A 512,667-nucleotide genomic window follows, 5' to 3' on the forward strand; every position below is an offset into this window, starting at 1 on the left:
CCACTCCAGGCCGATGTTCCACCTGAAAGTCCATCCCCTGTAGGGAAATAGACCACCTCAACAACTTGGGATTCTCCCCCTTCATTTGCATCAGCCAACGAAGGGGTCGGTGGTCGGTCTGAACCAGGAAGTGCGAGCCAAACAGGTATGGCCGCAACTTCTTCAGAGCCCATACCACTGCAAAGGCTTCACGCTCTATTGCACTCCACTTCTGTTCCCTGGGAAGTAGTCTCCTGGATAGGAAGACCACGGGTTGATCCAGACCCTCTTCGTTGAGTTGCGATAACACTGCCCCAATGCCATGTTCTGATGCATCTGTCTGGACAATGAACTTCTTGGAAAAGTCTGGGGCCCTTAAGACCGGGGCCTCGCACATAGCTTTCTTCAATTTCTCAAAGGCTTGCTGACAAGCCTCCGTCCAGACTACCCGTCGAGGTTGTTTCTTGGACGTGGAGAGGTGTGGCTCACTGGTTAGAGGCGGCAGATCCGCAAGCAGAGAATCGGCCAGGGACCAGGGTTCAATTCCCGACGCGGCAGGGTCGTGGACCAGGGTCAAAACGGACTCGATAATTCTCGCCTCGGTACCTACTCTAACCAGGAACACACTCGGCAACTCTGGGCATTAGCTTGCCTCATCTCCACAACGGCCCCCCACATTCGCCGGGGATGCCTGGTTTCACCTTGGAGATACCCAGGAGGGACCATCTCACAGGGATAGCCAGGATGGGTTCCCCAGCGGTCTACAGCGCCACGACGCCTCAGGGCAGCAGTGCGCTTTACAAGACACATACATTTACATTTGGACGTGAGCTCCGTGAGAGGGGCTACGATGGTACCGTACCCCTTCACGAAGCGGCGATAGTATCCCGTGAGGCCCAAAAATGCTCGGACCTCAGTCTGTGTCTTGGGGGGTTCCCAGGCCATGATGGCCTCGATCTTCGCCTGGAGGGGCTGCACCGTTCCCCTACCCACCAAGTGTCCAAGGTACACTACCGACCCCTGCCCGATCTGGCACTTGCTGGCCTTGATCGTCAATCCAGCTTGTCTCAGGGCCTGGAGAACAGCTTGCAGGTGACGCAAGTGATCCTCCCAGCTGTTACTGAAGACGGCTATGTCATCCAGATAAGCAGCAGAGAAACTCTCCATTCCGGTGAGGATCTGGTTTACCAGGCGCTGAAACGTGGCAGGTGCGTTCTTGAGCCCAAAGGGCATCACACAGAACTGGTAGTGGCCATTGGGCGTGGAGAAGGCTGACCTTTCCCTTGCTCCATTAGTCAAAGAGATCTGCCAGTACCCTGAAGTAAGGTCAAAGGTACTTAGATATTGGGCAGCTCCCAGCCGGTCAATCAATTCATCCGCCCTAGGGATCGGATGAGCATCAGTCTTTATCACTGAATTCAGTCCCCGGTAGTCCACACAGAACCTCAGTTCTGGTTGGGCACCCGGTGGTGCAGCTTTCGGTACTAACACCACCGGACTAGACCAGGGGCTGCTAGAAGGTTCAACCACTCCTAGCTCCAGCATCTTAGTGACTTCACTATGAATGCTGGCCTTCACCTTGTCTGACATCCGGTAGATCTTGGACTTCACAGGTGGGCTGTCTCCTGTGTCCACGTCATGGACGCACAGGTGAGTCCTACCCGGGACAAGGGAGAACAACGAAGAGTACTGCCCCAGGACCTGGCGACAGTCCTCCTGCTGTTCAGGAGTTAGAGATGGGGAGAGAATCACTCCCTCCACCGACCCATCCTTTTCCTGAGACGCAAACAGATCAGGGAGAGGCTCGCTTTCCACGTCCTCTCCTCCGTCAGTCACCATCATCAAGATGACTTCGGGCCTCTCGTGGTGGGGTTTGAGGCGGTTGGCATGCAGCACCCGCAGGGGCTGACGAGGGGTCTTCAGGTCCACCAAGTAGGTAGCCTTACCCTTCTTCTCCAATACCTCAAAGGGTCCTGACCAGCGATCCTGGAGGGCACTAAGCTCTCCTGGTTCGATCACCCACACCTTCTGGCCAGGCTCCAACTCCACCGGGTGAGCGTTGTGGTCATACCACGCCTTCATCACTGCTTGGCTGGCTTCCAAGTTGTCAGAAGCTTGCTTCCACAACTTAGCCATTTGGCTCCGGAAGGCCAGCATGTAGCTCACCACATCCTGGGGAAGCTTTCTGGGAGTTCTTTCCCATCCGTCTCTCACCAGGTTGAGAGGTCCACGTACAGGGTGCCCATACAGAAGCTCGAAGGGGCTGAAGCCCACTCCCTTCTGTGGCACTTCCCTGTATGAAAAGAGTAAACAGGGTAGGAGGACGTCCCATTTCCTCCGCAGGCTTTCAGGCAGACTTCTGATCATGCCTTTCAAGGTTTTGTTAAACCTTTCCACCAGACCATTGGTCTGGGGGTGGTAAGGAGTTGTGAACCGGTAGGTCACTCCACACTCCTTCCACATTGCCCGCATATATGCTGACATGAAGTTGGTCCCCCTGTCGGACACAACTTCCTTGGGAAAACCCACTCGGGTAAAGATTCCCATCAGGGCCCTAGCCACAACAGGTGCTGTTATGGTCCTCAGAGGTATTGCCTCTGGGTACCGTGTGGCATGATCCACCAGAACCAGGATAAACCTGTGACCAGCTGTAGTTGGTGGATCTAATGGACCCACAATGTCGATGCCCACCCTTTCAAAGGGGGTGCTAACGACAGGAAGTGGTTCCAGGGGAGCTTTCAGCTTCACCCCTGTTTTCCCACTGGCTTGGCAAGACACACATGTCCGGCAGTAGGTATCGGACGACACTTTCATCTGAGGCCAATAAAAGTGTGGGACAAGACGGGCGAAGGTCTTGTCTTGCCCCAGGTGTCCTGCCAAGGGGATCTCGTGAGCCAACTCTAAAAGGAAGGCTCGATAACGTTGAGGGACTACCAAGGCTCGTGACGATCCATGTAGGGGTGCCTTGGGTTCACTGTAGAGGAGGCCATCCTCCCAGTAAACACTGTAGTTCCCTTCAACGTTCCCTGCTGCCTGGGCTTCGGCCTGTCGCCTCAGCCCGTCAAGGGTAGGGCACTCCCTCTGGCCCTGGCAGAATTCCTCCCTGGACGGGCCTCCCTCCACGTGCCACTCGGCCGGGATGGGTAAGTCCTCCAGGTTGGTAACGTCCCCCTCCGCAGACTCCTGGTCCACCACCTCCGGTGGCCTATCCGTCCTACGGGGTGGAGACGCCGAGGCAGGCTCCTCCTGTCCTCGGTTCTTCCCTTGACTGGCAGCTGGCTGGGCCTTTGTTCCAGGCTCCAGCCGGAATGAACTCCCTCTTCGGGTAGTCTCGGACCTTGTGCTAACACAGGCCCAGTCAGGTGTACCCAGCATCTCGGTGTGAGTCCGGTATTCCACCTCCTTCCAAGCGTTGTGCTCCATGTCATTGCCCAGCAGACAATCGACTGGCACGGCAGGGCTTACGGCAACTCGAAGTGAACCTGCAACCCCCCCCCATTCAAAGGGAACCTCGGCCACTGGATAGTGACCTGTTCTGCCGTCAGCCATCGCGGCTGGGTGGAGTACATCGGGAATTACCTGCTCTGGAGACACCAGTTGGCTACGCACCATAGTCATACTGGCTCCTGTGTCAAACAGAGCCTCCCCTCTTTGGCCGTTGATGGTGATCCACTGCCCATACTTTGCGGTATTTGCGGGCACCTGGATCTTAGGAACCATCTCCCGTTCTCCCAGGGACACTAAAGTGACACCCGCCCACTCCCTTCCCTTAGTTAAGGGCATCTCCTCCCCGAGCACTACACTAGCTACTCCGGGGGGCTTTCCTCCAGTGGGAGGGGGTGATCGTTTCTGACACTTCGGATCTCCTTTATAGTGTCCAACGCCACCGCACTCATAGCAATGGACAACCCTTGGCTGCTGACTCTGGCCAGGATTAGGGTTTCTGGGTGGGTTGGCCTTAGAGGTGAATCCTGTTCCCTTCCCTTGGAAGTTATTTTGGGGGCCTTTGGAGAACTCCTTTTTCTTTTCCCCTCCTTCTTTCTTCTGGGGGGCGCCCTGTCCGGCCTTTTGAGTATCCCCTCCAGTCCCCCTTGTGGACACCCGGGTACTAGCCCAAATGTCCGCCTCCTCAGCAAGCTTCCGGGGGCTGGTCAGCTTGCTATCCACCAGGTGTTGCCGCAGTTCAGGGAAACATTTCTCGAGTAGGTGTTCCTTCAATACCAGGTCAAACAGCTCCTCGTAGTTCCTTACTTCACTGCCCTGAATCCAACCTTCCAGTGCCTTCTTTGCATAGTCCAGGAAGTCCACCCAATTCTGTGTGCCCAGTTTGTGACTACCCCTGAACTTCTGTCTGTACTTTTCCGGAGTTAGTCCAAACTTCCTGATGAGCGCCAGTTTCATGGTGGGGTAGTGGGTTTGCTCATCCTCTTCGAGGGCCAATAAAGCATCCCTACCAGCTGGAGGCATGTATTTGTACAATCCCCCTCCCCAATACTTCACTGGAACCCCATGGGCCCTCAATGAGACCTCATAGGCTGCTAGCCACTTGGCGATGTCGTCACCCGCCCCATAGCTCGCTACAATGTCCTTTGGCAGGTAAGGTTTGGATTCCCTAGTGGACTCTTGGTTTTGGCTGCCACCATTAGGAACAGGTTGTGCCCCGATTCTCAAAATCTGAAGATCTATTTCTTTCAGTCGCAATTCATGGGCCATCCTCTGCTCCTCTTTCTCCTTTTCCAGCCTTGCTAAGTCCCATGTGAGCTGTCTCTTCTCTCTCCGATCTGCTAACTCCACTTCGGATAAGCCCCCACTAGAGACAGTGCTGCCCTTCCTAGAAAGTGTCCTGGGCCCTGCTGACAGGTTCCCCACCTCAGGTTGGTACATCTCAGCCCCCTCGGGGTCAGGCTCTCCATCCCTGTCTTCCTCCTCAGCCTTGCTTTCCCTGCGTGCCTCCCCCCAAGCCCTTAAGCTGGTTTGAAGTGCACCCTTCTTTGCTCCTGGGGGACAGTACACCCCCTCCCGCTGGCAAAACTCCCTGAGTTGGGCCACAGTGTACGTTTCTAGATTTTCTAGTACAAACTCCATCTTGCCCACTCAGGTTAGAGGACAGGTTTTGTGCAGTAACAATGTAGGGTGGTACCTTATATAATACCTCCTCCCACCACCAGAGTAAATTTGGAAAAAAACAAAAACCCACAATTAGGAAGGCCGCTGTGAGAAAACTCCCGGTGTAGGCCTATGGACTACCCACAGTTATTGTTGAGTATATGTAGGCACAGCTCTATCCCACCACTGAACACCAATTTATGTTGGAAACAGCCCACTCCCACTCCGCAGGGTGGTGGTGGACCTTCCCGACACAATGGGGTAGCTTGGCTCGAGTGGTCAGGAAACAGGCGCAGTGCTAAGCATACAATATACCCATACAATAACCATGCGTGCATCCGTTCCAAAAACGACTCTACACCGTAAAAATTATGAAAATATTCTTTCTTTATCTTTTTCTCTTAGTTGCTGATTGGAAAAATAAATAACAATCACAATATACAAATTCTTAAATAGAGCAGGTCAAATAAATATTTGCTGTTTGATGAAATAAATAGGGGTGATCATAAATAACAGGACATAAATACAAGTGCAATATATACAGACAATTAAGTACTTTGAGGCAATAAATACTGTACCAATAAATATTGTACACCAACAAGTCCTGTGGACCTATAAATATAGTGCAGCAATAAATAGATAAAAAACTCAATAAATACAGTATCCCCAATAAATAATTAAAAGTATACAGCAACACTCATGAATCAGATGACACTTCAATTCTTAAGGGCTGATTTGGCCCAGGCACCGCTTGTAGGGTGTGGAAGGCTTGAGGGGGGGGCTACTCCCTGGCTGGGACAAGGCTGAGGCCTAAACTGAGGTAGATCAAAGGGGGGAATACCAATGCCCTGGCTTTCCTTCTCCACTCAACCTCTCTAGGTTAGTCCCAGTTCACCCCAGGCACAGTCAGGTGGGTTTCAGCACCTCCCTAGCCCCTTAGAGCAGTCTCTCAGGTCTCCACAGGGCCTTAGGCGCCCTCTACTCCACTTACTTCCCTTTTCTGATGTTCCGACGCCGCTGGAGTCGTGTCGACGCCGTGAGGCGGTTCCGGTTCGGTCTCGGCGGCCTCGGCACAATGTCAGTTCTTTGACGACGCCGGCAGGCGGTTCCGGTCCGATGTCGGTGGCCTCGGTTCGATCTCTACCTCCGATTCGACGGCGTCGGGCAGTCTCTTCACGATGTCGACTTCGGGCGGCTCCGGTCCGATGGCGCTCTCGGCTCCGATGACGTCGGCCGGCCTGGCCTCGATGTCGACTTCCGGCGACTCCGGGGTGCGATCCTCACCCCCGACCTCCGGTGCTCCTCCTCACAGGTTCCGGGCGACTCCGGAGTGCGATCCTCACTCCCGACCTCCGGTGCTCCTCTACCTCGGTCTCCGACGACTCCGGAGGGCGGACTTCACTCCTCCGATGACGCCGCTCGCTCGACCTCGGTACACTTCCTCCTCGACCTCTGGTATTCCTCACGACCCCCGTCGGCGCCCTTCTCACGACCTCAGGCGGCTCCGGGTACGACGTCTGCTACTTCAGTCAGCGCCGCTTCTCCACCTCGGGCTCCAGGTCTTCAGGCTACTCGACGCCAGACTCCAGGGAAACCAGTTCTCAGGTCAGAATCTTGCTGCTTTCTTGGTTCTAAGGCCTGTTCCTGCTGTCCAGGTCCTTAGGATGGTTTTCTTCTGACTTCTTCCCACACAGGGCTATAGGCTGGGATCCATCAGTAGGGACAAGTATCAAGGGTGGGTTTATGGACCCCACTCCAGGCACAAGTTTCCACCCCTGCTGCTTCACTCCTTCCTCCTTCACTGTTGTGCTCCTCTCTCTTCACCAGTCAGGTGCCAACTGCCAGCTCCAACTGCCAACTGCCTCTCTTATCCTCCCAACATTCTAAACGGTTTCCAACTGTCACACAGTTCTGGAATCTCCTGGAAGGTTCTGGAAGGTGCTGGTAGGTTCCAGTGGATGCTGGTGATGTCACAGGTGGCCACCATTTTGTGCTTCAGGCCCTCAGACAGAAGTTTCAGGGGTAGCTAAAATGGCTCCCTGAATCTGTAACAACACGAAAAAGTCTGGTGGTTCCCAAAAAAAAGGAAAAAGTCAAACAGGGTTTGAGGCAAAAGTGGGACAAAATAAATAATGATGAGGAGGGACCACCCAAAGGGCTGACAGGTCTAACAATCTTGTTGTGAATTACTGCAAGAGTTTGTCTACCTTCTTTCTACCTCCTAAATTTGGCTCCATCTTCAGCAAGTGAAGAACTCTGCCACAACCCAGAGCCTGGTGACTCAGTAGTGGTCTGAAAAGTGTGAGAAAACATTTAAACCATGTGGAAAAGCTCCCATCAAGTGATCTTGGAGAAGAATACTGCTGTGAGGTGTGTAGGTCTGCCACATTGAATCAACACATGTAACACGAAGAGAGTGAAGACTGCAGGTGAAGAAGTGGGGACACAAACCAGTAAACCATAGAGTCAAGTTTGAGTTTCTTAAGTGGATCCAGAGGGGGGAAGAACAAAGAGAACAAAGAGTTCAAGTACAAGAAGAAGAACAACAACAACAAAAAGAAAGACAAGAAAATCAAACTTCAAAAACATGAACTCTGAATTCTCTAAGGTGCTCCAGTTGCAAGATGAAAATGAGGCAAGTGGATTAAGTCTGTCTGAAGATGGTAGCTTAATGCATGCTAATTGGTGTGAAGGTGCGAGAGAAGGAAAATGAGCATCACAAAGAGTTGATGGTTAGGTGGACACACCTAAGCAGACTTCCAAAGAAGGAAGCCTTTGTAAAAATAGGAAAGCTATTGTTAATCAAGGCACCTCTAAGGAGTAGAATTATAAAACTCTTGGCAAACCAGCAATAATAGCTTTAAAAAAAATACAAAATGCACCACAGTTTGCAAAGATTGTTCATCGCAGGGGCATACCAATATAAAATCGGGATCATATAAACCATGGGGAAATGAGAGCTGACTCCTTATCAGACCCAGCGTAAATCTAGTCAGTAGGGTCCTGTCTTGCAAATTTATAACCCACTCTAAATATGGTTCCAGCTCTATTGTAGTTTGAACCAACACATACTCCCTTGTGCCCAATTTCTTTAGCTTCAAATGTTCTACTTCTCCCTTTTTGAGCTCCCTGAATCTAGTCTTAACCCAGGTTTTGTCGCGACTTGAAATGTTGGCAGGGTGGGGGGATAAATCAGGTGTGCCTAACCTGACGCAAGTGTCCTTAATGTATGAAAAACATGGGATACAGTGGCCATTGTCACATGACAAAAAATCTAATATGATCTTCTTGTTCAAACAGGCTTCAAGGTTTTTCCGAATTGAACACCATAGGATCAGTGATCTCAACAACTACATGGCATATGCCACGCCCTCAGTGCACAGAGTATGTAGAAGAGCCCAGTGAAAGGCCAAGGATTAATCTGCAAACTCTGTTCTCCTCTCTGCAGGAACCTGTTTTCCTTATAGCCACACAGACCAGCCCCATAAGTCAGGACTGGTAGACACTTCAGTTTATAAATCTCCACCATAGGTGCAATGGGCTTATTGCCTAACTTGGAGGTGATGCTAAAAAGAAATCCAATTGAATTACAAAACGTGAGTCTCCTCTGTTTCAAGCACGGGCCCCAAGTCCCCTGGGAGTGAAATGTTACCCCCAGGAACACAAATGTGTGTGCTCTAGAAATAGGTACCCCATGCAACACAAGAGTTTGCAGTGTCTTATTTTTGCAGCCACAAGCCATAACAAAGGACTTAGCAGAATTTGTGGCCAAGCCTAGGTTGTCCATAAAATTTACAAAAAGCTCTAAAAGTATTGGAGACCATTGGGGGTCCTGGTCATTAAGACAGCATCACCTGCGTATAGGTGGTCAGGTTTAATCCGCCCTCCGACAACTGGCATGTCCTTTCCCTTGGTAGCTACATTAAAATCCAAGTCATTAATATATAATAAGAATAAAATTGGTGTTAAAACACAGCTTTATGAGACACCTCAGCCTTGGCCAAATTTCCCACTACAGTCACCATTGGGCCCATACCTAATAGTAGCATTTAACTCTGCATGGAGGGCTCTTAAAAAGGACACCTGGCTGTGATCCAACCCCTTAACTTAGAGTACCTCCCAAAGTTTTGACATGACCACACTATCAAAAGCATAGGGCAGGTCCATAAAAGCAAGATAATCATGGCCTCTTTTCGCCAAGGTGTATTTGCAAATTAGGAGGTGCAGGTTGAGGCACTGCTCTTGTGCACCCTGGCCAGTTCTGGAACAGTATTGAAAGTTGGTGGTAATGCAGTTGTCAGTAGACCAGGTAATGATTCTGTAAAGGACCACTCTGCCAATAACTTTAACGGTAGAATCAATAAGAGAAATCGGCCTAGAGCAACTAGCAGAGACCCTGTGACCTTTTTTAAATATAGGCATGATAATGGCTGAGAGCCAAGACTCCGTAATACCGTTTTTGCAGGCTACATTTGCAAAGCAGGTAATAGTAGCCACCCAAAGGTCCACCTCCAACTTAAAGTCCATAGGGACCCAATAAAGGGGCGGGGCTTTAGACTTGGGGATCTCACAGATTACCACTGGAACTTCATCCAACGCTAAACTCAATATCCAACAGGTAGACAAAATGGAGGTGGACCCCTCGCCATCAAGCTCAGCTGAGAGATACACTTGGCTAAAATGCTCGACCCAGGAATCCGTGGAGATATCAGAGCAAACCTGGTTGCGATCAATATTCAAGATTTTGCTGTGATTAGCAATGTTCCTTAATAAGCCAGAATTTCTGGCACTGCAGAAACTGACCAAGGAAGTCCAAGGCTCATCCCTTTGTTCGAGCTTCCTCTTGGTAATGGCCAACTTATATTGCCTCCTGTTTTCAGTGATAGCCACCCTATCCCTAGGGATTGCACTGAAGGCGCAATAGAGGCTCCTCTGGGCCTCCCTACAATGTCTGTCGGACCAAGAAAGTTAGTGGTCCTTATTACAAACAAGTGGCTTCAAGAGGTAGGATCTAATATGATGCCCTAGAAGGACAAACATATCTACACTTTAGTTTGAGTTGCAGGTAGGTCTTAGACATTCAAAAAGCAGGGTCAGATGATCACTGCAGAGCCTGCGCTGAATATCATTCAGATTTACAGACCTCTAGACGAGCCTTAGCCGCTCTGTAATTTTATTACAGAATATAATGAGAGGAAAATGAAAACTAGTAGAAATGCTGCAGAAGCAAGTAAGATTCCATCACAGGAAGAAGATGAATAGAGATTTGGAAATTCAAAGATACGTCCTAAATATAGATTTAACCAAGACTAGAAAGAAGTTGCATGTATGATGCGTGAGAAACGATGAACAGAAAACTTTGGCAATGATTGGAGCAAGTGACTGCAGTTATATTTACATAGATGGTAGAGATTTTATGTTGGGTAATAGCCCTATATTTAGAGACATTTATCATGTGTGTGGTAAAACAGGTTAGTTTAACATTTCAAGTAACTGGATAGGTTCCTGCTATTTAGTGTTCGTCTTTCCAAGACTGTATCATGTAGGTAAGATGAATGATATGAGCAAAATAAGTCTTAAAATAGTGAAACATAGATTTTCACATCTGCTTATGGTTATATTTGGTGTGTTGATTCCTCCTATTTGTATGGCTTTGAATGATGTGAAGATTAGAATGTTGTCTTCTTTAGTGGATCGTCAAGCTATGAATACTGCAGATACATTAGCTTAATGAGCAGATGATAGCCATTCCTGCAATCACTATGCAAAACTGTGTGGCTTTGGATATTTTGTTTGCACAAGAAGGTGGTGTGTACATTTAATAAAGGGCCAGCACTGCTGCACATTTGTGTCTTCTAATTATTGAAAACATTAATAACACAATTAGTGTCACACATGAAGCTAAAAGGTTGGGAGAGACTGGTGCTCTTGATTCTTCTTGTTTGCAAGATTGTTCTAACCTGCTGATTTGCTCCTATTTAGGGTGAGCAGACAAGATATATTATGGTTAATTTATATAGTGTATTATTTTATTAAGAAAAGCTGTACATTTGCTTTCTCATTCACGGAGAAGTCAGGTTGTGATTGGTTAGTCAGCTGAGTGTCATTGTTTGATTGCTGTTGAAGCTGCGCTGTGATTGGTTGACCTTTGGCATAGCCGTGCTGGCATTGTTTGTTGTTCTCTAGCCTGTTTTGTGTGTTGTTTTAAATTCTTTGTGTGAGAATAATGGTACTGTGTTAAATAAGCCTTAAGCTCATAGCGTACCTGCTCCAGAGGGATATAAAATACCTGCAGATTGTTCACCTGCATAAGAAATAATGACGAATATGGCAAAATGTTGAAGAAATTATGAAAAATATTATTTTTATACGTGTTCCTGAATTTGCAACTGGCACGAATACACCTCTTTTGACAAAGACTTACAGTTTCCTTTAGAGGGTACCGTTAACATTTGAAAACTAGATTTCTTGAGACAGATTATGAATGAGGAAGCTGTTACCTAGACATACAGTTTGAAGCATTTAACAAATAGGATTGGATGGCTATAGAGAAGGAGAGAAAGAAATTGAAGAAGCAGGTGAAGCTTTCATATAGCCAATGGCTGAAAAACAAGTGAATCATCAAGAGAAATGCTGGAGGGAGGATATTATAAAGGGAGTAAGAGTTTTCCCTGCAATAGTCAAAGAGATGACAAACAAAAAGAAAATAGATGTTGGTGCCAGAGCTAAACAAAACCAAGAGCAAGACTCAGATGAGGAGGATAACTTTTTTAAATAAAGTTTTGAACTCCTGGCCTTCTCCATATACTGATGGGATCCAGTGACAGGGGCAAATTTCGGTGGTGCAGCAGGATATGGTACCAAGACATTAAAAAATACCCTTTAAATCGCTGGTCTGATTTTGTTTGTTGACGGTTGTTGTTTAAGAGACCATCATGGAGTATTGAAGGATGCCTACTCTATATGTTCCATTTCTGAAATTCGTGAAGCACATACATGCCCAATATAACTTCAGTAAAAGTGCCAAAGTTGGTTGCACTGACAAGAGTTTGTTGCCTTGCAGAAGATTTGAATGTGACTATTTATAGAGGCATCCAATATGTTTTTGGATGGGTCCATGATTTGGACAGTTATGCTCAAAAAGGTTGTAGTGGGCAGGGTTATTGCCCATAAGGCTGAAAAACATATGGCCACCCTTGAAAATACATTTTCAGACACAGGTGGCCAGATATTGTGCACTTGAAAAAAATGAAAGGGTGAGAGCAAATTAACAAATTACTATTAAAGAGACAGAACAAAATGGGGGGGGAGACGTGTGGCCGGAAGCTTCATCATGGCGTATGTGTAGGTGCTGAGCTCCGTCCCGGTCAGGCAGAAATCCTGCATTTCTCCGTACAACGGAGCGGAGTTCACCCGCCTATGGGGATATATTAAATACCCTAAAGTTCCACAGCAGGTCTAAAGAGAGGAAAACAGTGATGCTGAGCCATCTCGATTTTATGCAAGTTTGAGCTATTGGTATTGCAAATAACAATGCCTTTTATTTTGTTTTTTGTTTTTAAAACATAAATAAAAGGCATTGTCATTGACAATGCCAATAACTTAAACTCTCGTTAATGCGAGACCTATTGCATTGCAAATGCTTGTTAATAGTCCGAGTGGGTGAGCATTTTCAGTGCTTGGCAGGGCTTTAAGTCGGATGAAAAAACTTGTGGGAGGGGGTCCCCCAAAGGGGCGTGGCCGATGTAATTAAGGGTGTGGCTTAAAAACAACTAGGCTAAAAATCTGTGCTTAGCCTAGTGTGCCCCCCGACCGGTATTTTGATGCTTCAGTCCTTGCATCCAGATACATGATACAGCAAGTAACATTAAACCTACTACGAGCCAGGACTATTGGCTTTGTCAATGGTTGTTAGTTGCATAAGATAAATAAGCAACAACCATGGCTTCCTTGCGTAGAATATTGAAAATGCTTCTGTTCTGAAATGAGGAGACTGCGAAAGTACTATACAAGTCTCTTTGAAATAACATCAAAGGCAGTGAAGGGTGGGACCGCTGCAGAGTTAAGATTTATTTTTTCACCCTGTGGGTGATGGCAAAAATGGAGAGCCCAATAGAGAACCGTCTCAGCACCTGCTATGTAGAACTGCCGGTGCTCAGCACCAGCAAGACCCGGCCCACTTAAAGCCCTAGTGCTTGGATAACACAGGGATCCAAGTGCTCAGTTTAGAGAGAGTTATTGTTAGAAAGTGGGACACCGGCAAACTCCTCTGCTCTGCCCCTGAAAACCTTCACCTTTGCTTCCTGGGAACCCTCACTGGTGTACCCCCCCCCCCCCCAGGCAGACACCCCTTCAAGCAAATGGGAGAGCTATTGCATTCCTTTTTGGATCACAAAAGTAAACAAGCATTGGCATAGCCAAAAGGTCTCGCCTTTGGGACCTTATAAGTGTTTAGTTATCCAGCACAATATCCTTGGTGCAACAACATCAAGTGTTGCATGGCTAAACACTTATAAGGTCCCAAAGGCAAGACCTATTGGCTATGCCAATGCTTGTTTTACTTTGCCACGAAGAAACTGGCGACAAGGAGAAAAGTGGCAGTAAAAAGTCTGCATTTTAAAATATCTTATGGGGTTAAGGCATCTGCTGCAGAAAGAAAAAGTAGCATAAAGGGTTAGTTTATCTCCTGTAAAAGAACATCATCTAACATGCAGATGACAGATTTCTGTTTTGTGTATCTAGGTAAGTGGGTGACTTCCTTTGACACAGATCATTTTGTTACTTACAGTTCAAAGATTGTAAGCCTAAGGGGCATGTGAGTCTCACACCTTATAACCCTCACTGCCTTATGCAAAACATCCTGTACATTAATGTACGCCCATCATTTATTGTCACTATATAATGCGTACGTGTGATGTAAAGCGCTGTGACACTGTATAGGGATAAGTAGCGCTCTAAAAGAAATAAAACAAAATAGCGATATTTAAATTGCTATCTGTGCAAATACTAGGAAAGATCAACACATCTGACATACCAACAGTGCATGCATCTCTACAGGGACTGAACAAAGCCAATACCATGCCTCTCTTAATCACTAGCGAAGTAATAAGCAGTGTGCCTTTGTTTCCCCTTCACTGCTTTTGCATCTAGGTGTGAGGCTCCAGATAGCTCTCAAGAGGAAGCCTGATGGCCCTTTAACTTTGCCCTTTGATGTCATTCAGCCTTTGTTTTGGCCCCAGCTCGAATTTAAAATAACAAAGGCCACACGCCGCTGCCCGCAGGTTGCTGCTGGAAAGGCCACACCTGAACCAGTTCCGCATATTCCAGAGGAGCCCAACTTCTTGAAAGTGTGAAAATAGTGGGCGGACGTCATATACCCACTGCACCCCCGACTTGAGCCCTGGGCTAAACATTCTCTCTTTTTTCTTGCTACTCTGCAAAATAGCAGACGGAAGCTTGTTGCAGTGGTGAATTTGCAGGCAACAATTTCACAAGCTCAGCAAAAACTCAGGAAGCACCTCAGGCGAAAATACGTCGACACATGCAGGCGGAAGGGATTACTATAGGTCACCCTGCTGCCCCAAAGCCTGCTTTGCTTGCTGTAGAAGCCACATACTCAAAACGTCTGACTTCAAGAAAATTTTGGTAACAGAAAACTAAATAAATATGTGCAGGGATGCTGGTGGCGATGGAGAAGGGCCTACAGGGCAGCCTGACGGCTATCGATGCCAAACTGGACGCGCTCACCTACCGAATGGACCCCATGTCAGAGCGGGTGGACAAGAACTCGGAGCGCCTGGACATGGCGAAGAAGAGAGTATCACACGTAGAGGACGCGCAAACGGAGTGGGACGCGGATAGGAAGCAAATCAGCAGGCTGCTCCAAGTCATCCAGGACAAGGCAGAAGATTTGGAGGCCCGCTCGAGGAGATCGAACATCCGCATCACGGGGGTTGCGGAGACGACGCAAACCGGGAGGATGGAACTATTCGTGGAGAAGCTCCTGCGAACCCTGTTAGGGGAGGATGTGTTCTCCCCCATGTTTGTGGTTGAAAGGGCGCACTGCTCGCTAGGCCCTCGCCCAAAACCGGGGGCACCGGCGAGGCCCATAATTGCGAAGTTGTTGAATTACAGGGACCGAGATGCGGCCCTGCGGGTGGCCAGGGAAAAGGGCAAGCTCCAATTCGAAGGTATGGACATATCCATTTTTCCCGACTTCACAGCCAGGGTGCAGGAAGAGCGAAGGCAATTTGCTCCATATAAAAAACAACTCCGAGAACTAGGTCTGGACTATGCGATGCTATACCCAGCGAGACTGCGGATCAACAGGCAGGGTCGTTCCCACTTCTTTACAGATCCAAAGGAGCTGCAGCGATCTTTGAAGGACTGGTCAAGGGAACAGCGGAGCAGCCCGCGGGGATGTATGACGTTACAACGCATACTTTTACAACGCATGCACTTACAACGCATTTTTTACAACGCAACATCCACTACAACGCATTCCATTACAACGCATGACACTACAACGCATTTTTAAAAACTACCTTTACAACGCATTCCATTACATCGCATACTACCTTTACAACGCATACCATTACAACGCATAATATTACATTGCATTTAAGGTAAGTGTTGGATAGTATAGGGGTAAAAATTACTATTCTCACTCCAGGGGGTGCAACAGTAGGGTAAGTGTTGGATAGTATAGGGGTAAAAATTACTATTCTAACTCCAGGGGGTGCAACAGTAGGGTAAGTGTTGGATAGTATAGGGGTAAAAATTACTATTCTAACTCCAGGGGGTGCAACAGTAGGGTAAGTGTTGGGTAGTATAGGGGTAAAAATTACTATTCTAACTCCAGGGGGTGCAACAGTAGGGTAAGTGTTGTATAGTATAGGGGTAAAAATTACTATTCTAACTCCAGGGGGTGCAACAGTAGGGTAAGTGTTGGATAGTATAGGGGTAAAAATTACTATTCTAACTCCAGGGGGTGCAACAGTAGGGTAAGCGTTGGATAGTATAGGGGTAAAAATTACTATTCTAACTCCAGGGGGTGCAACAGTAGGGTAAGTGTTGGATAGTATAGGGGTAAAAATTACTATTCTAACTCCAGGGGGTGCAACAGTAGGGTAAGTGTTGGATAGTATAGGGGTAAAAATTACTATTCTAACTCCAGGGGGTGCAACAGTAGGGTAAGTGTTGGATAGTATAGGGGTAAAAATTACTATTCTAACTCCAGGGGGTGCAACAGTAGGGTAAGTGTTGGATAGTGTAGGGGTTTTACCCCTATACTATCCAATACTTACCTTCAATGCAATGTAATATTATGCGTTGTAATGGTATGCGTTGTAAAGGTAGTATGCGATGTAATGGAATGCGTTGTAAAGGTAATTTTTAAAAATGCGTTGTAGTGTCATGCGATGTAATGGAATGCGTTGTAGTGGATGTTGCGTTGTAAAAAATGCGTTGTAAGTGTAGTGCGTTGTAAAAATTGCGTTGTAAAGGTTGTTCCCCAGCCCGCGGAGCCAAAAGGACACTACGGAGGAGGCGTCGCGCCTGGAGGAGCAGGACTAGCCAAAGGCCCTCGGTCGGACTTGGTGTACGAAGGGGCGGGTTGATCTTGCTTACTGGGCAGGGGGTGTTTGATGCCCAGGCACTGGATGGGGCATTGGAGCTGCCCAACTCGCTGGGACTGGTGCAGCCGCACAAAGGGACTACGCTGCTGCTCTTTGGTGAGACTTTTCTTTTCTGATATAATGGACTAGTGGGCGCTCTGGGAGCCCAGAGACCTAGTAATAACTGCTGGGGAATACATTGAGCCCCCCCCCACCCAGGGGTGCTTTGTGATGTTTGCTTATCAGAAATGGTCCTGAGTTTGCTCGGGTGGGGGGTTGGCGGGTCCCAGGGGCCCATTGGGGGCAGCGGACTTGGTACATAGGGCGTCTGGCCCGTTCCCGCGGGGGAGTGGTTAGGGTTCCCTCCCCCTTTTTGACCCAGTGGCAGCGGAGGTGGGGCGGCCCACGTAGGGTGGTACATGAGGGCAGGGCGGGGAGGGTACATTACTACCCGGAGGTGCAACCTAGTTGGGAGTGTTGGGTGCCTGGTAGTCTCTGCCCCCACGCTGCTGCTCTACGAGGTCCCTGTTGGGACTGATTTGGGAAATGTCAATGTGTGATGCGGGTGGTTTTGAGGGGTGGGGGGAGGGATTGGGGTCCTGTCTGGCCAGGTTGGGGGAGGTCGGCTGTGGGTGGGGGCGGGATGCAGTTGGGTGGGGGTTTTGGAATGTGGGGGGGTTGGGAGCATGACGCACTGCGAAGCCTGTGTTTTGGTCAGTATTTGACGTCTTGGATGTGGTTACCCGGTATCGCCCAGACAGTGGCGTCCTGTGTAAAACTTCTCCTGGGGGTGCAAATGGAGTGAGGATGCTATGATGGCTGACCCTAGAGTGGAGAATGGTGAAAGCAATACTAGCACTCTAAGAGCACTGACGTGGAACGTTCGGGGACTAAACGACTTCCGTAAGCTCCGGAAAGTGCTGAACTATTTCCACAGGCACCACATTGACCTAGCTCTAATACAGGAAACACACCTTCCCCCAGGGAGTAAAATGCTTTCGGCACGAGGCTTGGCAGGCACTAGCGTGACGGCCGGCTTTACAACGCACTCCCGTGGAGTGGTCACGTGGGTAAACCCGAACTCCAAATTGAAACTGACGGAGCTTGAGGCTGATCCGCACGGGCGCTACTTAATTGCTAGGTGCACAGGGAAGGGTCATGACCTGGTGGTCGTTAACGTGTACGGTCCGAATTTCGACGACCCAGGGTTCTACGCCACGCTGGCTGCACTGTGTAGACAGTACGAACACGCGAGAATGGTGTGGGGGGGTGACTTCAACTTAATATTCAACCCGTCAGTGGACCGCTCGTCGGGGTCGGTGAGGCGCCCGGCGGCTGCTGCCTTGCGCATGCAGGCGGAGATGACTAGACTTGATCTGGTCGACGCCTGGAGGCACGGACACACGGGGAAGGGTGGATACACGCACTATTCGGCACACCATGATGTGCACACTAGAATCGACTATTGGCTGCTGTCGCGTTCCCTACTCGCGGCGGTTAAGGAGTGCATAGCCCTCCCGCGTACGCTTTCGGACCACTCCCCTCTCCTGCTGATACTGGACTCCCCGGTCAGGCGCATCCCGCCGTTCACCTGGCGACTCCCACCCTACTCGTTGCTAGAAGATGCCTTCCGGGGGGAGCTGGCGGACGACATAGAATCTTTCTTCGATAAGAATCTGGGCTCGGTACAGAGTTTCCACACGATATGGGACTCATTCAAAGCTTACATACGCGGCATGGCTATGGCCAAACACTCTGGTGTCCTTAAGTGCATCCGACAGCGTATGCGGACCATAGAAACGCAGTTAACGCAGCTCGAAGAGCAACGACTGCGGTCCCCGGCTGCCGGGGTTGAAGCGAGGATTTGCGAGTTGGTCGCGGACTACAATAGCGAAGCAGACAGAGAGGTGCAGCACATGGGCAAGTATGCAACTGCCCGTATGTATGGGGAAGGTGAGCGCCCGGGCTCGTTGCTGGCGAAGATATTGCGTAATAGCAGACAGCCTCTGGTAGTAGAGGAGCTGATCACCCCCGCGGGCGCAGTGATCACTGACCAAGAGGAGATCGTGGCGGAATTCAGAGAGTACTATGCCGACCTCTACTCCTCTAAGTCAGCGCAGATGGAGGAGGAAATAGATGACTACCTCAGCTACATTAAAATGCCCTTCTTGTCTAATTCGCAGAGGGAGTTCCTGATGTTGCCCATACAACAGGATGAGATTCTGGAGGCACTGGGGGGCATGAGGTCGGGCAGTGCACCGGGCGCCGACGGGTTGACAGTGGCCTTCTATAAGGCCTTCAAGGACGTGCTCCTCCCGCACCTGATCACGCTCTTTGATGAGATATGCCAGGAGGGGTGTATGCCGGATACCATGAGAGAGGCTCTATTGGTTACTGTTCTGAAACCTGGGAGACCCCCTAACATGTGCGGGTCCTACCGGCCGCTCTCATTGCTTAACGTGGACGCCAAGCTGGATGCTAAGGTCTTAGCCACGCGCCTGGCGCTACTGGTGCCGGAACTGGTGGCCCCGGAGCAGGCGGGCTTTATCCCATCAAGAAACCTCACATATAATATCCGTACGGTGTTGGGTGCCATGCAACATGTACGCCCGGAATGTAAGGCCTTGGCGCTCTTTCTGGACATGGAAAAGGCATTTGACTCTGTAGAGTGGCCATTCATGGTGCGGGTACTGCGCAAGTACGGGCTGGGTGAACCCTTTCTACAGATGCTGGGTGCTTTGTACTACCGCCCCACCGCTAGGCTGCGGATCGGAGATCGAGTCACGGACGCCTTTGACATAGGCAGGGGCACCAGACAGGGTTGCCCCCTTTCCCCTCTCCTGTATGCCCTGGTGGCGGAGCCGTTGGCCTGCGCCATTAGGGAATACCATAGGTATGAGGGCATCAGCTTTCCCACTTATAAGATTGGCATTTCGACCTATCCCGATGACACCCTGCTGTATGTGAGGGACCCGGAGGTGAATCTCCCCTCTATTCTCAGGGAGGTCGTCAGGTTCAGGGCGCTGTCTGGCCTTAAGGTGAACTGGAGCAAGTCGGTGGCATTCCCGTTATCGCCGGCGACGCTGCCGTTCCAACTGGAATACCCCCTGCAGTGGACAACGGATTCGGTACGGTACTTGGGGATTCAGCTGCACAGGGATCCGGAGGTGCTCCTCCGGGAAAACTACGGATTGGCGTACACCAAGTTAGTCGAGGATGTGGAGACGTGGAATCGGCTCCCCCTGACATTGTTGGGCAGAATAGCTATCATGAAAATGGTGGTCCTACCGAGGTTCCTCTTCCTGTTTAATAATATCCCGGTCGTGCTGTCTAGGGCCTTTTTCAAGCAGCTAAACCAAACGCTTGTTACCCTGGCCTGGGGTGGCAAGCAGCCCAGGGTCCGATGGGAGGTGTTGACGCTGCCGTACGAATTGGGGGGGCTGGGGGCCCCGGACCTGGAAAGGTACTACAGAATTGCGCAGGCGGTGCACCTGCATACGTGGATCCATGCTGACCCGGGGGTTCCCCATGTTATCCTAGAGAAATTGTTCGCGGACCCGCTTCCTTTACCGGCTGTCGCCTTTCAGCCGGTAGATCGTCGGGTGGGAAGCTTAGACTCCCTTAAGGCCTCGAATCATGCTTGGCGGGAGTTGGCGAAGGCTCGGGCTGCGAGATCTTGTACTCCCCGTTACATCCGGTGGAGTGGGCGGTGTGGCTCCCCCCGCTGAGAGAAAAGGGTGTGACTCGGGCGCTGAGTACACTGGGCATTTCGCGGATGGCGGATCTGTTCGTAGACGGAGTGGCCAAGACGTGGGACCAGATTGGATCGGTGTCGCCGGCCCCCACGCCTCTACAGCGTTTTCAGTTCCATAGGGTGCGCGGTGCGCTCCCGGCCCTCTTGGGGCCGGATATGGCGGAGCCTCCGGAGGTCCTGGAACTCACTTATGTAATAAGACCGCGGCGTCAGCCAAGCTGGTCACTACACTCAAAAGACTGGGGGACCAGAGTGTGGCGCACCGGTGCGACGCGGCGAGAACGGCATGGCAGACGGATCTTAATATGGAGATCACAGACGAGGTGTGGAAATACTGCTGCGCCAGCACCAAGAAGATATCCTTGAACGGCCGACACAGATTGGTGCATTTTAAATTCTTGCAGCGTGTATATTATACCCCGTAACGATTGCATAGGTACGGACTGCGCCAATCTGCGGAGTGTGAGCGCTGCCACTACCCTGTGGCGGATTTCATGCACATGGCCTGGTACTGTCCGGGGATCACCAGGTACTGGGCGGAGGTCTTCCGAGAGCTCAGTAAGATACTGGAGGTGGAGATTCTCCCTAGTCCAGCTCTGGCGCTGCTGGGGTATTCCAGACCCCTCCCGCCGGCATTGCGCCGCCTGGCGGATATTGCACTGTTGATAGCCAGGAGGGTTGTGGCGATGTGCTGGATGAGAGGACCCCTACCTACTAAAAAGCGATGGGTCAGTGACATGCTGTATTGCAGCACGCAGGCGGAGATATATAGTGAACTGCTACCACCTAAAAGCCGTCCCAAGGATTTCTGGGGGCTGTACAGAACGACGCTGACACCTGGGGACCCTGAGTTGGATAGTCAGGGGGGGGCACAGAATGTGGAACCCTGTGGGCACGCCACAGCGGTGGGGGACCCTGGACATGATCAGAATACCGCGGAGGTGCGCCTTTGAGGCCCCCCTTTACACAGGGTGGTAGAGGGGGCTGCATGCGGAGTGTGCGGATGGATAAGTCTCTAGTTGGACTGGGTTGGTTTCATGAACGGCCCACGCTGGGGTGTGTGTGCTGCCAGGATAAATGTGGATAGACGGAGGGAGGATACTTGGACTGGGCACGCCGAGATGGCGCGGTGATGGATGCGGGAGAATACGGCAGAGGCATGGGAGAAGACAGTGCGTGTGTGGTGGGTGGGGTGGGCGGGGGGGGTAGTGATAAGGTTGGAACATACCGGGGTTATGGCAGATTGGCGAAATGAGGCTGGCGCGTGGGAGCTCCTGCTCAACACGCGCTCGCTCCTCTAGGGTATGGGGGTAGATACGGCTCTGGCCGGCGTAGGGACCTTGCTGGGGGCTACTTTCAGCGCAGATAGGTGCAACGCCGCCGGTCCCCTGGGATGTCGGCTAAATGGCTGTGTAAGAGCGCCCTCAACTGCTTGCGCGAGGAGCTGCGCCCTTGTGCTGGGAGATCGATACTGCCTGTATTGTTCCTTTGTGTCAATAAAGGTTTTGGCAAAAAAAAAAAATATATATGTGCAGGGAAACTGTATGATTAACCAAAACCTTCACGGATGCACTAAAAAGGTACAAGTATCAAAAAAAATTAAAAATAGGGGCACGTTACATCCCATTAATTACACAGGAAGGTGTGTCTGCATCATACTTCTGTTCCTAAATTCCACATACCTTGTTCTGTTTAAACTTTCTTTGGTGATTTAGAATAGTCCAATCCAATCGCTCCCAGACTCTCGTCTTTTAGGACCCTTTGCTAGAGAGGACATTAGGTATTTTATATGGGACACGGATTCTGCTGGGCTTAAACTGCTTGCATGTGTGTGGATTGGGGTAATAGGAAAGCAGTAGATACATTTGGAACTTCACATGTGGGTGTTTGTGGCAAAGCTTGTGGTTGGTAAGGGAGTGCTAATTCGTGGGAAATGCTTATGCTGTAATACAGGGAGGGATGTGTGCAGGGTTGGATTGGGATAAAAAAAAAACGGCCCGAGCACACTTAAAACAAACATTGGCCGCGCGGCTCACTGAGAACATCAAAGCAGCCGAAAGCGGCCGAAAGGGGAGAAAGGAGGGGTGAGTGCAAGCCGTGGTGACAAGAAGGGCTGGCTGAGAAGGGAGGTGGGGAATGCCAGCAGCAGAGGAGCCTGATGAAAGTTGACGTAAAGGGAGGGAGAGAAGGGAGGAGGAAGTGCGAGCAGCAGCTGTGCACGCCATCGTGCACTCAAGCTTCAGACCTGCAGAATCATGTGGGTAGCACTTTGAAAACCCGTATACTAAATGCTCTCCGAGCAGCGCATGCGCGCTGGCTCAGCGAGACCTAAAAAGGCGCCTGCGTCATTTCACGTGGTAATGCATGCATGTGACTACAAAATAATGTGGCCAGTCTTGTTCATTATAACTTTTCAATGTGCTGCACAGCAGCCACACTGCTCTACATCATAGCTTAAAAACAAAGGCCAAGCCAAAACCTCTGGCTAAGCACTTATAAGGACCCAAAGGCAAGACCTATTGGCTATGCCAATGCTTGTTAACCCTTGACACCTGGACCCGAACTGGAGTATTCTTTTCTGACTTTCCTATTTCGGTGTCTCTCACTCATAGAAACCGAGAGCGCTGCAGTTCTGGCAAACTCATTGGACTGCAGTTTAATGTCATAGCTGTTGTTAACCCACTGCAGCCAAGGTATGGAAGACAGCTGCTGACATTGTCTCTGACAATAAGAAAGGCGCGTCGGTCACCCAGTTAAACCACTAAGGGACTCTGGAGGCAGCAGGCCTTCCAAGTATTACTGACGTCCCTCAAATATACGTCGGGAATCGGCATGGAGCTGCCTTTCCTCTGAGGCACTTCTCCTCTGCAACTTGCCAGAGAGTGCTGTGCCACAGCATCATGTGAGATAACATCATATAAAACAGCCCAGTCACACAGTTTGCACAAGCACATCCATGTTGGGAGACTGGCTGGTCTTGCCTAGAAAGCCAATGTTGACTTTTGTCAGTACCTCAGTGAATGAAATGGGGGCCCAGTACAGTGATTTTTAATGTCTTGATAAGATTAATAAATGAAACCCTTTCAACATCTCTGGGGTTTTAACTATTACATGCCTGCTAGAAGCAACGTACATGCTTTAATAGGGTCTATAGACATGATAACCAGCATCTGCTGTGAGACGCCTTCACTACTATGATTAGAGTCTGAGCATTTTCCATTTACTCCATTGAAACTCACTTTAAAGGTGTCACCAAGCAGCTTAACTCCAGGTTTTCCTACACTGCATGATTGCTTCACTTAATGGGAAAAACGCATCTGACTACATTTGGATAATTAACCTCCAAGATAGAAGCCCTTACCTAGTTCACCTGCTCTGTGATGTTACTAAGTTAGGGAGAAGCAAAGGACAGATTGCCTTTAAGCATAAAGTAGTTTCAGGTAAGGAATTATTGAATTATCTCCTCAAATGGAGAGACGACATTTGCTGTGTGTTGTACAGCGAGAAGGACAGAAGCTCTGTGTAAAGAGTGTTACATATGGGTAGAAGGTAGGTAGGGGGTTTCTGCATTAGAAGAGGCAAGCCATGCATCTTTGAAAACTGTAGACAGACATATCTGTATGGAGTCGACCACAGTACAAAGCACAATGTGTTTTTAGCCTGATAAGCTTGTCAAGTGTTGGTAAAGAAATCACGTTGAATGGGCCGAGGTCTCAGCAAAAAGAAACAGATGGTGTGTCGGAGGATCTGTGCAAAGGCACTGTCACAGGGGACTCTGTAAAGTGGCAGAGGTAAGGCAGGTGTCCTTGCAGGTCTTTCGCAAATGACTTGTGCTGTTTTTATGACATCATATGTTTTTAGGGCTACACTGTTAAAAGCATAAAGTAGGCGAGTGAGTGCTGCACCGGTTTCAAGGCCCTCTCCGGGCAATTACGTTGAACCAAAGGGAAATGAACCTTATGACGTGGTCACAGCTGCTTTATTCAACACATATTCAAACAATCTAGAATTGCTTTCTGTACCCAGAATCAAGGAAAGCTAGAAGTGGGGGCAGGTCTTTCAGATAGTGTGTACTAAAGCTTTGGAACTCCTTGCCAAGCAGTATCAGAAGAGAGGACAACTTTGTTCATTTTAGGAAAAAACTTAAAACCTATTGTTTCCTTAATCTCTAAAACTCTTTTAGCTTTTAAAATCACTCACTCCAATCAGGCCTATAGTGCTGGGAAGCCTGTTCTGAGTAGCTATGTGCTTTATAAATCCTGAAGAATAGAATCGAATTATAGAGTGTCACTCAAAGTGTCACACAATGTATTGAAATGTCATACAAACTGCAGAACTGGAAATGTCACACATAAGAAAAACTGAAAAAAACCCTGAAAACGGCCTTTGGCCTCCAGTGCCGTTTATGTTCGGCGGCTTGGATGGCACTTTGGAAGTCTCGTAGGCGGAAGGTGCATTGTCAGAGTTATGCAAACCATGGGTCTGCATTTCTCTCCCTGTCCTGAGAGGCGCTTCAGCCCAGAGACAGCACCTCTGTACTCTCCTTTGGCACCCATGAGAGTCTCTTGTTCACACCCAGACATCCCCGGACTGTGCCCTCTCACTTCTCCTTTGGACCCACGGGCACGAGCAGGGGCGGCTCATCTGTGTGCTTGGCAGGTTTCGCTTCCTGAGGAGGCGCCTGGGTAGTTTCAGTCCACATGTGTGGGGTCGAGGCCGCTCTAGTCCATGCGCCATCGGCAGAGATGGACGAAGGCAAAAACAACCCATGGGGCAGGTGGTCCTTCGAGGTAACGGTGTCCACTCCTTGGGGTTATATTCCAGGCCTTGCATCCATAACCAGCCCTGACAAGTACCACGCATCAGGCGTTAGACAAATGCATTGCAGATTGGCGGTCTGCATCGCCGCACTGAAATACAAAATCACCTATTACAGCGCCTCTGAGCTGTCAAGCCAGAGCGCTGCTATTATGCACCAATAGTGAAAGCTGCAGTGTGCCCTGCTCCCAGCAGGCATGGGGGCTGGCTCATCTGCTTGCTAGCTGCTGGTACTAGTCTTTTTTCCCCACAAACTTTATTAGTTTTCATAATACATGCAGTATATAATATTATTGCAGTTCTGCACATCTTGTCGGACCTCAAATTCCAGTGTTTACATATATCTTGCGTACATTGCATGCAGGTCAATACAATACATGTAACCAGGACAGAATGCAGTACCCATTGCCGTGCAGAGCTCGCATATGTAATGCTATTAACCCTAAAGTGTGGTAAACTACAAACTCCCTCCCCCACCCCCCGGGTGACTACCTACTGTCAAAATGGGGACGTGGGCAAGCTCAGTTTATATGGACAATAACCTCCTGATGGATTCAATCAGGGTCGGCAACCTTACTGCGCTATATTATGAAGAATATTCAGGGCATTATCCCTTTTGTCAAGCCTACCTTAGGCACCTATTGCGTATTGCCCGGGCATTAAGCCATCAATCAACGTCTTTCTGGTTATCACATAACGTACAGCTGATTTAAGGGCAATGTAAGTGATGTTCAGGTGTTTGAGAAGTCTAGGGTCTTGAAGGATTCTAGCAGGGCGTCCCACTCCACTGAGACAGATGTTTTACATAAACCCCTGTATTCTTCTCTACGGAGTGCACCCCTTTCTGCCTTTGCCTATTGTAAAACATCATTTCGCCAAGTCGATATGCCCAGGGGGGGATGCCGACTTCCATCTTTTGGTTATCAGGCACTGGAATGCAGACTCTAAGAATTTGAGCTGTACCTTGTAATTTTTAGGATGAGGGTACAACCCTAACAAGCAACTTTCTGCTGTGTTCCAGTGAGTCCCTCTCATCACCTCATCCAGCGTTGTCGCAATGTGTGCCCAAAAGGATGAGAGTGTGGGGCAAGCCCATAAGAAGTGGATCAAGTCTGCATCCTGTTCATGGCATCTACGGCACATTGCCAATACCTTCGAAAACATGCTATGTAATCTGTGTGGTGTAAGGTAGGCCCTGTGTAATACCATGTACTGAATGAATTTAAATCTGGAAATGTGTGAGACTTTCTTAGGAAACGCTAAAAGAGCACTCCATTCCTTATCCTGTAACACCCTACGTAGGTAGTGCCCCAATCTTTCCCTTAGCTGTGCCAAGGGTACTGCTAGATACGTTCGCAGGCCTCGATACAGCCACTGTTTTTAAGTGCCTGCCATTTCCCATTAAGTATACTGAATGCACAAATTTGTGTGTGACGGGTTCTGTGCTGTCTGGAGCCCAGTGTAATCTGACGTAGCGTGTAATATTTGCATGCATAAGGAACAGGGAGTCTGAAAGACACTGCTCATGTACAAAGTCTATGTGGTTTAACAGCATCCAGTTCCCTAATAGCGACTCCATCGTCGTCACTCCTGCCTGCTCCCATGGGTGCACTTGGAGTCTTGTCAGCGTACCCGTTAGGGGTGTAGGGAACAGTTTGCACAGTATACTTCAGTGACAGTTTCTAGTATGTGAGGGTAACTTTCAGAAGTAATAGAGCTGTAGCTGGGGTCCGTTCCTGGGGGCACAACTGTTTATGCAATGTTGTGAGAAAGTGGCTCTGTATATACTGTTCCCAAATAGGTACAGGGTGTACAGAGTCCACAGTCCCCAGAGGCTTGGCAGAGGCTAAAGTTAGATATAATCTTACTCTCTAAAGTGGTAGCTTGGTCGAGCAGTAAGGCAGTATCAGAGGACAGTGTAAAGCATTTGTTGTACACACTCAGTCAGCAAATGGTCTCACACACTCAATAACTGAACTCTAGGCCAATGGTTTATATATAACAAATAAATGCTTGTTTTATTTTAGAACCAACCATTGGAATTAAAATATACTTTCTCAGCATGAGATGCTTTAAATAAATACTTTTGCAATATGCAATTGACTTTTGTAAACAGTTACAAGTGGTTGCAATAGGCAACACTATTTTAAACACAATAATGCATTGAGTTCAATGGAAGTTTCATGTTATTTGCCACAGATTACTTTTAGGATTACTTTTGGAATTCCAGGACTGGATCCTAGATTCAGTCCTGGGTCAGTACTTGGAATCAAGTGATACAAGTCGACTTAATTACTGTGATGATTTTTAGACAATATTTTGCTATTTTAAAAGTTGACACTTAGAAAATATTTCATAGAAAACAGTCAATAATTCCCTATGGCTGAAAATTCAAGTTACAGGCATAGTATGTTCTCGTTACTTTTGTAATCCAGTACTGGGTACCTAGACTCAGTACTGGGACCTTTATCCAAAACAGGTAAGTAATTACGCTTTCAGATATTACACGATTTATAAAGAATATTTAAAGATTGCAGAAATTGACACAGAAAAACAGTCAATGATTTCCTATGGGAGAAAATTGGGTTACTGGTAAGTACAGTTGTAAGTATTTTTCAGAGTCAGTGCTGGGCACCAAGATCCAGCACTGGGAGCTCACCTAAGAGCAGGTGAGTATTTTCGTTTTCGTTACTCGGCTGATTTTTGGTGAATATTTTAAGATCTGAAAAGTCCACACTTGGAAGAAATTTCAGGAAAAAGCCAGTCAGTGTTACCCTATGAAGAAAATAGAGTTATCGGTTTAAAGGTAAGTACTCGACCGGCAGAGTTGAGGTTCTGGGCATAGACTCAGGGGTCCCCCAGGGTCAGGTAGGTACAGTTGGTTCACCCTCAGCGACTCTAGGGCGGCCAGGTGCAGAGAGAGTTAGGCCCAATGTTATCCTATGAGGGATAGGGGGGCCTTGGTTGTTGGCTGCTGACTAGCAAGCCACGCGGCTGTGGGAGCTGGGCTCCTGGTCACTTACTCAGGGCAAGTGGGGAAGTAGGTAGGTGTAGAAGTTGCACTGCCAAGGCCACTCGGGCGGCTGGGTGCAGGGTGCTTTTGAGCCTTCGGGCGCTCAATTGGTTTCAATGGGAAATCTCCGGTTTAGAAAAAGACTGCAAGCTCGGGGATGAGGATTCTTCAGGTGCCACCACCCCTTCGAGAGGTAAGTTGGGTAGTTGAAGGATAGCTAGGTACCCCGGGATTGGGCACAGGGGGCCGCGGGGCGCCGTGTGCAGGGGTGCCTTTTGATGTCGGGAAATCTTACCCTCTGTTGATCGCGGAATGGGGGGCACCTTGTTCTGAGGCTGCAGGTTTCTTCAGGAGTGTCGAGGGAGGTCCTTGGGTGCCGGACTCGGGGTCACAGTCGCCGTGGGGTCGTCCTCGTGGTCTTTGTTCACTCTGGCACTGGCCAGGCTTGGCTGGTGCAGAGTGTGCTGGGTTCGCGGTTCCGGGCTGCTGCCAGGGATTAGAAGTAGGTTTTGAGTAGAGCCTCTACTCATGGGAGTCCCAGGGGCTTAGAGCCAAAAGGTATCCAGGTCCTCCGGGGTTTGTGAGGTTGCTGGAAACAAGAGATGCCGGGTTGGAGCAGGAGCAGGTTCGAGGGTCGACAGGCCGGTAGGGCTGGGGCCAAAGCAGTTGGTGTCTTCCTCTTCTTAGCAGCTGCAGGGCAGGTCTTCTTTCTTCTTGCTCTTCTTTGTATTTTTGGAATCTGGGGAAGGAAGGTTCAGGGTGCCCCTAAATACTAGATTTAGGGGCGTTACAGGTAGGTGAAGGGCAGGGGCCAATGGGTCCCTGTCCTGGGGTGGGTACACCCCATATCCTGCCTCTCTCCTGTGGGAGGGGGGCAGGAGCCTAGTCCTGATTGGGCAGGGCTTCCCATCTTCAAGATGGCGAGAGCCCGGAGATGTGCATCACCTCGCCTCCCCCACCTGAGGGGTGGGGTTGGCAGGCTGGCACATCCCCTGTCCTTATTTGGGGTTTCCGGCCAAGCTTCCCGCCAGAGTGGGGGGTTGCAGTGGCCTGGGGAAGCTCACAGAGGCGGCATGCCTTTTAAGCTTCCCCCTGCCCATCCCATCCTGGGGGAGGAGATTTAGCAACTCGCCCAGGAAGTGCATTGTTGCAGACCCAGGAGAGCAGGGGCTCTCCTACCCAGGGGTCCAGCAACATGTCTGCTGTGTGGCAGTCTAGGCAGCCTCAGAACAGACGTGGATTGTAGGTTTAGGTTTCAGGGGGCCTCTCTAAGATGCCCTATGTGGTGCTTGGTACATTAAATCCCACACTGGCATCAGTGTGGATTTAATGTGCTGAGCAGTTTGATACCAAACTTTTCAGTCTTCAGTGCTGCCATTATGGTGCTGTGGAGTTCGTGTTTGACAAGCTCCCAGCACCATATACTCTTAGATGGCAGCACTGCACTTACAGGACCCAGGAATGGACCTGGGTACTGTAGGGGCACAGGGCTCCTTCCTCTGTGCCCACACCACTGGCATAGGGCCCCCAGCTAGAGGGGTGGCTGATGTATGCCAGGGCAGTGTAGTTTGTGGGCATGGCACACAGGGATGTTTGCCATGTCGACTCTCCGTTTTGTCCTGTATCCAGACACTCAGCCTGCAAGAGCAGTGTGTGTGTGTGTTAGGGTACAGGGCCTCGAAGGGTGGCACAATGAGTGCTGCAGCCCTTAGAGGCCTTCCCTGGTCACAAGGCCATGGGTACCTAGGGTACCATTTACCAGGGGCTGACATGTGGCCAGGGTTTGCCAATTTGGGTTTTGTCTGTTAGGCAGTTTTTATGGAAGGAACACAGGCCCTGGGCACCGGATTGGCAGGAGCCCAGGGCACAACAAGGAAAAGTGCATCAGCTATTAGGCAATAAAGGGGGGGGGGGGTTACTGCAACAGAAACCCACTTTCTTACACAAGCCCCCCCTCAGCCCAAAGGCCAGGAGACTTCTGCCAATGCTGGGAGAGTCTACCTAGTCTTTCAGGCGAGGAAGAGTTGGGGAAGTGGTTTGAAAGTTGCAGGGCCTACTCTGCCTTATATCCTTCTGTCCAGGCCAGTCCCTTTGGGGAGCTGGCCTGTCTTATCAATTTCAGAACCTAACTCCCAAGGCTCCTCTCCTTGTCTTTTAGTGTCCTTGTCCCATCTTTTTATTTTGGGTTTAGAGGTGCAATTCTAACTAAGCCAGGGCTAGGCCCAGCTTACTTACAGAGGTTACCCACAGCTTGAGCAACCCCACCATGACCAATATGGTCAGGCAGCATGACTTGCTGTTTGGCAGGGGGTGAGGCCACCATGCCAAGGATAGGGCTGCCATGAAGGCTAACACCCAGCAGAGGCTGCTGACAGCTGTCAGTGCCCAGAACCACACCTTTAGCTCCTGACTGATAAGTAAGGGAGCTATCTTATAGGTCTCCTTGGGTCCTGGCTGTTGGTCTATTTGAGGATGGGGTGTCACTACTCTTTGTAGGGAACACCCCTTCTCCACCCTTTGTTCTGCCATCTGAGGAGCCACTAACTCAGGCTGCACAGTTGCCTGACTAGTCAGGTCTTGTTGTTGGTTAGGGGGGCTGTACCAGTGCCATTGTTGCAATTTTCCCTCACTGGGATAGAATCTCCCTGGCTCTCTGGAACTGTGGCTAATAGTTGCCCACCTTTCCTACCCTGTTTCTTCTCACTCTTTTGGGACTCAGCTGCACTGACTGCAGGTTGAGCCCCCACAGGTTCTTTGGGCGAGGCCTGGCATTGGGCCAGCACCTCTCTTTGGCTCAGTTCCACATCTAAGTGATCATTTCCAAAGAGACAATCAAGGGGGAGGTTTTTACTGACTGTCACTTTTCTCCATCTAAGGGACCCAGCTGTGGCTAGGGGCACTATAGCCACAGGCATAACAGTGACTCCCCCTGGGACAGTCCTTACCCTTGTTTCCCCTGGGACATACTGGTGTGGGAATACCAACCTGTCATGTACCACAGAGTGACTGGCACAGGTGTCTCTCAGGGCAGTGGCTGGGATTCCATTCACCAGTAGGTGGTGGAAGTGTCTACTCCCCTCTGGGATCTCCAGCTTGCTTCTTGGGCCCATTCCCCAGTTGAAAGCTAGTAGGACTTCCTCATCTGCAGACCCTCCCTCCCAAGCTACACTGGCAACCCCAAGGGCTACACTAGTCACCCCTGGAGCTGTACTAGGGATCTTGTTTTTAGGACAGCTAGAGTCCTGGGTGTGGTGTCCAGACTTCTGACAGTTGAAACACCATATTCCGTTGGGATCCTAACTCTTACCTTGGTACCCTGGTTTAGTTTGTGAGGTGTCTTTGGGCCCACCCTCATGGTCAGGTTTTTGGGGGGCTACCTGGGACTCCTTACTTTTATCCACAAGGGGTTCACTCTCTTTCTTCTGGGGAGGCTTTGGGACCCCTTTGTTTTGGTCACTCCCAGTGGACGTGCTAGTCACCCTAGTCTTGACCCAGTGGTCTGCCTTTTTTCCCAATTCTTGGGGAGAAATTAGACCTAGGTCTACCAAATGCTGATGCAACTTTTCATTTGTGCAGTTACTTAATATATGTTCCTTCATGAATAAATTGTACAATCCAGTAAAATCCTGCACACCATGTCCAGCTAACCAACCATCTAGTGTCTTTACTGAGAAGTCTACAAAGTCAATCCAGGACTGGGTCTGGGTTTTGTGAGCCCCCCTGAATCTAATTCTATACTCCTCAGTAGTGAATCCAAATCCCTCAATCAGAGCCTTCCTCATGAGGTCATAGGATCCTGCCTCTGGCCCAGAGAGGGTCAGAAGCCTGTCTCTGCAGTTACCAGACAACAGTTCCCACAGGAGTGCCCCCCAGAGAGGTTTCTTTACTCTTCTTATTTCACAAGCCCTCTCAAAGGCCGTGAACCATTTGGTGATGTCATCACCTTCCTCAAATTTGGGGACAATCCCTTTGGGGATTTTAGGTTCAGAAGTTTCCTCCCTATCCTTGTTTTTATTATTGCTGCCACTATTGATGGGTGGTAAACCCATCTCTCTCCTTTCGTTTTCTAGAGCCAGGAACCTGGACTCTAGCTCTACTCTTTTGGCCAGCCTTGCTAAAAGGCTGTCCTCTTCACTGGTGGTTCCCCCAGTGATCTCTCTGGTACCAGAGTCACATGTGTGATCTCTAGGTCCCCAGATGCTAATTCTTGGATTGAAGGGTATGGGTGCCCTCTCCTCCCTAGGGAATAGTATGGGGGGTTATTATCCACCTCCTCTTCTTCCCTTTCCTCATCTGACTGGCCATCACCATGTTCAGATGGGTGGTCCTTAGCATACTCAGCCAAGAGCTCCTGGAGCCCTAGTTTGGTTGGATGCAGGCCCATTGATATAGTTTTGAGTTTGGATAGGGACCTCAATTCCTTGAAAGACAAGTGTAAGTAAGGTGTGAGGTCGAGCTCCTCCACCAGGTCCATGTTATTATTTTCACTAATAGCTGGGTTTGTTTGAGTCATTCTAACCTGACAGTTCTAATCCTCTACCCTGACTATAGTGACTTTTATTTTTCTAAAATTCTAATGGGACTTAAGCAAGGCCCTAGCAAGACTTTTAGTAATTTTGGAAAAGACCAATCAGAATTCTAAAGGCAATTTTAAGAGTTCTGTCGTGTGATCAGATGGTAACCAAGTAGTCCAACAAATGCAAGTTTGTATCCCACCGCTGCCACCAATGTGAGAAAGTGGCTCTGTATATACTGTTCCCAAATAGGTACAGGGTGTACAGAGTCCACAGTCCCCAGAGGCTTGGCAGAGGCTAAAGTTAGATGTAACCTTACTCTCTAAAGTGGTAGCTTGGTCGAGCTTGGTAGCTTGGTTTTTGCTTTGTTCGCCATAAGTTGGCAGGGTATGCTCAGACGTGAGTCCCTTGCTCACTTTGCCACTGGATTCAAGCAAGCCTGGCTGAAGACGGCTGAAATGCCAGAAACCGGTTCTAGGAAGCTTGTTTCCGGTCCAGGGAAGACATGGCTTGGCAGTTTGGGCTGGACTGTTCCCATGAGGCACAGGGTCAGACTGATTTGCATATGGCCATGTCTGAACTGGGGTGGCAGAGTGGGCTAAAGAACGGTGATGGATTAAACCCAGATCAGTTGACTGGGGGTGAGTGCTTGCATTGTTCAACACTCCGTCCATCATTTCCTTTGGTTTCTGCTTTGTTCGCCATAAGTTGGCAGGGTATGCTCAGACGTGAGTCCCTTGCTCACTTTGCCACTGGATTCAAGCAAGCCTGGCTGAAGAGGGCTGAAATGCCAGAAACCGGTCCTAGGAAGCTTGTTTCCGGTCCAGGGAAGACATGGCTTGGCAGTTCGGGCTGGACTGTTCCCATGAGGCACAGGGTCAGACTGATTTGCATATGGCCATGTCTGAACTGGGGTGGCAGAGTGGGCTAAAGAACGGTGATGGATTAAACCCAGATCAGTTGACTGGGGGTGAGTGCTTGCATTGTTCAACACTCCGTCCATCATTTCGTTTGGTTTTTGCTTTGTTCGCCATAAGTTGGCAGGGTATGCTCAGACGTGAGTCCCTTGCTCACTTTGCCACTGGATTCAAGTAAGCCTGGCTGAATACGGCTGAAATGCAAGAAACCGGTCCTAGGAAGCTTGTTTCCGGTCCAGGTAAGACATGGCTTGGCAGTTCGGGCTGGACTGTTCCCATGAGGCACAGGGTCAGACTGATTTGCAAATGGCCATGTCTGAACTGGGTTGGCAGAGTGGGCTAAAGAACGGTGATGGATTAAACCCAGATCAGTTGACTGGGGGCGAGTGCTTGCATTGTTCAACACTCCGTCCATCATTTCCTTTGGTTTTTGCTTTGGTCGCCATAAGTTGGCAGGGTATGCTCAGACGTGAGTCCCTTGCTCACTTTGCCACTGGATTCAAGCAAGCCTGGCTGAAGACGGCTGAAATGCCAGAAACCGGTCCTAGGAAGCTTGTTTCCGGTCCAGGGAAGACATGGCTTGGCAGTTCGGGCTGGACTGTTCCCATGAGGCGCAGGGTCAGACTGATTTGCATATGGCCATGTCTGAACTGGGGTGGCAGAGAGGGCTAAAGAACGATGATGGATTAAACCCAGATCAGTTGACTGGGGGTGAGTGCTTGCATTGTTCAACACTCCGTCCATCATTTCATTTGGTTTTTGCTTTGTTCGCCTTAAGTTGGCAGGGTATGCTCAGACGTGAGTCCCTTGCTCACTTTGCCACTGGATTCAAGCAAGCCTGGCTGAAGACGGCTGAAATGCCAGAAACCGGTCCTAGGAAGCTTGTTTCCGGTCCAGGGAAGACATGGCTTGGCAGTTCGGGCTGGACTGTTCCCATGAGGCACAGGGTCAGACTGATTTGCATATGGCCATGTCTGAACTGGGGTGGCAGAGTGGGCTAAAGAACGGTGATGGATTAAACCCAGATCAGTTGACTGGGGGTGAGTGCTTGCATTGTTCAACACTCCGTCCATAATTTCCTTTGGTTTTTGCTTTGTTCGCCATAAGTTGGCAGGGTATGCTCAGACGTGAGTCCCTTGCTCACTTTGCCACTGCATTCAAGCAAGCCTGGCTGAAGACGGCTGAAATGCCAGAAACCGGTCCTAGGAAGCTTGTTTCCGGTCCAGGAAAGACATGGCTTGGCAGTTCGGGCTGGACTGTTCCCATGAGGCACAGGGTCAGACTGATTTGCATATGGCCATGTTTGAACTGGGGTGGCAGAGTGGGCTAAAGAACGGTGATGGATTAAACCCAGATCAGTTGACTGGGGGTGAGTGCTTGCATTGTTCAACACTCCGTCCATCATTTCCTTTGGTTTTTGCTTTGTTCGCCATAAGTTGGCAGGGTATGCTCAGACGTGAGTCCCTTGCTCACTTTGCCACTGGATTCAAGCAAGCCTGGCTGAAGACGGCTGAAATGCCAGAAACCGGTTCTAGGAAGCTTGTTTCCGGTCCAGGGAAGACATGGCTTGGCAGTTTGGGCTGGACTGTTCCCATGAGGCACAGGGTCAGACTGATTTGCATATGGCCATGTCTGAACTGGGGTGGCAGAGTGGGCTAAAGAACGGTGATGGATTAAACCCAGATCAGTTGACTGGGGGTGAGTGCTTGCATTGTTCAACACTCCGTCCATCATTTCCTTTGGTTTCTGCTTTGTTCGCCATAAGTTGGCAGGGTATGCTCAGACGTGAGTCCCTTGCTCACTTTGCCACTGGATTCAAGCAAGCCTGGCTGAAGAGGGCTGAAATGCCAGAAACCGGTCCTAGGAAGCTTGTTTCCGGTCCAGGGAAGACATGGCTTGGCAGTTCGGGCTGGACTGTTCCCATGAGGCACAGGGTCAGACTGATTTGCATATGGCCATGTCTGAACTGGGGTGGCAGAGTGGGCTAAAGAACGGTGATGGATTAAACCCAGATCAGTTGACTGGGGGTGAGTGCTTGCATTGTTCAACACTCCGTCCATCATTTCGTTTGGTTTTTGCTTTGTTCGCCATAAGTTGGCAGGGTATGCTCAGACGTGAGTCCCTTGCTCACTTTGCCACTGGATTCAAGTAAGCCTGGCTGAATACGGCTGAAATGCAAGAAACCGGTCCTAGGAAGCTTGTTTCCGGTCCAGGTAAGACATGGCTTGGCAGTTCGGGCTGGACTGTTCCCATGAGGCACAGGGTCAGACTGATTTGCAAATGGCCATGTCTGAACTGGGTTGGCAGAGTGGGCTAAAGAACGGTGATGGATTAAACCCAGATCAGTTGACTGGGGGCGAGTGCTTGCATTGTTCAACACTCCGTCCATCATTTCCTTTGGTTTTTGCTTTGGTCGCCATAAGTTGGCAGGGTATGCTCAGACGTGAGTCCCTTGCTCACTTTGCCACTGGATTCAAGCAAGCCTGGCTGAAGACGGCTGAAATGCCAGAAACCGGTCCTAGGAAGCTTGTTTCCGGTCCAGGGAAGACATGGCTTGGCAGTTCGGGCTGGACTGTTCCCATGAGGCGCAGGGTCAGACTGATTTGCATATGGCCATGTCTGAACTGGGGTGGCAGAGAGGGCTAAAGAACGATGATGGATTAAACCCAGATCAGTTGACTGGGGGTGAGTGCTTGCATTGTTCAACACTCCGTCCATCATTTCATTTGGTTTTTGCTTTGTTCGCCTTAAGTTGGCAGGGTATGCTCAGACGTGAGTCCCTTGCTCACTTTGCCACTGGATTCAAGCAAGCCTGGCTGAAGACGGCTGAAATGCCAGAAACCGGTCCTAGGAAGCTTGTTTCCGGTCCAGGGAAGACATGGCTTGGCAGTTCGGGCTGGACTGTTCCCATGAGGCACAGGGTCAGACTGATTTGCATATGGCCATGTCTGAACTGGGGTGGCAGAGTGGGCTAAAGAACGGTGATGGATTAAACCCAGATCAGTTGACTGGGGGTGAGTGCTTGCATTGTTCAACACTCCGTCCATAATTTCCTTTGGTTTTTGCTTTGTTCGCCATAAGTTGGCAGGGTATGCTCAGACGTGAGTCCCTTGCTCACTTTGCCACTGCATTCAAGCAAGCCTGGCTGAAGACGGCTGAAATGCCAGAAACCGGTCCTAGGAAGCTTGTTTCCGGTCCAGGAAAGACATGGCTTGGCAGTTCGGGCTGGACTGTTCCCATGAGGCACAGGGTCAGACTGATTTGCATATGGCCATGTTTGAACTGGGGTGGCAGAGTGGGCTAAAGAACGGTGATGGATTAAACCCAGATCAGTTGACTGGGGGTGAGTGCTTGCATTGTTCAACACTCCGTCCATCATTTCCTTTGGTTTTTGCTTTGTTCGCCATAAGTTGGCAGGGTATGCTCAGACGTGAGTCCCTTGCTCACTTTGCCACTGGATTCACGCAAGCCTGGCTGAAGACGGCTGAAATTCAAGAAACCGGTCCTAGGAAGCTTGTTTCCGGTCCAGGGAAGACATGGCTTGGCAGTTCGGGCTGGACTGTTCCCATGAGGCACAGGGTCAGACTGATTTGCATATGGCCATGTCTGAACTGGGGTGGCAGAGTGGGCTAAAGAACGGTGAAGGATTAAACCCAGATCAGTTGACTGGGGGTGAGTGCTTGCATTGTTCAACACTCCGTCCATCATTTCCTTTGGTTTTTGCTTTGTTCGCCATAAGTTGGCAGGGTATGCTCAGACGTGAGTCCCTTGCTCACTTTGCCACTGGATTCAAGCAAGCCTGGCTGAAGATGGCTGAAATGCCAGAAACCGGTCCTAGGAAGCTTGTTTCCGGTCCAGGGAAGACATGGCTTGGCAGTTCGGGCTGGACTGTTCCCATGAGGCACAGGGTCAGACTGATTTGCATATGGCCATGTCTGAACTGGGGTGGCAGAGTGGGCTAAAGAACGGTGATGGATTAAACCCAGATCAGTTGACTGGGGGTGAGTGCTTGCATTGTTCAACACTCCGTCCATCATTTCCTTTGGTTTTTGCTTTGTTCGCCATAAGTTGGCAGGGTATGCTCAGACGTGAGTCCCTTGCTCACTTTGCCACTGGATTCAAGCAAGCCTGGCTGAAGACGGCTGAAATTCAAGAAACCGGTCCTAGGAAGCTTGTTTCCGGTCCAGGGAAGACATGGCTTGGCAGTTCGGGCTGGACTGTTCCCATGAGGCACAGGGTCAGACTGATTTGCATATGGCCATGTCTGAACTGGGGTGGCAGAGTGGGCTAAAGAACGGTGAAGGATTAAACCCAGATCAGTTGACTGGGGGTGAGTGCTTGCATTGTTCAACACTCCGTCCATCATTTCCTTTGGTTTCTGCTTTGTTCGCCATAAGTTGGCAGGGTATGCTCAGACGTGAGTCCCTTGCTCACTTTGCCACTGGATTCAAGCAAGCCTGGCTGAAGACGGCTGAAATGCCAGAAACCGGTCCTAGGAAGCTTGTTTCCGGTCCAGGGAAGACATGGCTTGGCAGTTTGGGCTGGACTGTTCCCATGAGGCACAGGGTCAGACTGATTTGCATATGGCCATGTCTGAACTGGGGTGGCAGAGTGGGCTAAAGAACGGTGATGGATTAAACCCAGATCAGTTGACTGGGGGTGAGTGCTTGCATTGTTCAACACTCCGTCCATCATTTCGTTTGGTTTTTGCTTTGTTCGCCATAAGTTGGCAGGGTATGCTCAGACGTGAGTCCCTTGCTCACTTTGCCACTGGATTCAAGTAAGCCTGGCTGAATACGGCTGAAATGCAAGAAACCGGTCCTAAGAAGCTTGTTTCCGGTCCAGGTAAGACATGGCTTGGCAGTTCGGGCTGGACTGTTCCCATGAGGCACAGTGTCAGACTGATTTGCAAATGGCCATGTCTGAACTGGGTTGGCAGAGTGGGCTAAAGAACGGTGATGGATTAAACCCAGATCAGTTGACTGGGGGTGAGTGCTTGCATTGTTCAACACTCCGTCCATCATTTCCTTTGGTTTTTGCTTTGGTCGCCATAAGTTGGCAGGGTATGCTCAGACGTGAGTCCCTTGCTCACTTTGCCCCTGGATTCAAGCAAGCCTGGCTGAAGACGGCTGAAATGCCAGAAACCGGTCCTAGGAAGCTTGTTTCCGGTCCAGGGAAGACATGGCTCGGCAGTTCGGACTGGACTGTTCCCATGAGGCACAGGGTCAGACTGATTTGCATATGGCCATGTCTGAACTGGGGTGGCAGAGTGGGCTAAAGAACGGTGATGGATTAAACCCAGATCAGTTGACTGGGGGTGAGTGCTTGCATTGTTCAACACTCCGTCCATCATTTCCTTTGGTTTTTGCTTTGTTCGCCTTAAGTTGGCAGGGTATGCTCAGACGTGAGTCCCTTGCTCACTTTGCCACTGGATTCAAGCAAGCCTGGCTGAAGACGGCTGAAATGCCAGAAACCGGTCCTAGGAAGCTTTTTTCCGGTCCAGGGAAGAAATGGCTTGGCAGTTCGGGCTGGACTGTTCCCATGAGGCACAGGGTCAGACTGATTTGCATATGGCCATGTCTGAACTGGGGTGGCATAGTGGGCTAAAGAACGGTGATGGATTAAACCCAGATCAGTTGACTGGGGGTGAGTGCTTGCATTGTTCAACACTCCGTCCATAATTTCCTTTGGTTTTTGCTTTGTTCGCCATAAGTTGGCAGGGTATGCTCAGACGTGAGTCCCTTGCTCACTTTGCCACTGGATTCAAGCAAGTCTGGCTGAAGACGGCTGAAATGCCAGAAACCGGTCCTAGGAAGCTTGTTTCCGGTCCAGGAAAGACATGGCTTGGCAGTTCGGGCTGGACTGTTCCCATGAGGCACAGGGTCACACTGATTTGCATATGGCCATGTCTGAACTGGGGTGGCAGAGTGGGCTGAAGAACGGTGATGGATTAAACCCAGATCAGTTGACTGGGGGTGAGTGCTTGCATTGTTCAACACTCCGTCCATCATTTCATTTGGTTTTTGCTTTGTTCGCCATAAGTTGGCAGGGTATGCTCAGACGTGAGTCCCTTGCTAACTTTGCCACTGGATTCAAGCAAGCCTAGCTGAAGACGGCTGAAATTCAAGAAACCGGTCCTAGGAAGATTGTTTCCGGTCCAGGGAAGACATGGCTTGGCAGTTCGGGCTGGACTGTTCCCATGAGGCACAGGGTCAGACTGATTTGCATATGGCCATGTCTGAACTGGGGTGGCAGAGTGGGCTAAAGAACGGTGAAGGATTAAACCCAGATCAGTTGACTGGGGGTGAGTGCTTGCATTGTTCAACACACCGTCCATCATTTCCTTTGGTTTTTGCTTTGTTCGCCATAAGTTGGCAGGGTATGCTCAGACGTGAGTCCCTTGCTCACTTTGCCACTGGATTCAAGCAAGCCTGGCTGAAGACGGCTGAAATGCCAGAAACCGGTCCTAGGAAGCTTGTTTCCGGTCCAGGGAAGACATGGCTTGGCAGTTCGGGCTGGACTGTTCCCATGAGGCACAGGGTCAGACTGATTTGCATATGGCCATGTCTGAACTGGGGTGGCAGAGTGGGCTAAAGAACGGTGATGGATTAAACCCAGATCAGTTGACTGGGGGTGAGTGCTTGCATTGTTCAACACTCCGTCCATCATTTCCTTTGGTTTTTGCTTTGGTCAAGCAGTAAGGCAGTATCAGAGGACAGTGTAAAGCATTTGTTGTACACACTCAGTCAGCAAATGGTCTCACACACTCAATAACTGAACTCTAGGCCAATGGTTTATATATAACAAATATATGCTTGTTTTATTTTAGAACCAACCATTGGAATTAAAATATACTTTCTCAGAATGAGATGCTTTAAATAAATACTTTTGCAATATGCAATTGACTTTTGTAAACAATTACAAGTGGTTGCAATAGGCAACACTATTTTAAACACAATAATGCATTGAGTTCAATGGAAGTTTCATGTTATTTGCCACAGATTACTTTTAGGATTACTTTTGGAATTCCAGGACTGGATCCTAGATTCAGTCCTGGGTCAGTACTTGGAATCAAGTGATACAAGTCGACTTAATTACTGTGATGATTTTTAGACAATATTTTGCTATTTTAAAAGTTGACACTTAGAAAATATTTCATAGAAAACAGTCAATGATTCCCTATGGCAGAAAATTCAAGTTACAGTATGTTCTTGTTACTATTGTAATCCAGTACTGGGTACCTAGACTCAGTACTGGGACCTTTATCCAAAACAGGTAAGTAATTACGTTTTCAGAGATTACACGATTTATAAAGAATATTTAAAGATTGCAGAAATTGACACAGAAAAACAGTCAATGATTTCCTATGGGAGAAAATTGGGTTACTGGTAAGTACAGTTGTAAGTATTTTTCAGAGTCAGTGCTGGGCACCAAGATCCAGCACTGGGAGCTCACCTAAGAGCAGGTGAGTATTTTCGTTTTCGTTACTCGGCTGATTTTTGGTGAATATTTTAAGATCTGAAAATTCCACACAGAAGAAATTTCAGGAAAAAGCCAGTCAATGTTACCCCATGAAGAAAATAGAGTTATCGGTATAAAAGTTAAGTACTCGACTGGCAGAGTTGAGGTTCTGGGCATAGACTCAGGGGTCCCCCAGGGTCAGGTAGGTACAGTTGGTTCACCCTCAGCGACTCTAGGGCGGCCGGGTGCAGAGAGAGTTAGGCCCAATGTTATCCTATGAGGGATAGGGGGACCTTGGTTGGTGGCTGCTGACCAGCAAGCCACGCGGCTGTGGGAGCTGGGCTCCTGGTCACTTACTCAGGGCAAGTGGGGAATTAGGTAGGTGTAGAAGTTGCACTGCCAGGGCCACTCGGGCGGCTGGGTGCCGGGTGCTTTTGAGCCTTCGGGCGCTCAATTGGTTTCAATGGGAAATCTCCGGTTTAGAAAAGACTGCAAGTTCGGGGACGAGGATTCTTCAGGTGCCACCACCACTTCGAGAGGTAAGTTGGGTAGTTGAAGGATAGCTAGGTACCCCGGGATTGGGCACAGGGGTCCGCGGGTGCCGCGTGCAGAGGTGCCTTTTGGTGTCGGGAAATCTTACCCTCTGTTGATCGCGGTAGGGGGGGGCACCTTGTTCTGAGGCTGCAGGCTTCTTCAGGAGTGTCGAGGGAGGTCCTTGGGTGCCGGACTCGGGGTCACAGTCACCGTGGGGTCGTCCTCGTGGTCTTTGTTCACTCTGGCACTGGCCAGGCTTGGCTGGTGCAGAGTGAGCTGGGTTCGCGGTTCTGGGCTGCTGCCAGGGATTAGAAGTAGGTTTTGAGTAGAGCCTCTACTCATGGGAGTCCCAGGAGCTTAAAACCAAAAGGTATCCAGGTCCTCCGGGGTTTGTGAGGTTGCTGGCCACAAGAGATGCCGGGTTGGAGCAGGAGCAGGTTCGAGGTTCACAGGCCGGTAGGGCTGGGGCCAAAGCAGTTGGTGTCTTCCTCTTCTTAGCAGCTACAGGGCAGGTCTTCTTTCTTTTTGCTCTTCTTTGTATTTTTGGAATCTGGAATCTGGGGAAGGAAGGTTCAGGGTGCCCCTAAATACTAGATTTAGGGGCATTACGTGTAGGTGAAGGGCAGGGGCCAATGGGTCCCTGTCCTTGGGTGGGTACACCCCCTATCCTGCCTCTCTCCTGTGGGAGGGGGGCAGGAGCCTAGTCCTGATTGGGCAGGGCTTCCCATCTTCAAGATGGCGAGAGCACGGAGATGTGCTTCACCTCGTCTCCCCCACCTGAGGGGTGGGGTTGGCAGGCTGGCACATCCCCTGTCCTTATTTGGGGTTTCCGGCCAAGCTTCCCACCAGAGTGGGGGGTTGCAGTGGCCTGGGGAAGCTCACAGAGGCGGCATGCCTTTGAAGCTTCCCCCTGCCCATCCTGGGGGAGGAGATTTAGCACCTCGCCCAGGATGTGCATTGTTGCAGACCCAGGAGAGCAGGGGCTCTCCTACCCAGGGGTCCAGCAACATGTCTGCTGTGTGGCGGCCTAGGCAGCCTCAGAACAGACGTGGATTGTAGATTTAGGTTTCAGGGGGCCTCTCTAAGATGCCCTCTGTGGTGCTTGGTACATTAAATCCCACACTGGCATCAGTGTGGATTTAATGTGCTGAGCAGTTTGATACCAAACTTCTCAGTCTTCAGTGCTGCCATTATGGTGCTGTGGAGTTCGTGTTTGACAAGCTCCCAGCATCATATACTCTTAGATGGCAGCACTGCACTTACAGGACCCAGGAATGAACCTGGGTACTGTAGGGGCACAGGGCTCCTGCCTCTGTGCCCACACCACTGACATAGGGCCCCCAGCTAGAGGGGTGGCTGATGTATGCCAGGGCAGTGTAGTTTGTGGGCATGGCACACAGGGATGTTTGCCATGTCGACTCTCTGTTTTGTCCTGTATCCAGACACTCAGCCTGCAAGAGCAGTGTGTGTGTGTGTTAGGGTACAGGGCCTCTAAGGGTGGCACAATGAGTGCTGCAGCCCTTAGAGGCCTTCCCTGGTCACAAGGCGGTGGAGAGGTGTGGCTCACTGGTTAGAGGCAGCAGACCCGTAAGCAGAGGACGGCCCGGGACCAGGGTTCGATTCCCGACGCGGCAGGGTCGTGGACCAGGGTCAGCGGGCTTGATAATTCTCGCCTCGGTGCCTACTCCAGTCAGGGACCACACTCGGCAACTCTGGGCATTAGCTTGCCTCATCTTCACAACGGCCCCCCCAGACCGCCGGGGATGCTTGGTCGCACCTTAGAGATACCCATTAGGGACCATCTCTCAGGGTGAGCCAGGACGGGTTCCCCAGCGGTCGAAGCGCGGAGATACTCCTCCGGGAGTCGATTCTAGCGCTATATAAACCCACAATTAAATTAAATTAAGGCCATGGGTACCTAGGGTACCATTTACCAGGGGCTGACATGTGGCCAGGGTTTGCCAATTTGGGTTTTGGCTGTTAGGCAGTTTTTATGGAAGGAACACAGGCCCTGGGCACCGGATTGGCAGGAGCCCAGGGTACAACAAGGAAAAGTGCATCAGCTATTAGGCAATAAAGGGGGGGGGGGTTACTGCAACAGAAACCCACTTTCTTACACAAGCCCCCCCCCCCCAGCCCAAAGGCCAGGAGACTTCTGCCAATGCTGGGAGAGTCTACCTAGTCTTTCAGGCGAGGAAGAGTTGGGGAAGTGGTTTGAAAGTTGCAGGGCCTACTCTGCCTTATATCCTTCTGTCCAGGCCAGTCCCTTTGGGGAGCTGGCCTGTCTTATCAATTTCAGAACCTAACTCCCAAGGCTCCTCTCCTTGTCTTTTAGTGTCCTTGTCCCATCTTTTTATTTTGGGTTTAGAGGTGCAATTCTAACTAAGCCAGGGCTAGGCCCAGCTTACTTACAGAGGTTACCCACAGCTTGAGCAACCCCACCATGACCAATATGGTCAGGCAGCATGACTTGCTGTTTGGCAGGGGGTTAGGCCACCATGCCAAGGATAGGGCTGCCATGAAGGCTAACACCCAGCAGAGGCTGCTGACAGCTGTCAGTGCCCAGAACCACACCTTTAGCTCCTGACTGGTAAGTGAGGGAGCTATCTTATAGGTCTCCTTGGGTCCTGGCTGTTGGTCTATTTGAGGATGGGGTGTCACTACTCGTTGTAGGGAACACCCCTTCTCCACCCTTTGTTCTGCCATCTGAGGAGCCACTAACTCAGGCTGGACAGTTGCCTGACTAGTCAGGTCTTGTTGTTGGTTAGGGGGGCTGTACCAGTGCCATTGTTGGAATTTTCCCTCACTGGGATAGAATCTCCCTGGCTCTCTGGAACTGTGGCTAACAGTTGCCCACATTTCCTACCCTGTTTCTTCTCACTCTTTTGGGACTCAGCTGCACTGACTGCAGGTTGAGCCCCCACAGGTTCTTTGGGCGAGGCCTGGCATTGGGCCCGCACCTCTCTTTGGCTCAGTTCCACATCTAAGTGATCATTTCCAAAGAGACAATCAAGGGGGAGGTTTTTACTGACTGTCACTTTTCTCCATCTAAGGGACCCAGCTGTGGCTAGGGGCACTATAGCCACAGGCCTAACAGTGACACCCCCTGGGACAGTCCTTACCCTTGTTTCCCCTGGGACATACTGGTGTGGGAATACCAACCTGTCATGTACCACAGTGTGACTGGCACAGGTGTCTCTCAGGGCAGTGGCTGGGATTCCATTCACCAGTAGGTGGTGGAAGTGTCTACTCCACTCTGGGATCTCCAGCTTGCTTCTTGGGCCCATTCCCCAGTTGAAAGCTAGGAGGACTTCCTCATCTGCAGACCCTCCCTCCCAAGCTACACTGGCAACCCCAAGGGCTACACTAGTCACCCCTGGAGCTGTACTAGGGATCTTGTTTTTAGGACAGTTAGAGTCCTGGGTGTGGTGTCCAGACTTCTGACAGTTGAAACACCATATTCCGTTGGGATCCTAACTCTTACCTTGGTACCCTGGTTTAGTTTGTGAGGTGTCTTTGGGCCCACCCTCCTGGTCAGGTTTTTGGGGGGCTTCCTGGGACTCCTTACTTTTATCCACAAGGGGTTCACTCTCTTTCTTCTGGGGAGGCTTTGGGACCCCTTTGTTTTGGTCACTCCCAGTGGACGTCCTAGTCACCCTAGTCTTGACCCAGTGGTCTGCCTTTTTTCCCAATTCTTGGGGAGAAATTAAACCTAGGTCTACCAAATGCTGATGCAACTTTTCATTTGTGCAGTTACTTAATATATGTTCCTTCATGAATAAATTATACAATCCAGTAAAATCCTGCACACCATGTCCAGCTAACCAACCATCCAGTGTCTTTACTGAGAAGTCTACAAAGTCAATCCAGGACTGGGTCTGGGTTTTGTGAGCCCCCCTGAATCTAATTCTATACTCCTCAGTAGTGAATCCAAATCCCTCAATCAGAGCCTTCCTCATGAGGTCATAGGATCCTGCCTCTGGCCCAGAGAGGGTCAGAAGCCTGTCTCTGCAGTTACCAGACAACAGTTCCCACAGGAGTGCCCCCCAGAGAGGTTTCTTTACTCTTCTTATTTCACAAGCCCTCTCAAAGGCCGTGAACCATTTGGTGATGTCATCACCTTCCTCAAATTTGGGGACAATCCCTTTGGGGATTTTAGGTTCAGAAGTTTCCTCCCTATCCTTGTTTTTATTATTGCTGCCACTATTGATGGGTGGTAAACCCATCTCTCTCCTTTCGTTTTCTAGAGCCAGGAACCTGGACTCTAGCTCTACTCTTTTGGCCAGCCTTGCTAAAAGGCTGTCCTCTTCACTGGTGGTTCCCCCAGTGATCTCTCTGGTACCAGAGTCACCTGTGTGATCTCTAGGTCCCCAGATGCTAATTTTTGGATTGAAGGGTGTGGGTGCCCTCTCCTCCCTAGGGAATAGTATGGGGGGTTATTATCCCCCTCCTCTTCTTCCCTTTCCTCATCTGACTGGCCATCACCATGTTCAGATGGGTGGACCTTAGCATACTCAGCCAAGAGCTCCTGGAGCCCTAGTTTAGTTGGATGCAGGCCCATTGATATAGTTTTGAGTTTGGATAGGGACCTCAATTCCTTGAAAGACAAGTGTAAGTAAGGTGTGAGGTCGAGCTCCTCCACCAGGTCCATGTTATTATTTTCACTAATAGCTGGGTTTGTTTGAGTCATTCTAACCTGACAGTTCTTTTTTTTTTTTTTTTTTTTTTTTGAAACCGTTTATTGCAATCTCAAGAATATACAAGTATGGGCCTACAACCTTCCGGCCGGCCGCTAGAATGACAGGAGCATATGACATACGTACAAAAACACTTGGCGTTGCAGAGAAGCAAAATCAGGAGGTATCAGCGTCGTGGGCCACATCACTCTGACCCCACAATACGGTTTCATTTTATACAAACAACACAAAAACCACACCCGCAAGGCAACCCGCAATCGAAAATAACAGCACGTGCTCCCCGAATGGGGGACCCCAGCCATCCACAGGAGTCTAAAGAGGGGAAGGGGAACAGATCGAGGACTGGGGGAACTCCGTGCTCGGGGCTATGGAAAGGAGTCAACTAAGGGGACGGGGCCGGTGAGGCCGCAGGCAGCAGTGGTGGCGCGCAGATACCCCCGCGGTAGGCGTTCCAGGGGCCCCATACTTTCACCCATGCCCCAGGCTTACCCCTCGCCACATACACCACCTTTTCTCGGAACATGCACCAATCCATGTGTTCTTTCCAGGCCGACACCGCCGGGGGCCTCTGGGATCCCCACAGTTGAGCAATGTCACGCTTAGCTATCATATATCCCAGAGTCACACATCGCGTCTGCGGAACCGAGTAGTCAGTTGGTTCCCACACATTCAGCAGGCATCTCCTCGCTTCAGGCAGCAGCGCGACATGCGTAACCACTCGCAGGACCTCATGCACACCACGCCAGAATCGCTCCACCTTCGGGCATTCCCACAAAATATGCAAAAAAGTCGCCAAAGCATCACACCCACGCTTACACAACCCATCCTCAGCATAGCCCATACGCAGAAGCCTTGGCCCTGTCATGTAAACCCGATGGAGTATCTTAAGCTGGACGAAGCGAAGACGAGCCGGTATGGCCACCTCCTTCGGAGAGGCCACCGCGGAAATCCAGTCTTCGTCGTCCAACTCCAGCCCGTCGGCAACCCAAGCCTCGCGGAGGCCAGTCAGCAAGCCCGAGCGGTCATTAATCAATTTTTTGTAAATAAGGGAGATCGTGCTGTCCGGAATGTGGCCATCCAGCACTCTATCCTCCAGGGGGGAAGACTCCGGGATGGAGGCGACGTCTGGGAAGACTGAGCCCAGCGCGTGACGGACCTGCAAGTACCGAAAGTATTCACTGCCCTGCAGCTGAAACTCCGTCTGCAGCGTCTCGAATGTTTTAAATCCCCCCCTCGTCCAGAGGTCCCCCACTTTACTGATGCCGATCGTGTCCCACTTCTCGAAGCCCTTCGAGGTCCACAGGGAGCCCAATCTCTCAGACGCGTACAACGGTGATGCCCGGGTCAAACGGTCCTTCCACCCCATAGCTGCGTTAGCCGCGTGCCATACTCGTACCATGACACGCGTAGGTCCCGTCAGGCGGGGTCCGGGCGCGCCAGAGTAGAGCGCTCGATTATAGTCGCCACCAGGCAGGAGCATCTTGTCCATTTCAAATGCCGGGTTTAAGGCGGGCCCGTAAAGGCCATGATTAATTGCAGCTAGCTGGGAGGCCCAGTAATACCGTTTAATATCCGGGAGGGCAATCCCCCCGTCGTACCATGGGAGCGTCAACTTCGCCAGGGCAATACGCGGCCTCCCGTCCCAGAACAGGCGGCGCTGTAGACTCTCCACCTCACGGAAGTAGCGCGCCGGGACTAAATCCATAGTATTCTGGAGAGCGTACAGGAAGCGTGGCAACGACATCATCTTAAACAATGCCGCCCGGCCGAGCGGCGAAAGCGGCAGGCGCCGCCAGCGCGCGACGTCCTCCTTCAAGCGCTGGAGGGGGGGAAGCAAATTCTGCTCGTAGCGGGCCTCCGGGTCCAGAGTAATGTAAACCCCCAGGTACCGAAACCCCTGTGAGGCAATCTGGATCGGACAGCCCCGCGGGAGGACGGGAGCCTCCCCGGAAAGCACATACACACATGATTTAGCCCAGTTGATGACAAGGCCTGAGTTGCGGCCGAATGAGCGCAAAACATCAACCAGGACAATTAGTGATTTACGCGGGGAGGCTAGGTACAAAAGGATATCGTCAGCGTATAGGGACACGCGGTCCTCATACTCGGGGGTCCAACGGAGACCACGGATGGAAGGGTGCCACCGCAGTCACTCCGCCAGGGGTTCCAAGGCCAGCGCGAACAGGAGCGGCGACAAGGGACAGCCCTGTCGCGTGCCCCGTCCCAGCTCGAATGGGACCGATACTCTTCCATTCACCACCACCTGCGCCAATGGGCCCGAATACAACAATTTGACCCAGCTGATGAAACCCGGGTCAAATCCAAACTTCGCCAGCATAGCCCAGATGTATGGCCACTCGAGCGTGTCAAACGCCATGGTGGCGTCTAAGGACGCCAATATGGCCGGCTCCCGCACAAACGGGACACGCGCGAGCACCCCGTGCCAGCGCCGCAGATTAAGGGCCGTGTTGCGATGGGGAATAAAGCCGGACTGGTCTTGGTGGACCAAATCGCCCAAAGCGCCGACCAGCCGGTTGGCTAGCACCCTGGCGAGGATTTTGGGCTCCGCATTCAAGAGCGAGATAGGCCGGTAGGATGTAACCCGGTCTCGAGGTCTCCCTTCCTTGTGGATCACCACAATTGTAGCCAGACGTTGGTCCGGCGGGAGGGAGCCCAGCGAGTGGGCCGCCAGGAACATCGCACGGAGGTGGGGTGCCAGTACATCCGGTCGCAGCTTATACAACTCGATAGGGATGCCGTTCGGGCCCATGGCCTTGCCGGATGCGACCGAGCGTATGGCGAGGGCAATTTCGTCGGAGGTAGGAGCGGCATCTAACGACACCCTGTCTTCCACCGAAAGGGAAGGCAGCGCGATGTCCCTAAGCAGGGCATGGGAATCCTCCTCCGAGCAGGGAGAAACCGGGGAATACACCTCGCGGAAATAATCCGCAAAACAAGAGACAATGTCTTCTGGCTCGGTGACACGCACACCATCCATCCTCTCAATCAGCGGGACCACACGACTCGCTCTCTCCTTTTTATACAACCATGCAAGCAGTTTACCAGCCTTATCACCCACAGCATACAGTCGCCCCTGTTGCTCTCTATAGAGGCCCCTGGCCGCCTCCGTGACGAGGGCCCTGTAGGCCGTCTGCTTAAGTTGTAGGACATGTAGTGCAGCGTCCGTCACCCCACCCTCTAGATCACCCTCCAATTCAGCGATTTCGGCCTCCACCCGGGTCACCTCCTCCTGCTCACGCCTCCGGGCATGGGAAATAAAGGAGAGGGCCTCCCCTCTAAGAACTGTTTTGAAGGCTTCCCACAGGGAGATAGCCGAAGGGACAGACCCCACATTCTCATCGAAATACCGCTGCAAGGATTTAATCAAATCAGCGCGAATAGTGGGGTCGCGCAGGTACCAGGCATTGATTGGAGCTACCCTGCCCTCCCCCCTCGGGAAGACATCAACGTGCAACAGGAGCGGGGAGTGATCTGAAATACCCCGCGCCAAATGGCGCACCTCTCCTACCCTCCCAACATAGGCCGCAGGGACAAGGACATAATCAAGCCGTGAGAGGCTACCATGGGCACCCGAGTGGAAAGTGTACTGCAGCTGCGTGGGATGTTTTAAGCGCCAGCAGTCCACCAATCCCAGTGTATCTAAGAAGCCGGACAGCCACGCCTGCGCCCGGGGGAGGTCCCTAGGGGGGTGACGATCCACGGTCCCAGAAACCACCGCATTGAAGTCCCCCCCAACCACCAGAAGCCCCCCCGGAAGGTCAAGGAGGAGGCGCCCTAAGTCTGCAAAAGTCGTAGACTGTAACCCCGGTGGGACGTACACTGATACAAAGACAACTACTTTACCCTCCATTCTCCCCACTAAGACAGTGTAGCGTCCCCTCTCATCATGGCGCACCTCGTCTATTTCCAACGGGAGCGAGTTCTTCACCATGATGCCCACCCCCGTGAGCCCGACGTGAAGCCCGAGTGGGCCACCAAGCGATAGCCACGCCGATTCATGGCACAAAAGGAATTACCAATAAGGTGTGTCTCCTGCAGAAAGACCACATCTGGCGAAAGTCGTTTCAAATACTGCAGGACCACACCTCGCTTAATCCTATCCCCCAGTCCGTTAACGTTCCAGGACAATAAAGTCAGGTCCCTACCCCCCATCACATACAGAAGCCATCATTCGTCCCCCCGAGAGCACCTTAAAAACACCAATACAATAAAGGGTTTGCCTTGCGGTAAAAACGAACAACACCCCACCCCAACCCACCCATCCCAACAGAACTCCCCCCTCCCTGCACCCCTGCATGAGCCCAAACAGCCCCCCCAAAGTGCAGTGTGCCTGTCGCCCCATGAATGATTAAACTAACTAGTCCCCCAGAGGAGGAGGGAGAGCCCCCAAGAGACCCCGTACCACCTCCACAGGAGGGAGACTTAACGAACAGTCAAAAATGACGACAATGTTGTCCAGAGCGAGGCCTACTATTAATCCCTCAGTCCTGATCCGGCGAGCCCTCCCCTCCAACCGCGCCCCCCCCACCCCCCCGGCCCCGATCCCCGGGCAAGGAGTCCAACCAGTCCCCGGCCGCCTCGGGACGATCAAAAAAGTGCGTACGGCCATCCACCTCCACCCGCAACTTAGCTGGAAAAAGCATCGCATACTTGAGGTTCAAGTCCCGTAGACGACGTTTGACTCCGAGAAAGCTCAGTCTCTGCTTCTGGACCGCTGGGGGGAAATCAGGATAGAAGTTTACGTCCATATTGTCAAGTCTGACCGGTCCTTGTTGCCTAGAAGTCTGAAGGATAGCGTCTCTGTCCCGAAAGTTGAAAATCAGGGCAATGAGAGGCCTCGGAGGGGCTCCGGCCTTAGGTCTTCCTCCGGGAACCCTATGGGCACGTTCCACCGCAAAGAATTTACTCAGCCCCCGGGGCTGGAGATGGGTGAGAATCAGGTCCTCCACAAACAGGTCCGCCGCCACCTCCTCACGTCCCTCCGGCACCCCGACAATGCGAACATTGTTCCTCCGGGCCCGACCCTCGGAATCCTCCAGTCGACGATCCATCAGGGCGCTCGCCTGGCCAAGCCGGCGCACCTCCTTTTGGAGGGCCGCCACGTCCGCTGTAAGGCCCGAGGTGGTGTGGGCCAAAGAATCGACCCGGTCATTGGTCTTGGATAAATCAGCCCTCACCAGGCCAACATCCACGTGGACCGAGTCAATCTTTTGCGCCAGTGTGTCAAAGCGCTGGTCCACCGAGGCCTTCATCTCGGCGATAGCGCCCATGACATCTCGCAGGGTCAGATCCGCGGGCAGCGCAGGAGCATCAGTCGGGTCCTCAGGGGACCTACGCGGCACCTCGGGAGATCCCTTCTGGAGGGTGTAGCGGTCCATGCTGTTGGACTGATGGGCTGCGCCACGGCGGGTCGATTTCACCTTTGCCCGGTCGCCATCTTGCTTTGTGGACATGGTTTCAGTCCCCAAATCGTGCCAATCACCTCGGAAAAGGCCGACAAACCAGTTCACGGGCTCCGGGGGGGGGCAACCACAGGTCCGCAGGACGGATCACAGCCGGCGGGCCAGCAGGGCACCCCAACGAGGCCACACCACCGCACACCGCCCCGCAACCCAACCTCGCCTACACAGCAAGGAGGGTGCAAAAGCAAAAGTGAAAGTGCGGGGTACGCGAGTCGCCCAGCCCTGCCCGCCGCTGTTGATCACTTTGTCTCCGGATCGCCCCGCAACTCCAATCCGGGGGGCCGGCGTGGAGAAGGCCGCAAACCTCAATCGGTGCTCCCGCCGGTGTCCGAGGTCCAATTTGGAAGCGGAAAACGGGTGACACCTCAGCTCGGGCTCACCAACACAGTCCCCTCATCTAGGACAGGATATTGTCAGGATTTATGTAGGAGGTCACGGAGGTCCTCGGGAGCCTCGCACCTACGCGGCCATCTTGGTTGCGCGCTAGGCTCCTCCCTAACCTGACAGTTCTAATCCTCTACCCTGACTATAGTGACTTTTATTTTTCTAAAATTCTAATGGGACTTAAGCAAGGCCCTAGCAAGACTTTTAGTAATTTTGGAAAAGACCAATCAGAATTCTAAAGGCAATTTTAAGAGTTCTGTCGTGTGATCAGATGGTAACCAAGTAGTCCAACAAATGCAAGTTTGTATCCCACCGCTGCCACCAATGTGAGAAAGTGGCTCTGTATATACTGCTCCCAAATAGGTACAGGGTGTACAGAGTCCACAGTCCCCAGAGGCTTGGCAGAGGCTAAAATTAGATATAACCTTACTCTCTAAAGTGGTAGCTTGGTCGAGCTTGGTAGCTTGGTTTTTGCTTTGTTCGCCATAAGTTGGCAGGGTATGCTCAGACGTGAGTCCCTTGCTCACTTTGCCACTGGATTCAAGCAAGCCTGGCTGAAGACGGCTGAAATGCCAGAAACCGGTCCTAGGAAGCTTGTTTCCGGTCCAGGGAAGACATGGCTTGGCAGTTCGGGCTGGACTGTTCCCATGAGGCACAGGGTCAGACTGATTTGCATATGGCCATGTCTGAACTGGGGTGGCAGAGTGGGCTAAAGAACGGTGATGGATTAAACCCAGATCAGTTGACTGGGGGTGAGTGCTTGCATTGTTCAACACTCCGTCCATCATTTCCTTTGGTTTTTGCTTTGTTCGCCATAAGTTGGCAGGGTATGCTCAGACGTGAGTTCCTTGCTCACTTTGCCACTGGATTCAAGCAAGCCTGGCTGAAGACGGCTGAAATGCCAGAAACCGGTCCTAGGAAGCTTGTTTCCGGTCCAGGGAAGACATGGCTTGGCAGTTCGGGCTGGACTGTTCCCATGAGGCACAGGGTCAGACTGATTTGCATATGGCCATGTCTGAACTGGGGTGGCAGAGTGGGCTAAAGAACGGTGATGGATTAAACCCAGATCAGTTGACTGGGGGTGAGTGCTTGCATTGTTCAACACTCCGTCCATCATTTCCTTTGGTTTTTGCTTTGTTCGCCATAAGTTGGCAGGGTATGCTCAGACGTGAGTCCCTTGCTCACTGTGCCACTGGATTCAAGCAAGCCTGGCTGAAGACGGCTGAAATGCCAGAAACCGGTCCTAGGAAGCTTGTTTCCGGTCCAGGGAAGACATGGCTTGGCAGTTCGGGCTGGACTGTTCCCATGAGGCACAGGGTCAGACTGATTTGCATATGGCCATGTCTGAACTGGGGTGGCAGAGTGGGCTAAAGAACGGTGATGGATTAAACCCAGATCAGTTGACTGGGGGTGAGTGCTTGCATTGTTCAACACTCCGTCCATCATTTCCTTTGGTTTTTGCTTTGTTCGCCATAAGTTGGCAGGGTATGCTCAGACGTGAGTCCCTTGCTCACTGTGCCACTGGATTCAAGTAAGCCTGGCTGAAGACGGCTGAAATGCAAGAAACCGGTCCTAGGAAGCTTGTTTCCGGTCGAGGTAAGACATGGCTTGGCAGTTCGGGCTGGACTGTTCCCATGAGGCACAGGGTCAGACTGATTTGCAAATGGCCATGTCTGAACTGGGGTGGCAGAGTGGGCTAAAGAACGGTGATGGATTAAACCCAGATCAGTTGACTGGGGGTGAGTGCTTGCATTGTTCAACACTCCGTCCATCATTTCCTTTGGTTTTTGCTTTGGTCGCCATAAGTTGGCAGGGTATGCTCAGACGTGAGTCCCTTGCTCACTTTGCCACTGGATTCAAGCAAGCCTGGCTGAAGACGGCTGAAATGCCAGAAACCGGTCCTAGGAAGCTTGTTTCCGGTCCAGGGAAGACATGGCTTGGCAGTTCGGGCTGGGCTGTTCCCATGAGGCACAGGGTCAGACTGATTTGCATATGGCCATGTCTGAACTGGCGTGGCAGAGTGGGCTAAAGAACGGTGATGGATTAAACCCAGATCAGTTGACTGGGGGTGAGTGCTTGCATTGTTCAACACTCCGTCCATCATTTCCTTTGGTTTTTGCTTTGTTTGCCATAAGTTGGCAGGGTATGCTCAGACGTGAGTCCCTTGCTCACTTTGCCACTGGATTCAAGCAAGCCTGGCTGAAGACGGCTGAAATGCCAGAAACCGGTCCTAGGAAGCTTGTTTCCGGCCCAGGGAAGACATGGCTTGGCAGTTCGGGCTGGACTGTTCCCATGAGGCACAGGGTCAGACTGATTTGCATATGGCCATGTCTGAACTGGGGTGGCAGAGTGGGCTAAAGAACGGTGATGGATTAAACCCAGATCAGTTGACTGGGGGTGAGTGCTTGCATTGTTCAACACTCCGTCCATCATTTCCTTTGGTTTTTGCTTTGTTCGCCATAAGTTGGCAGGGTATGCTCAGACGTGAGTCCCTTGCTCACTTTGCCACTGGATTCAAGCAAGCCTGGCTGAAGACGGCTGAAATGCCAGAAACCGGTCCTAGGAAGCTTGTTTCCGGTCCAGGGAAGACATGGCTTGGCAGTTCGGGCTGGACTGTTCCCATGAGGCACAGGGTCAGACTGATTTGCATATGGCCATGTCTGAACTGGGGTGGCAGAGTGGGCTAAAGAACGGTGATGGTTTAAACCCAGATCAGTTGACTGGGGGTGAGTGCTTGCATTGTTCAACACTCCGTCCATCATTTCCTTTGGTTTTTGCTTTGTTCGCCATAAGTTGGCAGGGTATGCTCAGACGTGAGTCCCTTGCTCACTTTGCCACTGGATTCAAGCAAGCCTGGCTGAAGACGGCTGAAATGCAGAAACCGGTCCTAGGAAGCTTGTTTCCGGTCCAGGGAAGACATGGCTTGGCAGTTCGGGCTGGACTGTTCCCATGAGGCACAGGGTCAGACTGATTTGCATATGGCCATGTCTGAACTGGGGTGGCAGAGTGGGCTAAAGAACGGTGATGGATTAAACCCAGATCAGTTGACTGGGGGTGAGTGCTTGCATTGTTCAACACTCCGTCCATCATTTCCTTTGGTTTTTGCTTTGGTCGAGCAGTAAGGCAGTATCAGAGGACAGTGTAAAGCATTTGTTGTACACACTCAGTCAGCAAATTGTCTCACACACTCAATAACTGAACTCTAGGCCAATGGTTTATATATAACAAATATATGCTTGTTTTATTTTAGAACCAACCATTGGAATTAAAATATACTTTCTCAGAATGAGATGCTTTAAATAAATACTTTTGCAATATGCAATTGACTTTTGTAAACAGTTACAAGTGGTTGCAATAGGCAACACTATTTTAAACACAATAATGCATTGAGTTCAATGGAAGTTTCATGTTATTTGCCACAGATTACTTTTAGGATTACTTTTGGAATTCCAGGACTGGATCCTAGATTCAGTCCTGGGTCAGTACTTGGAATCAAGTGATACAAGTCGACTTAATTACTGTGATGATTTTTAGACAATATTTTGCTATTTTAAAAGTTGACACTTAGAAAATATTTCATAGAAAACAGTCAATGATTCCCTATGGCAGAAAATTCAAGTTACAGTATGTTCTCGTTCCTATTGTAATCCAGTACTGGGTACCTAGACTCAGTACTGGGACCTTTATCCAAAACAGTTAAGTAATTACGTTTTCAGATATTACACGATTTATAAAGAATATTTAAAGATTGCAGAAATTGACACAGAAAAACAGTCAATGATTTCCTATGGGAGAAAATTGGGTTACTGGTAAGTACAGTTGTAAGTAGTTTTCAGAGTCAGTGCTGGGCACCAAGATCCAGCACTGGGAGCTCACCTAAGAGCAGGTGAGTATTTTCGTTTTCGTTACTCGGCTGATTTTTGGTGAATATTTTAAGATCTGAAAAGTCCACACAGAAGAAATTTCAGGAAAAAGCCAGTCAATGTTACCCTATGAAGAAAATAGAGTTATCGGTTTAAAGGTAAGTACTCGACTGGCAGAGTTGAGGTTCTGGGCATAGACTCAGGGGTCCCCCAGGGTCAGGTAGGTACAGTTGGTTCGCCCTCAGCGACTCTAGGGCGGCCGGGTGCAGAGAGAGTTAGGCCCAATGTTATCCTATGAGGGATAGGGGGACCTTGGTTGGTGGCTGCTGACTAGCAAGCCACACAGCTGTGGGAGCTGGGCTCCTGGTCACTTACTCAGGGCAAGTGGGGAAGTAGGTAGGTGTAGAAGTTGCACTGCCAGGGCCACTCGGGCGGCTGGGTGCCGGGTGCTTTTGAGCCTTCGGGCTCTCAATTGGTTTCAATGGGAAATCTCCGGTTTAGAAAAAGACTGCAAGTTCGGGGACGAGGATTCTTCAGGTGCCACCACCACTTCGAGAGGTAAGTTGGGTAGTTGAAGGATAGCTAGGTACCCCGGGATTGGGCACAGGGGTCCGCGGGTGCCGCGTGCAGAGGTGCATTTTGGTGTCGGGAAATCTTACCCTCTGTTGATCGCGGTAGGGGGGGTACCTTGTTCTGAGGCTGCAGGCTTCTTCAGGAGTGTCGAGGGAGGTCCTTGGGTGCCGGACTCGGGGTCACAGTCACCGTGGGGTTGTCCTCGTGGTCTTTGTTCACTCTGGCACTGGCCAGGCTTGGCTGGTGCAGAGTGAGCTGGGTTCGCGGTTCTGGGCTGCTGCCAGGGATTAGAAGTAGGTTTTGAGTAGAGCCTCTACTCATGGGAGTCCCAGGGGCTTAAAACCAAGAGGTAGCCAGGTCCTCCGGGGTTTGTGAGGTTGCTGGCCACAAGAGATGCCGGGTTGGAGCAGGAGCAGGTTCGAGGGTCGACAGGCCGGTAGGGCTGGGGCCAAAGCAGTTGGTGTCTTCCTCTTCTTAGCAGCTACAGGGCAGGTCTTCTTACTTTTTGCTCTTCTTTGTATTTTTGGAATCTGGAATCTGGGGAAGGAAGGTTCAGGGTGCCCCTAAATACTAGATTTAGGGGCGTTACATGTAGGTGAAGGGCAGGGGCCAATGGGTCCCTGTCCTTGGGTGGGTACACCCCATATCCTGCCTCTCTCCTGTGGGAGGGGGGCAGGAGCCTAGTCCTGATTGGGCAGGGCTTCCCATCTTCAAGATGGCGAGAGCACGGAGATGTGCTTCACCTCGTCTCCCCCACCTGAGGGGTGGGGTTGGCAGGCTGGCACATCCCCTGTCCTTATTTGGGGTTTCCGGCCAAGCTTCCCATCAGAGTGGGGGGTTGCAGTGGCCTGGGGAAGCTCACAGAGGCGGCATGCCTTTGAAGCTTCCCCCTGCCCATCCTGGGGGAGGAGATTTAGCACCTCGCCCAGGATGTGCATTGTTGCAGACCCAGGAGAGCAGGGGCTCTCCGACCCAGGGGTCCAGCAACATGTCTGCTGTGTGGCAGCCTAGGCAGCCTCAGAACAGACGTGGATTGTAGATTTAGGTTTCAGGGGGCCTCTCTAAGATGCCCTCTGTGGTGCTTGGTACATTAAATCCCACACTGGCATCAGTGTGGATTTAATGTGCTCAGCAGTTTGATACCAAACTTCTCAGTCTTCAGTGCTGCCATTATGGTGCTGTGGAGTTCGTGTTTGACAAGCTCCCAGCATCATATACTCTTAGATGGCAGCACTGCACTTACAGGGCCCAGGAATGAACCTGGGTACTGTAGGGGCACAGGGCTCCTGCCTCTGTGCCCACACCACTGACATAGGGCACCCAGCTAGAGGGGTGGCTGATGTATGCCAGGGCAGTGTAGGTTGTGGGCATGGCACACAGGGATGTGTGCCATGTCGACTCTCGTTTTGTCCTGTATCCAGACACTCAGCCTGCAAGAGCAGTGTGTGTGTGTTAGGGTACAGGGCCTCTAAGGGTGGCACAATGAGTGCTGCAGCCCTTAGAGGCCTTACCTGGTCACAAGGCCCTGGGTACCTAGGGCACCATTTACCAAGGGCTGGCATGTGGCCAGGGTTTGCCAATTTGGGTTTTGGCTGTTAGGCAGTTTTAATGGAAGGAACACAGGCCCTGGGCACCTGATTGGCAGGAGCCCAGGGCAAAAAAGGGGGGGTTACTGCAACAGAAACCCACTTTCTTACAAATGTGTCCGGACGAGCATGCAGGCGTATAGGCTATCTCATATAGGTTGTGTCCAGCAAGCTAGTATGCCAGCCATTGAAATTGGCCTGCAAGGCAATATGATTTAAAAATCTGGCGTTCCCAAGCCCCCACTGTTAGATGGTAACTGTAATTTTTCTAGTTCAACCGTCTTCGGCTGGTCCCCCAGAGCAATTCCATGGGGAGTGAGTTCGGAACTTTGAAGCAGTGCATCAAGATCACTTTAGGCAGGTTGGTTGAGTAGTATAACACTCGCAGGAGTATGACCATTTTCGATATCGCAAGGTGCCCCGCCACAGAGAGGGGAAGAGGCATCCAGAAGGATACTTGAAGAGATCGCCTTTTGAAAATTTCTTTCAAACAAATCTTGGGTGGTACTATATATTTCAATCCCTAAGTATTTGAAAGTATTGGGCACAACCTGAATAACCTGATCTCCTTAGGTAAATATCTGAGTCTGGGGGTCGCTCTTAATAAAGAAAGTGTGAGACTTGTCCTCATTTACAGCGAGTCCGGAAAGGTGCTCAGAAAGCGAAAAAGGTATAAGTTATTGGGTGCAGACTGTCGCAGAGGTTTTTAATGTATGATACTATGTCATCCGAGTAGATTGACAGTGCGTGGGTTGTGGGACCCACGGGGATTACTCACTCCAGAGCCTCCTGATGCAGCCGCTGCTTTAGGGGTTCCAACGCCAGTAAAAATAATTTTAGGGATAGGGGGCACCCCTGCCTCGTTCCCCTATGTACTGAGTATGGGTTTGAGATGTGAGCTCCTGTACATACCCTTGCAATGGGTGAGGAATATAGCAGTTTAACCCATCGGAGATAGTGTGGGGGTGTGCCAAATTTACGAAGTGATGTACTCCCAACTTAGAGTACCAAAAGCTCGGCGTAAGTCGAGCAAAATACACCCCCCTGCTTGAAGCTCTTCAGGAGTCTCATCCATCACATGGTAGAGCCAGCGTATATTTATTGATGTGCTGCGGCCGGGTATGAATCTGCACTGGTCTGAGTGTATGACCTTCGGCAGAAGTGGAAGCTGACGACAGGCAAGCATCTTACTCAGTATTGTCATCATCATCATCAAATACTTTATTTTCGATCACAAGGATCTTATAAAGTGCGAAGTGTCATACAATATAAAAACATTACAAGCAATAAAAAATGATTTACAAGGTACAATATGCAACAGTGGTTAAAACAATACACGGTTAAAAAGCTATGTAATACAATTAAAACGTTTGATCCATAATGCATGCCACAATCTGGCCAAACCACAGATAACCACCCTGCGTGTGTCGGTAGCTAAAATTCTCATAAGCTCGAGGTAATGCCCAGGTCCAATCAGTTTACACAATGGCAAAATCCACTTGCCCTGCAGGCTTCTATAGTGAGGGCAGAAAAATAGCAAGGAGACTTGATTCTGAGCAAGCCTTACATGCGGGACACTGATCATTTGCGGTGGCCTTGCTACACCTCTTTTTACAGAACAGTTTGGTGGTTAGGGTTTTATAACGGAATTGTAAAAATAATTGCTGTGCCAGCAGTGGTACAATTTTGTCAATAGTTTCCTCATAAAATGGAGCAAATCTGAAACTGATAAAATCTTGGGTCAGTGTGCCCACCGGTTTGGTCATCTCCTTCACCATAATAGTATCCCAGTATATCTGTTTGACCCTGCATTTTGGGATAAGGCCCAATCTTTCTGGGGTGGACCAATATTCCTCCATCCCAAGTCTCTTCAAAAGATTCTTCGGGGAGCTAAACCACAGTATAAAGTTAACCTGGGATCGCTTCAGGAGATCAATCGTCTCTGCTCTGTATGGGGTGAGCTAATTTACCGACCACAGACGGTGCCAGATCATTAGTTGCTTGTTGCCCATCTTGTGCGATAGCAGTTTTTGGCCCAAGTCCAGAAACATAGGAGCCAGGGGGTACTAGTGGGAAAATTTAACATTGAGCGCAGAAACGGATTTTCTGCAGAAGTGAGGGAATTTGTGTTTCCAATGCCCCACAATTCGGCCCCATAGAGGGCTCCCCCCAATATTTTGGTATTATGGATTTCTAACGCAGGGACCACTTTCCTGTACATTGTTTTTGTGTATTTTACTTAAATGAGCAGTTTGTTGAATTAGTGATAATTGGGCTGTTTCGATTTGAGGCGCCCAATAAAGCTTTGATGTTAAATGGATACCAAAATAGTCAAAAGCAAAAACTTGCTCTAGGGGGCTATCTCCTACATACATTTGTCTTTTTGATGGCTTGGGATTCCCCTTCGAGAAAATCATATATTTCGTTTTTGCCTCGTTTAGTACCAAGCCATGCTCCTTGCATAACTCAATAAAATTAATCAACAATTGTTGCAGACCATGGGGGTGGGGGGTAGAAATTAATAGGGTGTCATCCGTGAAGAGTAGGGTTGGTACTCTTCTCTCCCCCACCTTTGGTGCGTCGCATCCATCCCTGTCTAAATATTAATCAATCACCCCATTAATAAAAAGGGAGAATAACTTTGGTGCTAGGACGCACCCTTGTCTCACTCCACATTCAAAAGGGTATTGCTCAGTGAGTTGATTGTTATCCCCCCACCTAACTTGTGCAGTATTTGAAGAGTGCAACCAAATTAAAATGTCAAATAGGTTATGAGGTATGCCCATCTCTGCCAACACTCTCCACAACTTGGTTCTCAGTACCAGATTGAATGCAGTATATAGGTCCACAAAGGCAACATATTTTTTGCCCCCCCTAATGTTGACCACCCTCTAGTAGATACACAAGAAGTGGAAAACCTGGTCTAATGTGGTAAAGTTAGCACGGAAGCCTGCTTGGAAATCGCTCAGAATGTGATTTTCTGAGATCCAGTCCTGGACTCGTCACAACACCTGCTTGCAGAACATTTTCTGCAGTGAGTCGATTAGGCTTATAGGCCTATAGCTGACCGGGTTGGCTCTATCGCCCTTCTTAAAAATAGGGATTATCTCTGCTATATTCTACGACGGGGGAATATTCATGCCTGCTGTAATGGCATTTGTAATCATATAGATGTAGGGAGCCCAGACAATTAAATTCTCTTTATACAAATCGTTTGGGATTCGGTCGGGCCGGGGGCTCTGGCTGCCATACTAGAGCAGATTGCCACACAGGTTTCTTCCATGGAGAACACCAGGTCCTCCACAGCATCATTCTGCCCCCCCCCATTCTCTTAGTGGAGCCTCCACCTCAATAGGACCTAGTGCATAAAGCCCCCGAAAATGGGTCACCCACTCCTCTGGCTGGACTGTATAATCCAATTTCGGCTTCCTGCCATTTAGCCAGTAGGCTGCTTGTTCCCAAAAGGATTTTGATTCATTGGCTTATGATGCCTTTTGAAGGGAGGAACAAAGTGAGTCTTCCCCTCTCTTCCTAGATAACTCTAGAACGTTCCTATAGTTTTTTATACGTACCACTAGATCAGGGTGAATGTTGAATTTTGCTGCCCATACAAGGTCGGCATTAGCTTTCCTACAGCCCTGGTTATACCAAGCTCCCTGTGGTTCTTGTTTAATGTGGATCCGTCTGTGCTCCGGTTTCTGTTCCCTGCATAGTTTAGCCAATAGATCCCCAATATCGTTGAATGTGGTTTCATGCCTGGTAGTCAGCTTCTCAATTATCGTATCTTTTAGGAGTTTTGACAACTCTTCCACATTCTGGGGTACTAAGCATTTTGCCAATTCCAGGGCCTCGGGATGTTCCTCCACCCAGTCCCATCTAATTGTTCTCATATTATTCGTGATGGACAGTTCTCCCAGATACATCTTTCCCTGACTACCTATTTCAGTAGTGTTGACACCCAGATTCGTAAAGGACAGGGTCAGGACATTATGGTCGCTATCTAGGCAATTGACCACTGCCATGTCATGAACTAGTGGCCAAAGACTAAGTGCAACCAGGCAGTAATCAATCCTGCTGGCATGGCCAGGTCTATTAAAGGTTAGCTCCCCCTTTTGGCTTTTGGTCTGATTTTGTTCTCCAATTTGTGGCTCTCAAGTTGTGTTGCAATGAGAGGGCCAACACCTGACTGCCTCTCTTTGTCCACCTAACTGAAGTGAGATCTAGCTGTGGGACCTGCCAGACACTATCACATTCCTCGGTCAGGTCTCTGGGGATCATAGCTAGAGGTTCAAAGGTACAATTTAGATCCCCTGCTACCAGGGCTGGGGCGCTATTAATAGATTCAGATAGTACATGGTCTAACATTTTAATAGTATTGGTATCTTCAGAGCCCCGGTTGACTCTATTATAGACATTATAGGTCCTGATTTTCAGATCACAACATGTTTTCAGGTCTATAGCTAATATATCTGGGGAATCAATATGGACCAAATTTATTTTTAGGCCAAGAGCATTTCTGACCAAAACTGCCAGGCCGCCCGATGGCGTCCCTTTCTCTTTCCTGGTAGCATTTAGCCCGTAGGTAGAGAACCCACTCCTATAGGGGGTATGCAAACTCCACGTTTCTTGAAAGACTATTACATCATGTGAGTCCACAAAGGAGCCTCAATCTGGATCAGCTAAAAGTTTAGAAATCCCTGCCACGTTCCAGATCAAAATTCTTAGTTGAATTGGGTGAGGATTTGTAAGGATATGGTTGGTGTTGCTCTCAAGGGATACTTCCCCTATCTCAATATTAGGGAGACTGCTAACCCCCTCTCCTCCTAGGTCCATATTCAAATGCACACTCCTTCCCTCAGTGGTAACAGGTATACACCTCCTCATTGGGGTTTTGCGTGTCATTAGATGGTGGCGATGTTTTTGATTGTGGCATAAGGCCAAAGGTACTACTTCTGGGCCTCTTCCCTTTTTGTGAGTCCTTTAACATCGAAGGGATTTGTATGGCCAAATGTTTTGCTAGAGGGGGCACGGTAAAGGGTTCCTGCAGGGTTCCAGAATTTATGTCAAAGCTAGTGGGAATTTCTGGTTGGGCAGGAGGCAAGGGAATTTCTGAGCTAACTATCTCATGACATTCAGTGAGACGGTACTCAATCCTATCCATTGACTTGTGAAAGACAGCACCATTGCCCCTCTTTTTAGAGTGGACGCACCCTGGACTTTATCTTGGCGCTTCCTTTTTCCCATGGCCTTTTGGACCCTTGAGAGGAACCCCTTGGTACAATGGAGGTGGGAAACAGAATGTACAATAATTTCGGGCATATCCCCACTCCACTCAGTGTCAGCAATGATTCTCAATATCCCCCGTAATACTCGTGTCCTCCCTCCACAAGTTCCCCTATAGTTCCACAAGAGGCAGTTTCCAGTCAGTTCAGAAAGGCAAAAGGATGGAAGCAGTACTTGCGTGAGGAACAATCAGTCAACAAAGGCTTCAACGCAATTGTAACAGTACTTTAGTATCAGTGATTTCTACGGGGTGGTAGACAGGAAATCAAGGAGTCCACGCCATCCACTGTCACAAAAGCTCTGCCTTTCCTGGCTCTGACGGGTGCAGACGGGCCTTCCCTTGGCCAGGACTTTGCCCCGGCACGTCCAGTCGCGTCCCGCACTGCGGGAGCCCTGAGCACCCTTTATGTGCCTCCTGGCATGCTGGAGCAGTGGTGGCGCATCTGCGCAAGGCCTGATGGGGGATGGAGTCCCTGGTTTCAGCAATGACGGGCAGTATTTTATTTTTGGTATTTCATTACGACCGTGGCCTATAAGCTGTGATATCTGTGGAGTCCCTGCCAGGTTTTGGCAGTGAAGTAACTAGGGCCTGTACCATAGTAGGGGGTAAAACACCTGTACGTAGCGCTACTTGATACAGTTGTTTCAGTTGAGGGACTAATTGGGCTGAAAAAGCAGCATAAACCTCTACTGGGAGGCCATCTAGGCCAGGCATTTTACTGAGTGGTAGTTCTTTATTGGTCACTCTCAGTACTAGTCACGGTGCGGCCAGGGCTTTCCTGTCCTCTGCCATGATCTGCGAGAGTTTTAAACTGTCAATAAAGTCCTCTATTATCCGAGGTCCTACTATTGGAGGGGACCTCATTTAAGGACTTGTAATAGCTATGGAATGCTGCATTCATCCTCTTTTAGGTGGTGACATGGGCCATAGTTGGGGTATTCATTTATAGAACAGGGACTGGTGATGTGGTAATCCATTTGGGCAAGTAATGTGCCTGACTTGTCTGTTTCTGTGTGAAGTATCTGTGTGTAAGATTGATATTTTATTACACTCAGGTGCTCTAGTAGCTCCGCATATTCAATACGTTCATTTAGCCTCCATGTGGTAACTGGCATAGGGATCCAACCCCAATATAAGGTAAGCTCCAGGGGAGTTGTGGTCGGATAGCGTCTTCTCAAGGAAAGTGGTGTGCATTATCTAGGGCAGGAGTGCGTTGGTGCATAGTATGCGGTCGAGCCGTTTATGTAGCGCGTGCGGTGGGAAGTAGCACGAGTATTCTCGCAAGCCTTCATTTTTGCTACACCACGCATCTGATAGCGTCCATCCCTGAACCCAGATACGGAGAGACTTGGCCTGTCGAATAGAAGCAGTGCCCTGTAGATGGGGGTGTGAACGATCTAACTCGGTGTACAGTACTGCATTAAAATCCCCCCTAATATCCAAGGATATATGGCCCAGTTAGCAAGCGCTAGGTTAAGTTGTGCATGTAACTTTTCCTGTTCAGTATTCGGGGCGTAAATGCTGCCCAAGACCACAGGCACACCATCTAGTTTACCCCTGAGTAAGACATAACTGCTGTTACAGTCTATTCGTTTCTCCATGACTTCAAATGGAACTCCTGACCTGATCCATACCTCTGCGCCCAGTGGACATGCAGAGTAGGATGTATTCAAAACCTGCCCTCTCCATTTTTTCTGTAGTTTGAGGGCTTCAGCGTTAGTTATGTGTGTTTCTTGCCGGAATACTAAATGTGCTTTAAACCTACGCAATTGTGCATAGACTCTGTGGTGTTTATGTATGGGACCCATTCCCTGGATATTCCAAGTTGTTATGTTATATAGACCTGTAGTATCCATGGGAGTGTGGAGTAATTTGTATCCCTGCCCCGCCCAGAGGAGAGTAGGAGAGAATGTATGTCCCTTAATGCAGAGGAAGGCCTGCCAGTTGAATGTCTGACAGAATATCGACGGACAGAAAATTGATCTACAAAAATATCGACACAAAAATATCGAAGTCAAAAATATCTAAGTCCAATCTACATAATGGTAAGTACAAAAATATCGAAAAAAAACACATAGGGGCCGATTCCGATCCTGTATTTTTTTTTCTGTACGACTTGTATCTGTATTTTTTTCCGTACGAATCGTACAAGTCACGTCCGACCCGTGAAGTACGATTCGTACGGGAAAAAGTACATACGGATCGGCCCGATCCCTACGAATCGTAGCGGGAAAAGTTGTACGAGACGGACCAGGACACTTTTCCGTACGAATCGTAAAAAGACAGTCCGAGCATACAAGTACGATCCGGACCGGCTTTCCGATTTCCGATTTGTACGGAATACGTCCCGTACATGGGGAATGACTTGTACAAATGCAATGTCGGTGTACGCACCGTACATACGCAATGTCGGTGTACGCACCATACCTAGCAATGGCGGTGTACGCACCGTACATAGCATTGGCGGTGTACGCACCGTACATAGCAATGGCGGTGTACGCACCGTACATAGCAATGGCGGTGTACGCACCGTACATAAGCAATGGCGGTGTACACACCGTACATAGTAATGGCGGTGTACGCACCGTACATAAGCAATGGCGGTGTACGCACCGTACATAGCAATGGCGGTGTACGCACCGTACATAGCAATAGCGGTGTACGCACCGTACATAAGCAATGGCGGTGTACGCACCGTATATAGCAATGGACGTGTACGCACCGTACATATGCAATGGCGGTGTACGCACCGTACATAGCAATGGCCGTGTACGCACCGTACATACACAATGCATGGGGGTGTGTGCCTATACGACTCGTACCCCTGTACCGTACTGAACCACGGACACTGTAAAACAGCACAAGGAGGGTCTATTCGACTCGCATAACACCACAAAACACGTCTACAGTGCACTAAAAATGGAAATGACTGACCTGGACACATCCAAACAGGCAAACAGAGGGGCAAACTCACAACCACCCCTTATAACACACCCACCAAAAATTCAAACTGAAGCCCACCCACAAATGGACCAATAAAAAGGGCCCACACACACAAACCATGAGCCTTTGCAGCAGACTCACTGCAGCTAGTGAGCACACATCAACAACTGCCCCCATCCACCTTAACATATACACCGTCACACAACCTCCTTCACACATACCCCCTCTACACATTCACACCCACACCATCACATTCAGACCCACACACCCACAACCATCCACACCCTCACCCCACACCATGCCCACAGACAAGAATCCAAAGTTCACAAGGGAGGAGCTGGAGATCCTTGTCAATGAAGTCATCAGAGTGGAGCCACAGCTGTTTGGAACATTGGTCAGACAGACCAGCATAGCTGAAAAATCACGCCTGTGACAGAGGATCGTCGATAGGGTGAATGCTGTTGCACCCATCAGAAGGACCAAGAATGAATGCCAAGTCAGGTGGTACGATCTGCGGAGGGCGGTCAAGCGCAAAATGAATGATGACTACGCCCAGAGCAACATCACTGGAGGTGGTGCGCCCCGCATACCAGTACATTACCATCCCTGGGAGGAGAAGGTGATGGCCCTGCTTCCGCCGGTGGGAGTACATGGACTGCAAGGACTTTCAGAGCCTGGTGAGTACACAAACAACTTATGTAACATGGGGGTAATGGCATCCACAGCCCAACTACACAAAATGCACGCAACTACCCCCAAGCCCTCACCGGCCAGAACCACAGTCAAAAATAACGCTAATGCCACTAACATGTGTATGCTCCATTGAGAAAGCAAGGCCATGCTATGTCCCATGCTACATGAAGCATCAAACCAAGAATGGATGTCCCGTATGCTGGGAGGGTGGGTGGCACAAAACACATTGTTGAACTCCAAATCAGACACAATTGCCCTCATCTCATATGGCCCAGGTACATACCCATGCACCATGCACAATGCACAGGGATTGGGAAAGTACTGACAAGATAGCTCACACTCGGCCCGGGTGTAGGCAGCACAAGGCCCTCCTGTGACCAGTGCAAACACAAACACCAAGACAACAAGGTCAGATATCTAGGACAGGAACTCACACTCACTGTCATGGCAGCATGCTCCATGGGAGGACAGCTACATCACCTGGGAGCCCCAGTGCCAAATCACACCACACCCACCAGCAGGCCCTGTCACACACACCCCTTACACAAGCAGACGCCCCCAGGACAGGCAATGGATTTACACACTGTCACAATGGACATGTAACACAACAACACCAATACATAGCCAAAGAAGCATCCAAGCCAAAAATCTACATGTCAAAGACTCAGGAGAACATATCAATCTGTCCCCCGTAACATACCCATCCACAAGTGAACATTGAGGAGAATGCTAAGCACATACAACTACCTGGAGGAACAGTGCCAACTTGAATGTGTATGATACATGCATGTTGCATGAAACAGCATTAACATTGTCTGTCTCTCACACACAGGGCAACGTGATGAATCTACCCCCAACAATGGGGGTGAAGATTCACAGTCCCTGGCCCGGGAGGAACCTGATCCCACCGGCAGCGACGCCTCTCAACATTCCGCGGATGACCCAGACTGACCTGGACCCTCTGGTGTCCAAGCCCCTGCAGAACCTGGTTCAGGACCATCTGTGCCAACCACCACCCCCATTCCTGCCACATCCCAGGAGACACCGAGGAGCCCTGCCCGCAGTGAACAACTGAGCCAGTCTGACCAGGAGGGACAAGGAGTGCCGGGCACCCAGGAGGAGGCAGACAACACTGCCACTGCCATCCCTCAGGGGTCCCGTAGACCCGATGTGCCCACAACGGCAGGCCAGGCTCATGTGGGCAGGAGTGGTGGGAGTGGAGGCAGGCGGAGGCGAGAACCTGACCAGCCAGCTGAAGGGACCGGTATGTCACACATACACAACATCATGGAGGCATACCGGCGTGACACCAGGGAGTTCAGCCAGGTAGTGCTGACCCTCACAGAGATCAAGAACCAGCAGGCCGAGCAACACGCCAGTCAACAAGAACACCAAGGACGGATGGAGGCAAGACTGGCTGAGCTCCTGGCGGTGCAAAGGGACATAAGCCATTCACTCCATCGGATCGCCGACAACATGGGCAACCCTCCCTGTGCCACCAGGCGAAAACCACCACCAGCCACAGGGAGGGAGGAGGAGGAAGAGGAGGAGGATTTGTCCGACAGAGCGTCCCAAGCATCGTCAAGGCCTGCATCTGAGGGTCCCCGGAGGAAGGTGGGTCGTCCACGGAAAAGACCGTGAGAGGCAGCGGACCATCCACATCTCCCAGGTCACCTGGCCTGGCACCTGGCCTTCATGTGCGACAGCATCACCTCATTGACTGACATCATCTGCCACATGGACCTGCTGGTCACAGTCTGATTAATGATGCCAAACACTGTGGTCTGGAATCTGATGACTTCAAATGGCAAGGATCCCATCTCCCCCTGTGAACTTTGGATTCTATGGTCCCTGCATTGCACCTTTTTCAGTGCACAAATCACGCCCCAGACCTGTAATTAAATAATGAATACATGAAATTTTATGTTGCAGTCATTTAGCATGAGTCCACAACATACGTGTGGGGATATGTCAAAGTATGCCTGAGTGTGGAACTAACTCCAGCCATCCATATACTTGGATCTGAGTCCGGTCGAGGACACACATGTGTCTCAATGTATCACCAAATACAGACATGGAGCTCAATACTCACCAGTGATCGCCTCAAGCTGCTGAGGGGGGGCTTGCAATACTGCTCAGACAGACCAATTTGGAAGAGTATCATGAAGGTGTAGAGGTCATGGGTCATATTGATGTGCCCGGGGAGGGAGTCCCAGGTCTGTTTGGCAAGGTGGGAGAACTATCTCCTGCATGCAGTGTTTATGTGGATGTGATGAATGGTGGCCAGGGCAAGGTGGGCTGCACGGAGTTGGGCCAATGTGGTATTGGTTGACAAACATCCAAGGTTTGTTTTGGGTCTGGGGTTGTGGAGTGTGGGAGTGTGGTTGAGGAGTCTGAAGGTGATCCTGCAGCAGACAGTGAGTCATTCTAGCTATCTCAGGTGGACGGTGATGTGACTGGGGCTGGGGATGTTGAAGATGAGGTGTGCGGATGCACCCTGGATGTGGACAACTTCTCCTGCAGTTTTGCTGTTGTTCTACGTAGAGGCCGGTGCTGTAGTTGAGCCGGCTGGTGTCGTGGACCGGGGGACGGTCTGTCTTGCCTTGTAGTGGATCTATCTGTGGATCATTTGCAGCATGCGGAGGGTGTTGCAGCATGAGGTACAGATGGTGGTGAGTTGCATGGTAATTGTCAGCGATGGGTCCATGATGAACACCAGCTTGCGTGCGTGGCCACTGGGTGCTGGTGCGGTGCCCAGACCAGTGGGACACAAGGAGTTGACACAGCCATAAGGGGACAATCCTCAGATGATGACCTCAGTCCTGTCCAAGTCCAGCCTCAGGTGGCTGATGTTCAGCCATTCGTCAACGGATCTCATGCCTTCTTGAAGTTTGGATCTGGCAATGGCTGGCTCTTTGGTGAGTTTGAGGAGCAGCTGGGTGTCAATGGCATACGAGATGATGAGGTCGTGTGCGCATGTGATGGTGGAGAGGGGGGTCATGGTGACATTGAAGATCATCACGCTGAGAGAAGAGCCCTGGGGCATGTGCCACATGACCCAAGTGTACTACATGCTGCAGGGTGGAGGCAGACTCCCTGGGCCTTGCTGGTGAGCTACTTTCTGATTGAATCCTGGGCCCTCCTCTGGATACCAGTGTTGGAGATGTGTGAGCTGACAGTGTGGTAGCACATGGTGTACAATGCCGTTGAGAGGTCAAGGGGGGTGGGCTCACCATTGTTGAGCAGGGCAAAGTTGTCGTTGGTGGTGGCAATGATGACGGTTGCAGTGGTGTGATTACTGTGGAATAAATTCTGGTGCCGGTTGCCTGGAGCTGGTTGAGTGGAGGAAATATGTCAGTTGCTTGTTCAGTGTCTTCCGGATGACATTTGCTGGGTAGGGAAGCAGGGTGATATACCAGGAGTTCCTGCGGTACTGCCGTCCGTTGTTTAAGAAGGGCCTGGGTCTCTGCATGCCTCCAGCACCCATGGAATGTGGCCAACTCAAAGGAGACATTCAGGACATGCTGGACATGGGCTTCAAGGATGGGGAATGATGTGGTTGAGATGTTGTGTGGGAAGGGGCCTGATGGAGAGCCAGAGTGGATGGTGCTCATGAGCCAGGTGGTGTACTTGCTGCTGACGGGAGACCAGAACCTGAGGGGGGGTTGTCCTGCGGATAATAGTGCTGTCTGCCTCTGTGTGCCAAGGCTGTTGGGTATGGCCATGAGCTAGCAGTGGTACAAAGTTGCAAGGGATGTGATCTGCCTTGCAAGGGTGGGGTGTCTTGGACGGAGATCTGCTGTCAGTTCACTCACAATGCTGATGAGCTCCTTGATGTCGTGTGTTTTGGTGTCTCAGCACTATCTGAAGGATCTCCACTTGTCCTTGCTGATGATATAGTGATGGCTGTGTGTGGTCTTTTCCAGGCCTGTAAGGTAAATGATGGCTCTTTGTGTTGCAAAGTGTGCACAAGAGACCGGCTACGTCTGTAGGAGTCCAGTGGGTCTGCCTTGTCCCAGGTGCCTTAACTATTGTTGTGCTTCACAGGAAAGTCCGTCAATGTGGAAAGATTGTTGGATCAGTTGCTGATCCAGTGCGTGAGGTTTCAGGGTGTTGCGTTGGTGTTGTTTTGAGTGTCCCACACAGCTTGTCTGTGGTGACTTGCATCAAGCATCTTTGGGGGATCGTTAGCAGGGTGTGGGGCAGTGTGTTGCTTGTCGGAGACGTCGATTAAAATGTTGATCGACTAATGATGGATGGTGGTGTGGTTCTCCTCCAGCCAGAAGTTACTGGCCCCCAGCCACATGTAGCCTGTGGAGGTGAGGGCGTGCGTGCAGATGTAAGTGTTGATGGCTTAGCGCAATTGTGGATGTAGGCCTGGATATCTGTAGATGAGTGTTACTCTGAGGGCTTGCCAGGGACTTGCTGCCAACCCGGATTTGTGACTCTGAGGGTGTACTTGTGAATCAATTGCAATTCATCCTCCGGGATTGTTGGTGCCGTCCCTGCGGGTGATCTTGTATCCGTCTGAGACGGCAATGAAGAAGTCGTGTGCTGAGGATGCTTATGTCCAGGTTACTGTCATGAAGGTGATGTGTGGCCCTGTTGTGTTGAGGAGGTAACAGAGTCCAATGGCGTGCTGGTGGACGGAGCGGGTGTGGAGTAGGAGGCACATGACCTGGTTGTTCTGACAGGGTCTGGTAGGCTGGGCAGCGCTGTGTAGGCAGTTGGAGTTGCACACTCAGCATGCGAAGGTGTTGTGTGTGCGCTTAGGGGTTGCCTGATAGCAGGCGGATGATTGTGTGGAGGACATTGCTTGGAGGTTGGCTGCAGCATGAGCCTGTTGTGTGGCGTGGGTCATGCAAAGATCAGAGGCTCGGGCACTGTGCACGTTGCAGGCACACATGGTCCTGCCTTTGGCACGGCGTTGGCGCAACAGTGGCACAGACAAGCTGCTGGCTGCATTAAGAATAGGTGGAGGGGGTAAGGGAGGAGCATTTTGGAGGCGTGTGGGTTGCAGAATCATGGCACTCGACAGGGCGGTGCCGCAGGTGAGGCATCAGCAGGCGGAAGGGGTGAGAAACTAGGCAAAAAGTAGCACACAAAGACAAGGAGGTCAGAAAGGCACAGTGCAACAGGTGTATGTAAAGGAAGGCGTGTCAGGTAACTCATGGGTCACTACGAGAAAATGTATGACCAATCACCAAAAATGACGGTCACAGGGTCAGGCAACAAAATGCGGAGCTGCGCACAGGAGACACACCATCAGCATATGTTCACGTCCCGTTGTGTTGAGCAACCTGCACAAATACATACACAACCAGGGACTTCATGCACAATAGATATTATTAGCCATGAAGAACTGCATGCATGTTGCCGAAGTAGACATACACATATGCTCAATATTTGACAAGTATGCCATAGATGACGCATGCAAAATGGCAAGAGAGCTGCAGTGACAGAGATGAGGCACTTTGGATTGTGCTGAACACCTTTATTCCACATACACACACAAAGGGAAATGCATCCTTGTGAACAGACTCACAGGTCAGTTGACAGAACATGTGGGACATACGCTGGACCCCCCTTCACGACACGGATGATGTCAATCCCAATGAACTGGCACACAAGTCAAGGGGATGAGCCAAACAAATCCTGCTGCACACGGAGAGGCTGCAATTCCCCATAGAGCCTGTTGTTGTGATGTCCCACACTATGCCCACCCGTAGCATCCGCAATGTTTCAGAGGCAAGGTTTACACACATTGATGCCTTCATCAGACGCCACACTCCACTACAGAAGACAGTCAAGAAGGGTGACTATCATGTCATGGGAGTGATGCTACATGTTATATGCTCCATGGTGAGAAGACATGTATGCATGGTACCACAACATGCACAGAAGCAGGCCCACACATTCCCAACCCGTACCACCACCAAAAAGCCTTGCTGCTATCCTTACCCAAACTGACATTTCCACATGTCCGTGCATGGAAAGCTGATTCAGCACACGTTGCAATCCTCATGAGGAATAGCAGGAGGACAAAGATGACACGAGCAGACAACAGGCGCAAAAACTTGGGAATGACAGACACACAATAAGTCACCTAAAAGAATTCTCGCCGCACACAGGGACATTTACAAAACATGAACAATGTTGGACACATGTAAATTTCAAAGAAAGTCTCTCCGCAAAACTGTGTGGCATGACATCATCACTCGAGTGACACATCAGAACACAAATCAAAGTCACTTTGCATTCAGTCAGCTGGACACACACATTGCAACACATGCCACTCAATGCTACAAGCTTTCACACTCATACCCAGTGACTCACCATTATGAGAAGAAGTTGCGTATGAGCTGACTCCGGATATCATCTTCCTCCTCCTCTTCATCACTAGCCTTGTGAGCAAGCCCTTGATCCTCCACTGGTGGATGTTCCTGCTCATCCGGATCCAGGATGAGTGGCACTGCCTTCCTCAACTGCCATGTTGTGCAGCATGCAGCACACGTGGAAGATTCGGCAGACCTTCTCCGGGGCATAAGGGAGGGACCCGCCTGTCTTGTCCAGGCACCGGAATCGGCTCTTCAGGAGGCCAAACGTCCTCCCAATCACTCGCCTGGTCTGCCCATGTGCATTGTTGTACCTGTGATCTGCAGCTGTTCTTGGGTTGCGGAGAGGTGTCATTAGCCATGGCATGTTGGGATATGCAGAGTCCCCTACATGGAAACATCATATAAAAAAGTGGGTCAGGAGAAGCCGTAAGAGCCAAAGATACCGCAACACACAGGACAAACAGAGTATACCCACCAACAAGACATGCTCGTTCATTGTGCAGCCGCAGCATCATTTGTGGCACCCTGCTACGCCTCATGATGTAGGCATCGTGTGCTGATCCTGGAAAACGTGCACAGACATGGGAAATCAGCATGTTAGCAAGACACACCACAAGGGCATTTATCGAGTGGTAATGTTTTCTATTGCGATAGGCTTGTTCCTGTGTCTGTGGTGGGACCAAAGCCACATGTGTACCATCAATAGACCCAATGACATGGGGCATCCCTCCCAGGGCATAGAAATCACCCTTGACATCTGTCAACTCCTCAGGAGTAGGAAATGTGATGAATTCATCAAGGTGCTCCAACATGGCTGCTAAAACATCACGCAGGACACAGCTGAACATTATCTGTGACATGCCACCAACATCAGCTATGGTGAATTGAAACGTACCTGTGGCAAAAAAATGTAGGGCTGCCATCACCTTCATCTTTGGGGTCAGCGCAGTAGGATACCTGAGTCGCGGTTGGAGGTGTGGTGCCAGCCTGTCGGTCAAGACCTCAATCAACTGTTGAGTGAATCTGTAATGTCGGATGCAGGCACGTTCCCTCATGGCACCCAAGTCTGGCATTGGTCTTGGGACAGGCGGTGCCCTGCAAGACATTGTTTGTAAGAATGAAGATTGAGAGTCTGCCAATATCAATTTCAATGAACATAGCACATGCTACCCTTCTAATACACATCAGGTAACTATGGAGTCGGGTGTGTGCAATACATACAGGACACATATGCCAGCCTGCTGGCACTCCTACAAAAAGCCAGATACACCTGTTGATTGTCAAGTCTACATGACATGCCCTGAAATGAGTTGGTGGCCAGTCTGAGTGAAGAGCCACAGATATCACCGGAGTGACACACAACCACATAGCTGCATAGGAAGGATGTCATTTCATCCACACAGCTGACTGCAAGGCACACGCACAGGTCACAAGGAATGTCAAATGTACATATCAAACACATTGCGATGAAGGGGTACATGTGACATGAAAAAGACACAGCCATTGAGACAACGCAGACATGTATGACTGGGAAAATATGATGTCCGATGCACACAGACCCTACAGCGGTGGGAATCCACATGTGGCATGGTGTGCGTAGATGTGTCCCATGCCCATCTCCACACAGACCCATGTTGGATGCACCAACAGCAGATGCAGTTGACGGAACACTGACATCAAGCGTTTTTGCCTTCTGTACCCCTTCACTGTTGCCTGTTTTCGTTTTCATTTTGCTCTGTGCCCCTTGCCCCGTTTTTGCCTTCTGTACCCCTTCACTGTTGCCTGTTTTCGTTTTTGTTTTGCTCTGTGCCCCTTGCCCCGTTTTTGCCTTCTGTACCCCTTCACTGTTGCCTGTTTTCGTTTTCGTTTTGCTCTGTGCCCCTTGCCCCGTTTTTTCCTTCTGTACCCCTTCATTGTTGCCTGACTTGCGCTTGTACCACCGCTGTTTTCCGTCTGTGCCATTCCCCCCGCCTTCCTCCTGTGCCATTTCCCGCCGCTGCGTCCCTGCGGCCCTGCTCCCCGCTGTCCCATTCGCCACCCCGCTCCCGCCTCCCAGCTGCTCCTCCCTCCCACAGCCCCTCATATGGAGGCCGCATAGCGGCCGCGCGCAGCGGCCGCGCCAGAGGCGTGCCTAAGGCAAGCCCGTCTGCGCCCGTCCACGCCTGGACCGCGCCCAGCGCCAGAACCCTTGCCCCCCCGCCAGAGCCAGGGTACCCGGCTTAGCTACGACTCCGCCGCCCACAACGCACTCAACACCGGACGAACACCCGCCTGCTACCGAGCCACCCCGAAGCGAACCCACGGACCCTTCACCTGTCAAGCATGCAGATTCACCTGCCTCTGAAACTGTAGACAGCCCACCAAACCCAACATCAACAACAACCACCTCAAGTGCATCCTCATCAACACACGCTCCGTCCAGAAGCACGCCATCGAACTCTGGGACCTCCTCAACACTACAGCACCAGACATCGCCTTCCTCACGGAAACCTGGATGAACGCCTCCTCGGCCCCCGACATCGCCATAGTCATCCCGGACGGCTACAAGATCACCCGGAAAGACTGCGTCAACCGAACCGGAGGAGGGATCGCCATCGTCCACAGGAACACCATCAACATCACGGCCAACACCGAAGACACACTCTCTGACGCCGAACACATGCACTTCCAGATTCACACCAACCCCAAGACCACCCTTAGAGGAACGCTCATCTACAGACCTCCAGGCACGCGCACACAATTCAGCGAAACCATCGCCGACTTCATCAGCCCGCACGCCTTAGCCTCACCAGAATACATCCTCCTAGGGGATCTGAACTTCCGCCTGGAGAAAAACAGCGACAACAACACCACCACCCTGCTCAACAACCTCGCCAACCTCGGACTCAAGCAACTGGTGAACACCCCCACCCATCTGGCGGGCCACACGCTAGACCCCATCTTCTCCGCCAGCAACCACGTCTCCTTCAGCCACTCTACCGGACTACACTGGACCGACCACAGATGCATCCACTTCACCTTCAAAAAGAATACATCCCACCACCGCACGCAACAGATACCCCGCAGATGCTGGAGCAAAATCACCACAGACCAGCTCCTCTCATCGCTGAGCCAGAACCCGCCAGCCGACACCGCTGACACCAACAACGCAGCCCACAACCTCACACAGTGGATCACCCACTGCGCCGACGACTTCGCCCCCCTGAAGAACACCCCAGGCAAGACCGGCAACAGGAAAACCTCATGGTTCACAGACGCCCTCAAAGAATCAAAGAAATCCTGCCAAACCCTCGAAAAAACCTGGCGCCACGAACGGACAACAGAAAACATGGCAGCCCTCAAGAACACCACCCGCGAACACCACCAGCTGATCCGCTCCACCAAAAGGTCATCATTCAAAGATTGGCTAGACAACAACACCCACAACAGCAAAAGAACTCTTCTGCATCGTCAAAGAGCTCTCCAACCCCAGTGCCAGCAACAACGACATCACACCGTCACAAGACCTCTGAAACTCCCTCGCCACGTACTTCCACCGCAAGATCGCAGACTTACACGACAGCTTCGGGACCTAGACTACGCCTCCAGTCATCGAACCAACGACCCCGACCACCACCCTCAGCGCCTGGACACCCATCAGCATTGAAGACACCACCAACGCCATGAACTCCATCGACTCCGGCTCCCCCTCTGACCCATGCTTCCATCACATCTTCAACAAAGCCGACACCATCATCGCACCCCATCTCCGGAACATCATAAACAACTCCTTCACGTCCGCCACCTTCCCTGAGAGTTGGAAGCACGCAGAAATCAACGCCCTTCTGAAGAAACCCACAGCGGACCCCAAAGACCTCAAGAACGTCTGCCCCATCTCTCTTCTTCCCTTCCCGGCTAAAGTCATAGAGAAGACTGTCAACAAACAGCTGACCGCTTTCCTCGAGGCAAACAACTTGCTCGACCCATCCCAGTCCGGATTCCGAGCCAACCACAGCACCGAGACCGCCCTTATCGCAGCCACCGATGACATCAGGACCCTGATGGACAACGGGGAAACTACCGCTCTCATCCTCCTAGACCTCTCGGCAGCCTTCGATACCGTATGCCATCGCACCCTAACAAACCACCTCTTCAACACTGGGATCCAAGGAAAGGCCCTGGACTGGATCTCCTCGTTCCTCTCCGACAGAACCCAGAGAGTCCGCCTCCCTCCCTTCCGCTCAGTGGCCACCGAGATCATCTGCGGCGTACCCCAATGCTCCTCGCTCAGTCCAACCCTCTTCAATATCTACATGAGCCCCCTCGCCGCCATCGCACGCAAACACAACATCAACATCATCTCCTACGCCGACGACACCCAGCTGATACTCTCCCTCACCAAAGACCCAGCCACCGCCAAAACCAACCTCCAGGAAGGAATGAAGGACGTCGCAGAATGGATGAAACTCAGCCGCCTGAAGCTGAATTCAGACAAGACGGAGGTCCTCATCCTCGGACAATCCCCATCCGCCTGGGACGACTCCCGGTGGTCCACCATCGGACCACGCACGCAACCTGGGATTCATCCTGGATTCCTCGCTCACGATGACCAAGCAAGTCAACGCCGTCTCGTCCTCTTGCTTCAACACCCTGCGCATGCTCCCAAAAATCTTCAGGTGGAACCCCACCGAAACCAGGAAGACCGTCACCCAGGCCCTCGTCACCAGCCAACTGGACTACGGAAACGCCCTTTACGCAGGAACCACTGCCAAATTTCAAAAACGACTACAACCCATACAGAACGCCTCCGCACGACTCATCCTCGACATCCCTCGCCACAGCCACATATCCGCCCACCTGAGAAACCTGCACTGGCTCCCCGTCAGCAAGAGGATCACATTCAGGCTCCTCACCCATGCACACAAAGCACTCCACGACATGAGCCCCGAATACCTCAACAGCCGCCTCTCGTTCCACACCCCCACACGCCAGCTCCGCTCCGCCAGCCTCGCTCTCACCACCGTCCCTCGGATCCGCAGAACCACCACTGGAGGAAGATCGTTCTCCTACCTGGCAGCCAAAACTTGGAACTCCCTCCCCGCACACCTACGACTGACCCAGGACCATCTCACCTTCAGGAAACACCCCAATACCTGGCTAGTTGAGCAGTAGCGGCTCCCCCCTCCCTTCAGCGCCTTGAGACCCGCACGGGTGAGTAGCGCGCTCTATAAATGCCCTGATTGATTGATTGATTGATTGATGGGAACACATGACACACACCTGACATAGTCACAAAGGGGCACGCAGATCGTGACATGTCAGTTGATTGAGTGTCCCTGTCCCTAGCATCAGGAGACAGGTGCGGGTGGTGATGACTGTGCCATCCCACTGCTGCTGTGCATGACACAGTTGGACTACAGACACACATGTGGCAAGTGTCAAGGTGGTGTGTGCCATATAGTGCCCCATCACACATGACATGTGTCCACAGGTCATCACACATCAATTGTGCAACTAGATGAGATGACCTGTGCAATATCACTGGCTGCCACACCTAGTCCTGCACATAACAGTATGCAATGACAAGTACTTGATGGACATCCTTGTTCGACTCGTAGCCCTCCATTCCTGGCATGCGTGCGCCTGTATTACCATTGTGAGCGTGTGAAATGCGTACACGTATGGGTACGCACTGTACTACTAGTGCGTACCCGTACGTGTGAACTAGTGCGTACCCGTAGGTGTCTAACGCACTGTACTACTAGTGCGTACCCATACGTGTGAACTAGTGCGTACCCGTACGTGTCAAACGCACTGTACTACTAGTGCGTACCCATACGTGTGAACTAGTGCGTACCCGTACGTGTCAAACGCACTGTAACACTAGTGCGTACCCGTACGTGTGAACTAGTACGTACCCATAGGTGTCTAACGCACTGTACTACTAGTGCGTACCCGTACGTGTGTACTAGTGCGTACCCGTAGGTGTCTAACGCACTGTAACACTAGTGTATACCTGTTCGTGTGAACTAGTGCATACCCGTAGGTGTCTTAACGCACTGTACTACTAGTGCGTACCCGTACGTGTCAAACGCACTGTACTACTAGTGCGTACCCGTACGTGTGAACTATTGCGTACCCGTACGTGTCAAACGCACTGTACTACTAGTGCACACCCGTACGTGTGAACTAGTGCGTACCCGTAGGTGTCTAACGCACTGTACTACTAGTGCGTACCCGTACGTGTGAACTAGTGCGTACCCGTAGGTGTCTAACGCACTGTACTACTAGTGCGTACCCGTATGTGTCAAACGCACTGTACTACTAGTGCGTACCTGTACGTGTGAACTAGTGCGTACCCGTAGGTGTCTAACGCACTGTAACACTAGTGCGTACCTGTACTTGTCAAACACACTGTACTACTAGTACGTACCCATACGTGTGAACTAGTGCGTACCCGTAGGTGTCTAACGCACTGTAACACTAGTGCGTACCCGTACGTGTGAACTAGTGCGTACCCGTAGGTGTCTAACGCACCGTACACCCGCTATGTTCGCGTGTGTACGCTTCGTTTCACCATTGTACTTGTGCCGTAGGGGTACGTGTGAAACGCACCGCACACCTGCCATCATCGCGTGTGTACGCTTCATTTCACCATTGTACTTGTGCCGTAGGGGTACGTGTGAAACGCACTGTACACCCGCTATCATCGCGTGTGTACGCTTCGTTTCACCATTGTACTTGTGCCGTAGGGGTACGTGTGAAACGCACCGTACCTGTGTGTGGATTTCAAAATTACATAGGGGACCCATAAGGGACAAGTATTAGGCCCTAAATGCATGCTGGTTGTCATGGAGACAGAGTTTTCAGTTGAAAAGTGTCGATCATGTGTCCTGGAACAGTCAGTTGGCCACAAAATACAATGTTGCAAAGTGGTTGTTGACTTGACATGATGCTCAAGATTTGAACGATGCGACTGCTGTTATTGGTGTATGTTTAAAGTCATTGGTGTATGTTTAAAGGGATTGGAGTAAACGTAGGATGCGAATGAGTCTGACCAATCATTATGTACTCCTCTAAATGAATGCCCCTCAGCAAGACAGATATAAGGCAGCCAGAACCCATGAGAGGGCACTTGCCTGCACAACTTTCCAGTCGACCACACTGCTGCTGTCTCTGCTTCCTCTGGACCATGTCACGTACTGTGGAGAGGGCCCAGCCATTCACCCAGGAGGAGAATGAAGCCTTGCTGGACATCCTCCTCCCACAGTACACCAAGCTGTATGGGAGACCAGGGGAGCAGGTGAGTGCTGAGTCCACTAACTTTGCCTATGCACCTGTTGTGTGACTGTCAATATTGTGTCCAGGTGGGACAGACATGCAATGTTGTTTAGAGTGGGTCCCAGGGGGGGACATGCTGATGTCTCTCATGCAGAGCATGATGTAGTTCCTGTGTGCACTCCTCACTTGCATTATGCTTACTGTGACTTTCACTGCATAGTGCATGACACTTTCAGCCTGGCAAATCCTTGGTGGTTTTTTTCCTATTGTCCTGAGGTGATTCAGTGGTCCCCCCCGGTGTGACAGGTGACTGTACCCACAGATGTGTGTGAGTTGAGTGGCCCTGTGGTGAAAGTGTCCAAATGATGTGTACGACCTCATGGACAGTGATGTGTGTGAATGTTCCTTGTCATGTGGGTGAGTGTCTATGTGAAGTGTTGCACCACAGCTGCATGGAGGAGGCAACAGATCAACCCATCTGATGTGACAAGTAAGCCATGCTGTGTGTCTGAATTGCAGAGCTAGCATGACACCTGTGACACCCCACTGGCAAGTGGCACATGTGCAGAGTGAGGGTTGTATCCGCTGTTGTCAATGACAGGCGAGTGATCTGTGCTTGGGTGTGTCTGTCTAGTATGCTGATGGTGCGTCAGTGGAGTGGGACATGTGACTGCTTGGCACGTGCTGGCCTTCAGCCTGCTGTTGCATGTGCTGCACAGTGTGTGGCATGATCAGTGAGTGTGTCGCACCCGTCATGCCAACCTGTTGACTTTCAATGCCGTGTAGTGCATTGGGGCTTGCACACAGACCAATTTCTTATTGTGTATGATGTAATTCCTGTCTGCATCCTATGCCCTGTTAAACATTTCAATGATGTTTAAATGTGTGTCTCTGGGACATGGAGCAGGTGTATTGATGTTGTGTCACTTTGTCATCCTGAGAGGTAACTGCCTACGAGAAGGATGTGATCTGGAAAGACATCGTCAGGGCCGTGAGATCTGAGGGGGAGCGTAGTCGGCAGCTGCCACAGGTCCGCAAGAGGTGGCATGACATCCGGTGCTGGACCCGGCGGATCGCTCGGGTCCAGCTGGGGCTCGACAGTCCTCGCCCCCACGGCAGCCGCCGACTCCTGACCCCCCACATGAAACGTGTCCTGGCGGTGGTATTCCCTGAGCTCGATAGGCAGTTACAGGAGAGACTGCAGCAAGGAGGGGGTAGGTACATGGCTGTTTGTCGTGTTATGTGTCGCCAGCTTTTGGAAGTGCTCTGTAGCCTGGATACACTCCCAGAGTTAATATGTGCAGTGCATTTTCTGTTCCCCAATGTCACCTGGTGCTCTTTTTCATCCCTTCCCCTCCTTGACATGTGTCCCCTGGTCTGTGTGTAATCACATTTGCACATAGTCATCTAGGGTGCCAGTAAATCTAAGTGCACATTGCTTTCTGCTTCATGTGGGAGGGTGGTCTGTGACTTGTGTTGGTACCTTGCCTGTGCCATGACCTGTTCACTATGTTGGGGGTCCATATTTGTTGGCACTGATGATGATTCTCAACATAGGAGTGTGAGCTTTCAACTGAACACCCTTGCAGCATGCATGACCAATGTTGTGGCCTCAGACATGATGTGCATGAGTGGGAGATATGCATATTGCCATGACGGTTGAACATGGTACAGTCAGCTCATTCCAGGACCACGGAGCAGTGTGCCCACTACAGTCCCCTGAGACACCCTGGCCTCCTAATCATGTGTGTCATCCAACACTGTGCACATTCTCATGTTCAGCATAGGTCTGCCTCTGTGGCATTGTTCCCTGACCTAGTTAGTATTTTGCAAATGTGTGCTATATGTGTCCACTGGACAGGGATACACCAGTTTGCTTGTGCATACTCACACTGGGCAGTGCCTGTGTGGCTATTCACAACAATCTGTTGATGGTTGTTTGTCACAAATATGTGTTGCCAGCCCCACGAGGTGATGTTGTGTAAATGAAGCTATTTTTCCAGCACAGTTATTGTAACCCTGAATAAGAGGTGTCACTTCTTGATCTGTATCAATCACATTGACTCAGGCATGGGGTGGGGTGTGCGGGAGAGGCATACATGTGCAACCCTGATTTTTCATTGCATGGTCTGACTTGTGTGTGAGACTTGGCTGTACAAAGAATCACCGTGCAGTGCCCCTGTGATGCTGGCCAGTGCTTAATTTACCTGCTTTGCAGCCTGTGTCAGTTTTTTAAAAACATGACTCCTGCTCATAAATTTTTAGCCCCTGTGTGTGGTTCAGATGCAACGCTGTTTGGACTTTGTGTGCTGACATCTGTGTGTACATTCTGGCTTGCCATGAGGGTGTCCCCACAGTACAGCTAGGCTTTTTTTCTACCCAATTGCAGGCCCATTAGCTTATGCATTGTCCTGGGTGTGGACATGTGTGTCACTCAAGATTACAGGCAGTAGTTCATATGTGTGGCCAACTGTGTAATCAGGTGACGGATGGCCATGTGACAACTGACATAATTCAAGTTGTTACTTTTAAAACAATTGTACCTTGGCACTCACAGCACTTGTCAACAGTTCTTCATGTTTTAAAAGTGGAAATTTGATAATTTGTGTTAAGAACACTGATGTGCCTGCATGAAAAAAGTCGCCCAAGGAAGTGCACACCAAACGACATTTCCACTTTCATGGAACACACTGGCACATTTTCTAAGAACCCACTGTTAGAATTAAATGGTGTTGCAGATTCTCCATATACATGTTCCCACAGTGCTCTTGATTTTGTGAGACTCCTTTGTTGTTGGTGATACAAACTGACGAGTCTCAAGACATCAAGACCTCTGTGGGCCCATGTATATGTACTTTCTGCAACACCATTAATTTCTAACAGTGGCTTCTTAGAAAAGGTGCCAGCTTCTTTAATGACAGTGTAAATGTACTTTTGTGTGCACTGCCTTGTGCGACATATTTCATGCAGGCACATGAGTGTTCTTTTCACGAAATGGCGAATTGGCACATTCAAAACATGTAGATTGTGTAAAGTATTGTGAGTCCCAAGGTAGCAACATTTTTTCGTTTTGTGTTCCAAAGTACTCGCAGGTCTCTGAGTGTGGTGACACCTTGAGTATTGAGGTGTGTCAGTTTACATTGGGTGCACCACTACTGTTTCTTACAGGTTAAACAAGAGGTGGCATGACTTCATTGTATTGTTTTGCTCACCGGTTCACAGACACTAGCTTCTCAGTGTATTTCTCACTCAAGTTGTGGCCTTTTGGGTTCTTTTTTTCCTGGTGTCCAAGTGGCATAGTGGGTGTACCAACTGGGCAGTACAGGGCTTACATATGTGCGGAGTTATCTAGCTGTTACTCATGATGCATTGCCTGATATGCACTGTGACCAATTGTTCTTGTGCTCATGTGTCAGATGTATACAGGTGACTGATGCATTTCGGTTTCTTCTCCTTGCCCACAGCATCATCATCCGCAACCGAGGGAGACACCTGCATGGACCTGGAGGAGGGACCCAGCAACAGTGCAACCAGTGCTGTGGAGTCAGAAGCAGCCAGTGGCACGGAGGGTGAGGGGAGTCAGTCGGAGGAGCTGTCTGGAGGCAAGAGCAGCTAGGCCGCCGACGGGTCCGAGGCTGACCTCCCTGAGGAGACGGAGGCTGCAACACCAACTGGCAGCATCACCACATCTGTCCCCACCTCCTCCATTACCATCTCCGCCCTCCCAGTTGCTCCCATCCCTTCTGTCCGTGCAGAGTCAAACCATGTCTCCTTCAGCCCAGGCACCGCACCCCCTGCCCCTGTCACCCCTGCTGCCCTCAGTGAAGAGTCGGTGGACATACTGCGGCAGTAGCAGGTTGGGCAGGCATCGGTGCTGACTGTCCTCCATGGACACACTAAACTGCTCACACAGATGGTGTCGTTCATGGAGGGCATGTCAGCAACGATGTCTGACCAACGCAGGTTTCTGCGGTCCATGGACTCTTCCCTGACGGCAGCAGTTTCTCTCCTGCAGCGCTCCGTCCCCCCCCCACCCCGGACCCATCCACACTGCCCTCTCCCATGCCTGCCCATCCACACCCAGACAGTCACGGGCACGCACCCCACCAGACACATCCAGCACACCCCCAAGTAAGGCACAGCGCACACCGCCTGGCACGCACACTCAGGGGGATGTAGGCACACCCACAGGGGCTGGGGACAGACGACATACACGCAGCCACAGTCGCAGTCCGCAGTCCTCACAACCCTGTTCCTCCAAAACCACTCCCCTTAGCTCCCCTGCCAAACTCTCACCTAAGGAGACCTATATGGATGAGCTGGGCCTCGCCCCCACTGAGCCACTACCCCACAAGTGGGCGAGGAAGTCCCCGGGCACGGGAGTTGAGTCCCCCACCATGTCCACCCCCTCCCCCAAGAGCGCTGCACCCCATCCCTCGCCCACCACACCCTCCGTTGGCCCTAGGGTATCTTCAGGTGCAGGGGTTAGGATGGAGGCCATAGCAGCAGTGTGCAGCGCCATGCTCACCTCCACCTTTGGCGCTGCCCCACCCCCTGTGGTGGAGACGTCCACCCCTGCACCCACCACACCTACCCCTCCCCCTCATGTCCCTGCGGTGCCTGGTCCTGCCACAGATGATGCCCCCCCCGGTCGACGAACCTTGAGGTTCCTTAGTGCAGGCAAGGTAGGGGTGGACGCGGTCCCCTACGTCCACCCTTGGACTTGAGAAATGGACTGGCCATTGGCCTTTGTACATAGTATCTTTTAAATGTATTTATTGTTGGTGCTGAATAAAGCTTTTTCTTTTACTTTCAACACTATTGCATTTCAGGTACTTGATGTTGGTGATGAGGCTCCAGGAGTTGGTGTTCTGGTAATGTGTTAGGGTTCTGAGAAATGTTTTTGTATGATGGTCATGAGGTGGACCATGGTATCTGTGTGCCATCACAATGTCTCTGCAAAGAATCATTGGTAGTGTGCGTTCATTTAGTTTGGAGACATTGTCCCAAGGAGTGTTCCTTCCTCTGTGGCACCTGACATCTTCCCTGCAAACAGTTGCACAATTGTTGTGCTGACCTGTGTCCACATTTCCCTTGTTGGTGACGGATCCCTTCAACAATGGCCATGCCTGCTCACCGATGTCTCCTGCTGAATCGTCTGTCCCATCCTTGCTAGTCACTGTACTTGTGTTTTGGGTATGTAGGAATGCATTCAGGGACAAATTGGCCCTTTTCAGCACTATGCATGTGTGTAATCACGGCCTACCACACAAATGGTACTTGTTATGCAGGGTATTTAGGCACCTGACTCACAATTGTGGGCATTGTATCTGGTGGAATTGAACCCTATTCCTTCCAGGAGAGACAACATCTTGGTGGCTGGACCAGCACCTGTACATTCCTAACACTCCTGGGATGTGTGTGACAGTGTGTGTTCAATTTGGCTATCTTAATTTTGTATGCAGTTACATGACAATACAGTCTGTTGACATGAAATCAGGGTGTGTATTGTGCTGCATCCGCCATGGGTGGGTATGCATGTCTTATATGTCCTCACACCCACATGTGGTGAGTCATGCAGTGTGTGACAGACATCCATCGTCCTGGGAGTGGTACCCTGCTGTCAGTGATGTGTTGTAATAGCACTTAAATCATAGTCCAAAGTTAGGGATGCGTCCATACCACCATGTAGGTGTGGTAATCTGATGATGATGTACACCCCCCATATCTCTGTCCACTGCTGGGAGTCATATGCACCCACTCCTCATATTTCTGGACACTGCTGGTAGGCATATGCACCCATCCCTCATATTTCTGGACACTGCTGGTAGTCATATGCACCCACGCCTCATATTTCTGGACACTGCTGGTAGTCATATGCACCCACCCCTCATATCTCTGTCCACTGCTGGGAGTCATATGCACCCACCCTTCATATCTCTGTCCACTGCTAGGAGTCATATGCACCCAACCCTCATATCTCTGTCCACTGCGAGGAGTCATATGCACCCACCCCTCATATTGCAGGCCACTGCTAGGAGTCATTGGCACCCACCCCTCATATTGCAGGCCACTGCTAGGAGTCATATGCACCCACCCCTCATATGTCTGGACACTGCTAGGAGTCATATGCACCCACCCCTCATATTGCAGGCCACTGCTGGGAGTCATATGTACCCACCCCTCATATCTCTATCCACTGCTAGGAGGTATATGCACCCACCCCTCATATGTCTGTACACTGCTAGGAGTCATATGCACCCACCCCTCATATGTCTGGACACTGCTAGGAGTCATATGCACCCACCCCTCATATTGCAGGCCACTGCTGGAAGTCATATGCACACACCCCTCATATTGCAGGCCACTGCTGGTAGTCATATGCACCCACCCCTCATAGTTCCGGACACTGCTGGTAGTCATATGCACCCACCCCTCATATCTCTGTCCACTGCTGGGAGTCATATGCACCCACCCCTCATATCTCTGTCCACTGCTAGGAGTCATATGCACCCACCCCTCATATTGCGGGCCACTGCTGGGAGTCATACGCACCCACCCCTCATATTGCAGGCCACTGCTGGGAGTCCTCTGCACCCACCCACGCACGCCCTTGGAGCAGTACACTGCTGGCCTGGACCTACACACACACCAATATGAAGGTAACATGCTGGGCCAGTCCTCTAAGCCCACATTCCTGGCGTGTGTACGCCTCGCATCCCAAATGTACTGGTGCCGTAATGGGGTACATGTGACACGCACCGTACCCACGCATTCATTGCGTGTGTACGGTCTGTATCACTGTTCTAATGGTGTCGTAGGGGTACTTGTGGTACGCACCGTACCCACGCATTCATTGCATGTGTACGGTCCGTATCACTGTTCTAATGGTGCCGTAGGGGTACGTGTGACATGCACCGTACCCACGCATTCATTGCGTGTGTACGGTCCGTATCACTGTTCTAATGGTGCCGTAGGGATACGTGTGGTACGCACCATACCCACGCATTCATTGCGTGAGTACGGTCCGTATCACTGTTCTAATGGTGCCGTAGGGGTACGTGTGACATGCATCGTACCCACGCATTCATTGCGTGTGTACGGTCCGTATCACTGTTCTAATGGTGCCGTAGGGGTACGTGTGGTACGCACCATACCCACGCATTCATTGCGTGAGTACGGTCCGTATCACTGTTCTAATGGTGCCGTAGGGGTACGTGTGGTATGCACCATACCCACGCATTCATTGCATGTGTACGGTCCGTATCACAGTTCTACTGTGCCGTAGGGGTACGTGTGTTACGCACCGTACCCACGCATTCATTGCGTGTGTACGGTCCGTATCACTGTTCTAATGGTGCCGTAGGGGTACGTGTGACACGCACCTTACCCACGCATTCATTGCATGTGTACGGTCTGTATCACAGTTCTACTGTGCCTTAGGGGTACGTGTGGTACGCACCGTACCCACGCATTCATTGCGAGTGCACGGTCCGTATCACTGTTCTAATGGTGACTTAGGGGTACGTGTGACACGCACCGTAACCCACGCATTCATTGCATGTGTACGTTCCGTATCACTGTTCTACTGTGCCGTAGGGGTACGTGTGGTGCGCACCGTACCCACGCATTCATTGCGTGTGTACGGTCCGTATCACTGTTCTAATGGTGCCGTAGGGGTACGTGTGAAACGCACCGTACCCACGTATTCATTGCGAGTGTACGGTCCATATGACAGTTCTACTGTGCCCTAGGGGTACGTGTGGTATGCCCCGTACCCACGCATTCATTGCGTGTGTACGGTCCGTATCACTGTTCTAATGGTGCCGTAGGGGTACGTGTGACACGCACCGTACCCACGCATTCATTGCGTGTGTACGGTCCGTATCACAGTTCTACTGTGCCGTAGGGGTACGTGTGGTACGCACCGTACCCACGCATTCATTGCATGTGTACGGTCCGTATCACTGTTCTAATGGTGCCATAGGGGTACGTGTGCAACACATCGTACACGTCCACTTCCGTTGTTGCGGTACGCAGGGGTTGCTGGCCACGCCCCCCCAAGTGACCAGACCCTGGTGGTAATGTATGGCCTCCATATTATAGGTTTGGCTTTGAGTATGGGGTTTGTTTCCTGCCCCTCACCCCACCCTCTGCGGCGTGTGCGTCGGGTGCGGTGCAACAGGTCTTAGCCAAGAGGACCGGGATGACACGTACGACGGGGTTCATGGCGTGTACGTCGCGTACTGGGGCTCCGTTGCGTAGCGGTTCGCGTCGGACTCTGCTTTTCCGGCTGTGTTTGACTCCCGTAAAAAAAGAGCCGTACGGAGTGACCTAGGGACTAATCGTACTTGCTGGGCCGGAAACAGCTGCCTGAATACGTCCGGACGTCGCATACAAGCTGTTCCGGATCAGAATCGTAGGTTTTTTTGACCCGTACGGGCTTTTTTACGAAACGTACGGAAATAGGCTTTCTGTACGAATCGTACTTCCTAGGTTGTACGGAGAGTTTACCGGGTACGAGTCGTACGGGGTATACACTCCATACAACGATTCGTACAGCCTTTTTCCAGGATCGGAATCGGCCCCATAGTTGTCAAAAATATCGATGTTAAAAATATAGTTTTTAAAATGTTTTTATATTAATGTAAAATTAAGTAAATAATACATATAATTAAAAGAAATATAATTAAAAATATTAAAACATATTTAAAAATAATAACTAGAGGGAGGAGCCTAGCGCGCAACCAAGATGGCCGCGTAGGTGCGAGGCTCCCGAGGACCTCCGCGACCTCCTGCATAAATCCTGATTATATCCTGTCCTAGATGAGGGGACTGTGTTCGTGAGACCGAGCTGAGGTGCCACCCGTTTTCCGTTTCCAAATCGGACCTCGGACACCGGCGGGAGCATCGATTGAGGTTTGCGGCCTTCTCCACGCCGGCCCCCCGGATTGGAGTTGTGGGGCGATCCGGAGACAAAGTGAACAACAGCGGCGGGCGAGGCTGGGCGATTCGCGTACCCCGCACTTTCACTATCGCTTTCGCGCCCTCCTTGCTGCCAAGCGAGGTAGGGTCGCGAGGCGGCGTGCGGTGGTGTGACTTCATCGGGGTGCCCTGCCGGCCCGCCAGCTTGATCCGCCCTTCGGAGCTGTGGTCACCCTCCCCCGGAGCCCGTGAACCGGTCTGTCAGCCCTTTTCAAGGAGATTGGCACGATTTGGGGACTGGAGCCATGTCCACGAAACAAGATGGCGACCGGGCAAAGGTGAAATCGACCCGCCGTGGCGCAGCCCCTCAGTCTAACAACATGGACCGCTACACCCTCCAGAAGGGATCTCCAGAGGCGCCGCGTAGGTCCCCTGTTGGCCCGACTGATGCCCCTGCTTTGCCCGCGGAACTGACCCTCCGGGACGTCATGGGCGCCATCGCCGAGATGAAGGCCTCAGTGGACTAGCGCTTTGACACTCTGGCGCAAAAGATTGACTCGGTCCTCGTGGATGTGGGCCTGGTGAGGGCCGATCTGTCCAAGACGAATGACCGGGTCGACTCTTTGGCCCACACCACCTCGGGCTTCACAACGGACGTGGCGGCCCTCCAAAAGGAGGTGCGCCGACTTGGCCAGGCGAGCGCCCTGATGGATCGTCGACTGGAAGATTCCGAGGGTCGGGCCCGGAGGAATAATGTTCGCATTGTCGGGGTGCCGGAGGGACGTGAGGAGGAGGCGGCGGATCTGTTTGTGGAGGACCTGATCCTCACCCATCTCCAGCCCCGGGGGCTGAGTAAACTCTTTGCAGTGGAACGTGCCCACAGGGTCCCCGGAGGGAGACCTAAGATCGGAGCCCCTCCGAGGCCTCTCATTGCCCGGATCTTCAACTTTCGGGACAGAGACGCTATCCTGCAGACTTCTAGGCAGCAAGGACCGGTCAGACTCGACAATATGGACGTAAACTTCTATCCTGATTTTACTCCGGCGGTCCAGAAGCAGAGACTGAGTTTTCTCGGAGTCAAACGTCGCCTACGGGACCTGAACCTCAAGTATGCGATGCTTTTTCCAGCGAAGTTGAGGGTAGAGGTGGATGGCCGCACGCACTTTTTTGATCGTCCCGAGGCGGCCGGGGACTGGTTGGACACTTTGCCCGGGGACCGGGGCCGGGGGGGTGGGGGGGGCGCGGTTGGTGGGGAGGGCTTGCCGGATCAGGACTGAGGGACTAATAGTAGGCCTTGCTCTGGACAACATTATTGTCATCATTGACTGATTGTGTAAGTTCCCCTCCTGTGGAGGTCGTGCGGGGTCTCTTGGGGGCTTTCCCTCCTCCTCTGGGGGACTAGTTAGTGTTTTCATCTATGGGGCGACAGGCACACTGCACTTTGGGGGGGCTGTTCGGGCTCATGCAGGGGTGCAGGGAGGGGGGAGTTCTGTTGGGACGGGTGGGTTGGGGTGGGGTGTTGTTCGTTTTTACCGCAAGGCAAACCCTTTACTGTATTGGTGTTTTTGATGTGCTCTCGGGGGGACGAGTGATGGCTTCTGTATGTGATGGGGGGTAGGGACTTGACTCTGTTGTCTTGGAACGTTAATGGACTGGGGGATAGGATTAAGCGAGGTGTGGTCCTGCAGTATCTGAAACGCATCTCGCCAGATGTGGTCTTTCTGCAGGAGACACACCTTATTGGTAATTCCTTCTTTGCCATGAATCGGCGTGGCTATCGTTTGGTGGCCCACTCGGGCTTCACGTCTGGCTCGCGGGGGGTGGGCATCATGGTTAAGAACTCGCTCCCGCTGGAAATAGATGAGGTGCGCCATGATGAGAGGGGACGCTACACTGCCTTGGTGGGGAGAATGGAGGGCAAAGTGATTGTCTTTGTTTCAGTGTATGTCCCACCGGGGCTACAGTCTACTACTTTTGCGGACCTGGGGCGCCTCCTCCTTGACCTTCCGGGGGGGCTTCTGGTGGTTGGGGGGGATTTCAATGCGGTGGTTTCTGGAACTATGGATCGTCACCCCCCTAGGGACCTCCCCCGGGCGCAGGCGTGGCTGTCCGGCCTTTTAGATACATTGGGATTGGTGGACTGCTGGCGCTTAAAACATCCCACGCAGCTGCAATACACCTTCCATTCGGGTGCCCATGGTAGCCTCTCGCGGCTTGATCATATCCTTGTCCCTGCGGCCTATGCTGGGAGGGTGGGAGAGGTGCGCCATCTGGCGCGGGGTATTTCAGATCACTCCCCGCTCCTGTTGCACTTTGGTGTCCTCCCGAGGGGGGAGGGCAGGGTAGCTCCAATCAATGCCTGGTATCTGCGCGACCCCACTATTCGCGCTGACCTGATTAAATCCTTGCAGCGGTATTTCGAGGAGAATGTGGGGTCTGTCCCTTCGGCTATCTCCCTTTGGGAGGCCTTCAAGACAGTTATTAGGGGGGAGGCCCTCTCCTTCATATCCCATGCCCGGAGGCGCGAGCAGGAGGAGGTGACCCGAGTGGAGGCCGAAATTACAGAACTAGAGGGTGATTTGGGGAGTGGGGTGACGGATGCTGCACTGCATGTTCTACACCTTAAGCAAGCGGCCTATAGGGCCCTCGTCACGGAGGCAGCCAGGGGCCTCAGTAGAGAGCAACAGGGGCGACTGTATGATGTGGGTGATAAGGCTGGTAAATTGATTGCGTGGTTGGATAAAAAGGAGAGAGCGAGTCGTGTGGTTCCGCTGATTGAGAGGATGGATGGTGTACGTGTCACCGAGCCAGAAGACATTGTCTCTTGCTTCGCGGATTATTTCCGCGAGGTGTATTCCCCGGTCTCTCCCTGCTCGGAGGCGGATTCTCAGGCCCTGCTTCGAGATATCGCGCTGCCCTCCCTTTCGGTGGAGGACAGGGAGTCGTTGGATGCTGCTCCTACCTCGGACGAAATTGCCCTCGCTATACGCTCGGTTGCATCTGGCAAGGCCATGGGCCCGAACGGCATCCCTATCGAGTTGTATAAGCTGCGACCGGACGTACTGGCACCCCACCTCCGCGCGATGTTCCTTGCGGCCCACTCGCGGGGCTCCCTCCCGCCGGACCAACGTCTGGCTACAATCGTGGTGATCCACAAGGAGGGGAAACCCCGAGACCGGGTTACCTCCTATCGGCCAATCTCGCTCTTGAATGCGGAGCCCAAAATCCTTGCCAAGGTGCTTGCCAACCGGCTGGTCGGCGTGGTGGGCGATTTGGTCCACCAAGACCAGTCTGGCTTTATCCCCCATCGCAACACGGCCCTCAATCTGCGGCGCTTGCACGGGGTGCTCGCGCGTGTTCCGTTTGTGCGGGAGCCGGCCATCTTGGCGTCCTTAGACGCCACCATGGCGTTTGACACGCTCGAATGGCCATACATTTGGGCGATGCTGGCGAAATTTGGTTTTAGACCGGGATTCATCAGCTGGGTCAAATTGTTGTACTCGGGCCCGTTAGCGCAGGTGGTAGTGAATGGGCGAGTCTCGGCCCCGTTCGCGCTGGGACGGGGCACGCGACAGGGTTGCCCCTTGTCGCCGCTCCTGTTTGCATTGGCCTTGGAACCCCTGGCGGAGTGGCTGCGGTGGCACCCTTCCATCCGTGGTCTCCGTTGGACCCCCGAGTATGAGGACCGCGTGTCTCTCTACGCTGACGATATCCTTTTGTACCTAGCCTCCCCGCGCAAATCACTGATTGTCCTGGTTGATGTCCTGCGCTCCTTTGGCCGTAACTCAGGCCTTGTCATCAACTGGGCTAAATCATGTGTCTATGTGCTTTCCGGGGAGGCTCCCGTCCTCCCGCGGGGATGTCCGATCCAGATTGCCTCGCAGGGGTTTCGGTACCTGGGTGCCTATATCACGCTGGACCCGGCGGCCCGCTATGAGCGAAACTTGCTTCCCCCCCTCCAACGCTTGAAGGAGGACGTCGCGCGCTGGCGGCACCTGCCGCTTTCGCCGCTCGGCCGGGCGGCATTGTTTAAGATGATGTCGTTGTCGCGCTTCCTGTACGCTCTCCAGAACACTATGGACCTAGTCCCGGCGCGCTACTTCCGTGAGGTGGAGAGTTTACAGCGCCGCCTGTTCTGGGACGGGAGGCCGCGTATAGCCCTGGCGAAGTTGACGCTCCCGTGGTATGACGGGGGGATTGCCCTCCCGGACATTAAGCGGTATTACTGGGCCTCCCAGCTAGCTGCAATTAATCACGGCCTCTATGGGCCCGCCTTGAACCCGGCATTTGAAATGGACAAGATGCTCCTGCCCGGTGGCGACTACAATCGCGCACTCTACTCTGGCGCGCCGGATCCCCGCTTGACGGGGCCCACGCGTGTCATGGTGCGGGTGTGGCACGCGGCCAATGCAGCTATGGGGTGGAAGGACCGTTTGACCCGGGCGTCGCCGTTGTATGCGCCTCAGCGGTTGGGCTCCCTGTGGACCTCGAAGGGCTTCGAGAAGTGGGACACGATTGGCATCAGTAAAGTGGGGGTCCTCTGGACGAGAGGGGGATTTAAAACATTCGAGACGCTGCAGACGGAGTTTCAGCTGCAGGGCAGTGAATACTTTCGGTACTTGCAGGTCCGTCATGCGCTGGGCTCCGTCTTCCCAGACGTCGCCTCCATCCCGGAGTCTTCCCCCCTGGAGGATAGAGTGCTGGATGGCCACGTTCCGGATAGTACGATCTCCCTCATTTACAAAAAATTGATTCATGACCGCTCGGGCCTGCTGACCGGCCTCCGTGAGGCTTGGGTTGCCGACGGGCTGGAGTTGGATGACGAGGACTGGATTTCCGCGGTGGCCTCTCCGAAGGAGGTGGCCATACCGGCTCGCCTTCGCTTCGTCCAGCTTAAGATACTCCACCGGGTTTACATGACGGGGCCGAGGCTTCTGCGTATGGGTTATGCTGAGGATGGGTTGTGTAAGCGTGGGTGTGGTGCTTTGGCGACTTTTTTGCATATTTTGTGGGAATGCCCGAAGGTGGAGCGATTCTGGCGTGGTGTGCATGAGGTCCTGCGTCTGGTTACGCATGTCGCACTGTTGCCTGAAGCGAGGAGATGCTTGCTGAATGTGTGGGAACCAACTGATTACTCGGTTCCGCAGACGCGATGGGTGACTCTGGGATATATGATAGCTAAGCGTGACATCGCTCAACTGTGGGGATCCCAGCGGCCCCCGGCGGTGTCGGCCTGGAAAGAACATATGGATTGGTGCATGTTCCGAGAAAAGGTGGTGTATGTGGCGAGGGGCAAGCCTGGGGCGTGGGTGAAAATATGGGGCCCCTGGAACGCCTACCGCGGGGGTATTTGCGAGCCACCACTGCTCCCTGCTGCCTCACCGGCTCCGTCCCCCTAGTTGACCCCCTCCCCCAGCCCCGGGCACAGAGTTCCCCCAGTCCTGGACTTGTTTCCCTTCCCCCTCTTCAGATTCCTGTGGATGGTCGGGGTCCCTTATTCGAGGAGCACGTGTGTTACCTTCGATTGCGGGTTGCCTTGCGGGTGTGTTTTTCTATGTTGTTGCGTGGTTATAAAATGAAACCGTATTGTGGGCTTCGAGTCATGTGGCTTACGTCGTTGATGTCTCCTGATTTGCTTCTTTGTAACGCCAAGTGCCCTTTTGTAAGTTTGTCAGGTGCTCCTGTCACTATAGCGGCCGGCCGGAAGGTTGTAGGCCCATACTTGTATATACTTGAGATTGAAATAAACGGTTTCAACAAAAAAAAAAAAAAAAAAAAAATAATAATAACTAATACATGTATTGAAAAAATTAAACATATACATATAAATTAATATATATACTTATTCCAGAGAGTGCAACAGTAGGGAAAGCGTTGGATAGCATAGGGGTAAAAATTACTATCCCCACTCCAGCGAGTGCAACAGTAGGGAAAGCATTGGATAGCGTAGGGATAAAAATTACTATTCCCACTCCAGTGAGTGAAACAGTAGGGAAAGCGCTGGATAGCGTAGGGGTAAAAATTACTATTCCCACTCCAGTGAGTGCAATAGTAGGAAAAGCGTTGGATAGTGTAGGGGTAAAAATTACTATTCCCACTCCAGAGAGTGCAACAGTAGGGAAAGCGTTGGAGAGCGTAGGGGTAAAAATTACTATTCCCACTCCAGAGAGTGCAACAGTAGGGAAAGCGTTGGATAGCGTAGGGGTACAAATAACTATTCCCACTCCAGAGAGTGCAACAGTAGGGAGAGCGTTGGATAGCATAGGTGTTAAAAATAACATACTTATAAATCAAATAAATATTGTAATTAAATAATGGTTTATTAATAAATTAACAATAAATAAAACAAAAACTACAAATATATCAAAATTAATAATTACTTCATTAATATTAAATACTTCCCACCCTATTCCCCAATAAACACACAACACACTCCACATAAAATTCCACACAATTAATTACATTTTCAATTAATCAATTAATAAAAAATAATTTGCAATTGATAATTAATTAACGATACATTAATTATCAATACCAATAAATAATATTTATTACAAATTAATAATCAATTAATAATTAATTAAAACACAATTAATTATCAATACCAATAAATAATATTTAATAAAAATTAATAACCAAATAATAATTAATTAACAAAAAAATAATTACCAATACCTATTTTTTTATTATTTACTTAATTACAAATAAATTACTTCCCACCCTATTCCCCTATAAACACACAACTCACTCCAATAATAAATTAATATAAATAATATAATTATCAATTAATAATAAGTAATTAGCAATTATTAATTAATTAACAATAAATTAATTATTAATACCAATAATTAAAAATTAATAATTACTTAATTAAAATTAAATTACTTCCCACCCTATTCCCCTATAAACCCACAACCCGCTACAGAACTAAAACACAAAATGTAATTAAAAATAATTAATAATTCCTAAACATTATTATTTAATTTATGAAATGAAATGAAATGAAAAGACCATTTGTTAAGCGCGATAGGTACCCTCAGGCGTCCTAGCGCTGCAGACAACACGTGCAGGGATACAGTTAGGAACTATACAGGTTTGTTGAAGAGCAGAGTTTTTAAAAGCTTACGGAATGGGAGCAGATTGGGCTCTGACCGCAAGTGGGGGGGGGGGGGGGGTTCCAGAGTTTGGCCGAGTTATAAGCAAAGAAGCGGCCGCCACATCTAGTTCTTTTTATCCTGGGTACTATGGCGAGGAAGGAAGATGCTGATCTAAGATGTCTGTTCGGGTGGTAGGGGGTAATCAGCGATTGGTTAACGGCAGGGCCTGTCTTCCAGACGGCCCTGTGGGCAATGCACAGGGCCTTAAATTCAATTCTCTCCCGAACTGGGAGCCAATGGAGGTTCTTTAATCCAGGATTGATTGGGAGTCGACGGGGGATCGAAGGAGTGTTCGGGCTGCGCAATTTTGGATGACCTGGAGCTTGTGCAACGTGGACTGAGGGTCCCCTAGATAGAGGGCATTCCCAAAAATCCAGGCGCGATAGAATGAGACCCTGGACCATAATCTGTCTCGCCTGGAATGGAAGTAGGGGAAGAATTTTTCGAAGTAGCCTCAGTAGACTGCAAGTTTAGCTGCTTGATGGTTAAAGTTGAGGGCGTTATAGAGCCAGAAGCCCAAGGTTTTGATTGTGTCCTTTGGCGCTGGGGCAGGACCGAGGCAGATGGGCCACAGTGAGTTCATAATGAGCTTGGGGGTATTGCCTAAGAGCATGAGCTCAGTTTTGTCTCCATTCAACTTTAAACAGGAGAGAGTCATCCATTTGACCACGTCCTCCAGGCATCCACTCAGGTTGTTATGGGTGGTGTTTGGCTGGTTAAGGGCCACCACTAGCTGAGTGTCATCGGCATAAGTGATGATTTTTATGCCGAAAGGACAGACAATCTCAGCTAGGGGGCTCATATATATGTTAAATAGCGTGGGGCTCATACTATAATTAAATTACTTCCCACCCTATTCCCCTATAAACCCACAACCCGCTACGGTACAAAAACACATAATTTACTTTTTAAAACATTACTAATTTAAAAAAAATGTATACATATATTTAAAAAAACAGTACAATACTTTACAAAAACAATAGAACACATACATATAAAATACATACTAAAATACATAACACTAATATAAATATCAATATTATTAACATCGATAATTTTACTATCGATATTACTAACATCGATATTTGCAACATCGATATTTCTAACCTTAAGTTCGATATTCTGGTTGTCGATATTCTTGATGTCGATATTCTGTCCCTACGATATTTGAAATTCGATATAAATGTACTTCGATGTTTAAAAATAAATATTTTGACTGTTCACCCGGCCGTTAACCTAACAAACCTACAAAACTTTTGAATTCCCAATATAGGGTCCGACATTGGAACATTGTCCGACTAAACAAACAAAATCAACCATATTAGCTCTAAGAAGCAATGTGCATTTGCAAATGGGGGTGTGCCAAGTATAGCGATTAGCGGCACAGTCAGTGGCTTCTTGCTGTCACTTTGGTGTCATGGAGTAACTCCCTGAGCCTTGGGAAGAGCTGTAATGGTGTGAGTATAGAGATTGTGGCTAGCAGTGACATCAAACATGAGATAGTGGACACCAGTCTGTGTGATCGAGCACTCCATTTGTACTTCAGTTTTATACTAAGCTATGGCCTACTACATTTGTAAGCATTTGCATAGTTGGTGTACGTAGCCATTGGTGAAACGAAATAAAGGGGAAATCTCATTATACATTACCACCCTGTATACAGCATATCAGTTCAGGGACTTGTTCAGTAGCCCAGCAAGGATTCACCAACTGCGGTGTTATGGTGGGAAATAGTGATAAACTGTTCGCAAAGTGCACTGTGGTGTCCTCTGAGGACTTGTCTGCAAACAGCAGCTCCTCTTCCGGGAGTGCCGCTGCTATCTGGATCACCGCTCGACGACCCTCCAGTACCTGCTCCTGTGACAGGGTCTTCTCTGCTCTTTTCCCGGGTGCCTTTGCTAGTTGCCTTTTCCCATGCATTGTCCACTGAGACTGGGAGGGGGACCTCCATGTGTCCCTTCGAGGGTCCAGGAAGGCGTCTTCAATCCATGTCCACACGGCTTCTGGCCTTTCAAAGAAATGGCTTTTTTGGTCATAGAGTACTTTTAGCCGGGCTGGGTACAACAGAGCATATTTGAGGTTCAATGTTCTTAGTGATGTTGTCACCTCTTGGTAGGGGGCCCTCTGGTGCTGTTCCATTAGCGTGTAGTCTGGTAATAAGGAGATAGGTGTATTGTCATATGTAATAGGTGCTTTCTCTCTGGCACATCGAAGAAAAGTATCTCGGTCTTTGTAATTGAGTATGCGGGCAATCATGAAGTGCGCTATTACACCCGGGACTGGCCTTCTCGTTGGGACCCTGTGAGCCCTCTTGACGCAGAATAGGTCAGTGAGCCCTTCCAGAGCCAACACCTTGCGCAGCCACTTTTCCACTAATTGAGTGGCCTTGGGGCCCTCACTGTTTTTGGGTAGACCAATGATCCGCACATTATTACAGCTTGAGCGCCTCTCCGCATCCTCCACTTGGTCCTGCAGCACGGTCCCCCGCTGCTGGAGTTGTGCGATTTTGTCAGTGTGATTTTTCTGCCGTGGGGTCACTTTAGCGAACTCTGTCGTATTGTTTTTAACTTTACCTGCAAGTTTCCTGTGGTCAGCATTGAAGAGTCATTGCACGATCGCCTTCTGTGAGTCTTAAAATTCATTCAGTATTGTGTCGAGCTTGTCAGGTGGCGGGTCTGTTGCTGTGGGGGGCACATAGTCAGCTGTGTGCATCACGGGGAAGCCATCCGGCCTATCAGGCTGTGAACCTCCAAGATCAACTGGGTCCATCGCCTTTCCTCTTGTGCACCCCATGCCAGAGTCACCTCTCACCTGAGCGATGGACTCCAATTTTTACTGATGCGCTGATATTTACCCATTGGTAATAGTGCCCGTCACATGGGTGATTCAGGGGAAGGGTCCCTCACGACCCCCTCCTCCATACTGCTCTGTCCTCTGTGCCTCAGGGCCTCAAATCACAGCTCGTACTTGAGGGGATTGCCATCCAGCTGTCAGGATCCCTAATGCGAGTCTCAAAGTGATGCGCAAGGGGTTAAACTCAAGTGGTGCTACAGGGTTGAACAGGCATCAATGGTCGAGTTGGTGGCATGTCCGCAATTCCAAAATGGCCGCTAAGGCGCTGGGGTCTGCAGTCTAGTTGTTTGCAAATCCGGAGAGGCTGATGTGACACGCGCACGCCTGAAGTATTGCGCACTTCACTAAAGACTTTTCCTCAGAGAAGACTGTTTTGCGAGTGTTCCCAGTTTGAAGTGTAATACCCTTGAGTACGAAGTTTTCAGAGAGCCACCCCTTCGTGACCTGCCTCTTAGTCATAGAACCGATACTTACTTGAAGAAAAAAGAAGACGCTTGGAGTTCGCGGTGAAAGACTTACCGGAGTAGAGATAGGAGTCGGCTCGTCTCTTCAGTTCCGAGTGAAGATTCAGCTACACCTGACAGAGAACAAGTAGAAAGCTAAGTGAATTACAGGAAAGGTTTTCAGGCATACAAATAATGTCAAGTAATGCCAAAAGACGCAATATCGCTGAAAGTAATTAAAACTTACCGTTGACTGCATTTATAAGTATACTGGGTCCTGTAAAAGAAAAAAGAGAACATTAACGATTTTTTTGTGAAGAGAGTTAGAGTGGTGCAGACTCACAGACAATTAAAAAACTGTAAACTAGGAGGGGAAAGAGATGTGAGGAGAAAGACTTACCAGAGTTATTCCAGCACAGCTTAAACCTGAGGAGAGAAAGAGAACAGAGAAAAAAGGGTTAAAAACTCAGGAAGAAATAATCTAGAAGACAAGAGTTATAGAATTTAAAGAACAGAAAAAGAAAAGACGACGTGATAAAAGAGAAAGCCCCCAGTAACCAACTGCTGGTAGGTTATATATAAAAAAGGTTATTAGATAAACGCTCAAGGAATAAATAGGTTATAATCAAAAAGTAACTGTTTTACAGATAATTAAAAGACATCCATAACAAGGAAAGAAGAAAAACAGAGTTGGTCAGGAAGAGAGGCACAGAGTTCAGGATTGTGGGTAGGTAGCATATCCCAAGGGAAATGTTGAAAAGAGATAGGATAGAGTAGAGGAATGGAAAAATAAAATTGTTGTGCGTTTAGTTTTCCTTAGGAGTCTTCGGTAGGCAGTGCGAAAGCTGAAGGAGATATCCAGATAGAAAACCAGAAGGTCCAGAACCAGTCTCTTCTTAAAGTTTATTATTTTATCCATTTTCCCCCTTCCCCCTCACTTATCAGTTAGCGCCAAAGTATTACTTGGGGCTGAGTGGTTGGAAGTGGGAGTTGGGAAGCTAGCGACTTCTGTTCCTGTGCAAGACAACAGAAACCAGCAAGAAGCTGAAGGTGAGCCCTGACAGAGTGAAGTGCCCACGTCCTAAATCTTGCACCCGAACAGAAAAGAAATGGTTGAGGGAATTAATTTACAGACCTTAGGGTCGGTACTAGAGGCGATACAAAAGGAACTGGTAGGAGTTAAAGAAGAGAATCAAAGCCTAAGACAGGAGGTCATGAATTCTAGGAAAGAGACGGCAGAATTAGCACAGAGAATAAGACAACCGTATTCTGCTGGAAGGGAGGGTCCCACCACATCTATGGGAGACACAAAACAATTAACAACACAAGTAATATATTCCTTATCTCCAGTGATACCGTTGGCAGCGCCCGAGAGATTTAGTGGGGACCCACAAAAGGCGCAGGTGTTTATTACTCAATGCTCACTTCATTTCATGTGTCGCCCTTCTATCTTTCCTGATGCGCAATCTAAGGTAGCCTTCATTTTGTCATATTTAAGTGGAGATGCTGCGGCATGGTCGATGCCGATAGTTTCACGAGATGATCCATTATTGCAGAATTTTGACAAGTTCAAGAAAGAATTTCTGAGAATTTTTGACCGAAGACGGATCTCTCAAGCTGTAGATAACGAACTATTGGAGCTGAAGCAGGGAAATAGAGACTTGGTGGCTTACCTAGCCCAGTTCAACAAGCTTGTAATGGAAACTGATTGGCCGTAGAACAAGAGGACAGCAATATTCTATCGAGGCCTGCGAGATGAACTAAAAGATGGTTTGGCTCAAATACCGAACCGTCCAACTGAAATTTCCTCCCTAATAGATCTGGTTCTAGAATTGGATTTCCGGCAGGGAGAGCGAAGAGGAGAGAGAAGACGAGAATTCAGAAGTACGGTCCCACGTTTCGACAGAGCTAAGACTGAAACAGTTCAGTTCAGTTTAACTTTATTCGGATTCAGTAAAGATCCATAAAAGTACAACATCATTATAAACATATAGCATACATTCTTCACTCGAGAAAAATAAGACATATAAAGAATAAAAATAAATATCATAGAGCAAATACATAACTAGAAGGAAAAAAAAAAAAATTTTAAAAGGGGGAAATGGGTTTAACCAGTAGTACGTACAATGACCATCAATCTGGCTGTGCAAAGACGCAAAATGTAAACTTTAAGACGCTGTGCAAATAGGCAAATTGTAAACATCCGACGATAAGATAAGAATTTTGTCATTGTAGGCCCTGTATACAATAATCTTATTGAATAATAAATAGGCGATAATGTATCTAACATGAGTTGTAAAGAAAACCTCACCATTACTGTGCAAAATAGCAAGCATGTAAACATGGTTATAGTACAGATGGACAATTACAATAACCTGTTTAGAACAGAATAAACATATCTTGGTTAGCCGTAATCAGCACCTTTTAATAATTAATAACATTTATCATCAGGTAAGCATAGAAGCTCGAGATTTTATGGCTGCTGATAAAAAGGAGCTAACACGAAAAATCATATCCTCACTGCCCAATTGTAGTATTTCTTCGTATGCAGAGATATAATTAGTCGTCCCATGAGCTTTAAAGTGGGGGATGAGGTAATGCTTAGTGTACCTTACATAGAATCTGCAGTAGAACAAAAAATGTAGTAAGGTTTGTTTGCAGCCATTGCCACATGGGCAGACTGTATCCTCCAGATTTTTATAAAAGCCGATAGGGAAACATAGGAGATATTTTACACTGTTGTCCCTAAGGCGAAAAAGCAGACGCCTATTCCATCTCCCAATCTTTTTCCTTAGATATTCCTGTGGTTTTGAATAATTGGTATCGACTGTTCTCGGGATGGACATATATCTAATGATAGAAGGTTTACTAAGCTCTGCCTTTGCTCTGTCGGTTCGATATAGAGCGTATAGTGCATCCCTTGCTGATTTTAAGATTATGTTTTCGGCGGCAAGGGGGGAGGAAAAGCTATGTTCTAGATGTATACTAGACAAGCTTTTGTGAACGGCATTAAGCCAGGGTATGTGTTTGCCCCTATCGCAACTCAAGCAATCCGTTATAATTCGTTGCGTTAAAATGGCTGCAGGATTGCGCCATATCTTCAGCCAAAATAAGGCGGGGCGAGATTTGATAAAATCTTCTACATAATGTAGGTTCAATTCTTTGTGACACAAAAAGGTAGGTGATGAGATTTGTGCCCCAAGTAACCTTCTACAGAATCTATTTTCTTCTAATTGTATCCCGCTGCAGTCCGCGAACCCCCATACTTCAGAGCCATAAGTCGCAGTAGGCAGGCATTGGGTTCTGTAGATCTGCAGTAGTGGGGTCACTACATCGGCCTTTTTTGGTTGTCCCAGACTCATTATAGAGTTAATTGCCAAACCTAATTTATTTCTACCTCTGGCTACATGCGATTTCCATGAGCCTGTGTCAGAAAAGACTAGACCAAGGTAGGGAAAAGTGCTCGTGCTTTTAAGAAGATCTGTTCCGATCCTTATATTCTTTGTACAGTATTTTTTGGGTCCGCAAGACATTATAAACGATTTATTAAAATTGGTGCATAATCCCAAATCTCCCATAAAAGATACAAAACCAGAGATTAAAATACGTAAAACTTTGGGTGTGCGGCCCATGAGGACCGCATCGTCTGCGTATAAAAGTGCAGGGTACAATTTGCCGTTAATTTTAGGTACATCACTAGATAGTTCGATCAGAGAGTTGTTCAATTCATTAATATAAAGAATAAAAAGCAGAGGGGCCAAGACACACCCTTGTCTGACCCCTCTGCCGATTAAAATATCCCTAGAAACCTCGCCATCGTTGTTAATCCTCACCCGTGCTTTCAAGTCTCTGTGCAGATATGCCAGAAAGTGTACGAGTGCATTGTCCAATCCATAGTTTAAAAGGATCTCCCATAAGCGTGAACGGTTGACAAAATCGAACGCTGAAGTTAGGTCCATAAAACCCAAATATGAGGGTACTTTTTTTGCTACTGTGTATTTCCCCAGTATGAGATTTAGATTTAGACACTGTTCAACCGTGCCAACGTGGCTCCTAAAGCCCAGCTGGCAACAGTTTAAGATTTGTTCTTCTTCAGCCCAGTTCCGGATTTTATTAAAAACGACTCGCCCCAAGATCTTCAGGGTGTTGTCGATCAAAGATATAGGGCGATAGCAGCAAGGGTTGGATCTGTCCCCTTTCTTAAAAATGGGTACTATTATGCTTGTGGTCCATGTTTCTGGGATGGGAGAGTTTATCAGGTTATTAAAAACATTACATAAAAGAGGGGACCAGAGATCAGGTTGAGATTTAATGAGGTCGATAGACAAGCCATCTGGGCCGGGTGCTTTATTCCCTGCGCTTTCGTGTATGGCATCTTCAACTTCAGACAGTAGTATAGTTAAGTGTGAAGGTAAGGGGAGATAATCAGAGCTTATTTGATTAGCCAAATAAATTTTTGAGAAGTGCTCTTCCCATACGTTGCTAGATATGTTGCAGCCTATGGGGGTGATGTTTGAACCTGAGGATCTGAATGCTTTCACCTCTCTCCAGAACCCCGTTACGTCTTTGAGAGCTGCAGCGCGGGTGAGGGATTCCCACCGTTCCTTTAACACCATCTCTGCGCGGATTTTAATTGCGTACTTATAGCGCGCTCTCAGGAGCCTAACTAATGCCACGTCCCTGGGTTCGGTTTTTAGGGCATCACGTAAGGACCTATTTGCACTAGAGCAGGTGTCGTCGAACCATCTAGGGCTCATGCCCTGAGTCGTCACTGGCTTCGAGATTTCTGATTTTATACCAGCACACAACGTAGTAAAAGCCTTAATGATGTCTGCACCGGGGCAAGTACTAGACAAACATGTCTCTATAGATGGGCGGTGGGATTTTATAATACGGGCCAGTAAGGCATTATTGTCTATCCCTCTCCACATGACTTTCAACTTGTCAGTGGATAGTGTCAGGTCTTTGGCCCCTATTTCTTTGCGTTTTCTGGATTTGTTAAAAAATCTAATGGTGGTAAAAATTGGGGACCGCTCACTAAAGAAGAAAAGGAAAAAAGGCGAGTCAGCAACTTATGTATGAATTGCGGGTCTAGTGGGCATTTCGTGCGAAATTGTCCAAAAAAGCCAAAGGGTTCATTTAAACCGAAGGAAAACTCGCAGCACCACCTGTAGAAGGAGTTGTGCAGGTGGATGCGAATCTGAAATCAACTCCCCAGGAACATCGGTTGGCGAATACATTACAGTCGTCTTCACCCCATTTTTTTTTTTTTTTTTTAAACCGTTTATTGCACGATAAAAAAGTTACAGGCATGGGCCTACAACCATCCGGCCGGCCGCTAGAGTAGCAAAAGGCATATAACATACATACAGTGAGAGTCTCTTGGCGGAGCAGAGTGGCAAATCAGGTGATATCAATAGCGTAGGCCGCATAACTCCTAGCCCACAATACGGTTTCCTTTTGTCAAACAGAACAACACACAAAAAACCCCACACCCGCAAGGCAACCCGCGATCCAAGTGACAGTACATGCTCCGTAAATGGGGGATCCTAACCAGCAGCAAAACTCTGAAGAGGGGAATGGGAGTATAGCAGGGACTGGGGAGCCACGTGCCCACGGCTGAGGGAGGGGGTCGGCTAAGGAGATGGGGCTGGCGAGGCTGCCGGTAGGAGTGGCGGCTCACAAATACCCCCACGGTAGGCGTTCCAGGGGCCCCAGATTTTCACCCACGCCCCAGGCTTACCCCTCGCCACATACACTACTTTTTCACGAAACATACACCAATCCATATGTTCTTTCCAGGCCAACACCGCCGGGGGCCTCTGGGATCCCCACAATTGGGCAATGTCACGCTTCGCTATCATGTATCCCAGAGTCACCCACCGCGTCTGCGGGACCGAATAATCATTTGGTTCCCACACATTCAGCAAGCATCTCCTCGCTTCAGGCAGCAGTGCAACACGCGTAACCACACGCAAAACCTCATGCACACCACGCCAGAATCGCTCCACTTTCGGGCACTCCCACAGTATATGCATGAAAGTTGCCAAAGCACCACAGCCGCGCTTACACAATCCGTCACCAGCAAAGCCCATACGTAGAAGCCTCGGCCCCGTGACGTAAACCCGGTGAAGGATCTTAAGCTGGACGAAACGAAGGCGAGCCGGGATGGCCACCTCCTTCGGAGAGGCCACCGCGGAGATCCAATCCTCGTCGTCCAGCTCCAGCCCATCGGCAACCCAGGCCTCGCGGAGGCCAGTCAGCAGGCACGATCTGTCATTGATCAGTTTTTTATATATAAGGGAGATCGTGCTGTCTGGCACATGGCCATCCAGCACCCTGTCCTCCAGGGGGGAAGACTCCGGAATGGACGCAACATCCGGGAAGACGGAGGCCAGCGCGTGGCGGACTTGTAAGTATCGAAAGTACTCACTGCCTTGCAGCTGAAACTCCGTCTGCAGCATCTCAAAAGTCTTGAAACCCCCCCTCGTCCAGAGATCTCCCACCGTACTGATTCCGATCGTGTCCCACTTCTCGAAGCCCTTCGATGTCCACAGGGAGCCCAACCTCTCAGACGCATATAGCGGTGACGCCCGGGTCAAACGGTCCTTCCACCCCATAGCTGCATTAGCCGCGTGCCATACACGCACCATGACACGCGTCGGTCCCGTCAGACGGGAGTCGGGCGTGCCAGAATAGAGCGCTCGATTATAATCGCCACCGGGCAGGAGCATCCTGTCCATTTCAAATGCCGGGTTCAAGGCGGGCCCGTAAAGGCCATGATTGATTGCAGCTAGCTGGGAGGCCCAGTAATACCGTTTAATGTCCGGGAGGGCGACCCCCCCATCGTACCACGGGAGCGTCAATTTGGCCAGAGCAATACGCGGCCTCCCATCCCAGAACAGGCGCCGCTGCAGGCCCTCCACCTCGCGGAAGTAGCGCGCTGGTACCAAGTCCATAGTGTTCTGGAGGGCGTACAGAAAGCGCGGCAAGGACATCATCTTAAACAAGGCCGCTCGGCCAAGTGGCGAGAGCGGAAGACGCCGCCAACGCGCGACTTCCTCTCGCAAGCGCTGGAGGGGGGGCAGCAAGTTCCGCTCATAGCGGGCCTCCGGGTCTAGAGTGATATATATACCCAGGTACCTGAACCCCTGGGAGGCAATCTGGATCGGGCAGTCACGCGGTAGGGCCGGAGCCTCCCCGGAAAGCACATACACGCAGGATTTCGCCCAGTTGATGACAAGGCCTGAGTTACGCCCGAAGGAGCGCAAAACATCAACCAGGACTATCAGCGATTTGCACGGGGAGGCGAGATACAAAAGGATATCGTCGGCGTAGAGGGACACGCGGTCCTCATACTCAGGGGTCCAGCGGAGACCACGGATAGAAGGGTGCCACCGTAGCCACTCCGCCAAGGGCTCCAAGGCCAGTGCAAACAGGAGCGGCGACAAGGGGCAACCCTGGCGCGTGCCCCGCCCCAGCTCGAATGGGGACGAGACTCGCCCATTCACCACCACCTGCGCCAGTGGGCCCGAATACAGCAATTTGACCCAGCTAATGAACCCCGGGCCAAATCCGAATTTCGCCAGCATCGCCCAGATGTATGGCCATTCAAGCGTGTCAAACGCCATGGTGGCGTCTAAGGATGCCAAGATGGCCGGCTCCCGCACAAACGGGACACGCGCGAGCACCCCGTGCAAGCGTCGCAGATTAAGAGCCGTGTTGCGATGGGGTATAAATCCAGATTGGTCTTGGTGGACCAAGTCACCCACCACACCGACCAACCGGTTGGCCAATACCTTGGCGAGGATTTTGGGTTCCGCGTTCAAGAGCGAAATTGGCCTGTAGGATGTGACCCGCTCACGGGGTCTCCCCTCCTTGTGTATCACCACAATCGTGGCCAGACGCTGGTCCGGCGGGAGGGAACCCTGCGAGTGGGCCGCCAGGAACATCGCGCGCAGGTGGGGCGCTAGTACATCCGGGCGTAGCTTGTAAAGCTCGATGGGGAGACCATTAGGGCCCATGGCCTTGCCGGACGCGACCGAGCGAATAGCCAGGGCAATTTCGTCCGAGGTGGGAGGAGCGTCCAGCGAATCCCTGTCCTCCACCGAAAGGGAGGGCAGCGCTATGTCCCGAAGCAGGGAATGGGAATCTTCCTCCGAACAGGGGGAAACCGGGGAGTACACCTCGCGGAAGTAATCCGCGAAGCAGGAGACGATGGCTTCCGGCTCGGTGACATGCGTACCATCCATCCTCTCAATCAAAGGAACCACACGACTCGCTCTCTCCCTCTTATCCAACCACGCAATCAATTTACCCGCCTTATCGCCCACATCATACAATCGTCCCTGTTGCTCTCTACTGAGGCCCCTGGCCGCCTCCGTGACGAGGGCCCTATAGGCCGCCTGCTTGAGGTGCAAAACATGCAACTTGGCATCCGTTACCCCGCTCCCCAGGTCACCCTCCAGTTCCACAATCTCGGCCTCCACCCGGGTCACCTCCTCCCGCTCACGCCTCCGGGCATGGGAGATAAAGGAGAGGGCCTCCCCTCTGAGGACTACCTTAAAGGCCTCCCACAGGGAGATGGCCGAAGGGACAGACCCCACATTCTCGTCAAAATAGCGCTGTAAGGATTTAATCAAGTCGGCACGAATAGTGGGGTCTCGTAAGTACCATGCATTGATTGGGGCCACCCTGCCCTCCCCCCTCGGGAAGACATCAAAATGTAACAGTAATGGGGAGTGATCCGAAATACCCCGCGCCAGATGGCACACCTCTCCTACCCTCCCAGCGTGGGCTGCCGGGACCAGGATGTAGTCAAGTCGCGAGAGGCTACCATGGGCGCCCGAGTGGAAAGTGTATTGCAGCTGCGTAGGGTGCTTTAGTCGCCAGCAATCCACCAGGCCCAGTGTGTCTAAAAGGCCGGACAGCCACGCCTGTGCCCGGGGGAGGTCCCTAGGGGGGTGACGATCCATAGACCCAGAAACTACCGCATTGAAGTCCCCCCCGATCACCAGCAGGCCACCCGGGAGGTCCAGGAGGAGGCGCCCCAGGTCCGCAAATGTAGTAGCTTGTAACCCAGGCGGGACGTACACTGACATGAAAACAATCACTTTACCCTCCATTCTACCCACCAGGACAGTGTAACGTCCCCTCTCGTCATGGCGCACCTCATCAATCTCCAGCGGAAGCGAGTTCTTGATCATGATACCCACCCCCCGCGACCCCGAAGTGAAGTCCGAGTGGGCCACCAAACGATAGCCCCGCCGATTCATGGCATGGAAGGAGTTACCTATAAGGTGTGTCTCCTGCAAGAAGACAACATCTGGCGATATACGTTTCAGGAACTGCAGGACCACACCACGCTTAATCCGATCCCCCAGGCCGTTAACATTCCAGGACAACACAGCTAAGTCCCTACCCCCCATCATACGTAGAAGCAATCAGTCGTCCCCCACAGAGCATTTCGAGAACAGCAATACAGTAAAGGGTTTGCCTTGCGGTGCAAACAAACAACACACCCCCCCGCCCCCCCATCCCAGCAGAACTCCCCCCTCCCTGCACCCCTGCATGAGCCCAGTCAGCCCCCCCAAAGTGCAGTGTGCCTGTCGCCCCATAGAGAAAGACTAATTAGTACCCCAGAGGAGGAGGAAAGCCCCCAACAGACCCCGTACGACCTCCATAGGAGGGGAACATACACGATCGAGGAATGATAAAGAAGTATTGTCCCGAGCAGGGCCTATTATTCACCCCTTAATTCTGATCCGGCAGGCCCTCTCCACCGCCCGCACCCCCCCCACCCCCCCCGGCCCCGATCATCAGGCAGAGTGTCCAACCAGTCCCCAGCCGCCTCGGGGCGATCAAAGAAGTGCGTGCGACCTTCCACCTCCACCCTTAGCTTAGCTGGAAAGAGCATTGAGTACTTTAGGTTCAGGTCCCGCAGGCGACGTTTAACACCGAGAAAACTGAGTCTCTGCTTTTGTACCGCCGGAGTAAAGTCTGGGTAGAAACGCACATCCATGTTGTCAAGCTTGACCGGCCCCTGTTGCCTGGAGGTCTGCAGGATAGCGTCCCTGTCCCGAAAATTAAAAATCCGGGCAATGAGAGGCCGCGGCGGGGCACCGGCCTTCGGCCTGCCCCCAGGGACTCGGTGAGCACGCTCAACCGCAAAAAGCTTACTCAGGCCCCGGGGCTGCAGATGGGTAAGGATTAGATCTTCCACAAAAAGGTCGGCGGCCTCCGCCTCTCGTCCCTCCGGCACCCCCACAATACGAACATTATTCCTCCTGGCCCGACCCTCTGAATCCTCCAGTCGCCGGTCCATCAGGGCGCTCGCCTGGCCAAGCCGGCGCACCTCCTTTTGGAGGGCCGCCACATCTGTCTCGAGGCCCGTTGTGGTGTGGGTCAGGGAATCGACCCGGTCATTAGTCTTAGAGAGGTCGGCCCTCACCAGGCTCACATCCACAAGGACCGAGTCTATTTTTTGCGCTAGGGTGTCGAAGCGCTGGTCCACCGAGGCCTTCATCTCCGCGATGGCGCCCATGACGTCCCGGAGGGTCAGGTCCACCGGCTGGGCAGGTGTCTCCGTCAGGCCCGCCGGGGACGTGCGCGATGTCTCCGGAGATCCCTTCTGGAGAGTGTAGCGGTCCATACTGTTGGATTGGTGCGCCGGGCCACGGCGGGTCGTCTTCACCTTCGCCCAGTCGCCATCTTGTTTGGTGGACATGCTTGCTTTCCCACCGTCGTGCCAATCTCCTCGAAAGGGCCGATAGACCCGTTTGCGGGGTCCGGGGGGGGGGAGGGCGGCCACCGCACCGCAGGACGATCCACAGCAGGCGGGTCAGCCGGGCACCTGGACAAGACCACACCACCGCACCCCGCTTCGCGACCCTACCTCGCCGGAGGCGAGGAGGGAGCAAAAGTGAAAGTGAAAGCACGGGGTACGCGAGTCGCCCAGCCGTGCCCGCCGCTGTTGTTCACTTTGTCCCCGGATCGCCTCACTACTCCAATCCGGGGGGCCGGCACGGGGAAGGCCGCAACCTTCGATCGGCGCTCCCGACGGTGTTCGGGGTCCGATTCGAACACGGAAAACGGGTGGCGCCTCAGCTCGGGTTCACCGACACAGTCCCCTCAAAGAGGACAGGATATAGCCAGGATTCATTCAGGAGGTCGCAGAGGTCCTCGGGAGCCTCGCACCTACGCGGCCATCTTGGTTGCGCGCTAGGCTCCTCCCTCCGTCTTCACCCCATTTGATTCTATCTGTGACAATCCGATTCCGTCAAGAAACAATGAAAGGAGTAGCGGTGATGGTGGACTCAGGAGCCACAGGTAATTTCTGCGATCTGAAATTCGCTGCAAAAATTGGGCTGCAAGCAATCGCCAAGGCAAGAGGAGAACCAGTTAGAGCGATTGATGGTACCAACCTATCCTCAGGGCCTATCACGAGTCACACTGAATTGGTAGAGCTGATTCGAAAAGATGGGCATAAAGAAGCTATACACTTTAATTTAATTGATGCCCCTCAATTTCAACTTATATTGGGGCTTCCATGGCTCACGGAGCATAATCCCTCAATTAATTGGAATGACAGAACAATCGAAATGAACTCAGAATATTGTAGAGAGAACTGTTTTGGAGCTCTCAAGGAAACAAGTAAACTGAACCCAGCTCACGCCTTATGTTCGGCCGAAGTCTCCGTGTGCGTAATCAATACGCAATCAATACCACCAGAGTATCAAGATTTCGAGGACGTTTTCAACGAACAGGAAGCTGAACAACTGCCACCTCATCGTGTTTACGACTGCAAGATAGACCTAGAGCCAGGGGCGAATTTACCTTGCAGTCGGGTGTATGCCTTAACAGAACAAGAGAATCATCATCTGAGGGAATATATCGACAAGTACCTGGCCAATGGATTTATACGTCCTTCCCAATCTCCAGTGTCCTTGCCACTATTTTTTGTGCCTAAGAAGGAGCAGGGCGAGTTGAGAACATGTATTGATTATAGAGCCATAAATCGAATAACAAAGAAGAACAGGTATCCTCTTCCCCTTATCTCCGTTTTATTGGACCAGATCAAAGGAGCACAGATATTCACGAAGTTGGATTTAAGAGGAGCTTACCACCTTATTCGAGTTAGAGAAGGAGACGAGTGGAAGACGGCTTTCAGGACACGCTTTGGGCTATTTGAATACCAGGTTATGCCCTATGGGTTGTGTAATGCGCCTGCAGCGTGTCAACACTTTATAAATGATGTACTCAGTGAATTCATTGATCAATGCGCAATTGCGTATATTGATGACATACTGATCTACTCAGAGGATACGCAGGAGCATCAGACACAAGTTCGAGGAGTTTTACAAAAACTGCGAGAGAATAAATTATTTGTCAAGTTGGAGAAATGTGCTTTTGGAGTTTCGCAGGTAGAATTCTTGGGCTTTGTGATCTCGCCAACAGGAATTCATATGGACAGACGGAAAATTCAGGCTGTACTAGAATGGAAGTCACCCACCAGTGTCAAAGAAGTCCAAGCGTTTATTGGGTTTGAAAATTTCTATCGGAGGTTTATTGGAGAATTTTCTCGACGAATACTACCCTTGACGCGATTACTGAAGAAGGGGACACGATTCGAATGGTCAGAAGAAGCAGAGCTAGCCTTTAAGGATTTGAAGATTGAGTTCACCACTGCACCCATTCTCCTTCATACCGATCAGATGGAGCCCTTTTATGTTGAGACAGATGCCTCTGACTTTGCGGTTGGAGGAGTTCTTTCTCAAAGGAATAAGAAAACTGGCCAATTACACCCGGTGGCTTATCGATCTAGGAAGTTGACGCCAGCTGAAATTAACTATACAATTACGGAAAAAGATTTGCTGGCTATAAAAGACGCTTTCAAGGAGTGGAGACATTATTTAATGGGCGCCCACCATGTGGTAACAGTATACACGGACCATCGTAACTTAAAATTCCTGAAGTCAACCAGAACTTTGACACCTCGCCAACTACGTTGGTCATTGTATTTTGCTGATTATGATTTCGTGATAACCTATCGACCGGGTACACAGAATGGAAAGGCGGATGCCTTGTCGAGGATGGGAACTGGAGAAGAAAGGAACCCACTAAGATGCCAAGATCATCGGCGCCACAGATATACTGAACTTCAAGGAAAAAGTAATCCAAGTTTTGACCCCAGAAGAAATGCAGAAGTGGGCGCAACTAGAGCCTGGAAGAGAAGTTCGAGATGAATTACCATTTAAAGAAGGTGCATTGTAGAGGGCGCTAGGTGGCGCGCGGGTGTATGGAAGCCTCCGTGTAGGGCTCCCGTTGTCCGGCGGTTATAATCCGCTAAATTATCCTTATTTGGGACACCTGGGTCCCAAAACTGAGCGAGGAGCATTGGTAAAGGTACCGGATGGTACTGGCGGCGGCTAACAGACGACGGATGCCCGGCCCCGGAGAACGAAGTCTCGCTAGTGGCGGTGCGCGAGTGGCTTGGACGTGCGGAGCTGCATTGCCGGATCCAGCTGGTACGAGAGGCCGGGGTTGCGCAAACGGCTGCAGGCCGTGGGCACTAGGACCGGAAACGATACCTCGGAGGGACTCGGCACCTTGGTGGTAGCGGCGGAGCGGGACAGGAATTGGAGAAGCTGGAGGCGCTCGTTGACGGAGAGTTTCCCCCCCCCCCCCCCTCCGCCTTGGTAGAGGGCTTTTTTCGCCGTTTCCCAGGGGTGCTCGGTGGCGGCCTTCTGTGGGGGAGTCGAGTGACATCTGGACTGCGTGGGGGTGAGTGGTGTCGCCCTCCCCGCCCCCCCTCGCCCTCCTGCCTCGGGCATTGCGGATGACACGGGATAGAGGCCCCCAGGCACCGTGGACGGCCGGTTTGGAGCACGGCCGAGCAAGGGCGCAGACACTGGGCCGCGTTGCTGGGCTTGGAGGAGCTGGACGCCACTGAATGCGGCTCCGAACCCCGGCGTTGATTTGGAGTGCGGTGTCGCATGGTGCCGCAAAGATTCTGGCGAAGGTGCTAGCCACTAGGCTCTCTCTGCTTATGACGAAAATTGCCCTTCCAGATCAGTCGGGTTTTGTCCCGGGTCGCTCGACAGCTAGCAATTTGCGTACGCTTTTTTCCTTGATCAATACGATAGCGCCGGAACTGCCAGTAGCGGCAGTATTTCTGGATGCCACCAAGGCATTTGACTTGGTCGAGTGGAACTACCTGTTTGCCATCCTGTACAGGATGGGTTTCCCCAAAATATTTGTTGCATGGATCAAATTGCTCTATACTGACCCGAAAGCGAGAGTGCTGATTAATGGTGAGGTGTCCGACTCGTTCCCGCTGACTAGGGGTACTAGACAGGGGTGCCCGCTCTCCCCATTACTATTTGCTATTGCGATCGAACCTCTGGCGTGCCGTATCCGACAATTACACAAGCAGAGTGCCTTTAAATGCTACCAACGGCAGATTGATGTGTCTCTCTATGCTGATGATTTAACGTTGTATGTGGTAGATCCGCAGGTTAACCTTAATCCGCTGCTCCGAGAATTCTTAGTGTTTGGGCGCCTGTCGGGCATCCAAATAAATTGGAAGAAGTCGCAATTTTTTCCCCTGACGCCTGCAGTGGGCCGCTTTCCACTGGACTACCCGCTGGACTGGTGTGAGGCGGATCTCAGATATTTGGGGGTCCAGATCTCGAAGGTAAGGGAGGAGACGTTGCGGCTGAATTACGGTACCGCCATAACTAAGCTGGCGGAGGATGTTACTCGCTGGGTGTCTCTGCTGCTTACCATGGCGGGCAGGGCTTCGCTGATCAAGATGGTGGTATTGCCTCGCTTTTTATATTTTTTCCAGAACATCCCGTACTATCCGGGTACGTATTTCTTTAGAACATTGCGCTCCGAATTATTGCGGCTGTTTTGGGCTGGTAAGCAGCCTCGACCGGCATGGTCGATTATAACTCGGCCGTACGCTTCTGGAGGTTTTGATGTACCAGATTTTCTGGAGTATTATTTGAGCGCGCAGGCCCACTTTGCTTATCATTGGTTTGCACCTGCGCCATTCCTGCCGCAGCTGGCGGTGGAGGACTGGATATCCCGACCCCTACCATTGACGGGTGTTCTGCAGGGCCCCATAAGCGCACTTGACACGCCTTTCACTACGGTGCCGTGCACGGTAGATGCGTGGCAGCGTATACTACGTCGTCTGGCGCTTAGCTTTCTGTATGCCCCGACGTTGCCCCTAGTTTATCACCCGGACTTGTCGCTGTTGCAGGAAGGAGGGTTCCAGGGGCTGTGCGCTAGAATAAAAATTCGGCATTGGGGCGACCTCTTCGCTAGTGGTCGGTTCAAGACGCAAGAGCAGTTGTTTGGGGGATATCGGCCTACACCGCTGGATGTCTTTTATTATGTCCGGCTGCGGCAGGGGCTGCGGAAGATATTACCGCGCTTCCCGGAGGAACCCGTCACGGTGAGGCCTCTGCAAACCCTGCTTACGTCAACGGATGGTAGACATTTAGTCTCTCAACTATACAGCAGTATACGGGCATGCAGTGGAAGTTTGGACTGTAGGGCACTCCAGCAGTGGAGACTCGAACTAGGCAGGGACATCACGGAAGAGCAATGGACGTATTGTTGTGAGCTCACATCCCAGATTTCCTCCAGTAGCCGACTGCGTATTATCCATTACAAGTTCTTACAGAGAATGTATTACACGCCAGTCAAAAAGCTTAGATTTCGACTTTCGGATAATGACAAGTGTGAGAGGTGTCAGGCGGAAGGTGCAGATTTCTTGCACTTGGCGTGGTTGTGTCCGAGAGTGGCAGATTACTGGGTGCAGGTGCATACAGCATTGACGGCTATGTTGGGGGATACGGTGGAGTTAGATCCGCTTGTGATGCTGTTGGGCTACACGGTATCGATACCTAAGCTGACTCGCAAATTGGGGAACATTGCACTATTATTGGCGAAGCGGAGAGTTGCATGCCGGTGGGGCAGAGGGCGCGCACCGAAATTTAAGGAATGGATAGGGGATCTTTTGTACTGCCAGGAGCAGAGTGCTATCCACGCTGAGACGCAACCATTAACTAGCAGAGCTAGGGACATTTGGGACCCGTTTAAGGAGTACTTGGCAGCTTATACCGCCTCCGCGGTTGAGGAGACCCAGTTACAGGTGGTTGCTGACTCAGGGGCCGCACAGGTCACCTATGGGGGGTCTGCTTGTTTGCCCCTCAGGAACGCGATGCTAATGGACTGCCACAGGGGTTGCTGCTCCTGGACACTAGCACCTCCGAATTGCAGGTAGCACACATAGCAGATGCGCCTAATGGACAGGGTGCTCAGTTTGTTGCCCAGGGTTCAGGATGGTTTTTTTTTTTTTTACAGTTGTACTGTTATGATTGATCAACAGGTATTTGCCGCCGGACCTCCGGGTTGCCGGCCACATGGCTGTGTATAGGATGGAGAACTGTGTGGTGAAACGTCATCTGAAGCCGGCCCGTGAGGTTGTAGGCGTGAGATGTATGACTGTGTCAGGTGATAATAAAGGTTTTGGAACTTAAAAAAAAAAAAAAAAAAAAAAAGAAGGTGCATTGTATTTGCCGACTACAGCGTTGCAGAAGCAAGCCTTGTCACGGAAGGAATGTCACGACCATTTGTTGGCTGGGCACAAAGGAGAGTTCAAGACCGCAGATCTGATCAAAAGAAAATATTTGTGGCCACAGATGAGTAAAGATATAGAACAATATGTAAAAACTTGTGAGATATGCGCTCAGGGAAAATCAGAACGGCACGCTCCTCAGGGACTGTTGCAACCCCTGCCCATTCCTCCTCATCCTTGGCACACAATCACTCTAGACTTAATTACAGACTTACCATCCTGTCATGGGACAAATACAATCCTAGTAATAGTAGATGCATACACGAAAATGACACATTTCTTGGCCTTAAAGGGAATCCCTACAGCGAAACAGCTAGCAAGTCATTTTAGTGCACAGATCGTAAGGTTGCACGGAATACCCAAGGTCATAATATCAGACCGGGGAACCCCATTTGTCTGGAAGGCATTTATGAAAGGGTTAGGAGTAGAAACTCGTTTTTCCACCAGTTTCCATCCGGAGACGGATGGACAAACGGAAAGAGTGAACCAAGAATTGGAGCACTATTTGCGATTGTTCTCGTTGAAACAGGATGGGGAATGGCCGGACTACTTGTGGACAGCTAAATTCGCTCATAATAACGCGAAGAATGTGTCCACTGGGTACTCTCCGTTCTATTTAAACTATGGTAGACATCCAAATTCCGCAGTACAAGATGTGGAGCTCTCAGTCCCAGCAGTCAAGGATTTGGTGACTAATTTAAATTCTGTACATGAATTAGCATCAAAGAATCTAGAACAGGCTAAGGAAAAGTATAAGAAGTATGCAGATAAGAAAAGAAAGAAACCTCCCCCTTTAGAAATTGGAGATGAAGTCTGGTTGAATACAAAAAATGTAAGACTAAAAGGGAACCGAAAATTCCAGCCACGATTTATCGGTCCTTACCCTATTGTGGAGCAGATTAATCCAGTGACCTATAAATTGACCTTGCCCTCCTAATTCAAAATTCACCCACTGTTTCACGTTTCTCTCTTGAAGAAGGCAGTTCCCAATTTGAGAAAAGAATCGATTCCAAACCCTATTCAGCTAGATACAGGAGTGGAGTTTGAGGTAAAAGAAATTCTGGATTCAAAATTAGTTAGAGGAAGAGTGTATTTTCTGGTTGATTGGAAAGGTTATGGTCCAGAGGAGCGGTCCTGGGAATTAGATTCAGATGTTCATGCTCCTAGGCTAATATACTTTTTTATCAGCGCAATCCAACCAAACCTAGAGTGGGAGGACCATCTTTGGTGGGGGGTACTGTCAGGCTCCCTAATGCGAGTCTCAAAGTGATGCGCAAGGGGTTAAACTCAAGTGGTGCTACAGGGTTGAACAGGCATCAATGGTCGAGTTGGTGGCATGTCCACAATTCCAAGATGGCCGCTAAGGTGCTGGGGTCTGCGGTCTAGTTGTTTGCAAATCCGGAGAGGCTGATGTGACGCGCGCACGCCTGAAGTATTGCGCACTTCACTAAAGACTTTTCCTCAGAGAAGACTGTTTTGCGAGTGTTCCCAGTTTGAAGTGTATTACCCTTGAGTACGAAGTTTTCAGAGAGCCACCCCTTCGTGACCTGTCTCTTAGTCATAGAACCGATACTTACTTGAAGAAAAAAGAAGACGCTTGGAGTTCGCGGTGAAAGACTTACCGGAGTAGAGATAGGAGTCGGCTCGTCTCTTCAGTTCCGAGTGAAGATTCAGCTACACCTGACAGAGAACAAGTAGAAAGCTAAGTGAATTACAGGAAAGGTTTTCAGGCATATAAATAATGTCAAGTAATGCCAAAAGACGCAATATCGCTGAAAGTAATTAAAACTTACCGTTGACTGCATTTATAAGTATACTGGGTCCTGTAAAAGAAAAAAGAGTACATTAACGATTTTTTTGTGAAGAGAGTTAGAGTGGTGCAGACTCACAGACAATTAAAAAACTGTAAACTAGGAGGGGAAAGAGATGTGAGGAGAAAGACTTACCAGAGTTATTCCAGCACGGCTTAAACCTGAGGAGAGAAAGAGAACAGAGAAAAAAGGGTTAAAAACTCAGGAAGAAATAATCTAGAAGACAAGAGTTATAGAATTTAAAGAACAGAAAAAGAAAAGACGACGTGATAAAAGAGAAAGCCCCCAGTAACCAACTGCTGGTAGGTTATATATAAAAGAGGTTATTAGATAAACGCTCAAGGAATAAATAGGTTATAATCAAAAAGTAACTGTTTTACAGATAATTAAAAGACATCCATAACAAGGAAAGAAGAAAAACAGAGTTGGTCAGGAAGAGAGGCACGGAGTTCAGGATTGTGGGTAGGTAGCATATCCCAAGGGAAATGTTGAAAAGAGATAGGATAGAGTAGAGGAAGGGAAAAAATAAAATTGTTGTGTGTTTAGTTTTCCTTAGGAGTCTTCGGTAGGCAGTGCGAAAGCTGAAGAAGATATCCAGATAGAAAACCAGAAGGTCCAGAACCAGTCTCTTCTTAAAGATTAATATTTTATCCATTTTCCCCCTTCCCCCTCACTAATCAGTTAGCGCCAAAGTATTACTTGGGGCTGAGTGGTTGGAAGTGGGAGTTGGGAAGCTAGCGACTTCTGTTCCTGTGCAAGACAACAGAAACCAGCAAGAAGCTGAAGGTGAGCCCTGACACCAGCGTTGTCAATGTTGGATATTTTGGCCAGTATGCTCAGGTACCCCAGGGTCCCGGCCAGTAGTAGAGATCACAGTGGTAGAGGGGCCTCTTCAAGCCCATGAACACCACAGTCCAGAGCCGACTCCTCACAGGGCCAGATGCAGGCTATGTGGCCCCAGCGAAGTCTCCCTGCTGCCACTCCCGGCAACCGGGGAGCAGGTCCCACATGCTTCAATGTTATGAGGCCTCAGCACGCCACTGCCGCAAAGGTCCTGGCCCTCAGGAGGGGACCCCTCACCCCGGTCTGCAGCCGCCGCCTCGGGCAGCTTCCCACAGGCCTCATTCCACGCTCTGACTCTTGCCCAGGTAAGGCCTGCTGGTAGGCTTACGTCTTGATCCAGTTATGTATCAATGGGGCAACCCGAACAGACCACTGGACTCGGGTAAATAGTGGTACAATAAGATAATGTCACAGTGGAACACATTCAAGAGATGTACAACAAGGCAAAGTATTAATCTAAAGTATTTAATCAAAGTCAAGCACCACCATAAAGTCTTTCCGCGAATGGATGTGATTTTATTTCATCACCACATTGAAATGAATCAAGGTATGTGTTTTTTTTTCATCACCACATGGAAATGAATCAAGGTATAAAATACAAGACAATTCATACTTAGATATTTCGAAAAACACGTGCACAAAGGGTAAAGTGATTGGTGCATGGGGGGGGTTGTGAGAAAGGACAGTAGAGCGCATATATACATCAACAAGTCAAAAAAACAAACTATCCAGACAGATTCATGCCAGATACTTTGAATGTCAAATCATAACATAATTCATCTTTTTATATAGATCTCCTTTTATTTCTTCTAATTGAATCTCATCGTATTTTCTTTTCTTTCCCTTTTCGCTCACTGTATATCTCTTTCTTTTCTTGCAACATTTGAACCATATCATTATTGCTAAAACTAATAGTGTTATTCCTAATATTGGCAGCATTATTTGACCTATAACACTATTACCTATGTTAGAAAACCAGCCCCCTATGATAGTAATACTATTTGTTAACTTCTTCCATACACTGTCAACTTCCAGTGGTTTCAAATCTTCCTCCAATTTCGTAATATTTTTAATATATCCTCCAATTTCGACACTTTTATCAGGAATGTAAGTGCAAAAGTGTTGCGCTTTCAGCATTTTACAGACTCCGCCCTCTTTTGCCAATAATATATCAAGAGAAAGTTGATTGTGCAAAACCATAGATCTAATTGCAACCATTTCTGTATTAATCATTAAGAACCCTCCAGCAGTATCAGTCGATAGATGGTAAACCACTGTAGGTAACTGACAAATTCTACGTGAGTTTTAGAATTACTCCCACTGAAGGTATCAATGCACTGAATATATCACCTACTATTTCTGAAAAACTAGCTCTCTTCATACGTGTTAGTTCCTTTGCATCTTCATTGCTTCCAGTGATTCTTTTCACATGGTACACTTTTGGGAACACTATTCCAAAATAGCAACTCCCGTACCAATGATCAGGCAGCCTGAAATAGGCTTTGTTGCCACACATGTAATAAACTCCAGGAAATACTGGATCTGTTCCACCTTTTAGTCCCCATCCCCCAATTACTAAAAAATTATGTTCACATTCACTGGAACCAATAAAAGAATTTTTATAGTCAGTCTTTAATCTATGGAGGCAGATCTTCCCTTTCTTTTCAAAGTCCAGGGACATAGCAGCATGAGTCTTGCCAGCTGTGTAAATATCTTCCTTCTCAGCCCACTAAGGTATCTGAGGTTTCGGTTCAGAAGCCCTTCTTTGGAAGTCCTGTCTCCTTTGCTCAACTAAATTCAAAAATATCTTTTCTTCTTCGCGTAATTTACATGTTAAATTGTGCTTGTGTGCTTCAGCTATATCTATTGTGTTCATAGTTAGAAAATATTCTCCCATAAACTGTGCATCCTTAGTACTAAGAACCTGGTTCATGTTCTTTCGCATAGGAACCTCAGAAAAAATCACATCTATATTAGAATAATAATATTGTAACTTTCCTGTTCTATAAAACAAACTTGCTAAAATACTACAAGAAATACCATAGGTTAAGGGAATATGGTGATATGTTACACCTTCTGCTACTGATGCAGGTAATTTCATACACACATAACAATCACTAACTTCCATGGTGTCTACATATTGCGCTAATCAATTTGTGAATACATTTAAAGCAGTGTCATGATTTGTTACAGTGTAGTGTACATCTAACTCATCTAGTGCTCCTAAATCTACTCTGTCTCTTTTGGTCTTAGACTCGTTTGGTGCTTCTAATGCTACTCTATCTCCTTTAATGTTAGCTACTTTTTCATGCGTGCTTGTTTTATTATTTTCTTTTGTAACCATCAAATAAGGAATGGCTACTGTTAGTACTAACCAAATTATAAGTACTAAAAATATACTACATAGGCATATTCTCATCATTTCAGTACATCATTTAGTTTCAATTTTCCAGCAGCCCTATCATCAGCCATTGTGGGCTAAGAAGATTTCTCTTCTATATTTCGAATTTATTTGAAATATAAATTCTTGGGGAATTTTTCAGGTTGGTCTCACTTCTTCGGCAATCTGTTCTGCATTTATTTCTTCATCACTTTCTTCATTTAAATCTAGATTCTCAAATTCTTCAAGAATTACAGAGGTCCATTCAGGACCCTTGAACTTATTGTTCAATACTTTTAATCTTTGACTTCATTGTTTGGGCTTATCAGCAGATGTCCCAGACTGACTAGAAATGTTGTTTACCTGGTCAGGTTCTTCATTAATTGTCTTGAAATGATACTTTAACCTTCTCACACCACCTGGCCAGTTATCACCTCTTCTGACCCCTTTTGCTTGCACTGCACTGTCACTGTCTTTGTGTTCTTTTATTTTCGTTAAGTTGTGGCACAATCTTATCATTTTCGTTTTCAGAAACCCTCTCTGTCTGACCCTGTCCAGGGCTTATTATTATAACGTTATTTTCTGCCTGGATGCAGGTTTTATTTCGATTTCCTCTTCTTCTTCTTCCTGAACTTGTTCTTCTTTTCCTATCTGGTCCTGCTCAGGTCTTACTGCACTTTGGTTTTCTGCAGCCTGAACGTGTTCTTTTAGACCTATCTGTCCCTTCTCAGACTCATGAATGGCTTCATCCACCTCTGTCTGAGTAGATTGTTCTCTCCTTATCTGATCCTGCTCAGATTCTCCAACAATTGTATTTTCACCTTCCCGAGCTTGTTCTTCTATACATATCTGGTACTCACTATTCTCCTGTTCTTCTAACCTGGTTTGGCTTCAGGTATGTCAACCACTGGTATCCAGTAATCCTGACTTGTGCTTGGTTGTTCTCGATCAGCTACTTCAGGACCTGATATTCTAGAACCTTCAGCTGCACAACCTTCTGCAGCCTCAACTGCTTGAGTCAGCTGAGGTCCTTCCTCGTCAGGTACTGGAACTCTCTTAGTATGGCTTGCATGAATCCAATTAAGCAAGCCTGAACATTTCACTGATGTTGTTGTAACTAATATAACTTGATTTGTTTTTTCCCACCTGGGTGCTAGGCACGACTCTCGAGTGTTATTCTTCACCACCACCCAGTCACCTGGATTCAGATCATATGCTTGATTCGGCTGCCTGGCAACTGCGTCTTCTCCAACCTGGTGAGAGATAGAACGCACAAGGTCAGCCAGTTCTTTGCAATAGTCCAATACCAAGTCATCAGATATATTCAACAGTTTGTGTCCTGGTATACATGCTTGCCTCATTGCTCTTCCCATGAGTATTTCGTGGGGACTCAACCCTGTATTCCTGTCAGGAATGCTTCTGAGCCCCATCAGAACAAGAGGTAAAGCATCAGGCCACTCCAGTAGGGTGGATGCACATACCTTTGCCAGTCTCGTTTTTATAGTGCCATTCATTTGTTCTACTACTCCAGAAGCCTCTGGGCGGTATGCACAGTCCATTTTTTGTTCAATTTTAAATGCTTCACAGATTAGTCGAATTATTTCATTATTAAAATGAGACCCTCTATCTGATTCCAAAGTTACTGGAAAACCGAACCGTGGAATCAGTTCTCTCAACAATAGTTTGGCAACTGTTATACTGTCATTTCTTCTAGTAGGGTATGCCTCCACCCACTGTGAGAATAAACAAACTATGACAAGTATGTACTTCAAACCTCTGCAAGGTGGTAGCTGAATGAAATCTAACTGTAGCCTTATAAATCAATCAATCAATCAATCAATCAATCAATCAATCATTTGTAGAGTGCACTAGTCACCTGTGAGGGTCTCTAGGCACTGAGTGGGGAGGTGCAGCTACTGCTCGAACTGCCAGGTCTTGAGAAGTCTCCTGAAGGTCAGCAGGTCCTGGGTTTGTCGCAGTTGTGTGGGGAGGGTGTTCCATGTCTTAGCAGCAAGCTAGGAGAAGGATCTGCCGCCGGTAGAGGTCCTGTGAATGCGTGGGACGGTGGCAAGGGCGAGGTCGGCGGAGCAAAGCTGGCAGTTCGGGGTGTAGAAGGTGAGACGTTTGTTGAGGTATGCTGGTCCGACATTGTGTAGTGCTTTGTGGGCATGGGTGAGGAGCTTGAAGGTGATCCTCTTGTTGACTGTGATCCAGTGCAGGTCTTTCAGCTGGGCAGTGATGTGGGTGTGGTGGGGTATGTCAAGGATGAGGTGTGCGGAGGCGTTCTGTATGCGTTGGAGGCTCTTCTGGAGTTTGGCCGTGGTTCCTGCATAGAGGGCATTGCCGTAGTCCAGCCTGCTGCTGACGAGGGCCTATGTGACCGTTCTGGTTCCAGTGGGGATCCATCTGTAGAGCTTGCGGAGCATTAGGAGGGTTTTGAAGCAGGAGGAGGAGATCAGTTGTCTGTTGACGATCTTTTCAATGACTTTCGCTGGGAACGGAAGAAGGGAGATGGGCCGGAATTTCTTGAGGTCTTTTGGGTTTGCTGTGGGTTTCTTGAGTAGGGCATTGATCTCAGCGTGTTTCCAGCTTTCCAGGAAGGTGGCGGTCTCGAAGGAGCTGTTGATGAGTTTCCGGAGATGGGGTGCGATGATGCGGTTTGCTTTGTTGAAGATGTGGTGAGGGCAGGGGTCGGATGGTGAGCCAGAGTGGATGGTGTTCATGGTCTTGATGGTGTCGTCGTCGTTGACGTGGGTCCAGGAGAGCAGGCGGCTGGTGAGGCTGGGGGGCAGTGAGTCTGCAGTGTCGGTGGCTGTAACGAGGGTCTGGGTGTTGAAGCTGTCATGGATGTCTATGATCTTGGACCTTCTGCTTTTCCAATTTTTTCCATGCTGACCACTGTTTTTCGACCTGGATTCATTTGTTGACAAATTAAGCATCTCTGGCATTGACTCTCTGCTACACTCCTGAACCTTGGGTTCAAACCAATCCTGCCTAAAGAGTCTGATCATAGCATCCCTACCTATGTGGGTGTCTCCGTGATACATCCTAGCAAATTGGTAAAGCATACAGTCTGGCATTACTGGCCTGCCATCTAGGTAAACCCACACATCCTCTTGTGACCTCTTTTCGCATTCTACTTTCACCCATTCTTCTTTTTCTTTCAATTCTACCTCCTCTTGTAGCTGTCTTACTTCTTCCCATGTTTCCAATCCTGAGAGTAGCATAAATTGGCAGCTAATTCCACTCGTTTCAATTTTCTTGTTGACCGACAATTTATTTCTGGCACAGTATTGGGTAACCTGGTCAGCATACCTATCACCACCTGTCACATAGTCATCTCCTGACTGATGTGCGGCACACTTGACCACTGCCACTTCTTCTGGAAATTGTGTTGCTTCAAGCAGTTCTTTTACGAATTTTCCATTTTTAATTGAGGATCCTGAAGAGGTCAAGAAATCCCTCTGCATCCACAGTTGGCCAAAATCATGCACAACCCCGTAACAATACTGGCTATCAGTAAAAATGGTTACTTTCTAATTTTTTCCAATTTTAACATGCTTTAATCAAAGCTATCAATTCGGCTACTTGTGCAGAATTGACTCCTGGTAAATAGGATGCTTCGGCTATTCCAGCCAATGTACACACAGCGTAAGCAGCACTTAGTCCTCCCTCCTCATGGCGCATATACGAGCCGTCTACAAATAGCTCATGTTCAGCATTCTTTAAAGGTTCTTCCTGTATGTCTGGACGGGGCTTGGTGCAAAGTTCAGTCACATCCAAACAGTCATGCTCGACTTCATCTCTCACCTCTGCTCCATATACGTCAGGTAATAAGGTGGCAGGATTCAGTACGGTACACTTGACTATTGTCACGTTTTCAGCACCTAATATGATTCTTTCATACTAGTCATCCTATTAGGGGTAAGATACTGAGTTCGAGTTCTTGTCAAAAGAATCTCAACTGAATGCGGAACATGTACCTTTACCGGATGTCCCATCACAATTGACTCGCTTTATTCCAGACTCATGCAGGTTGCAGCTACTCTTTTTAAACAACCAGGTAAAGCTGTGGCTACAGGGTCCAAAGTAGCAGAAAAATATGCCATTGGACGTCGCATCAAACCATGTCTCTGGGTTGAAACTGAGAGTGCACAACTATTTCTTTCAAAACAAACAGTGCAAATTCTTTCGAGTAATCTGGCATGCCTAAAGCAGGAGCTTCACACAGATACTTCCGTAATTTTACAAATGCTTCATATTTTCATTATCCCATTCTATTGGATCTTTTGCTCGTTTCTTGGTCATTTGTATTAGGAGTTTGGCTAGCAAAGAAAACCCTACAATCCACTGCCTACAGTATCCCACAACTCCAAGGAACATTCCAATTTCTCTCTGGGTTTGCAGCAATTTCATTTGTCTTATTATTTCTATTCTTTCGGGGGTCACTTTCCTCACTCCACGTTCTATTTGGTGTCCAAGATATTTGACTCCGGGTCTGCAAAACTGCAATTTTTCAGGGGACACTTTCTGTCCACCATCAGCCAAATGATTTAACAAGACAATTGAATCAGTAACACAGTCATCTCTTGACTTAGAAATGACTAACAAGTCATCAATATACTGTGTCAGTACTGACTTTCTGGGCATCACTAAGGTCTCTAAACACTTTTTCAATATTTGATTTAAAATCGAAGGACTTTCAGTATACCCTTGAGGAACGCGATTCCAGACTAAAAATACGATCCTCGAACCTAAAAGAAAAGAGATACTGGCTGTCTGGGTTCAATGGGATGGAGAATAAGGCATGGCATAAATCGATTACAGTAAACCATCCTGCCTTCCATGGTATCTGGTACAAAATTAATGCTGTATTTTGCACTACAGGTCAACAAGGTGCAACAATCTAGTTAATCTTTCTTAAATCTTGAACTATTCTATATTTCCTGCTGGGTTTCTTAATGGCAATTATAAGTGAATTGCATGGACTGCTCATTATTTCTTTTAGAATGCCTTGTTCAATAATTTGATCAATTTCTGCTGCAACACGAGCTTTAACTTCAGGACTCATTTTATATTGTCGAGTGTTTGGATAAACTGCACCTTCCTTCACTGTTACTTTTACTGGGTCTACATTTGCCATTAGCCCTTCTTCTTTTCCTGTAAAATCCCACACATCTGGATTTACTGTCATTATGACCTCATCTGGTGAATCGTCTTTTGTCATCAAAGAATACATCTCGTCTACCTCTGTGCCTTGATTAGCTAACATGATTTTGTAGACTCCGTCTTCATCTGGGGTTTGAATTGCACCTCTGTCCGGTGTGCAAAATATTTTGCAGTTGATTTTGCACAGTAGATCTCTTCCTAATACATTTACGGGACTGGAGTCACACACCACTAATTTGTGCATATCCCTGAAATTGCCAATGCGTACATCCATTGGTTCTGTAATAGGAGTTCTAATCTGTTTGTTTGAAACGCCCACTACTTGGATTGCCTCTCCCGAGAGGGGTAGGTTTGGAATGTCTGCTGTTCTCACAGTAGAACGGGTAGCACCAGTGTCCAACAAAAAGGTAATATCTTTTCCTTCTACTTTACCATCAATATATGGACCTGATTGATCTACCGGTAAGGATGCGCCAAGTACGCACTCCTTTTCCTCCCCCCTCAGGCACTGTCATTGGTCGCTGTCATCAAAATAAGTATCCTGTAAAAGAAATTGTGATGTTACAGACTTTTTCTTACCACTTCCTCCTTGAAATCCGGTGTACGCACTGTACTTGGCCTGATTCACAAAATTTGGCATAGGAGCAGGTGGCAACTAACGCTGTAGATTTACAACCTGCTGTGGTTGACTCATTATCACCTCATTCTGCATCTGTGGATTTAATTTTGATTTGGGCCATTATTTTTCTGAATATTTTTACACTCGTTTTTCCAATGCCCCAATTTTCCGCACCCATGACAAGGAAATTTTTTCTTTGCCTCCTCCCTACTCATTCTTCCCTTTTGTTTTCCCCCATTACTTTCACTTTGGTCTTGCCCCTTTCCTTGATGTCCTGTCTGATTATTTAGTTGGAGTTCCTGCTGTTCTGCTAGTTTTACTTGGGCGCACATCACCTTTTCTTCTAACTTCTTTCGTCTATTGTCAATTTTGTCTCCGCAGTACTTTGCGTATTTAAGAATATCGTCTATCGGACTTGCTTGCCAACACAACATGTGTTGACGAATCATGTCTCCAATTTCTGGGTTCAATCCTGTCACAAATCGATACACAAAATGTCCCATATCTTTATCTCCGATATTCTCAAATCCGCTATGTTACTTAAACACTTGCAGCAGTCATTCATCATAAGTATGTATCGACTCATTTCTATCCTGGGTCGTTCTGTCTATCTTTATCCAATCTGTTTCTTTCGGAGGAATTTTCCCTTTCAAGAAAGTGATCACCTGGTGATATTTCTTCTATATTTCTTCTGAAGGGGCCCCTGCTTTCGCATCTCTGCGGGTATTCATCACTAGGCCAATCAACAGTAATTTTACTTTCTGTCCATAAATCAGCAGGTACTACTATGTCAAATAAGCCATCCAAATCTTTTAACAATACTTTAGAAACTTTCACAAATCTTTCAACTTGCCGATACCATTCAACAGGCTTTTCTCTTAACGTCGGGAAATCATTAGTAAATGACAAAATATCCTGTCTGGTCCATGGAACATGTACATATCCCCCTCCTGGTACCTCTCTCATGGGACATAATCTTTCTACCTTCCCTGTCTCTTTCAACAGAAATTCAGAAGTTGTTTGATTAGCATATGCTTCTTCCTTTTTTCTCATCCATCTAGCTTTCCATTTGTCTAGATCACCCCATTTTTGTAAAATGGTCATTAATACTTTAACCTGTAATTTTCTTCCAGACACATTCATATTTTCCAAGTCCTTATCACTGAATTCTGCTGTGTATGGTTTCTGTAATACCTTGGATTTTCCTATTTCGATTCCCATTTCAGAGGGTAGATGTGTCAATTTCTCATGGAATACCTTTGTATTTCTAGTGATGCTTCTACAAATGAACAGTAACTCTTCTTCACTGTAACTATTTACCCTGTCTAGTCCCACATTTCCAGCTATCATTTCTTCCAATTCCACTTTCAATTTGTATATATCTAAAATTTTCAGTGGCTGTTTTGGCTTGTCTATTCCCTGTGCCCACCTTTCTATTTCTTCTGGTGATACTATTGTGGCACTCTTGACTCCTGTAGAAATCTTTATTCGTACTTCCTTTGTACTACTAGCTGTGACTCTTCTCGGGGTTTCATTTATCTGTCCTCTTATTGGTAAATCCATTAATGGCATCACCGACTCACATTCTCTGTCTTGATCATCAATTATTATATTTTCGTTTCTGGGTTCAGTTATAAGTGTAAACATAACTGGAAGCTTGGAGCAGATCGCCTTATCCCCACACAATGGAACAACCGAACCTATAGTCACTGGTATTGTTAATGCTTCGGGATGGGTACTCAATTGGGTTCTTTTCTGCATTAATTCTTCTCTATTCTTATTTATTGCCTCTCTTTCTTTTTCCTGAAGTAACCTTCCAGTCGTTGGGTCATGTATAACTTGTGGAACCAATGGCATTCTCAAAACCGTGGCACTAGGAGTAGTTCTACTGGATCCATCTTGGTATGGCGGAGGGTTTTTCATTAGAATATCCTCCATAAAATCATCTTCTAAATCTCCACTACCTGTCCTCGTTAAATGTTTGGTTTTCTCTGTGCACTTGCCTCCTGACTGTTCCTCAGCCATTAGTACAGGATATAATCTTTCTGTCACTATTGCTTGTCTCCATTGTTTTATTTGATTATCTCGTGATTCGTGCGGTAGTCTAGGATAAAACCCTCTAAAGCTCTGCTACTTCCTTTTTTTTTTGCAGAGTTTTATATAGCGTGAACTTGACCCGAATCGGGTATCAGAGCGCTTTACATAGCACCAGTTATGTTACATGAGGACACACACTGGATCTATCGCGCTCAAATGCTTCAGTTTCCCATTCTTCTAAAGCTTCATATTGTGTTATTCTTGGTCTGAGAATAACATGTGGGCTAAGAAGATTTCTCTTCTATATTTCGAATTTATTTGAAATATAAATTCTTGGGGAATTTTTCAGGTTGGTCTCACTTCTTCGGCAATCTGTTCTGCATTTATTTCTTCATCACTTTCTTCATTTAAATCTAGATTCTCAAATTCTTCAAGAATTACAGAGGTCCATTCATGACCCTTGAACTTATTGTTCAATACTTTTAATCTTTGACTTCATTGTTTGGGCTTATCAGCAGATGTCCCAGACTGACTAGAAATGTTGTTTACCTGGTCAGGTTCTTCATTAATTGTCTTGAAATGATACTTTAACCTTCTCACACCACCTGGCCAGTTATCACCTCTTCTGACCCCTTTTGCTTGCACTGCACTGTCACTGTCTTTGTGTTCTTTTATTTTCGTTAAGTTGTGGCACAATCTTATCATTTTCGTTTTCAGAAACCCTCTCTGTCTGACCCTGTCCAGGGCTTATTATTATAACGTTATTTTCTGCCTGGATGCAGGTTTTATTTTGATTTCCTCTTCTTCTTCTTCCTGAACTTGTTCTTCTTTTCCTATCTGGTCCTGCTCAGGTCTTACTGCACTTTGGTTTTCTGCAGCCTGAACGTGTTCTTTTAGACCTATCTGTCCCTTCTCAGACTCATGAATGGCTTCATCCACCTCTGTCTGAGTAGATTGTTCTCTCCTTATCTGATCCTGCTCAGATTCTCCAACAATTGTATTTTCACCTTCCCGAGCTTGTTCTTCTATACATATCTGGTACTCACTATTCTCCTGTTCTTCTAACCTGGTTTGGCTTCAGGTATGTCAACCACTGGTATCCAGTAATCCTGACTTGTGCTTGGTTGTTCTCGATCAGCTACTTCAGGACCTGATATTCTAGAACCTTCAGCTGCACAACCTTCTGCAGCCTCAACTGCTTGAGTCAGCTGAGGTCCTTCCTCGTCAGGTACTGGAACTCTCTTAGTATGGCTTGCATAAATCCAATTAAGCAAGCCTGAACATTTCACTGATGTTGTTGTAACTAATATAACTTGATTTGTTTTTTCCCACCTGGGTGCTAGGCACGACTCTTGAGTGTTATTCTTCACTACCACCCAGTCACCTGGATTCAGATCATATGCTTGATTCGGCTGCCTGGCAACTGCGTCTTCTCCAACCTGGTGAGAGATAGAACGCACAAGGTCAGCCAGTTCTTTGCAATAGTCCAATACCAAGTCATCAGATATATTCAACAGTTTGTGTCCTGGTATACATGCTTGCCTCATTGCTCTTCCCATGAGTATTTCGTGGGGACTCAACCCTGTATTCCTGTCAGGAATGCTTCTGAGCCCCATCAGAACAAGAGGTAAAGCATCAGGCCACTCCAGTAGGGTGGATGCACATACCTTTGCCAGTCTCGTTTTTATAGTGCCATTCATTTGTTCTATTACTCCAGAAGCCTCTGGGCGGTATGCACAGTCCATTTTTTGTTCAATTTTAAATGCTTCACAGATTAGTCGAATTATTTCATTATTAAAATGAGACCCTCTATCTGATTCCAAAGTTACTGGAAAACCGAACCGTGGAATCAGTTCTCTCAACAATAGTTTGGCAACTGTTATACTGTCATTTCTTCTAGTAGGGTATGCCTCCACCCACTGTGAGAATAAACAAACTATGACAAGTATGTACTTCAAACCTCTGCAAGGTGGTAGCTGAATGAAATCTAACTGTAGCCTTATAAATCAATCAATCAATCAATCAATCAATCATTTGTAGAGTGCACTAGTCACCCGTGAGGGTCTCAAGGCACTGAGTGGGGAGGTGCAGCTACTGCTCGAACTGCCAGGTCTTGAGAAGTCTCCTGAAGGTCAGCAGGTCCTGGGTTTGTCGCAGTTGTGTGGGGAGGGTGTTCCATGTCTTAGCAGCAAGCTAGGAGAAGGATCTGCCGCCGGTAGAGGTCCTGTGAATGCGTGGGACGGTGGCAAGGGCGAGGTCGGCGGAGCAAAGCTGGCAGTTCGGGGTGTAGAAGGTGAGACGTTTGTTGAGGTATGCTGGTCCGACATTGTGTAGTGCTTTGTGGGCATGGGTGAGGAGCTTGAAGGTGATCCTCTTGTTGACTGGGAGCCAGTGCAGGTCTTTCAGCTGGGCAGTGATGTGGGTGTGGTGGGGTATGTCAAGGATGAGGTGTGCGGAGGCGTTCTGTATGCGTTGGAGGCTCTTCTGGAGTTTGGCCGTGGTTCCTGCATAGAGGGCATTGCCGTAGTCCAGCCTGCTGCTGACGAGGGCCTATGTGACCGTTCTGGTTCCAGTGGGGATCCATCTGTAGAGCTTGCGGAGCATTAGGAGGGTGTTGAAGCAGGAGGAGGAGATCAGTTGTCTGTTGACGATCTTTTCAATGACTTTCGCTGGGAACGGAAGAAGGGAGATGGGCCGGAATTTCTTGAGGTCTTTTGGGTTTGCTGTGGGTTTCTTGAGTAGGGCATTGATCTCAGCGTGTTTCCAGCTTTCCAGGAAGGTGGCGGTCTCGAAGGAGCTGTTGATGAGTTTCCGGAGATGGGGTGCGATGATGCGGTTTGCTTTGTTGAAGATGTGGTGAGGGCAGGGGTCGGATGGTGAGCCAGAGTGGATGGTGTTCATGGTCTTGATGGTGTCGTCGTCGTTGACGTGGGTCCAGGAGAGCAGGCGGCTGGTGAGGCTGGGGGGCAGTGAGTCTGCAGTGTCGGTGGCTGTAACGAGGGTCTGGGTGTTGAAGCTGTCATGGATGTCTATGATCTTGGACCTTCTGCTTTTCCAATTTTTTCCATGCTGACCACTGTTTTTCGACCTGGATTCATTTGTTGACAAATTAAGCATCTCTGGCATTGACTCTCTGCTACACTCCTGAACCTTGGGTTCAAACCAATCCTGCCTAAAGAGTCTGATCATAGCATCCCTACCTATGTGGGTGTCTCCGTGATACATCCTAGCAAATTGGAAAAGCATACAGTCTGGCATTACTGGCCTGCCATCTAGGTAAACCCACACATCCTCTTGTGACCTCTTTTCGCATTCTACTTTCACCCATTCTTCTTTTTCTTTCAATTCTACCTCCTCTTGTAGCTGTCTTACTTCTTCCCATGTTTCCAATCCTGAGAGTAGCATAAATTGGCAGCTAATTCCACTCGTTTCAATTTTCTTGTTGACCGACAATTTATTTCTGGCACAGTATTGGGTAACCTGGTCAGCATACCTATCACCACCTGTCACATAGTCATCTCCTGACTGATGTGCGGCACACTTGACCACTGCCACTTCTTCTGGCAATTGTGTTGCTTCAAGCAGTTCTTTTACGAATTTTCCATTTTTAATTGAGGATCCTGAAGAGGTCAAGAAATCCCTCTGCATCCACAGTTGGCCAAAATCATGCACAACCCCGTAACAATACTGGCTATCAGTAAAAATGGTTACTTTCTAATTTTTTCCAATTTTAACATGCTTTAATCAAAGCTATCAATTCGGCTACTTGTGCAGAATTGACTCCTGGTAAATAGGATGCTTCGGCTATTCCAGCCAATGTACACACAGCGTAAGCAGCACTTAGTCCTCCCTCCTCATGGCGCATATACGAGCCGTCTACAAATAGCTCATGTTCAGCATTCTTTAAAGGTTCTTCCTGTATGTCTGGACGGGGTTTGGTGCAAAGTTCAGTCACATCCAAACAGTCATGCTCGACTTCATCTCTCACCTCTGCTCCATATACGTCAGGTAATAAGGTGGCAGGATTCAGTACGGTACACCTGACTATTGTCACGTTTTCAGCACCTAATATGATTCTTTCATACTAGTCATCCTATTAGGGGTAAGATACTGAGTTCGAGTTCTTGTCAAAAGAATCTCAACTGAATGCGGAACATGTACCTTTACCGGATGTCCCATCACAATTGTCTCGCTTTATTCCAGACTCATGCAGGTTGCAGCTACTCTTTTTAAACAACCAGGTAAAGCTGTGGCTACAGGGTCCAAAGTAGCAGAAAAATATGCCATTGGACGTCGCATCAAACCATGTCTCTGGGTTGAAACTGAGAGTGCACAACTATTTCTTTCAAAACAAACAGTGCAAATTCTTTCGAGTAATCTGGCATGCCTAAAGCAGGAGCTTCACACAGATACTTCCGTAATTTTACAAATGCTTCATACTTTCATCATCCCATTCTATTGGATCTTTTGCTCGTTTCTTGGTCATTTGTATTAGGAGTTTGGCTAGCAAAGAAAACCCTACAATCCACTGCCTACAGTATCCCACAACTCCAAGGAACATTCTAATTTCTCTCTGGGTTTGCGACAATTTCAATTTCATTTGTCTTATTATTTCTATTCTTTCGGGGGTCACTTTCCTCACTCCACGTTCTATTTGGTGTCCAAGATATTTGACTCCGGGTCTGCAAAACTGCAATTTTTCAGGGGACACTTTCTGTCCACCATCAGCCAAATGATTTAACAAGACAATTGAATCAGTAACACAGTCATCTCTTGACTTAGACATGACTAACAAGTCATCAATATACTGTGTCAGTACTGACTTTCTGGGCATCACTAAGGTCTCTAAACACTTTTTCAATATTTGATTTAAAATCGAAGGACTTTCAGTATACCCTTGAGGAACGCGATTCCAGACTAAAAATACGATCCTCGAACCTAAAAGAAAAGAGATACTGGCTGTAGGAAGGTGGATATCTGACTATGGTTACCCCCAACTTTTTGCCTAGTGTCTAGCTGGTTTTTCGACTTAGTTGGCCTGAGATCCTGCCATTCAGGGTCTCAGTCTGTCTGCTCTCTCTGTAAAATGGACTCCATGTACCCTAGGTACATACACAATTGGTAAGGATCACCTTATTGGACCCTGTACAGTGTACCCTAGGTACCCAGGGCATAGGTGTACCCTAGGCCTCCCAGGGGCTGCAGCATGTATTATGCCACCCCTGGTCTGGCCTTCCAATCAGACACAACTGGCTGATCACTCAGCTGGGGCAAGGTCGTGTAATCACCCCTTGCTTAGATATAGTATGCCTATATCTGCCCTTATATATAGACACATGTGTACCTATCAGTCACTCCTATGGCAGGCCTTAACAATCCTGGAGGCAGAGTGCTTGGTAACATGTGAGATGGTGCTCTAGCATGAGCTGAGCCTGTCTGCAGCTTTCGGAACCATGTCCTTATAGCTGTTCTATGATATAGCCTACCATATACTCTTAAAGTGCCTTATAATCTTAAACGGTTATGGTAACTATGGTTTGGCTTTATCAAAACATGTCGTGTAAGGTGTCTAACACTTTGGAATAATACCCCCATACCATTTCTGGTGATGAGGATATTATTCCCCCCTTCTAGAGGGAGAGACATGTTAAAATCATACTTTGCTGTTTATCTCTAACCAAAGCCTCAGCATCACAAAATGGATGCTGCTGCCACAGACACAAGTCTGACCTCCTGCTGCTGGGAGTGATCCCAGCCAGGGAGGCCTGGACAATAGGTTTCCTGCTTGGGGAGGTGCTAGCACCTCCCCAGACAGCCTTTAGTGTATTGGGGCAGGGTGGGCTGAAAGGAATGAGACATGCCTGGGGCACACAAGGTGTTCCTTGCATAGTCCAGTTCAAACCGGCGCTTGGGCACTCCAGCCCCAGCTCTGGCGCGAAACTGGACAAAGGGAAGTGGGTGTAACCACCCCCTCCCAGGTCCCACCCATAAGGCGTGACCTAGCAGGTATCCCAGCCCCCCAGATTAGTATAAGAGTGGGAGTTGGGCCTCAAGACTTTAGATTATCCTGAACCTGCAAAACTGAACAGAAACTCTGGACCTTCGACATTCGACGAAAGAAGAAGACTGAAGAATCTCCCTTGTAGCCAAGGAGTGGCTACCCTGTGCAAACAGGCACCATCAAGAGACTCCCCTTTGCTTTGTGAAACGTTCGACGAGGAACCGACTGCAGAGCCCGACCAGAGCCTTGATTTCCAGACTTCTCCGACCCTCATCCACATCTGCAGCAGAGCTGAGATCCGTGGAGGCGACGAGCGACGTGGGACCGGCTACCTGGGAAAAGTGGCTAGTAACTTACAGCGCAGCTTCTGAGGTACCCTCGAAGTTGTGCACCGGGGATTGAGAAGCCCCAACCCCAAGCACCATCTGCACCGAAGACCAGCCCCCCACACTCCACGAGTCCTGCGTGGGGCCCTTCAGCATTTTCCTGCTTGCCGCGTCTGTCCGGTTGCTTGCCCGCTGGCTAGTGGCCTCTGTGACGACGCTCCCTGAAATCTTCTGCGCTGGTTTGGCTCCTCCAGACTGGCTCCCGCTTCTCTGCAAAGAAGAAGCACCCCAGACCTTCCTGGTCTGCACCAGAAGCAAGTCCCTTGTTCTTCGTGGGTTCCGCTTGCCAAGGCTTGGTGAGTCCTAGTCCAACTTCGACGCCGCCGACAGCAAGAGCCTTCGTGGGACAGCTCGCCTCCTGGTCCTGGTTGTCCTCGACGCTTCCTGGTCCTCCTGGCTGCAGCGACAAGCTTCACCTTCACCTGCAACTCTTCACGACATCGCCTGGTTCCTTCCTGGTTCCACGTGGTCACTGGCTAGTGACCTTGACTCTGTCCCCTCTGCTTGCAGGTTTCTTCTCTTCTTGATCCCAGCCTTGGGATCCACCGGACACTCTCTCCTGACTGCCTGTCAGCATCTTTCTTCAGGCATCCATAGGAGTCGACGACGAAAACGACGCATCTTCACCCCTATGCACCCGCAGCCTGTGGGCTAGGTAACTTGGGTACTCCGGTGCTCATCAGGATAGTGACTATCCTAGTGTCTAGTTTTCAAGTCTCAACTTCCTAGCTACTCCGGAAGTGTCCTAAATCTATCTATTTCTAAACTGTAACATTGCTATTGACTTTTACGCATTACGCGTGAGTGTTTCCACTCTGCACACGAATCCCGTGGGCCTCCCACTTCCTAACTAACGCTAGTGTAGTGTAGCCCCAGCGATTCCCTAGGCCTAGGCCTATTCTATTTCCGTGACAGTGGTTCTTATACCACTTATTTAGTATATGGTTTGCGTGGCCCCTAGGGCCTAACTGTATTACTTACCTGTGTGACTTACTGTATGCATTAATAAGACTGTGTTGTACTTACCTCTAAACTCATAAAGAGTGCTGAGGGTTTGCTTAGAATAAATACACTTTATTTTATATATATATCTGTTGTGGTGTCCTTTCATTTGGTATTCAAGGGATTATATATGGTATCACAGCTGGCTTCACATGCCATTCAGAGTGTAGCCTAAGACTGCTCTTGTCCATGCTACCACTAGGATAGCTGGTCTATAAGGTTGACTTTACAACCAATCACCATAAGGGTATTTGGACTGATATAAGGTGTACACTATAACTAGTGACATCATACATCAGGCCAACTTCTCACACTGGCTGTCTGGGTTCAATGGGATGGAGAATAAGGCATGGCATAAATCGATTACAGTAAACCATCCTGCCTTCCATGGTATCTGGTACAAAATTAATGCTGTATTTTGCACTACAGGTCAACAAGGTGCAACAATCTAGTTAATCTTTCTTAAATCTTGAACTATTCTATATTTCCTGCTGGGTTTCTTAATGGCAATTATAAGTGAATTGCATGGACTGCTCATTATTTCTTTTAGAATGCCTTGTTCAATAATTTGATCAATTTCTGCTGCAACACGAGCTTTAACTTCAGGACTCATTTTATATTGTCGAGTGTTTGGATAAACTGCACCTTCCTTCACTGTTACTTTTACTGGGTCTACATTTGCCATTAGCCCTTCTTCTTTTCCTGTAAAATCCCACACATCTGGATTTAATGTCATTATGACCTCATCTGGTGAATCGTCTTTTGTCATCAAAGAATACATCTCGTCTACCTCTGTGCCTTGATTAGCTAACATGATTTTGTAGACTCCGTCTTCATCTGGGGTTTGAATTGCACCTCTGTCCGGTGTGCAAAATATTTTGCAGTTGATTTTGCACAGTAGATCTCTTCCTAATACATTTACGGGACTGGAGTCACACACCACTAATTTGTGCATTTCCCTGAAATTGCCAATGCGTACATCCATTGGTTCTGTAATAGGAGTTCTAATCTGTTTGTTTGAAACGCCCACTACTTGGATTGCCTCTCCCGAGAGGGGTAGGTTTGGAATGTCTGCTGTTCTCACAGTAGAACGGGTAGCACCAGTGTCCAACAAAAAGGTAATATCTTTTCCTTCTACTTTACCATCAATATATGGACCTGATTGATCTACCGGTAAGGATGCGCCAAGTACGCACTCCTTTTCCTCCCCCCTCAGGCACTGTCATTGGTCGCTGTCATCAAAATAAGTATCCTGTAAAAGAAATTGTGATGTTACAGACTTTTTCTTACCACTTCCTCCTTGAAATCCGGTGTACGCACTGTACTTAGCCTGATTCACAAAATTTGGCATAGGAGCAGGTGGCAACTAACGCTGTAGATTTACAACCTGCTGTGGTTGACTCATTATCACCTCATTCTGCATCTGTGGATTTAATTTTGATTTGGGCCATTATTTTTCTGAATATTTTTACACTCGTTTTTCCAATGCCCCAATTTTCCGCACCCATGACAAGGAAACTTTTTCTTTGCCTCCTCCCTACTCATTCTTCCCTTTTGTTTTCCCCCATTACTTTCACTTTGGCCTTGCCCCTTTCCTTGATGTCCTGTCTGATTATTTAGTTGGAGTTCCTGCTGTTCTGCTAGTTTTACTTGGGCGCACATCACCTTTTCTTCTAACTTCTTTCGTCTATTGTCAATTTTGTCTCCGCAGTACTTTGCGTATTTAAGAATATCGTCTATCGGCCTTGCTTGCCAACACAACATGTGTTGACGAATCATGTTTCCAATTTCTGGGTTCAATCCTGTCACAAATCGATACACAAAATGTCCCATATCTTTATCTCCGATATTCTCAAATCCGCTATGTTACTTAAACACTTGCAGCAGTCATTCATAATAAGTATGTATCGACTCATTTCTATCCTGGGTCGTTCTGTCTATCTTTATCCAATCTGTTTCTTTCGGAGGAATTTTCCCTTTCAAGAAAGTGATCACCTGGTGATATTTCTTCTATATTTCTTCTGAAGGGGCCCCTGCTTTCGCATCTCTGCGGGTATTCATCACTAGGCCAATCAACAGTAATTTTACTTTCTGTCCATAAATCAGCAGGTACTACTATGTCAAATAAGCCATCCAAATCTTTTAACAATACTTTAGAAACTTTCACAAATCTTTCAACTTGCCGATACCATTCAACAGGCTTTTCTCTTAACGTCGGGAAATCATTAGTAAATGACAAAATATCCTGTCTGGTCCATGGAACATGTACATATCCCCCTCCTGGTACCTCTCTCATGGGACATAATCTTTCTACCTTCCATATCTCTTTCAACAGAAATTCAGAAGTTGTTTGATTAGCATATGCTTCTTCCTTTTTTCTCATCCATCTAGCTTTCCATTTGTCTAGATCACCCCATTTTTGTAAAATGGTCATTAATACTTTAACCTGTAATTTTCTTCCAGACACATTCATATTTTCCAATTCCTTATCACTGAATTCTGCTGTGTATGGTTTCTGTAATACCTTGGATTTTCCTATTTCGATTCCCATTTCAGAGGGTAGATGTGTCAATTTCTCATGGAATACCTTTGTATTTCTAGTGATGCTTCTACAAATGAACAGTAACTCTTCTTCACTGTAACTATTTACCCTGTCTAGTCCCACATTTCCAGCTATCATTTCTTCCAATTCCACTTTCAATTTGTATATATCTAAAATTTTCAGTGGCTGTTTTGGCTTGTCTATTCCCTGTGCCCACCTTTCTATTTCTTCTGGTGATACTATTGTGGCACTCTTGACTCCTGTAGAAATCTATATTCGTACTTCCTTTGTACTACTAGCTGTGACTCTTCTCGGGGTTTCATTTATCTGTCCTCTTATTGGTAAATCCATTAATGGCATCACCGACTCACATTCTCTGTCTTGATCATCAATTATTATATTTTCGTTTCTGGGTTCAGTTATAAGTGTAAACATAACTGGAAGCTTGGAGCAGATCGCCTTATCCCCACACAATGGAACAACCGAACCTATAGTCACTGGTATTGTTAATGCTTCGGGATGGGTACTCAATTGGGTTCTTTTCTGCATTAATTCTTCTCTATTCTTATTTATTGGCTCTCTTTCTTTTTCCTGAAGTAACCTTCCAGTCGTTGGGTCATGTATAACTTGTGGAACCAATGGCATTCTCAAAACCGTGGCACTAGGAGTAGTTCTACTGGATCCATCTTGGTATGGCGGAGGGTTTTTCATTAGAATATCCTCCATAAAATCATCTTCTAAATCTCCACTACCTGTCCTCGTTAAATGTTTGGTTTTCTCTGTGCACTTGCCTCCTGACTGTTCCTCAGCCATTAGTACAGGATATAATCTTTCTGTCACTATTGCTTGTCGCCATTGTTTTATTTGATTATCTCGTGATTCGTGCGGTAGTCTAGGATAAAACCCTCTAAAGCTCTGCTACTTCCTTTTTTTTTTGCAGAGTTTTATATAGCGTGAACTTGACCCGAATCGGGTATCAGAGCGCTTTACATAGCACCAGTTATGTTACATGAGGACACACACTGGATCTATCGCGCTCAAATGCTTCAGTTTCCCATTCTTCTAAAGCTTCATATTGTGTTATTCTTGGTCTGAGAATAACATGTGGGCTAAGAAGATTTCTCTTCTATATTTCGAATTTATTTGAAATATAAATTCTTGGGGAATTTTTCAGGTTGGTCTCACTTCTTCGGCAATCTGTTCTGCATTTATTTCTTCATCACTTTCTTCATTTAAATCTAGATTCTCAAATTCTTCAAGAATTACAGAGGTCCATTCAGGACCCTTGAACTTATTGTTCAATACTTTTAATCTTTGACTTCATTGTTTGGGCTTATCAGCAGATGTCCCAGACTGACTAGAAATGTTGTTTACCTGGTCAGGTTCTTCATTAATTGTCTTGAAATGATACTTTAACCTTCTCACACCACCTGGCCAGTTATCACCTCTTCTGACCCCTTTTGCTTGCACTGCACTGTCACTGTCTTTGTATTCTTTTATTTTCGTTAAGTTGTGGCACAATCTTATCATTTTCGTTTTCAGAAACCCTCTCTGTCTGACCCTGTCCAGGGCTTATTATTATAACGTTATTTTCTGCCTGGATGCAGGTTTTATTTTGATTTCCTCTTCTTCTTCTTCCTGAACTTGTTCTTCTTTTCCTATCTGGTCCTGCTCAGGTCTTACTGCACTTTGGTTTTCTGCAGCCTGAACGTGTTCTTTTAGACCTATCTGTCCCTTCTCAGACTCATGAATGGCTTCATCCACCTCTGTCTGAGTAGATTGTTCTCTCCTTATCTGATCCTGCTCAGATTCTCCAGCAATTGTATTTTCACCTTCCCGAGCTTGTTCTTCTATACATATCTGGTCCTCACTATTCTCCTGTTCTTCTAACCTGGTTTGGCTTCAGGTATGTCAACCACTGGTATCCAGTAATCCTGACTTGTGCTTGGTTGTTCTCGATCAGCTACTTCAGGACCTGATATTCTAGAACCTTCAGCTGCACAACCTTCTGCAGCCTCAACTGCTTGAGTCAGCTGAGGTCCTTCCTCGTCAGGTACTGGAACTCTCTTAGTATGGTTTGCATGAATCCAATTAAGCAAGCCTGAACATTTCACTGATGTTGCTGTAACTAATATAACTTGATTTGGTTTTTCCCACCTGGGTGCTAGGCACGACTCTCGAGTGTTATTCTTCACCACCACCCAGTCACCTGGATTCAGATCATATGCTTGATTCGGCTGCCTGGCAACTGCGTCTTCTCCAACCTGGTGAGAGATAGAACGCACAAGGTCAGCCAGTTCTTTGCAATAGTCCAATACCAAGTCATCAGATATATTCAACAGTTTGTGTCCTGGTATACATGCTTGCCTCATTGCTCTTCCCATGAGTATTTCGTGGGGACTCAACCCTGTATTCCTGTCAGGAATGCTTCTGAGCCCCATCAGAACAAGAGGTAAAGCATCAGGCCACTCCAGTAGGGTGGATGCACATACCTTTGCCAGTCTCGTTTTTATAGTGCCATTCATTTGTTCTACTACTCCAGAAGCCTCTGGGCGGTATGCACAGTCCATTTTTTGTTCAATTTTAAATGCTTCACAGATTAGTCGAATTATTTCATTATTAAAATGAGACCCTCTATCTGATTCCAAAGTTACTGGAAAACCGAACCGTGGAATCAGTTCTCTCAACAATAGTTTGGCAACTGTTATACTGTCATTTCTTCTAGTAGGGTATGCCTCCACCCACTGTGAGAATAAACAAACTATGACAAGTATGTACTTCAAACCTCTGCAAGGTGGTAGCTGAATGAAATCTAACTGTAGCCTTATAAATCAATCAATCAATCAATCAATCAATCAATCAATCAATCAATCATTTGTAGAGTGCACTAGACACCCGTGAGGGTCTCAAGGCACTGAGTGGGGAGGTGCAGCTACTGCTCGAACTGCCAGGTCTTGAGAAGTCTCCTGAAGGTCAGCAGGTCCTGGGTTTGTCGCAGTTGTGTGGGGAGGGTGTTCCATGTCTTAGCAGCAAGCTAGGAGAAGGATCTGCCGCCGGTAGAGGTCCTGTGAATGCGTGGGACGGTGGCAAGGGCGAGGTCGGCGGAGCAAAGCTGGCAGTTCGGGGTGTAGAAGGTGAGACGTTTGTTGAGGTATGCTGGTCCGGCATTGTGTAGTGCTTTGTGGGCATGGGTGAGGAGCTTGAAGGTGATCCTCTTGTTGACTGGGAGCCAGTGCAGGTCTTTCAGCTGGGCAGTGATGTGGGTGTGGTGGGGTATGTCAAGGATGAGGTGTGCGGAGGCGTTCTGTATGCGTTGGAGGCTCTTCTGGAGTTTGGCCGTGGTTCCTGCATAGAGGGCATTGCCGTAGTCCAGCCTGCTGCTGACGAGGGCCTATGTGACCGTTCTGGTTCCAGTGGGGACCCATCTGTAGAGCTTGCGGAGCATTAGGAGGGTGTTGAAGCAGGAGGAGGAGATCAGTTGTCTGTTGACGATCTTTTCAATTACTTTCGCTGGGAACGGAAGAAGGGAGATGGGCCGGAATTTCTTGAGGTCTTTTGGGTTTGCTGTGGGTTTCTTGAGTAGGGCATTGATCTCAGCGTGTTTCCAGCTTTCCAGGAAGGTGGCGGTCTCGAAGGAGCTGTTGATGAGTTTCCGGAGATGGGGTGCGATGATGCGGTTTGCTTTGTTGAAGATGTGGTGAGGGCAGGGGTCGGATGGTGAGCCAGAGTGGATGGTGTTCATGGTCTTGATGGTGTCGTCGTCGTTGACGTGGGTCCAGGAGAGCAGGCGGCGGGTGAGGCTGGGGGGCAGTGAGTCTGCAGTGTCGGTGGCTGTAACGAGGGTCTGGGTGTTGAAGCTGTCATGGATGTCTATGATCTTGGACCTTCTGCTTTTCCAATTTTTTCCATGCTGACCACTGTTTTTCGACCTGGATTCATTTGTTGACAAATTAAGCATCTCTGGCATTGACTCTCTGCTACACTCCTGAACCTTGGGTTCAAACCAATCCTGCCTAAAGAGTCTGATCATAGCATCCCTACCTATGTGGGTGTCTCCGTGATACATCCTAGCAAATTGGAAAAGCATACAGTCTGGCATTACTGGCCTGCCATCTAGGTAAACCCACACATCCTCTTGTGACCTCTTTTCGCATTCTACTTTCACCCATTCTTCTTTTTCTTTCAATTCTACCTCCTCTTGTAGCTGTCTTACTTCTTCCCATGTTTCCAATCCTGAGAGTAGCATAAGTTGGCAGCTAATTCCACTCGTTTCAATTTTCTTGTTGACCGACAATTTATTTCTGGCACAGTATTGGGTAACCTGGTCAGCATACCTATGACCACCTGTCACATAGTCATCTCCTGACTGATGTGCGGCACACTTGACCACTGCCACTTCTTTTGGCAATTGTGTTGCTTCAAGCAGTTCTTTTACGAATTTTCCATTTTTAATTGAGGATCCTGAAGAGGTCAAGAAATCCCTCTGCATCCACAGTTGGTCAAAATCAGGCACAACCCCGTAACAATACTGGCTATCAGTAAAAATGGTTACTTTCTAATTTTTTCCAATTTTAACATGCTTTAATCAAAGCTATCAATTCGGCTACTTGTGCAGAATTGACTCCTGGTAAATAGGATGCTTCGGCTATTCCAGCCAATGTACACACAGCGTAAGCAGCACTTAGTCCTCCCTCCTCATGGCGCATATACGAGCCGTCTACAAATAGCTCATGTTCAGCATTCTTTAAAGGTTCTTCCTGTATGTCTGGACGGGGTTTGGTGCAAAGTTCAGTCACATCCAAACAGTCATGCTCGACTTCATCTCTCACCTCTGCTCCATATACGTCAGGTAATAAGGTGGCAGGATTCAGTACGGTACACTTGACTATTGTCACGTTTTCAGCACCTAATATGATTCTTTCATACTAGTCATCCTATTAGGGGTAAGATACTGAGTTCGAGTTCTTGTCAAAAGAATCTCAACTGAATGCGGAACATGTACCTTTACCGGATGTCCCATCACAATTGACTCGCTTTATTCCAGACTCATGCAGGTTGCAGCTACTCTTTTTAAACAACCAGGTAAAGCTGTGGCTACAGGGTCCAAAGTAGCAGAAAAATATGCCATTGGACGTCGCATCAAACCATGTCTCTGGGTTGAAACTGAGAGTGCACAACTATTTCTTTCAAAACAAACAGTGCAAATTCTTTCGAGTAATCTGGCATGCCTAAAGCAGGAGCTTCACACAGATACTTCCGTAATTTTACAAATGCTTCATATTTTCATTATCCCATTCTATTGGATCTTTTGCTCGTTTCTTGGTCATTTGTATTAGGAGTTTGGCTAGCAAAGAAAACCCTACAATCCACTGCCTACAGTATCCCACAACTCCAAGGAACATTCTAATTTCTCTCTGGGTTTGCGGCAATTTCATTTGTCTTATTATTTCTATTCTTTCGGGGGTCACTTTCCTCACTCCACGTTCTATTTGGTGTCCAAGATATTTGACTCCGGGTCTGCAAAACTGCAATTTTTCAGGGGACACTTTCTGTCCACCATCAGCCAAATGATTTAACAAGACAATTGAATCAGTAACACAGTCATCTCTTGACTTAGAAATGACTAACAAGTCATCAATATACTGTGTCAGTACTGACTTTCTGGGCATCACTAAGGTCTCTAAACACTTTTTCAATATTTGATTTAAAATCGAAGGACTTTCAGTATACCCTTGAGGAACGCGATTCCAGACTAAAAATACGATCCTCGAACCTAAAAGAAAAGAGATACTGGCTGTCTGGGTTCAATGGGATGGAGAATAAGGCATGGCATAAATCGATTACAGTAAACCATCCTGCCTTCCATGGTATCTGGTACAAAATTAATGCTGTATTTTGCACTACAGGTCAACAAGGTGCAACAATCTAGTTAATCTTTCTTAAATCTTGAACTATTCTATATTTCCTGCTGGGTTTCTTAATGGCAATTATAAGTAGGGCTCCCGGTTTTATGGTATTTATTCTTTTGCCATTTCCGTCTGTATTTATCCATATTTATTTTTTGGGCACTTTTTCTGTATTTATCCACATTTATTTTTGCCACAAGTAAAAGACGACGGTACAGCTAGTATTTTTCCACATTTTTTTAAATTAACAATGCATACATGCGCTCACTTAAACTAGTGATTTGTTGTGGCTTTAGCAGTGCTATAAATGGTCCGGTACTGAGTAATTTCAAAAGGAGAGTACCTGTGCTTCTCAGTTCTGCTATAAAAACACTTTAGGATAGAGTACAAGCACTTATCAAGAGTAAACATGTGCCAGCGCTTCTGTATTTCCATCTAAAGCCAGCTAGAAATCTGCCTTCAAGTGAATTAGTTCATTTCACATTTTTAAGCATTTTTCCCTTACCTAGCAAAAATTACCTCCTACAACAACTGTTTCTTCTTTTCCTGCATTGAAACTAGCCCTCCCTAGGAAATGGGAAGAAGTGGTACAACCTCATGTTACCAACCTACTTAAACCTGCGCTTGCCTTTACTATTTCTTGTTGCTAAGCCTACAAACCCTTCACTGGATCCATAAAATCTTTCAGGGATGAGAAGTTGGCCAACTGTATGTCCAGGCCACAATCACACAACACATCCTGGGATTCTCTGCTAATTACAAGGTGACTGATGGAAAATAAGAGACTAGAAACACCGTTTTTAAAGATAAATGTTGAGTCCTTATAAAAAGGTACAAAAAAAGATGTTCAGCCAAAATAGGAAGTTTACTGAGACCAGGAAATTAACACGCTTCCACCCACCCTTCTTCTCTTTTCCGACTTGTCAGATCTGCTTTGACTAATGCCAGGCGCGCAACACCCATTGGACTCCCCCCCCCCCCTCGTGTGTGGCAGCCCGGGATGAGACACCTTCCCGGGCAAAAAAGCAGCCGCACCCGAGCACTTCACAGGTCTTTAAAAGACCATTTGCATGTTAACGAGGCCTCGCTGTTGTTTCACCCCTTCTAAGAACCCCTGCAGCTCCACTCTGCCTATTGCTTAAAGTTCAGCCCCCCCCGAAATTTTTGCTCAGCCCCCCCCCCCCCCGAAATTTGTCTCTAGTTGCGCCTATGACTAATGCTAACAATTTTACCAAAGGTAGGCCATTGCAAGATTTTTGTGACCGCCTGACCCATTCCTTTTATGCTCCTGTTCGAAGAGCTGGGCTTGACCTCTTTAACAGATTCAACCTATGGCTTCCTCAATAGCAGTACGATTATTTGGAGGAAACGGTGGGCCTTTAGTATTGCCTCAAAAACACCTAAATCAGCAGGGCAGACATTTGTGATTGTGCGGTTGCTATTGCGTAGTTCCCACGATGATTGTGCCTGCTTTAGGAGCAGTCCCGTGGACAAGACTCTCTGACAGTCTGCTTTAAGCGCAGGCCTGCGTGTTGTTTCCTGTGTCTGTTTTTAAAGCGGGCCTGTGTGCGTGGTTCCCTGTCTGTGCCCGGGGTCTGCCCCCTCGGAGGGCCCTCCTTTGTCCTTGATCTCTGTGTGCAGGAGTGACGGCGGCGGTGGTATTATTTTTTTAGCGACCCTGGAATGATGAAAGACTGAGTTGACCCCGCTGGGGTGCAAAAGTTTATCCTGCAGGCTACATCCAGTGTTGTGCCCCATAATAGCACCTTTCTTCTGTCTCCTCCTCCTAACTTTAGACGCCTGGTGCTGAGCGTGAATCAGATGCACAGCTATGTCGGTCCGAAGCTCTCACGCTGCCACGTGAAATGTATGGGGTGAAAGAACAATAAAGCCTCGTTAACAAGTAAATGGTCTTTCAAAAGACCTGTGAAGTACTCGGGTGCGGCTGTGTGCGCGCCTGGGAAGGAATTTCCAGCAGTAGGAAGGGGGCGTGGCTGGATTCGAGCACGGCAGTGTGGCAACATTTTTCAGTATTTTGCCGTTTCTAAATATAAATACAGACAAAGGAAATATAGATTTCCGTCTGTATTTATATGTAGAAATCCGTAAAAACGGAAAACCGGGAGCCCTAATTATAAGTGAATTGCATGGACTGCTCATTATTTCTTTTAGAATGCCTTGTTCAATAATTTGATCAATTTCTGCTGCAACACGAGCTTTAACTTCAGGACTCATTTTATATTGTCGAGTGTTTGGATAAACTGCACCTTCCTTCACTGTTACTTTTACTGGGTCTACATTTGCCATTAGCCCTTCTTCTTTTCCTGTAAAATCCCACACATCTGGATTTACTGTCATTATGACCTCATCTAGTGAATCGTCTTTTGTCATCAAAGAATACATCTCGTCTACCTCTGTGCCTTGATTAGCTAACATGATTTTGTAGACTCCGTCTTCATCTGGGGTTTGAATTGCACCTCTGTCCGGTGTGCAAAATATTTTGCAGTTGATTTTGCACAGTAGATCTCTTCCTAATACATTTATGGGACTGGAGTCACACACCACTAATTTGTGCATTTCCCTGAAATTGCCAATGCGTACATCCATTGGTTCTGTAATAGGAGTTCTAATCTGTTTGTTTGAAACGCCCACTACTTGGATTGCCTCTCCCGAGAGGGGTAGGTTTGGAATGTCTGCTGTTCTCACAGTAGAACGGGTAGCACCAGTGTCCAACAAAAAGGTAATATCTTTTCCTTCTACTTTACCATCAATATATGGACCTGATTGATCTACCGGTAAGGATGCGCCAAGTACGCACTCCTTTTCCTCCCCCCTCAGGCACTGTCATTGGTCGCTGTCATCAAAATAAGTATCCTGTAAAAGAAATTGTGATGTTACAGACTTTTTCTTACCACTTCCTCCTTGAAATCCGGTGTACGCACTGTACTTGGCCTGATTCACAAAATTTGGCATAGGAGCAGGTGGCAACTAACGCTGTAGATTTACAACCTGCTGTGGTTGACTCATTATCACCTCATTCTGCATCTGTGGATTTAATTTTGATTTGGGCCATTATTTTTCTGAATATTTTTACACTCGTTTTTCCAATGCCCCAATTTTCCGCACCCATGACAAGGAAACTTTTTCTTTGCCTCCTCCCTACTCATTCTTCCCTTTTGTTTTCCCCCATTACTTTCACTTTGGCCTTGCCCCTTTCCTTGATGTCCTGTCTGATTATTTAGTTGGAGTTCCTGCTGTTCTGCTAGTTTTACTTGGGCGCACATCACCTTTTCTTCTAACTTCTTTCGTCTATTGTCAATTTTGTCTCCGCAGTACTTTGCGTATTTAAGAATATCGTCTATCGGCCTTGCTTGCCAACACAACATGTGTTGACGAATCATGTCTCCAATTTCTGGGTTCAATCCTGTCACAAATCGATACACAAAATGTCCCATATCTTTATCTCCGATATTCTCAAATCTGCTATGTTGCTTAAACACTTGCAGCAGTCATTCATAATAAGTATGTATCGACTCATTTCTATCCTGGGTCGTTCTGTCTATCTTTATCCAATCTGTTTCTTTCGGAGGAATTTTCCCTTTCAAGAAAGTGATCACCTGGTGATATTTCTTCTATATTTCTTCTGAAGGGGCCCCTGCTTTCGCATCTCTGCGGGTATTCATCACTAGGCCAATCAACAGTAATTTTACTTTCTGTCCATAAATCAGCAGGTACTACTATGTCAAATAAGCCATCCAAATCTTTTAACAATACTTTAGAAACTTTCACAAATCTTTCAACTTGCCGATACCATTCAACAGGCTTTTCTCTTAACGTCGGGAAATCATTAGTAAATGACAAAATATCCTGTCTGGTCCATGGAACATGTACATATCCCCCTCCTGGTACCTCTCTCATGGGACATAATCTTTCTACCTTCCCTGTCTCTTTCAACAGAAATTCAGAAGTTGTTTGATTAGCATATGCTTCTTCCTTTTTTCTCATCCATCTAGCTTTCCATTTGTCTAGATCACCCCATTTTAGTAAAATGGTCATTAATACTTTAACCTGTAATTTTCTTCCAGACACATTCATATTTTCCAAGTCCTTATCACTGAATTCTGCTGTGTATGGTTTCTGTAATACCTTGGATTTTCCTATTTCGATTCCCATTTCAGAGGGTAGATGTGTCAATTTCTCATGGAATACCTTTGTATTTCTAGTGATGCTTCTACAAATGAACAGTAACTCTTCTTCACTGTAACTATTTACCCCGTCTAGTCCCACATTTCCAGCTATCATTTCTTCCAATTCCACTTTCAATTTGTATATATCTAAAATTTTCAGTGGCTGTTTTGGCTTGTCTATTCCCTGTGCCCACCTTTCTATTTCCTCTGGTGATACTATTGGGGCACTCTTGACTCCTGTAGAAATCTATATTCGTACTTCCTTTGTACTACTAGCTGTGACTCTTCTCGGGGTTTCATTTATCTGTCCTCTTATTGGTAAATCCATTAATGGCATCACCGACTCACATTCTCTGTCTTGATCATCAATTATTATATTTTCGTTTCTGGGTTCAGTTATAAGTGTAAACATAACTGGAAGCTTGGAGCAGATCGCCTTATCCCCACACAATGGAACAACCGAACCTATAGTCACTGGTATTGTTAATGCTTCAGGATGGGTACTCAATTGGGTTCTTTTCTGCATTAATTCTTCTCTATTCTTATTTATTGCCTCTCTTTCTTTTTCCTGAAGTAACCTTCCAGTCGTTGGGTCATGTATAACTTGTGGAACCAATGGCATTCTCAAAACCGTGGCACTAGGAGTAGTTCTACTGGATCCATCTTGGTATGGCGGAGGGTTTTTCATTAGAATATCCTCCATAAAATCATCTTCTAAATCTCCACTACCTGTCCTCGTTAAATGTTTGATTTTCTCTGTGCACTTGCCTCCTGACTGTTCCTCAGCCATTAGTACAGGATATAATCTTTCTGTCACTATTGCTTGTCTCCATTGTTTTATTTGATTATCTCGTGATTCGTGCGGTAGTCTAGGATAAAACCCTCTAAAGCTCTGCTACTTCTTTTTTTTTTTGCAGAGTTTTATATAGCGCGAACTTGACCCGAATCGGGTATCAGAGCGCTTTACATAGCACCAGTTATGTTACATGAGGACACACACTGGATCTATCGCGCTCAAATGCTTCAGTTTCCCATTCTTCTAAAGCTTCATATTGTGTTATTCTTGGTCTGGGCTCTAATTCATACATTCTTAATCTCAGGTTATGTAGAATTCTTCCATTAAACGTACCATGTTGTTCTATTCTATATTTCCTTTCATGTTTCTTTAAATGCTCTGCTTGTACAAATGTTGATGTTTGAGCCTGTTTTTGTGATCTGTTGCTGGGACACATGGGGTTCCATGTTCCAAGCAACAGAAGCTTTGAAGATTTCTACCTGTGCAGTTATTCGTACTGTGCTGTCCTGAAATAAAGCTATATTTCTTTTATATAAATTCTGCCTGGACTACATTACTACAATTTTGGCGATGACCAGAACTGGGCCTGATACGATTTCTTCAGCACAGGAGCGACCAGTTTCACGAACCTACAATTTTTCGTGCAATTTTTGTTTTTCCCTTTTCCTCATTTTTATTGCAATCTACTAATTGGGATTCTCCGTTCTTCAAGTATTGTGGATTATATGCTGCTCACAATTTGGAGTTATTTCTGAATTTATTCCCTTTGCTGCTCACTGATCGGACCCAACTGTCACTTTTACTGTTCATCTTTATCAAATACAAGTGATCTTCGTCTGCCGATTCAGCCAGTGCTCACTGAAACAACTAGACAACCCCATCTCTACACGCCCAAGGTAAACTGTTATTTATACTTGTGTACCTGTTTACGAATTATCTGGCATTTTTCGGCATCATCGATCGTGCCGTGATATTTTTCAAGACGGAGCACGAGTCTTCATCAAGGTTCCTTCATTCTACGACGGAGTGCGACCTTTGCTAACTTTTCTGATGCTGCCATAGGCTGCGTATGACGTATTCATGCATGCGTGGTGGCCATCTTTGTTTTTCTTCTTATTTCGTTTCCCTGGCAACCACGACATGGAGAATTCAGGTTCTGCTTTGTTTCACCCCTGCGAACCTCGGAAGGAGAACCTATTTATCACTAAAGTTTCAGACATATGCTTTATTACATGTTGTCAAGTAAGTGGAAACTACTTTACACCAAATCTCAAGTTTATATATTTTTTTGACACCCTACTAATATTCAAACTTTGTGCATTATACGTATTATCTTGTTCTTGGTGAAATCACTTGACATTATGCAGTTTGATCCGCCTTCCAAATTCCTCCAAAGTAAAGGAAAACCTCCCATACCATGGAAAAGGTGGAGAGAAGAGTTTTTAACTTATCTTAAAGCTATCGGAAAAAAAATATTCTCCTGCACTCATTGGGTTCGGAGGGTCAAGTTGTTTTCAGAACACTTCCTCAGACTGATGGCAGTGGAGATAGGAATGTGTTTGAGGATGCTATGGCTCGCATTGAAGCTAGATTTAAGCCTTCATCCAGTGTCGCATTAAACAGGTTTAAGTTCTATACTAGGGTCCAAGAAGACTCAGACTCTTTTGATGATTTTCTCACTGCTTTGCGTTATCTTTCTGTAAATTGCAACTTTGGTCCCATTACCGACGAGATGATTAGAGACCAGATAATCGTCCATACCAAAAGCAAAAAAATCCAAGAACAACTATGGATTATGGGTGACCCCAATTTGAGAGATGTTATCACCACTGCCAAAGCCATGGAACAGTCCGGTAAATGGATGAAGTCTTTAGATAAAGAAACTAAAGGAAAAGTCGAGGACGTTTGTATTGTTAAATCTGATGCTCCATGTGGTGCCACAGCTAGTCAACACAATTTTAAGAAATTTGACAGAAATTTCCACTGTTTTAGATGTGGAAGTATAAGCCATGGGGCATCATATCCTAGATGTCCCGCTTTGGGCAAAGAATGCAAAAAATGTGGTAGGCGTGGGCATTTTGCCAGTGTTTACAACAGTAATTATACTGGAAATACTAACAGAGGGAAGGTTTCCTTTTTGAATGAGGAAGAATGTGAAGACAGTGTGTGTGAAAGAGGTATTGTAGTTTCCATTACTGATGATGGAAATCAAGAAGACTCTTGTTTTTCTTTGAAACCTCCAAAGTGCTCTGTGCATGTTCTGGGTCTGACTTTAGATCTCATGGCAGACTCTGAGTATCCTTGGACCATAATTACTAAGGATTATTTTATTGATGTATTCAAGGGTGTTGTGAGTCTTCATGATTTAAGAAAACCTGACATTATTGCTAAGGCCTTTAATGGCACGGTCATCGATATGGAAAGTTATATAGGAGTTGATATGTCTTTTAAGGGACGTGTTGCGTATGTGAAGTTATATGTTGCTATGAAAGGTGTGAATGTTCTAGGCTGGAAGGACCAGTGGAGTTTGGAAACAATTCTCAATCCCAGGAACTGTGATCCCGTGATGGTCATAACAGATGGCCTACAAGAGGTTGATGTCATCAATGGTATTATTGAATCTTTTCCAAAAGTGTTCTCTAAAAATTAGGAAAGCTAAATAACTTCAGCAATAGGATAAGATTAAAAGAAGGTGCTACACCAGTTAAGCAAAAACTGAGGAATGTACCAATTAATGTGAGAGAAGAACTCGAACTCTTATTGCAAAACCTAATTAATGATGACATCATTGAGGAGATAGAATCCTCCAAGTAGGTTTCGCCCATTGTTTTAGCTCGGAAGGCCGACAAAAGTTTGAGGATCTGTGTGGACTTGTGGGCATTGAATGCTAACTTGATAATAGATTTCCATCCCCTACCTAAAATAAACGAGGTTGTATGTATGTTAGAGGGGGCGAAAGTGTTCTCCACTTTTGACTTGCGATCTGCGTATCACTAGATTGCTTTAACTGATGACTCTACAGAACTTGCCGCATTTCTTACGCCGGAGGGGCTTTTCCAATATAAAAGGATGCCTTTTGGCTTAGCCTCTGCGGTGTCAGTTTTTCAGAGGGCTATGTATCACATTTTCAAGGACCTGGATACCTTCGTGAAATGTTTCCAGGACAACATACTTGTATTTTCCCCTAGTCATGAAATTCATAAAGAACATTTTATGGAGGTGTGCAAATGCTTAGAGTCGCATGGTTTGACTCTTAAAGATAACAAATGTAAGATGTTCCGCAGTTCAGTTGAATATTTAGGTCATACTCTCTCTGGGGATGATGTTGTGCCCAAAAAGTCCCTTGTTGAGGCCATAGTGAAAACTCCTGCACCGAACAACAAAGAAAAACCGGATTAGGCGAATATTATAGTAAATTCATTAAGAGATTTGCTACCAAAATGGAGCCCCTTAGGGAACTTACTAGGCAAAAGACTGAGTTTCCCTGGGGAGAAAGACAACAAAATGCCGTCCAGCTGATCAAGGATGAGATTCTACAAGCACCCACTTTAAAACCCTTTTGTGTAAACAAACTGTACATAGTTACTGTCGATGCCGGTTAGTAAGGAGTTGGAGGCGTCCTATCTCAGAAAAGTGGTAAAGATGAGTGGTGTGTTTCCCGCACCCTCAGTGACACGGAGAGGAAATACTCTGTCATTGAGAGAGAGCTCCTGGGGTGTGTGTGGGGAGTTTAACATTTTTGGAATTTTCGGAGGGGGAAACAGGTTTCTACTGAGAACGGACCACAAACCCTTGGTGTCTATTTTGTCGCCGGGTGGTGGTCGTAATGCCACTGCACAAATTAGCAGACTCATGTCGAGATTGCAAGAGTACAATTTTGCTGTAGAATATGTTCCTGGTAGGAGTAATGTAACTGCTGACTGTCTTTACCGTTTGCCCTACCCCACTGATGAGAAGCCTGCTATGAATGATGAAGTTAAATTTGTTACGTCTTTACAAGATTATGTTGCAAAAGAATTTTCTGCGATAACTGAAGATTCATGGAGGGACAGTACTGTGGAAGATAAAAACTGGAATCTTTTGAAACAGTACATTTTAGGTGGTTGGCCAAAAGTCAGTGATGTTCCTGCGGAGTTGAGATCATTTCAGCAACTGTCTAATGAACTAGAAGTGCAAAGTCATTTTATCTTTAAAGGTGGTAAATGTGTTCCCCCTGAACACATGCAAGATGAAATTCTTAGGCTTGCTCATGAAGGTCATCTTGGAATGTCTTCAATAAAAAGGTTGGTGAGGTCAAGTTTCTGTTGGCCCAGCATGGACAAAATTGTTGATAGAGTCGTGAGGGAATGTCCTAGGTGCATTACTAGTGACAAAATGTTGAGACCTCATCCCACTCCTTTGAAGCCTGTTTCCTGGCCTAAAAAACCCTGGCAGAAGTTAGCTTTTGACATTTCTGGTCCATTTTATTGTTTGCCACAAGATGCCCGTTTCGCTCTTGTATTAATTGATTATCACTCAAAATGGCCAGAGGTCAGATTTGTCTCTCATGCTACCTCACAAACTATCATAGATTTTCTTAGAGAAGTATTTGCATGTGAGGGGAGTCCTGAAGTCCTGATCACAGATAACAGCGTGCAGTTGAGATCTCACGAGATGGAGGATTTTCTTCGTTTGTGTGCTGTTAGACATATTACCACTCCTCTTTATGAACCACAGGGTAATGGCCAAGTGGAAAGATTTAATCGTGTGCTTAAGGAGTGTGTGGAGTGGGCCAGGAATTCTGGTAGCGGGTGGAAAGCAGCTTTAAGAGAAAGACTGTGGATGTACAGGATTACACCCTACTCAGTTACTGAGCTCAGTCCATTCCGCCTTTTGAGAGGTAGAGAACCTGTCTCTAAATTGTGTCCATGGTGGATTAAAAAGAAATTAAGTGGTGTTGTTTCTAGTGACTGTCACAGTACCTCTCTAAGAGTTAAGCAACACCAATATAAAATGAAGCTATAGCATGATTCCAAATGAAATGTTAGTGTCCCTGCATTTGTTGTGGGTGACTTAGTGAGGATACTTAAGCCAGGATTTGTGGCTAAAGTTACTTCCAAGTATGGTCCAACTCACAGAGTTGTGACAGTTAATCTCAATAGTATTGTGACTAATGATGGAATGTTTGAAGTGTTGTCAAATGTCATAATGGTTCGAGTTGTGTTCCTCTAGGAAAAGGAAGTGAAACGTACACTTTAAGGACCAAATTCCCAATTTGTACTGATAATCTCAGGGTAAGTAATGATGCTAGTCCTATCTTGGAAGATTCATCTGATAATCTAACTGGTAATAATTCTGTACCATCTAGAGTTAAAGTAAGTGGGAGGGTTACCAGTCCTCCAGTAAACTTTAGAGATTACGTTTAATTGTTCCCTTATTATCACTCCTCCTTGTTTTCTTTTACTGGGGTGAGATGTGTTCTATTCTATATTTTCTTTCATGTTTAAATGCTCTGTTTGTACTAATGTTGATGTTTGAACCTGCTTTTGTAATCTGTTGCTGTGACACATGGGGTTCCATGTTTCACAAGGTAACACAAATGACTTATTTTCTTACAATTTTACATACAAAATTCATTAAATGACAACATAGAAACATTTGCTACTCTGTTTGCTTTTGCTAAAATCAGAAAATCGATTTACATTTGCTGCGAGTAAAACTCTTCCACTTACTCTTCACACACTACGAGTAAAACGTTTCAGCTTACTCTTCACTCAAGCACCGATGAACCTGCTACTCCTTCGGTATTACTCTTTCTAGGTGATATCAGTCCAAAGTTTCACCAACGAACTCTTTGCTATCAATCACTCTCACTTTTATACAAATTAATCCCTAATCAGCACTGTCAGCCTTGCATAGCTTTTCAGCTCTACCTTTAGCAAACCTCACTGCAGTGCTGTTTCCATTTACCACCCGCTATTCAATATTCCTGGGAATTTCCAGACAACATAGAACAAGATACAAACAGGTTTGTTAATACATAATTATTAATTCAAATCCCAATATTTACACCTAACTGGCTAAAATTAACCATTGCTCTGCTACCAGAAAAACTGATCCGGCGGGTTACCAGCTAGAGATACTCACAATCCACATACTCACCTGGGCCCTTGAACATTCATACATAAGCTAGTAAGTACCGCTGGGGTCAATTTATTTTGATAATACCTGCAAGATGAATTTATCTTATCAATTCTTACCAACCCTTTCTGTCCGTATATATTTTCCTCTGGTCAATGGACCTAGTTGTTAGCTTTGTAGGTAAAACGTCATTAGAAGATAACACTTCAAATGACCACAGACTTGGGTGAGTTTCAAATGTTTATCTAGTTAATTTCATGTGAACCAAAGAATATAAAGTACAACTCGAACACCGTTTTATCCATGAAGGGAAATTAGATTAAATCAGAAAACTTAGACTAACTTATAGTGATGACAGTACCTGAAAAGGGAGAAAACAAACAGAGCAGTACAGTGACATACTACACAGAAGTATAGTTACCTAGGATGGTGTGGAAATCAACACCTTGGCCTAGGAACTGGAATGAGTCCCCTGGGACAGGTCAGGAGACAAAGGTTCAGGACAGGATTCAGGACAGGATAGGTGACCTCTTCTAGATCCGACGCCTGCGTGGCATCCCTCTTTCATACTCTCTTCCTCCTCGATTCTTCCACAATCTTCTTCTAGCTCTTTACCTATTTCCCTCCTCGATTCTTCCGCGATGTTCTTCTAATTTAGTTCTGGCTCTGAGTTCTGAAGTTCGGTTCTGCTTTAGGGTCTGCTCAATTCTCGGACAGCATCTCAGTCTCTCAGCATCTCTGCATCTCGAGCTCTCTCTAACTAACTAGACTACCTCAATTATACTTTCCAAATGGTAGACACCACCCCTAAATGTTTCAAATGTATGAAACACCTAATTCTGATTGGACAAGCAAGGGGGGATGATCATCACACCATGCTAAGTTTTAATATTTTTCTAAAGCTTGTTGTTTGATGTTCCTGCCCATAAATTTATTTTCCCAAACTTTATTCCCCACCTATATTCACATCTTAATCAATACAATGTATGCACGTTTGTATATAGTCCTTTCCTCTCACAGGACATCATGCTGGTTTCCAGGGTATGTTTCTGTTTTCTTTTGGATGGCATTCAAGGATTTGCATCGTGGCTCCTGGCTTGTTATTACTGCGCATGCGAGACAGTCACCTGATGTACAAGCTTCAGTCCCACTCGGAGGCCCAACAAACTAATAGAGAGGTCAAAGAAAAAGAATATTAAAATCAAAAATAAATGATTTCACTGTAAACCACCTATCTCTACTCTAATCCCATTTACTTATAAAACTCTTTCGCATTAGCATTTTAGTAAACTTGCATAGTTTAGTTTCAGCAAAGCATGCGCATTATCATGTGGGTGTCAAGCGGCCATATTGGAAGCAGCTGCGCAGCTGCAAATATTTCCAAGCGATAGAACGTCATACTACGTAGATGCAGTAGACACATGCGCAATACATAATCCCGCGTTTAGCAGCCATCTTTAGTGTCACTCGGGTAACTTGTTTGTAAAACACATAGGCAAGCTGCCCCTAGATTTAAATGTATGAACTGTAATGCAGGTTGGTATTTACAAACACAATTATTACGGTGTTACGAGTTATTTGAGAGGATTGCATCCAAGCAAGTCTCTTTAATAAGAGTCCTTGCTCCATGAGTCTCAGGGGAATTCTTGCATCTCTGGTTGCCCTTGCCCTGTAAATGTTTGCTGTAGCCCATTGCAGCCTCGGGTTGGAGTGGTTCTGTACTTCACTAAACTCCATCAGCAAAGTTCTCGCCCGCTATCCAGCACCCCAGGCCGCACCTCTGAATCAGCGGTTCATCAAGCCGCCAGCAGAGGCCATGCTTCTGTGTTGTCCTGAGTCTGTGCGTTGGTGGAGTTTATTGCTCCATCTGGATATTCGTGGGAGCCCTTTAAGACCGTGGCGTCCCTGTACGGGTGTAGGTGCCTACCACGGAGTGGAGAAATGTCAGGATGGTTCGGCTTGCCCCTGAAGCTCTCTCGCTATGTGTCCGCCATCCTCTGTGGTTAGTCACGCCCCCAGCTGCTAGTACTAGTCTGTGCTACAATGTAGACACAGAATACCCAACACCACGCGGCATAGCATAGCGGCATAGCAACTGAGGTTAGGAGGGGTCGCTGTCAGTGCCTAATGGCTACTATAGGTCCAGTCTGAGTCTCAGTGAGTTTGTCAGACTCACTTTAATAGGTGGGTGACAGGTTTTGGCTGCTGCAGTGTGTGTGTGTGTGTGTGTGTGTGTGGGCAATGGCAGTGCAGCTGAGCATGCCACTCGCACTGCAGCAGTATAGATCCCATGACCCACATGACCCCACCAGTGCCGGAATCTGACTCACCATCGTGAAACTGCTGGCAATAGCAGAGCTCGCAGTTTGCTCCCACTGCAGCGGTATTGATCCCGCGGACCAGACCCAATCCCGGTGGCGGCTGGGCTGCTGAGTGTGATGGGGCCCGCCCGGTTGCCAAAGCGCCGGCTCGATAGGCTCACAAAGACTGAGTGACAGTATTATCTCATAGCTGCACTTGCTATGCTATAAAATTTGCTTTTTAGTCTTGATCGTGGTCATGAATGCTCAGATCAATGAGATCAACTTCTGAGCAGCTGCAGTGCCTGCCTGCCCTCTGTTACTCATAACGACAGTTATGCAGTCTGCCTCCTGCTAGTGCCCGTCTATTTCTGGTGCTTTGCAGCAGTTTTAGGATCTTCTTAGAGTTTCTCGTTCCTCAAATGGGTGTAATTTCTGATATTTATATCATTACCTCATCTTCATTTCTTGATTTTGCTCTCAAGCAAGTGCCACTCATAAGTAGTATACACTGATACCTTTCGTCACCATGCATTTTTGACAGGTGCCCCGCCCCCCGGAAGTGACGTAGGAGCCAGAAGTCCCACCCCGGAAGTCCCTCCCCGGAAGTCCCTCCCCGGAAGTTCGGGAACCGGAAGTTCGGGCCCCGGAAGTTCGGACCCCGGAAGTTGGCCCCGGAAGTGCAGCTCCTGAAGTGGGGCAGGTGTAGTGTGTGCGCCCCCTACCCGTGAAATGGCAGCGGTGTAGGTGTGTCATAGGCGTAGAATGGGGATCAGGGGGGGTGGCTAGTGCTAGCTGAAAGCCACCCATCAGGGCCTACAAGGGGTGTTTAGGGTTATGGGTTGGTTGAGCAGAGACTTACTTGTGTGCGCCATGTTTGTTGGGCAATCAGGGGCATGTCCGGGCATGTTCAGCGAGTGGTTGCGGCTGTAGGCTGGTGTTGCTTGAGCAGTGGCGATGTTCATCTGTGGAATGGGAGCCCTAGAGTGGTGCTGGGTCTTTTTTGGGGGTAGACCAAGCCCCCAAGGAGGCGTGCCTAATGCATACGGGTTCCTAATTGGCAGACCAGGGTGTGGGAGCGTAGCCACGGACAGCCAGGGGATGGATTTCCAATGCCCCCGCAAGAGGCGGGAAGCTAGACTGCTAGTTTGCTGATGCAGTAATTTTGCCGCCTAATTTTAAAAAGTCTGCTGTAAAATGCCGGTAGTTATGAAAAAAGAATAAATAAATAAATACATTTAACCCCTTCCCCGCTCATGACGGAACCGTTCCGTCATGAGCCACGGTTGCCGTGTGCTCATGACGGAACGGTTCCGTCATGACAATCCTGTTGGCGGCCGCTCCGCCTGCGCGGCGCTGTTTCCCCGCCTGTGCGGGGCGACAACGCAAATGGGCGGAGTCATGACGGAACCGTTCCGTCATGAGCACAGCTCAACTGTGGCTCATGACGGAGCGGCTCCGTCATGAGCACAGGCCCACCGCGCTGCCCCCCTGCCCCCCCCAGCGCTGCAGCGGAATGTCCGCGGCAGCGTAGGGGTTAAAAAAAAAATCAGCCAAGGGCGGGAATGCCAATGTCCCCACAGGAGGAGGGAAGCTAGACTGCTAGTTTACCGGTACAGTAATTTTGCCGCCTAATTTTAAAAAGTGTTGGATGTAAAATGACAGTGGTTATGAAAATAAAATAAAAAATAAAATGCCTAGTCAAGCCAGGGACCTAGTATGCACACTGTCATGACCCTAAGCTGTAGGGTTGCTGGCTGAACATTTTGCACAGCCTAATCTTAAAGTCTCTGATGTAAAGTGATACTAGTTCTGAAAATAAATAATTAAATAAGACTTGTGTTATGCCATTATGGTCTCTTTCTGAGTGGGAGTAAAGTGTCGGGCCGGTAAACATGGCAATCTTGTAAAGCACTCCTTCAGGGGTATGGTAACATGCCCCATGCAGGTGTCTGTAACGGTGAAATATGCTGTAGCAGCCCAGTGTGTGTTGGATGGTGCAAGTTTCACATAAGAGGCGGCAAACTAAACAGCCATAGTTATGTAACCGGGTAGAAAAAAGTACTGTTGCAACCCAGAAAGAGCGGGACGTACCAGAGTTTCATAAGAGCGGCAAAACTAAAATGTAAGTTTGCTGATGTAACTTTTTCACTGTCTAATTTTAAACCGCCTTAAAAGACTGCAAAGACACGAAGAGGCTTCTACATAGGGCTCAGCTGGGAGGGACTGATAAGCAAGGCCGTCTTGTAAAAGAGTGGCGCGAAATCTGCACAGGGTGTTTTTAGGCGGGGCAGTGCATGAGAGAGGCAGTGAAAGTATGAAATTTTTAAAGGCGCACTTTTACACCTTGGGAGGGTGCAGAGAAAAAAATTAAATGTAGCACGCAAGCTTTTACTCCATGAGATTCCCGCCTGCTTAGAGGGAATCCTTGGGGTCTATTTATCAGGGTGTAACAGATGTTAAAGCACAACATTTTTAAGGGCGCGCTTTTTTACACATAGGGTGGGTGCATGGAAAAAATTGAAGCATAACACGTAAACTCTTTTTCCGTGAGTTTCCCGCCGGTCTAGAGGACGACCCCCATGGCCTATTATCAGATTGTAACATATAAAACGTGTAAAAACTGGACCCTAACTTAAACACGCACTGACACTCTGAAAAGTGTTTTTGAGCACCTACCTGCATCTCGGCGAGTGAACAGGCTCGGGGCAGAAGACTGCTGGGTTAACATGGCACACCCTGGTAACAACCATGACAATAAAACAAACTCTATGCTTAATGTAAGTAGCTATGAATGTTGTTTTTTTTAATTTATAAAGTATTACTGGTATTAGTTAAAAACTCTAGGCCCGGAATAACTGTAAAAGGCATGCAGATAGATTTTATTGTAGTACTGTGTCATAGAGGCTTAGCAGTTTTTAAGAGGGTAAAAAATGACAAAATAAAACAATGCCGGTTATACACATACCTTAAATGCTGACTCTCCATGGCATGTTGTGAGTGGGGGTCTCCCATAAATTCGACGTTCGTGAAGATCGTACATGATGCTGGAGCCTGTAAAAGAGGGGCTCTTAAGACCACCAGGTATTAGCAGGGACACTGGAGGCTGACACATGGTTTTATCATTTTTTAAAAAGAATATAGCCCTCTGGGGACTCGAGGTGAGGGGATCGGTGGGGGCTGCCCGGATGCACCCATAGCAAAGACTTCAAGGCTATGGAAGGCACTGAGGGTGATTTTTTAAAATATTTGCGGGGCTGTGGAGAGTGGTGGAGGCTGTCCCATAAGTCTCCAGCATCGGCGACCTATTTTTTAAAGGGGCTGCAATGTCGCGGCTCACCCAGCGGCTGTATTAAGGGCGCCGCCCCCCCCCCTCGCCCAATGCCTTCTTGCTGGAGGGTCGCGGAGCTACCCCCCTAGGGGCCCGCCTGCGTTGTTGTTTTTAAAAATTTTAAAAAATTAAAATAAACGCTGACCTGATGGGAGCGGCGGAGGCTACCTGTTATGGTGACAAATTGTCCTTATTCCTTTAAGGACAATTTGTCTATGTCGCGCGCCTGTTCTCGGGCGCTGTTGTGATTTGCATACGCCATTCATTCTGGAGTTCTCGTGCTGCTGCGAGTTTGACAGTTGCAGCGGGAACACCGGGATGAGCGGTTGTGGGTTTTTCATTCTCCATGCTTAAAACCTAATAAGATTCTTAAACTAGACTTACGCATACGGATCATCTTTTCACATCAGAACCCACTTTCAACATATGGCGACGAGCGACGAGAGAAGAGAGAAAGAATAAACCCACCGACCGGCTCCTACGCTTTAATTTACCACCTGCCACCTTACAAACCACCTACTCGGAAACGCATAGAAAGCAAATTACCATATTTTAATCGAAGAAAAGAAGAAATCCGTCACAAGTGTTCCCCGTCTGCTGCCAGCAACTTAAACGGAAGAAACGTGTTACCGGAGAACAGCGTAAAGTAATTTTCAAGCCACTCATCTCGGCTGTTGTCAACGTGATCAGAGTGAAATGGAAGGATTTAAATAACCGCAAGTACCGAGTGTGCTGCTGTTTTCTTGGTGAGTGCCTTTCCTTTGCTTGCTGCCAGTTTGGTTGACTGCCTGCCTGCTCCGTGGAGTTGCCGGTGTCTCTGTGTTGATCTGTTCTTCGCTGAAGCATCTCTCCTTCTGGTGACGTCGTGGAACCTTCGAGGTACTGGTGGAGAGGCAGAGCGTAGTACGTCACACGCCTTCCAGTGCTTCCCTTGTTGCCTAGTTACCAGCGTGTGGCCGAAGAGGAACTTTCAGCACGTCTTCGCTCACCACGCAAAGCGGCCATATTATGAAGTTTTTACGCATTACCACCGAGTAATAAAAGAAACTGTCAATCTAGCAGCATATCAACGTTGGAGAGTCTAAGAGAAAAAGAGCCTGCCTGTGCACACATCCGCTAACTTTGTAATCTACGGCCGTCCCTGTAAGTGAAAACGCGATGCAGTCACGATTTTGTTGTCAAGGTATGCACAAAATGAAATTCGCTTATGAGAAAATGATTACATTTGATCGTCAGAGAGGCTGAGTGCTGCGCTCTGACCTACGATACAGTTTGCAAATCGTCTTTGAACTGGAATGCTGTTTATGGATGTCTCCTAGCAACCTCTTTCTTCATCTACAACTTAAGACATTATTATTATTATTCAGCAGACAGGGTGAATTATCCAGCAAGACTACGGTGACCACTTTAATTATTTTAACGTATTGTTTTTTTCTGGGGGGGGACAGTTTTTCTTCTTTCCTTTGCGTTCGGTTGGACTATAATTGAAAAAGCTTAATTGTACATGTGAATCTGATCACTTTATTTCTTACCATAATCTTATTTGAGTATTCTCCATGGGACTGATATTCTTAGCAGTTATGTTTAAAAAAAAAAAAAAAGAAAACAAGTATTTCCTAAATATCTTCACATTCAAATTTGAAATAAGTAATTATATGTTTTGCATGCTCAGTATTTAGTTTGTTCCTCCTGCCGTGTGATTGTCACACCTTTACATACAGTTTGGGATTGGTGCAGTTCTACAGTGTTACATTATACTGTCTGGCATTATATGCCAAATGCCATACCTGCGTAAATATTGCAATTTTTGTTTTACATTTTTCATTTACAGTAAGTTCAGTGTGCCATGGCCACACTTCATAGGTACTTTACATCTTGCTTTGTTCAGTGTGCCATGTCCACACTTCATAGGTACTTTACATTTGTTTTGTTCAGTGTGCCATGTCCACACCTCATAGGTACTTTACATTTGCTTTGTCAGTGTGCCATGTCCACACTTCATAGGTACTTTACATTTGTTTTGTTCAGTGTGCCATGTCCACACCTCATAGGTACTTTACATTTTGCTTTGTTCAGTGTGCCATGTCCACACCTCATAGGTACTTTACATTTGCTTTGTCAGTGTGCCATGTCCACACTTCATAGGTACTTTACAGTTGCTTTGTTCAGTGTGCCATGTCCACACTTCATAGGTACTTTTCATTTGTTTTGTTCAGTGTGCCATGTCCACACTTTATAGGTACTTTACATTTGTTTGGTTCAGTGTGCCATGTCCATACTCCATAGGTACTTCACATGTACATTTTGTTTTGTTCAGTGTGTCATGTCCACACTTCATAGGTACTTTTCATTTGTTTTGTTCAGTGTGCCATGTCCACACTTTATAGGTACTTTACATTTGTTTGGTTCAGTGTGCCATGTCCACACTCCATAGGTACTTCACATGTACATTTTGTTTTGTTCAGTGTGCCAAGCCCACACTTCATAGGTAATTTACATGAACATTTTGCTTTGTTCAGTGTGCCATGCTCACACTTCAGAGGTATTTTACACCACATCTGCGCATTTTACACGTTGTTTCATGTGGTACAACCACATCTGTGCATTTTACACATTGTATCATGTGGTACTACCACATCTGCGCATTTTACACATTTTTTTATTTTCATGTGGTACAAGTTGTTTGACCGTTCCACCCTTTCGTGGATTCGTCACTTACAATGACCGTTCCATTCTCTTGTGAATTCGTCATTTACTCCTCAGTGTTTTGCTGTTTTGCTATTTTTCTTACTATTGCCGTACATTACTTCATTGAGCTTTTTCTGTCTACACCTGTTCTCCGCTCTTTCACTGCTCCCTGTACTTCTTTAATCATATCACTACTTCAACTGATTGCCTCAACCCTGTACTTTAATCTTGTTAGCATGGCCAGCTCTCATTATGTTTGTACTTGGGTAGTTGTTTTATTTGATTGTGTGAGGGAGTGGGTGCTTATCTTTTGTGAGAAAGATGCATGAGTGGTTTGTATGAGATGCATGAGTTGTTTGTATAAGATGCATGAGTTGTTTGTATAAGATGCATGAGTTGTTTGTATTTTCTTTCCTGCTGTCTTTCCTGCTTTTCTCCTTTTATCCTGCTGTCTTTCCTGTTTTTCTCCTTTTGTTTTCAAAAACAATAATTATCATTTCATGTAGCTTCTTTTCCAATGCTCTTTCTGTTCTCTGCATTGTTTGTGTTTTATTGTAGCATTTTTATGATATTCTACTTTGTCATTGATTGCTAATAATGCTTCTTTCTTTTTGTCAAAAGAAGGGGGGTGATGTTATGGTGACAAATTGTCCTTATTCCTTTAAGGACAATTTGTCTATGTCGCGCGCCTGTTCTCGGGCGCTGTTGTGATTTGCATACGCCATTCATTATGGAGTTCTCGTGCTGCTGCGAGTTTGACAGTTGCAGCGGGAACACCGGGATGAGCGGTTGTGGGTTTTTCATTCTCCATGCTTAAAACCTAATAAAGGTCTTAAACTAGACTTACGCATAGGGATCATCTTTTCACATCAGAACCCACTTTCAACAGGAGCTACCCACCTAGGGGCCCGCCTGCGTTGTTGTTTTAAAAAAAAAAAAAAATTAAAATAAATGCTGACCTGATGGGAGCGGCGGAGGCTACCCCTAACGCCTCCGCCGCGTAGCACCCGGGGTTTGGGCTGGGGCAATTCATGGCTCCCCCGTGATGAATGGAGTCGCCGCGCTGTTGAGCGATGGGGAACGGCGGGCCCTGCGTGGTCGGCTACGGCGGCCGACGGCTTCTCTGCTGAATTGGAGGGGATCAGCGGAGGCTGCCCGTATTGCCTCCGCCGCATGGCACACGGGTGTTGGCGGGGGGATCGGCGGAGGCTGCCCGTAATGCCTCTGCCGCATGGCACACGGGTGTTGGCGGGGGGATCGGCGGAGGCTGCCCGTAATGCCTCCGCCGTATAGCACACGGGTTTTGGTGGGGGGATCGGCGGAGGCTGTCCGTAATGCCTCCGCCGCATAGCACATGGTTGTGGGTGGCGGCAACCCCCAACTCCCCTCAGAGGGGCTGGTGGCGGCGTGCTCCTGCTGCACGCTCTGGGGACCTGAGGCGCTTGTGAGCCGGCGAGGCTCAGACCGGTTTCAAAGCCGCTCTGAGCCCGGCCCAGTAACCCAATAGCTACGATGGGGGCGGAAGCACTTAAACAGTGCGTCCGCCCCCATCAAGGTCGCGCTGTGCACCAGGCATGGTGTCACAGCGTATTAAGCCCCCTTTTATAAGCACACCCCCCAGGCCACTTAAAAATACGGCGATACATGCCTCGTGAGGAGAGGCTGTAGTTCTGTATGGGAGCCAGTGTCTGTGACCCTTGGGATCGTGGGGAGTCACAGAGCTGGCTCAAGCATCCTGTGATACTGGGCAAACCAAAATGTTAGCCTATAATACCCCTGGTGCTCATGTAAAGTGCTCTGAAGCCCCCTTTGTCAGCCTCCCACATAAATAAATCAAGATATATTTTAATTAATATCGGGCTTTTATATATATATATATATATATTCACTGAAAAAACCATAGGTTTCACACACGTTATAGTTAGCTGGACATTTCACTCGTGAAAAACCATTGAAATTCCCCCGTTATAGTTAGTGCAGGCAACTATAACTCACACGACCGCAATCCTCTGCTGATGACGTCAGATATTACATCACTGTATTTAGACACTTATTTACCCATGTCTTCTTCCATTAATTTTTAGCTATACATATATTACAAATATTTTTTTTTCAGAAAGACATATGTCATCAGTGATGTAATATCTGACGTCATCAGCAGAGGATTGCAGCTCGTGACTTCACGAGTAGTCAGGTTTACTGAAACCTTGACTCACGACCCGGCGTGATTGTGCATTGGGACTTGAGCGTTTGGGGAGCAGAGGAAACCTAACAGCTGATGTTTCTTTTGGGACTTTCAATCAGACATCCCGCATTTTCATATTGACATCAAGCCCACAGGAAAAGCTCTCCCCTGGCAATACTTATCTGACCCAGCTTCCTTCTGGGAACTGTAGTTTGCGGTGAAGCTGTTATCATGTGACCTGTGGTCAAGCGGACTACCGCCTATGGGAGAGGCATGTACTGTTTAAATGCGAGGTGGAGCATTACCCTAAAACATGGCGGCATCTGGAGAAGGCTCTTTAGCCGAAATGCATTATGCCCGTTTTATTTGCTGGATTAAAGGTTTTTCAACGTTCCCCTGTGAGGTCTCTGCTTCTTCGTTTGGAGGAGGGTCTGTGCTCTATATATATATATATATATATATATATATATTTATTCACTTAAAAAACCATAGGTTTCACACACGTTATGGTTAGGAATTAGCATTTAAAAAACCTTGCAAATTCACAGAAAAAACCATAGGTTTCACACGCGTTATAGTTAGGAATTAGCATTTAAAAAACCTTGCAAATTCACTGAAAAAAACATAGGTTTCACACACGTTATAGTTAGCTGGACATTTCACTCGTACAAAACCATTGAAATTCCCCCGTTATAGTTAGTTCAGCTAACTATAACTCGCGCGCCCGCAATCCACTGCTGGTGACGTCACATATTACATCATTAATGACATGGCCAGTGACATCACTCATGACATCACTGATGACATCTCAAATGACATCACTGATGACATCACTGATGACATCATCCATTGAGTATGTGTTTCTGAACAATTTTAATATGTTTAATATATATAGGGAAAGGCCTGTTGAAGAATAAGTGAGTGTACAAGTGTGTAAATGGATGATTTTCTGTGGTGCGTAACTGACTCTATAAGTGAGTCATTAAATGTATCTTACTGCAGACTAGTGACTAAACTGTGTAAATGTTTGTATGTGTCTGTATGTTGGTGTATAAGTGGCTGCATGGTTTTGTGAATACCTATATAAGTGTCTATATGAGTTATTGATTGCTTGTCTCAGTATCTGTATGGGTTCCTGAGTGTTTGTGTGGGTAGGGTGTGTGTGACTCAATGCATAGATGTGTGAGTGGGTGATTCTATGGGTGCATGGTTTTAAGAGTGCATCTGTGATGGACTGTATGGTTAAGTGAGTGTATATATGGGTGTGTTAGGGATTGAATGTATATCTCAGTGGTACATTTGTGACTAACTACATAGGTGAAAGGCAGTGTATATGCGTGTAAGAGTATATAAGTGGGTAGATGTGAGAGTGTGTGATTGTGAGAGTGACTGTATGGATGAGTGTGTGCTTGTATCAATGATTCTATAAGAGCGTAAGAATGTGATACTATTTTTATGAGTAAGTGAACTTGAGTGTGTATAACCGCATAGGTGAGTAAATGGGAGTGTGATTATTTGCATGACTGACTAGGTGTGAGAGTACCTCTATGGATGATTGGTAGTGTGTGAGTGTCTATATAGGTGTATAAATGCATATGATAGTTTTGTATGGAGTGACTGTAAGTATGAGTGACTGTACAGGTGAATGAGTGGAGGTGTATGTAGACCTAAGAGTTAATAAGTGGGTATGTAGTTATTGGTATTGCAGTATGTATGGTTTTGAGAATGGAACTCTGAAATTTTGAGTCGGTGTATCAAAGGTTATATTAGGGTGTGAGAAGATGTGGTAATTTATCACATGGATGACGTCATTAGTGATGTCATCAGTGATGTCATTTGAGATGTCATCAGTGATGTCATGAGTGATGTCACTGACCATGTCATGAGTGATGTAATATGTGACATTATCAGCAGTGGATTGCGGGCGCGCGAGTTATAGTTAGCTGAACTAACTATAACGGGGGAATTTTAATGGTTTTGTACGAGTGAAATGTCCAGCTAACTATAACATGTGTGAAACCTATGGTTTTTTCAGTGAATTTGCAAGGTTTTTTAAATGCTAATTCCTAACTATAACGTGTGTGAAACCTATGGTTTTTTCAGTGAATTTGCAAGGTTTTTTAAATGCTAATTCAAAACTATAACGTGTGTGAAACCTATGGTTTTTTAAGTGAATTTGCAAGGTTTTTTAAATGCTAATTTATGAATGTATTATTATATTTTTTAAATATTTATTTTACAATAAGCTACCTATATATATAGTTATAGATTGACTTTATCCTGTAATATGGAATGGCTCAGCTGGTTTTTTTTTTTTTTAATTTGGATAAAGTTGAACAGCATAGTCAATATCTTCTATAAACTTATAAACACTTTTTTTAAGGGTTTTTGACCGTGCACGCACGGTGCGCGCACGGTGCACGCATGCGTACGTGCTCCGTGTGCGCATGCGTACGTGCTCCACGTGCGCATGCGTACGTCGTGCGTGTTCCGTACGCGCATGCGCACGTTCTCCGTACGCGCATGCGTGCGTGCTCCGTGCGCGCACGGCAAGTCATGTGATTTAGAAACAACACTTTTCATTGGTTTATAGTAGTTTCAGGTCATGTGATTAAGAAACAACACTTTTCATTGGTTTATAGTAGTTTCAGTTCCAGAAACTTCCAACACCACACCCACTCCCCTCATTATTACTTCTGATTCCCTGGGAGAAGGAGCTGAGCAGCTTTTCCAGTACTCCAGTACTTGAGAATGGCAGAGCAGCAGTCATATTCTGGGAGTGAGCAGGAGACCCTTGTGCCACAGAGGCAGAGGAAACAGAAAAACTCTTTTATATGTCAATTTTTCACTTTTCCAGAGGGGCAGAAGAAGGTGGATGCTCCAAAAGTCACCTGCACTATTTGTGGTGGTGTCTTATCAAGAGGAGATCCTAAAAAGAAATACTCTTTTAGCATCTTCACTATGATCAGGCACGTTAGAGAAGTACATCCTGTGGCTTATGCTCGAGCTGCTAGAGAAAACTCTCCAGCAGCTCAGCCGAGCACATCCGCAGCAGCTCAGCCGAGCACATCATCGGCAGCTCAGCCGAGCACTTCATCTGCGGCGGCAGCTTCACCTGCTTCTGTTCCTCTGGATATACACCCTCTGTTCAAGAGGGTGCATATACGGTGCAATGCGTGCAATGCTCTTCTCTCTTATGGGGACACCAGCATTCCCCTAATAGAGAGCAAGATACAGCAGCACACATGCGGCACCCTATAATTTTTTTCATTTTTTGTTCCTCTGTTCCTCAATTAACACAACGGCTCTTTTTAGAGCCACCTAACATCTAAATAATTAAATTTGATTTTTAATTCTATTTTTTTTAATGATTTTTTTTCCGCCCTGCGCGCACGGTGCGCGCACCTCGCGACGGTGCACGCACCCCGCGATTTAAAAAAAATATATATGTTTTTTTCACCCTTCATGGTCCTTCAGGGACCCCCTGACAAAAGCTAGGGGGTCAGGAACTCTGTACCCTGCCCCCTTTTCACGTTCTACACCTTTCTTTTTCACTGTCACACACAAAATGGCGGACAACACTTCCTGATTTCGACCGATTCGAATGTTGACTGACATGTAACCACCAATCACAATTACGCTCGCGCACGTTAAGGTGCGCGCACGGTGCGCGCACGGTGCGCGCATATAGATATTTATGTACTTTTAACTGCAATTTTCTCAGGAACTACTGAACAGATTGACACCATATATGCAAAAGGCACATCCCTGACCTGAGGACTACCTCTTTGCCAAATTTCAAGTAATTCTGTTCAGCCGTTCGGGCTGTACCTTCGACTAAAGGTCCTATGGGAAAATGCATGGGGAAAACGCGTTTTGGGACCCCCCTTTTTTCTCAGCCCCCGCTTGACGAATCACCCCGAGACTTCCAGGGTAGGAGCTGAGCGGAGCGCCCCACTAGTTTTGAAGATTTCGCGAGGATCCGTCATCCGGCGCCAAAGTTATTCAAAATAGAATTTTCAGATTTCCTATGGAAACACGGTCCTAACTATAACTATCTACTGGCGACCGCCAGTAGATAATATATATATATATATATATATATATATATATATATATATATATATATATATATATATATATATATATATATATATATATATATATATATATATATATATATTATATATTTATTTATTTATTTATTATTTATTTATTATTATATATGTATTTATATATATATATATATTTTTGTTTTGCTATTTATTTATTTTTTTATGCACAGCATCTCCAGGAGCTAACACTGTCTGATGCGGAAGCTGCTGATTTTGAACAAGGTACGTGTATAAGAGCCAGCGTTTTAGAAATACTAGTAACATTTTTTGGGCCATTTCTTAATGGGTTTTCTATGCATGGGTTGTTTACAGACTATGACATGGAGATGCAACTAGCCGTAGACGCGATACAACAACAACTGGACTGCGGGGAACCTACATGCTTATAATACCCCTACTACAGGTAAAAAAAAATATATATATATATTTTTAAAAAGTGGCGTGTGGTGTGGTGTGTGTGTGTGTGTGTGTGTGTGTGTGTGTGTATTTATTTATTTATTTATGTATTTATTTTTCATGACAGTTCCTGACGATGCGTACAAGGGTACTACCGAAGAGAGTGTTAAAGGGAGAGCAGTGAAAAGGACAGCACAGACTCTTAAAAAGGGACCGCCTCCGGACAAATGCGCCCGACAAACAGTACCCCCACTTAAAAGCCGAGCCGCCACCAAGAAAAGGACTCTACAAACACCGCCTGTGCTTAAAAGCGGATCGCCTACTGAGAATCGGGTTCTACAGAAGCAACAATCAGGTGAACTTTTACCAAAAGGGGGACTAAGTTTTTAAAAAGCCGGTTGCACCCATATCCCAGTGTAAAGTAGATTGACCCGGTATTCATCACAACTGTTTGTAAGAAAGCTCAGTGTGGGTCATTGTCACTAGTTTATACTTTTCTAGTTTTTAATATATATTTTTGTTTACATGTGTACAACCTGTACAAGAGCATGTGGGAAAAGAAGAGTCGCTCATAGTGGGCCGATTGTCAATACATCTAAAGGACATCACGAAGGCGGGGCAAAATGAACCAGAGGCAGCAGCTGGTGAGAGAGGGGATGCGCTGCTGGACTGTATTGGCGAAGGTGTAAAAGACAATGGGTTTGTACATTTACCAGCGCAGATGCAGCAACAGATTTTTTGTAAACCTGTTGAAGAGACGGTTGGAGGTTGTAAAGCATCAAAGTAAAGCCTTCATATGTGAAAAAGTTAAAGACGGATCTACCAGCTGCCCCAAAATTCCAAACCGCTACGTAGATTCATCTTTAAAAAAAAAACTGCAGCAGAGAGGCCTCAGCCACCCTTTATTTCCCAGATGCCTAAAGTTCTAGCGGCGGGACAGGTCCCAATAGACACCCCCTCCCGAGACCTTTTCACACAGCTTAGTACGGATAATAAACAGAGAGTTAGAGGAGTGAGCGCTAAACGCTGCAAGAAGCCTGCAACAAACAAAGACTTAGGTCATCTATCCTTAGATTTCCAAGGGGATGGGAGTCCCCTACCAAATAATGAACTGGGGTTCGGTGGGGAGGTTGTTGAAAGTAATGAGTCAGCGCAGGCATTGTATGCAAGTTGTATAAAGCTTCTTCAGGAGATGTCAGGGTTAACAGCAAGTTCTGAAATAACACCAACAGAAGCGCACAACAGTCTTTCTAATGTAAACTATGCGGAATACAGAGTCCGCCCACTAGCCCCCTCTCAGCTCACGCCTCTGCGGCCCTGGATTATTATGATCACCATTTAAATTTTGCTCAGCAAGTGCCACCCTCTACACCCGAGGGGTCCTATGAACCTACTAGTCCCGCCTCAAGTGTAATAATACTGTCTTCCCCCTCTTCAGACCATAATTATAGTTCAGCTTTGAACGGGGTTGAAAAGCTGCATTGTGAATTAGCATCTAGCCCCGAGGCATCCGCCCCGGGTTGTTCGCATTGGGAGCCTGTTTCTTTAGACCCTCTCGACAATAATATTGAAAATCCGAGAGGAGCGCTGACACAGGTTGTCAGGACTAATGCCCAGAGGTGCTTGCAGGGGGACCCCTCTTTAACACCTAGCAGAGCCGATAACAGCCATAGAACTGTTAATACTGATCAGGGGGTAATCCTAATGAGTACCCACAGTAATATAAACCCTACATTAACAGACCCACCCTCCAACAGCGGCAATTCTGAAATAGTTCCTAAAACTGTTTTACTGGCCGATATCAAAGAAATACAACTGGCTATCAAGCAAGTAAAAGCTAGGGTGAACTCTATAATCTTAAAACATGGGAAGGGAAAAAACAATGAACGACCGTTAAATAGCGTGTTGGCTGAAATAAATCAGGAGGTAAAAAGGTGTAAAAGCTATGTGGTATCAGCCTGTGAATTAAAGCTACCGGCCTAATGCTCATACCATTATGACTAGGCCCACAGGCCCCCCTAAAAATTGCTAATTCTGGGCTTATGAATAAAGCTACATATATATCAAAATATAGAAAAACAATTCGTAAGATACTTAATAAGGTTCGACGCATCTTGTGGGCCGTTAAGAACACAAAGGCATTAGAAAAGGTCAGCACTGGTTTAACGTCCAAGGAGGCACAGATAATAAGGTGTAAAAGCAACCCTATTGAGCCTGAAACAACCCCAGTCTGTAGACCACGTACAGCTGAAGTTGCGATAGGAGAGCCGTCTCATGTAACGGAGGGTAATAACGGTACAACATTCACGGCTACAAGTTTTCCCGTTCAATCAGGACGTGGTAGGATACCTCAAGACACACGGGGTGATAACAACCGGAAATGGCTTAATAGAGCGCGGCTTAACCGTCGCTTAATAACTACCTTAAAGCAAGCCCGCATGCATGCCACAAGACGGTATAAAAAATTGTTTGCGCAGGCCCAAAGACAGACCTCTCAGGAGCCCACCCCTTCGAGTTCTCCCCGTAGCCCCAGCCCCCGAGCTGAAGACTTAGAGACAGTGTTTTTAGAGAGTGTCAGAAGGTACACTCACCCTGTAGAGAAATTTAACGCCGTAGAACATTACGAGGAGTTTAGATTTGTCAACCTTGACCGCATAAACTCCGCAGATCAAGGCGTTCTAGCTATTCATCAGGCTATACAGGCACTCATAGAACGCTTGTTACAAGATGTGGGACCTAATGATATTTTTCAGCTGCGGTTCCAAGGACAGGGTCTCGATAGTCCTTTATTCACAAGAAGAGCACCCCGCGATGTATTTGATGCTGTAGATTTTTTAGAAAGCCTCTCTAGTCTATTGCAGAGTAAGAACGAGATAATGGCTCACGGGATCTTTAGAATAGCAGCTCTAGTTGTTCGAGGTCGTGCGGGGGGTGGTTCTAGACCTTTAAAGACTATTCTGTACAGTAAAATCATAGGAAAAAACCACAATGGCTGCTTGATTTTAACACCCCGACATCTAATACATGCCTGGCAGCTAGCATAGCAGGACTATTGGCGGCCCGTAACACCGCCGATGCTGTTATCTTGTCTAGAGCTAATGCAGCCCATACAGTGCTTAAAATACCTACAAATCACCCTGTTGGTTGTGGAGACCTGGGGCTTTTTGAGAACTATTTTAACGTCACGCTGAAAATTCTGTACCACATCAGCTCCTGGCGGTACTTCACTACGGGGCAGCCTCTAAAAAACATTTTTACGGTATCCTGAATTTAAAAGGATTTTTAGGAGCTAGGTATGTGTGCCCATACTGTGATCACATTTACAGCAATCAGGTAAAGCATGACTGTGCAATGTATTGTAAAATGTGTCAGACGGTTGGATACGAAGTCGTTGCAGAGCCTAAGGTGCACTGCAGCATATGTAATCTATTCTGCCGCTCACAAAAATGCCTGCGCATACATAGCAGGGTTGTACGGTGCAGCATTAAAACAGACTGTGCGCGCTGCGGGCATTATGTCGCAGCGGGTCACAGATGTCGGGGCATGAAGTGCCCCCGTTGTAAGGCGTCTTTTCAAGAGGGTGGAGCACACATGTGCTACATGTGTAAGGGCCAACAGCCACCTAAAACCAAAGATTATATCATTTTTGATATAGAGTGCACCCAAGAAACATCGGTACACGAGCCCAATTATATCTACGCTCATCATCTAACTTCGAATGAGAACTGGGAGTTTGAAGGTCGCTCATGTGTGAGTGATTTCCTAGCCACCTTCATGCAGCCCCAATATAAGGGGTATACCATGATGGCTCATTACTCAAAGGGGTATGACTCATTTTTTATTTTACAAAAGATGATTAGCGAAAAGATGCCTGTAAAACTTATCACCCAGGGCTCAAAGGTAATGCTGGTAACGGCTGTAACCTTACAAATACGCTTTATAGATACCTTAAATTTTCTACCCATGAAGCTAAGTAAGCTGCCAAAATCTTTTGGGTTTCCAGGGTGTAAAGGTTATTTTCACCATTTTTTTAACACTTGGGCTAATCAGAATTATGAGGGGCCCATGCCGCCGCTGCCCAGCTATGGAGCTGATTATATGATGCCTGATGAGAAAAATAACTTTTTACAATGGTATGCTGAAAACCGTGACAAAACTTTTAATTTTCAAGCAGAGTTAAAAGCCTACTGTCAGGCGGATGTTATGATATTGCGCCAAGCTTGTAATCTTTTCAGAGATGCAGTTGTAGAAATGACTAAACAAGTGGAAGTAACTAACCCAAACACGCCGCGGGAGACCGAATCTAAGGAGTACATTGATCCTTTTCAAAGTATTACGTTGGCTTCCATGTGTATGTCTATCTATAAGCACATGTTTTTACAGCCGGACAGCATAGCTTTAATACCCCCAGACCTCTATAGCGGTAAACAAAAGCGCTACTCCACGCCCTCGATACAATGGCTCATGTACATCTCTAACAAAGAAAACATCTACATTCAACATGCCTTACAGGGTGGTGAATATCGTGTAGGGCCTTATTACCTGGATGGGTACGCCGTGATCAATGGCAGGCCAACAGCCTTTGAATACAACAGTTGTTTTTACCACGGATGCCCCCGATGCTACAAACCCCATGAGTTTAATAAACTGCTGGGCACCAAGTTTGAGCATCTTTATAGGCGTACACTGATGAAAGCTCAATATGTTGAAAATGAGGGTTTCATTATGAGAACCCTCTGGGAACATGAGTGGGCTGACATGCTAGCATCAGAAGCCGTGCTAGGTCCTTTTCTTAAAAGTCAGCAGCTACCTGAACCAATGGAACCTCCCCACGCCTTATTCGGGGGCCGTACAAATGCGATACAGCTGTACCGAACTGTGGGTCCGGGTGAGAAAATACACTACTATGATTTCACAAGCCTGTATCCCTTTGTCAATAAAGTGAAGTTGTACCCCGAAGGGCACCCAACTATTATATACAGGGACTTTAAATCTTTAGACACATACTTTGGATTAGTTAAGTGTGAAATTTATCCGCCCCGGGGTCTTTACTTTCCAGTGTTACCCTACAGAGTCGATAGTAAGCTCATGTTTCCCCTTTGTCGAACCTGCGCTGAAAGTAAGGAGGCCGCCTTATGCCTACACAGTGAAGCACAATGGATGTTGCGGGGTACCTGGTGCAGTATAGAGGTTCAAGAGGCTCTAAAAAAGGATACCGGCTGGGAAAAATATTGGAGATTTGGCACTTTGAAAGGACAACAACCCACCTTTTTTCCGAGTATATTAATTTATTTCTCAGAGACAAACAGGAGGCATCGGGGCTTCCAGAATGGTGCACTGATGAGGACTCCAAACAACACTACATCGATGAGTACTATGCTCATGAGGGCATAAACCTGAGGCCAGATTTTATAGAAGTCAACCCCGCAAAGCGCCAGCTGGCAAAGTTATGCCTTAACTCCTTATGGGGAAAATTTGCGCAACCCACAAACTAGTCAAACACAACCATCGTCACAGATCCTGACGACTTTTTTAATTACCTTTTTGCACCCTGTTATGACGTCTCCGGCTGTGAGTTTATTAATGACGATACTGCTATGCTGAGTTGGAAACAGGTTAAAGAGTACCCCACAATGTGTAACAATATAAACATCTTTATAGCCTGTTTTACAACTGCACATGCTCGTCTGGAGCTTTACAAGTTGTTAGATAAACTGCAGGAGAGGTGGCTGTATCACGACACAGACTCTGTTATATTTGTAAGCAAAGTAGGGGACGAAGACCCTCCTCTAGGAGATTATCTGGGGGATTTAACTAGCGAACTAGAACCTGATGAGTACATAGTCGAGTTTGCTTCAACTGGTCCAAAAACGTACAGCTACAAAATGTCTAACAATGAAGTCTGTATGAAAGTCAAAGGTATAACATTAAATGTTAAGAATACCTTAAAAATTAATTTTGACAGTTTGAAGAATCTAGTGACCGAGTATGCCGCAAAGACCGATCATTCCTATGACGGAACAATCGTTGTAAATCAGCCTTCTATAGTGAGGACCAAAAAAAGATGGGAAATCACGACACAGCCGTTGCATAAAACATTGAGAGTAGTGTTCGATAAACGGGTCTCAATGGCAGACTACAAAACTATCCCTTACGGTTATTAAAGATGCATTACTACGGAGAAACTCTAACAATATGGATACCAGATTGCAGCACCCGTTTTCATGCGTTATAGCGGGGCCCTCCAATTGTGGGAAAAGCTATTTTATAAAAAAAACTATTAGAAAATGCACCAAGTGTTTTATCCCAAATTCCTAACAATATTATATGGCTTTATTCCTGCTGGCAAGATTTTTATAATGACCTCACTTACCAGTTCCCTCATATTAGATTTATAGAAGGGATACCTAGTAGTCTTAATGACGATGACTTATTACCCAAGGAACGTGTGAATATGATAAATTGTAGATGATCTTATGCGGGAAGGAGGGGACCATCCTGAGATAGAGCGAGCTTTTACTCAATATTCGCACCATCGTAATCTGAGTATATGTTACATCATACAGAACTTGTTTTATAAGGGTAAGAGCAGCCGATCTATCGCTCTCAACGCCTCCTACCTAGTTTTATTTAAAAACCCCAGGGATAAACAATAGATAGCCATTATAGCTAAACAAATGTATCCTGGGAACACACAGTTTTTTATGGAAACCTTTAACGATGCGACCACTAAGCCCCACGGTTACTTGCTGGTAGACTTAAAGCCTCGTACTCTGGAAGACTATAGACTGCGGGGTGACATTTTCCCGCCAGAGCTACCGGTTGCCTACACTCCTAAACCGAGACCCAAAGGTTATAAAAAGATTCGCTAAAACGCCCGAAACCCATTTACCCGCTAAGCTTCACGCCATACGGTATTAAACATGCCTGCTCGTTTACGCCGTAATATGGCTCTCCTAAAAATGTTGGTTGCTGCCAGTCCCCCGCAGAGAAAAGCCATACTGTGTGCTGCCTCAGACGACTTAGTTGGTGCCATTTCAGAAATTGTTCTAAATACCCTAAAAAGTAATGTTCCTATTTCAACGAACCAGTACAGGGTGTTGAAGAAGAAGCGTCAACTCATCAAGAAGCGTAGTAATAAAAGGGTCTCCCTTACTTCTAAGAAAAAACTGGTAAAACAGTCGGGCCTATTTATAGGTTCACTGTTGGGTATAGCTATACCTCTAATTACAAGCCTCCTGTCGCGGAACTGATGGATTACGCCCGCCCAGAAAATGTATCTAGTACCACAGCATCAGCTTGAACAGCTGACACCTACTACCAATGATACATGGGACATAAGGAGATCTGAAACGCTCCGTCTGGATGCTGAAATTAAAGATATTTTGACCCGCACAGACTTAAAGCCTGAAGCTAAAGCGGGGCTTTACTCCCAAGCTCTTCAAAATTTCTTGCAATATTACAAGCAAATGCAGGGTGAGAAAAACAAACTGACTTTATATACTGCCGCTGGGGAGCAACCTCCGGTAACCGCTGCAACACCACAAGGAGCCACAGCGCAAGCTCAGCAACCCACACACCCTGACGCTTTTGTTGAGAGCTTGTTACATAATATAAGTCAGAGGTATAAAGGGGCAGCGCAGATGCTGCTAAGTAACATGACCGATTCTAAAGACCTGACAGCGTGGAATGACCGCGGCGAGTTCATCTACAAAGGGCAGCCAATTGCAGGGTCGCACATGTACGATCTGATCAAAAGTTTCAAGCATCCTAAGACACTCTCACGACAGACGGCCCCTAGGAGTTGGGAGCAGTTTCTAAGCGCTGCTGCGGAACTCTACATTCCATCATCGCTTGTAGGTAGCACCGGACACCGCCAGCAGCTTGAACTTCTGAAGCACCCCAGGAACTAGGATGGCGGATCCCCACCACTAGCATCTGCCTTTCACACCCCTTCAAATTCACCCACTTCACCATTCTTTCCGCAGCTAGCCACCTCGAGTAACCCTAAAGATGTGCCTCTGGAAGCTACAAAGTCTCTATTTAAAATGAAGGGTTGGCTCCCATATTAAAAAGTGTAATGTTACTACATAATTGTATATTTTGATTATAAGAAAAAAAGGTTGTACAGATCTGTGTTTACCGTACAGTCTTCACTATGTGGTTCTTTATTAGCTCAATGGTAGCTTTTACGCGTGTGATTCTTTGAATATTTCAAAATACATGTAATAAACATTTATAACTTTTCAACACTCCTGGCTTTTAGTTTTTTCTTATCGCAGGATAAAAAACATGGAGTCGGCGCTGTTGTTTAAATATAGGCTTTTATTTTTTATTTTGAACATGAGCATTACAAAGCTTTACACTTTTGACAAAAATCATACTTGTAACTGCTGTGGGAATAGGCTTCAAGCCTTCTTTCATAAAGCGAGTGACAAGCCTATCATTATTTACACGATCATTTGAATATAATTTTTTTAAAAATCTAAAATTGAGACCCTGCGACATTTTACAGATAAAATATATACAGTGTTCCCCACACGTCATAGATAGAGAATCTTGTATCTGCAGTTTGTTATATTCAACTCTAGAAGCCACTTTTTTTAAATACTTGAATATGGGTCTTGTATAGATGCTGTGCTCCGGAAACTCTGTGAGGCTCTCAAACACAGTGACCCTGTCAATGTCAAAAAACATAGCAGCCCAGTGTGTTCCCGGCCCGTGATGAGGATCGGTGTTAAAGACCAAAGACCTCGGTCTTTCATAACTTATTTCAGTCGGCAGGCCGTCACTTGGATAAACACCTAGAAAGTATTTTTTAGCGTCTTTATGGCGGCTTAAGAAGTCTTGTATGTGAATAGTGTCCATTTTATATATTTTTTATTTATTGATTTTTACAGATAATCAAACAAAATCTGTCGGGCGTGATCAACTTGTATCAAATACAGCAAATACCACCATGTTCACATTCGTCGTTAGGGCTGCGCTAAAACGGATTTCAGCTTTTAGATTTCCATTTTTAACCAGGCTGTAATGGTCCCCATCTTCCATGTCGGGGGTCAGATCAAAGGCAAACAGCGTGTAGCCGGCACCATATCCTTCGCGTGATACGACGACCCCCGAATCACGCAGGTGTTTCCCGGTTATCGACACTAAACCGAGATATTCTCTAATAAAATTTCCAGATCCAAAATTGGGTGTGTATGGCTTTGCAGGTATGACAGCTCCTTTGTGAACTAGGGCAGCGTAGTTGATACCGTAGTGCTTGAAATTAAAAGGGTTGGAGGCGTGTACCCCGCTAAAAGCGGTATTGTTAACAAACCCTATAATAACAAGTTTTGGTAGCTGGCCCAGGAACAGATTTTGCTGCTGTGTTAATCGGGTGCCTACCAGGATGCTGTAGACTTTCATAGAGACTCTTTCAATGGCATATTTAGCATTTGACAGTTGTAGAGCTTCAGCATGAGCCAATCTGACCGACGGTGACACATTCACTCTCTTTACATACAGGGTAGCAGACTGTATGAGCAGTTGATACTGCTCGGCATCCCCTGTAATGAGGCAGAAAGCGTCTTTGTTACGGTTGAGTTTGATCTTGTGGTCGATGACATTAACGATTATTTTATCCTGGAAGAAGATGTCTGAATGTATTCACCCCAGGAGGTCAAACTCTCTACTCCCGGCAGTAAAGCCTGCTCTTTTTACAAAACCTGTATGAGGTCCGTCTAGAGCAGTGTTTTCAAACTCCGCATAAGTGTCTTTGTAGAAAAGCCCCGCTGAAAGCTGTGTGTCCAAAACATCGCTGCTGTAGTTCAGGATACTCTCCATGTGAGCCCTGTAGGCGTACATGTTGTCATTCTGCGTGATGAGTCTGTCGCCCAGGGTAATGTCAACCTGATTAAACAGGGTTGCGATGGGCTAAGCAATGGTCGCCACTTTAGCGGTTGCAGAAATAGCGGATCCATCCGCTTTTACAATTTTACACACCAAATGTAGCAGAGTATTGTTGAGATCTAAATACATATCCGTGGACCCCGATACGTAAAACTCTATCGGGGCCAGTGGTGTCAGGGCGGCTAATGGCGATACCTCCATGAAAAAACAGTTTTCAATACTAGTCTGGGCTTAGAGAAATCAAATCTAACTCCGACTTAGCGCATTCACCCGAGGCGCAGTGTACAAAAGCCATGTTTTAGGGTGACAAGTCTTTTAGAAAATGTTAACGGTGGATGCTGTTCTCTTCTTCGTAGCTCTCTTCCGTCTTGGGGATCTTCTTTTGTGAGCTCTTTTTGAAGAACGCTTCCTTTTTTTATAGGGAACCGGGGGCCCCCGGCGCTGAGAAGACCGCCGCTTCCTTTTAATACTAAGGTGCAGCTTGTACAACAGTCCTGACCCTTCTTGAGGTTGTCTGTTCATACGCTCAACGACTGCCGACTTCACCGAACCCACCACATCTTGGGCAATATTCTGGGCAGCTGTCTTTACATGTGGTTTTGCAATTTCATAGCCTTTTCTTAAAAAAGGCATTGCCCTTCTGAACAAACTACGGAAAAAACCTCCAAGACCTGCCCCATACATAACAGGTGCTCCTTGAAAGTAGGGGGGGCCCCCATATCCCGCCTGATGCTTGTAATACTCTCTATACATAGATGGGTTGCCATAGGCTTTCATGGCTACCATGATGAGCTCTTAATAGTCACCTCCGCGGCGTGGCCTGAAATGAAGCTTGACAGTAACTTTCCCGTATTTAAAGGACACTGGTTCAGACTGGTCATCAAAGACCATGATTGTTATAGTGTCAAAATGACTTTTAGAAACTGCTACATAGTCAGGCTTAATATACTGAATATTAGCTATTGTTTTGCTTTCGCCCTTCACTTGAACCCATCTCAACAGTGTAGCATAACTATCTCCAATTCTCTGCGGTTCTATTATATCCGTATAAATATAGAGGGTGTAGAACCCCCCAGCAATATCGAAACATGTCAGATCTGGCTCTTATTTGTTTTTTATATGCTGTACAGTTCCTAAAACCCTCAACTTCCCACTAGTGACAAACTGTGCATCCTGGCTGGGTGCTTTAATAAAAACCTTCCTTCTAACGCTATCTAGCCCCAGCGGAACGTGGGAAAGCCCATCAAGGCCGGACATTGTCTTGTTAATGGCATCCACCACAGCATTGACAGTAGGGTAGTACCCGTGGGGAAAGCCTGTGATGTATAAAGGCTCGGTCTGGGACTTCTTTATACTGAATTTAGCTTCAGCCCTCTTAAACGTATTTCCATGTGCGGGGGTATTGGATCTCGGTTAGGGGGACTTCCCAATCCCCTTTCAAATCCACACGTTTAGCCAATTTCACCGTGCAATTTGATATTTTATTATCAGGGAACATACCCAGCGATGCATTAGAAGGTAATGTAATATAAAAGGATGCCGTCTCCATATTGCTTTCTTCTTTTTAGAGCTAACGTCCTTACACGTCCTGCAGTGAGTTGGCCGGCACCCAACTGTTAAATTTGTCTGGCCATCCCCGCCATTTAACAAAGGCTTGTTTTTTTGCCCCCCGCCCCTTCCACTCTAGAATCTTTTCAACCCTGTAAATCCTATCTACATCCACTGGGGTCTTTTGTAACTCTTCACTGTAAAAAACACCTGTCACAGGTTCACTAGAGTAGTCCTTCAGCCTGTAAATGTACACATCTTCTTTAAGCTCAACACTATTAACTATGAATATCTCGTCGCTGAAGGTCTGCTGATAACCTTTCGTAAAGGCCCCTTTCAATTTTGAAACCCTGACATGATCCCCCTTTTTAAAAACTGGGTTCTTTACTCGGGCTTCGAAGTAACGGCCGTATACCGACCGCCACACGGATAGAGAATTGTCGGCCGTTACCTCTACAGGAGCCATTCTGATAGTTTTATGATAGCTGGCATTATAAACAGCTAAAAAATCCTGTAGAACAGGTAGGTATCGATAGGTGTTGTATGCCGTGAAGTATCTCCACATCTTAGATTTTAAGGTTCTGTTAAAGCGCTCTATAACAGCTGCTTTTACCTCCGTATGCGTTACAAAATGTTGTACCCCATACTGCTTTAATAATTTCTGGAAAGTTTTGTTTAAAAATTCTTTTCCGGCGTCTGTCTGCAGTTTTTGAGGGGTTCGGCCACTCCTGAAGATTACTTTGAAGGCCCTGGTGACGCTTGCTCCACTTTTATCATTTAGAGCTTCTGCAAAGGCGTATTTAGACAGTACATCTATAACTGTTAAGATGTAGCGGGATCCGTTATTATGCTTTGCCAGATCTTGAAGGCTTATTATGTCAGCCTGCCATTGATAATCTAATTGCGCATTAACAATAGTGGGCCTCCTCTTAAAACGTCTCCTCGCTGGCTTGTGAAGTGAATACGCCTCTTCACCCGATAGCCATGCCTTCACCCGGGTTCTGCTTAACGGTTCATTTTCAGCTTTAGCCCTTCTAAGCAGCGCTTCGCCGCTACCGAAGCTCGCTACATCCTTTGTATCGTAATAAAGCTTCTTTAACAAAGCCCCCGACATGTTAACACTTCTGAACCATAAAATGAAAGACGCTTGTTTTGTGTATAAACACTTTATTATAAGTAAATAGAATAACAAAATATCACAATTCCATAGTTTACACTGTAAGTGATACTAGCATTAAAAGGTCCTATACAAACTACTCAAGATGCATACATATAGAATTGGGCGTTTGTCTCGAATGTCTGCGTAAAGTCACATATCTTGATATTTTTAAAGATACATAGTCAATAGCACTGTATAGGCTGGCCCTATCACCCCTCCAATAACTCTGTACGGCTAGGATACTAGCGGCTGTCAATAGTTCATACAATTCACGATTGCACATCAGGAAACCATTGTTTCTAAAATAATCCTCTGTTAAAAGTTCAAAGGCTAAATTTAAGCTGTACTTCCGGGGTAGTATTAAGCCACGTCTATAGTATATGTACGTGTTCCAGAATGCATCCTTCACAGTCATCCACATACTAGCACCGCATCCGCATAAGCATCTAGGACCACCATGTCGTTGAGCCTCTAGCAGCTAGACCATTTTTGAAAAGCACAACGCTGTTGGCTGTAATTCAACTATTCTTTCTTTAACCAAAGCGTATAATACTTTAGCGATACACAGGTATCCGGGCGCAGACTCAGAAACATCGGGGATCTCCATCTCATGCTCCATGTCCTAAAATAAGTAGTAAACAGTCAAACAGTAATTTATAACAACAGTGTTTCTGGGTATCCCATACATTCATACATTAATGCCTCAGCTCATTGTAACAACAGCAAGCTAATATACGTTGATAACTTATTTTACTTTTAAAACATTTTTCGAGGGTCCATACATCCGACCTGTTTTTTACTTTTATAATAAACATCAGCAACATGCTTTTCTATAAATCGTTCTGCCCTCTTTCTAATAGCGGCCTGGCATTGTACCCTCATGTTAGAAAGTTTTGCACGAATGTGATACGCGTTTTGGATTTCTCTGAGTGCCTGCGACAAGACCCTCACCATAGCGGGTCTCACATTTCCTTCACCATATAGCTGGTACACCGACATTAACAGCTTATATAACTTACGAGGGTCTATCAGATGACATATATAGCGAGCGGTTTCAGCGGTGTAGGAGGGGAATAGACAGTCATGAGCCGTCTGTTGCGGATCCTTAATTTTATGCCCATAACATCGAGAATAAAAGTCTCGCTTCAGACAGGCTTACACAACACTAGCTGCAAAACCTTTAACATGCTCTCTATCAGCGCATGTTACACATGGGGTCTCCTTTTCAAGAGCTACAGATTCCAATGCCTGTTTATAGGCCTTACAGAGTTCGTTGTTCTGACTGGTGGAACTTTCAATCTGTTTTGAACAGCACAAGCAGTTCACAGTCGCGGCTGGTGACATTTGAAAGTGGTGAGGCGTAAAGTATTTGGTATACTGCACCGTTGCGAGCGAGCGTAGCGAGCGAGCCCGAACCATCTAAAGTGGGGTTCGGGGGAGTTCTCCCCCCGCGAACATTTTTAAAAAAGAGAAGAAAAATGGTGCATTTTCAAGCAAGTTTGAGAAAGCAGGAAGGTTAATAAAGCAATTGTGAAAGTGCAGTTATAACATTAATAAAGAGATGTCATATAACATAGGTAGCTGCTTATTCAGTATAACCACAGAGCTTCATAACAGACTTCGAGATAAAAGGCATTTCTGAGTACCTCACTCACAGATGTTTTTTATTTAACAAACAACTAAACTGGTCGCAAAGTAGCAGCATTCAACATTGTTTACTTTTTGTAAATGAAATCAGCCCGTCTCTCTTTAAGAGCAGCAAACTTGTCAATAACTTTAATGTTAAAGTCCGGGATTTTCTGAACTAGCTTGCTCTCTATAGAGAGCATTGCCAAAGCATTGAGTCTTTCCTCAAGCATGGTGTTCCTGAGGAATATCTTAATCCTCTTTAAGGCTGAAAAACATCGTTCAGACTCGGATGTTGTCATAGGAGTGGTTATGACAATTTTTAGTAAAGTCACTGTCTCTGTAAGTGACTTTTCCATATGAAGTTTATGTATTAAAGCCAGCAAAGTAAAGGCACTTGTGGCCTTCCGGTACACAGGCATTGCATACAGTACAGTCAACTCAGTTCTCAGCTGCTCTTTTTGAGCATTGGATAAGCTTCTACAGCCTCATTCAGAGCACGCTCCGGGAAGGATTCATCATATTTTGCAAACTCTGCAGTTTGCAATAATGTGGCACTCACCAAATGTTTAGTGAATGAAAAACGTTCTTGTGCCTGCACAATTACAATGTCACATATCTCCTTTGCAATTCGGACCAGAGTGGTGCTGTTTTTCCTGCGGTTTGAAAAAGTAGAATGCTCTGGCAGTTTGCTGTCTAAATTGTCAACCCCATCCCTCACTTTGCTTATGCTTTGTACAAACATAGCGGTACATACTTGCACTTTGACAGTATCTATCTCTCGTGCTTGTATCTGATGGTATAACAGGTCGACAGAAACCATTATATCATGAAATAAAAACAGTAAGAACTGAAACTCTCTGTCTTGTAGTGTTCTAGCAAAGCCATGGGCTTCAGTCTGACTTTTGTAATCAAACTCATTATTGGCTTCTATGGAGGCAAAACATTTCTCAAGGTCCTCCCTATGTTCATAGATTAGGTTGACTGTACGGATGTTAAAGTTCCAACGAGTTGAGGATCCCCTTGGAAAGCTTTTGTCCACAATCTCATGAAGTGCTTCCGTTCTTTTGGGGGAACGTGAGAAAAATGCTGCCATGCCTCCTACATCCTGAAAGAAAATTCGTGTCTCTGTGATCTTTGATACTGCCTGTTGCATTATAAGATTAAGTTGGTGGGCTTAACAGTGCACATAATGAGCATTAGGGTACACATCTCAAATTCTTTTCTGTACTCCACTAAAGCTTCCACTCATTACGGACGCACCATCATAGCTTTGTGCGATAAGTTTTTGTTTTTGAGGCAGCTCTGGAAAAATTAAGTTCAGTTGACACAGTATAGCTGCAGTAATGGTTTCTGCACTAGAGTCTCTTAAATGTATGAAACCATAGAACCTCTCCACAACTTCTCTCTCATTGTCAATGTACCGAAACACTAATAGGGACTGTGTTTTAGTGGCCACATCAGTGGTGTCATCAGCCTGAATAGCCACAAAGTCGGTGTTGTGCAACTCTTGCACAATATGGCTTCTCATAATTTCGAGCATACACTCAAGGAGTTCATTTTGTATTGTTTTAGAGGTGCCCTTAAACACTGTAGCACTTGCTAAATGTGTTTCCAATTCCTTGTCTATGCTTGCCATTAAATCCACTAGGCCTCTGAAGATCCCAGGTTTTGAGGAACTTTCTGATTCATCATGGCCTCGCAATGCCAGCTCGAAAGCACCACAGAAACGAATGCAATCAATTATTTTGGATAGAATCTGTCTGTTCCTATCAACGGCTTCATTGTGTTTCTGTATTGTTTTGCGGTATGCATCGTTTATCTGCTGGTCAATCGGTGCGTCTTCCCCCAACATTCCCAGTCTTGTCAGGTTTTCCATATGCTTTCTTGTGTATGCATGCTTCTTTATTTTTTCCGACAAATGCTTCAAGTCTGTTATTCCTTGATTTGTCCAAGAAAACTCACCACCAAACAGCAAGCAGGGGAAGCAGAACAGAGAATTTCTTAAAGGGCACCCTGTAAGCCAATCAGCTTTTGTGTATCAGGCATTTGAGAATGTACGTGTGGACATTTTTCCTCTGTCCTGGGAAGTTTGCTGTAGCTTTATCTCAGGCTGGTGAGGTCTTAATTGCTTTAACTGTAGTTTATCTTCAAGTGGCCGTGCCTGGAATGACCTTGTAATCAGCTCTTGTACTGAATTCATGATGCCGATGCTGGCCTTACCAATATATATTAAAGAAACCTGTCAATAATCAAAGTACAACGTATAAGGTGCGGTGCAATAATATCAAATTTCAGTATAAATACATATATCTTGTGCAGTATCGCAATAAATCTCCAACAGCTCCCCTTTGCACAACATGACTACTAAAAATACAGCCTTACTGCCTGCTTCCTCTCTGTGCCATAGTGGTTGCTGAAGGCACTGAAACAGACACTGCTTGAGGGCCTTGAACAAGGCAAGGGATAGATGGTCCTGTTAACAACCGTTATTGCGCAAAGCACAGGGCTAAGGCTATTAGTACATTCCATCCACTGAGGGTACAATGTTCAGAATGTGCACCCACCCCCCCACCATGTGGAGTGACCACATACATAGCCCTAACTCCAATGTAAAAATATATAGCATCAGTTTCCTTACCTTTAACACTGGTGTTTGTTGGGTTGTAGCCGGGATGAAAGAGCAGCAAAGAAGGTTGGGGCCTCTTGTTCTTCGCCGAAAAATTGACCAAACATTTGGTAAGGGTTGTCAGGCTTTAGCAGGTGCTGAAAATAAAAATAGAACAATTTATTTTTGAAACATTAGGGAAATGAAACAAAGACTGGGGGGAAAAAACATAACGCTCCAACTTTTGCAGTTTGCATGCAGCTCTTAGCTGACAGTTAATAGCTCACTGTTGTATGTTTGGATTTTAACTTACAAACTGCAAGTAACAAAAGGATCTCTCTGACAAAACAAGCAGTGACTGACTGACCTATTTACATCATGTGCATTTTGTGATTTGCATCAGGTACATGTTCTTTGCAGCAGGCACTTTAACCTTCTGCACTACCTTTCCATCAGACGTGCTATAATGTGATGCTGACGAATTGCACACGTTACACGCTGTTCTGCTTGGGTTTTTGGATCAGATAGAACCCACTCATCAGGGCCTCACTAACCCAGCCAGAACGTTACCCCCTCCCTAGAACCTATTTACAATCCTACATAATCACATATATCTATCACCTAAGGACAGGGGATTCCTACTATGTATACCAAGATCTCACAATCGGCGGCCTCGCGGTCCCATACGAACCCAGACCTCTCTGCCCAGACGACAGTATCAGCACAAGTGGCGGCCTCGCGGTCCCATACGAACCCAGACCTCTCTGCCCAGACGACAGTATCAGCACAATCGGCGGCCTCGCGATCCCCTACGAATCCAGACCTCTCTGCCCATACGACAGTATCACAAGTGGCGGCCTCGCGGTCCCATACGAACCCAGACCTCTCTGCCCATACGACAGTATCACAAGTGGCGGCCTCGCGGTCCCATACGAACCCAGACCTCTCTGCCCAGACGACAGTATCAGCACAATCGGCGGCCTCGCGATCCCCTACGAATCCAGACCTCTCTGCCCATACGACAGTATCACAAGTGGCGGCCTCGCGGTCCCATACGAACCCAGACCTCTCTGCCCATACGACAGTATCACAAGTGGCGGCCTCGCGGTCCCATACGAACCCAGACCTCTCTGCCCATACGACAGTATCACAAGTGGCGGCCTCGCGGTCCCATACGAACCCAGACCTCTCTGCCCAGACGACAGTATCAGCACAATCGGCGGCCTCGCGATCCCCTACGAATCCAGACCTCTCTGCCCATACGACAGTATCACAAGTGGCGGCCTCGCGGTCCCATACGAACCCAGACCTCTCTGCCCATACGACAGTATCACAAGTGGCGGCCTCGCGGTCCCATACGAACCCAGACCTCTCTGCCCAGACGACAGTATCAGCACAATCGGCGGCCTCGCGATCCCCTACGAATCCAGACCTCTCTACCCAGATGGCAGTCTCATACGACAGTTCATCCTATGGTTACCATAACATACAAAAAGGGCTCACTATTCATCAGATCACACAAGGATTGCCAGTTTGAGTACAGCCTGTTCTCAGGTTCGAGGGGCTCCTCTTTCCCTTATTCAGTTACCACTTACCTGATCAGGGTTAACATCTGTTCATGTAGCCGCAGCTGACTAGAAGAATAGGCTACCCTCTTATACAAGAACACGCAGCACATGTTGGTTCACTACAAACTGGATACTTTATTACTCATTACATACATAATCACATAACATTACGATATAACACATAACCTGCAAAGAAAAGTGGAAGATTAAGTTGTACACTCTAATAAGAAAGGGTCGACATCACCTTAGTAGTATGTAGCCTGCACTCAGTGGTCATCTAGGTTCCCTTCTCGTTTGTATCTCGGCTCGCCTGGAATCACCCTTCTTCGAGTCACTGGGATCTCTTCCTTATCGGCTACTCTCTCCTCTCTGGCTATTCTGCTAGGAAAGCATCTGTCTCTCGGTTCTTCTCCGCCTTCAAGATGGCGTCTGTCTTCCCTGGAATAAGTAGTAGCTTTACTGCTAACGGCCAGATGCCGCCTACGGACTGAACATGTAACTGCCTCAGACTTTCACTAATATAGAGGTGCATTTCCTCATGGAAAATTCCGGCCCGTAACCTGCCGCCCACCAAATTCTTGTACCTCCCCGTACCAAGGACACGTTCCCAGCCGGCCGGCCTGATGTAGTGTCTTCGGCATGAAGAAAAATACAATCCTTCGATAAGGGCCGGCCTGAACCGGTTCTCTCCAAGCGAATAACACCTCATAACTAAAACATAGCTTTTGGCCTAGAAGCATCCCAAGCTGCCGAAGCAGAAAGAAAGATGGAGTCTCTCCCGTTTGAGGCCTACCAGGCCTGAATTCAGCACAGCTCCATGAAATACCCTCACTATAGGACAGGTTATGCCTAATACTAACGAATCTATCCCCTAGGCTATATATGCAAGCCCTGATCTATGGGGAAGAGCACAGAATCATATCAAAGTGCCTAGTAAATAGGCTCCATTCACTACTCTAACCCTTAGGCTTGAATGATAAGAGACTGAAGTCACATCCAATCACTTGTTAACACAAGAAGGCCAGGAAAATCGAGCAGAACATTTCACCCTTGACTTCAGTCTATTATACATTCATTAAACGGAACTAACATCTGTGGAAGAATAATATGAAACAAAACTAACTGATCTATGTCGAGTACCAGGTGTGCAGAATTGAAGTAGTGAAGGAACACACTGAATAAAGCAACAGATGGAAATCAAAATGGCGATAGTAATCAGAATACCTCCTAATATTTGACGTAAGAAATGCAAATCAGGTAACCAATTAAAGAGCCAGTCAAACCAGCCCTGATCAATGTGTTTTCTTACTTCTTCTGTCAAGTCATGTAGCTTGTTAATGTGAGCTTGAATGGATTGTGTATGATCAGACAAGTTAAAACAACAAAGACCCTCAAAATCAGAACAATCGTGTCCATGTTTAAGCAAAAGATAATCAATGGCCGCTCGATTTTGCAAGATAGCCCTTCGTTCACCCTGGGCGTCTAATAGCATGTCCGACAGGACTGTGGAAGTTTTATTAATGGATTTCACCATCCAGCAGGCCATTTTCTCAATAGATTTGGCATTATAAACTGCCAAAGCAGGAACACCAATAATTGAAACAGCCAGGCTAAGATATTCGGACTTAGAATATAAATGCAAAGATGAGTCACAATCCTCCTGTAATCTCACTGTATCTCGAATCACACGAGAGTTGGCATTCGGATGCGACGAAAACATTAACAAACTTAATCTAGTAATGGCACAAGGGCCTCCAGAAATATTTGCGGGGACATATGGCCAGGAAGTGTTACCACATGAGAAAAGCCATCCGGCAGGTAGTAACATCGTGCGATAATGACTGGGGGCAACTACCATACTCTTGCAAGTCATGTTATTTTGAACAGAAGTACATATTTTCGGCGTCCTTTGAAGGCACAAAGTTCGTTCATGAGCGGTGAATGAGGTGGCCCCTTTCAATTTTAAACGCATACATTCCGAAATTGCACTAGGATTACACGTGAGGAAAAAACACAAATCCCCTTGTGTGATATTATAGGTAACTATTTGGGACTGGATGGGGGGTATCGGGTCTGACAGTTCAGTACACAAGGGGCAATATTGATGGGTAGCGAAATCGCCCAGAAGAACATTGGGGCGAGCGGTGGATATATTGAAAATATGAGTTAAAGTTTCCAACGAGGCAGGAACAGCAACCAAGCAAGTTGACAAAATATCATTCACTGATCTCATCGGTGTCAGGCAGAAATGAGGGGCGCTAGTCACCCGTGTCGCAAGCGAAATCCAAAAGTTCGATGACGAATCCCACGCAGCGAAGGAACGCGACACTCGGGTTCTCCATTCATCCCGGGTTGATGGGATCCCTCCTCTCTCGCCGCACCAGCCCAAAAACAGTCCGATGCCGACACATCCCGCAGCAACAGTCCAAAGAATGATCTGAAAGAGAATCAAATACAGGCATTATTCATTCTCGTAAGTAACATTTGTCAGCCGGGACTGCTTCCCAGCCATCTTTCCCTGGTCTCATAACTAAAATGGTATTATCGTGACCGGTTGCAATGACCTCTGCCTGTTCAGGGGGATTCTTAGGCGACTGCACCCAAACTCTGGCCCCAGGATTGTCTGTAGAGCCAAAACCTTTCTGACCTCGTACAGTTAGCAACATTGGGGCAGTGCCTTTTACCATCTCACCACTGAAGACAGGCATAATTAGCATTTGAGCCACTCGGTCAGTTTTATGTATCAGTAAGTCAACCTCACTGCCGTTCAGCAGGAGCACCTTAATCTCTCCCTGATAATCGCTATCAATGATTCCTCCAAGCACCTGAATGCCTTTTACAGCCAGCCCCGATCTAGGGGCGATTAATCCGAAATTTCCAGGTGGTATCTGAACGCCAACACCTGTCTCGATGATGACTCGATCTTTACTTTTTATAATGGAGTCATCCATAGCATGCAAGTCTAAACCTGCCGACCCTGGGGTCGCTCTGCATGGAGCCAAAGCTCCGGGAGTAATCTCCCAGTACATCACAGTCTCTCTGATCTCATTGGGTTCAGCAACAACATTCGGAGGAAACAGACGCATAAGTGGGGATTCAGCATTTAGAAAAGGACGGTTATTCAAAATCAATAGCGCTTGAGGTAAAAAATCTCGCCAATTCTTATACTTGTCATCCGTTAATTTGCGGAGTTGGTCTTTTAGCAGGCCATTCAACCTCTCCACAAGACCCGAGGCCTGTGGATAATAGGGTATATGAAACACCCATTCAATATTGTTTTCCACACAGAATTCCTGTACCAATCTTCCACGAAAATGAGATGCATTGTCAGATTGAATTTGGAATGGCACACCATAATACATCATAATCAATTCCAATGTTTTAATAGTATTCAGTTGGGTAGCTTGCTTACAGGGAAGGGCCACCAACAGGCCACTGTATGTATCAACAATGGTGCAAACATATTGACAATTCCTACTCATAGGGAATGGACCAATGTAATCAATCTGCCAAATTTGAGTGGGCACTTTCCCGCGATGTAAATGACCTTTAACAATTTGGGGCACTTTGCGCTGCCTGATATGCTGACAAATGGGACAATGTAAAATAACATTTTTAATTAAATCTAGGGGAATATAAATTCCTCGATCAGCAGCCCACCTGCTAGTGGCTTTCTCTCCAAAGTGTCCTGCTTTCTGGTGTGCCCATTTCGCCAATCCCGCAATATCAGAATCTTGCGTGTCCACCACTGCCTCAGCAATTTTAGATTTCTCATCTGCAATATTATGAAAGAATTTGTCAAGAGAGTCTATCGGGGTATGAGCATCCACATGGAAGATTGTAACAGTACTCTGTGGGAGCATTTCCCAAATCTCCTGCCATAATTCTTTTCCCCACAATTCCTTGGAATGGATTTTCCAACTATGGGAATGCCAAGTCGGTAACCAAACTGCCAATCCATTGGCAGTAGACCAAGAATCGGTAAAAATATGACATATGCCAGGTAACTCTTGTTTCAGAACTTGATAAACAGCATAGAGTTCAGCAAATTGACTGCTCTTACCCTCACCAGTTGTACTCAGCAATTTTTGTGTGATCGGATTATAGGACACTGCCTTCCAATGCCGTTTCGTCCCTATGAACCTTGCTGAACCATCCGTAAACCAGACATGGTTTCTGTCCTCTGCGGACAAATCATCGAAAGGTTTACCCCACTTAACAGGAGATTCCTGTACTAAAGGTACGAAACATTCACTCTCAGTTTCAGTTGATGGCGCCCGTGCCACCTGCTCATGCAAAGATGCAACTCCTTTTTGTCCCACACGTGCCCTATCTTGTATATACCATTTCCATTTAATCACACTCGCCTCTTGAGCGTGTCCAATTCGGTGAGTTTTCGGCGAACTCATAACCCACTGCATGATAGGAATTTCAGGTCGCAAAACTATATCATGTCCCAAAGTCAACTGCTCGGTATCCACCAGAGCCCAATAACATGCAAGTAGCTGTTTCTCAAAAGGTGTATAACGCTCACCAGCATCAGGTAACTTTTTGGTCCAGAAACCTAACGGTACTCTACTCTTGCCTTGTTTCTGCCACAAACTCCAATTCGCATAAAGGCCTTGTACAGACACATTCAAATCCACATCACCATCACATACAGGCCATAAATCCAGAGCATGCTGAATTGCTTCTTTTGCCAGACTGAACGCATCTTGCTGTGGTTTATCCCATTCAAATGCATTCTTTTTACGAGTGACACGGTACAAAGGGGCCAATATTTGACTCAAATGAGGAATATGCTGGCGCCAAAATCCAAACAAACCAATGAAGCTTTGGGCTTCTTTCCTATTTCTCGGAACTGCGAAATCAAGAATTTTCTGTTTAACCTGAGGGATCACTTCTCGGTGCCCTTCATGCCAATTAATACCCAAAAATTTTACAGCTTGGGACGGACCTTGTAATTTATCCGGGTTGATTTCCCAACCTTTCTCGCGCAAACACTCAATGACTCTATCCAATTGGGTCTGAACTTCCTCTCGTGATTCGCCTTGGATCAAAATATCATCAATATAGTGACATATCTGAATTTGTGGATGAACCGGTACCTCAGCCAGATGCTCTGCCACCAACCGGTGACATATCGTGGGACTATGCACATAGCCCTGAGGAAGACTTCTAAACGTCATCTGACGCCCGTTCCACGTAAAACTGAATTGTTCCTGACACTCAGGGGCAATCGGAATCGAAAAGAAAGCATTAGCAATATCAATGGACGCATACCATGTACCTGGATGTTTTTGGATTCTTTCAATTAGGGTAATAACATCCGGTACTGCAACAGTCAAAGAGGGTGTGTGTCTATTCAATTCTCGATAATCAACAGTCATGCGCCAAGAATTATCACTCTTACGTACAGGCCAAACAGGATTATTCCAAGCAGAAGTAACTGGGGTGATAACACCTGCATCCACCAACTCCTGAATAGTGGTACTAATCTCTTCATGACCACCCGGAATACGATACTGCTTCTGACGAACCACTTTTGTCGCCTGGGGAACTTTTATGGGGGGCATTCTTAAACGACCAACCCGTACAGGCCTGGACGATATATAATGTTTAGTTCCAAATTGGTAACATCCATCATCTAAGTGCAAAGTCATTCCTTTCAAAATATCAATTCCAATTATGAATTCTAAGAGTGGCACCACTAATACAGAGTATTCTTTTCTAGGAATTCTACCTATTCTCATTTCAAGTAAGGTTTGAACTGCGGGAGTTTCCTTTCCGCCTAATCCGGTAATTGTAAAAGGCTGACCTTTAAACTTCTTTGATTTTCCATGAATAAGAGTGGCCTCCGCTCCTGTATCTACCAATGCTCGGGCCCTTTGGACATTACGATGTCTCCAATAAATATCAATATCTACATAGGGTCTATTATCTCTGTGAGCCCATCTGTGTACTGGAGCTTGACCTATTTCCTAGTCATCTTTACTGCGTTCTGTGTACCAGGATAAATCAGGATAAAGACTCTCACGTTTCCTAGGTATCGATACCTCCTGTTCATATCCATCTCCATTACGAAATGGATTACTGTTCCCTGCATTGTACTGCGGGTTTCGATCGGCCAATGTGTGTCGATCCTCTCTCCTTCTCAACTCAGGGGATTGATCCCTATCATCTCTGCGTCTGCTGTTAACATAATCATCTCTCCCCCTCTCTCTTTCCCCCTCTCTCTCCCTGTCTCTCTCACGACGGGGGGACAAGTCACGCACATAACGTCGATCATCACGACGATCAGAGCGCCCACGGCGGTCGTCATCACCGCTACCGTCAGAAAAACCACGATCACACTCAGTCGTCCGAACACGCCGGGCACCCTCCTTCCGATCCAAGCCACGTTTGCGAAACATTTCCCAAAAACGAGAAGTAGTCTCACCATCAATGTCCTCTTTCCGCACACCATCGGCCAGAAGACCAAGAAACATATCACGTCTAGTAAGTTTATTGTCACCAGGAGTACGAGTGTCAGGCCGGGATTGCCGTTCAGGTCTAAACCACTCACCCAACTCACCGAGTTGGCGTACCGATTCCAGCACCACAGATAACATGTTACCAGTCTGATTAATCAATAAAGTCATCATAACCTGCTTATAAGCAACAGGAGAAGAACGAATAATATGATTCCGCACAGAAGATGTCAAGAAACCATCAAGCAACCTGTCAGCAGTATTCAGAAAAATTGCCGTTTTCATCACCTCCTCTTTGAGACGTTGCGTAGCATCGCGCAAAGTATACCACGGTTTGTCATTCACAGGCCAATCAGATTCAGTAGGATATTTTTGATTACAACCCTCAGTCGCCAATTGAAGCAAAGAAATTTGACCACCAACATTAAAGTTACGACAATGATCCTGTACAGTAGAATCCGAACTCAAGGAACAAAACTTCAAACAATCGCCAGCATCCAACATAATGCCAGCAGCGCCCAGTTCATAAAGGCGCACCATCCATGTGAGTAAGGACTCACCAGCTCGCTGCCGAAATCTTTGTAAAATATCACTAATTTCTTGTTGAGTAAAATCCTCCAAAGAGTCTAAAGCAATACCATTCGGGGCACCGGGAGCCTGCTGCAACTTCCGCCGAAAAACCGGATGCACCGAGACCGCGGGACGAGCAGCACAAGGAGCTCGACCAGTACACGTAGAGGAACAATCAGTGTAAGAAGCATCGACCCCACTCGAAGGACGAACGCAATCATGGAGTGCACCATCAGAGGCGCAAGAAGCAGATTTACAATCACGGCCGGAGCGAGAGGACTCGCGCTTGGCAGACTCCCCACCCGAGGAAGGAGAATCACTGGAGTTCCAGATATTACCATCCCATTCATCAGGATTCCAATCCAGTCCGGCTTTCGCCACGACCAGACGCACCTTTCGCTTCGAAACCCGACCACGCCGATTTTTGTATTTATAACGAGCAATTCGCACAGCCGCCCTCTCGGCAATAGTTTGGTACGTATCAAGTTTGTCGGCAAGCAACTTATTTTGACACCGCAACAAAGTATGAGCATTCTGAATCTCAACAAAATTCGCTTCCACATCCTTATGCACATTCTGTAACTTCAACAACCTCTCATGCAGGATCCTGTACGCAGACAGAACAATCCAACCTCTGCGCCCCAAAACGGGAAGTTCATCACCCTTAGATATTGGCGCCTTCTGTAAACAAGCAATCACATCAGCCGGCTCCGCCAGTTCCAAAAAAGAATTCCAATTCTCACTCAAACCAGTAGAATCAGCCCACTCACGGGCTAAGGCCTCAAAAGGCGTTGAATCCCAGCCGGGAATATCAACGGGCAACTTAAAAGTAGATTTCGACTTTCTAGAAAACATGTTTGAAAATAAAGAAAAAGAGAAAAAGAAAAAGAAGAAAGAGAAAAGAAAACTACACTCACAGTTATGTAAAAATAATATACAAACGAAACCACGCACGCACCAGAAGCAAACACGATACAACCACAACGCACACAGGTTTCGTAAACGGTTCGTGACGCCAAATGTTCTGCTTGGGTTTTCGGATCAGATAGAACCCACTCATCAGGGCCTCACTAACCCAGCCAGAACGTTACCCCCTCCCTAGAACCTATTTACAATCCTACATAATCACATATATCTATCACCTAAGGACAGGGGATTCCTACTATGTATACCAAGATCTCACAATCGGCGGCCTCGCGGTCCCATACGAACCCAGACCTCTCTGCCCAGACGACAGTATCAGCACAAGTGGTGGCCTCGCGGTCCCATACGAACCCAGACCTCTCTGCCCAGACGACAGTATCAGCACAATTGGCAGCCTCGCGATCCCCTACGAATCCAGACCTCTCTGCCCATACGACAGTATCACAAGTGGCGGCCTCGCGGTCCCATACGAACCCAGACCTCTCTGCCCATACGACAGTATCACAAGTGGCGGTCTCGCGGTCCCATACGAACCCAGACCTCTCTGCCCAGACGACAGTATCAGCACAATCGGCGGCCTCGCGATCCCCTACGAATCCAGACCTCTCTGCCCATACGACAGTATCACAAGTGGCGGCCTCGCGGTCCCATACGAACCCAGACCTCTCTGCCCATACGACAGTATCACAAGTGGCGGCCTCGCGGTCCCATATGAACCCAGACCTCTCTGCCCATACGACAGTATCACAAGTGGCGGCCTCGCGGTCCCATACGAACCCAGACCTCTCTGCCCAGACGACAGTATCAGCACAATCGGCGGCCTCGCGCTACCCTACGAATCCAGACCTCTCTGCCCATACGACAGTATCACAAGTGGCGGCCTCGCGGTCCCATACGAACCCAGACCTCTCTGCCCATACGACAGTATCACAAGTGGCGGCCTCGCGGTCACATACGAACCCAGACCTCTCTGCCCAGACGACAGTATCAGCACAATCGGCGGCCTCGCGATCCCCTACGAATCCAGACCTCTCTACCCAGATGGCAGTCTCATACGACAGTTCATCCTATGGTTACCATAACATACAAAAAGGGCTCACTATTCATCAGATCACACAAGGATTGCCAGTTTGAGTACAGCCTGTTCTCAGGTTCGAGGGGCTCCTCTTTCCCTTATTCAGTTACCACTTACCTGATCAGGGTTAACATCTGTTCATGTAGCCGCAGCTGACTAGAAGAATAGGCTACCCTCTTATACAAGAACACGCAGCACATGTTGGTTCACTACAAACTGGATACTTTATTACTCATTACATACATAATCACATAACATTACGATATAACACATAACCTGCAAAGAAAAGTGAAAGATTAAGTTGTACACTCTAATAAGAAAGGGTCGACATCACCTTAGTAGTATGTAGCCTGCACTCAGTGGTCATCTAGGTTCCCTTCTCGTTTGTATCTCGGCTCGCCTGGAATCACCCTTCTTCGAGTCACTGGGACCTCTTCCTTATCGGCTACTCTCTCCTCTCTGGCTATTCTGCTAGGAAAGCATCTGTCTCTCGGTTCTTCTCCGCCTTCAGGATGGCGTCTGTCTTCCCTGGAATAAGTAGTAGCTTTACTGCTAACGGCCAGATGCCGCCTACGGACTGAACATGTAACTGCCTCAGACTTTCACTAATATAGAGGTGCATTTCCTCATGGAAAATTCCGGCCCGTAACCTGCCGCCCACCAAATTCTTGTACCTCCCCGTACCAAGGACACGTTCCCAGCCGGCCGGCCTGATGTAGTGTCTTCGGCATGAAGAAAAATACAATCCTTCGATAAGGGCCGGCCTGAACCGGTTCTCTCCAAGCGAATAACACCTCATAACTAAAACATAGCTCTTGGCCTAGAAGCATCCCAAGCTGCCGAAGCAGAAAGAAAGATGGAGTCTCTCCCGTTTGAGGCCTACCAGGCCTGAATTCAGCACAGCTCCATGAAATACCCTCACTATAGGACAGGTTATGCCTAATACTAACGAATCTATCCCCTAGGCTATATATGCAAGCCCTGATCTATGGGGAAGAGCACAGAATCATATCAAAGTGCCTAGTAAATAGGCTCCATTCACTACTCTAACCCTTAGGCTTGAATGATAACAGACTGAAGTCACATACAATCACTTGTTAACACAAGAAGGCCAGGAAAATCGAGCAGAACACACGCGTTACACAGAAGCACGTACACACGTAGATACCAAAACAAGCAGACACTGGCAGTAACAAAAACATTCTGCTTGGTTTAAGGCTTCAGCTTTTGCTCATATGTGAGAAAACTCACTCATCGACAGACAGGACTACAAGATCATCTGAGGTTACATACTTAATTGGGGTTAGATTTAGGAATCACAAGAGCAAAGGGGGCAAAGAATAAGGTAAAAAAAGATCTGCTCTTCTGTCCAGCATCAAAGGCTGGCCCTAGTAGACCAGGCCGAAGTGTATAGTTCATAGGTCTTTTTCATTCGTAAAATGTTGTTGAACCACATAATTATTATATATATTTTACAGTTGATAAACTTCAAATAATCCAACATATCTTTCCCTTCCATCTCCAAAGAGAACCTATTGTCCCTTTTATTTTGACACCTTTTGACCGTGCAACGCATAATCGGCCCTATAGATGCTTCAGCACTCCAATAAAACACATATGTTCGCAACAGTTTTGGTGTGTGGCTATGCTGGCACTTTAAGAGTCACTAAGAACTTGAGCTAGCTCAGCAGGTGAAATGACTAGGTGCAGTGCACACTCACAGTGAAGCGATTATGAGACACATAGATTTTGCAATGACCTGGGTATGAATGTGCAACTATTGTTATTCAGAGCGGGATGAAAATAGTTTAAAAAAACTCTAATATAGCAAGAGCACAACTGTTGGATGATTGTTGGAACTGCAAATACAAGACTTCAAAAGGAACTATATTTGTGCACATAAAGAGGGCAGTTGTTTATCAACTGCGTAGGGCATCTCAGCTTTAGCTATTAAAAATATACTTTAACTGTCACACTAAAACGTACATTACATCACTGACCAGTTGATCAACTGCGCTTGTAAATTATTTTATATGACTTGATGCAGGTAAATGGATACCTTATGTTTAAGATGCATCTTCCCCACAAAAGCCTCTTTGATTCCTCTTCATCACAATACAAGTCTGCTGATCAAGAAAGATAGTAGTGCACTAATGGAGTCCTTCCTTAGATACTTCCATCTCACACCAGCAATGCTCTATTCTCTTTAGTCCCCAAGCCAACTGTGTCTGATCAATCATATTTAATTCTTGTTAGTTTGAGTAATTTTCGTTAATTCATTTTCGTCTTTGCATCTTTCAATAGTTGTTTGACTATGAGCTCCATTGGGCATTATACACTTTAGCACCGCGTGGCTCGTTTTCAATGCCATAACCCATAAGCCCCAAATAGAGGCATTCCATATTAACAATTGATCAGTTACAAAATCTGCATTCCTTGGGCATGAAACAGCTTTTTTTTGTCAGACGGGCTCTAATCACAACGCTTCAAACTGAATTCGCAGTAGGGCGTCGGGGGTGTCGCTAAGGAGATCTGATGGCTTCACTGAGTTAGCAATCAATCTCACGTCCTAAAGTGGGGGCTGGCAAATTAATTATGTTAAATCATGAACCGCTCCCTCCCTCGCCCTCTCCCGTATTCCACTGTCCATGAACTCACGAAAGGCCGCTGGCAGTGGCCATCCAGTACTGCCCCAAAGGCCACAACCTCTAAAAATAACCGCGAGCCAGAGAGAGCCAGAGAGACGACACCCTGGGCCCAAGGGTGGGGGGTGCGGAGGGCGCCTGCACCCCTACACCAACTGCAATAGGTGCAAACTCTATCAAAGCAAGATCCAAAACTGTACGAAAGTTTACCCAAGTCTGAAAATAGGACTAGCAGTCTTTAACACTTCATTATGCATACCGTTCCAAAATTGTCCCAGACTAATACAAAGCCTGTAAAGCACACGACACAACATTTTAACTGAATAGATCCTTAAATGTACTCGTTTGCTAAATAACACCAGCCATCAAAAAGGGAAAGAGGTGCAATTGGGAAAGAAAGAAGCAGATTTCTGTAGCCTCCTCAATGCCAACTTCAATCATGCAGCAGCCACACACCAACATCAACCTCGGAATCAGTAGAAGCATGATCGAAGTTCAGATCCCAGCATCAGTCCCTTCACAAGCATGGCAAGGCAATGATCAGTAACTCACGTTTACACTTTAGCAGACAAACAATGGTTTAGCATTAAGTGTGATACTCCCGGCACTTTGCAGTAACAGCGAAATTAGGCAAGGCTATCAGTTGATGCACAGACTCAGAGCTGGCCTCCCTTTGCTGTACCCACATGACATAGCCCCCATTATTCGTCTATTCAGAGAGGGGAGGAGGGAAGGCTTCCTTCCCAGTAAAACTACGGCCTTCAGTAGAGACTGCAAACAAGATTATATTGTGATAAAATTATAAAAGAACATTAGGAACTTACTGTGTTCATAGCCGGCAGCACCTGTTTATGCCTCGCCTACCAGGCCGCGTGCACACGTATATGCTTTGCGAAAATAGTAAAATACACATTGTCAGCTTACACTAGTGCGCTATGCGCCCACCCATTAAGCACTCTATCAGTGTTTTCCAGCTGTCACCGTGCAGGCATGCATACTTCTCCCCCCCCCCTGTTCTGCGATCACTCGCGAGTCGCGCGCGAGTTCCTTCCCTGACCTCCTCTGTCTTGCGGGCTGCTCCGGCCCCCTTGATTTCCTGCTCGTGAGCCTCGTGTGCTTCTAGAAATTCTCTCCCTGCCCTCCATGTTGCTTCTCCTCATCCGAGCCCCTCCAAGCCCTGCTTGCATGTTGCTTCCACCCCCTCCTATACCCTCCATGTTGCTTCCCCTACCTCTCCCCGCCTTCTGGGTTGCTTCTGCCCCTTTGACCCCCCTCCATGCCCTGTGTTGCTTTCTTCTGTGTTGCAATCAACCCCCACCCGCCACTTTAAAGTAAAAGAACCCTGTTGCCATTGCGGCTACGTTTTTATTTACAAATCCACAATGGATTAGAAATATAAAAGATTTAATGGGCCTCTGCGTGACAAGACTGTGGCAGATATGCACACTCCAAGCCACCCACCAACCCCCTAACGTTACAGGATTTCTATCGCCCGTCTAAGTACTATAAAGTCCTGTTATCTGATACTTGCCAGAAAAAGACAGGGAAGGGAGCAACAGAGCATGGCAGGTGCTACTGCCAAACCCTCATGGGAATTTCCCGTGCAGAATTATCATGGCACAGTAACATCGGGTGTGGTTCCACATAAACGGGAAAAAACAGTTTGTGAAACCTGCCCACTAGAAATCAAGCATAGTGGGATTCCATAAGGTAATGCCTCTCCGCATGAGTCGTAAGGATGGTCGGTGTGTTATTATCACCAAATAAAATGCGTATTGGAGCGCGAAATAGCTTATCGTCGAGGAGTCACCTATTCCTAAGTGGGACCATTTACTCTGTAGGTTGCCTAACATACACTTCGAATTACATTTCTGGCAGCATCACAGGTGCATTTAACATCAGTGTAAAAATCGCCCCTGAATCTTTTTTCCATACACTTAACTCCTTTAATCAACCCTAATATATTATCCCTGGTGTGAGAAGTTGGCCTGGTATATGCTGTTCACTAGTTCTAGTGACCACCTTGTACCATGCCAAGCAACCCTTATGGTGTGGTTGTAAGTCAACCTTTTTGGACTAGCTGCCCTAGTGGTAGCGTAGGCTAAGCAGTCTTTGAGGCTAAACTCGTGAAGCGTGTTAAGCAAGCTGTTTTACCAATAGTAACCCCCTTTTATACCAATGAAAGGACACCACACAGATATATATTCAAAATATATATGTATTTATTTCTCAAAGTAACCCCTAGTCTCTTTATGAGCACAGGAGCACAAATCGTCAAACAAGATTATCACAGAATACACAGAAGTTGCACTTTATATGGATAGGCCCTGGTGGCCACTCGAACCATATACTAAAATAGTGGTATAAGTACAGAAAAGGGAAAAGGCCTAGGGCCTCTAGAATCGCTGGGCCTACAAGGAGCTAACGTCAGTTAGTGACCAGGAGGTCCACGGGTGGCGTGTGCAGAGCAAATAGTCACACGCGTGCTCCCATAGGTTTCAATGGGTGCGTAAAAAGTACAAAGTTACTGCAAAAGGAATCCTCCGGATGACCTAGGAACTTAAGATTTGGAACACAGGCACTAGAGATGTAATACTACACTTGGGCACAGGAGTGCCAGCTTTACCTCACCCACAGGAAGCGGGTGCATAGGCCTCGAAGTGCGTCGGGTTTCTTCTATCGGTTCCGTGGGGCCTGTAGACAAAAGTGCTGCAGGCGGTCGGTCGGGAAGAGATGCAGTGGATCCAAGAGTGGATCGGAGATGTTGAAGACCTGTAAGCAGAGGGGACAGTGTTCACAGTCACTAGCCAGTGACCAGCGTGGCACCAGGTGGGTACCAGGCGATGCCGGGTGCAAACAGGAAGGAAGGTGTAGCTTGACTCTGCAGCCACGTGGTCCCTGAAGGTCGACGACGTCCAGGAGTCGAGTCACGAGCTGTCCCACGCAGGCTCTCGCTGTCGGCGGTGTCGGCGACTTGATCGAAGCAAACAAGCCTTGGCAAAAGCAATTGTTGTAGGCAAGGAGATAAGCTGATGGTTCTGACCAGCAAGGTCAGAGGAACTGCTCCTTTGGAGGGGAGCAAGGGCCAGTCTGGAGCAACCAGACCAGCGGTGTTTGTCGTAGATTTCGTCGCCAAGATGGCCACTAGCCAGCGGGCCAGCAACCGGTTAGGCGCGTCGAGTGGCAAAATGCAGAAGGGCCCCACGCAGATCGTGGAGATGCTGGAGGGCTCACCTTTGGTGCAGATGCTGCTCGAGGGTTGGGCTTCTCAGGACCCAAAGCACAACTTGGAGGGAGCCTCGGTTGTTGCACTGGTCAGCTTGTCGTAGTCGTTTCAAGATGGCTGGCTCCACGTGTCTCGGTGCCTCCACGGGTCTCCTCTTTGCAGGGACTGTGGATCGGGCGGTGAGAGGTCTGGAGGTCCAGGTCTTGTCAGTCTCTGGGCTCGGGCTCCGGCGGGAGGCGGCGGCAAAGCAGACGTTGATTCGCTGGATGGTGCTTGCGTTAGCAAGGTGGTCACTCCCTGACCACAGGGGAGATTGGCTTCAGTCCTCTGTGCAGCAGAGCGTCGAAGTTCCCGTCTTCTTCTTAGTTTTAAGTTGATTCCAGGATGTCTGAAGTCTTAGGACACAGCTCCTACCTTTAAGCGGATTCTAGGGGCCGGACTACCTGCTAGGTCCCTCCCTATGGGTGGGACCAGGAAGGGGGGTGGTTACACCCCCAATCCTTTGTCCAGCTCGCCCCAGGCCCGGGACTGGTGTGCCCCAGGACCGGTTTGAACTGGCATATGCACCGAGGCTCCTTGTGAGCCACAGGCATGTCTGGTTTCTTTCAAGCCCTACCTGACCAATACACAAAATCCTGTCTGGGGTGGTGCACGCACCTCCCCTGGCAGGAAACCCTTTGTCCACACCTCCCAAGCTGGAAGGACTCCCAGCAGCAGGAGGGCAGACTTGTGTCTGTGGTGGCAGCATCCATTTTGTGGAGCTGAGGCTATGTCTGATTTTACCCGGGTTTCAGGTACTGTACATGTCGTGTCCCTCTAGAAGGGTGGAATGCTAACCCCGTCGCCAGAATTGGCGAGGGGTTAGTATTCCAATTCGTATGACACCTTACTCGACATGTTTTGATAAAGCCAAACCAAAGATAGCATTTAACCGCGAGGTTCATAATGCACTTAAGAGTATATGGTATGACGATATCTGGAAACAGTAGAAGGAAGTTGTTCCGACCACTGCAGACAGGCTCAGCTCATGCCAGAGCACCATCTCACATGGAACCAAGCACTCTGCCTTCAGGATTGTTAAGGCCTGCCATAGGAGTGACTTATAGGTTACCAGGCGTCATATTTAAGGTTAGGTATAGGTATACTACACCTAAGTAAGAGGTGATTACACCAACTTACCCCAGCTGAGTGATCAGCCAGTTGTGTCAAATTGTTAGGCCAAGCCTGGGGTGGCACAATACATGCTTCAGCCCTTGGCAGGCCTTGGGTACACCAATGCCCTGGGTACCTAGTGTACACTGGTACAGGGGCTGACAGGGTGATCCAACCAATTGGGTATGTACCTAGGGTACATGGAGTCCATTTTAAAGAGAGAACAGCCAGGCTGAGATCCTGAGTAGCAGGATCTCAGGCCAACTAAGTCGAAAAACCAGCTAGACACTAGGCAAAAATTTGGGGGTAACCATAGTCAGATATCCACCTTCCTACACAACCCCCCCCCAAACGAAGGGAGATAAGGCTGACCTTGACCAGGTAAGCCTATATTGCCCAAGTGGCCATATAAGGAGGAACCAGCACTGGCATGGTTACCCCCTGTCTCATGGTCCACTAAGCAATCCCTCACCCTAAGGGTATCAGAGGGTCTCCACCATAGGGAATCTCTACCTTTGGTGTGTCTTGGCAAAGTAAAAGGCTAGTGTTGAGATGGAGTACTGAAGTGAGTGTCCTCAAAGTTAGGCCTCAGCTTCCTCCAATCCCCCTCCACCATGGATGCCTTTCTTTCCTTAACTGAGTTGCACTGTGCTCTCAGGGTCAGCCTCTGGCTACCTAAAGCTGGAGGCTGGGTCCCTTTTGTGGGCTTACTGGAGGGACAGGTCAGGTTTGGGGCCCTAAGGTCCCAGGTTTGCCTGTGCCCAACAGAATCCCTCTGGGGGAGGTCCCTAACTACCTGTAAAGGAGATCCCTCAGGAATGTTTTTACCCATCACCTGACTAGGGCTACTAGCCAGGCAATCCTCATTCTTTTGATGGGGGGGTTCTTGTGGACAGGGGCCCTCTGGGGGTCCACTGGCCTCCCTGACCTCTGCAGCCCTGGGCTGACTGAGGCAGGGTAGAGAGAGGCAGGCTACCTGCACCAGACTGGGTCCCACCTTGGAAGGGGCCACTGACATCAGAGGCTCTGCCAGGCCAGGCCTGGCTACCTCTGGGGTAGTTCCTTCACAAGGGGTGAGGTCAGATCCCTGAGGAGGCTGACCTTTTCCTAATGTCTGGGGAGAGGGAGACTTTTCTTCCTCCCCACTACTCTCAGTTTGTGTGGAGTGATCCATTGTTTCAGGCTTCACTACACCTATGTCAGTCTGAGTATAGGCTGAGACCATTACAGCCTTGCCAACCTTTTCAGGGGGGCACTCAGTTTGTGTTTGAGCTGTGACTGTCACAGCTCTGCCAGTCTCTACAGGGAAGTCTGTCTGTGCCTGGGCTGTGGCTACCACTGCCCTTCCAACCTTTTCAGGGAGGAAATCTATTTGGACAGGGGTTGTGAATGGCACAACCCCCCTACCCTTTTGTGACAGGCCTACCATTTTAAAATGGGTGTCTTGTTCAACTCCAGCCCAAGCTGAGAGTTCTAAGTCATTCCCCAGTAAGCAGTCTACAGGCAAGGTTGGGGACACTGCCACCCTTTTAGGGCCAGTGACACCTCCCCAGCTGAGACATACCTCTGCCATGGGATGACTGTTCTGTTTGCCATCAATGTTGGTCACCTGGTAGGAGAAACCAGGCAAAAGCTGCTCAGAGGGAACTAGCCAATGGGCCACCATTGTGATGCTAGCTCCAGTGTCTCTGTAGGCCTCAGCTTTTGTACCATTGATGTAGGGCTCCTGTCTGTACCTACCCAAAGTGTTGGGACAGGCAGTGAAGTTGGCAAACCCCATGCCACCATCACAGACAAGAGTATCTGCTGCAGGGGAATTGGCTAAGCCAGGGTCCCCCTGTGTTCCCCAAGTAAACCCACCCAGATTTCTGGGGGCACTCCCACCACCTGGGGGATTACTGCTGACAGCAATAGGTGGTGTGACAGGAGTAATTGGAGGAACAGTTTTGTTTTTAGCCCTTGGGCAACCGCTGTCAGTTTTCCAATGCCCAGGAGTTTTACACTCATGGCAGTAGGGCTTTTTAGCTGTGGTAGAGGAGGGAGCTTGGGACCCACCACCCTGTGTGGAGTTTTGGGGCCCTGAGGAAGGTTTCTCTTTTGCTTTATCCCCACCCTTCTCTTGAGGCTTGGTGGTATCTTTCTTTTGGTCACCACCCTGGTTTTTAGGCCTGATCCTGGTCCTGACCCATTTATCTGCCCTCTTTCCCAATTCTTGGGGAGAGGTCAAATCTGAGTCTACCAGGTGTTGATGGAGAAGCTGGTTTTGACAATTACTTAAAATCTGCTCTCTCATCATCAAATTGTACAATCCTGTATAATCAGACACCTTACTTCCCAGCAACCAACCCTCCAAAGCCTTAGTGGCACATTCCACATATTCAGACCAGTCCTGAGTCTGTGTCTTCTGGGTGTCTCTGAACATTAACCTGTACTGTTCAGTGGTTAAGCCTAACCCATCAACTAGGACACTCTTCAGGACTCTGTAATTTCTGACATCCTCTTCTCTAACAGTGAGGAGTCTATCTCTGCCTCTCCCCTCAAAGGAGAGCCATAAGATTGCTGCCCACTGGTCTTCAGGAACCTGCTGCACTTTGCAGGCTCTCTCAAGAGCAGTCATCCATTTGTGGATGTCATCCCCACTTTTGTAGGGGGGCACAATCTTGGACAGGTTCCTATTGTCAAAGACCCTATCTTTGTCCCTAGGGACATTGCTGCCACCAGTGGGTATAGACCCACTCTCTCTATGCTGCCTAGCCTTGCTCAGTTTCTCTTCCATCAGGGCTACTTCTAGCTCCTGCTTCCTGATCCTCAGCTGGGCTTCTTGCATCTTGGCCTCATGTTCCCTCCTCTGAGGGGTGGTCATCCTTCTCCTGGAGTGACCTTGAGAGCCTCTAGAGCCATGGGAAGCATTGGAGTCACCTGAGCGATTCCTTTGCCTTCCAAGCCCTGTGTTAAGTCCACTGGGGAGATCCAGTGGGGTGAACCCACTGTCAGTCCCCAATAGCCTTGGTTTAGCTGGGCCAAGTATAACACTTGGCACTGGGCTAGTTCTCCCTTCATCCTCACCACTGTCTGTATCCCCCTCACTTTCCTCCTCTGTAGTATGGTTTTCATCTAAGGGATGGCTATTGGAAAGGGGTACCTCAGTGGCATCTTCAGAAGGGGGGCCTCCTGTTCCTGTCCCTAAGGGGGCTAACTGGGAAGCTCTCTTGAGCTCTCTTTGATTCTCATCATCTTGCAAGAGTGCTCTGAGCACAGCAGAGGTAGGGTTCTTGGGCTGTTTAAGGCCTCTAAGAGTTGCCAACTGCCTGAGCTCATTCTGATTAAGGGTAGCAAAGATGGATGGTGCCCTCGGGGGGTCACTCTCAACAGAGATGGGTACAGTGGACCCCTCTGCCCCAGCCATTGCTCTTAAGTGTGGGTGGATGTGTCGCAATCTACCTACACTTGGGTTTACCTACTAAACCTATCTAGTAGTTGTAGTCAGGGTGTGCTATTCCCTTTGCTCTACAACAACTAAGTTCAGTAGAACTTAAGTATATCTAATCTTGTTTTATATGTACCTACAGGTACCTATGTGATCTTTCAATTGGTAACCAAGAGATTACAATGGTAAAACACAGCAAGCTCAAATCCAACCGCTGCTCACCAATGTGAGAAGTTGGCCTGGTAGATGCTGTTCACTAGTTCTAGTGACCACCTTGTACCATGCCAAGCAACCCTTATGGTGTGGTTGTAAGTCAACCTTTTTGGACTAGCTGCCCTAGTGGTAGCGTAGGCTAAGCAGTCTTTGAGGCTAAACTCGTGAAGCGTGTTAAGCAAGCTGTTTTACCAATAGTAACCCCCTTTTATACCAATGAAAGGACACCACACAGATATATATTCAAAATATATATGTATTTATTTCTCAAAGTAACCCCTAGTCTCTTTATGAGCACAGGAGCACAAATCGTCAAACAAGATTATCACAGAATACACAGAAGTTGCACTTTATATGGATAGGCCCTGGTGGCCACTCGAACCATATACTAAAATAGTGGTATAAGTACCACGAACAGAAAAGGGAAAAGGCCTAGGGCCTCTAGAATCGCTGGGCCTACAAGGAGCTAACGTCAGTTAGTGACCAGGAGGTCCACGGGTGGCGTGTGCAGAGCAAATAGTCACACGCGTGCTCCCATAGGTTTCAATGGGTGCGTAAAAAGTACAAAGTTACTGCAAAAGGAATCCTCCGGATGACCTAGGAACTTAAGATTTGGAACACAGGCACTAGAGATGTAATACTACACTTGGGCACAGGAGTGCCAGCTTTACCTCACCCACAGGAAGCGGGTGCATAGGCCTCGAAGTGCGTCGGGTTTCTTCTATCGGTTCCGTGGGGCCTGTAGACAAAAGTGCTGCAGGCGGTCGGTCGGGAAGAGATGCAGTGGATCCAAGAGTGGATCGGAGATTTTGAAGACCTGTAAGCAGAGGGGACAGTGTTCACAGTCACTAGCCAGTGACCAGCGTGGCACCAGGTGGGTACCAGGCGATGCCGGGTGCAAACAGGAAGGAAGGTGTAGCTTGACTCTGCAGCCACGTGGTCCCTGAAGGTCGACGACGTCCAGGAGTCGAGTCACGAGCTGTCCCACGCAGGCTCTCGCTGTCGGCGGTGTCGGCGACTTGATCGAAGCAAACAAGCCTTGGCAAAAGCAATTGTTGTAGGCAAGGAGATAAGCTGATGGTTCTGACCAGCAAGGTCAGAGGAACTGCTCCTTTGGAGGGGAGCAAGGGCCAGTCTGGAGCAACCAGACCAGCGGTGTTTGTCGTAGATTTCGTCGCCAAGATGGCCACTAGCCAGCGGGCCAGCAACCGGTTAGGCGCGTCGAGTGGCAAAATGCAGAAGGGCCCCACGCAGATCGTGGAGATGCTGGAGGGCTCACCTTTGGTGCAGATGCTGCTCGAGGGTTGGGCTTCTCAGGACCCAAAGCACAACTTGGAGGGAGCCTCGGTTGTTGCACTGGTCAGCTTGTCGTAGTCGTTTCAAGATGGCTGGCTCCACGTGTCTCGGTGCCTCCACGGGTCTCCTCTTTGCAGGGACTGTGGATCGGGCGGTGAGAGGTCTGGAGGTCCAGGTCTTGTCAGTCTCTGGGCTCGGGCTCCGGCGGGAGGCGGCGGCAAAGCAGACGTTGATTCGCTGGATGGTGCTTGCGTTAGCAAGGTGGTCACTCCCTGACCACAGGGGAGATTGGCTTCAGTCCTCTGTGCAGCAGAGCGTCGAAGTTCCCGTCTTCTTCTTAGTTTTAAGTTGATTCCAGGATGTCTGAAGTCTTAGGACACAGCTCCTACCTTTAAGCGGATTCTAGGGGCCGGACTACCTGCTAGGTCCCTCCCTATGGGTGGGACCAGGAAGGGGGGTGGTTACACCCCCAATCCTTTGTCCAGCTCGCCCCAGGCCCGGGACTGGTGTGCCCCAGGACCGGTTTGAACTGGCATATGCACCGAGGCTCCTTGTGAGCCACAGGCATGTCTGGTTTCTTTCAAGCCCTACCTGACCAATACACAAAATCCTGTCTGGGGTGGTGCACGCACCTCCCCTGGCAGGAAACCCTTTGTCCACACCTCCCAAGCTGGAAGGACTCCCAGCAGCAGGAGGGCAGACTTGTGTCTGTGGTGGCAGCATCCATTTTGTGGAGCTGAGGCTATGTCTGATTTTACCCGGGTTTCAGGTACTGTACATGTCGTGTCCCTCTAGAAGGGTGGAATGCTAACCCCGTCGCCAGAATTGGCGAGGGGTTAGTATTCCAATTCGTATGACACCTTACTCGACATGTTTTGATAAAGGCAAACCAAAGATAGCATTTAACCGCGAGGTTCATAATGCACTTAAGAGTATATGGTATGACGATATCTGGAAACAGTAGAAGGAAGTTGTTCCGACCACTGCAGACAGGCTCAGCTCATGCCAGAGCACCATCTCACATGGAACCAAGCACTCTGCCTTCAGGATTGTTAAGGCCTGCCATAGGAGTGACTTATAGGTTACCAGGTGTCCCATTTAAGGTTAGGTATAGGTATACTACACCTAAGTAAGAGGTGATTACACCAACTTACCCCAGCTGAGTGATCAGCCAGTTGTGTCAAATTGTTAGGCCAAGCCTGGGGTGGCACAATACATGCTTCAGCCCTTGGCAGGCCTTGGGTACACCAATGCCCTGGGTACCTAGTGTACACTGGTACAGGGGCTGACAGGGTGATCCAACCAATTGGGTATGTACCTAGGGTACATGGAGTCCATTTTAAAGAGAGAACAGCCAGGCTGAGATCCTGAGTAGCAGGATCTCAGGCCAACTAAGTCGAAAAACCAGCTAGACACTAGGCAAAAATTTGGGGGTAACCATAGTCAGATATCCACCTTCCTACACCTGGGTCTGTGAAATTTCCCCCACTAGCGTTAAAGCGTCTGTCCATAAGCGAAAACCATTTACATTTATTTTCACTGTGGCCTAGTGTAGGAAGGTGGATATCTGACTATGGTTACCCCCAAATTTTTGCCTAGTGTCTAGCTGGTTTTTCGACTTAGTTGGCCTGAGATCCTGCCATTCAGGCTCTCAGGCTATCTGCTCTCTCTTTAAAATGGACTCCATGTACCCTAGGTACATACCCAATTGGTTGGATCACCCTGTCAGCCCCTGTACCAGTGTACACTAGGTACCCAGGGCATTGGTGTACCCCAGGCCTGCCAAGGGCTGCAGCATGTATTATGCCACCCCAGGCTTGGCCTAACAATCTGACACAACTGGCTGATCACTCAGCTGGGGTAAGTTGGTGTAATCACCTCTTACTTAGGTGTAGTATACCTATACCTAAACTTAAATGGGACACCTGGTAACCTATAAGTCACTCCTATGGCAGGCCTTAACAATCCTGAAGGCAGAGTGCTTGGTTCCATGTGAGATGGTGCTCTGGCATGAGCTGAGCCTGTCTGCAGTGGTCGGAACAACTTCCTTCTACTGTTTCCAGATATCGTCATACCATATACTCTTAAGTGCATTATGAACCTCGCGGTTAAATGCTATCTTTGGTTTGGCTTTATCAAAACATGTCGAGTAAGGTGTCATACGAATTGGAATACTAACCCCTCGCCAATTCTGGCGACGGGGTTAGCATTCCACCCTTCTAGAGGGACACGACATGTACAGTACCTGAAACCCGGGTAAAATCAGACATAGCCTCAGCTCCACAAAATGGATGCTGCCACCACAGACACAAGTCTGCCCTCCTGCTGCTGGGAGTCCTTCCAGCTTGGGAGGTGTGGACAAAGGGTTTCCTGCCAGGGGAGGTGCGTGCACCACCCCAGACAGGATTTTGTGTATTGGTCAGGTAGGGCTTGAAAGAAACCAGACATGCCTGTGGCTCACAAGGAGCCTCGGTGCATATGCCAGTTCAAACCGGTCCTGGGGCACACCAGTCCCGGGCCTGGGGCGAGCTGGACAAAGGATTGGGGGTGTAACCACCCCCCTTCCTGGTCCCACCCATAGGGAGGGACCTAGCAGGTAGTCCGGCCCCTAGAATCCGAATAAAGGTAGGAGCTGTGTCCTAAGACTTCAGACATCCTGGAATCAACTTGAAACTAAGAAGAAGACGGGAACTTCGACATTCTGCTGCACAGAAGACTGAAGAAAATCTCCCCTGTGGTCAGGGAGTGACCACCTTGCTAACGCAAGCACCATCCAGCGAATCACCGTCTGCTTTGCCGCCGCCTCCCGCCGGAGCCCGAGCCCAGAGACTGACAAGACCTGGACCTCCAGACCTCTCACCGCCCGATCCACAGTCCCTGCAAAGAAGAGACCCGTGGAGGCACCGAGACCCGTGGAGCCAGCCATCTTGGAACGACTACGACAAGCTGACAAGTGCAACAACCGAGGCTCCCTCCAAGTTGTGCTTTGGGTCCTGAGAAGCCCAACCCTCGAGCAGCATCTGCACCAAAGGTGAGCCCTCCAGCATCTCCACGATCTGCGTGGGGCCCTTCTGCATTTTGCCACTCGACGCGCCTAACCGGTTGCTGGCCCGCTGGCTAGGGGCCATCTTGGCGACGAAATCTACGACAAACACCGCTGGTCTGGTTGCTCCAGACTGGCCCTTGCTCCCCTCCAAAGGAGCAATCCCTCTGACCTTGCTGGTCAGAACCAACAGCTGATTTCCGAATCCTCCTGCAATTGCTTTTGCCAAGGCTTGTTTGCTTCGATCAAGTCGCCGACACCGCCGACAGCGAGAGCCTGCGTGGGACAGCTCGTGAGCCGACTCCTGGACGTCGTCGACCTTCAGGGACCACGTGGCTGCGGAGACAAGCTACCCCTCATCACCTGTTTGCACCCGACATCGCCTGGTACCCACCTGGTGCCACGCTGGTCACTGGCTAGTGACTGTGAACACTGTCCCCTCTGCTTACAGGTCTTCAACATCTCCGATCCACTCTTGGATCCACTGCATCTCTTCCCGACCGACCGCCTGCAGCCTCTTTGTCCCAGGCTCAACGGAACAGATAGAAGAAACCCGACGCACTTTGAGGCCTATGCACCCGCTTCCTGTGGGTGAGGTAAAGCTGGCACACCTGTGCCCAAGTGTAGTATTACATCTCTAGTGCCTGTGTTCCAAATCTTAAGTTCCTAGGTCATCCGGAAGATTCCTTTTGCAGTAACTTTGTACTTTTTACGCACCCATTGAAACCTATGGGAGCCCGCGTGTGACTATTTGCTCTGCACACGCCACCCGTGGACCTCCTGGTCACTAACTGACGTTAGCTCCTTGTAGGCCCAGCGATTCTAGAGGCCCTAGGCCTTTTCCCTTTTCTGTTCGTGGTACTTATACCACTATTTTAGTATATGGTTCGAGTGGCCACCAGGGCCTATCCATATAAAGTGCAACTTCTGTGTATTCTGTGATAATCTTGTTTGACGATTTGTGCTCCTGTGCTCATAAAGAGACTAGGGGTTACTTTGAGAAATAAATACATATATATTTTGAATATATATCTGTGTGGTGTCCTTTCATTGGTATAAAAGGGGGTTACTATTGGTAAAACAGCTTGCTTAACACGCTTCACGAGTTTAGCCTCAAAGACTGCTTAGCCTACGCTACCACTAGGGCAGCTAGTCCAAAAAGGTTGACTTACAACCACACCATAAGGGTTGCTTGGCATGGTACAAGGTGGTCACTAGAACTAGTGAACAGCATATACCAGGCCAACTTCTCACATTGGTGAGCAGCGGTTGGATTTGAGCTTGCTGTGTTTTACCATTGTAATCTCTTGGTTACCAATTGAAAGATCACATAGGTACCTGTAGGTACATATAAAACAAGATTAGATATACATAAGTTCTACTGAACTTAGTTGTTGTAGAGCAAAGGGAGTAGCACACCCTGACTACAACTACTAGATAGGTTTAGTAGGTAAACCCAAGTGTAGGTAGATTGCAACACATCCACCCACACTTAAGAGCAATGGCCGGGGCAGAGGGGTCCACTGTACCCATCTCTGTTGAGAGTGACCCCCAGAGGGCACCATCCAGCTTTGCTACCCTTAATCAGAATGAGCTCAGGCATTTGGCAACTCTTAGAGGCCTTAAACAGCCCAAGAACCCAAACTCTGCTGAGCTCAGAGAGCTCTTACAGAATGATGAGAATCAGAGAGCACTCAAGAAAGCTTCCCAGTTAGCCCCCTTAGGGTCAGGAACAGGAGGCCCCCCTTCTGAAGATACTACAGAGGTACCCAGTTCCAATAGCCATCCCTTAGATGAGAACCATACTACAGGGGAGGAAAGTGGTGAGGATACAGAAAGTAGTGATGATGAAGGGAGAACTAGCCCAGTGCCAAGTATTATACTTGGCCCAGCTAAACTAAGGCTATTGGGGACTGACAATGGGTTCCCCCCATTGGATCTCCCCAGTGGACTTAACACAGGGCTTGGGAGGCAAAGGAATCGCTCAGGTGACTCCAATGCTTCTCATGGCTCTAGAGGCTCTCAAGGTCACTCCAGGAAAAGGATGACCACCCCTCAGAGGAGGGAACATGAGGCCAGAATGCAGGAAGCCCAGCTGAGGATCAGGAAGCAGGAGCTAGAAGTAGCCCTGATGGAAGAAAAACTGAGCAAGGCTAGGCAGCATAGAGAGAGTGGGTCTATACCCACTGGTGGCAGCAATGTCCCTAGGGACAAAGATAGGGTCTTTGACAATAGGAACCTGTCCAAGATTGTGCCCCCCTACAAAAGTGGGGATGACATCCACAAATGGATGACTGCTCTTGAGAGAGCCTGCAAAGTGCAGCAGGTTCCTGAAGACCAGTGGGCAGCAATCTTATGGCTCTCCTTTGAGGGGAGAGGCAGAGATAGACTCCTCACTGTTAGAGAAGAGGATGTCAGAAATTACAGAGTCCTGAAGAGTGTCCTAGTTGATGGGTTAGGCTTAACCACTGAACAGTACAGGTTAATGTTCAGAGACACCCAGAAGACACAGACTCAGGACTGGTCTGAATATGTGGAATGTGCCACTAAGGCTTTGGAGGGTTGGTTGCTGGGAAGTAAGGTGTCTGATTATACAGGATTGTACAATTTGATGATGAGAGAGCAGATTTTAAGTAATTGTCAAAACCAGCTTCTCCATCAACACCTGGTAGACTCAGATTTGACCTCTCCCCAAGAATTGGGAAAGAGGGCAGATAAATGGGTCAGGACCAGGATCAGGCCTAAAAACCAGGGTGGTGACCAAAAGAAAGATACCACCAAGCCTCAAGAGAAGGGTGGGGATAAAGAAAAAGAGAAACCTTCCTCAGGGCCCCAAAACTCCACACAGGGTGGTGGGTCCCAAGCTCCCTCCTCTACCACAGCTAAAAAGCCCTACTGCCATGAGTGTAAAACTCCTGGGCATTGGAAAACTGACAGCGGTTGCCCAAGGGCTAAAAACAAAACTGTTCCTCCAATTACTCCTGTCACACCACCTATTACTGTCAGCAGTAATCCCCCAGGTGGTGGGAGTGCCCCCAGAAATCTGGGTGGGTTTACTTGGGGAACACAGGGGGACCCTGGCTTAGCCAATTCCCCTACAGCAACCACTCTTGTCTGTGATGGTGGCATGGGGTTTGCCAACTTCACTGCCTGTCCCAACACTTTGGGTAGGTACAGACAGGAGCCCTACATCAATGGTACAAAAGCTGAGGCCTACAGAGACACTGGGGCTAGCATCACAATGGTGGCCCATTGGCTAGTTCCCTCTGAGCAGCTTTTGCCCGGTTTCTCCTACCAGGTGACTAACATTGATGGCAAACAGAACAGTCATCCCATGGCAGAGGTATGTCTCAGCTGGGGAGGGGTCACTGGCCCTAAAAGGGTAGCAGTGTCCCCAACCTTGCCTGTAGACTGCTTACTGGGGAATGACTTAGAACTCTCAGCTTGGGCTGGAGTTGAACAAGACACCCATTCTAAAATGGTAGGCCTTTCACAAAAGGGTAGGGGGGTTGTGCCATTCACAACCCCTGTCCAAATAGATTTCCTCCCTAAAAAGGTTGGAAGGGCAGTGGTAGCCACAGCCCAGGCACAGACAGACTTCCCTGTAGGGACTGGCAGAGCTGTGACAGTCACAGCTCAAACACAAACTGAGTGCCCCCCTGAAAAGGTTGGCAAGGCTGTAATGGTCTCAGCCTATACTCAGACTGACATAGGTGTAGTGAAGCCTGAAACAATGGATCACTCCACACAAACTGAGAGTAGTGGGGAGGAAGAAAAGTCTCCCTCTCCCCAGACATTAGGAAAAGGTCAGCCTCCTCAGGGATCTGACCTCACCCCTTGTGAAGGAACTGCCCCAGAGGTAGCCAGGCCTGGCCTGGCAGAGCCTCTGATGTCAGTGGCCCCTTCCAAGGTGGGATCCAGTCTGGTGCAGGTAGCCTGCCTCTCTCTACCCTGCCTCAGTCAGCCCAGGGCTGCAGAGGTCAGGGAGGCCAGTGGACCCCCAGAGGGCCCCTGTCCACAAGAACCCCCCCATCAAAAGAATGAGGATTGCCTGGCTAGTAGCCCTAGTCAGGTGATGGGTAAAAACATTCCTGAGGGATCTCCTTTACAGGTAGTTAGGGACCTCCCCCAGGGGGATTCTGTTGGGCACAGGCAAACATGGGACCTTAGGGCCCCAAACCTGACCCGTCCCTCCAGTAAGCCCACAAAAGGGACCCAGCCTCCAGCTTTAGGTAGCCAGAGGCTGACCCTGAGAGCACAGTGCAACTCAGTTAAAGAAAGAAAGGCATCCATGGTGGAGGATGATTGGAGGAAGCTGAGGCCTCACTTTGAGGACACTCACTTCAGTACTCCATCTCAACACCAGCCTTTTACTTTGCCAAGACACACCACAGGTAGAGATTCCCTATGGTGGAGACCCTCTGATACCCTTAGGGTGAGGGATTGCTTAGTGGACCATGAGACAGGGGGTAACCATGCCAGTGCTGGTTCCTCCTTATATGGCCACTTGGGCAATATAGGCTTACCTGGTCAAGGTCAGCCTTATCTCCCTTCGTTTGGGGGGGGGTTGTGTAGGAAGGTGGATATCTGACTATGGTTACCCCCAAATTTTTGCCTAGTGTCTAGCTGGTTTTTCGACTTAGTTGGCCTGAGATCCTGCCATTCAGGCTCTCAGGCTATCTGCTCTCTCTTTAAAATGGACTCCATGTACCCTAGGTACATACCCAATTGGTTGGATCACCCTGTCAGCCCCTGTACCAGTGTACACTAGGTACCCAGGGCATTGGTGTACCCCAGGCCTGCCAAGGGCTGCAGCATGTATTATGCCACCCCAGGCTTGGCCTAACAATCTGACACAACTGGCTGATCACTCAGCTGGGGTAAGTTGGTGTAATCACCTCTTACTTAGGTGTAGTATACCTATACCTAAACTTAAATGGGACACCTGGTAACCTATAAGTCACTCCTATGGCAGGCCTTAACAATCCTGAAGGCAGAGTGCTTGGTTCCATGTGAGATGGTGCTCTGGCATGAGCTGAGCCTGTCTGCAGTGGTCGGAACAACTTCCTTCTACTGTTTCCAGATATCGTCATACCATATACTCTTAAGTGCATTATGAACCTCGCGGTTAAATGCTATCTTTGGTTTGGCTTTATCAAAACATGTCGAGTAAGGTGTCATACGAATTGGAATACTAACCCCTCGCCAATTCTGGCGACGGGGTTAGCATTCCACCCTTCTAGAGGGACACGACATGTACAGTACCTGAAACCCGGGTAAAATCAGACATAGCCTCAGCTCCACAAAATGGATGCTGCCACCACAGACACAAGTCTGCCCTCCTGCTGCTGGGAGTCCTTCCAGCTTGGGAGGTGTGGACAAAGGGTTTCCTGCCAGGGGAGGTGCGTGCACCACCCCAGACAGGATTTTGTGTATTGGTCAGGTAGGGCTTGAAAGAAACCAGACATGCCTGTGGCTCACAAGGAGCCTCGGTGCATATGCCAGTTCAAACCGGTCCTGGGGCACACCAGTCCCGGGCCTGGGGCGAGCTGGACAAAGGATTGGGGGTGTAACCACCCCCCTTCCTGGTCCCACCCATAGGGAGGGACCTAGCAGGTAGTCCGGCCCCTAGAATCCGAATAAAGGTAGGAGCTGTGTCCTAAGACTTCAGACATCCTGGAATCAACTTGAAACTAAGAAGAAGACGGGAACTTCGACATTCTGCTGCACAGAAGACTGAAGAAAATCTCCCCTGTGGTCAGGGAGTGACCACCTTGCTAACGCAAGCACCATCCAGCGAATCACCGTCTGCTTTGCCGCCGCCTCCCGCCGGAGCCCGAGCCCAGAGACTGACAAGACCTGGACCTCCAGACCTCTCACCGCCCGATCCACAGTCCCTGCAAAGAAGAGACCCGTGGAGGCACCGAGACCCGTGGAGCCAGCCATCTTGGAACGACTACGACAAGCTGACAAGTGCAACAACCGAGGCTCCCTCCAAGTTGTGCTTTGGGTCCTGAGAAGCCCAACCCTCGAGCAGCATCTGCACCAAAGGTGAGCCCTCCAGCATCTCCACGATCTGCGTGGGGCCCTTCTGCATTTTGCCACTCGACGCGCCTAACCGGTTGCTGGCCCGCTGGCTAGGGGCCATCTTGGCGACGAAATCTACGACAAACACCGCTGGTCTGGTTGCTCCAGACTGGCCCTTGCTCCCCTCCAAAGGAGCAATCCCTCTGACCTTGCTGGTCAGAACCAACAGCTGATTTCCGAATCCTCCTGCAATTGCTTTTGCCAAGGCTTGTTTGCTTCGATCAAGTCGCCGACACCGCCGACAGCGAGAGCCTGCGTGGGACAGCTCGTGAGCCGACTCCTGGACGTCGTCGACCTTCAGGGACCACGTGGCTGCGGAGACAAGCTACCCCTCATCACCTGTTTGCACCCGACATCGCCTGGTACCCACCTGGTGCCACGCTGGTCACTGGCTAGTGACTGTGAACACTGTCCCCTCTGCTTACAGGTCTTCAACATCTCCGATCCACTCTTGGATCCACTGCATCTCTTCCCGACCGACCGCCTGCAGCCTCTTTGTCCCAGGCTCAACGGAACAGATAGAAGAAACCCGACGCACTTTGAGGCCTATGCACCCGCTTCCTGTGGGTGAGGTAAAGCTGGCACACCTGTGCCCAAGTGTAGTATTACATCTCTAGTGCCTGTGTTCCAAATCTTAAGTTCCTAGGTCATCCGGAAGATTCCTTTTGCAGTAACTTTGTACTTTTTACGCACCCATTGAAACCTATGGGAGCCCGCGTGTGACTATTTGCTCTGCACACGCCACCCGTGGACCTCCTGGTCACTAACTGACGTTAGCTCCTTGTAGGCCCAGCGATTCTAGAGGCCCTAGGCCTTTTCCCTTTTCTGTTCGTGGTACTTATACCACTATTTTAGTATATGGTTCGAGTGGCCACCAGGGCCTATCCATATAAAGTGCAACTTCTGTGTATTCTGTGATAATCTTGTTTGACGATTTGTGCTCCTGTGCTCATAAAGAGACTAGGGGTTACTTTGAGAAATAAATACATATATATTTTGAATATATATCTGTGTGGTGTCCTTTCATTGGTATAAAAGGGGGTTACTATTGGTAAAACAGCTTGCTTAACACGCTTCACGAGTTTAGCCTCAAAGACTGCTTAGCCTACGCTACCACTAGGGCAGCTAGTCCAAAAAGGTTGACTTACAACCACACCATAAGGGTTGCTTGGCATGGTACAAGGTGGTCACTAGAACTAGTGAACAGCATATACCAGGCCAACTTCTCACACCTAGTTCAGAGGCACTTTAATTGTGTACAGTGCCCTAAGAAGATTGTGTTCCCTTCTAGACGTCAGGCACACCCCCTCCAGCTAATCTCCGGTCTCATTCGCTGCCTTTCGCTTTAGGATTACTCTTCAATCCTATTAGAGGCCTGATGCTCCCGCCCTAGTGCTTAGTCACACACTCCGGGGGCCGCTACGCGCCAAGCTTGCAGTCACAAAGCATTACTGCAACTTTCTCCCCGAAAGAGCAATCTGTGCCCAACCCCCTTCTCCTCCGGGGTGTCTGCTGAGAATGTCAGACAGAAAATATGTAATATGCAAAGCGATGGCCCCAGAATCAGATGGGGTTTCTTCTTACTTTAAACCAGATCACTGACTGATCACCTCAGTCACGACTCACCACAACAGTCAGATGGACGATGGATCAAGGAGCAACGTCGATGATCAGGAATAATCGTAGTAGTAGCACACCACCAGTGGCACCACGAGCAGGAGCAGCAGCCAGCCAGTAGCACACACTAGTACACCGCCACGAGGTGTGTGTGGCGCGGTGACGACGGACTGCCAGTGCGCACCTGCTGACGATGATGGACAATCACTGTTCGCATAAGCCACAGTGATTGGCCATACCTTGCGCGGCACCCAATGCCTGGTTTGCAGGCTGCGCGGTCTCTCAGCCAATCCAGAGACGCTGCAACATTAGCAGCGCCTGAATTGGCTACAGCACCGTGGGCACAGATAGGGCTCGCCCATAGGAGAGACCGAGGGTTGCTGCATGAAGCAACCCTCGGCCTCTCGGGTCCCCCTCCCTCGCTCTCCTAGCCAGTAGTGGCTGACTGGCTGACAGTGCGCATGTTTGGGCTGGTCATAAAAATGACCAACCCAAACTCGAGTATGCGCCTACGCGCCGCTGGCCTGTCAGTGTATCACTTCAGTGTGTCACTCAAATGGAGTGCTCGCCCCCGGCCCCACCCCCTTCATCGGCCGGACCCACGCTATTGCGAAGTGAAACTGACAGCGCTGTGTCACTCACTAGCATACGTGAGCAGCACGATAAGATTATCTGAATTGCTTAATAGTGGGGCAATTGCTTAGTGGGGCAACGCCCCAGCGCCCCAATGGACGCACCGCGCCTGGCAGTTCATAATGAAGGTCTTAGCAGCCCTGGGAGTCTCCTCAACCTCATCGCATTTTTCTGCTGCTTTCTGCAGTTCAAAAAAGAAAGAAAAAAGGCTAACATCACATATGCTTAAACTGTCTACATTAAGATAATACTAACCTCCACATCTGCAGGGGCCTCCACTGCTGCTCTGGAATCTTGCGAAGTGTTAAAGTCCATTGGGTCATGAGCTTCCTACAGTTCAAAAAGAAAGAAAAGGCTATTAGTTAACCAGGTCCAGCATCACATATGCTTAAAGTGTCCACTTTTTAAGATACTAACCTCTACATTTTCACGCTGCTCCGCTGCTGCTCTGAAATCCTGAGAGATGTCAAGATCCATCGCCTCACGACCACCACTGTTCACAGCAGCTTGTTGGTCGCCGATAACCTCCCAACCTGCTTCCTCCTCCAGAGATCTCATATCTTCATACACCTGGTAGTGGGGTGGGGTTATAGTTTCTGCTGAATCTTCCATGTCTGTGAAACTATTTTCAACCCCTGCTTCTTTACATGAAGTTTCGCTGTCGCTTCTTGACACCTTAATAGGTGATATCAGCTGCGGCCTATCCTCAAGGCTGAGAAAGGCCATCCTCTGACACAGGTCCTCATGATAATCTGTGACTTCTGAGCTCTCCTCTTTAGGGCCCTCTTGCAGCGTCGGCTCATCTATTACCAGGGGACTCAAGCGGTGAAAATACTTGTCAATAGTGTTCACCCTGTGATCGGTGGTATCCTTCCCCGTAAGATAGTTGTATCGCTTCATGATACAGAGGTTCTCTCCTGGTGTAGGGTTTAACACTAGCTGTTAAGGGTCTCCCTTATATACTGTGTAAGCCCCGAAAAGGGGTATATCCTTCTACGTCAGTCTCCATGACTATGCATTTATTTTCATAACCACTGTCATTTTACATCCAACACTTTTTAAAATTTGGCGGCAAAATTACTGTACCGGTAAACTAGCAGTCTAGCTTCCCGCCTCCTGTGGGGACATTGGCATTCCCGCCCTTGGCTGATTTTTTTTTAAAATTTATTTATTCTTTTTTCATAACTACCAGTATTTTACATCAGACTTTTTAAAATTATGCGGCAAAATTAGGAACCCGTATGCATTAGGCACGCCTCCTTGAGGGCTTGGTCTACCCCCAAAAAAGACCCAGCACCACTCTAGGGCTCCCATTCTACAGATGAACATCGCCACTGCTCAAGCAACACCAGCCTACAGCCCCAACCACTCGCTGAACATGCCCCTGATTGCCCAACAAACATGGCGCACACAAGTAAGTCTCTGCTCAACCAACCCATAACCGTAAACACCCCTTGTAGGCCCTGATGGGTGACTTTCAGCTAGCCCTAGCCACCCCCCTGACCCCCATTCTACGCCCATGACACACCTTCACCGCTGCCATTTCACGGGTAGGGGGCGCACACACTACACCTGCCCCACTTCAGGGGCTGCACTTCCGGGGCCAACTTCCGGGGTCCGAACTTCCGGGGCCCGAACTTCCGGGGAGGGACTTCCGGGGCGGGACTTCTGGGGAGGGGCTTCCGGGGCGGGACTTCCGGGGTGGGACTTCCGGCTCCTACGTCACTTCCGGGGGGCGGGGCACCTGTCAAAAAATGCATGGTGACGAAAGGTATCAGTGTATACTACTCTCATAATCATTGAAATGTCACTCATAATTACACTGAAATTATGAAAATGTCACAGATAGGAATCTTAAACCTTAGCAGCTATGCACTTAATGCATATTATAGCAATGCATTTTAATTAATATATAAATATGCAATTACTAGACTTAAGCATAGTGAAAATCAATTAATCATTTGTGTCAAATAGTCTGCTATTATAAGCTGTCAAAGATTACTGCATAGAAATGTTCATTCTTAGATATGGCCTACGTACACTATTTCAAAGTACCTACATGTAAAATGTTCTTGAAATGTGATTCAGAGAAATCATTTTATTTATTTTATATATTTATTTATTAAGTATTATATAGTGTGAACTTGACCCTAGTAGGGTGTCAGAGCGCTTTACAAATGGTAGAAAACAGACGACCACAAAACATTTAGGTGATGTAAGACCCTATTAGTGAGAAGCATCTACACAGCAAGTTTCATCTATGTAGGTTAAAGTATAGAGAAATTGCACCAGCTTTTCAATATCTTTGGTGCATTACAATTCAAAGTTTGCAAACATTCATGACAAGAATTTTCAATTCTATTAAGGACACGGAGGCGAGGATTATGCTTCTCATTTTCTTTACTGAAAATTCTCAGCAGCCAATCAAATGAAAGTAAAAACAAATAACACTACAATACCCATGAACACTCACTGGGTTTCACATGACTACCATAGAGTAACCCCTATATAAGGAGCACAAGAGAATACCACATCCTCTTTCTTTGTGTGAGAAAATAAACAGTTAAGTCCATGAAACATAGTCCGACATCTGCGAACCATCTTGAAAGGCAAAAACCAATTCTTCAGAACAAAACCAGCAGGCCAACGGACTGCAAACAGTAGACTTGAAGCATACTCCAACTAAACTCTTCAATCATGCAGAGACCATGAAGACTTCTCCAATGGCGAAAATCTGCGAACCTTATTTGAGATCTGAACCTGAAAGGCAAAGACAGAGTTGTAATACCTTACTCCCTCCAAGAGTGTCATATATCATAAAGGGAAGGGTAAAACAGAAGATATACACAGTATAAGATATGTATGCAAGACAAACCATAAATCACAATACAGAATCATGGGTGGGATAATCCTTGCCTCCGTGTCCTTAGTAGAATTGAAAATTCTTGTCACGTATGTTTGCAAATTTTGAATTCTATGTCAGGACCGGAGGCTCTGATTATGCTTGTTCAAAGCTGCGCCACCACCACAGATGCAATATTCACAATAGGTTTATAATAAAAAGACTTAAACGTAGAGTCAGAAGACCAGTCAGCTGCATTCATAATATCCAGTAAACTGACTCCCACAGAAAAAGCTTTAGAGGCCATGGCGCCACGAGCTGAATGTGCACCAAATTTTGGAACATCAATTCCTGCTTCGCCCATGAGCCAGCGCACCCATCTTGCTAAGGTAGCTGGGGTTACTGGGTGAAAAGGTTTCTGTAGATCAATCAATAATTGACCTCCCATATCCTGCCGAAATTCTGCAGTACTTACCTCATAATTCTGGATACATTGTACCACAGATAGTTTAGGATTATCAGGAAAAACAGGATAAGTAATAGAAGTGGTGTTACATTTAGTGCGTCTGGTGACAACAAAAGTAACACCCTCTGGAGAAAACCGACGACCCGCTAGATCTAGCGCGCGGATATCTGAAACCCGTTTGCAAGACACTAAACAAAGTAGCATAGCTATTTTTGCAGAAAGTTGCTTTCGGGACAGAAACTTATTGGAAGGCCATGCGTCCAAGAATCGTAAGACAGTGGAAACATCTCATAGCTCAGAATATTTAGAACAAGGTGGTTTTACCAACCGGATACCTCTGAGCAATTTGCATATTAAAGGATGTTCCCCAGCCGGTTTGCCATCAATCACTACATGACCTGCCGAGATGGCCGACCGAAAATTATTGACAGTGCAATAGGCAAGACCTGAGGACGCGATGGACGCAAGAAAATTCACCATCAAAGAGACATCCGCTGTAGCGGGATCCATCGCCCGTTGAGAGCACCAATCACACCATCGTTTCCAGGCTGCAGAATAACGCTTGTGTGTGTTGGGAGACCAAGCCTCACTGATAAATATGGTAGCATCTCGCGAAAGGCCTGGGATTTTCCAGCAATCCCTGAAATTCGCCATGCAACCAGCATGAGTTGGCCTGCGGCTATCAGAGGGTGCGGTGATTTGAGAGGATCCAGCAACAGATTCCACCGCTGGGGTAGAAGGATCGGTACTGCACACAGCATTTCCAGAAGTACTGTGAACCATGCCTGAGCCCTCCAAAAAGAAGTGATCAGAATCAATTCCGACTGATAACTTTTGGTCCGTGCCAGAACCCTGGGAATCATTACAAACGGAGGAAAAGCATAACACAGTGTTGGCGGCCACACTTGAAGAAAGGCATCCGTGGCCAGAGCCTCCGGATCCGGACGCCAGCTGAAAAACACTGGAATCTGTTTGTTGAGTCGGGAGGCAAACAGATCGATCTGACAAGGACCCCATATCTGGTTCAGCGACCGGAACACTCGAGGGTGGAGTCTCCAATCGCTGAAATCCCGGAGATGCCGGGAATGCCAATTGGCAATCTGATTGTTGCACCCTGGAAGATATTCCACCACCACAAACAGATTGTTTTGAAGGCAAAAGTGCCAGAAATCCTTGGCAATTTCCGCTTTAATCCGGGACCTTGTCCCGCCCAATTTGTTTACATAACGAACCGCTGAAACGTTGTCCATGCGGAGAGGAATGCAACAATTCGTCTGGCGGGGCGAGAGGCAGCGAATCGCAAAGGAGCCTGCTAGAAGTTTCAGGCAATTGATGTAGAGATTCAATTCCCCCTGAGACAAGCGACCGTCCGTAGACAGTTGACCGCAACGGGCTCCCCAACCCCACCGACTGGCATCGGATTCTATCACCACTTCTGGGGTGGACCCGAAAGAGTACTCGACCGTTCCACGACTCCATGTGCTCCAGCCACCACAACATCTCCCACCTCGCCTCTTCTGTGAGAGGAATCTGATCCGAATACTTGAGGCTTTTCTGGAGATGACGGGTCTTGAGTCGTTGAAGCACTCGGTAATGAAGGGGACCCGGGAAGATCGCTTGGATGGAGGAAGCTAACAAGCCGACGATTTGGGCTACAGATCTCAAGGACACAATCTGCTTGTGCAAAATCAATCTCAACTCTCTCTTGATAGATCTGATTTTCTGATTGGGTAAGAGGAGTTGACAAGTGAGGGAGTTGATCAGAAACCCCAGGAACTCGACCGATTGAGACGGAATCAATGCAGACTTCTGTGGATTGACCAGAAAACCCAGAGTCAGCAAAAGATCGATGATCCAAGCCAGATGCTGCATTACCAGGTGAGGACAATGACCCATGATGAGAATGTCGTCCAAGTAAATAATGAGACGAACACCCCGGGCTCGAAGAGATTCTACCACAGGCCTCAGAATTTTCGTGAAGCACCAAGGTGCTGACGAGAGGCCGAAGGGAAGGACTTTGTACTCATACCAGATTCCCTGCCATTGGAACTGAAGAAAACGACGATGAGGTTTGTAAATGGGCACAGACAGAAACGCATCTTTCAGATGTTGGCGGACCATCCAGTCCCCTTCTTGAAGAAGATCGCGAAGAAGATGGATCCCCTCCATCTTGAAGTGTCGATACACAACCCATCCATTGAACTCCTTGAGATTTAAAACTAGCCTGGATCCACCCCCCTTCTTTTGTACAAGGAAGATGTTGCTGATGAAACCCTGGGGGTGATGAGACGTTCGCACTATGGCCCCTTTTTGAAGCAGAGATTCGATCTCGCTGGAAATGAAGCTCTGATCTTGAAGGGAAAAAAGCATTGGTCATGGAGGGAGAGTTTGAGAGGGAGAATGGAAAAACTATATTTTGTAACCCTGCACTGTGTCCAGGATCCATGCATCCTGCGAGATTTTTTACCAATTGTGGAGAAAACATTTTATCCTGCCCCCCAATTGAACTTCCGAAAAGGAAATCAGGCTCACCTGAAGATGTGGCATCTTGCTGGCCTCCCTGGTTACCTCCATAACGGCCCTTCCTGAACCTGTTTTTAGCTCCACGTATTGGATAGAAGGAAGCGGAGGAGTTGGAGTTGGAATCCTGATATCTACCACGTTGGGAGTTATATCCTCGCTGGGCGCCTTGGCGAAAACCACAGATGAACGACCGCCCATGATATCATCCGGCCCGGCCACAAACCGGATGAAAAGCCCGCTTGAGGGAACCTTGCGCCTTGTCGAGACCACTGAAGGTAGCAACAGATTTTGTCAGTTCCTTTATAAAAGGCTGACCGAAAAGTAGACCCTGAGCCAAAGGACCAGATTCAGAGGTAGAGAGTTCTGTCCATTTCGGATCGAGTTTCAAAAGAATAGAGCGATGGCGCTCGCAAGACATAGCGCAGTTTGCATTGCCCAATTGACAAATGGCCCGTTGAGCCCATCCGATTAGATCATCAGGATCTACTACGTACCCTGAGGCCTTTGCTCTTAAGCCCAGGTCCAATATTTTCGTAAGAGGACCTGTCAAATCAAGTAACTTATCCTGGCAAGACCTCCATGCTCGATCAATTCCTTTCTTAGGATCTTTAGAGTATTTCTTGAGGTAAGTGAGCATGGAGGGATCCACCTCCGGTGTGTCAGCCACCTTGTCAGCCAAGTCCGGTCTAGGACATTCCTAGCGCAAACGCACTCTCACATCTTTATCAAATGCCTCGCGAATATGGGACTGTACATAGTCAGCAACCTCAGGAGAGGGAAGCCATAACGAAGAGTTAGTGTGGACAATCTCTGTAGGATCAAAGGTGAGTAATGTAGGATGGGATGGCGAATCTACATAACGCTCCTTACGCTGTTTTTTAGCGGGTGGAGGAGAAACCTCTGGTTCTGAAGCAGTATCAGAAGAGGTATCACCATCATCTCCCTGAGGTGAACCAGAAAGCACTTCTTTGGAGGAGGAACCATATGTATGGTCAGAAAACAAGGCTTTCGCTAACTTGGCAAAGTCAGAAGAGTAAGGATTCTTGGAACCCTTTCCGCCAGAGGTAGAACGGGTAGTAGAGCCCGGAAGCCATCCCTGCTGTAGGCCGTAATTACATAAATGGCGTTTCAAAGGTTCAATAGCCCTGACCATGGCTTTATTAAAGGAGTGTTGAACCCCCACATCAAGAGCCTCAACAAGCTCATGCTAAAGTGACCCAGATGGGCCCTCATCAAAATACTCCTCATCATAGTAATACTCAGACATGGTGACACTGGAAAGTGGCAAATATACCCACTGGAGGAGAATGTGGAGCTAAAATACACTGTCCGAATGGAAAAAGCCACATTAAAAACGTGAATAGAGCGACAGTGAGTCAATAGGGGGGAGTGGAAAAACCCCAGACAAGCCAGTACACAACAAGTACAGAAAGCACAATGTGTGTAAAAGATGTAAAACGTGGAAGGAGGGCTTGCCCAGAAACAACCACTCTAGGCAACGCCTATGAAATTATTATACAGCCCAAATGCACCACAATGCAATAAATGTCTGTCGTTGGGGACTGACACAGGCAAGTGGGTCACGAGCAATTTAAGCGCTGGTCCCGCGCTCACTCAAACCCGATGTAAACACTGAAATGGGTAAAATGGCCGCCGCGCATGTGCGGTGCGAGCCGCCTGTGAAGCCAGAAAGAGGACTGAGCGTCGCAACGACACGTGTCCTCACCCCGAATCTCCCGCTCCACAACAAAGTCGCGGGTACAGAGTGCCCGGTCCGGGGAGGCAACAAGTGCTCCCAAGCCACATACGTGCAATAAAAAGATTGAAAAAACTCGAGCACTGCAAGAAGAAAGGCGCGACACTCGTGCACACAAACATAGCAATCCCAGCCTGCAAGAACAGTACAATGCGCACCAGCAAGGCGCAATACACGCGCACAGGCAGACAGCAAAGGGAGCGTCGGAACAGGCACGAATCAAGCACAAGCCCGTAACAGTAAATGAAGCGTAGCAGCAAGTAAATCAATAATCTGTAATTACAATACAATACGCATTAAGCAATTGGAATAGACATGAATCAAAAGCACTTAACTGGCTGCGGAGCAGCAAAGAAAGAGGATGTGGTATTCTGTTGTGCTCCTTATATAGGGGTTACTCTATGGTTGTCATGTGATACCCAGTGAGTGTTCATGGGTATTGTAGTGTTATTTGTTTTTACTTTCATTTGATTGGCTGCTGAGAATTTTCATTAAAGAAAATGAGAAGCATAATCGGAGCCTCCGGTCCTGACATAGAATGAGAGCAATAAAAGATACATTAATCATAAACGTTTGAACAATAGTGATTTAGAATCATGTATGCATGCATATTTAATTTGTCATTTTAGCATACATTAGGGTTGCATAATAGCAGAGAATGCTATTTATGAATTTTCATTTCGACATTGTTTAAGGCAAGCCATCAGAAAAGTCAATCATTACACATGTTAAACACGCTTGTAAGAATTGTCTTTTTCTACAGCTCTAAGCACTCTTTACCGAGGCTTGTACTAATGTTTTACTCAAAATTATTGTCGTTCACTTAACGTGTGCAAGGTGCACATTTTTTTGTTGTAATTAGACAGCTTTTAGGCTGTAACATTAATAAAGTAATGGGACCTAGAATTACAACGTTAAAGAACACAGGGGTGTATTAAGAATTTTAAACAAAAGTTTGTTCAATTATATCTTTTTGGCAATCTAGCATCAGAAAACACAAATTAGCAATAGTTTATAGCTTTATACTGTAATAAAAACAGTGTTTTTGTGAAGGTTAGTTGGGCTTGTTTTGGGCTACTCGCGGGTGGCGATTGGTTGGTTTTGGGCTACCTATGGGCGGAGCTTGGGCGGGACAGGCTTCTGGTTTCTGTCCGCCTCCTCCCTAACAGTGAACCGCCTGACTCAGGTACGGGGCGGGATTTCCTTCAAGAAAGTTTTCCGACAACGAAAAAAAGTCGCAAGGGCGGTTGTGCGTGCATGTGAGGCCTGCGTGTGTGAGTGAACCCTGCGGTTGCCAACTTGTTTTCTCCATTCTCTCCCTGCAGAAGATGTCGGGCGTGCAGCTGAGCATGAGTCCGCTTCTGGAGCCTCTGGGCTTCATCAAGGTGCTGGAGTGGGTGAGTACAGATGCGGCTGAACTGTCACAGAGGGGAGGGGTGAGCTTTCACGGCTGAGGGGCGCCCGGGCCTACGGCCATAGATTATGACTTATGAGGCGCTTTTTCAAGGCAACAGCTGGGTGCGTCAGGTCCCTGGGCGGCTCTGTGCTGGGGTGCGGCCAGGATCTAGGAACCAAGGCTCTCAAGGGAGTCTCGAATTCCTTACCCAGGGCCTACACCGTGCACCCAGCCCGGGGAGGGCGGGCCCGACAGCTGTCATCGAGGGTGCTAGGTTGTGACTTTAGTACTTGTTCTTTCTCATGACTTCCTATATACAGAATGACCTAGGGGTAATGGTTGATAGTTTAAGACAAAAATCATACATACACCTTGGGCCTTGGAAAGAGAAATCTTGTATCCGGGACGGGCCTTCACTGAGTCTCCACGTCCTGTTTGTCTGCATTTTCAGGCTGGGTTGGAGTGTGGATTAATTCTTCCGCGGTGGTGTTTAAAAAACCAAACAAAAAAAAAAACCGTTTTGCTTTAAAGAGAAGCTTATGCTGAGATATTTTTCTCTCAAAGGAATGTTATTGCTGTAAATCAGGAGCCGTCTAGATTGCTCACAGTATTCTATGTACAAACTAACAGGAGCTCAGTGCGGTTTCTCTGGTAAAATTAGTCCGCACTGTGGTTTTCCTTCTTAAGGTAATGCATACCATTTTCCCCACTTCCCGTATAGTGAATTGGTCATAAGAGCCCCCAAAATATCAGGTGGCCGTTTAAGTTGACTCCACATATAGTAACGATGTACTATAAACTGGTGGTTACCACACGTTTTGCGGTTTACAGTTAAGATTTGTGGTAAAACTGCTTCCGCGGTGCAGTAGTTACACGGCGCAACAGAGCCTGCCATATTACTACTGTTTGAAGGCTTGTGTAAATTGCTTGTCAATAAAGGAAGACAATTTAAGCACTGTTGATCACGTAAGTCTTTGTTCTCTCCCCCAACCCATGAAAATATGAATTTAGGTATTGTTTAGGAGGTCACTTTATCATTGCATCTGGCCCAGTGCTTTAAATGAGGAGAGGATGTGGTCCGACGGCTACGCTGCCGACTTTGGTGCTGAAAACCAGAGTTCGAGACTCGCGGTCGCGTCCACATCCTGTGATTCTGGGCAAATCACTTAATCTCCCCGTGCCTGAATGTGTAATGTAAATACGGTGCTATGTAAAGCGCTCCAATACCCTCGGGTCTTGTTCGCGCTATATAAATATGCACACAAAAAAAAATGAAAATACAGTAGTGCTGGTTCCGTTTGCTCCTGAGAAGTGCAGGTACTCCCATTAAATGTGTTGCAGCAGGGCTGGAGAGTAAATGTACTCTCCTTTTCAATAAAGAAGTGCAGTTACTCGCTACAGGACACAACCTGCCATTTAAAGCATCGATCTGCCCACTACCACCGCATTTACCATGCACACCTAAATAGTTCAGTTCAGTTCAAAAATAATGTTTATTTAGACCAATTGGTCTTTAAACCACAGCATTTACAATACCATTTAAAAATGTCCACATTGCTAAATTATGTTCTTAAACATTAAGAGTCATAAAATCCTTAAAAAATCATTCTTAACAATTTTAAAACAGTTTTATAACAGATAATTTCATTTACAATTGGAAGGCACTAGCTACTCTTACGCCTCTAATGGGGCGGGGAGCTTATATATACCTTGCATATATTTCCCAATGGCTATTGCTATATCTAAATTTTCCATATCAGCAAGAAGCTCCCATGCTTGTAAGCGCGTCCTTACACCATATTTTAAGAATATCGGACGGAGGAATAATTTACGTAAATTTAAAAATCTTCGACAATCTAATAAAATGTGTAAAATGTTGCATTTCAATCCTATCTTGCACGTGCACTTGCCATCGGGTTGCATTAAAACTGATTTTATTGCGCAATTTATTATGGCTGGGTTAATGCCAATTCTTATCCTAAGTACTTCCATTCTTAACCAACGGTTCGGTAGTAAATCGAGATAGGGAAAGCTGATATCTTTCTCCCAGCTAGAATGCATGAATTTTACAGAATCTTTCCTAATCAAATACTCGCGATCTGTTACTCTAGAAAATTCTTTACCCTGCATTTTAAGTACACTCTTTATTACGTTTATTTGTAGGATCAGGGGGTCAATTTTCACATTCAAGTGATCACACATGGTCAAGAGTTTCCTTCTTGTGGCCTTAGCCCACTTTAACTCACTGGCCTGGATTTCTTTCATACACCATTGGGACACCTTTGTGACCTCCCCAAGACTCAAACGATTCCAAAATCTAAGAAAACTTAATTGCACCTGAATGTTCCATGCAGTTAGGCCTAAATCCATTCTGATTGCCTGAATCATTGCCGAGCTGGGAAGTGACAATAATGATTTCAGACATTTCCCTTCTTCTTTATCCCAGGAGCTTTTACCATCAATACAAATTACTTCTGAGCCATATTGGAATTGCGGAGGAATCATGGCTTTATAGGCCGTCAAAAGTGGCTTATGGGACATATCGCCATAACTATGATTGAATCTTTTCAGCCCACATACTGCTTGATGAGCTTTTATTTTCTGTGCCTCCAGATGTATGCCCCACTTCAAGGAATTCGTAAACCATATTCCAAGGTATTTATATTCATTTACAATCTCTAGTTTAGTTTGGCCCAAATACCATTTACACTTCGTATTCCTCTTCCCAAAGCACAAAAGTTTTGTTTTGTCCATGTTTACAGTAAGTCGTTTTGACGTACAGTATTCGCTGAATATATTCAGTTTTCTTTGAAGTCCTATCTCAGTTTGATCCAGTATTACTAGATCATCGGCATACAACAAACAGGACAAATGCTTTCCATTTACTTTTGGGCTTGCACCTCTGGCAGAGCCCAAGGTAAGAGGCAAGTCTGCTAAGAATATTGCAAAAAGAAGCGGCGCCAAGACACAACCTTGCCTTAATCCTTTGTTTATTGCTATCTCGGGAGTCAGGCCATCAGAAGTGTCTTTAATGACCTGAGCCCAGTTTTGGCTATGTAGCTCCTGGATTACCAACAATAGATCCGCAGGGACCTCATAATTTCTCATGGTTTCCCACAAGCACTCCCTATCCACCAGATCAAAAGCTGCGCGAAAGTCCACGAAGCAACAATACAACTTGCCCTGCAGCTCCATGGACTTCCGTGCTACAGCCCACAGGGCAAAGCAGTGATCGGTAGTAGAATGTCCTTCCTTAAAGCCTCCCTGCTCTATTGGGACTATTGATCGCTGCTCCACCCACTCCTTCAATCTACCAAGGATTATTTTTGAAAAAACCTTTTCTCCAATATCCAATAAATTAATTAATCTGTAGTTCTTTGGGTCCTTCCTTTCCCCCTTTTTATGTAGGGGTCTAATGATGGCCCCTCTCCAGGATTTCGGGATACACCCTGAATCCAGAATGGCAATGAACATATGGGATAGAAAGCCTGCCCACCAATCTAAATGAGTTTTAATTAAGATGGCAGGAAGATTATCAGGGCCTGCTGCGCGAGATAAATTCAGCTTTTTTATTGTTTCTTTTACTTTCTCCTCATTAAAAGCTGGTTTTAAACCTTCTACACAGGCAGTCCAACTTGGTTTTTCCTTGACTTTTCCCAAAATCCTACTGGCTTTATATAGATTTCCTAAATAATTTACCCAGGCCCCCTCTTCCACAACACAGCTCATATTACCCGGAGACCTTCCCGCGGCAACCTGTATCAACCTCCAGAATCCTTTTATATTTCTATTTTCTATTGTCTCAAGTAGATTTGCCCAACATTTTTCTTTAAAAATCTTTTTCTGCTTCCTTACTAGGGATTTATATTCTTTCTTCAAGTTGAGCAGGGTCTCTAAGTTCCCATGATCAAAACATTTCCTCTGACCTCGCTCTATTTTCACCTAAATAGCATGTTTGCCCGTTTTCAAGGATGTTTTTTGTGATTTCAGTGCAAATCATCCTCATCATTTAAACTTTATTTCGGCAATGTGCCATAAAAGTCAACAGAAATTAATATAACATACATATATACAGTTCATCATATAAGTGGGAGAAAATTACATTGAGTTGGTGATAAAATTTGTTTTGTAAATAACCCATAAGTACAGTACCGCGTTTAAAAACATAAATACCAATATATAAATTAATTAAAAACCAGAAACAATTGAATACATGGACTGGAGAGACAATAAGACATAAGTGAAGCACAAAAGGTGGGGAAAAAGGTAAAAGCAGTGCATAAATCCAAATGTGTTTACAATTTGTGACTAGATTTTTTCCGAATAAAATACACACTGTATAGAAATCTACTTATTCCAAAAACCACTAACTGAGAGGTGTTTGACTTAAGTATACGCTCTGCCTCTTTGTAAGATCTAACTTCTATGTAATTACAAACAGGTTTGATCCAACAACCCCTTGGTTTTTTGTATTTCGGGCAGAAAAAGAGTAAATGGGCAGCATCTTCTTTGGCCCCTAGAGAGCAGAGGGTACACAATTCAGGGCCTTTTACCTTCCCCCAGCATGATGTATATGCGTTAATCTGTAGAACACCATACCTAAACTGTAAGTATAATGATTTTGCTAATGGTGGACAGATCTCATCCATAAAATGCTCTAAACTAGGAGTATCTTTAAAAAGCAGAAATTCCATGGTCAGTTTGCCAAACGATGAGCTATACAGTAGTTCACCGTTGACGTACGACCAGAAGGTATCCTTTACAAGCTTCCTAGAGGACAATGACATATTCTGTGGAGCATCCCATAGGTGTGCAAGCCCTAATCTTTCATACCACTTTGAAACATACTTTACCCATGGTGTATTCAAATAACCATCAATCCGCGAGAGTTCAACAAAACCATTTTTATAGACACTCAGTTCCGGGGTTACCCATAGTCTGACCCAATACAACAACGGTCTTAAAATTACTTGGTAGTCTATTTCTTTGAGGTTAATATCTAAAAATACAGGAACCAAAGGGGTTCTAGTTGGTATCTTTAGTAGGCTACGCACAAAGTAATTTTCCAGTTTTCCAAAAGTATTGTTACAATAGTAGCCCCACACCTCAGCACCATAAAGTGCTGCCGATTGTGCCTTAGCTTTGTATACTTCTAGAGCCGGTGATATAGCCTTGGAGTAGCTAGCTCCATGAACTCTTAGGATAGGCATTGAATTTTGTTTGAGGGATATGGAACTTTTATCTATCTGTCCTTTCCATGACAGGTTGCTGTCCAATAAGATCCCCAAATAGGTAAAACTCCCAACCTGTTCTAGTTTTTTGTTTTCAAGGAACAGTTTACTCCTAAGGGATTTTTTGGAGTTTATGGACATGTACTTAGTTTTACTAGGGTTTATTTCTAACCCCTTCCCCTCACAATATTTTTGAAATGTATCAACCAAGTTTTGTAAGCCTCTCGGTGTTTGGGAGATAAGGATAGTGTCGTCGGCAAATAATAATGCTGTGACCGCTTCACCACCTAATTTTGGGGAATCATGCACGCAATTACTCAGATAACTTGGTATATCATTAACATATAGGGAAAAGAGTGTAGGGGCTAGCACGCATCCTTGGCGCACACCACGGTCTACTGGAATAGCCCTGGAGATTTCACCATTCTTTCCCCATCTGATTTTGGCAAAATTCCCCGTGTGAAGCCTAATCAGTTCTTTAAGTAGTTCCCCTGGGACCGCCATGTTCTTAAGTGTAGACCACAGCAATTTACGCGGAACAAGGTCAAAGGCGGCCCTAAGATCCACAAACGCCACATATAGACTACCCTTCCTTAGGTTTATGTACTTCCAACAGATGCACATAAACCTAAATACTTGATCATTAGTACTAATTTTAGATCTAAAACCAGCTTGATATTTGGTCAGTATTTTAGTCTCTTCAGTCCAATCTAAAAGCCTGTTTAAAATATGTCTGGCAAATTTTTTTTGTAAAATGTAAATTAAACTAATTGGGCGGTAATTACTAGGGTCATAACGGTCTCCTTTTTTAAAAATTGTTATTATTTCAGCCCCTTTCCAGGAATCAGGAATTGGTGTACCAGCAGCAATCGAATTACACAGGAAGTTTATATATGGTCCCCACACTTCTACATCATGTTTTAGTAAATCGCCGGGAATTTTGTCAGGACCAGGAGCTTTGCTCATTTTCACTGCCTGTAAGGCCTGGATGGATTCTTCTAAACTGAAGAGTAAGGGGGCATTACTCGATCCTAAGTCTATCTCATGATCCTTAAGGGACAAACTGTTCTTTTTATTGGCATAAAGCTTGGTAAAATGATCACACCATGTATTTTCATCTAGGAAAATATCCTTTGATGATCTACCCTTCTTATTCCCCTTGGCGATTAAATTCCAGAACTTACTTTGGTCACGCTGCTTTGTTGCATTTAAGAGATCCTCCCAAATAGTTTCATCCCACAATTTTTTTGCTTGGTCCATGGTTTTGTTATAAATTAGTCTTCCGTTTTTTTATATCTAGACGATTACCAGATTTTACTGCCTGAATCAGCCTTGATTTAGCTTGGCGGCAGTCTTGATTATACCATGGATTCATCTTGAGGGGGTGCAAATCTTTGAGGCTGTATTTTAGAGGCAGTGCTCTGCCCCTCTCCGTGATATACACATACCTGCCCCTCTCCGTGATATACACATACGTGCCTGGGAACAGCACATTAGTGAAAGACGGACTAGTTGTTTAAGGCCGCCAGCACATCTTTCACTTCAGGTGGCAGCGCGGTCTGCATTTGAAAGGGGTCAGAGATAGCCCCACATACGGTTTCTTGGAGGCAATAGTTTTTTTTTTTTTGGTGGGGCAGCAAAAGGACTTCCTTAGTCATCTTTGGGGTGGGCTTCCTGAAGGTGCAAAAAGAGCACACACACCTGTCGTGCCTCCGGTGCACATAGTGTAATACTTCCCCAGATGTTTAAATTGGATATATATGCCATTAAACAGTCCAGCTGTATGCTTATTTTCAGATGTGGGACTTAAGCTTGCTGTGCTTTAGACGTGCATCTGTTTCTCACTGATGAGAGCTATTTTGGGACCCTTACCACGTGGGAGTGGTATACCTTGATTTGGATATTGAGCACGCTGCTGTAAGAACTCGTTCTGCGTAAACACAAGATGATGGACGGAGTACTGAAACTTTTCAGCTACTCGCCCCCAGTCCAGAGATCAGGGTTTAATTCATTGTTCTTTTGTTCACTATGCCACCCCAGTTTGGATACAGCCATATGCAAATCGTTTTTGACCCAGCTCCTCATGGGAACAGTCAAGCCTGAACTGCCAAGTCGGGTCCTCCCTGGACAGGAAACAAGATTCCTTGGACTGGTTTTGGGGTATCGCCATTCTAGCTTGAATCTAGTGGCAATAATAGTAAATATAGTAAACACAACAAGATAATGGATGGAGTGCTGAAACTTTTCAATCACTCACCCCCAATCAAGAGATCTGGCTTTAATCAGTCCATGGTGGTGAAATGTGATTGACTGCCAAAACTTAAACCAGGAAGTGTTGGCAGGCATTGTAAGAATATCCTGACCCTCCTCACCTTCTCCTGGTCAGGAGAGTCAGGATATTCCTTCCCTGTCTCCTTTGCTTTTTTTTTTCTCAACGTCCCCCCCCCCCCCCCCCCCCCCCCCAGGCCTGAAAAAGCATTAAAAAATAATTTCACCTGGAGTTAGTGTCACCGAAAAAGCGCGGACTCCCATACTTTTTGTAATTGGCCCCTGGGATGGTAAAAAAAAGGAGGGGGTGCACGGGCTCCCCTCCTGGGGCTTATAAATGTCCCAGGGACAACCACCTTCCTGAGGCTTGTGTACTTAAATAAGCGTGGGAGGCCCGTATGGCCTCCCTCCGCTGCCCTGTGGACCACCACCTCCCTGGGGCTTATTGATTTAAAAATGGGGGGGCCTCTTGGGCCCCAATCATCAGGGACTACGACCTCCCCATGGCTTTGTTTAAACAATGCGGGGGCGAGCGGTTCACCTCTCCGGGGATTTCATATGAATTAATGCGGGGGCTGACATGACCCCCCTGCAGCCCTGCGGACTGCCACCTCCCCTGGGGCAAAATAAAAGAAAGCAGCGGTCGGTGCGTCCTCCCCTCCTGGATTCAGTAATGGTGCTCAGGACACCATCACCCCCCCCCCCCCTACCCCCCCCAGGGCCGGCTCCAGCAATGTTCCAGGGTGCCACCCTCAGGACATTGCAGTTTTGCAATCAATGGCTTGGCCGGAGCTTTACCTCTCCAGCCGAGCCATGGCAAATAGTGTTCCACTTTCAGCAAGCGAGAGCATTAAAAATGCTCATGCTCGTGGAAAGCGGAGCAGAATTGCTTTTGGTCAGAGGGAGCTGCATGTTCAGCAGCTCCTTCTGTCCAAAAGCAATGTCGGCTCCCACAGGACGTGGGAGCTAGCAGGGATCGCAGGGGCCTACAGGCTCCACCTGCGGTCCCCAACAGTGTTTGGGTTCCCTAGATGGGACCAGGGCACCCAGACTAGTCTGGGCCCCGGGGTTGGTGGTCCCCAGGGCCAAAATCAGCCCAAGAGGGGGCACTGCGTAGCCCCCTTCCCTTTTGTAAAAAAAAAAAAAAAAAGGCTGATGGATGGGGTCACCGGGGCCAAAATTGGCCGAGGGGGGGGGGGAGAGTGAGACCCCCACTCCCTTCCTTTTATTTAAAGAAAAGGAAAGACCCCCCTGGGGGTTGGGGTCCCGAGACCAAAATCAGCCAGGGGGAGGGGGGCATGCGGCACCCTCTTTGCATTTAAAAAATGCCAGGCCTCTGGGGATGGGGTTCCTGGTGCCAGAATCCGCCCCGAGAAGGAGGGCTACAGTGCACCCTTCCCTTAAAAAAAGTTTTAAAAACCGCCCGGCAACTCATCAGAGGCCCACCCCTTTCTCCACCACTCTGGAAACACGCTACTGGCGTGTTGCTGGTTTTGGGATGAAGTCCCCTTGGCTCCAGAGGGTCATGGGGGGGGGGGGGAGGGGGGGGCAACAAGCCCTCCTGTTACCTCTAGTAAATCCCACAGAATGGGATTGCTGAGAGGTCTTTGGAGGCCACACCCCCTCTGCGAATGAGCCTCCTGGTGCACTAATCGTTGGGGGATGAAGTCCTCTTAGATGCTGAGTGTTCTTGGGGACTCAGAAGCCTTCCTGTTACCTCCAGTAAGTCCTACACAGCAGGATACCTGAGATCTGGTCGGAGGCCCGCCCTCTTTCTCTACCACTCTGCAAATGCAACTACTACCTAAAAAAAACCCATAGAAATTCACAGAAAAAAACAAAGGTTACAAGAATGTTATAGTTATAAATTATCATTTTAAAAAAACGTAGAAATGTACTGGAAAAAACAAAGGTTACAGGGGCGTTCTAGTTAGGCTTGTACAAAACCAGTGAAATTCAGCAGTTATAGTTAGCTGAGCTAACTATAACTCATTCCCCTGCAATACACTGCTGATGACCTTGCATATTACATCACTCATGACATGGTCAGTGACATCACTGATGACATCCACAGAATCACTACCACACCCCCAAACCACCATAGAGCCTTTCATACACCCACTCAACCATTCACAGACACATACCAGTACTTACACACCCACTTACTGATTCATAGATCTACTCGCACACCCACTTACTAATACAGCCACTGACATATTCACTGATACACCTATACAGCCACTCACACAGTGAGCCAGTCACCCATAGAGCTACTCGCTCACCTACTCACTCACCCAGACAGTCAATCACACTGTCACCCATACAGTTACACACACCCACCCACGTACTCCTACAGATGCTAACATATTCTCATTCACCTAGTCACTGCCACAAGCGCACACTCGCCCATACAGCTACTCACATTGACTCACTCACCCAAACAGTAACTCATGCATCTCATCACTTACCTATACTGCCTTTCACATACCCGGATACTCACCCATATACCACTGATACATCCACTCACTCACCCAGCCATACACAGTCACTCACCCATACAGCCCCTCACATGCTCTTACTAACCCACACAGCCACTCACTCACTGACTCATCCATACAGGCAGTTACTCACCCCTTACCCACCCACACAGACACTCCGACATCCATACAGGTATTCAGACAACCAGTCTCTTACTCATACAGCCACTCATGTATCCACTCGCATACCTATACAGCCACTTACATACCAACTGACAAACTGATACAGACATTCAAACAACTAGTCTTTTACCCATACATTCACAGAGACACCTAATCACTCACTTATAGTCAGTCATGCACCCACTGAATGCTCCATACAGGCCCTCATACACCCACTGATTCACCAATACACCTTGATAAATATGGCAACGCATGGTGAAATGGTTTTCAAGCATGTTCTATATTGGTATAGATTTATTGATGATCTGTTCGTAATTTGGAAAGGAAAAGATGAAAGTGCATGGAATTTTATCGAACCGATCAATGTGAACAATTTGAACTTGGCGTTCACAGACCAAATGAGTAAAAAATCTATAATTTTTCTGGATGTAGAAGTTTATATTGAGAACCATAAACTATAAACTAAAATGCATAGGAAATCAACAGCAGGCAGTTCTGTGTTGCACGCCTCAAGCCATCATCCTAAACACCTTAACCATAGCATTCCCTACGGGGAAATGCTGCAGATATGCAATATTTGTAGTACAGACTCTGAATGCTAAAAGGCCCAAAATGAAAGCAGGGTTAGATTCAGAGAAAGAGGGTACTCGGAGGAAGTGCTTAGCAGTGCCATCAAAAAGGTCAATAAATTGGATAGAACTAGTGCTTTGGCCAATAAACACCGAGTGCCTCTGTGGAACCTAATGACAATAAATCAGACCAATCTACACATTTGATCATTACCTACAGCCAGCATCATAGCTCCCTACGAAAGATAAATAACAAAAACTGGGCCCTAGTACAAAATGATCCGATTAATGGAGGCCAATTGACCAAGTCCCCTAATATCACTTCCAGGAGAGCTCCTTCAATGAGCAATTCACTAGTGAGCAGTAGTCCAGAGGTGGCGACTGGAAAAACCTGGCTAAGTGTTAGGAAGGGGTTCCACTAATGTACCACATGTAGGGCTTGCAAATATGGAAGTAATACATTTTCGTATGCAACGCCCTTCAAATCCAAACCTGTGCCAATCGCTAAAGTTCTTAACTGCAAAACAGAATTTGCGGTCTATGTGCTGGAGTGTTCGTGTGGCCTGCAATATGTGGGTAGTACCAAGTTGCATGTCCACAAACGAATACTCCAGCACATAAGGGCCATCATAAACAATGATATAACCTATCCAGTTGCACAACACTTTAATGAGTTCCATAGCAGAAAATTGGAGGATTTGAAATATTTTGTTGTGGATTCAGCCCTCCCTCTTAGAAGGGGAGGGAACCGGGAGGCCCTACTCAGAAAATTGGAGACAAGATACATATTGGTGTTAGACAGTAAAGCACCTTCAGGTCTTATCTCTAGTGAGGACTTTCACACCTGTCTGTAATCATCCTTGAATCGCATCGGTCTCTTTGAATACTCGTTGTGTATATTAACTGATTTATCGCTGCTGCTGACATGTATTTTAGCTTTCATGAAACTTTTTCATTATTGCACATGTGCACTGACTAAATCACGGCTGTGATTGAGTATGGAAATATTATTTGCCGTCATTTGATTTGCACTAGCACTTTAAATTGGTGAGAGCACTCCCATAGCGTGTCATGTGATCAAGGCTTTGGAAGGCCGAAACGCGTAATGGCGGAGGTGCAGGGTGTTCTTCAATAACGAAAATATTGCAGTAATCCTTGGGTCTGCATTAGTCTATCAAAGAGTGCGGAAGGTAGCGGAGTAAGGATATATCTCTATTTAACACTCAAACTTTTTAAAAATACGCAGTCACTGGATGATGTCATCAGTGATGTCATTTGAGATGTCATCAGTGATGTCACTGACATGTCATGGGAGCAGTCAGTCAAGACAACTTTTTCGCCAACACAATGATGGCATAAAAAGTGTTCTACAAAAAAACAACAATTTTCATTGATATTCTAATTTAAAATGACATATGATCGCGCAGATTTATTATTAAAATGTTTTTTTAGATCATGAATATACAAAGTTAATACATAGTTCAATTAATTAAATTACTGTTTAAAAATCAAGTTGGGAATATGATCTTATTATCTGCTTTGAAGAAAAGAAGAATGAAGCCAAAGCACAACATATAGAGATGTCATGTGAGGTCATAAGCAGTGCATTGCGGGTGTGCGAGTTATAGTTAGCTCAGCTAACTATACTGCCGAATTTCACTAGTTTTATATGAGTGAAACCTGACGTTAACTATAACGTCCCTGTAACCTTTGTTTTTTTCAGTGAAAATATATATATTTAATTCTTTTTGGACTTACCTTGATGTAAGGCATATGTTTGGTAAAAGCATGTGAGTGGTAAAGGCATGCGTGGTATTTCCTTGCATTGTAATGACATACATCTGTAGCACAGGGCCAGTCCACTTTAGCCGTTAGCCCAGCTGCCTGAGTGAAAGCATTTTGCTTGTGCACATCCACCAAAAAGGTAGTTCACTTCAGTGCCAGGGGTTGCTGGACTATTGCGTGATATTTCAAATTGAAATATATATATTTCTCTTTCCTTTTTAGATCGAGCCTAGGCAGCATGCATACGCTGTCTTTGATTTATATGTGGGTGTGTGACAGTGTGTCCTTCCCTAATAAACAGTATTTGGTCCTTGAAGCTAATCCTACAGCCCAAATAAGTCCGCCCGACATTGTTTCGGTCTTGGGACTGCCCAACCTCCTGTCGGCGGTCCCAACCGACCAATTAGTATGCGACCGAACAATGTTTGATCGCACTTCTATTCTTTACAATGGGAGCATGCATTCCGACCGGAATGCATGCTCTCATTGTAAATTGAAGAGGTTCAGTTTATCCCTGCATCCTTGCCACGTGGTGCAGGAATCAACAGTCTGGCACCATAGGTGCCCCCTCGGCCACCAGACTGAGGCTGTACACCCCTGGGGGCCCCCAAAGTCGACTTCTGATAGCCTTTCTGTGTCAGAAAGGCCAGTACAGAAAGCCTGTCGGAATCCAACATTGTAATCTCTCAGGATTACTGTAGTAATTCTGACTGTCGGATGGGTTCTCCGAGCCCGTCGGATGGCAGTCAGAATGACCGGTCGGATTCCTTTCTGACCGACACCATCGCAATTGGTCGGTCGGAAAGGAATCCAACCAGCCGATTACGATGCGGTAGGAATGGCTCCGACCGACGGTCGTGTGTGTACACCCAATCTCAGGCACCAGTAAGACGGACGCAGAGGCCTCCATAGCAAGTCATGCACAGCACTGCTTCCGAGCTGCCAACATGGCTGAAGGTGCATTTTCATTCTTTGTGTGTGTGTGTGTCTGTGTGTGTGTGTGTGTGTGTGTGTGTACACACCCAGTCGTGGGCCCCAATTATCCGGGCGCAGAGGCCTCCAACTCCGAGATCTGGGCACTTACGTGATGGTTGTCACTTGCAGGGTGAGTGAGGTTCTGTTTTCTTTTTAACCTGGCTCATTCTTTTGTTGCCCTTTTTCATTCTTTATTCCTTCTGCAGTCCAGGGAGACTGGCAGAGGGGTCAGTATTTTGGCTGCACTGTACATCTGCCCATGTCTTTCTCAGAGGAAAGGTGTCGGTGTGCATTGGAAAACCGAGAACGGCACCCAGCCTGAAAGTGCTTTCACAGTCCGATCATTTCCGTGGCACGAGTTACTTTGCATCAAGCTTGCGAGCCAGACCATGTGGCTTGCAAGTCTCCACCATGTCAATTTCACACTCCGCTTCCAAGCCCGGCAGATGGGATCATAAAGTACTTGGGAACGCTCATCCAATCAGATTGAACTTCCAGTTTGATTATTTTTAGCTGCTTGGAGATTTTGGAAACGGTGCTCCAATCGATCAGGCTCCTATAATATTGTGCAGGCAAGCGAGTGTCCACGTTTTATGACTCTGGGGACTTGGGAGAAGTAGAAGGGTGGAGGTAAAAATCATTAACCCGTTTAAGTGACAGTCTCGCTGCTCCTTTCTTGCTGAAAAACGTGACTTCCACAAACAGCTCTTACCCTCTCTTTCATCTCCATTCCTTTATTTGTTCCCCTTTGAAAATGATCCAGAAAAGAAAGAAACACTTTTTTGCTGCAAATGTCATCTTTTCCAGACATTTTTCTACTCCAAAGTGCATCCCCGGGACAGAGAGGAATAAAGGTGAAAAGAAAAAAAAAAGCAAGACTGAGCGGTCGCAAAGTGGCTAGATTGGTTTTATCCACACCCACACATATTAGCACCACTTTAAAGAGTTTGCCAGTGAAGTGCTAATTTCGTTTTCTAGTCGTTATTTGAACAACATTGTCTTCCCCGGGTGGGGGAAGTACACCATTCCTACAGGTACTGCAATACCTGGTTGATGCGTGCAATGTAAAATACTTAATGTGATCCTGTTCAGCGGTTTTCTTATTTTTATTTATAAAAAATGTTCAGGTCTGTGGTCTTTTTAAACCATACTGCTTACGTTTTGTAAGGATATAAGCAGTGGACAATGAAACTAGTCCCTTCCAGGCCCTGTAGTCATGTCCATAACTTTTCAGGCAAAAACACTAATTGATTTCTGAATAAAAAATGCAAAAACGTTAAGGTAACATATTGTTCCTGCTTACGTTTCACATGCTTTACTTAATCCTGCATTACCTATGATTGTTTGCTTTTTCCGGGGTTTTATTTTTATATTTTCTGGCAGCATATTACTATTTTCTCCCCTCCCTCAAAACCTATTCCTATTTTCTGGTTCACCAGTGCCGCAAGGTCATGTGAATGGCAATAGCGCTATGCAAATATGATGACGTCGCTGTAAATAAAAGGACAAAAGTGAAAAACATTGTCATTTTAAAAGCCAAGAACTCTAACTTTGACAAATGCGAGACCGATTGGATTGCAAATACTTGTTTATTTTTTGTTTTACTTTTTCACCACAGTCATCCCTGGCACTCTCGTCCTGTTTCTTTTGGCAGATTCTCTGCGGGTTGCTCCCCTCGGCAGCAGTCTGTCTGTTTGCTAGTCTCTCTGTGTCTGATCGTGTAGTCACCTCCAAAATCCAAAAATGGTCAATCTTGTTTGAAAAGAGGTTCTAAAGCACAGTAAATCTTTCAAAAGAATCCCATAACAATCGTGGGCAGAAAACTGTAAAAAGAAGTGCTCTCTTTTTGTACATTTTTGTTAATACTGCAGACAAGCCTGGCTTAGTACGCTCTTTTGTTGTAGCTTCTCCTTGAGAGACTTCTCTACAACAACCCGTTCCAAGTTAAGACCTCCTTCTGAGTGTGACAGTGTTAGCTGGCGCGAAATTCAAAACTGGGTCAATGTATCGTGAAAAGAGGCCCAAAAACGCTAAACAAGATGTAGGATTTACAGTGCTTTTGTGCCTCTTTTTAGGTCTCGCTGAACCGGCGCATGCGCTGCTCTGCGAGAAATTTAGTGAGTGGCTTTTGAAAGTGCTACCAGAGGCTTTTGCTGGCCTTAAGCTTGCGTTCACGCACGCAGCCACCTGTTTCTGCCTTGTTTTATTTACTTTTTGCGCGCACACAACTCCCGGTCGCGGCAGAACTTCTTGCTCGCGATCACTTTTTTTTTCTCTTTTCTTGTACTTGTTGGTGTAGTAAGTCGGCTCATAAAATTTAGATTTGAAATGGCTTGTAACCCGACCTACCTCACAAGTATTGGGATGGGTCTCAAACTGCGACTCGTCCAATGGGTGGGCATCAAGGGAGTAGTGACCTATTTATCTTTTGCTAATGGCCTACCACCCAGATGTCAAATCTGTAATGTTCAGTAATTGAATTTGAGTTGCAGAACATTTATATTTGTCATAGTGATTCAGTATTTGGAGGTAAACCCTAAACCATGTTCCTGCCAAATATCAAATCGGTGTTGGGTCGCTATCTTATTTTAGGAGTCGGTAAAATGTAGTAATTCCTAAAATGGGATAAGAATTTTTATTTTTTTTAAATCTAACATTTCATCAGTGCGTTTATGACAGTAAAGATGCTTTGTACATCTTGCCCCTATTCTCGTTTGTTTGAGTCTACTATGTTCTTTTAAGCTCCAAAATGAGATGTGCATCTTGATAAACACTATAAGCCCAATAAAGAAGTTAAAGATCAATTTAATTGCTCCTCACTTGCGCGAACGGCTATTCGAGTCACTGGAGAGGGAGGAAAGAGGCGCTCACTGCGACAGGCTGAGGCCACATGTATGACGACTCCAGTCTGCGGACTCAGACTTCACCCAAGCTGGCGGCTCCCTTTTGTGACGGTGTATTTTTACTGATCGTAATGTATATCCCTCCATCATATTTCCAGGTGTTATTTTTTGTTATCACTTGTCGACAGGCTGTCAGACGTTTGTCCACAAAACGCTGTACCCGTTGCGGGCAGCTCAGCGGATGGAAAATGACTGTCCGCGCGGTCCAAGGTTAAGCGCCAGCTACGACGGGCACGGGACGCCTGACCCTTAATAACCGGCACGGGCGAACCACGGGTTATTATTCAAGCCCGAGCTGTTCTTTGCATTACCGTGAATTATTTCAAAGGACTACAAGTCCGCCTTTCTCATGCATGTTTTTTTTCCATGGCTGAATTAAGGCGGAGAGCGGGTCTTTAGACACACGGGTCAGCCTCACCTTGGCACACTTTACCTAATTCATGAACTGTGGGAAGACAATAAGGGCGCTTCGACAGCCCTCGCCTGTGGCCCCAGCTCATGTATTTTTCAGCAGTCTGTCTTTTCGCTTTAAGGAGTTGGTATAGTGATCGAGTATCTGCGGATCACGAGGGCGTGGCCTGTTTGGCTCTGGCTTCTGAGGCAAGCAGAAGGGACATGTCTGCGCAGTAGGAAATCGAATCGCTGCACCTTGCTAATTGTGAATACTGTAAAAACAAACATTGGCAAAGCGAATAGGTCTCGCCCCTGTGAGAGATATTGTATTTGCCGATGCCATAGAGCCGTGTTGTACAGCTGCACGGGTGCTGTGCAGCATGGCTAAAAGTAAAAATTTTTTGTTAAAGATAAAAAAAGAGACCTGGCGCGACCAGCGCTGGCTGCGTCATACCGCTTCTTGAAACTGTTCTCGTTGCTTTTTTAGTGTAAACTGCAAAACTATAATTACAGGTAAGTAACTGGTTTCTTATAATTGCACCGAACACAGCAAGAGATGCCAGCAGGCCATATATATACTTTCCATATGGAGACCGAAGCCTGTTGCAAACATAGTGGTTTGTGATAAGAAGACAATCGGGCTTTTTCTACAGTGGTGACTCAGTGCAATGAATGATCTAACTGTTTTTAATATGATGCGAAAAAGGCATAACCAGTCAATTGCCCTCTGATGGTTGACCTGGGTAATCTCCATTGACTCTTCCATTAAGAAGCCTACTGTCGGGGCTTTAAGCAATATGAAATAACTGGGGGGAGGTCTCTCAAAGGGGCGTGACCAATGTAAGTAAGGGCGTGGCTTAAAAAGACAGAAGCTAAAAATCTGTGCTTAGCATGGTGTGCCGCCCGACTGGTATTTTGCTGTTTGTCATTGCATCCAGATATATGATACAGCAAGTAACATCATGCCTCCAATAAGTCAGGCCTATTGGCTTTGTCAATGGTTGTTAGTTGCATAAGATAAATAAGCAGCAACTATGGCTTGTATACATTATTAAAAAAGCTTCCACTTAAAGCCCTGGTGACACCACAACAATGTTGCTGCTCCTAAGTTTCAAAAAGAGAAGGGAAAACCAGAGAGGAAATGACTCTCTTTAAAGGATTTCCCTTCCCCTACAATGCTTACCTGTGCATGCTGTCACTGCAGTCCTGGAAAAAAATGGACCGGCAAGGCCAGGGCACAAAATAGACCCCGATAGGGACCCGTTTCGAGGCCCCCTTTAAAAATCCGCCAGTGCTCAGCACTGGTGAGACCCAGCCCACTTAAAGCCCTGCCTATAGTACCTCTCCTTGATTACGTTAAGAGCTCAAGTTCTCTGTTCGCCACACTGGGGGCCTCAAAGATGAGTTCTGAAAAATGCCATGCTCAAAGCCCGCAGTCAAGTTCCAAGCGTTGGTACACTGTACATTAAAAAGCACTCTCATTTAATGTATCAATTTATCAATGTAGTAATTGAAAGTGTCAAGGCCCTCTGTAGATACAAAAAATGTAAGCAGGAGTATTTTTGAAGGTGAATAGAAAGCAGTTTTTAGATACATTATTCCAGGTGCTTGACATGAACATTCCCTAACATAGATCGGGTATTTGATACATGTATAAAGTGTTTTATATGCAAAGATGGTCAGTTGTCATGATTTTGGCCTATGAAAATGCCCAACGAACCGGAAGTGTCCGTGAAGGGCGTTCACATACATTGTATGCATTTTCTGATATCCTGCACCCGGCTACTAAGCCAGAAAGCTTTACACTGTGGTGTCCCTTGTCTAAAACAGGCCCACTGTCTGGAAATTCTGTAGTCCACTATACTTGCATTAGTTAACAGCCTGTTGTCTAGGAAAGGCAGGTATGTCTTTCTAAGTCTGTAGTAACATTAACAATAACCCTTTAAATACTGCACTATGGTATGTCTAATATAGGACTCCACATCACACTTCTACTGCCTCTGGATTTTATGAAGAATCGGTAATACCCCATTTAATGATGCTTCATTTACTGATGCTGGAGGATGGAGGCAGAGGAAGCCATAGCAGGCTGAACTGGGACCTGCAGATCACCATGTGCTTATCTGCAGCAACCTTTAAACTTCACAGCCATGGTACCGGCATGAAAACAGCCCTTTGTTAAATGTTTTAAAAGCACCCGACAGAACCCCTTTTACCACCCTAAGATTATTGAAAGATTGGCCTGTTTTGCAGGTTAATTGCAGTTGTTTGCCGAAGATGCACAACTCACTGGCTGCTTTTCCTGCCTGGGCTGTTAACTCGGGGTTAAATAAGGACACATAATTCCAAGGTGTCTTACCACAGCTTTATTATCACATAATTGTAATTTTTAAGGATAAATAGGCTGAAAATTATTTGATACTCACGATGTTACCCCCCTTCAGGAGGGCCGGCCTCATGTCTCCTTATTTTTATGCCAATGCTCCAAAGCTCAGAGCTTTGGCTTCCCGAAGTAAGTGTTTCCATCTCCAACACGGAAGCGGTCCTTCCTTCATATATTAACCCATAAGATAACACACAAGATGCTATTTCGAGGCTCCTGTCTTCGATAGCTGTGCTTGCGTCATGCGCTACTAGAATGCAGAAGGCACATTACAGGACAAGCATTGGCATAGCCAATAGGTCTTGCTTTTGGGACCTTATAAGTATTTAGTTATGCAGCACAATATCCTTGTTGCAACAACATCAACTGTTGCATGGCTAAACACTTGTAAGGTCCCAAAGGCGAGACCTATTGGCTATGCCAATGCTTGTTTAAAGTTGGTTGTCCTTGTTTTGGATTTTGGACTTACCAACACTGTTTGATACAGGAGTAACACATGGATGTGCCTTCTGGAGAGAAAATCTTCCCAGAGAGTAGTTGCATCAAGAGACAGGGCAAGAAACCCAGGGGTAGCTGATGTGGATAAGAGTGCAACACAATTCCCTTGGTAGGGTGGGAGGGGGGTACACGAGGGAGATGGCTGTAAAAGACTCGCTCTGGAAGAGTGCTTAAAGCAGAAATAAAAAGCATTGCCTAAATGAATGAGCAGTGGAAGGACACAAGTAATGTGTCCATCCTCCAGGAGAGAGACAAACACACGAAGAGGAAGGAAGCCTATGGCAGCTAACTGTGAGAAAGTGCCATCTTTCTTGCATGGTATGCCCCCACTTTTTGCTGAATTGCTGAATGTACTTTGACTGAGTGTGCCCTGGACTCCTGCCAATCAGGTGCCCAGGGTCTATGTTCCTGCCCTAAAACACAAAACACAAATTGGCAAACCCTGCCACATGTCAGCCCCTGGTAAATAGTACCCTAGGTACCCAGGGCCTTGTGACCAGGGAAGGCCTCTAAGGGCTGCAGCACTCATTGTGCCAACCTTAGAGGCCCTGTACCCTTACACACACACACACACACTGCCCTTGCAGGCTGGGTGTCTGGGTGCAAGACAAAACAAAGAGTCGACATGGCACACATCCCTGTGTGCCATGCCATACATCAGCCACCCCTCTAGCTGGGTGCCCTATGCCAATGGTGTGGGCGCAGGAGCCCTGTGCCCCTACAGTACCCAGATACATTCCTGGGCACTGTAAGTGCAGTGCTGCCATTTAAGAGCACATGGTGCTGGGAGCTCGTCAAACACTAACTCCACAGCACCATAATGGCAACACTGAAGACTGAGGAGTTTGGTATCAAACTTCTCAGCACATTAAACTCACACTGATGCCAGTGTGGGATTTAATATACCAAGCACCCCAGAGGGCATCTTAGATATGCCCCCTGAAACCTAACCTACAATCCACGTCTGTTCTTAGGCTGCCACACAGCAGACATGTTGTAGGACCCCTGGGTAGGAGAGCCCCTGCTCTCCTGGGTCTGTAACAATGCACATCCTGGGCGAGGTGCTAGATCTCCTCACCCAGGATGAGCAGGGGGAAGCTTCAAAGGCATGCCGCCTCTGTGAGCTTCCCCAGGCCACTTGCTGCCCCCACTCTGGTGGGAAGCTTGGCCGGAAACCCCAAATAAGGACAGGGGATGTGCCAGCCTGCCAACCCCACCCCTCAGGTGGGGAAGGTGAGGTGAAGCACATCTCCGGGCTCTCGCCATCTTGAAGATGGGAAGCCCTGCCCAATCGGGACTAGGCTACTGCCCCCCCTCCCACAGGAGAGAGGAAGGATAGGGGGTGTACCCACCCCAGGACAGGGACCCATTGGTCCCTGCCCTTCACCTACCTGTAATGCCCCTAAATCTAGTATTTAGGGGCACCCTGAACCTTCCTTCCCCAGATTCCGAAATCCGAAGAAGAGCTAGAAGAAAGAAGACCTGCCCTGCAGCTGCTAAGAAGAGGAAGACACCAACTGCTTTGGCCCCAGCCCTACCGGCCTGTCGACCCTCGAACCTGCCCCTGCTCCAACCCGGCATCTTTTGGCCAGCACCCTCACAAACCCCGGAGGACCTGGCTAACTTTTGACTCTAAACCCCTGGGACTCCCATGAGTAGACGCTCTACTCCAAATCTACTTCTAATTCCTGGCAGCAGCCCGGAACCGCGAACCCTTCACACTCTGCACCCGCTAAGCCTGTCCTGTGCCGGAGTGAACAAAGACCACGAGGACGACCCCACGGCGACTGTGACCGTCACCCAAGGACCTCCCTCGACACTCCTGAAGAAGCCTGCAGCCTCAGAACCAGGTGCCCCCCAACCGCGATCAACAGAGGGTAAGATTTCCCGACACCAAAAGGCACCCCGGTGCCCTGCGGCCCCCTGTGCCCAATCCCGGGGTACCTACCTATCCTCCAACTACCCAACTTACCTCTCGAAGTGGTGGTGGCACCTGAAGAATCTTCGTCCCCGAGCTTGCAGTCTTTTTCTAAACCGGAGATTTCCCTTTGAAATCAATTGAGCACCCGAAGGCTCAAAAGCACCCTGCACCCAGCCGTCCGAGTGGCCCTGGCAGTGCAACCTCTATACCTACCTACTTCCCCACTTGCCCTGAGTAAGTGACCAGGAGCTCAGCTCCCACAGCCGCGTGGCCTGCTAGTCAGCAGCCACCAGCCAAGGCCCCCCTACCTCTCATAGGATAACATTGAGCCTAACTCTCTCTGCACCCGGCCGCCCTTGTGCCGCTGAGGGTGAACCAACTGTACCTACCTGTCACTGGGAGACCCCTGAGTCTATGCCCAGAACCTTAACTCTGCCAGTCGAGTACTTACCTTTAAACCGATAACTCCATTTTCTCCATAGGGTAACATTGACTGTTTTTTCCAGAAATTTCTTCTAAGTGTGGACTTTTCAAAACTTGAAATATTCACCAAAAATCAGCCGAGTAACTAAAACGAAAATACTCACCTGCTATTCACAGAATCTGAAAAATGCTTACAACTGTACTTACCAGTAACCAAATTTTCTCCCCTAGGAAATCATTGACTTTTTTTCTGTGAAATTTCTTCTAAGTGTCAATTTCTGCAATCTTTAAATATTCTTTAAAAAACGTATAATTTCTGAAAACGTAATCACTTACCTGTTTTGGATAAAGGTCCCAGTACTGAGTCTAGGCACCCAGTACTGGATTACAAAAGTAACGAGAACATACCATACCTGCAACTTGAATTTTCTGCCATAGGGAATCATTGACTGTTTTCTATGAAATATTTTCTAAGTGTCAACTTTTAAAATAGCAAAATATCATCTAAAAATCATCACAGTAATTAAGTCGACTTTTATCACTTGATTCCAAGTACTGATCCAGGACTGAATCTAGGATCCAGTCATGGAAATCCTAAAGTAATCCTAAAAGTAATCTGTTGCAAATAACTTGAAACTTCCATTTAGCTCAATGCATTGTTGTGTTTAAAATTGTGTTGCCTATTGCAACCACTTGTAATTTTCTACAAAAGTCAATTGCATATTGCAAAAGTATTTATATAAAGCATCTCATTCTGAGAAAGTATATTTTAATACCTATTGTTGGTTCTAAAATAAAACAAGCATATATTTTTTATATTTAAACCGTTGGCCTAGAGTTCAGTTATTGAGTGTGTGAGACCATTTGCTGACTGTGTGTGTGCAATAAATGCTTTACACTGTCCTCTGATACTGCCTTACTGCTCGACCAAAATACCACTTTAGAGAGTAAAGTTATATCTAACCTTAGCCTCTGCCAAACCTCTGGGGACTGTGGACTCTGTACACCCTGTACCTATTTGGGAACAGTATATACAGAGCCACTTTCTCACACTGACCAATCAGAAGCAAGGAAATAAGTGACCATGAAGCCAATAAATAGTAAGCCACCAAGCCCACTGTTAAAAAAACAGTATGTCGCATCCCTCTTTCTTACATTCCAGCCCTTCCTACCCCACCCACAATAAATGAAGGCTTCTGAACACTGGCTCCGTATTGCTCAATCGCAAGAGACCTTTGCTTGGGGGCAGCACAGCAGACTTCATGTCAGCAAAGTAGTTTTGTACTACATCTGCATCGTATCTTGCTGTGTATTCTCTTTTTTTTCAATGTATTTTTTAAATTACCCCCGCCCAAAGTAGGGTGATTTGTGAGTCTGCTGTTCTTTTAGAAGGATGAATTATGTTGTTCTTATCATTTTTTTTTCTCAATAGAACACACTGCCGTTTTATCTTCATTTGTCTAATTTCAGAGTTTTTTTTTTTTATTATACTTGTTGAAGCGTAAAAATGCTACATGTCTGTACAGAAACCCTCTTGTTCACTTGCCTCCTAAATCTGATGGCGTCAGATGACCACTGTAACAGGGGCTGTCTTCCTTCTACTACTTGTTTACCCATACAAACCTCCTCATGCATTCATTTTCCACTCCTGAAACTTTCTACCAATGCTCATCCACCCATCTATTTGTGCTTTTCAACTCAGGTGCTCATCTGTTGATTCTTCCCTTTAAGCATCATCCAGCCATACCCCTCCACCCACACTTGTGCCGTCCACTGATAACCACTTTTTTTCACCCACCCTCATGCTTACGTCCACCCACCATCACCCAGGCATTCATTCATCCATCCACTCCTGCATTTTCCCAACAATGCAATCACGCCCATCCTTCTACCCACTCACCCACAGTTGTATGCACCAACAGCCTCCTAACATTCTACTCATCCATGTGTACACTCGCCATCCCATGAATACATACATTCATGCATCCATCCAACATTTAACTGTCCGCTTATGCCTGTATGTATTTATCTGTATGTGTCTTTGAGGGTTGTCTGTTTTTGTTTGTGTGCTATCTGTGCATCCAACATGCCACACGGCATCAAACAGCCATTAACACACACCAAATGTCAGGCCGAAAGGCTTTGCCAAAGCTTGCTTTTTTATTATTTTGTCCTATTGAGGAAACTGACGGCATCTGCGTATATTGCTCAGAAAAATAGGCTTACTGTTTCAAGATGAGAATAGATTTTTCTTTGTGCTTGTTTTTGCGCCTTCACGTTGTGTTTGGCTTTCGCTTGGTTTCGCTGTCCCAAAAAACGTAAACAAAACAATTTTCAGCAGGATTTATTTTCTTATTCATGGTGGGTGTTATTTTCACAGTTTGTATTTGTTTAGTCATACCAGGGCATGTGCGCTGCTGTCCCTGAAGCGTGTCTTTTCTTCAGTCTTGACAGCAGCCTTTACAGAGTCACGCTGGCAAAGACAATCTTGTGATAAGAAGCTGTGACTAGCTATACTAGTAATAATAGACGCATTATAATGAACTTGACGGGCTTCTTTCTTGCGTGCGTTAGCCCATCAGCTGGAAACATGCTGTAATGACGTTGGAGGGGGAGTTTTCGAGAGACCCAGTTACCAGATTTTTTTTTTTTATGCACTCTGCTGCATTACATTTATGCCCGAAATTGCGGAGTTATACGACAGTTCTACTGGGCAGATGCTGAAATGACCACTGACAGCAGCAATGTTACCACCAGTTATTTCTCACCTGAATCGTTGGCAGCTATGGGAACGTCCCCGCAGTCATTTACAAAATATTTATGGATACCTTTTAAACAGGAGATTTAAGTTGAAAGTGGCAGCAAAAAAAAGTGCACATGCACTAACACTTCGTGTGGCAAGGCTTAGTGCAACCAAAACCATCTGTCTGTTGTCCCCATACAGCTTGTATTTACACGCTGAAAACGAGGGAAGGCGAGTGGGAATTTTAATCTCTGCTTTAAATATTGCGGGAAATTCATTATTGCGCATAGCGTTTCTAAACAGACGCACGTGGGTGCTATCTTTGAGGACTTCCTTCGATGTGAAATGTTGCTGGTGGGGATTTGCTGTAGTGTGTTTAGCACCCATGCACGGTAGTCCTCGTACATTGCCATTAACACTCAGGCAGGCCTAAAATAATTCAGCGGCGCGGGAAACGACGTTTGAACCGGACTAGGAAAGGGAGAAGCAGCTTGAAGTGCACATTGCTGTGCTGGTCTGCCCCTAGGCATGTTCATTTTTAACTCGCATCTGCAAAACATAAGTAGGAGGTGCTTTAGTTCTTTGGCCTTTTTCGGCCAATTACATGGATAGACAGTTTCAAGTCCTGTTTTGCGTTTTAAAATCTTCCAAACTACTTCTATGGAAGTTTTAAAGCCCTTCCATTTCATTTTTTTTATTAATCTTTGGTGCAATGTAAACAAGTCAGTTATTGTTTCCACCTCTCGGGTGTTATATAAATCTTCTTTTTTGTTGTAATTAAAAAAAATCTGAAGCTTTGGATATTGAAAGTTGTTGGCTCCACCATTTTCTCAGCCAGGAGTGATGGGAAATGGTAAGAATAGCTGAAGTTGAGAAGCTGTCGGATTTTTTAAATATTTTTTGTACTTGCGTCATCTAGTAAGAAACGTCCATGGTGATTTGATTTCCCTAGTTTTAGAGTCATTTTTATCAGAAACAATATTTGATTTATAATTTTTAAAAGCAAAACATTTGTTTGTCACTCACGGACAACCGCTTCTCTACTCAATTGCATAGGCAACTCGACCCCTGCGAACTGGGTTTGTCTTAATCTCATGTCTTCTGAGCAGGGATGTTTTCCTCTTTAACATAGTAGGGTCAGCCTTCCAGGGCCTACCTTAAGGATGATACGGTGCCCTCTCAGTGGAATGAAGAGGAGTAGAGTCAGTTGTTCTATCCCCCTTCCCCTGGAAATATGCCAAATCTGCAGTTCCAGCTCCAGTTCCACCCTCTTTTAAACACTCGGTTAGCCTGCAATCTGACAACGCCCAGCACTGCTTTTGGAATGTATTACAATGCTATACAGCAACCATGCGGCGGCTGCATAGAAAGAACTATAGCAGTGGTGGGCATTGGCCCTGTGCTTGTATTGTAAGAGAGGATCTGTTTAAGTCTTCCGTCAGTTATTCGTATCCAAGAGAGGAAGGTTAGCTTGTATACATGTTGGACCTCGTGATGGATTCACATGCCTTCGAGTAAGGCGGAGCAATAGTAAACTGGCATTGTTTCAGAAAGTTAGTTTTGCCTTTTTCTGAAAGTCACGAAGATTACTGTTTGTCTGCCTCTAGTTATAAAACGCTCATTCTGCTATTGGTTTGGCTGTGCAGTGCCATATATAAAACTGTTATAGATTGATTCTTGAATCCACAGATTGTGAAGCAATCACTGCCCTGGAGTCCTAAGTACATTCATGGTCTCATGATCGTCATGTGAGCAGAATATTTTGACCTCCGGTGATCCTTTCTTCTATGCTGTATCCTCCTCAATGTTAGCTTTTTTTTTAGGTCTCGCCTACGCAGCGCGCATGCGCTTCATAAGAGGGGACCTTTTGGAATCGATCAGCATTTTGGCCAAAAAACGTGCACATTTTGCATTGCTTTCTATTGCAACGCGTGCAAGTTTGGAGTTTCCTTCCACCACCACCACCGCGTCCACCACCGCCTCCATCGCCATGTCCACCGCCATCGCCATGTCCACCGCCATCGCCATGTCCATCGCCATGTCCACCGCCATCGCCATGTCCACCGCCATCGCCATGTCCACCGCCATCGCCATGTCCACCGCCATCGCCACGTCCACCGCCACGTCCACCGCCATCGCCACGTCCACCGCCACCGCCATCGCCACCGCCATCGCCATCGCCACCGCCATCGCCACCGCCATCGCCACGTCCACCGCCATCGCCACGTCCACCGCCATCGCCACGTCCACCGCCACGTCCACCGCCATCGCCACGTCCACCGCCATCGCCACGTCCACCGCCATCGCCACGTCCACCGCCATCGCCACGTCCACCGCCATCGCCACGTCCACCGCCATCGCCACGTCCACCGCCATCGCCACGTCCACCGCCACGTCCACCGCCACCGCCATCCCCATCGCCACGTCCACGTCCACTGCCATCCCCATCGCCACGTCCACGTCCACGTCCATCGCCACGTCCATCGCCACGTCCATCGCCACGTCCATCGCCACGTCCATCGCCATCGCCACGTCCATCGCCACGTCCATCGCCATCGCCACGTCCATCGCCATCGCCACGTCCATCGCCACGTCCACCGCCATCGCCACGTCCACCGCCATCGCCATCGCCACGTCCATCGCCACGTCCATCGCCACGTCCATCGCCATCGCCACGTCCATCGCCATCGCCACGTCCATCGCCACGTCCATCGCCACGTCCATCGCCACGTCCATCGCCATCGCCACGTCCATCGCCACGTCCATCGCCACGTCCATCGCCACGTCCATCGCCACGTCCATCGCCACGTCCATCGCCACGTCCATCGCCACGTCCATCGCCACGTCCATCGCCACGTCCATCGCCACGTCCATCGCCACGTCCACCGCCATCGCCACGTCCACCGCCATCGCCACGTCCACCGCCATCGCCACGTCCACCGCCATCGCCACGTCCACCGCCATCGCCACGTCCACCGCCATCGCCACGTCCACCGCCACGTCCACCGCCACGTCCACCGCCACGTCCACCGCCACGTCCATCGCCACGTCCACTGCCACTGCCATCGCCACGTCCATCGCCACGGCCATCGCCATCGCCACGGCCATCGCCATCGCCACGGCCATCGCCACCACCACGGCCATCGCCATCGCCACGGCCATCGCCACCACCACGGCCATCGCCACGTCCACCGCCATCGCCACGTCCATCGCCACGTCCACCGCCATCGCCACGTCCATCGCCATCGCCACGTCCACCGCCACGTCCACCGCCACGTCCACTGCCACTGCCATCGCCACGTCCACGTCCACTGCCATCGCCACGTCCACTGCCATCGCCACGTCCACGGCCACTGCCATCACCATCGCCACGTCCACGTCCATCGCCACGTCCATCGCCACGTCCATCGCCACGTCCATCGCCACGTCCATCGCCACGTCCATCGCCACGTCCATCGCCACGTCCATCGCCACGTCCATCGCCACGTCCATCGCCATCGCCACGTCCATCGCCACGTCCATCGCCATCGCCACGTCCACCGCCACGTCCATCGCCACGTCCACTGCCACTGCCATCGCCACGTCCACTGCCAATGCCATCGCCACGTCCACTGCCACTGCCATCGCCACGTCCACTGCCACTGCCATCGCCACGTCCACTGCCACTGCCATCGCCACGTCCACTGCCACTGCCATCGCCACGTCCACTGCCACTGCCATCGCCACGTCCACTGCCACTGCCATCGCCACGTCCACTGCCATCGCCACGTCCATCGCCACGTCCATCGCCACGTCCACCGCCATCGCCACGTCCACGTCCATCGCCACGTCCATCGCCACGTCCACCGCCACGTCCACTGCCACTGCCATCGCCACGTCCACTGCCACTGCCATCGCCACGTCCACTGCCACTGCCATCGCCACGGCCACTGCCACTGCCATCGCCACGTCCACGTCCACTGCCATCACCATCGCCACGTCCACGTCCACTGCCATCACCATCGCCACGTCCACGTCCACTGCCATCACCATCGCCACGTCCACTGCCATCACCACGTCCATCGCCACGTCCATCGCCACGTCCATCGCCACGTCCATCGCCACGTCCATCGCCACGTCCATCGCCACGTCCATCGCCACGTCCATCGCCACGTCCATCGCCACGTCCATCGCCACGTCCATCGCCACGTCCACGTCCACTGCCACGTCCATCGCCATCACCATCACCACGTCCACTGCCACATCCACTGCCATCACCATCACCATCCCCATCACCATCACCACGTCCACTGCCATCACCACGTCCACTGCCACATCCACTGCCATCACCACCACCACGTCCACCACCACGTCCACTGCCATCACCATCACCACGTCCATGTCCTCCACCACCACATCCACCATGTCCACCACCACGCCCTCCTCCTCCTCCACCACGCCCTCCTCCTCCACCACGCCCTCCTCCTCCTCCACCACGCCCTCCTCCTCCTCCACCACGCCCTCCTCCTCCTCCACCAAGCCCTCCTCCTCCTCTACCAAGCCCTCCTCCTCCTCCACCAAGCCCTCCTCCTCCTCCACCAAGCCCTCCTCCTCCTCCACCAAGCCCTCCTCCTCCTCCACCAAGCCCTCCTCCTCCTCCACCAAGCCCTCCTCCTCCTCCACCAAGCCCTCCTCCTCCTCCACCAAGCCCTCCTCCTCCTCCACCACGCCCTCCTCCTCCTCCACCACGCCCTCCTCCTCCTCCACCACGCCCTCCTCCTCCTCCACCACGCCCTCCTCCTCCTCCACCACGCCCTCCTCCTCCTCCACCACGCCCTCCTCCCCCTCCACCACGCCCTCCTCCCCCTCCACCACGCCCTCCTCCCCCTCCACCACGCCCTCCTCCCCCTCCACCACGCCCTCCTCCCCCTCCACCACGCCCTCCTCCCCCTCCACCACGCCCTCCTCCCCCTCCACCACGCCCTCCTCCCCCTCCACCACGCCCTCCTCCTCCTCCACCACCACGCCCTCCTCCTCCACCCCCACCCCGTCCTCCTCCTCCACCCCCACCCCGTCCTCCTCCTCCACCCCCACCCCGTCCTCCTCCTCCACCCCCACCCCGTCCTCCACCCCCACCCCGTCGTCCACCCCCACCCCGTCGTCCACCCCCACCACCACCACGTCGTCCACCCCCTCCACCACCACCGCCCCGTCCGCCACCCCACCCCGTCCACCCCGTCCACCCCGTCCACCTCCACCACGTCCTCCACTACCAACAGGTCCACTGCCACCACCATGTCCACCACCACGCCCTCCACCACCACGCCCTCCACCACCACGCCCTCCACCACCACGCCCTCCACCACCACGCCCTCCACCACCACGCCCTCCACCACCACGCCCTCCACCACCACGCCCTCCACCACCACGCCCTCCACCACCACGCCCTCCACCGCCCTCCACGCCCTTCACCACCACCACGCCCTCCACCGCCCTCCACGCCCTCCACCGCCCTCCACGCCCTCCACCGCCCTCCTCGCTCACCACGCCCTCCTCGCTCACCACGCCCTCCTCGCTCACCACGCCCTCCTCGCCCTCCTCGCCCTCCACGCCCACCTCGCCCACCTCGCCCACCTCGCCCACCTCGCCCACCACGCCCTCCTCGCCCTCCACGCCCACCACGCCCTCCTCGCCCTCTCGCCCACCACGCCCTCCTCGCCCACCACGCCCTCCTCGCCCACCACGCCCTCCTCGCCCTCCTCGCCCACCACGCCCTCCACGCCGTCCACCCCCTCCACGCCGTCCACCCCCTCCACGCCGTCCACCCCCTCAACGCCGTCCACCCCCACCACGCCGTCCACCCCCACCACGCCGTCCACCCCCACCACGCCGTCCACCCCCACCACGCCGTCCACCCCCACCACGCCGTCCACCCCCACCACGCCGTCCACCCCCACCACGCCGTCCACCCCCACCACGCCGTCCAACCCCCACCCCGCCGTCCAACCCCCACCCCGTCGTCCAACCCCCACCCCGTCGTCCACCCCCTCCACCACCACCACGTCGTCCACCCCCTCCACCACCACCACGTCGTCCACCCCCACCACCACGTCGTCCACCCCCACCACCACGTCGTCCACCCCCACCACCACGTCGTCCACCCCCACCACCACGTCGTCCACCCCCTCCACCACGTCGTCCACCACCCCCTCCACCACGTCGTCCACCACCACCCCGTCGTCCAACCCCCACCCCGTCGTCCAACCCCCACCCCGTCGTCCAACCCCCACCCCGTCGTCCAACCCCCACCCCGTCGTCCAACCCCCACCCCGTCGTCCAACCCCCACCCCCTCCACCACCACCACCACGTCGTCCACCCCCTCCACCACCACCACCACGTCGTCCACCCCCTCCACCACGTCGTCCACCCCCTCCACCACGTCGTCCACCCCCTCCACCACCACCACCACCACGTCGTCCACCCCCTCCACCACCACCACCACCACCACCACGTCGTCCACTCCCCCTCCACCACCACCACCACCACCACGTCGTCCACCCCCCCTCCACCACCACCACCACCACCACGTCGTCCACCCCCCCTCCACTACCACCACCACGTCCTCCACCACCCCGTCCACCATCCCGTCTGCCCCCACCTGTGACAGGTAAAGTGTCACTGGAGGGCAGGGGTAATAGGAGTGTCAACCACGGCTGTAATGGGACATTTTAAGATGCATTGGGTGCGAGAAGACGGGAATAGGGGCTAGAAGTATTACACCAGACCTAAGATACATTTTTGAAGAGACGGAGTGTCACAGGGGCTCCTGTAAAAGCACTTGCAGCATCTCAACCTCACAGTGGCATAACTGCATGAGCTACTCACTCAAAACAAGCATTGGCATAGCCAATAGGTCTCGCCTTTGGGACCTTATAAGTGTTTAGCCATGCAACACTTGATGTTGTTGCACCAAGGATATTGTGCTGGATAACGAAACACTTCTAAGGTCCCAAAGGCAAGACCTATTGGCTATGCCAATGCTTGTTTCGAGTGAGTAGCTCGTGCAATTATGACAATTTCTTGGTCGTAGCACTTGACTCTGCGCCCACCTCACAACACACTGCAAGGCTCCATTCACCTTAAAGCCGATCTGAATAGATGTTGTGAAATAACAAGCCTTGGTAAATCCAGTAAGCATCCTCTTTGGGACCTATTGGCTTTGCCAGTATTTTTCAGCAGTGCTGTACAGAATCCCTTGTGCTGTATGGCTTCCCCCTATGCTGTACACAATAGCTAAAGAAGAATGGAAAAATCGTATAATGGAGCTGCCTGCATCATATTGTAGATGCGCGCACCATGCAAGCGTGCGCCTTGTAAATGACATGGGTGCTTTTTGTTATTTTTATTTGTCTGAGATCGGTAGAGGAGGTAAGGCTGATGTTAGGGTTTAGGGGTGGGCAGACGTAAAGGGCGGGAAGGGTGGTTTTATGGTTATGGAGTGCGTAGAGGAAAAGAGGCAAGGGTAATTTTAGACTTCTGGTGATGGAAGCGCTAAAGGGAGACCAGGATTAAAAAAAGAGGTAGTTATGTATGTGTGTGTGTGTGTGTGTGTGTGTGTGTGTATATATATATATATCTATATATCCTATCCCCTTTTAAACTTTAGGCTATATAGAGACATAATAACTATATGCAAACAACGATTATGGCTGCTATATCTTCTTATTAGGTAACAAAAGTCAAACATAAGAATTTATGCTTGAGCACGAAAGCACTTTTAGCACTGTTGGAATTATAGGCACATTTTGCTCTTTAAATAGTACTGTTCTGGTTTTACCGATTTTATAATTTTTTCTCCGTTTTACCATACTATTACGTCATTCGAACAGCTTGGGGATATTTATAATACACATAGTAATGTATTATATATGTACATGGGTACAGGTCATCGTTATTTGAAATGCCCGTTTTAGGCAATGAATACAGCAGTATTTGTATATTTGTTATGAAGGTCCAACAATAACAGGGTATTTGTACCTGGAATATTATTCTATTTCTATTTTGAGTACTGTATTCCAACGTTTGAGACATTATTTGCACTAAAATATGGGGTTATTCACATATGCATTTTTAACCTTATGTACATCATTTGGCATTTGAACCGGTTTTTATCCTATTCTATGCTTTTTTTTGCACATCATTAGGCAGTTTGCACATATGCGCTTCTTTGCACACAAGTAGCAACTGTTACTATACCAGGCTCGCGAATTAACAGTATGTACACTGAACATGATATGTTTATTCTTGCCTTAATTCACATTGTGTCTTGTAGAATATAGATGCACTGTGAATTTAGACGAGCACTGCGCACTAGATTCATGTGCTCATCAGCAAAAACCAATTAGGATGATATGTATAATAATGTTACATTGTGAAAGGAACATGTATCGGTACTCTTGTAGTATGAATCAATATGGTCTATGTGTGTAAAACAATGAACTGGTAAAGATAGCATTGCGGTTCTGACGAGAGAAAGAAAAAAATGCATAACAAGTACTGTTTCTATGTTTGTGAACATGACGATCCACGTCACGTATTTGTGCCAACACTGTGCCTTTAAATATTGTTTAAGCCTCCCCGTTTGTTAAGTGAACAAGGACACAGTCCAATGTCCTAAACGCGTCTGAGGCAGCACCGTTTGTACACATGAAATAAAATTCTGGCAACAGCAGATTCTAGTGTTCGTGTTTCGGTGCGATGATGCACTAGGGAAAAGCGGAGTTGAGAGAGAGAGATTATATATATATATATATATATATATATATATATATATATATATATATATATATATATTTCATTCTACTGGCGGTCGCCAGTAGATAGTTATAGTTAGGACCGTGTTTCCATAGGAAATCCGCAACATTCTATTTGGAATAACTTTGGCGCCGGTTGACGAATCCTCGCAAAATTTTCAAAATAGGTGGGGCGCTCCGCTCCTACCCTGAAAGTCTCGGGGTGATTCGTCAAGCGGTGGCCGAGAAAAAAGGGGGGTCCCAAAACGCGTTTTCCCCATGCATTTTTCCATAGGACCTTTAGTCGAAGGTACAGCCCGAACGGCTGAACAGAATTACTTGAAATTTGGCAGAGAGGTAGTCCTCAGGTCAGGGAAGTGCCTTTTGCAGGTCTGGTGTAAATCTGTTCAGTAGTTCCTGAGAAAATCAAAAGTAAAATCATATATATATATGTGGGCGGAGCCTAACCACACATCTCATCCTGAGATCTGATTGGCTGTCAGCACTTCATCCAAGAAGTGTTGGCAGCCATCTTGGGACCAATATACATGATAGCACCTCATTAAAAAGCATTGCAGTTAATAGAAGGTTTTAAGACTTTAGTTACGTTATAAATCATTTGTTGATGCTACCATACTCATTTTAGGAATTGTGGTATGTTCTAAGGTGATTTCACCATGTGAAAAAGCCTTCTGCTGGGATATCATGATTGAGAGAAAAATATTTTCTCATGCTTTTCCCACAGAGGTTTGGAAGGTGATCTATAAGCTAAACTGAGAGCTTATTTTCTGTAAATTCACATTATCTTTCTCAGTCATGTGAGAATGAAGTCTGACATTCTCAGTAAAACATGTACATCCAACAAGGGCAGAGACTGTCAGTTGATTCCTTTGTGTTCTACTGCAGCTTCCCAGAGTGTTCCAAAGAACAACTAGAGCGCTAACAGTCCTACTTATGATAAACGTATGGCACACCTGAAGCCATCTTGCTTGGATTAAATTGGTAACTCTTAAAACATTTAATTTAAAAAGGAACAAAATGAGGGGTTCATTTTTCCATAAAAAGTATGATTAGTGCTGCAGAAAGAAAAATGAGGGCACATTTTGAGTGACTTCTCAAATCCTCTTCTATTTCATGAAAAAATTCTGACATGCAGACTGAAACATGCACTTTCAATACCAGCAGCAGTTTTCCCTGGTGAGCAGTAGCTTTACTACAGTGATCTAATGAGCAAAAAGAGTGCTAACATTCTGAATTTATGGCAAATGTGTGACACATCTGAATGCCTTCTTGATGGAATCAAAGTAAAAAACTGAAAGTATTTCCTACTGAGGAGACTGCAGTAAATGAGGAAATTAGGAAACTTCATAACAAATAAGTCTCCCAAGATGGCCACCAGAGACAAAAGAGCCCAAATGTAGCCCAAATATCACCCAGATGTAGCCCAAGTATAGCCCAATGACAGAATGTCCCAGAGTGTTCTTAAAAACAACTATAGCACTTACTGTCTTCATTATGACAAAAGTATGACACACCTGAAGCCATCTTGATTGGAATAAACTGGTAACACTTAAAACATTTAATTTAAAAAGGAACACAATGAGGGGGTTCATTTTGCCATAGAAATTATGATTAATGCTGAAGAAAGAAAATGAGGGCACATTTTGAGTGACTTCTCAAATCCTCTTCTATTTCATTAAAAAATTCTGACATGCAGACTGAAACATGCACTTTTAATACCAGGAGCAGACTTCCATGGTGAACAGTAGTTTTACTACAGTGATCTAATGAGCAACTAGTGCTAACATTCAGAATTTATGGCAAATGTGTGACATATCTGAATACCTTCATGATGGAATCAAAGTAAAAAACTGAAAGCATTTCCTACTGAGGAGACTGCAGTACATTAGGAAATTAGGAAACTTCATAACAAATAAATCTCACAAGATGGCCACCTGAGACAAAAGAGCCCAAATGTAGCCTAAAATCACCCAGATGTAGCCCAAATATAGCCCAATGACAGAAGTGTGCAAAACACTTATTATTTTGTGTTTTTGCAGTGTTATATAGTGCAGACTTGTCAGGTATTGGAGTGCTTTACATGAGCATTGGTTACATCACACAAGAACAAATTCATTTTGGTTGTAGACATGGGGAGACTAAGTGATTTGGCCAGAATCACAGAATGTCGAGCTGAAGCAGAAACTCCAACCTGGTTCCCCAGTTGCAAAGTCTGCAGTTCTGGAAGTAACACCACATCCTCTCCCCTAAGTGCAACATTTAATCAAGTGGTCAACTGGATAAAAAAACATAAAGATAACAAATAATTTAAAATTGCTTTGTCGCTATTTGAAAACTCAGAAAATATGTCCTTATTTTAGTCTTTTAGAGCACTAACCATAATTTTGATGCCAATAAGACCCTCTCATATATGTAATTTTTAAAGGAAATGCTCTGGGTATTACAGTTTTGATTACATCAAGATGACGTCAGGCGTTCCACACTTTTGTAATAAATATAGAATGTTAGCAATCTAGTTGTTCATTAGGATACTGTTGAGAGGCAGAGGCCAGGGGCACGGACTCTGAAAATTGAAGGCAGGTAGGAGGGTGCAAAGGCAACAATTTAACCACACTGTGCAGGCAGGAAGGGCCGTGGAAGCACAACAGACTATGGAGGGCAGTGGAAAGGGGGGCAGGGGCAACAAACCAACAATACAGGACTTGCAAGAGAGGCTGTGGCAATGTAATAGACCATTGTGGGCAGAAGGAAGAGGCAATGGTAGTACAACAATACATGCCAACAGACCCGATTCAGCCAGGAAACGTCCAATGTTTTTAAGCTGAAATGGGCTTTATTTGATCTGTCTCCTGTCTACAATCTCCTCCTTTTCAATGTAACTCAAAGGGGAAAATCAATACCCCAGTTTTTTTTCAAAATCTCCCTTACCAAGTTCAAAATGTTCGCAAGTATGGTACATTGGATCATGGAAGGAAATGGGGTAGGGACAAGGACTTGGATAACAGAGGACAGGAGGGACATGGAGAGGTGCACCAAACTGACCCTGCAGGGCAGGCATCAGGGTTTGCAGCAGCACAATACACCACACAGGGCATGCGGGACGGGAGTGCAGCACATCAATCCATAGAAAGCATGAGGGAGGGGACAGGACCATGCACATGGACAACAGAGAACAGAGGGGCAAGAGGCATTGCTAGCAACGCAGCTCTGTGGCACTTACTGGAGGTACCTAGTGGGCTAGTTGGACCCCAGGGACCCTCAGGATTCAAGGGGACTTAATCTCCCAACTTAAAACGGCCACAGGGCATGTTTACACAGTGGTGAACGGAGGGGACGGGGCCTGAGGTGACGTGTGCAAACACGCCCTGTGGCGCGTTTTAAGTTGGGGGAATTAATTCCTCTTCAATCCAGAGGTCCCCTAGAGGCCAACTAGCCCACCAGGTACCTCCAGCAAGCGCCACGAAGCTGCTTTGCTGAGTGTTGTAAAAAGGGTCGTGGCCTCTGAACACCTCTCTGCAATGCAGCCCCCTGGCGCATACTGGAGGTACCTGGTGGACTAATTGGCCCCCAGGGGACCTCCAGGATTGAAGAGGAATTAATTACCCAACTTAAAACGCACCACAGGGCGTGTTTGCACATGTCACCTCAGGCCCCGCCCCCTTCCTTCACCATTGTGCAAATATTCTTGTAAAATCAGCCGAACTACGAATTCGGATTTACTCACCTGTTTTCAGGAGAGAACCCAGGGCTGCATCTTTTAGCCCAGCACTGACTCTGAAAAGTAATTCTAAGCGTACTTACCAGTAACTTGTATTTCCTTCCATAGGAATCCATTGTGTGGTTTTCAGCAGAAAAGTTTCTAAGCGTCTATTTTCACAAACTAAAAATATTCCTCTAAAATCAGCCGAACTACGAATTCCGATTTACTCACCTGTTATCAGGAGAGAACCCAGGGCTGCATCTTTTAGCCCAGCACTGACCCTGAAAAGTAATTCTAAGCGTACTTACCAGTAACTTGTATTTCCTTACATAGGAATCCATTGTGTGGTTTTCAGCAGAAAAGTTTCTAAGTGTCTATTTTCACAAACTAAAAATACTCCTAAAAAATTGTCTGTATGACTTAAACACATTCTTTCAACTGTTTACAGGAGGTTGGCCAGTGCTGGATCCAGGATCCCCCACCGAGTAAGAAAAAGTAACGATAACACTACTTACCTGCTAAGTGAATTTTCTGCCATAGGATAACATTGGTGATTCTATGGGAAAAGGTTTCTAGGTGTCAACTTTTAAAATACAATAATATTCCTTAAAAATTACTACTGTAACCAAAGCGCTTTTACTCAACTGTTTACAGGAGATGTCCAAGGACTGAATCTAGGATCCAGCCCTGTGGTTAGAAAAGTAATCCATAAAGTAACTAATTGCATTTAATTAGAAATTCACATTGAGCTCAATGTTGCTTTGTGTTTGAAATTGTGTTGCCCATTGCAACAACTGTAACTACTGTACAAAAGTCTGTTGCCTATTTGCCAAGTATTTAAACTAAAGTAATTCATTCTGAGAAAGTATATTTTGTAATGTATAATGTAATTATAATGTAATTAAAAAATATATATCTAAAATTAAATAGTTTAAAAATGTAGTAAATCAGTATCCAAAAAATCAGTATAACAATTAATACATCAAAAATTGTCATTTACAAAACCTTTGAAATTCACTGAAATAACCATAGGTTTCAGGGGCGTTATATTTAGTAATTGGTTATATTTAGGACATTAGTGATATCATTTGAGATGTCATCAGTGATGTCACTGACCATGTCATGCGTGATGTAATATGTGACGTCATCAGCAGTGCATTGCGGGGGCGCGAGTTATAGTTAGCTGAACTAACTATAACAGGGGAATTTCTAGGGTTTTGTAAGAGGGAAATGTCCAGCTAACTATAACGCCCCTGAAACCTATTTTTTTTCTGTGAATATATATATATATATATTCACTACCAAGGCTCACTTTGAATAAAAGCAAGTAGGACACAGCTCCGGAATTCGACACCAGCATTTTATTGAGCTTGACAACGCTTGCTTACAGTCCGTGAAACGCTATGGCAGACGCGTTTCTGGCCGGAATGGCCGTCTTCAGTGCCGGTCTCAACGGCTGACAGCTTTACCTTTGAGTGAGAGTCCACTCTTTAAAAACAGTCTCTCAGCTCCTCCTTCTGGACCAGGTGGAAATCATTAATACCGCTGAACTCAGGTAAGCTGCATGATGGAACTAGTAGTTTAACGTGTAGTTCAACGTGGTGCCTAATACAGTGGTGTAGGCTCCCAAAACATCAAGTGATGCCCCAAAATTCATGGCGCTGGAATACACATTACCACAGCCTTCCTGAATGAGTTGATACTGCTCTCGCTGATGTCTTTGTCCTTATCAGGCAGCTCTTCTCTCGCCGCCTCCTCTCTCCCCTCGCGCACATCACAGCCTTGGTGGCAGTAGTTTTCGCTTGGGGGGGCACCGCGTTTACACTCCTCGTGCTACACCAACATTTTGCTGAAGACGCGGTGCTCCTGACCGGGAGGGCGTGTCCTGTGCCGGGCTCAGCAAACCGGCTATACTCCACTACCAAGGCTCACTTTGAATAAAAGCAAGTAGGACACAGCTCCGTGGAGTGGTTCATGATAGTGTAAAAAGAGAAGCTGAAAAGCGAGCACTTGTGGAAGAACTGGAGGTGCCAATCAAAGATGGAGTAAACAGGCTAAGCTCCATGGGAGGGACTAAGACATACTGGAGATGCTAATATAAATCAAGCCAATGAAAAGAAAGCAAGCAAATGTGAATGAGAAATCCCAAAGCCATTGGTAAGCACTGGCCTGAATTCATTCCTATGTATGCTTTCGGCATGTCCCCAATATGCCTTTGCTGTGCTCTCTGCTTGGGTTCAACCTAGAAAGAAGGGTCATTGCCTAATGCAAAGAATCTAAGACCCCTTTCATGTAATTTCAATTAATACAGCTAAAGTGTAGTTACTGTATTCATTTCAGGTAATTTATGTGCCATACTTGTAATCCGGATTCAATTAGAAGTTATTTTAAAGTAAAACAGTTTTCAAGCGGAAAAGAAAATTGTGACGCAGTTGTATATTTTCATAATGTCTTTTATTGGAAGAAATACTTTTTCATATATATAATAGGGGTTCATAGAAATTAATCCCATAGTGCATTGACAATGGCTATTGCTGAATTGCATACAACTTTGAAGACCATATGACAATGCATCAGGTATCCAATTCCTCTATACAAAGCTTAGGCCTGTCAGACAAATAGTTGTAGGCTCTATACAAGGCATTTATCAGTAAATCATAAGGAAGTTGGATAGTACCTCGACGTTTCAGTCTCTATCGCTACACATCAATGAGACCATCTGCAGTATTTCAAGATGATGGAAGACCCCTACTATAAAATATTCAAGAAATATACATAACTAACATTGTTCAAAAATCAAATAAAACGCGTGCATTGAAATAGGATAAACATGCTGAAGATAATGTGAAAAGTAAAGAGCCAACACCCTAGTTAAGAGTCCTTATTCTTATAGAGAAAATAAAATTTAATGTAGTAGTATTTACATAGGAAGGAGTGTTAGTAAGAACCAACCCCTCGTTTAATCTGTTTTAGTGATAATCATTTATAATGATGAAAAGATTGCTCACTCTGAGGCCCAAAGGGAGAAGATTTATAACTTGGACTGTCAAAACGTGCTACAAATGAAGCCACACAATCCTGTAAGGAATCCGAGAAACGGAGGTAATGAATTATGTGATAATATGGTTGAAGTTACATATAGTCAGCACCCGGTTATATTTGAACAAACATTTGTGCTTTCAGTGCTGTTTAGATTGTCCCTTGTACTTAATTTCAAAATAAGACCGTTTAGAGAGCAAATATAAGTGATTATAAAACGGAGCTTCAATCTATCGAAAAGACCTGTTACCCGATAGCGACGTCCTTAGGCATTTGATTCTGACAATCTATATTGACAGCGAATCATCTGAATTCAGGAAAGTTTATAGTTGAATGGAAGTTTAAAATATATAGTTCATATGGGGCTAAATATGGAGTTATTACTTTCAAAGTCCCTTAATGTTGTAAGCGCTAAACGATAAAGAGCCAGCTTCCTTGTGAGTTACTGCTAAATGCGTTATTTAGAGCCTAGCACTATTTGTCTCACAGACCTACATTTTTTTTTATATAGAAATAGATATTTGATGAATTGTCATATGGTCTTCAAAGTTGGATGCAGTTCAGCAACAACCATTATCAATGTACTATGAGGTTTATTTCTGTGAACCCCAATTTCATATATATATATATATATATATATATATATATATATATATAAAAAATTCTTCCATTACAAAAATTATGAATATATACACCTGCTTCAGAATTTTCTTTTTCTCTTGAAAACATTTTTTCTCAGAAATTTACTTTCAAAGAACGTCTAATTGAATTCTGATGTCAAATTATGACATTGAAATGTTTACAATTTTTTTTTTTTATAAATATACATAGTTGAATAAATAAATTGCCGGCATTCTTACCTACTATACTGTATTTACCCAAGCTCTCAAAGGAGTTTTGGGTTGATGCACATTTCATGACTCACGGCTGCCTGCTTAATACGTATGCCGAGCGTGGAGTACAGTCTATCCAGAGCATGTGAAGCGTCTACAGGGATCTAGGACCAGGGTAATTTCTAATGTAGAAAACAGCCCAGCTAGCATGAGGCTCACCTTGGAAAATAAACCACTTCTAGTCTTCGCTGCGTGGAAATACTGGCCTCTGCAGTGTGAAATCTCCTTGCGCATAATACTGTTCATGAAATTGTTTATATTACGTTTTTAAGTTGTTGGAGTAATGATGGGCTTGTGAACATCTTTGTCATGGCATCGACTGAACTTCGCACTCACTGTAGCTGGCCAGATTGTATACCTTTTCAACATATTTCTCCAATATGCATTTTGATTTCTTTGCCTAACCCCTGTTGTTTTCTGTAAATAAAGCTCAGTTTCCTGAAGTGAGGTAAAAAACAAAGGCACTATTGCATATTTGCGAGATTTAGACTAGTTTCATTCTATTTCAGCACTACCAGTATCAGAGCCACGTTGCAGAACGTTGCACTGGAGCCAAAAAGACAAAATCTGCTGAAACAGCTTCGCTGCTTAGAATAACAAAATAATTGTACCAGGGAAAACCACGGACCAAAGTGCATCTTAATGAACAAATGTTCTATGACACATCGCCTCAAGTAAGGGCTCCACACTCCACTATCTATTGCCCCAGTTTTTGCCTTGGCACAGATGTTTGTGTAACACAGACCAGCAGAAAAAGTGTTTGCGCTGCTTCATATTTTACACCATCAAAAAAAAAGAGTAGAACAAATGTGTCCTGTTTTCTACACCTTTGCAAGTTTTTGTAATTTTCGGCATTTTATTTGTAGTTATGAAAATTAAAACTCTCATAACTAGAGGATAGGAGTGATTTCCTTGTCATTAAATTATTCTTCTCGTCATAAATACATTTCTAGCAATAAATATTTTTGATACTGCTTATTTGTAATGTCATAGAGTTGTCATATTTTCTCTTTATTTATGCATATCCACTGACTAGTGTGTGTGCAATAATAGCAGTATATCTATCTATACCTCGATACACAACACACCCACATGTGCGTGTACACTATACTTTCCCAGGGACCCACATGTTACTAAACACCCTACCTTTTGGTTGTTACCACATGATCGGAAATGAGCGCATCTTGTATTTTCAAATGTGCAATTCAACACTCGGCTGAAGTATAATTTCACCCAGATCCGAGCGGGTTCATTTTCCCCTGCAAAAGAAATAATTCACTTTTGTGACATATTGATCATGTGGCACAATAAATGATTCATTTACATCAGAGTAATATCTAATCCGATGAAACGCACCCACTGCTCAGAAAAAGAGTGCATAGCCCTTGAAACTTTTTTGCGGTTTTAATTTTTAGGCGCAGACCCCGGCAGGAGCCCACGCTTACCTGCTTTCCGTTGCTTGGACTGTTGTGTGTTTTGCTGATCTATCGAGAGCAAGGCCGGAGGGGCACTATGAACTAGGCCAGAAGCTGCCCGTCTTTTTTCTGGCGTGGGCCTTTGGGTCTGTACACTGGCCTGGCCGAAGTCTCACTAATTGTTGTTCAGATAATTTATGTATTCGAGCTGTAACAAGGCATCACCAGGAACTGCTCACTTGTCAGTGAGGCGTGTGAAGCTTTTAGTGACGTCATGAACCATGGTACGAACCTTGGTAGCATCTTATCGGAACTAAACGGACACCACTTCGGGCAACGCCAATGGTTAAAAGCGTTTAAAAAAAAAAAAAAAAAGATACAAAACAAAACACTGCCGTTTGTGTTTGAATTGCTCATAAATACATTTTTTGTTTGTTACTTATGTTGATGCAGGCAATGGCATCTCTCGCTACTTGTTGTTCGTGTGTTTGCAAGGCGTGACATGTCTCGATTTTATTTATATGATTGAGAATGCTGACTGACATCTCTCTTGTTTGTTATTTGTGTGTGCGGAGGCAGAGAGCCCCTCTTTAGGTTTCGCCTGCACAGTGCTTACGAAATCTATTGTATTTAATATAAATCTTAAAAGGGGCTTACATCCCGTCCTTGATTCCTGTGCTTGCCACTTACTTTTTTTCTGTTTCTATTGGCTGCTGAATACTGTTTCCTGTTGTACCTCCTGTGTTTCTCTTATCAGTGTCCCATGGCCCAAGTACTGTTTTCATCTGCTTTGGTGGAACTTCTATTAACCGTGTTAGTACCTGTGCGTGCTTTGTGGGAAGCCAATTCTCTGATCGCAACGCGCACTCACCAGTCCTCTGTGGCTGAAGCAGGGACGGACCCACTCTAGTGCTGCCTTTTATTTGCAAACCGAGCAGCGTACTCACCAGTCCCTGGGCCCCAGAAGGGACCAACTGGTACATGCATCAACAATGCCATTTGCGATTCCTTATTAGCGCAAAATAAGGATTCACTAATAAGGAATAGCAAAAGACTATGCATTTAGAAATTGCTTAAAAAAATAGCGATTTCTAAACATTCCTTAATTGCGAGTCGCAAATTGCGAGTCACAATTAAGGAATACCTTCCATTCATTCCTAGGGCATGTGTGTGTGTAAAATGGAACTTGGAAAAATGCACTTTAGTGCATTTTTCAAAGTTTTTGCAAATTACCATGAAGTTCAACTTCATGGTAATTTGCTCCTCCTGTTAGCAAAATCGCTAATTTTTTTACTTTCATGCATTGCATTTAAGGAATCTCAGTTTGAGATTGCTTAAATGCAATCACAATTTAAGTTATCGCAATTTAGAGATTACTTAAATTGCGATTTTTGTATTTGGGATGATGCATCCCAAATGCAAAAATACCGGTCGCAAAGAGGCAGATTCTGAGAATCTGCCAATTTGCGACCGATTTTTGCTTTGATGCATGTGGGCCCAACTCCATTGCTCTCTTTTGTTGATGCTGCCCATCTGCTTCCTGTCTATGCCTACTCTTCTGCTTGTTCACCTACGGAAACAACTTGCGCTTGGAGCCCTGCACATGTCACAGCAGTGCGGCTTCCTGTGTGAACCCCCATGGTCATAAACCACTGGGGTCTGTGGTTTTCCCTGGTGCAATTCTTTTGATATTCAAAGCTGTTATAACGGTTTTTGTCTTTTCAGCCTGGCTCAGGTGGTGGGAATTGCGTATTTAAACCAACCGATCTGTAACTGGGAAAATAATGTCCTTTCTTATACTTTTATCTTCAAATGTGTTGCCTAAATGCCCATTTTACATTGTTTCCAGCTGTATGTATTGCTGTAAACCTTCTTCGCATGTGCACCTGACTTGTGACTTGTGTGCCTTTCAGGGAAATCTGTTTGCAATAATATTCCCCAACTAACCCCTGCAGAGTAAATCATAACCTCAGAACGTGATGAGTGCTGCACACACAGGCCCATTTTTGCTAAGCTTAATCCCGTTAATGATGAATACAAACTTGCCGAAGCAATGTAGCTGAAACGTTGATTGCCTCTTTAATTGATGAGTTTTGTATCCATTGCCTTACTGGTCTTTGGAAGGAGAAGATTGGTCAGCACTGTTTGGGCACTCAGTAACCACAGTAAAGGAAATAGAGTTCTGTATGTGACATCTCTAAGTGGGGAATCCATTTAAGGTTATTGGTTAGAATGCTTAATCGCTGTCCGTTTATATACTCACATAAGCTTTAATTGGCATTTCTATTTAGTAAGTGCATCCCTCTAAGCGCGCTTTATTGCAGTCCCCATTCTAAAGGCAGACCGCATCCTTCGTGCATTGCATGAGTGCTTCCTGTAGGGTTTTTTTGTGTCTGTAAGCTCAGCGGCTCAAATATGCCTTTTGCCTGAAGATGTAAAATACCCTATTGGTGTCAAATACATCTAAGTTAAAGTATTTGTTTGTGGCAGGAGGTTGCAATTCATGTGGTGAAAATGCAGAATACGGGCACACCTCCCAGTCGCCCTGGCTTGACAATGGGGATGTCAGGAGAGATTGTGTAGCTTTGTTCAGCCCGCAAGTCTCATGCAGGAAACCATTCACTACTGAGACTAGTGCAGTGCCGACAGGAGCTCAAGCACTGTGGGATTAATAGTGCTCTCCTGAGGCTGTTACTTTCTGCTACCCGGTTATTCGATTTTCTCACACCCCAGCAGTTCCCCTTAGATGTGCAGTGTGCACTGCTTCAGGCCCTGTAATGACACCACCTATTGGTTCACTGGGACATCCTTGCAAGTTCGCCGCAGCACGGCTGGGTCTTTATCCTGTCAGCCATGAGAGAAGCTCTTTTGTCATCTTGCACATGCACTGCAGCTCGTTGCGGTTGAGTTACTGAAAGAACAACGGGCGCAAGCAGAGATTGGAGGCATGCCTGTGAAGTGCTGCCAGCTTTTTAGGCTGGGAGTATGGGGTGGAGGGGGTAGTCCTAAGGAGCTATGGAGGGGGGGTCTGCCTGTCTCTTGCTGCCTGTCTTCTTCCTCCCTACTCATCTGTATCTACTCTAGGCCTCTCACTTGCATTCCAGACACCAAACCTTGCCTCAGTATCTCACTACTATTCCCTACCACACTCGCTGGCTCAGCAACACTCGGTCCAGCCATCCTTAACCATCTGTCTCATGCTATCTCTCCCCATTTCTCTGTCCCCGTCTAGAGATCTCTACCTCTTCTTTCACAAACACTGTCTCCTATCCCCATATCCCTCTGTCTCCTGCTCTACACCCTAATCTCTGGATACCTACCCCACTGTCTCTTGATGCATGCCCCCCCCTCCCCCTCTGCTCTGTACCACTCTCTGTCTCTGGCATGATTAACAAACCTCTGTAAACTTTTATTCTTTAAAGATTCTTTTTATTGATTTTCAAATAAGTTGTACATGACAACAATGTCTGTCGCAGTGTGACACATATACAGCTGCTGGATCAGACCAAAACATCATATGTATACATATTCCTTAACCCCCCCCCCCCCCCATCCACCCCCCTTTTGGCCCCTCATAAGGTAATGCAATAAACATAATTATATTTTTTGCATCCATTGTCTCTGAGCCTGCTATCCCACAAGAGCAGAACAGTACTGTTCCTGCACAACTTTGACTACTTCTTTCACACACACCACGTGTTTTCCCTTGTGTCCCATTACCAGTTCCAACTTTGGCCACTTGTCATTCTGGAGATCATCAACATCTGCCTCCATGCTGCCAATTCATCCTCCAAGCGCTCATCACGTCTCTCATGCTTCATTCTGACTTCCTCAACCACTGCCCATTCGGACATATGCCACAACCACTCAGCGTATTTGGGAGGGTGTGCCCCCTTCCATTTCATAGCGATCCGCCTTTTATCTATTAAGAAGCCCAGAATCAAACATTTGCGACTGAGTTCCTTTTTCGACTGGGCAGGAATCTGACCCAGCAGTACCTCCCGCAGGTTATACGGAACCTCTCATCTCGATGCCTTATTCAAATTTCGCAAGACCTCGCCCCAGTAAGACACTATAAGGGAGCAACTCCACAGCACTTGTGCAAAGTCTGCTCCTGTAGTTCCACATCCCAGGCATCTGTCAGATGGAGTGGGGTAAACGATGTGCAGGGTCTTGGGCGAGAGGTATGCTTGGTGTGTGTAATTGTATTTAGTGAGTTTAAAGCATGCATTAGAGCTCACGGTACGTACCCCCATATTTACCATTTCCCAGTCTTGTGTAGGGATGATCTCACCCAGTACCTTCTCCCACTTTCCGTGCATCTTGGGTACGATCTTCGGTAGATCCTCACAGAGTGCCCGGTATACACGCAATATTAATCTTCAACCTCCGGTCAATTCTAATAATCTGGTCAGCAGCTGTGAAGGTAGTGGTTCATCTGGAAAACAAAGGCAAATCTCACAGACTGTAGCCGATATCTTGGCCTACTGTAAGTATTGCCTCGGTCCTAACGCGAATGGATCTATCGCATCTGCACACGTGATAAACTGGCCACTGAGATATAGATCTCCCAGGGCGCCGCAACATCTGCCCCGTCACTTCTGTACATACATCACCTCTGGCATGGCCGCAAATGGTTTCAATGCCCAGATCAGCATATCGTGCACGCAAGACGGGCAATGGAGCACCCTTGTAACAGTTTGCTCCCATATTCTCCTCACCTGCCGGATCAGGAACAGCCTAGTCACTGGTACTAGTCTACCACACAAAAGCAGTTCAGGAAGCATGCAGTCTCCATAGGAGCCTTTCAGGAGCTTCTTCTCCCAGTTTTCCCCATATACAGCCACTGGATTGCATGTTGGAGGTGGGCTGCAAAGTAATAAAGTTCTAAATTGGCAAGTTCAATGCCTTCCTGTTCCTGTATCGGCTTGAACATGGCAAGGCCTATCCGCTTCCTATTGGGGGTCCACAGGAGGTCTATGATCTAACTGTCTTAACACTTTGAAATATTTCCTGGGTATCTCATACAGTGTGCCTTGCAAAATGTATAAACACAGCAGCAGTACTACCATCTTAACTAGTGAGGCCCTGCCGATCAGCGAGAGGGGGAGGTCCTCCAGAACCGTATTGAAGCACTTAGGCCCTCCAGTACTCAGACTATCATTAGATTCGCAAAGTTCTGTTTCCTGTAGGCAATCCTAATGCCTAAATATTGTAACTCTTCTTAACCCCATGACAGAAGAAACCCTGGAAGCGTTCCAGGGTTTGCCATAGGCAGGACATCCAACGGCAAACAGTGGGTGACCGATACCTCACTGAAGTCTTCCAAGTACCCAGCAGCACTGGGACCAAGTTCTCTGGGTTTAACAAGTACACAAGGGCTTCATCTGCACACAAAGACACCACATGCGTAATGTCACCCACCAGGATCCCCAGGGCTCAAGCCTGTGGTGCAGCAGTGCCACCAGAGGCTCCACTGCTAGAGCAAACAGGGGTGACGAGGGACAGCCCTACCTGGTACCCCGATGCTGCAGGAAGCTCGCAGACTGCCCGTCCGGACCCAGGCGCTCGGTTCAGCGTACAGCAGTCTAATCCGCAAAAAACAAGACTCCCCTTTTCCAGTATGTGCCGAAGGTATTCCCATGTGGCTTAATAACCAAAGGTATTCCCTTGTTCAATATCTGGGAATGCCAATGCATATGAACCCTCGCACAAGCTTGAAGTGCGGATAACATGGAACAGTCTGCGCAGATTTACATGGTGCTTCTCTGCAGGATGGAGCCACATTGATCTTCATTTATCGGGGTTAGCAAATATGGGAGCAAACTGGCACCAAAAGTCAACTCAGTATTTTAACATCTACATTCAGAAGTGAGAGCGGCCTATAAGACGACACCTCCACCAGATCCTTGCCGGGTTTCGGTATTGGCACTATGAGGGCCTCACCAGAGGCGCAACTAGAGCCAAGTTTCGGGGGGGGCTGAATCTTTAAGCGATGGGCAGAGTGAAGCGGCAGGGGCTCTTAGAAAGGGTGAAACAACAACAAGGCCTCATTAACATGCAAATGGTCTTTTAAAGACCTGTGAAGTGCTCTGGTGCGGCTGTGTGTGTGCACGGGAAGCTGTCCCATCCTGGGCGCCACACACGACGGGGGGGTTGAAGCCCTTTGAGTCCAATGGGTGTTGCGCGCCTGGGCCTCACGCATGGTGTCCAGAAGAAGTCCAAGTTAAAGTGCCTCCTTATACACCTCCAGGAGTTTAGCAAATATCACATCAGCATATTTCTGATAAATTCAGCTGGTAGACTATCACTTTCTGGCATTTTCCTGGGTTTCTGGAGTCAAGGACCTCTTTGTTATGTACTCGTCAAGAGTCGCCCTCTCCTCACCCGACTGAGGGATGCCTACATCTGCCAGGAAGGCTGCCCCGCGGTAGTCTGCCCCCCCCCCCCCGCATACACCCCTTCCAGGTAAGCCCAGAAAACTTCATTTACTGCCATCTGGGGGATAACTAAATCGCCGTTCCTATCCTGTAGCACTAGTTTCGGTTCCCGGGACTCCTGCTGTCACCAAATGTCTGTATGCGCTATAAGCCTGTTTTTCCAGCCTGCGCCAGTCATCTAATATTTCACTACAGGTGCATCACCAGTCCTCAAGTCTCTGGGGGTGGGTGGGGAGCGCCCGTTCTGTGTCGAGCATTTGGGATTCCCTATTGGCCAGGTCTCGGACTAGCTGCTGAGACACCATATGTGATTTTTAGACTAATACGTCTGAGCACTACTTTCATCACGTTCAGTCATGGGCTCTGCTGTTTGAGCTGTCTCAATTTTCCCAGATATAATGGGTAATCTCCTCCCACACTGGAGCTGCATACGGTGGGTCCATCAGCGGCACCACAGGACGAGTGCATCTGCCCGCCAAGCACACAATTACAATCGCCTGCTAAGATCATTTTGACAGTCAAATAGGGGGCTAATGCTGTCACCACTCCAGTGAAAAAGCGTGAACAGTCCGCGTTGGGAGCATAAACCTTCAGGAAGCACACTATCTGTCCATCCAGGACTTCCATAATTATAAAACGGCCTACTGAATCCAGCACGTCACCCATGCTGAAAAGGTACCCTAGGGCCACCCAAGTCTTGGCACTCCGCGCATAGCCAAGGTACGATGTTACATATAACTGTCCCCTCCATCTTTTGCGCAAAGTTGGGACACATTTTCCCCACACATTTGTTTCCTGCAAAATGGCCAGATGTACACAATATTGTTTGAGATATGCATACACCCTGCATCTTTTCTCAAGCCCTTGACATTACACGTTGGGAATTTAAATGCATTATCGACCGTTATTCGCACAACTTACCAGCAGCACGAGGTCTGGGCCTCTATAAAAACCCGTCGACTCCACATACCACATCATCCATTCACGTGAGCAGCCAATCGTACCCCTTAAACAGTGTAGTAAACAAAACATCATTTCCTCCTAGCTCCCCCCACCCCATGGACAGTAACTCAAACTCAACCTGTCTATTACTATGCAGTGCATGAACATGTAGTTCCCGCCACATTTCCTTTGTTCTGTATGCTTATCAAGCCAAGAATTCCCGAAACAAACAACTAAACTGTAAGCTAAAGATCAGTACCCTGCAGCGGCTGCAAGGCTTTGCCCCTGCACTGCCGCCCCAGCACCTAAACCCCTGGTCCCTACAGTCCTCGCCAGCCCACACCATCGTATCCAACACAACAAGATGATGGACTGAGTGCTGAAACTTTTCAACCACTCACCCCTAGTCACAGAGCTGGGTTTAATCCATCGTTCTTTTGCCCACTAAGCCACCCCAGTTTGGACGCAGCCCTATGCAAATGAGTCTTGACCTGAAACTAGCATCCTGGGAATCACTTTTGGGGTTTCACCCCCATCAGCCAGGCTGGCTTGAATCCAGTGGCAAAGTGTGCGAGCAAACCAGGTCTGGGCATACACTTGGCCACTAAGAGCAAACCTAGCAAACACAACAAGATGATGAATGGAACGCTGAAACTTTCCAACCACTCACCCCCATTCACATATCTGGGTTTAGTCCATCGTTCTTTTGCTCGCTATGCCACCCCAGTTTGGACCCGGCCATAATCAAATCAGTCTTGACCCTGCTCCTCACTGGAACAATCCAGACCGAACTGCCAGGCAGGTCCTCCCTGCACCAGAAAAAAGCATCCTGGGAATGGTTTAATTTAGCATATGGTTGAGTCTAAATTGGAATGGCATGGGTAGCAAATGAACAATGGATTTAGGCCCAGATCTTTGTACTGGGATGAATGTTTGACATTGTTCAGCATTCTGTCCATCAATTGTTCTTTTTGCATTTGGCACCTCGAGTGGGACGGGTATGCCCAGACGTGGGTCACGTGCTCTCCACGTCACTGGAGTCAAGGTAGTGTTCCTGATGAGGGGTGAAACCCCCCAAACCGGTCCCAGGATGCTTATTTCCAGTCCAGGGAGCACCTGGTCTGGCGGTTTGGGCTGTACTGTTCCCAAGGGGAGCAGGGTCAACACTGATTGCATATGGCTGGGTACGTGGAGAAAAAAAGCGACAGTTTTAGGCCCAGATCTCTCTACTGGGGTGAATGTTTGACATTGTTCCGCATTCTGTCCATCATTTGTATTTTTTACACCATCATATCCAACATTCAAATGATCAGGTTGTCATTCTACTGTCCCCATCTGTCTGTTTCCCCCCCCCCACCCCCCCCCCCCCCTCTGGAAGAAAAAGGGAGAAAGAAATTTGGAAAGAAAGAGCATCCCCCATACAAATGATAGTCTGCAATTTCAGCTATTCAAAGCGGCAGCCCATTGACTTAAAACACCAAAACATCATTGTCCCGAGGCAGGGGCCCCAACATATAGATTCATAGTAGAGACACACAGTTGCAGGCTTAAAAGTACTGCAGTAGCAAAAATTCTCTCTCTGGAGCACTTTGATATGTCTATACTTACTGCGCTCCACGCAGAACTCTGGTCGGGTCCCCATCCATGCTGTCTGTGCCAGACTCCTGGCTGCTTCATCTGCTCAAAAAGTAGTCTCTCGAATCTGGAATGACATCGGGTGTCTCTAAGGGTGCCATCTGAGCAGACCATGATGCGGTCCGAAGGCTCGAGGTGTTCGAGCGTCTGTTTCTCTTTTTTTCCCCTCATGCGACCCGACTGTCTGTACCGTCTGGGGAGGCGCCGCAAAACGCTCCGATCTCAGGGAGGGGTCTCCAACTACCCTAATCACCCCGTCAGTGGGCCTGTCAGCCGTGAAGAAAAAATGCACCTTCCCATTGTGGATCACCCGGAGATGTGCCACAAATATCCGGCTGTAGCAGTCTTTTTAATAGCTAAGAATGTTTTGCTCTGGTTTATGACCTTCAGGGTATAGTCCTGAGAGATAGATGTTGGGCCAGGTTCAGTGGGCGTCTCAGTCAGACTTGTTGCAAGATCGCCTCATGGTCCCTGTAATTGAACAGATGGGCAATAAACGCACGCAGTGGCACACCTGACAGTGGCAGCTGAACCAAGGCCCGATGCGCCCGCCCAACCGTGAAGAATTTTGACATGTGTGGGTGCATAATTTTGCCAAGCCACTCCTCAAGGAAGACTTCAGTCAAGGGTGTCTGGGAGTTCGGGGTTCCTTCCTTTCCTATGTGTTTTTCTTTTACTTTTCATTCCTTCCTCCTTCAGCTGTAGGTATACTGCTAACACCGGTGTACATGTACATTCCACTGATGCTGCATCTGGGTTTTTGTCTTCAACTGTACCTTATGGATTGTACCATATTTTCTAACTTGTTCTCATCACTTTCATTGGCTCCTCACCACACGTTACCAGACAGCATCTACTTGGCCTTTGTTTAATCTCAATTTATGCTGTAGTTTACCCTCGTACTCGGATAGCCATGACTGCATCTCGTTGATATGTCTCACTTGACAGAAATTTTAAAATTGTATCTTTAAACGTTAAGGGTCTTAACCACCTAATCAGGCGGAGAAAAATCGAAAACTACCTCTTTAAATTGAAACCGGACATAATTCTATTACAAGAGACAAAAATGTGCCAAGGTGGGCTAATGGACTTTGGAAAGAGCTGGATCACTGATGTCATTGACTCGTCCAATGAAAGTAAGAAAGGCGGGGTGGCACTTTAATATCTAGGAACTCAGGCCTGTCCACCGAATCCCACTTGATTGATAATAATGGAAGGTGGGCCCCAATGAAATTCATAAAAAACTCAGGGCATTTCCATGTACTGAATGTATACGGCCCGACTACAGACAATCCTGAGTTCTGGGATTCTCTAACGCCTTCCCTGAGCAAAATACCTGGCAATGACCTGGTTATTTTGGGTGGCAACTTCAACCTCCCCATGGATATTACTATTGACAGGCAGTCCAGGTCCTCCCTCCAACCTTCTAGGGCACACAGATCACTACACAAATTATTTGCCAGGTCGGTCTCTATTATTTCTGGAGACTTCAACACCCAGACACCAGAGACTACACCTTCTTCTCTAATCCCCATAAGTCCTATTCCAGAATAGACTACCTTATGATATCCAAACCACATATTCACCTAATTGATCAAACTGACACACTGTTGAAACTAATTTCAGACCATTCGGCTATAACGCTTTCCCTCACTGGTGCTAATGCAACTACCTCGAGCAAGATATGGATATTCAACGACGAGTCAATAAGGGATGTAAACTCAAAGGAGGCGATTGAAAAGACTATTCTAAATTACCTGAAGCACAACTTAATCTCTGATACCTCTCCTTCAAATCACTGGGACGCCCTGAAAGCTACAGTAAGATGGGCCCTCATTAACATCCTAACCAAAATGAATAAAGAATATAAAGAACTTTTTTACTTATAAAGAAATCAAAATAGCAATTCTCTCTCTAAAATCCCACAAAGCCTCTGGTCCAGACAGATACACAGCTACCTTTTTCAAAACTTTAGCTCATATTCTGACCCTTTTAACCATTCTTCCAACACTTCGCCGACTCCGGTATTGTACCCGGCACTACTAGTGAAGCCACTATTATCGCAATCCCCAAAGAGGGGAAAGATCCGAAACAGGTTAAAAATTATAGACCAATCTCTCTAATTAACTTGGATGCAAAGATCTATGCCAAGATACTATGCAAGAGGCTGGAACTTCTCCTCCCCCAGTTAATTGGGCACTCACAAGTGAGTTTCATGAAACGGACTATCTAATGATAACACCCGTCTCCTCTGCCATGTTATTGAAAAGGCTAAGACAGCCTTCACGGAAACAGTGGCGGTTACTATCGATGCTGAAAAAGCATTCAATGGGGTCTCTTGGACTTTTCTACATGAAGCTCTTTGGATATTTAACTTGGGGGAACCCTTCACCAAAGTGATCATGGCTCTCTACAGCAGCCAGTCAGCTAAAATTGATCTGAAGGTCTACTTTTTCCAACACTTAAATGAGAAAGAGGTACAAGACAAGGCAGCCCCCTCTCTTCATCATTATTCATCTTAAGCCTAGAACCCTTTCTCCATAAGATCCGAAACAACCTCCATATCCATGGTATCTCCTTCAATAGCACTAAAGTGAAAGTCGCAGCTTATGCTGATGATATCTTAATCATGTCCGAAAGTGCCGCCCAATCTATCCCGGCCTTGCTTCAGACCATAGAAGAATATACCCATCTCTCGAACTACAAACTTAATAAAGACTAGTCTGAAATCCTTGCACTAAATAACCTCTGCTGCAGTGCTCCCTGCGCCAACACCGGTCTTTCCTCGCAAACGAAGTTTGTTAAATACTTGGGATTGGAGTTCAACTCCGATATCCTAGAATCTCTACACCATAATGAGGCACAGACGCTGAGGAAGGTAGAAGCCTGATTATAGAGCTGGAACCCTAAATTCCTTACATGGTGGGGCCGCATGTAGACTATCAAAATGATGATCACCCCCATAATCCATTACCTTGCGAACATGCCACCTCTAGCTCTATCAGAGGATTTCTTACAAAAGACTGATACGCTAATAAATGTATTTATTTGGCAAAATAAACAACCCAAAATTTATTAAAAAAAACTCCAGCTGCCAGTCCACCTCAGAGGCGCTAATCTGGCGGGCTTTAAACACTATCAACCCATCTTCCTTGCCAGACAGGGCTCCCTTTGGTTTGCTCAATCTCCGGATTATACGCCTACATGGCTATTAATCGAGAGGGAACTTCTTGATGAATTTCATCTGATCACTCTCTTACCAAGCAACCCTAAACCCCCCCACCCTCGGGCAAACACATCTTTAACAATACCAAAAGAGCCCTCTTAAAAATTGATAGAATTTTGGATACCCCGATCTCCAACTCGAATATGACCTCCCTGTGGAACAAACCCTAAATTTAGAATCCAAGGCCCTCCAGCCTGCTGGCCTCACTGGGCATCTAGGGGCATTCACTTCCTGAAGGATCTAGGGCCCCCACAATCTCCACTATCCTTTAGGGAATTACAGTGCTACTTTAACTTCTAGAACCTTGACCTTTATAATTTCCTGAAGCCAGTTTATCTAAACTCCAAACCACAGGCTAAAGACCCAATTCTTGCCAAAACCATCCAAACCTTTGATAAATCTGGTAATTAGGCCTATCACCTACTAAAACCAAAGTCCTCTATCCTGACCTCAAAACTCCAAACAAAATGGGACTCCGCAGACTCTGTTACGATGGAGGCCTGGTACCTAATATGGAAGGAAGTCAGTCTCCTATAAAATCTCTCCTGCTCTCTCAGACAAAAGTCTGGCTACTACACAGGACATTTTGGACTCCGTCCCGTCTGCACAAATTCTCTCTGAGAGAATCCATCTTGTTGGAACTGTAATGCCCCGACTGGAGATCTTCCCCACCTCCTCTTTTACTGTAGCACGGTTTCTCTGTTATGGGACTCTGTATTTTGCTTTAGACACTCCATCTGCGGGGTCCAACTAGAACGGAACTTCCTAACTCTAATCAAAGGTTTCCTTGACCCAAATATCAGATCCCGTAAAGATAGCCTACTAATTGACATTCTTATTACTTCTGCCTGTAAAACAGTTCTAACAAACTAGAAGAACACTGCGACTACTTCTTTTCGCTCCTGGCTAAACTTGGTCTCCTTAGGAGGCGCAGATAACGCCTCCCTACAAAACTGCACATGGATAGTGCGCAACACCTTTATTTTGGACTCCCTCGACAATTATTTTGCTACCGCTAAGCTGCCGTGAAGTCCTATTAGGGGAACCGCCCCCTAAAGTCACTGACACTTGCCTTTCCAAGATGGTATTCTCCCTGTATGCTCAAACAGCAGTCGCAGCAACAATTGTTAATATACTCCCCGAATCACATCTACACCTACGTACTTTAAAGCCTCATTTGGTTTTCCCTTCCTACACTTATCACCTAATTCTACACCTACTGGCTCTTTTTTTTTTTTCTTGATCTTTTCCTCATTAAATCATTTTATCTCAACCAGTTATTTAAAAGGGTTTGTGCGTATACCATATGTTACTCCGCTCTCATTTGATACACGTTTCCTGGGCTTTGTCGTAGCTATTAGTCCATTTGTTCACAATTTTCCACCCAGGGCTTTACATACGAGGCCTGGGCTTCTTAATATGCAGCCTATGTACTATACTACTGTTCATTTTTCCCTGTTTGTTTTTGAAAATATACAATGAAATCTGCCTGAAATAAACATGAATTGCAGATTGTTCCTTCTGGAACTTCCTTCAGCATCTTCATCACAGTCCTCAAGCCGTACCGATAACTTGTGCAAAGAGGACACAGTTTCTCAGAGAGTAGCCACCTCCCCTGCGGAGCTCCGCTCTGAGCAAATTCACATCAGAGGCCACTCAGTGTATTTTTTAGGCCAGTTCCGCTCGGGATCCCTTAAAGGCCTCCATCAAATCAGACTGTCTCGGCGGTTTGAGCCACCAAGGACTTCCCCAGCCTCTCACCCGTATTTTCTGTCATCGGGATTAAGTGGGTATAGTTGACGTTTGTGTCGATTTACCCCCTTTATCTCTCACCATATTGTGTCTGATCACAATAACAGCCACTCTGTGTGCCGTTGCCTGTTCCGAACCTCTAAGGTTCCCCCAGCATACAAGTTCTCCATGTAGGTGGGTCTTCCGGGCCACCTAAGGGATGCAGCTGCACGCATGCACCGCATTAAGCGTGCACAGACCAGTTATCGACGCCTCCCAGTTGGAGTCTCCATATTTGCAATCACTGTAATGTAGCTCTCCCCAGTCTGACGACCCACCTGCACTTTACCATTTACTGTTGCCTCTAGGAGCTCGCTAATATAGGGTATGTGCCAGTATGGCCCCCCTCCAGTAAACTCCAAAGATTAGGGGGCTTCACGACCTCCAGAAATCGAGAGCCCAAGTATTCTGGAGAGCATCACTAGTCACAAATACTGCGGGAAGGGGAGTATGGGTTCAAGCCTAAGAGTATCCAGGCTTAACAGCTCCGTACTCTCCCCTCAGGCTTGTTAGAGCCACATCTCTAGGATTCAAATGTCCGATGCAGGGGCCTCAAGTTCTCACGTGGGTCCCAGAGTTCAGCAGTATGATTCTACCCCCAAGAGACAGTCCCAGGGCTTCAGTAGTGGTCAGTTTGTCCTCCATCCTGCCTAAGACATAGGAAGCAGGTGGTTGCCTCTGGTAAGGATGGGGAGTAATGAGCCAACGAAGATTGTTTTAGGGTGGGGGGTGTGCGTGCAAAACACCCCAACAATTCTGGTCCAGTGATGTCAGCAATACCTAGGCCCCCCCAGACCAAAATCTTGTGTATTCTCCATGCCCAGCAAGCACCTCATGCACCATCTGTCAATTAAGTAGCAAATGTTTAAAAGGCAACTGCAGTGCCGATACCCCCCAGTGTTTAATGCTTCAAAGCTAATATTGTAACTTCCCAGTGTCTTTCCACAATAATCATTTGCAATGCAATAGGTCTCGCATTTACACGATTTTGAGGTATTGGAAATGGCAATGCCTTTTATTTACGTGTTAGTTTTTAAAACATAAAAGGATTTGTCATTTACAATGCCTAAAAAGCGCTTAGTAGTAAACCACGCTATTTGTGAAATACTCATCAGTTATTCTGCGACTGCTGTCATGAAGTTCAGCATACAGAGACGCAGTGAAAAGACACCGGGGAAGCATATATCTGCTGACACAGGATTAGGGGGTACATGTGTTAGAAATGACGGGGTGGTCCCAGGGTGAATGTTGCCCACGAGGGTTCAGTCTGTAGCCTAACGCACACGCCGCACCGTCTCTCCCGGACGAGCAGCAGCGGCGAACAGAGGCCACTGACTGGCAGACACAACATCCTGCCTGGCCTGTACGTGACCCCATGTGTACCCCTAGGTGGACACTGTTTCACGCCTCTTCTGGGAGCCGCTAGGGCTGGGCAGTTACCTGCCACTCAGATCCCTCGACGCCCCCCCCCCCCCCCCTCATCTTATCTCCGGCTGCAAGGTTTGCTTTGGAAAGCATCAATGTGCCAATACCCCAGGCATTCTGACAGATGATCTACAGACATTTGGTCACATAGTGGATTTCCAGTATGTGTACAGGTTTGTTGCATTTCTCTCGTTACATTAAAAAAAGCTCCAAGGGTACCTATGGCAGCATACGCCATAAACTATAAATACACTTAATGTATTTCCTCTTGTGTGATTAAGGATTTTGTAGAACTGCAGATAGTTTCAGTAAGTAGCCACTCGTGATATGTTTCACATATCATGCACAATACTTTTAGCAGAGGGCAGGCTTTGTTTTAATACGTCCACACACAAAAATACCTTGTGTGGAATTTGTTGAAAACTGTTTACGGTTTGCAGCCAGGGTGACTAGCAGATGCTTTCTGACTTTGTAGCGATCTTAAAACACAATGCTGCGGCGCTGGGCTTTGTGTACCTTTGTTAACACGACGAAGATCGGACACAATGGGCGAGACGAGACTATTTGTTTTTAAACCAGGAAGGTGGTTGTTTTGCACAGGGCTGTTAACAGAGGGCAAGTGACTGGGATGGAGGGGGGGGATATCAGACTACCTCCGAGCAGAGGCTAAGTGAGGAGAGGAGCTCGTGACCTGGCTCATGTTATTTAAGGTAAACAAAGCTCCAGACACCGAGGCTGTAGTAGCGGCTTCATGCGATCCTCTGCTCACTGGTGAAACTCTCTGCTTCTTTGCCATCCCCAAACCCTGACCTCTGCCGCGTCCGGACACCCTTCGGGGACATCAATGGATTCATTAGCAGGGTAAAGGAATCGGTGGCGTGGGCCGAAGTAGGGAAACTCGCCATCTGAAATATGTACCCCTTCCTCTGTTCTGGGCCCCTCTCACGCATGCACTGAGTAGTGCTGGATTTGACAACCACTAGCGCGCACGCAAGCTTGGGCAGCACGAAAAACAAGCTGTCGGAAACATGATCCGCCACTACACGCCCCCTAAAGATCAGAAATACCCTCACGACAGCCGAAAAGCAGACAATCCAGTCCGGATGGGCAAGACAAAAAGGAGACCGGGCGGAAACCAAAAAGCCTTGGTTTCAATCGGAGGCCACCGTTTTACATAAACAATGACGCCAGCCAATTAAAATGAGGGGCGGGGCTTGAAGTCCCCTTCTGAAATCTCCTCATCCACAATGTCTCGCAGAGTGAGCTACGCATGCGCGCTGCAACGCTAGGCGAGACCTAAAAAGGGAGCACTTAAAGGAGCTAGAACTCACACGCTGGTGAGCAGGCTGTTCAATTCAAGTATATTGCGGCCCCCGCTCTGTGTTCCAAGTTTACCAACTGCTACCCCACATGCAGTAGATGGTAAACATCGTTGACGCGAGTCCTTTTCCCCGCAGGGAATTACAACGTGGTCGTTACAATGACCACGTTGTAACAACGCATACATTTACTCCGCAAATCGGAACAACGACTTGCGTAGGGGGCAGAAGGTGTTGGATTTAAAATCCAACACCTTCCCTACTGTTGCGCGCCCCCAGCAAGTTGTTGTGGTATGCGTTGTTACAACATGGCTGTGATAACAACAGCGTTGTAATTCCCTGCGAGGAAAAAGCATGCAGAAAAAAGAGGCATATTCGCAGGAGATCTGTCCACACCGCACCATGTGTAGCTTCGTTAGGGCGAGACCTCCATACCCCGTCCAGCTGCAGCGGTGGGTGCCAGATGCAGGCCCTGCAGGGTCCTGGTCTACTCCGACTATTTTTGTCCAGCCAGCCTGGTGGCCTGCGCTCCTCATCCGTTATGCAGGAGGGCTGGTAAGGGCAGCCCACGGATGGAATCCGGGCCGTCTAGGGGATGCTGTTTATTGCGGCACTGCCCCGCTCCTTGTTCAGCAATCCTGGAGGCCGCTACACGGCATGTGCAAGTTTCCAGCTGGATCCTATCTCACACCGCACCACCAGGTAGCCGTCCACCGGTCAGCCATTGTGACGCAACGAGTGCGTTGCCCACGACTGCCTCCCCATGGCTTGTAGAGCAGCCGCCTCACCGGATCAGCCACTGTGCTACTCACCAGGTATGCTGGGAACATTATCTCGTGTTTTGATAGTAAATCATATAAAGATAAAATGCATACTTGTACTGCGCTTAAAGAGGCACGTCAACATGTATCAGTTTTGCCCACAGCTCCAGGAGAAGAGCCAGGATGGGAGTGCTAAAAACAAATATTTGGCAAAGCCAATTGCTCTGGCTTCTATTTTGAGTCCCGACTAAAACATTAAAAAAAAATAACAACGCTTCTGCAGTGAAAATAACTAAACAAAAAGTCTGTCTGTATATAATGCATCTGTAAGACAAAGGACCTAATTTTTGTTTATTCAATGCAAGCATTTCATAGGAGGTGGTAGTATACACCCAAAGTCCGGTAACATTAAATGAGTAAGTAATATTTCTTTTGGCGGAGCCAAAGCCATTTTATGTATATTTTAAAGTACTGTTACCAGTAGGTATAACAAACAGCTGCACTGTCAAGCTAGGCCTAAACCTTAAGCATACTGTTGTCTTAACATGTGGCATGTAGTTACCTCTGATGTTTTGCTTTGCCTAAATAGCTTACATAGGCTGACTGTTTTTATCTAGGATATAAAACAAAGGCACAAACGTTTTTCAACCAAGGCTTAGTGAGTTTTAATATTTTATATCCCTCTGACTGATGTCTTATAAACGAAACCGATTTATTGTTGGGTAGTGACTGGCTGCACAGTCCCTATGACTTGTACGTAAAGTAATAATGAGAGAAGATGAAGACCACCGTGCAAATCTAGTCTGCCCATTTCCGTGCTAGCTGAAACGGCTCAGATCTGCTTAGGCAGCTATGTGTCTCGAGTATCGTTCCACACTTTGGATCTCAGCCTGTGTCTCTGGATTTTTAAAACTAATGACAGTACCTAAATATTTATATTTGAATCCAAGGAAAATGCATATAATCACGCTAATAGGAACAGCATGGAAAAAGGTGGACACTCTTGTGATAGTGAAAACAGAAACTCAATTATTTGTCTACTGTTATTGTGAATTAAACATTATTGGTGTTCCCATTGTATTCGTTCTAGAATGTTTTTAATCTAAGGTGTGTGGGAAAGCCATCTGGCAAGCTGAACGGGGTAAGATCAAACATTTTATGTGAAGAGGTTAACCCACCACGATATCTAGGTAACGATCATGATACAGATTCCATAAAAGTATGTTGCTCTTAATTTTTGCACTACGAGGCGTGCTCTAAAGAAGTATTGCATGAGGTTACGGGGAGGAGACTGGAGTTTATCAGGATGCAATAATTATAATTTCAGTACCGCTAAGGAATAGAGAATTGAGGGCACAAGAGAGCCAACCTTCAAGATGACCGCACTGTAGTGTTGCTCCGTAGGACGGACCTACAGTGCATCAGGACATGCTTTGTGGACCCTCCATTAATCCTACTGCTCAGCTGTTCTAGCGCCATGCCATTTCACAGTGGCACACAAAGGCGACAATACCCATAATGCTGCTGGGGCAGTCATCTGTATGCTCTTTCCTTCTACTGCCTCTTGGCGTTCTGATTTGTGGAGGCACAGAAGTGACAGAGGCTGTTGGCGCCCGTGAGCAGACTACCACCAGTGTTGCAGGTAGGGCATCCTTTTGCGTACAGTTGCGGATGTTACTTTACTTTGGCCACTCCATGCTATACCCTGCAGTGTGGAGGAATGAACAAAGTCAAGACGAGTATGCCTGAAATTAGAGCCAGTTCGAGCACTATTCGGTGCTCCTGTGAATTAATTGGCTGGTGTGAGCCTGCCAATGGAAACCAATAACAGTGAACCAAGACCCACCATGGAAAGTGAAGTGTCTGGTCTGCTAATTTGGGTGCTGTGTGTTTCATAAAAGTAATGCATGTTGGTTGGATAGTGGTTGCCTTACCACGGTGGGGTCCAGTTGGGATTAGTCTGATCTGCTTAATCTATAATTGCCCATCACTGGAGGGAGCGCCTGGGTTTTGGTACAGGCCCTGTTGACACCATACCCTCGCGAGCCTGCGGTGTGTTTTGAATAATACTGGGTTTGGGGAGGTGCAGTATGTTGCAGTGACCTTTCCAGGTTCTTTGTGGCTCAGATGGGATCTGCCATTCCTATAAGTCAAAATTGTGGCTGCCATGGAGGATCAATTTCAAACCAGCATTGACAGCCATTGGGTCTCGCCTTTGGGACCTATTGGCTTTGTCAGGGGTATTTAGCGATGCTGTACAGCATCCTTTATGTTGTGCAGTGTGGCTAAAGAAGAGTTAATTTTAAAAGCCTATGCCCATGCGCACATACAGAAAATGACACTGGGGCTTTTTACTTTTTATTTACTAGTCCGGATTGGATTAGGTAAATACATTTTTTTTTAAAAACAGTACTCTGGGGGTGGGGGGGAGCAACATGGACGACTTTGTAGGGGTAATCAATGGCGCGTTTGGGGGAAGCCACACCGAAGGGTTTGTAATGTAGAAGTTGGGAGAGAAGCACACAGACAAGAAAGCAATGCAGGTGAGAAGCACCTGAAGTAAAGTCCATCATGGAGAGAGAGCTCAACAGGAAGGGGGGGTGAGCACAGTAGGGGAAAATGCTGGAACTCGCATGCAGTCATTTGGAGTGTTTAAGACAAAAAAATAGTAGTTTCCTAAACACAAGCAGTGAAAGGACATAAGAGGATTTGCGTCAGGGGATGAACAGACAGAAGATAGAAAAAGAAAGCCAGAGAACAAGAATCGGGTGACAGTGATAGTAAAGCCAACCAGTGGTTATCAATGAGCAGGCTGCAAGCCCCTCTATGTTCTTGAAAGGCCTAAGTCTACAATATGTTGTATTCACAGCCAGGCAGCTGCTCTGTCTGGTAGACTCCCCCAGTATGAGGAAAACTACCCAGCATGCTTTGTATTTTTAGGTTGCTATCTGTGGCCCAATACTGATTGCCTCCACTTTTATTGAGAGGTGTTTCTGCACGTCACCATTTTAATATGCAGATTCTGCTGCACATGTGATTTCAATACTCTTTTAGATAAATCAGTGGATCCAATAAAGATTCTAGATTCTTATCTGCAGCGTCTAAAACAATATTGGAGCAGCGTGATTTTGTATATATCTGAGATGTAGACACTCTGCTTCAGCGGATTTCATATTTTAATCCTCTGTCTTTGGAATGATGCTGCAGATAAACCTACTTAGATTCTCGTAATGTGTGTGTGTGTGCTTGGACAGGCGAAACCATCCTCATGGTCAGCACTTAATCGGCTCATTCCCTGGATGTGCTCCAGCTGAAGATTCTGAGGGCTACCCTCTAATGTATTACTGGGCACATTTTTAATTGGAGGTAAAAAAAAGCACTTTTTGCAATATTTCCAGTGTAATGTTAGCTCTGTTCCAAGTTAAGTTGAGGTGTGGTGTAATAGGCCTTCCAGGTGTAAATATTAGAGGTCTTTGCATAGCTCCGCAGAAGGGTTTTAGTCCATCAGGTGCAAATTAAAAACACAGGAGTCTGTTTTCTGAGATAATAGTGTAGAAAAGAAGAAATACCAAAGGGGTATGGTCTGTGCTATGGTGACGTGTCTAACCTCAAAGGAAAGCCTTGAAATACTTTTTATAGCCCACATGCATTTTAGGGCCTCCCTCCTTATAACAGTGTTAAATCTGATGCATTGGTAATTTTATCCTTTAACTTGTCCTTAATTCATCCTTTAATCCTCGTCATTTGCCGATACCACTCAAACGTAGTTTTATTGTTTGTTTTTTAATACAGACTTTTAGAACAAGTAAGCATGGAAAAATCCATCCACAAATTGAGCATAGTACTCACGGAGACCAAGAATAAAAGCCAATTTATCTTTATTCCATCGAGTTTCCACGTCTTGTATTGATTTGCTAAACAAATAATTTATCCTGATCTACTGTGCTTTAGAGAGTTTAACATTTAATGTTTCATTGTAGTGTCAACCCTCTGCTCTGAAGAATTTCAATGACTCAACATAATTCCTTTGTTCTTCTAGTGAGGTTCACGCACACACACCAGGAACATAACCATCTCTTAAGTGGTCCGAAACAAATATTCCATGAGTCTTTGGAATGCGAAAGCGGTCAATACCAAAACAAAAGTCCAGCACAAGTAGCAATATGCACCAACATGCTTTACAAATAAGATCAAACTTCTGGAATTGTAAGTTAATTGTATCTGGGATAAATCACTCGTTAATCCAGAGTGGCAAAGTACTTTGCCTTGCCCAGAAAGGCAAATGGTTCTTGGCAAGGGAGGACAATCATCCAAAATATGCCTAAAAAACCGCAGTTTGGCACAGAGCCTCTGTTCTCTGAACTAGAACAGTGTGAGACACCGACTCCATTGATACTACTGATTCAGTGACCCCATCATTGCATGTCTTTGAACATAGTAGATAACTGTGGCCTAACACCTAATAATGCACTGTGTAACATGTTTCACCGGAACAGCATTATTTTTAAGTTCAATAACGTGATGAAATCTATGACCTTCTCTAGATATTTTGTAACATCTCTATAATAAGTAAGAATATTGGTAATATCTTGTTATTGCACAGAAATGCAAGAACAGGGTACAGCAGTACCTGATTTTAAAGTCATTCATAAATTGCTCTTCGAATTGCATGCATGAAATTAAATATCCCAACATATCTATCGAAGTGGGACACTATAACAAGTTTGGACATCTGGATTGTCTAAACTTTGGTTGCCCCATTTGAATGTGAAAAAAATGTCAGTCACAATGTAAGGAGAACCATAATTAGCGAATACATTTTGTATGCACATCGCCTATGACAATTTCAGAAATAGGAGAAAGGTGGGGTTCATCAGTTCTACAGCTTTTTGTTTTCTGACATGCCCGATTTATTTTTCAGTGGACTGCCTGTGATGCTAAGAATATTGGTAATCCTGGAATCTTTGTCGTCAGCATAGCCATTTTGAATTAAATTGATTTTCTTAAAAGCGCTGTTACATACTTTCACAAAGTGACTCAAGTATTTTTACACTTACAACATCATTGTCCTATAGTAGGACATGGGGCGGGTGTGTGTGTGTGTGTGTGTGTGTGTGTGTGTGTGTGTGTGTGCCCCCTCCCCCCCCAAAGAGGTCTAAGAGCGGCATGCTCTTATTGCCGGTGCTAGCGTGGGATGGTAAAAGACCAACAGATGCTTTTACGAGGGAAACAAAACGCTGCACACCCAGAGTCTCCAATTCACAATATTCTTTAATGAACATGCAGCTGTTGACACCAAGACGAGTTTCAACATTTTGTCTTTAGCAGGTGGTTGTAGCCATTAGCAGTTCTAATTGCCATGCCTTCTTTATGGTCCAAGTCATTATGGTATCGGTAGTGCTGTAGTGAAACTAAAAGCCTGCCATCCTTGTTTACATCACGTATCTCGTTAGAAGTTATCGATTTGAACATTTCACTATACAAATCCCATGTGTAACTTTCACTGCATTGCACAGTTTAAAATACATTTCCAGTTCCAAAACCGTACTGCTTGGCCTCTGCCCTTTCTCCAGGGTCGGAGGTCAAGTTCTCCTCTTTGAGCTCTATTACTCCTCTAAGAATTTACTTTATACAATTTTGAGTGGGGGGTGGGAGGGGGGGGGGGCGGTCGGGGGGGTGTCAGGGTGGCGTTGTTCTACACTAGTTATTTTTTCTGCACTTGGAATGACCACATGTAGCAAGGAAGCCCCTTTTCTTTACTCTATTAGTGGTGGACAAAAGTGCTGTGTGGTTGCGTGAATGTATGTGTAAGTGCCTCTATTGCTGTTTGACTCGGTGTGTGAGTGGCTGTATGGTTTTTTAAAATAGGTATGTGAGTGGCTATGGGTGGGTGACTGGGTGTATTGGTGTGCAAGTGCTTGTGTAACTGACTGAGTGCTGGGTACATGAATGGTTGTAAATAGGTGTGGCAGTACCTGTATGACTGTGTGAATGACTATGTAAGTGGATGTATAGGTGAGTAAATGGGTGTGTTAAGGATTTTATAGGGGGGTGTCTGTCACTGTCTGGCTGTGTGTGATTGGTAACTAGTTGCTTTTACAGGGGTTTAACTGGGTGTGTTAGTGTCTGCCTGAGTTGGTGCAAATTACATACTATTAAATTACATAACAAGCACCCACATCGAATTTCTAACACATTTATTCATACTGGCTTAATAAAATAAGTTTATTTTCAGTATAGCAATTCCTCTTCCTCCTTTACTGCTCACTATATTTTTTGTCTCACCTAGTCAACGCTTACGCTCTGTCTTCGAGACATGTTGTATTCAGAATATGGCCTTTAAGCTCCACCAATTTTTCTGCCCATTTATTTTATTGTCTCCTTTGACTGTCTTTTTTTAATGGATTTTTGTCATTGGCTAATTTGCTTAGTAGCCCCTCCTTAGTACCACCTTTTCTCCACTCGTAACCTCCCTTAAGGGCTGCCCCTGTTATGTGTTGATATGTAGAATGTGTTTTAGTTTGTGAGCACTATTTTGTTAATGACTTTCTCCTAACTGCTGTTGAAAGACGCTCCCTCCCCTCGACGTATTTTTGTATTTTTTTTAAGCAGCGTGGCATGCTGTGCTTTAGCTTTAACAATGCCGGCCATGCCTTTCTTTTGTTATGCGTACCTCTCCAAACTCTTTTTTTAAGATATATATTTTTAAGCAGCATGGCACGCTGCAATTGATCTTAAACAAATGCGGCCGTGCGCCTTTCTTTTACTTTGAGTGGCTCGCCCTACTGTATTTTTTTATTTCTCATTATGTTCTTAAAACAGTTGTAGCAAGCTACGCTGGTTTGTGTACAGTGGTGTCGATAAGGATTGTCTCAAGCTGTGGTAAAGCGTTTCAGTAGATCCTGAACCCACAGTTTTTGACTGAATGTACACTGTAGTATATTGTGATTGGAGGCAGGTTCGACATCTTTTCAATTTAATTAAGAGACATTAATCATGGGGCTGTAAAACTCTCGAACATCATGGTGTTGAAAATTCATTAATGCTTGCTGTAACTTTTCCATTTTCACGAGTAGAGTTTGTTCTCTTGTGTTTTCTCATGTACTTAAATTACTGTTTAATGCTGGTAAACAAGACCATGCGTGTGTCCCTGTGCTGGAAATGCACGACTCTTGGATAGGCTTGTTATAAGCTACAGCATTATGAGAGCAGTCTTCCAGGATTAAGCACATTAAGCCTGTGTTAAATATATGCCATCATTGGGTTTACTCCAAGTTAGACTTCAATATTTACCATATTTAATCAGATTAACATAGATTTGCTTGTTCACCCGTTTAACTGAATATTTAAACTTTGCTCATGTTTAGAAATTGTTCAGTTTGTTTCACTCTTTGATGTAGTGGCTGCCTCGATGGTTTTGAAACCTAGATTCTTTTCAAGTATCCCAGTGTGTATAAAGAATGTTTAAGAAAAGGTTTCCCGACCCTGGCTATTGCACACCGTTTTTGGTCTTGTAAATTCTAGGCACTGTATGCTCCAACAGTGCAAAATATGGCACGTTTCATTCATTTTTAAGAGTTGCTTCTGCTCACTACTCGCCTTGTGTTGGTCTAGATCCCTTTTGCTCTCCATTGTTTTTAGGTCGAGCCTAGGCAGTGCATTCGCTGTGCGGCCTGCTGTATCCAAAATATATTACTCTTGTCCCCCCTCCCTCATAACCTATTGCCCATTTTCTGGTTCTCCTGTGCCGTAAGGTCCAACAAATGGCATTAGCGCTAGGAATATATCATCACTCCACTACATACAAAAGTAAAACACTTTGTCATTTTGAATGCCAAGAGCTCTAACTTGCACAAAAAACTAGACTGATTACATTGTAAATGCTTGTTGATGTTCTCATCTGAGCTCCCTTCTCTTTTGCCTTTTACTTTAGGGTCTAGAAGCTGCACACTTTCTTTCAGCTTGTATACACTTGCAGGTTTAAAAAAATGTTTTATAGTAGAACCTAACTAACCTACCTGTAAAATCTTTGCTGTTCAACTTTTATTTCAATATCTGTTAACATATGTTTACCACTGCAAATCTTAAATCAGAAATATGGCAATTAGCCTCCAATCTCAGTTGAAAAGTACCTAAAAGGGCTACCCTTCCCAGTGTGCTCTTAACTCGTACTCCTGTACCTAGCAAATCACAGACTTGCTTTCAGCTTTTATTTTTGTTATACCACTTCTAAATGGTCACTCTTTTTTTAACCCCTTTCATATTTCCTGTAAAGAAACCCAATTTGGTAGATTTTCCGCGTATCCGTGGATCGATCTCGGCCCAGCACGGCCCCTATGTTATCCGTGGTGGATCAACGGATCCGTGGTTCCACACGAAAGCCCTTAAAAGCATTCAACAATCTACTGTTAATGCTTTTAATTTCTATTTAATTTTGTAAAATATTGTCAAATACAAGACATACACTAGTCTGCTTTTCAGTTTCACACTGCAGTCTTTTTTGTTTCCTCCCTCCCACACTCTTTTAGCTCAGTTTCCATAGTAACCATGTTTCCAATAGTCTCTGCCTACCAGTAGATCAAGACTTTCTCTAAACTGCATACTAGCTTCACATTAACTGTAGCAGGTGTGGTTGCCTGTTAGCCATTCCAAACATCTCTCAAAGAACATAACTTGTTTTATGTTTCCAAAGCCAATCCTAGTTTGTTACTTTTTTTCTTAAAGTCTCAATCTAATTTTAGTTCCCTGCACATCTCCACCATCCACTCAAATCTGTTATTTTATATTTTACTTACTGTTGTCGATTTTAGCTGCCTTTCCTCTTAAAAACTGCCCCATTCTCCTGCAGCCTTTTCCTGTGTGCTACTACTGCTTGTCTCCAAAATGGTCAGAGTCTGGTTTGTGGGCCATAGTTTTGTGCTTTGGGCCAGAGGGAGTGATAGAAAGAGTGGCAATGACAGGGGCCTAGGTTTAGCCAATTTAGACATTACTTGGGTTGGCTAAGAGGGTTGAAGTGGCATGAATTGTATCCTTTGGTTGAATGCATTGCAGATTGCCAACATCCAGACCTCATGATTGTGCACTGTGGTGGCAATAGACTAGGAACAGTTACTGGGGTAGGACTGGAAATCCTAATGAAGGATACATTTGGTAATTGATTTCACTTTTCCAACATACTGCCTTGTTCTCCAACCTTTGCCAAAGATAGAAGTGGCAGTGGTCAACCAAATTGTGTCCGTAGAGAGAGAAACAAATAAACAAGTCAATTAAGCTCTCTGCATTTCTCTGAGACCACAACATGGGCTCTCTATACCATAACAACTTCCACTTCAACATGAAGGAACTATATGGAAAAAATGGAGTCCATTTCACAGACACAGGCAATAGGGTGTTCCTGAACAACTTAAAGGACCTCATCCTGTTCTATATGTAGTTATAATGTACACATAAACACAAAGGCTCTTTTAAGAGCCAACCCTTTTCCCCAAACACTGGTTCCTGTGTTCAAATAATTTTTTTCAAATTTTTCACTCTGACATGGATCCTTAGCCAAATAGGAGGTTTACCGCCTACTTTGCAGATGGATCATTCCCCCACTAAAAGCAGATATTCAATGCAAAACACATCTAATACAGTGGGTATGTGAGTGGTTGTGTGAGTGGGTTTGTAAGGGTCTGTGAGTGGCTGCATCTGGTTCTCTGAGAGAGACTGTCTGGAATCGCAGATACTCACTTTGCAGTCCTAGGAGTACAAACCCCGGGTCCTCCAGCAGAGGATATCCTAAAATCTCTTTAAGTTGTACTAATATCTCTGACCAAAGGGCTCGGATCTTGGGGCAGTCCCATCAAATGTTTTGAAAATCGCCCAGTAGCCCACACCCCCTCTGACAACGGTCTGACGTCTCCAGGAATAGTTTCTGAAGTTTGGCCGGAAGTAGATACCAATCAAATAGTAATTTATAGTGTGCTTCCTGGAGCACCATTGAGTGATTGAATCTGGCAATATCTCGGACTGCTCTTGTCCATTGAGCCTCTGTAAGGGGTCCATTCAAGACACCCTCCATGTGGTCTTTATAGCAGGGATGAGGTGTGGAGTGCCCAGTAGTAAATTGTATAGAAAGGTGATCGTGCCCTTTGTCCACTGCTGCACTTCGCAAATTTCTCAATGGGTGTGATCTCTCTCGTGGCCGCTTCCCTCATGTTCGGGTGAGATACCCAGTGGATTAACGAACTATATCGGTAGCGTTCTGTAGGGGAGAAGAGAAAATTCCAGGCGCAAGTCTCAAAGGTTCGCACGTCCCAATTATGGAATAAGTCTGAGACCGTTCAGCAGCCCCCCACCCTCCCATGCCTCAAATGGTCCAATGTGGAAATGCCGGATTAAAATGGATAGGGGTTAGCAGAGATGGAAAGGAAGTCAGTCCATGTGCCCCGTGACTGTGTCCCATACTCAAAGAGTAGTACGTGTGGGCGTGCTCAGATGGGCATTTGGCGGTTGGTGCATTTTGGTTTTCACAGTACGTCCCATAAGTATTTCCCCATGAACGCGCTCTCCATATGGAGCCAGTGTTTGTCTGATTCACGGTCTGACCATTCAGGAATCACCCTCAATTGCGCTGCCTTATAATATATATTGAAATCTGGAAGTGCCAAACCTCCCCTGGCCTTAGGCAATCGTAGCACCCTATTGGAGAGTCTCCTTGGCACATGAACTATGTTGTTATGGAGTGTAAACTAGAGAAAAAGCTGCGCTCTACCTCAATTGGGAGCCCTGAAATAAATAAAGGAGTTGTGGGAGAACTGACATTTTAATGGCGTGTATCCGCTCATCTTTTTAAGTCTGCCCTTAATTGCTGTAATAATGGGGGGGTAGTCGGCTCGGAATTGCTTCGCCAGTGTTGGGGCAATTCTAATGCCTAGGTAGATAATCCCGTGAGGGGCCCATTGAAAGGTTGTCGATCCAGTGAGGTCATACATCACTGCCTGGGAGAATAAGCAAGTGTGATTTGGATAGCTTAATACGAAGCCCTGACACTTCCTCAAAGTGTTGTCAATCTTCTAGGGTTGCTGCAATTGAAGAGGAAGGCTGAGTCAGGGAAAGCAAAATATCATCTGCAAAGAGTGAAATCTTATGTTCTTCTTCTGCAAAACTGATTACACATCTGTGGGTTCTACCGAAGCCTGGCTGCTAATGGCTCTATACTCAAAGCAAACCATAAAGGGGGCACCCCTGTCTTGTTCCCCTCCCAACTCTGAATTTACCCTGTTAACCAACACCCTAGCCACGGGGGAGGAGTAATTCACCTTAACCATCGACAGAAATCTATCACAGAAGCCAAATTTCTTCAACGGGAGGAGGAGAAAATGCCAGTCCACCAGGTCAAAAGCCTTCTCAGGGTCTAGCGCCAGAAGAAGCACTTAATGGATTATCTGTCTGTGAGTAGGCTGTCTAATCATGTAGCAAAAATTATTTGATATAACCTGGCATCTAAATTCAATAAAGTAATCTGGCCGTAGGAGCCGCATTGTCTCAGGTCCTTGCCTTGTTTGGGAATCAAAGAGATCAGGGCCTCGCTCATGGGTTCTGCAACCCTGCCCTCATCAGCCATATAGTTAAACAGGGAGACTAGCTGCGGAATTTGCTCTTCCATAAATGTTTTTTAAAATTGGGCTGTCAGCCCATCTGACCCCGGAAATTTGTGGCATTTGAGGCTAGTTATAGCGTTGTGAACCACCTCTTCCGTGATGGGGCTTCACGGAAGTTCGTTTTGGGCCTCTGAGACTTGTGGGAGTGTAACTGTTTGTGATATTCTAACTGTGTGGCCTCATGGGGGGAATCTACTGTGTACAGGGCTCGATTAAAATCTCCCAAATACCTGGGCTTTCCCTGTATCATGCCCAATAGTTTTAATGTTGTTCATTACAGACATCCCCTATGTGTTCTTTTTCTTGTTTTACTCTCGGCTGTCTGGCTAGATGGGTACCTATCTTATTACCCTGGTCATAGGTAGTTCGGTGTAGATGCAAAAGGGTGATTTCCGCTCGATTATTGTGAATCTTGTTGAGTTTCTTCCGTAGGGCTGTGACTTTTTTTTTCTGCTGTAACCATCTAGCGTTCTGCTGCCTGAAGTTCTGTTTCCAAGGCTTGACGTTCCTTAACCCTGGACTTGTTGAGGGCAGAGTTTAAGGTTATACACTGCCCCCGGAGAGCCGCCTTAACCCCTTCTGTGCCCATGACGAGATAGTCTCGTCATGGAGCGTGGTTGCGCTGTGCCCATGACGAGACTATCTCGTCATGGACCCCTGCCCGCTAATGAAAGGGCCGGCACAGGAGGGGGAAAGGGCGGGGCACTTAAGGGGTTAAAGGCATTCCAATTGTTTAGTGGGGAGATGTCTCTTGGGTCGTTATTGTGAAAGAAATCACTGTTGGGGGCTCTTAAAGAGTCTCGTAATAGTCTACCCCGAAGCAGCAATTGCGGGAAGAACCATCTTCTATACCTAGGGGGTGGCATCTCCCAGTCGAGGCATGTGTACTCTGGTGCATGATCGGAGAGTATTATAACATATGTTGTCACTGACTGTAGAGCCTGTTGCAGAGTGTTACTCACAAATACGTAATTTAATCGGGAATAACTTCTATGTGAGTGCGAGAAAAAGGTATAATCCCCTTCATCTCGGTGTAATGTGTGCACACATCTAGGAGACCAAGTTCTACAAAGGCCCTCATGAGAGAGAGAGTTGGGCAAGCTATCTGTGGTGGGAGCACTGTGGATGCGTGCTGTCCAATTCTGCCTCCCACATAATAGTAAAGTCCCCCATCAGCATAATAGTCCCCTCTGCAAAGTTCCCCAGAGTGAGTAGGAAACTGTTTAAAAACCTGGCTTGGTTAGTATTGGGTGCATATTCTGTATCGAATGTACATTGACATCCCATTATGCGGGCTTTGACCAATTATGTATCTCCACTCCCTATCTGCCTTACATCCCTCTAGGGCAAACCATAGAGAGGAATGAAAGAAGAGTGCCACCCCATTGTATTTAGTAGCTGCTGATGATTTATACATTAGTGGGCATTGTTTATGCTTATGGGTCTCCTGTAGAGCCACCACATTGTGCCTCTTGTCTAACATGTTTCCACAGGTGCTGCCGCTTCGTGGGAGAGTTAAGGCCCATTGCGTTCCATGTGAGGGTCGTAATGACCATTGTGTATCTTGATCAGTGACTTTCCGCTGTGTGTGACTACCCTGTGAATCTCTCCTCCCATCCAGTCTCACTACCTGCCACATCCATCTTTCTCAATAAGTTCCTCCTGTTTCGGTACTGCGAGCGTCTGATTGTTCCCTTGATCCCCCCCACGTACTACATGAAGAATAAAAAATTAATAAACCCCTGGTTAACCAAAACTCATAACCCAATTTGAATATCAACGTTGTGAACATATTTTCATACTTCCCTAGGGACGTTCTGTTCCTTATACCTTAAGGCATTTCCTCATCAAACAACCCTCTAGCTGGAAAGAGAAAAAAGGAGGAGTAGAGATTGAAGCAGGGTCCACCATGCGGGCCCTATGCCCATCCCGGTCAGGTTCAGCACACCATCCCCTGTATATCATAACTCAAGAGTCCTGATTTGCCAATCAGTCCCTTCTGGCACGTGGTAGTCCTCCTCCCCGTGGGGCATCTCCCCTTTGGCACGCAGGTCAGCAATATGTAGTCCGTCTTTAGCGGGTCTTAGGCGACTTCTGGCGACGCAATGTCCTCCACTGGCCATCTTCTCTTTGGGTTGACCGGGGGCCTGTCACTCCGTCTTCTCCTTCTGCCTCCGGTTGCCCGACTGTGACGGTAGGCCCAGGGTCTGTCTCGTTTCTTGAATGTTGGTAGCAAGTCTGGGTTTATTGTGCAGCTCAAATGCTAAGCAGAAGGGGTATCCATCTATATCTGATATTGTCCTGTCCGGAGCTTGTCCGTGATGGGTTTAAATTGAGCTCGTCTCGCCAGTGTTGCTGGGGCAACATCTTGAAAGAGCGCACATGACACCCCCTGGAAGGACACCTTATTCGCTTTTCGTGCTGCCTGGAGGATGGCTTCTTTTACTTTATATGAATGTAGTTTAACCAGCTCATCTCTGGGGTGCCGTTTTTCACTTTGTGATGGGGGTCCAACAGTGTGCCCCCTCTCCATTTTTGCTTTCAGGCCAGAGTCCCCCAGTAACTAAACAAATAAGCCCTGTATAAAGGCTTCCAGGTCTGGTCCCTCCGCTCCGTTCTGCAGGTTTCGAACACGTACGTTGTCCCTTCGCGATCGATTTTCAAGATCTTCGTTCTTTAAGACCGCTGTTTTGAGTTGGTCTTGCAGGAGCTTCACAGTGGTCTCTAGCCATTTTTTCCCCTCCAAGTCGTTAACCTTAGTCTCCAGATGCATTGTCTTCATGTTGACCGCATCTACATCTTGCTGGAGGGAGAGCAAGCCAGTGTTGATGTCTGACCACAACACCTACATCGAGGCAGTCCGATCTGTCTTGAGCTTCTCTCTCAGCTCCTTTTTAAAGTCCTTTAATGAGTGAAGTAGATCGTCCTTTGTGAGATCCTTGCTCTCAGGGTTTCAACTGCGGATGAGGGGGGCCCCCCCGAAACATTTGCAGCAAAATATTTAGAGACCCTATCACTCTGGGCCTTCTTCGGTGGCATAAAGACCGGGGGGGTGACCACCCCACGCTGTTGTCTCTCAGGGATCGTACTTCACTGATGTTACTGCTGTCTTTATACTCCTCCACCCACCACCACAGCCGTTAGATTCATCACCTCTCTAGTATTGCCACCATTCAGCCTGCTTAATACCAATTCCACATCCAGCAGATCATTACGAGGCGGGCCCACTATTCCATTGTCCCACAAGGCCCCAGGACCTGCATATCTTCCTCAGTTGCTCTTAAGGCCCACTTAATTCAGCAACAGTAGTTTGCAGTAAGGCTATTTGTGATTATCTATCTCTTAGTTGATGGCATCCCCTCGGGCTAGCTGAGTCGCGGGAAGTTTTCCCGGTGCGCTCCGATATTGCCGCGTCACCTGCAGCCGCCATTTTAAGGTCAGGTGGTGGGCATTTGCCGTCCTTTCTCAAACTCCTCTCGCTAGTTCAGGAAACCGGCCAATAGCCTGGTAGTCCCAGCAGCTGCCGGTACACACACTGAGTCTTCAGGGGTCTCACCACCCTGGTTCACACTTGCCACACACCCCCGGCCAGCCTCAGCGCTCTGTCGATTTCCCTAGTCTGGGAACCCTCCCGCGGGCGAACAATACCAGGTAAGCGTATTTCCCTTATTTGGCCCCCTGGGTTTCCTCTGCCTTCTTGTGTCTCTGGGCCTTTGAATCGCTGTCACGGTTTCTCATGTTTTCGGAGTCAGTCTGGTCGGGCCTTCTAACGTGCACCTCCAATTCCCCAAAGGGCCTTGGCACATAGGGCATCGGTCAGCTGCGCCGATCCGTCCGTGTTTTTCCTCCACTTTCTCGCTCATTGTCAGCAGGGAGGCTTCCCCGGTCTGCCACAGCGTTCGAGCCAGCTCTGGACGACCATTTCGAGCTTCTCTTTTCAAAATGCCACGGAGCCCTCGCGGATCACGTCCGCATGGCCATTTTGGTTGCCCCCCCCCCAATAGACGTAGGTTTTATTAATCTTTCATCTAAATGAATGGGAGCCAATGTGACCGGAAACTATTTAAAAACAGATTTATGCTTCAGTGAGACCTGCGGAAAGAGTTTGACATTTAATTCATTCTTTATAGTTGTTTCCACTTCCTTTTCTCAATAGTTGCATCTAATAGCATGTCTTCAGTTTTTTTTATTAAGATAAAATATTCAAAAATGATAAAGCGCAATAAACAAGTTGCCTATCGAAAATGCTGCTCTACATACTTTATAGAATACTTCATTCAAGGTTATGTAATAAAAACCTAATTTAAAATAAGTATTGTACTTAAAAAAAAAAAAAAAAAAAGGCCTCTATCTCAAAACTGTTATAGACTGCACAATTTTCACAGACTCTGAACAATTTAAAAATGTTCTAGAAACTGATCGAAAGGAATGTTTTTGTAGCGGCAGAGGTAAGATACTTTTTCATGTACTGTATTAATCGTTGTGTACGGAAGAGTGAATGATTCATCGATTTCTGCATTGGGGATTTGTTTCCAAGTACTGACTAGGTACAAGGTAGCCGTGAGTTGCCACAGGGCCCCACCTCGGAATTGGTCTTCTCCCAGTGTTACCCTGTATTTTATCAGAACACTCTGGACACAATTGTAAATGATCTCCAAGGGGCCGTTTGCCCCCTCCCCCCCCCCCCCCCCCCCCCCCTCCCTACTGTATAGAACTATGCCTCTGTACACTAATTTGCAGGAAGTTCCCCTGCATCGGATATATGTACATTGTGATGGAATTACTTTTGTTTCTCTCTTTTATAGCAATTGTAACTGTTTGCAGGTTTTCATGTCTGGAAACTCAATAAATAAAAAAAATAAAAAAAAGTGAATTATTCTATAGTTACCTTCTTCGGGGCGTGTCTCTCAGTGCATTCCCAGTGCATGCACATTCTGTAAACGAGTTGAACGTTCTAGTTGTTTGTTAGAAATATCTACTATTCCCAGGTAGCTGTTATGGGAAGAAATATTTGTGATACGTAGGTTGAAACTGTATGAGGCTGCATAAGGTACTTGTTATGAATTTCCTTGGTAACTTTTAATTGACTAAGAGCCAAGCATCTAATTAAATAATTTCTATTCCCGATGAGGATAATACCCAAATGATCACAAACAGAAGTTATTAAAGGATAGCAAAGACATTAGCAGGAACCACAGAGACTCCAGGGATAAAAGAATACATCCGAGTGGGACATAAGGAAACCAATGATATGAGTCAACAACAGGAACGACAGTAGACTTGTTGAGACAGGTAATGGACTAGAGGATACATCAAAGTGAGGTCACCTCTGCAGGACCACCCCAGAGAATTGTATAACGCCATCAGTAAGTATGGCTGGAACCAATTTAAAATCTGCAGGCAAAAATTCTTACGTCCTAAAGTACCCAACTAACCTATCTAAGAATGTGGCCAAACAATTCAAACACAATCTAATTCGAAAAATCCCAGACACGCTGGTCTCTGACCCCTCCTTTAATCCAAACAAAGGCATTATTGTAAATGACTTGATATTTTTCACCAGAAAAAATGCTAAATGGCGCACTGTCATTACGAAGATGCTCAACATAAAAAATATAAGCAATATTCCACATGGTACTAAACTATTGATCATCCTGTCACCAAGATTAAGAGCGGAACTATGCATAACTATCTACAAGAACAGTATTGTGCTTTATACAAGCAGCCAACAACGAGTTAAAAAGGTTTGACAGCCTGTTTTAATCCTTAAAAGAGTGTGTAGATAACACAAGGTCTCAACACCTGACCACACAAGCAGTCACCCTATCTACCACCAACACAACCATGATAGATGTCATAATACCTGGAGACTCTGAACAGGAGACACAACTTTGCCAAGAGACACACTTAACTGGAAATGTACAGAGATAGGAGAAGAATCTCTACTATACGCTAATATCGCCCCAACGCCAATCCGTGCCTCTCCCCCAGGATATGATTACTCCCACACATAGGCCATTTAATGGGAACCTCCATCCAGCAATAAAGGGTAGGGAAGCTAACACCCCATCCATACCCCCCCTCTACAACAGTGCAAATATCACCTGCGTCCATACGAAACTCCTATCCCCCTAGCTTGATATTAAGTTTACAGGACAAAGGGAGCGCATCTCACATCATACATAGGGGAGGCGCACACACCCGAACAAATGACAAAAAAAGGAACACTGAAAAAGTCACCGATCTAAAGCACCAGGACACAAACAAAACTCGAAATAGGCATATGCGCACTTCTAGTAGATCACCTCATACTCGGAGAGAAATAGAAACTCTTCAAATATAAGCGGGCAATAGGTCACAGGACATTCTAAACGCACTGCAAGTTATGGAAAAAATACTAGAAATCACTGTAAGCACTCACTCCAAAGTCGAGCTCATTCAAAATCAGTGCTTGATCTTCAAGGAAAGAGTAAAGGGACAGCCATGCCATTTTCAAATAGGCATATTCGACCATACAAAAATCTTAAATATTGAATGAAGAAACCCAAACCCTACTCCTGTCAAATGAATCTACAGCCATCAGCAGAGGTGAGGAAATTATATCAGTCCCGATCGATGCAAATACAACGTCCTGGCCTAAGAACAGAAAACCCAACCTTAACAACCTAAAACAAGTCCAGCTAACTACCAATACCCAAGAGATGAACTCTGGTAGCTCAGGGAAACCACTTCTATGCCTACTGCTCAACTGTCGTTCCGCAGCAGAACATGCCTCAGACATTGCTGCCGTCATCATTAGTCAAGAAGTTGATGTGACTAGCTTAACAGAAACATGGCTCACGGAATCCTCTTCCCCGTTCATGGATCTACTGGTGCCTCCTCACTATAACATTGTGCGATTAGACAGACTAAAAAAGGCATCGGGTGGTATAGCCTGCATACACTGATCTGATATAGAGGTCAGCCAAATACAAGCCGACCCTCTTGAATCCTGTGAATACCTCGGTCTCGGTATAAGAACTGCAGATAATCAAAGTTGCAACTTACATGCGCTCTACCACCCACCAAGCAACAATGCCCTTTTCATAGACCAGTTAATGGAGATCATCACGGCTAACTCTAACAGTCCCTCTAATGACATATTCCTAGGTGACTTTAATTTACACTGGGACGACAATAATGAAAAACCGGTCAATGCACTTGGACGTTTTAGCAGACCTAAACATTACTCAAGCCTGCACACTGCCAATACAGTCGAAAGGGGTAACCTTAGACTGGGTAATCTCGAGAGTCAAGGATATTACAATCCACTCTATCGTTCCTTGCGATTGGTCGGATCACCATGCCATAACCTTCCATATATCCACCATAAAAAAAGAACAAGACCACGCAACCTGTCAAACTTAGGAAGTGGACACGGGACACCAAAGACCCTAATATTGAGCAATAATGTAGCAAGATGTGAGAAGGATCTAAATCCACCTAACAACCTGCTGAACGTTAACAAACTCACTGATCACTACACCACATCAATGACCAATATTGTCAACTCCACCATGCTGCTAAAACTGAAAAGAGTCTCGGAGAAAGATAAAAATCCATGGTTTAATGGGACACTGAATGAGACAGGCGGAAGCTGAGACTTTCAGAAAGGAAATGGAGTCAGCACCCATCATCCCCCCCCAGCTAAAAACTCTCAGGAAAATCAGAAACGAATACAACAAAAGTGTTCTCCATTCCAAAAACTGATTTTTTTTAGATCGGAATTGGATAACGCCAAAAACAGACCATGGAAACTTATCGAGATGTTAAAACAACAATCCAATAAGTTGGCCAAATCTGCCCAAGAAGCAACTAAAACTCAACTGAGCTGCGAGGAATTCTCAACATTCTTCACAGACCAGGCCAACACGCTAGAAAGAGATCTTAGGATGGCAGCCGATCACCTCGCTAGCCAACTATCACCACAGAACGATGCTACCATGATAAACGGACATGATAGAATAAAGCACAATGGTCGACATTCAAGTTATACCATTGCCAAAACTCTCTTGGATATCAAACCAAATAACCACTACAATGACCCCCTCCCCTCTAAATGCCTAAAAAGAATCAACCATATCGTCGTCCCAATATGGACAAAAATCAATGCCTCACGATCTCAAGGGGTCCTACCAGAGTGCCTAAAGACAGGCCAAGTCCTCCCCATCAAAAAACCTACAGCGGACCTGGCAGACTCAAATAACTTTTGCCCAGTAACCAATATTCCCTTACTTGCCAAACTAATTAAAAAATGTGTGCAAAATCAACTGAGCAACCACATCACTAATTTCAATCTGCTGGACGACTGTCAATCTGGATTCAGACCAGGACACAGTACGGAAACAGAAATCTAACATATAGTGGATGATGCGCTACAGGCTCTGGATCACAATCAAACATGTCTACTAGTTCTTCTTGACCTGTCTTCTGCATTTGACGTGGTAAATCATAAAAAATTGCTAGCCCGTCTTGAAGACAGGATGGGACTATCTGATAATGTTCTGAAATGGTTTGAATCCTTCCTTCAGAACAGAACACCAAGATTCCTGGTCAACCAGACGCTATCCCCATCATGCCATAATTCGATTGGAGCCCCGCAAGGATCAACATTATCTCCATCACTATTCAACCTATATGTCGAACCCCTTACAGAATTTCTCCGACACGCATACCTATCCTGTCACATGTACACAGATGACACTCAGATCTACATCAAGATATTGTCTCTGGAAGAGATCAAGACAATGAATGAGGCCTTGAAAGTATTATTACAATGGTTAACTAGCAATCATCTGAAATTAAATGTACAAAAAACGGAATTCCTATTAATATCACCGCTAAAGAACCCCACAAATGTGAAGGAATGGACGAAAGTGAACACAGCACTAAACTACACCCCTACCCTAGTTGACTCTGCCAAATCACTAGGAATCGCGCTTGATAAGAAGCTAGACCTGAAAGCCCACCTCAAATCAATGGCAAAAAGTGCCCGGTTTCACCTGAACTATATTAGAAAAGTGAAACCACTCATTACTACGGCAGACCTCAAATTGGCAGTTCAGTCCTTAGTTATTTCAAGGATTGAATATGGATGTACAAGACTGACAGGTCTACCTAAAATCTCAAAAGCCTGTCTCAATGCAGCCGCAAGACTCATTACAGGTTCTAGAAAATACGACCATATTTCCCCACACCTGAAAGCATTAAACTGGCTACCATACGAAGCCAGAATTCAACTTAAACTGGCATGTATTACACACAAAGTACTCCACTACAAAACACCAGTGTACGTAGTCCAGAAAATTGAGCTATCGGGGGGGAAATAGAGCATCCAGGAGTGCCAGGGAGCTGTTTCTGAAACCGCCCATCTTTCGGAAGAAGAAAACGTATGACCGAGCATTCTCCGTAACGGCGCCCAGAATCTGGAATGCGCTCCCTCCAAACATTAGAAAAATTCCAAACACGGCAACATTCAAGAGGGAAGCTAAGTTCTTCCTAATGAGCAAATTCCTTACCTAGGCAAGACTGTTCATCGTCTGCATCGTGGTTAATAGCCAGACGTCGCATAGTCCTGTCCGATATGGATACATCCTGCACAAAATGACCTCAAAGACACCAAAACTAACGAAAGACTGATGCCAACTAGAGCTGATGTAGGGGTTTCCTCTACAGATCAATAACAAATGTAAAGATAAAATCACCAGTTAGCTGTGAAGACTTCTTTGACTGTACAGTACTACAATTAATGGATCTTGGAGTATTGATTTAAAACATACGAAAGGTGCACATCTGAACCATGTGTATAATACTACTATGATACCTTTTGTACACTTAACAGCTCCTAAACGTGTTATTGTTGAAACTGTTGAGAAAGACATGTACCAGAATGAGATATATATTACTGCGGCTATACAAGTTATACTCTAAACTGTATACCTCGTATAACTGTGAAGCTCTCTGATACCCTTGGGTCACGTTCGCGCTATATAAAACTATATAAATAAAACTATATATAAAGCAAAAGGTGGTATTTTTGTTAACTTGAAAAGTACAGTGAGATTTAATCTTTTAGCCGCTTTTCAAGCACTGAACGTGTTTATTTTTTCTAGACACATTCCCCAGTTGGTCTTGCGTATCCTAGTTGCTATTTGATTATAATATAATAATACACTTTGGGCCGTATTTTGAGTTTGGCGGTCTTAGGGCGGGCCACCACACCAGCGCACTGCTCCAGGACTGCCAAACCTATGAGACCGCCCAGCGGAATCCGACTGGAATCCAGGTCGCGCGGTCCTGCAAGGCACTGCAGAGGGAACCCCAGTGCACGTTCCTGCGCGTCATGGACTTTGAAATCCATACAGTGCTGGCACTGGGGGTGCATCCAGTCGTCCACACCATGTGCCCCCTGCATGCATTCTCTGGCGCAGAGGCAGCCCTGTAGGGCCCCCTTAGTTTCCTCACTGCCACACTTTTCATGGCAGACTCCCTGCCATAAAAACTGTGATGGTAAGGAAACTCACAATATGCTTGGTGGTTCTGCAGCAGCACCGCCAGCATATTGCTGCCTCTGACCGCTGCGCCACTGCCAAGGTATTGCGGATCCCCGGCGGTAGCGGTTGCTCTGTGATGGTCCGACTACCATAATCCGAATATGGTGGGTGGACCGCCACCACGACTACGGCGGTCAAATGGACCATCGTAATAAGGACCTTTTGTGTTTGATTTGTGAAATAGTCTCTCATTAGTTCCCTGTTAATTTAATTTTAATTCAAGGTTCTATTGGTGACAAACTGAACCATTGTGATGGGGGATTAATCCAATGTTGGGTGATAGCCCAGAGGAACTGGTAATAACTGCATATCTGAGATCCTTTTCTAAATGGACTACAAAAGGTTTCCCTTGATATTCCTTTTGTTTTCCTAAGAGTGACTACCACATCGGTGGTAACCTAAATTGACATTCTAGGCTTAAATTGTTCATCTAAAACACTGTATAATGAATGAAACATAATGTTGAAATATGCCTCACATTTTCTATCGCCTGCATGAATTGTTATAAGCATGGAGCACGGATCCTGTTTAATGCAAACTTATGCTAAACGAAAATCCCACGCTTTTCCATGGCATTCTGTAGCATAAATAATTTGTCAAGAAAATGGTAGTCAATATATGCAGATCAGTCTCAAGAAGCACATTAAAACTGTGAAATTTATGGACCAATCTAATTGAGTTGTTCATGCATTCAAGGATCCTACGTCCTAAATCACGTGGGGAGGTGTGTATTGGTCTAATAATATCCAAGTCAACTTCATTTATCTTTCTCAGTATTTTTTGCATTTCTGTTCTCTTGAAGGGCTGTGGTTTATTTTCTTTGCAGAGAATTCACATATGTTAATGTTGCCTGGATGAATGCATTGTGTGAAACTCATGAAATTCAAGTGAAATGTATTTGTGAATATGCATGCTGGACAAAAACAGTGTGAGTGGATGATAATCAAGAGTCTTAAAGTTCTGTTGTGTTAGCAGGCGAAACACATTGCAGTGAAAATCCTCTGAAATAGCTTACAGTATTTAGCACCCTCTGGATCATAGCTTTACTCCGAAGTACTCAAGGTTATAAACACATAAATATCCCCCACCTAAACAGTGTGTCAATGATGGCTGTCTGCTGTCCTGTAATAGTGTTTGCTTCTTGAACCTTAAATCACATTAGTCCCTCATGCAGGAGTCTTCACATTCATTAGCATTGTGTTCACCACTGGGAAGTGCATAATGCCTACAGTTGAGTGAGAGAAATGGGTTTAGTGAGCTTTTTTTCCTTCCACAGAGCAGTGATATTACACGTCAGTAGCCCCTCTATTCTATCCCCCTTTGTCTGTTTGGACTCCATGTAGTCCTTGCAGCTAAGTGTACATGCATGTTTTTAAGCCTTTCAGCATTGACTCGTGTAGAACTTGGTCTTAAGTAGTTATGGGGAGGCAGTTGCATTTGCAACTATGTCTTTGAAACTAGGGAACATGTTCCCTGTTAATGCCTACATTTTCTCATGAACAGTGTCGGTTTTTTCAAATTACTTTGCATCTTTAAAATGGTTAACTTTTTAATGGTATTCCAGCAGACGCTTTTACCGAAACCCACCCAGGAGAGAAGAGATAATGGCAGAGCATTGAACTGGCTTTTCGCTAGTGCAAACCTCAAATAATTTTCCAGTTCAATACAAAAACATCTTTATTCGGAAATTCAAATTTCTATAAAAGAAAAAACACATTTAATAACACATAACCACAAAGTAAAAAATATTAAATAAAACACAATTCGTCACACACAAGTGACACATAAAAGCACTACAGTTGAAGCGGAGCCGTCTTTACCAGGAAACATCATAAAGAATAAAACACAATTCATTACACAAAAATAAATACCAACCTATGGTGGAAAATGTAATCACTACAATTACAACAGGGCCATCTTAATCCGAAAGCATGATACGCCGGGCCCGAACTGCCGCTTTAAGAAGAGCCTACATACAAGCTTGTCTCCTCACCTCATCCCGCATTTGTAAAAGAAAACTGAATGCCTTTAATCCCTAATATAGTGATTTTTAATGAGCGGAAATAAAAAGTGCTTTGTCGAGCTTAAATAAAATGTGCAAAGAAATGCAAATTGCTGCATAGACTGACCCCATCTCCCATCGCAAGGGCATGCATCAAGGTTCATTTAAAAACCCAGGGAGAAGCACGATAAGTATTTTAATGTTCCATCCCTGAACCGAAACAAGAAACTATGTTCCCAGCATCTTCTTGCTGTAAAGAGGCAGCTGGTAGGAGGGCTGACTACAGCCATGTTTAAATAAGCGGGCTCTGTTGGCTTCCCCATCCACGTTCAATATAGTGGTGCACTCAAAATTGAACAGAGTTAACTGCACACGTTTCTTATTTATGTTCACAATATTTTCAGGGTCAGTATAGACAATCTATCGAAAGACTCCACAGCTGCTAACCATAGGATTTGGTGTCCCCTTTCACACCAAGACAGTCCATAATAACATCCCAAGTTAAATCTGCTTCTGCATTTTTCCACACTGCTAACCAAAGTAATGCAGGGCATGCTCTAATGAGATCTTTTGTATATGGTAAGCCCAGTTCTTCATGGCAGATCACAAAGGAGGATGATATAGCCTAGGGGCAGACAGCACCTGCCTAGAAAATAGAAGTGTGTGCCATTTATAAACTTTATTGTGAAGTGTCTGTGGAACGTGGGGACATCAACTCTCTTCCTGTACAGCGACCATCATACCATTGAAGGTTGATTTGAAAGCCCTGTTAATTATGCACATGTGTTGAGACTCATATCTTTGAGCAACATCTGGCTTGAGTGATGACTTGAGTGATGTCTAGGTGCTGGTACCTGTATGTATGGGCCTGTAGTTACAGTAAATAAGAACATTGACTGGCTTGAATGTTACTTCAGTTGCTGGACCATAACACCAAGAATCAGCACCGCCACCTCATACTGGAAAATGTTGCTTCATTTCCCTTTGATTAACTAGTTATACATCAGGTAGCAGCTATCATATGCTGGTGGAATGCTCCATTTACCAAATACGTGCATTTTTTATTTATTTACCGCTCTAAGGGTGTGCTCTCTGCTGTTTCAGAGCCGTAGCAATGCAATGGGAGTCTGCGTCATCCAGAATGATACGTCCATCGACCGTGTCATTCTGGATGATGTCATGTGCCACTTCACTGCACCTTTTTTTTTCTTTCAGTCGATGCACTCTGCATCCGCAAAAAGCACGGCGAATCCAAAAGTCCAAACATGCGGGAGCTAATGCTTCCTTATTTATTAATGTTCACTCAAGTTATACAATTCTAATCATTTAATTTGAAGGGATATAAAAATATTTCTAGTCAGTCCGTCAAATCCACTTTATTTGGGTAGTAAAAACCATAAAAGTACACAAGATATACAATATGCAACACCATAGACAGTCACATCATGCTTAAAATAATCTTAGGCACCATAAAATTAAACTTAACTAGTATCAATCTAGGCGGAAAAAAAATCTGTGCAATCTCTAAAACAATAGGAGCAATCTGACATAAACGGCAATTTTTCTTTACTCATGTCATAAAAAGATACACAACAGTTAAAAGGGCAAACATTTAAAACATCTTTAAACAAAATTCGGAAAGAACTGCAGCATTACAGGGCAAAATATACCTTCTTGTCCTTTCACTGACGGCGGCGACTAAAAAATTAGCAATGTTAAAGATCTCCCAAGTGTCATTCAACATCTGAAGGTACACTAATGCTGGCTGTACCTGAATAAAACCATTTCCCTTTAAAATTGTCAGTAAAAATTTCTACGAACTCCGGGAAATGATCACAGAGCACAGTGTCTTGTGTGGAAAAATTATCACAGGTGCATGGACCTAAATCTTTCGCCTTGCTCCACACCTGCTTTTGGCTAATATATAATGCAGAAGATTAAAACTGAATCTAATTAAAAGAAAACGATGATATGACTTAGTTACTACTTTCAAGTATGGTACTGTCAATGGCGATGTTTTTAACAAAAGGTATGCTCGTACCATGGGTTTCATTATCTCATTTGCCTGTCTCTCAGTATACATCCTATTTAAAAAATGTTTTTTAACCCATGATAGATCCTCTTTCCTGACATTGTCTGGGGAGTCAAAGAGATCGGGGCGTCCTAGTTTCATTGTTATTGTCTTTATATACTGTAACCACAGGATACTACTGGTTCTATCCAAGGATAAACAATCCCAGGCGACCTCTCTATTCATCACCAGTTCAGGGTTAGTCCATGTCGTTACCCAACATAGAAGAGGGGCCATGCCTATCCGATCAGATACAAAGCCAGAGCCTAATTCTTGGTTAATAATGTATGAGAGAGTGGATTGCGGAACCGAAAGTAGACTCCTAAAAAATGTATTTTCCACTATTTGTAAATCTTCTACCGGCTTATAACCCCAGATACCAGATCCATACTTAGAAAGGGCGATACATTTTGATCTATAAATATTAAGCATCGCTTCAATTGGTTTGCCCCGAGTCTCTGTGCGAAACCAAGGAGAGCTGCTGTGGATCTTGCCATAGCATGCTTTTTTGCTTTCCGTTGTGGCACCCACAAGCCCTTCTCAGCAAACTGAACCCCTAAGTATGTAAATGAGGTCACCCTTGTTTATTCAGACCCTTAGCAATGGAATATTTTAAGCTTTTTAGGTCTCTGATCCAGGACCTTGCGCGATTTAGAGATATTAACATTTAAGTCCAGAGATCTCATTAAGTCCGCAAAAGAATCCAGGAGTCTCTGGAGCCCCACTACTGTGCGTGCTAATAGGACCGCATCATCTGCGTAGAAGAGCGCCGGGATCTGCCGCGCCCCCTCTCGAGGTATATCTCGACAGGCCATGCGCAGGGACGTTTCCAGGATGTTTATATATAGAGTGAAAAGAAGGGGAGCTAGAATGCAGCCCTGTCTGACGCCTATTCTAATACGAAAGTACTCGGTATAGTTACCCCTCTAGTCAAATCTCACCCTTGCGTAGAGGTCCCTACGCAAGTCCGCCAGGAAGTTAACTATACAGTGGTCCATGCCCATGTCAATTAGTAATACCCATAGTTTTCGATCTATTGACTCAATCAAAAACCAAGGACCGGTCCATTAAGGCCAGATGTAATGTCCCGGTCTTGGCCGCTGTGTATTTCCAGCTAACAACTGTAGGTTTTAGGCACTGATCGATTGTACTCCTTCCCTTCCTGAAACTATACTGCAGGTTTGACAGTACTCCACTCTCTTCAAGCCAATCTGTTTTGTTTAATAAGAATCCCTCTTCCCACTACTTTCACAGCGGAATCAATCGGGAATATGGGCCTGTAACAGCACGGGTCGCCCCTCTCGCCCTTTTTAAATACCGGAATAATAGTGGATTGGGACCAAGATCTTAGGAACCCATGCTGAGTTGCCCCATTAAAAATTTTAGTTAAAAACTTTGCCCAAAATGCCACTTTCATTTTATACAGGTCAGCCGGAACACCGTCCGGTCCGGGAGCTTTATTACTGGACATTTGAAAAATTGCCAGCCCTACTTCTTCCTCATTAAAAAACAAACTAGGTGGACTCGCACTTTGAGAGGAAAAAGTAGGAGTTTCCACATCTACCTGATCCTAAAAATAAGTTTAAAGTGATTGAACCATTGATCTTCTGTAATATTGCATTCCAACGGCGAGTTGCTAATGCTAGTAAAAAAAGGTTTATTTACCATCTCCCATAACCTGGTGCTGTTCTTAAGAACAGCCACCGAAAGTAAGTCATTCCAGGCTTCTTCTTTGATTTCGGTTTTACAGGTTTCTAGGGCACACTTATAAATCTTTCTTAATGCAGCTATATGGAGTTTGTCTTGGGGTACTTGTTTTCATCCCTTTAGCATCAGATAATCTTATTTGCTGTCAAAACGCATGACTACTCTCTGTGGGCCATACACTTAAATACATTACATTTATATAATTTAGGTTTGATCTTGACAGCTATTCATTTCAGATGTATTCAGGAAATAAGTGTACAGGGCTTAGCTCTAATAGTTTCTTCTCTTTTACATGTCCTCGATTTGGCTATGTATGTTTCTGTATCTGGTGACTTTGTGGATAAATGCTCCCACTGCAGGGAGCGATATTTGACCTCAGTGGCATCGATTTGAGTCACTGGTTCATCCGCTCGCCCTTTCATCCTTTTGATGTAGATAAAATCCGTGCAACTAAGTTGCATAATAATATGCACCTGTTATTCAGTGCCAGGGTGCCTTTTGTGGGAATGTACTTTTTACAAATACATGCAATGATGTGTACCACTTCTACAGTCTGAAGCCATATATAGTGTTCTTTATTACCTGGAGTTTATTCAGCTGTCCCTTCTCTGATACTACCACACAGCAGGGCTTGGAATCCTTCATAAGAAGAGAAGGAAGAAGGGGGAAGTGCCCAGAAAAGCCCCTTCTTGGTCATCATTTTTAGTTCACAAAGGTGATCAGAGACACACCAAACTTCCCACCCAGGGGTCCTTCTCCTCTATGTAGAGAATATTCTAAAATGTGGTGGCATCCATGTGTACAGTTTACTCTGTGATCACAATTGTCCAATAGATGTTCTGCAACGTGAACTGAGTGCAGTTATAGCTTTCCTGGTTTTGGGGACTGGAATCTCACCGGCATGTTAAACTGGTGCATATTGCTGCCCTGTGTGTCTGACTTCATGTGAAACTATTACAAGAGTCTGTCACTAGGGTCATGCTAGTCTACAATGTGCTCAGAGGAACTATGCGTGCCCTCACAGTGAACATACTAGTATTGTCCATGCCCGGAGTGGGACCCACAAAGGAAGTGGAGACTGCGTACCATGTTTGTGAACCTTTACTGTAACCAGACCTTTTATTCTGTACCTCTTGTGTAAAGGTTTGTTATATGTACCACCAGAATCTTCCACTGATATCAAGTGTACTTCTGATTATTTTTTCTGGAGTGCTTCCATTTTGGTAACTGGTAGGTGTGTGGGGTGGGAATCCAGTTTCTATTCAAGGTAGAGTTGTTTCTAGGTAGGGCCTGCTCTTATTGTCGGTCTCTGCAGCTTCATAACAGCTGATGCCAGCCAGGTATGTAGATCTCACACTTAATTGAGCCGTTCCTCAGACACATAGGCTGTGACTGAGGAACAGCCAGAATAGGACAGGTGAAAGCGAATCCGTCCAAACCTATTCTGAAGCCTTATACAGTAGATCCCAAGCCCCTGTTTGGAAAATATGCATACAAGTGAGGTCCAATTCACCCCACCTTGTTTCAGTTTCAAGTTAGTCTTGACTGATCAAGAGAGCGTTCTGCAGATTACTCTGAAACTGTGTGGCCAAGGCCAGCCGATCTCCCAAAGATATGGGGACATTGCTGTAAGACTGCACTTCATGCTGGAGAAGCTGCGGGTCTGCCTAAAATGCTTAGAAGCCTGTCTTCAAGGAGCGGGAAGGAATGTGTCTTGCCCTGCTGGAGGAGAGACTGACTAGAAGATGCCCAGTTGTGTTCCGTCATGGGGAGCACCCTGAGAAAGCGGACTGTCCTAGAGATCGAAGCCAGGAGCATCCTGTGCTGGGAGCGTGTCCCACAGTCTCCGATTGCTTACTGAAAAAGCGACGCCAAAACGTTCACAAAAAGAAGTTTGGCGTGTTGACCGTCAATCTGCTGTGACCCTGAGACTGTGTTGACAACAGGCAAACAAGCATTTGCAGTGTAATCGGTTTCGCCTTTGGGACCTTATATGTATTTAGCTATGCATCACATTAGCCTGGGTGCTGAAACATCTACTGTTCTTTAACATGGAGGGAAAGTAAGCACCAAACTGCGTGACGCGCCAGGTATGGGAACACCTAGAGAAAAATATTGCCTTTTAGCTGAAAATGGTATAGTCCAAAGCTCTGTTTTTAATATAAAATCAGGTCCTTCGGTGGTCATATCATTCAAAATACAATATTTGAAAAAAATATCGTCTCCGGGTTATCGTGGAAGACCATTTCTATGGACTGGAATCTAGAGAATTCTGGTATTTTACTGACCTCTGCTGGTAGTTTTCTTTCAAGACAGTTAATTTGAGGCAGTTGCACAGAAAAAAATGTCCCTAAGCGAAAGCAGACAAGTCCTAGGGCTGATCTCCAGTGCCCACAAAGTACATAGACATATAAGTATATACTAAGGTATATACAAGAAGTCTCGAATGCTCGACCTAAAAAGTAGAATCGCCTCCAAAAGCAGAAAAACTGATTGGAACTGAAACTGCCACTACCAGACCTGTGCTTCTAGCTGCACATGCCAGAGTTGACTGCCCCTGCCAAAGACAATCCCTGAGATACCTATTGGGGTTTACTTAATAAGCTGTACTCTGTCACTTTATACATTAATCCCGGCTGATCTCGTATTGCAGATATATGCCATGTCTTACCCTAAAGCAGAGTTTTTCAATCAATGAATGGTATTGACTCTCCATACACTTTGCGGGCACACAGTGTGTTCTCCCTGAAACAAGCAGGCACTTATCTCAGGCATTGCTTGTTGTGTCCTAATGATGATCCCATTACTACGTTGGGGATCGAAACGCCATCGACTTTAGTACCTTGACACTGATTTGCTCATTTATTTACTGTAGATATGTGCAATGGTGCTACTTATGTTTGTGGCCTAATTGTTTTGTTTCTTGGCTACACGTTATAATCCTGAGTTCTGAAACCCCTTTTCTCCTTGAATACTATACCACTTTTTATGGTTTCTTTATTTTTTGATGAAATAAAATTGTTCATTTCCCATTGGGGAATTCTATAACATAGATTTCGTTGTATCGCTGTGTTATTACTGTGATTTAGTATCTTCTGAGCACAAAATTGACTATATACTGATATCTACAAATTCCCTCAATAGCCTGCATAGCAAGGCAGCTTTTATATATGTTGACGTTAATGTTTGCCTTTTCTCACATCGTGGGCTGGTTTCTAAATGAGTGTGGTCAGATCTGAGCTGTCTTGCTAGCATAAGGCTTAACCTGCTTGGCATGAAAAAGTGCTTTGTTTTTTATTAAGTCATAGACTTAAAACTATAAATCATTACCGCCGAACCCTGGAAACTGTTATTAAACTTCAGCCATGGCAAGATCCAGCTTTCCATGGTGGATGCAAGTTTTGTCGGCAATGTGGAGCAGAACCTATTCCACAGAGGGTTTTTCCCTACTCCTATTGGAGCACATGAACAGCTGTGATCATTTGCTGATGGTATAACCCTTAGTAAAAGTTTAGTGAGTTAACGCTGCTAATTTTATTAGCTGCCATTCCATCCTCCGTTTGCTAAGAGTTCAAGGAGCCTTTGGCCAGTAGGTCTCCATTACTAGTGATGTCATTGTCCCTTAATGGAACATTTAACAAACTTAGAAAATGTAAAAAAAAATGTTGCACGTTAGTACTGCTTTATGACGCTGTCTTCTGAGATGTAGCATAATGATGTATTTTGGATTATTATATGGCAGTTTGTCGCCTTTTGTTTTATTCAAAGTGCTGCTAGTGAGGAAGAGTCTAGCTATTGTGAGGAGAGGCAAGTTAGTCCAGTCCATGCTGGACAGACCTTAGTCCCATAATATTCAGTTGCCAACACCCACCTCCCAGCTTCTCGCCACCTCACACTCCTCGAGGTACTGCTTATTGTCAGAGTTCCATCCAGTCTTTTAGAAATAAATTATTCCCATCTATTTTCCCTGGTTTCTGCTCAGGTCAAGATACAACGGAAATTGTGTGCAATCAAGAATGAAAAATTTCCTAGCTATCCTAATGGAAAGTTTCAATTCTATTAAGGACTCTGAGGCGGGGATTATGCCTTCTTTCTTCACTTTATTCTTGTAGCAGCCATCACTTTAAAGATATAACAAACTACGTTTCCCATGAACACTTGGGAAAATGTAGTGAGAAAACATCCAGCCAGAGAACAGACTTATAATGTCCAATCAGGAGGCCCTTAACCCCAACATAGTCCTTCTTCACCGGCCCTTCACCCTCTTCCGTCGAGGCGTAGTCAGCCGTTGGATCACCTTCATGAATCCTGTTTATTTGCATCAGATCCTACAAAGACTGGATACATTGTCACTACCTAAGCACAAACTACTAAAGCCTGTGAACCAAAAAATGCAGTTATTGTGTAAACAAATCAAATGCATCAAGCAAAACCACCTTATACCCAAGCAGGATTACTTACTCTTATACTGGGAGGGTGATCTTCCTATGGAATCCCTAGGGTGGGATAATCCTCGTCTCTGAGTCCTTAATAGAATTGAAACTTTCCCTTACGATAGCTTGGATATTTTTCATTCTATGTCAGGACTGGAGGTGAGGATTATGCTAGTTTAAAGCTTGCTCACCACGAGGTGAGCCATGTCCAGCACCACCTTGAAGTAAAAACCTCTTAAAGGTAGAGTCCGAAGACCAATTTGCCGAGTTGAGAAAATCCTCCAAACGGGCACCCAAGCCAAATGCCTTAGAGGCCTTTGCACCCCGTGCCGAGTGGGCCCCAAAATCCCGAAGGCTAATACCGACCTCCTGCATCATCCATCTAACCCACCTAGCTATGGTAGGGGAAGAAACTGCCTTAAAAGGTTTATGTACTGTAATGAGAAGCTGCTGCTCCCCCGTAGGACGAAACTTCAGTTATTTCCTCATAAGCCTTTAGGCATCGGGTGACGCATAACTTAAGAGAGTCTGAGAATTCTGGGTAAGTGTTAACTCTTATGTTGCATTTCGTTCTTCTGTGGAGTGTGAACGTCGCCCCATTAGGAGAGAACATCCTGCTTGTGATGTCTAATGCCCTCACGTGTGAGACATGGCGGCAAGAGACCAGGCAGAGCAGCATAGCCAGCTTAGCAGACAATTCCTTCCTGGACAGAAAACGGTTTGGTTGCCAGGAGAACTTGGTTTAGAGAGAGCCTGATACCTCCTAACAATCTGCAGACTAGGGGGAGCTCATCCACCGCAACCTCATTAATTGGTACATTGCCGGCTGAAATGGCTGACCGAAAGGTGTTTACCGATCTGTAAGCCATGACGCTCGAAGCTAAATGTGCTAGAAAATTCAGAATGTGCACTACATCTGGATCCAGGGGATTAAGATATGTTTGCATACACCAACGGGACCATCTGCGCCAAGCGCATCTGTATCTTTTGACAGTACTGTCCGCCCAAGCCTTGGACATGAAGGTTTCAGTCGTATCCGAAAGGCCTGGGACCTTCCATCGTCCTCTGTAATCCGCCACGCCATGAGCCACAACGAGTTCCCCTGAATCAGTGGATGGGGAAAATTGTCGGGACTCGAGAGGAGAGTTGGAAATTGGGAGAGTAGGATTGGAGACTCCCAGGAAAGTTCCAGAAGAACTGAAAACCAAACTTGCGATCTCCAAAGGGGGTGATCATAACCACCTCTGCCCGTTGTCTCCAGACCCTGCACGGTCATCCTTTGTGATCATTGGGAAGGGGGGGAAAGCGTACCCCTTCTTCCGGCTCCAGTCCCAGCCTCCAGCTGAAGAAGAGTGCAGGTGGTGCTCCAGTCTTGAGGCAAAAAGGTCCACAAGAATGGACCCCAACAGTCTTTTAACACTGCAAAGATCTCCTAGGCGAGTTCCCAAAGACTGGAATCCCTGGAGTTGCGGCCTGGAAGAAGTCCTCCTGGTTCTTTCGCCAGGGCAAGTACTCCACTTTGACCGATACCTGATGGTCCAGGCAACACTGCCAAAAACCTGCAGCAAGGTCCGAGAGTGCTTTGGACTGCGTGCCCCCTAAGTGGTTGATATAGCGGACCACCAAGATGTTGTCCATCTTCAGAAGGGCACATGACTGGATAGAATCGCTCGTCCAACCGCGGACTGCGAAGGAACCTGCTAGAAGTTCCAAGCAGTTGATATGCAACTCCCATTCTTCTGGAGACCACAAACCTCCGGTCGAAAAAGCAGCAGAATCTGGCCTCCAGCCTGTCCTGCTGGCGTTGGATTCTATGACCAAATCCGTGGTCGATCTGAAAATTGCTCAGCCGTTCCAGGCCTCCATGTGGTCTAACCACCATTGGATTTCTTCTCGTGCCTCGTCGGACAGAAAAACCTTGTGAGAGTAGGGGCACCCTCTGCGTAGGTAAGCTGCCTTGAGGCGCTGCAGGGCCATATAGTGGAGAGGTCCCGGGAAGATGGCCTGAATCGATGCAGAGAGGAAGCCCACTACCCGAGCCAGTTGTCTGAGAGAAAACCTGATGCTTGGTGAGGGTACGCCTCAGCTCATGCTGAATCTTCAGCACTTTCCTGTATGGAAGACTTAAAGTGGATGAGGTGGAGTCTATTACGAACCCCAAAAAGGTCAAACTCTGAGAGAGCGTTAAGAGCGACTTCTTCTCGTTGACCACAAAGCCTAAGTTCTGAAGTAGATCCACCTCCATTCGGAGGTGGGTCAACAGCTAGGGCATGGACTCATTAAGAGCACATCGTCCAAGTACACAATCATTCATATACCCCGAGCCCTCCGGTATATTACCACCGGCTTGAGGACCTTGGTGAAGCACCAAGGGGCTGAGGATAGGCCGAACTCGTACGTCTGTTGCCGCCATATGAACTGGAGAAACCGCTGGTGAGGTGGTAAAATCGGGATAACCAGGTAGGCGTCTTTGAGGTCCAGCTAAACCATCCAATCCAAGGGCCATAGGACATCCCTGAGGAGGTGAATGCCCTCCATTTTGAAGTGGTGGTAAAACAGCCAGTCGTTGAACTCGCTGAGGTTTATCAGCAGCCTTTGGCCCGAAAGATATTGCTGATGAACCCTCTGGGATGAGGGGAGGAAAGGGAAATAGCGCCTTTGGTGAGGATGCAACTTCCTAGTCTACCAGAGCGTCCTCCCGCTGTGTAAACTGTATGGAGCGAGGTCAATCAATCAATCAATCAAGGAATTTGTATCGCGCACTACTCACCCGGAAGGGTCTCAAGGCGCTTGGGGGAGGGGGTCTGCTACTGCTCGAACAGCCAGGTCTTGAGCTGTTTCCTGAAGGCGAGGTGGTCCTGAGTCAGCCGCAGGTGGACGGGCAGGGAGTTCCATGTCTTAGCCGCCAGGTAGGAGAAGGATCTTCCTCCGGCGGTGGCTCTCTGGATGCGAGGGACGACGGCGAGGGCGAGGTTCGCGGATCGTAGCTGTCGGGTGGGCGTGTAGAAGGTCAGGCGGTCGTTGAGGTACCTTGGGCCCAGGTCGTGGAGGGATTTGTGTGCGTGGGTGAGGAGTCTGAACATGATCCTCTTGTTGACAGGGAGCCAGTGCAGGTCTCTCGTGGCTCGAGATGTGGCTGCGTCGGGGGGCGTCCAGGATGAGACTGGCGGAGGCGTTCTGGATACGCTGAAGTCTTTTCTGAAGCTTGGCTGTTGTACCGGCGTAGAGGGTGTTTCCGTAGTCTAGTCTGCTGGTGACGAGGGCCTGGGTGACAGTCTTCCTGGTCTCGGTCGGGATCCATCTGAAGATCTTGCGGAGCATGCGAAGGTTGTGGAAGCAAGATGAGGAGACGGCGTTGACTTGTCTGGTCATCGATAGGGAGGAGTCCAGGATGACGCCCAAGTAGCGTGCGTGGTCCGTTGGCTTGGGTGCGGTGCCCAGGGCCGGGGGCCACCAGGAGTCGTCCCATGCGGAAGGCGACGGTCCCAGGATGAGGACTTCTGTCTTGTCCGTGTTCAACTTCAGGCGGCTGATGTTCATCCATTCGGCGACATCTTTCATCCCTTCGTGTAGGTCGGCTTTGGCGGTGTCGGGGTCTCTGGTGAGGGAGAGAATCAGCTGGGTGTCATCGGCGTAGGAAATGATGTTGAGGTTGTGTTGGCGTGCGATGGCAGCGAGGGGTTTCATGTAGATGTTGAAGAGAGTGGGGCTGAGCGATGATCCTTGCGGGACGCCGCAGATGACTTCGGTGGCCTCAGAGCGGAACGGAGGGAGGCGTACTCTGTGTTCTGCCGGAGAGGTATGAGATGATCCATTCCAGAGCAATCCCCTGGATGCCGGTGTCGTTGAGGCGTTGGACTAGGGTGCGGTGGCAGACAGTGTCAAATGCTGCGGAGAGGTCAAGGAGGATGAGTGCCGCTGTTTCACCTTTGTCGAGCAGGGCTCGGATGTCGTCGGTGGCTGCGATGAGGGCGGTCTCGGTGCTGTGGTTGGCTCTGAATCCGGATTGCGATGGGTCGAGGGATCCGTTCGTCTCGAGGAAGGCGGCCAGCTGCTTGTTGACGACCTTCTCGATGACTTTGGCAGGGAATGGAAGGAGCGAGATAGGGCGGAAGTTCTTGAGGTCGGTCGGGTCCGCAGTTGGTTTCTTCAGTAGTGCGCTGAGCTCGGCGTGCTTCCAGCTCTCCGGGAAGGTGGCTGTGTCGAAGGAGGCGTTGATGATGTCTCGGAGGTGGGGTGCGATGGTAGAGGCGGCCTTGTTGAAGACATGGTGGGGGCATGGGTCGGTCGGAGATCCGGAGTGGATGGTGTTCATCATGCGTGTCGTGTCTTCGAGGGTCACTTTGGTCCATGTCTGGAGGATAGCGGCGGGGTGCGTAGGTTCGGTCGATGGGGGTGGAGCGCCGAAACTGTTGTGGATGTCGGCGATCTTGCGGTGGAAGTACGAGGCGAGGGAGTCGCAGAGGTCCTGCGAGGGAGTGATGTCGTTGTTGCCGGTGCTGGGGTTGGAGAACTCCTTGACTATGTTGAAGAGCTCCTTGCTGTCATGGGCGTTCTTGTCCAGTCGTTCCTTCAAAGATTTCTTCTTGGTGGTGCGGATGAGCTGGTGATGTCTGCGGGTGGCGAGTTTGAGGGCGGTCATGTTGTCGGTGGACTTGTCGAGGAGCCAGGCCTTCTCGAGGGTGCGGCAGGCCTTCTTGGAGTCCTTGAGTTCGTCGGTGAACCAGGGGGCCTTCTTGCTTCTGGGCCTGGTGAGTGGGTTCTTTAGTGGGGCGAGGTCGTTGGCACAGGAGGTCAGCCATTGCGTGAGGTCGAGGGCTGCTGTGTTAGGGTCCGTTGTCCTGACAGGTGGGTTCTGGCTGAGGGAGGTGGTGAGCTGGTCGACGGTGATCTTGCTCCAATTTCTGTGGGGAACCTGCTTCGGGTGGTGCTGGACCGTGTTCTTCTTGAAGCTGAAGTGGACGCAGCTGTGGTCAGTCCGGTGCAGTGGCTGAAGGTGATGTGCTTGCTGGATGAGAAGAGGGGGTCGAGCATGTGGCCGGCGTAGTGGGTGGGGGTGTTGACCAGTTGCTGGAGTCCGAGGTTGGCGATGTTGTCCTGCAGGGTGGTCGTGTTGCGGTCGTTGTGGTTCTCCAGGTGGAAGTTGAGGTCTCCGAGGAGGATGTAGTCGGTGGAGGGGAGGGCGTGAGGGCTGATGAAGTCCGTGATGTCTTCGCAGAACTGTGCGCGTGGTCCCGGGGGGTCTGTAGATGAGGGTGCCTCTGAGGGTAGTCTTGGGGTCGGTGTGGATCTGGAAGTGCAGGTATTCGGCGGTGTTGAATGCGTCGGTGGAGTCAGTCGAGATGTGAATGGTGCTTTTGTGAGCGATGGCGATGCCCCCTCCGGTCTGGTTGTTGCGATCCCTCCTGATGATCTTGTAGCCGTCCGGGATGGCTATGGCGATGTCGGGGGGCTGAGGAGTCGTTCATCCAGGTTTCCGTGAGGAAGGCGACGTCTGGAGATGCGGTGTCGAGGAGGTTCCAGAGTTCCACGGCGTGTCTGTGGATGGAGCAGGTGTTGATCAGGATGCACTTGAGGTGGTTGCTGTTGTCCGTCTTGGTGGGCGTGGTGCTTGTTCGGAGGCAGGAGAAGTTGCAGGATCGGCAGACGAAGGGTCCATGGGTGCGTCGCGGGGACGCTTGGTAGCATCCGGGGGCTCGGGCGGTTTTGAGTGCGATGAGCGTAGCGAAGTCGTAGGTCCTGCGGGGGCGCTGGCGGGGGCCAGGGGGTCTGGCGCTGGGCGCGGTCCAGGCGTGGACGGGCTTACCTTTGGAGCACCTTCGGCGCACATAAGGCGCTCCTGCTGCGCGCGGTCGCGGAGGGGGTGACCTAAATAAGGAGCAGGGAGGGAGGGTCAGCGGGAGGCGGGAGCGGGGTGGCCAATGGGCAGGGAGGGGGGGCGGGCCGGAGGTGGAGGCGGGAGTGGGAGGAGGCTCCTGGGGCAGCGGCGGCGGGAAAAACGGCGGGAAGCGGCGGAGCAGGCAGGAAGTCACCCGGTGCCCAGCGGAGGTCAGCAGGTAGGAGGAGTGAAGGCAGCGGCGTGAGGAGCGGCCAGGAGGCAGCAGGTGTTACCTGGAAGGCGGGAGGCGGTATCCGGAGGCAGGCAGCGGCGTCGGGTAAGTGGCGGTAAAAAGATGCGGCGGGAAGAAGATGCGGAGATCAGGCGTCAGGCAGCGGAGGCAGGTAAGTGGCAGAGCAGTGGCGGGGAGCGTCCGTTCTGCGAGGCATTGGGAGGGATCCCCAAGATACTGTATGTGGAATCCTTGAACTGTCTGAAGGACCCACACGTCCCCTGTGATGAAATCCAAGCCTGGAAAAGATATGCCAGCTGCCCCCCGCCCCTTACTTTTAATCGGGAAGAAGGGAGAACACTCACCGGGGCTTGCTGCTCCTCAGAATCCTCTGCCTTTTCCACGACGTCCTGTCATGGGGTAGATATTCTTGAACCGGGACTGGTCTTGCCCTCTTTGAGGGTTCTGGTGGGATGGGCGGCTGGTCGAGCGGCCCCTACCTCGACCGGCTCCATGGAAAACACGAGGGAACACTTTCCTAATAGAAGTTTGGGCTTTGTCAAGGGAGGTAAAGGTGTTGACAAATTTGCCTAGCTCCTTGACAAATGGCTCCCCAAAGAGCCCTTCCTGCGGAATGGCCCCCTGCCTCCGAATCCGCTAGGTCGCCCAGCTTGGGTCCACCTTAATCAGAAAGGAGCAGCGATGCTCCATGGACAGGGCACAATTTGCTTTGCCCAAGAAAATAATAGCCCTTTGTCCCCACCCCGATAGTGTCTCAGGGGAAATTGAGGAGCCTGTCAATTTGCCCTCTTCGGCCATGTCCAGAATCTTAGTGAGAGGGCCCAAAGTATTCAGAAAATTGTCCTGGCATGCCCACCCGGACCTATCAATTTCCTTCTTGGGTTCCCTTGTGAACTTTTGCAAGAAAGTGGCCATACGTGGGTCAATCTCCGGGGTGAGAGCCACTTTCCCCTCTAGGGAGGGCGAGGGCACTTGGCCCAGAGGCAATTACGGGCCCCTTTCTCCAGTGGCCTGCAGATGCGCCCCGCTGCATAACTGGCGAATTTGTCGGCCGGGGCCCATTCGGGGGTGAAAGATGTAGTCTGGCTCGAGCATGTCTGACGTGCCCTGGATGGCCTGTTTATCCGTTCCTCGCCGACTAAACACGTGGCTGCATCACGAAAAACCCTAATTATAAGAGGGAAACTATACAGCGATATCCCCACAAAGAAACTACTTAAAGTCCGTGGCAAGATAGCCTAGGACGTAGGAGGTGCGGCTTCAAAATCCCGAATATTTCATCCCAAGGTCGTTCCATATTTTGCATATGGTCTTTTACAATTCTATTGGACCAAAAATAGTGACTTCTTACAAATAAGGACATTATTCTAGGGAAAAGAAAGGGAAACAAAAAGGAAACAAAAGACTAAAGAAATGGAAGAATAACCATAGGGCTGCCCAGACTATTTATAGGAGTCTTCCATATAAGAAAATTGAAAACTACTGGCCCACTCAGTATGGACGGTAGCTTGCCTTAACTAGAAGAGGTACAGACTTAACTATTGTGCAAGTCCCTCGTTCTTTTTAAATCATTACATGAGAGTCAAGAGTGTGGTCTTGAAAAAGATGGAGATATAATTAAGCCATTGAAACGAGTCGACGCCTATTTTTCTACACAAAACTGTTTACATGGGCGACAGTTAACGAGTACTAAGCACGAAAAGTACCTGGTTCTACGTCCTACATATTGTTATTACGGATGTGTAATATTCTTTATGACGTATTGTGTTTGTCTATATTAGTGACTCAATTTTTATGGTTTTTAGTTATTGTGATTTCGTATTTTTATGAACTTAGGTTGTTCGCTTTTATTGTAAGCTATAGGGTATTTATGTTGAATTAGTCTGTATGAAATAACTTTTGTTTTTAATATATGTTGAACAATCAATAAATTTACCTATGAAGTCATATTTTTATAAGTTTACAATTTTGTTTTGTGTATTCCTGATTATATGTATTACAATCTTCCTCGGCATGGATGAATGAATGAGATTATAGGGTCTGAATGAGGGTACTTGGGGAATAACTTTCACGTGCACTCAATTATTCGGTCCAAAGGGTACTTTTTTCATTTACTTCACAGTGCCCTACTCCTTTGGTTTAGAAGGGGCCCCTCTTTTTTTAGATAAGCTGGGAGGTGATAGTCCTCTTCATTCCCTGCGGCATTGGGAGGATCCGCATCAACGGGAGGAGGGGAACTCACATTCCCTACAGGCAAGACAGGATGGCTGTCTAGGAAATCTTGTTAGTCTGTCAAAGGCATCCAAGTCCACCCCCGAATCGTGGGCCTGTGTGGGAGGGGGGTGGTGCTGTTTCTGCTAACGGGGGAAACCCCTGGGGGCGGGGAGGCGGAGTGGGAGGCAGTAGCTGTGGGTTCAATTTTTCAAAGGCCTGAGCAATTTGGCAGGAGAGTCTCTTCTCTAACGGGGTCATGGCCTCCGCCACTACTCGATAAATTGAGGCGTCTGCATCCTTATAAAAGTCATCATCCCAAGGAAGGTCAGCCAGAGGGCCTTCCATCCCAAGGGAGTTATCCTCGTAATACTTCTCGCTAGTCGTTTATACAGAATGGACTAAGGCTAATCAAGGGGGGTCTGGGTGACAGACCACAAGGCCTTTAAAAGAGGTGACAAGCTATTTTATTTGGGCGGTTGGGTGTCAGCCTACAACTTTGTGCAAGTGCCTTGCTAAAATTAAGGAGGTTCTCAGCCCTGGGATACTGAACGCTGATGCACTAATTTACATTTGGGACCGGCTGGGTTAGTGTTCCCTCGGGCCTCTGGGGCCTAGCAGTACAGACCCAGAAGGGTGTTGCACCAAAACCATACAGACCCTGCTGCCAATCTATTGGTTTTAAGTTCACAGGCAGTAGAGCGGTCAACAGAGCAGTGCGCGATCGACCTTGAGCTCATAAAGCGGCTCGATCGGCTTACTGATCCCACTGGCGTGTCCTCCTCAGCCCGGCAGCTCAGAAGACCGGGCGAGCTGAATGAATTCCTCTGCAAGGAATTCAAACGTGCGCGCCGCGGCCTCTCACCGCCTCCAGCGCCCTCAGGTCGGCAGCACCAGGACAGGCTGCGCAGGCAGGAAAACGCTCCTGCGGCTGAACGCTGCAAATGAAAAATTCACGAAGCGTGCAGCACAACAGACGCAGTGCACCGCTTAAACAAGGCAAACAATTTTACATTCCGATAATGCAATTAAAGCACAGTTAACAGCCGAAACAGAACAACACTGAAGGATAGGGTACTTATCTCGGCTGCACAGCAGTGAAGAAATTGTGAAGGGCCGATGAAGGACTATGTCAGGGCTATGGGCCTCCTGATTGGCCATTATAAGTTTGTTCTCTGGTAGGATATTGTTTTTCACTACATTTTCCCAAGTGTTCATGGGAAATGTAGTTTGCTTTCTCTTTAAAGTGATAGCTGCTGTAAGAATAAAGTGAAGAAAGAAGGCATAATCCTCGCCTCCAGTCCTGACATAGAATTGACACCAAGGCAATAAGTTCCAGATTTTGAGGTAGGAGTGCATTCTCATGGTCTGAGAGCTCAAAGTACTTTTGGCTAAGAAAAGACATTACATTTCTAAAACTTCACTTAAGTAGAGATGTTTGCTCAGAAGGCCAGATTCTGCACCATGTACAAGACTTCTAGGCTGGTAATTGCTCCGGTTGAAAAGTCACGTTTGATTTCTTTATGCAAACATTATCTGAAAGCGGTAAAATAGTAATTTCATTTCGCCCCTCAAGGCTGTTTCACATGCCAACCCCCATTACCCCTCGGCTGCACACCACAAACAAGAATTCCCACCAGCCACAGCCATAAGAAAAATTATGATACTATTATGCAAAACAGTAAGTTAGTCCATCAAGCTGGATATATGTGAAGGGTTGTTAAAGTGGTTACGGTAAGGTGATTTGAAGCATATTTCTACACTGCATTACAAATGTGCTTGATTTAGTAATAAGTGCTGGGTAGGATTGTGATATTTCTTGCACCAAACCGTCCCGGATGGATTGGAGCAAGGATTCGAAATAGGGACATCGTAGTGTAATATTGGTCTTAAGAAAGATAGCAGTAGTAAGGTGTTGCAGCTGTCATGATTTTTCTACCTACTAAAAGGATTATGAATGAGTGTTTGTGGGTTTTGCCATTGTTTAGTCTTATGACATGCCTTGTGTGTGGATATTAATGCAATTTATTGATCTCTGTTCTCCATTCTAGATTTTCTCAATATTTTCCTTTGCTACTTGTGGCGGTTACAGTGGAAGCACATCAATTAATGTTACTTGCCAATCCCAAATCAAAACATTTTCTGCATCCTTTGGGTACCCTTTTAGGTGAGTGTACAGTTTTTTTTCTTGGCTTGCAATGTTTTAAGTGTTTATAAAAAAAAAAAAATTAACGCAAGCTTTTTTTTCACTTTATCTTCACTCTCATTAATTATGTTTGGTAAGTACTCCCTGGAAACTAGATTAATAACTTGGGATACATTGAAAAAATGAAAAGCACAATTAGTTAGTGAGAGGCAGGTAATTATGAAGGTTCCCATCGCAATGGCAGACTGTTCATTTATTACCAATAACATCAATCCCTTGTGTATCTTGCAGAACTGAGCTGTGAAGCCTCACCAGTTGATTCCCCAGTCAGGCTTGTAAGGAGTTGTTCATATTTTTTGAGCCCGGAGTATGACTTGCTCAGGATTTTTTTCATAAGGTTTCTCCTAAGCTATGTGTTGGGACACGAGAGACCTGTTCTTGGCTCAGTACAGCATCCCTGGTTTCTTGCATCCCTGGTGTAACAAGTTTCAGTTCACTCTTTTGTATCTTTTGCCACTGTGCACCGGGTAATCCTGCATGTTCGCCCAAGGCTGCAGACCAGAGTTGAGCTCTGGTTTAGTAGGGCGGATCAAAGGCTGTACTTATGAAAGTGACTACTACCTACTCCCCAGGTTGAGAAGAAGTGACAGCAGCAAACAATAAAAGTGATAGGAAAAGGACTCTTTAATCTAGGAAAAGGACACTTTAATCTGTCTTCCAGTATTTGGAGAGGAGCATAGCCTTTTCAATTAGTCTGCCAGTTTTTTTTCAACCACGTCTGTTACTTCATCTGAGGGATGTGGCTGGTGCACATATATTTGCTTCATAGATATGTTGCAGTGTGTGTGTGTGTGCACTGTGTGACTGCACAGGTAAAGGTATCAGTTTTGTTATGCTGTGTTAGATGGTTCACACAATGGAGAATGGAGAGAGCATACCAGACAGATATGTTAATTGTAGAATCCCATAGAACGTGTCTGAAGGCCATTTAAGTGTACCGGGCTTCAATGAAATAAAGGTAGACGCGCCTTTGAAGAGTAGAAGCCTTGCCACTCTTCTACCTCAGAGGTATGCTGTAGATCGTTTTGTGGAGTAAATGTGTGGAGGGACCTGTTTTTCTGTGCTATTATCTCACAGCTCACAAGACACTTATAGGAAAAACTCTGCTCTACCCTGCTGCGTTCCAGATATACAGATAATACTTGACTGAATAGATAGGGTTAACAGGGACTAGATCCGATGACACCAGACTTAACCCATAATTAACTGGACCTGGGTGGAGTAACTCATTCTAGTATGCTAGCCCAATATATGTATTGGAGAGATTCCCCAAGTCAGTGTGCCAGGAAATCTCATGACTTGATTTGCAGCCAACACCAGTGTGCTGGAAAACTTTGAAAGACACCAGGATGGGATCTCGGATCTTTACTCTCCTCCTCAAGTCAGGGACCGATCTGAACAACCTTCAGACATCCGGCTGTGAAAAGCTGTTGTGAGGCGGTTTGTACGAATGAGCTGTGATGGCGAAGCTGGGGCTATTGAAGGGGTCTGGAAACGTGCAACTGCTTAGAGTAGCCTGTAGGCCAGCAACTGGGGGAGGGAGCTATGCAAAGAAAGGACTAAAGCACCAAGCCCGAGAGTGAAGTGACGAGGATGGAACTACTTGTCCAGTGCTGTGTTGAGCCATTGTGGTCTCTTCCCTGCTAAACTAACATCTTGCCGGGAAGGCTACCCTCAGGTTCGTCAACATGGAGAACTGGTGCTGAGAAGGAAAGGCCAGGTGGGTTGGTGCCTAGTCCGTACAAGTTGAGGTGACCAAAACCCATAGTCATGGGGCAATAGATTGAATCATGCCATCAATGAAGTATACTAATGCCAGGCCTAGCAAGTTTCAGGCCTGACATCTCGGTACACAGACACTGAGTGCCAACCCTGGCTTCTCTAGAAACTATGTCCCCTCAACATATCGTGATAGGGGTTGACACTTTGGCACCAATCAAGCTTCCACCCAAAAGGGACCAGAGTGATCTCCATATACTTGTAGGAAGATGTTAATAGTCAGCCCAACTCTCCATGACACCCTCCTCGTAACTGTACATGGAGAGAGAGGGTGGGAGATGGAAAAAAAGGGAAGTGGGTCAGCCCAGTGAGAGTTCCCAAGAAGGGGGTAAAAGGCTTTGCACCTACAAGAAGGATTTACACACAATATGAATATCAGACTGCATCAGCTAACTCAAGATATATTGATCAGGAGCAGACTGGGGTGGGACCTGATCGCACAGAGGCTTGTTTCCTCCAATCTTTGGTAATATTTCACTAATGATAACCACATACTTCTGATTATCTCACTTAAACTGGGCATACCTTCATCTGTGTTATTAAATGTTCTGTTTAGTATTGTGTAGTAAATAGAATTAAGTGCATGTCTTCGTCAGTTATTTCTGGCTCTGGGCCTCAGTCTTGACACAGCAAAAAATATTCCATGCTTAGTAGCTTATTGGGCCTAGAAAGCAGATGAATTATTTTAGAGAGAAAAGGACCTGCTGAACTTCACCAGTGATCCGGTAGGGAGGTTCGTTGATCTTAACGCACCTCCAGGCTAATTGAAGGGGAGGACTTAAAGGAAATCTTCATGGAACTTTGAATACATGTTCAGTGATGCCAAATAACCAGCTGTTCTAATAGTTAATGGCTATTACTGTGTGACCATAGAGGCAAGCTTCATTGGTTTGTTCACCACTTATTTTAAATGTGCAACAGAAAACACTGTACTTTATTTGGTATCCTTTACTTCAGCATCGTATGCTTATTAAAGAAGCACTTCAGAGTATGCAAGAGCACCTGGGAAAGTATCTCACTCAGTTTGTTTTGCTGTCATGATAAAATGCCTTGGTTCACCACAAATTAATGCACTAATGCAAACATTAGCCTATGTTAATAGTTTCTTCAAACCCTTCTCGATGATTTCTCTCTGTAAATATATGAAACGTGATTGATGGTTTCAGCCCACTGTTATTTGATTGTGCTATGCATCTCTTCGTTTTTGTACACCGAACTATAGAAGCCAACCCTCCAGTTCAGCTTATTATGCTAATTATTTGGTTCGTGCCTCTAAGAGGTTAACTAGTAGTTTAGCTAGTAGATGAGTTTTTCTCTTTTAAAAAGTATGCTTTCCATGCCCTTGTCTTTAAAGCAAAGTTTATGGGGCAACTGGTAGTTAAGAAATTGGTGAGATACTTGTCATTGCTACCAGTGTTGGAGAATACAAGTGGATAATGTTATTGGGAGTGCTTAAAGAGTTTCTGTCCTCGCTATCTGGTCAAGTTCCACAGTGACCCAAAACATATAGGTCTTGCATTGCATGTGATTTCAGAATCTATGTTGCACTCAGTCATAAATATTGTGTAATTGCCAGCCCCCTGCAGCCATTTTCTTTTTTTAGGTTAGGTATCCTTGCCAAACTTTTTCACAATCTAAGAGAAAAGGTATCTCGCTTGGAATTGTTATTGGTGAGACCTGCATGATGTATGGAGTTTACAGTTAGCACCAGTTATCTCCTTGTTTTATTGGTACATGATGTAAAAGTCATCACCCCCGCCCCCCCCCCCTTCAAATACTTCACAATCAGTTATAAACATAACTTGAAAAGCATAGGAGTACAATTAAACATTTCATTTAGATGTCTTTACAGTGCTGTGTCATGACCTCCATGCAGTCTGTGTATTTTGCGACTAAAAATGACAGTAATGGTGGTAGATTTGCACAGACTGAACACCTCATTTGCTTATTTAGCTTTAGTCAATTCTTACATATGCTGCTATATAAAGGAACACCCATCAGGAATTGGTCAATTGATTCTTCTTTGCCAGTACAATGAGCATAGCTGCCAGGTAGCTGCCCACTAGACTTCTATGCTTTAGTATACTTGTCAAGTGTATGATGTAATGATACTTCAGTCAGGAAGAAGGATTAGAAGTACATTTATTCAGAGCAAGCAGGGACATCGGATCAGCTTGATGTCTAGATGTAACTGTCCTAGTTCAGAACTAGAACCTACTCTCAGATACAACGATATAATTTAAGATAACAAAAGTACAAGAAAGTTATTAATATGTGAAACATTTGCAATACAGGAATTAAGATATTATTCAGAATTACAAAAGTATAAGAAAGTTATCAAAAGGAATAATATATGAAACACCTGTGATACAGGACTATCTTAAGATACATGTTTGTATGTTGTATTCCCTTCTGTACAAAATTAAAAACATTACATATCGTAGTTTCCATATTTTGTTGGTAATCTCGTCTCTCTAACAAAGCGTGTTACTTTCCCAGTTTTGCTTCCAGAAAGTGGGAATTTTCCAGAAGATTGGGTTTCAGTAGTGGGGGCACTATTTTTTTTTTTTTTTTTTTTTTTTTGAAAACCTTTATTTCAAAATTCAGGACACAGCTATTCAGCCGACAGCCCGGAGGTTCGGCAGCATTGAGAGTTGGATACAGTGATGTGTCCCCAATACAGTTCAAAGAGTAATACAAAGGTCCAATTTTAAATAAATACAGAAAAAACTCACAGCAAACCCCAGCAAGGCAAGAGCATTGAAAGCCCATGGCGAAAGCCCCCAGGGGAGGCCGGACCCCACTCATCTACTAGTTACAAGACTGTGTACGGAGGAAGAAGGGGGACAGCAGAGGCCCAAAACGGGTCCTAGAACCCAACTGTGCTGGAAAGTAGGTCAGGGGGAAAGCTGTTCCTCGGGAGGTTCCAGATCCGGGGCAAGACATATTCCCCCCCTGTATTGGTTCCACCGCCCCCAGATGGCATGCCACTTCCGGGGGCGACCTCTAGAGCAGTAGACCGTCTTCTCCCTAAACATGCTCCAGTCCATGTTCTCCTTCCACGCTGTCAGGGTAGGGGGTCCCGAGGAGCCCCACAATCGCGCGATGTCCCTTTTAGCAACCATGTTACCCAGAGTCACCCATTGGGTCTGCGCCTCATCGAGGTCAGTGGGCCCCCAGACGTTCAGGAGGCAACACCGCGCCTCCGGCTGTACCGCCGTGCCCGTCACCTCCCCCATAACTGCATGGACTCTCCTCCAGAACTCCACAATGACACAACATTCCCAAATGATGTGCAGGAAAGTACCCACCATACCACATCCCCTTCTGCACAGGCCGTCCTCCGAGAATCCCATGTGGACCAGCCGTGGCCCCGTCACATACACCCGGTGCAGTATTTTAAGCTGCACCAGCCTCAGACGCGACGGGATCGCAACCTCCTTAGGAGAAGAAACCGCTGACTGCCAGTCCTCATTATCCAACTCAAGGCCATCCCTAGTCCACTGTTCTCTCAGCCCCAAAAGCATGTCTGCCCGGACATTAATCAACTTCTTATATATGAGCGAGATCGTGCTCTCGGGCATATGACCATCAAGGACTCGGTCCTCAAGGGGAGAGGACTCCGGCACCTTCTCACCCTCCACGAGGACTGATCGGAGGGCGTGACGCAGCTGGATGTACCTGAAGTACTCTGAGGGCCCTAGCTCATACTCAGTCTGCAACTCCTCGAAGGACTTCACCCTCCCCTTATGCAGCACATCTCCCACCTATCAGGTCCCACTTATCAAAGCCCTTCGTATGCCAGAGTCTTCCCAATCTTTCCGATTCAAACAATGGGGTAGCGAGGGTGAGCCTATCCTTCCAGCCCAACGAGTCAGTCGCCATCTTCCATACACGCACCGCCACACCTGTGGGCCCCGTGAGGGACGAGTCTAGGGACCGCGAATACAACGCCCTGTAGTAGTTGCCGCCACGCAACAGCCACCTATCCATGGCATACCCAGGGCTGAGGGCAGGGCCATAAAACCCATGGTTGATCGCGCTCAGCTGCGTGGCCCAATAGTACCGTCGGATGTCTGGGAGCGCAATGCCCCCATCGTACCATGGGAGCGTCAACTTTGAAATAGCTATTCGCGGCCGCCCATCCCACAGCAACGTCCGTTGGAGGCCTTCGACCTCCCGAAAGTATTTGGCCGGTACCCAGTCCAAGGTGTTCTGGAGGGCGTAGAGGAAGCGGGGAAGAGACATCATTTTGAACAGGGCCGCACGCCCAACAAGGGAGAGCGGCAGCCTCCGCCAACCTTCAACATCTCGCCTCAAGCGTGCCAAGGGGGGGAGCAGATTCCTCTCATAGCGCACAGCAGGATCCATGGATATAAAAATCCCCAAATACACGAAGCCCTGCTGGGCAACCTGTATCGGACATGTTCTAGGGATCGGTGGGACCTCGCCACTTAGAACGTACAAGTACGATTTGCCCCAATTAATCACAAGCCCCGAGTTCCTACCGAACGATGCGAGTACGTCACAGACCACTATAAGTGACTTCTTAGGGGAGGCAAGATACAGCAGGATATCGTCGGCATAAAGCGAAATACGGTCCTCGTGATCAGGCGACCACCGAAGGCCCCGTATATCCGGATGCCAACGTATCCACGCAGCCAACGGTTCAAGGGCGAGGGTGAACAACAGAGGCGACAGGGGGCAACCCTGCCGAGTACCCCTACCAAGCTGAAACGGAGTAGATGCCCGACCATTCACCACAACATTCGCTAGTGGCCCCTCGTACAGCAACCGAACCCAACTCACAAAACCGCGACCGAAACCAAACTTGGCCAGCACGGCCCATAAGTATGCCCACTCCACCGTGTCAAAGGCCATCGTGGCATCAAGAGATGCCACAATAGCCGGTTCACGCAGCGTGCCCGCCCTGGCGATGACGCCATGAAGACGCCTAAGGTTTAATGCTGTGTTTCGGTGCGGGATGAAGCCAGATTGATCCGGGTGGACCAAATCGCCAAGTACCCTAATCAAACGGGTAGCCAGGAGTTTGGCCAGAATTTTCGGCTCAGCGTTGAGGAGTGAAATGGGCCGATAGGAGGCGCACCTATCTCGGGGTTTACCCTCTTTATGTATGACCACGATCGACGCCAGCCGCTGATCCAACGGAAGGATCCCATCCCCCCGCGCCTCCAAAAACATGGCGCGCAGGTGAGGGGCGACCCTATCCGGGAACAGTTTGTACAGGTCGATCGGCAGTCCATTCGGTCCAGAGGCCTTACCAGAGTTTAAAGCGCGAATCGCCCCCGCCACCTCGTCAACCGTTATGTCACCATCCAAATCGTCCCTATCTATGTCAGAGAGGCAGGGCAACTCGATATCACGGAGGAGATCAGACGAGTCCTCGGGCGGCCTGTCCGACACCGAGGAATAAACCCTACGAAAATACTCCGCGAAACACTTCACAATCCCCTCAGGTTCCACAATCGCCTCTCCCCACTCTCCCGTCAACTCTGGCACCACTCTATTGACCCGTTCTTTCCTGTCCAACCACGCCAGGAGTTTCCCTGCCTTATCACCAACGTCATACAGGCGGCCCTGTTGTTCCCTACTGAGGGTCTTAGCGGCGTTCATCACCAGGTCCCTATACTCCGCCTGCTTCAAGCAAAGCTCATGCAGCGAGGACTCTGTAACCTCCTCCTCCATAGCCCCCTCAAGGGCCGCGATCTCCTCCTCCACTTGCCGCACCTCGCCATCCCTCCGATTCTTGGCAGCCACCACCAGGGAGAGGGCTTCCCCCCGAAGGACAGTCTTAAAAGCTTCCCACAGCGACACCGCCGAGTCCACGGTTCCCAGATTGTCCTTAAAGTAATTATCTACCTTCTTTACCAGGGCGCTGCGCATCTTGGGGTCTCGGAAATACCATGAGTTGATGGGGGCCACCCTCCCTCCTCCCTCCCGACCTAGATCCAGCCGGATCCACACTGGCGAATGGTCAGAGATACCGCGTGCCATGTGCCTCGCCTCCGATATCAGCGAGGCATGTGCGGCCAGAGTGAGCAGGTAATCAATCCTGGAGAGGCTACCATGCGCCCCGGAGTGAAACGTGTATTGACTCTGTGTGGGGTGCCGGAGCCTCCAGCAGTCTATCAAACCAAACGTATCCAGGAAGTCTGGAAGCCATTTCTGAGCCCCCCCTGTGTCCCTGGGCGGGTATCTATCCAACAGTCCGGAGCCCACAGCGTTGAAATCCCCTCCCACTACCAGCATTCCCCCCGGGAGAGTCAGCAAAGCCCTGCCCAGTTCAGCAAATGTGGAGGCCTGCAGGGCCGGCGGGACATAAACCGAAACCAAAGTCCTTTCTTCCCACCGCCCCGCCACCGCCACAAACCTCCCCCTATCGTCAACAATGGTGGAGTCCACCTCAAAAGGCAACGATGCTCTAACGAGGATGCCCACACCCCTGGACCCAGAAGAGAATCCCGAGTGTGCAATGAATTTATACCCCTTCCTATTGAGGGCATAGCACGTATTACCTATGAGATGCGTTTCCTGCAGCAGGACAATATCTGGCATCTGGCATTGAGCGTTTCAAAAATTGCAAAACAATCCCCCTCTTGATGCGATCCCCCAAACCATTAACATTCCAGCTTATAACACTTAAACCTCTACCCCCCATCCTCAAACGGAAAGAGGCCCACCCCACACCCGAGGAGCCACCATGGAACAGCCCTGAGGATAATCATCATGCCTTGCAAAAATAAACCCCCCAACAACAAACTCAAAATCCCAAAAACTCCCCCCACCCTGCACCCCTGCTGCAGCTTACAAAGCCCCCCCAACTTGCAGTGTGCCTGTCGCCCTACAAAAACAAAAAATCTACAAAAAGTACCCTAAGGGAGGAAAAAAGCACCCCTCGCCCTCCCGCAACCCTCCACAGTTACTGCACTCTGTTCAAGTCTTCAAGGATGGTCAAATCAAGTCAGGCCGGCTCAGGGATATCAGCCCTGTCCATCCCGGCCACTGTCTCCATGCTCGGCTGTGTCGTCCCCCGTCCGTCGCCGGGGCAAAGCGTCCAGCCATTCGTCAGCCATAACAGGAGAGTCAAAAAAGAATGTCCGATCTTCATGCACCACCCGTAGTCTGGCAGGGAAAAGCATGGCATACTTCAGATCCAGTTCCCGAAGTCTCCGCTTCACCCCCAGGAAGCTCTGTCTCTGTCTCTGCACCTGCTGGGTGAAATCCGGATAAAAATTCACCGACGCATTCTGGAAGGGGACTGGGCCCGTTGCCCTCGAAGCTTGCAGGATAGCGTCCCGATCTCGAAAATGAAAGAGCCGGGCGACAATCGGCCGCGGCGGGGCACCCGCCTTGGGCCGCCCGCCCGGCACCCTATGGGCCCTTTCCACCGCGAAAAACTTTCCAAGGCCCTTAGGCTTCAGATGATTGAGGACCAAATCCTCCACCAGCAGGTCCGCCGAAGCCTCATCCGAGGACTCCGGGACCCCGATGACGCGCACGTTGTTGCGCCTGGCCCGGCTCTCGAAGTCCTCCAGCCGGCGGGCGGCGAGGTCACTCTCGGCCCTCAACTTCCGAACCTCGGTCTGCAGATCCGCTACATCATCAGTGAGGCCCGTGGTCTTGTGGTCCAGGTTCTTAACGCGTTCGTTCGTCTTGCCCAGGTCCGAGCGGATCAGATTGACATCTACCAGGATGGCATCCACCTTATGCGCCAGGGCCTCGAACTGTCTCCCCATCGAGGACTGCATCCCGTCGAGCGCGCCCATGACATCCTGTAGGGAGAGCTCCGGTGTCCCAGGCGAGTCCTCCTTCTGGGCATCCGGCGCCTGGCTCGATCCACTCGGCGATGCTTTCAGGAGGGCGTAGCGGTCCATACTGTTGACTTGGGAATACGTTCCCCGCCTGGTGGACTTAGTCTTCAGCCGATCCCCTTCTGCTTTGCCCGACATAATGGACTCCAGGCAGTGCAATGCAATTAAGACTGTTCCCTCTCAGAGAGAGGAATAAGGAGTGAGCAGGTCTGCCTTGTGCTGCCAAAGTAGCCCGCCGAGCGTCCTTGGGGTAATAAAGCCACCCAGAGCTCTACAGTGTCCGGGCAGACAAAGGGGACGAAACCGAAAGTGAAAGAGCGAGGACCTCCGTCCGACAGTTCACACCTCGCCAGGCCGTTGTTGATCAACTAGGAGTCGGGCATCCTGCCAACTCTAGCCCCTGGCATCCCCGGGAGTTCGGCCGCAATCTTCCGCCGGTCGTAAGTCCGGTTCCCGATGGGCGATCCGACCGTGGGTAGCATCAATCGCCTCCCTGACAACTCAGCAACACGGTGCCATGCATACCATCAGGATTAGAGACAGGATAGTCGACGGAGGGCGCGAGGGTCTCGGGAGCTCTAAGCTCACGCGGCCATCTTAGTCAAGCGCTAGGCTCCTCCCCCCGTGGGGGCACTATTGACGGATTGCGAAGGAGAGTCTTGATTATCAATTGTGGTGTCTGTGACCTCGTCCCACATCCAACTCATTGATGAAGCAGCTTTTCACACTATCTCCTTGTGATTTATTTTGCTATATTTTGACAGTTTATTATAATGCCAAATCTTTCCATCACTCAGTTTCGTGGACCTGGAATAAGGTTTGACCACACGTAGAGGCAGAGAATATTTACTCTGTCCTTTTTTAACTTTTGAACTGAGTTTCACTTCAACCCAACCACCTTTCTTTAGTTCCACGTCCCGTGTAGTATGTGTTTTGTCTAAATAGCTTTTACTAGTTCATGCATTTTCCTTAAATTGGACCTGGCAACCGCTGGTGACCATTTGCCACGAGTTTTCATGGTGTTCCATGTGACATTGTCTTTAGAGAATGGTTCTCTTCCTCGCAAGATTCTAAAAGGGCTGTACCCCGTTCCAGTTGGGGTGATTTTGTATGCCCAGATAGTGCTAGTAAGTTCTTTTTCCCAGTTTTTCCAACATTCAATGAAGCCTGTATGCTGCCCATAATGACTCTATTGAATCTTTACACAATACCATTCCCAGCAGGATTGTATACAGGGGTTTTCTTACTTTTAATACCATTTCTTTCCAAAAATTGGATGTACTTGTCGGAGGCAAATTGTGGCCCATTATTGCTTAGAATTACTTTGGGAATTCCTTCACGTAGGAATATGCTTTCTAGAAATGTTATGACTTGTTTCGTGTCAAAATATCTCTGGCCATTTTGACTAGTCATCAATAATTACTAGAACATATTTGTGGTTGCCATCCTCATCGTCTATTGGACCAAGCCAATCTATACTTAGATTTTCTCAAGGATGGTCCAGAAGTTGCCTGGTGCCTAGAGTGGGTTTGAGTACCGGCTGAGTTTTATCAGAATCTTGACAGATGGAACATTGTTTGACAAATTTTTCGATTTCTTCATCAATACCCGGCCACCAGTATAGCATTTTTAATCTAGATTTTAGTTTAAGGATACCTAAGTGACCTTCATGGTTTAAATCCAATATTTTCTGTCGTAAAGATGCAGGAACAACAATTCTTTCTCCTCTGCAAACGTATCCAGAATTGTCAATAGAAAGTTCATTTTGTAATTCCCACATAGCTCTCAATTCTCCCTGACATTCGTTTTTGATGGGCCATCCTCGAGTTATGAACATCAATGCTTTGATTAGAACTTCATCCTGTTTGAACTCGTTATTCCATTCTTCTTTTGAGATTGCACTTGCTTGATCATATATTGCTGCTAAATTAAAATTATCCCATTCGTTGTGTTCCAGAGGCTCATGTGGTAGTGGAGATCTGCTTAAATAGTCTGCAACCTGATTTCTTTTACCTGGGAGGTATTCCACCTCATAAGTGAAATCCAAGAGTTTAATATTCATTTTTGCAATTCTTGGGGTTGCCTTTAATACACCATCAGAAGTTAAAACTTTTAGTAGTGGTTTGTGGTCGGTTCAAATGATGAATTTAGTACCCCACACAAACTGCCTGAATTTCTCCATTGAGCACACTGTGGCTAGCATTTCTTTTTCTATTACAGAATATTTTTCTTCTGTTGGAGACCAGGAGCGAGAAGCGAATGCAATTGTCACCTCTTCACCACTTTCGTTTATTTGAGACAAGACTGCCCCCAAACCTTCCACTTGCATCAGTTGTGATGATACTTTGCGCCGTGTTGTCAAAGGCTTGTAGGGGAAAAGCTGAGACAAGGTCATTTTTTATTTTCTTAAAATCCTCATCAAGTTTCTTGTTCCACAAAAATTCCTATTTGATTTTAAGCGATTGTCTCAAATTATAAGTTTTTGCGGCAAAATTCTGTACGAATTTTGAGTAAAATTCAGCCATCCCAAGGAATGATTTTATTTCATCCTTAGATTTGGGTACTGGTGCCATTTGTATAGCCTCTATTAAGCTCTTTTTGGGGGGAATACCATTACCACTTACTTCATGTCCTAAGTAAGTAACAGATTTCATTCCGAATTTACATTTTTTTAGTTCAGCAGTTAGACCTCTTTCAGCTAATATGTGGAGAACACTTTTTAACCTTTCGTCATGTTATTTTCTGTCTCGACCCATGATTAATATGTCGTCCTGAAAATATGTTATGCCTTTCAATCCTTTGAATAGTTTGTGCATTAATCGTTGGAACACGGCAGCAGCAGAAGCAAGGCCGAAAGGCATGTGCACGAAGCAATAGCATCCAAAAGGAGTTATGAATGCTGTTAAATTCCTGCTGCTGTCGTGTAACTGAATTTGATGGTACGCCGATGTTAAATCGATTGTTGAAAACCAATTAATTCCCTTAGAATGCGCAAGTAATTCATCAATCCTTGGTAATGGGAATTTATCAACTACGATGTTTTTTTGTTTAGGTCTCTCAAATCAATGCACAGGCACAAACGGACATCCGGTTTGCGTGCTACGACCAACGGAGCAAGCCATTCAGAGCTTTCTACAGGCTCTATAATCCCTTTTTTTCACTAATGAATCCAATTCAGCTATAACGCCTTCTTTTATGCTGATACGAATGTTTCTTGCTCTATGGCAACGTGGGGTCGCATTGTCTTTGAGGAATTATCTTGTGTGTAAACCCATACAGTTTTCCTACATTACCGGAAACAACATAAGGAAATTGTTTCACCACCTCATTAGCTAAACCATTGTCAAACTCTTCAACAAGCATAACTTGATGTTCGAGGCATATGAGCTGCAGATTACACACTTTTGCATAGATCGCCATCTGGTGTTGAGCCCGGATGTTTGCAGTTTGTTTTTCCTCTTGGAAAGTCTTTGGAAGTTACGAGGTCGGTGACTCCTCCTTTGGATCGTATTGCGCATGGCCTTCGGCTCCATCCTCAGATTGTTTTTTTTCCGCCATCGGGCTCGGATGTGATCTTCGCTCTCCGGTTCCGAACAGCTTCCAGTTCGACGATCGACGCGCAATCCTCACCCCAATCGCTGTATTGTTTCGATACACGATCTCTTCAATCAACGCGCCTTCTCATCGACACAAACCTTCGGTTCGTCGTCGACGGCGGCCTTCGGGCCTACCCAGGCTCCGGTCCTGGCTCATGGAAAGAACTCCATTTAAAAAGTTTCCCCACACCGATCTTCATGAGGTATGCAACCTTTGCCTCTCCCCAGAACATGAGGCTCGAGACTGTCCGGCCTGTAAGTCTTTCCGATCCAAAAAGACTGTTCGGGACCGAAGAGCCAGAAGGAACATGGCACACTCCTCGACGTCAATTCCAGTCGACATCTTCGGAGACGACATCGACTATCCGGAACATCATACCGAAGAGGACCTCGTCAGCGCTTCCGAAGCAGACGATGTGGAGGACATCACTCCGGCGCAGAGGGTCGTGAGTACCAACCTACCCCCTCCCACACCCGCGCCGACACCCAAAAAGGCTTCGCTCACGCCTTCGCCTCTGGGCCTAGGTAAGACCAGAGACACTGCTTCACACACCCCACCTTCGGGCCCGGTGAAGAAGCCAAGTAAGCCTTCCAGCGTCTTGGGCTCGAGCCAGCCTGCCAGCGGTGGTGAGAAACACCCTTCGGCACCGTAAAAGAAGACTGCCTCCACCTCGACACCGAGCTCCGCACCGAAGCCCTCGGGGTCGAAACCCAGCCCTTCGGCACCGACGCCATCTTCGGTGCCGACCAAACCACACAAGGCCACTGGCACCGACACTTCCAAGCCGAAGCCCATCTCGGCGCCGACCAAGAGACCGGAGGGTCCCAAGCCGGGTTCTAAACATCAAACCGGCACGGAAAAACCAAAAAAATCATCGGGCCGACGGACCAAACTACCTTACCAGAGCTATTTACACCGGATCCCTTGCAAAAAACTCTTACCAAGGATCCAAAAACTGGACATTTGACACTCTCTACTAATAAGAGACATTTGGAGAAGCCTGCTCCACCTCCACCTCCAAAGAGGAAGGACTCTGCTACCTCTCCGTTCAGAATACCTTCCCCCTCCACCTCCTTCTCCACCTCCGTTCTCTCCATTCTCTCCACCCCCACCTCATCGTTCTCCTACTCCGTTTCCAGACGTTGATGATCAGGGGGACCCATATGATGATACAGGGGGGTGTGCCACAAGACCCCACCCCTACAGGATCTCCAGATCCATGGGACGATTACAATATACCAGATATCCCTAACGTCCCACAAGACGATATTAACCCTTCTAGACCATCTCCACCAGAAGATTCATTAGGTTTTAACCATCTTCGATACTACACATAGGTCCACCTCCATACTGCCCATGCTCAAAGGGGTGGTAAAGCATGCGGCAGAAGTTTTTAAAGACCCAGTTAGAGCCAGGGTCCTTAACCCATGTATCGAAAAGAAATACAAACCTGCTACCTCAGATCCCTCTTGCATCAGAGGACCAGCGCCACTAGATTCCTTAGTGGTATATACAGCACGTAAAAGGGCAAACTCACACGCATCAGGTGATGCACCACCACCTGACAAGGAGTCAAAACTGCTAGATGCTTCAGGCAAACGCACAGCATCCAAGGCCGCCAACATATGGCGTATAGCAAACACTCAGGCACTGCTGGCCAGATATGACAGGGCTCATTATAACGAATTAGAAAGCATAATGCACCATCTCCCTGAAAAATATAAAAGTAAAGCCAACGAGTTAATTCAAGAGGGTAAAACAATTACAAACACCTCTATACGCTGTGCCCTAGATGCAGCAGACACAGCCTCCAGGGCCATTAACACCAGCGTCCTTCTCCGTCGTCAGGCTTGGTTAAGGGTATCTGGGTTTAAACCAGAAGTACAAGCCTCCATCCTTAACCATCCCTTTCACCAGGAACATCTATTCGGGCCAAAGGTGGATGAGGCCTTAGAAAAGATGAAAAAGGACACGGATACCGCAAAATCCATGGGGGGCTTACAGTCTCAACCCCCCCCCCCCCCCCGACGCTCCTTTCGCCGCTCATCCTTTCGGAGTGCATCCAGAGGCTACTCCTCAGACACAGCGTCCACATCGTACAAGTCCCCTACTCAGACCACCTTTACAAAAGGTTACCAAAGAGGCGGCTACAGGGGTAACAACAAGGGCAGAGGCAAAACAAACAACGCCTGTTCTGCCACGCCTACTACCCAATGACTTCCCCCAGACCATTCCACTTCGGTCGGGGGCAGACTCAAAAATTGCCTTCATGTCTGGGAGACCATCACCTCAGACAAATGGGTGACCCAAATAATTTGGTCAGGTTATTGCCTGGAATTAACATCTACCCCCCCCCCCCCCCCCCCAAACATTCCACCCAGGTAACGCCCAATGTCACAAGAACATTCCACATTGCTGAAGCAGGAGGTAATCTCCCTCCTACAAAAACAGGCAATAGAACGCGTTCCTGTCAATCAACAAAATTTGGGGGTCTACTCCCTATGTTTTCTAATACCAAAAAGGGACGAGACTCTACGAGCCATTCTAGATCTCCGGCCCCTAAACACATACATACACTCAGACCATTTTCACATGGTAACGCTTCAGCAGGTACTTCCGCTCGTCTCCCAGAACGACTTTCTCACCACACTGGACTTGAAAGACGCATACTTCCACATTCCAGTACACCATACTCACAGAAAGTACCTCAGATTTGTAGTGGACGGACGACACTACCAATTCAAAGTGCTCCCGTTCGGAGTCACAACAGCACCACGGGTATTCACCAAGTGCCTAGCGGTGGTGGCGGCACACATCAGAAGACTGCACATTCACGTCTTCCCATACTTGGACGATTGGCTGATAAAAGCCACTTCATACAACCAATGTGTACACTACACCGCCACCACAATCCAACTACTTCACCAACTAGGCTTCACGGTGAACCACCAAAAGTCCCAGCTAACACCATCCCACATAAAACAATACCTCGGTGCCACCAAAGACACCTCAAAAGCAATAGCCTACCCCAATCCGGCCAGGATTGCAAGCATTCAGGCTTTGCTGCAAAAATTCATACCTCAACACTCCCTTCCAGCACGAGTTTTTATGCAACTGATAGGGATGATGGCCTCTTGCATTTTTCATAGTGCCCCACGCAAGACTCCAGGTGCGTCCTCTCCAAGAGTGCTTAGCGCGCCAATGGAACCAAGCCCAGGGGCAACTGACAGATCTGGTGTTGGTAGACGGTCGCACCCATCGCTCTCTGCAGTGGTGGAACACCACAAACCTTTCCAAAGGTCGACCGTTCCTGGACCCGGTTCCCCAGATAATACTAACAACGGATGCATCGCTCTCCGGCTGGGGAGCTCATCTATTACACCTCACAGTGCAGGGCACATGGACGCCGCAACAAAAGTTACTCCATATCAACCATCTGGAGTTACTAGCAATCTTTCTAGCCCTGAAATCTTTTCAAACACAGATTTCGGGCAAGGCAGTCCTCATTCGCACAGACAACATGATGGCCATGTATTATATTCAAAAACAAGGAGGCACACACTCCCCACAGCTCTCTCAATTAGCACAGAGCATATGGAGATGGGCAATTCCCCACAAAATCTTTCTCCTAGCTCAACATTGTGAGAAGTTGGCCTGATGTATGATGTCACTAGTTATAGTGCACACCTTATATCAGTCCAAATACCCTTATGATGATTGGTTGTAAAGTCAACCTTATAGACCAGCTATCCTAGTGGTAGCATGGACAAGAGCATTCTTAGGCTAAACTCTGAATGGCATGTGAAGCCAGCTGTGATACCATATATAATCCCTTGAATACCAAATGAAAGGACACCACAACAGATATATATATAAAATAAAGTGTATTTATTCTAAGCAAACCCTCAGCACTCTTTATGAGATTAGAGGTAAGTACAACACAGTCTTATTTATGCATACATTAAGTCACACAGGTAAGTAATACAGTTAGGCCCTAGGGGCCACGCAAACCATATACTAAGTAAGTGGTATAAGAACCACTGTCACGGAAATAGAATAGGCCTAGGGAATCGCTGGGGCTATACTACACTAGCGTTAGTTAGGAAGTGGGAGGCCCACGGGATTCGTGTGCAGAGTGGAAACACTCACGCGTAATGCGTAAAAGTCAATAGCAATAGTACAGTTTAGAAAACGGTAGATTTAGGACACTTCCGGAGTAGCTAGGAAGTTGAGACTTGAAAACTAGACACTAGGATAGTCACTATCCTGATGAGCACCGGAGTACCCAAGTTACCTAGCCCACAGGCTGCGGGTGCATAGGGGTGAAGATGCGTAGTTTTCGTCGTCGACTCCTATGGATGCCTGAAGAAAGATGCTGACAGGCAGTCAGTGAAGAGTGTCCGGTGGATCCCAAGGCTGGGATCAAGAAGAGAAGAAACCTGCAAGCAGAAGGGACAGAGTCAAGGTCACTAGCCAGTGACCACGTGGAACCAGGAAGGAACCAGGCGATGTCGTGAAGACTTGCAGGTGAAGGTGAAGCTTGTCGCTGCAGCCAGGAGGACCAGGAAGCGTCGGACGACCAGGACCAGGAGGCGAGCTGTCCCACGAAGGCTCTTGCTGTCGGCGGCGTCGAAGTTGGACTAGGACTCACCAAGCCTTGGCAAGCGGAACCCACGAAGAACGAAGGACTTGCTTCTGGTGCAGACCAGGAAGGTCTGGGGTGCTTCTTCTTTGCAGAGAAGCGGGAGCCAGTCTGGGGGAGCCAAACCAGCGCAGAAGATTTCAGGGTGCGTCGTCACAGAGGCCACTAGCCAGCGGGCAAGCAACCGGACAGACGCGGCAAGCAGGAAAATGCTGAAGGGCCCCACGCAGGACTCGTGGAGTGTGGGGGGCTGATCTTCGGTGCAGATGGTGCTTGGGGTTGGGGCTTCTCAATCCCCGGTGCACAACTTCGAGGGTACCTCAGAAGCTGCGCTGTAAGTTACTAGCCACTTTTTCCAGGTAGCCGGTCCCACGTCGCTCGTCGCCTCCACGGATCTCAGCTCTGCTGCAGATGTGGATGAGGGTCGGAGAAGTCTGGAAGTCAAGGCTCTGGTCGGGCTCTGCAGTCGGTTCCTCGTAGAACGGTCGCAAAGCAAAGGGTAGTCTCTTGATGGTGCCTGTTTGCACAGGGTAGCCACTCCTTGGCTACAAGGGAGATTCTTCAGTCTTCTTCTTTCGTCGAATGTCGAAGGTCCAGAGTTTCTGTTCAGTTTTGCAGGTTCAGGATAATCTAAAGTCTTGAGGCCCAACTCCCACTCTTATACTAATCTGGGGGGCTGGGATACCTGCTAGGTCACGCCTTATGGGTGGGACCTGGGAGGGGGTGGTTACACCCACTTCCCTTTGTCCAGTTTCGCGCCAGAGCTGGGGCTGGAGTGCCCCAGCGCCGGTTTGAACTGGACTATGCAAGGAACACCTTGTGTGCCCCAGGCATGTCTCATTCCTTTCAGCCCACCCTGCCCCAATACACTAAAGGCTGTCTGGGGAGGTGCTAGCACCTCCCCAAGCAGGAAACCTATTGTCCAGGCCTCCCTGGCTGGGATCACTCCCAGCTGCAGGAGGTCAGACTTGTGTCGTGGCAGCAGCATCCATTTTGTGATGCTGAGGCTTTGGTCAGAGGCTAACAGTTGAAGTATGATTTTAACATGTCTTTCCCTCTAGAAGGGGGGAATAATATTCTCATGTCCAGAAATGGCATGGGGGTATTATTCCCTAGTGTTAGACACCTTACACGACATGTTTTGATAAAGCCAAACCATAGTTACCATACCCGTCTAAGATTATAAGGCACTTTAAGAGTATATGGTAGGCTATATCATAGAACAGCTATAAGGACAAGGTTCCGAAAGCTGCAGACAGGCTCAGCTCATGCTAGAGCACCATCTCACATGTTACCAAGCACTCTGCCTCCAGGATTGTCAAGGCCTGCCATAGGAGTGACTGATAGGTACACATGTGTCTATATGTAAGTTAGGTATAGGAATACTACACCTAAGCAAGGGGTGATTACACGACCTTGCCCCAGCTGAGTAATCAGCCAGTTGTGTCAAAATGGAAGGCCAGGCCAGGGGTGGCATAATACATGCTGCAGCCCCTGGTAGGCCTAGGGTACACCTATGCCCTGGGTACCTAGGGTACCCTGTACAGGGGCCAATAAGGTGATCCTATCCAAATGGGTTATGCACCTAAAGTACATAGTATTAATTTAGAGAGAGAACAGCAGGGCTGTGGGTCTGGTTAGCAGGCCCACAGCCACATCTAAGTCGAAAACCAGTAAAGCAAAAGCAAAAAGTGGGGGTGAACATAGAAAGCAGACCCTACTCTCCTACAAACATGTCCCAGGAGTCCAAAACACCATGGCAGATCTGCTCAGCAGACAGACACAACAGGTCCACGAGTGGGAACTTCACCCACAGGTTCTTCATCCATTCTTTCAAATGTGGGGGCATCCGCAGATAGGCCTCTTCGCCACCCACAAATACAAAACGCCCAAGCTTCGCCGCCTGATACCCACACCCATTGTCCAAAGGAAATGCGATATGGATGAACTGGTCAGACAAATTTGCATACGCTTTTCTGCCTCTCCCACTCATTCCATTAGTGGTGCGAAAGCTACAACAGCACTCCCTCACTCTAATCCTAGTAGCTCCAACGTGGGTCAGACAACCGTGGTACACCACGCTGCTGGAACTCTCGGCAGTACCACACCAAAAGTTGCACCTCTCACCATGCCTCCTAACCCAGAACCATGGAGAGATCAGGCACCTGGACCCAGCTCAGCTCAACCTTGCGATCTGGCTCCTGAAGTCCTAGAATTTAGGTACCTAAATCTTCCCCCTGACTGTATGAACGTCATCAGAGAAGCTAGACGCTCCACCACTAGAGCCTGCTACGCTGCCAAGTGGAAAAGATTTGTTGTTTATTGCCATAACAACACAATCAATCCTCTGGACGTGTCTATACAACACATCATATGCTACTTACTCCACCTACAAAGGTGTAATCTAGCCTATATGTCCATTCGACTACACCTCGCAGCAATTCCAGCTTACTTACAAAACAGGCAACATCTATCACTCTTCAGAGTACCTGCCATTAAAGTCTTCATGGAAGGCCTGAAAAGAATAATTCCCCCCAGAGTACCACCCTCACCTGTGTGGAACTTAAATATCGTTCTCACAAGGCTGATGGGGCCTCCCTTCGAACCTTTGCATAAATGCGAACTGCAATTCCTAACATGGAAAACAGCTTTCCTTGTAGCCATCACTTCCCTTAGAAGGGTCAGTGAGATACAAGCACGTACCATACAAGAACCTTTTCTTCAAATGCACCAGAACAAGGTTGTTCTCCGTACCAAAATTCCTAACTAAAGTCATTTCCCCTTTTCACCTAAACCAATCTGTAGAATTACCAGAATTTTTCTCGCGACCTCAGACCGTTGCAGAAAGGGCTCTGCACACGCTAGATGTCAAACGAGCCTTACTTTACTATATCCAGAGAACACAACCTTTCTGAAAGACCAAACAACTGTTTGTATCTTTCTCTCCACCACACCAGGGCAACCCCATCTCAAAATCAGGGATAGCTAGGTGGATTGTAAAATGCATCCAGATTTGCTACCACAAAGCGAAACAAACGCTTTCCGTTCCCCCTAAAGCCCATTCTACACGGAAGATAGGGGCTTCCATGGCATTTCTAGGGAACATCCCACTAGATGATATCTGCAAAGCAGCTACATGGTCAACACCGCACACTTTCACCAAACACTATTGTGTAGATGTGCAAACCAAGCAACAAGCTAGTGTGGGCCAGGCTGTACTTAAAACACTATTTCAAACCACTGCAACAGATACTGGTGGTCGCCGCTAAGGTTGGGAACTGCTATATAGTCTATGCAAAAGTGTGTAATCTGCAGCTCATATGCCTCGAACAGAATATGCTACTTACCAGTATGCATCTGTTCTTGTCATGTAGAGCTGCAGATCTACACACGCCCACCCGCCTCCCCGGCTACCTGGATCTGTTCCAGTTTATCTTATTTAGATACAACACACATGGGTTTCTTCACTGTTGTTACTACGCTCCATCTTTCCCTGCTGGCGAAAAACAATCTGAGGATGGAGCCGAAGCCCATGCGCAATACGAGCCAAAGGAGGAGTCACCGACCTCGTGACTTCCAAAGACTTTCCAAGAGGAAAAACAAACTGCAAACATCCGGGCCCAACACCAGATGGCGATCTATGCAAAAGTGTGTAGAACTGCAGCTCTACATGCCAAGAACAGATGCATACTGGTAAGTAGCATATTCCTTTTCATTTTTGGATTAAGAATAATCCCAAGCTCACCTTGATCAATCCCTCCTAATACAGATGGACCTTTTTCCACAACATATAGTTTGCATATTGCATTTCTGTCTTAGAACCTGAAGTTAACCTCCACATAACCCACCATGGATATTTTTTCACCAGTGTATGTTTCTGGTTGGATATCTGGAGGCTTCAAATCTGATTCCAAGACTTTTGCAAATTTGCTCTCCCAAACATTGCGTTGTATGATAGTATAAGGTCAACCAAGTCTGGTACAATTTCAACACCTCCTATCTTTACTACACAAACTGGTTTCTTTTTTTCAGAACTGCTTACATTTAGTACGACATTGTCGTCCTCATTTATGTCGATAAAACATAATATACTATCGTCACTAGATGCATTTCCTCCATCGTTATGCTCTTCGCTTTTGTCTTCAATACAATTTACTACCCTTTTGTTACCCTTTTAATTCTTCTTCTACATGCTCTTGTAAAGTGTCCCATAATCCCACAGTAACCGCATTTTGATTTTAACACAGGACACCATTTTTCATTAGCATTATGGCCTTTGTACCCACATCTGTAACATGTAAGCTGTTTATCATCTTGAAAGATTTTTTTTATAAGTAGATCCTTTCTTATGGGAATCTTTGAAATTGCGTCTGTCAAATTTTTTTTAATCATCTATATTGCTAGAGACTTTACTAACTATATTATTCTCATCCTTGTTTTTAAGTGCAACCTATGCACATCTTTTGGACATATCTCCTTTTTTAACTATGGCTATTATTTCCTTTAAAGGGGCGTCCCCACCTACCCATAGTTTGTCTTGTATGGCAGAGTTATTAGAATGCATAACTAGTTGGTCTCTAATAAAACTGTCCTGAAGTTCTCCAAATTCGCAATTAATAGATAATTTTCTCAGAGAAGACACATAATCTTCAACAGGTTCTGTTTTATGTTGTTTTATCTGGAAAAACTTGTATCTATTAATCCCTACGCAAACAATGGGTTGGTTATGTGCATCGATATCTTCTAGTGCCTCAAGAAAAACATTCCCTCCCACTATTGCTTTGTTTTCCATTTGGTAGTAAATCCTTGACCCTTCTGGTCCTAGACTGTGTAAAAGCATTTTTTTTTTCTAGATGCAGAAAATTAATCTTCACTTTCTTCTTCTAAGGCAGATATATAATTAGGAAAATATGCCTTCCAATCTAACCACTTCAAAACAGGCTCACCAGGACGTGTGAGAAAAGGAACAGGGGTAATAAAGCCATAGCCTTGGTTAGGCATCTTTAAGTATATTTTCTATGCTTATAAGCTTGTAAAAATAATACTTAATTGTAATATTATATCAAACTTATGCAAACATTTTTTTTTGTACAACCATATGAATAATATTAATGTCTAAGATTAAATTCCATCTAGCAATGAGTAAATTGTCTTTCTTCAATACATAGTTTAACAATTATGCTTATTGTAATGCAGTAGATAGATATGCACAATAATGAGTAGATGTGGTGTGCACATCACCATAGAGATGTTTTTTGTTGTTGTTTTTTTTTACCGTAAGTTTCTGTGAAGACTCCTTTAACTATGCATTGCGCTCTCGTTTAAAATCTAATTTGTATTTTCAGACCGCTTTCTTAGAATTACAGAGAGAAGCGCTTCGTGCTGATTTTCCGTGGTGATTAATTTTCCGGTCCGATGTTGCCTGGATACCAATAACAAAACTAAAATGGCCGCTACGTACAGATCACATCACGTGATCTTGCGCGATGACGTCTGTTTTACGGAGGCCGAGCAGGTTCCCTTGAGTTGAGTGAGCGTCACAGAAGTTGATTGTTGCAGGAATCTTCCTTCAGATTCCAACTTCAACAGCGATGCTCCTGCAGTCAGCGAACATGGGGGCACAATGGTGTTGGAACGTCCTCGGGAGTCGCCACCGCTCGAAAGATGCGGTCGAGGTGTGCTGCTCTAACGGTCACATTTGAGTAAGAAGAGCAATCCGATATTATCAATACGTAAATGTTGCCTCTTCTTCCTCTTTTTTTTTTTTTTTTTTTTAAGAAAGCGGAAGTCTTACCGTTTTAGCACGGATTGTTCCACAGTTCTGGCATGAATAAAGATGAAGCGCTCATTAAGTTGCAAGTGGATGTCAAGAATAAACTTGGGTTAGAGGAGAGTTAGGAGTATTCTTGACTGCGTATCGTAGTTTTTTAAGTTGTTAGCTTCCTTTGAGCAGTTCTCTTTTTTTTTTTTTTTTTTTTTTTTCGCTCTGCTCGCTCTTCCAGCTGCTCAATTAAGTTAGATGTTTTTCTGGTTGAAGAAGTGAAGAAATGTCATTGTAAATCCTTACTGATTAAGGCATCCCAACTTCTGTTGCCAAAATTGTAATGATACTTCAGTCAGGAAGAAGGTTTAAAAGTACATTTATTCAGAGCAAGCAGGGACATCTGTTCAGCTTGATGTCTAGATGTAACTGTCCTAGTTCAGATCTAGAACCTACTCTCGGATACAACTACAACTGTAACCATGGCACTGGTTACTAAGGTAGCTATGATGCAACAGATGAACTAGGCGACAAAATTTCAGCGATATTTTGTATAAGCTGGCTTAAGTCTGATCTGTGCCTGATCGATCCTTGGACTGGGAGTATAGGACATGTAACTTATTCAGACTATTGTTTCTCATGTATTCAGAAAATAAGCTTTATGCCTCAACTCTTCTCTTGGCCAGATTGCTTTTATGGGAGAGACATAGCGATTGCTTACTTGAAGTGTTATCACACACAATGTGGAGCTTTTTACCACTTAATAAACTTGAAAATTGTGATATTTTTAGCAAACCTCTGAAGACACATTTGGTCTGCAAGTTTAAGGCTGATCTCTTTTATGGGTTCAGAGAACTTTCTGTATAGCACCAGGTAGCCTTATGGCTTTAGAAGGCTTTATATGTATACATCGGTTCTGTAATACAGTAGCTTTGAAAGAGGCCCACTACATTAATGTAACACTGCATGAGGCTGCTTCAGGAATGGCTCACGGGTCAATGCTGCAAGCTGTGTGAATCAAGGAGTGTCTACTGGCTCTTATTACAAAAGTCCATACTGGTAGAAATCCAGAGCATGTGTTGCCAGGCATGTAGTGGATCCATTTCTGACTATGACCTTTAAGTACTCTTTCCAAACCTGCTATGGGTCTAGCATGTGTGTTTCAATGATTCAAAAGCATTTGGTCTCAGACAGAGTTACAGTAGAAGTCTGTGTTCCTAGATTGCAGATCTTTTGCCTCGCTCAGAGGGCCTTCCAACGTCACCTATGGGGACAGATGGATCTTCTCTTCCGACACTACCACAGCCTTGTTTTATCTGAACAAACTTTGTGCAGGGGTATGGACGTAGTCTGTCTCACTCAGTACTGGATGAAAGCATTTAGCAGTGGATGCATCTGAATTTATTACTGTTTTTGATAGATGATGGCCGGTAGGTGGCATCTGCTCCATGTCAGTGCCAGTTACTGCCTCGACATAATGTTATTTGAGCCTTATAGCACAGCCTCCAGTGCCCTGCCGTTTGTTCCCTTTTTTCCTGTGCCCTCCAAAGATCCGGAGCCTTTCTCCGTGACTCTTTTACAGAAATAAAATCCATCCTTTTTGCAGTGCCAGGGAAATTTCACCTTTTTTTTTTTTCTCTTTTTTTTACAAAAACAAACAAAAAAAACAGGGTTTAAGCCCTGCCACTCGTGTCTTAAATTATGCCCATTTCAGCCCCCCATGAGATATGTTTGTGTTGCTAGGGGCCAAAGCTCAGCCCAAAGTCATAAGAGAAGCGTGGCCCCCTGCACTCAAATGCCTAGAAAGAGTAGGAGGCAAAGTCGTTTTTGGCACATGTGTGCGAAGAACGCCGGGCTTGCTCCAGAGCTAGGACGAAGTCGTGTTGATCTCCATGTTCTAAGGTTAAGCAGAAACCTAAGAGGCTAAGGCTTCGGAGGTGGGTTCTTTTACTGCGGTCATGAGTGAGACTGCAGAGGTTCTAGAAATACCTGTCCCAACTGTAGAAGCCAAGTCACATCTTTTAACCCCAGCCAGCCACATCTTCTTCTAAGCCATTCCAACGAAGCTCTTCTAGAACTCATGAAGGCGGACCGGGACCACCCCACTTCTGGTCCACTAATGTACAGGCTAATTGCTTAACACTAGAAGCTGACACCGGGGGACCAGTGGTGGAGGCTTCTTCATGTTTTAAGCAAAACCCTTGATTATTCTTGAGCACCTCCCAAGAGGAGTCAAAGAAGCTGGAAGCATTGGGAATACAATCTTCTCTACAAGTAGTCTGGTGCTTTGGACCATGAATGCCTCATGCTTACTGGGTATATATACCCAATCACTGTGGGATAAGACTCAGATGATGGTGCTGAGCAAGCCGAACTACTTGACTTATAACTTTATAGAGATGGTCATGAACAAACAAGACTGCAAAAACAGATTGTCAGAGCAGTTCTGGACTCCAGATTCCATGGCCATGGCATGGGATCTTTTGTGACAAAAGACTTCAGAGATGTCCATGCAAGCCGCCCTTTGTTCGGTCTGGGGTCTTTGATGGCTATGCTGGCTTGGCCCTTTCAAGATTTAAGGTGGGGCAAGCCACATCTCGTTTGTTAGGTCTTGTGTCTCTAGCCCAAGACGTCCATCGCTAATACTGAAAGTTTTGTGGCTAGACCAAAGTGCTATCATTTTGCCAGTGCCAACTGTCCCATCCCATCCAGCAGCTAAACCAGTTTAATTTGTAGTACAGTGGCCATGGCAAGTCCAAGGGCAGCAGGCCCAGCTGCCCTCCTCCTCCCCAGCATCATCTGGAAGGGAAAGATATTTCAGTTGTCCCTCGAAAAAACGTCCGACTAAGGTGGGGAGGTGGAAAAGTGTTGCCTCACCTACAGGCCTGGAAGACCATTAATATGGACCAATCATTTTTACAGATAGTAGAAAGAGGCTATATACTTCCAACAGAAGCCCTCCTGCTCCCCCCCCACCGTCCAGTTCGCTCACTGCAGTCAGTGGACCACACTTGCATTCTTCAGCAGTAGGTCTCAGCACTCCTGCAGAAACAGTGTAGTGGAGTTGGTCTCAGAGCAGCTGAGTTTTTTGGTGGGTCTCGCCTAGGCAGCATTTGCGCTGTCTCTTCGAGACATGCAAGACCTTGAAAAAATCCAAATAAGGTTACTAGACATGCAAATCTAGTGATTTAAATCTACTCGACCGAACTATAATGCTCTTGACCCAAAAACTGGTTTCAAATTATGTGATCTTGGGCAAGTATTTTAATTCACTGAGACGCCATTTTCTTCTTTATCACATATGAGAGAACCTCCAAATATGTGAGTTCAGCACGTCTGCTGTACAGAAAACTCGCGTTTGATTTAATAGACAAAACCTTTGCTCCATATGTAATAGAAATCTAGCCACATATAGGATATACATGACTGCTGACGTGCCTCAGTTCTTTAATCGCATTGTCATCAGGGCGGGGGCAGGAATGTTTCTCAAATCATGTTTAAAAACTGCTACTTTTAATAAATACATAACCAAAGCATAAAGTAGCAGCTGTAATTTTCAATCAGCAGATTTCACATTGAAATGGCCACAGAATTAACCGGGTGATGGGCAAGATGGCCGCTGACTGATCTCAGTGGTAGTCGCTGCTGCTACCATCTCCCCCCCTAGGGTTTACACTGGACACTGGGTATACTGGATACTGGCCCCCAACTGAGATGCTGCGATTAAACTGGCACAAGAAAGGATGGTGATTTACTCACATACCTGGCTGTCTTTCAAGAGCTGTTTGAGGAGAGCTGTTGTGGCGAGTATCGCTGCAAGGAGGTTGCTGCTCGCTTGGCTGTCTGCAAGCTCCGCTGATAGAGAGCCGATGGTTGGCGGTAAAAGAATGGATCTGAAAACGGCGAGGATGACGGGGGATAAATCCGGCGCATTATCAAGATCTGCGGTGCCTCCTGCCCTCCAAGGCGCTAAAGTGCCACAATTGATCACTGGACTTTCTGGCCGGGGTCGAGCCGTGTCAGCCAAGGGGAAATCGACAAAAAAAGCCGGTTTTAATGCTGTGGGACCGGCCCCGATCTCCATGAGTGACCCGGATGCCTCTGCTGCTTGTGGTAAACAAGCTGAGGCTAAGGAACCCTCCCTACGACAATCTACAGTCCTGGAGGCGTTCGGGACGACGGTGCAGGCTGCATCTGCAGGTGAAAATTTGGCAGCGAGTTTGAAGACCGGAGGGCAGACTGTAGCTGGAAACGAGGGAGACGAGCAAGGAAATCGAATAAGGAGCATAGTTGACCCTGGGGCTCCCCCTGCAGGGGCTAAGCAGGTACTGTGCACTACAGAAGCTTCACCTGAAGGCTTAATTTATGATGGCGAAAGACATGGTAAAAATTCACAAAACGAAAATAATGGAGAAGGTGGATTAAATAAAATTCAACAGGGAGCTGCTACAAAGAAAGAGCTAATCATGGTGTGCAAACAAAAACCGCAAGCTGCTCTAAAGTCTCCCATAAACGGCTCCAGAAACAATAGTGATGCAGATTTCAATGAAGACTTTAACGAAGACTTTAATGCCTTGGGCAAGGAAAGTGTGAAGAATGTACAAGAACGAAGGAGCAGCATAACTATTAAGGGCAGGTTACCACTCAGCCCATCGGACGCCGATAAATTCTATTCGGTAAGCGAGGACTCAGACAATTTTTGTAGCAGTGGAGAAAAATCATCAGGAGAGTCGGATTCAGCGGCTTCTTCTGCCTCCCAGGGGGGCGGCAGCACGCAGATGCATGACCCTGAAGCGGAGGTCAAAACAACTGCTGAATGCAAGATTAAAAGCGACTGCAGTCAAGGAGCTAAACTGGGACTACTCAGCTACTAGCCAAGTGTATGGGGATACACCAGTGGCACCGGAAACTCTTGGAGAAGCTGCCCCTCCGGCATAACTTGATCTGCTATACTCCACCCTTAAGCAGATGCAAGGGGAGGCCAGGCAGGAGAGCCGCAGGGCACGTTAGGCGACCAAAAAACTTCAAATATCATTACAAAAGGTAAATAAGCTGTATACGGATATGGTTGAAAGGGTGGACCAGGTCGAGTTAAGAACTGAGAGACTGGAGGAAGAAGTAGAGAAGATTCAGGTATCCGAACAGGAGAAGCGAACGGAAGATTTTATGTGGAAAATTGAGGACTTTGAGAACCGGCAGAGACGGAATAATGTTAGACTCCTGGGCCTTGAGGAAAATATTGAGGGTGGTGATATCCTGGCCTTTGTGGTATCCCTACTGAAGGGTGCCTTTCCGGATCTCTCTCATTGGGACTGGTCCACCGAGGTGCAGAGGGCACATCGGTATCCTCTTGCAGCTAGAAAGGGCCAGAATTCAGGTCAGACGATGCACCCTAGAGTAATCCTTGTCTATATTGGGGAATTTTCTATTAAGGCAAGCCATATTAGATATGGCAAAACCTCAAACTAAACGGTCCTTTAACGGACATACCTTTTTTGCTAGGCCTGATTTCTGCCATAGTACAGTAGAGAGAAGGTGGAGAATGCGGCAGATGATTGCTCCCTTTCAGGAGAGGGGTTGCGAGGCATACTTGTTGTACCCAGCTAGGCTCAAAGTGGTGCTGAATGGTCGGGTCCGAATGTTTACGTCCGAGATCAAAGCACAAGAATATCTAGAAGAATTGAAATCCACTAAGTGAAGGCCAAGGAGTGGAGTTTAAAAAAAAAAAAAAAAAAAAAGGATGGGGGGGTAAATAACAAGGATCTAAAGAGCCAAAGCTTAGCCTCAAGGCAGTACCTGGCGGAGGGGGAACCCAGGGGGGAGAAGTAGCAGCGCTGACCAGAGTTGATCAGTTAAGCTACCACATATAGGTCATGCCTGACCTATTTGCCTGTGATGGGATTGGGGGGGGTGGGGGAGGGGGTGGGGGTAGGGGTGTGGGTGTGGGGGTAGGGGTGTGGGTGTGGGTGGGGTGGGGGTTGGTCTGAACGAGGCCTGGGGTGTAGGGGTGGGAGGGGGGAGGGGACGTAAGAGCACAGCACAGAGCACTCTGGGTGGTACTAGGGAGATGTCGGATTTTTGGAGTAACAAGACTATGGTATAACATTAAGCTTTAGTTAAATCATTAAAATGAGTATTAGAGTGGCAACTATTAATGTGTGTGGTCTCAATGATCAACAAAAGAGGTTTAGAGTAGCTGCATATCTTAGGACACTTCGCATAGATATTTTGTGCTTGCAAGAGACTCACATTGAGGAAATAAGAGGGTACCTTTTGGAACAGCTGGGATTTAAGTTACTTACAGCCACTAAACAAGGGGTAAGGACAAGGGGTGTAGCCGTTCTAGCTAGTCGCCAAAAACTAACGATTAAAAAAAAAGGCTGCTGATAAATGGGGACGCTGGGCCTTGGTAGAATGTATGCTCCAGGAGGAAACATTTACTATCTGTACTGTATACGGGTCAACAGCTGACAACCCAGAACTTTTGGAATTTTTAGTAGTAGAATTAGCTTTGTGGCCTACCCCAGTGATAATGTGTGGGGATTTTAACATTGATGGTATTGGTAGATCTTGGGGGAGCACAGAAGGGGCTTACAGTGGCTGGAAAAAAGTTTACTGCGCCCTTACCAATCTTTTGCGGAATAATGCTTTGGTAGATGTATGGGGGCGACTCAGACCCAATGATGCGGGTAGCACTTTTTTTCTGTACCTCACAAATCAATTTTCAGATTAGATTACTTTTTTGTTTCAAGCACAATATTAGCTAGGTGTAGTATAGAAAAACACCCCCGGGTCGTTTCCGACCACAACCCTTTAGTACTTACTGTTACTCTGACGGGGTGCTCTCAGCCGAAACGAGAATGGACATTTGAAAAAGGGCTCTTGGTGGAACCGGAATATCTAACTCATATGAATCAATGGATACCGCTTTTTTGGAGGGTTAATCGTGGTAGTGCAGGAATGGTCTGGGACGCCTTTAAGGCTGGAGTGAGAGGCGAAACTCTAAGTTATAGTCTGCTACGCCAAAAAAAGGAAGCAGCACTTTTGGATAAACTCTGTAAAGCTTTAGCATTGGCAGAAGAGGAATTGCTGACCGCAATTGCTACTTGCAACTCACTGGAAAGTATTATGCGTAGAATTGCAGCCATACGATCAGAGATGGGGGATACCTCAACAACAAAGATAGCTGCGCGATACTTAGCAAAAAGACAAATATGTCATGAATATGGTGAAAAGGTGGGGCAAATATTAGCTGCTAGAACAAGGCAAATGAGTGCTATTGGAGAAATTTCTGAGATCAACGATAGTAACGGCTCCCTTGTAACAAGTATACCTGAGATTCGCAATCTGTTTCGTAACTATTATCTAAATTTATATAGCGAGGAGCAGTTGATGGAGGAGAACGGGATCCAAGAATATTTGGGAGAAATTTCTAGGGAAACTATCACAGAAATAGAAAGGGATAGCCTGGAAGAAGAAATTACGCAGGATGAAATCTACGCAGCACTTAGTGACCTACCCTCGGGTAAAGCTGCTGGGCCTGATGGAATTCCTCTCGAATTTTCCTCTCGAATTTTACAAAATATTTAAGGAGGCTATTGGCCCAGACCTGATAAATATTATCAAGATGGCTCAGTTAGGCCATGCTGTGCCCGAATCCTGGTCAAAAGCCGAGATAATAGTCTTCCTTAAAAAAGGCAAGTTACCAAGAGATCCTGGCTCCTATAGGCCTATCGCACTAATGAATAGTGATGCAAAGATCTATTCTAAGGTTTTAGCAATGCGGCTTAATTTAATTATTGGTAAAATGGTACATCCCTGTCAACATGGATTTATATCAGAGAGAGGGACTACTCAACATATACTTAGAGTTATAACACTATTCGACTCCACAATAGTCTCGGGAGAACCCATGGCTTTAATTTTAATGGATGCTGAAAAAGCCTTTGCCCGGGTCTCATGGGGCTATTTATGGGCTGTTTTAAGCTGGTTTGGGATCGGAGCTGGATATATAAATGTGATACAGGCTCTCTATCGAGATCCAATGGCTCATCTAAAAATAAATGGCGGATATACGGAACCTTTGGCGATCAAGCGTGGTACACGGCAGGGTTGTCCATCTTCACCCTTGCTTTTCGCTTTGTATATCGATCCACTTATCCGAAGATTAGAGGCCATTGAAGGAATACACCCAATTATATCACAGGGACTGGAGACTAAGATACTGGCCTACGCGGATGATATCGCGGTGATAACCTCTAAACCTGGGGAAGCATTGGTGGCAATTGAAAGCGAAGCTTCAGTCTTCGGGTCGGTTTCTGGATATGCACTTAATCAAACAAAAACGCAAATTGTGAAAAATAAGCTGACTATGATTGATGATTCTAGGGTGGTAGACTCAGCAACATATCTTGGTATAGTTATAACCGCAGATTTGGATATTTTAGTAGAGAGAAATATCAAACCAATTATACAACAAGTTACAAAAGATTTGGATAGAATGAATCTCCATTTATCAATAGTTGGATGTACTAATGTTGTTAAGATGATAATATTGCCCAAAATTCTATATCTTTTCAGGACAATCCCTCTGGAATTTGAGAAAAGATGGTTTGTAACCTTAGAGCATCTGGTTAACAGATTTATATGGGCCCATGGCAAAACAAGAAGAGCAATGCGATTTGTCACTCCCGAGGGAAAGAGGAGGCTGGTCAGTTCCTGATTTCCGGATGTATTATTGGGCTGCAGCTCTACAATATATGGGGATTCTAGTTGGTGCTCAGGATAAGGAATTATCAAATGGTCTTCCAGAGATATACAAACTATTGTTAGGAGAAGAAGCAACTAATTGTTTTCTACAATTTAAAGAACCTAGCTACTTTAAGCGGACTAGATTCAAGACAATCTTGGCAGCTTATAAAATTTGGAGGGCATTAGGGAAGCAAATAGGTATTGGTAGGATACATTACTAAACACCGTTATATAAGAACCCCAATTTTCCGGAAGCTTTTTCCGATAGTTATGGCAGATTGGGGGCGACTGGGAATCCAAAAGGTTGGAGACATTATGGGGGTAAGGGGAATCTTTTCTTTAGCGGAAATCCAGGCTTCATATGGGGTGGATAAAATACACTTCTGTAGTAGGGGATCTCTGTTATAGTCATAATCTATGAATAGTCCCGCCCATGTGCGGGGATCCCGGAGCAATCAAAATGTCTCTTAAGGTGTCCTGCATTTGCAAACCTGCAAAGACACTTAAGAGACAGACAAAATAATACAGCCTAATACAACATGGCTGCACTGGCCAGCACTTCCTCTGAAGTGAACACAAAAGCCAAAATAAAGTTTAAATGTCATTTTTATTCACATCTGACATGTACCTTTAGTGTATCACACTCCCTTCACCAAAATCCCTTTAAACAATAGAGAGGAAGGGGTGGACAGACAAGCCCTATAGGCTGTCATTATGTGTCTGCTAAAGGGATACCGTGCCTTTAAGGAACTCTCCAGAGACCCCCGGTATCCCAGGATGCACAGCCAAAGCAAGTTACTTTCAGTTCTTTTTTCCGGCTCCTGCTAGCAGGACCCTGGAGCTTGAGCTCTACCCTTTTGGGTGGATATTTGGATTAAATTTTGGTTTTTTGATAAAATAGTTTGTTCATTCGTCTAGAGCCTTTCTCTGCTGCATCCTGCAATTTGGTGCAGTTTGACCCACTCTTAGCATGGCTTTATTTGATAAATGCCCTGAGTGTGGGAGGAAAAAGGCCAAGACGGACCCACATGATGTCTGCATCCTCTGCTTGTCATCTTCACATGTCCCTGCTACATGTGACATCTGCAAGACCTTCTCCAAGAGGACCCTGAGGGACAGAGAGAAGATTCGCCTCCAGGGACAGGAGAAGCAGAGGACAGGTGGGGCTTCGGGGCATGGAGGATCTCATTCCCCTTCCTCTGCCCATGCTTCAGCCGCTGGAGGGACCCCTGGGCAGAAAAAGGGGCAGAAACGACACCTACCGGCTGGTAGGTCGCGTTCGACGGCGAGAGGTAAAGCACCGGTGTTTTCGCCGTCGATCCAGGGCCCTGGATCTCGGCGTTTTCGGCGTCGAAAGAGGGGCCGGCGAGACCTAGGACTAGGTCGCCGTCGAGGATTCCACAGTCGACGCCGACACACCATCGACGTTGTACCGAGCCCCACAGACAGCGCAGCTCGCCGTCGAGGCGACCCCGCTCGTCTCCTTCGCCGTCGACTCATGGATCGACGTCGACGACATAGACGCCGGTGACTGCCGGCGAAACGAAGGAGATCGCCGTCGAGGCACAGATCGCCGTCGAGGCACAGATCGCCGTCGAGGCACAGATCGCCGTCGAGGCACAGATCGCCGTCGAGGCACAGATCGCCGTCGAGGCACAGATCGCCGTCGAGGCACAGATCGCCGTCGAGGCACAGGAGATCGACGTCGAGGCACGGTTCGCCGTCGAGGCACAGATCGCCGTCGAGGCACAGATCGCTGTCGAGGCACAGATCGCTGTCGAGGCGTAGGAGATCGACGTCGAGGCACGGTTCGCCGTCGAGGCGCGGGGATCGACGTCGAGGCGAAGGGGATCGACGTCGGAGGCATCGCTCACCGTCGACGTCGAGAGGCTCTCCGTCGACCCGCCGTTCGACGGCGAGGAGACGCCGTACGAGGTCAACGCTAAGTTCGACGTCTAGGACATCTGGTAACACGTCTTCGGTGATTACGATCTCCAGCCGTGGATCTAGGAGGAGAAGGCGCTCCCCCTCGTTCACTTCAGCACGGGACAGGCCCGCCAAGAAGAGAAGGGTGGACGGGAGCCCGGACAGTGCTGGTCCGGGTTCTCCTGCAAGGAGTGATGGAGCTCCGCAGCCTCTCCCTCAGCCGCTGCCTCAGGAGCCTCCTCCACCTCCACCTCCTCCTCCTCCTGCTCCTCCTCCTCCTCCTCCTTCTCCTAAGCGACCTACGCCACCTCCGCCACCACCGGTGCCACAGCTCCCGCCGTCTCCTCGGCTGCCGGCGATTCCTACGGCTCCACGCAGACCGAGGTCACGCTCTCGATCTCGCAGGAGGTCACGGAGCAGGCACAGATCGTCCACTCACACGAAGCATGGACGACGGAGATATAGATCTCGTTCCAGAGGCACGAGGTATACGGACTCTTCTGGCAATGGTCGGCTCTCCCCCTCGCTGTCGGAAACACCGCCTACTCGAATCTCGCCGGTGGATGATATTGCCACGTTCCAGGATGTACTGATGAGGGGGGCGGCGAAATTGGGAATCTCAGTGGCAGTACCGGTTCCCACTACCTCTGTGATATTTGAGACATTGCACAAGGCTCACCTGTCACGGCCCCTCCTTCCTCTGGTTCCAGGTTTGGAGGAACCAGCCATGGAGGTCTTCTTGACACCAGCCGTGGTGAAGGCTGCTCCCTCACGGTTGCAGAAAAAGTACAGGGCCCCTGATTCGGACCCGGCGTTCCTCAGGGTGGACCCTCCCCCCGGACTCTGTCATTGTGGTTGCGGCTCGTAAACAACACTCCACGACGCCCTCTTCCACGGCTCCTCCGGATAAGGAGAGTCGCAAGATGGACTCCTTGGGGAGGAGGATGTGCTCTACGTCGGCCACGACGATGAAGGCTGCTAGCGCTTCCGCTCTGCTGGGTCGCTATGACCGGTCGCTTTGGGACTCTGCAACAGTTTGCTGCCTCCCTGCCTAGGGACAAAAGGGAGGACTTCCAGGAGGTGTTGAACGAGGGCATGATGGTCTCCAACCAGATCATCAGTGCGGCGGGGGATGTATCGTTGCTGGCGGCCCATGGGTACTGTTATGGAGTACACATGAGGAGACATTCCTGGCTGAGGCTTACCTCTCTAAAACCTGAGGCGCAGCAAAAGATTGCTAACTTGCCTTTCTCTGGCACGACGTTGTTCGGATCTCATGCGGATGACGAGATGGCCCGCATGAAGGCCGAGGCAGAAACCCCGATGACCGTGGGGTTGGAGAAACCCAAGGAACAGAAGTGGTCATTCCGTTCCTATGGCAGGCATTATTCTAAGCAGCGCGGCCAAGGGCGTCAGTCTGGTCAACAACAACAACACCAGCAACAACAACAGTTCCCGAATCAGTCCTTTCAAAAGCGCCAGAGGGGCAGAGGCCAGCATCAATCCTCGTCTGAACAAAGGCCCGGCCGGGTCGAAGCCCTGAAAGGTCACTTCCCACTCGTCCGTTACCCGCTCCGGTGGGGGGGGGGAAGTATTCAATACTACCTGGCAGAGTGGAGGACAATAACTCAGGACAAGTGGGTGCTGAATATTGTTTGCAATGGATACAGTCTTCGTTTCACCAGCCTACCTCCACAGATTCCACCAGTGCGCTCTCCCTACATGGTGCGCGAGCTCCAGTGGGAGGCGGACGTTCTGTTAAAGAAGAAGGCGATAGAAACTGTTCCTTTGAGGCAAAAAGGAAAAGGTCTTTACTCCAGGTTCTTTCTCGTCAGAAAAAAGGACAAGAACGAGTTCAGGCCTATTCTAGATCTGCGTCAGGCAAACAAGTGGATCCGCAGAGAAAAGTTCCGTATGTTGTCCCTGCATCAGATTTACCCTCAGTTGCATCGAGGAGACTGGCTGTGCGCCATAGATCTGCAGGACGCTTACTTTCATGTGCCGATCGCACTAAGGCATCGCAAGTTCCTAAGGTTTCTGGTAGGCAACAACCATTACCAGTGTACAGTACTCCCGTTTGGTCTGAAGTCTGCGCCAAGGACGTTCTCCAAGTGCATGGCGGTGGTGGCAGCACACTTGCGGAAGAACAAAGTGTTTGTGTATCCATACCTGGACGATTGGCTGATCAAAGCTTCCACGTACCAGGAAGCCCAGTGTCATTTCAACAGGACGGCTGCCCTGCTTCATCGCCTGGGACTGCAAATCAACATGTCGAAGTCAGTGCCGACCCCTGTGCAGTGTCTCCATTACTTGAGGGGCCTCAGTCAATACTTTGAACGCAAGCGTGTGTCCTTCGGAGGAGAGACGCTTATCGATCCGTGGGAAGGCCCTGCACCTCCTCTCAGCCCACTCTCCTACAGTGAGGACGGTGTCCTCTTTACTGGGGTCGATGGCTTCCTGCATCTTTCTCACCCCCAATGCACGTCTGCATATGAGGCCTCTGCAGGAATGTCTGGAGGATCAATGGGACCAGAGGCGGGGGCGTTGGGAGGACAAGATTCATCTGTTCCAACACGCTCTACAGTCTCTGAAATGGTGGTGCTCCTCAGAGAATGTCTGCAAGGGGACTCCTTTTCACAAGGATATTCCGGTCCAGACCATAGTGACCGATGCGTCTCTCCAGGGCTGGGGAGCGCATTCGGGCCCTCTTCAGATTCAGGGGACATGGTCACAGACGGAGATGACTTACCACATCAACTTTTTGGAACCCAGAGCAGTACACTTGGCCCTGAAGGCGTTCCATCCCTCCTTCAAGACGAACTCCCTGCTAGTTCAGACGGACAATCCTACTACCATGTATTACCTCAACAAGCAGGGGGGCTCCCGTTCACGCACGCTGTCTCAGGAGGCACAGACGATCTGGAATGTCCAAGCCGATGCACTCAGCAGGCTCGTTCAAGAAAATCACGAGTGGGTGCTAAACGACGACGTACTAAGAGGCGTCTTCGCAGAGTGGGGCACTCCGGATATCGATCTGTTCGCTACGGCAGAAAACAGCAAATGCCGCGAATTCGCGTCCAGGTACTACCAACCAGGGACACTGGGGAATGCCCTATGGATCAGCTGGTCCAACAGCTTTCTCTACGCCTTTCCACCCATTCCCCTGATTCCGGCGGTGCTGATCAAGCTGTCGCAATCCAGAGCCAGGATGATCCTGATTGCTCCGGAGTGGCCGAGGCAATGGTGATTCACCGACCTTCTTCACCGGTCTGTTCTGCCACACCGGCGCCTGCCGTGTCGGCCGGACCTTCTCACGAAGTTCGGAGGACAGATGGTTCACCCCAATCTCTCGTCCTTGAGTTTGGCAGCATGGCTCCTGAGCTAGTACAGTATGGACACTTGAACCTACCTCAGGACTGTATGGAGATCTTGAAAGAGGCGAAGAGACCGTCTACGAGGACTTCTTACGCCTATAAGTGGAAGAGATTCTGCTTATGGTGCAAGGCAAAGGACATTGACCCTACATCCTGTAAAGATGTTATTTTGCCTTATCTGCTGCAGTTAGCTCAATCTGGGCTTAATTTTCAGTCTATTAAAGTTCATCTCGCAGCTTTGACTGCGGATAGAAAGGGCCCTTCCCAAACCTCATTTTTTCAAATCCCTGTGATTAAAGATTTTTTGGAGGGTTTGCGTAAGGTGTTTCCCCCTGTTAGACGACCTTCTCCACCATGGGAATTGAACGTGGTGTTGTCCAGATTAATGAGGGTGCCTTTTGAGCCTATTCATAAGGCTTCTTTGCAGCATTTGTCCTGGAAGGCTGCCTTCCTTGTGGCCATTACATCGGCCAGGAGGGTAAGTGAGATTCAGGCTCTGTGTTGTCAAGAGCCGTATGTATTCCATGCGTCTAAAGTAGTGATGCGTACTCATCCTAAATTTTTGCCTAAAGTGATATCTGATTTCCATGTAAATCAAATGATAACTTTGCCTACATTTTTTCAGCATCCCTCCTCTCCGGCGGAGAGGTCTCTGCATTCACTAGATGTGCGTAGGGTGTTGAAATTCTATCTAGATAAGACAAAAGACATCCGCAGGTCGGATAAACTGTTTATGAATTATGGTTCAGTAAGAACTGGTCTAGCTACCTCAAAACAGTCCATCTCCAGATGGATTGTGTCCTGTATTCAGCTTTGTTATCAGAAAGCTAATAAGACGTTAGGGGGGTAAGCCTACAGCGCATTCAACTAGGGGCAAAGCAGCTACTAAAGCTTTGCTTAGGAATGTTCCAATTGCTGACATTTGTAAGGCTGCCACCTGGAAGTCGGTCCATACGTTTACAAAGCATTACTGCCTGGATTCTGATGCTAGGGCAGATGCGCAGGTTGGACAGGCTTCGCTGAGGAATTTGTTTGCACAGTGATTTGTTGGTGTTTGGCTCTTACTCCACCGCTGTTTGTTGGTTGGGATGGGCTTGCCATTCTATTAATAGATTATGACTATACACAGAGATACCCTACTACAGAAGGAGTAGTTTCTTACCTGTAACTCCAGTTCTGTAGTAGGGGTATCTCTGTTATAGTCATAAGCGACCCTCCCTCCTCCCCGGTGGAGTAAACTGACAGTATAAGGCCTGTTGTTATACACCTTCAAAAAGAACTGAAAGTAACTTGCTTTGGCTGTGCATCCTGGGATACCGGGGGTCTCTGGAGAGTTCCTTAAAGGCACGGTATCCCTTGCAGACACATAATGACAGCCTATAGGGCTTGTCTGTCCACCCCTTCCTCTCTATTGTTAAAAGGGATTTTGGTGAAGGGAGTGTGATACACTAAAGGTACATGTCAGATGTGAATAAAAATGATATTTAAACTTTATTTTGGCTTTTGTGTTCACTTCAGAGGAAGTGCTGGCCAGTGCAGCCATGTTGTATTAGGCTGTATTATTTTGTCTGTCTCTTGAGTGTCTTTGAAGGTTTGCAAATGCAGGACACCTTAAGAGATATTTTGATTGCTCCGGGGTCCCCGCACATGGGCGGGACTATTCATAGATTATGACTATAACAGAGATACCCCTACTACAGAACTGGAGTTACAGGTAAGAAACTACTCCTTCTTTAAATATCTACAGATCCGTCGTTTTTTAAAGGAGAAGACAGGTGGGGTGATTGGGTTCTCCCCAATAAAAATTATGGATGCACTAAAAAAGGGTCAAGAATGTACTATTAAGAAAATATATTCTGATCTGGCTTTATTAAAGGCTGATGATATTGAAAAACATGGTAAAAAATGGGGAGATAAACTTGGTATAAAACAGGAGGTTTTTGAAAGGTCGCTAGAACTGGGACAAACTGTTCTTTGTTTAGCAGGATTACAGGCCCAACACTATAAAACTATTTTTTCATTATATTATACTCCTGCAAAAATCGCCCAATGGGGCGGGCAGGAGGGAATTACGTGCCCTAGATGCGAGTGTAATAAGGCAGATTTGATCCATATGATGTCAACCTGTCCTAATCTGATTAATTTAAAAGGAGAAATTGAGATGTTTTATCCATTCTCTAAAAATTAAGCTACATCTTAACTCAGTAATAATCCTGTTGGGAATTGGGGAAGAAGATGCAGCATTAAGGACCTCAGAATATTTTATATTTCTATCTATGGCGGTCTTACGAATCTGTATCTGCACGGCGTGGTTAGATCCTAACCCACCAACCTTTCAGCAATGGATTTCCAGGCTTCTTTCAATCTTCAACCTCGAAAGAGGAATTTATGATCGGAAAGGGAAGAAGGGGAGGATATTAGGGGAACGTATTTGGGGTCCTGTACAGAATTGGAAGAAAGAGCTACAAGGTAGTACTGTACGAGCTAATTAGTTTTGTGATTTATAGTCTAAAGAAAAAGGAACGCATTTAGCTTTACTCTTTTTTGTAATGTACCTCTAAATCTATGCTGTATTATGTTTCAGTCTTTTATTATTTAGTTTTTTTTTCCCCCTTTTGGTTTCTTTTTCTTCTCATGTACCCAGTGTAAAATGAAATATATGATTAATTGCTGTGCTTTTTATGAAAAATGAAAAATATATTTAAAAAAATTAAATTGCCACAGAATTTCCCATTGATATGTGGCTTAAAACTGTATAGTATACAGTTTCTGCAAATATTTCTCATTTGCACATCACCAAAGTAGGGTTCTGATTTGTTTTGCTCTTATGTAAGTCTTTGTTTGCATCACAAATCTGAATTACAAAAAAAGTACTTTTATAATTCCTGATATAGTTTGAAATACTTGTTCTATTCATTTACAAGCTCTTTAAATGCTGTTAGAAAAAATAACTGACATTTTACAGCCTTTTATTTCACAATTATTGTCCGATAACTCACTGGACAAAAAGCACTCATTAAAATAAGTGAAAGAAAATTAGATACCATTTTCTGAGAACAGATAAGCAACAATTAGTAAAGTCAAACTGACATTTGACCTCTGTCCTTGAAAAACGAGCAAATGTGTCAAGCCAAAAACAAGATTTAAAGGAGTCTTTATTGTTCATTCACTTTCTGAATGAACAGAACATCTGTTCCTTTCAGTTTAAGTTAACTCGCCAGCAGGGAGGAGCAAATGCTAAAAATAGCTCAACCTGATAAAATCTCACTCTTTTGCAAGTGTTTTTTTCAAGATCTGCATGCTGTATTCAGGTGTGGACTTGAAACTCCGCCCATTTTCTGCCCATCTTTTTTTAATTGGCTTCTTTTACTTTCCTTTGTAAATGGTAGCTTTTGATTTGTGAATAGGCTTAGTAGTCCCTCCTTAGTACCACCTTTTCTCCTTTTGCAACCTCCCATGAGGACTGCCTCTTTAACATGTGATGTTACTCAGTACGTTTCATTTACAGTCTGTGAGCACTGTTTTCTCAAATGACTTTCTCACATGCTCTCCTGCAACCGCCAGTTTTTTAAGCAGCGAAGCACACAGGGCTTTATCTTATCTAGTGTTTTTACTTCAACAATGGCGGCAGCGCCATTAACTCTGCACACTCCCAACTATATTTTTTTAAAAGCAGCGAGCACACCATGCTTTAGCTACAACAATGGCGGCCCACATGGCACAATATTATTCCTCCTCTCCCACCACTCTGCCTGCTTTCATATTATCAACATGGGCACCGCACTTTAATCGCCTGTGTTGATCATATTAAAGTGGGCACCGCGCTGAAGCATAAAGTTTATGCTGCAGCACGGAAGAGGAGAACCCCCAAGCAATGCAACTCATCTGATAGACTTTTAGCAGTAGATTCCTTCCCTTTGAATTTCCCAGGCGTCAGTCTGGATCCAGAAACTTTTGCTGAGCAATACCCCTAGCGTTGGTTATGACGTTGCAGTGACTATATAGGCACCACCGAGGTGTGCGGACATCAGTTCTTTTCTTTCCGTGCCAGTTAAGTGCTGATCCGGGAAGAGCTACCCTTCTGCCGCTTTTTGGCAGGCTTTTTCTTGACTTTTCTCAAATGTTTTTTTTTTTCTGACTTAGTGTGCGAGGGATGCCTTTGAGGAAGTCTGGATTCAAGCCATGCGGGACTTGTTCCCGCATGATGTCAGTCACCAATCCCCACCGCGTATGCCTTTGGTGTCTCGAGCGCGACCACGAAACTAAGTCGAGTTCGGACTGTCGGGCAATTGCTCCGAAGACTCGCTCGCGGCCCGGCACTGACACCATCCAGAGAGACTCTGAGGAGGTCACAGTCCCGATCGAAGAAGAGTAGGTTGCGGGACTGCTCCCGGAGCCATAAATCCTCTTCCTCCCATTCAAGTTCCTTGAGATACTCTGGGAAGAGGCATAAAAAGTCGTTGTCCAAGCGGACTTCATCTTCACCTCAACTGGCGTCCCTCATAGAGACGGGTAAGGAACACAGACAATCTAGGCACGGTTCCGCAGAGCCAGTGTTGACTTCACGCCAAGTCCCCCTTTCCAGGAGTTGGAGCGACTTCTGCTCAGATAAGAGTTTTACAAAGCCATGCGCTGCGTACTTGAGTGGAACAACCCCGCTGGTGAGCCTTCAGGCCTGCGGGGTCAGAGGGGGCTTCATCGTGTTCAATGGCGTTGGCTCCGGCCACAATGCCAATGGGGCCTCAGGTTGGATGCCGGTCGTGCCACCGCAACCTTCCCCGGTGTCGGACCTGAAGTCAGTGCCTGCGACATTACCGATCCCTGTCGGTGACGTAAGCCCCATCCTTTTCCCCGAAGATACAGAGCCGGAACGACGTCTATCGATGTTGATTCCGACGTGGACAGAACACAGAGGTTCTGTGTTGTCGCATGAGCACTTTGAGGATGTGCTAGGCTCAGGAGAGGATTGGGAGAGGTTTGTGGACCCTCTTGAAACCCAGGAAGTCTCTGAGGAAAATTTAGACTAGTATGGGGAACTTGGGGAGGCCAGTGGACTGGATACTTCTCCAGATACTGTCATGCTCTCTCCGCTAACAGTGGCTACGGAGGAGTGGGCATCCTATGCCATGGTGGTTAAAAGGGCCGCCGAGGTCCTTGGACTGGAGCTGCCCTCTGGGCAAGTCAGGACAAAAAGTCAGGACAAATCTCCTGACTGAGATGCTTCAACCTGGGGCTTCCACTTCGGAACCTTTGTTACCCTTTAATGAAGCACATACTGACGTCTTTCTAGGACCATGGTCCAAACCTAGCACAGAGGCTCCTGTGAATAGGACGATTGCATGTTGCCATCGCCCAACACCGGGCGACTGAAAGTTCCTCAGCCAACACACCACCCCAGAGAGTTTGGTGGTGCAGGCCTCTACTTCCCAAAGTGCATTCACATCCGCCCCTCTGGAAAGGGAATCCAAGAGGCTGGATTCATTTGGAAAGAAGTTGTTTTCTTCCTCCAGTCTGGCATTGCGGTCGGTGAATACCGCATGCTTTATTGGGCCGTTTCTCCCATTCCCTTTGGGAGATGGTTTCGCAAGTGCTGCCACTAGTCCCGGAGGAGGCTGGGGCTGTGCTCTCCCAAGCTGTCAAGGATGGGAGAGATGCAGCAAAATTCACCATACAGTGTGGCCTAGATGCAACTGATTTGCTGGGTAGATCTATTTCAACAACGTGGCCTTGAGGTGCCACACCTGGCTTCATACAACTGGTTCCTCGGGCGATGTGCAAGCCAATTTGAGGGACATGCCCTTTGATGGAACCAGCCTTTTTGGGGCAAAGGCAGACTCTGCCCTGGTCAGGTTCAAGTACTGTTGAGCTCAGGCCAGATTCTTAGGCCTCTGCTCCACTCCTCGTGGCCAGTCTTCCTTTCGCCCCTTTCTAGCCACGTCGCCCTATCCCAGCCACCGTCCTGCACAGACTGCCCAAGCCATGCGAGGACGTGGTGCCTTTCGAGATCGGAATGGAGGCCAGAAGTCGTTGACCGCACTGCACCCAGCAACCACAGCCTCCAATCACTCCTAGGCTGATTCTGCAGGACCACACTACTCCAGTTGGTGGGAGAATTCATCATCATCTCCCCAACTGAAGATCCATAACATCGGACAAGTGGGTCTTTCAGATAGTCAAGGAGGGCTATTTTCTGCCTTTTCTTTCTTTACCTCCTCCTATTCTGCAAAATCAGGAATGGTTGATGGAGGATCATTTGGAGTTGCTCCAAGAGGAAGTTACGGCTCTATTGGCCAAGGGAGCTATAGAATGGGTCCCGATTTCAGAAGTAGGCAGTGGCTGTTATTCCTGCTACTTACTGATTCCGAAAAAGAACAAGGGTCTCCGGCCCATTTTAGATCTTCGGACCGTCAATCTCTTCCTCAAAAAGGAGAAATTCCAAATGTTCCGGTCTTGTCTGCCCTAGTCCAGGAAGACTGGATGGTAGCGGTGGACCTGCAGGATGCATATTTTCACATTCCTATCCTGCCGGGCCACAGGCATTACCTGCGGTTCACGGTAGGCCATGAGCAGTTTCAGTTTACCGTGCTCCCCTCCAGCCTTACCAGTGCCCCATGGGTGTTCACCAAGGTGATGGCAGTGGCCGCGGCACATCGGTGCAGGTTAGGGGTGTCAGTCTTCCCCTACCTCAACGACTGGCTGTTGAAGGTGTCCTCACCTCAGGCAGTCGTCGCCCATCTTTAAATTACGGCGAACCTTCGGCACGTTTATAGAGAACCCCAGCTAATGCAGAAGTCACACCTGAATCCTTCTCAGATGCTTCCTTTTGTCTGAGCTGTTCTGGACACATTGCGGTTTAGGGCTTATCTTCCCGTGCGGCGAGTCTAGGATATTCAGGCTATGATGCCGATATTTCAGCCTCTATCCTGGATTTTGGTGAGACCGACTCTGAGGCTGTTGGGCCTCATGGACTCCTGTATCCTGTTGGTAAGACACGCCGGGTGACGTATGCGGGCTCTGCAGTGGGACTTAAAGTTCCAATGGGCACAGCACCGGGGAAATCTCACCGACGTGCTTCAGATCTCGAAAGAAACAGCAAGAGATCTGCAGTGGTGGTTGACTAACCGCGATTGGGTCAACAGCAGACCCCTCTTCCCTTCCCCAACCAGATCTCAGTCGTGACAGATGAGTCACTTCTGGGATGGGGCGGCCATCTGGGAGAGATGGAGATCTGGGGATACTAGTCTCCAGTGGAGATGGGGCTCCACATAAATGTATTGAAGCTCCGAGCGATTCGGTTGGCATTGAAAGCATTTCTTCCCTCTGCCAAGGGGAAGTTAGTGCAGGTGTTCAGACAACACCACTGCCATGTGGTACTGCAACAAGAAGGGCGGTGTGTGGTCGTGGACCATTTGTTGAGAGGCTGTTTGTCTCTGGCCATGGTTGGCACAGCAGGACATAACCCTGCTGGTTCAACACCTGGCAGGTTCTCTGAACGCCAGGGCTGCCAACTCAGCCGTCGATGCCTAGCGTATAACGAGTGGTATCTCCAGTCAGGGGTGGCGCAAGGTCTCTTTCAGCAGTGGGGAGATACTTGGTTAGATTGGTTTGCCTCAGAAGAGAACACAGTGTCAGCGGTACTGCGCACTGGAGTTTCCAAGGCAGCTATCGCTAGACGACGCTTTTCGTCGCGGGTGGGGTACAGGCCTGTTGTACGCCTTTCCGCCCATACCACTCCTGCCCAGGGTTCTGAAGATCAGGAGTGACAGGGCCAAAGTTATTCTTGTGACTCCGGACTGGGCAAGGAGAGTCTGGTATCTAGAGCTTTTGAAAATGAGTATCAATACTCTGATCAGGCTTCCCCTTCGGGATGATCTTCTGTTGCAGCAGCAGGGTAGGGTTCTCCACCCGAAACGGTCAACTCTGCGCCTCCATACGTGGAGATTGAGCGGCGGCAATTGATAGCTTTTGACCTTCCTCCCGAAGTCTGTAACGTTATTCTGGCAGCAGGCCACTAAGACGGTATACACCTGCCGTTGGCAGAAATTTGTAGTATACTATACAGAAAGGTTCATCGACTCTTTCTGCTTCTCTTTCTACTGTCCTTTTATTCATTGTAACCCGTGCCCAGCAGGGCTCTGCTTTGGGAACTCTCAAGGGTCATCTTTCTGCTTTTTTGTGGCTGCCAGACCAGCCCTCTCTCTTCAAGACACCAATTGTAAATAGATTTCTAAAAGGGCTGGCTCACTTATTTCCACCCACGCCCGTTGTTATGCCACAGTGGGACTTTATTTTGGTCCTTACCTATCTGATGTGTACTCCCTTTGAGCCTTTGCACAATTGTTCCCTCCGATGGCTGACCATCAAAACAGTCTTCTTAGTGCCCTGAGGGCAAGTGAGTTGCAGGCATTAGCCTGCTCGCCTCCTTATCTTAGGTCCTTTCCACACAAGGTGGTGCTTCGCACCTGAGCATCCTTTTTGCCAAAGGTTGTGACCCCATTTCATCTGGCTCAGTCCAACACTTTGCCCACCTTCTTTGCTGCCCCGCATCCCTCTACGGAAGAGGAGCGTTTCCACCGACTGGAACCAAAAATAGCATTGTCGTTCTACCTTGATCGCACAGAAGAGTTCCGGGTGAATGACCAACTCTTTGTGGGGTGCATGGGAGCAAAGACGGTAAGGGCAGTGCAGAAAAGGACCATCTCTCACTGGGTTGTTCTCTGCATCAAAATCTGTTACGCCTTGGCAAAGAAGCAGCCCCCTAAGGCATTACATCCCATTCCTGGCTATGAGAATAAAGGCAACCCCCTAAAGAACAATTAATCAAAAGGCCAGGGAGAAGGGGGAAAAACAATGATCATTAAATGATATCCCTCTCGGCCTATATTTCTTTACATGTGGCTTGTAATAAGCTCAAACGTGGGGCATGAAAAGGTATTCAACTACACACAAAAATAATTTTATTTATTTTTTATTTTTTATCATACTTGATTTTATTTATAATTTTTATCAAATTTCATTCATTTCATATTTGTTTACACATTATTGCATGATTTACATTGGTAAATAATCACATAGAATATCACAAAGAAATTGGAGCAAAAATATACAAATCTGAATATTTCATAAACTAAATATAAACAACAATATTATTAAAGAGTGATATCAATAAGGTTCAACAATAAATAAGAAAATTACACATTCACCAACCCCCTTATCATTCATGCACACCTCTTCTCATACTGCACAATTGCACTCAATACGCACATACTTAACACCCCAGACCGCCTACACAGATGAAACCATTGGGGAGAAAGGACTCATCCCTCAGATGCTGTGCTGTTTACTGGAGCATCTTCTTCAGGACCTGTTATTTTGAAGACTTAAAAATGGGCCAATTTGGGGGAGGAGATAAGGTACTAATATAATTCTTATACTTCTCGTGTATCTGGGACTACTTCTCATGCACTCATGGATGTATTGCGACCTTGTGATTTCACGACTCCTTTGTCCACTCTAGATTTACTTTTCGGCATCCTCAAAGACATTCCAATCCTCTTAGTAAATTCGAATGTTCATGCTGATAATTACTTTACTATGTAGTACTGTAGCTTAGTCTCTGTTAAGTGCCGGTCACAAAAGATTGGTACTAGCATGTATTTAAATTACTATACATGAAACATATACTACTGCACTGCACACTTCCTGTTACTCCTCTACTGCAGTGCACTTCCATAGCTTTTTCTCTTCTAAAAATCTTCCGATTACTCTTACGCAGCCACCAGGTGGAGCTGGCTAGAGCCCATGTAAGGATTGTCTGTACAACTATAATATGAGCTACACACTCTCTGGGAGACCCCATTATAGTATGCATGCTCTGATGAAACCGGGATCTATGGTGTGGAATAATAATCCCACACTCCACCACGTGCAGTGTCCTATTGCAGCATGCCCCATGAACCACTGCAGTCTCTGCTACTCTCCGGTCTTTACTGTCAAAGGTATAGTTGGACTGGTGTGCACACAGAGTAAATGCGGTTTAAAAATTGCGCTCCTGTTCCTCAATCAAACTGCATAGCTCACTGTATAGTAATTGTATAGCTATTCTATCACTGGCGGCACAACTACTAGGATAATATACTACATAGCTAAACACCTATAAGGCCCCAAAGGCCTCTGCACTCAAACCAAAACACATAGGTAAAAGACATTGTAATTTACAATGCCAATAACACTCGCTCTCGCAAATGCGAGGCCTATTGCATTGCAAATGCTTGTTTTCATTTGCAGCTAGAGGTGGCCAATGTTATCCTGTCTGCAATTTTTGGTCTTCTAGAAAAATGAGTTGGGCTGAATGGTGGAACCTTTTGTTGCCTGAGAGAAGAATTTGGACCCGCACATGGCCCATCTCTCCGTTCTGTGTTTTGCTTGGTCCAACAAGGTGACTCAGTTAAGGACTACATTTTTGCCCTTTATCCGTTTGCCTTACCAACCTTCTCTTTTAAAGTCCCTGAGAGGTGAGGTTTTTCAAGGGTCTAGTGCACATGCTTCCTCCATTTCCTTTCATTGTGCCCCTTTGGGGCCTTAATTTGTTTTGAATGTTCTTGATTGGGGCATCGTTTGAACATTTGCATTGAGGTCAGTTGTGGCTTATGATGTTTATGGCAGTGTTTTTTGGTGGCTAGCACTTTGGCCTAGTCTCTCAGTGAATTGCAAGTACTGTGCATCTGACCACCTTTTACTTTTTTCTAACCAGAGAAACTGGTTCTCAGAACAAAAACAGCTTTCCTCCCAAGGGTGGTTACCCTGTTCGTTCTGTTTTGGTTTCCTTTATTCCATCTAATCCAGTAGGAGGTGACGCTCTGTTGAATTCAGCTACTACATTTACAGATCTAAGGATTTCAGATATGACAGCCAGCTTGTTGTCAGTTATTTGGGCAACAGGAAGGGCAAGGCAGTCCAGAAGAGGACTCTGTTCCTGTGGATTGTTTTGCATATTAAAATCTGTTATGCCGTTGCCAAAACCTAATCTCCAGAAATAATCCGAGTCCAGTCTACAAGAGCATCTGCTTCGGTATCAGCCTGGAGTGTACCCATAGCAGAAATATGCTATGCGGTGACATTGGCCTCTCTCCATACGTTTGCCAATCATTCTGGCTTCGCTTCGTTAGTGAGACGTGATGGCCACATCCTTGACTCTGCTCCAGGACTTTCTGGTGTAACCGTTCCTTGTAACCCACCACCTTGATTCAAAAGTTGTGGACACTGCAGGTAGAACTATCCATCAGAAGAGTACATTATTTGCCTAATGTAATCATCGTCCTAGTGTATTCTCAGTCTACTTGTAGATTCCTCCCTTTTCTGAATGATTGTTGCATCATCTCAATAATAAGGTTGCTGGTTGGGTTAGTTGCACTGCATATTCTCTGTCGAATTAAGCTGATCTGGTCTCTGCCTTGAAGGGCTTCGAAAAATGGATGAGGAACTGATGTTAGAATGCCGGGGTGGCGCTGTTTGACTAAAGTGGCATCCTGTCTGGGCAATAACGGACTTGGATATGGAGATGTCTACATCAAATGGTGAGGAAACTTTAGGTAGAGTATCCACCAGAAAGACCATTACAAAAGATAAGTAACTTATTCAGTTAAACTTAGCGGGAAAAGACAAGCTCATTGTAGAGCAACTCAGCAGACAGTCAGTGAGACTCATAAGTGGAAAACTAAACCAAAAAGTGTTGGATGATTTATATGCTGAGTGGCACTAGACTCCGATTGATTATTGGCAGATTTCTAGAAGGGGAGGGGGGGTCGGGGGAGGAATGGCAAAACATTCACTGAAGGTACCCATAAACTCCGTCTTGGGATAATGTTCTGTTGATCAGTTAGTCTCTTACCTAATTTTGCTCTTTTCCTCAATTCCACAGACATCGCCGATTGTTGCCAATTGCATGCTAGCCAACAATATAGCCCAAACATGGGCATGCCATCCTTTGTTTCCACATCTGAGGTTCTGTAGTATGTAAATTAATGGAGTAACAAAATGGAAATCTATTTCGGGCAACCAAAATAATTAAAACCCAATAATTTGAAAATCAAATGAATAGAAATGGTTTGGTTTGTTAATTAAAAATAAACCAAAGCAGTGAAAAGTGCAATTTACTTGAACATAAGAGAGTCTTATTTTTAAAAGGAGAAATGCTGTGGACCGAATACCAAATCCTTGTAAGGGAACATAGCTGTAGAGCCAGTCCCCATTCAGCATCAAGGAACAGGGGTTCTACTCCCTGTATTTCCTAATCCCCCAAAAAGCATGGGACTCTCGGACCAATACTGGACCTCAGACCTCTCAATTTTTACATACAACCAGATCACTTCCACATGATCACTCTTCAACAAGTCCTTCCACTACTTCAGCAAGGCGACTTCCTTGCCACATTAGACCTCAAGGATGCCTACTTCCATATTCCCATACACCCTGCTCACAGGAAATATCTAAGGTTTACAGTGGACGACCAACACTATCAGTTCAAGGTTCTCCCATTCGGAGTCACCACAGCATCCAGGGTATTCACAAAGTGTCTTGCTGTAGTAGCAGCACACATGCGAAGGAAGCAGATCCATGTGTTTCCATACCTGGATGACTGGCTAATAAAAGCCAAGTCATACAACCAGTGTGTTCACCACACTTGCCAAACAATTCAGCTACTACACGACTTGGGGTTCACAGTAAACTACACCAAGTCACACCTTCAGCCTGCCTACATTCATCCGTATCTAGGAGCCACAATAGACACTTCCAAAGCTCTAGCATACCCCAATCCAGCCAGGATAACTAGTATGCAAACCCTCATCACAAAATTTCAACCCCAACACTCTCTCCCAGCTCGAGTGTTTATGCAGCTCAAAGGAATGATGGCCTCTTGCATTTCATTGTGCCTCATGCAAGACTTCAGATGCGCCCTTTACAGGAATGCTTAGCACATCAGTGAAACCAGGCTCAAGGTCAACTTACAGATCTGGTGTTGGACAGCCGCACACATTGCTCTCTGCAGTGGTGGAACCCACAAAACCTTTCCAGAGGGTGGCCGTTCCTAGACCCAGTTCCACAGATAGTGCTAACAGCGGACGCATCACTCACCGGCTGGGGAGCCCATCACTCACCGGCTGGGGAGCCCATCTCCTAAACTGCACAATTCAGGGCAGGTGGACCACTAAACAAAAAGTGCTCCACATCAATCACCTAGAATTACTGGCAATATTTCTAGCGTTAGTCATTCCAAGCACCTCTTCTCAACAAGACTGTCCTAGTCCGCTCAGACAATATGACAGCAATGTATTACATACAGAAACAAGGAGGGACACATTCTTTGCAGCTGTCTCATCTAGCGCAAAGTATATGGAGAATGGGCCATTCCACAGAACATATATCTTCTGGCAGAACAACTTCCAGGAGTGAACAATCAGATTGCGGATCTGTTAAGTTGGCAGATACACAAATGGGAACTTCATCCGCAAGCCCTTCAGCCCTTTTTCCACATGTGGGGCCACCCAGACATAGATCTGTTCGCCACACATGCAAACGCAAGATGCCCAACCTTCGCCGCCAGGTTCCCACACCCGTTGTCCAAGGGCAATGCGATATGGATGAACTGGTCAGGCAGATTTGCGTACGCCTTTCCGCCACTCCCACTCATTCCGCTAGTAGTACGCAAGCTCAAACAGTCCCTCAAGATGATTCTGGTTGCTCCCACATGGGCACGGCAACCATGGTTCACAACACTCCTCGAACTCTCAGTAGTTCCACACCAAAAATGTCTCTCCCCAAAGCTGCTGACGCAGAACCATGGAGAGATAAGACGCCCAGATCCAGCACAACTAAATCTAGCGATCTGGCTCCTGAAGTCCTAGAGTTCAGTTACCTCAACCTCCCACCCGACTGTATGAACATTATTAAAGAAGCCAGAAGCCCCGCTACTAGAGCTTGTTATGCAGCTAAATGGAAAATATTCGTTATTTGCTACAATAACCAAAAAATTGATCCGCTAGATGCTTCTATTCAGAACATCATTTGCTATTTGCTGCATCTACAAAGATGCAATCTAGCACACTCATCTATAAGATTATATCTGGCTTCCCTTGCCGCCTACCTACAAAAAAGACAATATTGTCTTTGTTTAGAATACCCGCTATCAAAGCCTTCATGGAAGGGCTTAAAAGAATAATTCCTCCTACACTGACACCCTCTCCAGTGTGGAATCTAAATATTGCCCTTACTAGGCTCATGGGTCCCCCGTTTGAACCTCTACACAAATGTGAACTGCAGTTCCTTACATGGAAAGTAGTCTTTCTTGTCGCAATCACCTCTCTCAGAAGAGTGAGTGAGATCCAGGCTTTAACCATACAAGAACCATTCTTGCAAATACATCTCAACAAGGTGGCTGACCAATCCAAAATTCCTTCCCAAAGTAATCTCTGCTTTTCACCTTGATCTGTTTTTCGAAAACCCAGATTCCGTAGCAGAGAGTTCTTCACACACTTGATGTCAAAAGAGCTATACTTTATTACATTGATGGGACTAAACCTTTCAGGTAAACAAACCAATTGTTTGTAGCTCCAAAGCCGGAATTGCCAGGTGGATAGTTAAATGCATTCAAATATGCTACCACACAGCTAAACACACATTAAGAATTCCCTCTAGAGCGCACTCAACACGCACACTAGGGGCTTCCATGGCATTCTTAGGGAACATTCCCCTAGAAGACATATGTAAGGCAGCAACATGGTCTAACACACACACCTTCACCAAACACTATTGTGTAGATGTGCAACAAGCTTCAGTAGGCCAGGCTGTTCTTAAAACACTTTTTCAAACCACTGCAACGGATACAGGTGACTACCGCTAGGGGAGAGACTGCTTTACAGTCTAAGCACAGGTTGAGTTCTGCAGCTCATATGCCTCGAACGGAAAATGCTACTTACCAGTATGCATCTGTTCTTGGCATGTAGAGCTGCAGAATCTCATACGCCCACCCGACTCCCCGGAACCTGTACCTGTTCCAGTGTTATCTTATTTAGATACATTCACATGGCCATTTTTCTGTTTCTTACTAACTCCATCATTTCCCATCATGGCGAAAAACAATCTGAGGATGGAGTCGATGCCCATGCGCACTATCGTCCAAGGGAGGAGTCCCCTATCTCGTGACTACAAAGACCTCTTCCAAGACAACAAGGTGCAAGCATTCGAACCCAACACCAGATGGCGATCTATGCAGTGTGAGATTCTGCAGCTCTACATGCCAAGATCAGATGCATACTGGTAAGTAGCATATTCCTTTACTCAGCTGTGCCAAGTCCTACTTGGTTCTAAAAAACAATAAATAAGTTAAAAAAAAATTATTCTTGCCTCATTGGTCTGGATTCTGTCTCTGAGTGTGTGTATCAGTCCTTGAGATAGTGAATTCAATAAATGCTTAACACCCTCTGGATAAGCCGAACTGTTATACGTCTGGGGACTCCCTCGACTCTGTGCACACTACCTCATTTTGGTATAGTATATACAGGACCAGCTTCCTATAACGCCCCTCCAGATTCTTGCATGCTTTCTCCCCCTACCGTGGATATGGAGGAGGGAATGCCACTTGCTATGGTGGTGCGAAGGATGGCGGAGGTCCTGGACTGACGACTCCCTTCAGTGGCAGTCAAGACTAATATCTTGACGGAGGTCTTGAAGCCAGTTGTCTCTTCAGAACCCTTGCTACCCTTTAATGAGGCCCTTACAGATGTTCTACTGGGTACCTGGTCCAAACCCAGCACAGGGGCTTCTGTGAATAGGATAATCGCCTGCTTCCACCACCCTGCTCAGGGCGACTCAAGCTTCCTTACCTCCCACCCTACCCCAGAGAGCTTGGTTGTCCAAGCCTCTACCTTCCATGGTGTGTTCCCTTCTATACTTGGGAAAGCAGGAGGCTGGATAGTTGTGGTAATAATTTTTCTTCCACCAGCCTTGCATTAAGGTCAGTGAACACCACTTGCTTATTGGACTGTTATTCTCACTCCCTGTGGAAAACGGTTCTTCAAGTGCTGCCACGGGTCCCAGTGGAGGCCGGGGCCATCCTCTCCCTATCTGTATCAGATGGGAGAGATGCAGCAAAGTTTGCCATCCATTGTAGTCTCGACGCAACCGACTCGCTGGGCACAGCAATTTCATCGGCGCTGGCTGTTTGACGCCACGCCTGGATGAGTACTTCTGGCTTTTCCGGGGACATGTCCAGGCCTCTCTTGTGGACATGCACTTTGATGGCACCCATCTCTTCGGAAAAAAGGGCAGTCATTGCACTGAAGTGCTATAAGGACTCGTAGGCTACAGTCAAGTCCTTGGGCCTCTCAGTGGCCACTCATCCTCCGTCTGCATTTCGCCCGTTCTTGGCTACTGAAGGCGCTTTCAACAACGCCAGCCCTGTCCCAGCCACAAGACAGCGCAGGTTCATCAACCTCAGAATGGCCGAGGGCGCAGCTCATTCTGAAATCGTGGGTCAGGTGGCCAGAAGTCGGGTCATTGCACCACCCCCTGCAGCCTCAGCCTCCAAACCCTCCTAGTCTTGCCCTTCAAGATCATGGGCGGGCAGTTAGTGGCAGGTTCTGCCATTACCTCCACTGCTGGCTCAATATCACATAGGACGGGTGGGTTCTCCAGGTAGTCTGAAAAGGCTACTCCCTCCCCTTCAAATCCTATTTATATATTCCTCTCCTGCCTGCTCATCGGCGCTACCTGCTGTTTACGGTAGGCCATGAGCATTTTCAGTTAACTGTACTCCCCTTTGGCCTTACCAGCGCCCCTCTGGTTTTCTCCAAGGTGTTGGCAGTGGTCGCAGCTCATCTTTGCCGATCAGGGGTGTCAGTTTTCACCTACCCCAATGATTGGCTGTTGGGGCGGGCTCGCTCCAGGCTGTTGGCTCCCACCTTCAAACTATGGCAGAACTTCTGCATTCGCTGGGGTTCACTATCAACGTACCGAAGTCACACCCAACTCCCTCTTAAACGCTCCCTTTCATCTGGGCTGTCCTGGACATAGTGCAGTTTCGGGCCTATCCTTATGAGTGGTGAGTCCAGGATATTCAGGCTATAATACTGATGTTTAAGCCTCTATCCTTGATTTGGGGGACAATGACTCAGAGGCTGTTGGGTTTCATGTCCTGCATCCTGCTGGTGACAAATATCAGATGGCATATGCTGGCTCTGTAGTGGGACCTAAAGTTTCAGTGCGCGCAGCATCAGGGGAACCTCTCCAACATGGTCCAGATCTCGAAGGGAACTGCTCAAGATTTGCATTGGTGGCTGACAAACCACAATTTGATCATAAGCAGACCCCTCTCCATTCCCCAGCCCGACCTCTAAATAGTGACAGATGCATCACTCCTGGAATGGAGCAGCCACCTGGGAAAGATGGAGATCCGAGGACTCTAGTCTCCATTGGAATCCGGAGTCCACATCAACCTGCTGGAGCTCCAAGTGATTCGTTTGGCATTGAATGCCTTTCTTCCTTCCATCAAGGGGAGGCTAGTGCAAGTGTTCAGACCACACCAGCGCCATGTGGTACTTCAACAAGCAGGGAGGGGTGGGGTGGGGTTGTGGACCCTTTGTCAAGAGGTTCTGCGTCTCTGGACTTGGCTGGAACACCAGGGCATATCCCTGGTGGTTTAACATCTGGCAGTTTCGTTGGAACGCCAGTGCGGATGAACTCGGTCGTCAATGCCTAGCAGATCACGAATGGTGTCTCCATCCAGAGGGGGTGGACTTAGATCTGTTCGCCTCCGCCAAGTCCGTGCAATGTCAGCAGTTTTGCTCACTGGAGTTTCCATGGCGGCTCTCACTTGTAGATTCTTTTCGTCTCAAGTGGAACTCAGGCCTCCTATATGCCTTACGCCCATACCACCCCTGCCCAGAGTTCTCAAGAAGATCAGGAATGATCGGACCAAAGTCATTCTTGTGGCTCCGGACTGGGCACGGAGAGTCTGGTATCCCAAGCTTCTCCAACTGAGCGTTTTTCCTCTGATCAGGCTGCCCCTTAGGGAGGATCTCCTCCCGAACCTGTCAACTCTAAGTCTTTTTGCGTGGAGATGGAGCGGCAACAGTTGACAGCATTCAACCTTACTTCCGAATTCTAATATCATTTTGGCAGGCAGGCGTCCCTTTGCCAAGTCTGTGTACGCTTGCCGATGGCACAAGTTTGTAATGTACAAAAAAGTCTGTTGACTGTCTTTCTGCTTCACTGTCTATTTTACTTGTTATTTTAACCCTTGCCTAGCAGGGCTCTGCTCTGGGCACTCTAAAAGGGTACCTTAATGCCCTGTCTGCCTTTCTGCGGCAGCCAAACCAACCCTCTTTATTTAAATCTCCCATTGTATATAGATTTCTCAAAGGCCTTGTACATATGTTTCGACCTCCACCTTTCATCATGCCTCAGTGTGACTTTAATTTGGTTGTCACCTTTCTAATGTGTGCTCCATTTGAACCACCGCACAACTACCCCCTTCCGCTGCTTACCATCAAGACAGCCATTTTAGTTGCAATGACACCCACCAGAAGGGTGAGCGAATTTCAGGCTTTGTCAATGAAGCCTCCTTCCCTGACAAGTTGGTGCTTCGCACTAGAGCCTCTTTCCTACTGAAAGTGGCAACACCCTTCCATGTGGGGCAGCCTGTCACCTTGCCCACTTTCTCTGCTCTTCCGCACATCCCTCTAAGGAAAAGGAGCAACTCCACCATCTGGATCCAAAAAAAGCGTTGCCGTTCTACCCTGACTGTACTTAAGAATTCCAAGTGGGCGACCAACTCTTCGTGGGAGCTTAAAGGTTGTGTGGTGCAGAAGAGGACTCACTCGCAATGAGTCATCCTCTGCATCAAGATTTGCTATGCTCTGGCGAAGAAGCAGCCTTCTGAAAGCTTAAGAGCTCATTCCACCAGAGCTAAGGCTGCTACCATGGCTTTTGCAGTGTGAATTTCTAATTCTCAACATGATCAGGCAGCAACATGGACATCGCTGCACACGTTTACCAAACAGTACCGCCTGGACAGTCAGCAGCCTTTTTTGCTGCTCTGTCCTGCAGGACTTTCTCGTCTAAACTTGTCCAAGTCCCTCCTCTGGTGATGGTATTGCTTGGGTGTTCATTGAAAGGTAAGGAATCTGCGGCTAGATGTCTCTATCAGATAAACAAGTTACTTATCTTTGTTAACACCTTATCTGGTAGAGACATGATCTAGCTGCATTTTCCTTACCGATTTATCCTCCCTCCCTTTAGGATACGGACTGATCTCTTTCAGGGCCTTGGTAGCTCAACAACACACCAATGTTGGTGCAGTTCCTGGCTCCATGCTCCTGGCATGGAAAGTCGTGAAAAGTAACTGACTTCAGTGCGCTGATGTGGTGTCATATAGGTGGCGCGGACCTCACTAAGATGCAGACGACGTCACACTGGGCCGGCATACACCACCTACTGGCACGCAGGGGTATTGCTTGCAGAAAAATGTTCTGGATCCAGTCTGATATCTGGGAAATTCAAAGTTAAGGAACTGTGGCTAGATCATGTCTCTACCAGATAAGGCGTTACTGAAGGTAAGTAGCTTGTCCTTTGAGGTCAGTAGTTCACGAATATTACCTATAAAGTGAGATTTTCATAAGTAATTTTATGGTTTAACACTTTTATTCCATTTTCCGTATTTGCGACTGACAGCATTCACTAATCACATGACTATAAAATAAAGGGATTTCATTGGGCAAGACACTTCATTATTGTAGAAATTAAATCTCAACCCCCCCCCCCCCAAGTTTTATTTTCTGCGAACAGTGTTCGGTTTGGAAGTATTTCTTACAGCACCTGCTATTTCCAATATTAGGAAACTATTTTGCACTTTTTTGGTAATAATGTAACAAAAAAAAACGCATCTGGTGGTAGTGGAGAACAGGAGCCACACCCTGAGGAGCACAACTCACCTGACGAGGACCTGCCAGTGAAGCTGCAGTCCGTTGCCTGGGAATTTTTGACAATTCTCTCTGGAGAAAAGACAGCAGGGAAGCATGTGAAGTGTTCATACTGCGAGAAATCTCTGTCAATGGGTGCATCTAAAAGCATACATCCGCAGCACGGCAAGTATGTTGACTCATCTGCAAAGCTACCATAACAAGCACTTGACCAAGGCCCAGAAAGAGCGCTCTGAACAAGATGCATCAACTTTAGGTACAACACCCATTAAGCCAGGGGAGCCTATTCCTAAAGAAGTTGGGCAGCTTCTCCCAGAAAAGTCTTTGGAGCTCCGAAAAATAGGCACATTTTGTATGGACTGTGAAAAAGAGACAACAGTGAGGGGAACAATCAGTTGCCCCAGTTCTAGAGGCAGCTAAGAACCACAAGTGTTTTTTCCCATTAAATTGCTCTTGTGACCCTAGTTTTGACTTTTTTCTGTTTTGTCCAGTTGCCATTTTATTTTAAGAAAAAAGTTTTAAAAAACTAAAAAGTTGAAATAAAAATAAAAGGTTCTCATTAGAACCACGTTCCTTGATTTAAAAGATAAACCGTGTGTGTGTGTATGAGAGAGTATTTGTTTGTTAGTGAGTGGGTGCATGAGTAAGTGGATGTGTGAGCGGATGTGTGGGTGAGTGAGTGGGTGTAACAGTGGCTGTATGGGTCAGTGAGTGGGTGTTTATTGTCTGTATGGCTGAGTAGGTTGGTCATTAACTCACTGAGTGAGTCAGTGTGTCAGTGGCTGTATGGGTCTGTGAGTCAGTGAGTTGGTGCCTAAATAGATGACTTAGTGGCTGTGTCAGTGATTGTATGGGTGAGTGAGTAGCTGGGTAAGTAGCTCTATTGTTGAGTGGGTGAGTATGTGTGACTATGGGTGAGTGAGTGTGACTATGGGTGAGTGAGTTCATGTGTTAGCAGCTATGGGTGTGTGTGGGTGTGAGTGACTATAGGTTTGTGACTGGGTGTGAGTTGTTGTATAGGTCCCTGAATAGCTGTATTAATAGCTGGATGGGTGAGTATGCGGATGTGTTAGTGGCTGTATAACTGAGTTAGTGGGTGTGTCAGTGACTGTAGGGGCGAGTGAGTGCATATGTCGTTGACTGGATGGGTTTGTCAATCACTGGGTGAGTGGGTGTGTGACAGGATGTATGGTTGAGTGTGTGTGTGAGTAGTTGTGTGTGTGCCAGTGACTGTATAGGTGTGTGAGTGGCTGTATAGGTGAGTGAGTGGCTGTGTTAGTAGCTGTATGAGTGAGTGTTTGTGTGTCTGTCTCCATGGCTGAGTGAGTGGGTCTGTCAACTATATGGATGAGTAAGTGGCTGTATGGGTCTGTGAGTGGGTGTGTGAGTGGCTGTATGGGTGAGTGAGTGCATGAGTTGATGCCCGTTTTTATCCTTTGCCAATAAAATGGCCTCTGGCAGCAGTGAAGATCACTTGCCACACCCTGTTAAACACAGTCCTTTGGAGGAGAAAATCCTAGCAAACCAGTGCATGGCAGTTTTCCACCATCCCCTCCAGGCAAAACAGAGTGGTGGCACAGCATGTCAATTGCTCTGTGTAATTCAAGACCCTCTTCAAGGGTATGTCACATTTGTGTGGCACTAAATGTATGTTGACACAACCAAAGATGTATAACTCCAACCACTGTTGAAAAAGAACATAAATATAAAGCTGGTATATTTACAAAATTTCAGAAAAAAACCATACACATTGCCTATGCTGTAATAGTATATCACCTTATAGTACAGCATTTCATATGCACCAACTCCCCCAGCTCTCGCTTTCATCCATTCTGTTCTAGTCTCTTCCTCACATACTCGCAACCACCCTCTGTTTCCCCCTCATTCTTTTTCCCCTGCCCCATTCTTCTCTAACCATCCCTTTCTCGCTGTTACTCACACACTTCACTCTAAACCATCTTTCACACACATCCTGCTCCAGTATCATGCTCTCTCCTGTCATGCATTATCCCCGACCCTTTACAGCAACTGCTTCCCTGTTTTTTTTTTTATTCCTTTTTCGATTGGTGTCATTTATTCTCCATCTACCCTCCCTCGTAACCTATTTCCCATTTTCGACTTCTCCAGCGCCGCGAGGCACACGAATGGCAATAACTCAATGCAAATATGATCACTCCACTGAAAGCTTGTTTTTGTGCCAGATGGGACAGTAAAATAGCAGTGCTGCTGGTAGAAAACCATCCAGGTGGCAACCCCTAGGTAGGAGAGGCACAGATAACCTATTATATAATAAAGTGCATTTGTTGCTTGGTGACATAGGTTTCAGGCCAGCAGCCCACTTGGTGAATACAATTCTGAGCAGGAAACTCCTACATAGAAAAGGTTTCTTTCTAGCTCGAGACTCTACACGGGGAAATCTTTCCCCAAACTGCCATGTACAGCAGATGGTAGGGCCGGAAGCCATTTTGTCAGGGGCACTGGAATTATGTACCAGGGGAGTGTCAAATTATGTGGTAGGGTTGAACGAAGTGTGTGGCAAGAAAAGACAACATGTTTAGCATAGTGCAGCACATTTGATAGTATTACACCTTAGTTTGTCATGTGTACACATGGCAATACTGTATGGGCAAAGATTTCTCCTCATTAGTAGCAGTTTAACACCAAATACAGAAACAAGCAACTGAAAAATGCTCAGCTAACCTTTGCAATGGGCCTTTGCCATGAACACATTTCAAAACGTTTTGATTAGCTTTTGATCTGTTCGAGCTAGAAACGTATTTTTATTGTGAAAATCTGAGGATTATGCAAGGGATGATGGCTTGTGTGGCAAAAGTGGCAAATCCATAATTATGTGAAACTATGCAGCATGTTATCATTCCAGTGGCCTCGCCCCTTAGCTTATACGCTATTTACCTGCAATAAGGCTATGCCTTCTAGCTGAAGGAAGAGGAGATAGAGAGCACTGATAAGGTTGTTCAATTGTTCACAAGTATGTTCTCTAGCTTTCACATTCTAAATGGTTTCTGCACTGAGCTGCTAATGCTGCAAGTCCAAGTCAGGAAAATACAACCTGCCATTAAATAAAACTGTAGAGGGTGGGACAGTTACTGAATGTAGATTGTTATACATTTATTCAGATTAAACAATTGAGTGTGTAAAATGCTTTATTAGTAAAAATGCATGTGATGCAAGAAACTTTCACTGCAGTAATATTGGTGTTTTTAAAGGTTATATGGACCCTGGGTACTGCATGGAACAGTAATAAACATTGAAGCATGCAGTGTGCGGCTGCAAACGAACCCCTGGCACATCTACTTCCCAAAATGACTGTATAGTGCATGTGCACATATTGAGAGAAGAGAGGTGTAGGTTGGAGGGACTTCACATTTTTGTTGCCTTTTCTGATATGTCACCATGCACCTTGGCTTATCGTTTTGTGTGCCTATAATCTGTAACACTATTAAGCTACTAAAAAAGTTTGAAGCCATGGAAAGTGGAGGGGGTGATGGGCCTGTCAGAGGGCATTCAACGATAAGTTAAACTGTTTAGGTTTTACATGCTAATATTTGGGGAAAAGCTCAGAGATTGAGGAAGACAATGGGATAATATAATTTTCCCACTGACTTTCAATGAAGCTGAAGCCACCATAAGCACAGGGAGATGTGGCCTTGTGGCTATTGTTGCTGACATTGCAAATGCAGAAACAGGCTAAAATCCCTGTCTTGGGTCAACATCCTGTGATTTTATGCAAATCGCCTTTAATCCAACTGTAAAATTAGATTAAATTAATTCTGATGCATTGATGCGGATGAGACACTCAACAACTGCCTGCTACTCAGTCTTTAAAGAATTCCATACATGTTTATTTGATAACCTAAATATTCATTTTATGAAAATGGAGTAAATTGCAAAAAGCATTAGAATGCGTAGATGTGATATTCTAAATGAGAGCTGAGATCAGTCTTTTTGGGCCAACAGAATATCTTCTTGCTCCAGCCTCTGCATTTCACGTAAAGCCAGAAGTGATCGCCCTTTCATACCCTAACCTCCTCTACTCTTAACTCCTACGGGTAGTTTTTTTGCGAAGCAGCATCACCCCCAGAACAGGAACTTGGCTGCAGAAAAGTCCTTTCCGCATTATTGGGTGACGTTAGTTTTGTCTATCTTCTGAGAGATGCCTCTTAGCAAAAGAACAGTTCAGGCAGCTGCACAATTGCTGCTTTGTCTGTGTTTCCAATGGTTCTCCCACTGAAGGGTGATACTTTATTCACTTTTTTGTGTTTTGGGGGCTTGATCTGTGCAGGTGTTAGTCTAGTCTTTTTGAGGCCCTTGAACTGTTTATCTAGTGCTTCCTAACAAAGTAAACCTGGCTGACAGCAGACTACCAAGCATGGGAGGCATGAAGCACCAGGCAGAGACGAGACATTTTTGATTTGGCTGTTGCAAAACATGCTCTGATGTGAAACTTATCTGTCATTTTGCACCTGACTGACCAGAGTAAATCCTATATGTTGTATATAATACAAGTCCTCATTTGGCTGCTGGTGCGAGCATTCTAGTTTGTGATGTAAATTATATTAGAACAAGTGCCTTAAAAGTAGATCAAAATGCACGTTTTAACACTGAATTTCAAGCCGATCTTAAGAGTGTCAAATGCCACTGATTGTAGCTTGCAATACTATGCTTGCTTGCATCCGGAGTTGTTGCATGTCTTTGGTACACATAACCTTGCCTGCATTGCACAGACACATTGCATTGCCACACACAGGAGGCAAATAATTGCACCCGAGTATAGGTTAATGGTGCCACCACTGTCAGTCTCCCACAGCCGGGGTAGAGAGGTCTTCGGACACTCTGTGGATGCACTGTGTATACCCCCACAACCTTAGAGCCTAGCTCTAGGGTTTCAAACAGTGTAGATAAGGAGAACCTCGGTATACATGCATGATTGTTATGCTATCCGAGGTAGAGATCAAGAAAATCTACAGCAACCTTTCAGTGACTTGCCAAAAGATCAACAAAGGTCATTAAAATGTATCATTCAATTGCATTCATCACCAGCTGTTTAAATTGCGCAAAGTAAAGTCTCTTCTTGTATAGTGTAATGCTAGAGTTCAGTTGCCGTACCTTGGGAGGTTTATGGTGGCTACCAAGTATTGGTCAGACTCCACTACTGCCTCTTGTGTGTTATAAAGAAATTACACCTACGAGATTCACTTGGGCATATCTTCTTTAACATCCATTTGTCACACCATCGAATTTGCGGCAACAATCTCTTCCAGCTTCTGAGGCAATTGACTGCTCTAGATGCTCTACCACATTCCATTTAACAGTAACGCGCAAAGTGATATACTAAGGTTCCAAACAAAACCTAGTTAGCACACCATAACATTTTGCTCCAGGTGGACTTGTAGAGCTGGTGTGACCAACACCCAAAGGCTCCGTTCTTCCTCATTAGAAGACAACCACTCTGGATCTCTTACCTTTTCCCTCCAAGCATGCTCCATTTACTACCTACAACATTGGTTGTCCCTCTCCGGTCTCCATCAGGCACCTGGTTACAAATTAAACGCAGCCCACAGCATGCTTATAGATATGCAAGACTATGCCTTGTGTGAAAAGTATCTGCACTCTGAAAACTTGGTCTCTTCATGCAACTGCCACTTATATTCTTTTTTGTGTTGTGGTGACTGCCAAGGAGTTCTGCGTTTGTCATAATATGCTTATAGTAAGTTCCCTTTTCCCCTTCAGTAGTAATTGTTCCTCCAAGCCAGCCCCAGTTCAGGACTTGGTAATGAGACTACAGTGAAGGTGTGGTTTTAAGGGCAATACCTTGCGTTAGATCTATCAAACTTAGGATGGTGTTCCTCAAAACCTTTTGCCTTCCTACTTTATTTTTGCTGATCTTATTTTTGCTGGCCTTAGGACTCTGCACACTTTACTGTGCTAACCAGTTATAAAGTGCATGTGCTTACTCCTTAAAATATGGTTTCATTGGCTTATACCCAGTCCGGATATATAATTTACTTGCAAGACCCCAGTAAAGTGTCCCTACATGTGCCCAGGGCATTTAAATTAAATGTTACTAGTAAACCTGCTGCACAGATTATGCCACCCACTCAAGGAGCCCTTTAAATCTGGCTCGGGCCTGCCATTGCAGCCTGTGTGTGCAGTTTGAAAAAACTGCCATTTTGACCTGGAAGAAAAGCTTTTTCTCCGGCCCAAACTTTCCTCTTTAATACATATTTCACCCTGAGGGTATCCCTGGACAGCCCAGAGGGCTGAGCACACAAGGTGTATTTAAAACGTTAGCCATTTTACATGTCCTGGTAGTGAAAACTCTTAAATTTGCTTTTCACAACTGCAAGACTACCTTTCCAATGACTAACATTGGAGTTACCTTATTACATTTAATAAGCTGTAATTTCCAAATGGGAGCAGGTAACCAGTTCATAAATCCTAACTCTGAGTGAAATTGGATTTTTAAGTGCAGTTTTGAAAATGTCTCTTTTAGAAAGTTGCCATTTTCCTACCTTTAGACATTTAGTGCCGTCAAACTGTTGCTGGGTCACATGATTAGGTGTAGCCGACAGTTGACTTTTGTGTGTTCCTCTGAGACAACCACACACAATAGCCACACACCGGGATATCGACGCATGACCTCATACCGCAGTCTCGCCCCATCTTGGAACAGACGCATCTTCGGTTGTGCAACGGATCCTCGCAATGCTCTGCAAACCAGGATTTAATGTACTATGTTAGGGGGCCTAACTGGATCCCTGTAACTGGCCCGCACATCATCTGGGGTCAGCCTGAACTTGTGACTTTGTCCTCGTCCGGTGTGACCAGATACTAACAGTTGGCACTTCATGGCTTTTGGTGCTGTTTTCTCTAAAACCTTTAAAATGGAATATCTCCGGTTATACTATTTTTGTTGTTTTGGTCTTGTTTTGCTAATTAAACATTACTCAGTCAGTCTAAACTTGTGCAGGATGTTTTTTGTGGTGTGGTTTTCCCTCTGTTTGAAGTGTTGCACAAATACTTTAAACATTGCCTGTTAAGTTGAGCCTGGCTCCGAGGGTTGTGCATAGGTTAATTTAGGGTTTGCTTGTGAGTTCACCCTGAGAAGAGTTGCAATTGCTACTTGAGAAGGGTTTCACCCCCCCTCAACAAGTAACCTAATTTCCTACACCTTGTTTAAACAAAACACAGAGGGGGCGTGGTCTCGCCGGGCAATGGCGTGAGACGTGCGCTGCTTCTGCTCCGGGCCGCCGCGGGGGTCATCTGCATTTTTCAAGCGGTTCTCCTGCAGCGATCGGGTCCGGACCAACACCTGCGTGCGGCTGAAGGCAGGGGGCTCCTGACGAGGGGCTTAGAGGCGACCTGAGATGGCGGAAGGCTCGGGGCTCTGTGACGGCGGAGTGCCGGAGATCGCGGTCCCGCCCGCCATCTTGCATTTCGCCTGCTCCCGGCAACCAGCGCCTGATATCTGAGGCGGGGGCGAGAGCGGAGGCCCAGTGGATCCGGCGGAGTTCGTCGGGGTTGACCCCCGTTGCTTTGGAGCTGCCCTGTGGTGTCGCGGGCCCTGGACTGACTGGGGCATCGGTCCTGGGGTCCCTGCGGACGGAGTTGCGGAGTGGTGGCCGCCATCTTCCCCCCCCCCGGCCTGGCCTTCCCGCCTGCCGGGCTGCTGAGGGCGCTGATCGGAGAGGCGGCGGACAGTGGCGCGACAGCTGGGCCCACGACGACGGCGGCTGCGGAGGTGAGGCGGGGCCCGAGGCCCGTGAGGAGACCCGGGCTGTGGGACACGGACGACGCTGCTTCACCGGAGCAACGGGGCGCTGCGGGGGAGAACCTGACCGCCATTTGCTGTGACAGGAGCGGCTGAGGCTGGGCGGCAGGGTAGACCCCTGAAGAGAACTCGGCGGAGGGGCGGGCCTGGACCGCTGGGGGCCCCCGCAGGTCTGCCGGTGATTGTTGGGGCCTTACCTGGAGGTCGGTTGTCTTGCTTGCCTTGCCCCCGGTGGTTGGCGGTGCGGGGCAGGACGGAGTGGAAAGCCCCGGGAGCCGCGGCGCCCCTGACCCCCTGAGACGGCCTGCTGCTGGCGGTGTGACGGTCCTGGGAGCCCCTCGGTGGGGTGAATAGTGGCCCTGTGGTGGGCGGCTGGAGTCTGGGGGCTGGCTGAGAGCCTGCTTTGGACCTCGAGTTGGTGGAGACCAGTGCCCTGGAACTCCGGCCTGCGGCTCTTGCGGCTGAACGCGGGGCGGCCCCGGGGGCCACTGGAGGCCTGCTTCGCTCTTGTTGAGACCATTGGTCGGCACCGGGGATCGGAGGAGCGACCTGCGGCTGACTACTCTACCACGCTGGCCCTCGTGGGCTGATCCGCGGGGGCAGGAGCCCGGGGAGACCCGGCGACGGAGACCCGCAGAGACACCAGCTTGTGCACAGTGAGTTGTTCCTTGGAGGGGATTGCGGGCCCTCGTCCTTTTGATCACCTTGCTTACACTGGGGTCTTGCGCGGGGGCTTTGTGCCCACAGGCGAGAAGGCTGGAGTCTGTGGAACACTGTGGGGCCCTAGACTGGACTGAACTGGGAGTTGGGGCATCGGTACGGCCTAGGGGGTCCAGTGGCTGACCGGACGTGGGGCACTGCGGAGACCCCGCCGACCCAGGGGCACGCGGTGGGGGCCTGTGGAGGGGTCCCGGAGGGAGAGAAGTTGCCGGACCGGTGCGTCTAGACCTTGGTTCATCTCGGCGCGCTCAGCGGGCATAGCCTGCCCGGAGTCTTGGCCTCACTGAAAACGACTGGCAGACTTGCAGCATGACGCGCACGAAGTCCGGGAAGGAGCCCCCGGCGACCTCCAAGGATGCCTCGGTTGCTGACCTATGGGGAAAGTCCGGAGCGGCTTCGTCGGGAGGGGGTGCCGCCGCGGAGCCGGTCACCCAGTCATTCATGGCGCTCTTCATGCAGGAACTCAAGACGGAGATTGGGTCTCTTCGCACTGAAGTCCAGGCCTGCGTCAAGGATCTCCGGAAGGAGGTGGGAGACCTGGGAGATCGCGTGGACGACATGGAGAAGACCCTGGATGCCCGCACGGAAGACCAGGAACACCTCTGGCAGCGACTGGCGACCTTGGAGGAACAGCACGTTGAGCTCCAGATCAAACAGGAGGATTTGGAAAATAGAGGGCGCCGCAACAACATTCGCATCAGGGGTGTTCCGATTGGGGCTGAAGGGGACGATATAATGACATTTGTGGCGGATTTGCTCCAGGAGATTCGTGGGGATGATGACGCTTCGCCGCCAGCCTTGGATCGGGCGCATAGGGTCTCGGGGCCGCCTGGGAGACCTGGACTCATCCCTGACATCCTGACGAGGGTCCACTTCTTTGTAGAGAAGGAAGCGATCCTCAAAGCTGCCAGAGACAAACCTGACATCCTGTATAAAGGCATGCAAGTTCAGCTGTTCCAGGACCTGGCCTCCACAACCCTCCGGCGCCGCAGGGACTTTCAGCCCGTTACGGACAAACTGCGGGAGCTACACATCCGCTACCAGTGGGGCCACCCCTTCGCTCTCATCTTCCAGTGGGAGTCCAAGCGCCGAGTGCTCCGCTCCTACCGGGAGGCGGCCCAACTACTCCAGATCCCAGACTCCCCATCAGCTAGCCCGACACGGCGCTCTGCGAAGGCTCGCGGGGCACCTCTGAAGCCGCAGTGGTCCATGGTGCGCCATTCACGGCACCCTTCTTCTCCGGATGGCAGCAGATCGTCACGAGATAAGCAGGACATTATCAAACATATCAAATCTCTAGAGGGCGGCTCGCCACCGACGGGCTCTCAGATCCTGCCCCCTGAGTGAGATCCCCTGGGGTGGTCGCCTCCCCGGGCTGCAGGCGCTCTTCCGGGGAGTGCTCTCGATCTTCTGGGCCGGTGGCTGCTTTGGTGGCTCCACTTTTCCTGCTTCTGGCGCCCCGCCGGGGCGATGCGATTGGACCTGCTTCTTGCTATACCTCGCATACCTACAGGAGAGGCGGTGGCCCGGAGCGGGCTCTTGGTGCTGTGATTTCTTGGCTGAGCGATGACAAACCCCCACGCCTATCCATGGGAGAGTGACATCTCTGGGACAGCCTGTGCCACGCGGCCTGGCTACTCCCTAGACTGGAATAGGACACGTTGGCCATGTTGGCCGGTTCAGGACTCATGTGGTTTTCCTTTGTTTTTCCCTTTCCTTCTTCTTCCCCACCTTTGGTGCCTCTTCTGATGGGGGGGGGGGGGGGGGGAGTGCTGGCATGTGTGGGTGTGGGAGGGTCAATGCAAGCTGGGGGGACTTGGGACTATGGCTAGTGAGCCGTGCTGGAAGGTCCTTTCCCTTAATGTGAAGGGGCTCAACTCGCCCAGCAAGCGTCGCCAAGTGTGGCGGTACCTCCTGCTTCAGAACCCTGACATAATTCTCCTCCAGGAGACTCACCTCCTTAAGGCAGATGTGACCCGCATGGCACACCCTCGATATCCTAGGCAGTTCTGGGCCTCAGCGACCACTAAAACGGCGGGGGTGGCTATTCTATGCCGGGCGGGAATTGAACCGGGGGCGTCTAAGGTGCTTAGAGACAGCGAGGGTAGGTTCTTGAAGGTTGAGGTCAAGAGGGGTCATCGCATGCTCACCTTATGTAATCTCTACGCTCCCAATCAGGGTCAGGACCTTTTTTTATGCCGGCTGATCAGGGACCATCTAGACCCGGTCACTACGGACCTCATAGTTGGGGGTGACTTCAACTTGGTGTGGGATGCGGAGATGGATCGCTGTGGGGGGGCCTTCCACGGGGTGGGGGCTATGTCTGCGGCAGTGAAGAGTTCCCTCAGCGCCCTCAACTTAGTAGACGTCTGGCGCTACCACTCCCCAGGCTTGCGCGACTACACATACTATTCACATGCGTACCGCTCTTACTCCCGGATAGACCTGATACTTGTCTCTCACTCCCTGCTCAAAGACACTATTTTGGCGACGCACTCCAGCATATCCATTTCGGATCACGCCCACGTGGAGCTGAGTTTCCACAAACGTAGCAATGGCCCCCCGCATTCGTGTCGCTGGAGGTTCCCGGAACACATACTCAGGGAACCGGTGGCCAAGGAGGAAATACAGGAGGCTATTTTAGCCTACTTTGCTTCCAATGATCTCCCGGAGACTCCCCTCCCCCTCCTGTGGGACGCCTTCAAGGCTACTATTCGGGGTACCCTCACTGCTATCGCAGCCGCGAGAGCCCGGGAGGCTCGCCTCTACGAGCACAAACTCGAACGGGAGGTCAGACTGCTTGAGAGAATGGACCACGAACGCCCGTTGATGGCACACAAGCGCAGGTTGGCTGTCCTTCGAGGCCAGCTTCGAGCCCACAGAACGAACAAGGCAGAGCGGGCCTTACTGGCACTTAAGCAGCGTTACTATACAGGGGGCGACAAGGTGGGTGCCGTGCTGGCGCGACGCCTGCGCACGCGGGCGGCCAAGGCCCACATCGCGAAACTGCAAAGGGCGGATGGATCCTGGGCCATTTCGGAGTCGACTAAGCTCCAGTTGTTTCACGGCTTCTACGCAACTCTCTACGCTGCCGACCCTCCCGCGCCGGAATTTATTGCCTCTACCATGGAGGCCTGTGCCTGGGAACCGCTAAGTGAGCGCCAGTCGGGACTTCTTGAGGTCCCCATCATTTCAGAGGAAATGGCGGGCACTCTGCGTGATCTCCCGCTGGGGAAAGCGCCTGGTCCAGATGGGCTACCGGTATCCTTCTATCGCGCCTTCTGGCCACAACTGCAACCTTACCTTCTGCGTCTCTTCAACTCGTTCGACGAGTTGACTGGCCCGTCGACTGATATGGCAATGGCGGAAATAGCTCTCATCCCGAAACCCGGGAAGGATCATACCCTTTGCTCCTCTTACCGGCCCATCGCGTTGCTAAACACAGATCTTAAGCTGTATACTAAACTCTTGGCTAAACGGCTTAGTGTCCACATGCCCAATCTTGTCGAGCCGGACCAGGTGGGGTTCATCCAGCACCATCAAGGGGCGGACAATGTACGCCGAATAGCACACATCGTCGGGAAAGCCAAACATTGGGGGATACCGGCGTGCCTGCTCTCGCTTGACGCAGAGAAAGCGTTCGACCGGGTAGACTGGCGGTTCCTCCGCGCGGTGCTCCAGAGGGTGGGCCTGGGCCCGAAGGTGGTGGCGCGCATTATGGCTCCCTATCTTTCGCCGGTAGCTAGGGTGCGCGTAAACGGTCAGCTCACGCCGGCCTTCTCCATCTGTAGAGGTACCCGACAGGGCTGCCCCCTGTCCCCACTACTGTTCGCTTTTGTGGTGGAGCCCCTCGCCATCATGGTACGCCGGTCCCCCGACATAAGGGGTATCTCCCTCCGGGGGGTGGAGCATAAAATCGCCCTCTTCGCGGACGACCTCCTCCTTACCCTATCGGACCCGCCGCGCTCCCTGCCAGCGACCCACTTGCTGCTCCAGGACTTTGAACGGGCGTCCGGGCTCAAAATCAATCATGCGAAATCATGGGCCCTCAATATCACGATCCCGGATGGAGATCTGCTGGCGCTCCGGACCTCCACCCCCTATCAGTGGGCGACCCACTCGGTGCGCTATCTCGGCCTCAACCTGACTCCGGACCTGGCCACCTGGACGAAGGCCAATTGGCAAGAGTATAAGTGTTCGGTTCAGACGGACCTGCGCGCGTGGAGAGCCTTGCCACTCTCTTGGCTCGGCAGACTCAACACGGTGAAAATGTCTATCTTGCCAAAGATCCTGTACCTCTTCCAAACCCTGCCGACGCCGATCCCGGAACACCAGATCCAGGGACTCCAACGGGAGCTAGTGGCGTTTATCTGGGGTGGGAAGAAACCGCGCTTTTCCAACACAATCTTGATGCTCCCCCGAGACAGGGGTGGCCTAGCGTGCCCGAATCTCCTTGAGTACTATTGGGCGTTCCATCTCCGATTTGTCTTGGAATGGGGGGCGTGGGAGAGTGAGAAGGTGTGGTTTCACATGGATCGGGCTGTCACCTGCCGTCCTCTGTGGGATCATGCCTGGCTCCCTCAAGGGGCGCGTCATCGCAGCGCGTATATGGCTGTCTCCACCAGAACAGTCCTTGAGATCTGGGACAAGGTGGCAGTTCGGAGGGGTCTCACTTCCTTTCCATCCCCGCACACCCCCCATCACGCACAACCCGCAGTTTCCGCCAGCCTGCCATCCGCCCTTTTTTGCCAATTGGACGGACACTGGCTGCAGAACGATGGGGAACCTCTTCACAGGGGGTAGTTTTAAGTCCTTTGCGCAATGCAAGCAAGAATTTGGGATCTCGGAGAATGACAAATTTCAATACATTCAGCTTCGCCACTGGATCCAGGGCTCCTCCCTGACACAGGCAGCCGTACGACCTTTCACACCGTTCGAACAGCTAGCGCGCACATTCGGCACATACAAGGGACTGATCTCACGTATCTACGGGGTATTGCAGCACGCGCAGCGACCTGTTCCGCATCTATACCAATCGAAATGGCAGTCCGCCTCTGGCTCGGGTGTCGCTCCTTCTCAATGGGCGAGGCTGTGGAGAGATATCCCTAAAATTCTGCGTAGCATTCCGCAACAAGAGTCGGCCTATAAGGTGATGACTCAATGGTATTACACCCCGGTTCGGCTTCAGAAGATGTTCCCTGCGACGTCTCCCCTTTGCTGGCGCTGTACTCAGGCGCCAGGAGACTTCATTCACATTTGGTGGACCTGCCCCCTGATAGCTACTTTCTGGAAAGAGATCCTCAGTCATATCAAACGGGTCCTGGGGTACCCCCTGCCTGTGGATCCGCTGGTTGTGGTCCTGGGCCTCCGGCCGGAGACTACGAGAGCCATGACGGGGCGTGATCGGCACCTTAGCCTCCACATGCTCTGCGCCGCCAAACAGACGGTGGCACTATATTGGAAAAAGGCGGAGACGCCCTCCATCAACGTATGGTTTACTCGCCTGTGGCATGTGGTGGCGATGGAGCTGCTCACGGCCCGGCTTCAGTTCCGAGATACTCAATTTAGGAAACTCTGGGCGCCCCTGGTGGACCACCTGGGGCGGTTGGAACATGCCCGTATGAAGCCGCCACGGCTGCGGGCCCTGAGGTTCTTCGACGATGTTGTATGCCCGGTGGATCCGGGAGATCATTGGGGGTTGTCGGGTGGTGGGCAGGGAGAGCCGGCCGCCGCCCTTCAACCCACTGGCGAGGAGACTTCGCCTCTACTAAGCCGGGACGCCGCGGCACCCACTGTTTAGGGGGTAATGTAGCGGATGCTTTTGGCTTTCCCCGCGCCTAGGAAGTTTCCCCCCCCCCCCTCACCCCCCCTGGTACCCTCCCTATTTCCCCTTTTTGTCCCAGTTTCCCCCCTGGTTAGTTGACTGTATTGTGGGCACTCCTGCTCTCAAGGATGGCCCCGGGGGCCCTGCGCACCACTCTATCGCGGTCAAATCTGAAACGCCCTATGGTCGGCTTATTGCGGGCGGGCCTCGTCTAATAGCGGTTGAGCCGCCCCTTACCGGATAGGCCCCTTTTGAGAGATACTGCGCTCCCATCGCGCTAGACCCCCCGCCACTGCATGCTGGAGGTGTGACCATGAGCGGCTGGAAGAGAAGTGGGAAGGGTGGGACACCCTTCCGGGTGAACACTTGTTTAGATGTTGCCTCTCTTCAGGGGGCGGGGGTGGCGGCGCACTTACAGTAACTATCTGCCAGGCATAGGAGGCATTAAGGGGTTTCCACTCTCGGTATCCTGCAACAGGCCGATCCTCTAACGGGGCATGTAGTCATTTTCTGAGCCTGCTGCTGACCTACGGCAACCCTGCGACTGCCCGTCTCTGCTGATATACCCTGGAGATGTCACTGGGTAGGAAGATTTGGGGCCGAGGGACCTTGAACATGATAGCCCTGCACCTCCAGCTATACCTGGGTCGTGGCATATCTTCTCGATTGGTTGGGCCTTCGCCCTTTGTTGCTTGAATGTGGTAGCTGCCGGCCCCTGTGGTTGTAGGCGAACCAGCTGTGTACCGCTACAGGAGTGCTCCTTTAAACTCAATAAAAAGTTGTATGTAAAAAAAAAAAAAAAAAACACAGAAATGACGGGATAAAAAGTAAGCAACTATTTCTTGGTAAAATATATATAACTTTATTTATCCACCCTGTGTCCTATTAGTGTTTCATAGACAACCTAAACTTGGTCCATAGTCTTACTATGTGGTCCTGGACATTTATTGTTCTGAACTTCATCACTGACAAGCCAGGTATCCCCAGGTGGTTTGAATCGCGATACTAAAATATGTGGTTGAGTATTGCAGTCATAGATAACAGATTATATCTTCAGAAATAATTTCAAATTTTCAAGTTTGCATTTTGCGGAAGGTATTAATTTGAATGTTCTTTCTCTATGTTAATCTGCTTTATTTTAATTTGCATTCAGTTAGGGTTTGTTTCTCCCGTTCACTGCTGATTTATGCTATTGATCTATAAAACCATCAGTCTTTGGATAATCAGCGACTGTATCCGTATATATCGGTGTTGCCTAATCCTTACTTGCGTCTGCTGCTATTAAAATTTTGGGTTGCATTTATCCTTTGGTTTGTATTTTGACCGAAATGTTGTACCTTTTTAGACACTGAAAATAAGTGTACATGTGGTATATGGTCCAAAATTTTAATGTTCATTGATTACTGGATTTTCTGCATTTTTCAGAGTTGCATGTCAGATTTTTAAACCTCTTTTTAAAATAACATTTACCATCGTAATAAGGCGCTCTCTGTACATTTGAACATTAACTTTTTAGATGTGACGTGCTCTGGCAACAAATTGTGGATAGGAATGTTCATGATTTTTGTGATTGTTTATCTATTTATCTACGTGTCAGTAGTACGCTTGCTGTTGTGCAATGTTAGAGGTGGTTTTTAAATCTTCAGTCCGGTAGGATGACCGTTTTAATGAGGTTTTCCACATTTTCATCAGGGTGTTCCTGAGTTGATCTTTTGAGGTTTTAAAGAATGCGTTATACAGAATGTAGAAGGTTGGGGCCATTGGAATTTAACATTGTATACGGAGTGTATTTATTGTTTTATAGACAAATGTCTAAATAATGAACTTGTTCTGTCTCCCATTCACTCGCATCTAAGCGTAGTATTTATGTGAAAAAAGAGCATACTGAAAGTAGAATGTGGTTTCTCTCACACAGAAATTAAAGAAATGTTTAAAAAATGTTTTTAATAGGATTCTCTTTTTTATCTTTTTAGGTTGAATACTGCTCAACTGGCAAAATCAGAGCCTCCATTTTGCAACATTACGTGGAGTATATATCACCTAACGGGAGACTACTCGTCTTCGGCAGAGTTTTATGTTTCTGTTGCAGTCCTCGCATTCCTTTACTGCATTGGTGCACTTGTCCTTTATCTTGGCTACATGCACTCTTATAGAGAGTCAAGAAAATTACCAATGATTGTAAGTAATATCACAATGTAAAATGAAAGACTTTTATTTTTATTTTTTTTGTAATCACACAGCTAGTGGATAATGACCGATTTATTTCTCGCTGATACCAGGCAGCTTCTCTTAATGAATTACCATTTGGTTGTGTTTGTTACCATTTGCCTAAACCAACATGTATCATGCTGCTTTGTGTTAAACTAAAGAATTTGTGTAATTTTCCGATTTCAGTTAAGCATTCTTGATATTCATGTATGTGGTTTCACAGGTTTTAGTCCTGAACTTTGTTACAATAGCTCATGTTCCTGGGCTCTGCCACCAAAGATAAATAATTACGCACCCTGAGCAGGATTTCCAAAGTATTAGGGATGCACTGATACCAAATGAGTCCGTCCGTCTCCCCCGCCCCCCCCGCCCCCCCCCTCCCATGGGGTCCTTCTTATATTCACGAGCTTTAAATATTAATAGCCACAAAGCAGTACTCAATTTTGGAAGTCAAAGAAGAGTTCATACTGGCCAATTGTTATTACAGGTAAGTGAACTTCCCTTTTTTCCCCCCATGAAGAATAGTGTACGGTTTGGTAGGGCACAATCATGCCAAAAGAATCGCACATTACAAAAGGAAAAGTAGTCCGTGACAGAAAATGCTTGCTGCCCCCTTCATTCGCCAAAAATGTTGGTAGGTAAAGGGGCAGCAAGCTGTAATGTTAAAGTAGTAAGTGTGTGGACTGATCATATTGACAGGTTCATATGAATTCAGATGTTTAAAGGTAGGGGGCTGGAAACAGTAGGAGAACAACAAACAAATACTTGATAAGCTCCTTTATGTAATGCTCCACTACATGTAAACTTGTTGAGATGTTGAAAGTTATATAGATGTTAGTCTTGATGCTTTCGCAACTTGATGAGCTTTCGCTCAGTAAATCTTTCCTGGTCATACTCCTACAACATCTCGAAGTGCTGCTCCATGCTAAACCCTCTTCCAGTTTCGTGGTATTGCCACCAAAACATGCCTTGCATAACTACTGGTTTAGTTCCTTTATTCCCCTACAAACGTTTTCACATCTTTTCTTTCTCTTGAAATGATTGGGCATAGCTTTGGAAGCTCAATGATTCTCGGCTTAGAATTTTCCTCCCTCCTTATGGTGGCTTTGTTGCTTCCTTTTTCTCTTGCCCCTCTATGCTATTCCCAAAGTAATTCAACTGAATTCAGACTATGGCATTCATTTTGAAGCCTGCCTTCCAAAGCTCACTTATTTCCATAACATTTTTTTATCTGTTTTATTTTGTGTTATGTTGTGCAGGGTGGTGCATTATCACCCTGGAGGATATCCTCGCGCTGAGCAGGTGTGAGCCTTGCCAACCCTAATGACTAGTGGAACTACTGGAATGCCAGGTCTTCAGTTTCTTGCAAAGAAATGAATATGAGGATCTTGTGTGAAGTGGCAGGTCACTCCATACTTTAGGAGGGATGCAGCAGGCTTGACTGCTGGATCTGGTTCTCCATGTGCATGGGGTCTGTGCGAATAGGAGACTGGATGAGCAGAGGTGTCTGGAGAGTTTATGAAAGCAGATCAAACCTAACTCCAATAAAGGCAATCCTGATTTGTGGGAGTGAGGACCTATGGAATTGTACCTTCTGGCCTGAAAAATTTGGAAAATGTTGTTGCACTTTTAAGATGGCTTAAGATCTGCCATTTAAACTGGATGGTGACCTTACCCTGATACGTCATGTTTCAGGTGTTTATATTTCTTCTTTTTCTCCCCATCTTATACCCCTTCCTTGTTTGGATGAATATCATTGCATTGCATTGCTGCTAATTTAATCAAGACTGAAATTTGTTACACCTGTTTTCTTCTTCTTGCAAATTATTTTTTCATTCCTTGCACTTCCAAACTGTTTAAGCTAGGATTGTTTTAAATACTGCATTGTGCACCATTTACTATATGGATCTGCACTCTTCGTTTAATGGACAGACCTCTGGCCTATGCGCTCTTTTACACATTAAAATCTTCTGATTAGGGATCCTTGAGAACCTCTTTTTTTTCTATCTGCAGGATTAGGAAGCCATATCTTTACAGTGCTGCTTCCCAAATCCAACATGGTGAGCAAAAGAACGATGGATTGTGACGCTACCCTCAGCAATTGCCAGTGGTTACATAAATTACAAGCATTCCTTTCATCGCCTTTTGTGTGTTTGATGTACTGTCCAAAGTGGCAGGGTATGCCCAGACATAGGACCCATGCTCACTGCGTCACTGGAACCAAGCTGTACCCAGCTGATAAGCCGATAATTAAGGCGAAACTGGTACCATGTTGCTTGTGTTCTGCTTCGGTGAGGACTTGACCTGTCTGTTCGGGCTCGACTGTTGCCATAAGGAGCAGGCATATAGCTGGGTCTAAACTGAAGTGGCATGGCGAGCGTGGCATGTTACCCCAGCAATTGCCAGTGGTTAGACAAACTGCAAGCATACCTCTCATCCTCTTTTGTGTGTTTAATATATTGCTTTCTACAACAACCTATGTTCTTGGACTGTTGGAAAGAAACCTTTTTTATGTATTTCTTTAGAAAAGTATTTTTTTTCTTGGTGCTGAAGTTTTTAGTGATGAAGGAATAACAAATTCTCTAGTTGTTCAACAAAATGTTCCTTTAAGTACAGTTATAGCCTTCTAAAAATAGGTGCTGAATTTAAGGATATTCTTCAAGATGGCACCGGATAATCCTGTGCAAAAGAATTTTAGACCAATCATTGTTGTTCCATAATCTGCTTGATTCCACTGGGTTCACTGACCAGCACATGTACCTGATTCAATAATACACAGACAAAGCTCAACTCTTTGTGTGGCTTTTGAAGGAGTTTAGTTTGTAATGTATTCTTGATTAGTTTTGTTATTGCTAAGGGCATTGTTTTTTTATTATTATGTAGTTGCTTTATATGCCATATTTATACTTTGTTTCTACTTTTATTTGCTACCTGGTGCTTAAGGATGTAAACATTTCAGGTAAGTCTTAAGCAGTTAAAATAATATAATTGTTTAATAAAGGTCTTTAACTCAGAATTTGGAATACCAGTTGATTAGATTAGCATATTGACTATATCAATGCAAGTTGTACTATTGGTACTCCTCCTTTCTTACAAACTAAAAGTGAACTTGCACAGTTCGAAAATCAATTTGGATGTATAAATCTTTCTACAAATTCTCCTTCCTGCGCCCAGATTTTACCTCTCCTTTGGAATATTCCCTGACCCCAGCCACGACTGCATGCGCAGAACATGACGCCACTGGCTTATCAAAGGTGCCCACCTGTGCACTGTCAGTTCCTGTTTTCCCATCCCTCCTGGGTGTGGTCCGGAACGTGTTGTACTTCACTGACAAATGTTTTCTCAGCTATGAGAGCAACTATGTTAAATATCTCTTCGAAAGATTTCAGAGATTAATCCCTGCCCTAAATGATGCAAGTGAATGCTTTTACCGGATCCTCACAACATTTGCATACAGTGTCTTGAGTCTGATCAAGACTCCAAGGTGTGTGATTCATATTCACTGATACACCTGAAGACTTTCAAGAAAGTGTTGAGACCAAGCTGCTCCTGTCCAAAGCCCTGATGGATACGCCAGGACAGACCACTTCTCCTACGGGTAAGCCTCCTGTGAGAGAATAATCTCACAAAGATCTTCCCACAAAAAGCACCGTAGGAAGGAAAAGCCCTCTTTTTCCATAAGCAAACTGTCCATTACTGTGTCCTTTCATAGTCACAGCGCCATTCCCTGACACAGGGCTCTTCCTCGTCCTCGAAGCAGATTGTGGAGGTACAAAAAATTCAGCTGGAATTTCTCATTCCTCTCACTCAGGCCATGTTGAAGAGCTTTATGAAGTATCTCGTACCTGCTGGGCGACTCCCAAAGGGTGAAAAAGCTCCTTCGTGCTTGATGACTGCTCCGACCCTAACACATCTACTCTGAGCTTCCACAGGCTTCCGTGCTAAAGAAGAAGTTCCTGCACAGAACTGATTTCGGTACCATGTTTGATATTCGGGTGGACAAGAGAAAGTCAGAACTTGCTTTCGAAAAGTCTTTTACAAGTGCCCACACATTTGCCTAAATGTGGGAGATCTCCGACATAGCCATGGATGGTCAGGACTATGAGCTCAAGGAGGATGATGATTGAGAGGCGATAATCTGCTTCGTCCTTTTTACTCGGATGTCAGTCTTTACCTTCACTTACAAAATGTAATTGGCAAGACATCTCAACAAACGTGGACATTCATTACTCCTCTGGTGCTATGGCAGCGAAAATATTCTCCTTTACCACAGACCTGCATAAAGCTGCAGACTCTTAATTTGGCTTTACCCTTTGAGATGCCTTGGACTAATAGTTTGCCAGAAATGTTAGAACATACTTCTTCGTTTACAGAGCATTTGGTCCCATTTAACGAGTTATTGTTGAAACCTGTCTTGGCTGTTTGGGAGAAACCCTTTTTCTACTCCGCATTGCACAGACCAATTGCCAGACATCTTAGGCTAGCTGTGGGTGACCTCCAATTCTATTTCACACATCAATCGCTTGAGAGCTTAGTGATTCAGACTTCATCTTCTTAACCAAACCCCATTGCTTTCCTATGGCCCCTCCAGACAGTATCAAAAAATAAAACTGGATGACGTGGGCCAGAAGGTTTTAGTATCAGACAGTTCACTGTTCTTTTGGCGAATGCCACATGCATACTGGGACGCTATGTTCAAGTCTAATGGAAGTTTTTAGCCCACAGAAATTCATGCAGAAACCAACCCTTTTCGTAATTTGTCGGTGATGGCTTGAAGGTCTCAAAACAAATTCTAGTCTGCTGATTCCACTTGCTGATCCTTGGACATGTATGATGTTATGCTGGCATACCTGTATGGATACTACCTGCCTTTTGAAAGATGTCCTGTTCATTGTGATTGACTTGCCTTTCGGTGGTGAGAGCTTTTCAGTGAAAAGAGTAACTCCTCACTGGAGTGCTTCAACTCCAAACCTTTCCGTCGACAATACCGAAAGTTTAATCGCCACGCGATAGGCAGTCCTGTCAGATAGGCCTCACCAAATGTCCTGCTCCTTTCTTTGCAGTGGTAGGACAACATTTCGCCATCAGTAGCATATTTAGCCCCCCTCCGTACCCTTCCAGATTTGCTGCCTCACAGCGTCTGAATCCTCCCCCAAAAAACACCATATTTATTGGTGATATCTCCCACTTTACCATCAATTTGGAGTTTATCATGCCTGGCCGCTGTCATTCAGCTTCTCCTTAACAATTCTTAGGCCCCACCTTTCCAGTCCCTCAGGCTATCCTTTCTTTGGAGGTACATGCACTTCAGGTCACACCTCAATGCTAGAGGCAGAGGTCCTTTCCCTGGTAAACAAGGGGACCTTAGAAGTGGTGCCTCTGGAAGAGAGGAATGCAGGATTTTACTCTTTGTACTTCTTGGTCCTCGAGCAGGACAGAAGGTCTGAGACTCATCCTGAATCCTCGCTTTCTGAAATTATTCATTCGGCACCACTAGCTCAAAATGTTTTCTCTGAGCCAAGTCCTAGTGGCCCCGAACATGCGGGATTGGTTGGTGTCTTTGGACCTTCAGGCCCTTCTATCCATCTTCTATGTCTCAATGCTCACAGACGTTACCTGGGTATAGTTATTTTGTCCCATCATTACCAGTTCGCAGTCTTTCCATTTGGGATGATGACCGCAACTTGTCTTTTCACAAAATTGCTTGTATTTGTGGGAGCCTCACCGAGGGGGTAAGGAGTCCATCAGACAGTCAGAAAGTATGTAAATACATGAAGTCCTACACTGGTCATAGAAGAACTTTGGAGCACATTGACTCGTTGCGTCTTGGCCTTTACCATAAGAATTCAAGTCTCACCCCACTCCAGCACGTAGGTTGAACTAGATAGGTGTGGTGTTGGACACAACAGCTTGAAGGAGTTTCCTTTTCCTCAGAAGGTCATGGATATTTGTGTCGAATCTGAGACCTCTGAATCAACTGCATCCCCTGATCCTACAGGCTTTACATGTGCTCGGCCTTTTGTATCCAGCTAGTTCCACGCCAGTTTGCAGATGAATACTATAAAATGGTGCCTACTTTGGCAGTTGCTCTACATTAAGGGATTCTCTCTGCTTGGGTTTTGATATTACTGTATGTTGACTCTAACATGTACTATTTATTTGTATATGTTCTTTTAATATTCAAGGGCCCTCCCGACTGGTTATCAATAGTACGTGATTTCAATGCTAAAATTTCAAATTTGCCTATTGAAATATATAGACAAAAGGAAATTGAGGAATCCTGGACAATTCCTCTTGATTATCTGGCAACCCAATAGAAGGGAGATAAGCTAGCCCATATTAAAAGGACTAGGATATGAAGTTATTATTGGTCATTTTGTTGAAGACTATACCATAGCCACCTAGATATGGTCTTACGAGCGACTCAATATTAGACTAAACGGCCTGCACTTAAGCTCCTTTTAAACGGCTATCTGATGGCAAGTTAATCAAGAACACATTGTATAATCACGCTGTACTTGCAATGGGGCTATATTGGCCTTTATTGAAGACCAAATCGGTACCCTTATAGCAGTTGAAGTGGCAAAAAATGGAAGATTATTTGAAACGATAAAACCATCACACAGGTAGATGACTTGATACCTAGCCTCTTCAACAGTTTCCTCATTCTACAATTAAAAGCATTTTTTGATATTTTTCAAATATTTAATCCGTTGCAATTTTTAACTGCTCCTTATTCGAGTAAAATGAACCATGGTTTCAGATCTTGTCCATGGATCATAGTATATTCAGGGAGTTAAGTACACTAATATGCAAATCATTTTTATGCGCCTGCCTCATAATGGCACATCACGTTAAAGAATTGATGAGACAAAGCTAATTAAAACAATTGCAGGCAGGTCTTGTATGGCATGATCTTTTTAAAGCTGCAGAGGAAAGAAATTGGAGGAAATTCTGTCAAATTATATTATCTTGGTGTCAAACCAGATCAAACCCCTAGCTATTGCTATTCCCCAGGAGGAATGAGTGCTGTATCTGGACCAATTATACAAATGCAGTTCTTCCCATTCTAAACTCCCAATTGAATTGTCAACACAGTAAATTCATTTATCACATCATTTCACTCCTTCTGCATCACAAATCACAAAGTATATTTGTCTAGTAGGTATTCTCGTGCGGTTGGACTGGATACAATTCTGATATCCATACAGCTTAATGCGAAAGACTGGGGTTATATCCCATTTATTCTGCTTTTATTGACTTTTTCATGACTCTTGACCAGGTTGATTTCCATTTTCATTGGGAAAAATTAGCAAGACTCTCTTGAAACGAATAGTGTCTCTTTATAAACCATCTTGGTGTAATGTTTTGCTGTGGGAAGCAGAGGTCTCTCTCAAGCAATTATAATTTAAAATAGTTAAAAACAGTGATGGATTTTAGCATAACTTTCCTCTTCAAGTGCGAAATTTTTAGGTGTTGGTCACTGTTATATGCCGACAATCTAATCTTAATAGATTTGACTAACATTGACCTACCAGTAAATTTAAATGCCCTGTATGAATATACTGAGAAACACCATTTTGAAATTAACGTACAGAAAAGCAGAGTTGTAGTTTCACTGTAAATAAGAAAATAGCATTTTTGGGAAATTGGGAGAAACTTATTTGTGTGAGAAACGTTATGCCTACCTTGGCAGAATATTCTTTCAGAATTCAGATATAGAATTTCATATTCCATGTAATTGCTTGAAAGTCTAACCCACAGTGCAGCAATAAATACAGGTTAGAAATCTGTTGGGAAAAGGAATTTCAAATATTTCAGAAGGATTTACATGGCTAAAATTCAGCCACCTCTGTCATAAGGGATAGAATACATTTCACATAATTATTGGTCACAAGCACAAAAACTTAGGGAAAGAAATATACGGTCAATCCTCAGTGTTGCACTCCGTATACTAGTACAGGCTCTGCAATTAGAATTTGGAATTCTGAGTGCTTGTATGTTTTTTCTGTGCTGCAATAGTGGTTAGGTATTTTACATTGGCGAGTGGATTCACTGAGGTTTTCAAAGGAGGAATTGATAATGGATAAAAAAAAGCCTTCTGTGTTTTTAAAGATAACTTGCACCAATGATTAGCTACATTGAAAGTTCCTTTTGAATATCGTTTGACATGGACGCAAGCTTACATTTAAAGACTATTTACTACCATTAGTTTCAAATCTGACATTGTACTGATCGAAAAGATATATTGATTTGTTCGAGGCATATGAGCTGCAGATTACACACTTTTGCATAGATCGCCATCTGGTGTTGGGCCTGGATGTTTGCAGTTTGTTTTTCCTCTTGGAAAGTCTTTGGAAGTCACGAGGTCGGTGACTCCTCCCTTGGTCCGTATTGCGCATGGGCTTCAGCTCCATCCTCAGATTGTTTTTTTCCGCCATCGGCCTCGGATGTAATACTTAGCGCTCCGGTTCCGAACATTTCCAGTTTCACGATCGAAGCAGAATCCTTGCTCTTCGCGGTATTGTTCAGATCCTGATCTCCTCAATCACCTTCTCTTCGACACACCTTCGATTCCAGTCGTCGACGGTGGCCTTCGGGCCTATCCAAGCTCCGGTCCCGGCTGATGGAAAGAACTCCATTCAAGAAGTGCCCTCGATGTGGGTCCAAATTTCCCCACGCCGATCTTCATGAGGTGTGCAACCTCTGCCTCTCCCCTGAACACGAGGCTCGAGACTGTCCCGCCTGCAAGTCTTTCAGATCCAAAAAGACTATTCGAGATCGAAGGGCCAGACGAAACATGACGCACTCCTCGACCTCCGTTCCAGTCGACATCTTCGGGGACGACGTTGAAGCTCCGGGACAGCAGCACACCGAAGAGGACCTCGTCAGTGCTTCCGAAGCAGACGACTCGGGTGTGGAGGACATCACCCTGGCGCAGAGGGTCGTGAGTAAAATACCCCCTCCCACACCCGCGCCGACACCCAAAAAGGCTTCGGTCACGCCTTCGCCTCCGGGCCTAGGCAAGACCAAAGACAATGCTTCCAACACCCCACCTTCAGGCCCGGTGAAGAAGCCTAATAAGCCTTCCGGCGGCTCTGGCTCGAGCCAGCCTGCTAGCGGTGCCGATAAACACACTTCGGCACCGAAAAAGAGACCGGTCTCTACCTCGACACCGAGCTCCGCACCAAAGCCCTCGGTGTCGAAACCCAGCCTCTCGGTACCGACCAAACAGCAGCCGGCCTCGGCGCCGACCAAAAAATCGGAGGTTCCAAAAAAGCACGGCACGGACAAGCCTAAAAAGCCATCGGCCCCGAAACCTTCGGCGCCGACCGAACAACCATTGTCTCAAGAACTGTTTACACCGGATCCTTTGCAAAAGACACTCACCAAGGATCCAAAAACTGGACATTTCGCACTTTCTTCTAAAAAGAGACATTTGGACAAACCAGCTCCGCCTCCACCTCCACCTCCAAAGAGGAAAGACTGTGCTACCTCCCCTTTCAGAGTGCCTTCCCCACCTCCTCCACCCTCTCCACGTCCGCCCCCTCCACCTTCTCCACCCCTGCCTCATCGCTCTCCGACCCCTTCTCCAGACCATGATGATCAGGGGGACCCATACTACGATCCAGCAGATGTGCCACAAGACCCCACCCATACAGGATCCCCAGACCCATGGGACGATTATAATAATCCAGACATTCCAGATGTCCCACAAGATGACCTTTATCCATCCAGGCCATCTCCACCAGAAGACTCATTAGGTTTTCACCACCTACTTCAGAGGGTGGCACATTATCACGGGGTAGAGCTACACACTGACCCGGTAGAGGAAGATTTCCTCCTCGACACCTTTGATACCGCACATAGGTCTACTTCTATACTACCTATGCTCAAAGGGGTAATAAAACGCACGCCAAAGGTTTTTAAAGACCCAGTCAGGGCTAGGGTCCTAAACCCACGCATAGAGAAAGTATAAAGCTGCCCCCACAGATCCTGCCTACATCAAAGGGCCAGCGCCACTGGATTCCCTAGTGGTATCCACTGCACGGAAGAGGTCAAATTCCCAGGCGAAGCACCACCACCTGACAAAGAATCAAAGCTACTGGACGCGTCAGGAAAGCGCACTGCGTCACAGGCAGCCAATATATGGCGTATCGCCAACACTCAAGCGCTATTGGCCAGATACGACAGAGCGCATTATGATGAACTAGAAACCATCATGCACCATCTCCCAGAAAAATACAGAAATAGGGCCAATGAATTAATTCAAGAGGGTAAGACCATAACTAACACCTCTATACGCTGTGCCTTAGACGCAGCAGACACAGCTTCCAGGGCCATTAACACTAGCGTCCTCCTCAGTCGCCATGCTTGGCTGAGAGTTTCAGGCTTTAAACCTGAGGTACAAGCCTCCATATTAAATCATCCATTTGATCAAGAACATCTATTGGGTCCAAAGGTAGATGAGGCCCTCGAAGATGAAGAAAGACACAGATACGGCGAAATCTATGGGAGCCCTGCAGTCACACCCTCCTAGGCGCTCCTTTCGCCGCTCTTCCTTTCGGGGCAGAGGCTACTCCTCACATAGTGCGTCCACTTCCTACAAATCCCCTGCTCAATCCACCTTCACATGGGGTTATCAAAGAGGCGGCTATAGAGGCAATAACAATAAAGGCAGAGGCAAAACAAATACCGCCCGCTCTCCCACACCGCCTACCCAATGACTTCCCCAATGACTTCCCCCTGCTCCCTCCAGACCATCCCACTCCGGTCGGGGGCAGACTTCAACATTTCCTTCAAGTCTGGGAGTCCATCACATCAGACAAATGGGTGACCCAAATTATTTGTTCAGGGTACTGCCTAGAATTGACATCTACCCCCCCCCCCCAACATTCCACCCAGGCAACGCCCAATGTCACAAGAACATTCCACGTTACTAAAACAGGAGGTAATCTCCCTCCTACAAAAGGAGGCGATGGAACAAGTCCCCGCCAGTCAGCAAAATTTAGGGGTCTACTCCCTAAATTTTCTGATACCAAAATGAGACGAGACTCTACGACCTATAGATCTCCGGCCTCTAAACACATACATACATTCGGACCATTTTCACATGGTAACACTTCAGCAGGTACTTCCGCTCCTCTCCCAGAACGACTTTCTCACCACACTGGACTTGAAAGACGCATACTTTCACATTCCGGTACACCATGCTCACAGAAAGTATCTCAGATTTGTAGTGGACGGGCAACACTACCAGTTCAACGTGCTCCCTTTCGGGGTCACAACAGCACCAAGCGGTAGTGGCGGCACACCTCAGAAGACAGCACTTTCACGTCTTCCCATATTTGGACGACTGGCTAATAAAAGCCACATCCTACAACCAATGTGTACATCACACCGCTGCTACCATCCAACTACTTCACCAGCTAGGTTTCATGGTGAACCACCAAAAGTCCCAGCTAATACCATCCCACACAAAGCAATACCTCGGTCCCACCATAGACACCTCAAAAGCCATAGCCTACCCCAATCCTGCCAGGATTGCAAGCATTCAGGCTTTGCATCAAAGATTCCTACCTCAACACTCTCTCCCAGCAAGAGTGTTTATGCAACTGATAGGGATGATGGCCTCTTGCATTTTCATAGTGCCTCATGCAAGACTCCAGATTCGTCCACTCCAAGAGTGCTTAGCGCGCCAATGGAACCAGGCCCAGGGGCAACTGACAGATCTGGTGTTGGTAGACGGTCGCACCCATCGCTCTCTGCAGTGGTGGAACACCACGAATCTTTCCAGAGGTCGACCGTTCCTGGACCCGGTTCCACAAATAATCCCAACAGACTCATCGCTTTCTGGCTGGGGAGCTCATCTGTTACACCTCACAGTGCAGGGCACATGGACGCCGCAACAAAAGTTACTGCACATCAACCATCTGGAGTTACTGGCAATCTTTCTAGCCCTAAAATCCTTTCACACTCACATTTTAGGCAAGGCAGTCCTTATTCGCACAGACAACATGACGGCCATGTACTACATTCAAAAACAGGGCGGCACACACTCTCCACAGCTCTCTCAACTAGCACAGAGCATATGGAGATGGGCAATTCCCCACAAAATCTTTCTCCTAGCCCAACATGTCACAGGAGTCCAAAACACCATGGCAGATCTGCTCAGCAGACAAACGCAGCAGATCCACGAGTGGGAACTTCACCCGCAGGTTCTTCACCCTTTCTTTCAGATGTGGGGGCATTCACACATAGACCTCTTCGCCACCCACGAAAACAAAAAATGCCCAAGCTTCGCCGCCAGATACCCACACCCATTGTCCAAAGGCAATGCGATATGGATCAACTGGTCAGGCAAATTTGCGTACGCCTTTCCAACTCTCCCACTAATTCCATTAGTAGTACGAAAGCTACAACAGCACTCCCTCACGCTGATTCTAGTATCTCCAACATGGGCCAGACAACCGTGGTACACCACGCTGCTGGAACTCTCGGTAGTGCCACACCAAAAGTTACACCTCTCAGCATGCCTCCTAACCCAGAACCATGGAGAGATCAGACACCCGGACCCAGCTCAGCTCAACCTTGCGATCTGGCTCCTGAGATCCTAGAATTCGGATACCTTAACCTTCCCCCTGACTGTATGAACGTCATCAGAGAAGCTAGGCGCCCTACTACTAGAGCCTGCTACGCGGCAAAGTGGAAAAGATTTGTTGTTTATTGCCATAACACAATCAACCCTCTAGACGTATCTATACAGCACATCATATGCTACTTACTCCATCTACAAAGGTGTAACCTAGCATATACATCCATCCATCCGACTACACCTCGCAGCAATTGCCGCCTACCTACAAAACAGACAGCACCTATCACTTTTCAGAGTGCCTGCCATTAAATCCTTCATGGAAGGCCTCAAACGAATAATTCCCGCCAGAGTACCACCCTCACCTGTGTGGAACTTAAATATAGTTCTCAGAAGGCTAATGGGACCGCCTTTCGAACCTTTGCATAAATGTGAACTGCAATTTCTCACATGGAAAACAGCTTTCCTTGTAGCCATCACTTCCCTTAGAAGGGTCAGTGAGATACAAGCACTTACTATACAAGAACCTTTTCTCCAAATGCACCTGAACAAGGTTGTCCTCCGTACTAACCCAAAATTCCTTCCCAAAGTCATTTCCCCCTTTCATCTAAACCAATCGGTAGAATTACCGTTTTTTTTACTCGCAACCTCAAACTGTTGCAGAAAGGGCTCTACACACACTGGATGTTAAAAGGGCCTTACTTTACTATATCCAGAGAACACAACCTTTCAGAAAGACAAAACAACTGTTTGTCTCTTTCTCTCCACCACATAAAGCCAACCCCATCTCTAAATCAGGGATAGCTAGGTGGATTGTAAAATGCATACAGATTTGCTACCACAAGGCAAAACGCACGCTATCTGTTCCCCCTAAAGCCCACTCTACACGAAAGATAGGGGCTTCTATGGCTTTTCTATGGAACATCCCATTAGATATCTGCAAAGCAGCTACATGGTCAACACCGCACACTTTCATTAAACATTACTGTGTAGATGTGCAAACCAAGCAACAAGCTAGTGTGGGCCAGGCTGTACTAAAACACTTTTTCAAACCACTGCAACAGATACCGGTGGTCACCGCTAGGGTTGGGAACTGCTATATAGTCTATGCAAAAGTGTGTAATCTGCAGCTCATATGCCTCGAATGGAATATGCTATTTACCAGTATGCATCTGTTCTTGGCATGTAGAGCTGCAGATCTACACACGCCCACCCGCCTCCCCGGCTACCTGTATCTGTTCCAGTCTATCTTATTTAGATACAACACACATGGGTTTCTTCACTATTATTACTACGCTCCATCTTTCCCTGTTGGCGAAAAACAATCTGAGGGTGGAGCCGAAGCCCATGCGCAATACGGACCAAGGGAGGAGTCACCGACCTCGTGACTTCCAAAGACTTTCCAAGAGGAAAAACAAACTGCAAACATCCGGGCCCAACACCAGATGGCGATCTATGCAAAAGTGTGTAGATCTGCAGCTCTACATGCCAAGAACAGATGCATACTGGTAAGTAGCATATTCCTTTTAACCATTGCTACACGGGAAAAATGCAACCATATTTATTGATGGACTCCTAACATTGTATCAGAAGAACCATATATATATTTTCATTTCTTTTTATTGATTTCAATTGCAAGTATACATACATTATGAAACAACAGATTTCCAAGTTACTCACATCAATTTACTTCTTATATGAAACATCGTCAGATATACATCAATCAGCCCCATCTCGGTCGGCATTTCTGCGCATTTCTAATTCCACCATTTGGGGCACACAGATATCTCCACGATACACATTCCATTTGGACCATTTCCTATCCCATTTTCTAGGGCAACCCCTGACTACAAAAACCTCCGTCATCATGCATCTATCTATCTCTTTTGCCCATATGGTAGTGGAGGGCGGATTGGCCCCTCGCCGTCCTCTCGCCAGTTCCCGCTTGACTAGTGTAAATCCTAGTGTCGCTAGCTGTTCAACGTCAGTGAGGTCAGTTGCGGTCCAGATATTAAGTAGCCCTAGTTGTGGTGTAAGGACCAGTTCCTTCCCCAAAGCTGTCTGCATGTGGTATGTGGCATCGTCCCAGAAGGTACAGATAGCTGGGCAACTCCAGATAGTATGGTAGAATGTGGCCTGTTGTTGGCAGCCCCTCAAGCAAAGGTCGTCAGATCCCAGTTTTGCCAATAATTTCCCGGTCATGTGTGATCGGTGCAGAATCCTAAGTTGTATCAGCCGGAATCTAAGTGTGGTGGCCGCTTCCCTAGGGGACATTGGAGCCATTTGCCAATCTCCGTCGTCGATCGGACCCAAGTCTCCCTGCCACTTCTCCCTAAGTTTACTAAAGGTATCTGGCTAGTTTTTTTATATGTCAGGGATATGACTTTGGAGTGTAGTGGCCCATCTAGCAAGCGATCTTCCAGTGGTGACGATTCTTGTATGTCTGCGAAGTTCGAAAAGGCTGCTTGTAATGCATGTCGTATTTGCAGGTACCTATATGCTTCCCCTGGATTCAGTTGATAATGATTCTGGAAATCCCCGAGTGCAAGAACCGCATCCTTTTTAACCAAGTCTTTTACTACTGAAATACCAATTGGGTCCCATTTGTTGAACCCAGGCTGGTAACACAACATGCCCAGTTTCTGGGCATACCACAATGGCGTCACTTTAGTGAGGATACCTGCCCACCCCAATCGAGACTTCGCTTTGTGCCATATTTCCAGTGTGTGTGTGTGAAGTGGGCCCAACATATTTCTTCCCCTTTTTCCTGTTGCTCGAGTACAGGGCGGTCTGTTTGGTACCTGTCTAGAGCGTATGCCAGGTCAGTAAGGGGGTGATACAACCAGTGATTGACAGCCACCAGCTGTGCTGCCCAATAATGGAGTTGTAGGTCCGGCAATGCTCTGCCTCCATCATACCAGCCTTTTGTTCGTTTCTTCAGTACCACCCTGGGGGCCCCGCCATCCCACAGCAGTGTTCGGACCTCTCTCCACTGCTTTGAAATAAGAGTCCGGGACCCGATTCGGACAGTTATGCAGGATATATAAAAAGCGCGGGAGAGCCAACCTTTTAAAAAAGGCAGCCCGTCCTACTAGGGAAAGAGGCAGGGAGGGACCTCCAGTGTTTCACATCCATTCGTAGCCTAGCCAACGGGGGACCCAGATTGGATTTATAGAAAAGATTATTTTCCGATGTTACGAAGACCCCCAAGTATCTGAAACCCTCCTTTGCCACCGCTATCGTACAATTTGCTGGAAGACGAGGCACCTGGCCCTGGAGCACAAATAGACTTATCCCAATTTATCGCATATTCCGAGTATTCCCTGAAATTTGGGAATATATTAAGCACTGCGTGGATGGACTTATAGGGGGAGGCAAGGTGCAATAGTATGCCATCGGCATACAAGGATATTCGGTCTTAAACGTCTGCTGCCCATTGCAGCCCTCTCACCATCACATCTCGATGTACCCATGCCGCCAGGGGCTCTAGCATGAGGGAGAATAGCAGCAGGGATAAAGGAAACCCCTGTCTGGTACCCCGTTTCAACATGAACGCACGGGACGTGTAGTTATTTACTCTTACTTGACCCTGTATACCGGTATATAATAGCTTTACCCAACCTATAAATTTGGTGCCCAATCCCAACTTTTCAAGGACTGCAAACAAATAAGGCCATTCTATCGAGTCAAATGCCATAGAGGCATCCAAAGACAACACCACTGCATCCTCCTCCCTACGTGCCATCACATTGTGCAGACGACGTATATTCAGGGCCGCATTTCTCCCTAGCATAAAACCTGATTGGTCCGGGTGAACCAGGGAAGAAATGGCTGGAACAAGCAGATTGGCAAGGAGTTTCGCTAGGATTTTAGCTTCCGCGTTAATCAGTGAAATAGGCCTGTAAGAGCCACAACTGTCTGCCGTTTTGCCAACTACGATAGTGGCCAGACGTTGCTCTGCCGGCAGCCGGCCCTTCTCGTAGCTTTCTTCATACATGGCACGCAAATGTGGCACTATCCGAGTGGCCATGACTGTTAAAATCTCAATGGGCATTCCATTGGGCCCCATCTCTTTCCCGGATTTGATCTTACACATGGCCTTACTGATCTCCTCATCTGAGAGGTCTACCTCAAGGGCATCTCTATCTAAGTCTGAAGGGACCGGCACATCGCTATCTAGGAGGAGCTGGCACGAGTCGTCTGCCGTGTAGAAGTTAGAGGGGGAGTATACATCTTCTAGGTGGTCAGCGAATGCTTCCGCTATGTCCCTAGGGTGGGTAACAATCACACCTACTGGCAGTGTCAGATTGGGCACCCATCTCGCCTCTCCTCTCCAGCCACGCCAAAGTTTTTCCCGCTCTATCTCCCAATTCGTATATTCTGTGTTGGGTACTGCAATACTTGGCTAGCATATGCTCCCTTGTCTTAATTCGCTACTCGTCTTGTTTTAGGGTAAGTCTATGGTGACTGTCATCTGAGGAATCATGTGCGTGTTCCCGTTCCAACCCCTGGAGTTCCTCCTCGACCTGGACTAGCAACCTGCGCTTCTTCTGTATGTACCCGGTTTTTAAGGACGGGCCTGCCCTTTCAGGACCACTTTGTATGCTTCCCAGATAGTTTGTGCGGAGTCGACCGAACCCAGATTTTCTGTAAAGTAGTGTTCGAGGCATATGAGCTGCAGATTGTACACTTAGCATAGATCGCCATCTGGTGTTGGGCCCGGATGTTTGCAGTTTGTTTTTGTTATTTGGACAGTCTTTGGAAGTCACGAGTTCGGTGACTCCTCCTTCGGTCCGTACTGCGCATGGGCTTCGGCTCCATCCTCAGATTGTTTTTTTTCCGCCATCGGGCTCGGATGTGATACTTCGTGCTCCGGCTTCGAACTTCTACGGTTCCAGCCTCGACGGAAAATCCTCGTTTTCTTCGAGTTTCTTCATCTTCATCTCTCGAAGCGGCACTTTTCTCCATCCCGTACATCGGCACCGGCCTTCGGGCCCTCCTCGACTCCGGTCCCGGCCGATGGAAAGGACTCCGTTCAAAAAGTGCCCAAAATGTGGGTCTAAATTTCCCCACACCGACCTCCATCAGGTGTGTAACCTTTGCCTCTCTCCAGAACACGAGGCCAGAGACTGCCCCGCCTGTAAGTCTTTTCGATCAAAGACCACCATCCGGGATCGAAGAGCTCGACGCACCATGGCGCACTCATCGTCCGCAGCTCCACCGGACATCTTCGGAGACGGCGCCGAAGCTTCGGGGCAACTACACACCGAGCAGGAGGAAGACGTCGTCCGCGCTTCCGAGGCCGACGACTCCGACGTGGAGGACATCACACCGGCGCAGCGGGTCGTGAGTACTGTACCCCCTCCCACCCCCGCGCCCAAAACCAAAGAGACTCAGGTTACACCCTCTCCTGCTGGCCTGGGTAAAACCAAGACCAAAGCTTCTATCACCCCACCTTCGGGCCCGGTGTCGAAGCCTCAGAAGTCTCACGGCAGCTCGGGCTCGAGCCAGCCGACGCCTGGTGCCGAAAAACACCATTCGGCACCGAAGAAAGGGATACCCAGCTCGACTCCGAAGCCACCGGTGCCGAAGCCTGGACTCTCGGTGCCGACCAAACACAAACACAAATCCGTCGGCACCGACGCTCCGGCGCCGAAAACTCCTTCGACGCCGAAAAAACCGGAGACCCCAAAAAAGCATGGCGCACAGAAACCATCGAAGCCCTCGGTTCCGAAATCATCGGTGCCAGCGGACGATTCGACGCCACTGACTCTGTTCACACCAGACCCTTTGCAAAAGACTCTGTCTAAAGATCCAAAGACTGGGCTATTGACTTTAATTATCAAGAAAAGACGCCTTGATACTCCGGCTCCTCCTCCACCACCCAAACGGAAGGACTCTGCTACTTCTCCCCTCAGAGTGCCCTCCCCACTACCTCCTCCCCTGCCTCCTCCACCTCCTCCACCCCCTCCCCCTCCCAGGTCTCCGCCACCTTTACCTCATTACTCTCCGACCCCGTCCCCAGATCCGGACGACGGGGACCCGGACTATGACCCGGCGGACACCCCAATGGACCCCACTCCACCGGGGACCCCAGACCCATGGGAAGATTACCACAACCCTGATATACCTGATATGCCTCAGGACGACCTATACCCATCCAGGCCGTCTCCTCCAGAGGACTCCTTAGGGTTTCATCATTTAGTGCAGAGAGCAGCACACTACCATGGGGTGGACATGCACAGCGAACCAGTGGAAGACGACTTCCTACTGGACACATTTGACATACAGGACAAATCCACATCTATTTTGCCCATGCTTAAGGGTGTCACCAAGCATGCCGCAGAGGTGTTCAAAGACCCTGTCAGGGCCAGGGTACTGAACCCTAGAATCGAGAAAAAGTACAAGGCGGCACCCACAGACCCTGCATACATTAAGGGCCCTGCTCCCTTAGATTCCCTAGTTGTCTCCACAGCTAGAAAGCGGGCTAACTCCCAGTCCTCAGGAGAAGCCCCACCGCCAGACAAGGAATCCAAACTTCTAGACGCGTCTGGCAAACGCACCGCCTCTCAAGCTGCAAACATGTGGCGCATTGCAAACACACAAGCGCTACTTGCGCGCTATGACAGAGCACACTACGACGAACTTGAGGCTCTTATGCAACACCTTCCCGAAAAACACAAGCGCAGGGCTCATGAACTGATACAGGAGGGTAAACTAATTACAAACACCTCCATTAAGTGTGCCCTCGATGCAGCCGACACTGCTTCTAGAGCCATAAATACCAGTGTCCTGCTTCGTCGCCATGCCTGGCTCAGGATCTCAGGGTTCAAGCCTGAAGTCCAAGCGTCCATACTCAATCACCCTTTTGACCAACAAACTCTCTTTGGGCCAAAGGTAGACGAAGCGTTGGAAAAGATGAAAAAGGACACAGACACAGCAAAGTCTATGGGGGCACTCCAAACACAAGCCTCTAAACGTTCCTTTCGACGCTCGTCCTTTCGTGGCACAGGCAGAGGCTTCTCCACCGATAGCGCCTCTACCTCCAAGTCCCCTCCTCAAAATACCTTTTCAAAGGGCAACCAAAGGGGTGGTTACAGAGGCAACAACAATAAGGGCAGGGGCAAAACTAACACCACCCGTTCTGCCACCCCGCCCGCACAATGACTTCCCTCCGCTCCCCCCAGACCATCCCACTCCGGTCGGGGGCAGACTACAAAACTTTATCCACGTATGGGAGTCCATAACATCGGACAAATGGGTGACCCAAATCATTCGGTCAGGGTACTGTCTCGAGCTAACATCTACCCCACCCAATATCCCACCAAGGCACCGTCCAATGTCTCAAGAACATTCCACACTGCTCAAACAGGAGGTACTCTCCCTCCTCCAAAAACACGCTATAGAGCAGGTCCCCGTCAATCAGCAAAATCTAGGGGTCTACTCCCTATATTTCTTAATACCAAAGAAAGACGGGACCCTCAGGCCCATTCTGGACCTCCGGCCTCTAAATGCCTACATACATTCAGACCATTTCCACATGGTCACACTACAACAAGTCCTCCCGCTCCTCTGTCAGGGAGACTTTCTCACTACCTTGGATCTGAAAGACGCATACTTTCACATTCCAATACACCCCTCTCACATGAAATACCTCAGGTTCGTGGTGGACGGGCAGCATTACCAATTCACGGTTCTCCCCTTCGGGGTCACCACCGCACCACGGGTGTTTACCAAATGCCTAGCGGTAGTAGCAGCACACCTCAGACGTCAACATATTCACGTCTTCCCTTACTTAGACGACTGGCTGATAAAAGCCGCTTCCTACCACCAATGTGTGCAACATACAAACAGCACCATCCAACTGCTCCACCAGCTAGGCTTCACGGTGAACTACCAAAAGTCCCACCTCATACCATCTCACACAAAGCAATATCTCGGGGCTACTATAGACACCTCCAAGGGTATTGCCTATCCAAACTCAGCCAGAATCACAAGCATTCAAGCCTTACGCAAAACATTCCTTCCTCAACACTCTCTTCCAGCAAGAGTGTTTATGAAGCTCATAGGAATGATGGCGTCTTGCATTTTCATAGTGCCCCATGCAAGACTCCACATGCGTCCACTTCAAGAGTGCCTAGCACAACAGTGGAACCAGGCCCAGGGTCAGCTGACGGATCTGGTGTTGGTGGACGGCCGCACACATCACTCTCTGCAGTGGTGGAACACCACAAACCTTTCCAAAGGGCGGCCGTTCCTGGACCCGGTTCCTCAGGTGATTCTAACAGCGGACGCATCGCTCTCCGGCTGGGGAGCGCACCTCCTACACCTCACAATGCAAGGTCTATGGACGCCACAGCAAAAATCGCTCCACATCAACCATCTGGAGCTCTTGGCGATCTTTCTAGCCCTAAAATCTTTCCAAAAACAGATTTCGGGCAAAGCAGTCCTCATTCGCACAGACAACATGACTGCAATGTATTATATCCAAAAACAGGGGGGGACACACTCTCCCCAGCTCTCCCGCTTAGCCCAGAGCATATGGAGATGGGCAATTCCCCAAAACATCTTTCTCCTGGCACAACACGTTCCAGGCGTACAAAACACCATGGCAGATCTGCTCAGCAGACAAACGCAACAACTACACGAATGGGAACTGCATCCACAAGTTCTTCACCCATTCTTCCAACAGTGGGGGCATCCTCAGATAGACCTCTTCGCCACCCACGAAAACAAAAAATGCCCAAGCTTCGCCGCCAGATACCCACACCCATTGTCCAAGGGCAATGCGATATGGATGAACTGGTCAGGCAGATTTGCATACGCCTTTCCACCTCTCCCACTAATTCCATTAGTGGTAAGGAAGCTACAACAACACTCCCTCACACTCATTCTAGTAGCTCCGACGTGGGCCAGGCAGCCGTGGTACACCACACTACTACAACTATCAGTGGTACCACATCAAAAACTGCACCTATCCCCATGCCTCCTAACCCAGAACCATGGAGAAATCAGGCACCCGGACCCAGCTCAGCTCAACTTTGCGATCTGGCTCCTGAAATCTTAGAATTTGGATACCTTAACCTTCCCCCTGATTGCATGAACATCATCATGGAAGCCAGACGTCCTATCACTAGAGCATGCTATGCCGCAAAGTGGAAAAGATTTGTAATTTACTGCCGTAACAATACAATCAACCCTTTAGATGCATCCATACAGCACATCATATGCTATCTGCTCCATCTTCACAGGTGTAACCTGGCATATTCATCCATACGCCTACACCTAGCAGCGATCGCTGCTTATCTACAAAACAGACAGCATTTATCACTCTTCAGAGTGCCCGCTATTAAAGCCTTTATGGAAGGCCTTAAACGAGTAATTCCTCCCAGGGCACCACCTTCCCCTGTATGGAATCTAAATTTAGTTCTTACACGGCTAATGGGTCCGCCCTTCGAACCAATGCATAAATGTGAGCTACAGTTTCTCACCTGGAAAACGGCTTTTCTCGTAGCTATTACTTCCCTTAGAAGGGTTGGTGAAATACAAGCGTTCACTATACAGGAACCCTTCCTACAAATACATCACAGCAAGGTCATACTTCGCACAAATCCGAAGTTTCTGCCCAAGGTCATTTCCCCCTTCCATCTCAATCAATCGGTGGAATTACCGGTCTTCTTCTCGCAACCTCAATCTGTTGCAGAGAGGGCCTTACACACACTCTATGTTAAAAGGGCTTTGCTGTACTACATACAAAGAACGCAACCTTTCAGGAACACTAAACAATTGTTCGTTTCCTTCTCTCCACCACATAAAGGCAACCCCATCTCTAAATCAGGGATAGCTAGGTGGATTGTAAAGAGAATACAAATTTGCTATCAAAAGGCAAAAAGAACATGATCTGTTCCGCCTAAAGCCCACTCTACAAGAAAGTTAGGGGCTTCTATGGCTTTTCTAGGGAATATACCCTTAGATGACATCTGCAAAGCAGCCACATGGTCTACACCGCACACCTTCACAAAACATTACTGTGTAGATGTGCATTCCAAGCAGCAAGCTAGGGTGGGCCAGGCTGTACTAAAGACACTTTTTCAAACCACTGCAACGGATACCGGTGGTCGCCGCTAAGGTTGGGTACTGCTATATAATCTATGCTAAGTGTACAATCTGCAGCTCATATGCCTCGAACGGAATATGCTACTTACCAGTATGCATCTGTTCTTGGCATGTAGAGCTGCAGAGTTGTACACGCCCACCCGCCTCCCCGGCTACCTGTATCCGTTCCAGTACATCTTATTTAGATACAACACACATGGGTTTCTCACTGTTATTACTACGCTCCATCAGTTCCCTGTTGGCGAAAAACAATCTGAGGATGGAGCCGAAGCCCATGCGCAGTACAGACCGAAGGAGGAGTCACCGAACTCGTGACTTCCAAAGAACAAAAACAAACTGCAAACATCCGGGCCCAACACCAGATGGCGATCTATGCTAAGTGTACAACTCTGCAGCTCTACATGCCAAGAACAGATGCATACTGGTAAGTAGCATATTCCTTTCTGTTTACGTGCAGAGTTCCTCTCTTATGTCGGGTATGGTTAGGAGCCACGGGCTAATGACGATGGTGGTGTGTGTCTGTCGCTCCCAATGTGTAAAATCAACCTTAACCGGGGAGTGATCCGAAATACCTCTCGGCATAACCTGAGAATGTCTAAAGTTCCCCACTGAATCCATATGCGTAAGGAAATAATCAATACGAGAAACTTTTATGTACGTTAGAGAAGTACGTGTATGATGTGTCTGTTGGTTGGATTACTCGCCCCACGTCGATCAGTCCCATAGCTGTTGTGAATTCTGCCATGAGTCAGTTAGGCTTCGCCCCCAGCCTTGGTGGGTGTCTGTCAGTTGTGTCGTCCTTTGTCATGTTATAATTTCCGCCCATGATCAAGGAGCCCGCTGGGAGACCCGTCAATATATGACCGAGGTCAGCCAGCGAAGTCTTACACAGTGCTGGTGGTGAGATGACGTTGATTGCTCTTCCCTCCCACTGAGCCTCCACCACTGCAAATCGTCCCCCCGGGTCTGCCCAGGTGTTAAGCACAATAAGGGGTGTAGTCCTTCTTACCAGTATTCCAGTCCCCCTCGAGCCAGTAGTATAGTCCGCATGCACTAGGAGTTTGTACCCCCATCTAGTGAGGGCCTTGCCTTTCTGACCAACCAGGTGTGTTTCTTGCAGTAGTTCAATGTCCGAGGAGTGTCTCTTCAAATATTGTTACTCTATCCCCCTCTTAATTTTATCGCCCATCCCGTTAACATTCCAGGTTAGAACAGAAAGTGTTTGGTCTCTTTCACCCCCCATAGCATTCCATGTTAAAATTCACAATGCAGCAATTCACTTTCGACAGATTGAAGTTGTGCAATATCTGACGTTTCTGAGTAACACTCATCTTCGATTTAACCCTTTTGCGTAGCAAGAACAAACCGTCATTTTGCCAATCTGTCAAACAACAAGAAAATAAACACCCCTCAACCCACCACCCTGTACCCCCCTCCCTGCCCCCCTGCCTGTGGATTCAAAACTATCCACTCCCAAACTAGGCAGAGTGCCTCTCTTCCTCCCCGAAATGCTGAAAAGGCGCGGGCGCAGTCAGACCTCTTCCCCACTGGTTCATATTACATGTGCCTGTTGCTAGCCATCCATTGTCTAAGTATACTCAAGTCCCGGGTGTACCCTCTTCAGGTGGACTCGAAGTTCTCGAGCAGCTCACGACCATTCCCTCCGTCTGTCACATGTGTGTGCTAGTTCCATGAGCCTTAACCTTCCCCCCCCCCCCCCCCCCCCATACATGCGCTATCGTTGAGTCACCAGTTATTTCCGCTTCCCCAGGTCCTATTCCGGCCCCGTCGTCTTCTCTCCTTGCTCAGCTGAGCCGCTCCCAGCAACCATATATTTGTTGAGTTGATAGACTGCGGCAGTGGCGTGGAGTGGAATTCTTGGCGTGGAGTGGAATTCTGATTGAACAATGTATTTGTCTTCATTGTAATAACGGAATGCAATACATATATTCAGCTTGTGCATCATCGAGCAACATTTTTAGCTCTATGCTTTCGCCAATTGAATGTGTCTAATGAACGAGGTAATCCGCTAAACCTCCAACTCCCAATTCCTTACCTTGGAATATTCCCCAGGTTTCAGACTGGATCCAGGGATTTTCAAGCAGTACCCCTGCACGCTGTTGAGTGGTGGTGTTCGGCTCTGCGTCATGCCTATATTGGCGCCACTCCCAGTGTGCTGCCTTCAGTTCTTTTCTTTCTGTTCCAGTCAGCACAGATCAAGAGAGAGCTACTCCTAGTCAACGTTTGACCACTTTTTCTGAATTCTTGTCAAGGCATTTTTTTTAGATTTATATCTCTTGTTGTGTTGGGGGGAGTACTGCTCGAAAATTTCCCGATTCAGTCTGAGGCCTGGGGAATATTCTAAGGTAAGGAATCTGCGGCTAGATAAAGTCTCCACCAGATAAGGCGCTACCAAAGGTAAGTAACTTGTTCTTCTCTCATAGGGGATTTCCATTTAATCATAAGCACTGAATAGTCTCACCCATGTGTGGGGACCCTGGAGCAGTTCTTCAATATATCTTCGTTAGTGTTGTTTCGCCTTTTTTCAGGAAGGCCTGCAAAGACACTTAAGAAAGAGATCGATTATACAGCCTAAAAACCTAGGAAACAATGGCCAAATTCTTCATCATAAAGGCAACAAGCATTTGCAATGCAATTGGTCTCGCCTTTGGGACCTTTATATGTATTTAGCTATGCAGCACATTAGCATGGGTGCTGAAACATCTACTGTTCTTTAACATGGGGGGGGAAGTAAGCACCAAACTGCGTGACACGCCAGGTATGGAACACATGGAGAGAAATATTGCCTTTCAGCGGAAAATGGTATAGTCGAAAGCTCTGTTGCTCGTGGAAGACAATTTCTATGGACGGGAATCTAAAGAGAATGCAAAAGTGATTCTGATATTTTTACTGACTTCTGCTGGTCGTTTTCAACCAGGAAAGTTAAATAGAGGTAGTTATTATTATTAGTATTAGTATTACTATTATGATTATGATTATTATTGCTTGTACAGCGCAGCTGACACCCTACAGGTAACCTGGCGCTATGTTAAGATGTTGACTGAGTGAGAAAAGCAGACTAGGCCCCTGCCAGGCGGAATTAGCAGGGGGCTAGAGGGTGGGCCCGGGGAAAGAGCCAGGTGTTTATCCTTTTTCTGAACTGCATCAGATTGTCTATCTGTCGAATGTCCAATGGGAGTGTATTCCAGAGCCGGGGAGCTGCTGTGCAAAAGGCCCGGCCTCCTGATTTAACTTTCCTGATTCTTTGCACCCTCACCAGATTTGATGAGCATGAGCGATGCACCCAAGGGGGGGCATACCAACTAAATTTTTCCTGCAGGGATTTAGGCCCCTGTCCATGTAGGGTCTTAAGCAACAAGCATAAGGCCTTAAATTGTATTCTCTGTAGGACTGGTAGCCAATGTAAGTCCGAAAGTGCCAAAGAGGCAGAGGAACGATGTGATTGTCCCAGTTCTATCTTTGCGGCCATGGTCTGTATTCTCTGCGATCTCTCAATCAGATACCGTGGGGAATCCAGGAGCAGAGCATTGCAGTAGTCCAACCTGCCGAGGATAGTACTCCGGACTATCAATGTCCTGGCCTCTAATGAAAACATTGGAAAGATTTTTCGAAAGGCCCTAATCAAGCTAAAACGGCTCCCAACTGTCTTGTTGACGTGTTTCTCTAATGTCAACTTATTATCAAACATGACTCCAAGATTACGCACAGCAGTACTGGGAGCCAATGAGGCGCTAGCCGCAGTTGGCCAAAAGTTAGATGGAAGTAAGGGGGGAACTCTTCCTGTTGCGCAATATAAGATCTCTGTCTTTTCGCAGTTAAATTGAAGGGAGTTCTCCCTAAGCCAAGTCGCTATATCCTGCAGGCAAGCATGAAAATCTGTTAAAGGGACTGATTGCTCACCTTCTAAGGACAGGATAAGCTGGGTATCGTCTGCATAATTAACTAGGTTGACATTATGAGATTTTATAATTGCAGGTAGGGGACTCATATACACATTAAAAAGGATGGGGCTTATTGCCGATCCCTGTGGGACACCGTGCAGTATATTAGAAAACTTAGAGCGAAAGGGAGGAAGGGCTTTTGCTTGTTGTCTATTGGATAAGAAAGAATGGAACCACTTAAGGGCAGTGCCCGTCACTCCCACCTCTTCAAGCCTGGACAGAAGGATCCCATGGCTTACCGTATCGAATGCAGCAGACAGGTCGAGAAGGACCAAGATGGCCGACTGTCCCCTGTCTGCTCGAATTCGCAGATCATCCATGACGGTCACCAAAGCCGTCTGTCCTATGGCCAGGGCGGAATCCAAATTGCACCCTATCCAGAATGTTATTACTTTCTAAAAACTGGGAGAGTGTTTTACTAGATATCAAGTTGAGAGTGGATCACTGGTCCTGAAAGAACCAAGGTTAGCATCAACAGTTCATGAACTGTTAAGAAACCCTCAATCACGTTTATCGCAAGGTGGTATTGCAGCGGTATGTTCGATTATCCGCTTGTGCTTAACAACGTGACAGCATCATCATTGGGTTACTGTGTGCTTCCTCCACCCGGAGGTTCTTGCCTCTGGTTTTTTCAGTAGTGATCGTAGTAGTGAAAATGTACAACCGTGTGTGGTGAAGTAATCCTAGTGAGTGTAAGTTAAAAAACTCGTAGAACCAGTCAATAATTTTAATAAAACTGGGTTCGAGTTTGTTAAAAACGCTTTGCGTGCAAAGGCAGACGCTTTAGGGTCTGGTGCACTATGTGAGAATGTCCAAAATAGAGGTCGACATGTTTCAGCCCTATCTTGTGCCCCTAAGGGTCAGGTGGGCTTTCATCAGGACCTAGTGCAAGTGTGGAGGAACCTAATATTCATAGAACTCCCTGAGGAAGGTGGAGTGAATTGTCCAACCAACACAAATATGTTCAATTTGAACCTGTTAGGAGGTGGTGGGGAGAAAAAGATGAAGACTGAATTCAGTCAAAACGCATGCTGTAACTATGTTCAAAATTTAGAGCATCAGCCGTTGTTGCAACTTTAAAATGACAATACTTTAGTTATAATAATGCCAATCAACACACAGGCTCATATTGACATTAAGTAACGGCAAAATGTCCCTCTTTTTGTATTCAGAAGGAGATTGCAGGAAGAAAACAACAAAACAAAAACACAAACACACAAACCAATATCCATTCTTGTTAAATGATACAAAGACCATTCGCGTTAGGCTTGAGAGCGCGGTGCTAAATGCTGATTTCAAGCTATCGTACATGATTGAGTGATGTCATACTCAACGCACGGAGAACTGGTGACAAAATTGTAAGACACAGTATTCTGCATGGCAAATATCGCTTGGTATAAACACTTAAAATTGCGTTAAGAATGTCTGTAAATATTATGTTATGCTGCCGTTAACATTAGGGGAATGTACTGATGGCAAGGAAAATTTTTTACCACAAGGGTTATTGGATCATAATATGGCCAGCTATAAAGTTTAAGAGTTTGGCTGATATGTACGCTGGTTTTCAGAGACCTAAAACGCGCGCAGACTCTTTCAGGCGTGTTTATTTCATTCGGTCAAAACATGTGAAGGGAGAGAGAATACCTTGTTTACTCAAGTTGAGGAAACCTTCAGGTACAGGAGGCTAAACCCCGCTCTTGAAAAAGGGGGAAAGAACAGACAGAGTATTAAGAAAAGTTTATACATTACGTTCCTTCGTTGGTGTTCTCGTGTCTCTCTCAGCCGGTACCTTGCTCTGGGAAGTTATCGACTGGTTCTGCCGCTGCCTCTCTTTCCCCGGTATGCATGCTAATAGAACCGGGTCAGAATTTAAAGAGGCAGGGCCGTCACATGGATAAACGAAAATGGGACGGACAGAATTAATTAATACTAGCTTCTGTTTCAACAGGGCATTGCTGACAATGAGTGTCCTTTTCAAATAAATTCTTTGTTACAATGTGTCGTTTGCAGGGAATATGAACAAGGCAGTGTATCTTGTAATTACTCGAGCCGGCGTGTTCATATTGCCCCGCTACTGTCTCAAAGTTTTGTTGCGATGTAAAAGTACATTCCTAGTGTGTTTTTCCTTGAAAACAAATCGAGGAGCTGTACAATGTGAAAACGTTACATTTCTCGACCTAGATGTGGTCAAGATCGTTGTTAATATATGGAGATGGTCATGTAACTAGATAAGTAGGGATGGTATAAAGTTAGTTCCGGTTTTGTAGTATGGTTCATTTCGATAAACAGGTGCATCCTTTATCCACGATGTGGTTCGTTGATTTATACACTCCAATTGTCGTTTATTCATGCTTAGCCATGGAATGTTATCAAAATCAGAACCGGTGTTGTAGCAAAGCTCATTTCAATAGACAGGTGCACCCTTTAGCCATGGTATAGTCTATGATCCATTTTTGCATTACAGTTGTCATTTGTTTATGCTTAGCCATGGGATATTATCATTCAGTCCCTGTCCATGAGTACGTAGCCGGTGGACCCATCTTTGTTCTTTTTCAAACAGAATCTTTTCTGCGTTGTGATTTTTGACGGTAAGTGTTTCCAAGATTACCCACTGGAGGTGATTGATTGTGTGTCCTTTCTCCAGATAGTGGCTACTCATTTTGGTGGTACTCTTTTTACATTTCACATTGCTCCTATGTTCGCAGAGTCGTTGTTTAACTCTGCGACAGGTCATCCCAATATAGCGTAGTTCGCAAGGGCATGTAATCATGTAGATCACATGGGTAGTATTACAATTGATATGTGTTCGAATTGTCCATTGTAAATCTGGCAATAGTTGCAAGGTTTTAGTTACCGTAGTGATATGACAGACGGAACATGTGCCACATGGATAATGGCCAGTTACTGGTATATTGCTCCAAAGGCTTAGGGTCGTTTCCAAACTTGGTTTTGGTGGGGGTCTTGTATGTACCAATATGTCCTTTAAATTCCGGGTTCTCTTGTTTGAGAACCTCGGTTTGGGCCATTTCAAAGCTCCTGACGTTAAGATCTTCCAGTTCTTGTTGATGATTTTCTTCACGTCGTTGGACACCTGACTGTAAGTGCTGACACAGGTGACCAGATTTGTCATCGGTTCTTTCACAGTTGTTTCCATCAGGGTCTCTCTCGGTTGGTTTCTAGTCCTCTTTTGACATTTCTTGATGGTGCGTAGAGGGTAATCTGTTCTTTAGTTTCTCGCTTAGATCTTTTGCTTGTTCTTTGTAGTCCTGAATGTTGCTACAGTTGCGTCTTAGTCGAAGAAACTGACCGTACGGAAGGTTCTCCCTCATTGGACGCGGGTGGAAGCTGTTAAAAGAAAGTAAACTGTTCTTAGCAGTGGGTTTAAAAAAGGTCTTTGTCTGGATGGCATTGTTGTCAATAAAGATGGTGACATCTATGAAGTCGAGTTTGTTTGGGCTTGCTGAGTAGGTAAAATTCAGCCACTCATCTCTGGTGTTCAGCCACTGATGGAAATCGATGAGGGTTCCCATGTCACCTTCCCAAATCAACAGGACATCATCGATATACCTTTTCCAAAAGATGATCCGTTTGAGAAAGGGGTTAGTAGGACTCTGTACGAAGTTCGCTTCGAAGTCGCTCACGTATAGTCCGGCCACGCTCGGCGCGAAGGTACTCCCCATGGAAGTACCATGGCATTGTCAGTACATGATGTTATTGTACTCAAAGTGGTTCTCGGTAAGCGCTAACCTGCAGCACTCCAGGATGAAGTGTCTAGGTGTCTTGTGATCCCACTGCTGATTGAACAGTAAGTCTTCAAGGGAATCCAGTGTTTTCTTCTGTGGGAGACTGGTGTACAGACTCTCGACGTCTAAACCAACTAGTAACATTCTTCCTTCTGTGAATTGTTGATCTCTTAGGAGGTTAAGGAGATCTTTCGTGTCCTTAAGATAGGAAGAATGTTACTAGTTGGTTTAGACGTCGAGAGTCTGTACACCAGTCTCCCACAGAAGAAAACACTGGATACCCTTGAAGACTTACTGTTCAATCAGCAGTGGGATCACAAGACACTGCCATGGTACTTCCATGGGGAGTACCTTCGCGCCGAGCGTGGCCGGACTATACGTGAGCGACTTCGAAGCGAACTTCGTACAGAGTCCTACTAACCCCTTTCTCATATCAATGATGTCCTGTTGATTTGGGAAGGTGACATGGGAACCCTCATCGATTTCCATCAGTGGCTGAACACCAGAGATGAGTGGCTGAATTTTACCTACTCAGCAAGCCCAAACAAACTCGACTTCCTAGATGTCACCATCTTTATTGACAACAATACCATCCAGACAAAGACCTTTTTTAAACCCACTGCTAAGAACAGTTTACTTTCTTTTAACAGCTTCCACCCGCGTCCAATGAGGGAGAACCTTCCGTACGGTCAGTTTCTTCGACTAAGACGCAACTGTAGCAACATTCAGGACTACAAAGAACAAGCGAAAGATCTAAGCGAGAAACTAAAGAACGGAGATTACCCTCTACGCACCATCAAGAAATGTCAAAAGAGGACTAGAAACCAACCGAGAGAGGCCCTGATGGAAACAACTGTGAAAGAACCGATGACAAATCTGGTCACCTGTGTCAGCACTTACAGTCAGGTGTCCAACGACGTGAAGAAAATCATCAACAAGAACTGGAATATCTTAACGTCAGGGGCTTTGAAATGGCCCAAACCGAGGTTCTCAAACAAGAGAACCCGGAATTTAAAGGACATATTGGTACATACAAGACCCCCACCAAAACCAAGTTTGGAAACGACCCTAAGCCTTTGGAGCAATATACCAGTAACTGGCCATTATTCATGTGGCACATGTTCCGTCTGTCATCTCACTACGGCAACTAAAACCTTGCAACTATTGCCAGATTTACAATGGACAATTCGAACACATACCAATTGTAATACTACCCATGTGATCTACATGATTACATGCCCTTGCGAACTACGCTATATTGGGATGACCTGTCGCAGAGTTAAACAACGACTCTGCGCACATAGGAGCAATGTGAAATGTAAAAAGAGTACCACCAAAATGAGTAGGCACTATCTGGAGAAAGGACACACAATCAATCTCCTCCAGTGGGTAATCTTGGAAACACTTACCGTCAAAAATCACAACGCAGAAAAGATTCTGTTTGAAAAAGAACAAAGATGGGTCCACCGGCTACGTACTCATGGACAGGGACTGAATGATAATATCCCATGGCTAAGCATAAACAAATGACAACTGTAATGCAAAAATGGATCATAGACTATACCATGGCTAAAGGGTGCACCTGTCTATTGAAATGAGCTTTGCTACAACACCGGTTCTGATTTTGATAACATTCCATGGCTAAGCATGAATAAACGACAATTGGAGTGTATAAATCAATAACGAACCACATCGTGGATAAAGGATGCACCTGTTTATCGAAATGAACCATACTACAAAACTGGAACTAACTTTATACCATCCCTACTTATAGTTACATGAGCATCTCCATATATTAACAACGATCTTGACCACATCTAGGTCGAGAAATGTAACGTTTTCACATTGTACAGCTCCTCGATTTGTTTTCAAGGAAAAACACACTAGGAATGTACTTTTACATCGCAACAAAACTTTATTGAGACAGTAGCGGGGCAATATGAACACGCCGGCTCGAGTAATTACAAGATACACTGCCTTGTTCATATTCCCTGCAAACGACACATTGTAACAAAGAATTTATTTGAAAAGGACACTCATTGTCAGCAATGCCCTGTTGAAACAGAAGCTAGTATTAATTAATTCTGTCCGTCCCCTTTTCGTTTATCCATGTGACGGCCCTGCCTCTTTAAATTCTGACCCGGTTCTATTAGCATGCATACCGGGGAAAGAGAGGCAGCGGCAGAACCAGTCGATAACTTCCCAGCGCAAGGTACCGGCTGAGAGAGACACGAGAACACCAACGAAGGAACGTAATGTATAAACTTTTCTTAATACTCTGTCTGTTCTTTCCCCCTTTTTCAAGAGCGGGGTTTAGCCTCCTGTACCTGAAGGTTTCCTCAACTTGAGTAAACAAGGTATTCTCTCTCCCTTCACATGTTTTGACCGAATGAAATAAACACGCCTGAAAGAGTCTGCGCACGTTTTAGGTCTCTGAAAACCAGCGTACATATCAGCCAAACTCTTAAACTTTATAGCTGGCCATATTATGATCCAATAACCCTTGTGGTAAAAAAATTTCCTTGCCATCAGTACATTCCCCTAATGTTAACGGCAGCGTAACATAATATTTACAGACATTCTTAACGCAATTTTAAGTGTTTATACCAAGCGATATTTGCCATGCAGAATACTGTGTCTTACAATTTTGTCACCAGTTCTCCGTGCGTTGAGTATGACATCACTCAATCATGTACGATAGCTTGAAATCCGCATTTAGCACCGCGCTCTCAAGCCTAACGCGAATGGTCTTTGTATCATTTAACAAGAATGGATATTGGTTTGTGTGTTTGTGTTTTTGTTTTGTTTTCTTCCTGCAATCTCCTTCTGAATACAAAAAGAGGGCCATTTTGCCGTTACTTAATGTCAATATGAGCCTGTGTGTTGATTGGCATTATTATAACTAAAGTACTGTCATTTTAAAGTTGCAACAACGGCTGATGCTCTAAATTTTGAACATAGTTACAGCATGCGTTTTGACTGAATTCAGTCTTCATCTTTTTCTCCCCACCACCTCCTAACAGGTTCAAATTGAACATATTTGTGTTGGTTGGACAATTCACTCCACCCTCCTCAAGGAGTTCTATGAATATTAGGTTCCTCCACACTTACACTAGGTCCTGATGAAAGCCCACCTGACCCTTAGGGGAACAAGATAGGGCTGAAACATGTCGACCTCTATTTTGGACATTCTCACATAGTGCACCAGACCCTAAAGCGTCTGCCTTTGCACGCAAAGCGTTTTTAACTCGAACCCAGTTTTATTAAAATTATTGACTGGTTCTACGAGTTTTTTAACTTACACTCACTAGGATTACTTCACCACACACGGTTGTACATTTTCACTACTACGATCGCTACTGAAAAAACCAGAGGCAAGAACCTCCGGGTGGAGGAAGCACACAGTAACCCAATGATGATGCTGTCACGTTGTTCAGCACAAGCGGATAATCGAACATACCGCTGCAATACCACCTTGCGATAAACGTGATTGAGGGTTTCTTAACAGTTCATGAACTGTTGATGCTAACCTTGGTTTCTTCAGGACCAGTGATCCACTCAACTTGATATCTAGACATTTGTTAAAGAAGCTGAGTGGGTCGCAACTCCTTCTTTCTCCCTCCCCTTGATTCATATAGAGTGTTTTACTAACCACTCGCTCCAGGATTTTTATTGGATAAGGTAATGGGGAGATTGGTCTATAATTCTTCATACATGCTGAGTCTAGTGTCGCCTTTTTCAGCAAAGGCGTCACTGACGTTGCTTCCAGCAGGCTGGCACTGTGCCATCCATCAAGGAATGGTTGCAGATTTGCCATAGTGCCGGAAATAACTCCGGAGCCAATCCCTTCCAGATTTTATGTGGCAATGGATCCAAAGGTGATCCCGAGGATATTCCATTGGCCATTTTTTCAAAATCCCCTAGAGAGAGAGTAGCAAAATGATCCAGGGAGTATAATTTCCCCCTCTTAGCTTCATTCAATAAGTGCGATTCCTAAAGCATGTGTCCTGGGTCAAGATCATTAACAATATTACTTATCTTGTCCTCAAAGAAGGATGCCAGTCCATCACACAGTGCCTGACTAGGCACAATCTCATTCTTTACACACTCCGGATTAATCAGAGTGTCTACAATCCTGAAAACATCCTTAATGCTATTTTGTGCCTTCAGGATAGAATTCGCGAAAAACTCTGTTTTAGCTATCACAATTTCTTTTCTATACTCCACTATGGCTACCTTCCAGAAGATTTTATCCTTCTCGGCATAGGCTCTGCGCCATTTCCTTTCTGCTTGCTTACAGCCAAGTTTCAGGGTTCTGAGTTTTTCAGTAAACCATGGGGCTGACGGTCTACCAAGTTTTTTATGATCTTTTAATGGGGCGATTTGATCTAGCGTGGTACTAATATTACAATAGTTTGCATAATTCTCCTCCCTCGTCATACATCTCAATGGATGCAAACACCGGGAGGACCTTTGCTTTCTTTAAAAGGCCCTTCCAGTCCCTACTTTGGAATTTTCGGTCAGTCTTATGGTTTAAATTATTTAATCCCAGATTATACAACTGAAAGATAATCATATAATGGTCTGACCAGCACACTGGTAGGGCCTCAATAGGTCCCATTAGCTGTTCATTGGAGAACACTAAGTCCAGCGTGTGTCCCCCCCTGTGGGTAGGCCCCTTGACCCACTGTTGTAGATTAAGAATTTCACAGGATTGAATAATATTGTAATAACCGAAATCTAATATCCCATTTGGCCATAAATTAAAGTCCCCTACGACGAGCAGTCTAGAATGGCACAAAGCCAAGTTACTCAGGACTTCAATGAGTCCTTGTTGAAAGGCAGGACTAGCTGTTCCAGGGGGCCTATAACTAACTAGGCCAGTTAGTAGTTGTCCCTTGGGCTCTTTTATTGAGAAGCCCAGGAGTTCTATCCCTTCCGGTTCCTCAATAGCAAGAGGTAAAAAGTCCCAGCTGTCTTTAAAAAATAATCCCAACCCCACCTCCTCGACCACCCAAGCGAGGTTTATGGAGGACTTTGTACCCAGATGGACAGGCCATACCCAGCTCCAGGTCTGAGTTAGAATGAGTCCATGTTTCAGTCATAAACAGCACATCCAGTTCGTGCAGTTCCACCAACAATTGAATCTCCAAATGGTGCTTTGGTAACTACCCGACATTAAGCAGTTCACACCTCAGGCCATCCTTTTTTTATAAAATCCAGCTTCAGCCCTGCCGTCGCTTCTAGTCTAGCCCTACCTCTCCTGCCACCCCCAGCTCCAGCAGCTGTTCTCTTGTATAGACGTACCTTCTATCACCAGCATCATTTCTACCATCATGAGCAGCATGGCTGGCGCTGTGCACGGTCGGTGCGCGGACGGGTGCAGACTGGCTTGTCTTAGGCGCGCCAACTGCGCGCGTCCGCAGCGCGGCCACGCCAGCGTGCTGTATTTATGGGTGTGGGGCCAAACAACTAGACCGGTGACCTCAGCGAGGGCGGGTCCGCTCTAACAGGCGGGCACCACGAGGTAAAAAAGCCGGTAAACACAAAAGTTAATTTCTTTTGTTTTCAATTGGTTCAACAGTTGTTAATAAAATATTATTTTTAAAAACAGGAATATTTAAAAAGTGCAAAGTGCAATAGCAGCAGCAGACAAGTCTTCACGCTCTCATTCCAAGCAGCGTTTCACACGTCAATCACCTCAAAACACGCTAGAAAAATTAAAAAAAGAAAGTCCCTCAACAGAAAGCAATTCTGGTATTTAATGACCTCTACTGGTCGTTTTCTATCAAGACAGTTAAATAGAGGCAGTTGAACAAGCAGAAATCAATTCTGGTATTTTACTGACCTCTATTGGTCGTTTTCTATTGTTAAATAGAGGCAGTAGAACAGAAAATAAAGTCCCTAAGCGGAAGCAGAAAAGTCCTAGGGCTCATCTCCAGAACCCACAAAGTACATACACATATAAGTATATTCTAATGTATATACAAGAGGTCTTGAATGCTCAACTTAAAAACCGTCCCTCGCTGCTGCAAAACAGGCCCCCACCTTTCCAGCCTCCCAGGAAAACACCCGATGCCCGCTATGGCCAGTCCAGCCCACCAACCTGCTTGCTCATTGACGCAACTTTTGGGGGCGGAGATCGGAGATTGAGTGAGACGAAGCGGTGAGCTATGGCTGAGGCTGTACTCCATCTGCTGCTGTTTTGCCAAGCTGCGACAGCCAAGCCACTTACAGCTCACAGCATGACCGGCCAAGCGCTACAGCTCTTGGGAGGCTGTTTTGACTCTCGGGTGGCTTGCTTGTTTGCTCGTCCGCCCTCCTCCAGCGTGGTGCCTAGCATGGATACTCTTCGGCCGCGGAGGTGGGGTGCAGAAGCGCAGCAGCCCACAATCTAGATGGGGATGGGGTGAGAGGTGGTTTGGGATGAGCGGCGTTTCCTTTCCCATTTGCTTCAAGCTGATAGTAGCTGTACATTCATGATGTTTGGCACCAGTGAGAAGTTTGGTGGGGTGGGATGAGGTGGATTGTTGAAGTACCGGACTGCTACGAGGTGACCGCTCATTCCCAGAGTAACCAAGAAAGGCAGAGAGTGGCGCATAGAGACAGGTGCTGCCATTGTGGATGAGCCAAGTAGATGCAGAGGTGGTCGAACTTTATTGGTGCAGTTTGTATATCTTTCTGGAGTGCTCCCCCGCGTTCCTTGTTGATATTCCCTCATCTCTTGCTTAAGGAGCATTCTACAGCTTAACAGTGCAACAGCGCAGCAGAGTGCAGGTAAAGTTACCTATCCATCACTAGAAACTATCTTTGAAAAGTGCCTCAGTGGGAACCCGTAACTCAAAAATTACTTCAGGCAACTAGTAGTATGGCCAACCAAGTGTCTCACCCCCGGATGTGGAAAACGCAGTCTCCCAACCCTTGTCGATGGCAAGACTACTCTATTAAGATCAAAGCAAAACAGAAAAAGGGTAATTTCAATAAGGGATTTCTGTATTTCGGCTGATTGTACAACGAATGTGGTAATGTTGGCTGATACTGATTAACAAGCCAAGCAGTCAGAGGGTGGCAGAATGGAATCCATGAGTGAAAGATGCTTAAATGTAACTTATGACGGCGAGATTAAACAAGAAATCCCTCAGCCTCACTCAATAAGTCAAATATATATAATGCTGGGAGAGGACCCACTAGAGGGGCATGGGGGAAATGAAAGTATAAGTGCAAATGAAGAAAGTGTTCTTGAAAATGGAAGGAAATACAGAGGAGTGCATCACCTTCAATGGGAAAAGAAAGGTGGAGCCCTTCAGCCTCAGCCCCATGCTTTTTCCTGAAGGTCATAATTGGGACAACATCCACCGCATACCAGAGAACAGCTTACCCCAGGCCCTGGTAATGTCAAATCAGATGGCGAATCTCCTTAGATAGCAGCGGTTGTTGAGGAGGTGGAGGAGTAGAAAGATAATTTGTTTGCAACTATGGCGACAGAATATGATCAGCATTATATTCCATCAGAGGAGGAGGAAGAGGGCAAGCTGACAAATTATTACCCTGCAACCTCCGGGCCTCTGCTGTTAAGTACCATCGATGACATAGGAGCCATAGAGGACTACAAACCTTAGCTACGTTCACAATGGCAATTGATGCCAAATTGGAGTGATTCAACAAACTAATAAGGTTGTGTGCAAGATTTTGCCAAGGACAAACCAGTATATTGCCAGTGTCATGCAATCGTGGACAAGTTAGCCATTCTACCGGACGTCATTTCAGTCTTTATAAAGGAAACCAAGATGAGTATTGCCATTAACACCACAAGGGGCAGCAGGTGAAAGGAGAATAATGTTGGACTGATGACAGAAAATGCGAATTGCTTGGCCCCAGAAAGAGCAATGGGCAAACAGGGGGAAAGAAAAGCTAGCAATTGTCCTGCAAATCCAGCCCCACATTAAATATCAGGTGATCTGGGAGCTCATAGTGCAACTATAGTTGAGGCAATACATTAGGGAGTGGAGGAGAAAGGAGATGATCGATGAGAAAGTGCTTTAAAAGTAAATGAGAACGAAAAAACGGATAGCGATGGTGTGCACTATCTAGGAAAAATAAAAGGCAACTAAAGAAGCTAAATAAGCACAGCAAAAATAAAGGACCCTTTGGCTTAGCCTCCATCAAGCAGGAATTGAAACCTTTCTCAATCTTCACACAATGCACCCCGTTTCATGATAAGTTCAATGAATCACCGGTCAAACAAGAAGATAAAAGAAAAGGTGAAACAAAAATTCAAGTAAAAGACACTGCCTCGCAGAGAGCAAAGCTGCCTCTGACGGAGCAAAAGAAGGATGTCATTGGAGATGTCAACGGCTAAAAGCCATCAATGATATCTAATGGCCAAAATCAGCATACTGACTGAGGGTTTTGTAAATTCATCACACTTACCAGCGATGCATGTTAGGGAAGGCCCATTTAGACAATTAATGTTACCAGCTACCATCGGAGCCTCTCATATAAAAATCTAAATCCTGAGTGGGCCGGGAGAGAGGAGCAATTAACAATGCTCCAATACAATAGAAGTACCCTTGAGCCCACTTAGGAAAGTGGAATGGATAATAACAAGGAGGGCCGACCCGCCTGCATGTGTGGCAGTCTCACCTAAAAAAAGAAGCAGACAACTGAGATCAACAAAGCCTGGCTGGTGAGTTCAAACTCTGGAGCAATAAAGGAACTATGCATGGGTCTAAAAGGTGTAACTTCTGATGGATACATCTGCCTGTAGATTCCTCCCATTTTGAATATCCCCTGTGCCAGCATTCCGCGGAAACTTTTTTCCTAGCTCTCCACGCCAATGTCATCACAATGCCACGGCCCCGCTCGCGACTCTGCATGACTTCACCGGAGCCATAAGAGCGCCTCGTCGGCATGATGACGTCAGTTCCCTTTTTTCCGCACCATTGACGCGTAAATGTTTTCTGGGACTCTTCATACTGTTTTCGAGTTACTTTGTTATTTCTCCAAGTTGCACGATGGCGACGTCAAGAAAGTCGGGATTCAAGCCCTGTAGAGAGCGTGGGGGTCATATGTCCATCACTGACCCCAATGAGGACTGTTTGTGGTGTTTGTCATCGGTCCACAATGTGGAGGGATGTTTATGCTGTCACAAGAGGAAATCGAAGGCCTTGAAAGAGCGGGAGGCCAAGCTCTTCATTGCAAAAGCAAGGAAGGAGAAGAGGGGTCGATAAAGGTCCAAGTCGACGTCTTCGACCTTGCATGCTTCGAAGTCGAGGGAAGCACAAAAAGAAGAGGAGGCATGGCTCTCGGCGTCGTTCATCGAAGGGAAAGACTTCGAGGTCACCTTCTCCGGTGCCTCGACGTCGACAAAAGGACTTTGTGTCTCCATCGCCTTCGCCATCTCCTCAGGTGACTCCGGTTCATTCTCCTTCACCTAAAGGTACCCCGGCGCGGTCGCCGACGCCGAGGGGCTCTCCGGCTTCAGAGGGCTTACCGGCTCAGGATGAACCTTCTCCTGTTCATGAGACTGTGCCTGTGGGTCCGGCTGTTCCGGTGCCGGATGTTCCTCGTGTGGATCCGTATCCTCCATTTCCTGGACCGGGTTCAGATCCTACACATTTTTTAAATGCTATATATGGTTTGTTTGCCAAGGCAGTCTTCCCCTCCGGAGCACCTTCGGGTCTGCTTGCCTTCAATTTGGGCGTTCCTCAACAATATGCCCAGGCACCCTTCGTGCCTTATATGCCGACGGCGCCATCTTGGCAGTTTCTGGCACCGAGGTTTTCGACACCGTATACTCCGTCACCATCTGGTGGCCCTTCCTCTCGACTTTGTACGGCGGCAATTCCTGCATTGGACCCTCCATCAACGCCGGCTCCGAGCTATCTGCGCCGCGTTTGGCACCGCCGACGCCGCAACCAAAGTTGCGTTCGAGGAGAGAGACACAGAGACTGTTGGAGGAAGAACAGTTTCGAAGAGAGGATGTTGAAGAAGGCGAAATCGAGGAGTCTGACGATTTCGGGGGTCTTCAAGAGGATAGTGGCCTGGACACCTCCCCAGAGTGGGAGCTTTCTTCTTCAAGAGCATCACCATCTCAAGAGGTGGCTCTCTATCATACAGTCATTAGAAAGGCTGCGGAGCTTTTGAACTTGCAATTGCCTACAGCAGAGTACAAACCAAATTTACTCAAGAGGTTTTACATTCCCCATCTTCTGTAATTGAGCTACTGTTGCTGTTTAATGAGGCTTTAACTGAGCCTATTCTTGAAGTGTGGCGTAAACCTCTATCTGCTCCTGCTGTTTCGAAATCTGTGGCAAGGAGATACAGGTCTGCTCCAGGAGACCCTGCCTTTCTTTCATCTCGTCCATCCCCTGAAAGCTTAGTGGTACAGGCGTCCTGTTCTAAACAGTCTACAGGCGCATTTCCTGCCAGCAGGGACTCTAAAAAATTGGAGCAATCGGCCAAGCTAGTCTTTTTCTTCTAGCATGGCATTAGTCTACCAATGCTACCTGTTTGCTGGGGAGATATATATACACGCCCTGATGGATTCTGCTAAACAATTAGCACCCAAGCTGCCTGACGAGGAACGTGGTAATTTTATGAAGGTTCTGATGGATGCACAGGCTGCAGCTCGTCAGGTTATACAGTCTGATCTTGACCTAGCTGATTCGGTGGCCAGGGTTATGAGCTCCTCCATCGTTGCCAGGAGACAGGCTTGGCTCAGATCCTCTGGATTTTCTCCAGATGTGCAGGCTACCCTCCTTGATCTTCCATTTGATGGTTCAAAACTGTTTAGAAAGAAGGCTAATTCTGTGCTTCAGAGATTCAAGGACAGCAAGGCCACGGCACAGTCCTTAGGTTTGCAAACTCAATCAAGAGGGTTTGGTTATAGGAAGTATCTAGGATTTGGAAGGTCTTCCTTTCGTAGTCTGCGACAGCCTCAGCAACAACAGCAACAAAACCCTCTTTACAAATCTTACAGAGGGAGAAACGGGGGTCACCCACGAGGGTCAACCTGTCAATTCTCCTCTTCCACCTCCCTTAATCCCCCTGGTAACGCAGGAAAGCATCCCTAATCCCCCATCCTGGAGCATGTGGGTCCTGTGGGGGTCGGCTGTCCCACTTTCTACGGGATTGGAAATCGGTCACTTCGGACCTTTGGGTTTGAAGTCTTGTAGAGAATGGGTACGCCCTTCCCTTTCGGGAATTCTCTCCTCCTTACCCTCCTTGCCAAGGATTCTGTTCAGAAGATCATTTACTTCTTCTCCAGAAGGAGGTCTTTGCCTTATTGCAAAAAGGTGCGATAGAGGTAGTCCCGGAGCAGGAAAGGGGTCAGGGATGCTACTCCCGGTATTTCCCGATTCCCAGAAAGGATGGCAGGTTATGTCTGATCCTGGACCTTAGTGTCTTGAATTTTTACCTCTAACAGGAGAAGTTCAAAATGCTGACCCGTGCTCAGGTTCTTCAGGCGCTGCAGCAAGAGGACTGGATGGTATTGATCGATTTGCTGGATGCGTATTTTCACATCTCCATCCAGAAGTCGCACAGGAAGGATCTCCGTTTAATGGTAGGGTCGCAGCACTACCAGTTTGTGGTCCTCCCGTTTGGTCTTACTACTGCACCTCAAGTCTTCACAAAGTGGATGGCACTGGTGGCACTTCATCTCAGGAAGTCAGGGATTCCAGTTTTCCCTTATCTGGACGATTGGCTGCTCAAAGTGGAATCGCCGGAGATGGTGCTTCATCATCTGCGAGTAACAGCTCAGCTGTTGTTCAACTTGGGTTTTTCAATAAATGTGCCCAAATCTCACCTGGTGCCCTCTCAGCGCAACCTGTTCATAGGGACAGTTCTGGATACTACTGTGTGTCGAGCTTTTCTACCTCCTCAAAGGATTCTTGACATTCAGGAAATGATCCCTTTGTTTCACAATGGAGCGGTTGTTCCAGTCTTGAAGGTCCTTCGCCTGCTCGGTCTGTTTGCCTCCTGCATTCTGTTAGTCAACCATGCATGCTGGCACATGAGGGTGCTCCAGTGGTGCCTCCACAGGCAGTGGTTTCAACACAACGGGGATCTCAGGGAGACGGTTCGGATCTCCAGAGACACTACAGCAGATCTGACTTAGTGGAGCGTGTAAGGCAACTTGTCCCAAGGAAAGCCTTTTCAGCTTCCTCCACCGGTGACCACAGTGATCACGTATGACTCCACTCTAGGGTGGAGTGCTCATCTGGGGGATCTGGAGGTCAAAGGTCTTTGGTCTCCAGAGGAAAGTTTGCTTCACATAAACCTTCTGGAATTGCGGGCGATACGTTTGGCACTAAACTTTCCTTCCTTCCCTTCGCAGTCAGTCGATTCAGGTCCTGACTGACAACACTACCGCAATGTGGTACATCAACAAACAGGGAGGTGTAGGGTCGTATCATCTGTCGCGAGGCTCTGCGACTCTGGTCCTGGGCTCAGGGCCATCATATTTGTGTTTGCATATCATCTAGCCGGTGTGCTGAATGTTCGTGCGGACAGTCTCAGTCTGCATTACTCTGCCTATCAAGAGTGGCGGCTTCATCCGGAAGTGGTCCATCACCTCTTCGAGATGTGGGGTTCTCCTCGGTTGGACCTGTTTGCCACTCACGAGAATGTGCACTGCCCATTGTTCTGCAATCTCCCGTATCCAATGCAGGGGGCGCTGGGGGACTCGTTTCAGTTAGATTGGAGTTCACAGCTCCTTTACGCGTTTCCTCCCATACCCTTGATTCCTCTGGTTCTGAGGAAGATTCACCAAGACCGGGCGCAATTTATAATTTGATTGCTCCGGAGTGGCCAAGAAGGGTGTGGTACACAGATCTACTTCGCCTCTCATTGCACCCTCCGCTCCATCTCCCTTTCAGGGCAGACCTTCTCGCGCAATCGCGGGGGAGGTTCTACGCCCCCACCTCCAGAGCTTGTACCTTCATGCCTGGAGATTAAACAGGGCAACCTGAGTTCCTTCTCTCTCACGCCGGATGTGGTGGATGTTATTTTATCGTCCAGTCGACACGCCACTAAGTCTATTTACTCCTCCAGTTGGTCTAGATTTGTAAATGGTGTGGAGAGAGGTCTTTTGATCCTTTAAAGGCCCACTTGTCGGATATTCTTCAGTTTTCGCTGTTCTTGGCCCAGCAGGGTTGTTCTGTGACCACTGTTAAGGGCTATTTATCGGCGTTTCTTTGTTTGCCGGATCTCCCATTTTTTTTAGATTTATGAAGGGCCTTACCAATAGGTTTCCGCCTTCTCCCTTTGTTATGCCTCAATGGGATTTAAATCTTGTTTTGACTTTCTTGATGGGTTCTCCGTTTGAACCCTTACATAGTAGTCCTTTGAGACTCCAGTCTTTTAAAACGATCTTTCTTGTGGCTATTACCTCAGCCAGGAGGGTAAATGAGCTTCAGGCTCTCAGTTCAAAACCCTTGTTTTTAACCATTCATGCTGAAAGGGTGGTCCTCGGGACCAGGGCTGCTTTTCTGCCTGAGGTGGTTACTTCCTTCCATCTAGGGTAGTCCATTACTCTTCCTGTATTCTATCCTCCCCCCTCACCCTTCCAAGGAGGAGGAGAGACTTCACCGTCTGGATCCTAAAAGAGCGGTTCGATTTTATTTGGATAGGACTAAAGGCTTGCGATTGGACGATCAGCTCTTTGTGGGCTACGGTGGACGCATTAAGGACAAGGCAGTGCACAAGCGCACTTTCCAGATTGATCATCTTGTGCATCAAGATCTGCTAAGCCCTGGCTGGTAAGGAACTGCCTGAAGGTATTAGAGCTCATTCCACCAGAGCTAAGACATCCACTCTTGCTTTGGCCAGAGGTGTTCCTGTAGTGGACATTTGTAAGGCTGCAACTTGGGCCTCCCTCCACACTTAAACAAAGCATTTTTGCTCGGATTACGAAATGTGGAGGGAGGGCCGCTTTGCCTGCTCTGTCCTGCAGGTCTTTTTTGTATAGAAGGGTGGACACCCTCCTCCGGGAGTGAGACTGCTGTGGGATTCTCTTCAAAATGTGAGGAATCCATAGGCAGATGTATCCATCAGAAGAACAAGTTACTTACCTTCGGTAACGCTTTTCTGGTGGATACAGTATCTGCCTGTGGATTCCTCACTGACCTGCCCTTCTCCCCTATGTCCACCCATGTATACCTTAAAAGTGGCATTGTTTAACATGTTTGTTTTGCATTGTCTCTTCTATCTGCCTTTGCGTGGTTTATAGGAAATGCTTTTATTCTTTGGCTTTCCTTTTGAATTTAGATTTTTCACAGCCTGCTGGCAGAAAATCTGGATTTTATTAAAGACACGGAGGCTAATATGCAAATCTCCTTTATTGCCACAGCTCAGCAGTAACAATGAAGAGAATACAGAACTTGTGAACATTCTAGATATAGTATATAGTCCATGAGCACACAGCCATCATCCTTCTTTGTCCAATGCTGCGAACCAAAAGAATAAAGTCAAGAAATCCAAACTTTCAATTCTGACGTTGAAGGAGTCATTTCCATTAACCAAACGTAGATATTCTTTTCTGAAAAGAAAGAGATAGAAAATGTTAACGATAAAAGCCTTAGGGAGGGACAGTTAGAGGAGGGATAATATTAGCCTCCGTGTCTTTAATAAAAATCCAGATTTTCTGTCCAGCAGGCCGTGAAAAATCTAAATTTTATGGCATGACACGGAGGCCAACATTATGCAAGTTTAAAGTGAATTAAGAACATTGTCAATCACAGTATTGATTGGTCTAAAATAACACTTTTTAAACATACTCTCATTAGACCAGTCAGCGGCTCTTAGAATATCTTGGAGCCTTCACCAAGCATTAAAGCTTTAGAAGCTGATGCAACCCCAAGAGAGTGAGCACCAAAAACATAAATATCGACACCACATTCACTCATCACTTCTTTAACCCATCTGGCAAGAGTGGGAGAAGAAACTGGCTTATGAGGAGATCTATGGGAGATCAGGAGTTGTTTCAGTTCCTCTCAAGCTTACAGTTCTGTTTTCATATTCTTTAAGATATTTTACAACACACAAACTTTCGTTCTCAGGAAAGAAAGGATAGAAGATAGAGGAAGACCTAGTTTTGATCCTTTTCCTAAGATAAAAACAAACTCCCTCTGATTGATAAGCTCTGCTAGTAACATCTAAAGCCTTGACATCTGATGTACGTCTAAAGGAAACCAAGCAAAGTAAGACAGTGAGCTTTTAAGAAATACATTTGAGAGGGAAGCATTATCTCCCCAGGAGGAGATAAGATGTAAAATGTTTCTCACGTCCCATTAGGCTGTATATTTTGGAGTTGGAGGATTGAGAACCTGCATGCTTCTCCTAATCTTTAGTTAAGAGAGAATGACCAACAGACACACCATTGATTAGGGAATGACCTGCAGCTATTGCTGACCAATAGACATTAACGGTTCTGTAGCGAAGTCCAGAAGCAAATTTCTCCAATAGGAAATTGACTACGTGAACTAAATCAGCTGAAACGGGATCATAATGTCGTTGAAGACACCAGCGAACCCATTTGTTCCATGCCAATCGATATGCCTTTCTTGTTTCAGATGCCCAAGATTCAGAGATGAGTAGGAAAGCATCTAGCGAAAGGCCAGGGATCTGCCACTGTCGCCTGAAATCTTCCATGCCGTCAGGACTAAGATGCCTTGGTCTAGGAGGGGGATGAGATTCGCCTTGAGGACCCATGAGAAGACTGAAAGATGGAATTAGGATTGGGAAGTTCCTGGTCATCTCCAAGATGACCGGAAACCATGCTTGAGACCTCCAGAGGGGGGTTATTACCACCATACTCTGAAGGTATCGGCGAGCGTGTAAGAGAAGGTGCGGAAGCATTACAAACGCGGGAAGGCATATGGTCTTAAGCCTTGCCAGTTCTGGAGGAAGGCATCCACCCCTGATGCCTGGGGGTTCCGGACTCCAACTGAAAAACTTTGGCATCTGAGTGTTTAATCTGTCTGCGAAGAGGTCTGTCCCGAAGGGGCCCCATTGGTCTTGAATTATCAAGAATATCCCCCTGTTCAACTTCCAGTTGCTGGAATCCCTGAAATTTCTGGAGAACCAGTCTGCTACGCCGTTGTTCAAACCTGGGATGTGTTCTGCCGTGACTGACAGTCCCTTGTTCAAACAATAGTCCCGGAAAACTTTCGCTATTTCGGTCAGACCTTTCGAACGTGGTCCCCCCATCTTGTTGACATATTTTACTGCAGTGGCATTGTCCATGCGGAGCATTATAATGCATTTCATCGAATTCTGGGTAAAGCTTCGAACCGCAAAGGAACCAGCTAAAAGTTCCAGGCAGTTGATATGCAGATTCTTCTCCTTGCGTGTCCATCCCCCCCTGTGGAAAGTTTTGCGCAAGTGGCACCCCAACCCTCTAGACTCGCATCTGACTCTTATCAAATCTGGGGTTTCCCTGAAGATGGCTTTGCCATTCCAGGCTTCTGCATTTCTCAGCCACCAAGAAAGTTCTTTCCTCGAATCTACGTCTAAGGAAGTCATCTGGGAGTAAGACAGAGTCGATTTCAGAGCTTTCGCTTGGAGTCTCTGTAGGGCCATGTAGTGAAGGGGGCCCGGAAAAATTGCCTGAATGGTTGAGGAGAGGAGACCTAGAATTCTCGCTAAAAGTCTCAAGGGGAAAAATTCCAGAGACAGTATCTTTTTTAACTCCTTTCTGAGTTTCTTTATCTTTTCCTTTGGTAGCTTCAATTCTCCCGATATCGTGTTTACCATGAACCCCAGGAATTGGGTTTCTTGAGAAGGGATAATGCAAGATTTTTGTTTTTATGACAAAGCCTAGATGTTCCGGAAGGCGGATAGTAAGGTCCGGGTGTTGAGAAATTGTCGCCTTGGACTGAGCCATGATAAGTATGTAGTCTAGATAGATTATTAGTACTACACCCCTTTCCCTTAGCCATGCTACTGTCGGGCGTAGGACCTTGGTGAAGCACCAAGAGGCTGATGACAGTACGAATGGAAGACTGCAAAATTCCCAGAGTTTTCCCTCCCAGGTGAATTGGAGGAACTTCCTGTGTGGGGGCCAGATTGGAATTGTCAAGTAGGCGCTCTTTTAAGTCTAGGCGTGTTAGCCAGTCGCCTTTTCTCAATACGTCTCTTGAGGAGGTGTAGTCCCTCCATCTTGAAGTGGTGGTAGGATACCCAACCGTTCAGACTTTTTAAGTTTATGGCAGCTCTCTGTGTCTTGTCTTTCTTTTCGACCAAGAAAATATTGCTGATGAAACCGGTTTGTGAGCTCTCTTATAGCCCCTTTGGCGAGAAGATCTTTGACTTCCTGAGATACTAGTTTTTTCTGTTCTTGGGAGAAGAATATCTCGCGGGGTGTTTTTGATTGGAAGGGAACGTCTATAAAGTCTATTTTGTAACCTTTGAAGGTTTGTAGGACCCATGGGTCTTGGGTTATCAATGTCCAGTTGCCAGAGAAAAGGGCTAGTCTCCCTCCCACCTTTACAGGGGTATCTGAACGGTCTGTCGATACACCTACCTGTTGAGAAACTTCTGGTCTTCCTCTCGCCTCGAAATAATCTTCCTCTATTGCGTTGTCTCTGAGGGTAGAAGGTTTGGTTTCTGTAGAAAGATGTTTGTTGGAACCTAGATCCTCGTCCCAGAAAGGGTCATGAGGTGGATTGTCCACGGCCGCGGAATCGACCCCGCATTCTCCCGGCCCGTCCAAAAATTCTGTCTTGGAACACTTTCTTAATTTCGCATTGGGACTTTTGTATTGAGCATATCGCCCCAATATATTTGGCCATATCGCGGATGAAGTCTTCTCCGAATAGGAGTCCTTGTGAGGTGGGTCCTGCCTCTTTGTTAGCCAACTCTATTAGTTTGGGATCTATTTTAAGGATTATCCCTTTCCTTCGTTCGTTTGATATGGCAGTGTTCCCATTGCCAAGAAGGCAGATGGTTCTTTGCACCCATTTACGTAGCTCCTTGGGATCAATAGGAATACCACCAACATAGGCATTTTCGGCCATGTCAAAAATTTTAGTTAGCGGAGCAATTAAATCAAGTAGGCGGTCTTGACATGACCTAAGACTTTTGTCTGTGCCCTTCCTTGGGTCCTTTGCATCTTTGGCTATAAAGGCGACGACCTTAGGGTCCCGTTGAGGTGTGAAAATCGATGTTGTCTGGAAGGGATGGGCGAGGGCATTCCAAACTTAACCTGGATCTCACTTCTTTCGGGATCTCCCTTCTTAGCCAAAAGCTAATCTAATCTGCTACATGTTGGGACGGTAGCCATTCTGGAGATAGGGGATGTTTTATTAACAGTGGATCGGACATATTGTCTCCGAAAGGGTCAGTGATACCCATTTTGGATCCTGAGGCTTTGCTTGCCTCTTCAGAATTTTCTATTGAATTGTCTTCTTGGACCTCAATGTCCGAATCAAAGGGTGATTAGCAGGAAAGATCTATCTCCGCTTCGTTTTGCTCATCGCTGTCAATATGTATAGGGGTTTGTGGGCCTGTCTCTTGCCCCTCTGTGATGCCCTGGGCATCGTTCTGGTCTCCGCCTTGGAAGCGAGATCAAGCCGATTTCGATGACGCCTTTGTCCTTTTGGAGGTTAAGCCAGGTTGTTCTGTTCCGGCTCTTTTCTTTGGGGACTTAAGTGTCCCTTCTTTTGCGCCTAAGTTATGCGCGCTGCTAGTAGAGGGCCATGCCCTTGTAAACATATCAAACTTTTTGTTAATGGTGTCATTACATTTTTTATTAATGATTTCATTAAATGAGTCCATGGCTTTATCCATGGCTTTTGAAACCATTAGTTTTAATTTTGCTTCTAGGGAGGTATCAGGGTTGGAAGACATGATGAAAAAGGGGGGGGGGGGGGGGGGGTGAGTAATTATAATAAGTGTGTCCGAGCTTGTCTTCCCCTTTTATTATTATTATTTTTTTTTTTGGTAGTTTACACCAGAGAAATGAGTCCAACCCTACCTTCTTTCTTTTTTTTTTTTTTTTTTGTGTACAAGTGGTATTGGTTATAAAGGGGAAGTTTAGAAGTTATTTTCAATCCAAAAACATCCGTCAGCGCGATATGTGTTTTGTTGTTCGATTGTCGATCGAGTTACAGCAGCAACTGTCAGGGTTTAGTGCTGTAACCCAGACAACCACGTATGGAGACGAGTGTGGTCGTTGCTAAGGGCCTTTCCTTAAAGGTGCGTCCCCACCGCGTTACGCGAATAAATGTGGACCACGGAGGGGAAACGAGAGATTTAAAATGGCTCCGAGTCTCATGGAGAGACGGGAGAGTCGAGCTGTTTTAAAACACACTCTTGGTTTATGAAAAGTGTATGTGTTAGCAGAGGAAAAAGTAAGCGTAGACTCATACGGCTGGTATCTCCACCGCGCTGGTTGGGTTGCTAGGTAGCGAGAAAGCGGTCGCGTCGTTCAAAGGACGCGAGTGAGGGTGAGATCACCATACTTAGTGTAAAAAAAAACCAATATCGGGCACGAAACGAGGCCGAGAAGGCAGCGGCAAGTAAGCTAAAGGGGTCATGCAAGGCAATATTAAAAGGCATTACATAAGCAGTATAGAAAAGAGAAAAATGGTGGGCATCTGACCCAAAAGGAAAGAGGCATTTAAACTAAAACGGGAAGAAGAAAAAGAATCGCATAATAGGGTCAATTGGACCCAGGCATGCGATAAGTTGTCAAAAATCAAGCGAACACACGCATTGAATAAGCATGAATGAAAGAGGTACTTATCTGTGTGAGCAGCAACAACAAAGAAGGATGATGGCTGTGTGCTCATGGACTATATACTATATCTAGAATGTTCACAAGTTCTGTATTCTCTTCATTGTTACTGCTGAGCTGTGGCAATAAAGGAGATTTGCATAATGTTGGCCTCCGTGTCATGCCATAAGGAGACCTTTGCCCAAAGCTTCTTGAACAACAAAAGGCAATTGTCTATGTGAGGAATTAATGTGACCTATAATCTGCCTGAAAGATACCCTACTATATTTAACCCTCTGACAGCTGCCACATGCAAGACCTCTAGGGGTGAAGCTACAGGTGCCAAAATTCGATCTGTATTGAAGAATGCATTAGGGGCACAGGAAGATGTCTCTCAAGGAATTCACAGCCACAGATATGTAAGAGAAAATGATTTAAAATAGTCATGTTTGAAAAAGACCCGCAAGAAGCTGCCCACTCAATCTAGGAGGATATGCCTGAGGATTGAGTTAAAACAAATGGTGGCGGAAACACCTCGCCCTTGAAATTGGAAATGGCTAGTGGGGTATTTAAACCAATAATCCTAATTGTCATGAAACACATGGATCATAGTTAAAGTCTCAGGAGATTAAAATCTGCTTTTGGAATGTGAGGGGGGATCTCAGATTAGGAGGACAAACTAAAGGAGTTGGATGAATTAACTACGAGCAACATAATGTGTCTTCAGGAAACGTGGTTTATGGATCCTTAGCCGTTCTCTCACTTTATTCAATTTGTAGCATCCGCCTTGCCCTCTCTGTGTGGTGGATGCCCAAGGGGCTTTGATTCAAGTAAAAAGTGACCTGGCAGCCAACACCTCCATAATTTGGGCCATAAAAGGAGATGCAATTTATGTAAAAATTGAACCAGACAAAAGTCAATCAATAGAATAACTCAAACGTTAGTTATTGGAAACATCTATTTGCATCCATCAATAGTACAGAAACGCCAGTCCTCAGGTATTTTAGCCTAAGAATAGAATATCCAAGGGGGGGCGTGGCCGAGCAGCAAGATGGCCGCGTTGTAACGGGGCTCTGCCGGCCGAACACACTATCCGTCTACCCATCCGGCTGATGCCTCCTTTCCTCTGCAGCAACGATGCGGCGGGGGATGCCTGACTGCTGAGGACCCGGTAGCAGCTTTCGCGGCCGCGATCGGCGGCGGCGTTCCGACGCTGTGACCCTCGCTGCTCCAGCGGCCTGCGCACGTCTCGCTCGACGGCCACGCAAACTACGTGAGTCCCCGGTCGCAGGCCGGAGACCCGTTGGGCAGAGTGGTGCTACCGCGAGGACTTGCGGGGGCGTGCCTGGCCCGCCGCATACGGCCGACTCGCTGCCACAGGACACCTGGCAAGCTGCGGGCTTGCTGAATTCCACTAGCGGCGGAGAAGAGTGCCGGGGTGTGCTGTGAGCTGCTGGGGCCTTGGGATGGAAGAGCGCCCTGACCTGTTGTGCCAGCTGACGACAGCGCCGGTAAGGTGACTGCCAACTGCTGAGCCCCTGAAGTGAGAGCCGCTTGGCTCCTGCTTGTGTATGGCGCCTTGTGCCCCTCCACGACTGTGAACATCCTGTGGGATAGGCGGACTGACGGCGGTGGTGCGGGCGAGGTGACTGCACTGCGAGGTCGGAGTGATTGCCCATATGCAGCGCGACCACTGCGCACATACCTTGTGCGACGACGCCGACACATACCAGATGGCAGAGCACGCTGGTGGCCTGCTGGACCTGACCGGCTGGGAGGGGACTATACCCACGGCGGGGGCTGTGGGGGCAGCCCGGTGCGGGCGGATATCGGGCACCTGCAAGGCCTGCTGATTCAAACGAGGGCCAGAACTGGAGTGACCCATCGGGCCCCCCCCCCCCGAGACCCCCTCGAGGTGTCTCCCCCGCAGAAACATGGGGAAGTCGGATGCCAAGCAGTCGAGGCTGCATTTCGAGCGCCGGAGTACCCGGAACGTTGAGGGGGAAACGATGTCCCAGACGGTGGTCCCTGAAACACAGATGGACCCCACGCAAGAGGACGACATCAAAAGTATGTTTCGCGACCTCAAGGGCTGCCTCAAGGAAATAGACACCAAACTGGACTCCATGGCTCAGCGCATGGACGGAATTTCGCACAAGGTCGATCAACACGAGGAGCGACTGGTGGCGGCGGAGACTCGTGTTGCTGAATGTGAGGAAGGCCTCAGTGACACCCGAGAAACTGTTGCGCATGGATAAGGTCCTGGAAGTAATACGTGGGCGCAACGAGGATTTTGAAGCTTGCTCCCGCAGAAATAACATACGTATTGTTGGGATTGCGGAATCCACTAATATTGGTAATATGGAGCAGTTTGTAGAGGGTATGTTCCGCGACTTGTTTGGGGCGGACCTGTCGGCCATGTTCCTGGTCGAACGCGCACACCGAACGCTTGGCCCACGTCCAGTGCCGGGGGCGCCGCCGCGCCCGATCCTTGGCCGTGTTCTAAATTACAGAGACCGTGACACGATCTTGAGGCTGTCCCGTGAAAAAGGCTCACTCACCTTCCAAAACATGGCTGTCTCCCTATACCCTGACTTTACACAGGCTGTGCAATCTGCGAGGCGTGAATTCATGCCGGCCAAAAAGATCTTCCAAAAAGTGGGGACCAAGTACGCCATGCTGTACCCTGCCAAGTTGAGGATTCAGATCAAGGGGAAGCCGATGATCTTCACGGAGGCGAAGGAGGCGCTGAAGTTTGCACGTCAGGCAGAGCGGGCGCGCCGGGAGCAGCGCGATGGCCAAGAGACACTGCCCCCCCCCCCCCCCCCCCCCCCCCCCGGCTGGCCAGCTGAGTGACATTGAGTAACACAGTATACTGCTACGAGGATTATGGCTATTGGCAGCACTGAGAGACGCCCTGCGGCTTTGTTGTTAAGTATACGCCATTCTTCCTACTAATATTGTCCTGAGACCTGGAATGGGCTAGGAGCGCAGGGATGGGCCGCCGGGGACGGTTGGTCACGGTACAGAGACTATTATTGATCTGTGGCTGAGTACCAATACTGTGCTGGGTGTTGCGTAGGGCATGTCCTGCTGAACTTGGACAAATTGCGAATATGGAGGGCGGAAATGTTCGGCCACCCTGTTGCCTTCAGACGGGGGAGTGTGCCGGTGACCCCGCGCCCTCGACGGGATGATTCCCATGCTATGGTTACAGGAGAGTAGTTGTTGGGCCTGTTTGGGGGGGGTACTGAATCTCAACCTGATTGGGGGGTTGAAGTGGAAGGAGGGGGGGTATGTTTTTTGTTGGTTTGTATTAATGTACTGCAGCATTCTATTACACAACTGATTGATGGGACGACGCTGTCCCCTGCCGCCTATACGTTGCTACTGGGTGCGAGACATGATGCACTCGGGCTCGCACCGCATGCCCCACCTCTTGTGCCGCAGAGAGACACACCGCTGAGTAAGACACATCTCCATACACATCTCCGACCGCGCTGCGCTGCCTGACATGGAATATTCGCGGTCTAAATGATCACCGCAAGATCCGACTGACTCACGCACACTTGACCAGACACCGCATAGACATATGTCTCCTACAGGAGACCCACCTTCTGCAGAAGGCTGGGGAGAAGCTCAGGCATGCCAGATGGGGCGAGGTGCACACTTCAGGTTGCTCCAGCTATTCCCGGGGAGTGGCCATATTGATTCGGAAGGGCCTGCCCTGGCAAACGTTGAAGGTGCATGCAGACTCCGAGGGGCGATACATAATATTGATGGGGAGACTATTTCACATGCAGATAATACTTATCAACACTTATGGCCCTAACACGACCCAGGTTTTTTCCGGCACGTTTGGCTTAAGGCACAATCAATGGGCAAGGGGGCATACATTTGGGGCGGGGATTTTAATGCGGTGCTTTCACTGGAGCTCGACAGGGAGGGGGCCGCCCGCACGCATCACCCACACACAGCGGATCTCCTCCGAGGCATCATGGAGGAATACAACCTGCTAGATTCGTGGCGGGTATTGCACCCCATGGTGAGGGAGGGCACTTGCTTCACTCCACACAGGAGAGCCTGGTCCAGATTGGATTTCTGGCTACTACCCCCACATGTACATGCCTGGGTATCTGAGGTTCATCATAGAGCGCACACCCTATCCGACCACTCCCCGGTTGAGCTGGTGCTACAGGTCCCCAAACCGTACATTACACCTTTCACGTGGAAATTGCCGGCGCAGGCCTTGTTAGATCAGGTACTTCGCGAGGACATACATCGGCACATCCTCGACTATTTCGAACTTAACACGAACTCGGTGACATCGGTGGGCACATTGTGGGACGCGTTCAAGGTGGTTATCAGAGGCCACTGCATTGCAGTGCAGGCCAGTGTACTGAAGGACATAAGAAATACGCTCAAGAGGCTCGAGGACCGACTGCATGACCTGGAGGTGCAGTACTGCTCTGACCCCACGGCCACAGCGCTAGCGGAGACGCGCACCAAACTTGCGGAATACCAAACTGAGGCAGACAGGGAGCTTAAGTTTTTACATAAACACGCGACGGCCCGCCGATATGGTGAGGGTGATCGTCCGGGTAAAACGCTCGCCCATTTGAGACGATCGCAAAGAAATTCCTCCTACATCTCCTCAGTTGAAACGCCGCAAGGTAACCTTGCATGCACTCCTCCAGAAATCATGGATACATTTCGAACATTCTATAAAGATTTGTACCGATCACGGGGAGCGCCTCCGTTGGAGGACCTGTCCGATTACCTAGACACGGTACAATTGACCTGGTTCAATGCGCATCAACACGGATATTTCGATCGCCCCTTTGCGGTAGAGGATGTCAAGGAGGCAATAGGGTCCCTGGCAGCCGGAAAAGCGCCGGAACCGGATGGCCTGCCGGCGCAGTTCTACAAGGAATACGCTGATATTCTAGCCCCCAGGCTTTTGGCCATATACACCGAGGCAGTGGAGGCGGGTGTACTCCCAGCGTCAATGAGAGAGGCTATCGTCATTGCCCTCTTAAAACCAGATAAGGATGCCCAGAAGTGCGACTCATATCGGCCACTGTCCTTAATCAACACAGATGCGAAAATATTCGCTAAGATGCTCGCCACGCGGCTACAGCTGGTGCTGCCGCTCATGATACGCCCTGATCAGTCGGGATTTGTACCGGGCCGCTCCACGTCTCACAACCTCCGTACCCTTTTTGGGGTACTGCATTATCTGGCCCCGCATGTAAAAGCTGTGGCGGTATTACTGGACGCCACGAAAGCGTTCGATTCCCTGGAATGGGGATTCCTATTTCCTCTACTGCAGCGCATGGGGGTGAGTGAGGCTTTTATTCGCTATATCAGACTACTCTACACTACCATCACTGCCCGAGTGCGGGTGAACGGACTTATCTCTGAGCCCTTTGCCATTCGCAGGGGCACGAGACAGGGATGCCCCCTGTCACCCCTGCTATTTGCGATTGCCACCGAGCCATTGGCGGCCAGGATTAGGCAACATCATGCAGCCAGGGGCATCGGGTTCTCGTCCCGGGCACTGACAGTGTCTATGTACGCGGATGACATTACACTCTATGTGGTTGATCCACAGGAAAATCTCTCCCCCATGACGAGAGAGCTGCTGCTCTATGGTCTGCTATCGGGGGTGACTATAAACTGGGAGAAATCGGTCATTTTGCCCCTGACGACTGGGACGCCCCGCTTTACTCCGGACTGCCCGCTGGAGTGGGCGGCCGGCCCGGTGTGCTACCTGGGGATATGGATTAGCACGGATATGCAGGAATTGTGGACGGAAAACTATGGCCGTGCGCTGCGATGGGTAGAGGAGAGGGTTAACCGCTGGAAGCATTTGCCCCTTTCACTGGCTGGGCGAATAGCTGTTGCCAAAATGGTCATCCTACCCAAGCTACTATATTTATTTATTAACATCCCGCTGCCCCTGACTACACATTTTCTGAACCAAGTGCGCTCGCAGATGATAGAGCTGGCGTGGGGTGGACCGCAGCCGAGGGTGGCCTGGGAGACCCTTACTCTCCCACAGAGACAGGGAGGTATGGCAGCCCCGGATTTCACGCTATATGCTTACTGCGCGCAGGCGCAGTTCTTGCACTACTGGGTACACCCCACACCGTTTCAGCCGCATGTAGCGATAGAGAAGGATAGGGTTGCCCCATCACCACTCGACACGGCTCTATATGCACCACGCAAGAGGGGGTGCAAAGAAATTGACACTGCACGCACTAAAGTGGGCCTGGGACGGGTTGCGTCGCCGAGCCCGGCTGGACCTTCTCTATACCAAATCGGTGCCCCTACGCGGGAACCCCATGTGGCCCCCGCTGCTAAATATGAAAACCGGGGAGCGCGCAGCGTCACACGGCCTTAAGACTGGGGGGGGACCTCTTTCCGGGCGATACCTTCATCACGCCGGGACAGATGTGCGGCGCGGAGGCCCCGACGATACTCGACACGCTGCTCTATTATCAGCTTCGCCACACATGTCAAAAGCTGTTTCCCACCTTTCCGGCTCCGCCGCCGGACTTGTTGGCCCTGGAGAACGTGCTCAAAGTGGGCTCAGGGCGTAAACTAATATACCGACTGTACGGAAGCATGCAAAGCAATCATCCAATTGTTGTCCCATCGGCACGCTGTATGTGGGATGCGAAACTGGGTACTGAACTCACTGACGAACACTGGGATATTTGCTGTAGACTGCTTGAGACCCTTTCCCCTAACTATCGACTCCGACTGATACATTTTAAATACATACACATGATATACCGCACGCCTAGCCGGCTTTGTCGCATGGGCTTGAGGGACACAGACAACTGCTGGCGTTGTAGTGCACACGGAGCGACGTTCTTACATATGGCGTGGGAGTGTCCCACGTTGGCCTCCTTCTGGGCCAGGGTAATGGAGCTGGTGCGTGCAATCACTGGCCTACTGATCCCCTGCACTCCGCAGACTACACTACTAGGTATCTTGCACATGGTCAAGCCTAAACACCGTAAACTGCCGGCCATTCTCATTTTGCTTGCCAAAAGACATGTTGCGATGCATTGGGGAGCGACTACATCGCCGAACATTAGGGAGTGGGTTAAAAGCGCTGTCTGCAGCCAGACACAACTCGCTCTGTATTGGGAACTCTTGCCAGTGCGCTCCCGGCCAAAGGATATATGGGAACCATTCACACACTGGTTGGCTCAAACTACGATTCAGGCATTATAAAACAGTGTTATACACTGGTGGCAGCCGGACAGGGACGGGAACTGGGTGGATCCTGGGGTGCTGAGGTAAACGACTATGCTGTAGGAGGTGTATGGGATGGGGGGGGCGGAGGTGGGGTGACCATGCGAGACTTACCGAGCAATGACTGGTTGGCACCTGGTTATCATATTGAGCCTATTGTATTGGTGGGGAGCTGTGTTGTCGATAACATATCCTACTCACACTGCAGAGAATTGTATTTGTTTTATTGTTGAAAATGCAAATAAAAAGAATTTTAAAAAAAGAATAGAATATCCAAAGGAACAAGTGCTGCTCTGAGGTGACTTTAATTTACCCCTACTTTGGAATAGTAACCACGAGGAATGGAAAGATAGGGAGGACACATACTGGTGCATTCCACAAGTGATACCCCAGGGTCAGAAACAGGAGAAATTTGGAGAATAACTGGTTAATTTGCAGAGGCTGTAAGGCTGCATTGCCTGAATGGTAGAGTAAAGACCGATAGTCCAGTTGCACACATTCATATCTCTCCTTTCAGACTAGCTACCGTGGATTATGTATGGTCATCAATAGAACATTTCCACAAAATAAATGAGTTTCAGGTAAATCGGAAAATCTCCAGGTACCATGCAGCAATCTCATGTGAAATCGCCACAGCTGTGGAAAGGTACCACAAGATTGGCTCAGTGGCCAACAAGACATATTGCCTAGTTAAAATGAATATCTTGGAGGATGGAGCAGACTCAAATAAATAAAATGAACCAAGATCGAGGTCTAATAAAATGGGTAAAGGACATAAGAAGGAAAACGAAACAATGAAAAGTTGATTCAAGTTGGTCAAATTATTACAAAATAATTTGGCAGAGGACCCCTAAAAAGGATTAGACTGATTATTTCAGATTGGAGCCTTCCACTCAGTGGGGACCGAAACCCTAATAAAAACTTAATAGAGCTCTACGCTGCCTCAGGAACAAAAATTTAGATATGAAGAGTATGAAAGGAAAAACATGCATTTGCAATGCAATAGGTCTCAAACTTGCGAGAGTTTAAGCTATTGGCATTGTAAATGACTATGCCTTTTATTTATGTTTTGATAATTAACACATAAATAAAAGGTATTGTCATGTACAATGCCAATAGCTCAAACTCTTGTAGATGCGAGACCTATTAAAAGAAATGGACGCCAAGTGAAAGCCTGCTTAGAAAGTGAAAGTGCGCATGGCTCGCTAAATGTTGTAGGAAAGCATGTTGTGCCTGCAGTAGGAGAAACTAATTAAACAAAATAGTGCTTACAGACTAAAAAAGACTCACTGTGTAACAACCGAAGTAAAAGGACCAGTCCTCATGGGAGGTTACGAATGAAGACAAGGTGGTATTAAGAAGGGACTAACAAGCCTATTAATGAATCAGAAGCCAGCATTTACGAAGGGCAGTGACACGAGCCAATTTCAAATATAGGTGGAGAGTGGGGCGGAGCTTCTATTCCATACTCCAATACAGCATGGCTCGCAGAGCAGCGCATGCGCGGCCCAGGCTCGACCTAAAAAATCAAGCTTTATCTGCATAGTGTTATAAACTGTCTGCTTTGTCCTCGGGAACAGATCTTATCTTTAGTTTTACTATTCTTTCAGTCCCTGAAGTCTCAACAATGAGTGTGGCTTAAATAGTCTGAATTGCCCAAGATCACCATATATTGGTGCTACCAAGACTTAAATGACATTGTCTTTTACCCAAACTCTGGTAAGGTGCATAATGCAATGTTTAGGATCTAGTATAGTGGCAGGGGGCCACGTTGTAACAAAGGTATCCAAACTAAAGGAAAGTCCTTTAAAAACAATTTCCAAAGGAATGCCTCCGCACTTCATCACAGATGGATACATCCTTTTACCGCTTGGCACCACAAAAAAATTGTAAGCACTTTGCAAAAAGGCTTTTTTGTATTTTTTCAGATAAAGAAAGCACTGCATCTGCTACAAAAATATCATGCAACTACTTTGAAAGAAAATAAACTGTACAAGGGAGAGGTGGGTGTTTGAATGATACTTCCAGTGTGCACAGGCTTCCAATATCGCGTGCTCAGCCGAACTATGCCACTGCAAACATGTCACGAGCAGTTTTTTCCATTGCATGTTCTCCTCTTACATGCGCCCCCTCCTAACTTCTGCTAAATAAAATAATAAGTCTGCCACAATAGAAGTATCTCAGGCATAACATAAACCTGACCCACAACAGCATATTGGGTAGTATACCACAATTTGTATCTATAAAACACTCTCACACAACCTTTTTCAGCATCTCATGGCCACCTCCTGCAGGAGGAGGGGTGATCAGGTTATGTGTCATTCCTTATCTCCTACCCCTGCCGTCCACACAGCCTCTCACCTGCACACCTTACTGAGGCCTTGGCGAGTGGTGCTCGATGCTGGCCTGCACCCCCATGCTCCTCGCCAACTTGCGGATCACACTGAAACGGAGCAGCTCACGGCACTCAGGCAGTAATGAACTACCCGTGTCTCCGTAGCTCACCAAAACTGAGCAGTCCCTCCCACTGAAGGGTTGAACTCTGAGGTAATGTAGACCCTGGAATGGCGTTTTTCCCCGCTCGTGGTGCTATACGACCTTCCACCCACCGACCTCGCCCACGGAGCACTCAAAGTACTGCCTTCAACCTCTGCAGGCAGCAGTTCTTGAACTGGGACTGTACAAAGAAACCGGGGACAAGACAATAGTCTGGAAGCAATAAATCTGTGCCGGGTCAAAGACTTCGAAGGAGAAAGCCAGCTCCGCATGGCTGAGTCTAATCAGCAAAATCCTCACTTAAAACCGCTGTGCTTTAAAACACATGCACCAAGGAAAGGTTACATTTATTACAGACAGGACTTCCTCGTGTAAACTGGCAACCCCAGGCTCTTGCGAGTCACATTTTGTGAAGGCACTTGGCACAACTTCTACTGATTGCCTTGAAAACTTTTCTCAATCTTTTGAGGCGCTATAAATACACAAACACGAAAAACTAACGAAAATCAGCAAACTAAGGCAAAGTGGGTGCTCAGACTTGGATCTAATGCAGTGCATACATACTTGTCGTGTAATACATATATTTGCGGGCTCACTGCAGGCAAAAACCTTGGACTATACAATACATTGCTTTGAAGCAGGGGGCTGACGTGCTGAATTAACAACTTCAAACATATTAAATAAACTCTGCTCGCTGTGGCAGACGGTGTGTTTCCAGCTCGTGGACTGGACACAGGGACACTGAACCGGTAGAGCTGCGGTGCGCGACCAAAACTTCCAACTTTCACGCCTGACGAGGTTTCCCAGTTTAAGCGCCGTGTGACATTATAGCTATGCGAAATATGTTTTCTGCATTTCGAGATAATGTTCACTCTACTGACTTCACGATCTAAAATGAAAGCGTGCTAAATGTAAATGAATCACAACGTCCTGCCCGAAGTAAGACTAACTGAAGAAAGAAAATAGTATTTAGAACTCTAAAAATAACACGCACCATTTAAGCACCGAAGTAAAGGGGCCAGTAGCCATGGGACGTTACAAATGACGACAGGGCGGAACTAACAAGCTTCTTTACCTATCGGAAGCCAAAATTTAGGAAGGACAAAAACACGAGTCAATGAGAAAGAAGGGCGCGGGAGTGGGTGAAGATTCTCTCCCATAATCTACTACCGCAGTTACGCAGAGCAAGCAGCGCATGCCCAGTGCCACTAAGGCTCGCCTCAAAGGACCAGAATAAAGTATATGAGAAAAATTTGAGGCGCTTTGCAAACAGCATAAATATCTCTCACATACCCTTTTTTGTGATGGAGATAAAGTAGAGCCAGTATCTCATCATGCACAGCAGGTGGCAGTTGCTTCATTTCTTTTTTCCGGCTCCTGCTGACAGAACCCTGGAGCAATGAGTTTGACCTTTTTATATGTTTTTTTCTCTTTAAATGTTCTCAGAAATGTCAAAATATCACCTTAATTGTATTACTTTTTTCATCTGCCATTTTCTGTTTTTGAAAGAAAAGTGAGGCGTTTTGTAAAAAAAAAAAAAATGCTTTACTTATTTGACAAATGCCTTGAACGTGACAGGAAAAATCCAAAACAGTCCCTCATGAGGTTTGTATCATCTGTCTACCTTCAGTTCATCATCCTCACACCCGTCATATCTGAAAGATGTTTTTGTGGCTGACTTTGAGAAAGAGCAGATTCTCCTTCTGGGAACTGAAGATAGACGCCGCCAATAAACAATGCCTACAAGTGGGACCTCAGAGCGAGGGGAAGGCCAGTCTTCCACCAGGGCTCTTTCCCCAACTTCCAGAGGACATGGAAGGTCTGAAGTGTTCTTCTGGCCAAAAACCGCATTGGTCCTCTCCTCAAGAAGCCCAAATGCATTTCAGTTGGACTAGCGATCTCCTTCATGGGCTGGGTCTTCAAGTCAACTCAAGTCCACATCCACACCAGTTTAGAGTTTACATTGCTTTGGGGCCACCATTCAAGCAAAGGCGTGTCCTTCAGCCTAGCAACTCTTATCAATCCTTTGGAAATGTCAGACTCTCATGAAGGTCCCTCATCCAACAGTAAGAGCAATATCCTCTCTACTCTGCTTAACGGCCTCCTGCATCTTTCTCACTCCCAGTGCTCACCTTCACATGCGTCCTCTCCAGGAATGTCTAGAGGACCAGTGGGATCAACTGACCGGCAACGGAGAGGCCAGGATCACGCCATCCATACATGCAATACTGTCCCTGAATTGGTGGTGTTTTCAACCAATCTCCTACAAGGCATGCTGTTTCGCCAACAGGTCTCCTCTCAGACCATAGTGGCAGATACAGCACTACTTGGATAGGTAGTTCACAGGGATCACCTCCAGATTCAGGGCTCCTGGTCTCGGAAAGAGATGACCTACCATATCAAATTCCTCGAGCTCCGCACAGTGTATCTAGCACTCAATGCTTTTCGCCCATCATTCACAATGAACACCCTGCTTGTTCAGATGGACAATAGAACCACCATGTTCTACCTCTACAAGCAGGCGGCACCTGGTCCAGAACCTTGTCACTAAAGGCCCAGACGATTTGGAAATTGTTCTTGTCCAGTAACCTGAAGTTTATGGCAACTCATCTCCCTGATGTACAAAATGTTCGGGCAGACGCTCTCAGCAGAGCTCTCGACGAAAACCACAAATTAGTCTTGTATGACGTAGACTTACGCAGTAACTTCCAAATGTGGGTCGCCACAGTGGAAAACAGAAAATGCTGCGGCTTCACCTCCAGGTGCTACCATTCGGAGATGCTGAAGAATGCCCTATGGATAGACTGTTCCAGCAAATTTCTTTACGTCTTTCCACCAATTGCCCCTCATCCTTGCAGTTCTGATCAAATTGCCCCACTCGAAAGCCATGGTGATCCTTCTAGCTCCAGAGTGGTCACGGTCAATGATGGATCCCACACTGCCTTCACCGGTCAGAGCATCCACATCTCAAGGTACAATGCAGACAAGACCTGGTATCAAAGTTTGGAGGCCAGATGGTACACCTCAATATCTTCTTGAATTTGGCTCCATGGCTCCTGAGCTAGTACAGTGTGGACACTTAACCCTGCCACAAGACTGCATGGAGATCCTCAAGGGGGCTAATTGGCCTTCCACTCGCTCAGCTTATGCCTTCAAGTGGAAGAGATTTTGCTCTTGGTGTTCCTTTAAGAACGTGGACCCTACTACCAGTTCTTCTGTCGTTTGGGGCGGTCCCTAGGTTGACGTTTCACAGCTGCACAAAAATGTCAAAACTTAATCTCCAGGCTTTAACTCCTCCCCCCACCCCCACCCCCTGTGCATGGGAAATGCTTTGTGGATGAACTAGTAAGGGATGTTTGCGCACACTTTTACTTCTCTCCTACGTACGTGGTCAAGAAGCTTTAGCAAACCGCACTTACTCTCATCCTGGTTGCTCACAGCGGCCAAGCAAACCACATCCTCAACACTTCTCGAGATGCTTGTTGTTCCCCCACAAGAAGCTCCCCAAAAGACCAGGCCTTCTCATGCTGAAGCAGACACCCAAACCCCAAGCAACTGAATCGAGCAGTTTAGCTCCTGAGGTCTTGGAGTTTGGTTATCTCAACTTGCTTTAAACATGCATGGACATTCTTAAAGAAGCCCGCATACCCGCTCTGCATGCCTAATATGCAGCCTAGTGGAAAAGGTTTGTTCACTATTGCATTCCAAAGCACCTGGGGACACTCAAAACTGTAGTTCAGGATATTGTCTGTTACCCCCTTCACCTCCTGAAGGGCAGTCATGCTTACACTTTAATGCTCCTGTACCTGGCTGCTATTGCAGCCTACATGCAGAACGGGGAACATTTCTTTGTATGAAATCGGTCATCAAGGCTTTTATGGAAGGACTCAAGCAGGTCATTTCACCTAGAGTTCATCCTCCGCCAGTCTAGAATCTTAATATCATTCTTACCGGACTCAGAGGTGAACCTTTTCAACCACTACGCTGATGCCCTTTACAGTTCCTCTCTTGGAATGTCGACTTCCTCTGCTCTTACGTCTCTAAGACGTGTTAGCAAGCTACAGACACACACTTTAGGGGAGGCTTTCTTCCAGGTCAAGTGTTAGAGTTGTCCTCAAAAACCAACCCCAAATACATGTAAAAACACTCCCTCATTTACTACGTTGACAGGACCTAAACTTTCCGCAAGATGAAGCAATTTTTTTTGTTTACGCTAAACCTCACAAAGGGCATCCTGTGTCAAAGGGGGGTATACCTAGGTGAATTGTCAAATGCATCCAAACCTGCTCCTTCAAAGCCTAAAGAACGTTGTCTGCCCCACCTAGGCTGCATTCCACCCGTAAGAAAGGGTCCACTATGGCATTCCTGGATAGTATCCCCAAAGCTGACATTTGTAAGCCAGCTACATGGTCCACTCCACACACATTTACCATAGACTACAGTGTGTCTTAGCTAGTCGTCATGCTAGATTTGGTCAGACTGTCTTGAGGAACTAGTTTCAATCATCTGCACCATCCACTGGCTGACCACCGCTCAAAGGAGAACTGCTTTACGGTGTATGCGCATCTACAGCCACAGGTGCTACGAATAAATAGTACTACCCCTGTAAGCATCTATTTGTAGCATGTAGTGCTGTAGATTCACATGCGTCGACCTGCCTCCCAAGGAGCCACTGGTTGCTTCAGATCATCTTCTCCTTCATTTGCATATTTAACCTGTTATACACAACTTCATGCATGGTCACCAAGCTGTCCTACATACTTCATCAATACTCTCACCTGCTTTGCATGAAACAATCTAACAATGGAGTCCATGCTCATTGCCCACTAAGGGATGAATCCTTATACTTTGTGACCAAAAAGACTTCTTTGTAGAAAAACAAGTTGCAAATATTAGTCAACACTAAATGGCGGGAGTATGTGGAGCATGTTAATCTACAGCCCTACACACTAAGAAAAGCTACTCGCAGTGCAAGTAACACACCCACATAGAAATGAAGGGAAGGGGTGAATCAAGCGATTTCCCATTTTAGCTCCCACAGGAAATTTTGCTCACATCTGCAGTCGGAACTTCGGAACGGATTTATACCGAATTTGTTGTGAAAGTAGAACTTTACGCAGAGTTCTCAGTAATGACTTGTAAGTCCTGTCAATTACATCTTGTTTAAAAAAAAAAACATTTAGTTGGGTGGCTTTGGGCCTGAAACATTTTTTCACCAACTTTAAATGTGCGAGTTGACACCAAATTACGAGTGTCGCGCTGTGGGAGGGGGGGAATCTACAGCCATGGGGTAGGGCCTTCCCCAAATATGATGACCACAGGACATGCGCTCAACCAGATGCGTGGAAAAAACAAAAAGCATCCAGAGAAAAAAAGCAGTAAGAAAGGCACAGACTGGAGCCAGCTCGCGAGTGGCCACATCTGATAAAGGCTTCTAGCCGCAGATTCCTTAAAAACCTTCGAATATTCCCCGGGTATCAGACTGAATCTGTAAATTTTTTAGCATTCCCCTTGCATGCTGTTAAGTGGTGTCATTTATCACTGCATGGTGTCTTAGTCATCGAAAGTGATGAGCACGGTACCTATATAGGCGTTACCCCAGTGCACTGACCTCAGTTACTTATTTTCTGTACCATCAGCGCATATCAAGGGGAGCTCCCCTCAGTTAATTTGAACTGAGTTTTCTCAAGCGTTTTGTCGAATTCAATCATTGTACCTTTTGTCCACCTGTTATGTGGATTTCATCCCTGAAGAAGCCGACCGGTTTCAAGCTTTTACTGACCACCACTTTGTGTGTCTGTGGTGCCCAAAGCAGGACATGATTTCACTGCCTGTGCTAATTGCAGGACTAGGAATCCGAAGGCCATCCACGACCGGGCCATAAGTGAGGCTGCTCGCCACACGACTCCACACCGGTCCAGGCCCTGTCCTTGAGGGAGGTCCCAGCACCACTCTCTAAGTCAATTGCACCGGTCTTCATCGCAATCTCAGACTTCTTCAGGCAAGTCCCACAAGAAGCAGAAGCGCTTTTCGACTTCTCCACACCTGCCAAAAGAGTTGGCAAATTGGTACCTTCTTACCAACCCTAGTACTCAGTTTTTTCTGGTTAAGCGGTCTTTTGAACCCATGCTGCCTTCCTGCAAAAGGTGGTCACACCTTTTCATGTCTGGCACACTGTCTCCTTTCTTTGCACCGCTTCATCCTACTAAGGAAGACGAGTCCACTGCCTGGATCCAAAAAGAGCAGTGGTGTTCTACATCAATCGTGAAAAAGACTTACGGGTGGACCATAAAATCTTGGTTGGTTTTGAGGGTGCTAAGAAAGGAAAGGCAGTTGACAAAATGACCATCTCTGGATGGTTTGTCCTGTGTATAAAAATCTGTTATGGCCAGGAAAAAAGCCAGAGGGTTTGAAAGCTCATTCCATTCGTGCTAGCTCGAATAGTATCAGTTCTGGACATCTGTGAGGCAGCTACAAGGTCATGGCTACACATGTTTACCAAAACTACTGCTTAGAAGTAAGGTCCGGCGAGATGGGCATGTTGACCGTTCAGTCCTCCAGGACTTCTTAGTGTAACAGTATGGGGAAAGATTGCTTTGGTATCTATTCTAAGGTAAGGATCTGCGGCTTGAAGTCTCGATCAGATGAACAAGTTACTTAGCTTTGGTAACACTTTCTGATAGAGACTCAATCGAGTTGCAGATTCCTTACTGACCCTCCATCCACCCCATGTTGTGAACTGTATTTCTTACATCACAAAGATCCTTCAGAGCCTCACCTTGGTACACTGGTCATTTCACCTCCGTTCACCTTCTGTTGAGGTCAGTGCACTGGGTGGCATCTATATAGGCACTTTACGTTATTTCTGACGCGGACCACTCCAATGATTTCACACAGGGCTGAAGAATACCACCCATCGACGTGCAAAGGACTGCTAAAAAAATCTCCTCATCCAGTCTGACACAAGGGGGAATATTGTAAGGTAAGGAATCTGCAGCTTGATAGAATATCTACCAGATAGTGTTTTGAAAGGTAAGTAACTTCTTCTTTAGGTGTTGGATTAAATTGCCTTGTTGTGCCCAGTTTGCTTCTCGCTCAGTTTTCAAGCACTTTTAAAAAAAAAAATTGAAAAACTCAAGAAAATCCAAAACCATATGAGTGGCAGGAGGGAAGACCCTGTGCCCAAACCCTGCTATGTAGCGTCTGCTGCTGGTTGGGCTCGGGGCCAACCTCTATTACGGATAGCCAAGCAGCAGGGGTTTGTGTACAGGACCTGGCCACCAGGTAGGCCCTGCTCACAATTTCCCTTGCAACGCAGATGGTGCACCCTGGCCAAGCCGTACCCTTCAACCTAACGGCAGATGTTGGGTGCCCATGAGGGGATTGGACATGGTGCCTGGTAGGTTGGAAATTAAGTACATAAAAAAGAAATGCTACAAAAACAGTTGAAAGCTGATTTGTGGTTCTGGCTCATATGTATAACACCACTGAAATTCACCAGTTTTGTTTATGAACACACACACACACACACAGCATGTAACCATAAGTCATGGCGTCGCCCATGCCCAAAACAAACATATCCCAATAGCACAGACACAAAGACCGTTAACAGTACAGCAACATTGCAGATCCCATTAGTGATGACACGTGTTGTGTGCAATCATAACCATAACTGGTAAATTTCAGTTGTTTTACATGTTCAACCCAAAACAACTCCCTTTTTAACTGATTTTATTTTGGTGATTTGTATATGTGTAGGCAGATAATACAGTTAAGTTGGTAACATAAACGGGAGTATCTCAACCTGGGCAATAATGGAGAAATAACTTCTGCTGCTTGTTTATTTAGAAATGCCACCTCCAAATCTGGAAGACACTGTTAGTTATAAAGATTTGTCTCATACTGCAGAAACGAATCTACATTTGTACCAGTAGCTCTTAAGTAGTGCTGTTGGTGTTTAAGCCCCAGGACTTTCCTACATATTACCTTGTGCTTGAGGATTACTCTTCTGGGATCAAGTTTCTGTTCAGCATTGCAGAAATGGGGTCTGGTATCGCTGAGATTTGGTCTCTGCCTTAGGACAAGGAGAGCAAACCACACAATTCTGTTTCTCATTTACTTGCCTGGGGAATTCGTTTTTAAGAGTTAAGAAAGAACCTAATCCATCACCACTTGAAAGATGTTAGCAAGGTACAATTAACATGGATTTAGGCAATGAAGCATCTGCTAAGCAAGAGGACAATGAAGATATCTTGGCCTAAATAGTACAGCGTCCAAAAGAACTTTAAGCAGTGAATGTTCCTTTCTGCATGTTCCTTTCTCCCTCTTCTTTTCTTTGTAATCTTTCACATAGTCCAACCACCTCTCTGAACTGTCACAAATTAATCCCCACCTATGTTATTATGTAGCATCTTGAATATTAATTATTTTTTCAGATTTATGTCAATTACATTTTTTTTAAACGTATTTGCCTCTGCTCAATTCAAATAAGCTTGGCTAACTAGGGTATTTCCGCTGTCTGACATTTTGTACAAATTGTGCTAATAGTAAAATTTGGTACTCCTAATTGAGGATAACATGTTTATTTTTGGTTTAGGATTTTGTGGTTACCTTCATCTTTGCCTTTTTCTGGTTGGTGAGTTCTTCAGCATGGGCTAAAGGACTTACAGATGTAAAGTACTCGACAAGCCCAAGCACTATTATTCTGTCAGTGACAGAAAACTGCACAGAGCCTAGAAAGTGTGACCCTGCAGAAGGACCCAGCTTGGGAAGTCTAAATGTTTCAGTGGTACGTATGAGTCAGTTTACTGTTACAGTGCATATGTTTCAGTGGTATGTATATATCAGTTTACTTTTACAGTACATATGTGAAAATACGCTTAATTCAATAGCCCTCTTGTGCCTTCAGCTAGTTTACTCTTGCTTTTAGCCTCATGATCCCTATAGTTGAAGAGGTAGTTTCTTTGAAGAGCAGATTTCTTGCATCTGGGAAATGTCAAAGCAATTTTATGTCCAGAGTCAACACTTTTCTACATTCTTTAAGGAGAGGATGTTTAATATTTTTTTCTTGTCTTTTGAAATTCTGCTAACTTAGAATGATTTTCGGTAGCATTGTGTTTACTGTTGGTTCTCACAGACTTCTTCCATGGTCCAAATTACATGTGAATTTAGCTGCCTCATATCTCATTTTATTTTAAAGGTGAGCTATCCGTTCTGGCAGGTCCTTGTTTGCTTTCATTTTGGGATTCAAGGGTAGGAGCTGAAGTTAGCTGTTTATTTTTCTGATTTTTGCATTGAAGAGGAGCTATTCAAACTGACCCAAGTGCTAGTGTCTTTGGAGCAGAGCAACCAAAGATGAGCTTCTGCTGGAACATTTAAAGGAATAGATGCAAAATAACACATGAATGAGCACAACATGTGTAAATAAGAAAACAGTGGTTGCAAAATGTGCATACTTTATAATACTTACAGATGGGAGCATATTAAGTCTGAAAATATTCTATGGTTAAGCTTGAAAACCTGGGAAAAAACATTATTTGTATGCATTTCATGTCTCCCACATAGATGCTACTGTGGAACATTTCTGCAGCCATCATACAGCTCACTGCATGACTCCCTCAGGAGTATTTGTTATAGTTGTGACTAAGAGCAATATATTACTGCTTCAAAATATTTGTCACTGCCCACACGGCTCAAGGCATGACTGCGTCAGATGAATATTTCTGTAGATACAAATGCATTAGCACTTAACTGCAGATTAGGTGCCTGAAACATATTCTTTAAGAAATCGTTTAGTATCTTATGACTGCTTGTAAGTCAGTGCCTATTAAGAATTTCCGGTTGTGCTAGTGGGATAGGTAGACTTTGCCAGCACGTCTGATGAAGGCTTTGCTAAGAGCTAAATAGCAGACCTATTCTGTTTTCTCTTCTGTCAACATTCATGCCACATCTGGAGATCATAATAACCTAGAATGACCAAGGCATTGGTTGTCTTAATTAAGGTTGCTGTCATAGAAGAAATTCTTAGGCCCAGATTATCAATTCGTTTGCTATCGTTGTCTGGTGGACTAGATGATGCTGTTATTGGGAAGCAATTGCTGAATCCGGTCTAGAATGACCACTGAGGCAAGCTGCAGCTGAACTCTGTGCCTTATGTTTTCTCTCCCTGAGAGGTTATCTCCGATGGAACATTAGCCAGTGTCTTTATTCATTTCAAACCTTCCGACCAGACATACTCTAGAATGGGTATAGATTTAGCATATTCCCGAGGTTGCTCCTTAAATTCATAAGGAAAGCATGGTTGGTCATTGCTAGTTTGAATTTCTTGGCAGCTCTTTCAATCAGTGAATGAAATTTAGAGAGATCGTCTGCAGAATCCTATAGAATTGTCCGTCATTTCCACTTGGGAAAATAAATTCACCTCCATTATTTTCTCTCCCATCACCGCCTGGTGGCAGCTGTCCTTCCATATCAGAATATGTAGAACCGCACAGATGTGGAATTCCTATAGTCTGACTCCCGGGACATAGTTTGGGGTCAAGGGCAACAAGTTTTCATGTGTACTTTGTCTTTGGGGCAAGTAGGCCCAACCCCCTACAGCACAAACCCTTTGGCTGCCAGTTTACAGTACCACATTACGGATAAGGGAAAGGTGTTGCTTTCAGTTAAGGTAATATTTGTGTCCAAGTGTTAATGCTGTTCAAACTTGTATTCATGGTTCATTAATGCAAAGCCTTTATTATTAGGGTGATTGCTCTAAATAAATGTCGTAAGCTCAGACGGCACTACTGACAGTGGTTCCGGTACAAAAATGTGTACATACATTTTCAATGTTTAGCAATATGAGGCTAAGTATAATGCTCCCAGAAGGCTCTCTGATTAGATGCAAATATTTGCAGAAGCTTGAAAGTAGATTGAGGATTCTTTGCTTTCAAAATTAAATGCAAAAGATACACAATTGATGGACGGAATGCAGAGCAAATCAAAACATTCACCCCCAGTCAAGAGATCTGGGTTAAATCCATCATTCTTTTGCTCACCACGCCACCCCAGTTTAAACCTGGCCATATGCAAATCAGTCTTAACCCTCTGCCTCATGGGAACAGTCCAGCCCGAACTGCCAAGCCAGGTCCTCACTGGACAGGAAACAAGCATCCTAGGACCGGTTTCGGGGTTCCAAAGTGGAATGGCATGGTGAGCTAAAAAACTATGAATTTAGGCCCAGATCTCTGTACTGGGGTGAATGTATGACATTGTTCTGCATTCTGTCCATCAATAGTTCTTTTTGCATTCAAAATGAAATGTTCACCAAAAAAAAGGCAAAAACATTTTGCTAAACTACTGGCAAATTTTAGGTACCACCTCTTTGCAGCATCATTTAGTAAAATGTGTTGATGCTTGATAGTATTTCCTAAAATTATTTATAATAGAAAATCAGTGTAAGCAGTTCTAATAAGATTAATGGAAACACAACAATAAACAAGCATTGGTAAAGCCAGTAGGTCTGAAATTGTCAGCCTTTTGCCAATGCGTGACTTGTTTTGGCATGGTTTTTGTAAAATGTTATTAGTGTGGGAGCTGCCGGGCCCTCCCCATTATAACAAACATTGGCAAAAGCAAAAATAGTTTTGGTCTCAAAAAGCACACATTGCCACAGTAGTTCCTGGCACTGAACAAAACGACTGTGTGTTGATATACTCCTTGTGAAAGAACAGAATGCTGTCACTCAAAGTGAAACTAGCCGATAAACAGAGACCGAATTTTAATAAACACAACAGGTCATAGTTAACACCACACCTAATTAGGGGCCGAATTATTAAAGTCAGTCTCAAAAGTGCACCCATGTCCTTGCATTATGTGCAGATCTACAGCTTTCGCGAATTCACAAGACTTTACAGAAGTAGGCCAAGAAATAGTACTCCTAGAAAATATTTGTGAACTGCATTTTAGCATGAGCAAATATGCAGGTGTAGATTTGCTCATGCAAAAACCTTAGTCTTAGCAAGTTCACTCTCCCTCCAACCACTTCTTTCCCAACCCTGGAAGAAGTTTTAATGTCTGAAATTGTCAGGAATACATTTCCAGCCTTTCTCAGTATCGGAAAAAATTAGAGAAGAGTTGGTGAAAACCCTTAAAACATGCAAGTTAATAGGCTTGCACAGACACAAACGGGCATTCCAACCCTGGAACTGTTGCTTACCATTACCTTCAGCCCCAGTCTGTAGATCTGCAGAAATGTGGAACAATATGTGAATTGCTAGTATTCAAACCCTACCATGGAAGTAGTCCTGGCATATTCAGAGGCTATTTCAGAGCTCTTATATAATGAGATGTCTACCATAATTTGTCGCCGCGTTACATGGCACAAAAGGGAGAAGTGGATTTTGTTACAGGACAAGTAGATTTATGAAGCAACCTGCCCCATGGACAAGTAGATATTTTATTAAATTCCACACCCCTGTTCAGAACCATAACAAGCATCATCCATATCTACCCCATGGACTGCTCCCCTTGGCATTGGAGGAGGTAGCAGTGATGGTTGCCTAGCAGGTGAAACTAGCAAAGGCGCAGGTTGAGGAGGCGGGAGGATGGGACCAGCAGGTAACCCCATGCTAAGACTATTAGAAGGTTGCTATGGCAATAATTTGGTAAAAGTATCCATTTGTTGCAAGGTCGATAAGAAAGCCATTGGCACTTTGACCACATCTAGCTCTCTGTAAAACCTAGGTGGATTCTGCCTGAAAAGCATTGGACTACTTCCAGAATTTCATTCCTGTTGACACACATTCACTGTAGGACTAATAATCTTCCATTGTCTTTTTCAAAATCTGGGACATATATCGCATCCAATTGCGTTGGGCTGTAAGCGGTCAGTGATGCAGAATAACTAGCCTCTTCTTCTTGATCTAACTGCAGTAATTGCACTGGGGGCGCAATCCTCACCCTTCAAGGTGAAAAAACATCTCCTCCTGTGTTCTGCGTGAGTCCTAAGTGTAATTGACGCTGGCGGTATGGTAATTGACGCCGGCGGTATGGTAATTGATGCCGGCGGTATGGTAATTGACGTCAGCAGAGTAGTCTTAGGCGACGGCATGATGTTTGTCATTGACGGCAGGTTTGGCGTCGACGGTGCCTTTGACTCAATGTTAAATGTAGCCAGTGTTGCTGTCTTCGATGGAATCGCCGTCGACCGAGACACTGTCGTTAATATCTTCGACGTCGACACTGATCTGGACTTCAGTGGGATTTCTTCTTTGCGGCAGGTGAGTCTTAATAGCGCTTAGGCTCAGATTTTCCAGTAGAGGAGGCGGCTGCAAGCGTTATACCAAATAAACCATGCTCCCGAAACTGAGCAAGTCTCGATTTGTGTGCTGCCTACATGGAAGTGCTTGGGGGGCACTTTTCATGGAAAAGGGGGCTTCTCATTTAGAAGGAGGAACATTCTCTTTATTCATTAGAAATAATGGCAACTTCCTTTCTCTGTCCTTAAGTTTCTTAGTGGAGAAAGACTTAAAAATCTTTTAATCTGCTGCCTTATGTTTAGGATAAAGGCAATAAATACATTGAGTGTGGATCATTATTGTAAATCGTCTTACTGCCACAAGATAAACCTGTTTTAGAAAAAGATCTTCTCTTTGTCAACCATGGTGAAATTTGGTGGCAGTTGCTTGTCAGACCAGATATCCCCCTGGTCAAGAAATTGAAACAATCTTTTTCCCTGAAAACAACTCGCAGTATAGCAGAGCTGAAGCTGGTTCAAATCTAGGGCAGACCAAATTGGAAACAATTTCAGGTTCACTGAATGATTAGAGCACATCTCTGACGGGTTTCCGTCACACATGATGTGCAGTAAAGATCTGAGCTATGGTGGCGTTTAGGGGGAAGTAGAGGTGCTTAAGCCTCCACCTCATTGGCTGAAGTTTGTTCTGCTTGTGACACATACCCGCTGGCATATACAAGTCCTGCAGTGGGACCTGAAGTTCCAGTGGGTGCAGCATTAGAGTAATCTCTGACATGGTCATGATCTCGTACGGTACTGCAACAGATCTGCAATGGTGGTTAACATACCGCTATTGGGTCATTGGCAGAAGTGCCACTGACCCAAGTCCGAAGTCTGAACTGTCATCTTGGCAGCCAAAGACACACAGTTGGACGGAATGCAGAACAAATCAAAACATTCTCCCCCAGTCAAGAGATCTGGGTTAAATCCATCATTCTTTTGCTCACCATGCCACCCCAGTTTAGACCTGGCCATATGCAATTCAGTCTTTACCCTGTGCCTCATGGGAACAGTCCAGCCCGAACTGCCAAGCCAGGTCCTCCCTGGACCGGAAACAAGCATCCTAGCACCGGTTCCGGGGTTTCACCCCTGTTCAGCCAGGATAGCTTGAATCCAGTGGCCCAGCCGGTCCTAGGATGCTTGGTTCCAGTCCAGGCAGGACTTGGCTTGGCAGTTCGGGCTGGACTGTTCTCATGAGGCACAGGGTCAAGACTGATTTGCATATGGCTGGGTTCAAACTGGAATGGCAAGGTGAGCAAAAAAACGATGGATTTAGGCCCAGATCTCTGTACTGGGGTGAATGTATGACATTGTTCTGCATTCTGTCCATAAACTGTTGTTTTTGCATCTTGGCAGCCAGGCATCCCTCAACCATGTTGGTGTACGCCTGACGTTGGGGCAAGTTTGTGGCATGATGTCCAGAGAAACGGGCTGACTCCCTTTCTGCTCCCCTTTCTCAAGTACTTCTGTTGTTTTTTCTCTTGACGAGCAGGGGTCTTCCTTGGATACCTTAAAAGTCTATCTTTCTGCCATCTCGGTAATTTTGCATTTGCTAGTTCAGCCATCCCTCTTTAAATCCCCTCTTTAAATCCCCTATTGCACATACATTTTTGAAAGGTCTCCAACACATGTTCCCTCCTTCGCTGTTTATCATGCCTCAGTGGGCCCTAAATTTAGTGATCACCTTTCTCATGTGAGCTCCCTTTAACTGCTAGACTATTGTCCTACCAAGCTCCTTAAAATTAATACGTCCTTTCTGGTGGTCATAACGTACCCGGAGGGTGATTGAACTCCAGGCTTTGTCAGCTAAGCCTCCGTACCTCAACATCTTCCCAGACATGCAGCTCTTTCGTAGCAGAGCTTCCTTCCTTCCGAAGGTGGTCACTCCCTGTTTTGTTGGCCAATACATCACCCAGCCTACCTTTTTCTGTCCGCTGCATCCATATAAGGAAGAGGAGCGTCCCCACCGACTGGACTCGGGGAGTTAGCGTTCTACCTTGATCTCATACGCACAAAAGAGTTCCAGGTAGATAACCAACTGTTCGTGGGTTATGTCGGAGCCAAGAAAGGGAAGGCCATGCAGTAACAGACCATCTCTTGATGGATCATGCTCAGCATTAAAATCTGCTATGCACTGACCAAGATGCAACCCCCGGAGGGTTTGCATGCTCATTCCACCAGAGCAAAAGCTGCGATCCCTGCCAGAGGACACAGTCCCGGACATCTGCCAGTCAGCAGTGTATGCCACTTTGCCCATGTTCACGCAGCAATACTGGCTGGAAAGTCGGGTTTGTCGGGAACGGCACTTTACCAGTTCGTTCCTTCAGTACTTTTTGGTGTGAAATTGTTCTGCAGATCCACCTGCAGGGAGGTATTGCTTGGATATCTATTCTAAGGTAAGGAGTCTACGGCTAGCAGTCTCTATCAGATAAACAAGTTACTTCCCTCCGGTGACGCCTTATCTGGTAGAGACTCCATCTAGCCACAGATACCTTAACGACCCACCCATATTCCCCACTAACTGATTTGTAGGAACAGGGCAGTTCCCCCATTTAGGGCACTAGTTTTATGCAGCATGGTCCGTGTTCTTCATGGCTCTGCTCTCCGGTCATGGAAAGTTGCTAAAAAGAAACTGACATTTACGTGCTGGTGCATGCATCACTCCCAGTGCGCACGACGCCACGGGGAGTCTGACGATGCCACCTACTGGCGCACAGGGTACTGCTTATGAAAAATTTGCAGATCCATTCTAGCGCCTGGGGATAACTCTAAGGTAAGGAATATGCAGCTACATAGTCTCTGCCAGATAAGGCATTGCGGAAGGTAAGTAACTTGCTCATTTTTGTATGCAGACCACATTTTGCTCATCATTAAAACCCGGGACCTCAATGTAGTGCCTTTGATCAGAGAAATTGTCTGATATGCTCACCTTTCAGGGATAGCCATAAATTGAGGCGAGACTGGGCTGTTCCCACTTAGAGCCAGCACAAAGAGGTGTAAATTGTAAGATCATGTAAGGTGGGTCACCGCCTGTAAAATATCAGGGCACAGTCCTACACTGGAAGATTGCTCAGATTTAAACAAATTGCACGGCTGTTATCCAATTCTAGTGCTTTACCTGATTTTATTATGCACTAAGGCACCTTCTACTTTGATGCAGGAAAAAGAAACACACACACACACCATCAAGTGTGTGCTCAGTTATGATAGTTGCTTTATTTAATATTTCAATTGCTATAGTTCCATAATTTTACAAGTATGAAAAATGTTGAAACTGTACCTCAGGCATTCTCTGCCTTTGAGGGGTGCAGTGAAAGAGAAGCTTTCATGAGCTGTAATGTACCAACGGGCTTGAGTATCAAAGCAGCTAGTAGATCTGACAATTGTTGCAACTCCCATCTACTGTTCTTGATTTTTAGAATTGATGTCTGGGATTTTGATGTCCATGGTCATATTTCATGTTGGTTTGGATTTAAATGTTGTCAGTTCAACAACTATTAAGAACTTGATGGTTGAAATGATATATTCTGAATCCAACTTGTGTGACTCTAGATAAAGTACTACTTAGAAATATTTTTTACCATGCAAGGTACCATTTGGGATGCTTCAGAAATTAGTCGGTTACTAGAAACCCTCCTCCGACTCTGCTAGGAGTGTTCACCTATCTTCTCTCTATCAGTCATAGTGCTCTCAATTGAGTGACATTTTTTTTATTTATTTTTTATAGCCTCCTGCCACCATAGTCTTCATAGCATGCTGAATTCCTTTACCAGTAATGATCCTAGTAAGGTTTCAGTTTCTGAAACTTTATCAGCCTGCATCAGCACGGTTTTCATCTAGCACTCAAAGCATGGTCACCCTCCGGCCTCTTAGTGTGCGCATTCATTTATATATCACATCAGTTCATTGTTTATATCGTCACATGGACATGTGTATTCACGCTAACAGTTGTGCAAGTAATAACCTTTGTCCACCTTTTTAGATATTGGCTGTAATGGATATAGATGTCCACTTCAGTTTACATGTCCAATTCTGTAGAAATGCATCTTGTAAAGGGAATATTTATTGCACACACCTTTTAACCTATGTTAATATCATAATAAGTATTCAATAATTGAAGTATGTTCTTCTACCTCCTGGAATTTTAAATTATGTAAGTCAGTCTTTGAAAAATCTTACATCTGAGAAATGTCATCTTTTCACTTGTAGGTTTTTGGATTCCTTAATTTGATATTGTGGGCTGGAAATGCTTGGTTTGTTTTCAAGGAAACCAGGTTAGCAACCCCTCCACCAGAGCACACTGCCACTCAAAGTCCAGGAAGTATCCCATCGCCATGAGCAGTACAAGTAAAGGAAAAGTGTGAAGCATGTTTCATTACATTGCCTTGCCGGGTGTTTTGTCACTTCATTTATGTAACTAAAAGAAGTTTTGATAACTTGATAAATCAGTGGATAAAGCTGCATTCTGCTGTTCATACTGTAATGTGCCAAATGAGTAAAAAATGTTCTACTCTGTTAAAACATGTTATCAAATGTAGACTTGTTTCTTATCACTGTTTACAGCCTGTAAAGCATACAACTTTGCTTCTCCATTTGATTTTGTGTGTATAATATGCTCTGGTGTTTATCACTTCTCTATATGTTCCATTCAACATTGGATATATTTTATTTTTAAAAACCACATTAAAAGAAACAATGTAATATTGCTAATGCCTTTGACTATAAAATATGTTTTCAAGTTGATAGTTCTATTACAAACACTAGTGATTTTAATTGTTGTAAACATCCTCCAAATGTAAAATGCAGAGCCAAGAGTTTCTCTTATCATAATGTTTGAAAAATGCTTGTACAGAAAATTTTCTTAGATATGTGATGTTTTTTGGATTTGTTAATGTCTTTCATAAAGTAACTTGGTGGCCTGTTTATTGGACAATTTTCTATCACTGTGAGCATGTTGAAGAAGGCAAAGTTCAATGTATGGCCTTGCAGTTATTCTTTATCACATTTGTTTTCATTACCCTTTGGGGGTTCAGATTTCCATTCAAAAGACTTGCATTTAAATAGTTATACCAAATTTAATGTTTCTGTATCTATGAACACAATATTAAAGAGATACAAATGTATTTTGTTTTGTGTTACCTTTTTGTTTAATAGAATGGGCTAAAAGTCATGAGGTAACTACACATCCGCTGCAGAGAATGTGTGTGAGGGACATGATGAGTTTTACCATTGAAAGCCTGAAACTCCCTCGAATTACGACATACAGCTCTTGCAAATATAAGTGCCAGCGGCTTCTAATGGATATTTCTAACCATAGATTACTCCTTTTAAAAACATACCTAGGTATCAGACTGGATATGGCAAATTTTCTCAGCATTGCTGCTGCATACTGTTTTGGTGGTGCCATGTGGCTCTTCGATGACTGTTTCACCCCAGAAGTGGCAGAGTAAATCTACATATAGGCGTAACCTGTGTGTGCTGATGTCGGTTCCTTTCCTTCCGCAGCATTTAACACGTATCCAAAGCTGTACCCTCAAATTTCCTTTTTCTGACAACTTAAAAAAAAAACGCTCATGTGAGGGATAAAAGCAGACTAAACGATTCAAGCTATGCCATGACTGCTGGAAGCAAATGTTGGTCATGGACCTGTATGACGTGCGTTTGGTGCTTGTGCTCTGGTCATGACCCAGTCATGTGATCAATGCGCCATTATGCACCCAAAGGTGATCCTGGAGTGGGTGTGAAACTGTCAGAGTAGAAGCAGTAGAAAAATTGAACCCTTTCGAAGTAGGTGGTCTGTTCACAATTCTGTTCAAGGAGTTGGCCCCCCGCGAAGACCTGTTCCTGCTCGAAGTCTTACGGTAAGTCGAAAATGTGCCATAAGGGCAAGAAGGCCAAGACTCAACCCTATCCCATCACATTAAATCAGGCGAAGAGGTGCAAGGGGGTCCATGAAAGAGTTCTTCTGACTCAAGTGCTGTTGTGGTGCTCCCCTAATTCCCCAGGCTGTTATCAACCCAGTAGCAAATTATGACCTTGAAGGAGGCCATGCTGCAGCTTTTTCAGATACTTCTGGCTCCATTTGCCGGGCTTCAGGCCCGTAGAGCTATGAGGGACTCAAGTTAGACTTCTGCCGGTGGATCTTTCATCTATGCCAAATGACCTTGTAAGGCCCGTAACCGGACCCATTCTGACTCCATTTGATGCATCCACTCCAGCCCCACTGTCCATGCCATTTCGTTCAGAGCTGATGTAGATTCCAATGGCTTAGGAACATAATCCGAAGGGTAATATCTGATCCCCGAGTCAGCTGCTTGTCCAAGGTCTGCCACGTTATGAGATCACAAAGGCGCAACCAGTCAATCTGCAGCCAGATTCTAATGTTTGACCTCTTCTTGAACCTCACTACTATCTGAGACTGGAGGCCTTATTTGGCTCACTCTGATGCGGTTCTGGGCATGCTAAATGTTCTTCGTGACCCTAAATATGACGGAGCAGACAACCTGTACCTCCTTAGTACTGGTTATGTGTATACCTGGATTTACAAAATGCCGGCGGACTTGATGGTTCCATTGAGAAAATAGGGTGTATTATATGGTGTGGTTGTGTGACCTCACCGTGTAATACATTTACCTACCCTTTTATATCTAGTATGTTTCGCCTATCAAACGCTCAGCTCAACCCTGGGGGGCTGTGGCACTGAGCAGCGAGACTTACACCAAGGAACTAGTGGAAAACATTTAAACAGCACTAAAACAATTGAAAAAGAAATCGACAAACCACTTAAGAAATCTGATACCAATTTATAAAAACAAACTATTTTTATATATTTTTTTTTTAAAGCTTTATTTCGACATGTGATGTCATAAAAGCACAAAATACATAAAAAACAATTTCATAACAAATACATTTTAAAACATGTCGTAAGAAGGTCTAATTGGCTAATATACAATAAATATCTAAAAATTTATTAAATTTAGCAGCTTTGGAATTAAAAAAGGATTTAACTGGGACTAGTAAATCTCTGCCTTATCAACCATGCCCAGCCTAAGAATTTGGCCACCCCACAAACTATAGTGGAAGTTTTGAGAATTCTCAAGGCTTCAATGTAATCTCTTGTTCCTAGGAGTAAACAGACAGGCCTAAGCCATTTCATTCTAGGTGGTGAATAGGCTGGGCAGGCAAAAAAGAAGTGGGAGATATTTTCGACATCACCAGAGCAGAATGGACAATCTGGAAGAGTCTTGTGGGGGGGGATTCCACTTACTGGTGCGGTCACGGAGGGGGAGGGTCCCGAATCTGAACTGGATAAAAAGAGATCTATCCTTGGGCTTGGTGATGAAGTCCAGGTAAGGTTCTAAAAGAGGAATAGATTTATGCTGGTAAAATACCTCTGTCAACCTTCCAAGATTAGGATCTCTTAGTTCCAAGGCATCCATCCATGCCCAAAAAGCTCGTTTGGCTTCCTTCTTGGATATTGGTGCCCCCAAAGCCCGGTCAGAGGTGAGGCCAGTTGCGACCAAAAGTTTTTTAATGTTTGTGAGCCACTCAATTTTATGGGCTCCTCGCATATTCATAACCTCCCTTAGTCCATCGGCATAGTTGGAAAGCTCATGGGTGCGCCACAACCGCGCCCAGTATAACAGAGGGCGAAGGGTGGCTAAATCTCTAATAGAGCGCCTACCAAAGTCGCTCAAAAGTGGTTTAGTTGGGGTACCCCTAGGGAGTGATACAAGTTCTCTAAAGAACTTGTTTTCATTGGTCACAAGGGCATCTACACAACTGAAGCCCCATAATTCCGCGCCATAGAGGGCACTACCTACCGCCTATGCAGCATAAATGTCTAGTACTGGGGCAATAGGTTTGGTGGTAGAGGCATGGAATTCCTTTCCCAGGGCTCCAGTTACCCGTTTGTGGTTGAGGGCCATTTTATCTATGTGGGGCTGCCATTTGAGCCTGTCAGAGATTCTAATCCCCAGGTAATCAAACTCCCTGACACGCTCCAGTGGTTTCCCGTCAGGGTGGAACCAGAGGATCTAGTTGGATTAAAATAGAGGAGTTTGGTTTTGGAAGTGTTGATGACAAGACCTCTCAGCTCGCAGAACAAGGAGAAGCGCTGTAAGAGCTTCTGCAGTCCCGTGGGCGTTTTTGAGATTAAAAGCGTGTCATCCGCAAAAAGAAGGGCGGGGACTTTATCACCCGCCAGTGTGGGGACATCCGCATCAACTTCGAGCAGTTAGGAGACTACGCCATTCACAAACAATGTGAAGAGTGTTGGTGCCAGAACACAACCTTGGCGAACCCCTCTATTCACCGGGATTTTGTTGGTTTTTTGACCCTGGGTCCCCCATCTGATGCAAGCGAAATTATCTTCGTGCATCAGAGTAAGAAGTTTCAAAATATAAGATGGGATTCCCAACTCCTCCAGAATCAGCCACAGGCGATCACGAGGGACCAGATCGAAGGCGGTCTTGAGGTCAATGAACGCAAGGTATAGGGCGCCCTTGCCAATGGTGACCACCTTCCAATAGAGAAGCATTAGCCTAAACGCTTGGTCTATTGTGCTGGTGCAGGCCCTAAAGCCTGCCTGGAACTTTGTGATTATCCCTATTTCGTCCACCCAGGAATGGATCCTCTCTAGGAGGACCCTACCGACCAATTTCTGACCAGAGTCTATAAGGCTAATTGGGCGGTAATTGGCTAATTGGGCGGTATAACTATTTTTATATGGTTTAGACAGTAGAACAAAAAAGATCCACCAGAGAGTTCTAGAGATGGATTTAACAAGTAATATTAAATCAAAGCATTTTCATGTAACCACGAACAAGCCTTGGCAAATTCAACAAATTTGACCAGCAATGTTCTTAGAAACAGTCAACTCCACAGAAACAGTCCTCCAGCAGTTGTAGGCACTTTATCCGCATTGAATTGGAGTCCTATGGAGTGGTCCCAATACAAGGGATGAAGGAAGCTGAAGATGCTCTAAGGAAGCTATGGATGTGACTCTGTCGACTGGCGTCTTCCTGCAGGCCCTCCTTGGTTGATGAAGAGATTGTGGGGGTCCTAGTTGCAGGGTGGACCTCCCACAAGATCCTCTCCATTCTAGCTGAAGTCCAGTCGCCCTGTGTTGTGGTCAAAGGTCAATCCCCTCTGGTTTGATGATGCATCTTCTGAGGGTCCCAGCAGCTATCAGACAGCACTCCCGGATTCAGCAAACTCTGGTGTAACTCTGTGCTTGGTGCTGCCCGGCGGCAGTGGTATAGGCTTGAAGACTTTGGTCTACCAACTTGTCTCAGCAGGCTTCTTCAGCTGTTGTGTCCTTGTGCTGCAAACAGGAGGCCAGTTGGCTGGCCCTTAGTGTCTTGGCTTTGCTGGGCTCTGGAGACAACTTCTCCTTGAGCAGGACACGACAGACACAGTCCCTTCCTCTGCTAGCCAGCAGGTGCCGTCTTCTTTAGTGCAGCCTTTCTTTGTTTGTCCCTCGGTGCAGCAGGGCAATCTTCCTTTGGTCCTTCCAGTCAATAGAGTTCTGAGGTCTGGGTGCTCCTTTTATGCTTAAAAAATGCCCTCTGGGCAAGATGCTTTTGGTAGCCATTGGGCTACCACGTTTTCTCCTATCTGGTGACCACTTCCTGTCTAGTGTGCATCTGGCTATCCCAGTATACACCATTCTGCCCACTCCCAAGATGTCATGACCCCTCTTTTGGTGTTCAGACTACACTAGTCCACCCCTGGCATGTTGCTACCTCAGCTACACCCCCTGGGGAAACTGGTGTGGCAACTGGTTTCACTCACTGCTCCTCATGCCAGCATGTCTGCCTAAACAGTGGTACAGCACTACTCCATAGTGTTAGACATCTGTCCCCTCAAAGGCGGCTTCACCTTTTAAGCCTGCCTTTTGGGCTAATACCCAAGTAGCTTCCTGCAGGAGGAGGTAATGCCTCCCTGGCTGTTCAACTCCTCATTGTTCTAATTTCTGAGAGTTGTTGGCACCTCCCTCCAGAAGGGCAGAAAGCTGTCTCATGGAACAGGCTCTGTGTATGCCCAGAAAGTCAGAGGAGTTTTGAAGGCAACAAAATGGCAGCTTTGTAAAAGCTGCGCACTGAAACAAGTTAAGTTAATTTCAACCGGAGATACAAGTCGGGCTTAATGTAACAAGTTGTTTGAGACCTCGGAGTGCCCTCTTTGGCCTCACCATTCAGGAGTTACCACAGCTCCTGTTCTCCACAATTAGGCGACCAAGTCTTTCCCAGGTAAAAACTGTATTTGTGTGTCTACTGTCAGTACGTTTAAGGTGCATGTCCTGCCTGTGTCCTATGTTGCACCCTGATTTAGGACTTGGTAGGCCTGCCAGAGATGTGACTTACACAGATGGACGGGAGAAGTAGTGGCTTTGCCATTGCTTGCAATTCTAAAGTTGTGCTAGCAGTGCAGACCTGCTCTGCCCGTCTTCAGTGGTGGCTTGGGGGGCTCATTTTACTTGGGGGAACTTCCAAGGTGGCACAACCAGTGCTGCAAGCCCTGGGGTACTCCTCTAACTTACATGCCCTGGTTACCAGGGTACAATATACCAGGAACTTACAGGGAAGTTAGTCATTTCCAATTGGGTACAGTCAATTCAACATACACTTTAGGGGCAGGGCACAGGTACAATGGTCTTATTAGCAGGCCTCGGTTCACTCTGAGTTGAAAACCAGCATCAGTCAAAAACCTTGGGGGTTTCTATATAAACCTTGGGGGTTTCATATCCCCAGAGACTTAGCTAGCATCGCTGCCTAGACCACCCACAGAAAAGAAATGTCTTTAACAGCGGCTATGCAAAGGGCAGTAGAAGAGCTTAAAAGACACAAGTATTACATTAAGCTCCCTCAACAAGCTCCAACTTCTTATGAGCCATTATTGCCACTATACACACCCTTTTGCCCACTTGGTCCAGCTGTCCTTGGCCCTTTATTATTATTATTATTATTATTATTAATATAAATATTCTAAGATCTTGTATAGCGCATACCTATCCAAAAAGGGTTTCCAAGCACGTAGGCAAGGAGGTAGGATCTTGCGGAGTGAGAAGTGATCAGAACAACCAAGTTTTCAGATTCTTTGTGGAAGGTGGGCAGTGAGCGGCAGCTTCTCAGGGTCTTGGTCAGGATTTTACACAGCTCGGGGCCCAAGTATGAGAAAGAGGAACTGCCCATGCGAGCCTATTGAACTCTGGTAACTTTGCAGAGATATTGCTTGCTCGAACGAAGGGAGCGAGTTGGATTAGGTACCACTGTTCTTGATGGTAAGGTAGACCAATACTCAACCTAGCTTTATGCATATAGCACAAGGCTTTGAACTTTATGCGTTTGTCAACCAGTGAAGATCCTGAAGGAGATGTGACGTGGATACATGTTTAGGAAGATAAAATCGAAGCCTGGAATCAGAGTTCTGGATGACTTGTAGCGGTCTAATAGAGGTCTTGTTCCCCCTAAATAGAGGGTGTTCCCATAATACAGTCTTGATGAAATCAAGGCCTGGATGACCGTCCTTTGGGCTTAAAAAGGGAGCATCCAGATGATTTTTTTCAGCCATTTATGGACCGCAAAGCAGGTAGAAGCCACCTTGGCGATTTGAGATTTCATTGACCGATCTAGCCAAAAACCAAGGTTCCTGAAGAGTGCCTATGGTCTCAGGCCAAAACTGCGGGCCCCATAGCAGGGGCTTCTAACCCATCACCATGGTCTTATCGGCGTTAAGCTGTAGTGAGCTGGTGTTTATCCAGGTGGAGAGCTTACCCAGGCAAGAAATCAGGGCATCGGAATTGTGGCCCTGTGTAGATGTCGGAGAAAAAATGATTTGAGTGTCATCTGCGTAGAAAAATAGGTTAAGGACGCAGCTTTCTACAATGTCCGCAAGGGGGCAAACAGATATTGAATGGCATCGGACATAAGGCTGATCCTTGGGGGACCTCAGAAGTAAGAGCATGGTTTTTTGACATGAAGCTGAAGGAGAAGACTTTGAAAAGACAATCTTTTAAGAAAGAGGAGATCCAATATAGAGTTTTCCCTTGGAGGCCCAGATTTGCCAGTCTTTCGAATAGTGGTGTGTGAAACCGTATCGAAGGCTGAACTAAAGTCAAGTAGTCAGCACAGCCATTCCGCCATTATCCAGAAGCCGTCTCAGGTGTTCAGTGACTCCCAGAAGGACGGATTTAATACTGTCTTGCTCTAAAGCCCAACTGAGATGAATGGAGAAAGTTTTGAGAGTCCATGAAGGCAGTAAGTTGCGCATTAACGTGTTTCTCCAAGATTTTGGCGTAAGTGGGAAGTATCGAATTCGGTGTAAAGTTAGACCAATTGGAGGGATCCAGATGTTTTTTTTTTTAGAGGGGCAGGACCATTGCGTGCTTCCGTGCCTAAGAAATGTGTCCCACTTATAAGGAGGAATTTTAGGAGAACTGTCAGTAGTTGTATTAAGTGTGGGCCCAGTGTACTAAGTTTGGCGGAGGAAGAGGTTCTTGAGAGCCTGACTTTATGGAGCATAAGAGGGTGTGAAAAAAGGTGTCCAAAAGGATAAATGAGTTAATTTTTTAATTGGCTTATGAGGCGTTGATGTTTGCTTCGCTGATTGGACAATCCATCCATAAGCTAGTACTGGAGATAATACGATCTGTCTGAGGTGTGCTCGTCAGAGCAGTCGTAAGAGAATGTTGGATATCTGTCACCTTTTAAAAAAAAAAAAAAAAAAATGTATTTTACAAAAAAGTGTGCTAGATCGTATTGAGGCTAACAATTGCTAATTTGCATCGAGGGAATCACCGATCCAGTCATCAACAATATGTTGATCTAGGTCTTGGTATGGTGTCTAATAGTCAGAAGTTGATATAGGGGAGATTTAATTTGGACCAATTTTTGGGCAAAGCCAGTGATCCAGCCGCATCCGTATGGGGTAGTAGAGGAGTCTGTAGGGAAGAAGGCACTGCGAAGATGTCAGGCCAGAGTAGTGGGGGTGATGGGGGTCAGTAGTAAGGCCCTTAATGTTTGGAAAAAAGTGTTCCAGTAGATGTCTGGCTTTATGTGTGGGTGTAGAATTAAGGCAAGGTTCAAGGTACCAAGGTCCTTCTAAGGGCCATACGAGTGTTGTAAGAGGGATCGTCCAGATGAATATTTAGATCCCCCAAGCAGCATAAAATTGGTGCATTTAAGAATGTAGGGAGATAGGTCAGGAACCATATAGCCCAATTGTCAACATAGCGAGGAGGACTGCAAATCAGAAACCAGATACGTTGAGATTATGAGAAAGGCAAAGAGAGAAGAACATGGCTTCACAGGCAGGGATAGATGACTGCATTGATATTTCTCTTTAAATCAAAATAGCTGTCTTATCATTGCGATCTCATCTGACGATGCAATAATTCTGAGGTAGAGCGGCAACATCAGGCAGTGAAGTCTCATGGAGCCATGTTTTAACATTAATAGAGCCAGTGTCCTTGTTCCGAACTGGCCCAGGAGAGTAGACATCTTTGCTGGGAGAGTTACAGGAATTATAATCCAGGCTGAGCAAGAAATTGTTATGGGTACAACTTTTAGGACTCGACAGGGAGTCTAATGAGGCCAGACAGACCTCGGGGAAGGCCTGGCAGAGTGCCTTAAGCTAGTCTGCAGAAAAGATCCTTATATTTGGATGGGTAAAGGCAGCGTTCTGCCCCCAGGGCCTATTTGGGCGCAGACAGGTTTGCCTTTGGCGCGCCTTTGGTGCTTTCATGTCATGGTCGCTCTTAAGTAGAGGCTGTTAGCAGAAACTTGATCGCCCTCTTAGTCTGATGTACGAAATTGGGGCCCTTAAACATGTGCATCACACAAGAATGCCAAAATGTAATAAGAATTGCCCCCAACAGAATTTCAATCATAAAGCACAAAACACATGATTTTTAAATATGAAAGACGTAGCAATGATGAAAGACACCTCGCCTGAGCCAGTCAGCCTGTGCCACAGCCCCAATTAAGTAGAGGCAGAAACTAGACTGAGTGGCAAAGCAGGTCTGACAAAGCCGCCTAGTCTGATGTACGAAAGCGTGGCACTTAAACAAAAATGCGTGTTGCACCTTAGTCAGTTGACCTGTTGCAAGCTGGCTTGTCCCCTGTGATTCTGATTATCTGATAGACTACTAGCCGCAGATTCCATAATGTAGAATTAAACACAGGCGTGAGACTGGACCCGGAAAACTTTGGGGGGGGGGGGGGTGTAACCTCGCGACTCCGCCCAGACGTCCTCCGCGCGGGCGTGACGTCAGCGAGGTCACATAAGCCCCACCCCGGCACGCTGACGTCAGTTTTCTACTTTTCCGCATGCAACGCGGACCCGGATCGTGTCCTGGCCCGTTTCAGGCCTTCTTTTTATGCTTAGCGTTTTCTTGGATACAGTGTGCGAATGCCTACGGGCTTCAAGATGTGCTCGTCTTGCGCGCGCCAGATGTCGGTGACGGATCCTCACCCCATCTGTATGTGGTGTTTGGGGGAGCACCACGACTCAAAGGACCTACGAGGCGTGTCCGCAAATGAAGCCGAAGTCCTGGCGGGGGCGCCGAATGAAACTCCTTTCGGCACGCATGTCCAGGTCGGCGGCGTCGCCGCGTCCGTCCCCCGCAGACGGCTTCAAGAACCGCCGCTTCCGTCTCAGACATCGTCCTTCTCCCAGGCCGCAAGGAAGTCGCTCACCTGTTGGTAAGTGTCAGTTTGTCCCCGTTCCCAGCCTGTTGGGGGCGTGGGTTTTTCTGCGGGTGGTGCGGCCCAGCGCGTCGCCACCCTATCCGCCGTTCCCCGGCGTGGGGGCAACCAGAGCCCAGATGAAGGCCGATGCGGCGGCCTTGCATGCCTCTTTGGCTCTTCCATCTTCTCCTCTTCCTGGGACGTCTGCGGATCCCTTGCTGCGTGCAGGGACTCCTGCGTTGTCGCCGGCTGCTCCGGTGCCGACAGGTTCGGAGGATGTGGTGCAGTCTGGGTGCGGCCCTTCGGGGTTCACTCCTTTGGACCATGGCACCTCTGCCTCGCCGCAAACCCCCGTGGGGGGTCCCTGTGGTGTCGCAGGAGGTTGCCGGGGCTCGGGCGTGTCCTTGAGTCCCCCTCGGTCCTCTGGGCAGGCGGCGGCCTTGTCCGGGGCCGAGGTGATGCCTCTCAGGCGCCGGCGGCTGCTGGCCCTGGTGGTGCCGCAGGGGCCGGCTAGGGGTCTGGCGTGTCCCTGGGCCCCCCTCGCCCCTCCACGCAGGGGGTTGCCTCGGAGGTTGAGTAGATGCCTTTTCGGCGCCGTTCCTTAGCCGCCCGGCTCCGACCCAGCCCTGGTCTCCCGTGCCACGCGTTGTGGCGGAGGTCGTTCCGGCGTCCCCTTCGGCGCCAGTCGACGTTGCCCTGACGCCGGTGGCAGACTCTACGTCGCCGGGCCGACGTCGGGTCGTTGAATCGTCTTAGGACGCCCCCTCTTCTCCGGAGTTTCGGCAGCTGTTTCGTCTTTTCCGGAGACGGGTTGCCGTGTCGTGGCTTTTTCCCCGGTGTCTTCTAAGGACGGCTCTTCGCTGTCCCCGCGCACGCAGTCTTCGCCTGAGGCGCCTCCGGTTCCCCATTCATCGGTCCACCCTCCCCATTTTCGAGCTTGGCCTTTCCGTCCTCTGGTTGTGCTCGGGGACGGCCGCCTTAGCTTGCAGCAGTCGCCCACAGAGGAACTGCTTTCTCCGCCGCGGGGCCCTACGGAGGCGAGTGCTGCCTTCACTCGGGCTGTTTCCTCGGCAGCGGGAATCTTGCGCATGGGCGATCCAGCAGCCCATTTCCCCACGGATCATCTGCGGGAGGTTCACCATCAGGGCTCTGGTGGACTGGAGCTGCTTCTTCCCTTCGAGGCTGCACTCCACAATTCTCTTTTGGGGGCCTTGGGGCGTCCTGCCACGGGGCACCCGGTGCCCCAGCCTCTTCTGCACCGCCGCCGTCCTGCTCCACATGATCCTGTCTTTCCCTCCACCCTTCTACCAGGGGCCCTCTTTTACAGACTGCTTTTCCCTCCTTGCCCTCGGTGTTGTCTCCCCCGTCACGGGAGGCTCGCTGGTTAGTTTCCTGGGGGCGCAACATCTTCGCCTCCTCCAGTGCTGCTTTGCGGGCCCTTAACACTCTGTGTGTGTTGGCCAGAGCCACTTCTTGCTTATGAGATTCTGCAGAGTCCCTTATGTAGTCCGCTTCTCAGGAGGGTGCCTGCGTTGATCTGCGGCACCATGTGTTGGATGGCCGGGATCTGGCGGCGTTTATTCTTCGCTCGGCTCTGGACGTTTCGGAGGTGCTTGGTCGTACCATGGCTACTTCGGTGGCCCTTCGTCGCCATGCCTGCGGGATATGGTTTTCCCTGAGAACGTTAGAGAACGGCTGCTTGACCTCCCCTTTGATGGCGCTCTGTTGTTTCTCGCCCCTGCGGATTCCGCCATTCAGAGGTTTCTTGCGGGGCCTCGCCCTCCTCCTCCTCCGTGACCTGACTGTCGGTCTGTGTTGTGGGAGGTGTTGTTCCGTTGTTTTCCTGGGGCCTTGTAACGGGTAGCCCAGGTTGTGTGTTCTATATGGTTGATGTGCCTTTTGGGTCCTTTTGTTGGGCTCTTGGTGCTGTTGGCTGCTGGGCCGGCCCTTTGTTGACTTGTTTTGGCTGTTGGTAACCTGGTAGGCCCTGAGATTAGGCCTTTGGCGTCTTCTTTATTGGCTACTTGGTAAGCCGTGTGCAGGTTTTTTCTGCTGGTCTTTCTGTTTTGTCCTCTGCTGCGGAATAGGTTTCCTAAGAGGAGGTGCCCTAGTTCTTGGGACGTAACTTACCCTATGTGGGGTAATGGTAGCTATTATAGAACTCTGTCCTGTGCTGGGGAGGTGTGGTCCCCTTTTCGGGCTCCTTGCTCTCCGTGGCGTCACGGTATGTCGCAGGTATGATCTTCTTGCCACTTGTCTTGGTGCAGCTTGCGCTGGGTCCGTCCTTCTCCTTGTCACAGCTTTGCTTGACCGGTCTGGCCTGCGGTCTGCGGCATCTTGTTCTAGCGGTTCTGTGTTTTTGTCATGTGTTTTGGCTTGCTCCTCTGTCTGCTGCCCCAAAGGTTTGGGATTTTCTTGGCTTCTGTGTTCTGGTGGCTGGCTTGGGCCCGTCCTCTTTCATTCTTTCTTTTCTGCCGGTTTCCTCCGCTTCTTCGCAGGTCAGTGGGTTTCTGGGTCAGCCCCTTCCTTGGGGCGTGTCCTGGCCTTCCTGGCCGATTCTAGCCGCAGATTCCTTCACGACCCACCCTTCCTCTCCGTTCTGCGAGGACCCTCAGCTTGGTTTTCTGCGCGTGCCTCCCTCTGGGTGGTTTGTCTTCTGTGGGGGTCCTTTTCGTTTTCTTTCCGTCACGCTCGCTCCAGCTTTTATCTCTCCAGTGTAGGGGCCTGCTTTTGCTCTTTTTTCCCCTTTGTTACAGTTTCTGATCCTCTTGCGGTCTACTAAGTTGGGGGTTCTTTGGCCTGTCCTTGGCCCCCTGCTCCTTTCAGGGGATATGGCCCTCCTTGACTGGGTAGTCTGGGGGTGGATGGCTGTTTCTCCTCTGTTCCGGGCTTGTGGCCCTTCGCTGTGTGGTCTGTGGTTGCAGTCTCTCTCTCTCTCTCTCTTTCTCTTATGGCGCTTCCAATGCTTGTGCCTCCAGACTGACTATCACCTTGGCTTGTTTGGTGGTTCCACGGAGTGGTGCTTTATGCCTTCCCTGCTGTGGCTTTGCTGCTGTGGCTTTGCTGCTGTGGCCTTCTTGCACAGTTGTTCCTCAGAGGAGCTCTGCTCTTTCCCTGCTTTGGCTTTCCTGTTGTAGCCACCTAGCGCCTCGGTGCCGCCGGGTGCTGTTCCTCACCTTTTGTCTCTCTTCTTGTTTCTCTGGTTTTTTCGCACACTGTTCCCATGTTCTCCTCAGTTTTGTTGTGATGGCTCCGCGTTGTGGCGTGGAAAATTCTCCAAAGCAAACTGACGTCAGCGTGCCGGGGTGGTGCTCATGTGACCTCGCAGACGTCACGCCCGCGCAGGACATCGGGGCGTAGTCGCGAGGTACCGCCCCCCCCCCCCCCCCCCCCCCCCCGGCGCGCAGAGATGCTGGGCAAGAAAGTTTTCCGGGTCCAGTCTCACGCCTAGGGATAATTCTACGTTAAGGAATCTGCGGCTAGAATCGTCTCTACCAGATACATCTTTACCGAAGGTAAGTAACTTGTACTTCTTGACAAGGCACTCGCTGATAGTCACCCCTAATGTCTTTCCAGAGTTGAAACAAATCAATATTTTCAGAGATTGTTCTCTTTGGTCGGGTTAGTCTTAAAATCTTTAAATGCGGTATGCCTTCTGAGCAGATATACCCATACTTTATGGGACATGACCAGCAAATTCTAGCTGGCTATTTAAAATGACACCAGGGCTTTGCTGGCTCAAATCACACAATGAGGAGGGTGCAGCAAACCATGTCTTGTGTACATGTTTGGACACCATGGACTGCATGAGCAGAGCTATTGGTTCCAGGTGAGTGCTTAGGAGGCATGCCTAGATTCGATCAACTGGATTTTCCGGGACTGTCCAGGTGTCCCTTACGGTCATATCCTTTGGCTGTAGATTGGGAAGAAGGCTTGAACATGTTTGTCGAGCCACAGCACCATCGTTGGGACTCTAGTCGCACACCAAGCAGTGTCACCAATGGTAGAGGAAGTTTGAGTTATTCCAGTGGCTAGCCTAAAGATTATGCCAGCCTTCACAATCTGTGCAGCGTCCCTGTCCATTTTGGGCAGATGTTGTACCATTGTCATCAGTAGGGGCAACGTGCCTCCTCCTCTTTCTTCCCTGCTGCAATGATTGCCCTCATAGCCCCATGCTCGTACGTTAGGAGACAGGATACACATTTCCTCTCCATCTAAAGTACCAGAATGTTGGATAGGTCAGTATTTAAATCATTCAAAGGAGCTACACCCAGTCTTTCATTTCCTCATGCCCTTTCCCTCCCCAACACCAGAGTGATTGTCAGTGGACATTTCTGCAGTCTTGCTGCAAGAAGTTGACCTGATGGCCATGGGTGGCATTGAGCTGTTGCCGGCTTTAGGAAGAAGAGAATGGTGCTACTGCTGTACTTCCTTGTACTAGAGAAGGATGAAGGCCTTGGGTACATACTGGACTTCTGTACATTGAATGCCTTTCTTTGAAAAGACAAATTGAAGATGCTTTCTGTTCCATATTCTTTCTTTCTGGATGGTGTCTCTGGACTAAGTGTGGGTGGTGAGCTCCGCTGAGTTTGCGTGTTTTGCCAACTCCACGCACCGCTGGGAACTCGGAGTTTAGGAAAAACTCTAATTCACCTGTGTGGCGGAGTTTGCTTCCGCAGCCCACCCCTTTGAGTAAGTAATGCTGTGTGCAGCAGGTGCTGCAGTGTTGTTCCTTTGCTGACAGTACAAGCCGGGCCGCCCTCCATCACTGCACTACAGTGCATGCATGGGGGTCTCTGCAGTAGGCGCTCTGACCCCATGAGCTCTCACTATAGACTCGAGTCAATAGTAGGTAGAAGGAAGGAAGGGAGGGTGGGAGGGAGAAATGGATGCGTGGCGGAGCGAAATCAATGGGTGTGATTACGTGTTATGTCATTACGCTGCTCGGAGCTGACCTGCTGTGGGGGGCGACTTTCTCAAGTTTCCGAGTCTGACCTATCAGTCCTCTCTCAGCCCCCCACTCCCTGGCCCCTCTGACACGCCAGGATCAGGAGTCAGGAGGAGCCTTTCAGGACGCCGGCCAGAAGGGAGCCCTACAAAGGACTGAGCGGTGGGGGCAGGGCGGGGTGTGGCGCATGTACAACAGACTTTTGGGATGGGAGGTGGGTGGAGAGGGGTACTGGTTGCAGAGCAGAATAGGGTGTAAGAGGGAGTGAAGGAGGGTTCGGGATTGCTGAAGCAGGTTGGTGTGTGCTGGAGAAAGGAAAAGGACAGCAGGCAGTGGTGAGCTCTCCATCCATTGAGGTCAACTCACCTGAGGCAGGCAGGACAGTGAAACACGAGGGTGAAGGATGGAGGGTCAGCTGTGTTGGGAGGTCAGGACACACTGGTCGGGGCAGGGCACTGTAGACACCTTTCCCTTGGACGACCCGGATTCTCATTGCTTGCCTCTTCCTGCAGCATGTACCCTAGCACGATGAAAGGTAACTACTACCTTTTTGGCCCAGAATACTACAGGGTTACAATATGACCACGTGAAACGACAACACAGTGATGTATTATGGCGGAGCGGAACACCACGAAATTGCGTGTAGTGCAACTTCTCAAACTCCGCCCACCCTTACTCTGGACTTGCAGGAAATGTACTTTCATATTCCCATCCTGCAGTCCCACAGGCATCATGTGCAGTTCAGTGGTTTCGGGACACTTCAATTTTCTGTGCTTCCGTTTGGCCTTACCTCGGTCCCTTGAGTCAAGAAAGTGATAGTGGTGGTTGTAGCCGCTTTCACTGTTGGGCTCCGGCTCCTCGCCCAGGACCACAACTCTAGCGCGCGGACGCGCTTCAAGAGGACGACACCGGCCCGCAGCACCTTGTAGCTGCTTTCACTGTTGGGCTCCTGCTCCTAGCCCAGGACTACAACTCCCGCCACACATAGCGCCATCGCGCTACAAGAGGACGTGGGCCCGCGACGCCTTGTAACCTCTTTCACTGTTGAGCTCCTGCTCCTCGCTCAGGACCACAACTCCTGCCACGCATAGCGTGCGGACTCGCTACAAGATGAGAACGCCAGGCCGCTGCATGGGACGCACCTGGACCAAGGGCGGGCCCGTCCACGCCCGTCTGAGCCCAGGGTGGGTCTCCCCTCTGAAATCTGAGTCTTCAAAACAAGGTACTGTGCACTGTCATTATTTTTTTCTTGTTACTGTGTTCAATTGCATAGCCCCACTTCAGGATGAGTAAACGTAAGGCTCTCAATGAGCGTCTGGGAGATGGAATTCTGGGAACTCTTGATTCCTTTCTAACTAGGGCAAGGTCAGTCCTAACACACGAAATTGTACTGCCAGAACGCCGTTTATCTTTGGAGCCTATCCCGCATACAAGACTTTCCTGGGGGGAGGGGGAGGGGGGGGGGGGGGGGAGACATCTTACCGCCCCTAAGCAACCTCCGTTATTAGCTCAGGAAGTAGTAATGGAAAGACTTACGGGAACAATACCTGACCAGCCAGCACTGACCTGCCCGACAAAAGGAATATCTACTAGGGCTGCAGGCGTGAAAAAGTCTCTGGGAGCGAAAATCGAACAACCAGGAAAGAGAAAAGGGGTGGGGGGTGGCCCACAGAGTCAAAAACCAGCAAAAGCCCCTAGACCGGCCAAAGCAAGTGGGAGCGGTGATGAAACCGCAGTGGTGCAAGGTGGAGAAAGTACCTCGGAAATTCCTACACCAACCGTGAGCCCCTTGACAAACGAGGACATTTGGCAGAGACTAGAAACTCGTTGCTACTATGCTGAATCCCATCTCATTCAAATTAAACCGTATCGAAGAAAAGTTAGCAGGCTTAGAAGCTCTGGCCACACACAACGTCCATCTATTAGAGACTTTGTCCGCTAGGAATGGATCAAGATCTGGCCAAGAGATTCAAACTCAAATACAGTCACACAGAATGGATTTGACCACAAACTGTCCAAATAATGTGATTGCGTCTACTGACTTGGTCAATCCTCTAACCCTAACTCTGATACCCATATGAGTATAACTCCTGGCATAACTGCTCATAGACGGGCACACCTGCAACACTTCAATGGAGTGGAGGATGCAACAAACCAACAAATCCTCCACCCCAACATAGCTTTCGCATGTCAGGGTGGGATCATGAATGGGCCGGGTGGATGATCTGAGTATCAAAGGGTCGGAAGGCCGAAAATTGGATCAATGGTGACTGGAACACAGATTCTGCAACTCCCCCAGGCAGCTGCACCCCTGGTACTGGTGCGAGGGAACGTACCATCGCTAAGGGAGGGCCAACCAGAATCCACAGCCCAACTGATGTCTAAAGCCCTACATTGGTTGACGCAAAAACTGAACGTGATGGGGGGCAGAGGCGAGAGCCTCCCTAGTCATTTGATTATGGCTAGAAGGGTAGCTTGGGTAGGCCATGCGAAGAAAGAAATGCTGGGAGACTGTGTAGTTCTGAATTTTAAAAATGAATTTGTCTTTAGACACCTTCTAGAGTATTTAGGTAAAGTTCCCCCAAAGAGTTACCAGATTACTGTGTTACCGCTGGGTTATTATTACAGACCTTTTCTCTTGCTAGTCCCAAGAAGTAATCTATACCAGAGGGAGGGGCCTGCCTTGGAAGAATTCAGGGGTTATTTCCGGACACCAGGCATAAGCCTGGAGAATAGATTTGCCCCTCTGTCAGACCTGGAAGCATGCGATTGACTACATCCACCGACCTTAAATTCTCTAGCCAACTGCGAGAATTGTTATTTCGGCCCCTTCTACTAGAGAGAACCCACAGTCATCTAAGCCACATGGGGTTGGAAACTAAAACGGCGCTCAATATAGCCTTGTGGAACGTGGCCAGTATTGCCCCAAAATTGACCGATAACAATTGGCTGAAAATTTGGCAGGACCACGACATTGCATGTTTCCTATAGACATGGTCTACGGAGCCAAAATTAATAAATGGCTACCGTTCTTTTCAAACCCTAGCTAAACCTTCTGCTTCATTGAGGGCAAAGGGGGGTACTTTGACTCTGATTCAAATACATTTTCAGGAAAGGTAATAGCGTTTGAATCCCCAAATTTAAATTTCCATATCCTCACACTTGAGGTACAACAGGAAGGCACGTGGCTTTTAATTGATACCTATAATAATGAGTTTGGCCTAAATATGCACTCTGTTGTTGGTGAGGTCGATAAGGTTCTGGAACACTCCATAGGCAATATTAGGAATGAGGCACCCAACATCATTTGGCTGGGAGATTTTAACATACACCCCTTCAAACATAATGTAGCCCCTGTATGTGGCCTAGAGGATTTGGGGGGGGGGGGGGGGATCACATATATCATTTTACCCACAATGAATTTGGCAACTGCTTAAACAAGTTACTATCCTCCCGAAACATGGTAATGACCTATGACCCAGAACCTTCAATAGGTAATTCGGTGGGAACCTTCCAGAGAAATGGGCTAGAGTCAAATATTGACTATATATTACTTACCACCCCTATCAGTGTAAGGGCCACTAGGCTGGGAAATCAATTCACAATTTTAAGTGATCATGACATCCTATCCCTTCAGATAAAGGTATCTATAGGGGACTCCCCCCTGCATCCAGAATGTCGGTACTCCAACTGTGGCAAGAAGAAATGGAATACAATTAAAATGGGCACATATTGATAAACCTAAGATGACCTCAGAAATTATATCAAGCACACGAAGTAACATATCAATATGTTTAGAACCAGATGCCTAAGCAGGGAAAATGGTGACTGTCTTTTGTGGCCTTTAAGAGAAGATAAACTGGCCCTCACAAGCATAAAAGCGTTAAATACAGTGGCTGGCAGGGGCTGTTTTGACACTGCGCAAGGAAGGCTCAGATGCACACCCTGAAAATAAGACCCAGAATCCCAGACCAAAAAAGGTATTGCGCACTGCGTATAAGCTAGCTCGAAGAAATAGAGAAAAGGTTATGAAGGACGAGATTTGGGTGGACCTTGACCAGGCAGCCAGAACTGGTAATAGCTGTGATTTCTAGAAGATAGTGAATGCACCACACTTCAGAGATCCCACATTAGACAATAATGTAGACGAGGAAACATGAGTAACCTATTTTGAAAACATTTTGCCCAAAGTACTCTCCCCCGAACATCATTTTTCATAACTGAATCAAACCCTCATACTCCTCTTTCCTTCTCATTTACTGAAGTGAAGAAAGGTCTGATCACGTGTAGTTCAGGTAAGGCCCCAGGACCGGATGGTGTACCAATTGATTTTTTCCAAGAAACACCGGACCTATGGGCTCCCCTATTAACGAATGTCCTGAACAGTTTAGCTCTGATAGGTCCCCCCCTTCATGGTCTGCGGGTGTCATTGTTCCAATCTACAAAATAGGGGACAGGGCTAATCCAAAAAATTATAGACCAATTTCCCTGCTGGACACTACAGCGAAACGTATGGTCCGGCTTCTCCTCTCTAAGTTAGAGGGGCGGGCCAAGGAAAATAACATCTTAATCCAAGCCCGGTATGGGTTCCAACAGGGAAGGGGCACCATGGGCCAGTGCTTGAATTTAGCACTGATCACAGAAATATAAACCAGAATGAAGGAAGGAAAGATCTACATGGCTTTCATGGACCTGTCGGCAGCATTAGACTGCATGATCCTTGTAAAGCTATGGAAGATAATGGAGGAGATGGGGGTTGACCCAGCTATAATAAACTTCATAAGACCGTTGTATTCAAACGCCACGGCATGGGTCCGCTACACCAAAAACGGGGACTGTACACGCCTATTCAAAATCGCCAGAGGAGTAAGGCAGGGATGCGTCCTTGCCCAATTTCTCTTCTCTGTTTACACAAACGGAGTAGAAAATGCACTCACTATGGCCACATGAGATGTCCCCGTATTTGATTCTCAATTGCTACCCATCTTGGCTTACGCGGTCGATGCGGTGTTGATTGCTAGGACAGGGCTTAGTCTCCAATGCTTGATAACCGCGTATGTATCCTTCATGGACTCAGACCTGAAGGTAAATCACACTAAGTCCTGGGGCAAGAAAAAGAGATAAAACCCAATACTTGCATGTGGATATTGAGAGAATAGAGGTGGTCGATACTTTTCCCTATCTGGGGGTCCTCTTTGACAGTTTTATCTTGGTCAAAATTGGTGGAATGAAGAAAGTCGGCAATATAGATTCATACTATTGATGTTTCGTATGAACATGATTCCACTGATGTTAGGCTATCCGGAGAAAACTTATAATCGTGCAGATTTAAGTTTGTGCCCATGTGATAACCTCTCAATACAAAATGAACTGCATCTAGTTTTATTCTGCAGGCTCTATGAGAAAGAAAGGAACGACTATCTTAAGCCAGTTTTAAAGCAAGGAAATTTTAATCAATGCCGGGTTGCCCTTTATATTTTTTAAATTATTACCTGACCCCCTGGTATGCTTTTCGGTAGCTACGTTCTTATGGGCCTGCATGAGAAAAAGGAAGAGGGGAGCTGTCATAACCCTTGGGCCTGTCAATTGCTAACCCCTTTGCACTTTATATGGGCTTGATTAGGAAACTAGAGTTTTTATAATGTGGAAAGATCTCGATGTAGTATGTTTTTTTTCTTTTTATCCTTAGATAAAATATGAACTATTTATTGTTCTTATTGACTATGAATGCAGAAATTGAATTGAAATTGATAGCGGTGGTTGCTGCCCACCTCGGAGGTCAAGGATACATGTACACTGACTTCTCAACGTAGGCTTGCCGCAGTCTATTGTAGACCACTTCTGAATGATGGCCAGATTCTTCTTTTGGGTTTCCCATCAATGAGTCAAAGACCCGAGTGTGCCACAGGCAGAGAACTCCCTTCATTTGGGGTATCCTGTACACTGTCATTTATGGCCTTTCCACCACCACAGAGTCCAGGACAGTCAGGATCTGATCTGGATGTTTCTGGCACAATCTTCGGTCTCTGTGAAGATTGCTCTGAGGCTTCTTGGACTCCTAGCCCCATACATCCTCCTCCTTCCCGAATGCTAGATGCCAAATTCAGGCACTTTAGCATAGCTTCACGTTTCAATGGACTCACCATCAGGGTTGTCTCTGATTCAATATACATCTTAGGAGACTGCTCAGGATCTTCTGTGGTGGCAGACAAATGCCAACTTGACAGACCACTCTCCCTTCCCCTTGTGTCAGATACATCACTATAGGGGTGGGGGAGAATTAATCTTGGATACGTGGACAAGCTCCACTAGAACATTTTAAAGCGTCAGGCTTTCTAGCTGGCCCTGAAAGCCTTCAAGGGGAGGCTGGTAAAAGAATGCCATTTGGTACTGCAACAAGCAGGGTGGAGTGAGTATCTGGCCCTGTCTCAGGAGGCCCGACTTTGTAAGCGGATGGACCAACATTGTTCTGGTGCCAACTGCCTGGCAGTGTCTGTGAATGCCAGAGTAGACGAGATGAGCAGATGTCAACTGGTGGATCCTGAGGGGCATCTTCGACCACTGGTGTATGTCTTGGTCAGATCTGCTTGCCATCGGCAAAAAGAGGCAGCATCAACTGGTGTATCCTCAGGAAGGTCACTATTCTGATCATTCTGCCTGTGATTGGACATGGGTCGCCTGCAAGCATTCCCGCCACAGCCTCTCTTGCCTTGAGTTCTGAGAAAAGTTAAGATAATTTGGACCCAAGTCATCTTATTAGCCCTGGATGGACCGGGAGTCTATGGTATCTTCAGCACAAGTATTTGCTTTCCGAGTTAGCTACCACTTTGGGCGGGGCTCCTTCCTCAATATCGGGTAAGTTGTAAACCCTAGTCTTCACAACCCACACCTCAGTGTGTGAAGATTGAGTGGCAACAGTTAAATGTATTTGGACTGCAGAGCGTGGTAATCCATGCTATTCTTGGAGCTCAACACACTTCGAAGTCCATCTATTCTGCAAGAAGTTCGTTGTCTGGTGCTCCTCATATTGACCCTCGGCAGGCCAAAGTTCCCAAAGTGTTGCTTGTTTTATCATTGGCACACAACAAGATTTTGCAGTGTGCACAATTACGTTTTTTTTGCTGGGCTTTTCAGTGTTTTATTTATCAAGCTTCTCTATTTAAATCACCTGTTGTGATACATTTTTATCAAAAGTCTGACTTCCTTGTTTCCCCTCAAAGTTGTTTGTGAAGCTGCAGTGAGAGTTGAACTTAGTATGTCTACACCTTTAGAGCCAGTGAACAGCTGCTTACTGCGACTAATGCTCAAAGTCTTCCTTATTGCCATCACCTCTGCGCGCAACATGAGTGAACTACAGATGCATCATTGGAACCGCCCTACACCAAATTCTTTCCAGACAAGTTAGTGCTGAAGACCCGAACGGCCTTCTTTACCAAAGTTCTGATGCCTTTTATGTTGGCCAATCCACCACTCCACCATTTTTCACTTCATCTTTCGAAGGAGTTGGGGGGAGGCTCTGCCTTGACCCTAAAACATGTTTTGCTTTTACATTAACCCTTCACGGGCCTTCGTTCAGATGGCCAGGTCTTTGTGGGAGTTTCTGGAGCAAAGAAAGGTAATGCTGTGCAGAAAATGATCTTGTCAGGATTAATAGTCCTCTGCATTAAAATCTGCTATACGCTGTCCCGAAAGCAACTTTCTGAAGGCCTGCATAGTCATTCCAAGTCAAAAGCCACAGCAACAGCATTGGCAAGGGGGTGCTGGTTTGGACATCTACCATGGTGTGCCATGGGTGTCTTCACACATTTATGAAACACTACTACCTTGAACACCAGGTCCAGCAGGAGGGAGAGGGGGAGGAGGACCTGCAAGATCACCTGGTTTGAATCCAGTCCCAAGACCCTCCACTTTTGGGATGTACTGCTTTTGTTGCTATTCTTAAGGGAAGGAAAATAAAAGTTTAAATTCTATTAAAGACATGGAGGCGCGGATTATGCTATCCTTCCTACGCTTTATTAACTACATTTTCTATCCACCTCCTTGCTGGGTGTCCTTTATAGTCACTTGTCTCCTTCACTCACCCTCTTTCTTCGAGCGACTTAAGCACGTCATCTGTAATATCTTATCCTATTTCAAAAGTTCGTTCCCTATCAAAAAACATCAATGACTGAGGTGAAATTACCAGTGTTTCCAGCATTATACAATGTTTCTTCCAACATACCATAAGTATCAGCCATATTCATCACTGGCTTGAAATACAAGTGTTTGAACATAGAGTCTGAGGATCAGTCTGCTGCACACATGATATCTTCCAGCCTGGTCTCCAGGACTGCTGCTTTGTAGGCCAATGCTCTTCTGGCCGAGAGAGCCCCAAAACCACTAGTGTCATGCCTGCCTTTTTCATGTCGTATTGTCCCCATCTAGCAACAGTAGGAGAGGAAACCGCCTTAAAGGGCTTTTTTATGGAAATGAAGAGCTGGCTTCAGGAGGACGGGCATCTGCTGTCACTTACTCATACACTTTGGTGCATCCCACCACACACAGCTTATGATTATATTCAAAGAAGGGGTAAGACACCACCATGGAATTAGTCTTCGTTTGTCTGCGTATATGAAAAGTGACTCCCTCTGTAGTAAAAATCCTACCTGTAATGTCCAGAGCCAGGACATCTGAAACACTCTTGCAGGCAACAAGACCAAGTAACATAACTAGCTTACCTGATACCTCCTTCCTTGAGAAGTATCTATTTTCCTGCCAGGAAAGGAACAGGTTAAGGACTGTGTTGATGTCCAATAAGGAGTATAGTTTTTCAGGAGGCCTGGCAAGGTGGACCCCTCTCATTAACTTCCTTACCATTGGATATTTGCCCATCGAGGCACCCTCTAGGGGGTTGTGCCCTGTCAAAATGGACCGGAAAGCATTTACTGACCAGTAAGCCATACCTTTGATGCCAACTCGGAAAGGAAATTAAAGACATGCACGTCGGGCCCCACTGGATAATAACAACGGAAAACCTCTTCTTAATATTTAATTATAGTTTGGGAAATACCTCTGCAATCACAGACAACAAAATTGTCCCACAGATGAATTAATAATTCATTGTTTTATTTAGCAAAAAGTTGTTTTTTTTTGTTTTCTCTTTTTAAATATATATATTTGAATACATTTCAATATACTTATACTTTTACAAAATAGAGTACAAAGTCAAAAACATTATGTAAAGCGAGCCCAAAAGAGGAAAAAAGACAAAACGACGAAAGAATGTCTAGATTATACATACTGACAATCCAAGCATTCAGCCTATCAAACATTCCTCACCTGCATTCATACTCCACAACATTGTTTAACATGTAAAAACATATTCTAATACATTTCATAAATGTATACAAATAAAAATGAAAGATAAACTAAAGCGCCGATGCGCGTTTCTGAGTGGAATCAGAGACCCACGAGTCCTTTGTCAGGGTGCAAAATCCTTTAATCATTCAAGGAGGGGTCAGTTTTAATCCAGACTCTTCCAAATAGATTTTCTTACATGAAGTGCAAACAAGGGCTCTATGTAACAATGAGTAGGGACTTTGAGAAAAACAATGTTGTGGGACAATGTTGTTGTCTGTGATTGTGGAGGTATTTCCCAAACTATAATTGAATATTAAGAAGAGGTTTTCCGTTATTAACTTGTCAGGGACCCTCTTTTGTTTATTCTTGGGACCCACTGGATACACACCCTTTTGCATACACCAGCCTAAACATTGCGACCACGTTGTTTGGTATCTCTTTGAAGTTGAGTCTGCCCAGACTTTTGCAAGGAGAAACGGAGTCTGTTCTGAAAGGCCTGGGATTGTCAATCTTTGCCTGTATTCCACCACACCATAAGACTCAGGGATCCCTCCAGAACAGTTGTCTTCACACTTTTTAATGCTATGATTCTCCTGTCCCCTCTCAGAAATATACAAGGAATACACAATGGAGCATTTTCAATAGTTATTGAACCAAAGTGATTCCTGTATAGAATATGTGTGCTGCTATGATCAATAGAAGCAGATAAAAGTGATTAGCGATAAAAACAGTGAACAAAACAAAAATCTCCACTATCTTGCTAAAACAATGTATATATGCAGGCATATAAAAACTATGTATATAGATCATCATCATCATCATCATCATCATCATCATCAACTTTATTTCGGCAAAATAGCCATAAAAGCAAAAAGTACATAAAAGACAGTTCCAACAGTTAAATACATATACACAGACCAAATATTCATCTAATATATAGAATGGGGCGAACAAACAATTAATCTATCTCATCAGTTGTGCAATTCCCGCATTAAAAATCGAAAAATACATTATAATTTAATTTAAAAAGCCAGATTTTAAAACTTCCTTCTAAAAACATTTTAAAAAGAAGGGATCAATACTTTTCTTATTAACTAATCAGGGCCAAAAGGGAATAGAAACCGCAACAATTCATTACAACTTACAGCCGATCTGTTTTCTAATAAGGTACACATTAAATAAAAACCTACTTATACAAAACACTACCAGTTGAAAGGTATTTGACTTGAGAATACGTTCTGCCTCTTTGTAGGACCTAACCCCCGTGTTTTTACATAAGGGTTTAATCCACCGGTCCCTAGGTTTTTTATAAACTGGGCAGAAGAACAATAGATGAACATCGTCTTCTTTTGCTTTTTGAGAACAGAGGGTACACAACCCGCTGTCATTTTTGCCCCCCCACCTACAAGTATTTGCGGTGGTTTGTAAAACCCCGTATCTAAATTGCAGGTATAATGTTTTTGCGAAGGGTGGTTCTATTTCATCAATAAATTGTTCAAAATCAGGAGTATCCTTTAAAATCAAAAATTTCTGAGACAATGTGCCAATGGTTGAGCTATGAACTAATTCACCACTAACATAAGACCAAAAAGTAGACTTTACAAGCTTTTTAAGAGAAGGCATCATGTTCTGAGGTTCTTCCCATAACTTGGAGAGCCCCACTGGAAAATGTGTTTTAACCATGCGATTTTCTTACATCCAACATTCTGGGTTATTTCTATCAGCCCACTCTTATAATCAGTCAATTCCGGGGTTGTCCATAATCTAACCCAATACAATAGTGGCCTTAATATTGCATGGTTGTCTGTCCTTTTAAGATTAATGTCCAAAAACACTGGTA

The 512,667-nt window shown here is 47.1% G+C and overlaps 1 protein-coding gene across 1 annotated transcript; it reads left to right on the forward strand.

Moving 5' to 3' along the window:
* Window positions 1-231,147: 231,147 nt before the first annotated feature.
* Window positions 231,148-486,973, forward strand: SYPL1 (synaptophysin like 1). Its single transcript, XM_085654139.1, has 6 exons — window positions 231,148-231,212; window positions 231,352-231,423; window positions 334,337-334,452; window positions 408,439-408,643; window positions 477,168-477,359; window positions 486,060-486,973. Exons 2-6 carry the CDS (start codon window positions 231,355-231,357, stop codon window positions 486,186-486,188), a joined length of 711 nt encoding a protein of 236 aa, XP_085510265.1. The 5' UTR covers window positions 231,148-231,212; window positions 231,352-231,354; the 3' UTR covers window positions 486,189-486,973.
* Window positions 486,974-512,667: the final 25,694 nt, after the last annotated feature.

Source organism: Triturus cristatus, chromosome 4_1 (assembly GCF_964204655.1).
Source record: "Triturus cristatus chromosome 4_1, aTriCri1.1, whole genome shotgun sequence".
In the NCBI taxonomy this organism is placed as follows: Eukaryota; Metazoa; Chordata; class Amphibia; order Caudata; family Salamandridae; genus Triturus; species Triturus cristatus.

Bases quoted from the DNA above. Each gene is read 5' to 3' on its own strand.
- SYPL1 (XM_085654139.1), top strand. From the start codon at position 231,355: ATGTCGGGCGTGCAGCTGAGCATGAGTCCGCTTCTGGAGCCTCTGGGC. The intron at 231,424-334,336 runs GTGAGTACAGAT...TCTCCATTCTAG, and splicing joins TCATCAAGGTGCTGGAGTGG to ATTTTCTCAATATTTTCCTT. The intron at 408,644-477,167 runs GTAAGTAATATC...TTTTTGGTTTAG, and splicing joins CAAGAAAATTACCAATGATT to GATTTTGTGGTTACCTTCAT.